The sequence below is a fragment of the Mauremys mutica genome, chromosome 1 (genome assembly GCF_020497125.1).
Source record: "Mauremys mutica isolate MM-2020 ecotype Southern chromosome 1, ASM2049712v1, whole genome shotgun sequence".
NCBI classification, from domain to species: domain Eukaryota; kingdom Metazoa; phylum Chordata; order Testudines; family Geoemydidae; genus Mauremys; species Mauremys mutica.
Genome location: NC_059072.1, coordinates 341,567,847 through 342,144,562, shown reverse-complemented (window position 1 = coordinate 342,144,562; position 576,716 = coordinate 341,567,847). Strand labels below are relative to the sequence as shown.

Genomic DNA, 576,716 nt, shown 5'->3' with positions numbered 1-576,716 from the left:
AGACAAGGGAGGTGAGATAATATTTTTTATTGGACCAACTGGTGGAAGGGACAAGCTTTCAAACTACTCAGGTCTGGGGAAGGAAATCAGAATCTCTCTTAATGTTCTTAATATTAAAGTATTACTTAATATGGTCAGACTAGATTATCTTAATTGTCCCTTCTGACCTTAAAATCTATGATTATTTTACAGTTACCTTGTCCTCCCCCTCTGTTTGTTTGTCTCCATCTTTTGTCTCTCCTCATATGGTTAGATTGTAAGCTCCTTGGGGCAGGGATTATCTCAATGATAAATGTATACAGTAGACCAGTGGTCCCCAAACTTTTTGGCTGGCGGGCGCCAGCCGAAGGACCACAGCGGCGGCGGAGCACCCACCGAAATGCCACGGCGGTGACACCTCTCGATGACGCCACTTGCTGTCGACAAGCAATGTCATCAAGAGGCGTCCCCACCGAAATTCGGGAGCGACGCCTCTCGATGACGTCACTTGTCAGCGACAAGCGTTGTCATCAAGAGGCGTCCCCGCCGCGGCATTTCGGCGGGTGCTCTCCCGGGGGCCAGGACACAGGCGCATTAAGATGCCCCCGCAGGCACCATGGCACCCGCGGGCACCGCGTTGGGGACCACTGCAGTAGACTTTTCCTAATGGGGACCTGTCATGACTGGTTCATGGGCAACCAGAACCAGAGTCTGCAGTCACGAGAAAGGCGTCAAGAGTCAGGACACCAGGGGCATCAGAGGTTGGAGTCAAACTGGAGATCAGAACCGCAAGTCAGGAACCAGAGTCAGACTGGGTCAGGATACTAAGGGATCAGAGGCAGGAGACAGACTGGAGGCCAACAATCAGATGACATGGGCAGGGGCCCAGTTGTTCAGAGAGCTTCCTGTTCCTGCTGCTGCTTAAGTAGGGCCAGCAGGCCAATCAGCAGCTCAGGGACTCCATCAATTGGGCCTCAGGGCGGAGCCTCACAGTAGGCTGGGCTTCATGGATCCCAGATAAGATATTGTCAGCAGGCTGCCAGATGGAGGGTTGAAGTGTGTCTGCTCCTATGGGTCTGGGTTAAAAACCTATGAGTTATGACAGGGTCTCCAGATTCTACTTCAATACAAATAAGTAATAATACTCAGTGTGAGCATGGAGTAGCAGAATCTGGCCATTCAGTTGTACTGAGGAAAGCAAAGTTTGCAAGAAATATTGTCCAAATGCAGCAGCAATTAAGAAGCTCCTGCAAAAGCTAATTCTGCTCTTATCAAGATTCATTTAGAGATCTTTTTTTTAAAAAAATACAACTTTCCAGCAGCTACAATTATTGGGTCATTTTTCACCTAACCTATCTGTTTGCTTACACTCCTTGTAGACCATAGTAACATATGCATAGGATCGCCCTGGGGATTGCAAATGCAATAATCCTAGAATCCATGTCATTTTGATAAGCTGCTGGTGCACAAGACCCTTCTTTCATTGGCATAAATTATATGCAAATAGACTGCTATCCTTATTAAACAGATGCAAAAAGTATACACGGCCATTCCCGCAGTAAAGAGAGAACACAGATGATTGTTCAAGTTTGCTATTTCTCTGTAATATTTACTTTTCTTATTATGTTATTCTGCCTCAGATTTTTATACAACTATCACATATTCTAATTTTTCACAGCACAGGCTTTGGCAAGAAGAGAAGGAGTTGATGTCTGATACCTGCAGTGAATGGAGTGAGAGTGCACTTTGAGGGCACTTTGAGATCAGCACTTTGAGGGCAACTTTAGCGGGACCTTGCTCCAGCATGGGCACTCAGTATATTATGCTGGGTCAAAATGTCATTTCCAAATCTGGGTAGTGGAGTCTGACTCTGACTGAAGTTTGTAGATTGTCCTCTTATTTCATAAGATGCCTCTTCCTGCTGGGAGAAGATTTCTTGAACATCCTGGATCCAGCGTTTTAATAATAGTAATGGAGAGGATTTTCTACATGAGAAAAACTGTACCTTTGGCTTGTGATAAAGCTATAGGGCCTGATTCTCTGTAGGAACTTTACACTTCTTAAGCACTAAGGGGGTAGGAAGACCGCCCCCGAATTTAGAGCGGCTGAAGTGGTTCCCCCCCCCCCCTCAACATCCGATCAGGAGACACACTGATTAAGCGCCGACCAGGTGTTTACCACTGGAACACGCAGTGCATAAAGCACCAATCAGGAGAGGGGGCGAGAAGTTGGCTTGAGTTAGTACATGCGCATAATAGGATGATTTATGTAACCCATTATAATAAAAGGACGTGGAAAACCCCCGCTCGGGGCGCTCCACCGGAACAGATTGACTGACTTGGCTTCGTTATTGCTGCAATTCTCCATTGCCAGAATGGTAGCATTTTACACTCTCTCTGCACAAGTGTAAATGGCCACATAAGGTGCAAGACAGTGGCGCATCCAAACTGCCTGAGAGCTCCAAGGAGGAATTCTGCTTGGAGACTCCTGCACCCTATTCTGGTGGCTTGAAAGTGCCAGTCTAGCCCTCAGCGCTGAGTGACCCAGGAACTTCAGACCATTGGCATCATGCTACCATGCTACCAGCATGCTACCAGCACGCTACCATGCTATTTCGTGACTCCAGACTCTGTGGAAAAGTGAAAAACTGCACATTGTCTGCATGAGCACCAACATCAGAATTCAGAGCTGAGGCCTTGGAGACCTACCTAAGCAGTAACAAAGTGCACTCAGTTCATGCCCAGGTACTAGAGGAAAAGTCACTGTGATGCTGCAGATGCCTTGAAGAAAAGCAATCAATGACTCTGTTTAAGCTCCCAGTCACTGACTGAATTACAGTAACATATGGTCTCTCTTGGGTATAGAAAATGTTGGTGCGCCCCATGAAATAACTTTAAGTAATCATAAAGGGCAGGAAGCAGTATCCAAAAGCCACTGAACTAAATAACTCTGCTCTTTTTAAAAGCCAGACTGGGGGAGAAAACAGTTTAATTTTATACTGAAAGATACAACAGACATAGTGTCTGCTCTCATTTAATGTACCAGAAATGCCAGTTGCTAATGATTTTTGAAAATGAGACAAGGACATGTGGATTCTTTGTCTGTAATTGTATATATCAGAAACACAGTCCAACACGGTTCCTTAGAGCAGCCAGTTTCATTAGTTCAAAAGGGCATTGGTTAAACAATTTCAAAAGCTTTTATAATCGATCAAGGTAGGGAGAAGGAGGAGAAAAGACAAGGAGGGATTGCGCTAGCAGATAAAAACATGCAGTGCAGGGAATCTTGCCTGACATTTATTGAAGGTGGTGTCTCACTTTCAATTACAATCACTTCAGTTTGAGAAAATCAATCTTTACACAGCAGGCACTGAGTGCCTGTTGCCACTTTGGGCCCAAGAGGTTAGCCAATATTTGGAGTCGTGCTGGGTTGTTTCCATTAGGAGGAGAAAATGAGGCTACAAGTCAGGTATTTCTTTGGTGCAGCCCTGCTTATTTACAAAGAATGTACACAAAATCCCGTTTCTCCGAACACAGTGGAAACAAACAGCAGACTGTTTCCTTGTTCAGAAATCCAAGTCTGCCTTTCCAGCTAATACTATGCCTGTAAGAATCGCTGTCTCTCATCTTCCTCCCAGGGCCATACTCATCACTGCTTCTCTCATGCAGTGCTGCTTTGTGCTTGCTTTCACCTTTCTCACACAGCTTGACAAAAAATCCCTTAGCCCATGAATTTACAAATAGTTCCAGGGAAACCCCTCAGACTACACAGCTTCACTCTGCTCAAGTTTTGCCATGCAATCCCCTGCACGGTGGCTTCCTATTCTTTCCAGTTCTTGCTATATGAAAGTCATTTAATTGCTCCTTCCATTCAGCCTGAATGAAAGGTGCTTAGCACACCCATTTGCTTTAACAAAATCTGTGATTGTCTATGGATCAAACACCTGCTTCATGGCAGCCATTAACATCTTGCAGCACAACAATATGCTTATCTCCTGTCTCAGAGGAATTTGCCTCAATTCCCATTTCATTAAGACAAACCTGGGCAGTTTTTCTTGGTAGATGACATTTTACTTCTTTTTTCCCCCCATTTGCACGTACTCACTGACACATCCTTTCTCACAGGGACGGATTTCTTGTTGTGAATGAGGATGTCTGGATGCTGAACCCACATGCACGACCAGTTCAGATCCTATAGAACTGTGGATTAAAGCCAACGTGATTTTAAACCGAAGATGCAGATGCCTCACATTGTGGGGCTGGGAAATGAGCCCTCCTCTTCCTATGGCTGTTTTTAGCTCTAGGGGCCTGATCCAAGGCCTAATGAAGTCAGTGGGAGTCTTTCCATTAACTTCAGTGGGCCTTGGATCCAGTCACAGGCACATTAATACCAGACAGGAGGATATCAGTAAACTGGAGAATTCAGAGATGGGGTGGGAGCAGAAGGGATGGATTTCTGAAGAAAAAAGAACCAATATGAATATTGGATAAATGAGAGGGAGAAATATGAGACATCTACAAGGACTGTAACTGAGTGGTGTAAGCACCAAAGAAGGATTGCTCAGGGTAGACCCCAGGGAATAGAACTAAGAGTAAGTGGAGGAAACTTTGTAAAGGAAAATTTAGGCTGAGTAGAGTAGCTGGAAGTTTCCCAGCAGTGAGGCCTCAGACTGTGGAATAGTGTCCCAAGGGAAGTGGTGGAAACCCCATTGTTTGAGTCACTGACAACTAGACTGAACAGAAACCTGCAGAACAATTCTGCCCATGGAGTCAATGACTTAACATGTTTTTTCTCCATTTTTAATGCCTGTAGTTTTATTAGTAAACCTCGCAGAGCAGCAGAGTCTGACAACATCTAAGAATGACCCAGTGTATCTCAGGCCAGATTGCTTAAGATATAGGAATGTTTTGCTTTGCATTTCTCCAAGGTCTGATAGGGTGAACTAAATTCTTGTATAACTTTATTCCAAACAGCACCCTTTCCTTTCTGAAGAAAACTGAGAAAAACAACCCCCGCAAAATCATCATAAAGACTAGGCAAATGTGAGTTGCAGTTACTGTGATTATTGCTACTGTTATTATTGTTACTCCATCCTCCCTCCCAATGCCATCCTCCCTCCAAACCTGTTACATTTGGTCTTGTCTAATTAAGTGTTAAGCTCTTTGGGGCAGAGATGTCTCTTATTCTGTGTCTATGCAGTATCTACACAATGGGGCAGTGACTTGGCTGATGCCGCTACACATGAGTGTAATACAAATAATAATCCTAGCCTAGAGATTACTGAGCATGGATCCTCTGTTGCAATCACTGGGCATATCAGTTTCTGGGGAAAGGTCTTTGGTGGACCCTTCTAGCTGTGTTCATTGCTAGTAGTGTCGCGGTACCATATAGGAGCCCAAGTCATGGATCAGGACCCCACCGCACAAGGCACTGTACAGACACCTCACAGAAGGGTGGTCCTTACCCTGAGGAGTTTACTGAGTACATTCAACCTTTGGGTCCAGCCTATGAGTATGGCCAAATCTCTTCAGACTGCTTTATCGTGCCCTGTCACCACCACCTAACCACACCATTATGTATCTTCCTAACCTAATGGATATACAATGGACCACTGTGCTGCTCTGTAAGCTCGTAAATTGGGAGGAAGGGGATGCCAGAAGGCAGTGTATTAGACACCTTGCCATGGAGAGGGGGTAGACTACCAGGTCTCCCTCATCAGTGGAATGAGACCAGAACCGAATCTCCCTAAAGGAAGGTCTGGCTCCACACTACCCAACATACTTTGAAGCTATCTATTTAATTTCTTCAATATAAATGAAATGGTTGACACGAAGGGCCAGATTGTGGTCTTTTGCCACTGCCTTGCATTGGGGGCAATGTGGGGCCACCTGTCCCAGAAACAGCCGTGTGAGGAATTGTGCTTCAACAGGCACAAGCCCTTCTGAAGTTCCCTGCCACATGTGGCGATGCGGTCTGCTACCCTCTCCACCCCTGGCAAGATCCATGGGCAGATGTGGAGAGGGACAGGGTGATGTATCAGTCTCTTTCCTAGCCCCAAAGGAAGGCATCCATATGGGTGCATGCAGCATATTAGCAGCATACCGTGACACTACTAGCAATGAACACAGCTAGAAGGGTCCACCAAAGACCTTTCCCCAGAAACTGATATGCCCAGTGATTGCAACAGAGGATCCATGCTCAGTAATCTCTAGGCTAGGATTATTATTTGTATTACACTCATGTGTAGCGGCATCAGGCAAGTCATATTAGAGGGGGAGGGATAGCTCAGTGATTTGAGCATTGGCCTGCTAAACCCAGGGTTGCAAGTTCAATCCTTGAGGAGGCCACTTAGGGATCTAGGGCAAAAATTGGTCCTGCCTAGTGAAGGCAGGGGGCTGTAACTGGAGCACTCTCAGTCTGTATATATGTAAATAATTAGTTAATAGACAAGATGCCTATTAATAGACAAGCCCACTATCTCTGGGGCTGCCTGCAGTGTTCAACTGATTACAATTGGTTGCTGATAATTATTATTATTACAGCAGCGCCCAGAAACCCCAGTTAGGATTGTGGCCCCATTGTATTAGTAGATGGCACTCAACCAGCGCCCTCCCTGCTCCAGTGGGTTCTACAGGCCCAGTGACACAACAATTCAATATCCTCCCTGGATATCTTCCTACCCTGGCTTCCATTTTTCTGCTGGTGCCACTGGTTTGCTTCCAAGTTCCTCCTGGAGTCCTGTCTGGCTATGGTCTGGAGGGTCTTCCTCTCTTGGTCAGGGCTCTTCGCTGCCATCCTCCTCAGCTGAAGGGCCTGCGCTGGCTTGATGGTGGGGCCTGGTCCCAGCCAGATTGGCAGGAGCCAGCACCACACAACTGCTTTCCTGCTCTGCCGCCTAGACTGAGCTGACCTGCTCTCATTTGGCCTCAGCCTCCATTGTGAGCAGGGCCAGCAGGAGCAGCTGGGCATGGCTTTCTGGGCCCAAAGCTGTTCCTTAACCCTTCCCCAACCAGTATGGGGCTTGTACATCCCATCACAGACCTCCCTCTCCATTTAAATGTATAGTACCCAGGAAGCAGCACATCTTTACAGCTCCTTGGGGGGAAGAAGCAGAATACTTGGGAGGGAAATCAGACTGTAGTGTGCCTCCTCATCCTGAAATGGTACTGGTGGAAGAGTAGGAGGGCGCGACCATGTCTAGTCTCCAGTTCCTGCTTGAGGAAGGTCCTTCTTTCTTCATTCTCGGCAGGTCCCTTTGTGGATGTGGTCCCATGCAGTGGATGTGATTGGTGTTGCTGACACTGCACAGCTGGGCTGCATTAAGTATCTCTGGGGCTGCCTGCAGTGTTCAACTGATTACAATTGGTTGCTGATAATTATTATTATTACAGCAGCGCCCAGAAACCCCAGTTAGGATTGTGGCCCCATTGTATTAGGTGTTGTACAGACACAGGGTGAAATCCTGGCCCTAGTGAAGTTAATGACACAACTCTCATTGTCTTTGATGGGGCTAGGATTCCATCCATGGCCCCCACCCCAAATAGCTTAGTCACCTATTGCAGTGGTTCTCAACCTTTTTTTTTTTTTACACCTAGGGACCCCTAAACTTAAATAGACAAACCTGCGGATCCCCAACCAGAGGCGACACCCAGGGCTAAAGCCCAAGCCCCGCTGCTCAGGACTGAAGCCTGAGCCCAAGCCCTGCCACCTGGGGCTGAAGTCTGGTCCTTGGTGGTACCCCTGAAACCTGCTTGTGGGCCCCCAGTTGAGAACCAGTGACCTACTGGACAGCTTAGCAAGCTGGATGTTTTTATTATGTGATTTCAGAGAAACAAAAGGTACAAAAGAGCTTTTGCATTTCACACTTGACTAAGCACGACTATGTATTACCATAAACTTCCTTGCCAGCAGAAGGAAGGTTGAAATTTTAATTTTTAAATTAATAGATGCCTCCTTAACAGCAAGATTTGCAGTGCAGAGGGAAGACTGCTAGGAAGAAATCTTGGCAATGTATAAAAATCCATCCTTCCTCCATCCCTCTCTCTCTCTTAATGTGTATATGTACACAATTCCTGAGAGACAGATAGAAGAGAATTTTATACCAGAGGACACTAATGCTATTCCATTTGCCCATAGCCCTGAGCAATTTAGCTTTGCTAATGAGAGTAAGAGTTTCTGTGTTGTGATCTTTGGGGATTATTACAATGTTGGCACTGGGTACTTGTGCAATAGCCTAAAAATTGTCCAAACATGTTCTGGAAGAGTTACATCTTGGAGCACAGAGAGAGAGACACACACTGTTATTGGTGATGGCATTAGGGTTTCTGATGTATGAACTGAATTTGAAGTCCTTTGAATGTTGAATGTTCCAGGATTCAAAGTGAATTTTTTAGCAATCACCTTGGAGGAGTGATTTTTCTTACTGCATTTTACAAGGGAGCGATAACTTCAGGGATGATAAGACAGCTGACGTTATCACACCTATTTGGGGTCAGAAGTAGTTCTCTTACATTACTTATCAAAAACTTTCTGCGCCAGAGGCCAAGCAAGCTTTCTAATCAGAAACATAGCAGAAAACCGCAGAGAACAGACATTCACCAGGGACACCCTCAAGATAAGACTGGTAATTTTCAAATAAAACTTCTTATCTATGTTACCAATAACTTGGCTGACAAAATAAATTGAAAGGACTGGATTTTTGAGTATTCTTCGAAAGTCATGGAAGATGAGAGAAATTCCAGAGGACTGGAAAAGGGCAAATATAGTGCCCATCTATAGAAAGGGGAATAAGGACAACCCAGGGAATTACAAACCAGTCAGCTTAACTTCAGCACCCAGAAAGATAGCGGAGCAAATAATTAAGCAATCAGTTTACAAACACCTAGTAGATAATAAGGTGATAAGTAACAGTCAGCATAGTGACAGGTGGGACACAAAAAGAACGGGAGTACTTGTGGCACCTTTGAGAATTTATTTGAGCATAAGCTTTCATGGGCTACAGCCCACTTCTTCAGATGCATAGAATGTAACATATAGTAAGGAGATATATATAGATACAGAACATGAAAAGGTGGAAGTAGCCATATCAACTCTAAGAGGCTAATTAATTAAGATGAGCTATTATCAGCAGGGGAAAAAAAACTTTTGTAGTGATAATCAAGATGGCCCATTTCAGACAGTTGACAAGGAGGTGTGAGGATACTTAACATAGGGAAATAGATTCAATCTGTGTAATGACGCAGCCATTCCCAGTCCCTATTCAAGCCTAAATTAATGGTATCTAGTTTGCATATTCATTCAAGTTCAGCAGTTTCTCATTGGAGTCTGTTTTTGAAGCTTTTCTGTTGCAAAATTGCCACCTTTAAGTCTGTTACTGAGTGACCAGAGAGGTTGAAGTGTTCTCCTACTGGTTTTTGAATGTTATGATTCCTGATGTCAGATTTGTGTCCATTTATTCTTTTGGCCAATGTACATTGCAGAGGGGCATTGCTGGCACATGATGGCATATATCACATTGGTAGATGTGCAGGTGAACGAGCCCCTGATGGTGTGGCTGATGTGATTAGGTCCTATGATGGTGTCACTCAAATAGATATGTGGACAGAGTTGGCATCAGGCTTTGTTGCAAGGATAGGTTCCTGGGTTAGTGTTTTTGTTGTGTGGTATGTGGTTGCTGGTGAGTATTTGTTTCAGGTTGGGGGACTGTCTGTAAGCGAGGACAGGTCTGTCTCCCAAGATCTGTGAGAGTGAGGGATCATCTTTCAGGATAGGTTGTAGATCTTTGATGATGTGCTGAGGTTTTAGCTGGGGGCTAGTGATGGCTAGTGGCGTTCTGTTATTTTCTTTCTTGGGCCTGTCCTGTAGTAGGTGACTTCTGGGTACTCTTCTGGCTCTGTCAATCTGTTTTTTTCACTTCAGCAGGTGGGTATTGTAGTTTTAAGAATGCTTAATAGAGATCTTGTAGATGTTTGTCTCTGTCTGAGGGATTGGAGCAAATGCGGTTGTATCTTAGAGCTTGGCTGTAGACAATGGATCGTGTGGTGTGTCCTGGATGGAATCTGGAGGCATGTAGGTAAGTGTAGCGGTCAGTGGGTTTCCGGTATAGGGTGGTGTTTATGTGGCCATCACTTATTAGCACAGTAGTGTCCAGGAAATGGACTGCTGGTGTGGATTGGTCTAGGCTGAGGTTGACGGTGGGATGGAAATTGTTGAAATCATGGTGGAATTCCTCAAGGGCTTCTTTTCCATGGGTCCAGATGATGAAGATGTCATCAATGTAGCGCAAGTAGAGTAGGGGCATTAGGGGACGAGAGCTGAGGAAGCGTTGTTCTAAGTCAGCCATAAAAATGTTGGCATACTGTGAGGCCATGCGGGTACCCATAGCAGTGCTGCTGACTTGAAGGTATATATTGTCTCCAAATGTGAAATAGTTGTGGGTGTGGACAAAGCCACAAAGTTCAGCCACCAGGTTTGCCGGGACATTATCGGGGATACTGTTCCTGATAACTTGTAGTCATCATAGATTTGTAAGAACAAATCATGTCAAACCAACCTAATAGCTTTCTTTGACAGGGTAACAAGCCTTGTGGATAGGGGAGAAGAGAGAGATGTGGTTTATCTCAACTTTAGTAAGGCTTTTGATATTGTCTCATGATCCTGTCAAACAAACTAGGGAAATACAACCTAGATAGATCTACTATAAGGTGGGTGCATAACTGGTTGGAAAACTGTTCTCAGAGAGTAGAGTAGCTATCAGTGGTCTGCAGTCAAGCTGGAAGGGCATATTGAGTGTGTCCCTGTCCCACAGGAATCGGTCCTGGGTCTAGTTCTGTTCAATGTCTTCATCAGTGATTTAGATAATGGCATAGAGACTACACTTATAAAGTTTGTGGACGATACCTAGCTGGGAGGGGTTGTAAGTGCTTTGGAGGATAGGATTAAAATTCAAAATGATCTGGACAAACTGGAGAAATGGTCTGAAGTAAATAGGATAAAATTCAATAAGGAATGCAAAGTACTCCACTTAGGAAGAAACAATCGGTTACACACATACAAAATGGGAAATGACTGCCTAGGAAGGAGTCCTGTGGAAAGGGATCGAGGGTTTGTGTGGGGGAGGGGGGGGTCATAGTGGATCACAAGCTAAATATAAGTCAGCAATGTAACACTTGCAAAAAAAGCAAACATCATTCTGAGATGTATTAGCAGGAGTGTTGTAAACAAGACATGAGAAGTAATTCTTCCGCTCTACTCTATGCTGACATGGCCACATTTCAGAAAAGATATGGACAAATTGGAGAAAGTCCAAAGGAGAGCAACAAAAATGATTAAAGATCTAGAAAACATGACCTATGAGGAAAGATTGAAAGAAATGGTTTTGTTTAGTCTGAAGAAGAGAAGACTGAGGGGGGACATGATAACAGTTTTCAAGTACATAAAAGGTTGTTACAAGGAGGAGGGAGAAAAAATGTTCTCTTTAACCTCTGAAGATAGGATAAGAAGCAATGGGCTTAAATTGCAGCAAGAGTGGTTTAAGTTGGATATTAGGAATAACTTCCTAACTATCAGGGTAGTTAAGCACTGGAATAAATTGCGTAGGGAGTTTGTGGAATCTCCATCATTGGAGATTTTTAAGAGCAGGTTGGATAAACACTTGTCAGGGATGGTTTAGATAATACTTAGTTCTGCCAGGAGTGAAGGGGACTGGACTAAATGACCTCTCAAGGTCCCCTCCAGTTCTACGATTCTACGATTTTCACCAGGTGAGGTTAAGGCCGCCTTTTTTTGCATGTCTACTTTATGCATTTCAAACATAAAAACAGCTGACTGAGAGATGTCTACCATCTTGAATGGCATAGGTTTCTCAAGATCAGTGGTTCTCTTAAAATTTCCACTATCTTGCACTGCAAAGGACACAGAACCAAAGAGCAGGCCTCTTATGGTTTTGATTCCAGTCTATCTCCAAATCTGTTGGGGCAGATCCAGTTTCTAGAGGTCTAAATCTCTAGCACCCTTAAAATATGGGTTAGGGAGTGTTTAGATCTGAGGTTCCAGTCCAGACCCATCTCTAATAGAATGAACTAAGTGAAGAAAAAAACCAAAATGCTAGAATTCTGAGAAGGCATCTCACTGTGAAATTCACACTTCAATGAACCCCAATTTAAAAGAGAAGAGACTGAGATAAAAACAATGGTTTAAAGAAGGAGGTTAATGAATTGTCACAGTTAGTAGTTTGGTTAGACAATCCAAGGTATAAAACTTATTTTTCTGCTCATAGAAGAAGCATGGGCACAATGGTTTGTGAAATACCCCTGAGGCTCCAGACAAATGCTGGAGGAGGAATTAAATTTGCAGTCTCAGCTGTCACGGGGCAGCAAACTCATCACTGGACCAGGAAACCTTGGTCATAGCTCAGATGAGATATGATCAGAAATCGGTTCTAAAGAGAATTCCTCGGCAGGAGAGAGAGGCTTGAAAGACATAGTGCCCAATGCAATAGTATCTATACAGGGACCCAGAAGTACTGCCTAGCTCTTTTTCCTTCTTTGCCTCTGTTCAGAGCACACTTCCTCTTACAAACAAGAAAATACTTTTAGTAGCCCATAGAAGGTGCTCCTGGAGCTTAGTGGGGACACCTGGCACATATTTCCTTCATCTTGATCACTGCAACCTGATCTATGTTTCTGCATTAACACTATTCAGCGCTCAGTTCTCTCCTTAGTACAGCCAGTGAATGAAATTTCATCAGAAAGTCTATCTACAATATTTAATAGATAATGAAGGGCTGGCTACAGTCAGTGCCACCAGAAACTTCAAGAGCTTATTTAATGTTCCAGTTGCATAGAAACACTTGTAAAATTCAGTGAATGTTTTAAATTTTTTTTTTGCTACACAGACATGCCACTACACAATTTTTTCAGGCCCATAGTTTAACGTGGAGCACTTATCACCCAGCACTGAACAGCAGTCATGTCAGAGGATAGACCCAGCTGTGTCAAACCATTTAAGAGAACACCTTTCTCTCAATCCCTTTCATGAGTGGCCCTGAGTGATGTGCCTAGTCTCTCAGATCCTTCGGGTATGTCTACAGTGCAAATTAAGGTGTAACTGTAGTGTGGATATCTCTACACATGTTAGCTTTAGTCTACTTTCTCTGGGTAAGCAGTGAAGATGCAGTGGCATAGAACCTGGTGCAGGCCAGCAACTCAAGGCTGTAAGTCTCCAGGAGGCTTGTTCTAGGATGGCTGGCCCACGCTGAAACCGGTTACAGCCTGTGACATACTTGAACTGCCTTTGTCTGATATGGCTTCCCTCTGAATGAACAGAGTGTCCTACAAGTCCCATATTCTATCCAATTGTGATTTTGCTTCCTGACGTTACTGCAGACCCACTTCTTAGCTCCTGGATCTTTGTGTTATTAAATGTCTGGCAATTACCACACATTGTGATCAGTTAATAAAAACGGAAATGTAATCAAAACTCACTGTGTCATGCTGGCTAAATGAATTCTCTGCACAGCAGGAACTTGAGGGCATGTGTAGTGTCACAAACATCAGCTTTTCTAGACAGGACATGTTTCACATTCATTTATTTCAGTGTCTATCTAATTGGATGTTTTAATGGCTTTATATTTAAATCTTCCTTCCCACATGCGCACACATTCTCCTGATAGTACAGCAGCTTCTTGCACAGGTTGAGCAATACAGCCCAATCATTCGTCAGTATAGTCTAGACTAGGAGACCTTTACATGGGTGCATTGGGTTGGGGGAATGGGGGACAAGGAGGAAGGCATAATGACCCAAGATGTGTCCTGTTCAAAGGCCTGTCACAATTGTAGTCCCTGTGCTTAAGCAAGTCACCATTGCTTACTAGTTCACTGCTAATCAGAACACTGAAGGAAGAAGAGGGACAATCACAATTATGAAGATCTAGATGACCCGCTGTGTCATGAGTGGCTGGAGCCTGGATTGTGTGCAGAACAAGCTGAGAGGGGAGAAGTGTAGCCCAGATGGGAATCTTAGCTCCACAAAAGGGCCAATGAGGCATTTGAGTCCACTGAAAAGTCAAACGCTGGGAGCCCGGAAGAGCCCAGATAGTACCCTGTGCCTCTTCAAGAGACAACCAAGTCCCAGGAGGTATCCATGTCCTACCAAGGGGAGTCAAACCCAGCAGGGGGCAGGACGGCATCTGAAGCCCATCAAAGAGAAGCCAAGTCTGAGGACCCCAGCATGATCATAGTTTGATCTTCATAATCTGCCAAGGGTGGCCTTGGATTTTGGCATATGGTTATTGCATCTCAAGAACTTATAATACCACTGTCGTGCTAGCGAAATCCAGAAATTTAAAAAGCTATTGAATGATGTGACCCCTCTGATGGCTGAACTAATGAGGATAATGTTGGAACTAACCTGGGAAAGAGATGTGTGACCAGCTGCATCTATAATTTTATTTGAGTCCATGTCAGGCATTATGACAGTCAGAACAGGGGCTTCAGAAAGCACAAATGGCATAATGGCATAATAAGTAAAAATGTGTGCAGTGTTGTTCAGTGACCTGAAGAAGAGCTCTGTGTAAGCTCAAAAGCTTGTCTCCTTCACCAACAGAGTCTGGTCCAGTAAAAGATATTACCTCAAACATTTTGTCTCTGTAATAAGTAAAATAACATTCCCAACTACAGAAATAAAATAAGCAGATATCTGAGTAACAATAGCATGGATTCCAGTGCATATTGCAATATCTGGAAATGACATGGCTGACAAAGCAGCAAAACAAGCTCCAAAAAATGCAGAGGTGGATATTAAGACACACTTAAATAGACAAGAATTTAAAAGTGTGTTCACGAAGGTGTTACAAAGAAATGGCAAGAATTCTTTGCATCAGTCTTCACTGCAGAGGTTGTGAGGGAGATTTCTACACGTGAGCCATTCTTTTGAGGTGACAAATTTGAGGAATTTTCCCAGACTGAGGTGTTAAAAGAGGAGGTTTTACAATAAATTGATAAATTAAACAGTAAAAAGTTACTAGGACCAGATGGTATTCACACAAGACTTCTGAATGAACTCAAATATGAAACTGCAAAACTACTAGCTGTGGTATGTAACCTATCACTTAAATCAGCTCCTATATCAGATGACTGGAGAGTAGCTAATGTAACACTGCTTTTTAAAAAAGGCTCCTGAGGTGATCCTGACAATTACAAGCTGGTAAACCTGACTTCAGTACTATGCAAATTGATTGAGCTCCGTGTCTGCCATAGTGAACAATCTCATGAGGTCTTCACGAGAATCAGAATACCAAAAGAAATATTGACGGACCAGGATCTAACACAGGGGTAGGTAACCTATGGCACACGTGCCAAAGGCGGCACACAAGCTGATTTTCAGTGGCACTCACATGCCCGGGTCCTGACCACCAGTCCGGGGGGCCCTGCAATTTAATTTAATTTTAAATTAAGCTTCTTAAACATTTTTAAAACCTTATTTACTTTACATACAACAATAGTTTAGTTATATATTATAGACTTATAGAAAGAGACCTTCTAAAAACGTTAAAATGCATTACTGGCACATGAAACCTTAAATCAGAGTGAATAAATGAAGACTCGGCACACACTTCTGAAAGGTTGCCAACCCCTGATCTAACATGTCATCTAAACTAATGTAGGAGCTGAGTAAATTGCTAAAGATCAAGACTCTCAAAACCTCCAGCTACCGCTCATAGACTGATGGGCTGGTGGAGTGATTCAGTGGGACTCTAAAGGCCCTGCTGATAAAGTTCGTGAACTCAGACCCCTGACCAGTGATTTCCCTACACCCCCCCCAGGGGGGGTGTACACCCCCCCTGAATTTTCCCAACACCCCCCCCAAGTTTTGTGAGCTAGTTACATACCAATTTAGTGTCTGTTTGGAAATCTGAATTTAAACTGAAACATTAATACACACTTTAAAAGCTTATACAGTGTATGGTAAAATATGTCAAGTATCAGAGGGGTAGCCGTGTTAATCTGGATCTGTAAAAGCAGCAAAGAATCCTGTGGCACCTTATAGACTAACAGACGTTTTGCAGCATGAGCTTTCGTGGGTGAATAGCCACTTCTTCGGATGAAAGTAGTGGAAATTTCCAGGGGCAGGTATATATATGCAAGCAAGAAGCAAGCTAGAGATAACGAGGTTAGTTCAATCAGGGAGGATGAGGCCCTGTTCTACCAGTAGAGGTGTGAAAACCAAGGGAGGAGAAACTGGTTCTGTAGTTGGCAAGCCATTCACAGCCTCATCCTCCCTGATTGAACTAACCTTGTTATCTCTAGCTTGCTTCTTGCTTGCATATATGTACCTGCCCCTGGAAATTTCCACTACTTGCATCCGAAGAAGTGGGTATTCACCCACGAAAGCTCATGCTGCAAAACATCTGTTAGTCTGTAAGGTGCCACAGGATTCTTTGCTGATAAAATATGTGTATCTGAAAAAGTATAATATATTTGAAAAGTATGAACATAGACTAGCTTCCTTGCTTCCTTATACAGCTGTTTTTTATGATGTCAGTGCATTCATTTAGTTGATGTTGGCCAACCTAATAATTTCAAATGATGATTTGTAAGCAAAGTCTAAATGAGTTCTCCCTGACAGCTAGTGATGAGCTGGGGGCTAAGGCTTCAGGGCCAGATTATATTTACATTCACACCTAATCTACCTAGGTATCCAGCAAACAGAGCTGTGTTGTCCAAGTGATAGATTTTGGCTGGGGTTGGGTTACAAACCACTTGAATGTCGGGGAAGGGGGGATGAAATGTTGTTCTTATTGTATGAGTAAAGGGCAGTAGAACTGTACTTAGCCTGTGATGATTTGAAGGCATCAAGAGAGAGGGTGGGGACCTGTCCCTGTCCACTGTTTAAAGACAGAGCTGATTAGGCTCTATAGATAGTCTTTTGTTCTGGTAAGTGACCCCACTGCAGCTGAAATCACTGACAATCTGCTTAGTCCTGTTGTGGGGACAGTGTTCCTGTGGGTACAGTGTTTTTGTGTAAGAGACAGCCCAGACTGCACTAGCAGCAAGGTTCCCGCACTGAGAGCTCAGCTGAAATCACTGAGGGTATGGCTACACTTACGGTTTGCAGCGCTGGTAGTTTGCAGCGCTGGTCATCCAGCTGTGCAGGGCCAGCGCTGGTGTGTGGCCACACTCACAGCTACCAGCGTTGGTGTGTGGCCACATTTGCAGTATTTGCAGCGCTGTTGGGAGTGATGCATTATGGGCAGCTATCCCAGCGTTCAAGTGGCCGCAACGTGCTTTTCAAAAGAGGGGGATGGAGTGGGGTCTAGTGTGACAGGGAGCGGGGGGAAAGAGAGAGGGGATTTTTGGAGCCAACACTGTGTGTTTAGCTTCCTGCATTGAAAAATCAGAACATGTTTCCAACCCCTTAGTCTTAACTCTTAATTGCAAACAGCCTGCAGCCAACACGACTCCCCGCTGTTTCACTCCCTCCCTGCTTCTCATTTGATTGTTTACAGCCAGGTACAGATGATCACAGCAAACAGGAGCTCTGTTTGTTTTTTAGATAAGCAACGGAGCTCCGATCGGAGCTCGTTCATAACAAAACAAAGAGAGGCTGCATAACAAAACAAAGAGAGTAATTTATAAAAGCATTCTGGGATACATCCTTATACCCTGGAGGCCAATCACAGCGCTGGTGTGTGGCCACACTTGATGACCAGCACTGCAGCACCAGCGCTGGAATCCTTATTCCCCATGCTGAGTGAGGTGTACGGCCAGCGCTGCAGCCAGGGAGTTGCAGCGCTGGAAGTGCCCTGCAGGTGTGGCCACTTACTAATTGCAGCGCTGGTGGAGGCTTTCCAGCGCTGCAAATCGCCAGTGTAGCCATACCCTGAGAGCTGGTGGAACCTCAAGAGACCAACTCGCAGAGGTCACAGTGGTAGGTGACAGCAGAAGGTGACTGTGCAGGGCCATTGGCAACAGAGTGGTAAAGTGAACCATGGCACAACGAACAGCCGTGGCCAGAGCAAACTGTGCCTTTTTGTCCCCCACCTGGAAGGTGGACTCACGTGAAAGCACCTCTGAACTCTGAGTCTCCACTGACCAAGGACAACACCGGTGAGTGGAGTGCGGTGGAGGGAAAAGTGAGGGGCACGTTAAATAAACATTTGTTTGTTGGACTATATTTTAGTCACTTTGCTCCAGAATGCTAGATTTGTGACTGGGAATGGAAACTTATATAAATATGTTTCCCAGTAGGCCAAGGTTTTTAAAATGCAGTATTTGCCAAGGTTGTTATCTCACATTGTTGCTATCTTGAGAGGTCATTATGTTGGGGAGTTTCTGTACTAAACATTTTTATTATAATTAATTTTTACATAAGAATGGTCGTACTGGGTCAGACCCATGGTCCATATAGCCCAGTACCCTGTCTTACAACAGTGGTCAAGGCCAGGTGCTTCAGAGGGAATTAATAGAACGGGGAATCATCAAGTGATCCATCCCCTGTTGCCCATTCCCAGCTTCTGGAAAACAGGCTAGGGACACTCAGAGCATGGCGTTGCATCCCTCTCATCCTGGCTAATAGCCACAGATGGACCTGTTCTCCAGGAATTTATCTAGTTCTTTTTAAAATCCTGTTATAGTTTTGGTCTTCACAGCATCCCCTGGCAAAGAGTTCCCTGGGTTGACTTTATATTGTCTGAAGAAATACTTCCTTTTGTTTTTTTAAAATCTGCTGCCTATTAATTTCATTGGGTGACTGCTAGTTCTTGTGTTATGTGAAGGATTAAATAAAATTTCCTTATTCACTTTCTTCACACCAGTCAAGATTTTGTCGACCTCTATCATATCCCCATTAGTCATCTCTTTTCTAAGCTGAAAATTCCCAGTCACTTTAATCTCTCCTCCTGTTTCATACCCCTCATCATTTTAGTTGCCCATCTCTGTACCTTTTCCAATTCCAATATATATATTTTAGGATATGTGACCAGATCTACACACACTATTCAAGGTGTGCACGTACCATGGATTTATATAGAGGCAATATGATATTTTCTGTCTTATTATCTATCCCTTTCTTAATGATTCCCAACATTGTTTGCTTTTGTGACTGTTGCTGCACATGGAGTGGATGTTTTCAGAGATCTATCCACAATGACTCCAAGATCTCTTCCTTGAGAGTTAACAGCTAATTCAGATGCCATCATTTTGTATGTATAGTTGAGATTGCTTTCCAATGTGCATTACTTTGCATTTATCAACATTGACTTTAATTTGCCATTTTGTTGCCCAGTCACCCAGTTTTGTGAGACCCCTTTGTAGATCTTCGCAGTCTGCCTGGGACTTAACTATCTTGAATAATTTTGTATCATCTGCAAATTTTGCCACCTCACTGTTTACCCATTTTTCCAGATGAATATGTTGAATAGGACTGGTCCCAGTACTGACCCCTCAAGGATACCACTATTTATCTCTCTTCATTCTGAAAACTGATAATTTATTCCTACCCTTTGTTTCCCATCTTTTAACCAGTTACTGATCCATGAGAGGATCTTCCCTCTTACCCCATGATGGCTTACTTTTCAAAAGTCAATTTAAATTAAATACATTTTTTTTTAATTTTTTTTTTTAGAAATCTAGATCTGTTATGTGTTTTGGTGTAACCTGCATTTTCCTTATGTTAAATTTGGATTATCCTAACAAAACATTTACTTTATTCACTTTCTTCACATCAGTCAAGATTTTATAGACCTTTAGCATATCCCCCCTTAGTTGTCTCTTTTCTAAGCTGAAAATTCCCAGTCATTTTAATTTCTTCTCCTGTTTCATACCCCTAATCATTTTAGTTGCCCATCTCTGTACTTTTTGCATTTCCAGTATGTCTTTTTTGGGATAGGGTAACCAGATCTGCACACAGTATTCAAGGTGTACATGTGCCATGGATTTATATAGAGGCAATATGATATTTTCTGTCTTATTATCTATCCCTTTCTTAAAAAAGCAAAGGTTTCAGAGGAGCAGCCGTGTTAGTCTGTATTGCAAAAAGAACATAAGCTTTTGTGGGCTACATCCGTTGAAGTGGACTGTAGCCCACGAAAGCTTATGCTCAAATAAATTTGTTAGTCTCTAAGGTGCCACAAGTGCTCCTGTTCTTTTTAAAGAAGCAAACAGAATGTTGGGAATCACTGACTGCTGCTGCACACTGAGTGGATGTTTTCAGAGAACTATCCACAATGACTGCAAGATCTTTCTTGAGTGTTAACAGCTAATTCAGACTCCTTCATTTTGTATGTATAGTTGAGACTGTTTTCCAATGTACATTACTTTGCATTTATCAACATTAAATTTCATCTGCCATTTTTGTTGCCCAGTCACCCAGTTTTATGAGATCCCTTTGTAATTCTTCGCAGTCTGCCTGGGACTTACCTATCTTGAATAGTTTTGTATCATCTGCAAATTTTGCCACCTCACTGTTAACCCATTTTTCCAGATCATTTATGAATATGTTGAACAGCACTGGTCCCAGTACCGACCCCTCAGGGATACCACTATTTATCTCTCTCCATTCTGAAAACTGATAATTTATCCCTACCCTTTGTTTCCCATCTTTTAACCAGTTACTGATCCATGAGAGGATCTTCCCTCTTACCCTATGATGGCTTACTTTTCAAAAGTCAATTTAAATTAAATACTTTTTTTTTAAATGTATATATTTTTTAGAAATCTAGATGTGTTATGTGTTTTGGTGTAACTTGCATTATTCTTATGTTAAATTTGCATAATCCTAACAAAACATTTACTTTATTCATATCTCTTTTCATATCTCATTGGTCCTGACACCCCCCCTGTAAATTCGAACACCCCCCCTAATTTCAATTCCTGGGGAAACCACTGCCCCTGACACTGGGACCAGTTACTACCATCATTACTGTTTGCCATATGGGAAGTCCCCCAAGCCTCCTCCAGATTCTTGCCCTTTGAGCTTCTAGATGGGAGGCAGCCAGGGGGATTTTGGACCTCCTCTGGGAAGCCTGGGAAGAGCAGGAGTCCTAGGTCTTGGGCTCAGTGCCCTACGTCCTCCAACTCCATGAGAGACTGAAGACAGTAGGGTGCTTAGCCAGGGAAAACCTGTTAAAATCCCAGCAAACACAGTGAGGTGCCTACATCCAGGGGGCCAGGCTGCAAACTTTTGAACCAGGTGATAGGTTATTGTTGCTCCTCCTGGCTGTGAAGTTGGCCAAACGAGGCCCGACATTATTACTTGTTAGTCAACTCCTTCCTACTCATCACTGCTGGCTAAACTCTCTGAAAGACACTAAAGCCAGAATTATGAGGTGGTACCTCTCCCTACAACCCTACGACTTCCAGGTGCTCCACCGCCAAAGAAAAGCACATTCAAATGCTGACTTTTTTTTCCTGGGAAGGGGGGGAGGTAAGAGCAGGAAGAAGACAACCACTGGGTTCTAGCCTGAGGGAGAGGGTGTGTGATGGGGTGTACAAGCCCCACACTGATGAGGGAAGGGTTAAGGAGCAGCTCTGGGTCCAGAAAGCCACACCCAGCCGCTCCTGCTGTGCAAGCTCACATTGGAAGTTGAGCTCAAAATGGAGCAGCACAGCTCAGTCTAAGCCTACTGAGCAGGAGAGCAATTGTGTGGTGCTGGTTCCTGCTGAGAAACCACTGGGGCCCCAGGTGGCTGAGAATGGGCCCCACCACCAAGCCAAAACAGGCCCTTCAGCCGCAGAGGAAAACAATGATGAGCCCCGACTGAGGGTACGTCTACACTACGGGACTATTCCGAATTTGCATAAACCGGTTTTGTAAGACAGATTTTATAAAATCGAGTGCGCGCGGCCACACTAAACACATTAAATCGGTAGTGTGCGTCCATGGTCCGAGGCTAGCGTCGATTTCTGGAGCGTTGCACTGTGGGTAGCTATCCCGTAGCTATCCCATAGTTCCCGCAGCCTCCCCCGCCCCTTGGCATTTCCGGGTTGAGATCCCAGTGCCTGATGGGGCAAAAATCATTGTCGCATGTGGTTCTGGGTACAGCCTCACCCCTCCCTCCCTGAGCAGCAGACAACCGTTTTGCGCCTTTTTTTGCTTGGTGAACTGTGCAGACACCATAGCACAGCAAGCATGGACCCTGCTCAGCTCCATACCGCAATCGTGAATGTTTTAAACACCACGCGCACTCTCGTGCAGTCTATGGTGAACCAGGACCTTCAATCCGAGGCGAGGAGGAGGCGGATACGGCAGCGCGGCGATGACAGTGATGAGGACGTAGACACAGAATTCTCTCAAACCGCGGGCCCCTGCGCTTTGGAGATCCTGATGGTAATGGGGCAGATTCTATCCATTGAACGCCGACTATGGGCCCGGGAAACAAGCACTGACTGGTGGGACCGCATTGTGTTGCAGGTGTGGGACGATTCCCAGTGGCTGCGAAACTTTCGCATGCGTAAGGGCACTTTCATGGAACTTTGTGACTTGCTTGCCCCTGCCCTGAAACGCCATAATACCAAGATGAGAGCAGCCCTCACAGTAGAGAAGCGAGTGGCGATAGCCCTGTGGAAGCTTGCAACGCCAGACAGCTACCGGTCAGTCGGGAATCAATTTGGAGTTGGAAAATCTACTGTGGGGGCTGCTGTGATGCAAGTAGCCAAAGCAATCACTAAGCTGCTGCTATGAAAGGTTGTGACTCTGGGAAACGTGCAGTCCATAGTGGATGGCTTTGCTGCAATGGGATTCCCTAACTGTGGTGGGGCGATAGATGGAACCCATATCCCTATCTTGGCACCGCAGCGCCAGGGCACCCAGTACGTAAACCGCAAGGGGTACTTTTCAATGGTGCTGCAAGCACTGGTAGATCACAAGGGACGTTTCACAAACATCCACGTGGGATGGCCAGGGAGGGTTCATGACGCTCGCGTCTTCAGAAGCACTACTCTGTTTAAACGGCTGCAGCAAGGGAATTACTTCCCAGACCAGAAAATAACAGTTGGGGATGTTGAAATGCCTGTCGTTATCCTGGGGGACCCAGCCTACCCCTTGATGCCATGGCTCATGAAGCCATACACAGGCAGCCTGGACAGTGGTCAGGATCTGTTCAATTACAGGCTGAGCAAGTGCAGAATGGTGGTGGAATGTGCATTTGGCCGTTTAAAGGCGCGCTGGCGGACATTACTGACTCGCTCAGACCTCAGCCAAACCAATGTCCCCTATGTTATTACTGCTTGCTGTATTCTCCACAATCTCTGTGAGAGTAAGGGGGAGACCTTTATGGCGGGGTGGGAGGCTGAGGCAAATCACCTGGCCGCTGATTACGCGCAGCCAGACACCAGGGAGATTAGAAGAGCACACCAGGAAGCGGTGCGCATCAGAGAAGCTTTGAAAACGAGCTTCATCAATGGCCAGGGTACAGTGTGACTGCTGTGTTTGTTGATGAACACCCAACCCCCTTGATTGACTCAGTCCCTGTAAGCAACTCCCCCACCCCCTTCGAGTACAGCTTACTTATGCAAATAAAATCACTCTCATTTAAAAAGCATGAATTCTTTATTGATTCATTATAAAAAGAGATAGAGAAGTAAGGGTGTGGTTTGGGAGGAGGATAGGAGGGATGGAGAAGGCCATTAAAAAAAATTCACAGTAACGACAGCCTTCTGGTTGGGCTGTCCACGGGGGTGGAGTGGGCGGGTGCATGGAGCCTCCCCCCACGCGTTCTTACACGTCTGGGTGAGGAGGATGTGGAACATGGTGAGGGATGAGGGTGGTTATACAGGGGCTGCAGCGGCACTCTGTGATCCTGCTGCCGTTCCTGAAGCTCCACAAGACGCCGGAGCATGTCAGTTTGATCATGCAGCAGCCCCAGAGTTGCATCCCCCCACCGCTGATCTTCCTGCTGCCACCGCTGATTTTCCTGCCGGTCTTCCTGCCGCCACCTCTCATCTCGGTTGTCCCTCCTGTCCTCACGTTCATCCCTCCTGTCCTCACGTTCACTGGCCTCTTTCCTGTAATTTGAAACCACGTCCTTCCACTCATTCAGATGAGCTCTTTCATTGCGTGTAACTTCCATAATATCCGAGAACATCTCATCTCGCGTCTTCTTTTTCCTCCGCCTTATCTGTGCTAGCCTTTGGGATGGAGGAGGGATGGTTGAAAAATTTGCAGCTGCATGAGGGAGATAAATATTTAGAAAGATACATTTTACAGAACAATGGTTATACTCTTTCACAGTGAAAAGCAGTATTCACCTAGCACATGTGATTTCCCTACAAGGTCGCATTTTTCATCTTAATAGTGAGTGCCTGCAGCTCTGCAGTTACACATCTCTCAGACACAGGTCCAGGCATCAGAATTCAGCTTGCATGCGGCCATGGTAAGCCACTGTCTTTCGGCTTCTGCAGTGCTTTACCCCTCCCCCCAACGCATGGCTAATACCACGCTAGCTCCCTGCTAATCAACACCCTTCCCACCCCCCACCCCCTGCGTGTCTGGTACCTTGGGGAAGATCGCCGGTGACCAAACACAGAAAAGATCATCGGCATTTCACTCCTCCCCCCGCTTCGCTACTTGCAGGAAAGTTTTTTTTTTAAGCTGATGCATTCCACGAACCCAGTAGAAAAATGGCCACCCCCCTTACTTAAATTCCTGATTTTTAAACAGGTTATCCTGAACGATATCACTTTGCTGAGGATAACAGAACAAGATAAAGAACGGATGCTTCTTGAATGCCAGCAGTCACCGGGACCATACGCTGCTATGCTTTGCCACGCAATGATACCTGATTACTTGCTACATGCATGGCGTGGTAAAGTGTCCTACCACGGTGGGCGGAACAAGGCTGCCTTGCCCAGAAACCTTCTGCAAAGGCTTCTGGAGTACCTACAGGAGCGCTTCATCGAGATATCCCTGGAGGATTTCCTCTCAATCCCCGGACATGTTAACAAACTTTTCTAAGTAACTATACTGTCTGCGAATGCATCCCAAGTCCTCAGGGCAAATCAATCATTAAAAAAGGCTTGGTTAAAAAAACAATGTTTGCTATTTGCAAAGGTACACTCACCAGAGCTCCCTTCCATGGCGTCATTGTCTGGATAGTGGCTTGTGAGGGCTGGGAGGACGGTAATTCCGCTTGTGAGGGCTGGGAGGACGGTAATTCCGTCAGGGTGATAAAAAGCTCCTGGCTGCTGGGGCTCACGGAGTGCTGTGTGCTCTCTGCTAGGTCTTCCTCCTCTTCTTCATCTTCATCTTCCCCGTCTGCATAATCCTCAGACATGGCAGAGATTACAACCCCCACCTCGGAATCCACGGTCAGGGGTGGGGTACTTGTGGCGCAGCCCCCTAAAATTGCATGCAGCTCAGCATAGAAGCGGCATGTTTTTCGACCTGCCCCGGACCTTCCGTTTGCTTCTTTGGTTTTCTGGTAGCCTTGTCTGAGCTCCTTAACTTTCACTCTGCACTGCACTGAGTCCCGGCTGTGGCCTTTATCCGTCATAGCCTTAGAAATTCTTTCAAATACTTTTTCATTTCGTCTTTTGGAACGCAGTTCTGTTAGCACTGAATCCTCTCTCCAGATAGCGATCAGATCCAGTACCTCCCGTGCAGTCCATGCTGGGGCTCTTTTACGATTCTCAGGAGACTGCATTGTTAACTGTGCTGATGAGCTGTGCGTGGTCACCTGTGCTGATGAGATGAGATCTCCACGCTGGGGAAGCAGGAAATGAATTTCAAAAGTTCGCGGGGCTTTTCCTGTCTACCTGGCCAGTGCATCCGAGTTCAGAATGCTGTCCAGAGCGGTCACTGGTGCACTGTGGGATAGCTCCCGGAGGCCAATGCCGTCGATCAGCGTCCACACTAACCCTAATCCGATATTTTAATACCGATACTAGCGTTACTCCTCTCGTTAGGGAGGAGTACAGAAACCGGTTTAAAGAGCCATTAAAATCGATATATGGTGCCTCCTAGTGTGGACGGTTGTGGCGTTAAATCGGTTTTGCGCTCCTAAAACCAGTTTAAATGCCTAGTGTAGACCAGGCTTGAGAGAGGAAGACCTGCCAGACTGCAACCAGAGAGGACTCCAGGGGGAATTCAGAATCGAACCAGTGGCACCAGCAGAGGAACCGAAGGTGGGGTAGGAAATGGCCCAGGGAGCAGGCATAGTGGTGCCTGCCCCCTCAGCCATATATTTTGAATTCTTGTTTCACTGGGCTCTGGGTTGGAACCTCGTGAAGCAGGGAGGGCCCAGGTTCCCCTACTCCCAGGCATTGACCCTCACTACTGTGTAATACAGACACTGACTCCTGCTGCTAGCCAACACGCCCATAGACTCTCACCACTGAGCGATAGCACCACAGACTCCAGCCACCAGGTAACACAGTTATTGACTCTTGCCACTGGGTGACACGGCCACTGACTCTTGCTGCTAGGTGACATGGCTGTGGACTGTCGCCACTGGGCGACAGAGCCCAGAGTATCATCAATAAGCGTGGCATAAACACCAAACCCTCCAGCCATCCCCAAGAGTGTCTCCCTGCCTGTGTCAGGGAGAGCTGGGAGGCCATTGCCATTGTTGTGTTTCAGTTCCAGTGCAGAATGTTAACTGAGTCACTGTATGCTCTCTCTCATGGAGACTTTACTTTTATTTCTTGTTAAAGACAAGAAAGAAAGAAAGAAATATAATGTACATGGGGGAAATACATGTGCCTGGGAGAACGTAATGTCCAGCTGGAAGGAGAACGGGAAAATGAATCTGCAGTGGAGCATGAGTGGGTTTGTCCAGCGTTGGCATGTTGCTTTGAGGATTTTTATGGTATTGATTTGACTCTGAGCACAGCCCAGCAACTGCACTATTTTCTACAAAGCTAAGACCATGTCAGGCCGAATGAGAAATGAAATGGTTATTAGTTTTCCTGTAATTGCATGTGAAGCTTTGACCTTGGTGATTGTTACACTGATCTAGTGTACAATCTAGTTACATGCAGTTCTCAGGTCATGGGCACCTCAGCTCCAGAAAAACATAATGAATTGACAGGAATTCAGAGAAAAACAACAGTTAATAAAGGGGTAGAGACAATGATTTATGTGGAAAGATGTATTTAAAAAACTAAACATGTATAGCTTGGTCCAAATATTAAATTCAGCTACCATGCAAATACACAAATGATTTAAATACCAAGAAGGGAGAGGAATTGTTCAAGATGGCCCATGAGAGATATGACTGTGAATAACAGGATGAAATTAAGCACAGGAACATTTAGGCTGAATTACAGGAAAAAATTACTAATGCTGAGCTGGTTAAGACTGTGTGATGGCCTCCCAAGGGAAGCAGTGGAAATCCCAACATTTTTTAAACCAAGCTATACATAGCTCTGGTCAGTAGATTGTTGGGAACAATTCTGCATTGATCTGTATGGGATACAGTAGATGACCCAGCTCTGTCTTGCATGACTGACACTCTCATGGCAAATCCTACTGCAAAAAGCCATGTAGGGCCAGATTTTCAAAGATATTTTAGCACCTAAAGATGTTGATAGGCAGCTAGAGCCTCACTACCATTAGAATCAATTATGTCCCTTTCTTGGGATTTCAATGGGAGTTAAGTGCCTAGGCCCAGATCCACACAGGGCCTTTCCTGATCAGACGAGATAGGCCTGTCCTCGCCTGGTGTTGGGGCTTAGGTATAAGACTAGCCCCCAGAGGGCTGCTTGAGGCAGCAGTGCACATGCCCAAAGGGCTCCAAGGGTATTTTTACAGTGAAAATTTAGGTGCCAAAGAATTTTAGGCACCTGCAGAATTAGACGGTAGCTGAGTAGGATGTTTGAAGATCTCAATGGTGCCTATATTCTGGACTTAGATGCCAAAAGTGGGTCTTAGGTGCCTAAGTCCTTTCATGGATCTGGCTCTTAGGAGCTTTTGAAAATCCCATTACATCTTTAGGTGTATAAATGCCTTTGAAAATCTGCCCCACAGTGCAAAGACTTTGGAGGTATAGAATGAAGAAAACAACTTTATTGCTCCGGTATGTGTATTAAAGATTCTTTCTAGCTGAAGTGCATAAAACAGATGTTCTGTTGGACAGAACAGGAATACTAAACTGCAGATGTAACTTTGGAGCTTCTGACAGGCTATATAGTCTAGCAAGAATCTGAAGTAAACAAGTTGCTTCAAACGGCAAAGACGACCTCCCACTTTCTGAGGCAGGTAATATCGATTAAAAGATCACAGATTTTTATTCAGGAAGTATTTCCTACTGGACTAGGTGTGTCTTGCAAGGTCTGTTTTCATGGCTTCTATGGGCGGCGGTGGTTGTGTTTTTAAATGAATAGGAAGACAGAAGTAGTTGTGTGACAGAAAATCTGGATGTTTTGTTATGGTGAGATCCTTCTAAAAATTATACTAACCTTTGTATTCAACATGATTAGGAAAAAGAAAGAAAAAATCTGCTTTCAACACCTCCCCCATCGCCCCCCAAGATTACAGCGAGGAAAATCCTTCCCTCAGCTATACTCATGCACAGCGTCTGGAGTATGGAATGCGATTAAGGGTGTTTCCATGCTGAATAGAGTCCCTGCTGTTTTCCCTTCTACTAATAAGAAAAGGGGAAGCTACAGAAGCAGGAGCAGACCCACCTTAGCCTCAAATGCTCCAGTGCTCCCTGACAGTGTCAGAGCCCTGTTGTGATCCTCCCTCTCTCCGTGCAGCTTCCCTCTCTCTGCCCCAGAGAACTCATTTCTGTGTTTGCCAAAAGGCACAAAAGCTCCTTTTCCCACAGACGTAAACTCCTTTCTGCAAAGCCCACCTGCCTTTGTACCAGCAGCTGCTTCCCAGCAGCAGAGAGGTTTAAAATAGCCTCTTTTTTTCAAGCCCGTCGGTAAATTGCATTTTTGCTGCTGTCCCTTTGCCTCAAATCCTTTTCAGTCCCCTAGCACTGTTCCTAGGCCAGCTTCTTCACTCCAGATACCTTCTGCTTGGGGCAGGGCACATCCCAGGGCACACTAGGAACAGGGCTTATACATTTTGATGACATTTGGATCTTTAGGCGCCTAAATACCTTTAAAAATCTGGTTTTTAAACACTTGGAGCCTAAGTCTCATAGGAAGTCAGTGAAAATCCTATGTGTCTAAGTCACTTTTTAAGAAATCTAAATCACTTAGGTGCTTTTGAAAATTTTACTGTCTCTAAATCACCCTAGACAGCTTTGAAAATCTCAACTCATCTATCATTTTACAGTCTCCTTAACGGAGTTCGTGAAACACATCAATTCACAAGCTCACAAGAGCCCATCAGCACATTTCAAAGTGAGGCAATTCAGTTTAAAGACTTTCTATCATTTATATGTCAATCCCCACAGCTCAGTTTACTTTTTAATGAATTGGGGAAAATATTTTAAGGCTGCTCCTCTCCATTTTTTATGAATTCAATCCCTTTTTTCTGCCTACTTGTGTATTCGGAACCTTTCGGACCATTAAAAGCTTAAATTAGTCCCCAGAGGACTGAGAGTAAAAACCACAGGCTGAGTTTGTCAAGAAAAAGCCTTCACTGTTTTAAGTTCTCTATACAATTAAAAACTGGATTTCATTGTGCATTTATGTCTATTAATGAGTAAAGTAATGGCATTAACTCTGCTCCTACGGCAGTGGAGGACACTACTCACACAAAGTGCGTTCTTAGTTTTTTTGGATAAACATCTCAACTCTAACTGAAGAAAGAGCATAAAGAGAGATTAAGGAGCAGGTCCCACAACTGGTGTAAAATCTGCATAGTTTCACTGACTTTGGTGGAACTACCCCAACTGATACCAACTGTGGATATGGCACTAATTTTATAGGCTGATTGGTTTTTCTCATATTCTCAAAGATTGATGGAAACTATTTTTTTCCTTTATAAGCCCTCCTTTCAAGCATCCGCTATAAAGGTTCACAAATAGATTCTGTGTGCTGCAACCCTAGTGCTTCCTTTTCCTAATAAGCATAAAATGTCTGGTGCAATCTGTCATCCTTAACATCTGTCACCCATCTTTAGCCCACTCTGAATAAAGATACATTTTCCAAACGAGCTTTGTTTCCATTTCCTTCCACGTGCTTCCGCCAAAGTGTTCTCTTCCCACCTAACCTCAGCTAGAAACATAAAATATGCAATATGGGGTGAGACCAAAGATCCATCTTGTCTGACATTTGACCCCAAGGGTTGCCAGGTGTCCAGTTTTTGACTGGAATGCCCGGTCAAAAAGGGACCCTGGAGGCTCCAGTCAGCTCTCCTGACTGGGCTGCTAAAAGCCCTCAGCAGCGCTGTGGGGCTAAGGCAGGCTCCCTGCCTGCCCTGGTTCTGCATGGCTCCCAGAAGCTGCCGGCATGTCCGGCTCCTAGGTGCAGGGGTGGCCACAGGGGCTCTGCATGCTGCACTGCTCCAAGCATCGGCTCTGCAGCTCCTATTGGCCGGGAACTGTGGCCAGTGGAAGGTGTGGGGGGCAGCACCTGCGGGGGTGGTGCCTGCGGGGGCGGTGCTTGTGGGCACAGGCAGCATGCAGAGCCCCTGTGGCCACCCCTACGCCTAGGAGTTGGACATGACGTCCGTTTCCGGGAGCCGCCTGAGGTGAGTGCCACCCGGAGCCCGCACTCCAACCCCCTGCTCCAGCCCTGAGCCCCCTCTGCACCTGAACTCCCTCCCAGAGCCTGCACCCCCTCCTACACCCCAACCCCCGACCCAAGTCCAGAGCCCCCTCCTGAACCCCAACCCCCTCATCCCCAGTCCCACCCCAGAGCCCTCACCCACTCCTGCACCCCAGCCCCTTGCCCCAGCCCACTGAAAGTGAGCAAGTGAGCAAGGGTGAGGGAGAGAGAGTGACGGAGGGACGGGGCATGGAGTGAGCGGGGTGGAGCCTTGGAGAGGGGGCAGGCAGGAGTGAAGCTTCAGGGAAGGGGCAGGCTGGGGGCAAGGCAAGGATGTTTGGTTTTCTGCAATCAGAAAGTTGGCATCCCTACCCAACACCCTCCATGCATAATGCACCTAGCCATTTGTACAATGAAGGAAAGAGTTCTCAGTGTGGTGTATTGAAAATTGTATTAAAATTGTAAACTGTCACTTTAAATGCTATCTGAGTTTTCAGGTCCTGTTTGCAGGTTAGGGAACTCTGTAGGGAAACTCAGGAACTGGGCCTAGCAATAGTCAGTTAACAGACAGGCAACCTAGAGTAAGGTGGGGTGAGTTGTGGCCTTTCTGTTTTAGTGTGCAGCCTGCTTTGTCTTTCTCTGTTTTGAGGTTCCTTTGCATTACCATTCTGCTTTCTAAGAAATAAAGTAGTGTTATGTTCCAGCCTTCCTGCAAGAGTCGTCTATGTTTTTATCTAACTTCTTGGTTGTATGCCGTAAAACATAACACTTTGATTCTGGCAAGCAATCAGTTGAAGCATGATTCCTGAATATATTTATTACCCTTGCTTGCATATCTATGAATGTTTTTAGTCTTTTGTCTCATTTCATGGACATAGTGGGCCTGCTCCTAATTCTGCACTGCTTTGTGTCTTGTGTGGTCATTTGTACTTATACCACACACTGTGCCCTCATTCTGCATAGCGTAGATGACTACACAAAGTGCAAGACTATGTGGGGAGAAGACGCTATCATCTTCTAAGGAATGGGCAAACTGACTCTGAAATTCCCCCAAGCCACTAGGCCTCTGCCCTTTTTTAGAGCCAAGCCTATTTGAGGTTCTGAAATATTCCAGTAACATCTCACCCCATGTTCGGATGCCTTTATATTTCTGGCTTCTGGCAGGAACTGGAAACACTGAAATACTACAAGACTGTTCTCATGGGATTTCAGAGTAGGACTGAAAACAGAAGTGTCAGAAGTCTTCCAGCCCAATTTGACAGTTTCAAGGGGATTGGATAAACATCTATGATGCACAAAAAGTTTTGGATGTGACCCATTATGTCTCCTCCTGTCCAAATGAACTAGCTGCTAGCACTTTGTCTTTATTTTCTCAACTTCATTTTCTGGTTAGCCTCATGTATAACTTAGTCAATTGTCCCCTTCTCCCCAAAACATACATCACACACACATACTTTTCTTTGCTTCCCAGTGAACATACGCAGGACAAAGAGTGCATTTTTATGCTGAGTTTTAATGGCTTTCTCATAAAGAATATAATGAATAAAATATATAACTATGAAAATTTAATTCTTCAATGCCCTTATGAAAACTTTCATCTATGCTTTTATGTTTCCAAAAAGTATAATTTGTTTCTGAACCTACAGCCATACAATGATCTGAGGTGGTGCAGCTGCAGCTATTTTAATTCTCATAGAAATTGCAGTGCATAAGTCAGTCTTGAAAAGCAAAGAGGACTCTTTAGAGGGGAAGGGTCTGCATACTAATAGACATGAACCAGCCATTTCTGTATCAAGCGAGTCCGAATTGCAAAGACTCTTTTGCTATTTAGAAATGAACGTATTGTCTTCAAAGAGGGGACAGTTGTGGGCAATAGAGATGTCAGCAGATCACAAGAACCTGTGTTAGAAAGGCAGGCTATGGGAGTTGTTAAGGATTTTTTGTCACTGGAAACAAGATATAATGGCTTAAACTAAGAGTCTCACAATGCTAAGGCACTGATAGTTACATGTATTAAACATTCAGTAACCAGGGGTTTAAAAAAACTGGGGAACAGCATCTAAAATGTGGAAACTAGAAGTAATTAGATAACTCAGGCCCCAAATCTGATCCCAGTAGTAAAGCCAGAGTAAGAGGGCTTTTCCCACAAGAACTATGCAGGCCTTGAGGGGGTAGGACCCACCCCCAGGCACTTACAGAACTGGGCTTCCAAGCCTGTGAGGCAAAATAGTGGATTTCTTCCACTGATCCCCTCCCATTCCCCAAGGTTTCCTGGCTATGACTCCACCCATATTCCCCATGTGAGGGTGGGGAGGGGGAGAGGAGCAGAGTCCCATCTCCTACAGCAGGGATCGGCAACCTTTGGCACGTGGCCCATCTGGGAAATCTGCTGGAGGGCTGGGACGGTTTGTTTACCTGCAGCGTCTGCAGGTTCGGCTGATCGCAGCTCCCACTGGCCATGGTTCGCTGTTCCGGGCCAATGGGGGCTGCGGGAAGTGGCATAAGCTGAGGGATGTGCTGGCTGCTGCTTCTCGCAGCCCCCATTGGCCTGGAACGGCGAACCATGGCCAGTGGAAGCTGCAATCGGCCAAACCTGAGGATACTGCAGGTAAACAAACCGGCCCGTCCCGCCAGCAGATTTCCCTGATGGGCCGCGTGCCAAAGGTTGCCGATCCCTGGTCTAGGTTTACTTGGTCCTGTTTCAGTGCAGGAGGCTGGACTTGATGACTTCTTGGAGTTCCTTCCAGCCCTACATTTCTGTGATTCTGTGATTCATTGGCATTACACCAGCTGAAGAGGTGGCCCAAAGCACTGTATGCCTGGTATAATGCAGTGTGCCTCAGAATACAATTAAATCTGCTGTGAGGGTTACATTTGTGTCTGGATAGGCCATTGGAAGTCAGAAATTCTGTAATTAATGCTGATGTTAAGGTATCAGTGGTCAGCCATGGAATATAAAAAGACTCACAATTTTAAAATAGATTTTGCTTATCATAACATAACCAGATAGCATTTTACAAAAATCATAAACCAATTCCTACCATGTTGTGAATATGAAGCTTTTGTCTGAAAGAGTATAATTGTAATTTTAAGTACCTTAAATCTCTGTATCCCTTGTATTTCCTTTTCCTGCAGCTATACATGATAATCTGCAAGGGCTCATTCAGTTAATGCCTCAGAGATGAAATCCTAGCCACACAGAAAACAAGGGGAATTTTTCCATGGACTTCAACGAGAGCCAGCTTTTTCACCCCAGTTTTCTGTACTTCTAACTAAAAAGTTAACACACTAACACACAGGACCCTCCAACCCTTACAGAGCACAAGAAAGTAGTGAGGCAGACACAGAGTAATGTGACAGAACACCTGTGCAAATATATTCAGGGATTTTTATAGATTTATAAGCCTTTAAATACTGTCAGACAAAGTTACAATAACTGGAGTACAAAACTCTGGAGCAGGCTTCCAAGGGACTCCCCGTCATTGGAGGATTTTAAGAACAGATTGGACAAACACGTCAGGGATTGTCTAGGTTTACTTGGTCCTGTCCCAGTGCAGGGGGCTGGACTTAGTGTCTTCTCGAGGACCCTTCCAGCCCTACATTTCTATGATCCTATGATGACAGGTGACACAGAGAATTCTCATGCAAAGGCTGCTCTAGTTATAGACAAACTCGGCAGCTGCCATGCACGGCAGATTTCTGGGAGAAGTGATTTCACATGGTGCCACAGACCAGGCGTGGGAACTGCAGAGTGCTCTAACAGGTAGTGCTCTAGCTGCGCCGTGTAGACCCCGCTGGTGTGAACTACGTTGATGTTATCTGTTCAGGCAGCCAGGGTCCTCGGCAAAGTTGGAGGGCAGCTCTGGGCCCCCAGAAGGGGCGGGGCCTTGCACGGAAGGGGTGAGACTGGGGCCAAAATCCCCCAGCCAGACCTTCAGTGCTGCTGGGTCCATATTGCCTGGGGCTTCAGTGGTCATTTAAAGGGCCCGGGCCTCCGGCCACTGGTGTGGTGATGGATTTACACACTAGACATTCCTCCACCTAGCTTACCTGCAGTGCCCAATCCTATAGGCATGCTCTATGCACACCAATGGAGTGATGGTGGTGCCCCCTGCCCCTTTATACTCAAAAACCCAGTGGCTAGCACACACCCCTGGGCTGTGGGAGACTCAGGTTTGAATCCCCACTCTGCCTGATTTGGAGCAGGGACCTGAACACAGGTCTTACAGTTCCCAAGTGAGCACCCAAACCACTGGGCTATATTCTCATGCTCTCTCTGGCCCACTGAATATTTAATTATTTATACAAAGTGGAACCGCTTGAATAGGAGCATTTGAGGAAGCCTCACCCTAGAACACCCCATAGGCCAGTGGTTAGGGAACTCACTTGGGAGGTGACTTAAACTAGGTCAGCCCTAATGCCAGCAGTGAATCCCATGTGAAGAGAGGTGCCTCCCTCCCTTTGAACGGTAGGATTAGGCCTTTCCCATTGGCTACCATAGGGAGCTCCTGCTTAGTGTGCTGGCTTCGCTGAGTCCCCTTTTAAGATGGCTAACTCTCCTCATGCATTGTATAGGGAGACTGGGACCTAACTCAGGGCTGTGAATCCTACTAGGTGGCAGGACTCAGCATTACAATGCTAAGGTGTAACAATGCTGCCTTTGGTGGGACACTACTGAGAGTATCAATTCAGGAGAAATTGCTTGGAGCAGAGCAAGGCTGGGGCTCCTTTATTACTAAGGCACACCAAACTAGCCAGACAGAGAGGACTTTGGTTTTACCCCACTGGCCAGCCAGAAGTCATACAAGCAATTCCCTCAGACACTCCAGTTTACCACCAGCACCACTCCTTATGGGGATGAATGATTATGAAACCAATACCCCAGTAAAAGAAAAAAACATTCTCCCGATCCCAAAGGTCCAAGATCCAGATTCAGGTCAATATACAAGTCAGATCTTACCCACAAATCATGCTGTTACCAATCCTTTAGCATCTAACATCTAAAGGTTTATTCATAAAAAGAAAGAAATATAGATGAGAGTTAAAATCGGTCAAAGTAATCAATTACATACAGCAATGGCAAAGTTCTTGGTTCAGGCTTGTAGCAGTGATGGAATAAACTGCAGGCTCAAATCAAGTCTCTGGAGTACATCCACAGATGTGGATGGGTCATTTAGTCCTTTGTTCAAAGCTTCAGTGTAGCAAAGTTCCTCCAGAGAAGCAGGATTGAAGACAAAATGAAGAAGATGCAGCTGCCTTTTATAGTTTCTTGCCATGTGGCCTGTGCTTTCTTTGTTTCAAACACAAGCTGCCCAGCACATGGCTTGAAAGCCTTAGAGTTCTCTCCATAGGCATGTTCCTGCATGCCTTGCTGAGTCATACGGTGTATCTGCATACAAGTGGTACTTCAATGTTGGACTTAGGCCCCTGGTGGATCTAGCCCCAGTGGGCCTGTTTATTCCATCAGCATCTATCTCTGCAGTAGGTCTCAGTGTAATAGTTTATAGTGTATCATTATTTCAAATTGCTGTGTATATATTTTTACATTACTTTCCAGCTAGCATGGCTGAGCTGCTGTAATGACTTATAATGAGAGTTCCCAGCTAAGTGGAGTCAGAAAAAGTTTCACTTTTCAGGCTTCTGGACTCTAAATAATTTCTCTTATTACCCCTGTAGTTAGCCACCTGGCTGCATTATCATACATTTCCTAGAATACGAATGATAGTACCTCAGACAGTCAGAGTTATATTTGATAATCATCATGCTATTTCCTTCCAATATGTCCCTCAGCTCTGGGGGAGATGGGGGGAGCATTGAGACAGTCCAGCTGCATTTTTCTCAGCCAAGGCCATATTGTACCTTCTGCTTCCATGAGTACTGGGAAGGTGGAAGGAGAGGATAGGATCTCAGACTAGTGGAAAAACATCATTCCCCTCCTGCTTACCCTTATCTTGTAGATGTTCTTCTGTGGGGGAGCTTTGGAGTTTGGGATTCATGCATGGGGATGAGGCAGATCAGAGGCAGGAAGAGGTGGGACCTCCCAAAGCCATGGAGGTGGTTTTGTTCCTCCCATCAATCCTATGGAAATCTTGTGGGTAAGTTAATGCTGAACCTGTAGGCATTACCTTACCCATGTTTCCGTTCTGTGCTTGGGATCCCCTTACCTCATTTGCAGAGCACCCAGGTCAAGCAACTAGTAAGGAAGTCCTTGTGAGTTCCTGAAGAGGACAGAGAGGCAGTGGTAGCCTGTGCAAAGATACAGGACCTCTGCACAAATATCCCATGCCTCTACCAATGCCAGTGGATTTACACAGATCTTGAGGCTCAATCCACTGGTTTCAGAGAGCAAACACAATCCACCAATGGGAAAAAGTATGGAAAACTCCATGAGAGGAATTTCACAGAGTTCCTTTTCCCTTAGGTGAGCGTAACTTTCAGCTAATAAGAGAAGACAGCTGGAATCATAGGCGCTGACTCCGTGGATGCTCTGGGGCTGGAGCACCCATGGGGAAAAAATGGAAGCCCCTCTATCAGCCCCCCTCCCTCCCGCCAGCAGGCCCCGCTGATCAGGCCCCCTCCCCCCCACACATTGGAAAGTCGGTGCCTGTGGCTGAAATCTGTTTCACAGCCAGCATTCACTGGAATGTGCCAAATACAAGAGACTGATAGACCTAAATGCCATTCAAAATTTTGCTTTTGGTTGGAACTGAATGACAGAGAGAGAACCTGAAGCATTTTGAGTGCCAACTGCTGCTCCGGCTGGGAGTTGTACCAGCTTCATGCCTCTTAGAGGCTCAGCTTAGAGCTGAGCAAAAAATTGAATTTCCATCCCATGGGAAATTCCAATATTAAAACATTTGGTTTTGTCCCAAATTGGGACTGAAAAGTTAAAATACTGAAATATTTTGTGGAACAGCAATTCCCAAAATATTTTCATTTGGAAATAAGCAACATTTTAATTCAAATCATTTCAGTCCCTATTATGCCGCTTTGCCTCATGGGAGTTATATCTGTGGTGCCTCAGGCCTGCATTCTCCCATACAAACCAGGCTCCAGGACATGACTACATCTCCCATGAGTCATCAGCAAGTAAATGACTCCTATGATACTCCATGCAGCTTGATCAGATCCTGGAGACACTCAGTTGCATCAGAGGAGATATAATCTGCCCCGTCTCATAGGGGAGAATGAGGCCCCGAACTTCAACTCCCATGAGGCAATGTGACACAACAAGGAAACGTAGTTTAATGTTGAACTGACTCAAATCAAAACATATTGGGTCAGTTCAACAAACTGAAATATTTCAGTTTGCATCAAACAAATCCTAAATGGAAATGTTCAGTTTTCACAACAGTAAATCAAAAAAAAATTTAAAACTTCAATTTTTTTTAAACTGAATTTTCTGTCAAAAAATCATAAGAACATAAGAATGGTCATACTGGGTCAGACCAATGGTCTGTCTAGCCCAATATACTGTCTTCCAACTGTGGCCAGTGCCGGACGCTTCAAAGGGAATGAACAGAACAGGGCAATTATCAAATGAACCGTCCCCTGTCATTCAGTCCCAGATTCTGGCAGTCAGAGGTTTATGGACACCCAGAGCCTGGATTTGCAGCCTTAACCATCTTGCCTAGTAGCCATAGATGGACCTATCCTCTATGAAGTTATATAATTATTTTTTGAATCCTGTTATACATTTGGCCTTCACAACATCCCCTGGCCATGAGTTCCACAGGTTGACTGTGAATTGTGTGAAGAAGTTCTTCCTTACCTTTGTATTAAGCTTGCTGCCTGTCAATTTCATTGAGTGACTTGTGTTATGTAAAGGTGTAAATAACTCTTTCCTAGTCACTTTCTCCATACCATTCATGATTTTATAGACTTCTATCATATACCACATGAGTTGTGTCTTATCTAAGATGAACAGTCCCAATCTTTTTAATTTCTCCTCATGGAAGCTGTTCCATCCCACTAATCATTTTTGTTGCTCTTCTCTCTACCGTTTCCAATTCTAATATATCTTTTTTTGAGGTGGTGCAACCAGGACTGTATGCAGTATTCAAGGTGAGGGTGTACCATGGATTTATATAGTGGCATTATGATATTTTCTGTCTTATTATCTGTCCCCTTCTTAATGGTTCCTATCCTAACATTCTGTTAGCTTTTTATTGACTTCCACTGCTTCCTGTGCTGAGCAGATGTTTTGAGAAAATGATCCACAATGATTCCAATGACTCTTTCTTGAGTGGTAACAACTAATTTAGACCCCATCATTTTGCATATACATTTGGGATTATGTTTTCCAATGTGCATTTCTTTGCACTTATCAATATTGAATTTCATCTGCCATTTTGTTGCCCAGTCACCTAATTTAGTGAAAACCCTTTGTAACTCTTCGCAGTCAGCTTTGGACTTATCTTGTGTAATTTTGTGTGGTCTGCAAATTTTGCCACCTTATTGTTCACCCCCTTTTTCCAGATCATTTATAAATATGTTAAACAGCACAGTCACAGTACAGATCCCTTGGAGACTCCACTATTTCAGTGTAAAATTCCCAATCCCAACCAGCACTAGATGTATTTTATGCTAGTGCATCACACAAGGAAATGCACTTTAAAATGATCTAGGAAGCAATAAAACTCCTTGGCTTACTCCCTTTTGCTTTTAGTTAACTTAGGGTACGTCCAGACTACCCGCCGAATCGGCGGGTAGCAATCGATTTTGCGGGGATTGATATATCGCTTCTCATCTAGACGCGATATATCGATCCCCGAACGCACTCCCGTCAACTCCGGAACTCCACCGGAGCGAGTGGCAGTAGCGGAGTTGACGGGGGAGCCGCGGACGTCGATCCCGAGCGGTGAGGACGGGAGGTAAGTCAGGATAAGATACTTCGACTTCAGCTACAGTATTCCCGTAGCTGAAGTTGCGTATCTTACCTCGACACTGCCCCCCAGTGTGGACCAGGCCTTAGTAGTTCTCCAGGTGGACATTACACCCAACTGCATATATTTTATACCATATTGATACTTGACTGAAGTCACCAGCTTTGCTTTTACACTGCTGGAATTCCTTTGACTTCAGTAGAATACTTCTGATTTACACTATAGCAAGACAAAAATGTGGCATACTGGTTCATTGTTCCCAGGTTCACCAGTGTAAAACAGGAGTAACACCATTGAAAATTAGGGTCAAATTAGGGTCAAATTTTCAAAAATGCCTAAAGTCAATGGATTCATGAGTAAGTGATTTAGGAACCTTTTTTGAAACATGTGCACTTTGTCTTTTTCTGCTACATGAAGTCTCACTCTGTGAGCCCTAGAGCTGGTCAGGAATGGAATTGCTGTTCCATAGGAAATTCTGACCTGTTGAAATTTATTTTCTTTCTGAATTGGAGAGGATAGCTGAAATTTCCTGCAGAACAAAAGTTCTGAAATAATTTGACTTACAACTGCCAAAATGTTTTGTTTCAATAATGTCCAATTGTTTTAAGATAAAAACATTATATTATAAAATATAATATTTTAATATAAAAGTTAAAATAAAATGAATAAAAATGATCATTGCAATAAAACAGGTTACCTTTTCAAAACGGAACAAGAAAATCAGAACGATTTGTTTTGACTTTTTCCTGTTGAAAGTTCTGAAGAAATTGATGAGTTCTCATGAAACATTTTAATTTTGACAAAACTGCATTTTATGACAGAACAGAGTTCTGACAGAACAGACTTTCGACGAGCTCTAGTAAACCAACAGGAAGCTGCCTCCAGCCAAAGCAGGGCAGCCATATCTCTCTTCCCCACTCATCTCCGCTAGGTATTAATGTAAAAACTGGGGGCAGTCTTGCTCCCCTGGAAGTCATGGGGAGATTTACCACTGACTTCAGTTTGGAGCATGATCATGCCTCTGACTGGAACTACTACTAGGATTATTAAACGCAAGCAAATTCTTTTATTCCACACAACCCCCCCACCTCCATCACAAACACACATGCACACATTTTAAAAAAAAACCGAACAACCAATTTAACCCTCCCCCATGTTAATTTTAACTGTGCAACTTTGAAGTTGCATTCAAAAGTAGGAAGTGCAGCTCTTAGATTCCATCTCCAGCAGTGATACTCAGACCTGTGGTTCAGGAACCAAATTAGCAATCAACATTACCCAAAAGGGCCACAGTAGTGTGAATTCATTGTTTCATTTAATATTTTATATAGATTATTCTAAGCGCAAAATGACTCACCAAGTATTATTATTTTATCAACTACAATTAGTTAATAACATAGCAAAAGCATCCTGATTGGTTAATCGCTTAGCCTGGCTAATAATTAAATCACTCTGTGGTCTCACACATCATGCGCTGCGAAGAGCTCCAGGGCCGGGAGACACAAGAAAGAGCCACTTGCAGCGCCTGCACCTCGGGCTGAGTATCGCCTGGCCAGAGTCTGTGATCTGCCTCCCAGGAGAGGAGACGTTCAGACACCTGCCTGCTAGGACTGACTCCCGCCAGCTTCGTTTCCAGCTGGCCACCCAGGCTGCGCGCTGGGGGAGCTCGGGCTCAGCCGTGCCCCCTCCAGCTCTGTAGTCCCATTGCAACCCCCGCCCCCCCGCCCCGGCCACCGCTGCCGCTTTCACTCTGGGGAGCGGAGCGGAGCGGCCCCGGCCTTGCGCCTCCCCTGGGGCGCCCCGGGCAGCCGAGCCAGCTCCTGCGCCGGGACTGGCGGCTCCAGCCTGCCCCCGAGGCGCTGCTGCTGCCGCCTGGGGAAGCGCTGCCCTGCGCCCCGGGGACCGCCCTGCCCAGGCGGGCTGATGCCCCCGGCCAAGACTCGCCGCTGGGGCTGGAGCTCCGTGTCCCTGCGAGCCGGGAGCGCCCCGGGGCGGGCTCCTTCCCCGCACCCGCCGGCCAAGCGAGCCCGCGGCGGCGCCCCACTCACCCGTCACGCCGGAGGCAGAGAGCAGCAGCAGCAGCAGCAGCAGCAGCCCGGGCACCGCCGCGCCCCCCAGCACCGGCGGCATCTCCGCTGGCTCCGTCCCGGCGCCGGCCCCGCAAGAAGCGGCGGGGACGGGAGCGCAGAGCTGGAGCGAGCCTGGTGCCCGCGGCGCGCAGCTCGGGAGGGGGCTGAGCCCGCTGTGGGGAGGGGGCTGCGCCGCCCAGCCCATCCCTGGGAGGTACTGGGCTGGGGGGAGGGGCCGCGCTGGCCCTGGCCCCTGCTGGCTCCCGGGTGCAGCCAGAGGTGCCCCCACAGCTGGGGAAGGGCGGGGAGTGCTCCGGACCCTCCCCACCGGTGCCTCCCTTCTCCCTCCCCAGGGCCAGCCCGAGGGACGGGGGGAGAACTCCCCAGCCCTAGTAACTGGCCGGGGGAGGTGGGGGAGAGCTCAGGTAGGGGCCCTGAGAGCGGAGCCTGCCCCTGCTGCCCCCCCACTGCGGGGGGGGGGCGGCAGGGAGCCTTGCGGAGCCTTGCCCCCTCCCTGCACCCTGAGCTACCCCCTGCCCCCACACAGCCCCTAGCTACCCCTCCCTGCACCCTGAGCTACCCCCTGCCACACACACAGCCCCTAGCTACCCCCTCCCTGCACCCTGAGCTATCCCCTGCCACACACACAGCCCCAGCTACCCCCTCCCTGCACCCTGAGCTACCCCCCTACCCGCACACAGCCCCAGCTACCCCCTCCCTGCACCCTGAGCTACCCCCTTCCCACACACAGCCCCCAGCTACCCCCTCCCTGCACCCTGAGCTACCCCTGCCCGAACCCAGCCCCAGCTACCCCCTCCCTGCACCCTGAGCTACCCCCCTACCCGCACACAGCCCCCAGCTACCCCCTCCCTGCACCCTGAGCTACCCCTGCCCGCACACAGCCCCAGCTACCCCCTGCCTGCACCCTGAGCTACCCCCTCCTTGCACCCTGAGCTACCCCCTCCCTGCACCCTGAGCTACCCCCTTCCCACACACAGCCCCAGCTTCCCCCTGCCTGCACCCTGAGCTACCCCCTACCCACACACAGCCCCAGCTACCCCCTCCCTGCACCCTGAGCTACCCCCCTACCCGCACACAGCCCCCAGCTACCCCCTCCCAGCACCCTGAGCTACCCCCCTACCCACACACAGCCCCCAGCTACCCCTCCCTGCACCCTGAGCTACCCCTGCCCGCACACAGCCCCAGCTACCCCCTGCCTGCACCCTGAGCTACCCCCTCCTTGCACCCTGAGCTACCCCCTCCCTGCACCCTGAGCTACCCCCTTCCCACACACAGCCCCAGCTACCCCCTGCCTGCACCCTGAGCTACCCCCTGCCCGCACACAGCCCCAGCTACCCCCTCCCTGCACCCTGAGCTACCCCCTTCCCACACACAGCCCCAGCTACCCCTCCCTGCACCCTGAGCTACCCCCTGCCCGCACACAGCCCCAGCTACCCCCTCCCTGCACCCTGAGCTACCCCCTTCCCACACACAGCCCCAGCTACCCCCTCCCTGCACCCTGAGCTACCCCCTTCCCACACACAGCCCCAGCTAAACCCTCCTGCACCCTATGCTGTTTTCAAACTTTTTGAACTGAGTCCCCCCCACTTTGAGTTATATGTTTTGGTTGCATCTCCCCACAGCCCAGACAGGCTGGGTGGCCTCCTGAGCGAGTCAGAGGGCAGAGGTGGTGCTGCCTCCCTGGACCCCGCTGTGCAGAACTCGCTCAAGCCCTGCCGCTCTCCCCCCCCCCGAAATAGAAGTAAAACTATGCCTATGCCCAAGGGTCATAAGAACATAAGAACAGCTGTACTGCGTCTGACCAAAGGTCCATCCAGCCCACTATCCTGTCTACCGACAGTGACCAATGTCAGGTGCCCCAGAGAGAGTGAACCTAACAGGCAATGATCAAGTGATCTCTCTCCTGACGTCCATCACCACCCTCTGACAAACAGCGGCTAGGGACACCATTCCTTACCCATCCTGGCTAATAGCCATTAATGGACTTAACCTCCATGAATTTATCCAGTTCTCCTTTAAACCCTGTTATAGTCCTAGCCTTCACAACCTCCTCAGGCAAGGAGTTCCACAAGTTGACTGTGCGCTGCGTGAAGAAGAACTTCCTTGTATTTGTTTTAAACTTGCTGTCCATTGATTTCATTTGGTGGCCCCTACTTCTTATATTATGGGAACAAGTAAATAACTTTTCCTTATTCACTTTCTCCACATCACTCATGATTTTATATACCTCTATCATATCCCCCCTTAGTCTCCTCTTTTCCAAGCTGAAAAGTCCTATCCTCTTTAATCTCTCCTCATATGGGACCCGTTCCAAACCCCTAATCATTTTAGTTGCCCCCTACCCCAGCCCAGAGCCCTGAGTCCCATCCCCCCAACCCTGATGGGCTCTGGCATTTTTATAGCATGTTGAGGGCAGTCCCAGCAAGAAAAAGGTTAAGACTCCCTGACAAAGGGAACCCCAGAACTACTTTATCTGAGCCAGCTACTGGCCATGGTAGAAGCACTCTATCCTCTGGCTTTATCATCAGAGGATCAGAGTAATGGGAAGAAATCCTCACCAGCATACAGGCTGTAGATCAGGCCTGAAAATGGACCTCCTAAATCACTTATCACCCTTTGCTAAAAGCCAAGGTTTTGACTGTGTTACAAAAATATTGCCAGGAATATTTGTATTACATTGTAAACCATGAATTCCTTTTCCTCTACTAATGTCTCCAATTCCTATACACCCAGCCCCTGCTGTGTCAAATTACAGTCAGACCCTTACCTAAGCCCAGCTACCCTCCAGAAATATGTATGGAACCACTTGATAGTGAAATGCTAGTTTCTTGCCTTATTTCTGTATGATCACATCAGTGAGAGCCCAAGTGTGCATGTCACATAATGTAAGACTATGGGACTGTAATGGAGTGAGTGCTGACCAGGGTGCTGAAGCTTATGTTTGAAGGTCTATACTGGGGTGTATTCTCCTCTTGATCTAGGTGAAAGAATGACTCAGGGAGATCTCTCAGACAGAGCAGGGCTCTCATGCTGTCTGCACTGTACACACAGACTGTTACTACATCGGAATTATGTTGGGAAGTGCGGTAATTTACTTTTCTCTCTTACTTTAAGAAACATTTGGAGAAGAAACCTGGCCCATCTTGTGACAGCCAGCCCCTGCAGCCCCCATTAAACTTTCATTTTAATGTATATCATTTAGTTATATTCTTTTTCTGGAGATGGAAAGGAGAGGGAGCTCTGGGGTAAATGTCTCACATCACTCTGTACCCCCTAGTAATCCCTCCGGCATGATAAGGAGGAGAGTTGATGGGATCCAAAGATAATCTTGCTAAGCTAAGGAGATGGTGGCAATATTGCAGAGCCTTCAGGGTGGGGCTTGCACCAGTATCTCAGGAAAAATCAATGGAAAAATTATGATTTGCTAAGTATGAATATCCTGTTTATATGCATGTATCATGTTTGTATCTGCAGTTATGAATATTGGCTATGCACTTGTAGCTTAAACCTGTGTTGTATTCCTGGGTGACACCCCTAGATAGAATTTACATTAGAGCTAGACAGCTATGTGTTGGTGGCCTATCAAGGACCCTCCATTCTCACAATGGGCCATTGAAGAAACTCATGGTGTTCAGATAGCTCTTCCTGAGGATGCCTCAGACAGCCAGGAGCCAATGGCCACTCCCAGTGATTCAGCAAAACATGTTAGAACATGTGATATACTCATATGACCCTGGACTCCATCTTGGGGCAGTAACTTTCCACATACAGGGGCTGAGGGCTTTGTCTGGGACAGTAACTTTTCATGCTCAAGGCAAAAGATATAAAAGAACTTTGAGATCCCTCCATGTTGCTGCTTTCCTGCTATAATTTTCTGGACTGTGGATTTACAACTAAAAGGAGCCTCTTGAACTGAGAAACTTTCAGTCTTTTGGAAGACTCTACAATCATAGAATCATAGAATCATAGAATTCAAGATCAGAAGGGACCATTATGATCATCTAGTCTGACCTCCTGCAAGATGCAGGCCACATAAGCCGATCTACCCACTCCTTTAGCAAGCGACCCATGCCCCATGCTTCGGAGGAAGGCGAAAAACCTCCAGGGCCACTGCCAATCTGCCCTGGAGGAAAATTCCTTCCCGACCCCAAATATGGCGGTCAGCTGAACCCCGAGCATGCGGGCAAGACTCTCCAGCCATACCCTCTGGAAAAAGGTTAAGAATATCATATCATTGACCCATTGTACTATTTACCAGTGTGGCACTTAATTGACCTATTGACTAAGCCCGTTATCCTATTATACCATCTCCTCCATAAACTTATCTAGCTTAATCTTAAAGTCATGGAGGTCCTTCGCCCCCACTGTTTCCCTCGGTAGGCTGTTCCAGAATTGCACTCCTCTGATGGTTAGAAACCTTCGTCTAATTTCAAGCCTAAATTTCCTGACTGACAATTTATATCTGTTTGTCCTCGTGTCCACATTAGCACTGAGCTGAAATAATTCCTCTCCTTCCCTGGTATTTATCCCTCTGATATATTTAAAGAGTGCAATCATATCTCCTCTTATCCTTCTTTTGGTTAAGGAAAACAAACCGAGCTCCTCAAGTCTCCTTTCATACGACAGGCCTTCCATTCCTCGGATCATTCTAGTGGCCCTTCTTTGTACCCGTTCCAGTTTGAATTCATCCTTCTTAAACATGGGAGACCAAAACTGCACACAATACTCCAAATGAGGTCTCACCAACGCCTTATATAACGGGACTAGCACTTCCTTATCCCTACTAGAAATACCTCGCCTAATGCATCCCAAGACCGCATTAGCTTTTTTAACGGCCACATCACATTGCCTACTCATAGTCATCCTACGATCAACCAGGACTCCTAGGTCCTTCTCTTCCTCCGTTACTTCCAACTGGTGCGTCCCTAGCTTATAACTAAAATTCTTGTTAGTCATCCCTAAATGCATAACCTTACACTTCTCACTATTGAATTTCATCCTGTTACTAATACTCCAGTTTACAAGGTCATCCAAATCTCCCTGGAGGATATCCCGATCCTTTTCCGAATTGGCAATACCTCCCAACTTGGTGTCATCCGCAAACTTTATCAGCCCACTCCTACTCTTGGTTCCCAGGTCAGCAATAAATAGATTGAATAAAATCGGACCCAAAACCGATCCTTGAGGAACTCCACTGGTAACCCCCCTCCAACCCGACAGTTCCCCCTTCAGTACTACCCTCTGCAGTCTCCCCTTTAACCAGCTCCTTATCCACCTCTGGATTTTCATTTCGATCCCCATCTTTTCCAATTTAACCAATAATTCCTCATGCGGTACCGTATCAAACGCCTTACTGAAATCCAGATATATTAGATCCACCGCATTTCCCTTGTCTAAAAAATCTGTTACTTTCTCAAAGGAGATCAGATTGGTTTGGCACGATCTACCTTTCGTAAATCCATGCTGTAATCTATCCCAGTTGCCATCGGCCTCATGCTCCGTAACCACTCTCTCTTTTAAATTTTTTTCCATTACTTTGCATACTACAGATGTTAAACTAACAGGCCTGTAGTTACCCGGGTCACTTTTTTTCCCCTTCTTGAATATAGGAACTACATTAGCTAATCTCCAGTCAAACGGTACAATCCCCGAATTTAGAGATTTATTAAAAATCATCGCTAACGGGCTAGCAATATCACTCGCCAATTCCCTTAATATTCTAGGAGTGATATTGCTAGCCCGTTAGCGATGATTTTTAATAAATCTCTAAATTCGGGGATTGTACGGTTTGACTGGAGATTAGCTAATGTAGTTCCTATATTCAAGAAGGGGAAAAAAAGTGACCCGGGTAACTACAGGCCTGTTAGTTTAACATCTGTAGTATGCAAAGTAATGGAAAAAATTTTAAAAGAGAAAGTGGTTACGGAGCATGAGGCCGATGGCAACTGGGATGGCAACTGGCAATCCAGCTGTCTATTCCATCAGAGCTACAAACCTGACATAAGGACTTAGCAATCATGTAGGTATATGATCGATTAACCATTTATAACTCTCTTCTTTTCTTTTACTAGTAATTCTTTAGTTAGTTTACTAAGGACTGTGATATTTGGGTAAGATCTGAGATTCATACTCACCTGGGGATGTGTGTCTGCTCCTTTGGGATTAGAAAGAATCTCATATGGTGAAGTGGGTTTGCAATAATCTCTCACTACATTAGATGGGTTGCCTGGATGGGAGCCAAGGGCTGGGATGCCTAAAGGGGACTGAATTAGGCTTCTGGTTAACTAGTGTGGTACTGCAGAAGCTCTTTTGTTACTGGGTTTGGCGAAACTAATTATTGAGTAAACCACCAGCGTTGGGGATTGTCTGCCTGGAGCGAGGCCGTGGGACACCTCACCGCCCCGCTGAGGGACAAACCTTCCCCAACCCCGCTGTGGGCGGAGCCACGGGTCCTGCGCCCGCCCCTCAGAGGTCACAGCGCAGACCTGGAAATATAAAAGCTGGCCTGCAGAACTCAGTAGGGGCCCCGCCACCGCAGGGACCAGACATCTGCGGCCACAGCCCGCCGGGGTGCACACCTGCCCAGCCGAGCCTGCCCCACGCTCGCTACCCAGAGGAGGACCGGCCAAGCCTACCCCGTGCTCACTACCCGGAGGAGGACTGGCCGAGCCTTCCTGGCACTCACTACCCCGAGGAAGACTGGCCGGGATCACCCCGTACCGGCTGCCCCGCAGAGGAGCCTAGCCTGCCTCTCGCCCGCTACTCCAAGGACCCGCTGGACCTACCCTCGAACACTTACCCCGAGGAGCCGATGGTGGTTGAGACCGCCGGTGACACCACAACGACACATTATCATGCCCCATCACATTATCATGCCATCAGCCCTCATGGGTGATGGGGTTAACCAAGGGGGTGCAAAGGTGCATAGGATAATAAGGTGATAAGTAACAGTCAGCATGGATTTGTCAAGAACAAATCGTGTCAAACCAATGTAATAGCCTTCTCTGACAGGGTAACAAGCCTTGTGGATGGGGGCGGGGAAGCAGTAGACATGGTATATCTTGTATCAGAGGGGTAGCTGTGTTAGTCTGGTTCTGTAGAAGCAGCAAAGAATCCTGTGGCACCTTATAGACTAACAGACGTTTTGCAGCATGAGCTTTCGTGGGTGAATACCCACTTCTTCGGATGCAAGTCTTGCACGTCTTCGGATGCATCCGAAGAAGTGGGTATTCACCCACGAAAGCTCATGCTGCAAAACGTCTGTTAGTCTATAAGGTGCCACAGGATTCTTTGCTGATGGTATATCTTGACTTTAGTAAGGCTTTTGATACTGTCTCACATGACCTTGTAAACAAACTAGGGAAATACAACCTATATGGAGCTACTATAAGGTGGATGTATAGATGACTCATGCCTGATGATACTGGAGGCGGCGGGTGGCATCATGTAAAGGGGCAGCCATGTGACCGACCCATATGTCACCTCTGGGAGGAACCTTCTAGCCCCACCTCCCTGGGCCAGGACAGCCAATCATTCTGTTTTTTGGGAGACTGGAACCACCGGAGAGGGAAACACATGCCTCTGGGCTGGGCCAGAGGGCCTCAGCCCAACTCAAAGCGTCAGTGGCTCCCCGGAGCTCCTGTCCCTCACAGACACCTCAGCAGGGGGAAGAGAGCGGGCAATGCCCCTACATGCAGCTGAGCAGAGGGACCCGGCTCCTGGCGCATTCCCCAGTAACCCCCTGCCCTGCGCCTGCCCCAGGGCCACTACGCTCTCCCCGCCCCACCAGAGTTACCTATGCAGAGGAGGGCTCTGTCCCTCTCCTGCTACGCCTCCCCCACCCAGCACTTCCAGCTCACTAGGCCCGCTCCCTGGCAGCCAGGCCCGGGCAGGGCAGAGATGGTTCTTATGCCAGCTGACTCTGCTCAGGGTCTCTGTCTCTGTGCAGCACGACACCTGTTTGCGAGAGCCCAGCTGGGGAGGCAGCCCCTCCACTCCCAGCCCGGCCCTGGCTGCCGTACAGGGAGCCAAGCGAGCCAGAGCCCCTACATTTCCGGCTCACTCGGCCCTTGTTCCCCATCTAATTATCAGCGACCCTAAGCGGAGTCAGCTGGTGTGAGAAGCAGCTTTATTTCACTGTCCCAGCTCCCCACATGGGCCCGGCTGCTGGGGGAGGGGCCAAGAGAGCTGGAAGTGCCAGGGGAGAGGTGCAAGGACAAGGACAAAGCCACCCTCCCCCGATGGCAGGTTCAACAGAGCAAGCCCTGCAAGGGCAGCTTGGCACCCGCCGAAATCAGGGGGCACTTGACCCCGCATGCCCCCCCTACACATCACCTATGGGTGGGTGCATAACTGATTGGAAAACCGTTCCCAGAGAGTAGTTATCAGTAGTGGAAGGGCATATCAAGTGGGATCCCACAGGGATCAGTTCTGGGTCTGGTTCTGTTCAAAATCTTCATCAGTGATTTAGGTAATGGCATAGGGACTACACTTATAACGTTTGCAGATGATACCAAGCTAGGACGAGTTGCAAGTGGCTTTGGAGGATAGGATTAAAATTCAAAATGATCTGAACAAACTGGGGAAATGGTCTGAAGTAAATAAGATGAAATTCAATAAGAACAAATGAAATTTAGGGAGGAACAATTAGTTGCACACATACAAAATGAGAAATGACTGCCTAGGAAGGAGGACTGCAGAAAGGGATTAGGGGGTCATAGTGGATCACAAGCTAAATATGAGTCAACAGTGTAACACTGTGGCAAATAAAGCAAACATAATTCTGGGTTGTATTAGCAAGAGTTGTAAGCAAGACACGAGAAGTAATTCTTCCACTCTACTCCAGGCTGATATGGCCTCAACTAGAGTATTGTTCTGGTTCTGGGTGCCACATTTCAGGAAAGATGTGGACAAATTGGAGAAAGCCCAGAGAAGAGAAACAAAAATGATTAAAGGTCTAGAAAACATGATCTACAAGGGAAGACTGAAAAAATTGGGTTTGTTTAGTCTGAAGAAGAGAAGACTGAAAGGGTACATGGTAACAGTTTTCAAGTACATAAAAGGTTGTTACAAGAAGAAAGGAGAAAAATTGTTCACCTTAACCTCTGAGGATAGGACAAGAAGCAATCGGCTTAAATTGCATCCAGGGCTGTTTAGGTTGGACATTAGGAAAAACTTCCTGTTAGGGTGATTAAGCACTGAAATAAATTGCCTAGGGAGGTTGTGGAATCTCCATCACTGGAAATTTTTAAGAGCAGGTTAGACAAACACTTGTCAGGGATGGTTAATACTTAGTGCATGAGTGCAGGGCACTGAACTAGATGACCTCATGAGGTTCCTTCCACTCCTACGATTCTATGATTCTATAAGATCCTGTACTAAGTACTCCTCACCTAACATTGTACTTATGTTCCTGAAAAATGCTACTTTAAGTGAAACAATGTTAAGCAAATCCAATTTCTCGATAAGAATTAATGTAAATAGCGGGGGGTAGGTTCCAGGGAAATATTTTTCACCAGACAAAAGACTACACACACACACACAGTATAAGTTTTAAACAAACAATTTAATACTGTACACAGCAGTGATGATTGTGAAGCTTGGCTGAGATGGTGAAGTCAGAGGGTGAAAGAGGGTGGCATATTTCCCAGGGAATCCCTTACTGCTAAATGATGAACTAGCACTCAGCTGAGCCCTCAAGGGTTAACACATTGTTGTTAATGTAGCCTCACACTCTACAAGGCAGTATGAATGGAGGGAGGGAAGACAGCATGGCAGAGAGAGACAGAGACACACACCATATGTGTGAGAGTTGTGCATTGCCCCTTTAAGTACGCTGGACCCACTCTAAGTACATTGCCTTTTTAAGTAGATTAACATTGAGACAGCAGCTGCCTGCAAGCTCCCTCTGTCCTGAGCCCTGTCGTGTCCCCTCCCACCAGGGCCGGCTCCAGACCCCAGCGCGGCAAGCACGCACGTGGGGCGGCATTTGCCGGCAGGGGCGGCAGGCGGGTCCGGCGGACCTGCCGCAGTCATGCCTGCAGGAGGTCTACCGGATCCCCGGGAGCAGCGGACCTGCCGCAGGCATGACTGCGGACGGTTCGCTGGTCGCGCGGCTCGGCTGGACCTCCCGCAGGCACGCCTGCGGAAGCTCCACTGGAGCCGCGGGACCAGCGATCCCTCCGCAGCTGCGGGAGGTCCAGCTGAGCCGCGCGACCAGCGGACCCTCCGCAGTCAAGCCCGCGGGAGGTCCGCTGCTCCCGGGGTTCCGGTGCACCCCCCGTGCATGACTGCTTGGGGCGGCCAAATTCGTAGCGCCGCCCCTGCCTCCCACGCTGTGGAGATAAGGTACAGAAGCAGGGGAGGAGGGCAGGAGGGGAGGAGAGGGAGGGGGACACCCTGACATTAGCACTCATTTTCCCCCCACCTCTGCACAGCAAGCAGGAGGCTCCCGGGAGCAGCTCCAAGGCGAAGGACAGGAGCAGCACATGGCAGTGGGGGAAAGGACATCTGAGCTGCCCAGCAATTGATAGCCTGCTTGGTGGCTGTGGCACAGGGAACTTAGGGGAGCTGATAAGGGGGCTGCCGGTCCACCCTGGTTCCAAACCCCCGACTAGCTTGCTCCAACGGGCTGCTCTTCCTGCCAGCGGTGGACAAAGCAGGCGGCTGCCAAACAACATTATAAGGGAGCATTGCGCAACTTTAAATGAGCATGTTCTCTAATTGAACAGCAATGTAACAACGTTAACCGGGACGACTTTAAGTGAGTTACTGTATTTTATTCTCTTCTCTTGCTTTGTTATTTTCTGCCCCACTGTTTCTCCCCTCCTGTCCTAGCTCCCTCTCTTGGCTTTCCATTGAATCCTGAAGTCAAAATACTGCATTAATCCAAACCTGCCTTGTCTATGGCAAAAGGATCCAACCAGATGACGGTCCTGACCAGATTGCAACTAACCAGGGTCCAAGCAGCAAATGTCCTGGGTCACTTGCCAGCCAAAGCATCCACTCATAACTCACCAGTGATCAAAAACCTCAGCAAAATCCATATTTCATCCATTTTTTCTATCCTAGCTCTACTCCACCTTGTGTCTGTCTCTTTGTTAAGAACAGAATAAGTGAATGCTCTTTACATCGGGACTGAAAGTGAAATTAACCTCTCATTTTCATCAAAGGTTGTTCTGAAAATAAGAGACTCTGATATTTTGACTCCAAAAGAAGAGAGACTTTGATGAGGTCAGACAAAGTTTGTTTTGCATAATCACCCAACCATAGCTGCAATATAATTTGTTGTTCTTTCTTGTGTTTTATTAATAAACTTTAATTTGAATGAATGCTTTTGGGCATTAGCCAAATAACTGAGAAGAACTAGGGCATCTGTAGAACGGTAACCCTGAACCTATCTATCACTGGGTCATATTGGACAGTGAAAGAGTTTATTAATGCTGTATAACTCTTTAGGCTTTGAGATCAATATCCATACAACAGGTAAGTGGATCTTGTGAAAGATTTATCCTATCCATTTTACCTGTCAGCAAGAGAGAATCCCCGTGAGTTCTTTGAGACACAGACCTTGTTTACCTCCATGTACAGCACCTGGCACAACAGCATCCTGGTTTTGATATTGACTGGGGCACCTGAGTGCTACTAAGTAACATTAAATAAATACCAAGTAATAATAACAGCAAACACTTATGCTGCATGTATGGAGATTTGCCAGTTCACTCAATTGGATTCCTTAAAAGGGAGACCCAGTAGAACCTGAATGGGTCAAATTTCATTATTCCTGTATATTAGGTCCACAGTATTTGGCCCTTATGAATAAGAGGGTTGATATTTTCTTTTACACATGGATGTGAAAGTCCCCTGTCACAATGTAATCCTGTGAAACTCACCTCATTGACAGATTTCTGGGTCTTCGGGAGTAGGCCAGTTAAGATGGTTCTACTATACTAAGCCATCAAGCAGGAAGCTCTGCAAGAAATACAGACATGGATATAATGCTTACATTTTTAATTGCGCAAGTAATTAACCATTGGAACAATTTGCCAAGGTTTATGGTGAATTCTCCATCACTGGCAATTTTTAAACAAGACTGGATGTTTTCTAAAAGATCTGCTCTAGGAATTATTGGGCAGGAGTTCTATGGCCTGTGTTATACGGGAGGTCAGACTTCACTAGATGATCATAATTAAGGATACGATTTAGTCACAGAGGTCAGGGAAATCAGGAATTCTGTGACTTTACCAGACCACCGTGACTTCACTTCAGCTGTCAGCAGCGGGGGCGGAGATGGGGCTGTGTGTCCCTGACCCGCGGCTTCAGCTAAAGCCAGGGCTGTATGCCCCACCCACCTTGGCTGCAGCCAGAGCCTGGGCTGTGCACCCCCAACACACACACACACCCCACACACACGCAGCTTCGACCTGTGCTGGAGCCCGGACTGTGCACCCCCATCACAGCTGTGGCAGGAGCCTGGGCTGTGCACCCCCTTGCAGCTGCGGGCAGGGCTGGAGCCGGGACTATGCGCCCAATGGCTTCAGCTGATGCCAAAGTTGGGGCTGTGCACACACCCCCCATAGCTCACAGCTGTGGTTGGAGACTGGGCTGTGTTCCCCTCTCCTTCCCCTTCCCCTCCCCCCTCCCCGTGGTTTGGGTCAGTGCAGTGCCGCAGCTGTGCCCCCCTGTGGGGCTGGGGCTGTCATTCCCCCCATGGGACTCCAACTGTCATTCCTCCCCCACCCACAAGCTCTTTCTCCCCCTATTATTTTTAGTAAAAGTCTTGGACAGGCCACGGCTCCTGTGAATTTTTGTTTATTGCCCTTGACCTGAAAATATAAAAATAACCATGACAAAATCTTAGCGTTAGTCATAATGGTCCTTTCTGGATGTAGGAGCGATGAATCTATTTTCACACGGTGAGTTTACCTAGCAACACATCTCTCACACATCACATTTACAGTATAGATTCACAGATTCTACATATATGCGCTGGGGTTTAGTTCTTCTGCCCAGCAACCACCAAATTAGATTTCCAGGAGAAAGTAAACAAGCAAGTGTTCAGAGCAGAGTCTGAGCATCTAAAATGTTAGACTTTTCAATGCTGCTTCAGTTTATTGTACAGATGCTCAAAGGACTTGCAAGGGGCTGAATCCAGCAAAGCACTTACGTTTTCATTTAACTTTAAGCACGTACTTAAGTGTGTTGCTAGACTGGGGCCAGAGCACTGGGCCTCTTGCAGGATCAAGACCAATGTGAGCGACACTTCCCAGTAATATGTTTGTTCTGTGGCTAAAGGGAGCTTTCGCTTTCCAAATCAGTGCCTCACTTTTCAACAACATAAAACTTAAATAAAAGGGCAACAAAAAACTCATCATATTACTCCAGCTAGAAAACTGTACTTGGCAAAGAGATGCGCACAGCTGAAAATCTCTCCCTGTGGAATTTAAGTAAACACCCAGCACTAGATGGGATAGAAGGAAGCAACAAGAGCAGAGGGATCCCGCTACTGCCAAGAGCGTGACTATGCAAAGAATGTGACCACGAGCATCCATTTCCAAGGTACGTCACTGTCTTGTGAGCTGCTGGCAGTTATTTGATCTCAATTCAGGCTTTTCTTTGCACCTCACTCACATATTCTGGTAAATGGACCAGAGCAGGACACATCATTCCATAGAGCTGAACAAACATAGCAAGTAGTTGGTAGAAAAAAATATTGTTGTGTTTGTGACACTGCACCCCATAGTCTTCATAGAGATATTATTATGTTATGATTATGGCATAATTCTGATGTATTTTATGCAAGACGGGTCATGTGAGATATCATTGGAAAGGTTATAATTTACTGAATATGATTATCCTATGTGTATGCATGTATCATTTTTGTATCTGAAGTTAGGAATATTGTCTATGTATGTATTACAAATGTGTTTACACATGGGGAATGCTCACTGGGCAGAATGCACTCAGTCTAGATGGCTGGCTGGTAAGGGCCCAATCAGATTAAAGGGCCATTAGAGAAAACAATAGGCCTTAGAAGAAGTTTATCTCCCACGGGGGGATTCCTAAGGACGCTACAAACAGCCTCTGACTCATGGCTGCTATGACACTACAGAGACATGTCATCAGGTCACCTGGTGCTGGACTCCATCTTGGGATACCAGTGTTTTTTGACTGACTGGCGTGGGAACCAAGCTTTGAGACAAAGGGCTCCCACATATGCCAAAACTATATAAGGCAGAGGAGTGACATTATTGTGGTTCTTCACTGACTCCTCAGCCAAAGAGACTCCTGGAAACACCTGAGGAACAAAGACAGAACTGGGGGGAAGTGCTGGACTCAGGCTAAAGGGATTTTTAGCCTGTGAATGAAACACCTGGGGATTCCAAGCTATAAGTTAGTGCAGATTGCCCCTTAAGAGTCTGCAGCCTGCTTGCATCATCATTCAGGGGGAGAATTTACTATTCATATCTGATCTGTGGTAGTATATTAAGCTTAGTTTACATGTTTTGTTTATTTGCTAGGGAATCTGCTTTGATCTGATTGCTATCCCTTATCACTTAAAATCTATCTTTTGTAGTTAATAAATTTGTTTTTGCTTTGTTTAAAACCAGTGTGTACGGAAGTCATAACTCGGGGCAGAAAGCTGTTGTATATTTCTTCTCCACATTGAGGGAGGGGATGAATTTCATGAGCTTACTCCGTACAGTTCCCTGTGCAGCGCAAGACGGTATAATTTTGGGTTTACACTCCAGAGGGAGGTGCATGCCTAAGGAACTGGGAGGTGCCCTAGCTGTGCCTCCCCATGCAGGGGCTGATTAAAGAACCTGTGTGCATGTAACTGCAGCTGGGTGTGTCCCTTACCTATATGTGTGCTGGTTAAAGGGCAGGCTGGTCACAGCAGTACAGTGTAAAGGGAGCCCGGGCTGGTGGGTCAGGGGGGCTCAGTGGTACCTCAGTTCCAGGTTGAACTCCGGGGGGAGACCGGCACAGTGTTAAAAAACAAATGTGCAATAGATTTATTCCCCCCACAAAAAATACCTGTATGTAAATATTTCTGTGCATGGGAACCGCTGTCATGAATAGGTCATTCTTGTACAACTCATAGTCATGTGGCCAGTAGATTTGCAAACAACCGGAGTAAATATATTTTGTATGCAGCGATTCTAAGGCCAGAAGAGCCCACTGTGATCGCCTAGCCTGACCTCCTGCATAACTCAGGCCAAAGAACTTCCCCAGACGAATTCCTTTTGAACTAAAGCATATCTTTTAACAAAACATCCACGTCTCTCCCTAGGTATTTATAACAAACCCATCATCATAGTACCTGAGCACAACAATCCTTAAAGGGCCTATCCCAGGGCCAAATGGCTAATGCCTGGCACTGGGAAGCCTATTTGATTCTATTAGTTACAACTAAACACCATTAGATAGTCTCTGTTGCCCATTCTGATCTTACCCGTACAAATATTGCAACTTAAATGCACCCCCTTGCCTCTGCCTTGCAAGGACCACTATTGCCAGACTGATCAGTTTTTGCCCTGTCGAAAAATGTTCTTATAAAAGGGAAGACTGTGGTTTGCCCTGTGCACCTGTTCAGAGGAGTTAGAGATGTAAGTTGTCTTACCCACTCCACCCCCTAAGGACTACACATGCAGAAAAGCAGCTTCTGCAGGGCCACCATTCCCCTTGCTGTGTAGGCGGATGGGGAATGAGTGGACAGAGACTTGACTCTGCTCCACCAATGCGTGAACCAGATTTCAGTCACCAAGAGCCTTCCCCAGTAAGCTACTGCTCCACATCAGGTCTCTAGATTGAAGACTAAGACCTCCCTTTTACAGCTTGCAGCCCCATTCCCAGCAGGCCTTGTTTAGTCTTAAAGAGACAGCACACCCTGTTACAAGACCAGATACCCTTCTATAATAATGTCAAATAATATCTGTGTAGGTGTTCATGTTTTTATAATAATAATCAATGTAGTATATAGGCTGATGGGGGCAAAGATATAAACTTTTAAACACATCATTGAGAGCTGAACACAATATATGTGGGAAGAGAAAAGAACAGTGTGTGTATTTACACAGAAAAAGATGGCACTAAGAGAAATAGACTCTTTAGCAAATAAAAAAAAAAGCAGCAGCTGAATCTTTGTATAGATAATTTAGTTGTTTAAGGTTGTTCATTGAAAACTTCAATAATACCAGGAGAAAAACCAGGGCCGCCCAGAGGATTCCAGGGGCCCGGGGTCTTCGGCGGCGGGGGGCCCTTCCGTTCCGGGACCCGCTGCCGAAGTGCCCCGAAGACCCGCGGCGGGGGCCCCCCGCCGCCGAATTACCGCCGAACCAGGACCCGCTGCCGAAGCACAGCCCGGTCTTCGGCGGCAGGGGGGCCCCGCCGCGGGTCTTCGGGGCACTTCGGCGGCGGGTCCCGGAACGGAAGGGCCCCCCACCGCCGAATTACCGCCGAAGACTGGGCTGAACTTCGGCGGCGGGTCCCGCTCCGTCTTCGGCGGTAATTCGCCAGCGGGGGGCCCTTCCGCCCCGGAGCGGAAGGACCCGCCGCCGGCGAAGACCGGGAGCGGCAGAAGCTCCTGCGCCCGGCCGCACAAGAGTTTGCCGGGCACCCCGGAGCGAGTGAGGGACCCCGCTCCAGGGGCCCCGAAAAACTCTGGTGGGGGCCCCGTGGGGCTCGGGGCCTGGGGCAAATTGCCCCTCTGGGCGGCCCTGAGAAAAACAGACCCATTATCTCTAAAGCTTTGTTTCTCTTTAGGATTATTCATTTTATGTTATGGGGTAGATTGTGTATTATAGGGAACGAACGCTTTTGCAACTCTGTACTACTTCTAGCGTTAATTGTCTGCTTTTTTTTAAAAAAATCTGTTTTTGTTGGGGGGGGTTTGGAGGGGGTACAGAAGAGGGTAGCCAGCATTAGGGAACCACAAAAATCATCATTTTTTAACAATTCAGTCATTTCAGGTGGGAGAAAGGAAAAGTTTATTTACAAAGGAAAAACGTTTTGCAAGATCATTTGAGGTTTGGATTTATTCCCGCATAGATGGTGAAAGAAAATTGGATTGTGAATCCATTATATTTGGCAGATTTGTGAGGAAAGAGTCTGTAATGCGGAATTAATTATGAATCACTGCTGTTCTTTTCAATTTGGTAAGATGTGCCAATTTTCTCTTGATAAAATTTTGTTCTATAAAATCTTTGCCCATATATTTTTTTTTTAGTTCTCTTTAACATGAAGTGTTTTGAAAATTGGTAGGCATTATTCTCCACTGCCTTACAACCTTGTGTATTGATCTATACTTGAATATTTATTATAGGTTGTGCCTAAAAGTTCCAGGCCCATTGTGCTAGATGTTGTATAAACACTTAACAAAAAGACAGTTTCTGTCCCAAATAGCTGACAATCTCCGGTGAGAGAAAACAGGTGGATACAACACACAGACAGGTGGAGCACAAGTTAACAGTGATGATCGGATGAGACAGAACAGTCGGTGTGAATCAGAATGGTAGCATTTTATTTCCACTTTGCAATCACTGTGCAGAGGTGCAAATGAAGATGCACGGGGAAAGAGAATGCAGAATCAGGCCCAGAACTTTTTAATATTCACGGCCATCTCATGCCATATTGGTGGTGGAATATGATGGAATTGTTAGTATTACTTTATTTTAGCACTGACTGTGTACTTAACATTGTATACTGCATGCCAACAAAGTCCCTGTGTGGCATTATCCATTATTTTTTTCTATTTCTTGCTGCCCCACTTCCCACCCAATTGCAATCTTCAAGGGGGGTGAGTTCCCTGCCAGGAACCTCATGGAAATCAATGGTGCTGATTCTCCGCTCAGTTACACTAGTTTACACTTGAGTTAATCATGATTAACACTGGACTGGGAAGAGAATCAGGCCCATTGGGAGTACTCATGCAAACAGTCGTCCAAGTAAGTAAGGGTTGTGCACAAACCCTTCCAGGGTGTGACTGGTTTGGCTGTAACTTGATTTCAGTCATCTCATTTATTGCCATGCAAAGGCTTATCCTTTAAAACACAGTCTGTGTTGTTAGATGTTGCCATTTCCCACTTTGAAACTTGCACTTCCATTAGCAACTAATAAAATCAACAATTCAGTCTGCCAGAATTTTCACAGCCTGGAGAATGGTATACAAAAGACAAGAAGCGTCTGCAGGGACATCTGGGTTAAAGATACACAACAAACTCTGGCACAGGATGATGGTGTCCGCTTTGCTTCTCTGGTCTTAGTTGGCTAAAGAAGTTTGCTTAGTCACTTTTAGTCAACTACAGCACAATGCGCCAAAGAGAACTGTATGGCCCCTGAATGGTTGCCATTTAGCGACCACAGTCACTGATTTCTTTTTAATACCTACATGTGATACAGAATAAATCTTCTTTTTGCAGAGATCGCATTTAGGAGCAAATGAAGAAACATCGGTATAACTGAGAAGATCCTTTATTCCCCCCATCCTTTAAGAGGGAAGGAAGCAGAGAGGGATAGCCTCCTGCTTAATCCTGAAGGCTCCCCCATTGTGGGATGCTTTAGGCATATGCTGACAGACAGGAATATGTGATCTGGCCAAAGAGCAGAGTCACTGGAAGGACAGACCGCTGCAGGGTGGAGCGCAGTAAGAAAGCAAGGTGCCTGGGAAGAAGACAACCTGCCACACCCCACCTGACCACTAGGTGGCCCTGGTGGTACGTAAAAACAATGAGGAGTCCTTGTGGCACCTTAGAGACTAATAAATTTATTTGGGCATAAGCTTTCGTGGGCTAGAACCCACTTCATCAGATGCATGGAATGGAAAATACAGGAGCAGGTATAAATACATGAAAGGATGGGAGTTGCCTTACTAAGTGTGAGGTCAGTCTAACAAGACAATTCAATTAACAGCAGGCTACCAACAGATACCACTTTTGAAGTGGTAATGAGAGCGGTCCATTTCAGACAGTAAATAAGAAGGTGTAAGAAACAGTGCGGGGAAATTAGTATTGGGGAAATTAGGTTTAGGCTTTGTAATGACCCAACCACTCACAGTCTTTATTCAGGCCTAAACTGATGGTCTCCAGTTTGCAAATTAATTCTAGTTCTGCAGTTTCACGTTGGAGTCTATTTCTGAAGTTTCTTTGTTGAAGAATTGCCACTTTTAGGTCTCTTATTGAGTGACCAGAGAGATTGAAGTGTTCTCCTACTGTTTTTTTAATGTTATTATTCCTGATGTCAGATTTGTGTCCACTTATTCTTTTGCGTAGAGACTGTCCAGCTTGGCCAATGTATATGGCAGAGGGGCATTGCTGGCACGTGATGGCATATATCACATTGGTTGATGTGCAGGTGAACGAGCCCCTGATGGTGTGGCTGATGTGGTTAGGTCCTATGATGGTGTCCCCTGAATAGATATGTGGACAGAGTTGGCACCGGGGTTTGTTCCAGGGTTTGGTTCCTGGATTGGTGTGAGTATCTCCCTTCACAGGACCATTTAGGTACGCAGATATACATTACTCACCCAGCCAAACTCTGTTATATGGTCTGGAGCATGTTATTAATGGACAGTACAGTATAAAGACAGGATAGAATGTGTACCAGCAGTCAATGATTTCAGTGGGTGTCCTATGTGTGTGCACTTGAGGGACAGTGCGGCTCATGAGATTACATTCAGTGTTGCCGAGGAGAAAATAATGTGAAATACATTTTGTATCCTGGAGCTTGATCTTGCAGTTCTTAGTCAGGGAGCTAGATGGGAGGTTTTTCTGAGGAACTGCAGGAGCTATCAGTCTAGGACCTTATAATAGCACCCATCAGCATGGAATCTGAATGCTCTATATTTGTCATGTAAATCTAGGATCATAGATGACTACCATAAGTAGTAAACACAGTGCACACACTACATAAAACCTTACCCCCTTCCTGCTTCATTGACAAAAAAACCAAACAATAAGATACCATAACAACATTGAACTCAGGTCTTTATTCCAGGCTTCTCCTAGAGTTCCTTCCTAATAACTGCTCAGCCCGCACCCTGGATCTTTCCTTAGGCCTGGTCTACACTAGGACTTTAAATCGAATTTAGCAGCGTTAATTCGAATTAACCGTTCAACCGTCCACACCAGGAAGCCGTTTAATTCGACCTAGAGGGCTCTTTAGTTCGAATTCGGTACTCCACCCCGACGAGGGGAGTAACGCTAAATTCGACATGGCTATCTCGAATTAGGCTATGTGTGGATGCAAATCGAACTTAGTAGCTCCGGGAGCTATCCCACAGTGCACCACTCTGTTGACACTCTGGACAGCAGTCCAAGCTTGGATTCTCTGACCAGCCACACAGGAAACGACCTGGGAAAATTTGAATTCCTTTTCCTGTCTGGGCACTTTGAATCTGATGTCCTGGTTGGACATCGGGGCGAGCTCAGCAGCACCTGCAACGATGCAGAGCTCTCCAGCAGAGGAGTCCATGCAATCCCAGAATAGAAAGAGGTCCCCAGCATGGACAGACCGTGAAGTCCTGGATCTGATCGCTGTGTGGGGCAATGAGTCTGTGCTTTCGGAGCTGCGCTCCAACAAACGGAATGCAAAGACCTACGAGAAGGTCTCCAAAGCCATGGCACTCAGAGGATACAGCCAGGATACAACGCAGTGCCGCGTGAAAATCAAGGACCTGAGACAAGGCTACCAAAAAGTCAGAGCGGCAAACGGACGCTCCGGAGCCCAGCCCCAGACATGCCGCTTCTACAAGGAACTGCATGCCATTCTAGGTGGGTCTGCCACCACTGCCCCACCAGTGACCGTGGACTCTGAGTATGGGATAGTGTCGAGGGGCAGTTCCTCGGCGATGTTCGCCGATGGGGAAGATGAGGAAGGGTTTGTGGAGGACGACGCAGGCGACAGCGCTTACAATACCGCTTTCCCCGACAGCCAGGATCTCTTCATCACCCTCACAGAGATCCCCTACCAACCCTCCCCGGCCGTTAACCCGGACTCAGAATCAGGGGAAGGATCAGTCGGTAAGTGCTATAAACATGGAAACCTTTATTTTTTAAAAAACAGGAATAAAAAAATATATAAAAACTATATTAAAACTTTTCCATATAAAACTATATAAAAAGAAGGTCCACACATATAGGGATGGAACAGAAATCCTCCTGGGACACTTCCACGAAGCTCTCGTACAGGAGCTCGAAAAGCCTCCGCAGGAGGTTCCTGGGGAGAGGTGCCTTATTTGGTGCTCCGTGGAAGCACACTCTTCCGCGCCAGGCCATCCTAATGTACAGCGGAATCATTGCCTCCACCAGCATGGCAGCATACGGTCCTGGTCTGTGCAGGGATTCTCGCAGCATCCTCTCTCTTTCTCTCCGAGTGACCCGCCTCAGGGTAATCTCATTCGGCGACTGCTGCATCTAATTAGGGCAATTAGTGTACTGTTACTATTGTGAATGCTTGACTTTTACTTTGCATAGCAATGACCTTCGTTTAACAGCCACGTGTTGGAGGCCGCAGAGGAAAAGCATACAGTGATCTTTCCCGGGCACAGCCGCGAGGGGCTGGAACAGGGTCAGACTTTATGCTTTACAGATTGCCTTCAGCGGGAGGGCACAGCTATCCATTAACTGTTAAGCAGCCTATAGTGTAGTGCTTAGCAGGCCTGGCTGCTACATGGATTCAGCTGTACCGCCCCGCTTGTCCGATCTCCTGTGCAAGACCGCAGCCAATGAAAGCGTATTCTGAAATCTCGAACTTGTCCTGAGAGCTCGTGAGACTAGGTGCCCTGTATGGTCTTGTTCACTGAAACTGAGTAGACTGTGTTCAGTGTTCGCAAACATGTATCTTTTCAAGGAAATCACTTCCTTTTTCCCATCACACAGCTGCGCTCTTTCACGAACTGCCCCGGCATCCCCCTCACAGAGGCTGGCGCAGATTAGGCGGCGAAAGAAAAAGACTAGGGACGACATGTTCTCGGAACTGATGGCTTGCTCCAGAGCCGAGGCGGCCGAGCAGAGACAGTGGAGGGAGACCCTATGTCAGCACCAGCGCTCACACAGCGAACGGGAGGACAGCTGGCGGCAGGAAGACCAGCAGGCGACTCAAACGCTGCTTGGGCTAATGAGGGAGCAAACGGACATGCTCCAGCGCCTTGTAGATGTTCTGCAGGACCGCAGGCAGGAGCAGAGAGCCCCCCTGAACTGTATCTGCAACCGCCTTCCCCCGCCACAAAGTCCTGTCCCCCCCTCACCCAAAATCACAAGAAGGAGGGGCGCTGGGGGCCGTGAAAACTGTCACTCCACCCCAGCAGAGCACTCATGTACCAAACAGCTCTCATGCCATAAATTTTGAGAAGTGCTTCCCTTCCTGGATCACCCAGTCCCAAATCCAAGTTTCATCCCCCCACTGTGTAGTTGAGTATTAAGAGTAGTTTGTTGTTATTCACTGTTTCCGTCATGTTTTCCTTGTCAGAAGACTTTGTGTGAAGGGGGGGAGGGGTTTTTTAATTGCATAGGACAGCCTCCATTACCAGGGTACAGACTTGGGGGCAGGATCAACAGCAGGACACACACAGACTGCAGTCACTAGGCACCAGGGTCATTCTGGGAGGTGAATGCTGCCCCGGGTCAGTCTGTGAGGTGTATGCTGCCCCAGGGTCCTAGCGCCTGCCATCCACAAATGGCAAGGCAGGCTGCCCTTACCATGCCCTTCCACCCTAGCCACGAGCCTCTCCGATGCCCTGAGCCCCAGCAAGAGCCCTCATCCACGGACACATACTCACCCTTCCCACACACCCTCACCCCTTCCTACGCCCCAACCCCCAGCCCAGAGCCTGCATCCAAACTCCGTCCCAAAGACGGCACCCCTCACCCCTTCCTGCAAACCCACCCCTTCCTGCACACCCACCTGCAACCGTCCTCCCCCCAGAGACCACTATAGGAGCAGGAGTCTGTCATTCCTCTAGTGTAGAAGCGGTCTGTACATCAGTGCACACCGTACCCACCACAGTCTGCGTCCATGTTTCAACCCTTGAACAGGAATTCATAATTAAAGAAAACTTTGTTAATAATCAGTGTTCCATTAAATTTATTTTAAAACGTGTGTTGGAAGGGGGAAAACCTGGAGAACGGGGTATGTAACCGCAGATCGAAGTCAACAATCACTGAAACAGGCTCAGGTTCAGCTTCTCTGTAAATCAACTGGAGAGTCATAGGTTACCCTGCTCTCCGAGGAACCTAGCTTTCAAAGCCTCCCGGATGCACAGCGCTTCCCGCTGGGATCTTCTATCGGCACGGCTGTCTGGCTGAGCGTAATGAGCAGCCAGGCGATTTGCCTCAACCTCCCATCCCGCCATAAAGGTCTCCCCCTTGCTCTCACAGAGATTGTGGAGCACACAGCAAGCGGCAATAACAACGGGGATATTTTTTTCGCTGAGGTCCGAGCGAGTCAGTAAGCTCCGCCATCTCCCCTTGAGACGTCCGAAAGCACACTCCACCACCATTCTGCACTTGCTCAGCCGGTAGTTGAAGAGTTCCTTCTCACTGTCCAAGGCACCTGTATAGGGCTTCATGAGCCAGGGCATTAGCGGGTAGGCTGGGTCCCCAAGGATCACTGTAGGCATCTGCACATCCCCAACCGTTATTTTGTGGTCCGGGAAGAAAGTACCTGCCTGGAGGCGTTTAAACAGACCAGAGTTCCTGAACACACGCGCGTCATGAACCTTGCCCGGCCACCCGACGTAGATGTTGGTAAAATGTCCCCTATGGTCCACCAGTGCTTGCAGCACCATTGAAAAGTAGCCCTTTCGGTTAATGTACTCGCTGGTCTGGTGGGCCGGTCCCAGCATAGGGATGTGAGTCCCATCTATAGCCCCACCGCAGTTTGGGAATCCCATCGCGGCGAAGCCATCTCTGATGACCTGGACGTTTCCTAGGGTCACTACCTTTGAGAGCAGTTGCTCAACGATTGCGTGGGCTACTTGAATCACAGCAAGCCCTACGGTAGATTTGCCCACGCCAAAGTGGTTCGCTACTGACCGGTAGCTGTCTGGCGTTGCAAGTTTCCAGAGGGCTATGGCCACTCGCTTCTGCACAGTCAGGGCTGCTCGCATCCGGGTGTCCTGGCGCTTCAGGGCAGGGGACAGCAAGTCACAGAGTTCAAGGAAAGTGCCCTTACACATCCTGAAGTTTCGCAGCCACTGTGATTCATCCCAGACCTGCAGCACTATGTGGTCCCACCAGTCTGTGCTTGTTTCCCGGGCCCAGAATCGCCGTTCCACACCATGAACTTGACCCATTGCCACCATGATCTCCACTGCGCGGCGTACCGTGCTTTGTGAGAGGTCTGCGCCACTCTGTGACTTCCTGTCCTCACCGCGCTGCCGGAGCCTCCTCGCCCGATTTCTCAGCAGCTGACTGTGGAAGAGGTGGACGATAAGGTGCGAGGAGTTGACAACAGCTATAAGTGCAGCGATGATCGCAGCGGGCTCCATGCTCGCAGTGCTGTGGCGTCCGCGCTGTAACCGACCAGAGAAGGGCGCGAACAGATTTCCCGCCGGCGCTTTCAGGGAGGGAGGGCGTGATTGACGGTTCAATGATGACAGTTACCCAAAACCACCCTCGACACATTTTTTCCCCCAGCAGGCATTGGGGGCTCTACCCAGCATTCCAATGGGCAGCGGGGAGTGCGGGAACTGTGGGATAGCTTCCCACAGTGCACCGCTTCCAAAGTCGACGCTGGCCCCGTTACTATGGACTCAGACAGTCGAATTAGTGTATTTAGTGTGGATACACAAATTCGACTTCATAAGGTCGATTCCACAAATTCGAATTAAGTAGATTCGAAATAGTCTTGTAGTGTAGACGTACCCTTAAAGAGCCACTCTCACCTCCCTTATATCTAGATGTGGTAACAAGATATCAATCTCAGTGAGTGTGCAGAACTCACTGACCTCTTTCCCATTAGGATCTACAAGTGTTGATGGGTTGGGGTATTTCAGGCAAACACTGCCAGCCTGTTACAACCATAGGCTTTCAAATTCATTTCTCTTGTCTCTTATCACCTAAGAATTGAAAGCACAGTAGTATGGATTTGCCTTATAGACCTGGTGCAACTCCTGGTGAAATCAATTTCACATTTTGTGTTCATTTCAATGGGAATCACTCAGGCTCTAAACACATTTTTCTTTTTAAAAAAACCCAAAGCAATTAAAAAAAAAACAGTCTGTTTCCACCACTGCAGAGATTAAATTACTGACATACATAAAATGCCAAACATCGTTTTGGTGCTATGTATGTATGAAATAAATACTAATATCTAATCATTAAAAATTAAATTGAATAACATGCATAATACAATTACTATATTCTTCTGGCCATAAGTATCTTTTGCTCCAAGAACCAAACTGACTTAGGAAAACATAGTTATTGCATAGTTTTTCCAAGTTGTCACTTACATTCTCTTTTCCTCTAATCATTGTTTATATATTAGACAGACAAAAATAAAATAAAATAAAATAAAATAGTCACTGGGCCAAGCAGTTTTGAAAAGACTTCCACAGGAAATTCTGCTGCTGTAGGACATAAGTTCATGAGAAAGGGTTTCCAATATTTTTCCAGCTGACAGGAAACTGTTTGCCACAAAAGATTTCTTGATGTTCTGCCCCCAACTTGGGTCAATAACCAGGCATTCTGCTCATGACTCAGGCAAGAAAAATGCAAAACATCTGGGTTGGAGCTACAACAAGACGACACTGTGTAGAGATTTGTGAACTTAAAGTGAAATCTCACCTGGTTCAATTTCAAAGAGGACAAGCTTACTTTTGAAGAAACACCTCTGATAAATATCCTCCAGTATTCTAGGTCCTCACTTCCCACAGTGATGAGTATAGAAACATGCCTTCAACAGATTGCTAGACAGGCAAATGATTTAATAATAATATATTACAATATTCTGCATTATAATAAAAAATATAATATTCCTTATTGCTCATGTAGGCAAAACTTCCATTAAGGTTATGGCTCAAACAAAGTGATGTGAAAGTTTTGCCTAAGTAATGACAGCAAACTTTGGCCACTTCATAGTAAATACTACTAATCATTAATTAATAATGTTTAGTAGTTGAAGTCAATGGGAGTTCTAGTTATCTGCGTACTTAATATTTATATAGCCTTCATCATCATCATATCTGAGCAATTCAGAAACATTAAGAAATGTATCTTCACAACCCCCCCCCCCCTTTGATGTAAGGATGTATTTATTATCCATCTCTTACAGGCAAGAAACTGAGTCCCAGAGAGATTAAATGACTTGCCCAGTCTGTGGTAGAGCTGAGAAATGAACCCAAATCAGTTGAGTACCAGTCCAGCATCTTAAACTGTAAAATCACTCGCTCAGAAACTCAGAATTTGGCCCCTGGAGTTGCACAAATATTCACTACCCTTTACAAAACTCTTGAGTAGAAGACAATGGGGGGTGGAGGAATGATGCTATATGAGCTGCCCATCATCCCAAGCAACTCAGTGGCAGCATCAGGACTAGACCTCAGGAGTTTGTGAATTCTAGGCCCATGCCTGGTTCACTCAACCACATTGCTTCTTCAGTCAGCTAGGAACGAGATACTGGCATAACTCCTTTTCACTCCCCAGTGCCACCACGGCCAGGGAAAGCAGCAAGGTTATTTCAGTGGAGCTCCATCTCCAAAGTGTCTGGTAGAATCCTTCCGTGCCTAGTTCCAATACTTGTCTGTATAGCTTTTCCGTTTGGGTCATTTTGTCTAGGATCACTTAACTTACCCTGGGTGAGCAGGATTGGATGCTGGAACCCACTGGGCCCAGTTTATTATTTCTAACTATGTACTGCTGTTATACACAACCAGGTGCCTGTTTGGTGACGGGCTCTTAATAAATTACTGAGCTAAATACATTTAAAATAGCTCTGGACATTGTCTTTTAGGCCAGCACTCTAGCCTCCTGTGGCCCTTTTTGTATTTCAGTATCTTTCCTCGACTGGGTGATCCCAACATGTACCTTTTATCCAGAGAAGATGTTTATTCCCTTCTGATACTTCTCTCCCAGCAAGGCCCTACTCAGAACCCAGTTCCTGACACACCCTGCCAGAGTTAGGGCTTTGTCCTGCAAGTTGCTGAGCACACTCCCCTTCTACTGAAGTCAGAGCAATGCTCAAACCAATGGGAGTTGATGGTGCTCCGCGTGGTAAAGGATCAGGCCCTGAGTCGGTGAGAAGACCTAATGCAAAGATGTGTATGCGCAGTACGGACTCATGAATTATCTCACATGAACTTCTCATTGAAGCTGGAATAGTCTCCTGGGAGACAGCCACCATCTGTTTGCAGACTGATAGTGATGTGACTGAGGCTTTGGAGTGTTCCCGTGTGTGACTCACTTTTCCTGTGGTTCCTCTGCCAGAATTTTGTGCAGTCATTAAAGCCACACACGATATTCTCTCGAATTCTCTGTACCGCTGTACCTTACAGAATGGAGAAAATGCACAGTGACTAATCCACAAATATCGGGTGGGAAAGGCTGTATTTGTCAGAGTTGTTTGTCTGACCTGAAAATGGATTTGCCAGTTTAAACAAAAAGAACTGCAGATGGGTCACTTGGGCTGGAAAGAATTTTTGCTTCTCTAATAGAAAAAAAGGGTATCATTTATTTATCTATCCATCCATCGTGGTATTTCTAAGTGCCAAGTAGAGGACAGAGAAAAGAGGAAATTTTAATAGAAAGTAGAGACAAGCCTGAGCCATAAAATTCAGATTCAGATTAGAACCTGCATTTCTCCTAAATCTGGGCGCCTGCGCACTCTCTCTCTCTCGTCTAATGACCATTCCTTTGTGGATAAATACTTAAATAGTCATTGGATGAGAGAGAGAGAGAGAGAGAACGACTCTGTGGTCCAGTGATTGGGGCACCCACACGGGAGACGCTGGGTCCAGTCCCCCTGTGCCAATCACTAAGAACATAAGAACGGCCATACTGGGTCAGACCAAAAGTCCATCCAGCCCAGCATCCCATTTTCCGACAGTGGCCAATGCCAGGTGCTTCAGGGGGAATGAACAGCACAGGTAATCATCAAATGATCCATCCTGTTGCCCATTCCCAGCTTCTGGCTTAATTATTTATAGACAGCGGAGCAGCTTCATCAGGAGAGACTGAGGGTGCTCTGCATCAGAATAGCCCAGAGCTCAGTGGTTAGAGCACTCTCATAAGAGGTGGGAGACCCGCTGTCGTGCAGCTGGGAGCTAGAACCAGAGGAACCAGTGGTGGCCAGCCTCTTCTTTAAAACCTGCACTGAAGGAGTTCCCATCACTTCCCTAGGCAGTTTGTTCCATTGTCCACTGGTCATACAACTAGGAAGTTTTTCCTGAGATTTAATCTAAATCTGCTATGCTGAAATTTGAACCCATTGCCTCTTGTCCTGCCATCTATGGCAAGAGAGAACAATTTTTCTCCATTTTTTATGGCAGCCTTTCGAGTATTTTAAGACCACTTTCAAGTCTCCCCTCAATCTCCTCTTTTCCAAACTAAACATACCCAGTTCCTCAGCCTTTGCTCATGTGGCTTGCATTCCATCCTTTTGATCATCTTTGTTGCTCGCCTCTGGATCCTTTCCAGTTTCTCTACATCCTTTCTATACTTTGATGGCCAGAATTGTACAGCACTCCAGCTGAGGCCTAATCAGCAACAAGTAAAGCAGTACTATCACCTCCTGTTACTTGCATGCTATGATTCTCTTAATGCAACCTAAACTTGCATTTGCTTTTCTTGCAACAGCATTGCATTGCTGACTCATGTTTAGGTTGTGATCCACCACAACTCCCAGACTCTTCTCAGCAGTGCTGCTGCCAAGCCAGTTATCCCCCATTCTGTATTGTGCCTTTGGTTTTAATTCCCGAAGCATAGCATCTTACATTTGTCTTTGTTGAATTTCATTTTGTTGTCCATACCCAAGTTCTCCAATTAATCAAGATCCCTCTGAATTTTAGCTCCATCCTGCAAAGTGTTTGCAATCCCTTCTCCCCACCCAGCCATGTGTCATCTACAAATGTGATCAGTATGCTTGTAACCCGGCCGACTCACCCCTGCAGCGCCTCCTGCTGGTGACTCTGGGGAATTAGCTTGGTTTCCAGCATGGAGCGCCCTCTGCAGGCCAGTGATCTGCCTGTTCTCTGGCCCCTAGTCCCTCCCTGGACCCCGGTGCCCTTTTACATGGGGTGCTGGCCACCAGGCAGTAACCCCTTTCTCTCAGGGTCTCCCCTCCCCAGGGAACCCCCACCCTCTATCCCCACCTTGCCTCAGTGTATGGCTACTGCCAGTCATTGTCTAGCCCCACGTCCTGGGGCAGACTGTAGTATCAGCCTATTCATCACTGGCAAGGAGGGTTTGGACCTGCTGCTTTGGCCTACCCCTAGGCTGCCTCTGCAACCCCCAGTACCTGTTAGCCCTCTGCTAGGCGGCAGCCTGGGGCTTTCCAGACTGGAGCTCCCCAGCTCCTCTGCCTTTCCCCAGCCCTGTTCCACTCAGGTACCCGGTCTAGCTCCCTGCAGCCAGGCCCATCTCCCTCTGAATGCAGAGAGAGACTGTCTGGCTTCTGGCTTCCCTGGCCTTCTTATAAGGCCCTGTTGCTCAGCTGGGGCATGGCCCCAGCTGCAGCCACTTCCCCAATCAGCCCAGCCTAAAGGCTGCTTTCTCAAGGGGTTTTTTTTTAACCCCTTCAGGGCAGGAGCAGGGGTCCACCCTGCTACAGTGCTCTCTATTCCTACATCCAGGTCATTAATAAAGATTGGGGGTAGCCGTGTTAGTCTGTATCCATAAAAACAACAAGGAGTCCGGTGGCACCTTAAAGATTAACAGATTTATTTGGGCATAAGCTTTCATGGGTAAAAAACCCACTTCTTCAGATGCAACCAATAATAGATGGTTGCATTAATAAAGATGTTAAACAAGACAGGATCCACAACAGATCCCTGTGGAACACCACGAGACCTCGCTCCAATCTGACATAATTCCATTAATAGTTACTCTTTGTTTGTGGTTGTTTAACCAATTATGTATCATGTAGATATAGAGCCCTGTATATGTACTTACGTGATGGGGAACAGTCAGAAAAGTGGCTGAATCAGGAAGCCTGAAGGATCTGGGCTAGGTCTCTGTACTAGTTAACTGATGGAGACCAGAATGAGCTAGAGCTGTTTAGCCTCCCAGGAAACCAGTGTGGAGCCTACCAAAGGAAAAAAGGGAAGTTTGCCCTCACTGCAGGTGAGAAGAACCCACACAGAGCGGTCCACTGTTGGATGCATAATCAGAGAGAACTGCAGGTAGGAGCCAACCAGAGAATCCAGCCAGTAGAAACGGAAGCAGCCAAAACAGAGACAACTGCACTGGGGGAAGAGGCTAAAATATGCCCCTCTCCGCAGCAGTGCTTGGACCCAGAACTGTACAGGGGAGACCCATGCACACACTTGGGGGGTTACTGAGCCTGTCTCCCTCACTGTGTGGCCTTAGGGGAGAACTGTATTGAGAAGCCAGCCAAGTGTCCAGCCTGTCAGGGCAGAAGCAACCAAAGCAGGGACCCCTGGACGTTCAGAGCACTGTCTCCACTGCCGACTGGATTTCCTCTGCCTGGTGCTGACTGGCTGTTTGCTCCACCCCTCTCCTTACCCCTCCCTCATGGTCTCTGACTCTTCACCACAGCTTCACTCCATATGTGAATCTCATCTTACCCTCTTCTCCCAGGCCTGGTCCCCCTCACCTCCCTTCCCTTCCCTTTTCTTTCCATTTAGTGGATCCCCTCTGAACTAAACCCTCCATCCCTACCCCCTCCCATCCCCCCGAAAAAATCATGGAACTAACATATTTGCTGTTATCGCATTGTTTGTTCTGCGTGTGTCTGCTACCCATTCCCATCCTGTGTCTGTCTGTTTAGATTGTAAGCTCTCCAAGTCAGGGACCATCCACTACTGTCAGTACAGTGCCTAGCAAAATGGGGCCTCATTCCTGGCCGGCCCTTAGGCACTACCGTGATAAATATGAAGTGAGGGAGGCCGGCTGGCTGGGTGTGGTGGGAGACAATAAGCTACTGTGGGAGCAGGAAGGATGTACAGGAGGGGAGCTGTCTCAAACTGCTATGCATTATTTTTATTTTAGGGAAGGGACTGTTACATTTCTGGAGTCAGCAGAGAAGGAGATAGACACACAGATGCAGAGGCAGCTGATGGACACGCAGCTGTCTGCTGTGGTAGCTTTATTGTTCTGTCTGCAAAACTGAAACTAACACAAAAGTGGGGCTTTGCACTGGGGAGAGAACAGAGCCCCGTGGATATTTAAAGGGACAGGACATCACATTCCTCCACCCTACTTTAAAAACACTTTCCAAACACATATGTATTGTCGTTTATATGGCTAATATGAAACATTATATAACCTAACTCAAAATTGCAGGTGGACTACCACAGACTCTTAAATTGCAAGGGATTATTCTGCCATGGAATAGCAGCTCATTAACTAAACAACTTCTAAATTCAGGCGCACAACTGGTTTTTGCACTTTTTTGGAATAACATGGTAATGATGATGCGGCACCATCCCGAACAAAAGGAACAGTCAGTGGAAAGGAATCAACTGCATGAGGTACCAAAGTTTCTTCCACCAACTCAGAAAAATTAGGAGTTGTAACAGAAGGAGGTTTGATTGGAGGAACAGAAAGTCCTACTGGAGTATTTCTGTACTCCAGCATTAGTCGAGACTATAACTGATCCATGTATCATTTCCATAAAATACCACTGGATAGTTTTACCATGAATGAAACAGGTCCTGTGCATTTTACAAGTTCTCCAGGCACCCATTTCATTCCAGAACCTCAGTTGTGAGTCCATACTAAGCAGGGCCGGCTCCAGAGCCCAGCGGGGCAAGCACCCGCCTGGGGCGGCCCTTTCCCGGGGGGGGCGGCAGGCTGGGCTGGCGGACCTGCCGCAGTCATGCCTGCGGGAGGTCCACCAGAGCCCCGGGAGCGGCGGACCTGCCGCAGGCATGACTGCGGAGGGGACGCTCACCCGGCGGCTCCAGTGGACCTCCCGCAGGCATGACTGCGGACGGTTCGCTGGTCCCGCGGCTCGGCTGGACCTCCCGCAGGCATGCCTGCGGCAGCTCAACCGGAGCCACCGGAGCCGCCGGACCAGCGAACCGCCCGCAGCTGCGGGAGGTCCAGCCGAGCCGCGCGACCAGCGGACCCTCCGCAGTCATGCCCGCGGGAGGTCCGCTGCTCCCGCGGCTCGGGGGCGCCTCCCGGGCATGACTGCTTGGGGCGGCCAAATTTGTAGAGCCGCCCCTGATACTAAGTCTCCGACTTGAAAGAAGGACGATAAATCTCACGTCATCGCTCAATTTGCATCACTTGGGATTTTGATACATGTGAAGCAATATCAGCACATAGCGGGGTCACAAGTATGCGAAGATTGCTTTGAGAAAAGAGTTGCAGGTGACTCTTGGGTAGCAGCATGTGGCGTATTCCTGCAGACAAGCAAGAAATTGTCCAGTTTCTGCTGATGACGTGGACTAGCCTTATTGGCTTTTAAATCATGCTTAACAGTTTGTACCAAGGATTCTGCCAGTCCATTTGTAGCAGGATTGTATGAAGCAGAGAGTATGTGAATTCCATTTGAAGCTAGGAACCTCTGAAATTCTTCAGAACAGAACTGAGATCCATTGTCACTCACCAACTGTAGCAATAAACCAAACTGGCTAAACAAGGCATGTCCAATGGTCTTGGTGGCTGTAGTAGAAGTCATTCTGAAAATGTCTGGCCATTTTAAATGGGCATTGACTACGACCAAAAACATATAGCCTTCTAAAGGTCCAGCAATAGCCATATGAATATGTGTCCAAGGAGTCTGAGGCCACAACCAAGGGTGTAGACAACCTGGGCCAGGAACATGCTGAATTTGCTGACATATAGTACAGCATTTTGCCTTCCTCTCAATGTCTTTGTTGATCCCTGGCCACCAGACATGACTCCAGGCTATGGTCTTCATCTTTACAATGATGGGTGGTGGGTATCAAAGACAGGGGAAGGGTAAGCCTACCCAAACTGCCTGTGTGGCCCTGCCAACACTCCACCCCCAAGTTCCCTCCTGCTTCCCACCACGCTCTGCTGCGGCTCTTCCCTTTCCCCTGTGGCTAGAGCCCTGGGACAGTGGCGCCAGAACCAAAGATGCCATGGGGCCACTTTCTGAAAGTAGATGGGCCCATCCTTCTTGACCACTGTTATGATGGGTGTAGCCCACGCTGTGACACTCTGTATGTGAGGTAACACCCTACACCCCCATGTTCATCTTTATAAAATGATTGTGGGTATCCAATGCAAAGTTTGTCATATTGGGTGTCTTCAGAAGGCTCATAATGCACTGATAATGGTTGTTATAGTGATGTTATAGTACTTGTCACAATGATGTTATAGTAAGGTTATAGTTTCATGTATAAAGTTATGAGGCTGAAAATGTATCCTCATGGCTTAAAGCAAGCGCATGCAAAAACTCTCCAAGAACAGAGAGACAGTTCACACCTCGTCAGGGCATGGATGGGACAAACCCAGCCCAGCCTCACAGGAACAATGGACATTGGCATAGGCAGCAACAAAAGAATCTGTTAGACCCTTGACGAGGTCACCCCCTTCCTTTAGTCAGTTCGAGACTGCGATGAGGTAATGCTCACCTGACTCTGCAGGGGGGGCGGCAAAGCCAAGAGAAAGAAAGGACATGATAAAAGGGAGAGACATTCTGCCATGCTCTCTCTCTTCCACCTACATCTACAGACACCACCACCACCAAGCGACTGAGGGCTTGGCTACACTTGCAAGTTGCAGCGCTGGTAGAGGCTTTCCAGCGCTGCAATTAGTAACCGTCCACACCTGCAAGGCACATCCAGCGCTGCAACTCCCTGGCTGCAGCGCTGGCTGTACACCTGGCCAGGTTGGGGTGTAGCGATTGCAGCGCTGGTGATCCAGCGCTGCTCATCAAGTGTGGACACACACCAGCGCTTTTATTGGCCTCCAGGGAATAAGGAGATATCCCAGAAAGCTTTTAACTAAATTACTCTCTTTGTTTTGTTATGCAGCCTCTCTTTGTTTTGTTGTGAACTCCGATCGGAGCTCCGTTGAACTGCTTATCTAAAAGACAAACACTGATCACAGCAAACAGGAGCTATCTGTACCTGGCTGTGAACGATCAAATGAAAGGCAGGGAGAGAATGTTTGCTTGACAGAGAAACAGCGTTGGAGGCAGGCTGTTTGCAATTAAGACCAAGGATTCCCGAACATTTTGTGATTTTTCAATCCAGGAAGCTAAAGTGTTGGCTCCAAAAATCCACTCTCTCTCTCTTCCCCGCTCCCTGTCACAGTACACCACAGGGAGTGAGTGAAACAGCGGGGAGTCCGTGTTGGAGGCAGGCTGTTTGCAATTTAGAGTTAAGACTAAGGGCTCGCGAACATTTTGTGATTTTTCAATCTAGGAAACTTAACACACAGTGTTGGCTCCAAAAATCCATTCTCTCTCTCTTCCCCGCTCCCTGTCACAGTACACCACCCTCCATCCCCCTCTTTTGAAAAGCATGTTGTTGCCACTTGAATGCTGGGATAGCTGCCCATAATGCAGCACTCCCAACAGCGCTGCAAATGTTGCAAATGTGGCCACACACCAGCGCTGGTAGCTGTGAGTGTGGCCACACACCAGCGCTGCTCCTACACAGCTGGATGACCAGCGCTGCAAACTACCAGCGCTGTAAACCGTAAGTGTAGCCAAGCCCTGAAACTCTGATCAAAGGGGAGAGCCTGACTGAAAAGTAACCAGCCAGCCTGTGGTGAGAAGCATCTAAATTTTAAGGACATTGAAAGTGTTAAGATCAGCTTAGAATGCGTTTTGCTTTTATTTCATTTGACCAAATCTGACTTGTTACGCTTTGACTTATAATCACTTAAGATCTATCTTTACAGTTAATACATTTGTTTGTTTATTCTACCTGAAGCAGTGTGCTTGGTTTGAAGTGTTCCAGAGACTCCTCTTGGGATAACAAGCCTGGTACATATAAATTTCTTTGTTAAATTGACAAACTTATATAAGCTTGCAGCGTCCAGTGGGCATAACTGGACACTGCAAGACAGAGGTTCCTAGGGTTTTGTCTGGGACCGGAGATATTGGCTAGTGTCATTCACTTGCAAGTAGCTGGAAGCAGCTTACATGCCAGAGGCTGTGCGTGAACAGCCCAGGAGTGGGGGTTCTCACAGCAGAGCAGGGTAAGGCTAGCTCCCAGAGTCAAGGATTGGAGTGGCCTAGGAGATCACCGGTCCGAATAACACCAGAGGGGAATGTTATACACGCAACATGTGAAATCAGTGACAAGACTTCAATGTTCACCAAATGGTCTAAATGAGAACACCACCAGAGGTTTCAAAGCATAAGGCATAACTTTGGGCTTGCAATATTTTGGTCGTCTGTCAGACTTAACAGTGAACTTCACGGACACATTGCTCATCCATCCAAGTTCTTTTTCAAAGACTGTGGAATGTCTGTCCAGTATTTCTTGAAGATTTCAAGTGCTTTTGTGATTGTCTTCATGTCACTCAAGTTCGCTTTCCTTCAATCACATATAAAGGTAAAATGACTGTTGAACTTTCACCTGGAGCATCCCTTTTGGGACCAACTTTTATGTAGTATAAGTCTTTAAAATCATGCAGGTTTCTTCAAGGGGAACTTGTGACAAAGTCTGGTGATAGTTAGATACAGAAATCAGTGAAACAGCAGCTCCAGTGATCAAGCTCCATTCTTGTAGGAACTCCTTTGTTAAAGGGTGTAACCCAGCTGACATCTCTGACTCCAACTTCCAATAACACATGTTGTGCTAGGTCTTAGTCACTAGAGCTGTTGTCTTTTTCCACATTATGAATTGCTGACTTTGATCCTTTCTTAGGTTCAGTCTCCATAGGTATGCTCTGGGATGTACGGTTACTCTGTGTTGTTGCTCATTGAACTGTACAACATGTCATGGCGATGAGTCCTTTCTTCTAGCACTTTCTGCAAATAACCTGACATGCCCAGCAATACTTCTCAGAACGTACAGTTTGCACACAATGGCCACACAGAAATTCCTCTCGTTCCTGTGGTTTTCTGTCTCGCCAGTTCAGGAGGTGAACTTCCCAGTTCACACTAAATTCCAGAGAATCCTTCTCTGCAGTCTCCATTGCAAATGTTACTTCAACAGGTCATTGCATAATTCAGGGGCTCACTGGTCACGGAGTGCATCATGTAATGTTTGTCTGAACTGACAGTGCTCTGACAACTTCCTTAAAGCAGCAACAATCTGTGCTACTGACTCTCCACTTCCCTGGTGTCGCTGATGGAACCAATATCGTTCTGCTATTATAGATGGGATAGGAGAAAAATGTTCCTGCGCTGCTGAAGTAATTGTGGCATACATGGGAGTTCCAGGCACAGTTGGAGACAATAGGTCATGCAGCCGTCCATATACTTTCAGACTCATCACTGTCAGCAAGGTTGAAACTCATCCATCTGGAATGGTGATGCTGGTTACACGTTGCTCAAAACATTGGCGGTACACCACCCACGCTTCGCGGTTGTCTTCAAACTCACCAACATTGCCCACAAAAGGTGCCATTTCTCCATTCTTCTGTCGGACTTCACATCTCCTGGATGCCTTCTGTTCCACAGGGAAATTTTACTGCACTATCTGTGCTCCTTCAGCCTATGAAAGCTGTGTGCTTACACACTCCTTTGGCTGTACTTCGTCCCCCTCTGCTGGCAACAGAGACTCAGTGCAGGCTAAGCCATTCCTCTGTCTGCCAGCTTGCACGAGGTCTGTCAAGATGGCTGCTTGTTTCCACTTCACTGCTCTGTTTGGACAGTTCCAGCAGTAACTGCACTACTTTTATCCTGTGTTCTATCTTTATTTGCCTACTTCCCCCTCTCCAACTGGCTGGCATATGCTATCCCAGAAGTAAAACCCACTGTCTGTCACTCTGTGCCTCTAGGTGAATTTAATAGTATTATTTGCTTACTGTTTCTTCTTGCAATGGGAGCACTGGACATGCATGGACTAGAAATCCTCACTGCTAAGGCTATTTTTAGTAAAAGTCATGGACAGGTCACGGTCTGTAAACAAAAATTCACGGGCCCGTGACCTGTCCATGACTTTTACTAAAAATATCCACCCTGACTAAAACTCTGCAGGGGTACTCTGGGGAGGGAGCGGTCCAGGGGTGCAGTGGGTGCTGGGGGATGTGGGCCAGGACCCCCGCTGGTACTGGGGGGAGGGGGGTTGGTGGGGGCTTCCGACCAGTTCCGCATCCCTGCAGCTTCTAGGTAGCGGAGACAGGGGCCAGGGCAGAGGATCCGCTGCTCCCGCCACAAGTGCCGGCTGCCACAGCTTCCATTGGCCAGGAACCACAGCCAATGGGAGCTGTGGGGGTGGGGCCTGTGGGCATGGGCAGTGTGCAGCATGGTGCCCTCCCTTCGTCCCCCGGCTCCTCCGCCACATAGGAACTGCTGGAGACCATGCCAGTGGGAGCCAGTGAGTCCCTCACCCCAAGGTATGCGCCATCCTCCGCATTCCCCAACCCCCTGCCTCTAGCCCTGAGGCCCCTCCCAGATACCCAAACTGCTGAGCCAGCACCAGCCGCTGCAAAAGTCACAGAGGTCACTGAAAGTCACGGAATCCATGACTTCTGTGACCTCCGTGACAGACACACAGACTTACTCATTGCTAATGTTATATTTCTGGAGCCAGCAGAGAAGGAGACAGACAGACAGACGCAGAGGGAGCTGATGGACTCACAGCTATCTGCTGTGGTAGCTTTATTCTTCTGACTGCAAAACTGAAACTAACAGGAAGTGAGGCTTTATACTGGGGATGGGGGAGAGAGCATAGAGCCCTCTGAACATTTAAAGGGATAGGACATCACAGGGACTCTGAGACTTTTTCTTCCCTACAGTAGAAGAAAGAGTACAATGGAGACATCATTCAGCATTAATGCTACGGCAAGGTGACTCGGGAACTGTGTCTGAAGAGCTGGAAGCTGCGGGCGAAGAGGAGACAATGGCATTGAGATGCTATTTTCAGAGCTGAAGAGAGTGGAGTAAGTCACCCTCTAGTGCTGAAAAATAACCATTTGTTTGCTGAGGGGTTTTATATATACTCTTTGTAGTAAGAGGAGACAGATGGGGCATGAGTGTATGGATGGTAAAATAAGATAACCACATAACAGAGTTTAGTCCACTGGGTTATCTTTAGTCCATGCATTATGCTTTTCCGGGACGATGGGTAAACATCCTCCCCATAAAAAGACAAAAAGTGGGGGAATGTAGTAAGAGGAGGCCCTGAGATATAAACCTTGGTATCAGAGGCCCGGTATGAGGCCTAAGGCCTGAACTAAAGTAATGGTCAAGACTTTGCTAACATAAAGCAAAGTTAAGCTGTGAGCCAGAGGCAGGCCCTGCTCACACAAGCTGGCAAGGAAAGGGCTGATGCTGCAAAAAGAGACATACCTAAAAGGTACTGGACACCAGATATCAGAATATTCGCATACTTGTACACTCCACACAGATAACAAGGAACAAGCTGACCCATCCCAATGACAGGGCCAAAAGGGTAATATGATGGATAGAGTTGTTTTGTTCGAACCAACATGTACAAGGTGAGAGGCGGCACCTTACTACGTAGAGGGGTTGTACCTTGCTACGTAGAAGGGTTGCACCTCAATACGTCAGGAGTGATGTGTAACTTGTTTGTACCTGTGTATAAGAATGCATCCCTGGGGCAGTGTCTTTGTCCAGCCTAGGGGGCAGTGGAAAGTCCCGCCACTGACTGAGCTGAGTCCATTGCCAGGGGGCACATACTCGTAGTATGTCCTGTAGAGTAAAATCTAGAGGGAACTATCATTGTGCTTCGTTTGACAATAAACCTGGCCGAAGTGCCTTCGTACCTTACTAGACTCTGTGGTCATTGGGGGTTCTCTCGGGGTCTGCTGTGACAGCTATCCGCGCAAAGCTGGAACAGCACACAGAGGGAACACACGCACGCAGCCGATTGATATCAACATTGAACAGAGCAAAGCACCACACCGGTAGCATCTGACAACACTCTTGTTCTTTTCTGTTGGACATAGTTCAAGGCTAGGTCAGCAGGCAATGGTGGTATCCGAACCACTTACCCTTTTGACAGTATCTGCCATCTTTTGGTTATGAACACACTACAGGAGCTTCCCCTCCCCCAGTCCTACTAGAGTAGAGTATATAGCCCACGGGTAGGCAACCTATGGCACTGGTGCCAAAGATGGCATGCAAGCTGATTTTCAGTGGCACTCACACTGCCCGGGTCCTGGCCACCAGTCCGGGGGGCTCTGCATTTTAATTTAATTTTAAATGAAGCTTCTTAAACATTTTAAAAGCCTTATTTACTTTACTTTCGTTGGTGAATACCCACTTCGTCGGATACATACAACTATTGTTGTATGTATCCGACGAAGTGGGTATTCACCCACGAAAGCTCATGCTCCTAAACATCTGTTAGTCTATAAGGTGCCACAAGACTCTTTGCTGCTTTTACAGATCCAGACTAACATGGCTACCCCTCTGATACTTAACAATAGTTTAGTTATATATTATAGACTTGTAGAAAGAGACCTTCTAAAAACGTTAAAATGTATTACTGGCACGTGAAACCTTAAATTAGAGTGAATAAATGAAGATTCGGCACACCACTTCTGAAAGGTTGCCGACCCCTGATATAGCCAGACCAATCCCTGGTGTGACTCCACTGGAATTCCTCCAGGGATGAATGTAGCTCTACATCCCTCTGTGTTAACTGCACTTTTCCAAAACATACCCTCTTCTCCTAAGTGCTGAAGAACAGAGCAGCCTCCTGTTAGGTGTAAGACATATAAACTGTTTAATATGTTCAATTAGTTGTTTAATAAGGTGTTTATGAAGTAAATCACTGGCTTTAAAATAAGATCCAATATGGAGTATATGAACTATTGACCCTTGGACTCCATCTCTGAGAGTGGACTTGTTTACCATCAAGACACAGGCTCAAACCAGTCAAAACCAGTTTTTCCCGCCAAAACCAGCCCTCAGCATTCCATCTCCTCAGAACTTTTCCCACCACAAAAGTGATATAAGGACTTGTTTGGTGCCTGCGCAGGGCTGTCCACCCCAGCGATAGTACGTACACGGTCGGGTCTTCACAGTGCTCCAGAGCTGAAGAGTGAAGAATACCATCAGTCCCGCAGTGAGATTGAGGAAAAGGAGGCCTGTCATCACCATTCCTGCCATCCTGCATTCCGGTGTCCATCATCCCAGAGGGCCTCCTTGCCAGCAACGAAATCCAACAGTCGTCTGGATTCCCCAGTGCTCCTCCTCAAAGGATCTAAATCTGCCAGAGAGTGGAAGGTCCTGGGCATCTCACCTATACATGGTATCCACTGCACCTGAACAGTAGGAAAAGGTTTCTGTATTGGGGCATCATTTATTGTTTTCCAGTTTCCAAGGGAGGGTTTATGGGCCTGAGCTTTAAGCTCCCAAAGCCAGTCACTGTTTCATTGTATTAATTAAGTTTGCATTTTCCCCTATTCCTCCCAGTTTTTTGTACCTTTACCCTGAATACACTTACCTTTGTTTGTGCCAAATCACCTTGTCTCCTCTTTATTTTATTTACACCACACAAGGAGGGAGGCTAAATCCACTGGTGATAGATACAGGAGGGAGTCGAGTTTGTATCTTCTGAGAAAAGGGGCTTTCCTTTCCTATTTCTCCCCTACCATTTCTAAAGTTTTCCTTTGAAGCATTGCCTTACTCTCCTTGAGGTAACACTCCATTGTGTGAGCACTAATTAAATTTCTGTGCAATGCTTGGCATGTAAAAAGTCTGTAGTCACGTCTGTGTCCTTTTTTTCCTCTTTTGAACTCATGACACATGGGACAAGGCATGACGTTAGTTTTGTTAGTTAGCTTCCTCGCAGGCTGTAGCTGCAAATTCCTCCAACTGGACATGTGAAGAAAGTTAATTACAGAAAGCTACCACCTTACTCTGACAGTCTTCATTATGAGGTGGAGGGGAATTATGGATTCAGTCAGTTGGGAACCACTTCCATTTTTTTTAAAGGTTAAGAGTAGCTCAAATATACAGAATCTATTTTTTAAATCACAGTAATTAAGTATATTTTAAGCTACAAAGGCTAAATCAGCCTGTATTATATTGGTAAGATTAGTCATTGAATACATCACACAAATGGCCATCAGTGGCATAAATGAGGTGCAAAGTCCTTTCTATCAACAAGAGACCCTTTTTACACACAGAGAAGGAAGGCCACACTCCCAAAAGAGATGGGCTGTTTATTTCAGAAAGCCAAAACGTAGGCCTTGTCTACACTACACGGTTTTGTCAACAAAAGTCAGGTTTCATCGACAAAACAGTGGAGCTGTACACACAACAATGCTCCTCTCGCCGACTTAACCCTCCTGCTACGCCGACATAAGGAAACCACCTCAACAAGCAGCATAGAGCTCTTTGTGACAAAGTTAGAGCAGACACTGCGCTTGCTTATGTCACCCTAAGTGGCCTCCAGGAGGTGTCCGACAATGTCCATCCTGAACACTCTGGTCAGCAGTCCCTGCAGCCAGATACACAGGCATGTCTCCCCCCCTCCCTTTAAAGCCCCGGGGAATTTTTGAAATTCCACTTCCTCTTTATTCGGCGTGGACAGCTCACATTGCTCCCAGCTGACCATGCCGGGTTTCTGCAGCAAACGTGTTCCCGCCTGGAGTACACTGGAGTTGATGGATCTGTTGGGTCTGTGCGGGAGGAGGCTGTGCAATCGCAGCTCCGAAACAGGTGTTGGAACTTTGACACCTACGAGCAGATTGCTCATGGCATGGATGAGAAGGGGCACGAAAGGGACACTCAGCAGTGCCGTGCTCAGATCAAGGAGCTAAGACAGGTGTACTAGAAGATAAGGGAGGCCAACCGTCGCTCCGGTGCAGCGCCAAAAACATGCCACTTCTACAAGGAGCTGCACACCATCCTCAGTGGCAAACCCACCTCCACTGCCAAGAGTCCCATGGATACTTTAAAGGGACTGGATGCAGTGGCCAGCAGAGCCAACCCCGAGGACAAAGTGGTGGATGAGGAGGTAACGTTGGAGGAGGATGTGGGACAGGTGACAGGCTCGTCTGGTAGTGTAGCAAGCCAAGACCTCTTTTTGATTCCAGAGGGATCTAGCCAGTTTCATCAGTCTGGCCTTGGCGCGCATGAAGCAGGAGAGGGGAGCTCCTCATTTTGTAAGTACTCATTTTGCTTTGATAGTGCACATTTACATGCGGTAGAGGGGTCCTTTATTTTGTTATGTGGTGCATGGGGGAAAAGGGTTTGAAATTAACACCACTAGGTACTGTTTGCATCTGCGTCTCATTCCCCCGTGCCGCTACACAGTTGTGGGCCCTGTGGAAAAGTTTGTTAATGCACATCGAGAGCTCCTGGGAATCCTCCATAAAGATCTCTAGAAAACTGTCCTGCAGATACTGTGCAATCCCCTGCCAAAGGTTCCTGGGCAGAGCTGTTTTGTTTCTTCCCCCGTTGTAGGAAATATTGCCGTGCCAATCGGCAATTACTTCTGGATGAACCAAAGCAGCACACAGACGAGCAGCATAAGGACCCAGTCTGAAGCCGCATGCATGCAGAAGATGCACCCTGGCCTCTTTGGTTACCATCAGTAGTGTGATTTCAGCTTCGACCACCCCCACCTGTGGAAAACGGTGCCAGAATTCAGAATAGTGTCCCTAGGTGCTTGTAGTGATCCCATTTTGAGAGCACCTAGATCCTTTGTCCCATATTGTACTTTTCCCCTTTGGGCCAAACAAGATGGATGGCATGAGAGAGATCACTTAATCATTGCCTGTTAGGTTCACTCCCTCTGGGGCACCTGGCATTGGCCACTGTCGGTAGACAGGATACTGGGCTGGATGGATCTTTGGTCTGACCCAGTACGGCCGTTCTTTTGTTCTTATGTTCTCACCATGTTTAGCATCTGGCCATGCTGTGTGCTTGCCAAGGGAAAGTGAGGAAGAGGTGTATGTAACTTTTATGATTCAAGCCTGTGAGTGCGTGCTTGACTCCCCCTGCCACCCATCAGTGGCGTATTATCACCTAGGCCAACAAGACCTAGGCCTAGGGCGGCAAATTTGCAGGAGCGGCAAATTTGCTCATGACCCCTCCCCAACTCCGCCCCTTCCCCAAACCCCCGGCCCGCTTCCTCCCCCAGGCCCCCTGTGCTTCCCTCCTTCCACCTCCCTCCCAGGCTTGCCGCGCGAAAGCGCTGGGAGGGAGGGAGAAGCGAGTAGCGGTCCGCTTGGAGGAGGCAGAGCAGAGGTGAGCTGGGGCCCACGGGTGCGGGGAGTAACCCAGGGGCCAGGAACCACTCCCCACCCCAGCTCACCTCCACTCCACCGCTGCCATCCCCCGAGCATGCCGCAACTCCCCTTCTCCCCCATCCCTCCCAGGCTCACTGCGCAAAAACGCTGGGAGGGAGGGAGAGAGAAGCGAGTAGCGGCGCGATCAGAGGAGGTGGAGCAAAAGAGAGCTGGGGCCGGCAGGCGCGGGCAGTGACTCTTGGGCGGGGACAGGGAACTGCTCCCTGCCCCAGCTCACTTCCACTCCACCACTGCCATCCCCCAAGCGTGCCAAAACTCTCCTTTTCCCCGCTCCCTCCCAGGCTTACCGCAGGGGAGCAGAAGTGAGCTGGCGGCGGGGGGGATTTTTTTAGGGCCTTGGAGCGCCAAATTTGTTAATCCACCACTGCCACCCATGCAGAATTGCCTCCCTTGCCCTCCCCAAAGTTCCCACACACATTCCTCTCATGTTCCCGGCCCATCGCAGTACCCCTTGCACTCCACCTCTAAGGGCATTTTCCATAACGTCAGCTGGACTTACACACAGCTGTGAGATCCTCACTTCAGCGAGTTCTGCTCACTGTCATGTCTCTTGCAAGAAATGTTAATCTGTGTATTGCTGTGTAAAAAAAATGTAGTAGTACAAATACAGTGATTCATTATTTGGGTCCTACACAGGGTGGTTGCAACAGAAATTAATACACAGAGGTAACTGGTGCATTTGCAGACTACAGTTAACTCTCAGGCAGGAATCATTACAGGGGTCATTCAATCTGGCAAGTAAACAATGTCTGGCTCAGTTCATTACAGAAAGACACATTACTGGGACTTATTGTCGGCTAAGCAGCAGGGGCAGCCATAAACTGGGAAGCAGGGCCGGCTTTATGAAGGCCGGGGCCCGATCTGAATACCCGGCGGCGGTCCGGGGCTTCGGTGGCACTTCGAAGGACCCCCCGCTGCCAAAATGCCACTGAAGCCCAGGAGCGGAACCCCCCCACACCGCTGAAATGCCGCCGAAGCCCCGGAGCGGACCGCCCACCACCACCACCATCACCAAAATGCCGCCGAAAACCCAGAGCAGACCTCCCCCACCACCGGGTGAGTAAATAAAAAATTAAAAATTAAAAAGACGCCTAAGGCACGGGGCCAGATTCCAAGGAATTGGGGGAATCGGCTTAAAGCTGGGAAGCGTAGTCACATCCTCACATTCCTAACCTATCACATTGAAATAAGGTGTTACTGGCTGTTAGGAAATGATCCTGTCCTGATAGTGCCCATCACCACCAGATAAAGAAACGGATCTTAAGATGGTTAAAGAAAACGTAGTTTGATAGCATCCTGTCTGGTAAGAAATCACTTATCAATAGTTGTGGTTGGGAAACCCTCATTTCTGTATTGTTTTATCTTTATCTCCATGGCCCCCACTTTTCTATTGTTAATCTGTCTGTTTCTCTAATTGTTTCTGTCTGCTGTATAATTAATTTTGCTAGGTGTAAGTTAATTAGGATAGTGGGATATAATTGGTTAGAGAATTGTGTTACAATATGTTAGGATTGGTTAGTTAAATTTCAGTAAAATGATTGGTTAAGGTATAGCTGAGAATATTACTATATAAACTGGGGTCAAACAGGAAGTGGAAGGGAAATTGGAATCATGTTTGCTAAGGGGGGGGCAGGAACAGGGAAAAGGGAACAGTGAACAGGGACACAGGCAAGGCTCTGCAGTGTCAGCACTGGGAAGGGGGACATGGGGTAAATGCTCTGCGGCGTCAGAGCTGGGAAGAGGGACACTGGGGAACAGGCTCTATCGGTGTATAGAGATAAGCCCGACTGGTCTGAAGGATTTCAGAATATGCTGGCTTGGAAACTAATCCCAATAAACATCGCATTGTCTGCACTTCATACTTCTGGTCTTTTGCTGCTTGCTGTCTGCGTGACAAGAACCAGGGAAGTGGGAGGGCTGAGGGAAAACCCTCTAACAACCGTTGTTTGTCCTTAATGTTCCTGTGTGCTGACCCTTATCAGACAGATTTGACAGGTTGTGTGTACACTACAGAAGCTCCAGATTGATCATGATAAAAATGCACCAGAAAACTAGTTGCCCACCTCAAAGCGCAATGCCATACTGAGAGCTAGAACATCTCTTGTATGCCGAACTTCAATCTGTTTGCTTAGCATTATGACCAGCTGCCTTCTGAACTTCAAAAATTAATCTTCCTTGCTGTAAGGATGTGCTGTTTAAATTCCATTATCAGAAAATGAACAAACTTGTCAGAGTTTACCAAGTCCTCCTACTGAGATCCTGTATCCAGAAAATCCGAGTAGGTTATCCTAGAGCCAGGGGTATGAGACATGCCACCAGATTGCACAGCTTTATTTATAACCTTTTTGAAAAAATTAGTTTTACATGAACAAGTAAAACAAATGCAGTAAGACAAGGATAAACTGCAAGTAAAACCAACAAAGACAAGTGTGTTTATATTGCATAATTCAGGCTCACTATTTGCTGTGAGGCACACCTTGTATAAACAGTCTGATTCCAGAATGCATCCTCTCTGCATGATCTCATAGCAGGCTTCTGGTAAACCAAGGGACAATCAGGGTGTACCTCGCTCTGCTGGTACTCTGCTCACTTCTCGCATCAATTTAACTGGCAGAACCAATGCACCTTCCTGCCAGTGCTTACCTGATATTTACAAAATCTCTTAGTTCTGCTGAAGAGCCCTGAAAGATTGCCACCCAAAGTACCAAGGATTCTCAGCTCCTAGAAAAGTCATTGGAGCTCATCATACTGCTCCACTATTATTAGGGTTACCATGTTTCAGGTTCCCAAAAGGAGGACACAGCTGGAGGGGCAGAAGGGGAGGGGAACCTGGAGGGGAGGTACAGTTTAGGGTGTTGGGGAGGGTGTACTGGGGGATATATAGGGGTGCTGGAGGGGTTGTGTACTGGGAAGGGGTATTTGGGGGGTGCTGGAAGTGTGTGTGTGTGTGTGCTGGAAGCTTTGGAGGGGGTACCTGGGGCCTCACTCTTGAGGTGGGGGAGCAGTGTTGCCCCCGTCACAGTGGCAGGATGGTTGGCACAGCCATGGGACACAGCTGTCAGTCAGTGTCTCCCTGAGATGCTCGAGTGGCTCTCCCCCTCCCCAAGACTGGGAGGTGGGGCCTGGATAGGCAGGATCCAGCAGCTGTGAGGGACCAATCAGATGCAGATGCAGGGGAGGGACCAATCAGGAAGCAGACTCGTCAGGGCTCTTTTGGAGCTGCAAAATCTGCTCCGCAAAAAAACAGAACATTGCCCCTTATTTGAAAAATCCACCCAGACAGAGGATGGAGGATCAAAAAAGAGGCAGTGTCCAGGAAAACCCATACGTACGGTAACCCCCCTCCCCCCCATTATTATATTGTGGTAATGCTTAGAGGCCCTAACTGAGATTGGAGCCCCATTGTGCTAGGCACCATATAGACACAAAGTAAAAGACTGTCCCTCCATGAGCTTACAATAAATAGACAAAGGGAGAGAGAAAGGAAGTGTTATGCCAGTTTTACTGATGGGGAAATTGAGGTACAGAGACCCAGCCTGAAAGCTATTTCAGTGCCTAACTCCCACTAAGGATCTGAGCTTAAGTGACTGGACCAAGGCTGCTCAGGAAGTCTGTGGCACAAGTGGGAATTTGTGATGAGGTGTCCACCCACACAAGGCCTGAAGGGGTTAAGGTGGCCAGGTGGGCCAAATAATGGCCCAGAGTGAACCTGGAGGAGGAGCCAGGGCGCAGGGATATTTAGATAAGGCTCAGCTGGACAGGAACAGGTGGGGCCTGTATAAAGCCCAGGAGCTGAGAGCAGAATGTGGCTACAAGGATGTGGGCTGCAGGCCCTCCCTGGGGGAAGGGAGGTGTGTTTGGGGATATAGAGGCAAGTAGTCTTCAGTTACACCCTGGGAGGAGGGAATTGTGCACCTGGCAAAATCAGAACACAGAGAGAGCCGGAAAGGCTCCCGGGAAAAGCAGCAAGGTATGAGATAGGGCAGACCTTGGCTGCTGAAGAGAGGGCCGCTCAGCTGAAACCTGGAGTAGAAGGCAGCCACTGGAGAAGCGTCACAGACCAGGTAGTGGAGAGCGGACTCTGGGGACAGATTGCCCCGAGAGACTTCGATACCCTGGATGGGGAGGAACATAGTGACCTGGCCAGAGGTCCAAGTCGTGAAGAGGAAGCTCTAGTTCCTGGAGCGAGAGGCAGGGCCACCCGGGGGGGGGCAAGTGGGGCAATTTGCCCCAGGCCCTGCAGGGCCCCCCACGCGAATATCGTATTCTATAGTATTGCAACTTTTTTTTACGGAAGGGGCCCCTGAAATTGCCCCAGGCCCCCTCAATCCTCTGGGCAGCCCTGGTGAGAGGGGCTGCAGGCTGAGAGAAGAAGGCAGGTGGGGAGATTGCCAGAGGAAGGCGCAGCACCTGGAAAGTTCTAACCCTACAGTGACCAGGGTGAGGCATAAAGCCTGTATAAAGCCCAGGAGCTGAGAGCAGAATGTGGCTACAAGGATGTGGGCTGCAGTCCCTCCCTGGTGAGTGGACCCTGTGACAGAATTGAATCCAGAACCATTTTCCTAGGTCTCAGTCCAGTGCCTTTACCACAGGATCAACCTTCAACCTCTCGTCCCTTCCAGGGCCGGCTCTAGTTTTGCCGCCCCAAGCGCCGAAAGCGCAACTGCCCAAGCAAAAAAAAAAAAGAATGGCTGGAATGCCGCCCCTGGAATTGTGCCTCCCAAGCAGGTGCCTAGAGCCGGTCCTGGTCCCGCCCCACCAACCGAGGTGCCTTTTAACAGTCTAAGATCAATGACTGCATGAACCACTAGTGAGTCTGAGCTCAGCCTGTGCTTGTCTTATAGAAGCTTTGGCTTCCCTTTGTTGTTCAGGGGCTCCTATCCCCAGTATGCTGAAAGCCTATTGTCGTGTACCCATAGTCCACAATAGCCAATTCAATTAGTCAGCATGAAATAAAACTGATCTTTCCCATCACAAAGCTGCCACCCTTAGAATGTAATTAGAAAAATGAAAACCATTAAAATGTCCATGTGCTCACATACCAACCACTCCTTAGAGCTTATAAAGCGAGTCCCCCGGGCCCCAACCTCCTATTGCCAGTCCCCTGTGCTGACAGCAATGGGCTGAGTACATGTGTGTGATAAATTAGTGCACTTAGAACTCTAATATTATAAAACAAATGGGAGCGAGTGATTCTCCAGGCATATCAGGGATAACAAGCTTCCATCAAGCTATCTGCCACTGTGATAATTATTATTTTCAGTGACAAAACTTGTGTGTTAGACGATATAGGCTGAATTCCCGCACAACGTAACTCATCAGAGTTAATGAAGCTAGGCCAGTGATGGTTTTGTCCTCCTGTATTGAGACTGACATGCTTTAACCACTGTGCTGACGTGCTGTAGGAGTACCCTTTCAAAGCAATGAGCAGACTAGCCACGCAGCCCCTACGAACATTAATTAATGCCAAGGGGAGTCGTTACCCACTTCCCACACGCAGTCTTGAAAATATACGCTAAGGCCATGGCTAAACTTGCAGATTTGCAGCGCTGCAGCAGGGTGTGAAAAAACACCCCCTCCAGCGCTGCAAGCTGCGGCACTGCAAAGCGCCAGTGTGATCAGAGCCCCAGCGCTGGGAGCACGGCTCCCAGCGCTGTACGTTAATCCCCATAGGGAGGTGGAGTATGGACAGCGCTGGGAGAGCTCTCTCCCAGCGCTGGTGCTCCGACCACACTCGCGCTTCAAAGCGCTGCCGTGGGAGCACTCCCGCGGCAGCGCTGTGCAGCGCTAAGTGTAGCCATAGCCTTAAGAAACTTACTCGATTTTACATGGGTCATGCTGTTCCCATTGTGGCCTAACATGACTCCCCCCTTCTCATTCCTATAGGAGTGAACATAAACCCACACATCAGTACGTCAGAATTGCAGTAAACTCAAGAAATCTGCCTGAATGAGCTAGAACTGACTGATGTGAACAGAGAAGGCTGGATGGACGGACGGACACACACCCCTGCTAAAGCAAGATATGAGAACTACGAGGATGCCTGTTAGTAGGGGAGGCAGGTTCCAGAGAGGAAGAGTAAACAATTAAATGGACCCCTCTCTCACACGCATAAGTTAGTGTATAAAATCTCCAGCCACACACCTGTGTGAATACATGGTGATGAATGAGGCAGAGATCAGGCTATAGCTCAGAGTAGGGTGGGGTGGGGGTGAAAGCAACCCGGATTCTCTGAAACACCTACCTTTTAATCCAACTGCAAATAAGGGAAAAGCAAAATAGCTGCTGGTTTTGCTTTCATGTATAAGCAGAATTAAGAAGGCCCAGTTGTTGTTGTTTTATGGTAGCATCCAAAGACCTCGATCAGGACTGGGGTGGGGCCTCCTTCTGTTAGGTTCTGTACCAACAAACATGAACTGGCATTCCCTGTCCCAAAGAGTTTGCAAGGTATGTACATAAGGAGATGATTCTGCAGGTTCAGATTCCACATTGCCAGGGACTCACCTGCTTGCTGCTGTCCCTGGGAGCACTCTAAAAAGGGTCCCTCAATATGGAAGGACAAGGCTCTGGGGCAAAATTCATACTCTGTTAACTCTTTGGCCCATTCCATGTGGGATTGCAGGGGCATGTTACACATGCTCCTAGTGCCAGCAGCCCAGTTTCTTCCACCCTTTCCCTGTGGACGGCAGGGTCTAGGAACAGTGCTGTGGAGGTGACTAATCTCACCTCCTCTTTTCATAAAGGAAAGGTCAAATCCACACACAGGTTTTGCCTTCCATGTACAGATCTAGCAGGCCTGATCTGACTTAGTTCTTTGTCAACTACTACCGTAGCCATTTCTCCTTCCTATTGGCTATGTCTCCCTTACGTTTGTGGAACTACAGTGACATCTAGAGGCTAAATGTATTATTTCCCTGAAGTAATTTGGGACTTTAATTCCACTTCATTTTAATAGTGTTTTGCTATATTTGCATTTACTACAGCCATGGCAGGGGGCATAGGTTTACAGTATCCGAGTCCACTGTAAGTAGCTCAAGCATACAGTCTCAAGGAATCTCTTCCATTTGCTCTTGGCCTTCACTAAATCTAAAAGAAAAGTTCATACTGTCTAGATTCACACTGTATTTCCACCAAATGACCTTTAAATAAGTTAAAGTTCCAGGCACCCTTTTGATGAACAACCTACGACTAGAATGGCCCCCACTTCTGTACTATCTGAGCATCTCACAATATTTTACTATATTTATCCTCACAACAACCGTGTGAGTTAAGGAAGTGCTGCTAGTCCCATTTTAGAGTTGAGGAACCAAGGCACAGAGAGACTAAGACCCAGATCCACAAAGGGACTTTAGGCGTATAACTTACTTTTAAATCAGTGGGAATTAGGCACTTCAGTTAGGGGTGCCGGAATGGGGGGCAGGAGGGGGCCAAGGGGCCGTGACCCTCCCACTTTTGAATGTGGATGAGCCTAACCCATCCACTTTTTGCCATGGGCTTGGCCCCCTCCCCCTTCTCTTCCCCTGAGACCCCGCCCACTAGCCAGGCCGGAAGCTGGAGCCTGGCCCAGGTAAGAGCGGCCCAGGGAGCCCAGACAGCTGTGGGGAACTGCAGACCTAGGGTGACCAGGTGTCTGGTTTTCAACCCGGCTGTTGACTGTCCGGTTGGCAGCACCGTGCAGCAGAGCTGGCAGGCTCCCTGCTAACCTCTGCGCCATGCAGATCCTGCACCCCTGAGCCTCCCTCGTGCCCCTGCCCCATCCCTGATCCACCTCCCACCCTCTGAACCTCTCAATCCCAGCCCAGAGCACCCTCCTGCACCCCAAACCCCTCATCCCCAGCCCCATCCCAGAGTCTGCACCCCAACCAGAGCGCTCATTCCCCCCATAGACTACAACCCCCTGTTCCATCCCTGATCCCCCTCCCACCCTCTGAAAACCAGAGCGCTCATTCCCCCCATTGACCCCAACCCCCTGTTCCATCCCTGATCCCCCTCCCACCTCTGAACCCCTCAGTCCCAGCCTGGAGCACCCTCCTGCACCCCAAACCCTTCATCCCCACTCCAGAGCCCTCACCCCCAGCCGAAGTCCTCACACACACCCCCATGCCCCAACCCCCGCCCCAGCCCGGAGCCCCCTCCTGCACCCTGAACCCCTCATTTCTGGGCCTACCGTGGAACCCAGGGCCCATACCTCCTCCCACACCTCAACCCGCTGCCTCAGCCTGGATCCTTCTCCCATATTCCAAACCCCTCAGCTCCACCCCCCCAGACCGGATCACCCTCCTGCATGCCAAACCCCTCATCCCGGGCCCCACCCCAGAGCTCGCACCCCCAGCCAGATACCTGACCCCCTCTCTCATCCCAACCCACTGCCCCAGCCTGGAGCCCCGTCCTGCATGCTGAACTCCTCATTTATGGCCCCACCCCAGAGCCTGCACCCCCAGCCAGAGCCCTCACCCCCTCCCATACCTCAGCCCCCTGAGCCAATCCATTGAAAATGAGCAAGTGAGTAAGGGTGGGGAGAGCGAGCGACAGAGGGATGGGGGGGATGGAGTGATCAGGGCAGGGCCTCAGAGAAGGGGAGGGGCGGGGCAAGGGTGTTTGGTTTTGTGCGAGTAGAAAGTTGGCAACCCTATGCAGACCCTTCACCTGCCCAGGGTGGAGAAACCTGAGAGCAGCCCCTGGCCCATGTCCCACCCCCCAGATCCCTCACCCAGGGCAGATGGAGGGTCCACAGCTCCCCACAGCTGCTCGGGTAGCTCTTACCATAGTCTGGCTGTGGCTTTTTGGCACCTGAGCCCCGCCTCCCCATCCAGGCCGGAAGCCAGAGCTGGGTCGGGGTAAGAGCTGCATGGGCAACTGTGGGGAGCCACAGATCCTCCATCTGCCCTGGGTGGAGCGGTTGAGGGGTGGGGACATAGGGTGGGGGCTGCTCTCAGGCCTCCACACCCCAGGCAGGCTGGAGGGCCCTGGGCTCCCGGCTACAACTTCTGGCTTGGCTGTAGGGGCAGGATCTCAGGGGGAGGAGGAGTGGCAGGGCGGGGCCATGGAGTGAGCGGGGCCTCATCCTCTGCTCTCCCCCCCCACACACACTTTTAGGAATAATCTGTTGCCCCTGACCTCAGTACTGCTCAGGATTTGGGCCTAGGTGATCCGTCCACAATCACATTGGATGTTTGTGGGCTTCTAAGCTAATTCCCCAATCGTTGAACCATCCAAAAATCACGGCACTAGCCATTCTTGTGACTCACAACTTGAACTAGACTTTCCAGGTTTGAGTTCTGTTTCAGAAACTATGTTTGTGAGATTTGGTTTTGAAATGTTGTGTCTGAAGAAAGTATCTATCTATCTATGTATGTGCAAATAAATACCTGGCTGTCTCTCTCACATGCACACGATGAGTCAGGAAACGAGTGTTTAGAATCAGATTAGGCCAATGATCTTTTTCTAAACATTTGGTAAGGGTATAGCTGTGAAGTTCAGTTACTTCTTTATCTCCTGTGCTTCTTCCAAGTCTACCAGAAGCTTTGTAATGCCATAATAACAGTGGCAGTATTTCAGAGTTGCTGTTTATTCCAGGCCTAAGGGGAAACTGTCAATAAATCCAAGAGCTTTTACAAACAGGTCTGGAGCAGCTTGTTTATCAGAGTTTAAATTTCTGGTCGACTGTTAACCTTCAAGTGACTCATTCCAAATGTTGCAGTAATTCTGCCGACAGTCAGATGTAATCTGGATCATTGGAAAGCGGGTAAATGTTCCATGAAAATGAGTGGGTGGTCTCAGTCCAGTTCCTAAGAGATGGGTGTTTATATCAGAAAGTGTCATCAGGAGTGGCACTCATTGGCATCCTTTCTGGCAACCTCACCCAAGAATTCAAAAGTGTTAGTGGCACAGAGTTTGAGCTCTCTGGCTCCAAAGGGTACCCCCTGCAGGTCAAGACTGAGGCGCACTGGCAGAGTGATGTAGGAGATGCTGCTCAGCCGCTTCTACTAAAATACTGCAGTGATGAGGGCTGAGTAGGTATGTCTTTTCAGAGGCTTCAAAGGCCAAGATATAGGCCATGTTTTCCAAAACTATAGACATGCAACTGCATGTGCAAAATGCAGCTGGATGCCTAATTTATGGATGGGATTATCTTGCCTGTGCACTTGTGGAGTAACTGCACATCTGTAGAGCTAATAAGGGCACTTGCACTTACCATGGTTACATGCCTAGAGCTTTTCAAATATGGTCAATAATCTGCAGTGTTCAGGATGATCAGAAAATTAAACGAAAATGTTCCTGAGAGCAAGAAAGATCTGAACAAAATTTGTTAGAAAATCTGGAAATACTAAAAAGCAGCAACACTGTGAGTGTGTTAGATACTGACTGGGGAGATACAGTCAGTGTTCTGAAGAATTGGATAAATCATTTACAGGCTGTGGGTATGTGATGAAGGGGTGGGGAGTCAAATTATGCATGGAGAGATGACTGACTACAATTAATAGGTCACAAACCTTGGTGAATATGTGGTAGACTCTAAGTTAAAGTAGTGAAACATTTACAAGGTCTGAGTAGGTGTAGGAATGAGTGAGGGAAATTTGTGGAGTGTAAGATTCGGAAGTCATGGGATGGTCAGAGACTGAGTAATCCCCAACTGAGACAGCTCCCAAATGGCAAAGAAAAAATTAAAGCCACAGGCCTCCAATTTCAAAGTGACTAGTATCAGAGGGGTAGCCGTGTTAGTCTGGTTCTGTAGAAGCAGCAAAGAATCCTGTGGCACCTTATAGACTAACAGACGTTTTGCAGCATGAGCTTTCGTGGGTGAATACCCACTTCTTCGGATGCAAGTGGTGGAAATTTCCTGGGGCAGGTATATATAAGCAAGCAAGAAGCAAGCTAGAGATAACGAGGTTAGATCAATCAGGGTGGATGAGGCCCTGTTCTAGCAGTTGAGGTGTGAAAACCAAGGGAGGAGAAACTGGTTCTGTAATTAGCAAGCCATTCACAGTCTTTGTTTAGTCCTGAGCTGATGGTGTCAAATTTGCAGATGAACTGGAGCTCAGCAGTTTCTCTTTGAAGTCTGGTCCTAAAGTTTTTTTGCTGTAGGATGGCCACCTTAAGATCTGCTATTGTGTGGCCAGGGAGGTTGAAGTGTTCTCCTACAGGTTTTTGTATATTGCCATTCCCTAATGTCTGATTTGTTGTCCATTTATCCTTTTCCTTAGAGACTGTCCAGTTTGGCCGATGTACATAGCAGAGGGGCATTGCTGGCATATGATGGCATATATTACATTGGTGGAAGTGCAGGTGAATGAACCGGTGATGTTGTGGCTGATCTGGTTTGGTCCTGTGATGGTGTTGCTGGTGTAGATATGTGGGCAGAGTTGGCATCGAGGTTTGTTGCATGGATTGGTTCCTGAGCTAGAGTTACTATGGTGCGGTGTGCAGTTGCTGGTGAGAATATGCTTCAGGTTGGCAGGTTGTCTGTGGGCAAGAACTGGTCTGCCACCCAAGGCCTGTGAAAGTGTGGGATCATTGTCCAGGATGGGTTGTAGATCCCTGATGATGCATTGTAGGGGTTTTTAGCTGGGGACTGTATGTGATGGCAGTGGAGTCCTGTTGTTTCTTTCTTGGGTTTGTCTTCCAGTAGGAGGCTTCTGGGTACACGTCTGGCTCTGTTGATCTGTTTCCTTATTTCCTCGTGTGGGTACTGTAGTCTTGAGAATGCTTGGTGGAGATTTTCTAGGTGTTGGTCTCTGTCTGCGGGGTTAGAGCAGATATGGTTGTACCTCAGTGCTTGGCTGTAGACAATGGATCTTGTGGTGTGTCCAGGATGGAAGCTGGAGGCATGAAGGTAGGCATAGCGGTCGGTAGGTTTTCGGTATAGGGTGGTGTTGATGTGACCATCACTTATTTGCACCGTGGTGTCTAGGAAGTGGACCTCCCGTGTAGATTGGTCCAGGCTGAGGTTGATGGAGGGGTGGAAGCTGTTGAAATCGTGGTGGAATTTTTCCAGAGTCTCCTTCCCATGGGTCCAGATGATGAAGATGTCATCGATGTAGCGTAGGTAGAGAAGGGGCATGAGTGGACGGAAGCTGAGGAAGCGTTGTTCCAGGTCGGCCATAAAAATATTGGCATATTGTGGGGCCATACGGGTGCCCATAGCGGTGCCACTGATCTGGAGATATATATTGTCAGCAAATTTGAAATAGTTGTGTGTGAGGATAAAGCCACAGAGCTCAGCAACCAGGTGTGCTGTGGCATCATCAGGGATACTGTTCCTGACAGCTTGTATTCCATCAGTATGTGGGATGTTTGTGTAGAGAGCCTCTACATCCATGGTGGCCAGGATGGTGTTTTCTGGAAGGTCACCAATGCATTGTAGTTTCCTCAGGAAATCAGTGGTGTCACGGAGATAGCTGGGAGTGCTGGTAGCATAGGGTCTGAGTAGAGAGTCTACATATCCAGACAGTCCTTCAGTGAGAGTTCCAATGCCCGAGATGATGGGGCGTCCAGGATTTCCGGGTTTGTGGATCTTGGGTAGTAGATAGAATAACCCTGGTCGGGGCTCTAAGGGTATGTTGATTAGTTCTGGTGTTAGTGTAGGGAGTGTCCTGAGTAGATGGTGCAGTTTCTTAGTGTATTCCTCAGTGGGATCTGAGGGAAGTAGCCTGTAAAATTTAGTATTGGAGAGTTGTCTGGCAGCCTCCTTTTGGTAGTCAGACCTGTTCATGATGACAACAGCACCTCCTTTATCAGCCTCTTTGATTATAATGTCAGGATGGTTTCCGAGGCTGTGGATTCTGCACGACTTAGGTTGTGAGGCAAGCGATGTTGTTTTTCCACAATTTCTGCCTGTGCATGTCGGCGGAAGCATTCAATGTATAGGTCCAGACTGTCATTTCGACCCTCAGGAGGAGTCCATGTGGAGTTCTTCTTCTTGTGCTGTTGGTGGGAGGGTAACTGTGTATCAGTGCGCTGTTCAGTGTTGTCCTGAAAGAATTCTTTGAGTCGGAGACAGCGAAAGTAGGCTTCCAGATCACCGCAGAACTGTATCATATTGGTGGGGGTGGCAGGGCAGAAAGAAAGTCCCCGAGATAGGACAGACTGTTCTTCTGGGCTGAGTGTGTGGTTGGATAGATTGACGATATTGCTGGGTGGGTTAGGGGTACCACGGTTGTGGCCCCATGTGGCAGGTAGGAGTTTAGACAGCTTACAGTCCTTTTTCCTTTGTAGAGAGGTGAAGTGAGTAATGTAGATCTCCTGTCTTATTTTAGTGAAGTCCGTTTGTATGGAAGTTTGGTTATTGATGAGAGTCTCCAGGTTGGAGAGCTCTTTTTTGATGTTTTCCTGTTTGCTGTATAGGATGCTGATCAGGTGGTTCCTCAGTTTCTTCGATAGAGTATGGCATAATCTCTCACTGTGGTCTGTGTAGTATGTAGATAGTAGTGGATTTTTTACCTTTAGTCCATTAGGTATGATGTCCATCCGTTTGCATTTGGAAAGGAAGATGATATCTGTCTGTATTTGTGCAAGTTTCTTCATGAGGTTGATGGATTTCCACTCCATACGGCTAAATGCAGTGCCTTGCATGGTGTCAAGTATCAGAGGGGTAGCCGTGTTAGTCTGGTTCTGTAGAAGCAGCAAAGAATCCTGTGGCACCTTATAGACTAACAGACGTTTTGCAGCATGAGCTTTCGTGGGTGAATACCCACTTCTTCGGATGCAAGTGGTGGAAATTTCCTGGGGCAGGTATATATAAGCAAGCAAGAAGCAAGCTAGAGATAACGAGGTTAGATCAATCAGGGTGGATGAGGCCCTGTTCTAGCAGTTGAGGTGTAAAAACCAAGGGAGGAGAAACTGGTTCTGTAATTAGCAAGCCATTCACAGTCTTTGTTTAGTCCTGAGCTGATGGTGTCAAATTTGCAGATGAACTGGAGCTCAGCAGTTTCTCTTTGAAGTCTGGTCCTAAAGTTTTTCTGGTCCTAAAGTTTTTTAGTCCTAAAGTGACTAGTGATTTTGGAGACCCAACTTGAGATGTTTTAAAGGGGCCTGATTTTCAGAGTGTGATTGATCAGCAATTTCTGAAAGTCCCTTTAAAGCATCTTAGGTTGGGTACCTGAAATTACTAGTCACTTCTAAAAAGGTAGGCCGACAGTTTTTAAAAAAAAAAATCCTGCAAAGAGCAGCAAGAAAATAAGAATGAAAAAGAACTTGTCTGAACCAAAAGCAGGTGTTTTGAAAACTATGGCAAAGGAAAGTGTGAACTCAACATAACAGCAAAACAAACCTCTTTACAAAACTACAAGTGGCTGTCTCTAACTGCCTTCGTGTGGCAAGAGATGGGAACTGTTCCTCAGCTGAAGAAATATTTCAGATGTATAAATTATATTGCTGAACAAAAAAAAGCCATTTTTTAAAAAGAATTGGAGGTAGGAATGTTTGTGGATACTCTAAAACGTGCAACATTGTTGATATGGCAGATTGCTTATCAAAGCTACCCTAGTAATCTGACTAAATGTAGCCAATAGTTACTCTGGATTTATGCTGAGGTAACAGAATGGTAGATAAGTATATGTCATTATCTTTATTTTCCAGGTGGAAAAACTGAGAAGTTAAGGCCCTAATCGGCAAAGCACACATGTTTAAATCCCACTGAAGTCTTAAATAGGCTGAAAATTAAGCAGTGCTTAAGTGCTTTTCTGAATCAGAGCCCAAGTGACTTGCTCAAGATCACAGGGTGAATCAGTGTCAGAGCTGAGACTATTGAGTTCCAGGCAAGTCCAAGGCTTAAACCACTAAAAAATGTTGCCTCTATTTAAGAATCCAGCATAGACGTGTGGTATCTATTCTCTTTGTAGTTTAATTTCTTTACCTGTTTAAAGAGTATAAAAGGTTCCTCTACTCCTGAGAATTTTGTGATCCCTTTTAAGACTTCAGACAGCACTTCAAAAATATTTTGATGTAGATTCTCCTTTTAAATTTCAGTGCATCTAAATTGCAAATATAATTTCAAAAGCTTTCTGTAGATGAAAGGCAAAAATGGTAAATGCAGCTGAGTAAAACAAAGAAGGGGGTGAGAGGGAACAAAAAGGCAAGTGGAGAAAGGGCTGGCTTTTCAGAGAAGTGGCTTCCCTTTTGCAGGCACAACTTTATACCCCAAAAAGAGAGGCTGAGTCGAACCCTAGCTAAAAATCTGGGTCTGAATATTTTAGCCTATTTCCTTCCTGCTCCTATATCACCAGCTAAAGGACCCAGGCCTTAGTTTGGGGCTTCTCTTCCCTGCCTGCTTTTCCCTTTTCAACTGCTTCTCAAACTCATTCTGATTTTCTGTCTTCTCCCACCTACCTACAGCCCATTAAGTTGAGGACCTACCATGATAATAGAAGTCCCAGGGCTAGAAGACTTTAAAAGATGGAATTCTCTGTTTTCTCTGTAGGAGAGAAGATGAAAAGACAGTTCTGGCCAGCTTCATTTATATGAATTATATTGTTGCTTACCCATAATTCCATCTACTAAGTGTTTTTGTGTAAGTGATTTGCTATTAATGTATTCATAAAAGGGAGAGGAATTGTGTGGGATATTCCCTGGAGTGACTGAGGGTCACACTGAGTTTATGTAATGCTGACCAACCAGGATCATTGGTGGGTGGGATTGAACCTGGGACCTCTGGAGCTTAGTGCATGAGCCTCTACCACATGAGCTAAAAGCTGACTGGCTGTTAGTTAAGGCTGCAGAGGCTCATTAATCTCTCTCTAAGTGGTCTTGGTGCCACTAGATTGGAAAGAAACCACACCCAGGAGGTGTGTGGGTTACTTTTACAGGTAGCAGATTTTTGGTTGGTAACAAAACTCATACACAGATACTGTTCCTGGAGTGAATCTGCAAGAATGGTCCATGTGAGAAGCCTTTGTCTTGAGGCCTGACTGGATTTGTAATAGTGGTGCAGAACTGACCTGTCAGTGCTCTGGCCTGTCAGGCCAACAGAAGTAGAGCTGGTATCACAGAACTGAACTAGCTGAACATTGGAATGGCTCTGTCTGGACTGTGGTGGACTGGAAGAGGAAAGCCCACCCCTTGACTGTAGAGTTCACCAAGTTCCTGGGGCACTGATTTGGGTGGCTCCGTTTCTTGGGTATACACACATAGAGGAATTTCATGTTGCTTTTAACTGGTTTTCCCTTTCCCCCAAATAAAATGCTAGTTGTGGTTCTGCATTCCCAGAGAACTCTGAGTGCTTTTGAATGGGGAAGAACCACCTGCAAAGATGAGAACTTACGTTAATTTCCCAGACCCAGGGTTGTTTTATTTTTCAGAAAAGAATCCCAAAACAGATTGAACCCAGCCCTTACTGCTGCCATTGGCACCTGGCAGAAGGGTTATAGTGACCATCAGTAAAGAGAGGCATTGTATTAATTACAATATTGCAGTAGCCCCCAGAGGCTCCAGCTGATTGGCCTGTCACTGAGAGTGAATGCTGATTGGTTGGAGTTTAGTATGTGATGGGCGTGGGGGCTAAGAGACTATAAACTTTCCCCAGCTTAGACTGAGGTCAAGTCCAGTTTTGAAAGACTGAATTTAGCCTGGGACAGGCCAGCACAAGCCAGCCGCCCCCCGGACAGAGTTTGGTGTAGTTTAGACAAAAGCTTGTTCTGACTCTGGGAAGTTTTACTGCTCAGGACCTCATGCTCTACATATGGGTGGGTTAGCCCAGCAGATGGAGTCCCCGGGGTGAAGACGCCCGCATGAGTTCAGCGAATGACAGGACCACACACATTTATTATTGGAAGAGAGGGTCCCCTGGTGCTGCTGACAAAACCAGTCCCGCTTGCTCCTGAGGCAGGAAGCGCACACTCCCATCCCTGAACTTCCTCTCCTAGTCAGTCCTGAGACCATCTGGGAGGAGCTGTCCCCTCAAGGGGTTGTCAGAGGGAGTGCCAAGAAACACACTCGTACCCAGCCAGCCCAGGAACATTACTTGAGCTGGAAGCTATATTGGTTTGACATCGCTATGGAAATCTTTGTACTTTATTTCAGTTCCTATGGGACCTAAAATTAACAGCATATTTTTCTTGTATATTTTCAGTGTTCCAGAGTCTGTCTCTTCGGCTTTCCCCTTCATGGTGTCAGTCTGTGATTCACAATTCACAGGCAGTAGATTGCTGAGTGACAGAGCTCCCCTGGGCTAGCCACTGTACACATAGTAAGAGAGTTAGTCCCTGCACTGAAGAGCTTCCACTCTATTCAGACAAGACAGACAAAGGGTGGGAAGGGAAACCGGCACAGAAAGAGGAAGTGACTTGCCCAAGGTCATATACGAGGCCAGCAGTAAAGCCACAAATACAACCCAGGTCTCTTGACTCCCAGTGCAGCGCCTTCTCCAACTGCCACGTTAATGAGTAAACTGTAAAAATGGGCCCTTCTTATTGAATGCACCCACTCCCTGTGAGGATTTAGTGTTATAGCTACTCACTTTACTGGCAAAAGGATGTCTATATCACTGTCCTCTCTTGTCAACCCTGCAGGACCACCAGAGCTGCACTGGATGATTTTATGGCTCATGCTTCACCAAGAGCAATTCCCTTGTCTCCAGATTCTGCCCTCCACTACACCTGCTGAAGGCAGGATGGTTACACAGATAGGACTGTGCACATCTGGTCTGCAGCTGATGACACATCTGAGCCTAGAAGACGCAGCTTGACTGTCTGATTCTAACCCAAGATTTTATGTTGGTGGTTTAAAAATATCAGCTTCTTGTTTGAAGGCCTGGTCTACACTACAAAGTTAGGTCGACATAAGCCGCGTTAGGTCTAGTTAATAATGTGTGTCTGTACACAACCGAGTTCCTTCCGCCAACCTAAACGGCTTGTAAAGTCGACTTCTGGTAATGCTTCAGTCAACATCCACACGTCGACATGGGGATAGTGTAGACACTGTGCTGTGTAATTTGAATGAATTGGCCTCCAGAAGATGTCCCATAGTGCTCCGCTGTGACCACTCTGGAGAGCACTTTCCACTCCACTTTACTTCAGCCAGGTACACAGGAAACAGCCCCCACCCCCGCACCTCCCGTTAAAGCCCTGGGAACTTTTGAATTTCCATTTCCTGTTTGATCGGCGTGGAGTGCTCAATAGCACAGCTAACAATGGATACTCAACGCTGCAAACGCACTCCAGCATGGAGCGCCCAGTAGGTGGTGGGTCTTATTGCTGTCTGGGGAAAAGACTCTGTGCAGGCAGAGCTCCAATCCAGCAGAAGAAACACTGACATCTATGCCAAGATCGTGCAGGGAATGGGGGAGAAGGGCTACACCAGGGACACGCAGCAGTGCCACATGAAAATAAAGGAGCTTTGCCAAGTGTATCAGAAGATAAGGGAGGCGAACAGTTGTTCTGGTTCTGAGCCACAGACATGCCGCTTCTTTGACGAGCTGCATGCGATTCTAGGCGGCGACCCCACCACTACCCCAAAACGCTCCGTCGATACCTCCCAGGAGCCCCGGGTGACCTCAGGCAACAACGAGGAGGACATTGTTGAGGAGGAGGAGAATATGAGGCAGGCAAGCTGAGGATCCATTCTTCCCGACAGCCAAGAACTTTTTTTAACCCTGGAGCCCATCCCCTTACAGGACCAATTGTTGGCGGAGCGTGATGCAAAAGGTAGATCGTGCCAACAAAAGGTAGATCGTGCCAAACCAACCTGATCTCCTTCTTTGAGAAGATAACAGATTTTCTAGCCAAAGGAAACGCAGTGGATCTAATTTACCTCGATTTCAGTAAGGCATTTGACACGGTTCCACATGGGGAATTATTAGTTAAATTGGAAAAGATGGGGATCAATATGAAAATTGAAAGGTGGATAAGGAACTGTTTAAAGGGGAGACTACAACGGGTCGTACTGAAAGGTGAACTGTCAGGCTGGAAGGAGGTTACTAGTGGAGTTCCTCAGAGATCAGTTTTGGGGCCAATCTTATTTAACCTTTTTATTACTGACCTTGGCACAAAAAGCGGGAATGTGCTAACAAAGTTTGCAGATGACACAAAGCTGGGAGGTATTGCTAACACAGAGAAGGACGAGAATATCCTACAGGAAGATCTGGATGACCTTGTAAATTGGAGTAATAGGATGAAATTTAATAGTGAAAAGTGCAAGGTCATGCATTTAGGGATTAATAACAAGAATTTTAGATAAATTGCCAAATTATCAGCAGGTAAGTATGCCCAGTGGTCTGGGATGGGATGTTAGATGGGATGGGATCTGAGTTACTACAGAGAATTCTTTCCTGGGTGCTGGCTGGTGAGTCTTGCCCACATGCTCAGGGTTTAACTGATCGCCATATTTGAGGTCGGGAAGGAATTTTCCTCCAGGGCAGATTGGCAGAGGCCCTGGAGGTTTTTTGCCTTCCTCTGCAGCGTGGGGCATGGGTCACTTGCTGGAGGATTCTCTGCAGCTTGAGGTCTTCAAACCATAATTTGAGGACTTCAATAACTCAGACGTAGGTTAGGGGTTTGTTATAGAAGTGGATGGGTGAGATTGTATGGCTTGCGTTGTGCAGGAAGTCAGACTAGATGATCATAATAGTCCCTTCTGACCTTAAAGTCTATGAGTCTATGAGTCTATGCCGGGGAAGGCACCTCTGGTGAGTGCACATTTTCAATCAGACTGTAGGGGTTACATGCTATTATTTTTAATGTTGGATCTGAATAAAAAAATTGGGATAAAAGTTATCGGTTGCCACTCCAGCTACGCAGAGGGTGCTCTCTGCCTGGGGATGGCCTGGGAATCCTCCCTTGAGATCTCTAGGAAGCTTTCTTGGAGGTACTCTGCAATCCTTTGCAGAAAGTTCAGGGAAGGGCTGCCTTTTTTCGGCCACCACATAAGTGTCACATTACTGTGGGTCATTGATTAAACTAGTTTTCAAAGCCTCATGGAGACACAGCGTGCCTCGATGTGCTCTTATTGCCCTGGTGTCTGGCTCCTCAAAATTGGCTGCCAGGTGATCTGCCTCCACCTCCCACCCCGCCGGAAACTTTTCTCCCTTTGTTTCACAGATATTATGGAGCACACAGCAACAACAATGGGGATATTGCTTTCACTGAGGTCTAATCTAGTAAGCAAACTATGCCAGTGGGCTTTTAAACATCCAAAGGCACATTCCACCCCCACCATTCTGCACGTGCTCAACCTATGGTTGAACCGCTCCTTAGTATTGTCCAGGCTGCCGGTGTACGGCTTCATGAGCCATGGGAGCAAGGTATAGGCTGGGTCTCCCAGGAGCACGATTGGCATTTCAACATCACCAATGGTTATTTTGCAGTCTGGAAAGAAAGTTCCTGCTTGCAGCTTTCTGAACAGACCAGAGTTCCTAAAGATGCACACGTCATGCACTTTTCCCGAACATCCCACATTGATGTTGGTGAAACAGCCTCTCTGATCCACCAGCACTTGCAATAACATTGAGAAGTACCCCTTTCGATGTATGTACTCTTTGGCAAGGGGTAAGCACCTGTGCAGCTGCACTGATTTCCTGTCACCAATAGCTAGGTTAGGGATATTCCTGGGTAACTATTATGCTTTAGTCCAGGAACTCCAACACCTGGGATTTGGACCTCCCTGGAGGAGGCAGCAGGTAGGAGTGCCTCCTTTTGTCACTACTTGAACAAAGAGATGATAGGTGTCCTTCCTCACACGTATCCTCAAAAAAGCATCCTGTTTCGCTTGTGTGAAGGGCTAGGGAAGGAACCTTGGGTTTTAATTCCCAGACTAGTGCCATATCCACTGTAATAGTGACAAGAATAACTAACTTTTCCCATTTTCCCAAAGGATGTGCTACATACTGTCCTTGAAATGTGTGTACGCTTCCAGCATGAATGGGGGTCACGTAGGTGGATTGCAGGTAGCGTGGAATGAAAGATAGTCTGCCCAATGCAGTGTTTCTCAAAAGCGGCCAGCGTGGCTGCATGCAGCCCCCAGGGGCTTTTCGTGCGGCGACAGCCTCCTGGGGAGTGAATGGAGGGGAGGCACAAAGCAGTGGCCCCTCCCCAGGGCTAGCAGCAGGGGTTGGGTTCTGCCCCCTCTGGAGCCACAAACACCAGAGAAGCAGGCAGCTGTTGTGAGTTCCCCACCTTCCCGGGGGTGGTGGGGTTTGGGCTTCTGGCTTCAGCCTTGGGGTGGCAGGCAGTGGGCTCCATTCCCCGGCCGCAGGGTTTCAGGGTCTGGCCCCGGGGCCATGGGCTCTGGCCCTGGCCCCCAGTCATGTGGCAGCAGGTGCGGGCCCCAGGTTCACCACCCCTCATTGCTCCCGGTCCCCACTGCATCCTCCGGCCCCAGGATTTAGCCACATGGCTGCAGAGCTCCAGTCCCTGGGCTCTGGCCCCAGGTTCACCAACACCCCATCGCCCTCAGTCCCCACTGCCTCCCCAGATCCCTCACCCACCCACCCCCACTCACCCCATTGCATCTGGGTCCCACTGCCTCCCCACCTCCCCATCCAGGGCTTAATTTGTCCCCCAGCTTGCCAGGGCTCAGTAGGTCTGTTGTGAAAAGCGATATTTGTATGTTTTTTAATTTCACTTTTCACAGCCTCCCTGCTAACTAGCAAATCTGCTGCTGTGCAAAGTGATAGAACACATGCAGATACCACTTTTCACAACAGCAGACTTACTAACTAGCAAGTCTAAAATAAAAAAAGCAAACAAAAAGCAAAAGAAACAATAACAACAATGAAAGTAAAGGACATGCAAAGTACATTTTTGTTTCTATTTTGCTTAGGTCCAGTAAAGAATAGAGACAACCGTACATTATTTTTATTATTGAGGCTACAAAAAAACCACCAATAAAAATAAATGACAATGATTTGGACCTGTATATGTACGTATTTATTTGTTTTTCCTAAAGTTGATTAAGTATTTTAGGAAAAATTGTCAGAGCGGCCACCAGCAAGAGTTGGTGGCTCCACCAAAAACTTTGTTGTGAGAACCCCTATCCCAATGCTACCACTAGATGGCATTTGTCCCTTGTTTTCAAGCAGAAAGTTATGTTGGCTGTAAAAAATTCTAATATTGGGTGGATCTTTATTTGTAATCATTTTTAAGCACTTGAGTAAAAATAGTACTGACTTCATGCCTGTTACCTGGATCACTTCAGAATATGCTTTAGAACATTTACAGTTACCCAATCAGTCTACAATATTTAATATTGGCCGCTTCTGCATGTAGCCTGCAATAAGCATCTTACGAGTATTATTTATCACTCCTTACTAGTACTTTAGAGAGGCATATTTTCCAATTATTTGCATTTACTTTTCCAGCCGAATGTTTTTCTTTTTTCAGAGTAAGTTCAGGAAATAGGAGAAGCAGTCAGGATATTAGCTAAATACTGATGTTAATACAAAAGGAAGGCCCGTTTACTGGCATATCTGCGAACACTGAGTTCTTTTACTGGTGTTTGGATGTTCTAACCCAGGGGTCGGCAACCGGTGGCTCACGGCTCGCCAGGGTAAGCTCGCAGGAAGCCGCGGCCAGAACATCCCTCGGCTCGCGCCGCTTCCTGCCTCCCGCATTGGCCTGGGACCGCGAACCGCGGCCAATGGGAGCCGCGATCGCCCGAACTTGCCGACGCGGCAGATAAACAAACCAGGCCGGCCCGCCAGGGTGCTTACCCTGGCGAGCCGCGAGCCACCGGTTGCTGACCCCTGTTCTAACCTATTGATTTAGAAAATGAAAAATGAAGACAGACACTGCCTCTGAAATGTAGCTGTATAAGTTGGCGTTTTTACTGCTAGACTGCTGTCAGGCAAATAGGCCAAGAAACAAATCTGAAGTTATAAACAAAGATAAACCTTGCACTATAACAAGAGTTTAGTCTGGAATTTAATTTGTATGTTTGTTCTGTTAACGTAAACCCTTAAGAACAGACACCCAGATTCCAGGGTGATGGACAAACTATAAATAACCTAGGAAGATGGAAGAGCAGTGATTCCTTAAGTTACCTTGCCAAATTAGTTCTCTTTAGCTGTGTTTACCCTTTAAGCCACCTTTTCACTCCCCCACTCCTAGGTTGGCTATGCACTGGACTGGTCCCAACCCCAAGCTTAAACCAAAACAGCTGGCTGTTAACCACCAAAAGCTGTTACAGCAGCTGGAGTTTGCCAGGGTGCAGAGGACCCCTAGCCATGCTCCCTCTGGCAGCTGGAGGAAGCAGCAGTGGTGTAGGGTCTAGTGTACCAGTTCTACATGACCAGAAGAGCCCTCTGCACTGGGATGATGCTCTTACACTGCTTTTGGTGGAGCAGTACAAAGTGGTCTTACGTAGCTGTAAATCAGGACCACCCACTGCACCTCTGACAGAGTTTGGGTGCAGTTTTGCAAGGATGAGAAGATGTTCTGTACTACAGTGCTCTAACTCCCTAAACTTTGACAATGTGTAACTGAACTCTCCTGGATTAAATCCAGTGCTACAAGCTCTAGGCATGTTATTTTGATGTCTTATATAAACCTCTTTGTGTAGGTTTGTTGACTAGAGCACTGACAAGCAGGGAATACTGGAATGCTCTAGAGGGGCAGCGTCTGTGGCTTTCATTTCCAGGTCACCAGTTCAAAGCTAGCCTATGTTGCAGCTGAAAGCTGTGTGAACATAGTGTCGTGGAAAAATTGACCACACCGTTGATTTTGGGCCAGACACACTGAGACACCTTTATTAGGATACAATACAATTATGCATAAAGGGAAGGTCGGCGTGTCCCCATGCAAGGGGGTCAGCCGCCTTCCATAAACCACATAGCTTCAAGCTTATAAAGGTAAAAACCGCAACGCGTAATCATACATTACAAATTTTATCAGCCTTATTTGGTATAATTCTTATCAGCAAGCCAATCAGAGCCCCTCTGGGGCCGTGACTCGGACCCCTCACCATCTAGGGGTTTTCCTGTTATTGTCCCTAGAGGCTCCTGCTTTCGCCACGTCCTCCTTCTTGCGTTACCTTCTCTTGCATTATCTTATTGAGTACTAAATTACCTAATGCAATTATTTTCCAATAGAGTTGTACAATAAGCACTTTTCTAACTGTATGCCCACCTACTTGCGGTTTTCATTGTACAAGACTCTTCTGCCAAAATGCTGTTATCCTAGGTCAGGTTACCCAATTACCAGTAGGCGTGGGTTCCCTTTTTCTCCTGTTGGCCTTTTGATTAAGCCATACAGGCTCCTGATTGTGCCACACAAGCAAGCTCTTACAAATTTTTTCCCTATGCCTTAATGTCAAGCTGGCCTAACTATATGGCCTACTATTGCTAGCTTAGCTTGGGATCAGCTGGACACAGTTCGGGGCAAGGCATGCAGGGTCCCTGAAAATCCCCATCAATAGTTTTGTTCTTACTAGTAAGAGTGTCCACCTCACAACATCCATCCCCATAGTTACTACGAGCTTGCTGGCTCAGCAGAGGACATGGATTATAGGTTCATGCAGACTGAGCTAGTCTCTCCCGAACTCTTGCATCCCCCCAGGTCAGGATTGAGGCATGCTAGCGTGAATTAACTCACAGAGTGCTAGCTCTGTTCTGTGGCCAGAGAACTTTAGGGAACTGTGCTGTTAATTTCTCAGTTAAAAAATCTGACAAGGACCAGTGGAAAGTTCACTTTAGGTTCTGTATGAGGTAAGTGGCCTCATATCAAATTATGACCCATCTTTAGAAAAAGCGAGACTGATTTGTCATATCGGGTCAGCTCTTGAAAGTGGCCTCTACTTTTGGGCACATAGGCAGAGGTACTGGAACAATTTTTATAGTAGGGGTACTGAGAGCCATTGAACCAAACTGTAAATCCTGTATATAATGGAAACCACTTCAAACCAGGGGGTGTGGGTGCACCCCCAGCACCCCTAGTTCCAGCATCTATGCACACAGGCATTTAAAGCTCCTAACTTTCATTAATTCCAGTGCAAGTTAGGAGCCTAAATACTTTGGAGGATCTGGACCTGCCTACTTCTAGTATTCAACTTTGAGTCCACAATAGCATTCAAAAGAACCTACATTAAGCGATTAAGCATTGGGTGACTTAGATGCAGCGCTCCCCAATGTGTGAGTAAATCCTGTTTGGGGTACCTAGATTCCAGTGCTGTTTTTGAAAACTTAGAATCATAGACTTTAAGGTCAGAAGGGACCATTGTGATCATCTAGTCTGACCTCCTGCACAACGCAGGCCATACAATCTCACCTATCCACTTCTATAACAAACCCCTGACCTACGTCTGAGTTATTGAAGTCCTCAAATTGTGGTTTAAAGACTTCAAGGCGCAGAGAATCTTCCAGCAATTGACTTGTGCCCCACCGTGCAAAGGAAGGAGAAAAAACCCCAGGGCCTCTGCCAACGTGCCCTAGAGGAAAATTCCTTCCCGACCCCAAATATGGCAATCAGCTAAACCCTGAGCATGTGGGCAAGACTCACCAGCCAGACTCCCAGGAAAGAATTCTCCGTAGTAACTCAGATCCCATCCCATCTAAAATCCCGTCACAGGCCATTGGGCATATTTACTGCTAATAGTCAAAGACCAATCTCATTATACCACCCCCTCTATAAGCTTATCAAGCTTTCAGTCTTGAAGCCAGATATGTCTTTTGCCCCCACTGCTTCTGTTGGAAGGCTGTTCCAGAACTTCACTCCTCTGATGGTTAGAAACCTTCGTCTAATTTCAAGTCTAAACTTCCTAGTGTCCAGTTTATATCCATTTGTTCTTGTGTCCACATTGGTACTGAGCTTAAATAATTCCTCTCCCTCCCTGGTATTTATCCCTCTGATATATTTATAGAGAGCAATCATATCTCCCCTCAGCCTTCTTTTGCTTAGGCTAACCAAGCCAAGCTCTTTGAGTTTCCTTTCATAAAACAGGTTTTCCATTCCTTGGATCATCCTAGTAGCCCTTCTCTGTACCTGTTCCAGCTTGAATTCATCCTTCTTAAACATGGGAGACCAGAACTGCACACATTATTCCAGATGAGGTCTCACCAGTGCCTTGTATAAGGGTACTTGATCCATCATAAATCTCTAAAGAGTAGTACACAGCTCCTATTGTCTCCTTTATAAGAGCTGATTACTATCAGCTCTATCTTGTGATTTAGTTAAGTATTAAAGTAAGATTATGCTAATCTAAGTAAGCCTGTGCACTCCTACGAATGTAAACGATTTGTCAGTTGTAAAATAATTATACCATAAGCTGTAATTTTGATGTCAAACTGACTGGTGAAAAGACTAACAGACAAGTTGGGTAGCAGAAAACAACAATTCTTAACTGATGAAAATATATGGAGTAAAAAAAAAAGGGGGACTTTCAATTGCACTGGAATAATTCTATACTAGCCAATGTATTTAGAGAGAGATTACTAAGGATGACTATGAGTAGGCAATGTGATGTGGCCGTTAAAAAAGCTAATGCGGTCTTGGGATGCATTAGGCGAGGTATTTATAGTAGAGATAAGAAGGTGCTAGTCCCGTTATATAAGGCATTGGTGAGACCTCATTTGGAGTATTGTGTGCAGTTTTGGTCTCCCATGTTTAAGAAGGATGAATTCAAACTGGAACGGGTACAAAGAAGGGCCACTAGAATGATCCGAGGAATGGAAAGCCTGTCGTATGAAAGGAGACTTGAGGAGCTCGGTTTGTTTTCCTTAACCAAAAGAAGGATAAGAGGAGATATGATTGCACTCTTTAAATATATCAGAGGGATAAATACCAGGGAAGGAGAGGAATTATTTCAGCTCAGTGCTAATGTGGACACGAGGACAAACGGATATAAATTGTCAGTCAGGAAATTTAGGCTTGAAATTAGACGAAGGTTTCTAACCATCAGAGGAGTGCAATTCTGGAACAGCCTACCGAGGGAAACAGTGGGGGCAAAGGACCTCCATGACTTTAAGATTAAGCTGGATAAGTTTATGGAGGGGATGGTATGATAGGATAACGGGTTTAGTCAATAGGTCAATAACGTGCCACACTGGTAATTAGTACAAAGGGTCAATGTTGGGATATTGTTAGCCTTTTCCAGAGGGTCTGGCTGGAGAGTCTTGCCCACATGCTCGGGGTTCAGCTGATCACCATATTTGGGGTCGGGAAGGAATTTTCCTCCAGGGTAGATTGGCAGTGGCCCTGGAGGTTTTTCGCCTTCCTCCGAAGCATGGGGCAGGGGTCGCTTGCTGGTGGATTATCTGCTACTTGAAGTCTTTAAATCATGATTTGGAGCATTCCACAGCAGAGTCAAGGGAGAGAATTAGTTCAGGAGTGGGTGGATCGGCTTATGTGGCCTGCATCTTGCAGGAGGTCAGACTAGATGATCATAATGGTCCCTTCTGATCTTGAATTCTATGATTCTAAGAACAGGATTTGGCCCTCACAAAAGCCACCAGCAATACTAAGTGACCTGCCCTTAGCATGGGTGCCAGGTTTGTATAATTTTTGGTGGTGCCCAGAATGGGTCCAAGCAGAGACATCCCATCCATAGGATGGACTAGGCAATTGCCCCAGGGCCCGCGCTTTGGGGGGCCCTGTGCTTCAGGGGGACAAGGAGTCCAGGGCAGCCTGGGGGGTTAGCAGGGGACTTGGTGCCAGCAGCAGTGAGTGACCCAGCCCCAGCCCACCCTTGGCATTGCTCAGGGGAGGGGGTGGAAGCTGGAAAGAGGCAGGGTGGGGACTTTGAGAAAGGGGTGGAATGGGGGCAGGGATGGGGCAGAGCAGAGGCAGGCTGGGGCCGGGTTGCTCACTGCTGCCGGTGCCAGGCCCCCTGCTAGCTCCACAGGCTCCCCTGGACCCTGTGCCCCCTCAAGCACAGTAAGCCCAAACATTGGTGGAGCACAGGCACCATGGGCCCATATAACTCACCACCTATGGACCTTAGTAGATAAAATGATTTTGCTGAAGTTATCTACCTTAATTCTAGGTTCTGAATGCATTCCACATTTTAAAACCAATCCTTCCATACTTGAAGCAGAGGGGAGCCTTACTCGAGCAAAAATAGCAGGACCAGGCCTTGCGTTGCTTGTTTTTTCTCCTAAAGTCACTAATAGAGCAGTAGTAAATAGAGCTGCAGTAGGTTGCTCCATGATCGTTTTAGAGCTCTGCCATACATCTCGGCATGTGAAGATGTTTGACTCTATCCATTCAGGCAAGCCTGGATGCACTGCAGAAAAGCTACAGCTCAGTCCTACTGCCTCACCAGTGCGTTGGGCTGTGGAATCCAAGCACCCCCTCACTCAGACTTAGGGCTTCCTGGAATAAGGCTGCCCAAGAAGCTGAAGCATGTCTTGAGTTTTATCTGTTGTCCACTAATGACAGCTGGGAGCACTCTTTCCATCAAAGGTTGCAGCTTGGGCCCAAATGTAGGTCTGAGGCCAAAGTTCTAACTCATTTAAGCTAAGCATTTCGTTTTCTGTGGAACGCTGGCAAACCAGGTGCTGGAAGCCAGTCTGTTTCACTTGCATGTTAGTATGCTTAAAATGGGTATTGATCTCATAACAATATGAAATGCTTGTAAATTACTGCATAAAATAATCTGACATATCTTTATCACACACTGTAAGGCAATATTTAAATTTTTGCTTTATAATAAAAAAAAAAAAGTTTGCCCTGAAACTGTCAGCCTGTCGGAAGGGATTGTCTCCTGCTCATCAAGAAGGCTATTAAAACTAAATGGGCCATTATGAGACATCACAATGCAAATACTTTGTCAATTGCCCCTTCACACCCACAAAGAGGTTACATGCAAAAGGGCTCTTCCCATCAGCTTGAACTCTGCAAGAAGGAAATAAAGATAGGGAACAAGAGAATTTTCGTCTCTCTAGCTGTTTGGATTCTCACAGGGTTGGAGCTATGAAACAGAAGCAGAGAACCTCGGGGCCAACCTGGGTTATCCCTAAAAGGCATACAGTGCTGAGAGATTACTACAATAGTCACCTTTTAAAACCATAGACTGTAAAATCAGTGTATATGTTTGCTTGCTTTAATCTTGTACTAACTCATTTCTTTCCTTAGTTAATGAATCCTTGTCAGTTTGCTACAGGATTGGCTACAACCATTGTCTTTGGGGTGAGATCTGAGATACAAATTGACATGGGTTAAGTGACTGGTCTCTTGGGACCAGAAGCAACCTGCATCTTTTGTGATCTTTGGTGTATACTAACCAGCTATCACTAAGTCCAGCTTGTCTGGGTGGCAAGATAAACTGTAGTGCCCAAGGGGACTGTCTGAGACTCCAAGGTAACGCTGTTATAGTGCTTCAGGAGTTCACACTAGTTACTGGGTTGGTGAAATCGAATTATAGAACACACAACCAGTTTCAGGTCCCTGCCCTACTTCTTGACAATCTGCCCTGAGCTTGGCATGACACTTCACTTAGAAAGGAAGGAGTGGGGGGAGGGGGCCCGCAAAAAAACACAAAAAACCCACAGTGCTTTGTGTTTACAACAGGAGGATTCTGAAAGGAAACTTACCAAAAAAAAAAAAATCAAGACACAGTCAGAATCCATTACTTATTCACAGAGGTTAACAAAATTTTATTTTGATACAAAAATTAAATAGCAAAGTTTTTTGTACAGTGATAAATTAGAAATTTACAGTACATACATCAATGCAGATATACTTTCTGTACATCTAAAAAATTATCAGTGTCCCTTGCCTTCGACAAGTTAGTTTCTCTTTCTGAAGCTCTATCATAAGTAGTTTAGCTGGTACCTGTCCGTCAGACATTTCAGAAGCCTGTATGTCAGCCCAAAACACCAACTGCGGGTGGGACTGGCTTGAGAGAGAAAGGAAAAGAAGGGTTTGTGCAGATAAAGTAACTGTTGTAAAGTTTTGAGCTCTATAGCCACAGCAACTGCACTTTCAAGGCAGGATTAGTCACACATTTTTTGGTTTTAAATTCATAACTATGTTGAAATGAGAGAAACTGAGTTGCAGATATTCAACCTTCATAACTGCCGTGCTCCAGACTTGATCTAGTGGTTCCCAAACTTTAACAACCTGTGAACCCCTTTCATGAGTCTTGACATTTTAGTGAAACCCCTACTAAAAATGAATATTTCCAGGGATTTTCTCCTTTACCTGAGTGTAAATTAAAAAAAGCAGTGATCTTGGAACTATAAAATTTGTTTTATGACATGCTTATTACACACTATTTATTATTTATTATTTATCATTACAGTATTATTACATTATGAAAATGGCAACACTCTTCCAAGATCTCACTTTCGTAGCTTGTATCACTTTGAATAAGCCTGTTATAAGACAAGGCTCCTATGTTTCATCAAGGAGTGTCAGATGTGAAACAGCATAAAGGTATTTAAGAAGCCAACTCAAAGAGTTCCTCCTACACAAGCATTCAGGTCTTGAGCCGTCCAGGCAAACAACACACGTTACAACAAAGCTTAAACTTGTTCTTCATAATAATTTAAAAACCAATACAAGCTGCCTATTTAATTTTAAAAATAGCAAAAAAAATCCACCTCTTTCCATTTCTTATAAGGAGTCTTGAAGTTTAAATCTCCTCAGTGTGATAGATATGCTTGCTTTGATCTGCTTAGCTCTTGGAAGTCCAGGGACAGCTCTGTCCACCATTAGGGAATTTTTTTCCCCAAAAAACCCCCTGTAACATTTTGCGAACCCCAGTTTGGGAACCACTGATGTAGAGTGGCTTTTCCAATCACAAATGCCTGCACATCTAGAACAGCAAGGTAAATGCACATAGTTAAGTTGTGCCTTTTCAGAGGGGCTTCTGCGGCCCTGGGTCAGATGCTCTGCCTCATTACCTTGAGGTGAATCAGGAATAAATTCACTGAGCTCTGGTACATAACTGCAAGAGAATTCAGGCAGGCACAATGCCTCCAAGAGACAACTGACCGCTATGTGACTGCTATCCCCATAGTATTTGAGTGCCTCACAATTTTAATGGATTTATCTTCCCTTCACCCTGCAATGTAAGGAAACACCATCCTCATCTGACTCACTTTCAGATGTCACTAATCACCAGTGCTACCATTCTAGTAAGAGATTCACTTAATCATGCTCTGAAATTCAATTACAACAGGAACAGTCACCCCCTTAACCATACATTCTGGGATGACAAGGATAAAAATGCATAGGTCAATCACATCAAATAGCATGAAGTTCAGTGTGTATGACTCACCTAGGGTCGTTAACCCGTGACTTCACTGGAGGGATGCCTGGATGAATTTGGCCCACTCACTTTCTCTCCTTCATCCCTCAGAATTTGAAACCAGCATCTGATTTGGCATCCTTAATCCAATCGTAAATAGATCGAGCATTTTGGTGAAGCCCAGCCATCCACACCTTTCATTCTTGCAGAATTCTGTTTCCAGACCAGAATACATAGATCCAACAGGCATTACTGTCCAACAGAAGAGACTTGAGAGAAGATTGGATTTGGAACACTCAGCTAGTACATAATGGTGTGCTGTGGGTAGAATGAGTCAAGTTGTCACTTGCTCTGCTAGTGACTGATCCCAACTGCGCAGACAGAGATGAGGTTGTTTTGTTTTTAAGCACATATTTCAGCACAGACACAATGCATGCACAGTTTGAGAGATAGAGGGGGGACCCCTTTCAGGCCTGCCTCATCCTACAAAAGACCACAATACACTCAGCTACCACTTAAGTCCACAGGAATTGAAGGCATTCAGCACCTCACTAGATCAGGCCCGCATACACTGAAGATGAAGCAAGATTTTAGGGCACACAGGTGAAGATACTGGTTGGTCCTTCAAGGGCAGCATTTAAATGCTGCTCTTTATTTATGTTTACATTATACTTCCTGTTAATCAAGCAGGACTGTGACATTCATAGTCTCGTGCTCCCTATGAACGTGACAGGCCAAGGGCAAGGAACCTTGCCACTAACTATGAAACATAATTACTCACCAAGAAGAAGTTGGATTTCTTCTCCATGGAGCCCTTTTCAAAAAGGAAAATGTCTCCATTGTTGCTGAAGTCTGATAACATTCTTACATATAATTTTTTTTTTTAAAGTCACTCTCAGTGACCATCAGTTTGAGCCAGTCAGCTGTACTGCTATGTCATGGTTGGAGAATGTACTTTTATTTTTAATTGGCACACATAATTATACAACTGATCTGTGTGAACATGAAGTTGCCAAGGAACTTAACATTTCACTTCTCCCAGACTGGCGTCTGCATAGATGTAATCACACAGAGTGAAATATATTAAGTCTTAATTGCTTAATGCAATAGGTCTCTGGGGAGAGCCAGATAAGTTTACTTGGAGAAAAACTACATGTTCTGCTGAATAAAGAGTTTGTCCAAAGTGAGCCTTCATTCACTTTCCCTCAGCTGTATATTGCAGTAGGAAGGAGAGCTATTAAAAGAAAAAACCTGTTATTAATGAGGAGGAATAAAGTAGTCAGAGTCTGGAAAAAGCTAGGTTATCGAAAAAGGACAAAAGGGGGCAGGGAAAAGTGTGGAGGGGGAGATAAATGGAAACTATATATGCTGTTATGCTTCAGTCTCCAAGTTAATCTACTTCTGATAAAGGTACTGAATGAAGCTTCTAAACACCTCAAACAAAGTACTGATGTTTTAGACAGCAAAGAGTGTGCCGATATAGAGGTTAGTATCAGGTTGTCAGCTGAGGTATACAGCAATCCATCCTAACACCTAACTGAATCCTACAAATTCACTGTTTGGGTTGTTTTCATACCTGAAAAAAACTTAGCTGGCATTTACATGAGGACCTAATCCTTGGCTGAATTATGCACCATGCAACACCGATGAAGGCAACAGGCTGTACCAGCTATGGATCCAATCCTAAAAGGTGCTGACCACATCCCTTAAGACAGTGGTCCCCAATCTTTTTCGTCTGGTGGGCGTCAGACGACGAGCCACAGAGGACCGTGGCAGCGGACGAGCATCAGCCTAAATTCCAGCAACAAGCAGCAACGTCAATAGGCGTCGCCACCTAAATGCCGCCAAGTAGCGTCATCCAGAGGAGTCACCACCGAAATACTGCCGAAAATCGGTGGCATTTTGGCAGCGATGCCTCTGGATGACGCAGCTTGTCAGCGGCATTTTGGCGGATGCTTGTCCGCCGGCCAGTATGCAGGTGCACTTAGACGCCGTGGCACCCAAGGGCACCACATTGGGGACCCCTGCCTTAGACACTGAGTTCAGAGGGAGTGATGCGGTCAACTGAAGCTGAGAGCACCCGCCCCTCACAGGACTGGACCCTAAATCAGCCCAGAACTTGACCCTCATCCTCTATGCACTATAACATGATTCAGGAAAATCGGCAATGCAAGTAACAAGATGCAAGACCCTGTGGCTTCTAATGACATTAATACATTGCAACCTGCTTTACAAAAATGTGACAAAATGTTCAGATTTTTCACAGTGTTCCAAGCCTCCCTGGGCTTTTGTATTTTAGGCAGGGCGGTTTATGGTTATTCTGTTTTTGAAATTATTGCTTATTCTTTAAGGCTTCTTTTCAGAGACAGATTTTGTACTTTACCTCCCCATACCTTCCCAGCAACATTTCGACTGCAAGTGTTTATACACAAGTCCTTCTTGGGAGAGAAGTCAGCACAGAGGTTTTGTTTACACCACAGTCTCATTCCCTTTCCCAGGTTTCACCCAACCATCCGCTCTCTTCTCTCGTTTCACTTTTCCTGAGTTCACCAGTCTGTTAGAGCACTTCTGCCACGTGTGCAGAGTCTTGGCCGACCAAATCCACATGCCAGATGTAATACCCACCAGCAGAGACATGAAAATTTTGAGCATCTCCACTGCCATATTGGAATCATCCGCTGAATAGCGGAAGATAGCCCAGTTGGAGATTTCATAGAAGTAACATGCAATTACACATGTAGCTGGGACAGTGTATAGCACTGAAAAGACACCAATTTTGACCATCAGTCTTTCCAGCTTGTCAGTTTTAGTCCCATCTTTTTGAAGATTAGACCTGATTTTAAATAAGGCCACTAAGCCTGCTGCTATGAATAAAGTTCCAATAACCAAGTAGGTGAAAAGCGGAGCAACGACAAAGCCAGTGAGTGCATCTAGGTTCTGGTTGCCGACATAACACAGACCAGTGAGCTCATCTGCATCTACTAGTCTCATAATCAAGATGACTATGGTCTTCACTGCAGGGATAGCCCAGGCTGCAATATGGAAATAGGAGCTGTGCATTTCTATAGCCTCATGGCCCCATTTGAGTCCTGCTGCTAGAAACCATGTTAATGTCAGAATCACCCACCAGATGGAGCTAGCCATCCCAAAAAAATACATCAGTAAGAAAATTATAGCACATCCTGTGTTCTTAAGACCTTCTTGGATAAGAACAGGTTCTGCTGCCTCTTCAAAATCACAGGATATCCTTTCCCGGCCTACAGTCAGCCTCACAATATAAGCAATGCTATAAATATTGTAGCACATGCTCAGAAATATGATGGGGCGCTCTGGGTAGGAAAATCTGGATGAATCAATCAGGAAGGTCAGGACTGTGAAGGCTGTTGATATGAAGCACAGACTAGCCCACACGGCCATCCAGATATCAGTGAATTCCTTAGCTGATCTGCTATAGAGACCAGCATCATAGCCACACTTAAGGACACAGCTCAGGCTTCTTTTTACCCAGATATACTGCTCTGAATTAGATCCCATTGTGTGACACTCTTCTCCTGGCTGCAAGGATGTCTTGCTGTGAAGGGGAACCTCTTCATCCCCTGGACCCTCCATACACATGTGGTTGTGGTCATTCTGGGGTGGAAATTTACTGCAGTTTAGACTGTCTGGCCAGGCAAATCCAAATTCTTTCAGAACAGGTTCACATCTTCTTTTGACGGAAAGGCACATGCCACCGCAGGGACCTATTGGGATGTTAATCTTCTCTGTGCACATTGGAACATAGACTGAACAAAGGAAGAACTGGAAGAGAAAAACAATAGTCAAACTTGTGCTTAAAGGAAGATAAAAATGGTAGGCTATATAGCAAGTTCCCTCACTATTCTCTTTAACAGTACTGTTCAGTACTTTGCCTAAGGAAGCAAGGAGCAACATGTAGTAAAGAAACCAAGGGGAAAAAATCATAAAACCCCCAGCCCTTGTTCTCAGTTCAAAAAGTGTTTTGAGGCCAAATCCTGATCACTTTACTCACTAGAATTAGCCAAATTCACACAAGGCAAACAGACCTTAGCCCTAGATCTAAGCCTCAAATTTACAATTTAAGGGGGCAAAACACAAACTGAATAAGTAATTTAAACAAACACAAATGTATAGACCTTAGTTTTCGAGACTGCACAGAGATATTTAAAATTTGAAACAAAACAGTTAAAATATTAATAGCTCTTTGAATTAACAACATTCACGGTTGAATATGATCTTTGTGTAAATCATATTTTTTCTTATAATGAAGTTAGGATACTGTAATTTTCTCAGTACTTGACTCATAATTCTGGTACATACAAAGCAAATAGACCTATGTGTAAAAACTTATTATTAATTTTTATATAACAATCTGAAGAAGTACCGTAAGTTGGTTATTCAACAACATCTAAGTCATGGGTTAGGACAAGGATCTTGCCATTAATATGGGAGAGCAACTCCTACAGTGAAGTTACTGGAGGAGGTTCTCTTACAACAATTTTATGCTATGTCCCTTTGTTTTTTTTACGATGACGAGTCTCTCTCTCTCTCTCACACACACACACACACACACCCCCTCCTCTGTCCATTATTTCTGGATGCACATTGGTTCACCAGCTCCTTACACATAACAACTGTGTCATCTATGGTTATAAGTGAAGGGCTTTATGTGCAAGCATCTGAACTGGAAAGTCATGTCCTTGAAGCTGTCTATCTGTTTAGTATACTCTGTACTTTCATGGTGTTCAAGGATAAATATTTTTCTTTAAGAAGTCAGTGAGAAAGTTCACACGCCTTGATCTGTAAAAGTCATTTTTTTTAATATTAGGCTAAATGACATTTTCAAACCCATACAGAGAGATCAGCCAATTTATTAACCCTGATTTAGAGCGTTCTCTTTGGTCTTCACCTTAGTCCAAATTCCTGGGCTACCAAAGGGAACACAGACAAGTACAGCATGCCAATCGACAGAGAAGTTTGGCTTCTTGTCCTGGCTTCTGACTTTGTGTGTAGGTTACTCCAGAAAGAGGACTGGGAACGGGGCTTCTTGTGTATTTTACTTCAGTCTCTCAGCAACTGTAAACCCTGTGAGATTAAATGCTATTGTAACTTTATTGTACCTTCTTTTCTGTAGATTCACACCCAGAGGGGAAAGCTAATCTTGAGCCACTTTGCAGCTGGAAGTTTCCAAATGTATCTTTGTTTAACCCTTTTAATAGTTTATTTTAAAGCTTTTGTTTACACCAGCAGATATTTTCACGCTATTCTATCCTAGAAACTTGGGTTGAGAAATAACCTGAAACCCGCCCACGACTGCTCCCAAATCGGCAGCAGGCAACAGAGAAACTAGGTTGAAGTAGATTTACAAAACAAAGGCAAGAACTGCAACAGATTGAAACTTGGAGTCAGTGGGAAGTTCGCAGAACAAATGCAAGAAGTAAAACGGGAGGGATTCGGGATAGTCCCTGCTGCTGGAAGCGAAACTGCCTTTTGCCACGCTAGAAACCATTAGTTTTTAGCACCTGAGGACCAGATTAGGTTGGGAAATAAATTGGGGTGGGGGTGTCATTGGGGGGTATGTACAACGTTTTGGGGGTGCAGCTGGCAGCATAACTGCAGCACTTTCCCTGCAATCTGCCCCTTTCCGGCCGGGTTTGCTCCCCGGGAGGGATCCTCTGGCCGCTGCAGAGATGAGATCCTTGGCGCGAGCGGCGCCGCTGAATGTCACTCGTGCCGGGCTTGCCAAGGCGGGCACCGGGGCAGAGACACCCGCGCTCGGCGGCGGCTGGCACCCCCAGAACCCCCCGCCCGCCCAGCCGGACTCGGGCACCCACCTGGAGCTGGCTGGAGCAGCCGTACTGGATGAGCGGGGTGAAGGTGGTGAGCTGCAGCTCCGCGTCCGCCTGCAGCTCGTGCCCCACCAGGTTGGGCATCTTGGTGACGTTGTAGCCCAGGTTCTGGCACATGGCGATGCGGATGGCATCGCAGCGCCGCTCCTCGTCCTCCCCGAAGCCGCGCGCCGCGCCGGGCAGCAGCCCCAGCCCCAGCCCCAGCAGCAGCAGGAGGCGGCCCCGGCCCCGCAGCCCCATGGCCCGGGCCCAGCCCCACGCTGCCCGCCCGCCCTGCAGCGCCCGGCCGCTGCCCCCGGCCAGACGGGCTCGGCGCGGCCGCTCTGCGGACACGGCCCGGCCGGACAGCGCGGGGGCGGGGCGGGGCGCCCGGCGGTTAAAGGGCCCGGCGGAGACACTGCCCAGGGGAGGGACCGCGCCGCCCCGCCCCCGCCCATGGAGCGACCCACGGACGGCGGGCGGAGCAGCGGCCCCGACTGCCCTCCCAGAGTCCGGGCAGCCCTGGGCCCGGGGCAGTGTCCCTCCGGCGGGGCCTTCCCGCCGCATCCCCGGGCAGCGCTCCCCGGGAGCCCCGCCGCACCCCCGGGCAATGTCCCCCGATCCCCCCCGGGAACCCCCGCCGCACCCCCGAGCAGTGCCCCCGATCCCCCCCGGGAACATTTCCCCAGCACTCAGGGGCAATGACCCCCGGGAACCCGCGCCGCACCCCCGGGCAATGCCCCCCGATCCCCCTCGGGAACCCCCGCCGCACCCTGGGCAATGCCCGCCACCCACCTCCCGGGAACATTCCCCCAGCACCCCGGGGCAATGCCCCGCCGGGGAAATCTCCCCCAGCACCCCCGGGCAATGCCCCCCGATCCCTCCCGGGAACATTCCCCCAGCACCCCGGGGCAATGTCCCTCCAGGGAAACCTCCCGCCGCACCCCCGGGCAATGCCCCCCCGATCCCTCCCGGGAACCCCGCCGCTCCCCCCCCCGGAATCCTCCTGCCGCATCCTGGAATAATGCCCCCCCCCCGAATCCCAGGGAGGGAACCCTCCCGGGGCAATGTCTCTCCGGGGAGCCCTCCCGCCGCACCCCCATCAATGCTCCCTCAGTCTCCCGCCCAGCCCTCCCGCCGCACCCCCGGGCAATGCTCCCTCAGTCCCCCGCCCAGCTCTCCCGCCGCACCCCCGAGCAATGCCCCTCTACCCACCCCACTCCGAACCCTCCCGCCGCACCCCAGCGCAATGTCTCTCCAGGAAACATCCCGCCTCACCCCGGGGCAATTTCACACCCAACCCCCTCCAGGAGCCCTTCCCCCACGCCCCGGGGTAATGCCCAGTGTCCCCTCCCGGACCCTCTTTGGAACCCTTTCCCCAGACTCTGGGGCAATGATACACTTCCCCCACAGTGGGTACCCTCCTAACTCCCCTATCACTCCTAGGAAATCACCCATCTCCCCCCAGCACCCCTGGGCAATGCCTCACCTCCCCCCACAGTGGGAACCATCCTACCCCCCAGCACCTCTGGAAAATGCCCCTCTGTCTTGCATCCTCTCCTCTGACTCATCCAGCATTGCCCCGTCGGGAACCCTCCTGTCCCAACTTATCCCCAGAACTCCTAGGAAAAAACTCCCCTCCTCTCCACCCTTGAGTCAGCCAGCAACCCCGCATTGGGAACCCTTGAGCACCCCCTGTGCAATGCCCCAAACTCCCTTCCTAAAGAGCACCTTCCTGCACCCCTTCTGACTCTTAGCCCCCACACGGATATACTGGGAAACCCTCATTCACACTTTTCCATTCCCCAAGCGTCCCATCCTACCCCGGCTCTACACACTACCACTTCCAAGATAACACAGTCTACCACCTGGGTAGGAAGTGGCTCCTGCTAATCACAGTGGCATAAGTGCCTGATAAGATATAGGGCAGCACAAAGTGGTCATATGCACTCAAATGTCAAAGTCAATCCAGTAGGAAATAGCCATGTGACTTGAGCTTTTTGTTTCTCTCCCTCTCCAAGATGGTAACATCAGAATGATGCCAGCAACCTGGCCAAGAAACTGCTTTCTTCTTCTCTTCCCCAAATCAGTGGGATGCTGCAAGTAGAGCCTACATATGAAAGTGAAGATGCACATTAGCCTGGTGGTTGGGCATATTCAGTAACAGCAGGATTTGTGTTAAAGACAGAAGGAAGGCGCTTAGTCAGGCAATGTCTACACTAGAAATGCTATAGTGGCACAGCTGCAGCTCTGCTGCTGAAGTGCAGAAGCTTACTACGGAGATGGAAGGGGTCTTCTGTTGCTGTAATAAATCCACTTCTCCAAGAGGCAGTACGGTAGTTAAGTTTGACAGAAGAATTCTCCCAGCGACTTAGCAGTATCTGCAGGGAGGCTTTGGTTGTTTTAATTATGTTGCACAGGGCGTGAAATTTTTCACAGCCCTGAGTGATGTAGTGAAGCTGAACTAACTTTGTAGTGTAGTACAGTGCAGCCCCCAAATTATAAACTCTTTGAGGGAGGACAGTCTTTGTGTTTGTACAGTGCCAAGCACAATGGGGCCCTGATCCATAACCAGGGCTCCTAGGCACTATGGCAATACAAGTAATAATAATTAATAATAATTTCAAGCCAAGGCATTATTCACAAGAAAAAATTATAATCATCCCTCACTATAATAGCGTATGGATCTAGACTGTTCTCAGTGGTAGAAGATGACAGAACAAGGAGTAATGGTCTCAAGTTGCAGAGGGGGAGGTTTAGGTTGGACATTAGGAAAAACTTTTTCACTAGTAGGGTGGTGAAGCACTGGAATGGGTTACCTAGGGAGGTGGTGGAATCTCCTTCCTTAGAGGTTTTTACGGTCAGGCTTGACAAAGCCCTGGCTGGGATGATTTAGTTGGGTTTGGTCCTGCTTTGAGCAGGGGGTTGGACTAGATGACCTCCTGAGGTCCCTTCCAACCCTGAGATTCTATGATTCTATGTTCATGGGCAAATGCAATTTGTTGAGCACTTCTTGCCATCAGTGCCCTAATCCTACATTTTGAGCAGAGTTGGTTAATATTTTTCAAACTACAGGTTTATTGCTATTGTTGAAAAATGCCTTTTTTTCTAACACAGTTTTTTGTTTGCAAAAAATTGTCGACGTTGCCAAACAAGTTTGTGTTTTGTGAAAAATGTGGTGGGTTTTTGGATATTTTTTCTGATTTTTTATCAAAAACTTTAAAAACATTTTCCAAATGGTTATTGAAATTTGTTTACTGAAAAATGGGCTGGGGGGGGGGGGGGAATCCCACCACCACCAATACCATAACATAAAAAAGTTAAAAATAGACTCATTTTGGATACTGAAAATCTTTAGCCATCTCTTCATCAATTATACACAGTAATAAAGAACAAGGCTTCATATGCAGAATGTGATGGCCCATTTGTTAATGGAGTGTCTTCAATGAGTATATTCAACAAGTTCTGTGATTTGCACTGGTTCCTTCTTGGTTTGTGGGTGACACTTAAGGTGTTTAATTTGACCTGTAAAAGCTCACATTTTTCCCTTTGCCCAACTACCACAGAGGTGCTCAAGTTAAATCCCCGCTGGTATTGATAACAGCAAGTTGCTGGCATAGTGCCTATGGGAGGGCCCCATAGCTTAAGAATTCACTTTCTCCTTGGTCCAAAAAAATAGGTTCAGTTTGATGACCTTCAGAGCACACCTAATCTTCTTTCCTGTGTATGTGAAAAGTGTCTGTGTTGGGGGGTGGTCAGGGGTTTGGGGCTTTTCCATTATCTTGGGTTGCTGGCAGTGAGTTAAATTGTATGGCTGCACTTTAGTTATGTTTGGGTATTAATTTTGTTGTACTGTTATGTCAAGGGCACCTAGAATATACGGGTAGGTGCCCTTTTTGGCATTTGTATAAACCTAAATAAGATAAATAAATAAATTAAATATAATCCTGACTTTTGAGTGGGATGGACTGGATGATCTAGTAGGTCTTTTCTATCTCTGACTTCTGTGATTGTGTATAAAGCATCGTGTCAAAAATTAAGGTAAGAATAGAGAAATGGGCTCAGATTTGAGACCTCCAAGCACTGTTTTGCATCTCTCATGAGTTCTGGTTTTCTCTTTTTAAAAATGTGTCATCAATTAACTGATGTTTGTACAACTCTTTGGAACTGTTTGTAAATCTGGATTTAAGAGCCCTATTACTGTGTGTGTATATACAGTATTTTGATGTGAACATATGTATGAGTTTCTAAATATATACCTTGCTCTCAAAGATGCTCCACTCTCCCTTAAGTCTCCCAGTCACACTAGTCCGTGGAGACCAGTTAATCTACTGAAGCAGATGTTAGTTGCCTCTTTTCCTCCTCTGCAAGGTTGTGGATGATGGATGAGAATGTCAATCACAGCAAAGGTCACACCGTGACCTGCTCCAGGTATGGCCACTGCCAGGTTTCCTGCAGCAGCTTGGTTGGATCCAGGATGTTATTACTGCTGCCTTCCTGGTCTCCGTCCAAAGTCGAATAAACACGACTGCTAGTGAGAATGTTTGAGTACTGAGTGGTCATTAAAATGTTCGCATCTAATAAGATAAGTAGTATCTTAACTAGACTTTTATCAATCTAGGGACTTAGATGGCCCCCATCACCATAATAGCTCAGCCCTAGCTACAAACATCAAGAAATGTAGCCTCACAACATCCCTGGGAGGAAGTAGTAGTATTATTATCATATCCTTTAAAGAGATGGGGAGCTGTGGCACAGGGTGACCAAGCCAAAACTAGGAATTGAACTCAGCTCTTGTAGGTCCCATTTTTAACCACCAGTGTTGTCTGCTGTAACTAAATTTTACTATTTTTCTTAATAATTTTTATAATACTATGAATGCCCAGGGTGCTTTACAAACATAGAGAAGATACAGTCCATGATCCAAAGTGCTTGCTATCTAAATCAGACACAAGCAACTGGACAACATGTACACTAAAACTCCATGAAATGAAGCAGTCATAGGCATAGCAGTCATAGGCAAAATATTGTCACATGGAGTCAGATATTTTGGCTGGTCTTATGCAGGAAATCAAACTGGAGGATCATGGTTCTCTTTTCTGGCCTTAAAATCTATGAATCTTAGCCCCAATACAGCAAATCCTTTGTAATGTGCAGTCTTCTGCCACAGTTAGGTGCTGAAGCAGCACCTGCTGCCTCCATAGAAGGCCACTTGCCTAATGCCTCTGAAATAATTCAGCTGTTATATCTTCAGTGGGTTTCACAGCAAAACTTACTGCCCATCATGGAACTGGTTAATTGACTTAGGGAAGAAGAAGTGTTTAAAGTCACAATGAACAAGAATATATTTTCAGAAAAGGGGCTACCATTGTTATTTTTTTTTACCTTTATAACATAAAATAAATATTAGAAATTGCTTCATTGCTGTGTTTGCTTAAGAACATAAGAATGGCCGTATCGGGTCAGATCAAAGGTCCATCTAGCCCAGTATCCTGCCTACCGACAGTGGCCAATGCCAGATGCCCCAGAGGGAGTGAACCTAACAGGCAATGATCAAGTGATCTCTCTCCTGCCATCCAGCTCCATCCTCTGACAAACAGAGGTTAGGGACACCATTCCTTACCCATCCTGGCTAACAGCCATTTATGGACTTAACCACCATGAATTTATCCAGTTCTCTTTTAAACACTGTTATAGCCCTAGCCTTCACAACCTCCTCAGGCAAGGAGTTCCACAAGTTGACTGTGTGCTGCGTGAAGAAGAACTTCCTTTTATTTGTTTTAAACCTGCTGCCTATTAATTTCATTTGGTGACCCCTAATTCTTGTATTATGGGAATAAGTAAATAACTTTTCCTTATCCACTTTCTCCACATCACTCATGATTTTATATACCTCTATCATATCCCCCCGTAGTCTCCTCTTTTCCAAGCTGAAGAGTCCTAGCCTTTTTAATTTTTCCTCATATGGGACCCACTCCAAATCCCTAATCATTTTAGTTGCCCTTTTCTGAACCTTTTCTAGTGCCAGTATGTCTTGTGTGAGGAGACCACATCTGTACACAGTATTCAGGATGTGGGCGTACCATGGATTTATATAAGGGCAATAATATATTCTCAGTCTTATTCTCTATCCCCTTTTTAATGATTCCTAACATCCTGTTTGCTTTTTTGACGGCCTCTGCACACTGCGTGGACATCTTCAGAGAACTATCCATGATGACTCCAAGATCTTTTTCCTGACTTGTTGTAGCTAAATTAGCCCCCATCATATTGTATGTATAGTTGGGGTTATTTTTTTCCCCAACGTGCATTACTTTACATTTATCCACATTAAATTTCATTTGCCATTTTGTTGCCCAATCCCTTAGTTTTGTGAGATCTTTTTGAAGTTCTTCACAGTCTGCTTTGGTCTTAACTATCTTGAGCAGTTTAGTATCATCTGTAAACTTTGCCACCCCACTGTTTACCCCTTTCTCCAGATCATTTATGAATAAATTGAATAGGATTGGTCCTAGAAAGTCTTGGATGATGGGAGTTAGTTTTCAAAACAAAAGCAATGGGAAAGACAAAGGCAGATCATACTAGTGATCTCAGTTGGAAAAGATGGTAATTACCCTACTCTGAACCTCATGCATATGTTAAGTGCTAAAATAACACTATGAAAAGCACATGCATAATAGCTTCTTTAAATAGATCAAAGTAGGAAAAGGCAAGGATGGTTGACTTGAGCTGCCAAGTATTAATCACAAGAAATGCTATGTGCTTATCTGTCTGTGGCACATCTAATGAACTTGGGCTTCAACTCAGGAAGATCAGTGATATTGATATATCGAACTGTTTGAATTGCTCAGGTGGGAAGTGCCCTGTAATCCTGGGACTGATCCAAATCCTACTGAATTTTCCATTGGCTTCTGTAAAAGTTGGAGTGGTCCCTGGAGCAAACCATTTGAATTCTCTCCCTATGAAATTCTGAATGGCCACGGTGTGCAGAAAAATGACACCTGTTATGCCCTAAGTGGCCACAAGTTTGTTACAATATGAAAATATTGATTTTGTTTGATAACATTTTAAAATCATTTTGGAATCTTTCTGAATGAAAGGCACTGTACATATGCAACATTATTATATTAGGTAATTGCTACATGATATGTCAGTGATAGGCATTATTATTTAGTCAGGAGAAAATTTTTTTTTTTTAAATTAATAGTTACTTAAGTGTGTATTCTGAACTCAATGGGCTTCTACTCACATCATTGACACTGAGCATACTCCAGTGATTTCACTGAAGTCCCACCAGCATACAACAGATGTAACAAAGTGGCAAACTAGCCCTAGTGTGTTGGGATTTACATATGCAATTCCCTGTGTACTGACATGGGACTACAACAATCTGCAGCTCCAGTGACACAGGGAGGGAGGGATAGCTCAGTGGTTTGAGCATTGGCCTGCTAAACCCAAGGTTGTGAGTTCAATCCTTGAGGGGGCCACTTAAGGATCTGGGGCAAAAATTGGTCCTGCTAGTGAAGGCAGGGGGCTGGACTCCATGACCTTTCAAGGTCCCTTCCAGTTCTAGGAGATTTGGTATATCTCCAATTATTATAATTCTTTTTTTGGAAGTCAAAAGCAGTTTGGCCTCCATAAGAACTACAGGACTGGGCCCTATCTCTAAGGTGGATATTCCATTCTGTGCATCTTTTTGATAGGCAAACTCATAATAATTTTGTAGATAACTTGAATGTCAGTTGCACTTAGCCATCAATCACTTTGCATTTTCCTTTGCTAATAATAATGATTAATAATAAACTGAGATTCAGGCCCCACTGGGGTAAGTGTTGTGGTGTAATACACATAGTATGAGTTTCCACTCCAAAGAATGTAGGGGGAGATTTTCAAAGGCAGAAATGAGAGCTAGGTGCCCAATTCAAATTGGGCCTGGACAACAGGGGATGATGGATCACTCGACAATTGCCCTGTTTTGTTCATTCCCTCTGAAGCATCTGGCGACTGTCAGAAGACAGGATACTGGGCTAGATGGACCATTGGTCTGACCCAATATGGCCATTCTTATGTTCTTAAATTAAAATCAATGGGAGTTTTGACATTGACTTCAGTGGGAGGAGGATTGTGCCTTTTATTTATTACGTACAATATTACGGTGATGCAGCTACTATGGGGTAGATGGTGGCAACCAACTGGTGCACTGTGTACTGCATTGAAGAAGGAGGAGGCGAAAGGGACATTTTAATATGGACAAAGTTTTATCTTACAGAAACTGTCATGGGAACTTTGATGGTAACAAAGAGCCTCTGGTTTTTAGTTCTGTTCCAGAAGACTCACTGTATTACACTCACTTTATCTGTCTCAGAAGGAAGATAGGTTGCTTTGGTTCTTATAGGATTTGAACCTATGGTACCTAGGAATCTCATAGACTCATATATTACAGCACGTGAAAAGATGGGAGTTGCCTTACTAAATGGGGCATCAGTGCTAATTAATTACATTGACCTTGTTAGCACTGATCCCCACTTGGTAAGGCAACTCCCATCTTTTCACATGCTGTAATATATATATTGCTTACTGTATTTTTCACTCCATGCATCTGATGAAGTGGGCGTTAGCCCACAAAAGCTTATGCCCAAATACATTTGTTAGTCTCTAAGGTGCCACAAGAACTCCTCATTGTTTTTGCTGATACAAGAAACCTGTTTACATTTTTACACTGTCTCAGCAGGATTTTTTTGCCTAAGGTAAGCTCTGAGAATACATTTTTCTAGGATAGGTTGGTATGGTGCTGTCTGCATGGAAGTCCAGTAGGCAAACTTTGATGGAGGGAGTGATTCAGTGCCTTTCCATATGATAGATACTTTTTGGCATACCTGAAGAATGTGTGATGGAGACTCAGGTGAGTTACTGCATCTCCTGCAGGACCCCAAACTGGAGCATTACAAGCGGAAATAATCTGCTTCTCTGCTGAATGCAATTACTGTCCCACACTCCCACAGAAGAAAGAGGTCAGGGCTGTGCATATTCCTTGGTCTATTTTATTTCCTCCAGGGATGAGTGTCTATTTGTGAGATATAAGTGGTGCACAGGCCTTGTCCAGGCCCTATACACAGAAGTGAATTTCATGCTAGGAGATTATAAAATCCCATTTCTCAATCAAGGGAATAATTTCCAATAATCTCCTAGGGCCAGCTCCCTTTACTCATGTCGAACAGTACATTTTCCCAGGAGGGCTCCCACTGAAATCCATGGGAATGCTCATGAAGAATGGTGCTGCTCAGTGTGACCAAGGCTAAGAGAATGTAGCCCCCAGTGATTTGATCTTTGGGTGTACTTTTAAAAATACTATGAGGCAATGCTAAGTTTGACTTCTTCACTCTCCCCTCATCCTTCTGCATGTCACTTGTCTTCTTACACTATAAATTCCTTGTGGCAGGGAGAGCCTTTGATTATATGCTTGTACACTGTCTCATTCAGTAGTGCCCCAATTCTGACTGGGGCCTCTGGGTGCCACTGCAATATAAATGTTAAATAATTCAGCTGAGTTTGGATGGATAGTGTAAACTCTGCGGGTGGCACTGAATAACGGAAGGTTATAAAATCGTGGTAAATTTGCTGGATCCCTTAACTGTTCATTAGCTGGACTCAACTAGAACAGACTTTAGACAATAACTTTTATCTTAATTAACATTTTAAAACAAATTTCCATGGGTATTTTTTTTGTAAATGAGCTACAGATGTTGAAACTGGCTTTAGCATCTCAGATCTGCAGGAGTGGAACCCTGCTGAGACACATCTTTATAAGCCTTACCAGAGAAGGGTGCCTCTCCTCCAGGTAGCAAGTCTGTGTATGTGCGTGTGATGGTGGGATTTTTTTCCTGTTTGGGATATAGGAGTAGTGGATGGAGTAGAAAACTGGGAGCTTTTATCTACATTGGAAACTATACGCACTCCCCCTTACCTCATCCCCGTCTCTATCTCATAGACTCACAGACTTTAAGGTCAGAAGGGACCATTATGATCATCTAGTCTGACCTCCTACACAATGCAGGCCACAGAATCTCACCCACCCACTCCTGTAACAAACCCCTAACCTATGTCTGAGTTATTGAAGTCCTCAAATTGTGGTTTGAAGACCTCAAGCTGCAGAGAATCCTCCAGCAAGTGACCCGTGCCCCATGCTGCAGAGGAAGGTGAAAAACCTCCAGGGCCTCTGCCAATCTTCCCTGGAGAAAAATTCCTTCCTGACCTCAAATATGGCGATCAGCTAAACCCTGAGCATGTGGGCAAGACTCACCAGCCAGCACCCAGGAAAGAATTCTCTGTAGTAACTCAGATCCCACCCCATCTAACATCCCATCACAGACCACTGGGCATACTTACCTGCTGATAATCAAAGATAAATTGCCAAATTAATTACCAAAAATTAGGCTATCTGCCCAGGTCCTCTGTAGATACATCCTATGTACCTCTCCTGGTTACCTGAACCCACTTCTCCTTTCCCTCATTCTATGTGTTTTCTCTGTCCTCATGCTCCAACACTGTCCTACCCCACAATGTGACCCATACTACCATTCATGGTTCTGTGGGCCCCCAGTAGTCTCCTAACCCCAGTTCCTGCCTCATCACATTACCATGGTCTGCTGTTCACCTCTGACTCAGCTTGGTAGCTGGAGTGAGGTCAGTTTATATTTGCTCTTGTACACTTAAAAACAACTTTTATCTCCTTTCAATTGCTGCCCAGTCTCCCCCCTCAAGATATGAAAAAGTCCATATCCTCAGCAAGACCAGAAAAACAAATATGGGCTGTCTAGGCCAAGCCATTATTGAGATCTGATTAGCCAAAAAGCATTAGGACATCTTAAAAAAAATTCATTGGGAAACCATTAGAATTTTAAAACTTGCTGTCTGATTTTTACCATATTTGCCAGGAAACCTCTACACTGTAAAGAGATGCAATATGTCAAATTTATGTTCCTGTTTGGGAAAATTGGTGGATAACGATTTGAAAACCTGACTTAATGGGGAGCAAATTTCAGCCTGAACTATGGAGAAATACTGATCTACATAATATCACTTTCATTCTAAACTGATACTTTCATTTGCTTATAACTTTTTCAAAGATGAACCTTTTGGGTTGAAATTTCCCAGGCTTGATTTTAGCTCAGAAAATTATTATTTTTTTGGAAACAATAAATATTTTTCACCTACGAAAATTGTTCAGGGGCTTTATTACACTCTGATAACTCAAAACCAGCTTGGTTTTATAACTTCAGATTTGGCATGTACAGTGTGCAGTCTTGGAGGAATGTACATTTTGCCTGGATTGAAAAACTTTTGTTTTGCAATCCCAAATTGGTCTGGAAGTTTGGAAATAATAGACAGAGCATGCTCAGGATGTTATTTAACTTTGACATTGGAAAGAGAAATTGAGATACATTTCTCTTACAGGTCACATATCATTTTGCAAATTTGCACGGATTTCCTTTTTCCAAAGTTCCTTTTCCAACTGGATCTTCCTGTTTCCCTTTTTAATTTGATTACATAAGAGTTTCACTGGTTACTTCCTGTGCATTTGTCCCTCTTTGCACACATTGTACTTGGAAATCCCTCTGTGGCATTTCAGCGCAGCCTTCTTTTAACTCATGACCAGAAACCCAGCTGTCACTCAGCTCACCTATGGCACAGAGAAGTCATACTTTCTTTGAAAGCATTAGACACTGCTTTCCCTCTAAATCCATTACTTATGGAAATCACATGATCTTTTAAACAAATTATTAGACTTTGGCATGTCTATTTTACAGACATCTGCTGGCATAGCTCTGTAAGGCAGGGGTGTGAGGAGCTGTAATCTCTAACTGTGCCAGCAGAAGCCCCTAGAGTAATCAGTTACATTGGCAAAGCTCTGCTTTTACTGGTATAGCTTGTTTTGTTTGGGGGATGAGATGGGGTGGTTGTTGGTGGAATAAGCTATACTGGGAGCTTTTCCTGTATAAGCTGCATTCTCACTAGGAGCACGTTGCTGGTACAGAATGCCAGTATAGTTATACAGCAAAGCACTCCTAGCGTAGACATGGCCTTTGAAGATCAAGTTGGGCTACAGATAAAGCCTGCCATAAATGATAGATTAGAGGCCAGATTCACCGATCCCAGTTGCTTTGCACTGCTCCATTGATGCAAAGCAGATGTAACCTGGTTTAACTGGCCAGTTACTCCAGGTTTATGGTTGCTTTGTGTAACTGGAGCAGCACAAAGCAGTCAGAACATGCCGGCGAATCTTTAAATGGACTATTTTCTCCCCACAAAAAAAGCATGTGAACTAGCATGTCCTGCTTAGTTACATTACAGTCTATAACAACATGCCAACCAGGGCAGAAAGTAACCTTGTTTTTTAATATCGCAGACAGGTGACTTTCACTCTCCTGGAAAGAATGTCCTGCCTTTGCCCAGAGCTTGGGTGAGCTATACCCACACTCCCTTTGTAGATTTTGTGAATATGCAAAAAGGCAACTTGATGTAGTGTTAAACTGTATCCCTTGCTGATGGAAACTATAGGCTTGATTCTTATTTACATAAAAGCCTATTTACAGTGGCCTGACAACATCTGTGGGGAGGGATAGCTCAGTGGTTTGAGCATTGGCCTACTAAACCCAGGGTTGTGAGTTCAGTCCTTGAGGGGGGGCCATTTAGGGAACTGGGGTAAAAATGTGTCTGGGGATTGGTCCTGTTTTGAGCAGGGGGTTGGACTAGATGACCTCCTGAGATCCTATGACACTGCAAGGTAGCCCTAAAGCAAGTATAAATTATTAAAGCCCCTTTAAAGTTCCAGAGTGATGTAAATGACCCTTAGTGTAAATGAGAATTAGGCAATTACATAGGCAGTAGGATGGTCCAGTTTTCACAGATACCATTCATTCACATATGGGCCATTTCAAATGCAGTCTTTGAATCTCAGACATGGTCTAACTGTATTCTTCCCCTCTGTTCTGGATTCATCATCATTTTTTTTAATGACCCATGTGTCCCTGGATGGCCATTGTCTGAGATTTTAAGGCCTGGTCTTTGGGAACTGGTACAACCATTTCAGTTAGGGGGGTGGTTTTTTACTAATATAGTTATACTGGCATGGCCCCATGTGTGGATGCAGTTCAACTGGTACAAAGATGCCTTACTTAGATTACTCCCCTTCTCCTATAGAAATAGCTGTGGTGGTATAAGGTGCCTTATACCAATATCACTCAGTCCATGCTAGGGGGCTGAACCACTTTAACTTTTCTGGTATAATATAAAATATAAAAGTGGCACAATTTTTGTGTGAAGACAAAACCTTAGACTTGATGCTAGGTTCTGAGTAGGACTGGTTTGACAAGTTTTGGGGCAACATCTAATTAGCATTGAAATTGGTAAATTAATCTTATAGGTCACTCTTACACCCACTGAAGGCCTTTCTGTGCTAGAGACTTTTGGCCTTTGCAAAACTCATTCAAGCACTTAAAATGGTGGTGGTAACACTTTGTAGTCCCACGTGTATCCCTCTGTGTGTTCACAAAAGTGCTCCGAATGTGTCACAAGCATTCCACATGTCTTGTAACTGCACTAGCTCCAGACAAGTCTAGTAAAAGAATCTGGCTAAAACAGTTTGTTTTGAACAGTTATTGGTGCTAGGACAGAAAGGAAGTACAGGAGCTGCAGCTGTGTTAATTCTGTTGGCCCTTCAGACATGCCTGTCTACCTCTGACAGTTCAGAGTACTGGCTTCAACTTGCTGCCAAGAGCAACTTTGCCTAGTGCCTCCACTCCCATTCAAGACAGGTTCCAGAGCAGGTGAGGAGGTATTCAGCTGATCTCATCTTTGCCTGGTACCCTAATTGCCCATTCAGGACAGGTACAAGAGCAGCCAAAGAGGTAATTGACTGGTCTTTGCTCTGCCCAGCACCAGCCTGGGGCTTAAAGCAAAGCACAAAAAATTAATAAACCCCTTCTTCCCCCCTCAATTAAAAAAATATATAAAACCAATAAACATTTTTCTATTCCTCACCCCCCCCTTTTAAAAACAATCTAGCAGAGAAGGTCTGATGCTCGATAGGGTGGGTACCTTGGGGAGTTATTTTATGACGACTTTGTGCTCACCTGGCACATGCAGCTAATTACATGAGGTGCAAGTCTGTAAAGAATCAGGCCTATAATCTGCCATCTGTCTGTATTTTAGCTTTTGATCTAGTGCTCATCACTCTGGCGTCCTCGCAACGTAAAGCATTTTTGTCAGGAAATGCACAATTGTAAGATAATATTATTGCTGCATCAGACATAATTGAGTGTAGAATCATCTCTCATTTTGAAACAGTATCATTTATAGTTGTAGCCTGACAATTCCTCTAATAACCGTTAGACCTATACAGGAGGTTAGAAAATAGTAAATGTGCATGTGAATTCTAGTATTTACCTTTGTATTGTTCAGAGGCATTTTTAATTCCTCAGGGAGTCTTTCATGGGGCCAAAATAACATGAGAACTGGTATTACCATGGTACTTCAGTTCCTGGGTGGTCGAAATAATGCGAGATGTTCAGGTGATTATTTTGACCCCACTTTTTTTTTAAGCGTGTGAAAAATATGAATACAAAAACAAAGAAATCTGGGTTTCAACCAAAACGTACAGATCAAGAGACAAAGCCTCTTATTAGCCAAAGATGGAATTTGCAGGCTACAACAGGCAATGATACTGTATGAGAGGATGAAATCATTGCACAGCTGAACAGAGGGGCAACATGCAATAATTCCACATATGGAGGAATCACCTATGGAATATGCCAGGGTACAAAGGTCTCTCTTCTTTTGAAGCTCACAGGGCAAAGCAAGGGAGAATTAGTCTTGAAAAACATACTGGAATCATTCCCTGTGCCACTAAAATGCAGCTAATCTCTAAGTGCAGCACAGAAGTGGGGACTAAGGGAGATTTTGACCATAAAAACAGGTCAACCCTCTCCACTTAAGAACTTCCTTGCAAATCTGACAGGACTTCAGTTTTAAGGTCTTTTCTGAAAGGCTCACATGCAGCATGGAACTCACTGTATCTACCTCAGAATGAGGAAGGAATGAGCCAGGCTTGCCAGGATTCAAAATCATGAGTCAAGCGAGTACTCCTCTGTCATGTCGAGTAAAGGATATGAGAAGAGGTTTGCATGAGGGACTGCTGGAAGTGGTATTGGTGATTCAGTAAAAGATAGTCCTGCCTCCGAGAAGTCACTTTCTGACTCAGAACTGAATCAATATCCTTGAACTTCCACTGAATCATCCCATTGGGGGAATGCTGCTTCACTGTACAAGACCCATGAACCACAGATATCAGGACTTTGTTCTAAAGACAGCACTGATTCCTGGGTCAAAAGTCTTCCTCATGGGATTTTGACAAAGCAGAGCAAGAATATACATAAAACAACCCCACTGCTCCTCTCCCTTATCAAATAAAAGAGAGTGCCAAATACACAGAATATGCATGGAGGGGCTTCCATGAAAGGAGGTGGCAGGGGATGGTGGCGGAAAAGTGATACCATGTCCCCTCCATACCCCTTCCACACAACCTGGAATGATGGCCAAAGCAGCATGTTTTCTGTTCATTTCATTCCCTAGTTTGTGAAGTTTATAGAATGCTTTGCGTTCTTTGGCTGAAAAATGCTATAAAAATGTCAGGAAAATTTACACCAAATATCAGGAAAACGCACCTGACAGTGAGATCTGTTAGACTACGAAATACCCTCTCTCAGAGAGTGATGGAAGCCCAATCATCTAAGTTGTTTAATAACAATAATTCATAGCACTTAACATATACAAAGAGCTGGACAAACATTTAACTAACTAATCTATGGGACATGCCTGTGAGATAAGCATTGTTATTCCAGTTTTATACAGGCACAATTGGGCTAAGGGGCTTGGCTAAGTCCACTAAGCAAGTTTATGGCAAACCAAGAATTAGAACCCAGGAGTTCATGCTTCATGCTTACAGTCCCAGTCCATGATGCATTTCAGTTATATTTAAAAATAGGCAAAGCACTAGAAAATATACTCCAGGGGACAATCCTGCTTCAGCAAGGGGAATTGACAAGGTAACCTAATACTTCAAGGATGGGATTCAAACAAGAGAATTAAGGTGCCCAACTCACATTGAATGGGATTTGGGCGCTTAACTCTCTTAAGGCTTCAAAACCCTTCTGATCTCAGCTACACCAGTTGTGACTGCTGAAGTCCATATTTACTTGTGTAAATAAGATCAGAACCTGGCTGACTGCTGACAGTTATTTGAAATTTAAAATGCTGCATCAATGCTAAGCACACAGTGAAGAAATGTTTCACGTGGAGGAGCCATGGGCGTTGAAAAAGGAATTTTTATTCATTGAAGGTGGATACAGTTAGAAGCAGTTCTAGTGAGAGTTTTTGCCAGGCTGTTTCCACTTCTTTCCTTGATTTTTGCTTCATTTACACTCAAAGGATACGTGCTTGGTACTTTCTTAAGATCAGGCCTCTTTATGGACTGTGTGCGAGTTGAGTACAAAGTCATTGTAAAATGTCTCAAATTGGATGTGCTAAAGTTAAGGCACTGAATCACAAGGTCCTTTTGACAATTTAACCCTAAATCAGCAGCCTTATTTTTCTGAGGTGCTGAACACCCAGCAGCTGTAATGAACTTCAAATGGGTGCTCAGCACTTTAAAGTACCTGAATACAGATTTAAGAGCTTAATTTTAGGCACCCATGAAAAAAAAAAATCTTAGCTTTCATTTCCCGTGGTGTAAATACTTTACCTCTTTTTGATGACTTTGTGACCTTATTTGATTGCTTATCTTTGTCCCTCAGCTGGCCTTCTCCTGGTCCAGCTTTAGGCCTAGATCTTGCATTCTGAAAGTTATTATTATTTTATAGCTGCTACAAGTGGGCTAGGCACTTCACAGGTAACAGATAAAGAAGGGTCCAGGTGCTATGAGGTTACAGTTTAAGGGCTCGAGCACAGCTTTGCTATGAGCCCTATGTTTGGGGTAACATGTTGTGCCAGGAAAATGAAGAGGTACATGGAAGTGGTGCTTGCAGAGGAACAGGACAGAAGTACAATAGATCAGTTATTTGTGATAAGACATATTAGAGAAGTACATAGAACACTACCAAACCTGTTACAATAACTTTGTAGACGTCAACCTGGTTTGTGATAGCATTTGGCTTAAAGGGTTGTGGAATGTCTTGAAAATATCTGGCATCCCCAACCAACTGATTAAGCTGATAGAGAACGGCTACCACAAGTTGGTGAGAGCAGACAAGAAGCCGATGGACGACCACAGAAGTGAGACAAGGATGCATGATATCACCAGATTTGTTCAATTTGGTACTGGTAGCAGTATTGACGGTAGCACCAAGAGGTGAAATGAGATGAGTGATGTTGTATGGGAGGACAGAGAATAACTTTAGCCCTGGTCTACACTACAGGGTTAGGTCGAATATAGCTGTGTTGGGTTGATTTTAAAATGAATGCATCTACACAACCAACCCTGTTCTGTCGACCTAAAGGGCTCTTAACATCGACTTCTGTACTCCTCCCCGGCGAGGGGAGTAGCGCTAAAATCAACCTTGCTGGGTCAAATTTGGGGAAGTGCAGATGCAATTCGACCATATTGGCCTCCGGGAGCTATTCTAGAGTGCTCCAGTGTGACTGCTCTGGACAGCACTTTGAACTCCGACGCACTAGCCAGGTACACAGGAAAAGCCCTGGGAAATTTTGAATTTAATTTCCTGTTTGGTCAGCGTGGCCAGCTCAGCAGCACAGGTGACCACGCAGTCCCTCCAGAATCACAAATGAGCTCCAGCATGGACCGAAAGGGAGACACTGGATCGGAGAAGAATCTGTGCAAGCCAAACTTCGATCAAAAAGAAGAAATGCTAATATATATGCTAAAATCGCACAAGGCATGGTGGACAGGGGCTACAACAGGGACACACAGCAGTGCCGCATGAAAGTTTAGGAGCCTACCAAAAGACAAAGGAGGCAAATGGTCGCTCTGGGTCAGATCCCCATACATGCCGCTTCTATGATTAGCTGCATGGCATTCTAGGGGGTGACCCTATCACTACCCCACCACTGTCCGTGGATACCTGCAAGGGGGGGAGTCTCACGCAACAGGGAGGATTTTGTGGATGAGGAAGAGGAGAATGCACAGCAGGCAAGCGGTGAATCCGTTCTCCCCGGCAGCCAGGACTTTTTCATCACCCTGGACCAAATACCTCCCCCAAGGTGGGATTCCCAACTACACTACAGGGCTCCATCCTTGCCATGCTATGGCATCTGCACGGGTAACCCAGGAAAAAAGGCATGAAACGATTGTCTGCCGTTGCTTTCACGTAGGGAAGGAGGGAGAGGAGACTGACAACATGTACCTCAAACCACCCGCAACAATATTTTTGCCCCATCAGGCATTGGGAGCTTAACCCAGAATTCTAATGGGCAGCGGAGACTGTGGGAAATGTGGGATAGCTACCCAGAGTGCACCGCTCTGTGAGTTGATGCTAGCCACGGTATTGAGGACGCACGCCGCTGACTTAATGTGCTTAGTGGGGACATACACAATCGACCGTATAAAATCTATTTCTAAAGATTGACTTCTATAAAATCAACCTAATTTTGTAGAGTAGACATACCCTTAGACACAGATGATATTGACCTTATAACATTGCCCAAGGAGCACGTACAGAGAACAACTGACAAGGTAGAGAGTCTGGGAAAACAGAAAATTTGGACTGAAGATCAGTATGGACAAGACAAAAATTATGGCAATTGGAAGACAAGAGGAAGAGGTAAAGATCAAAGTCAGTGACAAAGAACTAGAACAAGTGGAAAACTGCATGTACATTGGCAGACTAGTGTCAAAGAATGTGAACTGTGAAGATATGACATAAGAAGAATCCTGTTAGCTGCTACTGCATTTGGAAAACCCTGCAATATTTGGAAAGCTAAAGACATTTGAGACAACTGCTGTGCTGATAGTGCTGTATGGGTTGGAGTGCTGGAGTATGAGGAAAGCCAATGAAGTACAGAAATGAACTAGCTGAGGGGAATATTGAGAGCACCAAGACCGCAGAAAAAAATTAAAGAAAACAGCTTGGGCAAGAAATTATGCTGTTGCAGAAGATTAAAAGACTGCCATGTTGTGGATCTGTGTCAAAAATGGACCCGAAAAAGATACTGAGGATGCACTGAGTAGACATGGTGAAGGACACAGAAGAAAAAGGTTTAAAGATGAACAAGGCTGTGAAGCTGGTACAAGACAGAAAGTGGTCCAAAGACTTCACTTGGCCCCACTGTCGCTGCTGAGCTGGTGGACAGGAATCAAAGAAAGAAGTTGTAGCACTGCCGCAAAAGCAGACTGGGAAACAAATTGTGACTCAAAGATTCCCTCTGCTGGTTCTCTCTCCCCTGCTTTGGGGAGTATACTCTGTGTCAACACTACACCTGGCACAGCATATGTCCCCTGGCATGACTATGCAGCTGTGCTGATCAGCAGGTTGTGGATGAAGCTGAAGCTCTGCTCCTTCCCACTCACATTATGGATGGCGAGGGGATGAATGTTGTGGCCATATGAAGACTACTGTCGCCACCTGAGCTACTACCCGCCAGTGCACAGGAATCAAAGGGTATTGAGGACATGCATGGCAGGTCACCATCTGGCTCTAAATGATTAACTTCATAAAACAAATAGAGGAAAGGGGAGTGTGGAAGAAGGACATGGCACCACAGATATGATTATGAGGTTATTCAGATTCGGCAGATTGGACATGCATCTTGGTGGTATACTTTTTTCCATCATAGAACAAGTTCATCTTTAGTAGGTGATGCTGTAGAAGTGGGTTTTTAGGAGGTATCTGAATAAAGCAAAGACAGAGTATTGGCCAGTGGGAGGGAGTATCAAACATGGCAGCGACACTGCCCCACAAGGCAGGTGGGTCGAGTAGAGTATCCAACAGAGCTGACCTAGTACAAGGGAGGAAGTAACCTGCACCCTTTTCATGGCTGCAGTAAACTACTTCCTTTGGAGGAAGAGAGGGTCAAAGGAGAAGTTGTGACTCTCTAGGTCACAATTCCTGCCCCAGGCTTCTCTTGTGATGGCATACATCACACTGTCCTTTACTATTTATCCAAGGTTGAACTTAATTGTTACTTAAAGACTTTATGGTTCAATCTAGCCAAGTGATTAAGAGAAAGATACTAGCTACTGGACCAATAGCACATCATCTTAATAGATCAGATTCAGTTGTGTGCAACTTTATTGAAGCCAATAGAATTACAGCAGGTATAAAATTGACCCAATATCATGTCTTGGTAAGTGTGGCTAGCACTATGACTCTGTTTTCTTGTTATTAAATACAGTATCCCTGTAAGAAAGACTACAAATTTATTTTTGGAAAAAATCCAGGTTTCTACAAACTGCAGGATATTACTGTGTGACTCAAAATGTTCACATGATATTATCCCACAGTTCACCCCGTATTTATGGAAAATATTACATCTGGAAAACGGGAAACGTTCCAGTTAATTCCCTTACCTTTTAAATATAAGCAGACACAAGGGTATTTTGAGATCATTCCCTACTAAAAAATGAACGAGTAACATGCACAATTGCAAGCAACCAAGAAAACATGCTCAAATAATGTGAACAGGTTTACACACATAATCTAGACTAGAGGGATTTCAGGGTGAAGGCTGAAATTTCTAGCTTAAGGAGTCCCTATTTCCCTGGAGAACAATCTGTAAAAATACAGTTCAGTTAACTTCCACTGACTTCCCAAGCATTAGAGACTATCAGGATAGGTGCAAATAGAAATGGTTTCCTTTATTATCAGCTTGCTATTTGTTTCCTACATAGCTGTCACAATATTGTACTGTGGTCCTGACAAGAAACAGGGAGGTGAAGTTGACTGTCCCTAGGTATGTATATAGATAGGACGGAATTCCAGGCCTTCTTTTTTGAGGGCCTGCAGCTCTCCTCTGGAATGCTCTCCCCTCATTCTACAGATTATGTCTTTACCATCTTTCAGGACAAGAATAAAACATCTTTTTTCTTATTAGTTTGTTGCTTACTGAAGATTAGCAGCAGTGTGATTATAAGTAAGAGCTGAGTTATATATTGACCTGGCTAAGTGGCTGATCTCTTGAGATTGGAAGAATCCTATATGTGATGAAATTGGTTTTGAGTAACCACTCATCATAGTGTCCAGTGTCTGGGTGGGGAGACAAAGGCTGGAATGCCTAAGGAGACTGCATTTTTTTTTTTTACTTCTTGTTAACTAGTGTGGTGAGACAGTTTATTTTTGCTACTGGCCTGGTATAATCTAATGATAGACTAACCACAAGATTGGGGTGAGTCTGCCCTATTTTACACATGTGTATACACAAACACACACATGCATATATCAAATTACTTCAGTGGAGTAACATCAGGGATGAATTTGGCCCAAAACAATGTGCTTAGCACTCATACAATCTTTCATGTCAGGATATCCAAGCATTTTAAATGGTAAGTGGAAAGACACTGGAGTTGGGGAGAGAACATCATAAAAGAGAAACAAACAGAGATGATAGCAGAAGAACTGGAGAAGAGGAAACAGACAAAAAGGGAAGATAAGATTGAGAAACCATTCTGCTAAAACCAGCATCTCTTATCAGTTAAAGGCAAGAGTAGCTACCCCCAGAAGAGCCAATTCAGGCTCTGAACTGAGCATGTATAATTGGGAAGACCTAGATCACCTAATCCAAGGTAGAAAAACAAATACAAAACAGAAAAGACCCCACGTTTGAAAGCATTGTAAGAGAAAAGAGGCAAGGGTGTCATATTTCTTCTTACTTAAAATACTTCCAGATTGATTCAACATTTAAAAATGTTTCCATGGAAGGACTCCCAGGCCCCCATACATTTGGAATTCAAAACCTCTTGCTAAATTCAGTTCTTCTTTTGGATTATCTCATTCCTTTCTTTCCTCATCTAATTTTGATCCAATTAGCTAGGGTACTATTGCCTCCCGAGAGCTCCCAGCCAGAAAACTTCACAGCCTCAGCTCCAGACGCTGAGCAGGCCTGCAGAATCCTTCACAACCCCAGCCCAACTGTTACAGGCTCACTGAGAGCCTTAACTTCCCCCACACAGCCACCTGCCCTGTCAGGGAAAGAAAACTACTACAGTCTCTTCAAACTGCCAGCCCAGCTGAAAGAGAGCTGTGCAACACAACTATAGTTTGTTTAATCTTTGTCCTATTAAGAACATATCAACAGGACCCAATGTACGCCACAATTTTGTAGCTGATCAATTTGCCACAGAACCCACCCTTAGTCTCAGAACTGTGCTCAACCATTTCACTAACAAAACCACCCAAATCTGAAGTTCCTAGCTCTTTTGTTTGTAAATGTGAATAAAGCACAAATCAATGCAGTGCTGTCTTCCTGGGGGCTTGTCTACACAGGAAAATTTTACCACTTATATCATTATAGTTAAACCAGTATAGACCACTGTACAAACAATCTTATTCCAGCATGGCTTTTTTTTTCAGTTTAGCTTAACTCCCCTCTCTCCCCCAAGTGACATAAGATAAACTGAAAAAGGTCCTCTTATACTTGAATGAGAGTGTCCATAAAGGAGGCTATATCCCTATACTGGTTAAAATGGACACCTTAGGCCATATCAACACTACTACACCTTTTAGGAATACCAGTGTACTATACTGGCAAAGTGCTCCAAGTTTGGATGCAAACACGCCAGCAAAGCTGTGGTTTGTACTAGTATAGTGAATCGACCCCCATGAGCGAAACAAGCTGTATCAGTGTCACCATGCCTCAGTGGGTCACAGCTGAGAATGCCAGATTCAGGACAAACTGCTGAAAAATAGGGCAGACTCATCCCAGTCAAGTGGTTAGTCTATCATTAGATTATACCAAGCCAGTAGCAAAAATAAACTTCTGTCTCACCACACTGGTTAACAAGAAGTGAAAAAATGCAGTCTCCTTAGGCATTCCAGCCTTTGTTTTCCCACCCAGACACTGGACTCTATGATGAGTGGTTACTGAAAACCAATTTAATCACATACAGGATCCTTCCAATCTCAAGAGATCAGCCACTGGGCCGGACCAATGTCTAACTCAGATCTTACCCAATAATCACACTGATGCCAATCCTTTAGTAACTAAAATCTAAAGGTTTATTAATAAAAGAAAAGAAAAGAAAAGAAAAGAAAGAGAATTAATAGATCATATACATACAATAATTGCAATGTCCTTATATCAGGTTTGTAGCAGTGATGTTATAGACTACTGGCTTGTAAAGTCTCTCTGGTACCTTCCGAAAGACTGGAAGGTCCTCAGTCCATAGTTCAATATGCTCCTTTTAGCTGTAAATCCACAGTCCAGAAAATCAGGGCAGTAAAGAGGCAAGATGGAGTCATGTGCCTGGAAATTTACTGTTTCAAACAAAGCTCACAGCCTAATTTGTGGAAAGTTACTGGCACAAGATGGAGTCCAGGGTCACACAAGCGTATCACATGTCCGCCATGGCTTGATGACTTACAGGGGGCAGCCATTACCCATATCCACGCTGAGGCGTCCATAGGAAGAGCTATCTGGGTGGAATGAATTTCTTCCATGGCCCATTGTTAGAGTGAAGTGTCCTTAATGGGACATCCAGCTTGAATGGGCTGGCTAGACTGGATGTAAATAACTTCAGATACAGTGAGGATACACGGATTTAAAACAGGATAATCTTATTTAGCCAAACATAACTTTTCCATTGATACCTTACATGACACACTTTGTACGAAATACATTGCAACTGTCTAACAGTGGCAAATCCAATGATATAAATGGTCATATTTCAATCATACAGCAACACAACTAGTAAAAATGCTGCTTTGCTGGTATAATTGCATCCACACTAGGGACTACTTCTGGCTCAGCTATGTCAGTCACAGATCACACCTCTTCACTCCCCTAACTGACAAAGCTTTGCCCGCAGAAATATGTAGTGTCTGGGTAGTCTACACTACAATGGCTTTTCTAGTGGAGAAACAGCTTATATTTGCTGGTCTAGTTAAACCACATCCCCAAATGACATAAATTATACTGACAAAAGGACTCTTTTGCTGGTATAAGTTGCCTTTACATAGGGGGGTTTGCTGGCTGAGCTATGCTGGTTTGGGTGTGTGTGACGTTTTTCACACTTCCAATCACAATTATACTGGCTAAACACTATGAGTGTAGACCTGGCCTTAGTTTATACCGGTGTAAGCTTCCCATGTAGACAAGCCCTTGAATCTGAAAACAGCCATTGTCAATAGCTCTGAGTAGCATGAACTGCCCCAGTCGCCTCTATTAACTTTGAAAGCTGAATATGCAAATTTCAGTATCAACATTGTATAGTATTTCACTGCTGAGCACTTTAACATCCAGCTTATTCCACAAACCCAAAATGCCTCCTACACCTTCCTGATACCAAAAGTCTTGGCCCTTCCCTATCCATGGGCCAAAATATCCGGCCATCTATAACTTGGTTCTGTGTTTTCAGTACAACATCCTACAGTTCATTGACAATGAAAAATCATGGGGAAGGGTAAAACAAACCATCAAATTAAATAGGGTACTGTAATTCTCAAACTTTTCTGGCATGGCCCACAGCTGCCTTGCAGACCACTTCCCTTCCCATTCATGATGGTGTGGTGCAACTACTCTCCTAGGTGTGATTACATGCACTCTGTTGGTGCTCTCTGAATATTAAAAGAATAGGCAGAAAGGAAGCTGGTTTTTTTCTTGATGGTAGGTGCTACCAAGTCAACAGCTCTTGCAATGGGAAACTTGCTGGAAGAGATGGGGGGAAGTTGGTGCCAGATAAATGGATAATTTGCAGGAATTAGTTGGGACTGTAAAAACTGCTTGCAACCTGCTAAATGAGATTCCACGTCTCCCTAAGAAGGGCCTGGAAGTTGACTATAGGATAAAGGAGTTATTTTCTCTCTCTGGAACTGTCCCAACTCCATACTTTGATGGGGGTATTGAAATTTTACTGATCCCTTGGGTTATTATTTTATGGAAAAAGAGGTTTTCTTCCTATCTCACCTTGGGGCCTGTTTTCTGTCCAGCTCCTGCTGTGGCCTTCTCCTGACTTGACTTTTGCACGGTGTAGGGGGCAAAGTGAAGAATGTGTTCTGCACAGGTGGGATTTGAAGGCCAGATATAAAGGAGCTGCAATAGTTACTGGAGAAGAAGATGAAGGCTTGGACAGGGATGTGAATGAAATCACAGTTGGATAGGACATGGGGAAAATTGCATAAGTGGTGACAGGCTGATTTGCAGAGAGGGAAGATATGAAGGAGGACAGAGTTCAGGGTCATGGATGAGCTGAGGAAATCAGGATATCTGATTTAAAGAGAGATATTGGGGATGGAGCTCTTTAAGAATACGCCTCTTGTCCAAGAGAAGCATTTATATCCTTCAAATGCTACCAAGTTTAAACTTAGTTCAGAGGGGTGGACAGGAGTCATTAATATAATGAATGTGAGCTATGAGCCTTGTATGCAGAAGAAACTTAGGTACAGTCCACAGAAGTCTGAAAGAGCTGCTGAAGCCAAGGTTGGGATCAGCCAAAGAGTTTGTTCCGATGATGTAATGCTTCTTAAGGTTTCATTGCCTGAGTGTTGACATTTGATACCTTGCTGGTGAGCCTCCGGAGGTAGGCAGTTCTCTGGCTTGTTAGGTTCTTATTACACTGAATTATTCTCTAACTTGCCTCTGGATTCTTAATTACTTCAAATTCAGGATTTGGCAGACAAAACCCTAAACTTGAAAGGTACTGCTTTTATCACTACTGATAATATCTTTTTGTTTTTTTAAAAAGGGCAAGGTATATGGAAAATATAAAACATAGCAGTATAAGCAAAATTATTGTTAAACAGAATGTCCTTCGGCTGACACCTCAGAGAAAACTTTGATCTCCAAAGGTGGAGAGCCTAATTAGCTGATGTTTGCACAGCACTTTGGTAATGTGCAGCCCTGTTAGTGATAAGTGTTTTTATGACTTGATCTCCCACTCTATTAGTAAAAAAACATTGATAATGGCAGGATATTGCTGGTGGCAAGGACTAGAGAGAGAGAGAGAGAGACAGACTCCCTCTGACCACAAACAGTCCTGTTACAGATTCAGGAGAAGGCTGAGAGGGAGACTCATGTTACCACACCTGCTGCAGGACAGAAGATAGCTCTCAGTCTTCTTACGGGGGGGGGGGGAAATCCCAAAATAAGCAACTAAACAAAGTAGAATAATTGGTTAGGATCAGAAAACAATTAAATACCAAGAGTACAGAACTGGAACCAGTACATCAAGGTGGAAAAGCTGGAGTACTCTTCATCATTAATAATGGAGAGGAAGTGACAGAGACCATAAAATGGGAGCAGAAGACTGCCCCCAGGACTTAAGCAAGTAGTGGGGTATAGCAAAATGCTATGTTTAAAGTGAGAAATATAGGTCAATGGGGCATCGCCAGTCACTTTGCTTTCTAGAGGGACACTGCTCCACATGACAGATTTGGGCAGCAATACCATGGAGCCTGAAGTCGAGAAAATTGGCTCCTCTGACCTCAGCAGAGAGCTTCCATCACTTTACATACCGTGCAGCATTTCTTAAAGGGGAGATCCCTTTGTGGATACCACCCAAACCCACACTTTCCTTATGGCAGCTATGTCGACAGAAGAAGTAGACTCGCCAACATAACAGTCTGTTCTGGGGGTTAACTTGGGATGAAGCACGTCTCAAATAGCGAGCTTACAAGTGGCAATATAGCATGGTCCATGTTGATGCTTTTCTTGGTGTAACATAAGTCACTTAGAGGGGTGGGTTTTTTCCCACAGCTCTGAGTGACATAAGTTATACTAGCTCCACCTCCTCATCCAGCCCGCTCCACCTCTTCCGCCCCAGGCCCTGAGCTCCCCCATCCAGACCTCTTCACCTCCTCCGCCCCAGGCCCGGAGCCCCCCATCCAGCCCGCTCCATCTCCTCCACCCCAGGCCCGCAGCTCCCCATCCAGCACGCTCCACCCCTCCCATGCACGGAGCTCCCCATCCAGCCCGCTCCACCCCACCCATGCACGGAGCTCCTCATCCAACCCGCTCCACCCCACCCATGCACGGAGCTCCCCATCCAACCCGCTCCATCCCACCCATGCACAGAGCTCCCCTTCCAACCCACTCCACCCCACCCATGCACGGAGCTCCCCATCCAGCCCTGTCCACTCCACCCCGCCCATGCACGGAGCTCCCCATCCAGCCCGCTCCACCCTTCCCATGCACGGAGCTCCCCATCCGGCCCCCTCCACCCCTCCCATGCACGGAGCTCCCCATCCGGCCCGCTCCACCCCTCCCATGCACGAAGCTCCCCATCCGGCCCGCTCCACCCCTCCCATGCACGGAGCTCCCCATCCGGCCCGCTCCACACCGCCCATGCACGGAGCTCCCCATCCAGGCCGCTCCACCTCCTCCGCCCCATGCACGGAGCTCCCCATCCGGCCCGCTCCAACCTGCCCATGCACGGAGCTCCCCATCTGGCCCGCTCCACCCCGCCCATGCACGGAGCTCCCCATCCAGGCTTCTCCACCTCCTCCGCCCCATGCACGGAGCTCCCCATCCAGCCCGCTCCACCCCGCCCATGCACGGAGCTCCCCATCCAGCCCGCTCCACCCCGCCCATGCACGGAGCTCCCCATCCGGCCCCCTCCACCCCGCCCATGCACGGAGCTCCCCATCCAGCCCGCTCCACACCGCCCATGCACGGAGCTCCCCATCCAGCCCGCCTTCACAGAGCCGGCCCCTCGGCACCCCACAGAGCATGCACCCATGCGGGGCTCGCTGTCCCCCTGGCTGCTCCTCCCGCCGGATCAGTTCGGGTGGCCGCCAGCCTCGGGCAACACCAGGGCTGAGAGTCGCGTTCTGCTCATCCCGCCCGGGCGCGGGACGCGCTGATTGGCTGCAGCGCTCACGCGAGCCGCGCTGGGGGCGGGTTTGGCCGCGAGTAACCCCGGACGCGCGAGCTGCCCGCGCGACCTTTCTCCTGCGTTAGTGGTGCCGCGGCGCCCCCTCCCCGGCGGTCGCAGGAGAGCGGCAAGATGGCGGCGCTGAGCAAGTCCATCCCCCACAACTGCTATGAGATCGGGCACACCTGGCACCCGCACTGCGGCCAGGCCTTCGTGCACATCACCCGCGGGGCGCTGGCCGAGTCCCTGCGCATCTACGGCACCCTCTACCTGGTGAGCCCGAGCCCGGGCCCGAGCCCGGGGGGAGGGGTATGGGGCAGGGCCGGGGCCGGGGTCGGGGGGAGGATGGGCAGGAGTTTTTTTGGGGGGGGATATGGGGATGGGCGGGGAGGATGGGCAGGGGCTCTGTGTGTGTGGAGAATATGGGGGATGGGCAGGGGCTGTGTGTGTGTGTGGAGAATATGGGGGATGGGCAGGGGCTCTGTGTGTGTGGAGAATATGGGGGATGGGCAGGGGCTGTGTGTGTGTGTGGAGAATATGGGGGATGGGCAGGGGCTGTGTGTGTGTGTGGAGAATATGGGGGATGGGCAGGGGCTCTGTGTGTGTGTGGAGAATATGGGGGATGGGCAGGGGCTCTGTGTGTGTGTGTGTGTGTGTAGAATATGGGGGATGGGCAGGGGCTGTGTGTGGAGAATATGGGGGATGGGCAGGGGCTGTGGGGGGGTAGAATATGGGGGATGGGTAGGGGCTGTGTGTGTGTGTAGAATGTGGGGGAAGGGCAGGGGCTGTGGTGGGGATATGGGGGATGGGCAGGGGCTGTGGGGGGGAGAATGTGGGGGGTGGGCAGGGGCTGTGGGGGGGAGGTTGGGCAGGCCCAGGGCAGGGACTGGGGGGATGACATTGAGTAGGGTGGAGAGGATCAGGACAAGGGGTGGGGGCAGAAGGGAACAAAGCATCCTGTGTCTGGTGAGCCCTGAATGGGACAGGGGAGATGGGGGGAGGGGCAGTGGGACAGGAGGCGGTCACCAGGGTGAGTTCTGTTGGAGGAGGAGGAGAGAGGAAGAAAGCCCTTGACCTTTAGGGACAGTGAGGGGAACATGGATGCAGGGCACTGGGGATGACAGCATCCTTTACCAGGAGAGAGGATCAGGAGATCCTACAGGGAGTAGGTAGAGAACAATGGTGGTATCTCTGTCTTCTGAGGGGATACCTACCTGGGTGAGGCAGGGGTGTTGGGGATGGGGTGACTTTGGGGAAATTGGGCACCATTCCCAGTGCTTGAGATACTCCTTCCGCAAAGAGGAAACTATATGTGTAGGGATCTTTTTAGACAGGGAGGCTTCTGGGATGAATTCTGATGTAAGATTAAGGTATGTTACTCCTTATTTTGGAATGCATCTGGGATGAGCATCCTTGCCTCCCTTTCTTTGCACCCTGTACATCTTTGGGGTATCTGGGATATGTCCTCCCTGCTTAACTGTAGGTATTCTCTCCTACCTTTCCTCCACTTTGGGAGGTATTAGCTGTTCCTTTCTAAGTACATTTTTTTCTCAGGAAGTTACGTGCTTGCCTCTTGCTTACCTCTCCTTTGCTTCCATCAAAAGTTTGTATTCCTCGTTTTAAGTATACATATCCTACCTTTAACTATGTAATTTACAGGCCTCTGTATCCTGGGCAGGGCCGGCTCCAGGCACCAGCGTTCCAAGCTGGTGCTTGGGGTGGCAATCTGCAAGGGGCGGCAGTCCCTGTTGTTTTGCCCCCAAGCAGCTCGCCGAATTGCCGCCGCGGACGGCGGGGGCAGTCCTTGTATCCTTAGGGCGGCAGGTGCGTTTTCGCGGCGGTGGCAATTCGGGGGCAGCTTCTATGTTTAGCTGTCAGGGGCGGCTTCAGCTAAACATAGAAGCTGCAGCCGAATTGCCGCCGCCGCGGAAACGCGCCTGCCGCCCTAAGGGCACAGGGACTGCCCCCACCGTCCATGGCAGCACTTCGGCGCACTGCTTGGGGTGGCAAAAACTGTAGAGCTGTCCCTGATCCTGGGGAACATGTGCAGAAGAGGATATATATATATATATATATAGTTATGCAAGATGTATCTTCACCTTCCCAGCAGTAGCTTGTGAGGCCTGATGAGATATTTTCCTAGTTTGACTAGGTGAATAGTGATATTTCATTTGGCAGGAGAGAGATTGAAATTTACAAGATTTGTATGCTGTTTCAAGTGGTGACAGGTTAAAAGAGAAAATTTAGGGTATTGATCATTCTGTCAATAGCATCTGTGCAGCTCCCATTGGAATCAGTGGAAACTGCATTTTTTAAATTAAGAGGACAGTCAGGCTGACAATGTGTTAAGCATGGATTGTCAAAGGAGTGCAAATAGATTAGGCACCCATTTAATGGATGTTGGCCACCTAACCCACTTAGGTTCCTTCGAAAATACCAGCTTAAAGATTGGATTAAAATACTTCGTGCAATCCTTCCTTACAAGAGAGGGAAACGTGAAGATTTTAAGGAGAATCCAAAATGAGTAAGACTTATGGCACATCTGAACCCTGAATTGTAACAGCACTCATTGAATGAAAATGGTAACAGCTTGCTTCTGAGTTATAGTTTGTTGTTCCATAGAGAGAAATTCGCACACCAATCTTTACACAACCTTGTTATTTTTGTTTACCATGCTTAACTTTACCCATGTGAGTGATCTCACTAGCTTCAGTGGGGCGTACCGCTTGTGAGTAAAGTGAAGTGCACATGTGAGGTGTTTGCAGGACCTGGATCTTTGTTTGAACAACTCACAGCAATGACTAAAAAAAATCCAAATTGTGTGAAGAAAAATCAAATTCTGCATTTTATGTATTCTAACTTTAAGTTCTTCCTGTTCTATGTGCTTTACAGCTTCTGTTTCATCTTCTTAATTTTATTAGTGGGTAGTTAAGTGCTGTTTCCAGTACTTCTTTAGGCCCTGTCCTCTTCACAGCAGTAGAAATTTACATGCCTAGCCTTGTTCTCTGCCAAGCATGTAATTGTCTCTGTCTGTCTGTTTCTCTGATGCCACAAGTTAATAAGTTAGGTAAGTGGAGATAACTAAACTTTTAATCTTCCAAAAGTTTGTGTGGGAGTAAATTAGAGTGAACAGACAAGGAGAGAGTGACTGGCCAGAGGCCAGTGGTACGGAAATGAACATGTTTGGGGACCGTTGTGAGCCATAGTCCCAATTTGTAACATCTACAGCTTACACTTCTGAAATCTTTGCCCACCTCTCTGTCAATTGTGGAGACTGACTGACCCAATTAAATGTAGCCAGCATTTGATTAAAATTATTTGTAAGTGAAATGTTGGCCCAAAACAGTCTTTTTATATTGTTAAGCAGTCCTGATATTTTTTTACACACCCATGTAATGTGCTTAAATGTACTTTAGGTAAAAATAAGCCTGCAAGCTTAGTGTTCCAACTGTCTTTAGCTTTGCTTCAGTTAATTTTGGAAAACCTTCGCCATTGACCTACAGTAAATTGACAGCATCCTTTTAGGAGTATACCTAAAATCAGCTATATAAGTAAAGCTGTCAATATTCATATAACTATCTTGTTATGATGAGCCTTGTTGCTGTCTGTTATTTGTATTATTGTAGTGCCTAGGAGCTCTAATTGTGGAGCAGCACCCTGTTGCATGAGGCATTGGACAAACACAGAACAAAAAGAGGCTGGATAAACATTAAGTATTAAAAGTAACTGCCCCTAAACTGCAGTTTGTCAAAATAAATACTTTTAATTGTAGTGTCCTTACTTTGTTGTCTGTTTACTTGGTAATTCTCAGTGGGTCTTCCTGACACACACATTTAGAAGCTCATGTAGGCACAAATAGCTTCTGAGATGCTTATCCAATCCATGCTATGACTCCTATGGCCTGCCATTGCTCCCTGCGTTATTTACGCAATTTACATCCAGAATACAAAGTGTCTGCTCTATATTGGTAGGAAGGGTTTTTGAATGTTTGTTCAATAACTCATCATTGAGGGACCTCATTTCTGTAATTATGGTGTTTTTGGATCTGAATAGTTGCCGCCTTCTTATCCCCCTCATTCCCTGTGCCATCTTCCCCAAAACTTCTCCTTGTTCCCAATCCTGTGAATCTGGCCACTCTACAAAGGGATTTGAAAATAGACTGCTTTTATACTGCATGTCCAGACCTCCATCATAAATAAAAAGATCAATTTACATCTACAGGGTGCTTTTGCTCAGCTTTGAGCACCCATTAAATTTGAATGATTGTCTTTGAAAATTCCACCAACATGGGCTCCCATGCAACTTGTGCATAGCAAAATGCCAACTCATACAACTTCTGGCGTGACCAACTACCACTTGAAGCCCTAGACCAGTGGTCACCAACTGGTCGATCGCAATCTCTGGTGGCACAGTGGAGCAGCCGCTAAGACAGTGGCCCCGGGGGCGGGGGCGGGGGGGGCAGGGGTCTCCCACCGTGTGCTGCTCCTGCCTGCAAGTTCCGCCCCCGCAGGTCCCATTGGCCGGGAACGGGTAGCTGTGGCCAATGGGAGCTGCGGGGGCAGTGCTTGCAAAGAGGGGCAGCGTGCGGAGCCATATGCTGTGCCCCCCTCCAGGGGCTGCAGGGGCGCATTGGCCTCTTCTTAGAGTGGCGTTGGGGCTGGAGTAGGCAGGGAGCCTGCCTTAGTGGCAGCCATGCTACACTAGCAACCAGAAGCCTCTGGAGATAAGTGCTGCCTGGCATGAGGCTGCATTTCAACCACCAGCCCTGTGCCTGCACCCCGAACCCCCTCCTGCACCCCCAGCCCTGAGCCCCTTCTCAGAGCCAGCACCCCATAACCCCGCCTGCACCGCAACCCCCCTCTAAAGCTGGCTGCTCAAACCAACTGCAGATTACCCAAAGGAAACCATTTGCCAATACACATGCTAGTCATGTGTGTGAATTTGATGTGTCTAATGCATCACAGTCCTCAGTGAAGTCAATAGGAATTCTGAATCAGCTCCTTTCAAGCTCAGACCTTTGGTAGTCAGAGTGTGATTAACCTACAAGCCAAGACAAGCTCTACATTCACTGGTATTTTTTACTTACTTCCACTCAGTTTGAGTGAAGCAGAATCTTCAATTATATCTACAATTTGAAAGCCACATAAATAATAATTTTAGTGATGTGGTTTAAAATTTTTAGCTAAGAAAAAAAAGTTAAATATGAAAAGTTATGTTTTTCTTCAAATGCAAGGCCAGTTGCAAAAACAGAATATCACCTTTTACCCTTTTCAAGGAAACCTATAAAACACAGGGCTTGTTTACATTTGGTATTTTTGGACCAACTGCATGAGTAGAAAAAAATCTGTAGCGTAGACGAGCCCTAATCAGAAGTGTAATATTAAGAAGCATGCACCTCTTGGATCAAACTCCACATAACTGCAAGCTAAAGATCTCATGGAACTTTTTTTTGAAGAGTAATGAATAAATGCTGTTATACTGAGTAACATTCTAAATCCTTTCTCTTTATCACAGCAATGGATCCAAATATCCAAAACTGTGAACTGCTGAGTGCTGAATAGCGGCTCAGTTTGCTTACACCTTAGTGCACCACATGTATTTAACTTGCTACTTTGTAAACTGTTTCTAGATAACTTGAACATGAAAGGTGATGTGTAAAGCTAAATAAACCTCTACCTCGATATAACGCTGTTCTTGGGAGCCAAAAAAATCTTACCGTGTTATAGGTGAAACCGTGTTATATTGAACTTGCTTTGATCCACTGGAGTGCGCTGCCCCCCCCCCCCCCCCAGGAACACTGCTTTACTGCGTGATATCCAAATTCGTGTTATATCGGGTGGTGGTATATTGAGGTAGTGGTGTGGTCTCCTTTTTCACCACACAGTTTTCATTAAATCCTTGACCTGCCAAGTTTAGTGGCGCTATAGAGGTTTCTCCCCCCACTAGATATATTCTCTCATTTAATGAAACCAGGATTGATCTTTATTCTAAATAAGGGAATTTTCATTTGCCTCACGTTTTTATAGCAGAAGCATGTTATACATCAGAAAGTGTAGTAGATTGAATTTGTGAATAAGTAAATTGAATTATGCGAATTTGTCATTTATAATTTGAATATTAAAATTTACTCAATTGTATATCCTTTTCTGTAGAAAGAAGTAGTCATTTTAAAAATTTAGTTCAGTATTTGTCCTAAACTGTTGTTTTCTAAATGGGTTTGGATATACTGTCTTGATTTCAGTTGGGCTTAAGAAAAATGTGAGTGGATGTAAGAGAATATAATAGTGTGTCTATTGGTCAACAGTGGTCTGTGGAATCAGGTTTTTTGGGTCTTCTATTCAGCCTGCCACTGTGACCTTGAGTAAATCATTTCACCTTTGTGTGCCTCAATTTTCCCATATATAAAATGGGTATACTAATCCACATGAGACCAAACTTGTGGAATTAGTGGCATGAGGCATGATAATTAATTCTTGTAAAACACTTTGAGGTACTCAAAAAATTCTGTAAAAGTGAAAATTATTACTTAGAAAAGTCTAGGGATTTTTTTTTTCCAGCAGATGTAATCATACCAAACCTCTGAGCTCCAAAGAGTGTCAAGTATAAACAAGGCAGCAATCTTAGAGCAGGAACAGCTACAGCAACTGACGTTCTGTTGACAGATTGGCTAGCCAGAGACAACTTAAAGGAGGTACCGAACTGTCCCCAAAATAGTGGGCATTTTTTAGATGCTCTATTTTTCCACTAACTTGAGCAGCCAAGGAATCTCTGAGCAGACAGACACTGTTGGCTGCTGGTGAACTCATTGACTGCTGGATCTGCGATCCTTTCCCGATTTCCCAATAATAATCCTGAGTGGGCACATTTTGATTTTTCTTGTGGCCAATGACTATCATCTCAAAAGCCAGGGATAGATATGAAAGTGCAGCCCAAAAATAATGCTTTCAGGAGGCTAGATAGCTATCCATTACTGCTAATGCTATTAAAACCATGCCCAAGCTTGTTGAAACATCACAGACCTGTCTGTGCTGGTCCTACTCTTCCTACTTTGTTTAGGGTGACCAGATAGCAAGTGTAAAAAATCGGGACGGGGGTTGGGGGTAATAGGTGCCTATATAAGAAAAAGCCCCCAAAATCAGGACTGTCCCTATAAAATCGGGACATCTGGTCACCCTAACTCTGTTAGTGTTTGAAATGGTGCTAGCCATATGTACAAGTGCTGCCAGTACTATGTAGACATGTTATCTTTTAAAAATGTAATTCTAATTTAGCTGTTCCTATAAAGCATCTGAACTGTAACATTTAAGAGTATTTAGTATCTGCTTGTGAGGTATTGCTGATGGTCAGGAGTGTGTCTGTTGAATAGAGCACTCTTGTTTGAATACTGGAAACAGAACATGTAATATAATGGAAGAGGCAACAGTAGATGGCTGGTGTCTTTGACTCCCAGTATTCTATAATACCTCTGTTACCAGCGTCATTGTAAGGCTTTGTTCTTTAATACTTGTCATTCACTTTGCTATCTTCAGAAGGAAGGTGTTGTAGGAAAAAGTGCAAAATAGTTAGTTGACAGTAGTGCTAAAAAGACTGGAATAAGTTTTATAATAATGTTTTTCTTTGAAGGTGCTCATGACTAAAGGCCTCCTGAGTGCCCAAGAAAATATGACCAAAAGTCCAGTGTAAATAAGGCCCAGTAAATAAATAAGGTTTAGTAATTAAAAATGGAAAGGAAGCAGAACAGAATAGAAAAGTGTATTTTTGTATTTTGAGTCATTAAGAATTGGCCTACTTCCTAAGAATGCAAACAGACTGAGGAGAAAATGATTTTTTAGACTCCTTCACTTAAAATATTTAAAGCTGGAAAGGAGGACCTTAGGTAGTTGAAGTATCAGGTTTGAAACATGTAGGCCTCTGGAGCTATAGGTTCAAATTATAGGAAGGTCTATTTTAACCCTTCAGTTTTTTAATGTGGATATCATGATCTTTTGTCCACTTGCTGTATGTGGGTCTCCTGAATGACAGACTTAAAAAAAAATCCTGATTGCTCTGTGTGAACATTTGAAATTTTTGTGGTACATTTCTTCAAAAGCAGTAGTGTTAGCTAGTGTCATGATTAAAATTTCATTGATTATGATAGACAGAATTTAATCTTGCAATTTCATTTTGCTAAAGTATTCTTCACTTCCTCTTCTAAACTGTTGGTAATCACCTTCTGTATTTTATCTCAGAGGTGGCTGAATTACTGTGGTGGTAGAAATAATTGTTTTGCATAGTGTATGTAGATAAATATACATTTAGAAAGCCCTTGGCAAAATGTCTGAATAAAAAGTATAATTACAAAATAGTATTGTATTAGAGGAGAAGGAGAAAGCACTAATGATGGATAACCTATTATTTGTATCATTGTAGCACCTAGGAGCCCCAGTCACAACTAGGATGCCATTGTGCTAGCCACTGTACAGACAGAACAAAAAGACAGATCGTGCCCCAATGAGCTTACAATCTAAGTGTAAGACAAGAGCAGACATACAGGCAGGGGAATACAAGGAAACAATGAGACAGTTTTGGTCAGTGTGATAGGCTGTGGTCTCCACACACCAGTAGCCTAATTGTTGTCAAGTTTTTAATGACCTAAACTCTTCAACAGGCAGAAATTTTCTTGTTGCTTGTAGTGAATGTCAGCAAGAGGGTGCTGCTGAACCAGTGCAGAAGTGTAGACAGGACCAAACCATGTCTAGCATTACTACAAGTGTAGACAAGAACAAATGATCTTTACCGTGATTTCATAAACTGTCTTTGAGGTTTGGGCAACTTTGTATCATTTTCCGTGCTAGCTCAGGTGCACCGATTGCTGAGCTATGTTGTTGGCAACAAAACTTTCTAGTGTAGACAGGGCTCTGTGGAAGCCAGAAAATAATTAACAAGGATTTGAAGAGATCTTAATGAATGTTAGTTAGTTAGCATGAGTTAGGCTAGCTGTGATCCTAATGATGTGAGATTTGTAGAAGCAAGATAATGTAAGACAGAGTGAACTGTGTGAAAGTTATTACGACCTTGCAATGTGCAGTCTTGCTTTTTTCTAGTAGTGAGACAAATAAGATAGCAGAAAGGCTTATGTATAAACAAATGCAATTGTTTTTTCTTTACTGTCTCCATGATTGCTAGCTATTGTCTGTAACAAAAGTATAAATGCTTGCTGTATTTGTTTACTAATTGAGAGAGACCTGTCCGGGACAAGGGGCAATCCTGTTTCCTAGGACACTCCCTCCCTCTATTGTAATTACTAGAGAAAGAATAAAGTATTTAATTTTGCTGCACCCAAACAGAAAGCGAGAACTGAGTTTTTCTCCGACAGCTCTAATGGGCAAAGCTGAAACCTTTTTTCAGAATGATCCCATTAAGGACTAAAGCAGGGAGGAAGAAAGAGTTCATGGGGAAGGAGATGTGGCATCTGGAGGTAGTTTGGGGCCAGAGGAGGAGGAGGAAGGTTACAAACAGGCATTAACTGCTTTGTAACTTTGCCTTCTGTTCCATGTGACAATACAGTAGAATCTAGACTTTTTTGAATACCAGTATTATCAGTGATCATTTTTATGAACCATTTTTTCCCAATTGGAGGGAAAATAATTATATTATGAAACGATATGAATAAGTACAGTAGAACCTCAAAGATACGAACACCAGAGTTACGGACTAACTGGTCAACCGGCTACCATGTGGAACCGTAAGTAAGCAATCAGACAGTAGCAGAGACCACCTCCCTTCGCACCCACCCCAAAGTAGCAAATACTGTACTGTGCCTGTATTGCATCTTAAAGGTAGGCACATCTGGGCTGCCTGTCCCCACCCCACCCCCTATTTGCCACATGGGGGGAAATCACTTACAGGTAGGAGGTAAAGACACTGAGTTTCATAGGCACAGCTGTGGGCTCCTGAGCAGGAGCAGTGCTGGAGTCTGCAGCTTTCCTGTAAGCCACGGGCGCAGTCCCCCGCCCCCTCCGGAAGAGAAACTTCCTGAGTTCCTGCAGGAACCTGGCCTCGAGTGTTGCTGCTGGAGTGGGAGCCCAAGCTCCTGCCTGGATGTTGCGCTCTGGAGGAGCAGCTCAGTTTTAAAGGCCACAGCCTGCACCACGTACCCACGGACACTGCAGTGCCTCACTCATCACCCTTGCAGCCTGGGGGGCTAGGCAGCCACTTACAGGTAGGAGATGAAGACACTGAAGTTCGCAGGCATAGAGGTGAGCCCTCTCTCTGAGCAGTCCACCCTGAGGAGCATCCCATAATATCTTGTTCAGAGTTATGAACATTTCAGAGTTACAAACAACCTGCATTTCTGAGGTGTCTGTAACTCTGAGATTCTATTGTAGTTGTCGTCTGTTCGCATTCTGGTGCCTTCAATGCATTGGATATCACTTTGTAGTGTTTATAGGGCAAGAAGAAAGTGATGTGGTGCATCATAGAACAACTTATGCACGGTGCCTACTGTAATTTTGAGAAGTTCAGTTTTATGAACTCTTTCTCCTGGGGGAGTTCTGCGTCACTGCGCGCACACAGAATTCATGTGCCATGCGGAATTTTCCCCCTGCGGAAAATACATTCTGCTGGAAAGGTGCTGCACTTACGCCTTTCGCCAGAGCCTGTTGTGGCGCCAGAACAGAGAGCAGTGGCTCCCGGGCAATCCCAGCTGTGGATAGGGAAGAGAAGAGGCTGCCTTTTTCACAGCGCCCTGCCTGTGAGGCCAGGTCAGGAGGCACAGGATATGAGGGGGGGATGTACAGCGTGGGGCACATGGGGCTGCTGGGAGGGGTGTCACAGACTGGGGCAGGGGCTGAATGGAAGTGGGGATGCAGGGACACATGGGGATGGGGGAAAGGGGTAGCTGCTTATGTGCTACCTCACACAAGTGACTTAACTGTTTATTCACCAAGCAAACACAGCTTGTACAAGCTACTCTTAATGCCATGGTTGTGAAAAAGTCCCTCGACTGGTGGAAAGACACTCACAATGTTTGCACAGGAGTCCCGTTTGCTCAGCCATCTCTGATGATAGTAATAACAACAAATGCATCCCTGTTTGGATGAGGAGCTCATCTAGACACACTCACTGCTCAAGACAGGTGATCTTCCGAGCCCACTCTACACATCATCTTGCTGGAACTCCGGGCGTTCAGGAATGCCTATTTTCATTTTATGCTGTTGATCAGGGGCAAATACATGAAGATCATGACAGATAACATGTCATGTATGTTTTATATAAACCATTAATGGGTAGCAAGATCACCCTTCCTCTGTGCTGAAGTGATGAGACTCTGGAATTGGTGCATATGAAATCACAGCAGTTTCCCTTCTGAGCATTCCAAACATCACGGATACCCTCAGCAGACACTTTTTTGCTCAGGACCACTAATGGAAAATAGATCCCATCATGCTCCACCACATATTATGGTGGTAGAGCATCCTGCAGGTAAACCTGTTGCCATGGCCAGAAGCAAGAAATGCATTCATTTCTTGAGAGGTGGATTGAGTCGCTGCTCCTTGGGAGATGTCTATCTCTTTCATTAGACGTTGGGTTTGCTGTATGCATTTTCCTCCAATTCTTCTAATATCCAACGTGCTGATCAAGGTAAGGAAAGATAAGGCCAGGGTTATTCTGGTGGTCCTAATGTGGCCAAGACAGACATGGTTTCCTTTTCTCATCTAGTTGGCTGTTTGTCAACCGATCACCCTTCAGATGTCCTCATCTTCTCTCTCAGGATGCCTGTCAAATTCTTCACTCCAACCTGGAAGTTCTTTTCCTCAAAGCCTGACTAATCAATGGCTCACGTGATTAGACTCAGTCTGTTCTGAGGAGGTAACCAGAGAATTGTTGCATAATAGGAAGCAGTTTACTCATAATATTTACCTACAAAAGTGGCTGAGATTCAGCTACTGATGTGACACTTTCCACCAGGGTCGTCTTCGCTGTCATATACTAGACAACATCCTGGAAATGAAAAAAGACAGGGTTGTTTCTGAATTCGATTAGAGTACTGTAAGGGTCCATGTACGGGTCCCCTTGTCGGGTGAGGGGTCGCTCTTTGCCTTCGGGGCGCCTGGGAACCAGGCCGCCTCAGTACAGGAGGCTGAGTAAGCAGTTCAGTATTAAAGCCCATGCCCTAGGTCAGGGCGGGCCAACAACCAGTAGTTCTGGGCTCAGGCCCTCAGGCAGGGGCTGAGCAACCAACCAGTAGTTCAGGGGCTCAGACCCTCAGGCAGGGGCTGAGCAAACAAACAGTTCAAGTCTCTAAAGCCCACGCCCGAGCTCAGGGCGGGGCAGCAACACAGGCACAGGGCTCAGACCCTCAGGCAGGGCTGAGCAGCAGTTCAGTTTGTAAAGCCCCAAGCTCAGGGCGGGGCAGCAACAGGTACAGGGCTCAGACCCTCAGGCAGGGCTGAGCCAGCAGTTCAGTTTGTAAAGCCCAAGCCCTGGCTCAGGGCGGGGCAGCAACACAGATACAGGGCTCAGACCCTCAGGCAGGGCTGAGCAGCCAACAGGTAAGTCCAGGCTTCTACGCCGGAGTGTTGGGGTGAGGGGGAGACTGCCACCCGTGAGTGGGCCGTGGCAGGGGGGGACGCAGGCCCACCCACTCCACCGCGTCCCAGCCCGGGGCCCTAGCAGCGGTGTGGATCCGCTGCAGTCAGTGGGGATCCTGGCTGCAACACACTGACATAGGCTCAGAGTTGGCTACAGCCAGACTGGGGTCGGCTATCCCCGGGCCACTTCCAATCTCCCCCTCCATTGGTACCTGTGTCGTCGTGGCTTCGGCCGGGGGGTCCACCAGCATCGGCTCCTCAGGAGACGAGTGCACGGGTGGGCTCGACTCCTTCTCAGGGTAGCGGGAGCGGGGCAGGCTCGGCCAGTCCTCCTCGGGGTAGTGGGGCCGGGGCAGGCTCGGCCAGTCCTCGGGGTAGCGGGGCTGGGGCAGGCTCGGCCAGTCCTCCTCGGGGTAGTGGGGCCGGGGCAGGCTCGGCCAGTCCTCCTCAGGGTACCGGGCTTGGGGAAGGCTCGGTCCAGCAGGAGCTCTGGCACCAGCATCTGTCCTCTCCAGCGGCCAGGGCGCAACTGAGCGTTGGGTCTGGGCCTTTATACTTCCTGTCCCGCCCCTTGACTTCCGGGGGGCGGGGACAGGTGGCGGTGACTCCGCCCACTTCGGCGGCTGTTCTGGCTCAGCCCTCTCAGGTGCAGCTGGGAGCCAGGCCGACTCACTACAAGTACTTTTGGCAGCTGTTACGATGTTCCATTCCCTGGTGGAAGGTTTTTTGGTATTCAGCCATCCAGTGGAGAGGTTTCTCAAGGGGTGGGTGTGATGTTCCCCTGGTGTTATCTGGACTGGTGATCTGCTAGGTCGCTCCAATCCTCGACTCTGGGAGCCAGCCTTACCCTGCTCTGTTGTGAGAACCCCCACTCATGGACTCTTCACGCACAGCCTCTGGCATGTAAGCTGCTCCCAGCTATGTGAGTGAACACTTTTGGCCAGCCACTGCTTGGATTGTGCAACCGAATGAGACTAGCCAATATCTCCAGTCCCAGACAGAACCCTCGGAATCTCCATCTTTCAGTGTCCAGTTACGCCCGCTGGACGCTGCAAGCTTATATGAGTTTGTCAATTTAACAAAGAAATTGATATGTACCAGGCTTGTTATCCCAAGGGGAGTCTCTGACACACTTCAAACCAAACACACTGCTTCAGGTAGGATAAACAAACAAATTATATCTCCAATTATTATTATTTATTAATTAACTACAAAAGATAGATTTTAAGTGATTATAAGTCAAAGCACAAGAAGTCAGATTTGGTTAAATGAAATAAAAGCAAAACACATTCTAAGCTGACCTTAACACTTTCAATGCCCTTACAAATTTAGATGCTTCTCATCACAGGCTGGCTGGTTGCCCTTGAGCCAGGCTCTCCCCTTTGATCAGTGCTTCAGTTGTTTGGTGGTGCTGTCTCTAAATGGAGGTGGAAGAGAGCATAGCAAATGTCTCTCCCTTTTATCATGTTCTTTTTTCCCTCTTGGCTTTGCTCGCGCCCCCCACCCCCTTTCAGAGTCAAGTGAGCATTACTTCATCATAGTCCCAAGCTGATCAAGGGAAGGGGGGTGACTCCCTTGGATTTTTTTTGTTGCTGCCTAGGCCAGCGTCCTTTGTTCCTGTGAGACTGGGCTGAGTTTGTCCCGTACATGCCCTGGTGAGTGTGAATTACCCCTCTGTTCCTGGAGAGTTTTGCCCTGAGCTTGTTTTAAGCCATGAGGATACATTTTCAGCCTCATAACCATATACATGAAATTACAACCTATAACGTAACTATAACATTACTATAACAACAATGCTCAGTGCATAATGAGCCTTCAGAAGACACCTGACATGACAAACTTTGCACTGGATACCACACAATCATATTATAAGAATGAACATGGGGATGCAGGGTGTTCCCCCAAGATACAGAGTGTCACAGTAAAGAATCATTTTGCACAAGTCAAACATCCTACCCTGATTTGGGACCTCAATTTGGTGCTTAGATGCCTTACAAGAGCCCCGGTTGAACCTGTGGCAACCTGCTCCCTCCTTGACTTATTGTTGGAAGTGGCCTTCTGGTAGCCATTACTTCTGCTTGAAGAGTTGGGGAGATTAGAGCTCTGATCGCATGTCTTCCTTTTATAGTATTTTTCAGAGACAAGGTCACATTATGACTACACCCCAAATTCTTACTAAAGATGTCCTCTGATTTTCACCTTAACCTGCTTATTCATCTTCCACTTTTCTTCCCTAAACAACACCTGAATAAGGAAGATTTGATATTGCACACACTCAGTGTCAGAAGGGCTTAAGCCTTTTACCTGGGCAGGACTAAGCCAAGCCATTTAGAAAATTTCCCAGATTTTTTTATGTCTATTGCAGACAGATCTAAGGGATCTCCAGTTTCCAAGCAAAGACTTTCTAGATAGATATCTGACTTCATTATCTGTCAGTCTCATGATCTTCAACCTCCTTCCAGAGTAGTAACCCCTTCTTTACTTTGATAACCATTCCTAAGAATGTTCCCATTACTGAAATATGTAGAGCCACAACTTGGACTTCCATACATCCCTTTTCTGAACATTGTGCAGTAACTCATGACTCAGCTTTTGATGCTATGCTAGGCTCTACTGTGCTGTCTTCAGTTTTGGACTCTACTCCGAAGCCCTCCGTTCCTTAGAGGGTACTGCTTGGTACTGAAGTGAAGCACCCATAGGGACACTAGTTGAAGAAGAAATTACTCACCCTGTGCAATAGCTGTGGTTCTTTGAGATGTGACCCCCCTATGGCTGCTCCACCACCTGTCCTTCATCTCCTCAGCTTTGGATTTCTCGGCTATGGAAGGAGTCGAGGGCAGTTCGTCTGTACAGTTCTATATAGCCACGGTGGAGAGCACAAGGCTGGATAGTGTGCATGTGTGGGCCGAACAGGGATTGCTACATAAAATCTCTGATCAAAGGTGCATGGGGTGCATACTCACCTGAAGTGGAGCACCATAGGAAGGAACTGAAGTGGAGCATCCATAGGGGGACAGATCTTGAAGAACCACTATTACTGCACAGGGTGAGTAACCTCTTCTAGTCCCCTCATGTGAACACTAGACCATTCTGATTCAAAAATAAATTTTATATTTAAACAATGTGTGTGTATATATTACTCTTTGTCTCTCTCATTCTTAAAGCAGTATTATGTAATTTGGCAACTAGCTTACAGTCTCTGACACTGGGTTCTGAAACTGCCACAAATACTACTTTTTAACTGTGCTCACTATGTGCAGAAGATCTTTGGTGGGTCACTGCTTTTCTGAAAAATGTTTAAAAAAATTGCCTTGAACTCAAGCTCTTAGCCATTTATAAATGCTATAATTTCCATCTGAAGATAATTTTACAGTAATATAAAATATTTTATTCTGATTTTTAGTCTTATTATCAGGTGATCATATTGTAATGTGCTAGTTTTCAAAAATTATCAAATAATTATCATTCCCAAACTTACAATCTAATTAAGCCTCGCCTATACTAGAAAATTGTACTGTTTTAACTATAGGGAGTATAGTTAAAGTGGTACAATCTTCCTGATGTGAACACAGTTATACTTTATGCCAGTATAGCTATTCATGTAAGGAAAGGGGATTAACTTTACTGGTAAGTCACCAGTATCTCAGTATAACTGTTATGCTGGGGGAATTCTGCACCATTGTGTGCATGCAGAATTCATGTCCCCCACAGATTTCTTTGCTTTCCAGCAGAAAAATGCTTTCCTGAAGCAAAGGGAAGCTGCAAGAGTAGCCACATGCTCCTCCCTAGTAGCATGGGCCTGGAGCAGCTGGTGGAGAGGTAAATCATTGGGGGGGGGAGAGGGGCTGAGTGTGCCCTGGCTGGTGACTCCTAGCCTGCATCAGACTCAGCTGCTAGCCCCGGCTGGGCTGGGGACAGGGGAGGATGGGATCTCTTCTTCCCCTTCAAGGAGGAGTTGTGGGCCAGTCAGATCTATCCTCAGAAGCCTCCCCTGGCTGCAGAAAGTGTTGCATCCGTTGGGGCCCCCTTCTGCTTCCTGCCCCCATTGCTCCTCCGCTGTGTGGGGAGGGGTCCCTGTATGAGGAGCTCTTCCCCCATCCGCCTGACCCCCTTCATACAGACAACCCCCGCCGAGCCCCCTGGATTCCCACCCTGCTGAGCCTTGCCCTCCTGCCCCCCGCATCCAGACCCCCCCCCTGCATCCAGACCTCCACCTGGACCACCCCCTGTGAGCCCCCTGCACTCAAACCCCCACCCCATTGATCCCCATTCCTCTCCACCTGGACAACACTGACAAGCTCCCCACATCCAGACTCCTACCCCACTGAGCTCCTAGCACTGGCACTCAGACCCCCACCCCACTGGGTCCCACTCTCCCAGCACCCAGACTCCCTGCTGGGTCCCCCACATCCAGCCCCTTCCTCGCTGAGCCCCAACCACCTTTGCCTGGGCTTCCCCCCACCGCAGAGTCCCATTTCCCATGCATGCAAATCCCCCACTGAGCCGCCCGCACCCAGATTGCTGCACTCAGATTGCCCCACACAGAACTCTCACCCCACACCTGAATCCCTCACACAGTAGGCCCCTCTTCCCATGCTGAACCTGCCTGCCTCACACCTGGATCGGGTGTGAGAGACACTGTCCCTCTCGTTTGCTATATTGGTGCACCTGGCATAGAGGGGTGGGGCCCCAGGGTGTTTCTGGGGCAGGCCTGGCCCTTGTGCTGTGTCAGGGACGGGTGCAGCCTCACTGCTGAGTCCATGTCCTGGGGTGTGTGGGGGTGTGTCTGGGGGGTGGGGTGGTGGTGCTGCAGGGTCATCTCCCACCTCTGTGCAGCTAATGGCCTGTGCTCCCCACTGCCATGCTGGAGCCTCCACATGTATTTATTGACAAAATATGCAGAATTTTAAAATATTGTGTGCAGATTTTTTTTTGGTGTAGTATTCCTTCCAGAGTAAACTGTGTCCATATTAGGGCTTTTACCAGTATAACTATTTCGGTTAAAAAATATTGTATCCACCTGAAACAGTTATATTGGTAAAACTTTCAGATGTAGACTAGACCTTAGACAATACTGACAATGTAAGGGAGAAAAGTAGTATTACCTTCATTTTACGTATAGGTAGTGTCCTATCAAATTCATGGTCCATTTTGGTCAATTTCATGGCCATGGGACATGAACATAAGAACGGCCGTACCGGGTCAGACCAAAGGTCCATCTAGCCCAGTATCTGTCTCCCGACAGTGGCCAATGCCATGTGCCCCAGAGGGAGTGAACCTAACAGGCAATGATCAAGTGATCTCTCTCCTGCCATCCATCTCCATCCTCTGACGCAGGGGTCCCCAGCCTTTTTAGGTCCAGGGACCGGTTTCGTTTGCCGGACCCTCCGCAGGCGTGCCTGCGGGAGGTCCAGCTGAGCCGCGGGACGAGCGCTCCCTCCGCAGTCGTGCCTGCGGGAGGTCCGCTGCTCTCGGGGCTCAGCAGGAGCTTCCGCAGGCCCGCCTGCGGGAGGTCCAGCTGAGCCGCGGGACGAGCGCTCCCTCCGCAGTCGTGCCTGCGGGAGGTCCGCTGCTCTCGGGGCTCAGCTGGACCTCCCGCAGGCATGCCTGCGGAAGCTCCACTGGGTCGGTTCGCGGCCCGGTTTCTAAGAGGCCGCGGACCGGTACCGGGCCGCGGACCGGGGGTTGGGGACCCCTGCTCTGACGAACAGAGGCTAGGGACACCATTCCTTACCCATCCTGGCTAAACTAGTCAATTTCACGTTTTCAGGTGTTTACATCTGAAATTTCATTGTGTTGTAACCATGGGGGTCCTGACCCAAAAAGGGGGCTGTGAGAGGATTGCAAAATGGTTGTTGGGTGGGGGGGGGTCACGGGATTGCCACCTTCACTTCACCGTGGAGCTTCCTGCAGCCGGAGGAGGCTTCCAGAGGTGGAGATGGGTCTGATTTCCCCCGTGCTGCTGGGAGTGCCAGCCAGTGGCGGATTAACGCATGGGCCCACAGGGGCCTAGAAAAATGGGTGCCCTGAGCCCCTGCAGACGCCATGGGCATGGAAGCCTTGAGCCTGGGTGTTCTGAGCCCCGGCAGGAGCTGGGTGGCAGGTGCCCTGAACCTCATCAGGAGCCGCAGGGTGGAAGCCCTGAGACCAGGCACCCCAAGCCCCGGCAGGAGCCAGAGGACAGAAGCCCTGAGCCCTAGCAGGAGCCACAGGAGCAGAAGCCCCGAGCCCGGGTGCCTCGAGCCCTGGCAGGGGCCGTGGAGGCGAGAGTCCTAGCAGGAGCCGCAGTGTGGAAGCTCTGGCAGAAGCCATGGCACGGAAGCCCCAAGCTCAGCTCCTGCCCAGGCTGGGGAGGGACAGGACTTGCTCTTCCCCAGCACATCTGTTCTCGGTGGGGAGATCAGATCCCCTCCAGATACCTTCCCCAGCTGCAGGAAGCTCTGGGGCTGCTGCAGTGCAAAAGCCCTGGGTGTACCACCTTTGCTTCTGCGCTGCCTCCGAAGGTGGGTCTGATCTCCATATTGAGACTGACCTTGCTGGGGAAGAACAAGTCCTGTCCCTCTCCAGCCCAGCTGGGGCGCTCCCAGTGTCATGAAGGAGACTGGATTTCATGGGGAAGGGCGTATTTCACGGTCCATGACACATTTTTCATGGCCTTGAAGTTGGTAGGGCCAACATAGGGAACTGAGGCTCAGAGACTGAAAGTTGTCGAGGTTACACCGGGAGTCTGTAACAGAGCCAGGATTTGAACCCAGGCTTCTGAGTCCCAGTCCAGTTCTTTTTAATTTTCTCTTTTGTGCCTTATTCCCTGACGTTAGTGCTCCTTTTGTCCTTCTCTTCCGTTCTTGAATTTGTCATTTCCCTGTGCTTGTAACAGCCCACTTCATCTGATGCACTTAGCACCTTCCCTTTCAAATCCTTCTTTAGAGTTCACTGTTTCTATTTAATATTCCAGTGCTGATCTCTTTTTTGGCACTGTTTGCTCCTTAATTGCTTGTGTGATTTCTGTTGTAAGGTCCCCAGGGCAAGGATCTTGTACACCTATGTGTTGGTAAAGGCTGTGTATGTTGTATAGTCTATAGTAAATCCTGTCCACGTGTGATAACCTGTTTTGTCTATCATCCTGGAGATGATACTGCTTGAACATTTAATTTAGTGGCTAGTTGCCAGATTACAAGGTAGTTTGTTTTTGTTCACCTTTGAAACATGAAAATAATTATTCTGTTGCTATTTTTAGGTTTAATCTGATCAAATGTGAAAAAAATGTATTAATTGTACACTGGTGGTGGCAAAATTTGTAGATGTTCGGTAGGTTGCATAGGTATCCTGCAGGCCCTAAAGGTCTTCCTTACTTGCTGGTGGTGTTCCAGAAGGTTGTAGTGAAATTATTAATGAAAATCAAGGCAAAAATTTTTAAACAATTATTTAAATACAATTTTTACTCCAATAAATATTAACCTTTGAACCCTGATTACACTATAAGAGGCATGTCTACTCTAATTTAAGCCCCATTTCAACCTGAATGTTGTATCTTGAAAAATTAACTTGCAGATGCATGCCCAGTGGCACATTTTTGTAGGATGTAGCATGTGCTGTGCATGGGATATGAGAGTTTAGCTCTAGCTGTATATTTTTATGCAGCCTGGTTTAATGTCAATTAAGGTATTACTCGAGACTATTTACATTTACTTGCTTTTGTTGAAGTACAATTCTAAAATGTATGATTCATTCAAAAATTTTAAACATGATAGATTTATTTGTTCCTTCCCTTCATAATGCAACCAGAGGAACCCTCATGGGGCTGAGTTTTATCCTCCTCTATTTGTATGTTCAACGCCCATTGACTTCCAGTAACATTTAGTCAGTTGGAAACTTTTACTTTGAGGACAGAGTGAAAAAGCCTTTGACAGTTTAGCCCATGGGTTCTCAGACTTTTGTTCTGGTGACCCCTTTCACACAGCAAGCCTCTGAGTGCGACCTCCCTTATACATTAAAAACACTTTTTTATATATTTAACACCATTATAAATGTTGGAGGCAAAGTTGGGTTTGGGGTGGAGGCTGACAGCTCGCGACCCCCCATGTAATAACCTCGTGACCCTCTGAGGGGTCCCGACCCCCAGTTTGAGAACCTCTGATATAACCAAATGCTTGTCCCTGTCTGCACTGGTATCAGAACCATGGCAGCTACAAGTATATGTTAAACACATTTGTTCTAGCAGAATTTCCCTGATTAGTATTTGTTCAAACTGTGTTGTCTCTACCCATGACATTAATGTAATAATGTAAACATTCCATGTCCTCAGTAATCAGATATTGTGCTAGTGCCTGGGCAGGAAAAACTGTCATTACTACTATTATTATTATCATAAATACATTTGTAGTCATGCTTGCTGATTATACTGTGGCCAGGAAAAGAGATCTGTGTGCACGTGAATGCACGTGTTTTTATCACTGCGTCGAATGTTAACAGTGATTTATAAAAGACTTTTTATAAACATTGTCAGCCGTTGCAAGAAATAAACATGTTTTTTCGATACCTAGTGAGCGGTGTTGTAACTGTTTATTCAAAAGACACTTTTTTTTTTTTTGGCTTTCACAGTTCAGTGGTTATAAGCTCTTTGTTAGCATGATAACTTATCCATAATTGTTATAATTTTTTCTTTTCATGGGTTATTAAATTGTCTAATGGGATTACTTTTATTCATCTTACATATCCGCAGTCACTTTCTAAATGGACCGCAACAACTTGAAAATCACAATTCAGTCTGAAAATGTTACCTATAAGTGTTACAAGAGACACTTTTGACTAGAGGAAGAACATTTCCTCGTCTTTTCACTTTCTTTTGTTGTTTTTAATAGTACTCAGTTTTACTGTTCCTTATATATTTCAGTTAATTTATTCTCGTTTGTGTGGGCTTTTCATGCATTAACAAAGGGTGGCACTTTTTTTTTTTTTTTTTTAAAAAGGAAAATGTCAGTATTCTTGTAATAATTGGCAAGAGGGTTTGGGGTAGCTGTAATACCTGAAGCTTCTAAATCAAAATTTGAAATTGACTAGCTTTCAATTTGACAGTCTTTTAAATGTAGCCTTTTATCCAATAATGGAAAAGATCTTCATTTGCTAATTTAAAAGGAAGCAGCATGTACACTTACAAAATTCATCAGCATGAAGATTTGTTGACCTGGATAGGAGGGGAGGGGTGGGAGAAGGTGAAAACGTCGTTACGGGTAATTTATAACCCAGAAGATGTGATTTTAATGAGGAAATCATCTGTGACTTTCACAGATGAATGAGCCAAGAAATCTCACTGAGCTGAAGGACACTCTATTCAAGAGTCCTCCCAGGAGCTCAGTTTAGACCCTGAGATGGAAGTTGCATCCACTGAAAGTCAGTGAGGCTCTCTAAGGAATTACTGTGTCACTTGATTCTTGCCAAGTGTTTCATAAGTCTCTTGTTCTTCTCTGGTCAAATCCATCATACCATGTGGTGTTCTTCCCATGATTTGAGACAAGCAGGAATATAGATCATAGATTGCTGAAAAGGCCTCTAACATTATCATCAAGCCGTCATGACCTCTGAATTACTTATTTTTGGGCAAATAGTTTGCACATGCTGAGGATATATGAATTGTTGATACAGATTCCTGCACAGCATGAGGCCTTCAGTGAAGTCAGTGTTAAGTCTTGCCTGAGTGGTACTGACATACTTACATGCATCAGTAACATAAAAACATTCAAGTCAATCTGGCCTGCTTCACAAAACTTTTTCAGTTTTTGCAAAGTTTTGTGAAGAAATTTGAAAGGAGAGGGATGAAGGAACATTCCCAGTTGAAGGATCAAATAAAGGACAGGAAATGTCTGAGGTTCTTTACCTCTTCATCTATTATACTCCAGTTGGCCATGGGTTGAATTTTTCTGAAACTGAACAAGTGTCAGATGCATCAGAAATTGGCTGGGTTTGCATAATGCAGTATTATAAAACTACTCAAGATAGTTAAGTCCCAGGCAGACTGCAAAGAGCTACAAAAGGATCTCTCAAAACTGGGTGACTGAGCAACAAAATGGCAGATGAAATTCAGTGTTGATAAATGCAAAGTAATGCACATCGGAAAGCATAATCCAAACTATACATATAAAATGATGGGGTCTAAATTACCTGTTACCACTCAAGAAAGAGATCTTGGAGTCATTGTGGATAGTTCTCTGAAAACGTCCACTCAATGTGCAGCATCAGTCAAAAAAGCGAACAGAATGTCGGGAATTGTTAAGAAAGGGAGAATAAGACAGAAAATATCATATTGCCTCTATATAAATCCATGGTATGCCCACACCTTGACTATTGGGTGCAGATGTGGTCGCCCTGTCTCAAAAAAGATATATTGGACTTGGAAAAGTTTCAGAAAAGGGCAACAAAAATGACTAGGGGTATGGAATAGCTGCCGTATGAGCAGAGATTAATAAGACTGGGACTTTTCAACTTGGAAAAGAGATCACTAATGGGGGGATATGATAGAGGTTAATACAATTATGACGGGTGTGAAGAAAGGAAATAAGGAAGTGTTATTTACTCCTCATAACACAAGAACTAGGGGTCACCAAATGAAATTATTAGGCAGCAGGTTTAAAACAAACAAAAGGAAGTATTTTTTCCCACACAATGCACAGTCAACCTGTGAAACTCCTTGCCAGAGGATGTTGTGAAGGCCAAGACTATAACATGGTTAAAAAAACTAGATAAATAAATGGAGGGTAGGTCCATCCATGGGTATTAGCCAGGATGGGAAGGGATGGTGTCCCTAGCATCTGTTGCCAGAATCTGGGAATGGGCGACAGGGGATGGATCATTTGATGATTACCTGTTCTGTTCATTCCCTCTGGGGCACCTGGCATTGGCCACTGTGAGAGGAAGACAGGCTACTAGGCTAGATAGACCTTTGGTCTGACCCAGTATGGCCGTCCTTATATTCTTAATGCTTGTGATACACATAGCTAAGTATAAGGCTAATTTTACCTTTAAAAATCAGCTGTTTCCAGTGCATGCAAATGCAGTTTTCTTCCCCCCCGTGTTTAATACTGTTGTCCTTTTGGCATAGATAGAGCAACCCATGTTCAGCAACTGTTGTAAGAAAACGTGGTTAGCCAGTGTTTCTTAAATGGATGCTGAACTCGGTTGACCCTGTCTGTGATTGGCAGATGCATTTTCATCTTTGTTCGTAGGAAGAGCCATGTTTGACACCTGAAGTTAAAATGTCGGTTTTCCTTTTTTTATATTTATAATTTTTTTGTTGAATTTTCCAAAAACAACAGATATATTAAAATATCAGATTCATCATAATACACAGAGTAAATAAACAAGGTTAGGTTAAAGGGAGAGGAGAGGAAGAAACATATATATCTTTAGCGTCTACATTAATCATAGACCTCTAGAAAGTCAGCCCAGATTGCTTTGAATTTTTCAGGCATTCCTCTTGTGTGGAATGCCAGTTGTTAGCTGTGAGGTCAGCTATGTCACTGAGCCAGGCATCAATGTTTGGTGGGGATTGATTTTTCCATTTTTGTGGAGTTAACTTTTTAGTGCCCAAAGCTGCACATTGGAACCATACTGCCTTGTGAAGAGGTTAAAATGTCAGTTTCTTAATGTTGACAGGGCTTAACATGTTCGTCTGTCCTGGCTGGTAAAACCCATTGCTTATGATCATAACTTATGATTTTTAAGAAACCTTCAGGAGAGACAGTCATCTCTGTGCTTTTGCACTTGAGGAAAGAAGTGAAATTTGCATTGCTGTAGTAAGTTTCTAAGTTTTAGATTGAATTGATGGTTCATTTTTTGGATAGCTACTAATCATAGTGCTGCTGTGGCTATTGAGCAGCCACTTCTATTCAAAGCCCATTCAGCACAAATTATTTTTAATAAATGTTTAATACATTTCATTATGGCTTTTTTATGAGTTACATGGCCACAGATGATAAAAATCTGTGTTTTTCTCTTGGATAACTAAAATACCAATTTATTCATTTGAAATCTTTGTACTTATGTTAACTCATAGTGCTCTGTAAGACCTATGACTTGCTAAGGTTTGAGAAACAACTGGTTGCAAAATAGATTATAGCAGGGCTGGCTTTACCATGAGGCGAACTGAGGCGGCCAGGTGCCAGACTGTGGGGGGGCGCCACTACGACCCAGAGTGTAGGAAATTGGGTCTGCTGCTGGTGCATATGTATTATCTCTGCTCTAGATGCACAGAGATGGTGGAGTGCTGTGCTGGAGGAAGGAGGGCACAAGCAACATAGGCAAGAGAAAAGGTGAGAGGGAATAACAGAAAGCAGCAGGAGCTGCAGGGACAGAGAGGAGGAGGAGCCTCTTATGTACCTGTCTGGCACCCCCAGGAGCCTGGACTGATTAACACCAGCTTCTCAGGGAGCTTCCTGTTTCCTGCTGCTTCTCTGAACCCACTTGAGGAGAACAGGCAGTCAACTGAAGTATTAGGAGCCAGTTAGGCTCTTAAGACGCTGATATCTTCCCTCACTTAGGCCCTGCTACCAGCCTGCTTATTTGTCCCCTTCAACTGAGTGTTGAGAGCCACTATAGCTGGCACAGAACAACAGTCATGAGTGAAAGAAGAAAACACCCCTCTGGGGCAACATTCAGAAAAGAAAGAAAGCAAAGGAAGCTTTTCTATCTAAGCAGGAAGGAGCTCTCCTGAGATACATAGACACAAATGTTCACGGTGAGCCTTCCGGCCCCAATGAGGATGTGAGTGGTGAGGAGATGTCTGATCTTCCAGTTAGTCAGAGTGCAGGTGACCTGGCAGCTACTGCAGCCTCCATATCTCCATCTCAAATGGATGTAACCATGCACATTCCTGAAGAAAAGTGTAGATCAGATAAGAGTGTGGTGGAGGTGCAAGAAACAGCTGCTGCTGAGTTTAGTTCCTTAAGTCTAGATGATCCAGGACTGTGGACCCACTTGAAAAGTAGCCTGAGGGACTTCTTTGTACTGCATGGGCCACAGCAAGTGAAAAACTGCATGTTCCCCAAAGACAATGAAAATAGGAGTTTCCATCCAACACATTACTGGCGTGAAGTCCCCAATGGTGACAAAGTGGAGAGGCCATGGCTTATGTGCTCAAAAACCCAGAGTGCTGCATACTGTTTTTGTTGCAAACTCTTCCAGATGAGACTAAGGTTAAAGGCCACCATAGATGATCAGCATCAAGAGAAGATTGCCTCAGAGTCTCTTTACTGGCAAATGTTCTGAAAAGGCTCATTGCCATTGTGAGAATGCTTGCTACCCAAAATCTCGCACTGTGTGGCACTTCAAATTCGCTGTATGCGCCAAACAATGGAAACTTCCTTAAAATTGTGTAGCCGATGGCTGAGTTTGATGCTATACTTCAGGAGCATCTAAGAAGAGTCACCACCCAAGAAATGTAAACACACCACTACCTTGGAAAAACAATTCAAAATGAGATCATACAGATACTGGTAACAAAACTCAAACAGAAGATTGTGGCAGATCTGAAGTCAGCAAGATATTACTCTGTTATTCTGGACTGCACACCTGACATCAGCCATATGGAACAAGTGACTTGAATGGTGCATTTTGTAACAACACCAGAACCTAGTGAAAATGTCCCTGCAATGGTGACTGTCAGAGAGCATTTTCTAGAATGTATTGACATTGATGAAACTACAGGAGCTGGTATGACAAATGTGCTTCTAAAAACCTGGAAGATACGAGAATTGCGATTGCTGACATGAGAGGTCAGGGCTACGATAATGGTGCCAGTATGAGAGGAAAGAACAGAGCAGTGCAGCCATGGATCCAAGAGTTTAAACCCTCAAGCTTTTTTTGTCCCTGTAGACGGGTCCGACTCACCCCTGCGGCGCCTCCTGCTGGTGACTCCGGGAATTAGCTCTGTCCAGCGCTGGAGTGCCCTCTGCAGGCTGGTGATCCACCTGTCTTCAGGCCCCCGTGTCCCTCCCTGGACCCGGTGCCCTCTTACATGGGGTGCTGCCCCCTAGCAGTAACCCCTTTCTCTTAGGGTCTCCCCTTCTCAGGGAACCCTCACCCTCTATCCCCACCTTGCCTCAGTATCGGCTACTGACAGTCATTGTCTAGCCCCACACTCTGGGGCAGACTGCAGTATCAGCCTACTCATCACAGGCAAAGGGGTTTGGACCTGCTGCCTTGGCCTACTCCTGGGCTGCCCTCTGCAACCCCCAGTACCTGTTATTAGCCCTCTGCTAGGCTGCAGCCTGGGGCTTTCTAGGCTGGAGCTCCCCAGCTCCTCAGCCTTTCCCCAGCCCTGCTTCACTCAGGTATCTGGTCTCTAGCTCCCTGCAGCTAGGCCCTTCTCTCTCGGAAGGCAGAGAGAGACTCTGTTTCTGGCTTCCCTGGCCTTTTATAGGGGCCAGCTGTGGCTCAGTTTGGGGCGTGGCTTCACCTGCAGCCACTTCCCCAATCAGCCCAGCCTAAAGCAGCAGCACTCAAGCCCTGCCAGGCTACTTTTAAACCCCTCACAGCAGGAGCAGGGTCCACCCTGCTACAGTCCCATGCAGTTCTCATTCATTGAACTTGGTGGTCAGTGATGCAGCATCAGCTTCCCGTGAGGCTGCTGAATTTTTTAATGCAATTCAAAGCATCTATGTATTTTTCTCTGCATCAACTCATGGATGGCAAATTTTGAAGCAACATCTGGTAACATCCTCTCTGATACTGAAACCACTGAGTGCCACATGATTGGAAAGTCGAGTGGAGGTGATAAAGCCTATCAAACACCAAATTGGGAAGATAGATGATACCATAGTTGCCGTTATGGAGGATAATGCTATGACAGCAACTGTTCGTGGGAGAACAGTGGAAGAGAGAAATGGAATCACTAGATACATACATAACTTCAAATTTCTGTGTGGCTTAGTGTTGTGGCATGACATACTCTTTGAAGTAAATGTTGTAAGCAAGAGACTCCAAGGTGTTGACCTTGATATATCTGGAGCAATGGAACAACTGGACAAAGCAAAGTCATACCTACAGTCTTACCGGTCAGATGAGGGATTTCAAAACGTTCTGAAGAGTGCACAGAAGTTGGCAGAGGAACTTCACACTGAAGCTATTTTCCCACCCATTCAAGAATACAAGAGTCACCAAAGAAGAAGACATTTTGATTATGGGGCATGGGATAATCCCATAAGAGACCCCAAAAAAACAGTTCAAAGTTGAATTCTTTAACCAATTGCTAGATTGTGCAATACAGTCAGTTGAAGAATGTTTCATGCAGCTCAAGGAACACAGCAGTATATTTGGGATGTTGTATGATATTCCAAAACTCCTCACTATACCTGAAGAAGACTTACACCAGCAACGCAGGGCACTAGAGACAGTGTTGACACATGATGACATGCGTGATATTGATGCAAGTGATTTAGGTGATGAACTGAAAGCCCTTTCAAGATGCATTTCAGCAGGATCAACTTCAAAGGCTGTTCTGGAATATATGTGCACAAATAAGATGACCACCCTCTTTCCAGAGCTTTTGTTGCTCTGCGCATACTTCTAACAATTCCTGTAACAGTTGCCAGTGGAGAATGCAGCTTCTCCAAGCTGAAGTTAATAAAAACACATCTACGCTTCACAATGACACAGGAGAGGTTGGCTGGCCTTGCAACCATTTCAACAGAGCATGAGCTGGCCCAGACTGTGGACGTTCAGCAGGAAGCCATTCAAATCTTTGCAACCAAGAAGGCACAGAAAGCACCACTTTGATTATTCAAAGAGAGAAAAATGCCAGCGTTTACTATGCATACAAGAAAAGTTTCATTTGCTCTTCAGGCATTTGAAAGTTAAGTGTTACTTAAAATTTTTGAACAAGGCATTTTAAGTTGTTAGTTCTCCTTTATTGGGGTAGGTAGCAGAGCAGTACGATGAGAGGAGTAGAACAGGAAGAAGGCAGAATTGAGACCTTTCAAAGTTTTGGCCCAAGTGACGGGGAATGGGGGCGACACTTGAGCTCCCCACCTCAGGTTCCAGAATGTTGTGGGCCGGCCCTGCTTATGTGCAGCCATGCATATATCTGAGTATCCATACACTGAAATAAAACTTTACAAAACGCACTAATGAGGGCATTTATTGTATAGTGAGACTAATTGTGATTAGTCAGTTAAAAAGAATATTGCATCTAGTAGCATGCACATATCTAAAACGTTGCATCATATGAATCTCTCATATAATGTGCTAGATCTTTGTCTAGTGCCTCGCACAATGGGGCCCTGACCTGATGCCTGTGGATGCCATGATGCCTATGGATGCTGCCATAGTATGAATGTTCAATAACATGCTGAATTTAGAACACAGTTTTAAATTGCAGGGAAATTCAGTTAAACTTTGTAAGTTTTAATTGCAAATGTAAATGCTAAACTTCTAGGAAATTCAAAGTTGTGGTTGGCTTGGAAACAATAATTTGGCTACATTTTCTACCTATATAGAAATAAATTTAATAGCCTATATACTGCAGGTGTGCAAAGGGAAGGGATGAACAACAGTTTCTGTAGAAACAATAACTGAATGTAGTGACTATGGGCCAGATTTACAAAGATGTCTAGCTCAGGCACTTTTGGAAACCCCACTAAGCACCTGTCTGCATCTTTAGGTCACTAACTACCTTTATAATTTTGGTCCCATGTCTTTAAATGCTAATGCATAGTTTTTGTGTTGAAAATATTTTCTAATTATTGTGTTTATTTCCTAGCAAAGTGTATTAATTGAGCTAGTCTATCTTGCAAAAATCTGCTTGCGCAGAGCAAATAGTTCTATTTTGAAGGGTGAGTAAAATACTGTTAGTGTTTGAATTATCTTGTTCCCCATAATAGAGAGTGAATGAATAGGTTTTAGGTCCTGGAGTAGTACATTTCGATGACAACTTTGCAAGACTAGAGATATTTTTAAAAAGATTAAATCTGTGAGCATTTTTTAAAGAAAAGTGGCAGAAATACTTTCCTACAAAGTGTTGGTGTTCTGATATAATGGACTGTAGTGCCATGTTTAATTTTTCAGGTTTGAGGGTCAAAATATAATACTGTGAAATCTATAATTAAGATTGCAAACTAGTTTCCATTAATAACCTCTTGTTTTCACTTGATATCTCTAACTTGTTTAAAACTTCAGACTTAGTATGCTAGTAGTCCTTAAGGAGCAATGCATGGTTAGCAAAGTTTTTTTAATGAATAATCAAAGTTAATAGTTTAAATGTTTTCTTATTAAATAAGAATTTTGCAAATATTATACAGTACATAAAGCTGCTGGAAACGTAGACCTTCTTCCCCTATATTTCAGGGGTGTGAGAAGAGACCTAACACACTAGATGTAGAAATTGTGTTATCACCACCTAATGCATGACAGGAATTCACTCAGAGACTATGTTGATGAGGCCTGTATAAGAAACTACATAGAACAGAATTTTCAGAAGCTGGATATAAAGAATACTTTCTCATACTAAGACAGTATTTCCTAGCAGAGTCCTATAGAAGAGAATTGTTTAGGTCGAGTCTACAAATATGCAAAGATAGTTTCCAGCCTCTTCAAGTTAGATATGCTTGATCAGAAAACAATGTTAATTATTTACTTTGGCAAACAAACCATTCAACACCCAATTTAAATATCCATTTATGTGCAATGCCGAAATTAAAGTACATTTCCCCCCCCCCACCCCCCCCAAAAATCAAATAAGAAATGACACCTTCAGGCAACAGATCTGTTTCCTGTGGGGGAAGGATATCTAGTCTGGATATGTTTACAGTTACGTATTAAGGATTTATTTAATCATTGTTGGCAAAATCCACTCGTGCCCAAAATTAAGGATTAGTATCTATGCACAGAGAAAAAGATAGCATTTATTACTTAATCTGACAGAGTTCCAAGATATCTAGGAGGCTTTCCTGGAAACTGATGAAGAAAACACAGACCTCAGGAGAAAGAGGGAGAAGCCTGGGATTCTGCTGCCCTCACAATTTAAATTTTCCTGCTCTGTGGAGCTTTGTGCACTGCAGAGGATTTAAGATTTAAATGACAAGGTCACCAAATGTCAATCACCCCTTTCTCTACCTGCAGTTATGTTAACAAACTATCTGACCGCTAAGAAGCTCAGCTCTAACAGACTCTGCAGCTCTTCTCAATGCTGCCCACAATACACTGAACACTCTTCTCCTTCCAGCAAGCAAGACTCCATATCTATGTTGACTCTTCAGCCTCTCCTATCTAATACATATATTGCCCTCATCACCTTAATATCTAAGCAGCTCAGAATTATTAATGGATTTTATCTTCCAACACTCCTGTGAGATAGGGAAGTTCTCTCTCCATTTTACAGATGGGGAACAGAGGTAGTTCAAGCAAATCGCTGAGGATGACATGGCAGGTCTGAGTTGGTAATTGAATACAAGTCTGCTGAGTACCAGCCCACTGCCCTATCAACTAGGCCACCATTCAGCCTCTTGTGCACCCCATTTCCATTCTACCCACAGCTACAAGCTCCTAATTCTTGATCGTCCTGAGTCCAACAAGGTGTACAGAAGAAAAGAAGTACCGATCTTTCAGCATTTCATCCACCACTCCTGCTGTGTGTAGGAAAGAGAGGCAATAATTTCTTCCTGAACATTACAGCTGAACACTGGAAATACTTGTGTGTGAAAGCAATGGGAAGCACCTGTACATGCATGCTTATCAGAAAGTTGGAGCACCTGTACACCTCAGGATGGTAGATGTGAAAAGATCAGGGTAAGGTCAGACATAGGGGCTGTACGAGTGGTCTAAAGGATAGAAAGGAGAAAAGACAATTACTAACCTTTTGTAACTGTTGCTCTTTGAGATGTGTGGCTCATGTCCATTCCATTGTAGGTGTGTGTGCTTGCCACATATACTGGTGTTGTAAGTTTTTTCCTCAGTGGTATCCGTAGGCTCTGGCACCCTCCGGAATGGCACACGTATGCATGGTATAAGGGGTGCCACTGGCTCCCCTCTCCCTCAGTTCATTCTTGCCAGAACTCTGACAGGGGGGAAGGAGGGTGGATCATGGAACGGGCATGAGCAACATATCTCAAAGAACAACAGTTAAAAAAGGCTAGTAACCATCTTTTCTTCTTTGTGTGCTTGCTCATGTCCATTCCATTGTAGGTGACTCCCAAGCAGTACTTCTGGAGGCAGGAAGGAATTCATGGACGTGTCGATTGCAACACTGCTTTGCCAAATCCAGTGTCATCTCTGGCTTACTGGGTGATGGCATAATGCACTGTGAACGTATGTATTGAAGACCATGTTGTGGCCCTGCAGGTGTCCAGGATAGGGACATGTACCAGGAAGGCAGCTGAAGACACCGGAGCCCTGGTAGAGTGAGCCTTCGCTATCGGTGGAGGCACAGCCTGTGCCAACTTGTAACGAATACGGATGCAGGTAGTGATACAATTCTAAATCCTCTGAGAGGACACTGGAAGGCCCTTCATCCTGTCAGCTGTCACAATAAAGAGCTGAGTCGATCTGCGGAAGGGCTTGGTGTGTTCCAGATAGAAAGCCAGGGCATGCCTCACATCTAGAGTGTGCAGATGCCTGTCCTCATTGGTTGTATGAAGCTTTGGACAGAACACTGGGAGGAAGATGTCCTGGTTGACATGGAAGTATGACACCACTTTTGGCAGGAAGGCCGGATGGGGCTGCAGCTGGATCTAGTCCTTGTAGAATACTGTGTATGGGGGCTCCAAAGTGAGGGTTTTAATCTCAGAGACTCGTCTCACCAGGGTAATAGCTACAAGGAATGTGACCTTCCACGACAGCTGGGAAAGGGAACAATAAGCCATAGGCTCAAAGGGTGGACCCATGAGCCTGAAGAGGACCAGGTTGAGGTCCCATTGGGGAACTGGGTCCTGGATTGGCGGAAAGAGTCTTTCAAGGCCTTTCAGGAACCTGATCGTCTTCTCATGCGAGAATACCTATCTACCGTGGATGCGAGGATGGAAGGCTGATATGGCTGCCAGGTGCACATTGATTGAAGAGAAGACAAGGCCTTGGTGTTTTAAGTGAAGCAGGTAATCCAGAATGGACTGCAGAGATGACTGGGTGGGGGAGATGCTCTGTTCTGACGCCCAACAGGAGAAATGCTTCCACTTTGCCAGGTACATTTATTTGGTGGAGGGCTTTCTGTTGTTCAAAAGAATCTGCTGTATCTGAGTAGAGTAGGCATGTTCCTTTGGATTCAGCCGTGCAGCATCCAAGCTGTGAGGTGGAGAGAGGCAAGGTTCAGATGCAGGAGCCGACAGTGATCCTTCAAGAGTAGCTCCGGGAACTAGGAAGTGGCCACGGGGCTGCTATAGCCAGGTCCAGGAGCATGCCGAACCAATGCTGGCGAGGCCATGCTGGAGTGATCAGAATGAACCATGCCTTTTACCTCTTGATTTTTAAGAGGACTTTGCTGATGAGTGGAATTGGCGGAAAGGCATACATCAGATTTCCTGAGCTTGACAGGCATTGGAAAGTGAGCCTCTGCCGAGTCCTTGCAGAGAGTAGAACTGATGACATTTTCTGTTCCATCTGGTGGCGAACAGGTCTACCTCGGGAGCTTCCGACTTCTGGAAGAGCATTCTGACAGCCTCTGAGGGAAGGGACCACTCGTGGTGAGAGAAGGAGGACCTGCTGAGGTGATCCGCCAGCATGTTCTGAATGCCGGGAAGGTGAAAGGCTTTTAGGTGGATTGCATGCTGAATGCAGAAGTTCCACAGACGGAGGGCCTCCTGCCACAGAGCCAACGAATGAGCTGCCCCTTGCCTGTTGACATAGCACATGGAGGTCTGCTGAGGCAAGGAGATGTTCCAGCATTGTCACTAGTGGTAAGAAGGAACTGAGAGAGTGGGGAGCCAGTGCCCCTTATACCGGCGCATATGCATGCTACTCCAGCGGGCACCAGAAATGGTCCCCTACGTATACCACTGAGGGAAATGCTTCCAGTCCTGGTGAACATGGCAAGCACACACACCTACAATGGAATGGTTGTGAGCAAGCACTCGAAAAAGAAACATGATAATTAGGAATGAGGAGCAGAAAAACAAGGGAGAGCCAACTGGGAAATAAAGGACCAGTGCCTGGTGGATGTGAAGTGGGAAAGAAAGATACAGGGCAGTCCAAGTGTGAAAGGAAGAGGGACAAGAAATGGAGAAACCTATCATGGAGATAAAATTACAACAGTTTCCCCCCCCCCCTTTTTTTTTTTTTAGCAAAACACACAGCATGCACCTCTCTTTGGGCCTAACCCACTCTGACAGTTGTATCTCCCCCTTATTAATCAACTCTATTTTGAAAGTTTGACAAGTAAGAAACTTCATATTCTGTACCAAAGTAGTCTGTCCCACCTTCTCTGCAAATCCTACTTGGCCCCGCTTACTAGAGCCTCTAACTCATTCCTTTGCCCACTCTTCCAGTTGTGCCCCAGAATGCATTTCTCTTTCCACAGAGCACGAGTTTTGACACTAATCAGTAGAAGGGCCAGATGAGCCATCCTTTCCCAAACTTGCTGCTGAGAATGGAGAAGGTATTGGGATTCCTACCAGGAGCCTGCTAAGGCCTTGCTCCAGTATAAATTAGGACGTATCTGATTACGTTTTAAGTCCAAGTGCCCTATCTGGTTGATGGAAAGGAGATTTTTCTCATCCTCTTTTCCCCAAATCTTCTGAGCTCTTGACTGTTAATGTTGAGGCAGTGGAGATTTTGCTACTCCCCCACTAGTCTGTGATTTTTTTTGACTGTTTTCCCTCTTGAATAAGCTCCAATGCCACCTCTGCTCATAACTTTCTGGAGGAACGCCAATGTGACCACATGTTTTGCATTGCAGCAGTATAATTGCTCAATCCAGTAAATTTTACTCTGTTGGTGTTTGGGAGGACAGCATCAGTAGTGTTGTAATGTTCTTTCTGCATACTCAGGAAGACAGCACTATATTGATTTGCTTTTAGAAACATATCTTTATAAACATAAGTACTAAAAGCTTTCAAATTTTATTTTATCTTATCTTATCTTTGGAATAAATTGGTCAGAGCTCCTCTTCCCTCCATCTTGTTTGCTAGAGGAAACTTCCAACTTCCCAGTGGGGTATAGATTTTTCATGCTCAAACAGTAGCCAACACATGGACTTGAGAGTCAGTGACTTCAGAGACTGTATTTGTGGCTATGAGCAAGTCACGTATCTCTGCCTCAGTTCCTGCATATGTAAAGTGGGGCTAATACTTGCTATCATCTTACTCAGGAATAATCTATAACAGGGGAAAACACAATAATTTTCAGTTTAGCGTTTTCTACCCATACTTTGCTTACAAGCTGGTTTGCTAAACAAACCCCCTGCTTGAGGTTTCAGCCTTTAAAACTAGATCTGTCTTGAAGCTTGATTCTATTATCTCCTGCTGCCCTTCGGACAACATAGTTCCTGCAATAGCTGTGTGTCAGGAGCTGCCCTTACCTGCAGCTGCCTCCAGATCTCCCTGAAAGGGGTTTTCCTCCTTCTCTTCTGGCAGTATTGACTTTAGTGATGCTTTCCCCTGCAGAATTTGGAGGATGGAGAGGGAGAATAAAGTGGAATCCAGCTGGCTCACTTGCCTAGTCTCCTGTAATCCAGAAGAGCCCCCATTGACAGGTTCTTCAGGAACAGGGAAAGAAGAATGGTACACACTGATTTAACATTTTCATTAATGACCTTGTCACAGAAAGGGGGAGTGTGCTAATAAAATTTGCAGGTGACACAAAGTTGGGAGATGTAACCAGTACGGAGGAGGACTTAACTGTCATAAAGAAGTTTTGAATGACTATGACAAATGGAGTAATAGAAATGGGATGAAATTTATTAGTGCAAATTGCAAGGTCATGCCTTTTGGGACTAACAATACATTTTTTTGCTATGAACTGGAGACACATCAGTTAGAAGTGACAGAGAAGGAAAAAGACGTAGGTGTACTGGTCAATTACAGGATGACTGTGAGCCACCAATATGAGGCGGCCATGAAAAAGGTTAATGCAATCTTAGGATGCATCAAGCGAGGTATTTCCTGTAGAGATAAGGAAGTATCATTACCCTTGTACTAGGCACTGGTGCACTCATCTAGAATACTATATACAGTTCTGGTCTCCCATGTTGAAGAAAGATGAATTCAAACAGGAACAGGTGGAGACAAGGACTACTAGTAAGCTCAGAGTAATGGAGACCTTACTTTAAGACAGCAGACTTAAGGAGCTTGGTTAACCAAACAGAGGCTGAGAGGAGATATGATTGCTCCCCATAAATACCTCAGAGGAATACACGGCAGGGAAGGAAAGGTGTTATTTAAGTTGAGGGCCAGTATTGACACAAGAGCAAATGGATATAAATTGGCCATCAAAATCTTAGGCTTGAAATTAGGTGAAGTTTTCTAACCATCAGAGGAATGAAGTTCTGGAATAGCCTCCCAAGGGGAGTAGTGTGGACAAAAAATCTAACTAGGTTCAAGGCTGAGCTTGATAGGTTTATGGAGGGGATGGTATGATGAGGTTGCCTACAATGGTATGTGATCCATCTCCGACTGTTAGTAGTAAATACAGTAGTTATGAACACCTTGGGAATGGAGGTTGTTTGTAACTCTTGAAAAACATTGACAGAACTTTGATACTGTTCTTTCAAAAGCTTACAACTGAACATTAACTTAATACAACTTTGAAATTTTACTATTCAGAAGAAAAATGCTGCTTTTAACCACCTTAATTTAAATGAAACAGTTTCCTTACCTTGTCAAATCTTTTTTTAAACTTTCCCTTTATTTTTTTAGTAGTTTATATTTAACACAGTACTGTACTGCATTTGCTTTTTTTTTGTCTCTGCTGCTGTCTGAGTGCCTACTTATGGATCCAAATGAGGTGTGTGTTTGACTGGTCAGTTCATAACTCTGGTGTTGGTAACTCTGAAGTTCTACTGTATCTCCAGTTGTCTGAGATGGAACACTAGATGAGGGAGGGCTCTGAGTGACTACAGTGAATTCTTTCTGAGGTTTCTGGCTGGTGGGTCTTGCTGACACACTCAGCGTCTCACTGATTGTCATATTTGGGGGTGGGAAGGAATGTCCACCTGGTCAGATTAGCAGAGACCCTGTGGTTTTTTGCCTTCTGCAGTGTGGGGCATGGGTCACTTGCTGATTTGCGCTAGGATTGGTGCCCTAGTCCACTCAGATGAGAGGAAGAGAAGTGGAGGAAAGAATGAAAGGCAGTAGTGGAAATCTGAATAGGAAATGCTAAATGAATATATCTTTGTCCTTCACCACTATACTAACTTCATGGAAATTCAGAACAATTATGTGAGCTTTTTCCTACCTTCAAGTTCTAGTTGACAGACTGAATCTAAAAAGCTATATGCTTTTCTCGCAAGTAATCGCACCCTTCTTATAAACCATAGAAGCAGACATTAAATTAACCTCTAGGCATATTTATTGTCTATATCTAGTCTGTTATCTGTTGGCTGACACTTATTGTGTGATTTTTTTTGCAAGAGAGGACTTACTAATAAGAGATGCTTTGTATAAATGATATGGTTATTCTAAGCTCGCTTTTTCTGATCTCTGGCCTCAGAGTGAATTTTTTTTAGGAAGACTTGCCCGTCAAGGTTAAAAAAAAAAAAAGTTAGGGTCTTTGAAGTTAAAATTTACAGAAATATTTCATTATTTTATGGGGGGGTCTGCATAAGGCTTATGCTTGGACTTCTTAGGGATGTTTTAACCTGTATTCATTTCCATACCTTGGAACATAAAGTGTTGTGAAAATTTATCATCAGCTTAAAACTGCTAGCTTTCTCCCACTCTTGTGGTCAGCAAGGTAATAAAATTCTTCTTATGGTCATAGTTTGGGATTTGCCTCTGCATCCTCACAGCTGCACAAGTTCAGAGGAAATCTTTATGGTATTCTTTGTAAAAGTATCAGAGGGGTAGCCAAGTTAGTCTGGATCTGTAAAAAGCAATAAAGAGTCCTGTGGCACCTTAAAGACTAACAGATGTATTGGAGCATAAGCTTTCGTGGGTGAATGCCCACTTCGTCAGACGCATGTAATAGAAATTTCCAGAGGCAGATATAAATATGCAGGCAAGAATCAGTCTGGAGATAACGAGGTTAGTTCAGTCAGGGAAGATGAGGTCCTCTTCTAGGAGTTGAGGTGTGAACACCAAGGGAGGAGAAACTGCTTTTGTAGTTGGCTAGCCATTCACAGTCTGTTTAATCCTGATCTGGTGGTGTCAAATTTGCAAATGAACTGAAGCTCAGCAGTTTCTCTTTGAAGTCTGGTCCTGAAGTTTTTTTGCTGTAAAATGGCTACCTTTACGTCTGCTATTGTGTGGCCAGGGAGGTTGAAGTGTTCTCTTACAGGTTTTTGTATATTGCCATTACTAATATCTGACTTGTGCCCATTTATCCTTTTACATAGGGACTGTCCAGTTTAGCCGACGTACATAGCAGAGGGGCATTGCTGGCACATGATGGCGTATATAACATTGGTGGACGTACAGGTGAATGAACCAGTGATATTGTGGCTGATCTGGTTAGGTCCTGTGATGGTGTCGCTGGTGTAAATATGTGGGCAGAGTTGACATCAAGGTTTGTTGCATGGATTGGTTCCTGAGTAAGAGTTGTTATGGTGCGGTGTGTGGCTGCTGGTGAGAATATGCTTAAGGTTGGCGGGTTGTCCGTGGGCAAGGACTGGCCTGCCTCCCAAGGTCTGTGAAAGTGAGGGATTATTGTCCAGGATGGGTTGTAGATCACTGATGATGCATTGGAGAGGTTTAAGTTGAGGACTGAAGGTGATGGCCAGTGGAGTTCTGTTGGTTTCTTTCTTGGGCTTGTCTTGTAGCAGGAGGCTTCTGGGTACACGTCTGGCTCCGTTGATTTGTTTCCTTATTTCCTGGTGCGGGTATCGTAGTTTTGAGAATGCTTGGTGAAGATCTTCTAGGTGTTGATCTCTGTCTGAGAGGTTGGAGCAAATGTGGTTGTACCTCAGCGCTTGGCTGTAGACGATGGATCGTGTGGTGTGTCCGGGGTGTAAGTTGGAGGCATGAAGGTAGGCATAGTGATTGGTGGGTTTTTGGTATAGCTTATTTGTACTGTGGTGTCTAGGAAGTGGACCTCCCGTGTAGATTGGTCCAGGCTGAGGTTGATGGTAGGGTGGAAGCTATTGAAATTGTGGTGGAATTCTTCCAAAGTCTCCTTCCCAGGGGTCCAGATGATGAAGATGTCATCAATGTAGCGTAGGTAGAGAAGGGGCGTGAGTGGACGAGAGCTGAGGAAGCGTTATTCCAGGTCAGCCATAAAAATGTTGGCATATTGTGGGGCCATGCAGGTGCCCATGGTGGTGCCACTGGTCAAGAGGTATATATTGTCACCAAATTTGAAATAATTGTGCGTGAGGATAAAGTCACAGAGCTCAGTAACAAGTTGTGCTGTGTCATCATCAGGGATACTGTTTCTGACAGCTTGTATTCCATCTGTGTGTGGGATGTTTGTGTAGAGAGCCTCCACATCCATGGTGGCTAGGATAGTGTTTTCTGGGAGATCACCAATGCATTGTAGTTTTCTCAGGAAACCAGATCAGCTACAACATTACTGCTTCATTCACCTGCACATCCACCAATGTTATATACGCCATCATGTGCCAGCAATGCCTCTCTGCTATGTACGTCGGCTAAACTGGACAGTCCCTACGTAAAAGGATAAATGGACACAAGTCAGATATTAGGAATGGCAATATACAAAAACCTGTAAGAGAACACTTCAACCTCCCTGGCCACACAATAGCAGATGTAAAGGTAGCCATCTTACAGCAAAAAATCTTCAGGACCAGACTTCAAAGAGAAACTGCTGAGCTTCAGTTCCTTTTGCAAATTTGACACCCCAGATCAGGATTAAACAAAGATTGTGAATGGCTAGCCAACTACAAAATCAGTTTCTCCTCCCTGATGAAGTGGGCATTCACCCACGAAAGCTTATGCTCCAATACATCTGTTAGTCTTTAAGGTGCCACAGGACTCTTTGTTGCTTCATAGAAGTACAGTATGTCAGTAAATTAAGAGGCTTTGATGTATTGTTTACATGAACGTCTCCCTGCGCAGTAGTCCCCTTTTTCTTTACAATGTAAAAAAGGTAGTTAAATTAAAGTGTGCATCTTTTTTTTCCCCCCTCAGATTGCAGCAGTTCTCAGGAAACGAAAGCTTGACTATTATCTGCACAAACTGCTACCTGAGATTTTGCAGTCAACTTCCTTTCTGACTGCGAATGGGAGCTTGTATATTGCTTTTTTTTGCATTTTAAGGTTGGTATACACTATGCTAAATATTTGAGAATGACTTGCTATATAATATCTTCAGTTTTTCCTTTTTATTTGTAGAATTATTCCGATATGCTTCCTATTGTGACTTCTTTGAAAAGCAGCCACACTTTTATTGGAATAAGAAAATGACCAAATGAAAGGTTCTCCCATCTTGTTTTCTGTCTTTACTAATTAAGTGCATATTTTTCCCGCTGTTTTTGTCAGTATACCACTATGTGAATTAATATTTTCCATCCTTTTGTACTTCATCAATATTTATACGTGCATGAAGTGTAATACCTGGCACAGCATGCCTGATTTAAATTGTAGTCCTTTGGAGGAAATGGTATAGCTGATTGATATTGACCTTTAATTTCTACCTTCCTGAAGCAGACATAAATATCATTATAATAAATGAATTTTTTTTGGTAACTTTCTGTTTATTACCTTAACTCTGGTTATAAAGGAAGGGGAGCAGAGCTTCAATACAGCTGCTAATCCTTTCTCATTGGCTGGCTGGGTGAATGTGATTGTTCTGTCTTTCAGCCATTGTTCTTCCTTCTTGAGCTGTGACAATGGGCTTTTCTGCTCAAGGAAATTGACTGGAATAGGTATGCTTTAATAGCTTCCCATGCGGAGACTCTGGCCTGGTCTAAACTGGGGGTGGGATCGATCTAAGTTATGCAACTTCAGCTATATGAATAACGTAGCTGAAGTCGACATATTTAGATCTACTCACTGCAGTGTCTTCACTGTGGTTAGTCGACTGCTGACGATCTTCCGTCGACTCTGCCTGCACCTCTTGCTCCGGTGGAGTACTAGAGTCAATGCGAGAGCGCTCAGCGGTTGATTTATCGTGTCTAGACTAGATGCGATAAATCGACCCCGCTGGATCGATCGCTGCCTGCCAATCTGGTGGGTAGTATAGACAAGCCCTCTGTTCTGAAATAAAAGTATCTTTATTGCGGAAATAGGTACTCTGCTCACAAAATGGAGTAATTCTGGAATAAAATCACTTTTTATTCTGAAAGTGTCCACATGGGGGAGATACTCCAGAATACCTATATTATACCAAAGTTATGCTGGTCAGTTTCCTCCATATAGACAATCCCTAACTCATCTGTGTAGCACTGAACTAGAATGAACCTGACTTTCAAACCTTTTGCCGCTTCATGACAAGGGATGTTGTCAGCCTTTTTAGGGACACAAGTAAAACTCTCTTTAAGGTGTGGCTTTGTTCTGAAAAGTGACTCTAGGTGACACTTTGTTATGCAATAGATCTAGTCAATGTGTATTGCAAGTAATTGTGGAGATAATTAAGGCTGAGACTTGCTTTCCATTATAAACCTGATATTGGTCCACCTCTGACATCCTCAGAAAGTAATTTCCACTTCATACTAACTTCTCTCTGTCTCTCTCGCCTTCTGAGCTTAACTGTTGCTCTTGGAACTAACCAACCTTCTTAACTGTAAACTTGGGAGCTTTTAACTTCTCATGGCCCCTTCTCACCATGATATGGAACTACCATATCAGTTTTTTCAGAAACCCTCCAGATTGTGTGCTCACATCCCCAGAAAAGGTGCTTGGGTACATTATCAGATAGAGAGTCTGCAGAAAATCTGGTCTCCTGGCAAAGACAACTGGTTAGCTTCATCTGCCAGATGAAGGAAGGAAGTGCTTCTTCCAGTAATGTAAAATCTTCCTGACAGTCCAAAAGAGAAGAGGGCTTCAGTTAATCGGGGAGTTCTAGAAGCTAAAATTGGCATTTGGTCAGGAAAAAATTCCAATTGGTTATTTTTGGAACCATCACATCCAGAGAACATAGCTGGTTGCCTTCCTGGACCTTGCTAACATTTGCATGCACATAGGGGTACTTCTCTAGCACTGGAAGTATCTGCGTTTTTGTAGAAGAACAGCATTACTAAATTTGAATTTTGCTTTTTTGGCCAGCGTGTCTGTCTCTTATTTCACAAAATGCTGGCAGTTGTCACAGCCAACCTGATGCACTCTATAGGAGGCAGAAGCAAGTTGTGAAGACTTCTCATGGCCATTTCAGACATATATTAAAAAAACCCACTGTGGTCTTTGCTTAATACATTTACAAAGCACAGTTGTTTAGATTCAGCCTCTCAGTCCTTCAGAAACTGTTTCCAAAGTCGGGGATCCCTGTGAGAAGTTTATCTTTCAGAGAGATCCCTTATTTGAGGTAGCCACATTTTTAAAGACTAAATTTGGACATACTTCAGGCTTTTCTGATTTAACACTGATATTATTGAGGTATTCGCACCTCCCTTATAGTTTTCTTGCTCATCTTCAGGTAAGACACAGATACGTTTTCCTACGTTATGCTGTCTATCGCAGTTAGTGTTAACCCATTCTTTTGAGGCATCTCTTGAGCTACTTAGTCTCTAGGAGTACTTGTGGCACCTTAGAGACTAACAAATTTATTTGAGCATAAGCTTTCGTGGGCTACAACCCACTTCATTGGATGCATAGAATGGAACATATAGTAAGGAGATATATATAGATATATATAATATATATACACACACATACAGAGAACATGAAGAGGTGGGAGTTGCCCTACCAACTAGGAGTGTGATTCCTGCACAGTTGGCATTTTTTGAGTGCTTGTTCATAGCAGTTCCAATCAGGTGTGTGTGCACGTGCACAGCAGCCGGAAGATTTTTCCCCTAGCAGTATCTGTTGGGTCAGCCTGGGCGCCCCCTAGAGTCGCACCTTCATGGCGCTCAATATAGGGCCCTGCCAACCTGCCATACCCTCAGTTCCTTCTTACTGCCAGTGACAGTTCGCTGGAACTGTCTTGCTCTTGTCTTGGCAAGCGCATTTGGCAGTGTATATAGTTATTTTGTTCGTAGTTATTTTTAGTTTAGTGTTAGTTCAAATTAGTTAGGGTTAGTTTCTTAAGTTTCCTTTGTGGGGAGGGGAGGTGTCCCCTCCTACGCTCTCCCGGCACCGGGGCATGCCATGTTCTGTGGGTTTCAAAACCTGCCGCAAGTGTATGCCCAGAAGCGATCCGCACACGTTGTGTCTGAAGTGTCTAGGGGAGAGCCACCAAAAGGATAGCTGTTGGATCTGGTTCAGTGGATAGAATTTATAGGGGTGGTATTGGACTCGACCCAGGCCAGGGCATATCTCCCGGAAGTGAGGTTCTGGGCCCTGGGTGATATCATTCGAAGTCTCAGGCAGTTCCCTATCACCACAGCAAGAAATTGCTTGAAGCTCCTGGGACACATGGCTGCTTGTACTTATGTGGTGCAACACGCCAGGCTCAGACTCTGGCCTCTCCAATCATGGCCAGCCTCGGTGTATCGGCCAGTTCAGGACAGTTTGGATAGGGTCATGACTCTCCCTCACCTGGTCATTGACTCCCTCCTGTGGTGGCTCAACCTGCAGGTAGTGTGCACGGAGGTCCCTTTCACCAGTCCTCAGCCAGCCCTCTCACTGGTGATGGATGCATCAGTCTTGGGCTGGGGAGCACATCTGGGAGACCTCAGGATTTAAGGTGATTTGCCTAGCATGCCAGACTTTCTGAGCCCACTTGGCAGGGAGATGTGTATCAGTTCTGATGGACAGCACCGTAGCAATGTTTTATATCAACAAACAGGGGGATGCATGTTCCTCTCCCCTGTGCCAGGAAGCCCTCATGCTGGGGCAGTGTTCCCTCTAATTTTTTCCATCCATGTGCGGAATGAATTTTGTTATGTGCACCGTATCAAGGTAATGTGCTGATGTGCACCACCAGTAGAAACCAGAAACCTAGATATGATATATATATTTTTAAAAAGTTACCATAGGGAGAATTACTCCAGCCAAGACAGGTTAGGCATTTTAGAACTCACTACTCAAAGAATTAAATTTAAGCATAAGATAGAAATAAAAATTATGAAATGAGTAGACCAGTCAAAAAACTTAAATAGCACACTTTGAAAGAAGTATCAAGAGCTAACAGCAACAACACAAGTATGTGTTGGGAGGTGAGTATGAAAGAGTGTGTGTGTGTGTGAGAGAGAGAGAGGGACAGACGCACGTTGCCCCTTTAAGTACTGACCCCACTTTAAGTACGCTCCCCTTTTAAGTAGCTTAGCAAATTCAGGCACAGCAGCAGCTGCCAGCAAGCTCCCTCCATCTTGAGCCCTTCGTGTGTCCCCCCTCCCTCCCTGTGGAGATGGGGTGTAGGGGCAGGGGGACACCCTGACATTAGCACCCTCCCACACACACTCTGCACAACAAGCAGGAGGCTCCCGGAAGCAGCTCCAAGGCAGAAGGCAGGAGCAGCACATGGCAGTGGGGGGAGGGACACCTGAACTGCATGGCACTTGATAGCCTACTGAGCAGCTGCACAGCTTACAGGGAACTTAGGCTGTGGGACTTTTGTGTAGAGCATTCGATACACCTACAAGCATCGTTCCTTGCGGGAGTTGGCAGACTATCTCAGCAGGTCATTCCACTGCCACTAGTGGTCACTACACCCAGATATTGAGAACTGCATCTTTCCCCAGATAGACCTGTTCACCACACATCACAACAGGAAGTGCCAGCAGTTTTGATCCTTCCTTAATCACAGCCCAGGCTCCATCGAGCATGTGTTCTTCCTCCCCTGGGGAAGCCATCTCCTGTAGGCATTCCTGCCCATCCCTCTTGTTCACAAGGTGGTCCTCAAGATACGGAGGGAAGAAGCTTCTGTGATACTGATAGCTCCAGCCTGGCCCTGCCAGCACTGGCACACATCTCTCCTGCAAATGTCCGTGGAAGCCCCGGTCACTTTGCCGCTCTTCCCAGACTTAACTCAGGATCATGGTCATCTCCAGCACCTGAACCTCGAGTTGTTGCACCTCACGGCATGGAAGCTCCATGACTAAATCTGATGGAGCTCTCCTGCTCGGACCCAGTCAGACAAGTCCTTCTTGGCTGTAGGAAATCCTCCACCAGGGCTACCTACCTGGCCAAAGGAAGAGATTTTCAATCTGGTTGGCGCAGCACCGGCCGTCTCCAGTGCTCACATCTATACCACTTATACTGGACTGCCTTCTCCATCTTAAGCAGCAGAGGCTGTCCATGTTATCAATAAGGGTTCAGTTGGCCGCCATTTCTGCCTTCCATCCAGGTGGAGAGGGCCGGTTGATCTTTGCCAACCCCATGGTCAGCCGTTCCCTGAAAGGTCTCGACAGACTATATCCACACGTCCGACAATCGGTCCCAGCCTGGGATGTTAATCTGGTCTTTACAAACTGACTGGGCTGCCCTTCGAACCACTGGCTACTTGCTCTACCTCTTGTATAAAGTGGCATTTCTGGTAGTGATAACCTCAGCCAGGAGGGTGTCTGAGCTCAAGGCCTTAACATCAGAACCCCCATACACGGTGTTCTGTTAAGGACAAAGTTCAGCTCAGGCCACATCCAGCTTTCCTCCTGAATGTTGTCTCCCAGTTCCACATCAACCAGGACATTTTCCTTCCAGTGTTCTATCGTAAGCCTCACTCAAGCGGCAGGGAGAGAGGCTTCACTCATTGGACGTTCGCAGAGCGCTAGCCTTTTACATCAGGATAACAAAACTGTCAATCCAACTGCTCATGGCCATGGCAGATAGGATGAAAGGGCTTCCAGTCTCTTCTCAACGAATTTTGTAGTGGATCACGTCCTGCATCTGAGAATGTTATAACCTGGCAGAGGTGCCTGGCCCACCACTCACAGCGCACTCCACCAGGGCACAGACTTCTTCAGCAGTGTTCCTGGCGCAGTTATGCAGAATGATGATGTGGTCTTCAATACATAATTTTACATCGCATTATGCTATCACCCAGCAGAGCAGAGATGACACAGCCTTTGGTAGAGCAGTGCTACAGTCAGTGAATATCTAAGCTCCAACCTCGCCTCCAAAATTTGGGCTTGGTAATCACCTGATAGGAATTGACATGAACAAATGCTTCCCTTGTAATTTTGCTTCTCTGAAGTTTTCACCTTTCAGGATTATAAATCATCCATTTATCTTTTTGAGGTTGGAACAGAATCTGTTTGAGCTGGCATTGTATTTTACATCTGTTTTTAATTTTTTTTTGAACTGCTAGTCCCTCCTCCCCCCCCAGTCATTTTTAGTGTTAATGATTGACTTTTTCTGAGGCTATTTCACTTTCTGCTCTATTGGAATTGAGTGGAAGGTTCCAAGGATTGAGTTAAGCACAACGCATCCTGGGTAACAGTCAGTAAGGTGTCTAGCTTGTGCTCAGACATCTGTCTGCTGTCCTTGAGAATTCTACCTTCCTCATACTAGGGGGTGGAAGAACCAGAAGTGAGACCCCTGGAAGAAGATATCTTCAGGGAAGCAGAATTTCAAATAAATACCTTGCCATTATAATGATGTTAATACTTTGTACCTATATGGCAGCCTTTATCCAAAGATGTTAAAGTGGTTTCAAAAGTGTGTATAAGTATTTTAAGTATGGGATAACTGTGGGACACAGTTTGGGTAAATATTTGAAAAGCACCTAAGTCCAATTTTCAAAAGTAATGTGGGCACTTAGCAGTTTCAGGCTTTTAAGTCACTTAAGAGCGCATTAGAAAATATTACTACTGGTCTATACACTTGGATTCGTTACCTAAAGGTATGATTGTAAACAGATTTAGTTATACCAGTGCCAGCCCCAGGTAGACACTTTTATATTGGTTTAAACTTGGCTTGTATTGGTTTAGTTTACAGGGGCAAGTTAAACTAGTTTAGACCAACAGAAGTGTGTCTACATAGGGATTTTTCCCAGTTAACTAAATTATTGCATGTTTGTGTGTAGACAAGCCTTAAACTTTGGGAAAGGTCACATAGTGAATCAATGGCAGGGGTGAAAAGAGAACCTAGGTTTCTAACTCCCAATTCCCTGTTCTAACCACTAGACAACACAACAATAACCTTATTATTTCTATCTATATTTTTAGATTCTTCATGGTGAGAAGTGCTTTTGGCGTTTGAATTTGCAGACAGTTGCACTATGTAAAATGTAAATTGCTGTCTTTTAAATCTTATTGTAAAATTGAAAATGTAAGTAGTAGTAGAATGATTCAAAACTGTGCCAAAACAGATTCCTGTAATAATGAACTTTTAGCTGGTGCAGCATTTGGCCTTGTCCAGTGAAATTATCCTTCTGCAGCCGTGGGAATGTATAGTGTGTATAATTACCATTACATCATTCGTTGCTGATTCACTGACTCTTCTCACTTTTGAACATAAACTGGTCGTAATTGTTTGTATCGTTTTCGTGGCATATTGAGGGCAAAGATTGAATGAGGCAAGTCCTTTGCCCTTCCTAGGACAAGGATAAAATTGAGCTGGTCCAAATGGTGTTTCTAATTTCACTAGTTCTTTATTATGTGTTGCCATTTCTCATATGTAATTTCATCTCTTTTCATTGCCCCATATGAATTTATCATGTTACTTGCCCTGTTTTATGAGGATAGAATCTCAAATGAGATTGTACTGCTGAATCAGCTGCTATTGCTTGTTAAAGCACTGTGTACAATCTTTCCACTTCACAAGTACCCCCATTCCTTAGAGATGGTTTATTGCATCCACAGTCCATTCTAAGTAGGCTGGATATGCAAGAGTTCAGAATCAAGTTTTTAATAACTGACTAGACAATTGGGCTGCTACTGTAATTTACATTTAGCAAATGTGTATGTTGTTCTTCCCTTTTTCCACAATAACAAATTAAATCTTTGTCCAAAAAATTAATTCCTTACAGTTAGTAATTATTTTGTGTAATAAATCCATTTTCAGAATGATTTTGTTTTATTAATGTGCCCTGAATTTATAAGATTTTTTTTATTTGTATTATTCCTGAAGTTGTGGACTCCTGGGGTGAGATCCTGGTCCTATAGAAGTCAATGGGAGGTTTGCAATTCTTGAGTTTAATAAACCCTGGATTCTATTTTCAGCTCTTACATTGACTTATCGGGTGACCTTAGAGAAGTCACTTAATTTCTCAGCATCAGTTTCCCTATCTGTCTTCAGGACATGTTGTGAAGTGTACTTATTTGAACCACCTTCTGGTTCATTTTATAGCCTCACATCCATTCCCTACACCTCAATCTTTCTGAGGAGGCTATCCTGACTGCCGAAGAGACAGTAGCAGTCACAATTTTTGTGTAGTTCTACATAATTCTTTAACCTTTCATAAATATCACTTGGGGGCTAAGGTACTGTCTGCTTTAATAAAAGCCTTTTGAATGAAATGGGTGAAGTACTGATGTACCTAAGTGGCATTATGGGACTTAATGTTTATGAAGTGTCTGGAGATCTTCACTGAAAAGAACTGTGTAAGTGTAAAAGTATTACTATTGGTGTCTGTGCAATATGGATTAATTCAAAGGGTGCAATGTGTATCTGTCGGTGGAAAATGGACATAATACAGTCTTATGTTGAGCATAACACATGCAACATACACTATCTTTCTTGATGCTTTGGCATGTAATATAATAGATATAAAATTACGTTTTCAGGAGGATACTTGGAAAATTCTACTTTTGGACTCCGGGCTTCGGAGCTGCTTTACCAGCTTCCTACGTGGCCATTCTCATTGAAAGGAAAAGCAGGTACATTTCATGTTATACATTTTTATTATTATACCTGTTCCTGTGCTTTAACTAATATGAGGAAGTTCAAATTGCTGCCATTTGTAAAAGTCCTTTGGACCCAAGCTAAAAAAAAAGTAGTTTAATTGAAATAGTATATATTTATTAACCCCACACACCAGATTAAGAAGCAACAGGAAGGAAAGTGTAGACTTTGCAAAAAATATATAGTGTAATTTTTTTGGTTTAGTTCATTGACTGGTAGTGAAACTGGGCACAGCTATTGCTTATAGATACAGTAAGTGAATCAAGATAGCTGTTTATGTTTTTGCTTCTTTATGAATAATGCTGACATTTAGTCAGTTACAATCTAAAAAGGGTATGTCTTCCTGTCAATAGACTAGTCTGCATCTTGAGGTTAATTATACCCTCAAGTAAAGTTCTACTTTAAGATTAATGGAAATCTTGTATGCTTTTATTAATAATTCTATAGTTAGCTTTTATTGCTGCTATTATTATTATTATTTATTATTATTTCAAAGGCACTAATCACTGTAGTATCCGGATGTTAGTTATGTAAAATTTTAAGGTGACAGTAAATCACTCAGGTGAGGAACAAAAACTCTTTACATTTTGTGCTGAGAGGATTCAGAACTAGAGGGTACATTTCCTTGAATCCACAGTTGGTTCTGTTTCTCTATCTTGGTGAAAAGCTTGCAGAAAGGGATGTCTTGCTACGTGTTTCAAAAGTGGCAAGGCTCTATCAGTCTCACCGTGGCGGCAGCAAATTCCACAGCCCAGGGCCACCCTGTGAGTACACCCTGCCTCAGTAAGTTTTTTAAATCTGAGTTTCTCTTTCGGCTGCCTGGCTGCATAGTAAAGGTGGTCATTCAGACTCTGTGCCATCTAGGGCTTTAAGGGTAAAGACTAGGACCTTGGAATGTCCCTCATATTGATAGACAGCTTCCACCAAGTATTGCCTGACTAACTTTGAATGGTTTGCTCCACTAAAAAGGCAGACTACTGCATAAACCAGTGGTAGTTTCTGGTTGGCCTTCAGACTCATGCCATGGTAAAGCATGCTGCACCTCTTTCAGCACTGGATGTCCAAAGCATAGATTACCATACATTCAAAAGACAGGGATGGGAGGAGGAAGAGCACTTTCAGCTATCATGCATGTATGGAACAACTGCATGCAGTAAGTCCAAAAGGTCCTTTCACCTGAGACTGGTTGCAAAATGTGTATCCACTATTTCATCCTCTGGCAGTCTGACCCGCATTTCACCCCCATTATCGGCTCTATGTGTTCCCTAGCTTGAATGGAGGTGTTTGGGAGTGAAGGATCTCCCTCACCATATTGTCCGTCCTCATCAACTACCTCCTGTTGCTACTGGGACCCATGCAGATGTCCTGGGGGGTGAAGTCCTTTCCTCTGGCTGCCTCCATTCCCTACTCAGCTGAAACTGCTCCCTGGTATCTGAGGAGTAGCTAGAGCAGGGTAGTGGGGAGCAGCGAGATGGGTGGTCTTCATTTTAAGATACCTTTATGGGGGATGCTGGGGGAGTATGGTGCAGTGGGACAGGGGAATGAGAAATGACAGTTGCAACACTTCTAGTGGCTTTGGCAGAAGTACACAAATAAAGGAAAAAGCTTAGCAGAAAGCACATGCAGAGAGTTGAAGGGAAGTGGTGCAGGCTTGAAAATGTATTATTTTTTTTGTTTCCTTTGCTGTAGGGCTGCCCACTACCTTGCTAAAAACTTCTGTATAAATATGAGCAAAACTACCTATATAAAACCTTAACTTTTTTTTTTTTAAATCTGCATGCTATTTAAAGGCTGGACTATTAAAATATTTGAATTTCTTGAAATGAGCTTATTTCAAAAATTCTATTTGACATGCCTCATGATTATTCTGTTGAAAAATTGGGTCAAGCTCTGTTTGATCAGTGTCCCAAGTGTTTAGCAGCTCTTACATTATTTCCATAATATTCATTCTAATGTAGTGTAGTCAAGATATGTTTCTTTATCTGAAAGTAGTTCTTGAATGTAATCAAAAGGTTTTCGAAAGGAGAGTACATTTCTAAGAGTGGCTTTTAAGGTGGAGGGGAAACAATATTAAGTGGTAACATTACTGTCTGATTGTATTTTACTTTTGTTTCATAAGTGAGTTACTTCTGTGGTAAGTCTTGGAATCTGACTGCCTGATATTTCCCCTTCTGGAGTTACTTCCCAGAGGGTGGGTTCACTTTGGCAAGGTTTTGCTTAAGCTAGCGGCTTAGATTCCAGCACTCCTGTTGGCTTCAGTGTTTCATTCCATGATATAAGCAAGTAGATTTTCTGCAGTTGTGCCAGGGACAAATGCCAACTTGATTTTTACTACATGCCTGGCAATGTATTTATTTATTTTTTTTAGTGTAAGGTCAAACTCAGAAAAGTACTTAAAACATTAAGTGTCAAAATCAGGATGGTAGTATATTTGTGAATTGCTTCTAGCTCTCCAAATATATATGAACAAAGGACAGAAACCGATCACACTCCCAAATAATTTAGAATTTAGTGCAACAGTGGAAGAAGTTGGAAAAACTTGCAAATTAAAAATAAACAAATTAGTAAAATGAGGCAAATGACCCAGTAAAACTCAATGACGGCAAATTAGGATTGTCTCACACTTCGTACTAATGCAAAAAAGCATTAGTTTTTATTATCAGTTGTTTTCTTCATGCCATTTGCACCCAAGTTTTGAGGGAGAGGGGGAGAGAGAGAGAGAGAAATGAAAGGTGAAAACAATATGAATTGCTGTGAGCCTGACTGTGTTTTAAAGATGTGCATGAAAGGTGACAAAAGTACTTATAGCATAGCTGTGTAGTTTTGTAATGGAATATGAATTCCTGGAAGGTTATGTTCGTAGAGAGCAGAACCCAAACCCCTTTACCATGGCCAGTTGGCTGTAGAGTGACTTTTGACATTGGATTTTTGTTAAATGAAACATATAGAGTGTATAAGACAGTCTAAATTTGGGAACTGAGCTTCTGAGAGAGGCACTCATACTACAGTGATGTGGGTCATATAAGTTCCTGTCCAGAAGCATCAGAAAAATGAAAAATACTGTTTTCTTAAAGGGAATTTGTCACCACTGCATTGATATATAGGAAATAGTTAACATCTCTTAGCAAAGGATTAGCATAAAACTAGCACTGGGAAAACAAAATATTCACATACTTTATGATAATGCTAAAACAAGTAAATAAAATATGCTATGCAGGAGGAGGATAGTGAGGTGCTGCCGGCTGTCTTTGTTTTAGTTAAATTTGTGTAAAAGTGCCCACTCCTGTGTTGGATGCCTCTGAACAGTGTGAACTAGTAGTGTTAATTAAAAAAAATAAGAGTTGATAAGCAGTATCAGAAAGGTAGTTGGAGTTCATAATCTATGAAAACAGTTGATATTTTAATGCCAAATATTTTTGTTAGAAGCTCATACTTCTGACAAATGTAATTAAAGTAATGCACTGAAATATGTCTTTCTAATTGTAGATGTATTTATTTGTACACTCTTTATCGCAGGTAAAAAGCCATATATTTTACATTTAACTTTTATAAACGTCTGGAAAATCAAACTTTTGGTGACAGTTGTAGCTGCCAGAAAGTATCTCCTTTTTAGGCTTAAAAAAGAAAGTCTATTGAAGAAAACAGGGAAACAAAGAAGCTACTTGTTTTGTGTTTAGTTTACAAACATGTTGCTGGCCCTTTAAATTTTAGTTAGCAGCTGGCCGGAGCACAAAACTTAATCACTTAATCTCTTCCCAAGTGGATACCCTATTTTAGGTTCCTCATAGGCATTTGCTTGCACAGCATCCCTGTCAGGCTCTGAATTCAGGAACAAAATGCTTGTAAATCAGACTGCTGATGTTGAGTGGTAGTGTTTTTGTATACTAGGCCAGACTCTTGTACCCTATAAACCTTAGGAAAAGGCAGGAAAAGAGAAAGTTTAAAAACATGTTTCATTTAAGTGAGTATAAAGTATCTTGCTGGTTCATATAAAACTATCATCACAAGCTTGCTTTGGCTGTAGATTTGTAGGGTAACAAGAAATTGGCATGGTAGTTGACATGGTAAACAGCTATGTAGTAATTAAAGCAACTAGATACAGCTTTTGAGCTAATTAATAATTGCAACCAAACTCCAATTGATGTGCAATGTTCTACTATTTTTCTTTTTCTGTAGATCAAGATCCATATAATGATGTATCTGTATACATCTTAAGTAATATTCTTGTAATATATTAGTACAGATATCTCACCTGTGAAAACTGTCATATCGGAACCTAGAGAGATAAGGTTTTTTTTATTGGGCCAACATCTGTTGGTGAGAGAGACAAGCTTTCAAGCCACGCAGAGCTCTTCTGACCTGAAGAAGAGCTCCGTGAGGCTTGAAAGCTTGTCTTTCTCACCAACAGATGTTGGCCCAATAAAAGATATTACCTCACCCATCTTGTCATTGTAATATCTTGGGACTGACGAGTACAACTACACTGCATAGCAGAGCCTAGAGAGACCAGGTGGGTGAGGTAATATCTTTTATTGGTCCACTCACCCACCTGGTCTCTCTAATACCTTGGGATTAACACGGCTATAACAACACTGCATATAGCAGAACTTGTGGACAGTGCTAAAATTTAAAAATCTGAAATGTAAATTAAATGTACATGTGCTCTTCCTCCAGAAAATCAACATATAGAAATAATTCTTCATTTATGCCAGGAGGTAGTGACAATCTCATTACTAGCATTCAGTCATTTAATGGACAATTACTTAGATCGGGGCGGGCAAACTTTTTGGCCCGAGGGCTGTATCGGGTTTCGTAAATTGTATGGAGGGCCAGTTAGGGGAGGAGGTCGTGGCCCGGCCCCCACCTCCTATCTGCCCCTCCCCCCTGACTCCTGCCCCATCCACCCCCCCCCCCGTTCCCTGATGGCCCCTCTGTGACTCCTGCCCCATCCATACCTCCCCGCTCCCTGTCCCCTGACCGCCTCTGGACCTCTGCCGCCCCATCCAACCCCTTCTCTCATTCCTGACGGCCCCCCGGGACCCCTGCCCCATCCAACCACTCCTCCTTCCTGTCCCCAACTGCCCCCTGCTGCCCCATCCAACCCCCTCCCCCCCTTCCTGACTGCCCCACCCGGGACCCCTGCCCCCATTCAACCCCTTGTTCCCCCTCAACCACCCCGCCCCCTATCCACACCCCTGTCCACCACCCCGAACTCCTGTGCCCTCTATCCAACCCCCCCTGCTCCCTGTGTCCTTACTGCACTGCCTGGAGCACCGGTGGCTGGCGGCGCTAGCCTGGAGCCAGGCCATGCCACTGCTACCACCATGGAGCACAGCGCATCGGATCAGGCCAGGCTCTGCAGCTGCGCTGCCCCAGGAGCTCACAGCCCCGCCACCCAGAGCATTGCGCCGGTGGCGGAGCGAGCAAGCTGAGGCTGCGGGGCAGAGGGGACAGCAGGGGAGGGTCCGGGGGGTAGCTCCTTGGCCCTGTACACACCGCAGGCCTCTAGGAAGCACTTTTGGCCACCTCCATCATCTACATTCTCGGGTCCACAGCGGCAGAGCTTCTACAAGAAAAAAGACAGAGGCTTTAAATGCTGCTGACCCACCTCGTCCCCCTCAGGTGCCCAGTCGGGTCCCGTGTGCTACCCAGGTGGCCCTCGGCAGGCAATTTGAGGGTGTGCCTGAGCATGGAGTTCCAGTCTTGTCCCAGGACCCATCCCCCTGTTTGTTTCTGAACCATCTAGTTCCCTTCCTCGCTGCATGGGCCAGGGTCACCTCAGACCATTGGGTGCTCAACACCATAGCAGTTGACTACACTCTGCAGTTTTCCTCCATCCCTCCCTCCCATGCCCCATCCCCATTCCTCTTCAGGGACCCTTATGAGCATCTCCTTATCCAGGAAGTGGAATCCCTCCTATGTCTGGGGCCATAGAGGAGGTTCCTCAAGATATGAGGGGGAAAGGGTTTTATTCCTGTTATTTCGTAATCCTGAAGGCCAAAGGGGGCCTCAGACACATTCTAGACCTGCATCGCCTCCACAGCTATCTCAAGAAGTTGGAGTTCTGCATAGTCTCCCTGGCCTCCATCATTTCCTCTCTGGATCCAGGAGACTGGTACGCTGCCATGGACTTAAAGCAGGGGTGGGCAAACATTTTGGCCTGAGGGCCACATCGGGATTCCGAAACTGTATGGAGGGCTGAGTAGAGAAGGCTGTGCCTCCCCAAACAGCCTGGCCCCCGCCCTCTATCCGACCCCTCCCACTTCCCACCTCGTGACCATCCCCCTCAGAACTCCCGACCCATCCAGCCCTCTCCCCCGCTCCTTGTCCCTGACCGCCCCCTCTCGGGACCCCACCTTCTATCTAACTCCCCCACCTCCTTACCATGACGCTAAGAGCACCAGGACTGGCAGCCGTGCCACCCAGCCAGAGCCAGCCACACCGCTGCACATTCTAGAGCACCGGGGCAGGCCACCGTCTCTCGCAGCCATGCTTCCTGACAGGAGCTTGCAGCCCTGCCACCAGAGCACGGGCGGCACGGCGAGCTGAGGCTGCAAGGGAGGTGGGAACAGGGCCGCTCAAGGGCCATGCAGGAGGGTCCCCACAGTTTGCCCATCTCTGATTTAAAGGATGTCTACTTCAATATTTCTATCTTCCATGGCCACAGGAGATTCCTCTGTTTTGTGGTGGGGCAGTGCCACTATCAATTCAGAGCACTGTCCTTTGGCCTATCATCTGCTCCGAGGGTCTTCATGAAGTGCATGGCAGTGTTGGCCACTTACCTGAAGTGTCGAGGCATTAAAATCTGTCCATGCCTCCATGACTGGCTTGTCAGAGGCAGGTCACGAGCCCAAGTTCAGCATGGCTTTACTTTGATGAATGCTACCTGTCAGGAACTGGGCCTGCTTATCAACAAACAAAAATCAACTCTGATCCCCGTTCAAAGGATAGAGTTTATAGGAGCAGTACTCGACTCCACCTGGGCCAGAGCCTACCTACCAGAGTCCTAATTCTGAGCTATGTTGGACCTCATCACACATGTCCGAGCCCACCTGCTCACGACTGCTCGAGATGCCATTCATCTCAAGGCATCGCACCTCCCGGGCACCCGAAGTGCACTGGCGGATCTCCTCGGCAAGTCCTTCTCTTCTTGCCATGAGTGGTCACTCCACTCAGAAGTCGTCAACATGATCTTCCGAAAGTGGGGGACTCCTCAGGTGGACCTATTCATGTCCAGTCAGAACAGGAAATGTCAGTAGTTTTGCTCGTTTTGTAGGCTTGCCAGAGGCTCCTTGTCCAACACTTTCCTGCTCCCTTGGATGGGAGCACTGCTCTATGCCTTCCCGCCGATATCCCTGGTTCACAAGGTCCTACTGAAGGTCAGGAAGGCCAAAGCAAAGGTAATCCTGATAGCTTTGGCATGGCCGCACCAGCACTGGTTCGGCACACTTTTGGACCTCTTGGTGACACTCCCTCTAGAGCTCCCTCTCTGACCACACTTGCTATCGCAGAACCAGGGCCATCCGCTCCATCTTGAACCTAGCATCACTGCATCTGATGGCATGGCTTCTGTTCTCTGAACACGGAGGAGCAAGCCTGCTCGGAGCAAGTTCAACAGATCCTGTTGGTTTGCCAGTGTCCTGTCATAGAATTTACTTGTGGATAATCACCTGCATCAAGTTCTGCTATGAACAAGCACAGATGTTGCCACTGGCCATCGTAACTGCCTAATCTACCACAGTACAAGCTTCGTCAGTGGCCTTCCTCATGTAGGTACCGATCCAGGATATCTGTAGAGCCGCCACATGGTCTTCAGTTCATACCATTACATCCCACTACGCCATCACCCAGCAGGCCTGGGATGACGCCAGCTTCGGTAGAGCAGTGTTGCAAGAAGCATGACCGTGAACTCTGCGCCCACTTCCAGGGATACTTCTTGTGTGTCACCTAACATGGAATCGACATGAGCAAGCACTTGAAAAAGAAAAAACAGTTACCTACCTTTCATAACTGTTGTTCTTCAATATGTGTTGCTCATGTCCATTCCATGACCCACCTTTTTTCCCCACTGTTGGAGTTGATGACAAGAAGGAACTAAGGCAGTGTAAGGCCGGCAGTGCCTCATATACCTGTGCAAGAGCGTGGGGCTTACGCGTGGCCCTATGGATACCACTAAGGGAAAAATCACCGGCCGCCTTGCACGTGGGCTTGCACATACCTAACATGGAATCAACATGAGAACACATCCCGAAAGAACAACGGTTACAAAAGGGAGGTAACAGTCTTTTACTATTTGATATTTGAGGGAGGGGGATGATGACATGTTGAGATGACATGTAGATTTTAGCAAGGGTGTTATAAAACAAGATTTTTTTCTGCATTATGTCAGACGTGCATATTTTATTGTTAATGATTTTATGAATTCATATATTTAACATTACCCTTTAAATTCAGAAGCAGGAAAGTGGTATTTCCAGCATGCACATAGTGTTGGTATGTGCACACTGTTGTTAATTGTTTTTAATAAAAGCTATGCCCATCTGTAAAAACACAAGAAACAAAAATTTGCCTTAACTTTTCCAAGTAATTCAAGGCTGCAGTCTACTTTGAGTCCCATTAACATCAATGAGAGGTGTGCACATACCTGAGGGGAGACTGGTAGATGTAGTCTCATCATACGTTAACACTCTTTCCATTCTACTAGTACAGAGGTCGGCAACCTTTCAGACGTGGTGTGCTGAGTCTTCATTTATTCACTCTAATTTAAGGTTTCCCGTGCCAGTAATACATTTTAGCGTTTTTAGAAGGTCTCTTTCTATAAGTCTATAATATATAACTAAACTATTGTTGTATGTAAAGTAAATAAGGTTTTTAAAATGTTTAAGAAGCTTCATTTAAAATTAAATTAAAATGCAGAGCCCCCTGGACCGGTGGCCGGGATCCGGGCAGTGTGAGTGCCACTGAAAATCAACTCGCATGCCGCCTTTGGCATGCATGCCATAGGTTGCCTACCCCTGTACTAGTATCTGAAGAGGATGTTAAACAGCAACTTCTAAAGTTAGACCTTTTAAAATCAGCAGGCCTGGATAACTTGCATCCAAGAGTTTTCAAAGAGCTGGCTGAGGAGCTGACTAGATTGTTAATGCTAATTTTCACTGAGTCATGGAACATTGTGGAAGTTCCAGAAGACTGAAGAAAGCTAAGATTGTGCCAATATTTAAAAAGGGTAAACAGAATTACATGGATAATTATAGGCCTGCTAGTCTGACATGGATTCTGGGAAAGATTAAGGAATGGCTGATACGGAACTTGTTTAATAAAAAATTAAAATACAGTAATGTAATTAATGCAAATCAACATAGGTTTATGGAAAATAGCTCCTGTGAAACTAACTTAACTTTTTTTGACAGGATTACAAGTTAGGTTGATAATGGTAATAGTGTTGACATAATATATTTAGACTTCTGTAAGGCATGTGACTTGATACTACATGACATTTTGATTAAAAACTAGAATAGTATAAAATTAATGTGGCACATTAAACTGATTGAAAGCTGGCTAATTGATAGGTCTCACAATGTGATTGTAAATGGGAAATCATCAAGTTGGGGTGCCTCTATCTAGTGGGGTCCCAGAGCGTTCTGTTTTTGGCTGTATGCATTTTTATCAGTGACATGGAAGGAAAGAAAAATCATCACAGATTAAAGTTTGCACATCACACAAAAATTAGGGGAGTGGTAAATAATGAAGAGGACAGGTCACTGTTTCAGAGCGCTCTGGATTGCTTGTTAAACGATGTGCAAGCAAACAGTATGAGTTTTGATATGCCTACATGTACATGTATACATCGAGGAACAAAGAATGTAGGCCATACTTACAGGATGGTGGGCTCTGTCCTGAGAACCAGTGACACTGAAAAAATATTTGGGGTAATGTTGGATAATCAGCTGAACATGAGCTCCCATTATGATGCTGCCCTAGTGATTATATTACCTCTGTATTATGCAATTATTGCATATTATTGGCAATTATGCAACTACTGATGGTATACTGTGTCCAGTTCTGGTGCCCACAAGTGAAGAAGGATATTGAAAAATTGGAGAGGGTTCAGAGAAGAGCCACGAGAATGATTAAAGGATTAGAAAACCTGCCTTCTAGTGATAGACCATCTCAAGAAGCTCAATTTAGCTTATTAAAGAGAAGGGTAAACGGTGACTTGATTACAAGCTGCAAGTACCTACGTAGGGAACAAATATTTAATAATGGGCTCTTCAGTCTAGTAACGAAAGGTATAACATGGTCCAAGGTCTGGAAGTTGAAGTTAGACCAATTCAGACTGGAAATCAGGCATAAAATGTTGACAGTGAGGGTGATTAAGGATTGGAACAGTTTGCCAAGGGTCGTGGTGGATGCTCTATCACTGATAGTTTTGAAATCAAGCTTTCATGTTTTTCTAAAGTGTATGCTATAGAAATTATGTTGAGGAAGTTCTATGGTCTGTGTTATACTGAAGGTCAGACTGGATCGGTGGTTCTCAGATTTTTGTACTGGTGACCCCTTTCACATAGCAAGCCTCTGAGTGCGACCCTCCCCCCTATAAATTAAAAACAGATTTTTTTATATTTAACACCATTATAAATGCTGGAGGAAAAGCAGGGTTTGGGGAGGAGGCTGACATCTCGTGACCTCCCATGTAATAACCTCGTGACCCCCTGAGGGGTCCTGACCCCGAGTTTGAGAACCCCATGACTAGATTATCACAATGATACATTTTAGCCTTGGAATCTATGAAAACATCTACAATTTAAAATTGTTATGAGAGATGCACTGTTGGTATATTGTAAAAACATATAATTGTGTATTATATTCTTAGTATATGTAGTAGTGTGTTTATAGATTTAAAATTCTTGAAAATACTTTAGAATAAGTAAAAGTATTATATTATTTAGAAAAGTGACTGCTAAATATGGATAATTTTTTCCATTAGAATTCTGAAGACTTTCTGAATGCAGAATATTATTACATTTTTAGAGCTGAGCGTAGCCTTGTGGATGTACAAATTATCTCATTTCCATTCAGTTGACAATTAGGACATTAATTGTTCATTTGCATTCACATTTGTCACAATTGCATGTGCAGTAATTGCAGTAATTGCTCCACTTTTGTATATGTGTTTCTGAAAATATCAGCCATATGAGAAGAAAACAGACATTTACAGAATAGAGATTAGTGACTAAGGTAGTAAACACATCAGTCTCTTGGAGCATACAGCAGTTATCAATTTAAATTCAGTAGCATAATTAATGGAAGAAGTACTGTAATATATGTGCTTATATATGCACATATGTAATGTAATATTTCAGTGGCTTTTTTGGATTTAATTTAAACATAGCTTTATGTGAGTTTCATTTTATTACAGCTTCATGTTCGTGGCAATACAGTATACTTGAACTTGAAATCGTAATTCCATAAAATACTTCCTTTTCTCCAGCGGTTTTATGCCTTAACCATTTAAAATGATACTAGGGTGTAATTAAGCTCATACATCACCAATCTAAAAAAATACTACGTAATAAAGCAATGCCTCCTGCAAATTTTGGTCTGTATTTTTGATTGTTACTCTAGAACGGAAAGAGAACAGTTTCATTGATTTGAGTTATTTTTTTTGGTCTTTGTTATCCATGCTTTATTGCTGCAAGTATATTTGTTGACAAATTTATCACATAGCACAAAATACTTGTGAAAATGGTCCCTGGGTAGCCTGAGAATCCTGGGTAATTCTGTCAGCCTGCCGTGTGGGTTGTAGGTGAACCAGGAATTGCATGGAGGCAGGCAGCCCTAGGAATTTGGGAGTTGGGGATTCCAGGAAGTCAGGCAGCCCACCAGGTAGGTACTGAGGAGCTGGTCAGGTGGATGGCCTGCCTGCCTGGCTTCCATTGGAAAATTTTACGGAATAGATTCATTCCTACAGAACATTTCTTATGAGCATTGTCTGACAGGGAAAACTATTATGTCAGAATTTTTTTTACAACCTCTGTTCTTAAGCCAAGCAAGTTACTTTATTGATATTGTGGTAGAGGATGACTTATTAAAAAAAGGTAATGCATCAGAGTTGAGGCAGGTTACATTATGACTTACGATTTGACTTGTAAGAGGATTTGACGTTTCCTTGCTTGTTTGACTCATGATCAAGAGGAAGCATGGCCTTTAGGTTAAAGCTCTGGACAGGGACTCAGGGGATCCTGGTCCAGTTCTTGGCTTTATCATAGGCTTCCTGTATGATTCTGGCCATGACACTTAGGTTGGACTTTGAAAAGTCCCCATGTTCCAATGAGTTTCATGTGTTTTCAAAAACTTTACTTTGGAGCTAAAAATTAGTCTCCTTAATTTCTTTATACCTCAATTCCCATCTGTTTCAACCGTAGTGATACTTAAACCCACTCTGCCTCTTTGACCATACCACTCTTGATGTGCTTCTCTGACTTATTCTCTTTTAGTACTTCAAATGCAAGCGTTTCAACTTCATTTGCAAAGTGTACATAATTGTGCTCCCTGAAGCCCCATTATGTGTTGAGCCTAGGGCCTTAGATTGCCTTAATTTGGTCCTGGCCATTATCTATATTTGTCTTTGTTTTTGTTTTGTTTAACCGTGTACTTTACAATCCTGTATACAGTACCCACCCTCTTGGGAGCCTACTGCTTCATCTTTTATATTTAGCTTTTTATTTAAGTCAGAATCATGCTTCTTACAAATTAATATTCATTTCCAAAATATAATCTTGTACAGGAATCATGTACTTCTAATTTTTCCCTTGCTGCAACATCCCTGCTCTGTATTTGCCAAATGGAGCTTAAGTTAAAACACATCTCAATACCAAATGAAGCAAAACAATAAAAATAAACAAAATATCCTATATCATGATTTCCGGTATTGGTATTGCACATTGTGAAACAAACATAAAATTGAAGACTTGTTCTCTACCCTTCTGATATTTGGAACTCTAAAGTTCTTCACTCTGAGGTTTGCTTTTCTCATATATTGAATTCAAATTAGTGCATGTACTGCATAGCCAGACATAAGAGGAGGGGAAGTCAGATTTCCAAGGCTGAATAGCAGTTTTTGTCTGGGAGTTTTTAAAAAAAAAAATTGTTAAACAAAAAATATAGTTGCATTCAGTCCTTTGACATTTTCAGTTCCTAAAACTTACTGAGGAGAGCTTCATATATCTGATTCAAATGAGTAGCACTTTGGAACTAGGCTCTGTACAAACCTAGTGTCTGCCCAGAAGAGGTTTACTTGTTCTAGCTTTTTTTTAATCTACAGAGATACTCTATCTTCATGAATAATTTAGAAACGAGTAAGGAAGCTACCACACACATTATTTGAAGGGAAAGAATTCTGATTTCTTTCTAACATGAACATTTTAAAATAAATTAATGGAGAATATAGTAAGTTGAACTCTTGAATTCTGTGCATTTGTAATAACACTGCACTTTTAAAATATGGAGATCTACCTATCTCATAGAGTTGGAAGGGACCCTGAAAGGTCATTGAGTCCAGCCCCCTGCCTTCACTAGCAGGGCCAAGTACTGATTTTGCCCCAGATCCTTAAGTGGCCCCCTCAAGGATTGAACTCACAATGCTGGGTTTAGTAGGTCAGTGCTCAAACCACCAAGCTATCTTTTCTCTCCCCTTCCCTCCCCTCCCGAGGATATATTACTTCAATATCCTAGTAAATTCCCATCCAAATTTGTTCACATTTACAATTTTCTGGGGCAGTGATGTGAAGGTTGCATGTGTTTTGTTCCATGTAATTCCCTGAAATAAAAGTTTGGTCAAATTGCCTTCATATGTTTCCAGTGTTCTTAGAAGTAAAATTAATGAAGTCATCTCCATTAATTTCAGTGGGAAAAATGTTTCCATATGGGGTCAAGATTTCTTGAGACATAGAATGGGCAAATGGGGAGTGATATGACTGGAGATTATGCAAGTTATATAATTAGAATGAAGGAAGGAATGAGTAAGCAGAGAAGCAATGTTGCTTTATGAAGATCAGCTAAGAAGTGTCAACACTCAGCTTCTTTGTCTATTTACTTCAGGTTTAATACAGCTGCTTTAGCTTGGTTTTCTTATAGCTTCCATATCTGATTTACAGAATGACAAGTCACTATGGAAAAGTTTACAGTAAATAATGTAGCAGATAGTATTGATGCAAACAAACACATTGGTTAATGCATCTTATAAGTGACAGCAAAGTATCATGATTAGTCTTCAAAATGCCTTATGGACTGCAGCTGTCATTAAAGTTATACTGGGATTATGAAGCAGCCCAGGGTCAAAGGAAAGGGGTGTGATTTGGAGGTCATAAAGAGACACTGTGATACTAGCAAGATGTAAACCAAATACTGCATTTGTAAAGGTAGCTGACAGTCAAAATGTGCTCAGAATGAAGAACTACAGAAGCCATTTTGTGCTTTATACATTTATGTGTATGTTAGTTCATGTAACTTTTGATCAGAGGTACTTTTTATAAAGGTCTTGAGAAGATGTAGATTAATGCTCAAATACCAGAGAGAGTAGTCTTTTGACGTATTAACATATGTCTAAAATATGTGAATCTTTATGTTGTTTTAGAGGGAGATGTATTGTCTGTGACTAAACATAATTGACTCATACTTTCTGTATTTGATAATTGGTAGCTTCTGTATTTTTGTTTTATTCTTCTCCCACGTGCAATGTCGCTTCATTAGATAAGATCCTCTTACTTGACAATAGGAGTATAGAAATTCATGAATGGTGTGTCCTATGTTTATAAGCCTCTGTTACTCTTACCGTTCAAAGTATATACCCTCTTTCAGTAATCTTTATACTAAGCCACTAACTTTAATGAAAGGCTTGTGCTTCTGTTTACGTATTGATCGGTGTAAGTAGTACAGGCTGTTTGATCTGTAAACTACTGTATTTCTAGCTGATCACTATGGCTGTGTGACACACTTTATTCTATTGATCTAAGGTTCAGTTGGCAATAGACAAAAATTGCCTTGGGAATAGTTGCAAAACTAAGTCAGATTTGTGTAATTAAATTTATTTTATATAACATGGGATCATGAGGATTTCAGATTTGGTATATAGTTCAAGTTGTTACTTTAAATTGGCTTGCACTTGAACATTATACTTAATAACAACAAATGTATATATTTTTAAGTAAGCATCTTGTAAGTAAAATTTTAATCTCATTCTTAGCATGTAAAGACATTATTTGTACATTTTCAATTAATTCTAGAGGCAGATTTGGTATTTTAATGGTAGGAGGAGTATATGAAGAATTACTTTAACTTTCTCAGATAGCTTGCAAAGCGTACATGTTACTCTCTCTTTGCCAGAATCTGTCCTAATGAAATGCTTGTTTATTTTTTCTGTTCTGAGTGATATGAATTCCTTGCAGACAGTCTGTCATCCAAATCTAACACTTTATTTCTATTTTAATTCTACATAAGTGTCACAAGGGCCTTCACACTCACTTGACCTCTGGCCTATGGCATTCAGGTATTCCATCACATCAGGACAGTCTGCATTTTCCTCAAAAAGAAATGAATACAAATGATTTGTCCCTTGGGTGTGGTAAGGCTCTGTTTTTCAGAGGGCTTCTGGTTGGCTGTGGGGCTACACTCACAGGCTAATGCAAAAGAATAGCTCCACTTAGGGCTGGTCTACACTGGGAACTTGCATCGGCATAGCTATGTCTCGGGGGTGTGAGAAATCCAACTATGCCACCAGCTGCGCTCTTGTAGTGGTTTAAGTATGGATGTACCATAAAAGTGGATCAGTATTGGGCCCTCCCTTCTTGCTCGGGAGTGGCCATCAGGCATTGGTCATCTGAGAAGCTCTTGCCTTCAGCCAACCCCCTTTGTCAGGAGCTGAGAATGGAGGTCTACAGTCCATTCTGGTCTGCCGCCCACGGTATTGTGTTCTCCCCTTTTAAGCTCCTCCAAATCTGACATCTCTCACAGGTGTGATGGGGCAGAACTGACTGAGCCCAGAATAGTTTATTGCTCAGTGTGGGGTTTGGGTACCCCATCACACAAAGACATCTGAATAACACAATTGGATTGTGTAATCTAGGAGGATGCAGACTTGCACTACACTGTTTTAATGCATAGCTGCATATAGTTTGTAACCTTTAGTATTATCATTTCACGTTTTTATTAGCTGTTGTATTTGTAAATTTACAAATACACCAGGTGCAATAGGAAGGCATTTTCAATGAAGGGTTTATAGAATATTTTACATTAAATTCCAAGTGGAATCGCAACAGAAAAAGAAACAGCTACTTTAAAAAACAACAACAACAAGAATGATTTAGGTTTCTCAATTTTCAACAAGTACAACATGCATTCTTATATACTGTTGCATGTGTAGTGAGCCATGTTATCTTCGTAAGTCTGAAAATAGCTTGAAACAAAGTTATTTGTTGTGAATTTCATTTGGTTTTTAAAATAATGGTCCTACTGGGAGTCCTATTGTAAATCTGAGGAAGCCCAGAAGAAGGAGCTCCTAATCAAGTAGCATTTAGGAGCTTAAGTGGAATAAACCCTTGCTCCATTGGTGACCGATGCTAACCACTGTCCTCACTTGCCATCTTGTAGAGAGGAGTCCCTATTTTTCAGATTTCCTGTGATCTGCAGAAAGGGAGTACTACTACTGTGACTTTCCATCAGTCCTTGGGATCAGAATTCCTCTTCTGCAAAGACTAGTGTGTAGGAGTATGCTTCACATCCTGTAAACTTCTTACTGTCTGAAGGACTGGAACTGTCTTGTAACTTCTACGAGAAGTAGTGGGAAATGTGGCTGGCAGGAGGCCTGAGTGTCAACAGATCTTAGAGGAAGGGAAGAGCTTCCTTACCGCACTATATGCTTTGCCCTAGCCTCACCAGAGCCTCTTCCTCCTGCTGCTCCCTATGATTCCAGTGAGCCTTGAGATGCATCTTGAAACGCGCTCTTGCAATAAGGCTTTTGAGGTTATACCTTGGGAAAGGGTGAGACGCTAAGGCCAAACCTGGGTGCCTACACTTAGACCACATATTTAGGCTCCTAAGTAAGTGTCCCTGTTTTCAGAGGTGTTGAGCATCCAGGTTTCTAGAATTTCCACTGTCTGACATCAGAGTGCTGCAAAATTTAGGTCCAACTGTTCAGTCCCCAAAGCCTTGCACATGAGGGTGGAGCAGATGCAGTTACTGCCATTATAGTTAAGGTTGCATAATGTTTCCATTCTAATCCCCTTTTGTTCAGTCACAGTGTTTGGAAACTAAATTTGTAGACAAAAATGTAAAAGTGATTTAGCCATCTAAACATGAGAGTAGTGGAGAAAAACTATACTTTTCGCTTTGTAAAAATATTGCTACATTTTTTAAAATGGGCTTTACAGTTGAATTGACTGCAAATAAAGTGTGAAGTTGATATTCAAACTGAGAAGTTGCCACTGAGTGCTCTAGTGAAACTTGATTGGGATATGTTGTTTTGTAAAGTGTATGCTGATTGTGCAAATAGTAACTTGGTTTACTCCATATTCAAAATGACTAACATATGATTCCTAACTGGATTTTGACCATCTTTATGTAACAATTTTGATTAGCAGGCTGTAATTGGGTTGTAACAAAGCAGTAGGTCTTTGTAGATGAGACTACCTAACCAGGTCTCTGGTATTGGATTAGTCAGTCCTCTCTTTTGGAGCACAAGGACATCCCAGAGTGAACAGCACCACGTGAAAAAGCCCACAAACCCCTGTTTGGCACTGGTAACTAAGGTGGTAAGGGATCACGGCCAAGATATTCTCAATATAGGAACATAGGAATTGACACATTGGTTCACACGTGGTCTGCCTAGTCCAGCATTCTGTCTCCTGTGGTCAGGAGACCACTACAGAGGAAAGATGAAGAAACCTAACATTAGGCAGATGTGTAATAATATTTCCCCACATTAGGTTTCTGTACAGTCCTTAATAGAGGATAGTTTAAACCTTGAAGCATGATGTTTAATATCTATTTCAAAATTTGTTTGTATTTGCAGGTGATACCAAATTACTCAGGATAGTTAAGTCCAGAGCTGACTGCAAAGAGTTACAAAGGGAACTCACAAAACTGGGTGACTGGGTAAGAAATGGTGAAATTCAGTGTTGATAAGTGCAAAGTAATGCCCATTGGAAAACATAATCCCAATTGTACCTACAAAATGACGGGATCTAAGTTAGTTGTTACCACTCAAGAAAGAGATCTTGGAGACATTGTGGATAGTTCTCTGAAAACATCTGCTAAATGTGCAGTGGCAGTCAAAAAAGCTAACAATGTTAGAAACCATTAGGAAAGAGAGAAATAATAAGATTGAAAATATCATAATGCCACTATAGGTAAAGGTAATAATTGGAGATATACCAATCTCCTAGAACTGGAAGGGACCTTGAAAGGTTATTGAGTCCAGCTCCTGCCTTTACTAGCAGGACCAATTTTTGCTTCAGATCCCTAAGTGGCCTCTTTAAGGATTGAACTCACAACCCTTGGTTTAGCAGGCCAATGCTCAAACCACTGAGCTATCCGTCCCTCCTATATAAATCCCTGGTACACCCAGACCTTGAATACTACCCATCTCACAAAAGATATATTAGAATTGGAAAAGCTGCAGAGAAGGGCAACGAAAATGGTTAAGGGTATGGAACAGCTTCCATATAAGGAAAGATTAAAAAGACTGGAAAAGAGACAACAGAGGGAATATGATAGAGATTTATGAAACCTTGACTGTTGTGGAGGTGACTAGGGAAGCGTTATTCATTCCTTCACATAATACAAGAACCAGTGGTCACCCAATGAAATTAATAGGCAGCAAGTTTAAAACAAGAGTAAGGAAGTACTTCTTCGAGAGATGTCCCTGTGGGTGCTCCACTTTAGGTGTCGGTGCGCCCCTGCACTCTTGATCGGAGATTTTTGCAGTTGTACTCCTACCGGCCACGCATGCTCAGAGCCTCCCCCCCCCCCCCCACTCTGAATATAGCTCTAGTGAGCATGCGCGGCCGTTTCCCTCAGTTCCTTCTCTACCGTCCCCGGCTTGAGACGGAGCTCAGCAGACTCCTAATACTTTCTTTCCTCATCTATAAATTACTTAGAATTAGATAGTTTTTTCGCTTTAGTTAGTTGTTAGTTAGTATTACTTACCTTTTCTCTACCTTTTAATAAAAAAAAAAAAGGGGGAAATTTTTTTTTCTCTCAGCGCTTCAGACATGCCTGGCTCCACGGGCTTTAAGCGCTGCTCCTCATGTAAGGACGCTATCCCTCTTTCTGATAGGCACTCACAATGTATAAAATGTCTGGGAGAAACTCATATTCCCCAGAAATTCTCACACTGTACCAAACTAAGCTCCAGAGCAAGGAAGGACAGGGAGCTAAAACTCAAACTTATTTTACTGCAAAAATCCTTAGGGTCCGCCTCAGACCCTGGCACGGACTCTGCCTCCGCCCGACACAGCTCTCCCGCGGCAAAAAAACACAAGAAATCTACAAAACGAGGGCATCCCCTGTCAGTACCAAAGGAAGCCCTCGGATACAGACCTTCGCCAGTGAGATCCACGGTCTCCTTACCCAGTGCTCCCCAGGCTGAGCACTTTTGACGAGCCGGGCTCCTCAGGGATTGCTTCAAACCCGCCTGTGCTGTCGGCGGCGACGCGAAGCTCCGGTGCCGAGGCGACAGGCTTTCAGTTGCCTGCCTCGATTATGGCACCTATCGGCACCGCGGGGAACGCGGTGCCAACATTCCAGGACCCTCCTGAGGCACCGCAGATCGCTGTTAACAGCGAGGCATCGGCTCTGACACCAGTGGTGAAATTGACAACGTTACTTGGCACTGAGCCAACTCTTGTAACTCCGCTGCAAACCCAAGTTCCTGCGCAGCGGTTTTATCAGCCCTCACCTTCTGTCACCTCACGGCTGCCGTTTACTCAGTCAAGTGACCTATTAGTGTCACCTACAATGCAGTCGCCTTTCCTTAAGGATTGCTTCTCCTTTACAAACGAATCTGGGTCTGAACAGCATTCCTCCAGTGAAGAGGAGTCTGAATTACAGGGTGATGCTTCTATACAGGAAGACTTCCATCCTCGGGTTCCTGTCAAACGTGGGCACAGGACACTGGTCTCAGACTGTCCTCGAGATCCTGCCTCCTGGGGCGTTAACCCCTGGATGGCTCCGACTATGTCCTTTCCACCACCATGGCAGTATTGGGGCCCCATGGGCACCTTTCCCTCCGCAGCACACCCGCTATTCCACTTCCACGAGACGCCACCGTCCAGATAATATTACTCAATTATCGGCACCTTCTCATCCTCAAGATCAATTAAATCCGGCTCCAGACCCAGTACCAACGGAAATACCAACTGAAGTAATGCCTGAAGAAGCTTTACTTCCCCCCCCCCAACTTCTTCAGACGATTTTACGAAATTTCAAGATCTCTTTAATTCTGAGGTCACTGGCAACCCTTTTAATCTAGAGGAAGTACCGGACCAACAACATGAACTCACCGATATCCTGCAACCCTCTTCTGCATCCAGACTTGCATTACCAATCAATCCAGCCCTTCTGTAACCTGCTAAATCCATCTGGCAGACTCCAGCCACGAGCCAGCCTACCTGCAAACAAGCGGACTGTAAATACTTCATCCCCGCTAAGGGCTCTGAATTTCTCTTCACCCACCCTGCGCCAAACTCACTGGTAGTGGACGCAGCAAATCAAAGGAATAAACAACAGTATTCCCGCCATACCCCAACCAATGAGGAAGGCAAACGTTTAGACCTGCTGGGTCGCAAAGTGTATGCCTCCTCGACCTTACAATTTCGAATTGCCAATTATACAGCAGTTTTGGCAAAGTACGACCACAGAAACTATAATAAATTCATGGAATTTATTGAACACATTCCGGAACAGAAGAAACAACAGTTCTCCACTTTAGTTTCCGAGGGCCAAATCATATCTCGCTCGGCTCTTCAAGCAGCTCTGGATGCAGCCAATACCGCAGCAAGGTCCACCGCTACAGCGGTGGTCATGCATCGAGGTTCATGGCTCTCTTCTTCCCTCTTTCCTCGTGAGGTTCAGAGCACCATAGAGGATCTCCCTTTTAGCGGTGACAAACTCTTTGGTTCCACTACAAATGAGGTGCTTCATTCGATGAAGGAATCAAGGGCAACTCTTCGATCCTTAGGCATCCAAACTCCTACAACCAGAAGGCGACAGTACAGATATCAACCATACCACCGTCCACGCTACCCCTCATATAATCAGCAGTTTCCAAGATCTCAGGATCAACAGCAGCAACACCAACGCCAGAGATCCAGATACCAGAGACGTCGCCCCAATTCTTCCGGGATGCCCCAGCCACCTCCCACTAATAAGCAGATTTGAATCTTTGGTCGAGGGTCTCGTAAACATCACCCCAACTTCAGCATCTACACCGCTTACAACCATCTTTGGACACCGCCTACAGCCATTTTTACACCAATGGCAGAATATTATCACCGACAAGTGGGTTTTAGAGCTCATCACAACTGGGTACTCTATCCCTTTCCTCTCCTTCCCTCCCACCCCCCCCTTCCCCATCCCTCTTCAGGGACCCCTCTCACGAGCTACACCTCCAGCAGGAAGTACAACATCTCCTCCACCTGGGGGCTATCGAACTCGTGCCAGACTGCCACAAGGGAAGAGGGTTCTACTCCCATTATTTTTTAACAGAAAAGAAAACTGGAGGATGGCGACCGATCCTCGACCTCAGGCGGCTCAACAAGTTTATCAAGAAGCAAAAGTTCAAGATGGTTACTCACCACTATAATTCCAGCCCTGGAACAGGGCGATTGGTTTTCAGCCCTCGACCTACAAGATGCTTACTTTCACGTCACTATCCACCCGGCTCACAGATGCTTCCTGCGTTTTACCCTCGGATCAACACATTACCAATACAGAGTTCTGCCCTTCGGCCTTTCTACTGCTCCCCGAGTTTTCTCCAAGCTCCTTGCGGTAGTTATTGCCTACCTCAGGAAAAAAGGGGTCATAATATTTCCTTACCTTGACGATTGCCTCCTGAAGGTCTCCACGTTCGACGACCTGGAGTTTATAGGAGCGAGTCTCGACTCCACAACCGGGCTGGCATCTCTCCCATCCGACTGTTTCAATACCATAAAACTGCTGGCTACGAGACTTCGCAACAGTTCTCGGGTCAATGCCAGAGACTGCCTCCAACTACTAGGGCACATGGCCGTGTGCACCTTCGTGGTCCAGAATGCACGTCTCTACATGAGGTGCTTCCAAGCTTGGCTGGCCACGGTTTACAAACCCAATGTGCACTCACTAAACAAACAACTGGCCCTGCCCTACCGAGTCAAGGACTCTCTTCTTTGGTGGACGATCCCCTACAACCTCTGCTCTGGAGTCCCCTTTCTCCAGACTTCCCCAACTCTAATAATGGCAACCGATGCGTCTCTCACCGGCTGGGGAGCCCACATCTCTCACCAAAAAGTCCACGGGTTATGGTCTCCTGCCGAGACCTCCCTGCACATAAATGTTCTAGAACTTCGAGCTATACGCAATGCATGCCGCCACTTCCTACCACTGATCAAAAATCAGCATGTATGCATAATGACAGACAATATTGCCTGCATGTTCTACGTAAACAGACAAGGAGGGGCTCGCTCCCACTCTCTTTGCTCAGAGGCCATAAAACTCTGGAACTGGTGCCTTGCGAACCACATCCACATATCAGCTGCTTATCTCCCAGGGGTGAGGAACACCACCGACGAGTTAAGCAGACGTTTTCCTTCAGACCACGAATGGGAGATAGACCAGGGAATCATTTACAACATATTTCGCACTTGGGGTCTCCCAACCATAGATCTCTTTGCAACCGAGAAGAACAAGAAATGCCCCAATTTTTGTTCCAGGGTGGGGCTGGGCAAACACTCCCTCGGAGACGCACTCATGATCCAGTGGAACCGGGACTTACTCTATGCATTTCCCCCCAAACCGTTGCTCAACAGGGTCCTCATAAAAATACGAACGGACCGCGCCAGGGTGATTCTGATCGCACCTTCATGGCCGAGACAGCCGTGGTTCCCTTTCCTAACCAGAATGTCAATTCGACCACCAATCTCCCTGCCTCTCATCCCGAACCTTTTAACACAACAACACGGTCAGCTGCTTCACCCGAACCTGTCCATGCTTCATCTCAAGGCCTGGTATCTCCATGGTTCTCACAATGAGAACTAGAATGTTCTGACCAAGTTCAGAGGGTGCTCCTACACAGCAGAACACAATCCACCGTACCACTTATCTCCGGAAGTGGAAACGATTCTCAGAATGGTGTTCAACTAGACAATTGTCTCCTTCCTCGGCACCCCTTCCCTCTATACTCGACTACCTATTGACCATCAAGCAATCCAGCCTTTCCTTCAGCTCTATCAGAGTCCATTTAGCTGCCATCACAACCTTTCATGCTACAGTTGACAATACCTCAGTCTTTGCTCATCCCATAACCAAGCGTTTCCTCAAGGGACTCCAAACCTTATATCCAGACATTAAGGCACCTGTCCCTCCTTGGGATCTTCACCTAGTATTGTCCTGTTTAACACATCAACCCTTTGAACCACTAGCCACTTGCTCCCTCTTGCACCTCTTGATGAAAACAGCTTTTTTGGTGGCAATTACCTCCGCCAGACGTGCAGGAGAAATAGCAGCCCTCATGGCAGATCCACCATATACGATCTTCTTCAGGGACAAAGTGACTTTACGCTTGCACCCAAAATTTCTTCCCAAAGTTCACACTTCTTTCCATGTCAATGAGCCAATACATCTACCAACTTTTTTCCCAAAACCACATGCAAACTCTTTCGAAACCACAATGCATACACTGGATGTACGCAGAGCCTTATCATTCTATTTGGACAGAACCAAACCCTTCAGAAACTCTCCTAGGCTCTTTGTCTCCATCGCGGAGTGCTCCAATGGCATGCCTATCACCCCCCAGAGACTGTCAAACTGGATCTCCGATTGCATACGACTCTGCTACCAGATAAAGAAGGTTACACCACCAGCATGCATCAGAACTCATTCCACTAGATCTGTATCTACCTCTGTAGCCTTCTTACGTAAAGTGCCATTGACTGATATCTGTAAAGCGGCCACTTGGTCCTCTGAGCACACATTTGTCTAACACTATGCCCTTGTTCAGGGTCCTCTCTATGACACTCGATTAGGCAGGGCAGTATTAACCACGGCATTTCTGCCAGATACGAAGTCCCTACCTCCTTGAGATACACTGCTTCGAAGTCACCTAAAGTGGAGCACCCACAGGGACATCTCTCGAAGAAGAGGAGGTTACTCACCTTGTGCAGTAACTGACGTTCTTCAAGATGAGTGTCCCTGTGGGTGCTCCACTACCCTTCCCTCCTCCCCTCTACTTCGGAGTTGGGGTAGCCTCCGGTGTAGAGAAGGAACTGAGGGAAACGGCCGCGCATGCTCACTAGAGCTATACTCAGGTTGGGGGGTGGGGGGGTAGGCTCTGAGCATGCGTGGCCGGTAGGAGTACTGCTGCAAAAATCTCCGATCAAGAGCGCAGGGGCGCACCGACACCTAAAGTGGAGCACCCACAGGGACACTCATCTCGAAGAACGTCAGTTACTGCACAAGGTGAGTAACCTCCTCTTCACACAGTGCACAGTCAATCTGTGGAACTCATTGCCAGGGAATGTTGTGAAGGCCAGAAGTATAACTGGTTTAAAAAAGGAATTGGATAAGTTAATGGAAGATTGGTCCATCAATGGCTATTAGCCAAGATGGTCAGGGATGCAACCTCATGCTCTTGGTGTCCCTAGCCGCTGATTGCCAGAAGCTGGGAGTGGATGACTAGGGATGGATTACTCAGTGATTGCCTGTTCTTTTCATTCTCTCTGAAGCACCTGGCATTGGCCACTGTTGGATACTCAGTTAGATGGACTATTGCTCTGCCCTAGTGTTGCCATTTTTATGTATTAGAAATAAACAATACACTAAGGGAGCACCCCATCTTTTCATATTAAAAGAATTAAGTTAATCTCCCTTTTTTAAATTAAAAATGTGTTCATGGAGTTACATTCCATTGAAGATAATTATCAAATGATTTTAAAAATAAGTATTGAATAGTCATGCTAACTTCCCTTCCCTCTTTTTATTGAAAAAAAGAGAAGCAATTTTTTATTACATTTTTGGCCTTAATGTGTTAAGCGCAATAGTGTTTTGTTTAAACTATTTTCTTATAAAGGAAACAAATTCATACGGTCAGTAAAACAAATATAACTATACACCCTGTAGATACCTATTATAAAAAAATTAACTCCAAACATATACAAACAGAAGATAATGAAACAGTACCAGCCTTAAAGATTTTAAGAGTAATTAACCCTCCCCTGTATTTTAGGGTGCTAGTATTTTAAAAAAAAGTATAGTAACTGTGCTGACCATCTAACTGTTAAAGAAGGTAGGCATACTGAAGGTATACTGTAGAATATAATGTTAAGATGCCTCATTTAAAATTACTACAAGTCTTTCATTTAATTTCTATTGCTGAAACTTGATTAATGTGCTAATCTTTTGGAAATTACTAGTCATTCATTTTATAAAAACCTGCCAATGAGGTTCTAGCATTTGAATTCTCTTTTCATGAATCTTGTGATGTCACCAGATACTCAGTTTTAGATGTTTTAGTTTCCCTTTTTTTAGGCCAGTCTTTTGACTCTGTCTTGGCTCACTGGACATTAGGGAAAAATGGTGAAGGGAAACTTATGTAAGACTATGAAACAGTTAAATTTCTGAACTGTAGATTTTAGCTAGTAGTGCACCGCTTGAAAAATCATCAAGAATTATTGATGCTAATTTAACTGGAGTGAATTACTGTAAATATCTTTTTCCATTTGGCCTCTATCCATATCTGGTTCTCTCTCGTACACTTTTCTCAGACATATAGCCAAAATAATGAAACATCATATCCAAGTTCACCTCTTTCTTTACAGAGCAACAAATTCTGAATAGCTCAAAAAGAAAAAAGTAACCATTTTGGTTGAAATCTAACCTTAACAGAATGAGGAAATGTATTTGCTTTGATTTTTAGAGCCATTTCCTGTTGTCCTACGCTATGGGCTTGTCTTCACTACCAGGATGCTGCTGCAATCGATGCAGTGGGTGTTGATTTGGCGGGTCTAGTGAAGACCTAAATTCCCTGTAAACTGCGTGGCCATGCAGCTGCCTATTTAGCTCTGCGCAGGTGCTCAGGGAACCCGCCCGGGGACCTGCCAGGGGAGGGGCACCCTTCCCCAAGCCCCAGCCTGCTGCAGCCGGGGTGTCCCTCCCCCAACTCTGCCAGGGCCCCGCTACCCTGGCCTAAACCCATGTCTCACATCACCTCCATATTGGTGCACATAACAAAATTCATTCTGCATATGGGTGGGAAAAATTAGACGCAACACTGGTCCTATTAAATCGACAGCAGAGCGCTCTCTGGTTGACTCCGGTACTCTAGCTCCCCAAGAAGAGTAAGGTAAGTCGACCGGAGAGTGTCTCCTGTCGATGCAGCGCAGTGAAGACACTGGTAAGTCGACCTAAGCCCCGGTAGTGTGGACAAGGCCTATGGAGTGTTGTCTGTTTTTCTGTTACCTTAGCTTACAATCCAGACTTTTGACATTGAAAATGACAGTTTAAAAAAAAAAAAAAGTTGGTGGTGGATCCCTATAATGTATATGGTGACAAGATGATATTTGAATAGTAATATTTTTTGCACATGAAAAGCTTGCTGTTGTTAGGTGTTTAAAAGTTGAAAAAATAGCAAGTTTGTTTGGTTTCTTATAGGTTTAAAACTCACTGCTTATGTCTGTGTTTTATATTCTCTGTAGTATTTTGAAAACTTATCTGTTGTTGCTGGTTTTCGATGAAATTTTGAACTAGTGTTTCACTGTTGGATTCCACTGTTAGTAGGAAATTGGTGGGTGTGGGATTAACTATAACCTAAACAGCAACTGTAGAGCTTCTCTTATTTCGGAGAACAAAACACAGTTTTATATCTAGAATGTAAGTTTCTCTGTTTGTGTTGTCACTCTGCTGCACGGAAGAAGAAAATAATTATCTCTTGATTTGATTGTGTTTTGAGGAATCTTTGATTTAGTTTTACAGGTTATTAAGTGGGCTGTTTTATAGTGGGGGAGAAGCTCTTCCTCTTTTTGGAGACCACAAATCCTGTCTGGGGAGCTATTATAGGCTATTATGTTAGCTTCTTAGCTTTTGTTCAGAAACTAAAGCCAAAGTTAACTTCTCCTTTCTTTTCTTTTGCTCTTTTTCTTTCTCAAGCTGCGTACCATTTGTTTTCAATGAATCAAAATGAAGCAGGAACAAAATTAAGTTCTCTTCTTCCCCCTATTTTTGTTGTAATTTTGAATTTCTTGATTGGACTTTTAATTGTAGGTTTCATATTTATAAAGAATCCACACAATGCTTAACTAATTAAACCAAGGTGGTAGTTGTGTTACAATACCCAACAGTGTTTCAGCTAATAAATACTTCTATTTGTCCCTGTAGAATACAAGCCTGAGTTCATGGGAAAATTGCTGAATATATATTCTCCAAGAAGGTAAACTACAGTATATTAAAGCCATATGTAGTTCAAATCCTGACATAGGTCATAAGAGAAAATAAGTTGGGTTGTCTAATTTTAGTACTCATTTGTGCACGTCTCAGAACCACTACTCAGTCTGACGTGATTGGCAGTTTTTACTCAGGAGAAATCCAAGACTAGAATAATAAGAATTTTGCAGTTTAAGACTGAGGGATAGTTACAGAGATATATAGCAAATAGGTTTTGTTTTACAGTGCTATAAATTCTTGTGTCTTGATCGGTACTAAATTCAACTACAGATTAAAAAAAAAACCTGGGTATCACTCTTAAAAAAGATGATTTTTTTTCTGAAATCTTGGAATTGGTTAATAGCTTCTCCTTTGGTTGCTTCAGTTTTGTGGAAGCTGTATGTGGAGAAACAGAATCACCAAAGAGAAACTGTGCTCTGAGAGTAGGTTTCCTTTATTTCATACGTGATGATAGTTAGCCTTGAGAGTGTTTTGTGTGTATATATATGTTTTACAAAACACGTACAGGGTCACAGTTACCTTAAATCACACTTCATTTTGAAAATGTTTGATCAATTATTGTTACAATTAATAGCAAGAATTATTCTAACTGGAAGAGATGTTTATTCAGTTTGTGTACACTTGTACGTACCTCACTGTTTCGTTTTGTGTAGCCTGTTTCTACTGTCTGTACGCATCTTTCAACAGCAACTTTAAAAAATGAAAATATGATAGAAGAATGCAAGATAGGTAAAATAAAATAATTTTAGCTAACTATTTTTTCCAGTTGATTAGATTTTAAGTTGAGTGTTTCTTTAAGATAGATTCTCTGACCTGAAGGGTTTGTAATCTGATTTGTAATCAAGCAACGTAGAAGACAATGTTGCAAACTTAGGAGAATGTGGAAATATCATTGGCGAGAACAACAGAAGGTTCATGAAAGAAATGCATTTAAAGGAGAGAAGAGTGCTGGATGCACAGTGTGGGAGGCTCTTCCAGCCATAGGAACGATATAACATAAGGCCCCAAGATGAGAGCAAGAATGGGAGATAAAAAGAGCTATTACAGGAAAGGTGAAGGAGCACCATGAGTGGCAATGGGTTTAGGAAGATGTAACAGCTCAACAGCTATTCTGCAGCCATCCAGGGAAAGAAAGTTATTCAGTTGGATATGGTACTTTTTCACTTTCTGTTCTAAATTGTTTTGTGGTGCTGCTGCTGTGCACTGTTAAAATACCTGCCACATTTTGGTTGTTTATATAGATTTAAATATCCTAAGATGCTTCAGGATGAATTAAACAGATATAATTAATTAAGATAAACCTGTCTTCATTATAAGCACATCTTATCAGCCTATCCCACATGCAAGGGGAAAGGTATCTTCTCCTGTTACCCACGTTGATACTGTTCTTCACCTGTTCTTGTTCTTACATTGTGAAGTCCATATGATCCTTTATATGCGCTTTTAAAATAAGTATTTTAAAGCTGTTTTTTAAAAATACAATCCCACAGCGTAGAATTAATGAAAAATCAGAATGATCAAACCAGTATCAAACAAGATAAAGGAGAAGGACAATTGATATGAAAACAGATTTCAGTTTCAGCTTCAAGGGAGTAATATTGATATTCTGTTAGATAATAGTCTCTCTCTCTCTCTTCCACCAACTGAAGATGGTCCAAAAAAAGATATTATCTCACCCATCTTGTCTCTCTCCTATCCTGAGACCAACATGGCTACAACAATATTGCAGAAGATAATATTCCATCAATCTCATGCCTGAAACTTATTCAGCTGGTACAAAAAATACTTCTCGTAAGAGTAAGGCTGTTCTTTGAATTTTCAGAGGGTCTCAAGTTAGATAACAGAATATTCTCTAACACATTGTTACAAAAACAGTGTATTAATATGTAGACATTGAAGATCTGATTGTACTGTCATTGAAGTCAATGTCATTTTAACCACTGTTGAAGCAGGACTTGGCGTAGATTGAGTAAGTTTTCCATTACTATTATTTTTGTATCAAAAGTTTCCTGGTACCAGGGAAAGGTAGTCAAAGCCTGAGATGAGCACTTGCTGTTGGTTTTTGTAAGTCAGATTAAATACATTGAAGAGCTCTCATTCATTGGAAATTTAAATAGAATTTGTCACACCACCTGGAGTGGCTGACGAGTGAGAGTGCCCTCCTTCGGGCAGACACCCCAACTGATAGTATGTTCTGTAATTAGATTTCACCAACTCAGTACCAAATGTGAACTCCCAAAGTACTACAATAGTCTTATAATGGAGTTACAGACAGTTCCCTTAGACACTCCAGTCTATTTTGCCACCAAGGCAAGCTAGCCTTTGTGATAAATGGTCACTTGTACCAAAAATCACAAAGTATTCAGTACACCCAGTTGCAAGAGACCAGTCTCTCACTCAGCTCAATTTGGATCCCAGATATCTTACCAAAGACAACTCTGGTAGCCAATTCTATAGTAAACTAGCTGACTAGTTTATTAGCTGAGAAAAATAAATGAGTTATTGAGAGGTTAAAGCAGGTAAAAATGTATGTAAAGGGGAGTATAAAAAGGTAGCAGAGATGTAGTGTTCTGCCAGTTTCCCAAAAAAGTCTTTTAGGGCTACGCAGAATAACTCTGGGGATCTCCACCTTCTTGTTCAGTTTTCTACCTTGTGAGAATCTAAACAGCTAAGAGATGAAGAATTTTTCCTTGTGTCCATATTTATAGCTTCTCTCAGAAACCCATCTGACAGCAACAGTTCCCACATAGGTCTCTTCTTCATTGGGCGAGGGGATAGGGAGGGAATGCACGTAGTAGTCTTCGATATTTGATCTCGCACAATGGCTCATTTGCGTTTAATGAAAAGGATTTAATATTATCTTGTTAGACGTCATTTGTATTACACAAGGCTTTTTCCCTGTTTGAGTTACATAGTGACAAAGGTTTACAGTGCAAATACTTGCTATCACTTTACAACATGCGGTATAGTTTAAATGAAAACAATATATGCAGCATCCTACAAGTATTTTATAAAATAATAAATGCATTCTTATCTACTTAACATCTAATATTTATTTTGGTAATGCTAACACGCAGGAAAGGAAGGCTGGTTTCCAGCTATGCATTTGGAAGTGTTCTGTGAGGTCTGGGTCCTTGGCATGAGCTGGTATCTGGTCTGACAGCATCACACAGTTGATAAACTGAAATGAAAATAAGTTATCTCAGACATAAAGAAGTTTAATCAAGTGATATTTTTAAACTTTAAAGCTTACTTTTTTGATTAATATTTCATCAAGTATATGCTTTCTATAAAACAGTTGGGTGTTCATGCATAAACAGGAAGATTGTGAAAGATAAATAGGTTTGAAACATGTAGCACTGCTAACTGTGGTAAATAACCATTGCTTTAATCAGACTGGAGGATAGCTAATGTAACTCAGATTTTTTTAAAAAGCTCCAGAAGTGATCCTGACGATTATAGGCTAGTAAATCTAACTTCAGTACCAGGCAAATTGGTTGAAAATATAGGAAAGAACACAATTATCAGACGCACAGATGAACACAGTATGTTGGTAAAGTGTCTGCACGACTTTTATAGCGGGAAATCGTGCCTCACCAATCTATTAGAATTCTTTCAGGATGAGATCAAGCATGCGGACAAGGATAATCCAGTGGATCTAGTGCATCTGGACTTTCAGAAAATGTTTGACAAGGTCCCACACCAAAGGGTCTTAAGCAAAGTAAGCAGTCACAGGATAACAGGGAAGGCCATCTCATAGGTCAGTGCAGTTAAAAGACAGGAAACAAAGGGTAGGAATAAATGGTCCATTTTCACAATGGAAAGAGGTGAAAAACTGAATTGCCAAAGGAACAAGTGCTCTTCAATATATTCATAAGTGATGTGGAAAAAGGGGTAAACGGTGAAGTAGCAAAAACTGCAGGTGATACAAAATTACTTAGTCCAAAGCTGACTGCAAAAAGTTACAAAGGGAAGTCACAAAACTGGGTGACTGATGGCAGATGAAATTCAGTGTTGATAAGTGCAAAGTAAATGCCCACTGGAAAACATAATCCCTGTTGTACCTACAAAATGATGGGATCTGAATTTGCTATTACCACTCAAGAAAGAGATCTTCGATTCATCATGGATAGTTCTCTGAAAACATCTGCTCATTGTGCAGTAGCAGACAAAAAAGCTAACAGAATGTTAGGCAGTGTTAGTGTTACCGAAATGCCGGGTCCGCCTAGCTGAGAGCCAATGACAGCCAGACAGGGATAAGGAAAGGTTGCTTTATTCTGCAGAAGAAAGTAGAGTTTTGCACCTTGATACAAAGACCCTACTCCATACAAAAACCAAGAATCTTTTATACACACTCACACACAGGCTTCGGTCGTGTTAGCATTTGATTGGTGGTTAGCAAACCCTGCACTTCTGCAATCTGCTCAGCAAAAACTGGTTTAGGATTAGCTTCAACTGCCTCAAGACTGGGATCCCTGCAAGCCCTGAGTCTGGCAGGTGCCTCCCAAGGGGCTGAAGCTTTGGGCCCCCATGCCTGCTGGGCAGATAAGGGAAGACAATTCAAAAGTTCAGGCTACTGTGTTCGTGAGGTGTCCAATTTCCCCTAATGGTTGCCAGCTATTATAAGGCTACTAGCTGTTAGGGGGTCGCTGCTGACTGTCACAGTCCCCCCTTCGGGCCTGATAATCCAAATTGTCAGGCCCATTACGCAATTTGTGATCAAGCTGGAGGGAGAGATATTGTGTTCTCCTACGGACAGTAGAGCCCTTAGTAACAGCACTACACAAACATTTTGCACATTGCAACATTACCCAAATGACACATAGAAAGAAAAGAGAGAAAATAATCCATTCGACAATTTTACGGAAAAGGCCAGTAAACCATGACCCAAGGTCTGGGAGGAGGTCCTCAAAATTAAGGGCATGATCAAGAGATAGTGTGAAAAACAACAGCTGCATCCTTGTTGGCCTGCAAATCCTCCTCAATTAAACCAGAGCGATTAATATAAAAACAGCATCTTTCCCCAATGCGAGCACAGGCCCCCCCTACTTCAGCATTCATGGCATCTAGCACACGCCTATTTTGCAGTGTTACTTCTGCTATGTCATTGATTTCTCGTTGTAACTTTTGGAAAGTGTCCAAGGAGGCATTAGCTGCTTTTTCAAGTTCTGCAGAAATGTTTACCACTGCCCTTTCCAGCTCCGCTACCCCCAGTCCAGGAATAAGTCCATGTATAAAGGAATGAAATCCCGTTTGCCTGATTACTAGGGGGTTTTCGGCACGTTTAACCCGACCCCTTTCAAGGGTGTGAAGAGCTTGTGAGAATAAGTCCCCAGGTTGAGGATTTGGCATGAGTCCAGTGTAGTGTTTACTTGAACGTCTGGTAATAGTCTGGCCACACCACACCGGCCATGCCAACCTGGCGGGAGGGCTTTATAAGCATTTTATGGCCACAAATAAAATACAGACCGGGGCTCTGTAAATAAAGAGTGAGGGAGCTTCCTGCTACTAGGTGGCACCAATCTACCCTAACATCTCGATGTTTGGAATTGCCAATCATTCAAATGTCCCATGGCGTGGGTGTTGTTTAAGATACCCCCACAGTATGTAACAGCAAACAAGTGTGATGTAAAGCTTACTAGCGCCCCCTGGCATTCAAAGATTTTTACAAGGGATGAGTGAGGTGATAAAATGCCAGAGGAGACGTCCATATAATATGCATGGGTCTCATTTATGGGACCCAAGGGAAGGAATGAAGGAAACCACTCCCCTTGATAATGTTCGCCTGTCAATTTCACAATATTGGCCTTTTGAAACTGGCAGGGAGGTCTCTGGGGGCCTGGTCTACACTAAAGGGGGGGGGTCGAACTAGGGTACGCAAGTTCAGGTACGCGAATAGCGTAGCTGAACTCGAAGTACCCTAGTTCGACTGACTTACCCGTCCAGACGCGGTGGGTTCGAACTCCGCGGCTCCAAGGTCGACTCTGCCACCGCCGTTCGCGGTGGTGGAGTTCCGGAGTCGACCGGAGCGCGCGGGGAGTTCGAACTATCGCGTCTTGATTAGACGCGATAGTTCGAACTCCGAGAAGTCGAACTCACCGCGTCGACCTGGACGGTGAGTATAGACCTACCCTTAGTGTCTACACCAATTTTTAAGGAGTAAAAGGTTCCATTTCTAACACTAAACCTAAGGGTTTGATCGCAGACTTCTAAGGGGATGTAACCCAGTTCCTTCCCGGTCCCGTCAACAGCCTCAAAACACAGGGCCAGCTTATAACTAAACCCAAGGATATCGAAGAGAGGGACCCCTTGGGCCTCCCAACTATGATGCCAAACCTCAGACGTTTTCCCATACTTATCGGACTGGTATTCTCCTTTCCATCACCACTCAGCTTTCCGCACCACTTGTAGGGGGAGAGTTTCAGAGCGGTTTAAAGGTACATCCCACAATCCTATTCCTCATGTAAACTAATGGAACAGTTGATCTGGGACTTGATTGATAGAGAATTAAAGGATGGTAATATAATGCAAATCAGCATGGGTCTATGGAAAATAGATCCTGTGAAACTAACTTGATTTTTTTTTAATGAAATTACAAGTAAGATTGACAAAGGTAAATAGTGTTGATTTAATATACTTAGACTTCAGTAAAGCATTTGTCTGGGTACCGCATGATTTTTTGATTAAGTAACTAGAACAATGGAATATGAACATGGTACACATGAAATGGATTAAAAACTGCCTGATAGTTCTCAAAATGTAACTGTAAACACTTGTAAATTGTAAGCAGGTGTGTTTCGAGTGGGGCTTCCCCAGGGATCAGTTCTTGAGCATGCTAAGCTATTTAACATTTTTATTAATGACCTGGAAGAAAACATTAAATCAGCACTGATAAAGTTTGCAGATGACACAAAAATTGGGGGAGTGGTAAATAAGAGCACAAATCACCGATACAGAGTGATCTGGATCATATGGTAAGCTGGGCGTAAGCAAACAATATACCTTTAGTATGGCGAAATGTAAAGTTATATATCTAGGAACAAAGAATGTAGGCCTTACTAATAGGATGGAGGGCACGTCCTATGAAGCACTGACTCTGAAAAGTGCTTTGGGGCTATGGTGGATAATCAGCTGAACCTGAGCTCCCAGTGGGATGCTGTGCCTAAAAGAACTAATGGAATCCTTGGATGTATAAACAGAGGAATATCAGATAGAAATAGGGAGGCTACATTTCCTCTGTATTTTCCACTGGTATGATTGATACTGGAATACTGTGTCCATTTCTGGTGTCCAAAATTCAGCACGGATGTTGACAAATTAGAGAGGGGTCAGAGAAAAGCCACAAGATTGATTAAACAATTGAAAAATATGCTTTTATAGTGATCGATTGAGCTCTTTAGTTTAACAAAGGGATGGTTAAAGGGCTGACTTTATCACCGTTTATAAGTACCTAAATGGGGAACACAGATTGGATAGCAGAGGGCTCTTCAGTCAAGCTATTATAAGATCCAATGCCTAGAACAAGGGTTCTCAAACTTCATTGCACCACAACCCCTTTCTGACAACAAAAATTGCTACACGACCCTGGAGGCGAGTGGCTGAACCCTGAGGCTGCTGAGGCTCTGCTGCCCCGGGCGGGGGGAGTCAAAGCTGAAGCCCATGCTCCACCATGCTGGGCAGGGGTGCCAAAGGCGAAATCCAAGGGCTTCAGCCTTGGGCAGGGGCCTGTAGCCTGAGTCCTGCCACTCAGGGCTGAACCCAAAGCCTGAGTCCCGCTGCCCGGGGCTGAAGCTCATGGATTTCAGCCCCAGGCAGTGGGAGCTCAGGCTTTGGCTTCAGCTCTGGGTCCCAGTAAGTCAAATGCCAGCCCTGGCGACTCCATTAAAATGGGGTTGTGACCCACTTTGGGATCCCGACCCACAGTTTGAGAACCTCTGGCCTAGACGTTTTAATCAACTTCAGACTGGAAATATGGTATATATTTTAAACAGTGATTCTTCTACTCTTGCAACAGTGTACCGAGAGTTGTGGTGGATTCTCAATTACTGGCAATTTCTTAAACCAAGATTGGTTGTTTTTTCTAAAAGATTTGTTCTACTTCAAATAAGAATTAATTCAGGGAAGTCCTATGGCCTATGTTATGCAGAGGGTTAAACTAGATGATCACAGTGGTTCCTTCTGGCCTTATAATCTATGAAAGATTGATGTAATAGTGTTTCTTTAAGTGATTTTCCACCTTTGTAATTCTGCATTCCTCTTTCTAACTGCAGTCATTTCATAGACCTTCTGTCCAGTTTCCCCCATCCCCCGCTGATTGGTACTCAAAATTTAATTCTACAGACTACTGTGGTGGGCTCTTATGGGCCATGAGTGCTCTGTGGATCATATTTTGAGAACCGTCACTTTAAGGGGATATCCTGTGTCGTCATATTCTGACTCAGTTGGCAGGAGACCTAAGTTTAATCAGGTAAAGCTACACCTCAATGTAAAGGGCAGAAATGAGTCTCAATAGGAGCCAGAATTCTACTAGACCCCTTGGAGCCAGAACTGTGCAAGGAAAAACACATCTCTCTCTTCCCCTTTCTCTCCTCCCTACTCCCGACGCCAGGCACTAGGCTCTGGCTGGTCTGTTGTGTTAATTTTGATAGAGTAAGTGGGCCCAGAGAGTCAAAGGTATTAACTTGACCTGGTTACTGTCCAATGCTAAACAGTTAAAGATGGTTTGGGATTTTCAGTACAGAGATCGTGGCCTGCTTTGTCCCATGACAAATATACACAAATATTCATGTCAAAGTTTGGAAATTTATTAAGATACATAAGAGGCAGAGAATAGAAAACTGTATCACAAATCATTTGGAATTTGGATTGGTTTTGCAGATTTGATATAATTGGTTATGCAGAACAAACTTGATTAAAAAAAGCTTACCAAAGTCCCTTTTTCGAGAGAGGATATGAGTTAGTCTCTTACTTTGTCAAGCAATCCTTAATGGGGAAGGAAGGGTAAGTTCTGTTGTTGAATTTTGAGTTGACTGCTATTAATAGTGATTGCTTTTCCTACTTCTAACAAAAGAGACTGATACAGAAGTGGGAGAAAAGGTACAGATTTTGATGTTCTCAGTGTCTGCTCAGTCATAGGTGATGTATGTTCTGGGCTGTCAGGTTGGCCGCGATAGCTGTTGTTCTGACTTGCTTCCCTGGCCCGGGTTGTCACTTGACTCGTATAGTTGGATTCCTCTCTTTCACTGGTCCTTCTCGGGCTGGGTGGAGCTGGATGGTCCATTTCACCTTATTGTGCTAATGCCACGTAGTGCAGTTGGTCTTGGAATTATGTCAGAGAGAGAGCGAGAAAGCGAAATCTCATTTCCTCTTCCTGCCAAGATGGCTTCAGGCTCAGGAAACTTCATTCTTCCAGTAATGAAGTTGTTTGGCTTTGGTGGTGGAAGAGTCTGGAGATTTATTTAGAAGTTACTGTGCACAGACTGGAGTAGCCTGTGGCGCTATTAGCAGACATTATGAGCCTTGTTCATATGGTACCTGGGGTTTGTGCTCCCAGGCAGATGGTACCTGTGGGGGAGCTGTAAAGTTCACATGCTTGGAGGCAGAGGATGGCCACTCATTTTCCAGTATTACTGGGAAATGTCACAAGGCAGAAATGGAGTCACTGGTGGGGAAAAAGGGGGTGCAGCCTCTGAAAAGCTGTTCTTTTCCTGCAAAAGTCCAGTAGGCTCCTTCCAGCATATAACTTGCTTTAAGGTGCTTTTCCAATTGGCAAATTCAGGCAACAGCATTGCAGTGTATTGGCTTAAAGTTTATGAGAGTGTTATACCAGAAGGGAATTGAGGTGGATAATCAGCTGAACATGAGCTTGCAGTGTGATGCTGTGGGCAAAAGATCTGTTGCGATCCTGGGATGTATAAACAGGGGGAGTAGGAGCAGAGAAGATATTTTACCTCTGTATTTGTCACTGATGAGATGGCTGCTGGAATACTGTGACCAGTTCTGGTGCCTGGAATCCAAGAAGGATGTTGATAAATTGGATAGTTCAGAGAAGAGCTAAGAGAATGATTAAAGGATTAGAAAACATACTTTAGAGTGATAGACTCAAGGAGCTCAATCTGACTATTTTAACAAAGAGGAGGCTAAGGGGTAACTTGATGACAGTCTGTAAGTATCTACGTGAGTAAACAAATATATAATAATGGGGTCTTCAATCTTATCAGAGAAAGGTATAACACAATTCAATGGCTGGAAGTTTAAGCTTGTCGGAAATAACCATACATTTTTGACAGTGAGGGAACAGTTTACCAAGAGTTATAGTAGATTCTTTATCCATGGCAATTTTTAAATCAAGATTGGACATTTTCCCATAAGATATGATCTAGGAATTACTTTGGGGAAGTATGTCTGTGGCCTGTTCTACAGGAGATCAGACTAGATGATTACTATGTTTCCTTCTGGCCTTGGAATCTCTGAATCTATTAGGTCAGGGGTGGGCAAACTACGGCCCGCGGGCCACATCCGGCCCGCGGGACTGTCCTGCCCGGCCCCCGAGCTCCTGACCCAGCCCGCCCGCGCTGCACGGTGACACGGGAAATCGCAGCGCCTGTCCCGGGCCCAGCGGCCCCGATCGGGACCTGGGCAGCTCGCAGGGCTCGCGAGAAGCAGGACACCCCCCCGCCGCCGCTGGCTGGGCCCCCCGGCTCTGCAATCAGAGATGCAGCGCTCGGCTGCTCCTCTGCCTTAAAATCCAGCCTCCCTTCCGGCACGGGCTTGTCCCTCCTCCGCACACAGAGGCTGGTGCGGGAGGCAAAGTCTTGGGAAAGGGTGGGGCCGGGGAGGCCGCAGGAGCAGGGGGCAGCGAGATCCCACCCGGGGCCGGGAGAGCCCCGCAAAGGAGGCACAGACACCCCCCCCCTGCAGCTGCCATAAGCGCCAGTGAACAAACCGGAGCGCTCCCCCCTTGGTGTGGGACACACTCACTGCCGGCCCGAGCCGCTTCCTCCTTCCTCCGCTGCACTCAGGGGCGGGAGGTTTCGGGTTACAGCGCCCCGGACCCCACCACAGCTGCCGCCAAGCGAGAGGCCCGGAGCAACTGCCCGACCCTCTTCCCTCCATCCCTCCTCCTAACCTTCTCCTTCTAGCCCCCTTTCCATATCTCCTCCTAATCTCCACCATCCATTTCCCTTTCACATTTTTTCCATCCAGCCTCCTTTTCACATCCTACTTTTTCCACCACCTCTATCCATCTCTTTCCATCCCCTTCCTCTTCTATCCCCCTTCCCAGATCTTCTCCTCAACATCCTGTTTTCCACACCCTCCTTCCTTCATTCCTTTTGCTTCCCTCCCTTCTCTTTCCCACCTTCCCTTCTCTCCTCTATCAGTTTCCAATTCTCTTCCCATGTTTCTCCAATCAGCCATCCCCCTTTTCACTTTCTTTCCTGACAGGTATCTTTTCTTTCCACCTCCCCATCTGCCACAACCCCTTTCCTCTTATTCCTTTGACCCTCTGTCTACCCCAGAGGTGGGCAAACTACGGCGGCCCGCAGGACCGTCCTGCCCGGCCCCTGAGCTCCCGGCTGGGGAGGCTAGCCTCCGGCCCCTCCTCCGCTATCCCCCTCCCCTGCAGCCACGCTCCCGCATGGGCAGCGCTCTGGATGGCAGGGTTGCATGCTCCTGCAGAGCAGTATGGCAGCGTGTCTGGCTCTGGCTGGGTGATGTGGCTGCCAGACATGCTGCTCTGAGCGGCATGGTAAGGGGGCCAGGGCCGTGGGGTTGGATAAGGGGCAGAGGTTCGGTGGGGCTGTCAGGGGATGGGGAACTGGGGCGGGGGTGTGGATAAGGGTTGGGGGGTAGTCAGGGGACTAGGAGAAGGGGGGTTGAATAGGGGGTGGGGTTTTGGGGGGCAGTTAGGGGTGGGGGTCCTGGGAGGGAGCAGTTAGGGGACAAGGAGCAGCGGGGGTTGGATGGGTCAGGGGTCCTGAGGGGGCAGTCAGGAGGCGGGAAGTGAGAGGGGGTGGATGGGGGCAGGGGTCAAGCTGTTTGGGGAGGCACAGCCTTTGCTACCCGGCCCTCCATACAGTTTTGCAACCCCAATGTGGCCCTCAGGTCAAAAAGTTTGCCCACCCCTGTATTAGGTGCTTAAGGAATATTTTTCAGAATGCCATTTAGCAGTACTGAATTGTCCAGAAGATTGTGTCAGAGGGGCATTGTTACACCTTCAAAATAAGAGTTCCCTTCAAGTAGAGGGGTGTATGGTGGTAGGTATTTCATTGTAATTGTATGTTACAGGTAACGTATGAGGGAAGCACATAGTATCTGAAGGTTTTCCCTTGGCGGCCTGCTCTGGGTCAGAGGAGACAAATGGAGTACTTTATATTATTATGCTCTTTTAATGTATACATTTGGGATTTGTTAGCTTCAAAACAGGAGCCTGCTTGTGCGCAGCCTGACTTACGGACTTTTTCAGACACCAGATGACCTAGAATCTGTCTCCATAAGGAAGGATAGACATTTGCTGTGTGTTTTCTCTGAGACTCTGGCAGTTGTTAACACAGGGGTTTATGCTACCTATGGCAGAGCTAATGTTTGCCCTGTCTTGAGGCACAGGATGACGCATCTAAAACTCTAGTTCACAGAATTTGTGAATGGTGGAAGGCATGGGGACCTATGGAACCAGGCTGATCTTCTGGTTTTCAGGACAAAGATTCTGAGGTGGAGAGGGTTTAGATGGTTTCTTTTTTGTGTCCGTGGCTTGTTTTTCTTTGAAGTTTTTATTTCAATACACATGAACAGAACAGGGTGGGTTGGCGCAATGCGGAATAGGAAGAAAATAATGGAGGATGGAAAGGAGTGCAAGAGGAAAGGGAAGACAGAGAAGGATCTCTTGTATGAGCCTGAGGTTTTCGCTTGTCCAGCGATGATAGTCAGGCATCCTCAACAGTGTGTTGGTCTAGACATCCCAATGATCGAAACTCACTAAGAAAGGACAGTCTCTCTTGGATGAAACAGAGCCGTGTCATCTTTCGCCAAGGAGTCCCTCAGGGGTCTGGTCTACCCTTTAGATCCCCAAAATCACTTTCTAAGAAGCCCAAAGGAAGGATGGAGAGGATTGGTAGAATAGGTTATTCCCTTATTATTTTGTTAATCAATTAGGCCTAAATTTGTCCACACACCAATTTTGATTCATTAATTTCAAATTCTTCTTCTTAGTCTTTAACACAGTCCTTGGATTGTATCAGTAGCCCTTTTTGTTTAGACTAATCCAGTCTGTCTCCTTTTTGTACCTTTTCATCAATATTCATTGTTATAGGTTATTGTAACTTGGTATAAACTTTCACTCACTTTCCAACAGTTGAGCTCACAATTGGGGTAGGCTTGCTAGACTCCAGTTATCACTGTGTAGGGAACAACCCCTGCCCCACCTCCTGTTTGAAAACCCCCTTAATCCCATATCTGCTGCAAGGGTGTGGGGAAAGGAAACTCTCTTTGGTGGAGAAGCAGAAGCAGTTGCAGCAGGTACTAATACTGATGACTCAGATTGCTTTCTACAGTTTTCCCCAGTGCATATTGGCAGTTTTGCACCAATCCTTCCCCCCCCCCAATCTCTTCTCCTCAACTTCAGACCACCTATCCTCCATGCTCTGCTCCACTCCCTCTGTCTCTCCCTCTTCTCCCTTCCCTTGTCTTTGGCTAATCCCCTCCTAATAACCCTTCCCAAAACACAGCTAGTAGTCTCAGTTTATCCTTACCAGCCTTACGTGTGGTCATTTTTGGTGAAACTTTAATTTTTGTAATGTTATAAGCATTCTAAACTTAAATAAGAGGCTTGATCCATTGACTTTAGTGGGAGATCAGGCTATTCCATGTCTTGCATGGTCAGGCCTATGTTGTATGTATAAAAACATCGCTATGTTTATATATACACAAGGTACAGTATAATGTATTTGTGCGCAACTGTAAATATACACAGACTTCACTCTTTTAGAATAGTTGCGTTTGTCTATCATGTCCTCTTGTCATAGTGCATGATGGCAGCGTCTTCCTGTGCGTTAATCATACCACTGCTGGATACCATCAAGGTCCTAATGTTTCCAAGGGTGATTTAAAAAAAATACATATTGTGATGAGCTGTGATCACAGCGGTTTAGCTGGAGATCTTGATAATTTGCAGTTCATCCTTAGGAGGTCTGTTAAAAATTAGTGTCTCTTTATTCTGTTACATGTATCATCACTTGCAAAGCACTTTTATGGATGGATTTTTGTGGACAGACACGTACAGCATTGTTGAGCTGAATAAATTTAATATTCATTAATGTTAATTTTATGTCCTTGGATTTTTGTCTATTTTTAGCTTGATATAAACAGTAGCGTGAGTCCATAGCTCAGTGATCAGAGTCCAGGTGGAAGGACTGAAAGTTTTAAAACAAACTGGAAATTTGGAACATAAAGTCACACACTTTGCTCTTCTGGTGATCTTTCTGTAAATATAAATTCTTTTAAAATCTCTTCAGGTGCTTTAAAACCTTTTTAAAAGCAAAATTCTTTCTTTTTTAAGAGCTTGCTAAAACAATGATCTGCTATCTTGTAGAAGGCTACAATCTGATGTAAACTACTTTTATTTAAAATGTTTTTAAAGATATATTTATAATATTACGTCTGTCGATTTTGTAAGTTTAATAGTTAACTTTTGCATATTATTTCTTACATTTTTCTTCAGATAAAATTTCAGTGTTTTTTTTCATTTTACTATGTGTTAAAGAACTACAAATGCAAGCATTCTTATAATGAATTTGTTTTTCTCTATAATAGTTCATTTTGTGCAGGTAATAATTAATTACTTGATTAAATCAAGTAACTGGACATGCTGGCTACCTGAACATGCTTTCTTAGTTAATTATTGTTGCAATAGTAACATATCCTATGCAAAAATTACAACAAAAATCTAATAGGTAGATTCTGTTTTGTAGCATCTCCCAATATTTGCATGCTTAGGTTAAAATTCCTGGGAATCAGTACCGTGCTGCTATAATTTAAAATTCTTTCTGGGAAATAGCACAAAAAAAGTACATAGTAGTCCTTAAGGGAATTTTTAGTTAAAACTTGAATAAAACTTTATCATCTAATCATTTCTTGACCCCAGATAACAAGTATAGTATTATCATGTTTCATTATGATAAGTCATTGTGTGCATTTTTGTCAGTGCAGGCATTGTCAAACCACATCCTAATAGAGAGACCTTGCGGATAACCTTCCCTCCCATTCATAACAACATAATATACCGGTATATGTAAAATTAATTGAATGAAAGTTTTTAATGTATTTTTAGCTGTCTTCAGTGTGGTGTATCAGCGGGTAATGAGGAGCAAGGCAGCATCGTATGACCAGGCAGCTTTCTGAAGACCACTTTTGGTCCATGAACCACAGTTTGGGAACTGTTGTATCAATGAAATTCATAGTGATGTGGGAAGCCAAACCAAAGACTTTGAAGGTGTGGACAGAGATAAATGATGTGTTGTTGTTTTTAGTAGTGAATATGCAATCCAGAGCATCTCTATAGCATTTCCCACCAAGGGCTCTCAGTCACCTAATAAAATCTTATTAAAGTTGGGTGAGATAAGTATTATCTATATTTTACAGATGAGAAACCTGAGACACAGAGAAGTTGTGATTTGATCAAGTATAGCTGGAAACAGAAATGGAACCATTTTGATGTCGACTTCTCCCTGGGAAGTCTGAGCACTTAATCATTGAGTCAATATTTTGGATAGTTGTGGAGAGGGTAGATGGTACCCTATAGCTTTCCCTGCCCCTACACATAAATCACCATGTTAAAAATAGTCTTTTGCAAGTCTCCTAAGGCAGATGCTAGAGTTTAGTTTTTTCAGAGCAGCTTTTTGCATGTTTTCTCAATGAAGATAGGTGTAAAATTATCAGAGAAGTTGATTGAGATTCAGTTGTTGGAAATCCTTTGATGCACAATAATCTTGTTTTATATAGTCATTTTTATAAAAACTGTATCTCAAAACAGTTTAGAAATAAGAAATAAAAAGTTAAAAAAACCTAAAAACAGAGCAGGACAAATTAAAAGACTTGGGCTAAAGAGGAGGTGTTTTCAGATCAGAGTTGAAAATGGAGAGTTGAGGCAGACAGACAGAAGACTGTTTTAGATGGTGGGTGCTGCAGAAGAGATGACTTACACCAACAGTAAGATTGTGTGGAAGGTGAAAGAGGAAGCCTATGGTAAGTGAGGTTTTGTGTTGAAGGTGCCAGACTAGTACTCTGGAGATCTAAGTTTAATACTTTTCTGTTTTAATTCCCCATCTTGAAATGGAGAGAGAACTTTACAATATACCTGTAAATTATAGTGGTGACAGTAATTAATTATTTGAACAGTTTTACCAAGGATTGTGGTCTATTCTCCATGACTGATGATTTTAAAATCAGGATTGGATTGGTAAAAGAAATTCCCTAGGAATTATTTTGGGGAAGTTCTGTGGCCTGTGTTACACAGACGTCAAACTAGATGATCACAGTGCCGCTTTCTGGTCTTGGAATATATGAATCTATGAAGACAGAGAGAGGCTAAGTGGCTTGCCCATTTTTTTTTTGTCCAGTCAATGGAAGAGTTTCTTCTGGCTCCCCATCCAGTGCCGTAACTACAAGATTGGTGCCAGTAGTTTGTTTTGAGGATGGGAGTCATATTTGTTGTTGATGTTGGATAGACAACTGTCGTTTTGCAGTAATAACTTTACAAATGTGGGTATAAATGGTTTCAGATACAGAATTGTTTAAAGGGTATTAAAAACCTGTTCTACAAGATAGAAAACCTTGTTTACTCAGGTGCTGCATACCATGAAGTTAACCTTGTTTTCCCTGAGCTTGTTTTATTTCTATATTATTGAGTGAAGAAAGAGGAACTTCTAAAATCAGCAGGATTCACAGGAAATAAAGTGGCAGTAAATCTTTAATTTCTCAGAAGGGCTTTGATCTGGATAATCATACTTTGTTTTTGAGAAAATTATGGTAGCAGCTATCCAAATTGGGGATCTCTGTTAATAACAAATTACCAAGATTACATATTTTAAAAAATGAATGGGTATTTTGTAGAAAGAATGCTTGTTTTGAATATGTCAAATGGGGTGCCTAAATGATAAGGATTCATTGTGGTGAATGCAATATATTAAATCAAATAAGTTCTTGAGTACTCATTGAGAGATAAGCTTTCTATTGTTTAATAGTTTTCAGTTGCCATTGCATTTATGAAGTGGTTGAGGCCCACTTTCCTATAAAGTGCCCCTTGGGGCCCCTTGATGATCGAAATACAAGAGGAGCTCTTAAAGACAATAAAGTCATTGCGGAGAAACTAAATGGATTCTTTGCTTCAGTCTTCACGGCTGAGGATGTTAGGGAGATTCCCAAACCTGAGCTGGCTTTTGTAGGTGACAAATCTGAGGAACTGTCACAGATTGAAGTGTCACTAGAGGAGGTTTTGGAATTAATTGATCAACTCAACATTAACAAGTCACCGGGACCCGATGGCATTCACCCAAGAGTTCTGAAAGAACTCAAATGTGAAGTTGCGGCACTATTAACTAAGGTTTGTAACCTGTCCTTTAAATCAGCTTCGGTACCCAATGACTGGAAGTTAGCCAATGTAACGCCAATATTTAAAAAGGGCTCTAGAGGTGATCCCGGCAATTACAGACCGGTAAGTCTAACGTCGGCACCGGGCAAATTTGTCGAAACAATAGTTAAGAATAAAATTGTCAGACACATAGAAAAACATAAACTGTTGAGCAATAGTCAACATGGTTTCTGTAAAGGGAAATCGTGTCTTACTAATCTATTAGAGTTCTTTGAAGGGGTCAACAAACGTGGACAAGGGGGATCCAGTGGACATAGTGTACTTAGATTTCCAGAAAGCCTTTGACAAGGTCCCTCACCAAAGGCTGTTATGTAAATTAAGCTGTCATGGGATAAAAGGGAAGGTCCGTTCATGGATTGAGAACTGGTTAAAAGAGAGGGAACAAAGGGTAGGAATTAATGGTAAATTCTCAGAATGGAGAGGGGTAACTAGTGGTGTTCCCCAAGGGTCAGACCAATCCTATTCAATATATTCATAAATGATCTGGCGAAAGGGGGTAAACAGTGAGGTGGCAAAGTTTGCAGATGATACTAAACTACTCAAGATAGTTAAGACCACAGCAGATTGTGAAGAACTTCAAAAATATCTCACAAAACTACGTGATTGGGCAACAAAATGGCAAATGAAATTCAATGTGGATAAATGTAAAGTAATGCACATTGGAAAAAATAACCCCAACTATACATACAATATGATGGGGGGCTAATTTAGCTACAACGAGTCAGGAAAAAGATCTTGGAGTCATCGTGGATAGTTCTCTGAAGATGTCCACGCAGTGTGCAGAGTCGGTCAAAAAAGCAAACAGGATGTTAGGAATCATTAAAAAGGGGATAGAGAATAAGACTGAGAATATATTATTGTCCTTTATATAAATCCATGGTATGCCCACATCTTGAATACTGTGTACAGATGTGGTCTCCTCACCTCAAAAAAGATATTCTAGCACTAGAAAAGATTCAGAAAAGGGCAACTAAAATGATTCGGGGTTTGGAGAGGGTCCCATATGAGGAAAGATTAAAGAGGCTAGGACTCTTCAGCTTGGAAAAGAGGAGACTAAGGGGGGATAAGATAGAGGTATATAAAATCATGAGTGATGTGGAGAAAGTGGATAAAGAAAAATTATTTACTTATTCCCATAATACAAGAACTAGGGGTCACCAAATGAAATTAATAGGCAGCAGGTTTAAAACAAATAAAAGGAAGTTCTTCATGCAGCGCACAGTCAGCTTGTGGAACTCCTTACCTGAGGAGGTTGTGAAGGCTAGGACTATAACAGTGTTTAAAAGAGAACTGGATAAATTCATGGTGGTTAAGTCCATAAATGGCTATTAGCCAGGATGGGTGAAGAATGGTGTCCCTAGTCTCTGTTCATCAGAGGATGGAGATGGATGGCAGGAGAGAGATCACTTGATCATTGCCTGTTAGGTTCACTCCCTCTGGGGTACCTGGCGTTGGCCACTGTCAGTAGACAGATACTGGGCTAGATGGACCTTTGATCTGACCCGGTACGGCCGTTCTTATGTTCTTAAGGGTTATATATAGCATAAGAAATGAACAATCTAAATTTGTGCATATCAGAAATGATTTTTTAAAAAGTTGATGTAGAAGTATTGATAAACTCTATCATATAATTGTGAGAATGATCACACAACTCTTTGATTATCACATGCATATCACACAGTATGCACACAGTCATCCTCAATACGTGTATGTATGTAACCATATATAAGATCTGTTTATAAAAACGAGATATGTAAAGTTGTTTTGATGGGTTCTTTTATGCTTATCTTAAATATAAAACCACACCAGGATAATGTTCCAAAAGTATTTATTTTGTCATGTGGGGCCCAGCAGAGGGAAGAGCAAAATACAAGTTTGTATAGTTTATTCTCTTACAAAATATAATTTGGCTCAGTTTGCAATTTTGCAAGATCTGGGTTCGTCCTCATTTGCTTTGCCAGGCAAGATAATGACCAGTTGCCAGCCAGGATTTTTCTGCTGTCTAGTGCTGCTTCTCTTGCCTTTTCCATTTGATTTGTGCCTTAGGGCAACCTCTGTAACAGTGTCTGGCTGCCATGTGTGTCTCAACACAGTGAAGGCTAAAAGCAGGAGGCGGGAACACCTCAACTGTGCCTCTTACAGTACTGTTTTCCAGTGGATGCCTTCAGCATTTTCAGTGCTGTCAGAATGAGACAACTCTGAAGCAATTTCTGGAGCTGTAACAAAACTAGTCCTTGTCCAAAGGGTAGAGAAGCAGAGATGTTCCCCAAAGTAGTGGTGGGATAAGTAGGGGTTTGTAGCATGGTCTTTGATGGTATGGAATATAAATCCAGTCTGCCAAGCTAAAGCAAAATAGACAGAAGCTTTCCCCAAGGTATCCTCAGGCTCTGAAAAGAAGGTGCATCAATATTTCCAGGAGTAAGGGGGTCCACTTCTTTTTCCTTAGACAGTGAAGTGCTTGATTGTATCAATGAGTTCTTCTTGGCTATTACATCTTAATGGGAGGGATTCCACATGTTATCAAAAACACTTTTGAGTGTTCTCAGGAGTTTACTCATGGGTTTCTTCCACTTTTTCCAGGTACTTATTTGACCTGGATGCTGTGTAGTTGATGATCATACAGATAACAGCCAAATTCACTAATGGTTTATTTACAGAGTATCATCCATTCTGTGTACAGAATGAGGCAAGCATCTTGGAGAAGGAAAAAAAATATCTAATCCATTTACAGAAGGCCTGTATTCTTATGAATATGCATAAGGAGGCTTGTAGCAGAATTTACCCAGTCTGGCTTTGGCTTTGCCACAGCCTTAGTATCCAGTTCTATCCCAGTTAATCAGGCTTTACACTCAGTGTTTTCTCAATAACCACTCTCATTTTTGGAGTCTGGTTTATTAACATAAATGTCAAAACACATCTTCCATCCACCTGTTCTAGCTGCTGATAGTCTTTGGTGCAGGGCTCTTAGCCCTGTCTCTGTTGAGGGTAGGGTTGCCAGGTGTCTGGTTTTTGACCGGATTGCCCCATCAATAAGGGATCCTGGCAGCTCTGGTCAGCACTGCTGACTGGGTTGTTAAAAGTCCAGTTGGCGTCACAGAGGGGCTAAGGCAAGCTCCCTGCAGCTCCTGGAAGCAGCGGCATGTCCCCCCCCCGGCTCCTACGTGTAGGGGCAGCCAGGGGGCCCCGCACGCTTCCCCCGCCCCTAATGTTGGCTTTGCAGCTCCCATTGGCCAGGAACTGCAGCCCTGAGCTGGAGAAAGCTTAGTGCAAATATTTGGCAAATTTAGCTGCCAGAATCTACGAAGGCTCTACTGTGCATGTACACTGGTCTTTTTCTTTTCTTTCAGAGACTGAGATTCTAATGCAATATTTAGATTCCAACAGCAGGAGCATCACTGAAAACAGAAAATATTGCAAGACTTGTGATTAAAATCACAAGAGTTGGCAACACTGATTAAAAACTAGCATTCGCCAAGGCATAGGAACATATGAACAGTGGGGTTAGTGAAAATTGCATAACCCTGTATCTGCCCTTTCACAGTGCAAATGTGCTTTTGTGACTGGTAGGCTAATAGGGGTGGCTCCTTGAAAGGAAACTTCTGTTCTTGCTCCCACCGTGATCTCTAATGCAAAGTGTCATAGGATTAGCTCACACGTACAAGGCTGCAGATATGGGTAACTGCCCACAGACTCAAGCTTCTGTCCTCTGCTGCAGTGGCACTCAACTAAAGAGCATGAGCATATATGTTCAAACTTATGGACCTGCCAGCATATGTCCCTATCTCAAATGGCTTGTAACCATCTGCAGCATGGAGAACAGTGAGCTACAAAGCAAGAGCAAACACTCTTAAAAATTCAAGTGGAAAAAAAAGTTTAAAAGGACAAAACACCGAAAACAGGCAGAAAATGGCAAGAGAGAAAACGGTAGCAACTATACAAGGGCCTGGTCTGAGGAGACATTGCTGGGATGTGTGTAGTCCTCAATCAGAAAAGGTTGGGAACCACAGAATTAGGCCAAGAAATCAGTTGTAGATTTTGTTAAAACTTTATTTGATCATTGGGTAAATTGGCAATGTTTTTGAGCACAGTGTTACTGGCATGGTTTCTCCCATGGTTTCTGTGGAGATTCTTCTTATATTTTTTCTGCCATGGATAATGCTTGAAACCTACATAAGTAAACCAAAGCTATCATCTAGAGACTGTAGGAAAACTTTCTGTTTTTGTTACGTTGTTATATTAAACTGTAATTTGTTTCAGCATGAGGGGTGATTAATACTGGTGTGTTTTACTCACTAATCTGATCATTTCTGTTTATAGGAGAGGTCTGCTTACAATCTACATGGCTAATTTGGTAAGTAATCCTTTCTTCCAAGAATAAAAATATATATGGTATTGGAAGTGCACATTGTAAATTAATTTTAATAATTTAAGTTAATTGTCTCTTTAAACCTTGACATTTTTTTATTTTCAGATAACTAAAATTATCTTAATGCCAAAAGTTTGACAATTCCTTTTTAAAAGCAAATAATTTCAGAGTGAAGATTGAAACGTAGTTCACTATATGGTGCTTAGATTCTCTTCTACTTCAGCCCTAAGACAGTTGCTCATCCTATGTACCATATCAGCAGCAATTTAATTGTAAAGACATGTAAAGAACTTCGTGTTTGATTTTGATTAGAGTCTAGTCCCTCAAATTCCCTTGCATTTAAATTGTATTTTTAGTTAATTGATTTATATTATGTGTTATGCCTGAATACACACATTTTACCACATGGTAATCTTGATATTAAAATTGCTGTATAATCCATACTCTCTGTAAAAGTCCATTAAAATCAATGATATGAGTGTTCAGTTTATGTAAATGGTGCATTGCAAAGTAAATGTTATAGTAATTTTACTTTTAAATGTCTCATGATCATACTACTCAGAATGATGTGGTTATTCCACAAGCAATATTCAGCCTAGGATTTTCTTTTTTGTATGATTTTTTTAAAATTGATTTTTGTGAAGGAAAAATAACAAAAAAGTGTTAAAAGGATAATGATTTACAGCTTGTATACGTTCCTGAATACTGTAAACTTGCAGGCTCTCCAATAAAATTAGTTTTACAAACTTGTCAAAAGTGTACAAATACGAGACAAAGCTATGTAGACATAACACGTGGTGGTGGTGACTTAGAGTAATAAAATAGAAGACATTCATGAATAGGAAGAAAAAAGAATTAACATCTGACATTCTTCAAGCAGCCTGAATGTTGCTTTTTTTTCCATCCAAATGTATCTAGAAATGGGGGCCATATATCTTTAAATTCATATAATTGATCTCAGCTGCGGTAAGTTATTCTTTCTTTGGGTGCTCATTCAGACAGGTCTGAAAACCGCTGTGTTCTTACATCTTTGTAAAATCACTTGATGATCATTGCATCCCTCAAGAACCAAAGTCTCTGTGGTGGAGTTAAACCCAGCTTAGTGGGTAAATATCCCCAAAAATAATTTTCAGCATAGGCCGGGCTGCTGAAGTCAAGCACCATTTTAACGCTTGTCACCTCTTTCCAAAGCTGCCTAACTGTTGGACAGGCCTATAGCATAGCTTTATTTTATTACAGCACCAACAAACATCAGAAGATAAGACTTTTATCTTGTGCAACATCTGTAGTGTCCAGTCCACTTTAAATAAAATCTTTTGTTTTATCAAGCATAGTCTATGATTCAAAGAGGCGTTTTAAACATAACATAGTATGTTATACCATTGAGATGCTTTTAAGAGTGGTGGTAAATCCTCTTCTGATGCTTTCACAAAGAACTCTAGACTAGTGGAGTTCCTCTTCATTAGTAAATCATACATGCAGAGTCTGGGCCTGAACAGTTTATGAAATATTTCTAAAGTTCCTCTGTAGTTCTGGGGCCTCTGGCAGTCCTATGTGTCCATGTCAAATCGATGTAGTAGTAAATGTCTTCGTTGTAAGTGCTGCCACTCAGCTGAGGGTGGCAGTTCATAGTACTGCTTTGGCATTAGAAAAGGGACAAAGCCCTCACTATTGATTAATTGGAAAGGCTGTATGATGCCCCTATTCCGTCATTCCTTCCAAATGATAGGTTTGTTCCTAATTTGTAAATCTGGGTTGCCCCGTATAGACAATTGTCCACAAAACTGGTAACTCATAGCTAGGATAGCCCAGTCTTTCATGCATCGACAACTGTGTCCCTGAAGACCTGGTTATCCGAGACCACATTGTTGGTCGTGATGTGAGAGGTTGGGCTAGAATATAGCAGTTGAATCCAGAAACTAATTATAGGTTTTATATACCACAATATTTGGATTTGGACCAATCTCCAGCCCACCTTTCAAAATCCTTTTCTGTGTCTAAGGCTAGAATGACTGGGGTTCATCATATTTGACAAAATGTTAATATGGCAGTAAAAGCTTATCAGAGCCATAATGACCTCTGACAAACCCAACTTCTTTGGGGTGTATGATAGACCCCATAATTTCTCTAGTCTCCTCGCCAAAACTTTTGCCAATATGCCAATATTTTGACATCACTGTTAGCAAGTGAAATTGGCCTATAACTGGAACAAAGTGTGGCATCAGTTCCTGGTTCACTAAGGCTGTGCTGGTTAGAAAACTGACTTGTTTTAAAGGGGAAGTGAAGGCAGTTGTAATTAGTGTGTATGTGTGCATAAGAAAAGGGAAGTTGATAGAAATGGATATTAATCAGAATATAGGAAATGTAGAAAATTGACAAGAAAGTAAAAGGAGTTTTTAAAATGTGTTAGGAACAAAATGAATCCTGATGATGATATTGGTTCATTACTAGATTGAAATGGTAGAATTATGAATAATAATGCTGAAAAGGCAGGAGTGTTCAATAAATATTTCTGTTCTGTATTTGGAGAAACACAGATGATGCAGTCTCATCATATGATAATAACACCTTCCATTCCCGAAGTATCTCTGAAGGATGATAAAAAGAAGCTACTAAAGTTAGACATTAAATCAGCTGGTCCAGATAATGTGCATCCTAGAGTTTTAAAAGCACTAGCTGAGGAGCTAAATTTTGGAGCACAGGGAAAGTTCCAGAGGACTGGAAGGAAGCTAACGTTGTGCCAATTTTTAAAAAGGATAAAGGGGATGACCTGGGTAATTATAGGTCTGTCAGCCTGACATCAGTCCCTGTCAGAAAATAAGGTGGCTGATATGGGACTCAACTAATAGAGAATTAAATGAGTGTATTGTAATTAATGCAAATCATCATGGGTTTGGTATATTTGGTGTATTTTTTGATGAGTTTATAAATTTGGCTGATAAAGGTAATGTTGCTGATGTAATATACTTATAGTTCTTTAAGGCGTTTGACTTGATACCAGATGACATTTTGATAGAAAGCTAAAACTATATAAAATTAACATGGAACACATTAAGTGGATTAAATGTAAATAGGGAATCATCAAGTCAGTGTATTTCAGTGTGAATCCACCTGGATTGGTTTTTGGCCCTATGCTATTTAATATTTTTATCCATGACTTGGAAGAGAACAATAAATCATCTCTAAAGATTGAAGACGACACAAAAATTGGGGAAGTGGTAAATAATGAAAAGGACAAATCACTAGATCACTTGGTAAACTGGGCGCCAGCAAACAGTATGCGTTTTAATATGATTAAATATAAAAGTATACATCTAGGAACAAGGAATGTATGCCCTCCTTATGTTATGGGGAACTTTTATCCTTGGAAGCAGTGACTGAAATTTTTTTGGGGGTGGTGGAGAATAATCTGCTGAACATGAGGAGGTTACTTACTGTAACTGAAGTTTCTTCGAGATGTGTGATCCCTATCTGTATTCCACTATCCGTCCTCCTTCCCCTCTGCTTCGGACTTGACCGCACTGTGGTAAGAGGAGGAACTGGAGTGAGGTCGACCCGCACTGCTCCTTGTACCCTTGGTAAGGAGCATGAGAAGACGTTCCGCACATGTGCTGATCAATGGACATTGCTTGGAAAAAACTTCCAGATTCAGGCGCATGGTATGCATGCACACCCACGTGTGAAATAAAGTTACATTAAAGAAAATAGAATAGGTTGCATGCCAAGTTTCCTTTGGAATTTGAAAAGTGGACATTAACATTTTTTTAAACTGGGATTTTTAATAGAATTGTCACAGACCTTTAACTACATAAGCTAACAGAGCTTTGGCTTCCGAATAAAAGTAATCTAGTCTTGCAAGATTTAACATTTTTCTTCCCTAATTGAGTAAAAACAATTTGCTCAAGCATCTTGCAGAGGAAGTGTAGATTATAAGATTGGTAATAATTAATAGGAGATGTTATCCATTTGGAAAGGACTTTTCAGGACAGGAGTTCAAAAGACTTGTTTAAAAAAATCATAGGAATAACCTAACGATTTTTTTGAATTATTGGGCAAACATTCCTTTAAATAAAATGTAGCATTTGGTCTTTGTCACATTAGTTTTTAAGCTCTATACCACAGAGATCTCTGAGAAGGATACCACAGAGAAGTCAAGTAGTGCAACAACATTTAATGGAGACTGTTTGGAATCCTGAACTTTCTCTAGAATGTGATGGGTTGGGATTAAGAATTCTAATCACAAAACTGGATGTACTTTGAACAATAATAAAATCAGAATAACAGGGGCCCTGCTTGATCAGCTCTGTTTAACTGTGATATATATGTATATGTACATATAATATGATTAGTGTTTTCTTGGTTGTGTTGCTTTGCTATAATACAAACACCTCTACATGCCTGGTGATTTGAATCTTCATTAGTTTATAGTCTTAATACATTTATCTTTAGGATTGAAAGAATATCCTATTCAGGAGACTTATAAAGTTTAATATTTAATGACAACACTTAGGTTTGAGAAGTTAAACATGATGTATCATAAGTGAATTACTAAGCAATACAATTGTTTAGCAGAAGTAAAATGGGAAATTATATATTGAGCTTTCTTGCACTTTGGTCAGAAGCAATATTAAAAAATGAATAAAGACTAATTGCATATTTTATTAATTCATTACATTTTTCTGATGTGATTAATACAATGGGAACAATAATATTCATTTTTTCTCATAGGACTGTTATGTTTATCCTATGCAGATGTTTTGTGGATGAAGTATTTATATAAATTGTGCTTCAGACTTAGCTAAAATCAGTGTTTAGGTCTGAGCTGTCAGTTTTGTTTTACTTTATAGAGGTTTTTGTACATTGCTACATACATAAATTTGTCCAGTTCTAGAAACGAGAGATGGGTAGTGCTAGATTTTCTATATGTTATAACAATTACTTTGGCTACTGCTGCAGTGTGTTTTGACAGCCACTTTAAGTCTTCTGAATTCTGAGACCATTTCTATCATTGATATCCAGGTGCAACTCTGATTATAATCCCATTGGTAGAACTGGGCCGTCTGTGTTCAGAGAACGAACTTAATCTACAAAATGGGTGTAGTGATATTTATCTACCTCCTTGGGGTAATTGATGTGATGTTTAACAATTAGGTAGTGAAATGCAGCAAATTGTTAAGGCCAATGAAAGAGGTTGGAACAGAACTCCTGCTTCCTAGCCTTATGCTCACTCTAGTAAGAAGAGGCATATTTAGTAATCCTGGTGATTGCTAGAAATATTTGATCAAGGATTCTGGCAAGTTAGGAGTAGTTCAGTGGTGAGCTAAACTAACTAGCTGCACCTTTATACTAACATAGAATGCCAGCTTGAAAAATAAGTTATTTCAGGGGAGGAAAAAATCGACTATTTAATCTTTAATCATCTTGACTTCAGCAGTTACTAGTCTAGTTTAACAGACAAGATCATAAACTCTGTTTTCTAACTATAGGAACTGTATTTTTGTTACTGGGTTTTTGGAAGTAACTAAGAATTAGAAATAAGCAGAGGGCAAGATTCTGTAGAATTTTATTTTTGATAATCAGAATCTGAAATCAATCAACAATCTCATTGTAAATCAGTGCAAAGATTTTACAAGTAAAGTAATATGGTTAGATCTAAAGTTGCTGAGAATGTGGGATTCAGAATCTTGAACCAGTTGCAATATATGAATCAACATTTCTGTAATACCAAGGAAGAGAGTGTTACAGTGATTGGTCCTGGAGGCCACCCAGACACGTACAAGCCTTTCCAGTTCTATTTTGGATTGCACATGTTGAAGTCAAGACATTTCTAAGATGGTAAATGAAGTATTGCAATTGATCCTCTAAGGATAATTTAGGATCAAAGGGAACCCCAAGATTCCAACAAGAGGTGGAAAATGAAACATAATCACCAAAGTTGTTTTTGGCTGAAAAGGTAGAAAATATTAATAGATAAGGGAGGCCAATAAATAAGACACATGGCTGTTAGATTTCAAAAAGTTATGTCATAATGTATTATGAACTAGGAAAACATTCAGCATTAGTAGAAATTGCTGTTAAGTAGAAGACCATGTATCTTCAAATTAATTTAAGGTGGGGAGAAGGAAAAGCATACTTAGCATTTGTAGAAGGAATGTTCTATATTAAAGACCAAGGCATAGAATGTCAAGATAAGTAAAAGACTAACCTTGCTTAGGATCAACTTGATATATTGGCTATTGGGGAAATATACACTTTCTATAAACACACAACTATGTTTAACACTGGAAAGCTAACCAAAAGAAGTGGGTTAGCTAGCACCCACTGCTCAACCAATATAACTATAAAAAGCACATAAATTAAACAACTTTGACTTTGTCCCTCTTTTCCCCTTTATCCCCTATACCACCTCCGTGTATCTTATCTGAAATTTAGTCTGTAAACTCCTTGAGTTGGGAACCTCTAATTGTTTGTATTTTTGAAGTACCATGTGCACTTATTATATGGTGCTGTACTCCTAATAAACTTTTATTTTTAAAGTGCTCCACAAAAATTAACTAAATATCAGAAGATACCTGTGTTGTAGACAAGTTTATCCCAATTTTAGAGGCAGGGAGGCTGAGAAACAGATTTGTATAGGACACAGATCTGAGTATCATGGATTTGAGTCAGTTGCCGAGCCATTATTAGCTCTCAAGATTCCTGGGTTTGTCAGACCACTAGATTATGCCTTCCTGATTAAAAATAAGACTGATCAGAAGAGTATGAACATAGGAGAGCATCAGACTCTAAACCTTAAGGACTCCATGGTATTGTGTAAATGTTTCACCCTTCAGTCATTGCTTACCCATTTATCATTTACCTAGCTTCAAAAACATATGCCTTAAAGAGTAAGACACATTCTCTACCCTAAAGAATGTAGACAAAGAAAGCAATAATTAATACATTTATTTTTGAAGCAATCTCTGCAGCTGTCCACTAGCCCCTCCCACAAAGATGATTAGGGCCAAATTCTGACACCATTATTTGCATGGGGTAGAAACTTAACTGAGTTACAATGTTTTTATTATGGGACAGATTCTGACACTCTTCCTTTTGTAACTTCTAAAATAACATTAAAACACTATTTAAAACACCCTCTTTAAAATTAATTAAAAGAAAACTGAGGGATTGTGATGTACAAACACGAGGGTGAAAAGCCATCAGGAAAAAAAAGACTGTAGGCTGTTTTGGGCAGGGTTGATTCAGTGGTTAGGGCACTCACCTAAGGCTTTGGGGACCAGGATTCAATTTCCTGCTCTGCCATAGACTTCCTTTGTGACCTTGGGCAAGTCACTTAGTCTCTCTGTGCCTCAGTTCCACATCAGTAAAATGGGGGATAATAATTCTTCCCTACCTCAGGAGATGTTGTGAGGATAAATATATGAGAGATTATGAAGTGCCTTGAGATCTACTGAGGAAATGTGCTATATGAGCCAGGTATTAGTATATTCTGATTGTACTGCATGTAGTACAATGGGGTCCTGAGCTGGTGGGGCTCTAGGCATTACCACAATATGAATGTTAATGAATAAAGATCAGTATGGGGCAAATGACTGTCATTAAAAAAAACCACAATGTTGAGCAGAGGTGAACGGAGGTGGATTTCACTAGGGCAGTGGGTTTCACAGTATTTCCTCCTGACCTTACTTGCGGTGGTTAGCTTCAAAGGGCAGCAATAAATATTTAAGAGCTGATTCTTAGCCCTGTTGCACTCCCTTTGTGCTGCCTGGGCAGAAACATCTACAAGTTCTTGCTCAGACTTCCTCCAGCATGAGGGGAATAGAGAATGCATGATATTCTTATTGATAAACCAGGCAAATACAATTTAGATGGGGCTACTATAAGGTGGATGCATAACTGGCCGGATAACCGTACTCAGAGAGTAGTTATTAATGGTTCCCAATCCTGCTGGAAAGGTATAACAAGTGGGGTTCCACAGGGGTCTGTTTTGGGACCGGCTCTGTTCAATATCTTCATCAACGACTTAGATATTGGCATAGAAGGTACGCTTATTAAGTTTGAAGATGATACCAAACTGGGAGGGATTGGAACTGCTTTGGAGGACAGGGTCATAATTTAAAATGATCTGGACAAATTGGAGAAATGGTCTAAGGTAAACCGGATGAAGTTTAATAAAGACAAATGCAAAGTGCTCCACTTAGGAAGGAACAATCAGTTTCACACATACAGAATGGGAAGAGACTGTCTAGGAAGGAGTACGGCAGAAAGGGATCTAGTGGTTATAGTGGACCACAAGCTAAATATGAGTCAACAGTGTAATGCTGTTGCAAAAAAAGCAAACGTGATTCTGGGATGCATTAACAGGTATGTTGTGAGCAAGACACAAGAAGTCATTCTTCCGCTCTACTCTGCGCTGATTAGGCCTCAACTGGAGTATTGTGTCCAGTTCTGGGCACCATATTTCAAGAAAGATGTGGAGAAATTGGAGAGGGTCCAGAGAAGAGCAACAAGAATGATTAAAGGTCTGGAGAACATGACCTACGAAGGAAGGCTGAAAGAATTGGGTTTGGTTAGTTTGGAAAAGAGAAGACTGAGAGGGGACATGATAGCAGTTTTCAGGTATCTAAAAGGGTGTCATCAGGAGGAGGGAGAAAACTTGTTCACCTTAGCCTCTAATGATAGAACAAGAAGTAATGGGCTTAAACTGTAGCAAGGGAGATTTAGGTAGGAACTTTTTCCTAATGTCCAAACTGTCAGGGTGGTTAAACACTGGAATAAATTGCCTAGGGAGGTTGTGGAATCTCCTTCTCTGCAGATATTTAAGAGTAGGTTAGATAAATGTCTATCAGGGATGGTCTAGACAGTATTTGGTCCTGCCATGAGGGCAGGGAACTGGACTCGATTACCTCTCGAGGTCCCTTCCAGTCCTAGAGTCTATGAATAAACGCTGTGCTGGCTCCTATGCCTCCCTCCCTGCAATCCTTCATTCAGGGGGAGAGAGTGGAGTGTGCTGCTGAGAGGCTGTTGCCAATGCACAAGTTAGAGCAGCCCCCAAGCTATCCTCTTTTTTCCTTCTCCTGGGTCGCCTTTGCTGATTGGGTGGGAGCCCACCTCTCTAGTGTCCTACATAATGCTGGGCATCCCGCGTCTGACTCTGATTTTTGGGTGATGAGATGATTCTGCAGCCTCATGCCTGATAGGGCTGTGCATATGCAGCTCAGCCACATGAGATGTTTCCCTGAGTCTGCAAGGCAATGGGGAGGTGTCCTGTCCCTGACTAGGGACAGAGTTACTAAGTCTGTTGTGGGTATGATTGCTCTGCAGAGATTGTAGGAATGGAGGAAGCAGTAAAACCCCAGGGGAAGAGTCCAGTGACAGAGACCTGGAGACTGGAACCCCTGAAAGGGCAGTGATCACTGCAGTGCTAAGATCTCATTCCTATCAGATGATCCACAGGGGCATTCTGCATGGGCAAACGGCCTTGCAGGATTGGGGCCCAGGCTTGTAATGCTGCAGGGCAATGTCCCTCAGTGTCCCATCCCTCATTTTTCTCATTTTGAGAGTCACTGTCCCTCATTTCAGAGTGTGGGGGTTGAGAGGTATGGCTGTCAGAGGGAAGTCATCTCTTGCTAGGCTCTCTCCTGGGCTTAGGCAGTGCCAGTCAAGCTCCTTCCTGTTTTCCTGGGGCCTCACACAGTCCTGTAAGTCAGGCATTGGAGCAACCAGTATTACTTTCCTTGCTCCTCTTTGATGCAAGAAGAGGCTAACAGGGAGCTTCTGAGCAGGTGCAGCAGGGAAGAGACAACAGCTGCTTAGAGCACTCCTGGCTAACATCAGAGATGCCCCCCGGATTACAGGGAAGCTTCTGGAGTCAGTTGCAGAAGTGGTGGCTCAGGGAACACATTTTGAATTTTATAATTAAATCAAATGTCTTAAGTCACCCTATAGGAACACAGGTTAAATACCAGACAAAGAAGATGTAACACAATGCAGTGTGTGGAAAATGAGGGAAATAAGGCACCTGGAAGAAATTTAATTGACAGTAGAGAGGAGACTCTTAGACAAGTGGAAGACTATTCCAGTCGTAGGTAGCAATGTCAGGAAAGTCATGATTTAGAGAATGAGAGGATATGAATGGAGCAGTCAGAAGAAAAGGGGATGAGGATGTGAAACTTGAATTTGATGTGATAAGAGACTGGAAGCTATGTAAAGGGGGTTGTTATGACAGAAGAGGAAGATTAATTTAGCATTAGCATTTTGGACAAACAATGGAGGAGAGGTGAGACCTGGGGAGGGTCAGAAAGGAGTCTGTTGCTATCCAGGTGGAGCATGGCATGGACAAGTGTTGGAGATAAAGGATGAATTTTGGTGAAATTGAAGTGGAAGAAGTAATTTAGCATTACACCATATGCTGGAAGATAATGTAGACAAAAATGCAATTGAGGCTGTGAGTCTGGGTGATGGAAAGGATAGTGGAGTTGTCAATAATAAGCTGGAGAATAGTTACGAGTAAAGATGAATAGTTCGAGCTTTCTTTCTCCAAACTGAAGTGCTGATGGTGGGGCATGTTGTGATAACTGAATCTACAAATTTACCTAAATTGTGAGCTCAGTTGTAGGTAGTAAGTGAAAGTTCATAAAAATACACAGTACCTATAACAATAAATGTTGATGTGAAAAGGTGCAAACGGGAGACCGACTGAATTAGTACAAACAAAAAGGCCTATTGATATAATTCAGTGACTGTGTTAAAATTAAGCCTGATAAATGAGAAGTGCGTGACCAGAAAACAGTGAACCAAAATTGGCATTTCAGAAATGAGGTATAATTGGAGGACAAAATGAGGCGATGGGTTATTCCACCCATCACTTCTTTTTAAAAGAAAAGACTTTCGGGGGACGGAAGGAGGGAAATTAAGAAGCAGCTGTCTGCCAACAACCATTGTCATGAGTATTACATTCATGGTTGCCACCTTTGTCTCCTGGTATCACGGGATCCACCATGACATTGGGTCTTTGCTGTCCTGATCCTCAGAGATGTCCTGACCAGATGGGGCCAGAGAGAGGGACACAGATAAGACCATCACTTCCGCTCGTTCTGGCTGAATTCAGATGTGAGACTTTGTCCTGTCATCATCTCTGTGTTTTCTTTTTCTTCCCGACCTTATTTGTTCTCTTTCCTATCCCTTTCCTTTTTTCCTTCTGTCTAATAAATGTCTGGCTTAGCTAGCCCACGCTGCTGGTGAGCCTGTGACCAAGTCTCTAAGGTGCCACAAGGACTCCTCGTTGTTTTTGCTGATACAGACTAACACGGCTACCACTCGGAAACCTGTGACCAAAAAGACATTCCCTAAGCACCCTGACACTGGCGCAAGTTTTGCCAGGGTTCAAAGTGGCTGGTAAGACCATGTGCTGTGCCTGTGCTTTTCTAGCAGCAAGGTTGCAAGTGAGATTCAACACCAGAGACAGAAACTGTATTTTCTATCTTTGCATTTCTTTTTTGTTCCTGCTTATCTGTTTGTCTTGTTTTGTTTTCTAGGAAGTGGGATTGGACTTGAGCAAAAATAGCTCCAGCCCATTTCAGTTAACTTCTCCTCTTTTCCCCGAAAAGGATAGCTATTATAATTTAAGTGACTAGCAAATAAAGGCGGTGTCCTTTGAAAAACAGCTAAAGGGAAAGGGAACAATGGATTGTTAAAATGTAAGCCTTATTTAATACTTCAAGCACTTTAACTGTTTTTTCCTCTTCTTTTCTATATCTTCACTAAAAGATTAAACAAAATTAATGATGTATTTGCCATGGTACTAAGCAGGTTGAGGTCTCTGTATACCAAACCCTGAACCTTGTTTAAAACTGTTTAATGTTGGACAGTTACAGAGTTAACACATTTGACACACATCTTCGGGCTCAAATGTTTCATAATACAACAGGCGTCCAGTAGATGTCCAAGAGAGAATTCTTGGTTGATACTGGGCTGAATTCAGCCCACCAATGAGCAGCTGTTTAACTTGTAACCATTCCCTTGAGACAGCCAGCCATCTGTGTCTATACAGCTCTTTTTACTCAAATCTACTTAAGCAACAGTTAAAGCTACTTCTAAAATATTCATCTTGTTAAAATGAAATACATAAAACAGAAGAGATTAATCAGATACCTTCTAATAAATGTTGCACAGGTTTCTATATGTCATAAAAACCAAGGGACAGTGAGTGGTTACCGTTTAACATACTCTGAAAGTACAAGCAAATGCTTTGTTCTTTGATTGCCTAAGTGGACCAAGTGTGTGTTCATTCAAAATTATGGCCATTTCAATCACTCAGTGAAAGAAATAGAAATTAGAAATTATAGAAATAATTGGAGATCTACCAATCTCCTAGAACTGGAAGGGACCTTGCAAGGTCATCAAGCCCAGCCCCCTGCCTTCACTAGCAGGACCAATTTTTGCCCCAGATCCTTAAGTGGCCCCCTCAAGGATTGAACTCACAACCCTGGGTTTAGCAGGCCAATGCTCAAACCACTGAGCTATCCCTCCCCTCTCAGTGAAAGAGAGGGACAGTCAGTTGCATTCCTAAGACTTTGACACATGAAATATTTGGTCTAACTGTGTGCCAGACTCCTGAAGCCTGGATTAAAAATAAGTTCCACAGGGTGTACCGGAAAAGTAACTTTTAATATAGTCACATATTTCTTTCTAGGTCCTTAAAAATTTTGAGTAGTGTTTCCCCAGCACATTGAAATATTCCTAAATCTTCAGGTTTTCCAATACTTTACAAAAAATTGGGCTAATTTAAGATGTATGTATACTTAAGCAGCAAAGATAAGATGCATATTTGGTAGAATGTTGTAAAAGCATATGTTAATAAAAAGGCATGCATCCTATGAAAGAGAGAGAGAATGAGAATATATGAATAAGGTAGGAGGTCTTTTTCTCTTGAATACACTGATTTGGCATTTAGAAAACATGGCACCTGATCCTTTGCTTTTACTTTGGCAGTATTCCCATTGAAGTCCAGGAGTGAAGGCAGTGCAAGGTCAAAACAACAGAAAGAAAAATTTATTTAGGTTTACTAATATATTTTAAAGTTTTCAGCAGTACCAAAGTCCCCCCAAGTTCAATCCTTGAGGAGGCCACTTAGGGATCTGGGGCAAAAATTGGTCCTGCTAGTGAAGGCAGGGGGCTGGACTCGATGACCTTTCAAGGTCCCTTCCAGTTCTAGGAGATTGGTAGATCTCCAGTTATTACCTTTATTACCTTACCCCTGAGAAAATATGTGGTTTTTTCTTACATAACTAAATTTTTGGCTATGGTTTTTCTCACATTATTTATAATGATAACATTTTACAAATACTGTGAGGAAAAATAATTTCTCATTACTGTTAGCGTTCTGGCCAACATTTTCTTACGGTGTTGTAATGTTTCCAAAATAATCTCCTGTGGTTTAAATGTATTAGGAAACATTGCCATAGACAATTTCTGCTGTGTGATTATTTATGTATTGAATGTAATGTTTTATCTGCGATGAAGCATAACTTCTCAAGGTCCGTCCACATGGATCCCACTTCTTGTGTGCATGCACCAGAGTTGTAATTTTTTATCCAGAAGTGTGTGCTGGGTTTGTACATGCATCATGCATGCCTTTGTGCCCTTTCCCCCCAAGCATAAAGGGTTGGGCAATTCCAACCACTACTCACTTCCTTCTTACTGCTCATGGCAGCCAGGCAGAGCAACCTCAGTGTCATCTAGCTTCCTGTTCTTATTTCTATAATCAGAAACCTACAGAATCTTTCAGAAAGAGGCCATGTTATCACAAAAGAATGGTTTTGCTTCTTCAATTGATATCTCAGCCTGCATCTAGCCAAAATCAGTACATTTGATGCTGCAGTTGAGTGCTTTGGACTAATCTGTAAGGATCTCTTCTCTCCTTTTGGTACCTGCCTTTCATTTTTCCAGAAATGCGTGTAGTGGAAATCCTGTGCTCTTTGACGTCATTCAGAAAGGCTGTCCTCTAGTTTCAGTCCCTGCTTCTTCCCTATCCTCAACACTGTCCCTCTTAAGAAACCCTTCTCACGAATGTCCACTTCAACAGGAGGTAGATTCTCCTAATTCACCTGAGTACAATAGAATGAGTGATCAAGTGCAGAGAATTCTATTTCCTGTACTTCCTAATTCCAAAGAAGCGGTGGTGGTGAGCTATCCTAGTCTCAGGCATCACAACAAATTTATTTTTTGCATCAAGTTACAGTTGGTAATTCTTACTTCCAAAATTCCTTCCCTAGATACCATGGATTAGTTGATAACTTTCAACTTACCGCATATTTTCATGTGTCAGATACTTCCTATTAGCTGCATCTCATTTTTTTGGTGGCAGGTGCACCTTGTTAATTTAGAGTGCCTCTGTTTGGTTTCTCCACTGCCAAAGGGTCTTCAAATCAGAGGAAATGAACTTAGTTTTTTTATCTTGAGGCCAAGCGAGGAAGAGAGTCTGTCACAGCAAATTAATTCCAACTCCTACCCAACTGACAGAGTTAATTGGAACAGTCCTCAATTTAAGAATGGCAAGAGCCTTTATTCCTCAACAGATTTTGTACTATTCAGATCTTCAGGCTCATCCTGTTACTTCAGTGAAAGTCTGTGTCTGGTTACTAGGTCACGTGGCTTCATGCATTTTCATATCATCACATGCCAGACTTTGCCTCTGACCCTTTCAGGAGTGGCTGAAGTCAATCTATCAACCAAGCAGGTGCAGTATGAACTTGCAAGTAACAGTTTCTGCACGAGTCTTCAAAGTTCCATGCACTGGATGTTCTGAGTGCTTTAACTTATTACCTGAATAGGATGAATCAGTTTTGTATGTTACCCAGACAGTATGTTGCCTTTGGAGGAAAATACTAAGGTCAAGCCATTTCCTCATAAAGTCTCTTCAAATGAATCTTCAAATTCCTACCCAAAATGGTTTTCCAATTCCACCTCAGTTATCCATCCATTTACCTACCTTTCCCTCAAAATTCTAATGAGGAAAGAAGGCTTCTTTCATTAGATGTTCGCAGGGTGTTGGCCTTTTATCTTGAGCAGACAAAGTGATTTTGGAAATATCCTAGGCTTTTTCTAGCCATAGTGGAGAGAGTCAAATGGCAAGCCATTGCCACTCAGAGAGTCTCCAAGTGTGTCTCAGGGTGCATTACATGCTGCTATCAGTTATTGGGATGATCCTTACTTGAAGGGGTATGGGCCCATTCTGTGATAGTGCAGGCAACAGCTACAGCCACACTCCACAGCATGCCCCTTGCAGACATATGCAAGGCAGCCAGGTGGAGTTCATTACACACCTTTTCCACACACTATGCTCTAGTGCATAATTCCATAACAGAATATATATACTTGCCCTGAAGAGAAAATTCCATCGGCAACAATATAAGCCTAGACTGATGGCTCAATATTTCTTCCACCAGAGACCTTTTGAGCCATCCCATGAGAAGCAGAGAGCTCAGAAGACCCGCTTCCCCACACCTTCTGCAGTGGGTCCCTCATTCCGCTCTGATCCCGTGATGGGAGCCCGAGAGGTGCAAAACACTGAGTCCAACACTTCCAAATCCCATACACACTTTGGGGGGGGGTGTCATTGAGCACTCTTTTTCAATACATAACAATGGACAAACAGGTGCTCAGTCATCCATTCTGGCTCTATGATATAGTTTGCATTCCTTTCCCCACCCCTTCTCAGGGGTCATTCTCACAGGAAGTGGAATCTCTCTTATAGTGAGGATATATAGAGTGGGTTTCTCTTCACTAGCAAGGGAAGGGTTACCTGTGTTCTTCCAAATACTGCATGCATCCTCCAAAGAAAGGAGGCTCTCTTCCCTTGATGTTTGGTGAGCCTTAGCCTTTTACCTGCAGAGAATGAAAACAGTCAGGAAAAACCCCTAGACTATTTGTTGCCAGAGCAGAAAGGGTCAGGCTATATCCTTTCAAAGAATCTTGAAATGGATCTTGGCCTGTAATTTGCTCCATCAGCTGTTTAATCTTCCCGCTCCTCATATGGTAAGAGCTCATTCCACAAGAGCACACGCGACACCTATTGCGTTGGTTGAAGAAGTGCCTCTACTTGATATTTGTAAGGCAGCTATGTGAAGCATAGTTAACATGTTTGCTAGACTCTTTGCTTTGGTACAGGACTCCTCTGATGCATCTTTTTGGAACAGCAGTCCTTTATTCAGCTCTGCCATCAGAGCCCTTGCATGCTCCCCCTGTTTTGAGTACTGCTTGTCAACAGTGGAGTACACATAGAGCCCAGCCCTCGAAAAAAAAAGAGGAAGTTACTTACCTTATAGTAATTGGAGTTTCTTGGGTAGTCCTATCTGTAGTACATTTCCTGCCCTCCTTCCCCTCTGCTTCAGATCTTCTCAGATTCACAGTGGAGAAGGAACTGGAGAAGCAGTTGATCCTCCTCACCCTTTATCTTCTCGGTTGGAGGCACAAAGTGAGACAGGGCCCATGTGTGCACCAATGAATACCTCTTTCAAAATTCTCCAGCTTTGGGCGCATGGTGTACATCCATACCCACAGTGAAATACAGATAGAGACCACACATCTTGAAGAACCTCCAGTTACATGAGGTAAATAACTTTCTCTTTATTACATTTCTTAATTGTTACAGTGCTTCTTACTTGTTGTGTGTTTTTATTGTAACTATTTTATGTAATGTATTTTTTGCTCAGGAGCCAGAGCAGAAGTTGAAAGCACCAAGCAGAGGATTAATGATGAAAAGTTGGTCAAAAAGGAAGTTTTGAGTACGGATTAGAAGTAGGAAAGTGTTACTTGGTTACAGGAAGAAGGAAGCTGTTTTTGGCCTACCCCATTCTAGTGTACTTGTGTCAACTGCTCTGAGAATGCTCAGTGGTATAGAAACGTCCAAGAAGAACAGTATTACTGCTGACTGTAGACAAGATGGAAGGGTTGCGAGAGAAGTGTGTTTAAAAAAAAAAAAGTTTTTGGTAAGAGGACAGTTTGTTTGTTTAAGTAGGATTAGACTAGTAGGGTGCCTAGCAAAAGGAAGGTAGTAGAATAGAATTTTTCTCAAGAGGCTGATGAAATTATTCATAATTTGGAAAGTCAAAAGAAGCAGAGCCTCTTACTGTACAACAGTAATACTTGTTTCACAGAGCTACACCACAGATAAGTAAATGGAGAAAAATGTATCTCCATTCCTTTTGACTGAGTCATTGAAGTTTGCTGTTGTGACTTTGCAAGGAAACGTATTGTATGATCAACATTTCCAAACTCCTTGCTTAAAAATCAAATGCAGATGGTTTAAAGTAAGGAGAGACCAAGCATGTTTTACATTAGTCGATAAAGACTCAAGACACTTTCCAAAGATTATATTTTGGAATTCAAAATTAGGTGCCCTAAATGGGGGTAGTTATGTACTTTACGCATATCGTGTTTTGTGGAATAGACTGTTGGGCAAACAAAACAGGCATTGAAATAAACTGCTACTCTTAAGTATAAAAATGACATAAAACTCATATTAAAGGAGAAATAGATTAAAATCTCATTTTCTTTTGAGTGGGATATAATATAAACTAATTTGATTAACCGAATGCTTAACATAATCATATTATAGATAATTGATAGGATTCTGAAACTTAAGGTCATTGTCACTACCACCACAGTAAATCTTTTTTTAAGGCAAGTTTTAAAATTAGGAGCCATGTGATACTGAAGCATTGCTGATGTCTTCACTTTTAAATCATACTGTAATAAAGTTAGATCCTGACAGCTGGCGTTCTTGCGGATTGACATGGCTAATTGCTTTTGGCATGTTAGCCCCAGGAAACCTCATCTATCACTTCAGCGCAGGAAGCTTGGCAGGAGCCAGGGAAAACATTTAATACATTGTCTCTTGCCTTTTATGCAAGGCTGCTTTGCCATTTTGAACTTTCCTGTGTAACTCTTTAAAGCTTGATACTACAATATTTTAGTTTGAAATTTATTTAATCCATTTACATTTATTTTTCCCCACAGTGAGCAAATAAGGAAAGATTTGGCATTTGGTAACTAACAAATATATCAATATGAACTATAATTAATACTTGAAAGTGATTATCCAGACAAAGCTTTTCCTTAGTAATGGATCAGATATTGAATACTTAGTTTTACACTAGAAAAATATTAATTTCCAAGAAAAATTATGTGCTTTGGTTTTTTTGAAACTAACTATTGAGAATCCCATGAATAACACAAATAAAAGGAAAGTTATTATTCACATTGTGAAAAGATCTTCGGCAGCTAGCTCTAATGTAGACAACAAGTCTAATTAGAGTATGACTGTGAACAGTGATTGTGTAAAGCAAAGTTCTGGTTGTATAGAGAGGAAGGATAGTGCAGTTGTTAGATTACTAGCCTAGCACTTGAGAGACCCGAGTTGAAGTCTTTGCTCCACTACAGACTTCCTGTGTGATCTTGGTCAAGTCACTTAGCCTCTTTGTGCCTCAGTTCCCACCTCTAAAATAGTGATAGTAGTACTATCACTACTTGACAAAGGTGTTCTGAGGTAAATACATTAAAAGATTGTGGGGTCATAAGAGAGCTTTTTGGTAATGCACCAATGATGTCTGGCTGGAAAGAAGAGAACATCTCTTTTTTCTATAATATTAAAGGCTTAAATGGAAAGGAAATAGTAAAAAGCATTTTTCCCTGTTCTCTTTTTCCTCTTTGGATTTAATATAATGGGGCTGATTCACTGTTGCATAGCACCTTTTATAGTTACTTATACTACTGAAAGTGGGTATAAAATGCTACCATCTTGATTTGGTGGTAGTTTATAGCCATCACTGTTCCCATGGCGTGGGTTTTAATCATTTGTCAGATTGGTGTTAATGTTTTGGGTCTCTAAAGATCAGATGGTTGACTGGTATCTTTTATCAGAGAGGTAGCTGTGTTAGTCTGGTTCTGTAAAAGCAGCAAAGAATCCTGTGGCACCTTATAGACTAACAGACGTTTTGCAGCATGAGCTTTCGTGGGTGAATACCCACTTCGTCAGATGCAAGAGTGGAAATTTCCAGGGGCAGGTAAATATAAGCAAGCTAGAGATAACGAGGTTAGGTCAATCAGGGAGGATGAGGCCCTGTTCTAGCAGTTGAGGTGTGAAAACCAAGGGAGGAGAAACTGGTTCTGTAGTTGGCAAGCCATTCACAGTCTTTGTTTAATCCTAAACTGATGGTGTCAAATTGCAGATGAACTGAAGCTCAGCAGTTTCTCTTTGAAGTCTGGTCCTAAAGTTTTTTTGCTGGAGGATGGCCACCTTAAGATCTGCTATTGTGTGGCCAGGGAGGTTGAATTGTTTTCCTACAGGTTTTTGTATATTGCCATTCCTAATATCTGATTTGTGTCCATTTATCCTTTTCCTTAGAGACTTTCCAGTTGTGGTATCTTTTGGATCACACAATTTTTCTTGTTCTGTTGAAGCTCTAGTTTTGGAATTTGAAGATTGTCCCGTGTCAGTCTCAACAATTCTGTATGTGTACTAGATTTCTTTGAATATTTTGTATCTTCCTCTGAATATTGACAAGGTTTGAAAGTGATCAATTGAATCTGCTGCCTGGGATGTTTACCCGAGGCATGATTATAACTGACAGGGAATCAGTGTCCCTTTCAATACTGAGTTCTGGTAATGTGGGACCATGCTCCCAGAGTAGTCACCAGTAGGCTTCATTGTGGTCACAGTGCAGTGGGTTTGCACTTGATGCATTATTTTTCCGTTTGAAAAAACCCAGTCATTACCAACTTTTGAAGTGCTGAATTTCTCGAGCATCCTCAGTCCTGCTCTGTTTCTTTGCCCACAGCCATTGCCATAGCTCTCAGAACTGCAGTGATGTACTTTTTCGTTGCTATCTAAGAGAATAGACATATTGACATTTTATATGACTTATAAAATCTTCAAATTCAGTAAAATTGCAAGGTTGTAGACCAAGAAAGTAATGTTTTATATCTCTGGGACTTCAACATCAAGAACATATTATTTGACTAGTGTATCTTGGTGAACTCAACAATTTGATACAGGTTTCTTCTCATTATTGACTTTCTTGAAGTAAGGAGTCCATATTTAGTGACTTTTGGCTAAAATGATGAAAATCAAGAGATTATATAACAGGACGTTCATTTTGTTGGTTTCTGGAGGAGAGACAAACATTTTCCTTGGTAAGAAGTGTAAGGAGCTAAGATATATTATTGAATCATGAGCTCTGATATTCTTCCTAAAGAGGAATTCAGAATATCATCTCTAAAATCCTAAATCAGGGTAATCAATTGTGGTCCCATAATTTAGAAATCTGTATTTTAATTTGAGAGCGGGAATCATCTGAGTGCAGAGCTGGGATTCACAGAGTCCTAAATGCTAATACAAACAGTGATGCTGATATGCTGTGATGGAAGTAATTTAAATTCTTTGCCTGTTCCTCCAGGTGTAAGGTACAAAATGTAATACTTGCCCCCAAAGCTGTGTTGGGGGGATATATTAATGTTGTTTGAAAATGAAAAGCACTATGGTAAGTACTTATTTAGCCAAAACAAAATCTCTCCCACCAGTATTTTCTTCACTTTGATTGGGGGCTCTTTTTCAGCCATGAACCTTTTCCTGGTGGCTTCCTGTGAAATTTCTGGTTGTAATGTTATTTGAATTTAATTTCTTTCAGCGTGTATTTCATTTAAAATGCAAGTATCCAAGCTCTAGGTGCTCAGATCTGCTGAGCCCAATAGAAGAACCTAAATGGAACAAAACATGCATGGAATTTTGTCCTTAAACACATTAAAAATAAATCTGAAATGTCCACAGCTAAACCCTCCCTAGCTCACTCATGAGTTGCTACCCTTTCTGTCCACTAAACCCCTCCCCAGAATGGGTGTTTCTAATGAGTTTATCAGCTGTTACCTGATTGGTTCATTAAAATACCATTTACAGTGTTTATCTTCCCAAAAGCTTATAATCAGAAATCTCCCCTTTACTCTCCCTAAGTAGCATCTTTATCGCCCACCTAGAAAGTTTATTTCTGTAGGAATAATCCTGGACTCCAACTCAACCATTTCTACCAATTTTTGTAAAACAAGGTTAAGTCTATTTAGTCTATTATTTTGGCTTATTCCAAATTTTTCTTTAAGACATACATTTTCTCTTTTTTGTATTAGTTCAGTGACTTCATATGTGTGACATTTCTGTGGGAGAAATGTAAATTGATGCTTCTCCAGCTGGCTGTTTAGACTCACTTGTTTAGACAACCTAAGAATGTTGTGTATTTGCACATGTTGTGAAGACAGTTCAGTTATAAATTATAGACTCCCGTCTAATTCTGAAGTTTTCTTCACATCCTTCAGAAAGCATAATGGTGACTGATACTTCCAGTTCAGGTTGTGGAACCCATTCTCTCTCAAGATCATTGTTAGGAGTTTAACATTACTGAATCTGCTGATTTTCAGCACTATTTCATATTTACTAGATATAAATAATTCTTTCAAGTTACCTAAATACTTCACCTTCACATCCTTCCTTAACTTACCTCTGCTATGATGCTTACAAAACACTACCATTCAAAATGGAGGTTTAGTAAAAAGCACTTTGAGGGTTATTCTCATGTGATCTCTTAGCTGACAATCTCAGTTTTTTCCCCTCTTTCTTGTTCTTTTGATTCTAAAATTTACTTAGAGTAGGTAAAGAAATCTGATTATCAGCCTAGATAGCTTTGTTAATTGCATCTATAATTGCTTTTTTGTAATGTTGCTTTAGTCTTTTAAAATGCGTGAGTTCAGAAGATGATTCAGTTGTCCATGCATATTTCATATTTTTTGGCTCTGGTGGCTGGACTCTTGAAGTTCTAGAGTTTTATCATGATCTTGCACAGGTTGTCTCGTGAGTCCTTTGGGTAGGCTACTAAAACTTCTGGTTAGATATAGCTGTATATTTAACTCAATTGCATAATGTTATGGTTAACACAAATAAATAAATAGAACCCTTCTGTGCCATGAGAAGTCTTGGCTGCTTCTACTGAGCTACATCTTGAAAAACCCCTTGTCCCTAACTCAAGGTAATCCTGAAAATTTAGGCCCTCATCCTGCAAGGTTTTACGTGCTATCTTAATTTTATGGACTGTGAGTAGTCCCATTGACGTTAGTGGGTTTACTCACAGTGCATAATGTTAAGCAGGTGTGTAAGTCTAAACAGGATTGAGTCCCTAATGTGGTTGTTGTACCAGAGTTCTGATATTCACTTGAGATGTTCGTTATTAGCATATGCTATCTAATCTGATTCTCTCAGTTCTTCACTCACTTTTGCAAGGTATTCTTGTGTTGCAAGTTCCCTTCCTTTGTGTAATTGGAATCTTTTTCTTAGTTGTAGGTTGAATATTATGAGCTGACTCTTCTAAGGCACCTTTCAAACTTCTTACATAGATATTTCAAAAAAATAATGGTTGCAGGAATTTATTACATCATTCAGTTTAACGACTCCATTGTGCTATTAGTCTTTTTGTACTTTTAATTTCATGTTTGAGTGCCATATGAGGACAGACTCAGAAGTGATTCTTAAAATGGTAGGAGACTTCCTTATCTGTCTACTTGAAAGACCATAATAAGCAATGGCACTTCTTAGAAAACATGCATGAGGGGTTTTTCCAGATATAATTCATGCATCGTTGTAACCAGCAACTGTGTTGGCTGTTGAGTCAGTAGTGAAGTTCCTTGTGATAAATAAAACCAATTTTTTTCCAAGTAGAGCTTCAGAGAAGGACCACTTCAGGGGTATGGTTCAACATATATATCTAAAGATATTTGTTTTCATTTTGTGGAGTGGGGAAAGTAAGATGCTTAAGGTAAGAAAACACGCAAGTGCTCCCTGACAGAGGACTCATCCCTATAAGCCATGCATAGAGGTAAACCAGCCTCCATACTAGTGTTCTGATAAATTTCCCCCGTAGTCTAGAAACTGAGGCTTTTCTTACTTAGAAAATGGGGGTCAGAGTGGGTGGAGACAACCTCAAAAAAACCCCAACACCTTTATTTCAAAAACTGGTTCAGGTTTATAAGTGAAACTATCACTTGTGTAAAACACAAACACTTAAATGTAAGGAAACAAATTATGAAGAATATCAATATCACACTGGCTACCTAATAAATCAAAACATGTTGTTCTTATCAAGAACATGGAAATACTTCTCTCAAAGTTCAATAGCTGTAAAAGTGAGCCATGGATTATTTTTGTTTTAATATATTGTTAGCTTTATTACACTATCTAAGCTAGTATAAGTGGGAAATATCAGTTAATATTTTCTACTGGCAGTAGAGTATTTCTGGGGAATTACTTTATTATTGCTGTATATTGAGAACAATATATATGTAATTTAATAATGTTAAAATTGTGTGTCTGTGGATTTGTATATGAGGCTGATCAATGTGTGTCATTTGGTGTATACATGTCTGATTTTTTTTTGAAGCATTTTATAATGTGCTTCTATCTTGTGACTGCTGATAAGGAATAGTATATATTTTGGGTCAGAGTTCAGATAATTGTATTGTGAAATTTTTCTTTCTATATGATAAGAATGTGTGGAGGTTTATTATATAGTCAGTGTGAGATTGATGACATAACTGCTAAGTGTTTGGGCTTTGTAAATTATTTGATAGGTAAGCATATTGTCACACAATTGCTTCGTTTTTTAGAAGAAAGTCTGATGCAAAATGGACTTGAACCCCAGTCTCCCAAGTCCTCGGCTAGCGCACCCTAACTATCCTTCCTCTCCTGATTTGGTCAAGAGGAGCTGTCCCTTTAAAAACAAACTACAGTAAAACCTGCCAAGAGTGACCACTTGGCCTCTCTTCAGAGGTTTGCACACCAGACAATAGTGTTGTCCTGTGGCCTCTGCAAGTAGTCATAGAATCATAGACTTATCAGGGTTGGAAGGGACCTCAGAAGGTCATCTAGTCCAATCCCCTGCTCAAAGCTGGGCCAATCCCCAACTAAATCATCCCAGCTAGGGCTTTGTCAAGCTTGAGCTTAAAAACCTCTAAGGAAGGCGATTCCATCACCTCCCTAGGTAACCCATTCCAGTGCTTCACCACCCTCCTGGCGAAAAAGTTTTTCCTAATATCCAACCTAAACCTCCCCCACTGCAACTTGAGACCATTACTCCTTGTTCTGTCATCTGCTACCACTGAGAACAGTCTAGATCCATCCTTTTTAGAACTCCATTTCAGGTAGTTGAAAGCAGCTATCAAATCCCCCTTCATTCTTCTCTTCTGCTGACTGAATAATCCCAGTTCCCTCAGCCTCTCCTCATAAGTCGTGCTCCAGCCCCCTCATCACTTTTGTTGCCCTCCGCTGGACTCTTTCCAATTTTTCCACATCCTTCTTGTAGTGTGGAGCCCAAAACTGGACACAATACTCCAGATGAGGCCTCACCAATGCCGAATAGAGGGGAATGATCATTTCCCTCGATCTGCTGGCAATACTCCTACTTATACATACAAAAATGCTGTTAACCGTCTTCGCGACAAGGATCTCATATCCAGCTTCTCATTCACTGTTAATCTCTAGGTCCTTTTCTGCAGAACTGCTGCCTAGCCACTTGGTCCCTAGCCTGTAGCAGTGCATGGGATTCTTCCGTCCTAAGTGCAGGATTCTGCACTTGTTCAACCTCATCAGATTTCTTTTGGCCCAATCCTCTAATTTGTCTAGGTCCCTCTGTATCCTATCCCTACCCTCCAGTGTATCTACCACTCCTCCCAGTTTAGCATCATCTGCAAACTTCCTGAGGGTGCAATCCACACCATCCTCTAGATCATTAATGAAGATATTGAATAAAACCGGCCCCAGGACCAATCCTGGGGGCACTCCGCTTGATACCAGCTGCCAACTAGACATGGAACCATTGATCACTACCCAATGATCTATCCAGCTTTCTAGCCACCTTATAGTCCATTCATCCAGGCCATACTTCTTTAACTTTCTATCAAGAATACTATGGGAGACTGTATCAAAAGCTTTTCTAAAGTCAAGGAATAACATGTCCATTGCTTTTCCCCATGTCACTTGTGAGCATGTGGTCTCTCTTCAGCGGTGGTCTCTAAAGTAGGTTTACTTTGCAAGAGTTAGCAATGTAATTCTCACGCACACTGGCCGTATCAGTTGTGCAGGGAACATTGAAAAATCAGAAGACACACCAAAAAACAATTTTTACTTTGGCTCAATTTCAAGATTTTTAAAAAAAAATCTTAGGAATTTGAGGGTCTTACTTATGATTTTTGAACTCCTTAGCCGGAAATCCAGCCTTCAAGATATAGGTTCTCCCTTCACTTTGTCAGTGTTGGGAGTCTTAACTGCCTTCTTATCTGCTTCTTTCGCAAGCAACTCTGCACTTCCTCCCATGACACTCCACGTTAATGGGACCATCTCCTCATCAAAATTCATGAAGATGCAACCTCATCCTCTGTTTACATCCCACCTCAAGATCTACTTCTGCTGTGATGCCTGCCAATCACTCCAGTCAGGTCTTGGTTAGGCATGGTGTGAGCTATGACTTGAGCTAAACTTTATTGATTTTATTACCTCATTCTCTGAACTTACCACCACCTGGTTTGTTTCATCCACTTATTGTATCCTGGCTATCATGTACATTGTGAGCTCTCTGGGCCAGGGATGGTCTTCTTTTTTACATGCCTCTACAACTGCTGAGCACAACAGTGCCCTGAACCTTGATGGGAGTTCGTAGGTACTGCTGTAGTACACAAAATTAATAATAATGAAAGGTTGGAATTTAATTTCAACACCACCTTATACTGTTGACAAATCATAGAATAAGGCATAGAGCATATTACTCTTTGAATTTTCTGAGCCCTCTCTAAAGAAATAATCACCAGAAAGAGAGTCCTTAGTACATAAGGAAAAGGTTTGAATTGAATTATTGTATCTTGGACAGAAGCATCCAAAATTTAGATGCGATATGTGAAAATTTGGGCCTGTGCTAAAGTCTTGCAATGAGTTAGTGACAGAACTGGAAATAGAAACCAGAGACTTTGACATCAGTTGTCTAGCTTAATTACTAATCTACACTGCCTTCCTATTATAAAAAAAGCTTCTAGTATCATGTGGAGGTTTGGATTCATACTTTATCTTTTACAGTTTTGGCAGTTCTGTTGAAGTCTCTCCAGTTATGCTGTGTATTACATCTGCGCTCACACTGACTTAATTTATAGGATCAGTCCTATGTGTTTCCTGTTGTTATGATATCTGGGATATACAGCTAAGCACTATTGTCGGGGACTCGAACCCCAACAGCGAAGTTCGTTGTCTGACCGCAGAGAGACCAGGCAACACCAGCAAGGTCCGATCAAAAGTTCTTTATTGATAAGTGCACGTATCAGTAAAGAACAGCTCGTATCCGAAAAGAACCAGCCCCCTCTTTACAGCTTAGTATTAGCTTATATAGACAGTTTTATTACGTCATAGATCATTCACTAGAGCAATCCACCCCCTTTGTCTAACAACTAGAAATTAGACACCTTTTAATATATACGCATGTCTAGTCTCTACAATATTGAATTGTTAATATCTCAACAAGCGCCAAAGGTTAGGAATGTGAGGGAGTTAAAAACACACCGAACACTAAACCAGGGAGTTAGTCAGAACTGTGAGATGCTTGTGTTTCTTATCGGTCCTTCAAACACTGTGTCTTAACACAACACAGCTGGCATCAGCCCCCTCACTTATCTTGCTCTTTCCCAGGGCTTTGTGAGACAATTCTGCCTGTCAGTATTTCACTCTGGGTTTTCCCAGAAACCTCTGCTAGCCTGATTTTAGTCAGGTTGGCACAACTGGTTTTGTGCTACATCTTTATTCAGGCCTAACAATCCCCCCTTTGTCCCTAGAGGACCAACGGGACTCTTGGGACAACAAAGTACTGCTTGGCAGGGCACAACCGGGTTACGGTTTCTTCAGTTGCAGACGAAGCTACAAATCGCCTTCAGAGGTAACAGTTCATTGGTCTGGGGCACTGACTATAAATCAGGTAGGTATACCAAGGGGTCTAATGTCCCAGATGTCTCGGTAAACAATTCAGTCCCACATGCATCTTCCCCATGGACCCAGCAGGATTGGGTATGTGAAAGCTACACCCACCCTAACTGGTCCATATGCTTGGAAGGAGCACTATGAATATCCACACTTTCATCCAGAAAGTGTCCAAGTATGTTTGCATGACCACAGATCAGATGGTACTCCTGACGTGTCTGTAAGGGCAGTGGGCCTAGTCCAGTGGTCAGGATCAATTTAAACATATTAGATCCCACTGCAATGCCTTTCCAGCCTCAGTGATATTTAGTACCATCTCTGTCAGTAACTTCTGGGTCACAGAACTAAGGGTGGAAATGACATGTAACTCACCAACTCCAGCTTGTACTTAAGATAGCTGAGCATCAAAAATAAGTCTAGTGGCCTTTTCTAGTTGGCCCAATTTCTCATGATTTTCTTGGCCTTTAAGAATATTCCAAATGGCTGTGTACCATTGGCCCCTAGACCACAGGGATTTGGTCAATCCTCTTTCTTTCCAGAGGAAATAACCCAGGCCCTCTGTTGTGCTAATCTAATGGCAGCCCCTTGTGAGCAATCTGGGTATGTAAAAGCGATCTGAAAACTGGATAAGGACAATGTTATTCAAAATGCAATGAGGGAGGCAATACATGCTGAAGGATTTATCCAAAACACAGGGCGCAGCCTGTAGAATAAACCCCAAAATCCAATTAATACCACAGTTCCAAATATAAGTCCCACAAATTTCTTCCTGCCAGTGTGTAATTGTTTGTTTCTTCACCAGGGTCAGTTCTTAATGTTCTTTTTAGTCAGGAATTCCTGGACTTTGGCAATGTCAGTGGAGTGAGTGTTTCTTCTTCTTTCCCAAAACAATTGTGGTTTAGCATCCTACAGGGAGAGAGGTTTCCAGCACATATCACCCTGTAATAGCTGTGCTTTTTCTATAAAAGTCTAAAGGCACAGTTGGTCTGTCAGTGGACAAGGGAAAGGTTACCAGTACGTTACCTTGTCCTTCTTCCCTGCTGTCCAGAAGCACAGTAGAACTAGAAGAAAGAATAGGCGAATCATCAATAGGAAAATTCTTCTGATGTGGAGGGGTCTTTTTTTTGCAGTGAGAATCCTGGGTCCAAGCAGTTAGTCTTTGGCACTTCACAGCAGTGTTGGTAGACAGCAGGACTCAATACGGGCCTTTCCAGCATGGAGCCAAGGCAGTCTTTCGTTGATGGATCTGTATGTAGACCCAGTCTCCTGGTTCCAAGGAGGGGCAGGCTGCTAGGATCTTTGGGTTGTTTCTTCTTTACCTGTGAGAAAAAAAAACCTAACACATTGCATTAGTGTCTTTGCAGATTTTACAAATTTTATAGCTGCATGGGCAAATTTAAGTCCCCCCCTTGTTCCTTTTGAGGGTTAGCCAAGTCTTAGCTGTGAGGAGTGTCCTTGACGTCTCATCTTTAAACCAAGCATGTTAACTATTTTTTTCTCAGTCAACTTGTCCTTTCCTTTTCCCTCCTCGGCTGTTTTTTTTTTTTTTTTTTTTTTGTAACCTACAAAAGAAACTTTTACTTTTTACTTATGTACCGTTTGTTAACAATGAACACATACACATTGCTGTTTTACAGTACATTAGTCTTATCTAATATATGCCACATATACCATTTCACTAAAATAATGTTATTACAGAACTTGAGAACAACAAACCAAGACAAGCACACCCACTTCGATGAGTTCATTTAATACAAACTCTAGTCCAATAGCTTCCCACCATCCCCAGCCCTCTGGCTAGAAGTCTGAGGTAGCCAGAAGGATCCCATGTACAATATGGGGAGTGGGTTAACTTTCCATGTCCTTGCTTTCAAAGACTGTTAATATGCAAATTTCAATAACAATTGTCAATGAAAAGTTTTGGCCAATGTAGTATCTTTCTCTTACTTAAGAAAATGTATAAGACTTTAGTATATCACATTTTTCTGATGTATCCAAACACTTTGTATTCTAAGTTGAACAAAACAAATATCTGCATTTTAATCCAACACTGCTGCTTGATTTTAAATCAGACCATCCCATAAAAATATTAAACACATCAATTTTGGCCACAAGACAACACCACAAGACAGAACATAGAACACAAAACACAATTTTTACTGTGCCAGCAAATCATGGTACGTTGAATGCTGTTCAGCCGGCATCAGTTGTCTCTGATTCTCTGAAAGACAAAAAACAGAAGTCTACCTCTTCTGGGCAGGCAATCATTACTAAAAATATACAAATACTCTTGTTGATTTTAGGCAAAACAAGGGAATTACCCCATATTGTCTTGTATGTGTTTTATAGGCAGCCCCTGTTTTAGTGGCTCCTATCTTATTAGTTAGATAATTTGCATTAATACAGATGCTTGCTGGCTCACTTTTTACTTGTAACTCCTGCTTGTAAACACTGAAAGAAAACATCATCACTCACAGTGCTCTTAGAGCCTAATACAATTTTAATTACATAGCACGGTATACATTCTTCAGCTAATTTAACAAAATTGTTCATAGCCAAATGATTGCAATCTAATAATTTCTTTGCCTGAATTTATTTACAAACATTTCAAAGACACCAAGAACTTTTTACTTTAGTACATTTACAAAATTCAACTGCTGTTCCCTCCAGCAACTATAGAGTTAACTTTTCACTGTGCCTTAAATCACGTGCTTGTCCTTTCAACAACCACTTACCAACTCAGATCACCATGCCAAATATTCTTCTAAGTATTTGAACCCCTATGTGTATACTTACTTACTCCGTTCTTGTTTTTTTTCACTACACCCTAAAAGTTTCCAACCTGTTCTCCAAGCTCTCTGTCTGTTGCCTGGCCGCCTGGGCCCGATCCTTTTTTTTTTTTTTTTTTTTTTTTTTTTTTTTTTTTTTTCTGAACCGTTTCTTTCCATGGGTACCAACGTATTGCACTACCAGTTAGCTAGGAGGGTGGGCTTTTTAAGTAGCCCCCACCCTTCTGGTCCTTTCCCTAAAACATTTCTACTCACAAAACTACTCGAGTCCTCCCCTGTGAGACTTGCCACCTGGGCAAAACACATGGCCCACTGGCGTTGAACTATTTAATTTCCTCTTGTAGCAAACACACTGCTGTTACAACATATGCTGAGCACAAATGGTTAAATTTTAACAAGTCCCTGAAGGACTGGTACTTGCTTAGCCAGGGCTTTTTTTTCTAACTGGAAATCCTGTCTCAAGGCCTGCAACTTGCCCTGGCGCAGGTTTGAGTTGCCGCCTGGTTCATGTTCCATGCTCTTAATTGCTCAATTCTAGTTATCAAGTACACATCTCGTCCCTTTTCTCCAACTACTCTATTGCCCAGTCCTGCTACGACTGGGGGTAGATCCACCTGCCACCCTTCCGGTCAACCAGGGTGGAGAGAAAAATGCTAAACCCCTCTCCAGTTCTCAGACTTACTGCAGCTGAGAGTAGGCTCACCTTTAATCATGCAATCCTCAACATATAACACTAACAGTACCAAACAAAAGAAACACAAAATAACAAAGGTAAAACAGATAGATGGTGTAAATTCTATAGGGCTCCCCTATTCTCAATTGCTCACCAAACTGTGACAAATCTGTTACCAATTTATCTACTGCAGGACGTTGGGGAAACACACCATATAATCAAATTTTAAAGCTTAATTAAAAATAATAAAACAACAATGAAGAGTGTTGGGAACGCTCCCACATTACGCAGGAAGACCATGAATACTTTAACCCTTAAGCCACTTTAATACTCACACATGTCCAAACTGGCCACATCTGTATAACGTTCAGAGAAGGGGAATAGGCAGACGGGAGATTATCCTGTATACAGCTTGTCCAGAATTTCCAACATGCTTCTGCTCTTGGGAGAGCTGTTTTTTACACCCTGGAATCTCCTGCAGTGTCTCTTTTAGAGAGTTCAGTTCAGATTCCAGCCCGTGGCTTCTCCAGTTTCACCAAGGCAAGCTGAATTTCAAATTAACCCGTTCCTAGACAAATTGCTCACACTGTGTCAGAGGCTTTTCTTTGGTGATTAAAAGCTCCTTTGAGATATATGATCTTATCTAGATTGAAGGTACCTTCTAATGGGCATTGTTTAGATAGATTTTCACGCGTGTAAAGATTCCAATTCTTTAAATACCTGCAGGTTTTAGGACCATAATGTACGTACATGTAACATGCTGGGGTACCCTTAGGGGGTGAGGTGGAATATTTAGACTGTCCCTCCCCCATTTTCCACACACACACACACACACACCAAGGCCATTATTTCCTATTACCACGATGCATCATATCTTGCTGCACAGTCAATAAATTCAGATGGCGTGAGCCCAAGAGAGACAGACGTCCCCACGGACAGTCTTCCTCCCAGTGTGGCTCTGGGGCATATGCTGGGGGATTTTTACAAGAGCTCTCCATACAGCTTTAAACATACAGCTCCAAAAGCTACCTGGTTCCAGAAATCTTCTTTCAATCTTTAAGTATTAGAGACAATGGGGCGTCCCCCAGGCACTTACTGCCAAATTGTTCCATTTTGTAAGGGGACTCTAACCCCTCTTCCCCGCGTCAAGGTAAAGGGACTCTAACCCCCACCTCCCGCGTCGAGCGCTCACTTACCTCTCCAGGGGACTCGAACACCTGGACTGGGACTCAAACCCAGGCTGGGACTCTAACCCAGACTACTTGGATCCTGTGCAAACCTGGACTGGGACTCTAACCCAGACCTGGACTGGGACTCTAACCCAGACCTAAGTTGTCAGGGACTCTAACCCCGACAATCTGCACTGGGACTCTAACCCAGGCAACCTTAACCCTACTCAACGGGTAGGTGGATGTTGCTGGATTTCTACGAGCTTCAGCTGGTTCACAGAACTCGCCTTATCGCCGATGCAGAGATCAGATTACCAGGCAAGGCTCCTCTAAATCAGAGGATGCGCGCTGCGTTGCCTCAGAGTCTGATCCCCCGCCGGAGAGTCAGACAGAGTCCCGGCGGAGTCGCCAAAGATGTCGGGGACTCGAACCCCAACAGCGAAGTTCGTTGTCTGACCGCAGAGAGACCAGGCAACACCAGCAAGGTCCGATCAAAAGTTCTTTATTGATAAGTGCACGTATCAGTAAAGAACAGCTCGTATCCGAAAAGAACCAGCCCCCTCTTTACAGCTTAGTATTAGCTTATATAGACAGTTTTATTACGTCATAGATCATTCACTAGAGCAATCCACCCCCTTTGTCTAACAACTAGAAATTAGACACCTTTTAATATATACGCATGTCTAGTCTCTACAATATTGAATTGTTAATATCTCAACAAGCGCCAAAGGTTAGGAATGTGAGGGAGTTAAAAACACACCGAACACTAAACCAGGGAGTTAGTCAGAACTGTGAGATGCTTGTGTTTCTTATCGGTCCTTCAAACACTGTGTCTTAACACAACACAGCTGGCATCAGCCCCCTCACTTATCTTGCTCTTTCCCAGGGCTTTGTGAGACAATTCTGCCTGTCAGTATTTCACTCTGGGTTTTCCCAGAAACCTCTGCTAGCCTGATTTTAGTCAGGTTGGCACAACTGGTTTTGTGCTACATCTTTATTCAGGCCTAACACTATGCAGAATATATCCTGGACAAATTTTATACAATATTGTTTTTTAAAAATGAAGACCCTAAGGAGAAAATGTAGATCTCTGTTTGAAGTACTTTATTTATTCTGGATGTTTTCAAATGGGTTTAAAGTTACATCATGTAGTAATGTAACTACCATGGGTCGGTCTTATGGGAGGAATATGAATCATAGGTGAACACTTAAAAATATAGTATTACTTTATCTTTTGTATTTAAAAATGCACTAGTTGAAATAGAACACTTCAAACATTTAACCCCCTTCATATATGAATATATAATACTGCTAATTCTGCTCTGAAATATTTTTCTTAAGGCCAGTCATAGGGTATTGATCATTGTTTTCAAACTGGAGGTCTGATGTATAATAATTAGCACCACTGTTAATGTTACAGGAAGAAAACATAGCAAGCCAGTTTAAAAATCGCATAGAGTTCGCTATTCCTTCTTTGTGAAAAAGTTTAGATTAGAAGTTAGAGTTAAAAGCAGGAAGTTTCTTTGAAAAAATATCACAAAACAGCCAGCTCCCTTCTGTTTCTCACTTTCTTTTAATGCTTTGTGGTGCATAATGTCCATGTACATAAAAATATAACCTGGTCATCTTTGTTATAACTGTATGCACACTTTTGGGTATGCACTGGGAGGGAGAAACATTTTCTGCTCTGTATAATGGGGCCCATAGGCTGGTGTGCAAAATGTTTTCAGAGGTATTTTTGATTCTATAAATAACCAAGTAATTTCCCTTCTGTTTATAATCATGTGTAATGGATGTGTTGGTGTGTAGCCATCAGTTTGTGTGAATTGGCAAACGTTAGCATTTGGGGATTTTTAAAAGTTCTTTACACAATGCTGTTACAAGATCTGTAGACTTTAAACAGTGCTGAGACCAAGTTTTAATTGTGTAAACAGTCATTGATTTGGCATTCTGGGGGAGAAGGTGGAGCGTGTGGAATCTTGTCTCTGTGATGTGCTCCTTATGCCTTTAATAAGGTTAGAAAAGTGGAGGAGGACAACCTCTATTGCAGCTTGTAAATGTCAGTCTTGATGGGAGACAGTCCAGCTTGTAAGCAGTATTGGTGTTGGAAAAGTGAAAGGTAAACTCCTTACTCTAAAGCTGAGCTCTTACAGGGGAAACATTTGGAAAAATAAATATTTGACCATTTTAGCTGCAACAAAAAAGTATTTTAATCATGATTCTCTTAAAACATTCAACACCTTTACTAACTGGTGGTAAGATTGAAAATCGAGATAAAAATGTTTTTGTTCCTTATGTAAAACTAACTATTTTTCTTGCTCAGTACAACTTTATTTGAAATCCATTCACAAGTAAAATTTCACAATTCACAAGTGCTGTTCTTTCATCTCTTAACTATCAAATCCTGGTCCCAGAAGACAACCTGAATACACTGGTTTTGTGCAGGAAAATATGGGTGGAGGTGAATGGGATTGGAATCGTCCCTGTCTGATGGGGGTGGGATGAAGAGCTCCAGACCCTTTTTAAACACTAGTGAAGCCTCAGTACTGCAGTGGTCTCCATGCCCTGCTTCATGGGGGTTTGTTCAGAGGAGCCATGTAATCTTGGATCCACTGGCCGTGCTCTGCTCACCTCTATGCGCCACAGTGCATGGAGGCCACAGCAGGAGCTTCTGCGTCCAGTATTTTAAATGGAGCACGATTTGAGCAATGTGACTATGTGCAGAGTTTATCCAGAGTTGAAGAATCTTTCACCAGCCAGTCAGCAGTAGAGTGGCTCAGTGGCTGCTGCATATGCAATTCCTTTCACTTTTCTTGAGGATCTGAGACACATCACACAAAATTGGGAAGCTAGCAACTAGAAGGGAATGTGGAACCTGGACTCATTCCCAAGGAAAAAGAATGGTCAAGCAGTGGGTTTAGAATGCTGTTCATTTAGAGGGTTTTTATTTTGTGTTTGTTTTTTTCAAGTACAGTGTTAACAAGTTGATTTCCACCTAAAAAGTGTTTGCTGCATTAATGAGCTGACAGGGAAAGAGTTTTTAATTTTTCCATTCCAACTTTAAGGGGTTTATTTGGGAGATTATTCCTGATTAGCTTCCTGTGTGGATGCTTTTATTGCAGGATTAAACTAATTTGGAATAACACTCTTATTCCAGGTTTAAGATAAGTGTCTACACGTGAAGTTTATCAGGAATAGATATTCCTCTTTAAATTCACACCCTGTCTTAATCCAAATTAATTTCCCTGTGTAGACAAGCCCTGATTTAGGTTACAGAAATAAATATATGTATCTCAGTTTCAGTGAGAAGTGCTAGTAGTGTGGTAGATTTTCTTCCAGTAAACTTCAAATTGCATTAAAAGGTTATGAATTTACAGCTATTTAAAAATTATCCCCTTAAGTTATTACCTTTGAAAATTTGAAAAAAAAAATCTAATTTTTGACTCCCCTCACTTCAAAATGAAAAGGTTAAAATGTGTTTATATAAGTGTAGAGAAAATCATGAACAAGATGGTTAAATAAATAAAATAACTAATGACTGAACCTTGTCGTAAGTGTCCTTTATAAAATCTTCAGAGTCAAAACTCTGCTGTGTAATACTTTTATCGTTGTCATTTCGAAGGTTTTGCATACCAAAGTGTTGATGTGGAAAGTTTTCAATGTGCATGCTTGGTGAAAACTTTCAATGCAGGCTTACCTAATGGGGTAGAGAGACTGATGATGATGACAATGAATATGCATAATTTTTCTCTTACCCATTTTATAAAACTATAATATGCACTGTCCTACGTGCGAGTATTTCTTTCGCCAACTGTTGTTGTTCATAAAAAGCTGTAGGCAACCAGTATATTTTTTTAGATATGAATATTTTAAAGGCCTTATATTTTCTACCATAAATAGTTACAATATTTTTTTCTATATAAAGACCTACTACCATTAAAGATGTTTTTAATGCTCCTGAAGTTGCTGTACAGATTGATCATTTCTCCTTCATAAAAATGCGTAACTCACTTCAATGAGTAAGTTATGCTGAAATGCCCTCTGAAGTGCACTTTTGCCCAGAAGAATAATCCTCTTGCTTTTACTTTGAAAACTTGATGTTTGCCATGTCTCTGATTCTTAGCTTAATTACAGTTGTAGGGAACTGAACCAGTTCTTGAGCACATTAAGCTGTACAAACTAGCTCCTTGAGTCCTGAGTCACAACTCTCGTGTACAATATAAAGCGTTATGTGTTGAAACAGACATACTAAACTTGAATATGGGCATTGTTTGATAATGCTTGCAAAGTGTGGTAAATTAGTGGCCCAAGGCAAAGCACGAGGTAGAATGAGAGCACCACCAAAAATGTGTGCAGGATTTTTATTAAATTGCATAAAAGCCTACTAATATTCCATTTGTGAATCTATTTGATCCATAGGTTTAAGATACTGCTATTTTAATGGACTTTAGAGTAGCTGCTAACACTGACAGAAAAGTCTTACTAATGGATGAAATCATGTAGTTTCTTTTTGAAATTTAGCCAACCAGTTTATTAAATTAAATCCTGAAGGCATGATACATAGAACCAAAGAATGTAAATGGAACTAGCTATGCTATTCAGTAAATTTTTTTCCTGAAAATAAATTCATTTCAAACTCTGAATCCAGGAATATCTTTTGGCTGAACTGTATTAATCTCAGTCTCTGTGCCAACTAGCATCTTCTCACATAGAGGTAGGTGTGTGTGTGAATCAGCCCGAGGCACAGACCTGTCATGGAGAATTTCAACTCAGAACAGTTAAAGTTTGGATAAATTACAGCCAATTGAAAATGAGCTTATAATGAAAAATGTTCGGCAGCATTAACTATAGGCATTGCTGGAGGGCTGGGAAGGTCAGTAATCACACTTACAATGTACAGAAGATCAATTATCTAAGGTTTACTACATTTCCTGAGCCAAATGATCTTAGGCAATAACGATGCAAGGGGTCAGAGTATTTATAATATAATAAATTAAAAGCAGTGGTTTGCCATGCTTTCATTCTGTGTATCAATTTGTAGATGAGAGACATTTAATGAACCCATTCTGCACTATTTGAAGTTCAAAATTCAGTTGTTAGACCAGTGATGTTATTTGGACCCCTGTTTGATAACCACTGCTTTCACTTCCTTATCTGTATTCACATTACCTTGGTATCTGCTTCACTGACTTGCATGAAAAATTGCCTGTTTGCAAGCTATTTATTTGATTATAGTTCATGATTCTGTTTGATTGTTTCTTCATTATTTAAGACTCATCTCAGATGCCACAGTTTAACAATCTTCTCATCAAAGATCTTTCTGCTAATAAAATAAAACTAGACATAATGCTGATTTTTGTAGCATCTCATGGCCTTGAACTATTATTTTCAGCAATGTTGAGAACAAATTTTAAAGTCCAATATCAAAAGCTGTTACAGTTAGAGAAGTCATAAACACATGTTCAGTTTCTGTGGTATCTACCATAATAATAAAATATTCAATGAAACTCTTACTTGCATTGCAGACAATATATTCTTATTGCAAATTCATTCAGACTGTTTTTCATGCAACAGATACTTTTTCAATCTGCTATACGTAAAGTCCATATATTAGATTTCTAACACCTCTCTGTGCTCCCATCTCACCAGCAAGGGGCCAGCCTTAGCATTTTTTGCTAGGCCTGTGAAACATTTTTCCCCAAGCCATCTCCTCCAAGATACTATTAACTTTGTCCCACTTCTCTCCCTCTTCATGACCTCAAAACAAAACAAACCAACCCTAACTTTTGTTCACCACAATCCCATCACATAATAGTCTTTGTTTTTACAAATAAATAGGGCAACAGTATGTCTATGGAACCTGGGAGCATTCTTTGTTTACAAAGGTTGTTTCTCCTGATTTTGAAGAAATCTGTTTTGTTCTGGCTTTGTAAATCCCAACAGACTGTGCCTCTGATGAAACTTTCAGCCAGCAAAGATGGTGAAATTGACAAAACTCAAGTCTATCATACAGTGTCACCCTGCCCCCCATAAAGTGTCCCATGGAGCACCGACTGACAGGCCTCTTCCACATATAGTTAGATGCATGTACAGTCTGAGACCCTGGGCACTGCTATGGGTGGTTAGACTACAAACAGTGCAGCTGCCACGGCCACTATATGTCGGTGATTACTTACCCAGGCTGGGGCTGCGATCCATGTGTTTGCTTCTTCTTCTGTAGCTCATGTGAGCATAGGATTGTAGCAGTGTATTAAAGGGAATCAAAAGAATGAAAGGGAAGAAAAAGGATTGTGGCCTCTGTGCTTAAGTGTGATCCTGATTAGGGACCTGGGAGTGGAAGTGATAGAATGTGTGGCAGAGAGAGCAAATATGAGGGTGAGAGCTAGGGAGAGAATTAAAAAGAGGGGAGAAGATTCAAGCAAAGACAAGGAGAAAGAAGTGGAAGGGAAAGAGAAGAAAAGTTAAAAAAAAAAAAAAGAGAAAAAACATAGAAAATGTGAGGTGAGGGAGTAATGTAAAGTCTTTCCTTTCCCCTTCTCAGTAGCTGGATTCTCCTATGTACACCTCTACTCACCCTGTGAACTTCTCCTTCCCCGGGGCAAGTTTCTTGATTTTTTCACCTTAAAAATCTGATTTCCTTATGAATTGTTCTTATTTTTAAATATCAATATCATTGTAGACTACTAAATTATTGTAAATGTGGTCAGCAGCTCTCACTCTGGCTTATCAAAGTTTGAGGAATTTTGTTGTGTATGAAGTCATCTGATATACTAAGGTTTTTTAATGATTTGTGTTCCACTGCTACTGCAAATCTTGAGTCTGTCAAAACTCATTACTGAACTAGTTCTTGATCAGCTGAAAATTCAAAAAGTTATAGTTGGATATTTGGCAGACACTACAGTAATGCAGGAAAACATACAATTTACATCCTAAGTGTGTGGGGAAATCTGATGCAGTCTGTGGGTCAAGCTAAGTTATTTTTTAGTGGTGATAAATAAGTTGTCTATATTGGTTCAGCAAGACTCTGTACTGTACCTCTTTAACTGAACAAGTCAGAGTGATTTGTTTTGTCTGACTTTATTTCCTTGACAGCTTGATACAAGAGCCCACTTAGCATTTTTAGGTATGGCTGCAAAATTATATTTATCCTTTGAATTGCTACCCCCCTCCTCACTGTGATTCACTGTAATCATACAAGTATGCACAGGGGTGGCCTAAGGATTTTGAGGAAGGTTAGTTAGATGATTCTTTGGTATGCCTCCCAAACTTAACTGGCTCTTCACAAATCTCTCTCCTTACCTATCCACCCCAATTTAAAAAACATAGTAAGAGAACCAAAAAAGAGTCATTGTGGTTAAACAGCAAAGTAAAAGAAGCAGTGAGATGCAAAAAGGCATCCTTTTAAAATTGGAAGATAAAGCCTAATGAGGAAAATAGAAAAGAGCATAAACTTTGGCTAATGAAGTGTAAAAATATAATTAGACCAAAAAAGAATTTGAAGAACAGCTAGCCAAGACTCCAAAAGTAATAGCAATTTTTTTTAAATACATCAGAAGCAGAAAGCCTGCTAAACAACCAGTGGACCGCTAGACGATCGAGATGCTAAAGGAGCACTCAAAGACAATAAGGCTATTGCGGAGAAACTAACTGAATTCTTTGCATTAGTCTTCACTGTTGAGGATGTGAGGGAGATTCCCAAACCTGAGCCATTCTTTTTGGGTGACAGATCTGAGGAACTGTCCCAAATTGAGGTGTCATTAGAGGAGGTTTTGGAACAAATTGATAAACTGAACAGTAATAAGTCTCCAGGACCTGATGGCATTCACCCAAGAGTTCTGAAGGAACTCAAATGTGAAATTGCAGGACTACTAACTGTCATCTGTAACCTATCATTTAAATCAGCTTCTATACCAAATGACTGGAGGATAGCTAATGTGACACCAATTTTTTAAAAGGGCTCCAGAGGTGACCCTGGCAACTATAGGCCAGTAAGTCTCACTTCAGTACTGGGCAAATTGGTTAAAACTATCATAAAGAACAAAATTGTCAGACACGTGGATGAACATAGTGTGTTGGGAAATAGTTAACATGGTTTTTATAAAGGGAAATCATGCCTCACCAATCTACTAGAATTCTTTGAGGGGGGTGAACGAGCATATGGACAAAGGAGATCCTGTGGATATAGTGTATTTAGATTTTCAGAAAGCCTTTGACAAAGTCCCTCACCAAAGGCTCTTAAGCAAAATAAACAGTCATGGGATAAGAGGAAAGGTTTACTCATGGATTGGTAGCTGGTTAAAGGGTAGGAATAAATGGTCAGTTTTCAGAATGGAGAGAGGTAAGTGGTGGTGTCCTCCAGGGATCTGTACTGGGCCCAGTCCTATTTAACATATTCATAAATGATCTGGAAAAAGGGGTAAACACTGATGTGGCCAAATTTGCAGATGCTACTAAACTACTCAAGATAGTTAAGTCTCAGGCAGACTGTTAAAAGCTACAAAAGGATCTCACAAAACTGGGTGACTGGGCAACAAAATGGCAGATGAAATTTAATGTTGATAAATGCAAAGTAATGCACATTGGAAAACATAATCCTAACTATACATATACAATGATGGAGTCTAAATTAGCTGTTACCACTCAAGAAAGAGATCTTGGACGTGGATAGTTCTCTGAAATCATCCATTCAGTGTACGGCGGCAGTCAAAAAAGTGAACTGAATGTTGGGAAACATCAAGAAAGGGATGGATAATAAGACAGAAAATATCATATTGCCTCTATATAAATCCATGGTACGCTCACACCTTGAATACTGCGTGCAGATGTGGTTGCCCCATTTCAAAAAAAGATATATTGGAATTGGAAAAGGTTCAGAAAAGGGCAACAAAAATTATTAGGGGTATGGAACGGCTTCTGTATGCAGAGAGATTAAGAAGACTGGCACTTTTCATCTTGGAACAGGGTCGACTAAGGGGGGATATGATAGAGGTCTGTAAAATCATGAGTGGTATAGAGAAAGTAAATGTTATTTACTCCTTCTCATAATACAAGAACAAGGGGCCACCAAATGAAATTAATAGGTAGCAAGTTTAAAGCAAACACACGAAAGTATTTTTTTTCATGCAATGCACTGTCAACCTCTGGAACTGCTTGCCAGAGAGTGTTGTGAAGGCCAATACTATAACAGGGTTCAAAAGGGAGCTAAATAGATTCATGGAAGATAGCCATTGATGGACCTATTAGCCAGGATGGGCAGGAATGGTGTCCCTAGCCTCTGTTTGCCAGAAGCTGGGATTGGGTGACAGGGCATGATCACTTGATGATAACCTGTCTGTTCATTCCCTTTGGGGCATCTGCCATTGGCCACTGTCAGAGGACAGGATACTGGGCTTGATGGACCTTTGGTCTGACCCACTATGGCCATTCTTATGTTCTTGATTCTTATTAATTTCATACACCAGCTCCCTCATAACCATCGGGGCGGCCATCTCTTGTCCTATCTTCAGTTCTTCCCCAGTTGTCAGACACTTTCTTCCACTCCATTCTTTATGTCTGGAACCTTCATATTGACACTTTTTTTTATTACATTGGCTATTGTCAGCACTATTTACATCAACTTACATCAGAGGGATTTAGATCCAAAAGCATGTTTTCCGTAACTGCTATGGTTTATGCAGCTCCATGTGACTTTTGTGCAAATTGTGGTTTATAATTTGCATATAATCCTATCCTTAAGGTTAAAATTTGTTTTGTTGAGGGTTTGTTGCTTATTTAAAGAGTGAATTTGAAAGCCCTGGTGAATAATTTTTCTGCAGCAGGGCAAACTCTTTACCCACATGGCCCTGCCAGCATGCTTCAGCCTTGATCCAGAGGAAGACTACCTCTGGGTTAATAAGTAATTGTCTCTAGGCAGTGCCTCTGCCTCCCTGCTGAGACTGCCAGTTAGTGTAAAGTACTGTGGTGAGTTTGAGAGCCGGGAGCTGGAACAGATGTAAACATCTATAAAGGTCATAAAACATCCATTTGATAGGAACAACTTTCAGTCCCTAATGATCTGGGCTTTATACAAACTGATTACATACAGATGAAAGGCTCTGTAACTTTGTTATCCAGGCCCTCAATAATTTTATATCTTAAGAGGGTATATGATGGGTCAAATAAGGAAAATTGTGCGTGTGCGTGTGTGTGTGTGTGTGTGTGTGTGTACACTGGCCGAAAGCTCTGCTCGCAGGCAGAATTCATGCCCAGGTCCCTTCCCAGCAATTACTTCCCTCTTCCTCAGCTCCTCCCTTGCCTCTAACTCTCCAAAGCCTTAGCGCTACTTCTGAGGGATGCAGGAAATTCGTTTCTGTATTGTAGTTTAAATGAATTGTTACTCAAGAGTTCTGAATTAATATGCCTAGTAATGAATCTGTTTGTCAAAAAAACGTTTCCTGAATCTTTTTTGTTTTCTGTGTTGTTACAGACATACTTGCTGACAGGAATTTTGAAATAAATTACCAAAATAATTGAAAGTGGATTGATTATATTGTGCTATTTTGACAAATAAAGCATGCAGAATTTTAGAGAATTTTAAATGTTTTTTGTGCAGAATTCCCCCAGGAGTAGCAGGTGTACCTCTGAATTCCCCCCCCCCCCCCTGCCCGCCAAGGTTTTGACTGGCTAGTGGCACTGATAGCATTCAGTAGGGGATGGGAGAGAATGGTTGTGATTTAAGGTGAGACCTACCTATAGAGATGCATATTTAATGGAAAAAACTGTTAAGAATATTACTGTTACAAATGAAAGCATTCAAAAGTTAGGTTATCTATTCAACCTCAATTCTCTTGTGCATATGCATTAGGATGCTGATTTAATTACACGGTCACAGACGGTTTCCCCATATGGGTCATGTGAAACTGGAGTTAAATTATTTGGATAATAGTGGCATTAAAAAAATCTGTCTGCTAAGAATCGTCAGAAATGAAATTGCATTACTCTTAGGCTTTATATACTTTACTGTATAACAAGTTGAAAATAAGAGCATTTCTGCTGATCTTGATGGGAATGAGCATCTTTTACATATGGCTTCAATTCACATTTTAATCAGAATGTGGAAGTCATTATAATGACATCTGAAACTGAGGTAGCAATAAAAAAATTATCACAAATAAGACAGCAGACACAAATTATTTTGTTTTTATTACTGGGTGGCCCTTTTAAAGCTTCCCAAAGTTAATTGGCTCCAGATATTTGAAAATTGAAATTGTATTATGACAAATTTATTTCTGTTCTTATTTAACTTGAGCCTCCTCAGTAAGGCTGATATAAAGTCTCCGTATGTTGTAGTAGTTTTAATCCTAGTGATTGGTTTACCAGAAACCACTGTGAAAACAAACACTAGTAGTTACTGCATTGCTTTTGTAAATTATCGATTCTATAAGGTTTTACGGCAGTATAAGTGCTGCTGTGTTGTTTAAATTGGTCACAAAGATGCCATGACAAATTCAATGTCTATGATGAGATTACATAGCTGTTTAAGCAACATAGCCTGCTATAACTGATTAGAATATTTTCTCGTAAGTCTAATTATATTAACAGACTCTTACATTAAGGAATTTTGAAATAATTAAGGTGGACAAAGCCCTAGTTGCAGATCTTTTAAATGAGTCTATCAAATGTGATTTTCAGAAGTGATTAGTGACTTTAGCTGCTTCAATTTTTTGATGCCCATCTTAGGGCTTCTTCAGATTTTTCAGAGGGTGGGTGCTGATTTATTGAGTTGAATGATAAAACTCAATACATTGAGTGTTTTTTCATGAAAAGTCAGGAATTTACTAATTTTGGTCACAAGGTTCTTTTTATTTATTTTAACAAATCTGATGCTATACATGACCAGTACAGGGAATTAGGAGTTTTTTTTTTAAATTGGTTAAACATTAAATGGCTTTATAAATGATAAATGTAAAATTAAGGACTTTTGCCTTGTAATTTGCCATGAGAAACAATATCAAGACAGGACTTCTTTTCAAAATAAAATTATGATACTTGCAGTTTTCTGTAATACAAACCCTGACTCCCTATTTTTGCATAGCAAACAACCAATCAAAATTCTTATACTGGACTGACAAAATGTTCAGACTTGGGTTGAGAACTCGGTTTTCATTCCTTTGGATACAAGAAACTCTTGTAGACTTTGCAATGTCACTGCATTGTGAAAATAAGGTCCTGTGTTGACAGAGTTCTTAAGCGGAGACTATAAACGTGTTTTTGGATGGCATGCTGTTTGTATATTAAAACAAATAAAAAATGTCTTAGAGAAATTTGTTTAGATTGCTAGTTGTACATGTTATATAAGTAAAGTATCTAAGCTTATTGCTAATAATCCTACTTATGTACAGCTCTTTTTGTCCTCTTTCATATTCTTGAGTAATATACTTTTATGATTTATCTTTTTGAATATAACTCTGTTGTATGCATTTTTACTATCATGATTGTATTTACCAAAACTTTAAATACATTTTCTTAAAACAAAACAAAGCAAAAACCAAAGAAGCAAACTGAAAGATAAATGTTAAAATCACAATGCAAACTACAAACCTGTTAAGTTACCATAGAGTTTAAAAAGAACCTTAAACAAATAACTCAATTTTATGCACTCCTATAAGAAACAGTTAAACACCATTTTAAAAGTTTCCTGGACTTAAACCATTTATGTCAATTTTTCATTCCTAAATTAGTTTTTATAGCAAAGTTATAAATAACTAAACAGTTTTTATTAGAAACAATGTCAGACCCTGAACACTAGAGACTAGAGAGGTGCCGCTGTAACTTCTTAACATCCTTTTGAAATTTTTCCTAAATGAAAGGACCACATTCATGAGTGTATAACTAAACATGCCATTTGTTTTCGAAAGGAGCCCCTTCTCCTTACCCTTGCCTCCAAAAGTCCCTGCATATGTTTAATAGAGGAGTTGCAGAGTTAATGTTCATATTTGTGAAAAGAGACAGTCTCTGCATTTTCCAGAATTATTGGTAGTGAAAAAAGGTAAAGGAAATATTACATTTGTGGAAGCATGGTTTTAATCACTAAAGCCTGTGTACTGTATGTGTTGTGTTTGTAAAATTTATGTATAAGTGCTAAACTGCATTGGGGGTAATTTATGGTGCAAATAAATGTCAGTGGCTGAAGTAAACTAGTGCAGGAAACTCTGAAACTCAGACAAAAAATGAAGAATTGAAATACATTATAAATGTAAGACAGAGTTACAGTTGTGTTCTGGCATCCACCTAGCAAGTGTAAGTTCATTTACAATATATTTAGTAAAAGTCTCAGGCCAGTAAAATCACACTTATTGAGCAGTTTTGGAAGTTTTCCAGTTCTGCTTTTTTGTCTAGTGACAAGGTAGGCTGGTTCCTTTTGCCTTTAATAAAACAAAGAATTCTATATTGCTGCCCTTTTTATAAGGTTGTTAAAACCCGTAGTTTGGTATCTGAGGATAATGTTTTGCATTGTGTTTAATTAGTGCAAATGAAGGAGTACCAGTTTCTGAAATTTTACTCAGTTGCTATAAAACACACAGAGTTCCAGTTCATTCAGTTACTGCCTCCATGGGTGCCAGCCATACAGACTCCACAACCTCTGGAGTCTAATCAAGATTCATGTCTCCATTTTTCTGTGGCACTGGCATTTTGGAAGCAGTAATGTGGCCTTCCTGTTTATGAACATCATCTGCAACGACTCCCATCTGTGGTATTTCATGGAGTGAAAGCCTGGGGCACACGGACAGCTGAAAAACTCTACAATGGTAGGGTTCAAAATAATTAAAAATAAAGCTCAAAACACCACCACTTCTTGGGATAAAGGAATCTGCTTTTGCAGAAGTGTCTAATATTCTGGAGTAGACTGTATTTGTACAGCACGTTTGGGTAGGGGAGTTCATTTTGTTGTCCAAAGATTTTAAGGTCAGTAGAGATCATTTAGACCACCTAGCCAGGAAGAAGAGGAGAATGAGGCTTTTTTTTAAACAATGAAATCATCCAAGGCACAGGACTTAGTGATGATGGAGGACTTCAACTATCCAGACATCTATTGGAAAAATAATACGGCAGGGCCAGATTATCCAACAAGTTCTTGAAATGAATTGTAGACAATTTTTTATCTCAGAAGGTGGAGAAAGCTACTAGGGGAGAGGCTGTTCTAGATTTGATTTTGACAAATAGAGAAGAATTGGTTGAGAATTTGAAAGTGGAAGGCAGTTTCAATGAAAGAGAATCATGAACTACACCATTTCATGATCAAAGGGTTGGTAGGAGAGAAAACAGCAGAATAAAATAATGAATTTCAAGAAGGTGGACTATAGCACACTCAGGCAGTTGGTAGGTAGGATTGGTAGGTAAGATTCCATGGGAAGCAAGTCTAAGGGGAAAAACAGAGAGTTGGCAGTTTTTTAAAGTGACACTATTAAAGGCACAAGAGCAAACTATCCCATTGCATTGGAAAGATACGAAGTATGGCAAGAGACCACGCTGGCTTAACCAGGAGATCTTCAATGATCTGAAACTCAAAGAAAAGTCGTACAAAAAGAAACTAGGTCAGATTACGAAGGATGAATATATAAACCCCCCACAATCATGTAAGGATAAAATTAGATAGACCAAGGTATGAAATGAGATTAAACTAGCTAAAGACATAAAGTGTAACAAGAAAACATTCCACAAGTACATTAGAAGCAAGAGTAAGACCAAAGATACAGGGTAGGTCTATTACTCAATGAGGGGGAAAAGACAACAACAGAAGATGTGAAAATGGAGGAAGTGCGACATGACTTTCTTGTTTGTTTTCACCAAAAAGGCTAGTAGTGATTGGATGTCTAACAAAGTGAATGCCTGTGAAAATGAGGTAGGATCTGAGGCTAAAACAGGGAAAGAATAAGTTAAAAATTAGTTAGACAGATTAGATATCTTCAAGTTGGCAGAACCTGTGGAAATACATCCTAGAATACTCAAGTAGCTGACTGAGTCGGTATCTGAGCCATTAGTGATTCTCTTCGAAAACTCATGGAAGATGGGAGAGATTCCAGAAGACTGGAAGAGGGCAAATATAGTGCCAATCTATAAAAAGGGGAGTAAGGACAACCCAGGTAATTACAGCTTAACTTCAGTACTCCAGAAGATAATGGAGCAAATAATTAAGCAATCAGTTTGCAAACACCTAGAAGATAATAAGGTGATAAGTAACAGTCAGCATGGATTTGTCAAGTCACCTGTTAGTCTTGTCTTGGATATACTCTCACTATACAGCAGATTTTTCAAGACCTCAGATCATTCTTGTAGCTCTTTTCTGAATCCTTTTCAGTTTTTCAACATTCTCTTTCAAGTGTCGACAAGGTATTTCAGTAATATGCTCACTATAAAATCCATATTCAGAAATAACATCATCTCCTTACTCCTACTTGATATTTCACTCTTTATACTTCAAAGATCACGTTAGCCCTTAGCTGCTGCAAAGCTCTGGGAGCTCATGTTCAGTGAGCTATCTATTATGATACCAAAGCCTTTTTCAGTGTTACTGCATTCCAGTATATAGTCCCCCATCTTGTAAGTGTGACCTACCTTGTTCCACAGATGTGGAATTTTTGGGTTATACATTCTAACATTTTGCTAATGAGTACTTCCTTAAAAATAAAAGTAACATTCTTGATTAATTTTAATTATTTAAAAAAGGCAAGTATCACAATCTGGTTGACAAGTTCCAAAGATCCTAAGGTTCAGGGTACTTCTAAATAGCTTTCAGATATTAGTCTCTTTGTCAACACAGGTTCCACTGCTACTGCTTAGAGGAGCAAGTTCATTGTTTGGGTTGTATTTAAATACAAACAAAACTAAGACCACAAACCCACAAATATGCACTCATGTCCTTAATGTACTTACGGGAGTAAAGTTAAACATGTACATAAATGTTTGCAGGACTAACGCTTACATCTGATCCAAAATAATTTAAGAAAATATTTCTTTGTTTATTTTTTTAAAAAAAGCTTGAGTAATTATTTTTGAAAGATTTAAACAATGATCTATACTATCTGGCAGTGTCTTAATGTGTGTTGCATTCTATTTTTATCTGTTTCCTGTACTTGTCATGTTATGATGTTTAATAATAAAATTCTTAAAGTTACTTAAAACACGGCAGAAATGAAAAGGCCAATATAAAACCACATTTACTAACAGTGGAATAATACTCTTCAATACTCCTTTCTTTGTTGGAAGTATACAGATTATGTATTTTTATCAACTAGTAGCAACAGCAGTTTCTACATTTTGGTACAATATACTTATCTTGCCTTCGTCCTGTTCTTCAAAAGCTGTAATGATTTTGAAAATAGCAGAAGGCTAGTAATTTTGGATGCCTCTTTTGAGGAGCTGCCAAAAATATTGAGCTGTTGTAATGTCGTATTTCTGAAATATAAGCAAAAGCCCTACTGGATCACCCATCTCTCTGTAAAAGTCCATACTGGGTCATTGATACTGTAATTGCAAAACCTTGTGGAGAAATGCTCTGAAGTAAATAGGAGGGCGAGATGGGAATCAGAGCTAGGGCAGAGGGTTGGGACGCGGGGGTTGGGAGGGGAGGGTGGCTCAGGGGTGTAGGCTCCGGCTTACCTTAAGTGGCTCCTGGAAGCAGCAATGTGTGCCCCCCCCCCCCGACTCCTATGTAGATGTGCGGCTGTGCTGCATGCTGCCTCATCTGCAGGCGCAGAGAGCACACAGAGCAATGGTTTATAGTTGAAAATATTCATAAAATTAGGCAGTGATTACTTCCAGTGATTTTTTTTTCCCCAGTATGTTCTGCAGGCTGCTTATGCCAGTAAGTATGCTTAACCTCCTTTTAGCCTGGTGTATGTCAGGAGTGGAGGAGCTTGTAGCCAGCTTTATCTTAAGCTTTCCAAGCTCTGGCTGCTGCTCTGGTTTCATGCAGCCCCTCCAACCACATAAACTGTTGAAGCCACTCACACTTTGCCTGAAGACTGGTTATCAGGTCTTGTTCTCCAACACCTGTTTGCCTGGTCAGGCAGCTTCACCAAGGAGGTATAAAACAAAATGGCAGAGCATATATACTACAAAATGGAGAATTGTGGCATCTTAGAAAAATTCCACTTTCTGCAGCCACATAATTTTCTGTGCCATGATGGAGATGAAACGTGCTGTTTACACATCTCCAAGGTATTGTTATAGGCTCCCTGGTGACTCAGGCATACTTCACTGCACTGCATTGGTTCACATTCAATTCAGTCCATATTTTCAGGGTTGTCTCTGCAACCATGATGTCTAGAAATATAATTATATCTATATATAAAGTGTGTGTGTGTGCGCGTGTGTATGTGCGCGCGCACACACGCACACACACACACGCGAAACAAAAGCTGAGATTCTGGAATACAATTATACTGCAAAGAGTGAATTCCAGCGCTGTGGAATTTCAGCGTCTCTGTGGCCCTGATGATGATGCATGTTCACAAAGGGATTGAATGCTTGACTTTTCAACCTTAATGACATTCTTTTAAGGTTTTGTATGTAATTTGATGTGCTTTTGAAAAAGAAAAAAAGACGAATTCTCCATACAATTGTAACTGTTTTCAGTTCACCTTTTTGTAAGCCAAAGAGTATTAGGAAGAGGAGGATCCTTCTTTGTGTCCACCTCATCCAGAAGTTCAGTTCTGTATGGCTTGCTTGAAGCAAGATGCTTGGGAGAGAATGATCATTGCCAGTGGAAGGTGGAGTGACTTGGTCTGTGAGCCCTTAGCAACCTCTTCTGAATATACAGACTGCTTATGAGTATTTTCCACAGCTTATAACTTGGTGAAATAAAAATGATTTTCATGAGGCCAGCAAAAGAGCCAGACCCTCGGGTTGTGCTCCTGCCATATCTCAAAGAATGGATCCAATCCATGGAAGTGTTAGCACTCTTCAAAAATGGTCCATTTTGTTTTTTAATAATGGGAAGTGTTAGGCAGTGTTAAAGTAGTGTTAGTTATCACTCTCCCTGTAATACATACAAAGTAGATCTTGTGATCTTTGTTAGTGATTATCTATTTTGATCTTTAATTATTTGCCAACATTTGATTTCAAGTGCATAATTGGATATGATACCCCATATCTAAATATGACACCAATGAGTTTTGTCAGTTTACCTCAGAAATAAATTCATCCTTTAACGTACAACCCTAGTCAGACGTCTGTTAAACTAGTCTAGACAGAAGGGAGGCATTTTATAAACTGCACTGAACACAAAATAGGTTAGTTCTATGTATTCTGTTTCTAATTAGTTCAGAATAATTATATTGCATACACATGTTTAAACAACACAGTTGGTAAATGAATTGAATATCTGACCCAAACTAGATGTAGTCAGTAATACTTATTGTTCACAACACTGATGATAAATCACTTGTTTGAACATATTTTAATTAGGTTTGTATTAGTTTTATTTATAAATGTGTGTAATAAATTACAATACATAGAAACTAACCAGTTTAGAGAGGAGATTTTTATTTGATTTATAAATATTGAGGTCTCCTATTTAAAACTGCTTTTACCTTTGGGAAACGTAAATGATGAGGTAATCATCTCAAGAAAAGATACCGTAGTTGTGAAACACATTAAACATAAATCTTGTAAAGCATATAATAAATGTCGAATTGAATCCACTTAACATTCACTATAGCAAAAAAATTCTGGTCAATGAAAGCATGTTAATGCCATCATTTACTGTTCCCTTAAATTATTCAGAAATTCTAGATACATGCTTAGCAGTATGGTGTATAGACTTCTAAATTTGCAGCTCTGATTAATTTTTTTGGTGATGGGAAACTTATACATATCCCTATTATATGATCCAAGACTATTAGAATAATTTGCCCATGTCATTAAAATGTCAAATCTTTGACATTTTCCATGCATTAGAACAGAAGACTAAGTGTTGGAATCTTGGATTTTGTTCTCAGCTGTGCCACTCTCTCACTGAGAGACTGTGGTCAAATCACTTAATTTTTGTGTGTGCCTCAGTCTACTTATCTATAAAGCGAACCCAACAATATATTATATCACAGAGGTTCTGGGCCCCATATAATCCATGACACAGTGGGAACTTAATTCCACAGCAAGACCGTTAAATTCTGCTGCAGCTTTAATGTAACTGTATGAGCCTCCTTCATTATCATCCCCCTCCTTTCTGTCACTACCATATAAATTCATTCATCAGTAATTATTTCTGACGGTTTTTTGGTGATGTTCTCCAGGAGGGCTGGCTTTGAACTTCTTTTTCCCCAGTGTGCGCCAGGGAAGGGGGTTGTTTTTAGCACACTTCAGTGTCTTTTTTCCTGTCCACAACCCCTTGTGTGGTCGGTGTCCAGGTAGCCCATGCTAAGCACCTCCCTCCTCCCCATTTATGTGGAGGCAACAGGAGTTTGTACTCAGCTAGAATGTCATGTTATTCTGGCTCTCTGGGCCTTGGCTGTTGTGTTGTTCTCCAGGTAGCTCAGATCACTAGCTTACTTTTTGGCCCTCTCCCTTGCTTCCTGACCCTTTGCTGCTTGGCTCCAGGGACCGTGATGGGGAGCATGCACTGTCATACAATTAACTTCCTTGTGGAGAAACCTGGAGAATTAGACCGATCTACAGGAAGGTCCCCACAGGATCAGGAGACAAAATTAAATGTTGGGCATCACCACTGGCTGTGGCTACATATTGAGTTCTGTGATGAAAATGTGGCATTCTGTGGCATCTTGGAAAAATACCAGATACTGCATCTGCAGAATTCCTGAGCCCTCATTAAGCAGTTCATACCTCTCAGTGCTGATGTTTCATGTTCTCTGCAACTCAGACTGACATCGCTACGTCACTTTACTATTGATTCACTCGTTAAGTTTATCTGTGCAGTCATAAAGGCTATAGAAATATAAATAAATAAATAAATGAAAGTTGAGATTCCTTAGCAACATTTTGTAGTAAGGAGTAAATTCTGCTGCAAATTCTGCAGCTGTAAACTTACAGGATTCATAGGACTGTGGACTTGCTTGGAGCTTATACAGAGATTTGAGAGCCTTACTTGAATAGCAGTATTGGACTGCAAAGCATATTTTATATATCATTCAGGTTTCATCTTTGCTATCTGTCCTTTTTCTTTCCAGAGGTTATGCTTGGCAAAGGTGTAAACTAGCTTGATTAGCTTTGATTAGATTTCCTAATTGTGTTTGGAAGTCAGGAGCCAATTGTTTCTAATGAGAGATTCAAGTCAGTATTTCTTTGGGATACTCATTACTCCAAGGAGAACATTTATAAATATTGTACCACTTCATCTAGAGTAGTTTTACTGTATGTTATCGAGCAGTAATCTCTGTAAATTATTATGCAGAAGCAGAATGGATTAGATGACGGGAGACAGCCTGAGAAAGCACATTTTGTTTGACAAGTTGAAAGACGTTGTAGGTACCAGAAGAAATTGCACTGAATGGGTGTATGTAGCTGTTGTAGACTGCAAAGCCATTCTGTTTGTGATGCGCAGCTAAACATGAATGTTCCAAGGAAGGACTGCCTACAATGGGATGTAGCTGATTTGTGACTGCTAATAGCAAATATCTCCAACAGCAGTGATGGGACACTAGATGGGGAGGGATCTTATTGACTACCGAGAATTCTTTCCCAGGTGTCTGGCTATTGGGACTTGCTGGGTCTCACTGATTGCCATATTTGGGGTTGGGAAGGAATTTTCCCCTGGCTCAGATTGGCAGAGACCCTAGGGTTTTTTTTGCCTTCCTCTGCAGCCAAGGGCACAGGTCACTTGCAGGTTTAAACTAGTGTAAATAGTGGATTCTTTGTAACTTGAAGTCCTCAAATCATGATTTAAAGACTCCAGTAACTCAGCCAGAGGTTTTGGGTCTATTACAGGAGTGAGTGGGTGAAGTTCTGTGGCCTTCAATGTGGGAGAGGTCAGACCAGATGATCATGATGGTCTCTTCTGACTTTAGTCTGTCTGTGTGCGTCTACTCACTGGTCTGCACTCTTTCTTTCTGTGTAGTGATCTTGGGGCTGGGCAAGGACTGGGTTGGTCTATCACATAAGTAAGAGCAGTTTCGGGTCGTCTTTAATTTATGCCCAGTTGCCGAAGACTCCAACGGGTTTGTTCTGGTAGTTGGTAATCGCTAGGGTTTATGACTGCTCCAGCCATACCCCCTTTTCCCTAAATTTTGGGGCTTGTAGGAAGTGGGATGTCACAACCGCACACATCTTACCTCTTTTTTACCCTTTTCTATACTATTTTTCTAACCATTTCAAATAATCTATCCTTTGATTTAAATGCATCAACACATTTTCTTTTCTTAATTCTTAAAGTGAGGTAGAAAGTATAATTCCCATCCTATAGTGGAGTATCCACTTGTCCGCAACCTACATAATGTTTATTGAGATAACCTCTATCCCATCTATAAGTGTCCTCTCCTCACCTCCCTATCAACAGTCATTGCATTTCATTTATGCATCTCAGCAGGACACTCATAGGTGGAGGCTCCTAACTCTGTGAAAGTTTGCTGCTGCAGATAGTGGTTCCCAAGTCTGAGAGATGCTGGTGGGTTTCTGTGGCTGTTGAGGATTGGAGAAGGTGGAGGAGGTCATATCTTGGTGGCTGAGTCAAGTCAAAGTTTATTTTTCTCCAAGCAAGTTGTTTCAAGATAAAATTTGCTTTCACTTTAATTGTTCTATACTTGTTTATCTTGATTTTCTACTGCATGGCAAATATATGTGGAACTTCTTTATTCTTTTAACTACGTCTAGAGCAAAGTCCTCTGGTGGAACACATTCAGTCCCAGCATTTCAGCCTTGTGGCTTGGTTGTCAAAAATTAGTTAATATTTTGCAGTGTTGTTGTAGCCATGTTGGTCCCAGGATATTATCTTGCCTACCTTGAATTATTTGAACATTTTGAATTGTTTTCAAACAAATGTCCTTTCCAGCTCCATAGCTGTCTTAGTTTTGAAACTAAGGTTTAGGGGAAAGCTGACAGGTACAGAGGCACACATGGTTTGGACAGGCACATCCCTTTACGGAGGATAATTTTGAAAGGATGCTCTATACCTAATAAAGAGGAGATGGTAAAAGTTGATAAAGTGCAGGTAGGAGCTGAAGAGAAATAATCAAATGAAAGAGTTCCATTCAGTTACATTGCATGAAGGCAGAAAACTAAATATTGACAAGTCTAAATACTAAGATGGGTGAACTTGAGTGTCTGGTATTAAATGAGGATATTAATAGGGATCACAGAAACTAGGTGGAATGGTGATAATCAATGGGAAATGGTAATGGCAGGGTACAAAATCTATAGGAATGGCAGAGTAGGTCATGCTGGTGGGGGAGTGGCGCTACAAAAGAAAGAAAGCATAGAGTCAAATACAGGAAGAATCTTAGGGTAGGTCTATACTCACCGTCCGGGTCGACGCGGTGAGTTCGACTTCTCGGAGTTCAAACTATCGCGTCTAATCAAGACACGATAGTTCGAACTCCCCGCGCGCTCCGGTCGACTCCGGAACTCCACCACCGCAAACGGCGGTGCCGGAGTCGACCTTTGAGCCGCGGAGTTCGACCCTGCTGCGTCTGGACGGGTAAGTCAGTCGAACTAGGGTACTTCAAGTTCAGCTACGCTATTCGCGTAGCTGAACTTGCGTACCCTAGTTCGACCCCCGTCCCCTTTAGTGTAGACCAGGCCTTAAATGAATCAAACTGTACCTTAGAATATAGCTAGAAATCCTATGCTTGGAATAATTAGAATATAGCAGCAGGGGTATACTACCGTCCCCATGACCTGGATGGTGACTATGATTGTGAAATGTTCAGGGAAATTAAAGAGGCAACAAAAACAGGAAACCCAATAATAATGGGGAATGTCAACTATGTCCACAATGACAGAAACATGTCACCTCAGGATGGGATGCAAAGATAAAATTTCTAGACACCAATGATTACATCTTGGAGCAGCTACTCCTGGAACTCAAAAGGGGAAAGACAATTCTTGATTTAGTCGAAAGTGATGCAGAGGATCTGATCCAAGATGTGAATGTAGCTGAACCACTTGTTAATAGTGACAATAATGTACTTACATTTAACATTCTTGTGTGTTGGGGGAGGGGAAATACCAAAGAAGCCCACCATAGTGGCATGTAACTTCAAAAAGGGAACGACAAAAAATGAGGAAACTTGTTAAACAGAAATTAAAGGGATCAGTCACAAGAGTGAGCTGCCCACAAGATGCATTGGAACTTTTTAAAACCACCAAAGTAGAGGCTCAAATTAAATGTATACCCCAAATTTAAAAAATAAAAGTAAAAAGACCAAAAAACTCCACCATGTCTAAACAACAGAGTGTAATAGATGATTAGAGGAAAAAAAGTATCCTTTAAAAATTGGAAGTCAAATCCTACCAAGAAAGGAACGTAAGCTCTTGCAAGTCAAGTTAAAAGTGTAATTAGGTAAGCCAAAAAAGAATTTGAAGCACAACTAGCAAAAGCCACAGAAACTAACTGCAAATTTTTGAAAAATACGTAAGAACTAGAAAGACTTCCAGCCAATCAGTGGGGCCACAGGACAATTTAAGTATGAAAGGAGCACTCAGGAAAGACGAGGCCATTGCAAAGAAGCTAAACGAATTTTTTGTGTAGGTCTTCACTGCAGAGGACGTGAGGGTGATTCCTACATCTGAGCCATTCTTTGAGTGATAGAGCAGAGGAGCTGTCTCAGATTGAGGTGTCGTTAAAGGAGGTTTTGAAACAAATTCATAGAATCATCGAATATCAGGGTTGGAAGGGACCTCAGTCCAACCCCCTGCTTAAAGCAGGACCAATCCCCAACTAAATCATCCCAGCCAGGGCTTTGTCAAGCCTGACCGTAAAAACCTCTAAGGAAGAAGATTCCACCACCTTCCTAGGTAATCCATTCCAGTGCTTCACCACCCTTCTAGTGAATTTTTTCCCCCTAATATCCAACCTAAACCTTCCCCACTGCAACTTGAGACCATTACTCTTTGTTCTGTCATCTGGTAGCACTGAGAACAGTCTAGATCCATCCTCTTTGGAACCCCCTTTCAGGTAGTTGAAAGCAGCTATCAAATCCTCCCTCATTCTTCTCTTCTGCAGACTAAATAATCCCAGTTCCCTCAGCCTCTCCTCATAAGTCATGTCCTCCAGACCCCTAATCATTTTTGTTGCCCTCCGCTGGACTCTTTCCAATTTTTCCACATTCTTGTAGTATGGGTCCCAAAACTAGACACAGTACTCCAGATGAGGCCTCTCCAATGACGAACAGAGGGGAATGATCCCTCGATCTGCTGGCAATGATCCTACTTATACAGCCCAAAATGCTATTAGCCTTCTTGGCAACACTGTTGACTCATATCCAGCTTCTCGTCCACTGTAACCCCTAGGTCCTTTTCTGCAGAACTGCTGCCTAGCCACTCGGTCCCTCGTCTGTAGCAGTGGATGGGATTCTTCCGTCCTATGTGCAGGACTCTGCACTTGTCCTTGTTGAACCTCATCAGATTTCTTTTGGCTCAATCCTCTAATTTGTCTATATCCCTCTGTATCCTATCCTTACCCTCCAGCGTATCTATCACTCATCCCAGTTTGGTGTCATATCCAAACTTGCTGAGGGTGCAATCCGTGCCATCCTCCAGATCATTAATGAAGATATTGATCAAAACTGACCCCAGGACCGACCCTTGGGGCACTCCGCTTGATACCAGCTGCCAACTAGACATGGAGCCATTGATCACTACCCGTTGATCCCAATGATCTAGCCAGATTTCTGTCCACTTACAGTCCATTCATCCAGCCCATACTTCTTTAACTTGCTGTGAAGAATACTGTGGGAGACTGTATCAAAAGCTTTCCTAAAGTCAAGGAATAACATGTCCACTGCTTTCCCCTCATCCACAGAGCTAGTTATCTTGTCACAGAAGGTGATTGATAAATTAAACAGTAATAATCCACCAGGACCAGAGGGTATTCACCCAAGAGTTCTGAAGGGACTCAGATATGAAATTGCAGAACTGCTAACTCTGCTAAGTAACCTATTGCTTAAATCAGCCTCTGTACCAGATGACTGGAGGATAGTTAATGTAAGGACAATTTTTTTAAAAAGCTTCTGGTAATTACAGGCCATTAAGTCTAATTTCAATACCAGGCAAATTGCTTAAACCCGTAATAACGAACAAAGCAGACATAGAGATGAACACAGGAGATTGGGGTAGAGTCAATACAGCTTTTGTAAAGGGAAATCATGCCTCACCAATTTATTCCAATTCTTTGAGGATAACGTCAAACATGTGGACAAGGGTGATCCAATGGGTATAGTGTACTTGGACTTATAGAAAGAGGGCACCTCACCAAAGGCACTTAAGTAAAGTAAGCAGTCATGGGATAAGAGAGAAAGTCCTCTCATGTATCAGTAACAAGACAGGAAACAAAGGGTAGGAATATCTGGTCAGTTGTCTTGGTGGAGAGAGGTATATAGCAGGATCCCTCAAGGATCTGCACTGGCAGCTATACTGTTCAACATATTCATAAATGATCTGGAAAAAAGGGTAAACAGTGAGGTGGCAAAATTTGCAGTTGATACAAAATTACTCAAGATAGTTAAGAGCAAAGCTAACTACAAACTGTTACAAAGGGGTCTCACAAAACTGAGTGACTGGGCAACAAAATGGCATATGAAATTCAGTGTTGATAAAAGCAAAGTAATGCACATTGGAAAACATAATCCCAAGTATACATGCAAAATTATGGGGTCTAAATTATCTATTACAATTCAAGAAAGAGATTTTGGAGTCATTGTGAATAGTTCTCTGAAAACATCTGATCAATTTTTAGTAGAGGTCAAAAAAAGCTAACAGTGTTAGTAACCGTTAGAAAGGATAGATAAAATATCATAATGCTAATGTATAAATCCACGGTGCACCCACACCTTGAATACTATATTCAGTTTTTGTGTAATAGACATATTAGAATTGGAAGGGATGCAGAGAAGGGCAACAAAAATGATTAGGGGTATGGAACAGCTTTCATATGAGGAGAGATTAAAGAGACTCACACTGTTCAGCTTAGAAAAGGGATGACTAAGGGGGGATATGTTAGAGCAGAGGTTCTGAACCTTTTTCTTTCTGAGGCCCCCTTAACATGCCATAAAAACTCCATGTCCCAGCTGTGCCACAACAACTGTGTTTCTGCATACAAAAGCCAGGGCCAGCGTTAAGGGGTAGCAAACAGGGCAATTGTCTGGGGCCCCATGCCACAGGGGGCATTGGGAGGGTAAGTTGCTCAGGCTTCAGCCCCGAGTGACGGGGCTTGGGGTCCCGGAGTGCAGTCCTGTGTGGCGGGGCTTTGGCTTTCTGCTCTGGGCCCTAGCAAGTCTAATGTTTGGTGGACCCCCTGAAACCAGTCCCTGGTCTCCCCTGGTTGAGAACTACTGTGTTAGATGTCTATAAAATCATGAATGGTGTGGAGAAAGTGAATAAGGAAATGTTATTTACTCCTTCACATAACATAGGAACTGGAGGTCATCTGATGAAATTAATAGGCAGCAGGTTTAAAGCAAACATAAGGAAATATTTCTTCACGCAATCAATATGTGGAACTCATTGCCAGGGGATGTTGTGAAGGCCAAAAGTTTAACTGGGTTTAAAAAAAGAAGATAAGTTCATGCATGATAGGTTCATCAGTGGCTGTTAGCCAAGATTGTCAAGGATGCAACCCCATGCTCTGGGTATCCCATAACCTCTGACTGCTAGAACCTGGGACTGGACAACAGGCAGTGGATCACTCAATAATTGCCATGCTCCGTTCATTCCCTCAGAAGCATCTAGCATCAGCCTCTTCTGGAAGGCAGGATACCATTGGTCTCACCCAGTATGCCATTCTTATGTTTTTAATCACGTAATAGATTCAGTGGGAATTTGAGGGCTGTGAGTACAGTGTTATGTGGTGACAACAGGGAGCCCTATGTGGTATCTCTGGCCGACTGTGATACACAGATTGGATTCAATGTAACAATGCAGTACCATGCAGTTTGTGTTACTGGAGGAAGGAGAGGCAAGATGTTACTTCTGTGCGTTGTATTAGAACACTGTACCTTCTATCTGGTGTCCACACTTTACAAAGGGTGTTGAAAAATTGTAGAATTCAGAAAAGAGCTACAAGACTGATGATATGGGGTCTGTAAAATGTGCTTTACAATGAGACTAAAAAGGTCAATTGATTTAGGTTATAGAAGACAATAGTAAAGGGTGTCTTAATCATGTTGTAAGTACCAGATTTTAAAAGATATTAAGGCATGTAGTGGGATTTTCAAAAACAAGTTTCAAAACCCATTGCTTTCAATGGGTCTTAGGTGCCCGGATGCTTTTAAAAAACCCACCAGGTGTCTTAATACATTTAAATGTCTGGCCTTAGGTGCCTAACTATGATGAGTATCTTAAATAGCAGAAGGCTTTTTAATGTATTAGACAAAGGCATAACGAAATCCATTGTTGAAGCTAGAAAAATTCAAACTGTAAATATAGTGCAAATTTTTAACAATAAGTGTAACCAAACAGTTGAAAAGCTAACTAAAGAGTGTGGTAGATTGTCTATCAGCTGACCATCTTACTCTGCTTGACATCAAGATTGCATTTCTTTCTAAATATATGATCTTGTTCCACCACAAGTTATTGCACTCAGTGCAGGAAGTACTGGCGGAAAAGCAACTGACCTGTCATCTAGTTAAATTAGATGAAGATAATGGTTCCATCTGGCTGTAAAAATCTATGAATATCTCTTTCCTTTCCCTCTATTATGGAATAATTTTTAGTAATAAGTTTTATTCTTTATAAAGCATCAGTTCATCTTAAATTGTTATTGCCATGATCAAGATTCATTATACAAATCTAAAAAAAATAAAATAAAAATAAATCCACTTTTAGTGCAACAGTAATTGCATCAGCAACAGTAGTGAAACTACTTTGCATTACAGTATATTATAAAATGTGCTTTTATTAGGTACATCTATCATCTATCTTGAAAATAAGGTGAATATGCAAAAAGGTTGCATTATAATTGGGATTTTTGGGAAAATATCACATAATTATAAAGTTTGCTGGATTATTTTCAGAAACTATTCAGGAGGAAACTTCAACAAGATAATACATTTATAGAAAAATATCCAAATACCAACTTTCCTCTGTTTGTAGGATGGAAGGGGAGAGAGCTATGGAGATCTCCTTGCATTTGCTTTAGTGAATTTGTGAGGCTGTCAGATACTACAGTGCCGGCACCTTATAAAAGACATATATGGATGGATAGAAACAAAATGTATTTATAAACAAAGGCGTATTGTAAAATATTATTTATAGCTTCAGGTAGACTGCCCATATCTGCTCAAATATCTGTCATGTGCATATTATTACTTCTGGGGGAATTCCGTGCCACTGCACATGTGCAGAATTTTTGTCCCCCACAGCTTTTTTTGCTTCCCCACAGAAAAATGACTTTCTGATGGGGAAGCAAAGGGAAGCCACAACAGTGATTATGCGACCCTCCCCAGCAATATGTTTTTGGTGCTCAGGGCAACCAGCAGAGAGGTAAATCACTGTGGGGAAGGATGGGGGGGACTGGGGAAGACCTGGCTGGTGGCTTCTACCCTGCGTTGGGCTCAGCTGCTAGTCCCGGATGGGCTGGAAAGGTTAGGACTTCCTCTTCCCCTGCATTGCATTCGGGGCCGGGTTACACCCACCCCCAGATTTCTGTCCCAGGTGCAGGAACCTCTGCAAACTCCCCATCCCCCCGATTCCTGCACCCATTGCTTCTCAGCTCTATGGTGAGGGATCCCTGTACAGGGAGCTGCACCCCCATCTGCCCAACTCCCATGCAGCCAGACCCCCTCATACCCAAACCCGCCAAGCCTCACCCACTGCACTTAGAGCCCGACTCCCCCTGCACCTGGACCAACCAAATGAGTCACCCACATCTGGATCACCACCCAACCGAGCCACAACCAGCTGCACCTGGATCCCCACTCCACTGAGCCCCACTTGCCCAGCATCTGCACCCCCCACTAAGCCCTCCACATCCAGACCCTCCACTGAGCTCTATCCCCCCCGCATACTTAGACCCCCTCCTTCTGAACCCCAACCACCATCACCTGGACTCCCCTGCAGAGTCCTATTACCATTGTACCAGAACCCCAAACAAGCCCCTGTGCATCCAGATTCCACCTGCACTCAGATCCCCCACTGAGCTACCCGCACCCAGATTGCCCCACACAGAACCCTCTCAACCCACACCTGGATCCCCACACACTAAGCCCCTCCACACTTGGATCCTGCCTTGCTGAGCCTGCCTGCCCAGACAGGGGTAGGGTCCTGGGGTGTTTCTGGGGCAGGCCCGGCCCTTTTGCTGAGTCAAGTTTGGGTGCAGCCTCACTGCTGAGTTTGTCTCTCATGGAGGGGAAGGGGAGGGAGCTGCACAGTGATCTCCCATCTCTGTGCTGCTAGTGGCTTGTGCTCCCCACTGCCATGCTGAAGCCCCCACATTTATTTGATAAATAAAATGTGCATAATTTTAAAATATTGTGTGCAGAATTTTTAATTTTTTGGCACAGAATGTTCTCAGGAGTAGCATATCCAGGACATATAAGAATAGAAATTAGCTTTGAAATATGTCCTATTTAAAATTTTATATCCTAAGGAAACTGAAACAGATTTGTATGTAAACATTTTCATAATATATAATTTTGTGGGTTCTTTGAGGTTTTTGAAAGATGAAAGCTTTCCCCATTCTACAGACCAGGGCATGTCTATAGAATCCAAGATCTTCAAGCTTAGGGTGAATTACACAATATTTTGTGGTGTAAGAATGAAATGGATGTAATCTGCACATGCAGTGACAAATTTCACTTTCTTACATTTCAGTAAAATCACTAAATCACTGTGCATAACTTCCATAAATCTGTCTCCAAGGGTAGGCCTTCAAAGGTAGATTGAAACCACAGAAGATTCCTGAATCCTTATGAACTTCCCTTATCCGCATATTTTTTACATATTTCTTTTTTAAAGACTAGAACTAGAAGCAGATTTTCATAGATTTTCATGTTGATGGATGCTACTTTTAGTTCATCTTCTGTCAATTTCATTTTCATCTTTCGTTTGATTCATGATGCATGTGATAGAAAAATTATATGAAAAATCATGCATTTCTCATATTCATTGGCATGATGTTACAGGTATAACAAAACATAGTATGATGCACTTTCATATTGCATCAGATATGGCATGACAGAACATACATTTCTAAAAACATACACTTTTCTTCTGGATTCAGTAACTACTCATTTGGCTTAATTCACATTGAAGCCATTCAAACCATCTGCTGATAATTTAAATCCTTAGATAACTTACTAACCCATATCTCTGAACAGAAGTATACTTACAGTATTCCTAAAACCACTGCTTAAATACTGAGATGTATGGAGCTTAAGGCATGCTTCCAATGAACTGAATAAAAACAGATCATAACTTTCTACAGTCCCCAAATGCTCTATAACTAATTAAACACCAAGCTTTAGCAGTACAGTACTAGGGACATTTTAAAGGCTTATCTGTATTTCCACTTTATTATTTCTCTTAAAATGTTTTGTAGCAATAGTTTTATCATTTCCAAGACTTCCTGTTTTTGTTGGTTATCCTTAGACCACTTGGATTGAAATGTTTTTAACACCATGAATTGTACATCATAGTTACAATTGCACATCCTGGCATAGATTTGCATCTTTTTTCATCTGTAAAAAGCAGGGTAATTTAATAAAGACTTCAGTTTAATTGGGAAGAACAATGTAGCAATTTCTGTTATCCATGTGGAAAATATGATCTAATTTGGTGCTCATGCAAAAAAAAAGTCTTTATTGAGAAATATGTTGAATATTACAAATCAAGATTAAAAAGAGTTATAATATTGGCGTATCTTTCTTTTAAAGTTCAAAATAGGGATATATATTAATTTGTTTACGATGATACATCAGCTACTGTTTTTTTCATATGAGGATATTGAAGTTTGCACAAGAGAGACTAGTAGACATTATAAAACTGTTTTATGTGGAAAAACAAGTCTTGACATAATGCCTAACATGCAGAATGTTTCCTCCAGAAATCTCATGCTGAAATAATGAAGTTTTAGAAATGATTTTATGAAGTGGTACATGGTTGAACGACAGAGATTCATTTATGGGGGAGCAGCACTCTGCATACTTCTTGTTTATCTGATGAATTCTTTGGCTAAAAATATCATGTACTTAGGTCTGTTAAAATGGAGTGTTTGATATATCCAGGATTCTGTGTTTGTGTTTAAAGGATTTAAAATTAGCCAAGTTTCACCCTCATGTTTAGGTCTTGCCATTTGAAACAATACTTTTTTTTTTAGTGGAAATGCATAGTAGCAGAACACATTGTGGCATGAATATTGATATTCGTTATTGTAGTAACAACTTAGAATTAAGCAAAAATATACTATCTAATTAAAATATTTTAATTAAACCATTAGACTGTACTGATCTTTTCTGTTTAGTAAAATGCTTCCTTTGACTACCAGTAAGATATGATGATAATATAAAATAGCATGCATCTATTCTCAATCATTGCAGTCACAATACACTAGTACAGTGGTCCCCAACCTTTTCCGGGAGGCGGGCGCCGGACAACGAGCCACTGAGGACCGTGGCCGGGGGACAAGCATCTGCTTAAATGCCCCGAGAAGTGGCAAAGTCAAGAGGCGTCGCTGCCGAAAATCAGTGGCATTTCAGTGGCGATGCCTCTTAGTGACGTCACTTTTCGACGGTATTTCGGCGGTGACGCCTCTTGATTTCAGCAGATGCTTGTCCGCTGGTCAGTACGTGGGCACACATAGATGCCTCGGCGGGTGCCATAGTGCCCATGGGCACCGCGTTGGGGATCCCTGCATTAGTATCTATCTTCAAACATTATTGATCAATAATTCATTTTTTCCTAGTTAAAATGGCAGACAAGCCAATAAGCTTTTTTAACTAGGGAAAAATTACTACATACTGTAGTAGTTTAACCTATTTAAATGTTAGAGGATAATTACTGATCCTTTTCTCTTTCTTCTTATTTGTGGGGAGAGATTAAAAATTAATTAAGTACTCACATGAATAGGAGCAGCATTTCCAAATATACGATCTAGGATATAAATTTACAGGGGACGTCAATCAGTATGAATCTCACCACAGTCTAATCACCAGCATGGGTCACAAAGAAACCTCACCTATCATGTAGTATTGCGTAGTTACATAATTTTTTTCTGAAGCAGATAAGTGCCAGTAATATATGGATCACTGCTCTGGTTCAGTATGGCGGATACCACATATAAAAGAAATGATTACCTGAACGTGGCCTCTGTGTTTACTCCTTCATCCTGGAGTATACCAGAAAGCACATGGGATTTCCATTCTTTCTCTCTTCTGCTGTGATGGCGGTGGTGGTTGTTCTCTTCTCTTCTCAAAACCTTGTTCTAGCGTTGGCTTCTATGACTCTCCTTTCCTGGTTCTTCTCCTTCCTTTCCAATTGCTCTTTCAGTATGTCCTTCAAAGGATCCTCCTTATCTTCTTTCCAACATTTCGGGGGGGTTCCATAGAGCTCTGCCTTTGGTCCCCTTCTCTTTTCCCTTCTATACCTTATGTCTGGGTAATCTTATCTGCAAACACAAATTCAACTACCATCTCTGTGCTGACGACTCACAGATCTACCTGTCTCAACTTGGACATGTATGGAACTGTGGTATATTGTGATTTTCCAAGCTATTATGTGGAGTAATCGATTTCTTTCTTTGGGGGAAATTGCAGAAAAAATTAGGAAATTATAGCTCCTGACATTTATAAGCATTTATTTTCCTGATCTTAAAAATTGTTTTGTGATTTAAAACTTTATAGAAAAGAAAACATAGATTGATAGGGGATTGAAGAATGAGGAGTTTTCTATTGTCCACCTGCTGACAGCTTTGCTGACAGCTTTGTCAGAAACTATTAAAAATATTTTTGATATCAATATTTTATTTATATTGAGAAGTTTTCTGAAATATATTATTTTTAAAAGACATGCTCTATTTCAGCCACAAATTACTCATCCCAACAGTGAACATTATATACTATGGAGGAATAATTCCCTTCACTGTAGGAATTATTGGGTGAATTTTTGTGGCCTGTATTTTGGAAGAGGTCATGATATATGTTGATAGTGGGAACACATGGGAATTGAGGCTGAGAGAGATTAAGGTAAAAATATTCATAATTTTGGATGCGCAAATTGAGATACCTAATTCCTGATTTTTCAGAGTACATAGCATTATGTAGCATATTATATATTCAAAGCACAGCTCCCATTGACAGTGAGTCAAGTCAGGCACCCAGAAAATGAGGAACACAGAATTAGTGGTCATCTGTGAAAAGCCGGGTTTAAGTGACTTGCCTAGCATCATATAGGAATTCTGTGGCAGGGACAGGGATAAAATTCAGTTCCCCTGGTTTAAGCATGAGACCATACTTTCTCTTCCTGCCATCTCCTGCCTCATTCACTACACACCTTCCAACTTCTGCAACGAATGAGGCAAGGGTCCTGTAAACAAGTCTCATTCAGTACACAGCCCTGATTCATCTCCAGAGCAGGTCCACCCTGTGTACTGAATGATGCATGGGTTCTATGGAAATGTGACTGTGATCCTGTAATTAAAGACTGTATCATAATGCAAAAGCAGAAGGGGGGTTTCCTAACTTTTGAGCACTTGACTTTGCAGCCTTAATAATCTTTTAATGTAGATTTTGATATGTGATTTATTAGGTTTTTAAAAAAGCCAACTGAAAATAAACAAATTACTTCATGTTGAATCATAGTGACAACCACATGGTTCATTAGTAGGTTTGGTAACTTTAAATATACTGCACTGACCTTTGCCACTTGAGTTTGTAACAGATAACAGTAGTAGGTTATCTTGTGTGTGGACCAGCACAAGAGGTGGTTGGGACACTTTGCCGGTGGGTTTCACAGAAATTTGCTCACAGCAGAAAAATGGGGAGACTCAAAAATCTTGGGTTCCACTACAGGCTCTAGAAAGAAATATGCTTCAGTGGGTGCACTCTTCTGCTTGTTTTTCCTGAGGCTTTATCCCTTCTGCCATTTCCCTTCTAACCAGCCCTGTCTCTTCCCAACCACTGACTCTTCATCTGAGTCCAATTTTCCTCATGTAGCACATTCCCAGTCTCCTTGGCCAGCCAGTCCCAGTTTCCACTACAATGCCTAGTCCCCATGCCTGCCAGCCTCGGTATCTCCGTTATAACTCTCAATCTCAGTTCCCCTTATCAGCTCCTTGCTTAGCTGTTCCTAGTCTCCCCTGTAACTCCCAATCCCAATTCCCCCACTGCTCCTGTCCCGGTCTCTTCTCCCTTCCAGACTTTTGTCCCTTCTGCAGGCTATTCAGACAGCTTCCCACCTGGGTGTCAGTAGTAAGGAAGCATTGAGAGCACAGGAGAGACAAGCTCCCTGCTCTAAGTTCTGGTGTCTGGTCCTGGCATAGCCTGGAGCAACCAGGAACTGCAATTGGAAGGGAAATCTCTCTTCAGAGCTGTCCTGGAGCATGCCCAGTGCAGATGGAATATTTGGGAACTTAAGCAGCAAAGCTCTAGCAATCTCTACTGAGCATATGTGAACTGAGGTTTTTCAAAACCCAAATTTGTGTGGTTTTTCATGAGGATAGCAGAAGTCAAATTTTTTATTTTTATTTTTTTTTAAAAAGGCCAAATTTCAAGTCCCTCTTCCAAAGAATGGGGATGCTAGAGTTTCTGAAAGAAAAAGTTGCCAGAATTTTTTAACATGGAAAAAACATTTTTCCTAACATGGTTCTTGGAAGCAGCTGAACAGTTGTTGCTGACATTTAATAAATAAATAAATACACACATAAATTTAAAAAAGCAGCCTCAGGGAGACAGATTGCATGGAAACTGTAAGTCCAAATGTTTAAAGTTTGGCAAAGTTATAGGCAACTGAAAACAAGGTCTTATAATGGAAGTGTTGGGCAACCTTAATAAGATTCTATCAACCTATACTATATTTGAAAATACATTTTAAAGATTTGAAGTATTCACAGGTTTTTTTTAGCCATAACTTTTCATTTAAAATGTATGAGATGTTCTTACTTGTTGATGCATGGTAACTTTAGTATCCTGATAAATTCTGTCTTCTGCTTTGCAGAGTCAGTGTGGTGATATTTAAAATTTGTAAAGAATTATGAAATCACTTAATGAGAAGTGAAAGGTTTGTTTTGAAGTGTTTATTTTCTTTCATTTAAGACATCCAGTTATTATAGGACAGAGGTCCCCAAACTGTGGGGCATGCCCCCCTAGGAGGACAAGGAGGAACTTTTTTTTTGGGGGGGGGAGGGACATAGCTGGGCCCAAGCCCGCCCCCACAGGGGTGGGGAGGGAGTGCCACCCACATCTGCTCCTGGCCCTGGCCCCATCTGCTGGCCCCGGCTGTTGGTCCTGGCCCTTGACCAAGGCTCCGCTCCTGTCCCTGCTCACAGCTGTGGCCCGAGCCTCTGACCCCTTATCCCTGTCCGCATCTCCCCTTCCCAGAGTTGCAGGCCCACCCCTGGCTCCGTGGGGAGGTGGTAGTGGTGAAGAGGGACAGGAGTGGGGGGAGGGGCGGTGAGGTAAAATTTTTGGGGACCACTGTTGTAGAATCTCCAAACACAGTGGTTGCATAGCTATGACTGACTAGGTGAGATACTAACTTTAATTTAACAAAATCAGTATATGCCTACCCCCCTTACTCTCAAACATTTATCAATCTTTGTCTTTTGTCTAATTGTTACCCTTTTAAATACACAGCTTCTTATTGCCTTCTTTGGGTTTTACATAGCAAAAAACCCTATCATTATCTCAGTGACCATGTCATTGTCAATTAGTGAATAGCTATAGGTGGCCTCATTTCCCCCACCCCTCTCTGGGTCGGAAACTATGATAGTAGCGTTAATCTTCTTAGTGACACTCAGCACATGAAGAGTGGTGCTCCTATCAAGAAATCTATGGTGCCAGATTTGCAAATGCTGTGAATTTGCCCCTTGTTTCTGCATGGCTTTGACATCTGGTCTTAGTTGTGCGAGTACAAGTGTATTAAAAGAGAGCTCATACTAGCAGAGGTGAAAGGGAAGTCACACACACCAGTGGTTTTCAATAGAAACAAAGGAAGCTTAGCTGTATTGACAGAATGCTCTATTTGACTGAAACATCCTTAAAAATGTTGGTGGCAAGAGCTGATGAAAGAAGCCAATTCTGAAGCATACAAAAGGTTGTGTGGGGTTCTCTCACCCCTTTATTCTTTGAGAGGATGAAGAAGAATGATCAGATTTTGGATTTGCTATGGATTGTTGTGGGTGGAAATGAGCTAATAAATTCTGAAGTCCAGTGTTCTGGAGCTGATGCATTCATTTACAAGGAGAAAAGACAGTACAACACAATTGAAAGCTCTTCCATAGATCTGCTTCTGCTTCTTTAAATAAAATGAAAATAAACATGTATATAGTAAGCTATTATATATTATATTATATATTATATAATATATATATATATATATATATATTAGTAAGAGGAATAGTAGATTATTCTGAATTTATGCTATGTAAAAAAGTACATCAAACTTATGAGATACTGTTGTCTTTTACTTGAATTTGTGTAATGGATATCCTGAAACACAGCGGTAAGAAAACAGCAAATCTGGTAGTTCTTTCAGCATCAAGCTACTTACTGTACCAATCACTGTGCATTACTATGTAAAGTCACCAAATTAGAAATAAATAGAGCTGAGATACTAACCATTTTTGCTTAATTACTTTTCATGTTCTGAATATATTTTATAGTTTATCTGTGTTTTTGTCTTCTAAACTGTAGCTTGCTAAACTTTCTTTCTCTCTCTGTGTGTATTTATATAGTCTACCCTTAAACATAGACTTTTTATGTTCATGAACAGATCCATTTTCTATTGAAAAGGCTATATTCATTTTGGACAGTTTAAATAAAAGCCCACTACCCTAAATTATATGAAAGGCATACTACTTCAATTCAGAACAAATACATTATAGAAGATGATGTTCAAGTGTGAGTCCACATTTGCAAGGAGTAAATTTATTCTCATATCTGATCACATCCCAGATATAAGTGTAAGGACATGTCACATGGGTGAGGTGCTTCCTGTTTCTTTTCTTTCTACAAAAGCCACCAGCCCGCAGGCACGTGACTAGAAATATTTATCAGTGCTAAACATTTTTCCACAGATGTTTCACTTGCATGATTTTCCTCTTCTAATAAGGTACATAGGCAATGCCATGCAGTTCATTCACTTTCTGAGAAGTCGGTAAGCTCCAGTTATTTCAGAGATATGTGTTAATTGTCCCTACTAACTGGGAAAAGGAGGAGATAATAATCACAAATAAAAACTAATCTTAAAAAAAAAAAAAGATTATTCTTCTAGTAGTATCCCTACGGGTGCTCCACTCTAAGTGCATTAGCACCCCCTATGCCGTTGATCAGGGATTTCTCATAGCAGTGTCTGTTCAACCTGTGCATGCATGTTAATCAGTCTTGTGCCCTGTCCCATTGTCATATAGCACTGCACAGATGAAGCACCCCTAGTTCCTTCCCAAGTGCCTCAGCCTGAGACAGAGCTCTAGCAGTTGTTCTTTTGAGATCTCAACTCTAATTCTCTTTACTCATATTTAGCACTAGTGTTAGTGTTAGTTTTTTCTATAATCAGTAGTTGCTTTTATTTGAGTCATCAGTCTTGGTACCAGTGCCCCTCATGGTACTGCAAGAGTTCCATTTTCCCTGGGACCTGGTTGTATCTGAGACTCCTGACTCTCTGCTCCTAGGCTCCCGGTACCAAGGACATCCTGATCTCCTGAGGTTTGCCTGGTACCAGTTATTGCGTCTCAGATCTCCGCTGCACCATTCTTTAATGAACTTGAGGAAGAAGATTCTGTTGAGGACCTCACTTCGGTCTCACAAGTGTTAGTTCAGGGCTGCTCTCCTCACTCCTTCAAAGGTCCCTTCCCAGAGGCTTCTGGTGAAGTTGCCACTGCTCATAGCCCACAATTACCACCAATACCTCGCCTGTATGAGCACCCTTTGGTGCCTCCTCCTTTGCTGTATTGGAACCCTTGAGTGACTTATTGCCAACAAATCTCCAAAGCATCCAGTGCTACCACCTATAGAGAGGAACAACCAGCATCACCTGCTCCCCCCAGAAGATTTGACTCTCGAGGAATCTTTTGAGGCGCAAAAGTCTAGAGCTGATGAAGAGGTTTTGTCTGCAGACAACATCTTCTCTTCATCTCTGGATGTAGTTAAGCCTGCTACCCTTTCCCTGGCAGATGATTTTAAATAATCAAGAGAGTAGCAGACTCCTTGCAGATTCCACTCAAAGAGTTTACAGAGTCTTCTTATAAGCTTCTCAATATCCTTCACTCACCTGTATCAGCCCGCATAGCCTTACAATGAGGCTCTTTTAGATCCAGCAAAGATCATTTGGCACACTCCAGCTTCTATTCCACTGACACGGATAAGAGCAGAGAAGGAGTGTTATGTTCCAGCAAAGGACTCAGAGTTTGATAAATATCACAAGCGCTTTGATCTACTAGGAAGAAAGTAGCACTACCACTTATCCAACTTTGATGGCAAGATATAACCACGTCAGCTACTTCAAGTTAACCTCCTTCATTGACCACCTACTGGTGGAACAGAGGGAGAAGTTTCAAGCAATTGTTTTGGAGGGCCAACTGCTGGCCAGGACAACCTTGCAAGCCTCCCTCGACGCTAGTGACACTATCGCTCATTTGATCGCCATAGCAATGGTAATAGGAAGAGCCTCCTTGTTCCAGCTCTCCAGTTTCCCGAAGGAGGTTCAGACCATGGTTAAGGATCTTTCTTGTGATGGATCTAAGTTGTTCACAGATACTACACATGAGTCTGTATGAACACTGAAGGATTCTAGAGCGACTTTGCATTCTCTTGATATTTACACCCCTGCATTCAAGAGAAAGCTAAGCAAATCTCAGATACCTCAGAGTCTCGGCCCATCAAATTCCTTCCCTCCCAGAGGGCATATGAACCATACCAAAGAAGACAGAGGTTTCAGAGAAGGAAACCATCCACTTCTCAGCCTCCCGCCTCGCACCCGTCTACCTTCAAGCAGCAATTTTGATGTGTTAATCCTCATCCTCTTCCATTGCACCAATTCACCAACTATCCTTCCACCGGCACCTGCCTTCACACTGCAAGTGAGCCTGGGAGTTGATCACTACAGACAAGTGGGTCTTGGAGATCGTCTCCACAGGTTACACAATCCACTTTACTTCAGTTCCACCAATGAACCTCCTTTCCTTGTCCCGCTTCAGGGACCCCTCTCACGAGAGCATGCTTCATCAAGAAATAGGTGCTCTTTTGCATTTGGGAGTTATAGAACAGCCCCTATTCAGCACAGAGGGAAGGGGTTTTATTCAGGTTATTTCCTGATACTAAAAAGAGTGGAGGTTGGAGAGCTATCCTAGACCTGAGACTGCTCAACACCTATGTGAATGTGCAGAAATTCAAAATCGTGACGCACAGCTTTAATTCCCTCACTAGAACAAGGAAATTGGTTTTCAGCCCTTGACCCTGAAGATGTATTTCCACATCACTATCCACCCATCCCACAAATGATTCCCCCATTTTATTGTTGGCCTGGACCACTTCCAATATTGTGTGCTCTCCTTTGGCCTATCATCCACCCTGAGGTTCTTTTAGAAGGTCATATCGGTGTAGCAGCACAGCTCTGCAGAAAAGGTATTTTAGTATTGCCTTACCTGGATGATTGGTTGCTAACAGGCTGCTCCCTGAAGCTGATGTCTTGGGCAACTTCCAAGGCCCCAGGCCTCTTCTGCCAATTGGGCCTGCTACCGAACATACAAAAATCCATCTTGGCCCTAGTACAGACCCTAGAGTTTATAGGGACACAACTTAGTTCAATAACAGAGAGAGCCTACCTTCCTTGGCACAGGTTTGTGGCTCATTTCTACATAGCAAACATGGTTCAGCTCAGCCCACAAACCATGGTCGGGAACTGCATTCAATTACTAGGGCACATGGCGGCCACTGCCTTCATGACGGAACATGCCAGACTTCAAATGCGCTGCCTCCAAAGATGGTTCAGAACCATTTTTCACCCACTAGACACAGTCTAGATATGCTTCATTCCATACCCATCTTCGTGAAACAATCCCTCAGCTGGTGGAAGTTCCAGAAGTTTCATTTACATGTCCTCCCACAATGGTCATTGCAACGATGGATGCCTCCCTGCTAAGGTGGGACGCACATCTAGACACTAGTACGATCCAAGGCAAGTGGATGTTGCCAGAGATGATGTTGCATATCAATCTCCTGGAGCTCAGCGTATCAGATACACCTGTCTCCAATTCCTATGACTAATCAAGGACGAACACACACACACATACACACACATATATAATGACTGACGATATATCGTTAATATTTTACTTCAACAGTCAGGGAGAAGCAAGATCCCGTTCCCTTTGCACTAAGGCATCAGACTCTGGTTGTGGTGGATACAGAATCACATTACTATCACAGCTGCCTATCTCCCGGACATTCAGAATGTGATTGCGGACATGCTCAGCAGACACTTCTTTCAAGACCCTAAGTGGGAAATAGATGCCAACATATTACATCACATATTTCACCAATGGAGTACCCCCCATATAGATTTGTTTGCCACGGAGGCAAACAAGAAATGCACCCACTTCTGTGTCACCAATCCTTAGGGGATGCTTGTCACCTTCAGTGGTCATCAACCCTACTAATGCTTTCCCACTGACACCCTCACCCACTCCCAATAGCCAAAGTTATGCTCAAAATAAAGGAGGACAGAGTCATCTTAATAGGCCTGACCTGGTGCATGCAAATGTAGTATCCTTATCTGATACATCTGTCTGTATGCCCACAGATCACTCTCTGCACTGCTCCCTATCTCCTGTTGCAAGAGGGCAGGAAGATTTTTCACCCCAATCTTGCGATGCTTTGTCTCAAAGCGTGGTTAGTCGATGGCTCACGATAATGGAGATAACCTGCTCAGAGGATATAAAAAGAGTTCTATTACACAGCAGGAAACCGTCTGCTCGCTACACGTATTCTCAAAATGGATGCGTTTTGCCAGTTGGTGTGACAGCAGACCACTTTCACCAATGACCGCATCGCTTCCAGATATATTAGACTACACCTTGCCTCTGAAAACCTCTAGTCTATTGTCCACCGGGCGGTCCTCATGGCTTTTCAACCCCCAATAGAGGGCTAATTCCATCTTTATCCAACCCGACACCAGCCAGATTCCTCCGAGGGCTGGGGAACTTCTATCTACTGGTCCAACGTCCTTCTCCAGTATAAGACCTCAACCTGGTCCTTAAATGCCTCACAAGACTACCCGTTGAACCTCTGGCTACTTGCTAATTGCTCCATTATCAATGAAGACAGTATTGCTGATAGCCATCATGTTGGTGCGAGGGGTTGGTGAAATAGGGACCCTGATGGCATACCCTCTTCCCCCCTTCACAGTGTTTTTTTAAATACAAGGTCATGCTCTGGCCCCACCCTAAGTTCTTACCTAAGATCTCTTCTGAATTCCATCCCAATCAGCCCATTCACTTGCCTATCTCCTATCCAAAACCACATCTGAATCCCCAGGATGCACTGCTGTATATCCCGAATGTCGAGAGAGCTCTGGCCTTTATCAAGACAGAAAGAAACCCTTCAGAAAGGTCGACAAGTTATTCGTCTCGATAGCAGACAGCTCAAAGGGGTTGGTAATCTCTGACCAGCGACTTACAGTTATCAGACTGCATTAACTCCTGTTACTGGTCTCATAACATTGAGCTGCCCTTACTCATATGTATCCATTCTGTAAGGTCTATTGCCACTTTCACGGTCTTCCTCAAAAACATACTGATCATCCAAATCTATAAAGCCACTACATGGGCTTCTATACATGCATTCTCTGAATACTATGCAATAACTCACAACTCCACCTCTGATACAGGGTGCAGCTCAGCTATACTTTCTGCTGTACTGGATTGAAGTCTGAAGCTCCCTCCACCTTAACTGATACTGCTCAGTACTCATCTAGTGTGAAGTACTTATAAGGAACTACTTGAGGAAGAAGACATGGTGACTCACTCTGTGCAGTAGCTATGGTTCTTTGAGATGTGTTCCTATGGGTGCTCAACTACCTGCCCTCTTCCCCCTCTGCTTTGGAGTTTTCTGCCATGAGGCTTTATGGTAGAGAAGGAACTGGGGACAGTTTGACCTCATAGCACTATATGACAATGGGACAGGGCACAAGATTAACACATATGTGCAGGATGAATGGACACTGCTTTGAGAAATCTCTGACCAGGGCATAGGTGAGCACTAGTGCATCTCAAGTGGAACTCCCATATGGGAACACATCTCAAAGAACCACAGTTACTGCGCAGGGTGAGTAACCATTTCTTAGGCCCAAAATTGTGCTCCTTGGCTTCTCTAAGTCCCCATTTTGTGATGTCACTACTACCAAGGAGCTAATAAGGGCTCAGATACTTTAAAGGACTGGTTTCATCCCATGGTGTGGCCTTCAAAGCTTCTTCATTACTTTACACTCATATTACTAAAACAGAAACTTTGAAAACCCTGACAACATAAATAAAATGGCACATATGCAGGGATTTCAGCCTAAAGTGTCTCTTTTGCTTGATAGCCCTTGAAAGAAGGTTACCATGTAGGATTTTTTTCTGAATATTCTTATTTAAATGGTTGAGTAGTAAAACAATTAATAAGCTTGACTTACATTTTAGTCATAAGTGTAATAGCTGAACAATAATAGTCATCATTACTATATTGTCTTTTCAAAATAACAATTTTTTATTTTTATATGCAGGCCACGGAAACCCTTTTTCGAATGGGGGTAGCAAGAGGAGCAATTACACCTTTAAGGCATGGAGAAGTAAGATTGAATGGTTTTTGCATATATGGTGTAAAGTTTTATTTATTTTTAATTTAATATTTTGTAAATTCTTAGGATATATATTCAGATAACTGGAGAGTTGATAGTCTTGTAGATAATGTGTCTATCTGCTTTACAGTTTGTTGCAAATGAGTAGAGAGCCCAGATCCTGTGCATTGGGGAAAGGCATGTTCTTTATATTTCATTTTACATTGAATCATGATGCAGCGCTTTAATCTAGGTGACTCACTGGAGGATTCTTAGCCCTGATGGTTCTTTACTGAACGTTCTGAGGAGGGAGCAGGGTCTTGAGAAATTAACATGAGTTTGGCTTTTAGAAGTTCCTGGTTCTGCGGATGGGTGGCTACGGGCAAGCTACTTCATATTTTCGTCTTTGTTTCTTTACTACCTAACAGGAATATTATGGGGGTTAATTACATGTTCCAAGTACTTGACAATAATTAATTAAAGTATGACTGTTATATTGTTCATATCTGCTTGTGTCTGTATGTGATGGTTTTTTTGTTTATCCTTTGGGTTGACATACATGGAGACACTATTATTTGCATTCTGCTGATTAAGTAGCTCTCAATTCCATCGAAAATACTATACTCAGTTATGGTATTCTTCAGTAATGGTCCAAACTACATATGAAACTATTGTGAGTTGTAGTATTTTTGGGTCATTACTCTAGAAAATTCAAGTGTATTGTTATGGCTACCCGATTTCATCATATCGTGTGTTGATTTTAAATGCAAAATGTTTGTCTAGTTGACCCAGCACTTGCTGTACATTGCCAATCATATTATAGCATATATTCTCTTTCTGTGCTATTGAAATTACCTTAATTTCGCCCTATTTAAGTGGAGTAGAGTACCTGTGCATTGGACAAAGGTGTCCGCTTTCCCCTGGCCCGGTTTCTTTATCTTGCGATCTGATCTTGCTATAGCAGTTCTGAACATGGGGTCCGTTATGCTTTTTCTATACTGCTCTTCACCTTCTCCGCAACTGGTCACTATGGGTGTGTCTACACTTCGGGATAGAGGTGTAATTTCCAGCTTAAGGGGACATATCTGGGCTACCTCTGGTCAAGCTTATGTGCCAAAAGTAGAAGTGTAGCTGTAGCAGCATGTGCAAGAGGAGAGGCTCGCTGCCCGAGTATGTACCTAGCATCTCAGATGGGATTGTTCTCAGGGCATAAGAACATAAGAACGGCCGTACCGGGTCAGACCAAAGGTCCATCTAGCCCAGTATCTGTCTACCGACAGTGGCCAATGCCAGGTGCCCCAAAGGGAGTGAACCTAACAGGCAATGATCAAGTGATCTCTCTAGCAGCTAGACCCTCATGCTACCACTGCTACACTTCTATTTTTAGCATGCTAGCTTGATCAGAGCTAATGCGGGTATGCTTCCTTGATCTGGAAATTACACCTCCATCTTGAAGTGCAGGGTGGGAAATATGATGCGCTCTCCAGCAGGATGCTATGTATGGAATAAATGCAACACGTCCAGCTTCTCTCCACCTCTTCGAAGAAAGTGTCTTGAGAGACATGATCTCTGGGTGTTTCTTATGATAGCACAGAGCACAGTACACGAGGCTGTTCATTTGGGTGTACTTAGTTATATGTGTTAGAATGAATGTTGCACTAATACTTGTAAAGTAGAAATGTGGTTTGCTTGAAATGATCCATGTGGATTGTGGAGAATTCATTTTGCTTTTTAAAGAGTTATTAACTAAATCTTGCACTTTTTAAAAGTGGACTAATACAAACAATTATCTTTTTTATGAGCATTATGGTGGTAATACAAATGTCAGTCCTAAATCACTTCCTCTGATACTACTATTTTTACCTTGTTGATTTAAAAAAAAAAGTCCTATTGCAATGTTGCATTCACAGATCATAGACCAATGTGGAGCAGGAGCTTTTTTGAGCCATTTACCTTCTCTTACAATTACTCTATGGAAAGCTAGTAGTACAGACATTACAGTGGGCAGCCAGGAAGTCTGTATTGATGGGTATTTGGCTTTTGCTGCCCTTCCAGTTCTGAATGTTTGGTTTTTTTAGAACTATCTGCTTATTCTGTGCTTTATGAATAAGATTATTGTTCCTATATGGTTTTAGTATCCTTCTGTTTGAACTGAAATTGTTCCTGCTTCCCAATTTCCCAGCAACAACTTCTTCTATTATCAGACCCTTCAAAGCGTTGATGTCTCATAGACATTTATGCTAGGACAGGGACTGTGAATTGAATACACATACTGTCAATTTATATATCACACTGAAAATGTTTGATCTATTATTGTCGCTTGTAATACCTAAGTTGACTATAACTAAGATTAGAAGAAAAATATTTTTCCAGTTTACTTAGAGCTGTTGACAGCCCTTTTGTGAAAAGCCACTTTCCTTGTTTCCTCTGTTTTTTGTGACTATCTTTCACACAACTGGAAAGAGAAATATATTTGTAAAGAATAAAAGAATGTGATTCTAAACCCTCAAATCCTGGCAATGGGAGTTGAGGCAGATATAGTACCTTAAAATGCTTTAAACACAGTTTATGAAATTGCCTAGATTCCAATTTGCCTATGTCTCTTCCTTGGTGGAGAAAGCCTCTGATATGCCTGAGTTTGTGATGGAAATTAAATGTCAGCCCTAATCAATGCAGGCAAATATATGTGAATTGCCACTGTGCTTCCTCTTATCTATGTGACTTTGCTTGATCTTCCTTTATTTGATGGACGAATAAATCCACCATGTCAAAGACCAGAGACAGGGAACATATAATTTAAGTATGAATGTACCCAGTATTTTTAAGGGTGAGCATTAATTGACTGAGTGAAAATTCAGTTCCAGGGGACCAGTTACATTTAGGCATTTTCTATATGCACCAAACACTTCAGGGTTCAGATTACGAGCCACTGTCATTTTCCATTTTTCGCTAAGCATTGTATTGAAGATTTTGAATGTTTTCTTGGTTTATTGGATTTTCAGAAATAGTTGGGTTTTCTCATCATATGTTTGTCCTGCAGCTTTTGTGCTCAATTTAGCTGAGATTTTGGTTGTTAGGATAAGGTAAAGTCTGTATTAGCAAACGTATTAGCAGTAGTCGAAGAAAACGCTAATGTTTTCTGTGTGTCACACAGTGATTCTAAGTTTTCAACAATGAACATTACCTTAGTGTGCAGAATCTGGCAGTCATTTTGGTTATTTGTCAGCCTCTTCTGAGTTTCTGCTTTAGAACCAACAAACTCAGGATGATCTCTAGGAGACACATTGGCACAGTCCATGCTTTGTTTACATCCACTGATGTGCCACAACTGGGGTAGCTAATCAGTACTTGGCTCTACAATTATCTCTCACTGTGCAAATCAAAGCCTTCAGCTTGTTCACATGCTTTAAAATGGCCTGGAATCCAGTGATGCAGAATTTCACATCTTTCATTTCTTCTGTAGCAGTAGCTGCTGACAGCTCAGTGTTAATCAGATGAGCAGGACAGGTAATACATAGCAGCTCTGGTTTGTGATTGATTTTAATTTCCCATGTGAACTTAGCCAGTAGAAAGCAGAATTTTGTTAGTTGTGGCCACATTTTTCCAAGTTAGTTGGTACATCTCAAACATGTCAATTATTGCTGTGTTGAGAAAATGGCAGCCAGTAGAGAGGATGAATGTCACATCACCACAAAATAATGCGAGTTTACTTGATTTGAAATAAAAAAAAACAAAAACAAAAGGCCAAGAATTGGATGTTCCAAAGTATCAAGAGACTCATCAAAAATAGAGACGAGACACCACATTTCCATCAATTAGTTGCATCAGTTTAGATACTAAAGCATCATTTTCTTTCAGATACTTTTGAGTGGGGTTGTCTGCATTAGTAAACATTTTTTCTGCGGGATGGTATTGTCGCACAAAGTCACCAATAGGCCCCTCTGCAATTAACAGTGGTTGTCTGGTGAAACAAAGAGCACACACAAATTCATTGACACAATTGTGCTGTGTCCTCTCTTTCGTTAAAGCCCTGATGAATGCTCCTGATATTGACTGTTTATCCAAAAGCTCACTTTCTTCAAGTTTCTTGTGTTGCTTGCTTTCTACATGCTCCTTTATTCTGTCAGCACAAACACTGACTTCAGTGGTGCAGTACTTGAAGCACAATTGATTCTCTTCACTCATGTCTTTACTTTTCTTGATAATTTCTAAGCACTGATTTTATTGTTGGTATTTAGACACAGATTTGTGTTTTTGCCCCAGGTTTAAGTTTTTATCTTATCTGTCCATACTTGATTGTTTAAATTCAGCACCCCACTAAACAGACACAAAGAAATAGGCGGGCAGCCTCTCCTTGTGAGTCAGTCATAGCTCAATCAACGTTGGTTGATTTTTCCAACCTCCACTGTGTATTTTTTACACTGCGGAACTGCTTCAGTGTCAGAGCTGCAGCACATAATAACCGTGTAAAGCATTAATGTTAACAAAAATAAGTACCTGAAAAAATATTGAGTGGATTGATAAATGGGTGTAAATCAGTAAAACTGGAACTCCTTTAATTAAAAAAAACCTAATTTTTTAATTAATTAGTAATTAGTGAAAATCAGTAAAAACTGAAAATGCAGAGCACTAATTATACTGAATGTGATATTTATGGACTACGCCAGTTACTAGTATAATAAGTAAAAGTAGTAGTAAATCCTGATAAAGATACAATGGAACGCTTCAATATAGCATAAAGATGGGAGAACTTTTACTTACCTAAATTACAGCACTGAGTGGTGTAACATTAAAGTATTTGCTTAGGAGACTCGGTATGTCTATACTAGAAATGTAAATACAGCCACTGCAGTGATTGCGGTGGTGCATGTCCATACTACTCTCCTTTGTTTGGTGGTATGCATCCTCACCAGGAGCACTTCTGCCGACCCAAATGGGGCAGTGTGGGGGAGCTGAGAGCCTGTTTTCTCAGCTCTATTGGAAGCTCCCTGCTAGGAGCCCAGCTGCACCACAGGCTCCTCCCCCCCCCACCTCTACTCCTCCTTCCCAGCTGAGAATGTGGGGAGGAGCGGAGAAAAAGCCACCGGGGCCTTCTTGCCTCCTGTTCCTGCCAGGAGTGGGGGGAAGGCACCCAGGGCTTCTCTCTTCCCTGCTTCTCACTCCTGGGGAATGGGGTGCAGCTTGCCTGGCTTCTCCCCCTTGTCCCACATGCTCCCCACCAGGAGCTGGGAAGCCTTCTCAATTTCACAGCTCTCAGGGTGAAATTGACAAGACAGCCAACATTCCCAGCTGAGAGCGGGGTCCAGCTGCCCAATCTTCTTGCCTTAGCTCCCCTCACTAGGAACTGTGTCCAGCCACCTGGGCTTCTTGCCCGGATCCTGGTCAGGACCAGGGTCCATTCTCGCCTCTCTCCCAGCTGGGAGAAGGGTCCAGCTGCCCAGCTCTCCAGGGGAGCTCCAGCTGCCTGGCTTTCTTGTCCATGAAATGGACAAGACAGCCAACAGCTGATGTAAGTTGCCCCCTGCTCCCCTGTTGTTGCCCTGACTACACAGACCTAAGCCCTACGCCTCTCGTGGAGGTGGAGTTAGTGTGTTGTGTAGTAGGGCACTTACACTGGTGGGAGGAAGTCTGTAGTGTAGACACTGACATAATTAGATCAGCGTTATTCAGTAGAAAGGATGCAGGGGAAGAAGGAAAGGTGAGTGCATGAGGTTTTTTCCCGTGAATATATTATCATGTTAAAACCTGAATACGTAAGTTTGGTGAATCAAACAAGATGTTTGGATACAAGTTCCCATTGTGTAATTACAGCTATCTGAGCCTGAAAATCAGAAGTGACATCAGTAAATAGAATGAATTTCCCAAAAGGAGCAAAACTGTCTAGAGTCCTATAAAAACACAGTTATTTCTTCCAAGAAAAAACTGGACACTTGAATGGTGCCCAAAAGAAAGTGCTCATGGTGAGCCAAAACAGAGGAAATTAAAGCTTGAACTCAAGCTCTAGTTGACCATGTTCAGTATGAGAAGTGCTAAGTTGGCAATAAAAATCCAAGAAGGTCTAGTTGTTTCTTGGAAAGGCCAGATTGAGAGGGAAACTCTCCAAATGAGAAATTTTAGTTACGTTTTCATAGCAGTATTTGAAATGTAGGTGGGAGCAGGAATGTTTAACTTTAGAGGAAAAACTAGGGTTCATCTTGAATTTAATTACAAATCCTCATGTTGCATTGCAATGAACAAATTGGAAAAAAATTTCTTATCAAACAAAGAAGAAATCATTAACTGGTCCAAGTCTGGCCAGTTTCCAAGACCAGATAGATTTGAAATTTGTAATGTTGAATATTTGGGGGAAACCTTCTCTCTCACTTCCTGCTTGCAGCCTCTCTCTGTATCAGGGAATTCATCTTCTCAGCCATCTCCTCTGTATGGGTGCAGAACTTTTAAGCCTTTTCTTTATTACCTTTGAAGAAATGGGAAATGTATGTTGTGATGCTGTATCATTTTGCTATTTATATGGATTACAAAATTCCTGTTGAGGTTTTGGCATGAAAGTTGGAAATGATACTGCAAAGTGTCATTTATCCAAATGAAGTAGATAGTGTTAAGAACTGTGCTGTGACTTAATGCCAAAAAATTTAATAGTATCAAGGAGAGGTAACAAAAGCCAAGAGTATAATTAACTTCACGATTCAGCATATTTTTCTTGTCATAGAATTTTCTGTTAATGTCTGTTTTGGGGAATGTGTGCTAGGCAGAGATGGGAATGTGTGCTAGACCAAACCGCTCTGGTGGAAGATAGGGAAAGTCCACCAGCTATTATCAGTGTAATGGCTTTTGTTTACATCTGTGGCCCTTATCCAGGAGAGAGGCAGCATTTCATTTATTTTAAGAGTGGGCTGGATGGCAGAATGCAGAAGGCACAAGGATTTGATGAGAATGAATCTTGACGTATGTGTTCTAGTTACACTGATTGGTTGTTAATTTGAGCTAAACATTTTAAGCTCAAATGCTCTAAGATGCAGAAATACCCTTCCCATCTATATGAATTTACCTACAGTGCTTTTGTGAAACTTGGCAAGTCTCCTGGTACACAGAATGTACAGAGGCTATGTTTTATCTAATTTAAATTGTATTATATGGAAAGCAGACCCAGTGTCCATGTATTGTTTACCACAATGCAAACGTCAACTCTTTTGTATTAAAACCTTCTTAAGACTAAAGTGGTTTGAGTTAGATTATTATCACAGATAATGTGTCATTGAGCAGTGATGATATTATGGTAACTCCACTGGGAATGCTTTGCCATATTGTATCCCAACTGTGCATTAGTTCCTGCCATTATTGTAATTTAATTTTATTTCTTTTCATTGTTAATTGTTAATATATTATGAGACGACAATAGAGTCATAGACTACATTGATGGACATTTTAGGTGCTAGTTTGGAAAGTTTCGTAAGAGAAAGCTGTCTACTAAATAGAAGTTATTGTTTCTTGAAAGGCAAATATTTCTTCCTTCAATGCTATAATAATACTTACCACTTAAATTATGCTTTTCATCTTCAAAGTGCTTAATAAATGTCAAACAATTAATCATCAGGACATTGCTACAAGATTCATAGCTAAGTATTGTTATCTCCATTTTACAGATTGAGACAGACATAACAGATAGAGATTAAGGGACCTGCCCAAGACCGCAAAGAGTCTTGGTCAAATCCAAGATTAGCATGGAAGAGTGTGTGGTTCTTAACCCAGTGTCCAGGTGACTGCATCACACCTTGACCTGGGTAAATGAATCAGTCTGTCTTCTGTGTTGTAGGTTGTTGTTTTAATTATTGTTTGTGTATTATTTATATTTTTAGAAAGTTTGCAGATAATGAGAAATAAATAAATGACTGTTAGAAAAACACAGAAAAGCTTAACAATAGTAAATTGCAAAGTATGTTGAAAAAAACATCAGTTCCTTTCAAACAGAAGTGGAAAATGAAACAAAACCCTTTGAACTGCCACCAATTTGAATCATATAGAAGCACATGTTTGTTAATGGAACATATATATATTTTGTTATGCAAGCATATTTATTATGTAGTCATGGAAGTTAAACTGCAAATACTTTCCTGTGGCAAACCCAAGTAAAACTTTTCAGTTTGAATTCAAATGAGATTATATTGAATGATGAAAGATAAAACATTGAAACATTAGCATGTGTTTAAAAATACGGGTTTTGAATGTCTCTTGAAGATTTCAAGAGTCCATTAAAATGTTCTTTGATTCAGACCTCACTAGCTGCTTATCTCTTTCTACATGATAGGTTTGGATTTTAGCCATTTTTCATTCGTAAGTCTTTTTATAAATCCATACATAAGACATTTTGGATGGGGTTTTAAAAAGTGCATAAGAGATTTATGTTCCCACTGAAAGCCAGCTAGAGTTGGGTGCTTAACTCCCTTAATACTTTTTGGAAATTTCATCCTTTTTATCTGTTCACTGAAGATTGGTTCCATTAATTCTTATGTTTTACATACTATAAACAGCTTTGAATTCAGAAAGAAACTGTTTTACAATGTAAATAAGTATTTTACCATGTTGGTTAAAGTTAGCCCAATAAAAGATATTCCCTCACCCACCTTGTCTCTATTTTAACAAGAGAATTTCAAAAGCTTTTGTTTGTGGATAAAGCAAACTAAATGCAATATACTATAAATTTAAATATATTATTTTTATCAGTTATACAAATATACAATAATTGTTTTATCTTTGGTGCATTTACTTTATTAAAATTGTAATTAAATATACAAATGTAAGGAAAGTAATTATTTTATTCCATTATTAAATTGGTGTGCTCACTCCATGGTAGGTGCTTTCCTGACAATTTATTGCTGTAAGAAATTTAATGGAGAACATGGCAATAATAATAGACCTGTGTAGCTACATTGGTGCAGTGATGGCATAAGTTAAGCACATACTTAAGGGTTTGCAGAGTCAGGGCCTGGCTTTTCTTTACAAAGAACTGAACCAGCATTTTTCACAGATTTATCATTATAAATATATTGTTATATGCCCAGTCTGGGGCTCATTGTGCTAAGTGCTGTACAAATCTAATAAGAGATGCTTCCAGCTCCAAAGAGCTTACAGTCTAAACAGGTGAGACAGATACAGGCTGGGAGAAAAGAAGTATTGTCATCCCCATTTGGGGCACAAAGATTAAATGATATGACCAAAGTTCTACAAGAAGTCTATGCTAGAACTGGGAAGTGAACCCCTATCTTCTGAGAGCTAGTACAGTGCCTTAACCAAAAGACTGTCTTTTTTTCTCTAAAGATGAAAATGAGGAATAAATACTGTGACGTACTGGGGTGCAATCCATAGCAGTGGGGGACAGTGTCACTCTGCCCCGCAAACTTAGGTTACAAAGCCTTGCTGAAGTAGCTCCCACCAGGGCCACTATTTCCAGCATGGTGTCAAGTATCAGGGAGGTAGTCTGGATCTGTAAAAAGTGACAGAGTCCTGTGGCACCTTATAGACTAACAGATGTATTGGAGCATAAGCTTTCGTGGGTAAAGACCCACTTCATCAGACGCAAGTGGGTATTCACCCACGAAAGCTTATGCTTCAATACGTCTGTTAGTCTATAAGGTGCCACAGGACTCGTTGTCGCTATTTCCAGCATGGCAGACACATCCTGAAGGTTCATGTGGTTACATTTTGGCTTTTACCAGCGTTGGTTACCTCTGCCGAGTGATCCCCACACACTCCCAGTCACAGATTCGCCCCCCAAAATGTATGTCTGGTATGTATGTCTTGTACTGTCCAGCCCTCTCCTGGACAGGTTAGATTATTAAATCTGTTATTCCTTTAAGGGAATAATATACACTACCTTAAATAGTGTTACCCAGACACTTTAATTTAAACATACTGGATTAGGTAAAACAACAAAACAAGTTTATTAACTGCAAAGACGTAGTTTTTTGACTGAGTACAGGTAATGAGGCATAAGAGTCAGAAATGGTTACAAGAAAAATAAAGCTAAAATGCTTTTGAGTGCCTAACTTGACAAACTATATTAGATTTAAAGCAATGTTTCTTAGCACATGCTTCGAACAGCATTACTGTAAATAAGTTTGTTTTTTGTAGTGTGTGTGTTTGTGTCTGTGGTGTGCTTGCTGCTTGACTGAAATATATTGTGTGGTCTTTTTGTTTTGGGGACCATGTTCTGAGCCTAGTGGCCTGCTAGGTAAGGCTGAGAGCTTCTTAATGAGGTTTTGATTCCTAAGCCCTTTAGCACCCATCAACCCTTAACCAGGGGTCAGGAAGACCAGGACTTTAAAAAGCCTGCTCCTAAGCGACCAGAGGAGCTAGTGAACAGGAGCGGCTAACAGGGGAGTTTTGCGAGGGAGTTTACAGGGTCGTGTGAGAGGGTGCTATATACACTTAACATTCTTTAAACTTAAAGCCAAAAACATCCCCTGATAAAAACAAATCAACAACAAGGGAATGAGCTGCAGAAGGAAAAAGATAACACAGGCAGAAATCCAGGAACAGAGTGGGGGCTATCCAGTTTATTGCACCCAATGCAACATGTATGATTACCTGCCCTATGGGCAGGTGGCATATGAGTGCATTCAGTTCAAAGATATCCTGGCCTTCAGAGACCGTGTATGCGCTTTGCAGACCAGAGTGGCTGAACTGGAGGAGCTAAGAGAGACAGAGAGGTACATAGATGAGACTTTCTGGGACACAGTAGAATGGTCCCACCCCCAGGTCGACCGCCTCTGTGCTGTGGAGGACGATGAAAGTCTCAGGGAAGGAGAACATCCTGTAGTAAGAGGAGGCCCTAAGATATAAACCTTGGTATCAGAGGCCTGGTATGAGGCCTGAGGCCTAAACTGAAGTAATGGTCAAGACTTTGCTAACATAAAGCAAAGTTAAGCTGTGAGCCAGAGGCAGGCCCTGCTCACAGAAGCTGGCAAGGAAAGGGCTAATGCTGCAAGAAGATACGTACCTAAAAGGTATTGAACACTAGATATCAGAACATTCACATACTTGTACATTCCACACGAATAATAAGGAACAGGCTGACCCATCCCAATGACAGGGCCAAAAGGGTAATATGATGGATAGAGTTGTTTTGTTCGAACTAACATGTACAAGGTGAGAGGCGGCACCTTACTACGTAAAGGGGTTGTACCTTGCTACGTAGAGGGGTTGCACCTCATACGTCAGGAGGGATGTGTAACTTGTTTGTACCTGTGTATAAGAATGCATCCCTGGGGCGGTGTCGTTGTCCGCCGAGGGGGCAGTGGAAAGTCCCGCCACTGACTGAGCCAAGTCCATTGCCAAGAGGCACTCTCTCGTAGTATGCCCTGTAGAGTAACGATCTAGGGGGAACTGCAATTGTGTCCATACGGCAATAAACCTGGCCGACATGCCTTCGTACCTTACTAGACTCTGTGGTCATTGGGGGTTCTCTTCGGGTCTGCTGTTCAGCTATCTTCGAAGAGCTGGGACAGCACGCAGAGGGAACACACGCACGCAGCCGAGTGATATCAACACTAAACAGAGCAGAGCACCATACCGGTAGCATCTGACAACACATCCAACTGGAGCAGAGGGAAATGATCCCATAGTTGGGACTCTCCTTCCAGATGATGTCATGGTATCCCCTCGCACTAAGGATACCTCTCCAGGGGGAGGGAACTCCAGTTATTGGAAGAGACAGGTACTAGTTATGGGTGATTTGATCATTAGAAACATAGATAGCTGGGTTTGTGATGACCGGAAGAACCACATGGTGACTTGCCTGCCTGGTGCGAAGGTTGCAGTTCTCTCGAGACATCTAGATAGGTTATGTGTAGTGCTGGGGAGGATCCTGTGGTCGTGGTACGTGTAGGTACCAATGACATAGGGAAGAAGGTCGTGGAGGCCAAAGTTAGGCTGCTCGGTAAGAGATTGAAGTCCAAGACCTCCATGGTAGCATTCTCTGAAATGCTTCCAGTTCCACGTGCAGGGCCAGTTATACGGGCAGAACTGTACGATCTCAATGCGTGGATGAGACGATGGTGTAGAGAGGAGTGGTTCAGATTTGTTAGGAATTGGGGAAACTTTTGGGGAAGAGGGAGCCTAAACAGGAAGGATGGGCTCCACCTAAACTAAAATGGAACCAGATGGTTGGCACTTAAAATTAAAAAGGTCGTAGAGTAGTTTTTAAACTAAAGGCTGGGGGAAAGCCGACAGGTGCGGAGGAGCACATGGTTCGGACAGAGACGTCCTTTAGGGGAGGATCTATTAATGGAGATTCTCTATGTTCTAGTGAGTAGCAGAGGATGGAAGATGATAAAATACAGGCAGGGTCAGATCAGAAACAGTGAAATGAAAAAGAGCCCCATTCAATTACATCATGTAATGGCAGACAGCTAAAAAGTGACAAGTTTTTAAAGTGCTTATCTACAAATGCTAGAAGTCTAAATAATAAGATGGGTGAACTAGAGTGCCTCATATTAAATTGCTATAACAGGCATCACAGAAACTTGGTGGAGTGAGGATAATCAATGGGACACAATAATACCAGGATACAAAATATATTGAAGGACAGAACAGGTCATGCTGGTGGGTGAGTGGTACTATGTGTGAAAGAATGCATAGAATCAAATTAAGTAAAAATCTTAAATGAACCAAACTGTACCACAGAATCTCTGTGGATAGTAATTCCATGCTCTAATAATAAGAATATAGCAGTAGGGATATATTACCGACCACCTGACCAGGATGGTGTTAATGACTGTGAAATGCTCTGGGAGATTAGAGAGGTTATAATAATAATAATTAATAATAATGGGGGATTTCTACTATCCCCATATTGACTAGGTACATGTCACCTCAGAACCGGATACAGAGGTAAAGTTTCTTGATACCTTAAATGACTGCTTCTTGGAGCCAGTAGTCCTGGAACTCACAAGAGGAGAGGCAGTTCTTGATTTAGTCCTAAATGGAGCTCAGATCTGGTCCAAGAGGTGAATATAGCTGGACTACTTGGTAATAGTGACCATATTATAATTAAATTTAACATCCCTGTGGTGGGGAAAACACCACAGCAGCCAAACACTGTAGCATTTAATTTCGTAATGTGTACTGGGGCCAGTCCTATTTGACATATTCATAAATGATCTGGAAAAAGGGGTAAATGGTGAGGTGGCAAAATTTGAGGATGATACAAAACTACTCAAGATAGTTAAGTCCCAGGCAGACTGCAGAGAGCTACAAAAGGATCTCACAAAACTCCCAAGGTTACAGCTTCTCTCTGACCTTGGATGGGTAGATGCTTCCACTACACAAGTGCAACCCCCCCACCCCACCGGTGGAACCCAGGAAGGTGCACTTGGGAATTCCTTCCTGTGGGGTACCCTCAAACACTTTCACCCCCTCCACCCCAGGGAAAAGCTGAGAAAGAAAATAAAGGAAATTAGCTGTTGCCACCAGCTAATTAAACAACATGCACAAACCTCTTAGGACACAAAAATCCAAGCCTGGGATTATTTAAAAAAAAACAAACAAGGTAAATTTTATTACAAACAGAAAGGAAGAAAATACATTTGGAATTTAGGCTTTTTGCTAGATTAAAAAAAAATTACAAAAAATAAGCATCAAGATAGCTCTCTTCAGGTCCAGCTTAAAGGTTACAAGCAAAACAAAAACACCTGGGGTTAGCACAGAGGAATCCACAAGCCATAAAGAAATAAAAGAGATAAAACTAATCGTGTCTTCCTAAACATTTCCTGATCTACTTACGTATCTGGGGTTTCAAATAAGTAGTTTTTAGTTATGATTTGATTATTTTTTTATATCTGGCGCAAGCTTTTACAGCATAGTTCCAGCCCTGTCACTGCTTTCCGAGAGAACAGCAGACAGACAAAAGGGGATTCTTTGTTTCAATTTTAAAAAGTTCTAGCCTTTCCATTGGCTCTTTTGGTCAGGTGACCACTCCCTCCCTTTTACCTGTGGACTTTTTAACCCTTTATAGGTAAAGCAAGTAGAGAACAGCTACTAACCGGGATTTTATAGCTAAATGGGTGTCCAAAAAAGGGAGCTACCTCCTCTCTCCCCTTCATTTATCACAGCTTTAATAGACTTTGATATTGAGTTGTGATTGTTTGGAATGATGGTGTGCATGCCATGGGGCTCTGAGAGAGTACAGAGGGAAGAATAAAGCGGGATTTTCAGAGTTCCTTCAGGAATTTTGAGGAACAATGTATGAGGGAGAAAATTTGACTTCTTGATTTTTTTTTTGATTTAAAAAAAAAAAGGAAAATTCACTTGGAAACTTGTTTGACACTTGTCAAAGTCATTTTCTTAGGGACATACTGAATAAAAGGAATAAGCTATCCAGGATCCTGTTAGAATGATGAGGTCTAGTTTAGTATTTGAAATACCTATATTAATCTTTAACAATCTCACAGATACCTGCCTTCACTAAATAATTGAAATTGGCATGAAGGAAAATGTTTGTATCTTTTTTTTTATAAGATTTTTTACTATGCCCTTGATCATTTTTCTTCTACCGCCAGTCAAGGAGATGCTTATCTCATTGAGACCGGTGCATCTCTCTGTCAAACAGGAATGTAACATCAGCACACATCACTGAAGCATTGGTGGCCTTGTCTATAACTGCTCCATATTTGCTATTTCATCCACAGATGGCTATCTTCAGCATGGCCTCCATTTCCTTTGTAATACTGATTCTGCTTTTAATTTGAGTACAAAAATAAATGTGCTATAATTTTGTACTGAAACAAAACAAACAATACTGGGATAGCCACAGAACACCTGGGTTTTGTTTTTCAAAAAATTGGAAGGTTTCTTAAGAAAACTTCTATTTGTTATGATCCAACTTGGAGAGCAATAGAGCTAGGAAAGCAATTATTTCCACATGGATAGGTCTTGTATTTTTGTGACTTAATCATTGTCCAGCCTTGGTTGGTTCAGTAGAGTGTCCTTTACTTGAAAATCAAAACCATATTTGCTATTGATTCCATGTGTTCAAAGATACTAGGTTGCATTTGATAGAAGGGTGTCATGGATGATGGATATTTCAATAACATAGTCTACTGTAAAGAGCCAAAGAAGTATGTTTTTCTCAGTTTTGGTACATTAATGGGTACAAAAGCAGCAAGTAAATGTCGGTCATTTATAAATCACTAAAACTTTATTTTCCAGAACAATTGCATGTGTCTCTAAGCTAGTTTCTAATCCTTGGTTCCAGTCCCATAATTGATAGTGTACAGGTGGACAGTTGTACCTGCACAATACCTGGTACTGAAATAAGGTTTATTGATCTGTAATTCCCAGAATCATCTCAGCACCTTTTTAAAGACCAGCATAACATTTTCTAACCTTCAACCCTCCACTATTGTATGTGTTTGTAATAAGAGAGTGTATATTTTTACTAGTAGCTCAGCTAGTATGTTTGTAAGCGTCTCCTGAGTTCTAGACTGTATACCATCTGGTCTTGGGGACTTATTGGTCTTTAATTTATAATTTTTTTTCCAGCACTTCCACTTGTCACCTCAGTCTTCAACAGTAATTCATCCTTTGTACCTTTTGAATGAGAAAAGCTAGGGTAGGTATTTTTCCAACACACTCTGTAATGAAGTCTGCTGAAACAAATCAGTCAGTTTCTGTGCAATATCTTTACTTTCTTTACTTGCTCATTTAACCCCTGTATTCCAGTGGACCACAGATTCACATGGATTTCTTGCTTGTATATGCCTTAAAAATTATTTTGATGCCTGGCTGTTTGTTTTTTGATTTCCCTCGTAGCACTGCTAGTTTCCATTTTATGTTTTCCCTGCAATAGTTTTGTGCTCTTTTCATTTGGCTTCCCCAAGGGTGGCTTTCAGTTGGCTCAACTCTTGTACCTTCCCTTTTAACTATACTGTTTGTTTTTTTCTTGCTTCTTTTTTATTTAGGGATATTCATGTCCTCTGTGACTCTGCTATGGTATGTGTAAATAACCTCCAAGCGACAGTCAAGGATTTTTGTTACCTTACTTTTGCCTTTAGGGTCTTTTTGACTAACTTTCTCCCACCCCCTTTTTTAAAAAAAGAATTCGCGTTCCCAAAGATAGTTTCACCAACCCGATTGTAGGTGCAATGGCTTCTCCTGTGATATTGAATTTAATTATATTTTGTCACTGTTACTTCATGTCTCACCGATAGTTACCCCTTGAATCAACTTTTATGTGTTACTTATAGTGGGACTAAGTCAAGAATAATGTCTCCTCCTCACCTATTGTGTGCTCTAAAACTAGTTGTTCCAAAAAGCAATAGTTAAAGTTGTTGAGAAATTTCTTTGCATCTTGTCCCGTTGTGACATTTGGCTAGTGTATATGTGTGTAGTTGAAGTCACCCATTATTGCTTAATTGCCTCTTTGATTTCGCTGTTGTAGTGCACTCAATATCCATGTCCTGATCAGGAGGCCGGTAGTACAATTTTCTAGTCTATTTGTGTATGCTTATGACCGGGATTTGTACCCATACAGATTTCACTGTATGGTCTTCTGTACTGAAAAAAATATAACTAATTAGCTAAAATGACATCTCTTTCATATAAAGCTACTCTCCCACATCTATAATGTTAATCTATCCATTCAGCGTAGTCTAGCTATCTATTGTAATATCTCATTTATTTTTGTGTTTCCATCATATTTCTGTAATGCCTGTTATCTTATGCGTCCATGGTCAAACAGTCTAGTTCACGTGTTTTTACTTTTAAACTTCTTATATTTGTGTGTGTTTGTGTATGTACATGCATAATTTAGCCCTGGTTTCTATTTTATTAACTTCCTTTTCTTATATTTTGTTACTTTTCCTTAATTTACCTTTGTGATTTCAACCTGTCCTTGCTCCAATACATATGTAAATAGCATCCTTATCCTGTACTGGATAAATACCTTAGTATTGCGGACACTTCTAGCAGATGTCTTTGCCCTACCAGAAAGCCCCATAGAAGTTTCAGGTTTCCCTCTGCCCCTACTTTATTTATCTTCCCCCAAACCTTGTTAATTTTCTGTGCCAGCCGTCTGGGTGGAGCTAGTTCCTTCATACAGACTTTTACTTCCTCCAAAAGTTCACCAGTGTCTAATACATTTTGAATTTCTACTCTATGCATTTTTATCATTGTAGCAGGGCAGTTACCCTGCTCCTGTGAAAGGCTAGGCTGATTGGGGAAGCGGCCACAGCTGGGGCCACGCCCCAGTCAGGCGACAAATGGCCCTATAAAAGGGCTGTGAGCCAGGAGCTAAGTCAGCCTCTCTCTAGCTGTGGAGAGAGAAGGACCTGGCTGCCTGGAACAGGGTAGCAGAGATAGAGAAGTGCTGGAGAAAGGCAAGAGGAGCTGGGCAGCACCAGCTTGGTAACTCCCCAGGATGCAGGCCTTGTGCAAGGCCTAAAGAGAGGTACTGGGCGGCAGGAAAAGGCAGCAGGTCCAAACCCCCCTTGCCAGTCATGAGTGGTTTACAGACTGCAGTTTGCCCCAGTGAGCGGGGACTAGATGACGACTGGCAGTAGCCACTGAGGCAAGGTGGGTGAGAGGGTTGGGGGTTCCCCTGGAAGCGTGGGAAGCTCTGGGGGTTCCTCAGAGCATGGTGGGGTACTGCTGGGGCAGCACCAGAAGGTGAAGGGCACCGGGGGCCAGGAGGGACATGGGTGCCAGCATCAGGCGAGACACCGGTCAGTAAGAGGCGTTCTGTATGCTGGAGAGCTAATTCCCAGGACAACCAGCAGAAGGTACCGTACCTGTGAGTCTCGCTTTGCTACAATCATCTATGCATTAATATTGAGAAATTCCATGCTATTGGGGTTAGATTCCAGATTATTATAACTCTCAGAAGGGTTTTAAAGGTAAATATAATAATATAATGCTAATTTGAATAGTCTTAGGTTAAAGTTTTCCAACTGGAGAGAATGTTGTGCATACTCTTTTTCTCTACCTCACTGTAGAACCATGGAACCCCAGTCACCTGGTGCTAATTAAAGAGAAGGAAAAGGCAATGCTGGAGTGGTTTTGCAGATTCAAGGTCCTTTCCACTGTTTTTTCCCCCACCTTCCTCCATGTCTCTCAGCAGAATGGGACATAGAACCATAGATCAGTTAAACTATATAATTCAATTAAAGGTACAATAGTATTCCCTTCTGTTTACATGAACAGCTTTTAGTAAAATCTTCATTCCAGTTTAACTGCCTGCCTTGAAACCCATATAAGAGAAACCATTAAATACAAATCACTAATAAAATATTTTTAGCTTGTGTACCATAAAAAGAACAATGTATTAGAAAAGTTCCTTTCAATAGCAAGGCATCTTTTCTGTACAGAGGAATTTATTCTAAATGCTATAAAATTATTGTACCATTTTATTTAACTTTTGTAGCATAATGATTCTTCTGTTCATGTTTTGTTAGACTTGTAATGTGATGTCTGTGGTGCATGAATACGTGCCAGAAGGCTTCAGAAACTCTACCATTTTAGATTGAAAAATCAATGGGAATCTTCTAAAGCTGATTCTGATTTAATTAATGTTGTTTTGGGCACATTTTGTTTCCTATGATTTCAGCTCAAGGGCATGCCAGGCCTAATCACTTACAGGCACATTATAGAGCAAATGGTGATGTGATACCAGACATCTGATCCCCTAACCCCTTTGCTTTCATATCACAAAGATGTCATTATTATCAGGGGTTCAAAAGTTCTGCTCTCACGGATTGCTCTGACATCTCTGGTTTCTGTCCTTTTTGTCTGAATGCTTTGTTGCTGTCCTGTTAATTTATGGGGATGATGTTTTCTTGTATTTACATAAATCTTATAAACTAAATGCTTAATCTGTGTGTTTCAGTGTGCGTATCCACCTTCTTTTTCCCCCTCTCAAAAAAGGGAGTTTCTGTGCAGAAATACAAAGAAAGATAGTTGCCTACAAACACAGTGGAGTCCCTCTTTCTTATAGGGAAGGTCACCTCCATGCATGGATCTAGGCTGCAGATCTGTGCCTTCATTTTTATTTTGCTCTTAAAGGATTTTATTTCAGTATAAGCATCCCAGACTAGTGTTCTGAAACTCTTGTAAATTCTGATACCAGCTTGGGAGCATGCACATACACATGCAGATGGAGAGTCCCCCAAAGGAATGCTTTTAGAGGAGCCTTTTTTGGGGCACGGGAAGGGCAGGAAACAATAAAAACATTGAGGCTGTCCTTCATACATCGTCGTAAAGGGGAAATACAAAAACATAAAAATAAAACTACTCTGCTGTTCATCTTTAAGCTTTAGGATTGTTATACGTCAGAGGTATTTCTAAATATGGTTTGTAGCTGGAAGATTTCTTTGCTAAATCAGAATGAATAACAGTGCAAAGGTAACTTATTTACAGAAGCTCTGTATGCATTGTCAACTTTGTCAGGGAGATCAGAATAAGAAATCCTGTCAGGAATTCTTGCATCCGAAGAAGTGGGTGTTCACCCACGAAAGCTCATCCTGCAAAACGTCTGTTAGTCTATAAAGTGCCACAGGATTCTTTGCTGCTGTCAGGAAATGGTATGTTACTGAAAATTAAAAGCTTGTATTGGAGAGGCAGATTATAATAGCTTTCTGGGGATAAAGTGCTTAAATTATTTAATTTCCTATTAAAAAATGTAAGTGTACTTTCCTTGGGGAGGAGGGGAGCAGAACATTCATCTTCCAAAGCTATCTTTACTGCTCAGTGTATGGGTCTTCTGATGCCTCTGTCATGAAGAATGATTCCTAAGCACAGCTACTCCAGTGTACAAATGACTGAGTGCCTCTTTTGAGCTAAGAAGACTGGTTGTCAAATACAAGAAAACTGTCAGTTGCCACTGTTATTGGATCTTTAGTCTCAATCTCTCTTGGATCATCCATTTTAAATGGTTGAATAGTCAGTTTCAGCCATGAAGGAGGAGAGTGAATTGGTTTTGAAGCCTCAGTTGAGTGCTGAGAACTTTTCTGCCTGTTTTGTTAACACACGTTTTAGCTGAAGTTATTTATTTCATAGTGTCCAAAGATGCCCTGATTTCTATAAAAATGGTTAGCTCACTCCAAATTGTTTATCATTTGACTGGTAGACTTGATATAATTGGAGACCATGAACAGTAGGGGAGAATGGTGACTTCTTATGCATACGCACCTCTTTGTGGGTCTGTAATTTTTTTTAAGTTAAAAAAGTAGATAAAGAATGAGGGAATATACTGGAGGCATCACAGAAGTGAGTTTAGGGAGGAATCTACATGAATACAGGGTAGTGAGTAGGTGGATTCCTTTCTCTAAATTTTATTACAAAATGACATGTTAGTATCTGCCCCTTGATCTGTAAAGATTAAAGGTAAAGTAAAAATTGAGTTAAACTCAGGTGTATTTGCTAGTTGCCTCTACTGAAGAGATTCTAGGAGGAAGTCAGCAGAGAAATACTTTTACCTTAACTTTTAAAAATTGTCTTCTCCTCCTTGAAATTTTTTGACGCTTTGCTAGTATGTTCCAGAATTTATTATTCTTTGGCATAACCAAAGCCATATGTGACAAATAGACAGAATATAAAACAACAATAAATGTATAGAATAATCTAATGGAAACCAGAAAATCTATTCAGTTCCCAGTATAGTTTGTGCCAACTTCAAAGGAAATTTTGGGTGTGCAAGGAATGTAGAATTGGGGCATAAATTTGTGAATTAACTTTGCTTTGTTGAAATAGTTTATAAGGAAAAATTGTAATTATTTGACTTCTCATTAAAAATAAAATACATTTAGTAAATGACTGTCACTTGAATATATAGAAACACCTGCTCTAAAACAAATGATATCATGATGAACAAATTCCCAAATTGTGGCCACAGATAGCGGCACACAATTGTTAGTGAAGTGTGTCTGAGGGTAGAATTTAGTTTAAAACTATAGAAATAAAATTAAAATGGAAGAAAAGGAGCAACTAAGAGTCAACAGCTTAATATAATATCTGTTTTGAAGAGAGACAAGGTAATATCTTTTATTGGACCAGCTTCGAACAAGCTTTTGAACGTATATTACTTGATTGTCCATTCCTCTGAAAAATGTAGTTAATAAATGGCGAGCAATGTTAGTTTCACTCTTCAATTTTGTTTTCAAATAAATATAGGAGTGTGTCATATTCCTCTGTATTTTCAGAGAAAACCAGTTTTGAATCTGATGCTGCCATGTGGTGATTTTGTGATGTGGATGAACATTCCATAGGGACAAGGATGAAAGCAGAATTTCTTCATAATTTGTGACTGTACAGGGTCTGAACTCTTAAACACAAGTTGATTTCCCTTTAGAAATTAAATATCTTGTGTATAACCTTTTTAATTTTTCCCTTTTTAGCCCTTAAAAGCAGTTTTGTATAGTTTTTATTTCTCCATTGAAACAACTCAGTTAGAAGGGTCTGATTCCAGAGTGGCTTCTTGTGTGGAATTGCTGCAGAATAGCATCCTTAGTTGCCACTGTGGTATCTTGAATAATAAATTGGAGTTCAATGACACAAGGTATTCTTACCAAGAGTAAGGGATGAATTTACTGTCCTTTTGTTTTAAACCTAAAAACTATAAGGATAAACTCCTTTTATTCTCTGAAGGCTTATAAAGAACTGAGTTTTTTCTTGCTGAAGCTAACTGTTATTTCATTGTTGCCTGTTTCATCCTTTTGAAGGAAGGCCATAGGTCAGCTAGGGCTAGATGAGATAGGTTAGGCCTCCAAGGATAGGGTCTGGCAACTCTCAAAGTCTGTCATTCTACCAGAAACAAGATTATCTTCAGAGTAGATTATTTGTTTGCATTAGCAGGACTATAGCTTTAGGCAGAAGGATGTTACCCAATAGTACTTAGTCTGAGAGCATGTGTAAGTCTGTGGGCAAGTTAATGGTAGAAAGGTAAGGGAGTTGACATTTGAGTCGTAAAAATCTACAGAATCATAATTTCAATGGTGTCGCCCTCTGCGTCATGGCAGTGGGGACTCGCTCCCCTGACCCCCATCCCAGACTCCCAGCTCCAGGTTCTACAATTGGTTGAAATGTTGATAATACAGTTTCATCATGGGTCGAGTTGGGTATCATTCAAAAGCCCTTTCTGCCACATGACAAACCTAAAACAATTAGGTAGCTATATATTCAAGAAAATGTTTAAGAATCATTTTTTTAATTATACATTCACACAAGGATGCATTGCTTACATAAAAAAAGACAGTCATCTGTAGTCCTGGGGAAGTTAGCCTTGACATGTAGTACTGAAAATATTTATTCATCAAACTTGTCATCAGTGTCATCTCTGTCTAGGGCACCGCTGCTAGACACATTGTCACACTTGATCCTCATCTATGCTGCACTTGCATATCTCTATACAAGGCAGGCTGCTGGCCAAATATTTGCAAGGTGGTGAGCATCTGGTCTTTGCACACAAGCATTTGATTAGCTGAAGGATTGATTCAGGAGTGTGTGGTATTTCACACATAACTGATATGATCAGTCCATCATCCAAGACCCATCCATGCCCTATAGGAGAGGGCAGTTTTGAATGTGCTCAGTTATCCCAGAGCCATTCATGCAATTGCTTTGTAATTTTGTCCTCTTGATAGCAAATATAAATACACCCCTTGTTTATGGCAATTTTTCTCAGTTTCCCTGCTTCTTGGAAAACATCCACCATCTTAGCTCTGCAAACATCGTAATGTTGGTCTTCCAGTGGTAAACTCAGTATATGAACGCCTTCAGTGCATCTATAACTTCATCAGTGACTGTCTCTGTGCATCTTCAGAGTGAAGAAAGTGTCTTCAGAGGCTGAATCAAATGCCTTCCAATAAGATAATTTGGTCTTTCCAGCCAAACTACCAGTAGGTCACATCCTGAAAGGGCATGGACACCTGACAGTCCACTGGCTTTTAATGGTCCAGGTGATAGGAACACATCTCTTAGGGATATACAGCAATTCTGTTCTCCAGCAGCCGGCACAAAAACAGAATTTTGCAGAAGTCTGGGATAGTGTCTCTGAGAGACCACTAGAGCATGTGTGCCTTATGCAAAAACCCAGAGTAATCTTAGTGTCATCTTCCTCCTGGCAGCTACAAAGAAACTCCACTGAACAGTGCGAGGGCAGCAACTCCATTACACTATGCAATAACACAGTTCTTCTCATTCTGGAGCATTTTCCTACAAGGTGCATGGTTAACTCATCCTTTGTGCAAGTATGAGACAGTAGTTTCTTCATTGTGATATCGGAGACATTCGTGGTGTCAATTATTTTGTATTGAACTTGTGTAATATTGTAGAGTCTTCTTTCTGGTCATATTCCTTTAAGATCCTTCTTACGGCCAGTGATGGTCATTGGAATGGTGATGGCTTACCTAGCAAGTACTTCCCTTAGCGTTCTTTTTTTAGTGTAGTTAGTTTAGTTTAGTTTAGTTGTAGTTATTCTTAGCAGTGTGTATAGTGAGGTTTGGGAGCGGGGTTTCCCCAATCCCTAGTCCCCTCCCTGGGGCATGCCATGAGCCCAAGGCTTTGTACCCTGCAGAACCTGCAGAAAGCCGATGCCAACGGGCAACCCTCACGACTCGTGTCTGAAGTATTTGGGGGAGGCACACCAGACAAAAAGGTGCAAGATCTGCAGGGCTTTCTGCCCTAGAACAAAAAAGGAGTGAGATTTCAGACTTAAACAGTTGCTCATGAAATGCGCTTTCTGTTCCCAGTCCCATGAGCGCGTCCATACGGGGTGCTCTGGTATCTGTACATGACACGGTGTCAAGGAAGGACTCTAGGCACTGGCGCTTTCCAGCACTGCATGCCGCGGAAACAAGCTGGCACCGCTTGCACCCAGTGCCATGCAAGCAGCATAGAAAAACAGACAGGGGATGCTCTCTGGTGCTGAAAACAGTGGGACCGGCAGGCGCTGCACTGGTGCATCCCTTGAAGGAGCACCCGGAGCCGTTGACTTTGGCTCCTCCGAGGGAACCATCGAGTCCGGCGCCCAGCGGCTTCCCGGAGGGGCAGTGCCAGGTGGAAGAGTTAGAGCTACCCCCCAGCCCGAACACTTTTTGAAGTCCCTAGAGATTTAATTGCCATGACGGCGCCTCAGTCCCCGACGGTCAGAGGAAAGCCTCTGGCACCACTGCGACCAGTGCCATCAAGAGGCAAGCCGGCCATGATGCAGCAGTCACCCTCTCCTGCCTAGAACCATTCACCTAGGCACCGCTCCAGATCGCTGTCGCCAAGGCACCACGCTCCAGCATCGGATTCCGTGTGGGGTTCCCCGACAGCAGCGAGAAATCGCTCCCCTTCCCCAGCACTGAGCATGCTGCAGCACCATCTCTGGCTCCTAGAGAGGACCGGCACTGGTTCCTGGTACCAGATTCCCGGCACCAGTCCCCAACGCCGAATTCCCAGCACGGGCGCCTCGACACCAGTCCCCCGCATCATCAGCTCTGCACCGGTCCCCGGCGCAGTACCCTTTGGCTCCCCCATGGTCATCATGGTCGAGATCTGTCTCATCAGACTCAGATGGTGACTCCTTCTATTCCTGTCATAGCCGACATAGATCTGACAGGCAACAGAGGGAGGCATCGATGGCATGGCACCCACGGTGGCAGCCTCCAGCACAATGGCTCTTTTGGACCCCTAGGCTTACCATTGGGCCCGGGGGTCCTTCTCTAGGGGCTCCCACTCAGTGGCCTCCGATCACCCCAGCCAGCCAAGAACCGGTCTATGCCCTGGGGATTTGAGGCAACTTTGGCACAAGCCCCACCGCCAACCCAGGTCACTGTTGAGACGACTCAGAGGCAAGACCTGTTGCAAGGCTAGGCTACCGCCACCACAGCTATGGTCATCACTGAGGCCCCAGACTCTGATCAGGTGGAGGTCAGGGAGCTGGAGGGCCATAAGGACCCCGTTCCGCCTCTGGCCTCCTCATCTTTGTCCCCTGACGAGGCAGTGGTAAGGACTTCAACTTCAGGCCCTCCTCCAGTTGACCACAGGGCTCACCAGGATTGCCTGCAACATGGAGTTGCAGGCAGAGGTAGTGATTGAACCCAAGGACCCCATGTTCGACATCCTCAAGCCAGCACTTTCCAATCCAGTTGAGCCTCTGCTAGGCAATTTATGAACTCCAGCTCAATCGCTGTTTGCAGTAGTAAAATCAGTGTTTCTGTTGCTTTTACCTTTTGAGACAACACTTCACGTACATTCTTAATGTAGTAATCAATGTGATACTCAACATTGTATGTATGGGCATCTTTTGGGTCAGGGCACCCACTTAACCTTACTTTCCATGCAACATTCTCGCTAAGAGTGACTGCTTCATATAGTTTCTCACCTGTCTCACTTACTGAAACTGTGCTTATTGGATGCCTTCAGGCTTCCAGCTTACTGTGGAAGAAGCAGCTGTTATTCTCGGGACACCATTCCATAGGGCTTTGGGGGCATTGGAGGAATGTTTCGGGAGGCATGCAGTGAGGCCTGGCCAGCCCACACAGGGGATAGGGAGGGAGTGCTACTCTGCCCCAAGATTAGCTCCGTCTTCAGCTGCAGCTCCATTCTACCCCCTGCTCTGGCCCCATCTCAGCTTCGCCACCAGCTGCAGCTTCGCTCCGCCTCCTGCTCCACTCCCAACACAGCTCTGCCCTCACTCACTCTCCGCCCCCAGGCCAGCTCTGCCTCTATCCCCAGCTCCACCTTCAGCCTAAGCTCTGCTGTTGAGGAAGTCTTGGCTGTGCAGTAATGGGCATGGGGGCGGAGGGAGGCATGGGAAGATTCCATTTTTAATAAGGGGAGGTGGGACAGGAAAAGTTTAGACACCACTGGCCTAGTGTAAGGTGAATCTCTCCCATAGGTGTCATTTGTCCCAGCATCTTCAGTTTTTTCCTTATGCTCAATGTACGTTAAATAAATTAATCAAGTATCATGTTTTGAACATTAACTGATAACACAATAGTGTCAGTTGAGGGCCACAATTTAATTTTGAGGGCTGAATGTTTGACTTGCCTGTGTTAAAGTATAATACAAAAAATATTGATTTTTTAATCAGTTTCTCTAATAGCTGCATAATTGTCTAGGTTTGTCATTTTTGATACCTCTAAGTTTGTGGGAGAAAGGGCTTTTGAATGTTAACTAACTGGACCGATTTCCAGTGACATTGTATATAAAAATTTCCACCTGGAGTTGGGAGCTGGCAGATGGGGAGTCAGCGAGTCCCCCTGCTGCCCTGTAGACACCATTGAAATCTGCAGACACCATCTGAAAAATCTGTAGATTTGTACAAATCAAACAAAACCTCCTTTAGCTTTCTATCACTAACTTACCCATGGAATGAGATAGTACTACATTATGCTCCCAGACTAACTTGGCTTGTGCTTCTTTCTCAAATTGGTACCATTCATAGACCAGAGAAGTGTTAAAATCCTGTATGTATTTAGCTGTCCTAAAGATAGAATGAAAATCTTAATTCTGCATTTCTGTACTTGCTCCTTTAACTATTGTCATGAGGTCCCCCCTGGGAATGTGACTTCACCTTACACCAAAGCACAGAACCTCGTGGAATATTTTGACTATTACGGGCTGCATGGACTTTGTCATGAGCCATGGAATGCTCTGACTAGTTTATAAAAGGAAGTGAAGGCACTCAGTTTCTTCTACCCACTGAAGCTGCAAGTTGGAACTCCCTGTGGTCCTTCAGAGCATGTCTACATTGCAACTAGACACCTGCGGCTGGCCCATGCCACCCAACTTAGGCTCATGGGAGTGTTTAATTGTGGCGTAGACATTTGGGCTTGGGCTGGAGCCCGGGCTCTCCATTTTGTAGTGCCCTAGAGCCCAGACTCCAGCTCGAGCCTGAATGTCAAAACTGCAATTAACCAGCCCATTAGGCTGAGCCCCGTGAGCCCGAGTCAGCTGGCATGAGCAAGCCACAGGTTTTTAATTGCAATGTACATATACCCTCAGATTCCATTGTTTGCCAACTATTGCCTGGGGACATTTCCTCCCTAGTTAGGAGCTAGTTTGTTACAACTAATACTTAGAATAGTGCTGCCAAGGTTTCTCTTTCCATAAAATAGTTTTTGAGATTTATGTTATCTTGATATCACAGGAGCTGCCTCTCTTACCTCAACTGGATTAGTTTGTTTTCTGCGGTCATAATGGACCCTGAATCCAAAAAAGACTAGGTTCAAAGAAGGGGATTCAAAAAATGGCCTTCTTTGTAATTAACCCCTATCCCATACAAATACGTGATGTTTTAGGTGTTTGTGTGAAGGGCATTTTCTCTGTCTACTGGTAGCTTATTTTTTGGTTCAGTAAAAACTGAGACATTCTACTCCAGTTGATGCTTGTAAAGAAAGTTCTAAATCTGCCATGGAAGTTACAAGAACTGGCTTTCTTCAAAGTCCTATTGATGAGACAAATCAGAGTCTGACAACAGAGAGATTCTAAGATGGTCTCAAGTACCTGAAGAGCCAAGAACAATTTTGGACTTGTCATCAAAGTTTTTTCCTCTGTATCAAGAGACCAGAGGAATAAGAGGAAAACATTGTACCACTACCTATCTGAGACCTGGTCTACACTATGGGGTTAGGTTGAATTTAGCCGCGTTAGGTCGATTTACAAATGACTGTGTCCACACAACCATCCCCATTCCGTCGACCTAAAGGGGTCTTAAAATTGACTTCTGTACTCCTCCTCAATGAGGGGAGTAGCACTAAAATCGACTTTGCTGGGTTGAATTTGGGGTAGTGCAGATGCAAATCGACGGTATTGGCCTCTGGGAGCTATCCCAGAGTGCTCCATTGTGACCGCTCTGGACAGCACTTTGAACTCCGATGCACTAGCCAGGTACACAGGAAAAGTCCCGAAAACTTTTGAATTTCATTTCCTGTTTGGTCAGCATGGCGAACTCAGCAGCACAGGTGACCATGCAGTCCCCCCAGAATCGTAGAGCGTAGAATGTTTCTACGCTCCCCCTATCATCTCCGTCCCTGAGGTTATCACAGATTAGAAGGTGAAAGAAACACACTCACGATGACATGTTTTCTGAGCTCATGCAGTCCTCCCGCACTGATAGGGCACAGCTTAATGCATGGAGGCATTCAGTGGCAGAGGCCAGGAAAGAATTAAGTGAGCGTGAAGAGCGGAGGCAGGATGCGATGTTGAGGCTAATGGGGGAGCAAACAGGTATGATGAAGCATCTGTTGGGGGAGCAAATGGACATGAAGAAGCGTCTGTTGGAGCTGCAGGAAAGCCAACAAGAGCACAGATTCCCCACAGCATCCATGTATAACTGACTACCCTCCTCCCCATGTTCCATAGCCACCTCACCCAGACGCCCAAGAATGCGGGGAGGGAGGCTGTGGGCACCCAGCCACTCTACTGCAGAGGATGGCCCAAGCAACAGAGGGTTGTCATTCAAACAGTTTGATTTTTAGTGTGGCTACAATAAGCAATGTGGCCTTGTCCTTCCCTCTTCCCCCACCCCAACCAGGCTACCTTGTCCATTATCTAATTTTTTTAAAATTAATAAAAAAGAATGCATGGTTTCAAAGCAATGGTTACTTTATTTTGAAGGGGGAGGATGGCTTACAGGGAATTAAAATCAACAAAGGCGGCGGGTTTGCATCAAGGAGAAACACACACAACTGTCACACCGAAGACTGGCCAGTCATGAAACTGGTTTTCAAAGCCTCTCTGATGCGCAACGCACCTTGCTGTGCTCTTCTAATAGCCCTGGTGTCTGACTGCTCAAAATCGGACGCCAGGCGATTTGCCTCAACCTCCCACCCCACCATAAACATCTCCCCCCCCCCACTCTAACAGATATTATGGAGCACACAGCAAGCAGCAATAACAATGGGAATGTTGGTTGCACTGAGGTCTGACCAACAGTGCCAGCGAGCTTTTAAACATCCAAAGGCACATTCTACCACCATTCTGCACTTGCTCAGCCTATAGTTGAACTGCTCCTTACTACTGTCCAGGCTTCATGAATGGATCCCCCGAGCAGGAGAGCAGAGTTTCAGCGGAAGTGGTGGAGCTGTACACCAGGCCCTGGAGGTTTCTAGGAGCTGGGCCGGGAAGATGTTCCCAGAACCCCTGGCCAAGCTACATGTCCGATGAGGATGGTTAGCTGTCTTACTGCACCATCTGCTGCGAAGGCAAGGAGCTGCTGCTGTGTAGCAATGCCAGTTGCTGCAGGAGCTTCTGTGTCGATTGCTTGGAGGTCCGGGTAGGGCAAGTTGCCAAGGCAGAAGAGCAAGAGCCCTGGAGCTGTTACATATGTCAACCACAGAAGTTCTATGGTTCTATAGAAGTTCTATAGTGCCGACTGGACTGGAATGCACGGCTGCAAGACTTCTTTACCAGTGACAAAGGACAGGAATATGATGCACCTAAAATCTAAAAAGGCCCGCACATTTCCCAGAGTCACTACCCTTGATAACAGAACGACAATGATTGCATTGGCTACTTGCATCACAGCAGCCCCCACAGTAGACTTGCCCACAGCAGCAGCTGTGACAGTGAGCTGAGCGGGCTCCGTGCTTGCCGTGGTATGGCATCTGCACGGGTAACCCAGGAAAAAAGGCGCGAAACAATTATCTGCCATTGCTTTCACGGAGGGAGGGGCGACTGATGACATGTACTCAAAACCACCCGTGACAATGTTTTTGCACCATCAGGCAGTGGGAGCTTAACCCAGAATTCCAATGGGTGGTGGAGACTGCGGGAACTGTGGGATAGCTACCACTGTGCAATGCTCCGTAAGTTGATGCTAGCCACAGTAGTGAGGACGCACTCTGCTGACTTAATGCATTTAGTGTGGACATATGCAATCGACTTTATAAAATCGATTTCTAAAAATCGACTTCTATAAAATCGACCTAATTTTGTAGCGTAGACATATACCCTAAGTATATTTATTTTCTTGCCTTCTCATTTGTCCCAAGTCAGGTTTGATCTGTAGTTCTGGTTCATGCATCAGACCTCCAGTGGATTTATCATCATAAAACACTTATGGTCCAAAAATTCTCAGTGTCATTTTCATAAATTTAAAATGTGACCGTATGTAAACAGGTTTCATAACTTTAAATGCAACATTGAAATGTATGTATCCTCTCCTTTATTTTCTATGACTAGAGGTCATACACTATAGTTTCCCATTTGAAATTAAAAATTTGGGATTAAATATACAAAATAATAATGCAAACTAATGCTTAATGTTTAGGATGGCTTCCCTCATTAACCAGTAATTTTAGATGATAGGTGGATAAGCGATTTAAACAGGTGAAAAGCAGGAACAGGAGAGATTTAAACAAGAGTTATAGATAGATAGAATAGATGGTAGCAAAAGACATTTTTACAGCATTGACTGTGCAAGGAGCTCTAACAGACATCTTTCAAACTCTGTCTTACGTTTTGTAGTTATATACCAGGTACATCCAGTTACAAAACTTCAACTTTAAAGTAATGGTAAATGTTATTAGTTTGGATGCTTCGATAAGTTGTAATATTTTACTAAAATGTAGTATTTAAATATTTTTATATGAAGGTTACTTTTAAAAAGTCCAAAATCAGAGTATAAAGTAGGCCGTTTACATTAATATTGACTAGATGTCAAGGGTTCCAGTATCCTCCTGTGAATGGAGAAGTATGGGATCCAATGGATCCTGGGTCTGTGGAAAGTGCTGCATCCTTTTCCCAACTGTATGATTGCAAGACCTACTGGTGAAGATGGGTGTCCTAGGAGTGGCCAGATAAGTAACATCAAAGTTCCAAAAATCCAGACCTTTTGCAGATAAGTTAATAGACTCTGTGAATATCATTTTATTCATTTTATCAGAGGTTCGACCTCTTGTGGCCCAATCAGCACACAGCTACAGCCCATGTGACATCCTCAGGGCCATACAGTGTATGTGTAGTGTGTGGATGTGGCCCACATAAACACAAAGAGAGCTGCATATGTGGCCCACAATGATAAATAGGTTGAGAACTACTGCACGGTATCCTCCTACAAGTTATTATTTATTTATTTATTTATTTTAAAGAAAGAGCTATGAGAGCTGTGTAGGGGGCTGAGAGAGGCTTGTCAACAGTGTCCTATGGATTAAAAGAGCTCAGTAGGTTTAGGGAATAGGAACCTCTGGTCAGTTCTGTAGTGAGGCAAACCTTGGTTGCTTGACAGAAGAATTCCAGGGAAAGTCTGAGAGGCCAAACGTAAAGTTGTGTGCCCCCCCTCCCCCCAGTGAGGATTTATCTTGCTTCAAGGAACAGTTGGGCCTCAAACATTTAAACACCTGTATAAGTTTAAAACAAGCTGCTTTAGTGGGAAGGTAGCTTAAATACTGTGGCCCAGTCTTCTTATGTAATAAATTGTAGGTTCTGCAAACAGTTGCTGTCTCTGTGAGCACACATCTGGCTATATATCACTCTCTGCACCAGTACATTCTTACATTTGTGCAGAATTAAATTGGTTTCTCTCATTCTTGGTCTGTAAAGATATGAAATGTTCCTCTTCAACAATTGTGTCGGAGTATGAGATAGTAATGATGGCTGAGAAGCTGATCTACCAGCAGCAGGAATGTTAGCATGAACAAACTGTGTTGGTGCAGTTTTCCTACTGTGTACCATGAAACCAATCTGTACTTGTCAGTTATAGTTTTCTGAACACTAATTCCTTGTTGATGGACTCAGGTTCAAAATATGCAGTCCATATTGATAAACTGTCTGCACTTAATGTCAAAGAGGGTGTGCATGTGCATGCTAGAAAAAAATGCCTGGGCAGCATTAATTCTGGCATTTCCTAACTTTCAAGAACTTTTACTTTGCATCCTAAGTAACTTTCTTTTAATAATGATTTTTGTAATTATGTAGATACACCCAAATAAAGCTGTTTTTTTAATGTGCTATTTGCTACAAGAAAAATAAATGTATTCCAGAGGTGATTGAATTAATAAAATAATGCTCTTTCAGTTATAGGAACTTAAATCAGGTCCCCTGCAGATGTTACAGAAATGAGTTTACTGGTCTCTACAGACTGCCTAATGGGCTACTGTTCACAACACCACATACAATTAAGCTTAAGTGATGTCTGTGCTCAGGACAGGGTCAAGACTGATTTAGCAAGGAAACTTAATTACTTCTCGCCCTCAGAGAAAATGGCCAAACAAGGTTGAGGTCATTGGCAGGGCAATGTGGGAAAGCTACTGCTGAGTTGCCTTCACCATATCTGAATTGTGGCTAACTGGAGGACTTCAGTTAGCACTGTTAACATTCAGTAACTCAAATATTCTCTCAAAAAGAATTTATGCATCGTTTTGTTTCCTAGTTTTAGCTTAATGTCAAAGTGAAGGTCAAGTAAGCATGTTATTTTTAATTTTAAAAAAATCATCTCCAGACGTACTCAATATTCCATCCAATTTGCCTGATAAAATCAAACTACTTCTACTTATGTGCTAATGAAGAATGAATCTTTATTACTCTTCAAATGCATGAAAAAGTGAAAGTTTGCTACTTGTGGACATAGAAACATCAATCATATAATGCTAAAGTTAGTGTCATTGAGCTTTTTCACAATTTTATATGTCAATATTTAATTGATGCAAATTTGCAATAGTTAACGTCCACAGATTTTATTAAGGAAGGAATTTAATGAAGTTTTGATGTACAAACTTTCAATAATTCTTTTAGCACTTTTAACAAGCTAGTTTCTACTGCAAAAAAAATTAGTTCGTTTTCCTTTTTTAGGAATATGTTATTTAAAGGAAACAGGAACTTGTATTTTGTGACTCCAAGGAATACATCTGGAATAACAATTCAGGAAGACATATGGTATCAATCGGTTTACGTTTTCCTATATGGAAGCTTTGATTGTAGTAAGGGGGGATGGCTTTTCATTAATTATTCAGAATTAGAAATGTATGTATTATACACCCCTTCGTCATCTATTAGGGCATTTTGTCTGGACTCTAAAAAAAGATGCTGTGCAAAGCTGAAGAATGGCAAATGAGAGGAAGAGTAATGAGGGAGAAATTAACTTTTATTTTTGCCTGCTGAGATTATTTTGTTTTTCTTACAGATCAATTCCCCTTACAATTTCCCTCTTGTTGGATCTTAACTCTGTTACACTGGTCTCCCTAGGTGCACATCTCCCATTTACCTCTATGGGAATTTCCAGTTTCAGGGTACGTCTACACTATGGGATTATTCCGATTTTACATTAACCGGTTTAGTAAAACAGATTGTATAAAGTCGAGTGCACACGGCCACATTAAGCACATTAATTCGGTGGTGTGTGTCCACGGTCCGAGGCTAGCATCGATTTCTGGAGCGTTGCACTGTGGGTAGCTATTCCGTAGCTATCCCATAGTTCCCACAGCCTCCCCCGCCCCTTGGAATTCTGGGTTGAGATCCCAGTGCCTGATGGGGCAAAAATCATTGTCGCGGGTGGTTCTGGGTAAATGTCGTCAGTCACTCCTTCCTCTGGGAAAGCAACTGCAGACAATCATTTTGCGCCCTTTTTCCCTGGATTGCCCTGGCAGACGCCATAGCATGGCAGCCATGGAGCCTGTTTTGCCTTTTGTCACTGTCACCGTATGTGTACTAGATGCCGCTGACAGAGGCGATTCAGCAGCACTACACAGCAGCATTCATTTGCTTTTGCATGATAGCAGAGACGGTTATCAGCCATTCTGTACTGTCTGCTGCCATTGTAAATTGGTAGTGAGATGACGGTTACCAGTCCTTCTGTACTGTACTGTCTGCTTCTGTCATGGGTGCCCCTGGCTGAGGTCGGCCGGGGGCGCAAAAGACAAAAATGGGAATGACTCCCCGAGTCAATCCCTCCTTTATGGTATCTAAAAATAGAATCAGTCCTGCCTAGAATATGGGGCAAGTGTATCAGAGAACCAGAGAGTACAGCCGCTCCGTGTCAGATCCCGCAGAAATGATGAGCTGCATGCCATTCACAGGGGGTGCCCCTGCAACAACCCCACCTGTTGCTTCCCTCCTCCCCCAGCCTTCCTGGGCTACCGCTGCAGTGTCCCCCCATTTGTGTGATGAAGTAATAAAGAATGCAGGAATAAGAAACAGTGACTTGTTAGTGAGATAAAATGAGGGGAAGGCAGCCTCCAGCTGCTATGATAGTCCAGACAGGACATTAAGCAGTGTTGGGGAGAGGAGCCCAGCATCCCGCTGCTATGATAGTCCAGGCAGTACAGAATCTTTTCTTTACACATGAAGGGCGGGGGCTGATGGAGCTCAGCCCGCTGTTGCTATGATGAAGACGGTTACCAGCCGTTCTGTACCATCTACTGGGAATGACCGGGAGGCCAGCCAGGAGCACTCATGGGCTGATGATGAGGACGGATACCAGTCCTTCTGTACTGTACCATCTGCCACAAGGCTGCTGCTGATGATGGATAGCATCATCCCAATGATATGGTAATACCGATATTGTACCATCAGCAACCAAGGAGGGGGGGCGAGGATGCTGCAGTTCACTGCTGCAGCATCGCGTCTACCAGCAGCATTCAGTAGACATAGGGTGACATTTAAAAGAGTCACGAGACGATTTTTTTCCCTTTTCCTTCTGGGGGTGGGTGGGGGGGAAGTAAATTGACGAGCTATGCCCTGAACCACCGCAGACAATGTGTTTGACCCTACGGGCATTGGGAGCTCAGCCAAGAATGCAAATGCTTTTCGGAGACTGCAGGAACTGTGGGATAGCTGGAGTCTTCAGTCCCCCCTCCCTCCCTCCATGAGCGTCCATTTGATTCTTTGGCTTTCCGTTACGCTTGTCACGCAGCAGTGTGCTGAGTCCCTGCTGTGGCTGGAGATTTTTTAAAAATGCTTTGGAATTTCGTCTTCTGTAACGGAGCTCTGATAGAACAGTTTTGTCTGCCCATACAGCGATCACATCCGTATGGTCCATGCTGGAGCTCTTTTTGGATTTCGGACTGCATCGCCACCCATGCTGATCGGAGCTTCACGCTGGGCAAGCAGGAAATGATGTTCAAAAGTTCGCCGGGCTTTTCCTGTCCACCTGGCCACTGCATCCGAGTACTGATTGCTGTCCAGAGCGGTCACAGTGGTGCACTGTGGGATACCGCCCGGAGGCCAATACCGTCGATTTGCGGCCACACTAACCCTAATCCGATATGGTAATACCGATATTAGCGCTACTCCTCTTGTTGGGGAGGAGTACAGAAACCGGTTTAAAGAGCCCTTTATATCGATATAAAGGGCCTCTTAGTGTGGACGGGTGCGGCGTTAAATCGGTTTAACGCTCCTAAAATCGGTTTAAACGCATAGTGTAGACCAGGCCTCAGGTAGAAGACAATATTGCAATTGAGATCTGCTGAGCAGAACTGAGAGAATTGTGTCATAAGACCTTGATCCTGCTAACACTTACACACCTGTTAATGGGAATATTCACATTGTAAAATTAAACATTTATATATGTGTTTGCAGGATTGGGGTCTAAGACCCAAATTCAGAAAAAGCATTTGAGCACATGCTTAAGTTCACCCTTATCCAGCAAAGCACTTTAGGGCCCAGTTGGAGTGGTGCTGAGACCTATACACCAGGTTGCATTTCCACTCACTCAAATTTGATCCAGCTGCCCCACCTCCTGCCCCGGTCATGATGGAGGGCTGTGCCAGGTTGCAACACCAAGAGTGGAGTGCCCAGCCCCACAGAGCAGGAGCCTCCACTTCTGGGTGAGTATGAGGCAAGTTCTCTCCACCCTCCCTCCCTCAGGTCTCTCCTCCTCATTTGCATCCACATTGTTTATCAAAAATCACAAAAACTGTGACTTTTACTAAATTTACCATGACCATTCCATGATTTTTTTTATTACAAAGTGCCATGACAAATCTGCAGTCCTAACTATGTCTGAGGCTGCCTCCATGGTCTGCTTAAAAACATATCTATTGTAGAGATTTGTACGATAGCTACTTGGGAGTTCAATACAGCAGAACCCCATTTATCCAATCTAAATGGGACTGGGGCCAGGTAAGTTAATCAAAAATTCGGATTATCCAAAGAATGGGAAAGTGAGAGGCTGCAGCATGTCTAGCAGCCACAGGAGAGATTGCTCACTTCTGAGCCTGTGTACACTGGTGGTTCAGTTAATACGAAGAGCCAGATAATGGAGGGTTGGATAAACGGGGTTCTACTGTATATATGTTGGACTGCACTTCTCATTCTTTTGCAGTGTTTGACAGGACAGTTCTATAATCATTGTTCAATTGAGAATTCTTCTGTCTACCATCCATCAAAGCTGCATTGTTTGCTGGTCTCCCTTGATTGGCAATAAGCACAGGCACATGAAGAGGTTATTTACCAGTATCTGTAGTTCTTCAAGGGATCTCTCTTCATATTCCCTATATCTTTCTCCTTTCCTTCAGAGTTGTCTATGCCTCCTTGGACTCTGAGAGTTCAGGAGAAAGAAACTGGAGAGATTAAGGCTCATACTACACTTCTGTAGCCCTTGGACTCAGTATATTTGTGGTGAGGTGGGGTTCATTTTAGCCCCAGCGGGCATTACTTTCCAGAAGGTACTGGAACACTGTGTCAGAGGTACATTGAGTCCCTAGAGTGTGAAAATAGACTCGTCCCTTGAAGAACAACAGTTACTGCTAAGAAACCTCTTTCTTTTTTTCCCTCTCTAAAATGGAGAGCATTCTTAATGTAATACTTCACTAACTGAGGGCTTGTCTACACGGAGAGTTTAAGCTAGACTAAATCAAATTAATCTGGTCTGAAAACACTTGACTCTGCATTTATTGCAAACCCTGGAGTCCTCTTTCAAAGTAAACTAAGTTTTCCACTAAGCAAGTTAGTCCAGTCTATTGTTTGTGTGCATGCAATGCTGCTGTGAATTACTTTGGCAGTCTTCCAATGACTATCCTACACTGCTTTGCGGGTGACTCTTACTGACCTGTTGTGCCATCCCTTGTTCGGGGGACAAGTTGACTGGGTCTTCCCTCCTCTCTTTACAAGGTGCACAGTCAGATTTTGTCCATTCACTCCTGGATTCCGATTTATCACAGTAGCTGAAATAATATTCCAGAAGCCCTACCACATGCCTTGAGCAGCCACTTGGAGCTGCACTGAGACCCTGAATCTCATCGCCATCTGGGGAGAAGAGTAGATGCAGGAAGTTCTTGTGGCCAGCTATCGGAATAAAAACCTTTTTATGGACATTGTGAAGCAGATCTGCAAGGGGCCACAACCGGGATGCTGAACAGTGCCACATAAAGCGCAAACAGCTCAGTAGCACCTACATTAAAATGAGGGTCAACAGGGAAAAAAATCTGAAAGGGGACATGTAACCTATCAATTTTTTGAGGAGTTGGACAGGATTTTGTATAACCACATGACTACCTACTCAGGAAGCTTGTGGAGCCCGCTGGCTGCCTTCTCTACACCCGCATGCTCCCCTCAAGGATGTCCAGCAAGAAGAGCAAGACTCATTGGAAGATGAGAATGAAGAAGCCAGTAAAGAGATCTCTCCAAGAAGACAGGCTCTATTCAGGACTCAAGACCCTGATGCTGGACAGGTAGACGGCACGTTCAATTCCTGCCCTGTTGCAGTCAACCCCAGTTCCAGGCAGCAACCCAGACAGGGACTATGGCAGGAACCTTGGCATGTAATTTTTTTAAAATGACTTACTATCTAAGTTTTAATTTATTATACTATTTTGCCATGTTAGCTTCTGTTTCGGCTGCCCCGTGGTCACAGCCATTGTAGGCAGATGTGAGCTAAAAGCCATTCCGTGTCTGAGGTCCTCATCTCCATCTCCTGCTCCCTCCATTGGCCCAGGCTGTCCATTTGTTCATCCCTACACTTTTCTAAAATGGTGGCTACTCCATCTCATGCTAAAGCCCTGATTACTGACCATTTTCAAGCCCATGCCACATAAGGCACATACCCATGTACCTGTTTTCCTTTCTCCTTTCCTCAGCTCTCCTACATGGAGAGTGCTAGCTTCTCCTATCCTGTTTGCCCCAGCAGCTGCAGCCTCTACTCCACCATCAACTATGGGAGAGTTGAATAAGGAAAACATTCTTTTGTGTGAAATGCAAAAGTTTATTGAGACAGTGATTACAGGAAAAGAAGCTTTGTTAGTGTTCTCACTCTCTGAGGTAGATAATGACACTGCATGCTGTTCTTTGTGGTTAGCTAGTTTTTAATATATTTTTTCATAATTAAAAGCAGGTTCATTTTCATTTCAGTTAAAGATTTGTCTCTGTGACATAATAGATTGTTTAACAGTAAAAACATTTAAAATTTTATTCATAAGGAGTCGACAATTCTTTTTACACATAAAATAATAAACTTTGTACTAATTCATAAGGTTTTACAAACACAGGCAGGCAAAGACAAAAGATACAACAGGGATTGCCACAATGTTGCGCTTCTACCGTTCATAAATAACACTGAACTGCACAAAGCACTTCCAACCGCTCTTCCCTGGGTTAACAGCTAGATATACAACTGCACAGTTTCAAGCCTGAGACTCAAAATAAGAGCAATAGGCATCACTGACAATGTTGTCCCAGCTGTTTGCATTTTGTACTGGACATCTTGCTACCTACTCATACTCCTGAGGAAGTCACACACAGTCTCAACACATGAAGGAACCCCTTCCCAACAGGATTTGTCCTGTGTCTTTGTTACCATCTTTCACTCTGTCTCTGGGCTCAGTCCTCAGCCCCTTCCTGGGGTAGCTTTAAGTCTGTGTCTGCCCTGGTATAGAGCGGTGCCCCCAGGACTTTCTCCCTGCAGACTCTTTAAGTCCTGCCCTTCACTTGGGCCTCTAAACAAGCCTTATCCTCTTCTTGGGGTTTTGGCAACTATCCCGACCCAGGGACCCTATAAATAGCAGTCATGTGCTACTTCCTGTAATAGTTGCCGCTGCAATTCCCTGGGCCACTTCCCACATGGTCTCTTCCTCTTCACCCTTACCTCACGGCTGAAGATCTCAACTCCTCTCCTTCTACTCCCAGCCAGCAACTGATCTGCTCGTGCTTTGCAGCGGCTTTTAACTGGGCCTGCTGCATTCTGATTGGTTGCTTCCCTGCATCCTCTCTAGGCAGGCTTGGGGGACTCACCTTCATGCTCATTTTCTGGGGCAGGGTGTGATAGGACCGCAAGGCTTCTGGCAGGGGGCCTCAAAGGGCCCAGTATAACCTGTTACAGGACTTAATGTGTGCAAAGCAATTGATAACCTCCTGAGCATCATCAAGTTTTATAACCCAGTGCAACATTATCTTTTTCATGGCATCACATACCTGCATGACAATGACCCCAAAGGTCAATCTCCCCATGCTTGGGAGTATGGCAGGCAACTTCATCTGGCTTTGAGTGCTGAAGTACAGTTCAAGCAGCCTCTGCATATTCAAGATTGCCAGCATAGCAGTATGGAACACTGTTTGGTCTGTGTTGGCCAATAGCTATTAAAAAATGGCATAGCCTTCCCATGAAGGAAATACATATGTTAACTCCTTATCCGTTCCATTTGTAATTAGCTGTAGCACTCTTAGTACCTTTCCCAGACCTGAAGAAGAGCTCTGTGTAAGCCTGTAAGCTTGTCCCACCAACACAAATTAGTCAGTAAAAGATGTAACCTCACCTACCATGTCTTTCTAATATCCTGGGACCAACCAACAACACTGAAAACCATTTGAAATGACAGCTGATAATAAATATAGCACAGTGGGGCATGTGATTATCAATAAATCATTGGGATGTAAGGTGTTAAATGAGTCTAATCTGCCAGCATATGGTTCCCACAATTAACTACACATTATGCAATTGTCTTACTGTGTTAAGAATTTTCTATTACTTTAGTATAAGAACATAAGAACGGCCGTACCGGGTCAGACCAAAGGTCCATCTAGCCCAGTATCTGTCTACCGACAGTGGCCAATGCCAGGTGCCCCAGAGGGAGTGAACCTAACAGGCAATGATCAAGTGATCTCTCTCCTGCCATCCAGCTCCGTCCTCTGACGAACAGAGGCTAGGGACACCATTCTTACCCATCCTGGCTAATAGCCATTTATGGACTTAGCCACCATGAATTTATCCAGTTCCCTTTTAAACATTGTTATAGTCCTAGCCTTCACAACATCCTCAGGTAAAGAGTTCCACAAGTTGACTGTGCACTGCGTGAAGAAGAACTTCCTTTTATTTGTTTTAAACCTGCTGCCTATTAATTTCATTTGGTGACCCCTAGTTCTTGTATTATGGGAATAAGTAAATAACTTTTCCTTATCCACTTTCTCCACATCACTCATGATTTTATATACATCTATCATATGCCCCCTTAGTCTTCTCTTTTCCAAGCGGAAGAGTCCTAGCCTCTTTAATCTTTCCTCATATGGGACCCTCTCCAAACCCCTAATTATTTTAGTTGCCCTTTTCTGAACCTTTTCTAGTGCTAGAATATCTTTTTTGAGGTGAGGAGACCACATCTGTACACAGTATTCGAGATGTGGGCGTACCATGGATTTATATAAGGGCAATAATATATTCTCAGTCTTATTCTCTATCCCCATTTTAATGATTCCTAACATCCTGTTTGCTTTTTTGACCGCCTCCGCACACTGCGTGGACATCTTCAGAGAACTATCCACGATGATTCCAAGATCTTTTTCCTGACTCGTTGTAGCTAAATTAGCCCCCATCATATTGTATGTATAGTTGGGGTTATTTTTTCCAATGTGCATTACTTTACATTTATCCACGTTAAATTTCATTTGCCATTTTGTTGTCCAATCACTTAGTTTTGTGAGATCTTTTTGAAGTTCTTCACAATCTGCTTTGGTCTTAACTATCTTGAGTAGTTTAGTATTATCTGTAAACTTTGCCACCTCACTGTTTACCCCTTTCTCCAGATCATTTATGAATAAATTGAATAGGATTGGTCCTAGGACTGACCCTTGGGGAACACCACTAGTTACCCCTCTCCATTCTGAGAATTTACCATTAATTCCTACCCTTTGTTCCCTCTCTTTTAACCAGTTCTTAATCCATGAAAGGACCTTCCCTTTTATCCCATGACAGCTTAATTTACGTAAGAGCCTTTGGTGAGGGACCTTGTCAAAGGCTTTCTGGAAATCTAAATACACTATGTCCACCGGATCCCCGTTGTCCACATGTTTGTTGACCCCTTCAAAGAACTCTAATAGATTAGTAAGACACGATTTCCCTTTACAGAAACCATGTTGACTATTGCTGAACAGTTTGTTTTTCTATGTGTCTGACAATTTTATTCTTAACTATTGTTTCAACTAATTTGCCCGGTACCGACGTTAGACTTACCGGTCTGTAATTGCTGGGATCATCTCTAGAGCCCCTTTTAAATATTGGCGTTACATTAGCCCATAAATTAATCTACCAATGAAAGTATGGCAATAAATTAATCTACCAATGAAAATTACTTTGTGTGGGAATCCACAGTTGTTAGGACTGTTGGAGCAGTGAGGTTCACAATGTTTAACATATTTAAATAGAAGATTGGAAAGCCAGGCATATAACTGCTTCAGCTAAAAGTGTTTTCATAGTTTTATTTTAATGTGCGGAGGTAATTGAGGCAATTTTATGATGAGTATTAAAGCTGATGAGTTAGGCACACAAAATATTCCAGTATGATAAATAACCCTCATTAGCCTAATGGAGTCTTACTATATTCAGTTTGGTTTCAAACTGATCGTAAAACTTTTACAATACAGTAAAATATTTTTAATTTGCACCAACTGCAAGACAAATCACTAATGACCAATTTTGTGAACCAATCAGTAAGTGAATACACCTTTAAAAGGGTAACTTAAGCTAAAATGAACTTTAAAGTATTTGTAATTATAATTTTGTTTTTAATAATTTTTCATGCTGTATTAGGAAATGTGGTGAGATAAGTGTTGTTAATGTAATAACATTTTAATATTATATCTTACTATAACACTTAACTTTTAAATTGTTTGGCAGTGGGAAGAGACTGACAGTTATAAGCCCAAAGTAGGTATATGATTTAGCAAAGTGCTAAGGTAATTCTTTGTGACTTACTGGAATCATTTATCAAGAGGTATGTGCGCTATGGGAAAATGTCAGTTGAGGTCATTTTATCCATACTGGTATGGATAAACCTCTGGAATGAAACGTAGCATCTGTTTAACCTTTCACAGCAATACTATACAAAAATTTAAAACAAGAAGAATAGTATCCAACTGAAAGTTCCGGGAGAATTTTAGGTCAGCTGAATGTAATTATTCAGGTTAGAATTTGGCTAGGAACCAAATTATTTCCCTTTTTTTTTTTTTGCAGAGAACACCAGCGGTTCTTTAATAACTACAGATGCCCAGGACCTCTATTTTTCATCTAATCCAAAAGACAGCAGTAGAACAGCACAGTGCCTCCTAACACCAGACTGGTGTTCAGAATTTAAAGGAAGATTGCCTCCTGCAGAAGTGCTCATATCATTTATTCACCAACTAGATATTCAAAGGTCTCCAGTCCAACCCCAAGTCTAAGAGCTTGTCTATACTTACATATTTACTGAAATAGCTATTCCAGAGAAACTAAATTGGAAAAACGCACTCTTATTCCAGAGTAAGTGTCCACATACGGGTTTGTATGAAAATAACTATTCTGGAATACCTATTTTGGTAAATTTCCAATTGCAGACAATACCTTAGATTGTGTTTACAGTAATTTCCTTAACCTCTTTTAAGGAGTTTTATCCAAGGCCTTTTGAAAATTCAAGTAAATTCTCTGCCTAGACTTGCTTGTCTATTATATTGAACTTCTAAAAAGATTCTGAGGAACTAGAAGAATATGAATTCCCCTTTCAGGGACTATGCTTATAGATCACACCTATCAAAGTTATACAGTACTTGCTTCTGAACTGTACTATTAATCAATATCTCCAGAAACAATGCGAAACTCAATGGCATGAAATTTCCTTGGCTTCTTTTTAGAAAATAGACTTAATTTTTGCTACTTTCCAATCTTCAGGAATAGCTGCTGTTCCGGTGACTTACTGAGGAGAGATAAGTGGTTTGTGCCACCTTTTTGTGGGCTTATTTATGATGTATAAAGAAAGTTTGAAGTGTTTTTGCAAAGTTTATTTCTTATTCTGCTTATTCTTCTCAGTAGAAATTTAGGTTTTCCTTGTTTTTTTTTTATTTTTTTTAAGAAGATCCTTTGGGTGAGTGGAGAATTGGCAGGTTTATAACATCCTGGAATATCAAGGAAATGAAACCTGATTAATTGAGGGGACACGATTTTTATTCGGATTCGTTTTAAACTTTTTAAAATTGTTTAACACTTACTTAACACAAATGCCTTTAAAAAAAGTTGAACAACTCTTCTGGCTAAAGATTCAGTTGAGATCTGAGAAGTCTCTCAATGTAAATTGTCCATGGAAAGACCTGTTTAAAAAAGGGATGGGGGGAAGAAGAATGGCCATACCGGGTCAGACCAATGGTCTGCCTAGCCTCAAATCCTGTTTTACAACACTGGCCAGTGTCAGATGCTTCAGAGGGAGTGAACAGAACAGAGCAGTTTATCGAGTGATCCATACCCTGTTGTCCAGTCCCAGCTTCTGACAGTTAAAGGTTTAGGGACACCTGGAGCATGGGCTTGTGTGCCTGAGCATCTTTGCTAATAGTCATTGATGGACCTATTCTCCATGAACTTATCTAATTCTTTTTAGAATCCAGTTATGCTTTTGGCCTTCACAACATCCCCTGGAAAAAAGTTCCATATGTTGACTGTGCTTTGTATGAAGAAGGACTTCGTTATGTTTGTTTTAAACCTGCTACCTATTAATTTCATTGGGTGGCCCCTAGTTCTTGTGTTATGTAAGGGGTAAATTCTGTATTCACTTTCTCCATACAATTAATGATTTTATAGACTTCTGTCATACACCCTCTTAGTTGTCTCTTTTCTAAGATGAACAGTTCCAGTCTTTTTAATGTCTCCTCATATGGAAATTGTTCCATATCCCTAATCATTTTTGTTGCCCTTCCCTGCACCTTTTCCAATTCTGATATATCCATTTTTGAAATGGGACAAGCAGAACTGCACCCAGTATTCAGGGTGTGGGCGTACCATGGATTTATTTAGTGGCATTATTTTATTTTCTGTTGTATTACCGATCCCTTTTCTAATGGTTCCTAACATTCTGTTAGGTTTTTATGACTGCCATTGCACATTGAGTGGATGTTTTCAGAGAATTATCCACAATGACTCCAAGATCTCTCTTGAGTGATAAGTTAATTTAGACCCCATCATTTTGTATGAATAGTTGAGATTATTTTTTCAATGTTCATTACCTTACTTTTTACATTTATGAATATTGAATTTCATCTGCCATTTTGTCACAATTTTGTGAGATCTCTTTGTAACTCTTCACAGTAAGCATTGATCTTAATTCATATCTTGAGTAACTTTGTTTCATCTGCAAATTTTGGCACTTCGCTGCTCACTGCCTTTTCCAGACAATGTATGAATATGTTGAACAGCACAGGTCACAGTACAGACCCTTGAGGGATTCTGCTATTTACCTCTCTCTCCATTCTGAAAACTGACCATTTATTCCAACCCTTTGTTTCCTGTCTTTTAACAAGTTACTGATCCATGAGAGGACCTTTCCTCTTAAAACATGACTGCTTATTTTCCTAAAAGCCTTTGGTAAGGGACTTTGTCAAAGGCTTTCTGAAAGTCTGAGTACACAGAAAAACTCTGTGTAGGTCAAAAGCTTGTACCTTCCACCAAAAGAAGTTGGTGCAGTTAAAGATAAAACCTCACCTACCTTGTCTCTCTCAAATATACTGTATCAACTTGTTCACCCTTGTCCACATACTTGATCACACTCTGAAATAATTCTAATAGATTGGTGGGGCAGGTTTTCCATTTACAAAAGCCATATTGACTCTCCCCAAACATAACAGATTTGTGAGGCATGGTTTCAGAAGATTGGTGACGCATGATACCTGTCATTTCTAAGGTAAAGAATACAGTAACTCCTTGCTTAACATTGTAGTTATGTTCCTGAAAAATGTGACTTTAAGCAAAACGATGTTAAGCGAATCCAATTTTCCCGTAAGAATTAATGTAAATGGGGGGTGGAGGGGGAGGTTAGGTTCCAGGGAAATTTTTTCACCAGACAAAAGACTATATATAGTGTGTGTGACATGCATGTGTATATATATATATATATATATATATATATATATATATATATATATATACACACACACACACACACACGTATACGTTTTAAACAATTTAATTCTGGTGCACAGCGATGATGATTGTGAAGCTCAGTTGAGGCGGTGAAGTCAGAGGGTGGGATATTTCCCAGGGAATGCCTTACTGCTAAATGATGAACTAGCAATTGGCTGAGCCCTCAAGGGTTAACTCGTTGTTAATGTAACCTCACACTCTACAAGGCAGCACAAATGGAGGGAAGGGAGATAGCATGACAGACAGACAGAGACACAAACTGTGTGTGAGAGAGAGATGCGTGTTGCTCCTTTAAGTATGCTGAACCCACTCTAAGTACACTGCCTTTTTAAGTAGATCAACAAGTTGAGATGGCAGCTGCTACCAGGAAGCTCCCTCTGTCCTGAGGGAGGGGGACACCCTGACATTAGCCCCCCTCTCCCTGCCCCCTCCCCCCCGGCACAGCAAGCAGGAGGCTCCGGGCAACAGCTCCAAGGCAGAGGGCAGGAGGAGCACATGGCATGGGCGGGAGGGACACCTGAACTGCTGGCAATTGATAGCCTGGTGGGCAGCTGCCGGGAATGGGGAGCTGATAGGGGGGCTGCCGGTCCACTCTGGTTCCAAGCTGCCACCAGCTAGCTGCAACGGGCTGCTCTTCCTGCAAGCAGTGAACAAAGCAGGTGGCTGCCAAACTACATTATAAGGGAGCATTGTACAACTTTAAACAAGCATGTTCTCAGCAACGTAACAACGAAATAACGTTAACCAGGATGACTTTAAGTGAGGAGTTACTGTACCTAATGGAGGAAACACACAAAACCAATTTGTTTTCCTTTGCAAGTCATCTTTAAGAATATTGCATACGTTCAATATTTCTGCTATTGCATAGTTTGGACCTACTTGAACTTAATGGTAAAACTCTGAGAACCAGATTCATGTGGGCTTCTCAACTTTTTTTTCTTTTACAAATGTGTATTAGTTCCCTTTAAGATGACATTAGACATTATTCTCTTGGAATATGCCACAATCATGGGCAGCTTCTGCAAAAAGTGTTTCCCAAAAGTTTGACCATCCTATTAGTGAAATAGATACTTTCCAAATGGTGTGTAACATTGCCAAATGTTCAGGTACCACCTGATAAAGTATCTTGGATGCTGTAATAATTATGCACAGAGACCAACTTTAAGATACTATGGAAGCTTTACCTCAGTTTACTTAGTTTTGTAGGTTTTACCAAGAATCTTAAAAAAAAACAAACTATTTTGTACAAAATCCAGAACATTCTGTTATCATTAGGGTTGGAAGGAGTCTCTAATGTGTGTACTACTCTATCCCCCTTCATTGTGCAAGACAGATTTAATTATTCCTACATCACTGTTAGTAGAGGGATGACTAGGCCAGAATTCGGCAGCTCCAACTATGGAAGTTCCACAATTTCCCATTGTCTAACTGTTTTTATAGTAGTAAATTTTCCTCTTTTAATTAACTTAAATTTACTTGATTACATTGAAGCAAGGCTTGAAAAGTTTTACTCAGACCTAATGGACCTTTGTCACCATCCTCCAAGGCCATATTGCTTTCAGTTTAGAGGATTAAACCAAAGATATGTCTCGGCGCTGGGCATGTGATTGCATCTCATGTAGTCATACTTGCACTTTCTCTCATCAAGCTAGCTTGTTAAAATAACATAGTAGCCAAGTACAGACCCACATGAACCTTGTGGGTATGTATTTTTCATGTCTAGCTTGTCCTGCCACTTGCTGCTGCCCATGCTACTGCAACAATACTATTTTTAGTGCCCTACCTCGACAACAGCTAGTGTGACTGTCTACTTGAACCAGGAATCACACCTCTAGCTCATAGTGTAGTCCTATTGTGTACTGAATAATTGAATGCAGTATTTAATTCTAACATTGGCAGCCAACTTCTAAAAAATGAAACTCACTACATCTCCTTGCTTTTGTTACACATTCTTTCCCTTCCTGGCTTCACTATACTTTTTCTCTCTTAAGGTAGATTGATCATGGTGTGTTCAAAATCAATAAACTGTGGGTGAATCCTAGGTGAGATATCAACTCACTCTCAGCTGCTGGGAACGTGGAGGGTGCTGAGATTAATACCAGGAAGCTGTCCCTTGACTCTGTTTCAGGGCTTCATCTTTTCTATCACTCTGGCTAGTAAGCGTCCAATGAATATGAAGCCCCTTCCCCACAAAAATTCCTCCTCTGACGGCTGGAACGATGGGTCTTCTCTGTTACCCCTGTAATCCAGAGCCTCCTGGCTACCCTCCTGTTGCTTTATATTTGCTATGAGGAGTGTCGGGGCAGCTCTAGGGATTTTGCCGCCCCCAGCATGGCAGACAGGCTGCCTCCAGCGGCTTGCCTGCAGGAGGTTCTCCGAAGCCGCGAGACCAGCGGACCCTCCACAGGCAAGCCGCCGAAGGCAGCCTGCCTGCCGCCCTCGCGGTGCCGGCAGAGCGCCCCCCGCGGCTTGCCGCCCCAAGCACGCGCTTGGCGTGCTGGGGCCTGGAGCCGCCCCTGAGGAGTGTATGTCTGCTACTCTATCCAATCCATTTTGAGTCATCTTCCCCAGTGAACAGCTCCAGTTTCTGGCAGTGCTGCTGCTGTCAACTTTCTCAAGCAGGGGAGTGAAATGGACCTAATTGTCAGTTTCACTGCTTCCACAGGTTCAGAATAGCATAGTCCTAGAGAAAACTTACAAAACTCAAGTTTTGCTCTGCTGCAGCTTAAATCTGCCTGCAGACTCAAGAAGACAGCACTGCATTGGTTTGCCATTGGTTAACATTTGGAAGGTTATCTTCGCAACTCTAAAGTCTAGACATGTCTATTTTAAAAATCAGTGCTTAGACTCTACGGGAGTTTGGGGTGCTTACCAAGGAAAGCTGACTGCTTACCCACAGTGGGTGAGAATTGGCATTTTCAGACCCTGTACTGAAATTTACTCTTTCTTGTTCTGCCCTGGCTGATCCCCGCTCTCTTCCTAACAGCCCTTTATGCATTGGTTGAATGTTTAATTCTTCTTTTCTACAAAGTGTAAATGCCAAATTCCTACATTTTCTACTTTAAAACTTTATTTTAAGGTTTTCTCTGATACCTCTCAGTTTTGTTCTTTTTAAATGTGGTGCCTAAAAATTGAGCTCTGATTCCAAGTGGAATAAAAAAAAATCTTATTTTTATTGTGTTATTCTTATTGATCACTTTGGAGATATGTTCATACAGCCAAATATGAATGATCAGGAGTGCATTAAATGGAGCTTTAAAGGAATACAGTTGTTCAAAGTAAAAGCCATTAGTGCACCAAAATTAAAATAACCTATTAAATTTACTTTGTGTTCCAAGCCAAATATTCTATTATATTGCAAACGTTATGAAATAAGCATATTGTCCAGGTAAAAAGATAACTTTGTGTATAAAAGGGTGGTGTTTCTACCAGTTTTTTTCCTGTAATGTGATAGCTGAAAGTATTGGTCTGTGTTTTACGCTGATTTAAAATGATGACGTTTGTTAACTTGAATATGTGTAATCTGATCTAGCAATCTGATTTTTAACTGCATTGGGATAGCGTGCTGCCTTGCCTATCCTGTTCTGGTTTTGTCTCCTTCCCCCCCCTCCACTTTTATAATTATTCCCTTTGGCCTGTAAACATTAAGGTCCACATGAGGTCAGGTTATACCTTGCTAAAGAAAATAATAACAAATTTGAGAAGGCCACATGATGTTTCCTGTTTCCTCTATGTATGGAGGTCAGTGATTCTAGGAGCACAAGCTGCCAGGATGGACATAATTGAGAATTTGTCCTTAAATTCAGATTAGAATTGTCACGTAATTTTTCTTTCTTTTTTCTTGTTCTCCATTGTTTAAATGCTTCCTGAAAAGAACTGGGATAGGAGTGGTGGTGTTGATGGGGAGTTTTCTTACAGGCTTTGTCCTTTTCCATTTGACAGATGTTTTCTTTCAGTGTTTCCAGTGGAGTTAGGTTAACAAAACTGTTTCTGTTTAACCACCACCTCAGCTTGATAGTGTGAAGAGGAAATTGGTACAGCTTGGGACTTATATTGGTAGTTAATTGCTGCTGAGAGCCCACTTTATGAAGACAAAATATTTTATTTTGTGGATTCAACAAAAAAAAGTGATTCTAGGGTGGAAACGTTGGGAAAACTAAGACCAGGTCTACACTAAAGACCTATATCAGTATAACTGATGAAAATCCACACCTCCAGAGCAACACAGTTATATCAACCTAACCCCCTGTGTAGACAGCACTGTGCCGACACTTCTCCCATTGATACAGCTATTACTTCTCAAGGAGCTGCATTAACTACGCCAACTAAGCTCTCCCATTGGTGTAGGAGCATCTTCACTTAAGTGCTATAGCTGCATCAGTGCAGCTGCGCCGATGCTGCGTTTTAAGTGTATATTTGCCCATGTTTATGTCTCTGTGTGTGTCTCCTTCAGCAGGTAGTAGAGGATAATTCGGCAGTCCCATATCGGAAGAGAATGATATACCAAAGATACACAAGGTAGAAAATGTTTTGGAGTAGCAAAGTGGGAACATATCTTCTCCACCTCCAGCTTTGAATAAGCGTACTGCAAATCATAAAAGCTTTATTTTGCTCTCATGAGCAAAAGTTGTGGAGAGGGAGGAAGGAAAAGTACAATCGGATGAGGAGCCCCTGGAAACAAAGCGTAAAGGCCATAGTAGTGTTGGCTGGGATGCTCTGAAATGGGGGCTAATATAGCACCTCTGTGGATACTGGATAAAAAGCAAAGTTAATTCTTTGTGTTAATTCAGTAGCTCTTTGCAATCCCACTGCTATATAGTCTTTGGGTCTTCTGGTGCAACTGAGGCCTCAAAGAATGAGGGCTTCATGTCTGAATATGGGTTTAGAGAATCAGGCCCATAGTTACAATGAGATCAGGTGCGTCTAAATTCCCCGCAAATTAACTTTTTAGATTAGATATCTTTGCTAGAGCTACATGCCGAAGGAATAATAGAATATTTTGTTTCAGTAGTGAAGTCACTGAAGTCCATTGTTTATTTTCATTTGACCTAATCATTCTTGCATGCCAGGGTCTTGTAGAATAGTCTCTTATGTATGGGCCTGATATCATTATTTTATGTAACCTGGCAGAAGAGGATGTGAACTTGGGCTGAATTTTACAGGAAAGCCTTTTGAGAGCTCACAGGAAATAGACCGGAAATATAATTGTGCAAAAACTGCTGACTTACTTAGAGCTTCCTGCTCACTGATGAAAGACAGAGTTTAACTTCAATTACCTTGCTGAAATTTTCATTAACGTTATTTTAGTTCTTGAGTTTTCTGGACCTGAATTTGTGAACCAGCTAATATGATAGCATAATTAACCATGGCATTTTATATAGTTTCTTGTTTTCATATTTAACAGTATAAAAATGTGAAATCTCAGCTTTGCCAAAAAGTCTGTCGTCATTCTATCTAAGTACAGCACAAAAAGGTTAGTCAACTTGGGAAAACTTATTGTTAGCAAAGCCAAGTCTCTGGCTTTATTGCATTGCAATTATATCTTTTACAGAAGTGAGTCTGGAGTTTTGATAGTCAGTAACGTCTTCTAAAATCCAGAATAAAATGAAGGAAAAAAGTCCTTTAAATTCTAATAAAAGGATTTTTTTTAATTTAAAGTTTAAAATAAAAAATGGAGGAAAAGTGAAACCAGTTATAACAATTACATTTGATAGTATAGTATAGCTATTACATTATTCAGTTTCAAAAAATCAGAACTGTTCCATGAAATGTGAAGAGAATTTTCATTGTTATTATTTTGGCCTAAAACATGTATTCATATATGATTCCGTTTTCATTTACTGCTGATATATTAGTAAAATTTAGTCATGAAAGATCAACAGTGTGCATGTTCATTTCCAGTCAAAAAACACTCCTGCTATATTGAATCTGTGGTGTGAGAGTGTCTGTGACTTAATTATTTTACGATTATACCTATAACCTCTTTGCCTCCCCACTCACCCTTGGGTGCTGGCTTTTCCTCACTATCCAGGTGCTCATACCCCTCCTCATCTGGGGGGAGATGCAGGGTGTCATGGGTCTTGGTCCCCCCCCCCGACCCTTTTACTTTGCTGAGCTGTTGTAAAATTTGAGATTTTAAATTGTAATACTTTTTGACTACTACAAAGCTTATCTTCCAGCATCAGAGTTAAATATTTACAGTGCTGTTGAGAATTTCCTGATGTTAACAGCAAATGCCGTCGCTTCAGGAATCATGCACTTTCAGTTAAATTCAGGAAATTCCAATTCAAAGCACTAGAGGCCCCAAATGGCAAAATATACTATATATTGTCAGGCTTTGAATAATCATGATGTGGAAAAGAATGTATGTATTCTTATGCTTTGTATAAGAGGCATGTTCTTATGAGATAATACACTGATGAATGTTTATAGTTACCCAAAATAAGCAGTCACTTAAAGTAAATTTTCATAGTATACTTTCTTAGGCTTCCTCTACACTTTAAAACATATACCACCATAGCTGTGTCAATCAGGGGGGTAAAAAAACCACACAACCTAGTGACATAGCTAAGCCAACAGAACCCACAGCTAATACCATTCCAGGAGGTGGTATTCCTACACCAGCAGAAATGCTCCTGTTGAGCATACACTGTTGGTATACTAGGGGCTATGCAGGCATAGGCTCTGTAGTGTAGACATAGCCATGCTGTGGTCAGCCATGAAATACTGTCATTAACAATGTTGACATTGAAATTGTTATCATTGGTATCTGAGTTAGCAACCATTGAAACAAATGGGGTAGTTCACATCTCATAGGTATTGTTTCAGGCTCTGTAAACTCCGGCAGACATGATTCAATCAGCTGTTAACAGAGTTTGTTCTTTCAGAATGATCCATCAACGGGGTTTCTTTGAACTTCCTGGAGAAGTGCTTAGCCAAGGCTTAAGCCTGGTCTGCACCGAAAAATTGACCAAGCTACTTTGCTCAAGGCTCTGCACGATTTAGTTCGGTCAACCTAACTGCCACTGTAGCCACACCTAAGAATTCCTCTGTCAACCTAGCTGCCACTTCTTGGAGAGGTGGATTAACTACGTTAACGGAAAAACAGCTTTTGTCGATGTACGAAGCATTTGCAGTATGGTGCTAAAATGGCACAGCTGTAGCTGTGCTGGTTCAGCTGCTATAGTGTAGATATACCCTTAGTCTGGAAGAGGATGGTCTGGAAGAGAGACTTAAGGCTGAGTAGCCATTTTGGATTTGTAATTGGCAGCAGAATAATAGAAAGGGATTGAGATAGATTTTGGCCAGGACCACAAGACACCTGAAAGACTGAAGGCTTGTCTACATGGCTTGGCACAGTGCACTAATGGGATATGACTTGTAAAACACACTAACATGCTGCACTGTAACTGTCTCCTGCAGACCCTGCTGGTATGCTCCAAATGATGCATAGAACATGGCAATGCAGTACTGTTTGAGTGAGCCAGGAGGATCTACATGGGGTAGTTAGTGTGCTTTAGAAATCGTTCCCCTCTGGTGTGCTTTGCTAGTGCTGTGTAGATAAGCCATGAGTTTCTTCCTCAGACACTTTTCCACAGACTAAGTTCAGAGAGGAAAAGGGATTCTGACAATGAAGGCTGACTGGAAGAGGAAGGGACATTTTCAGCAGGGTTCCTCCATTTGTATAGAATAAAATTTCCATGGTTTGGTTCATATTCCTGTTTGTGTGTGTAATGTTATTGGTAGGATTAGATTTTAAATAGTGGTTTTTTTTTTCAGTCTAATACTAGTGGATGTCCTGTTTCACTTATCCATTAACAAGGGCCTGCAAGTCCAAGTAGGGTGGCTATCTCCTCCGAATCTAAAAGATAACACCATGTCTAGGGAAACAAGGTTGTGAGGAGAGGTTAAAACCAATCACACTTGGGTGATATTAGCAAGATTTTCTTTGTAATTGTAACAGCTAGGGACTTCATTAAAAAAAAAAAAAGAAGGCTACGATTCTGTAGAACAATTAAAAGACATGTTTGTACCCCACACTTTAGCAAATATTGAATTAAACAATGGCATTTGAATTGCAAAAAGATCCGTAATTCTAAAAATGTTAACCAGTTTCATGCAACTAACATTTTATAATCAACTTGCTCACCATTTTGTCTGTTCACTGTGCTTCAGTTACTTGTAACGGTTTGTCTCATTTATCAAATAGGACTTTACAGCACTTGTCACTATGCAAATAAGACATGTGCAATATCTAAGTCTACAGGTACTGCTGCACCACAAAACAGAGAATCATCTTAGGAGGTATTTGGGTTTTCAAAGTGAATGATGTTGTGTGGAGTCCTTTAATCTTTCTCTAGATAAAGCTCCAAGTCTGTGTTTACCTCTCAGTGATCCTTAATGAGACAGTTCAAAAGGAAAGTAAATGTAGTCAGAAAGAAAAGTGCTTGAGCTGTTTGATGTTGTATTTGAAGATCTTACTGTTATATCAACTTCTTTAACAAAAAAGGTCCTCTATTTACAGTTCAGTGTGTTAAGAGGTTTCAGCTTAAAGCTATTTTTCCTACAATTATTCTCATTATCAGTAAACCTCTTATTAGGTTATTACACTCTACTAAAAATTGTTTGTTCTTTACAGAAGACCAAATGGATCAGGTCTTTCATGTGTAAATTGTTCTTAGGTAGAGCACGTCATGCTAATGAGAGAGACATGAAGACTTTATCAACATTTAGTAGCTAATTAAGTGCAGAACTATTTTAATGCAATGTTAGGAACAGAAAGAGTGCCTACTAGTGTCTGACAGACAAAAATGTTAAAGTACTTCAGGTGTTCCTATCTACTTCACACTGGAAGCATTAATCCAAGATTAGGAATTTAGTCAACGTGATATCTTTAGAGGAGAGATGTACTTATTTAAAATGCAGTTCAATAGTTTCTTTAATGAAAAAAAAAGTACATAATTTATACTCTTGATTTGAAATTTATTAATACATCTCTAAGTAAAATTAAACAATCAAGTTGAAACCTGTGTTTTTCCATGAGCTAACATCAAAATAGTTCCAGGTGCAAAATATTTAATTGTATTAAACAGTAACAATATACTTAAAATAAGTCCTATTACTGAAACACCACAGGTAGTGTTGTTTTCATTATGATCCCCAGGATATTTTCACCGTTATTCTTCTGTTATACTTCATCTGTAAGTTTTTAGTGCAGAGTACTGCGTGCTTTTGGTATATGTAGTTTTCATGGCATCCACAGAGCAGTACAGATTACTGTAATTTGCAACATGTGTCTTATAGAAAAGTTTGACACTGGATTCTTTGAGAAATAATGTGATCATGTAATTAATGATCATACTGTAATGCATATTCACAAGGCAGCAGAGTTAAGGTTTTGCACTCAAATTTAACTATGGTATTATAAGAATTGTGAGTGCATAAGCATGTGACTTTAACATTCTCTTTATTTTAATACATTGAATGATGATTTTGTTATTTAACTATAGTACATCTTGAGTTTCCTTGTATTCTATTGTACAGAGGTTGAGTCTGTGAACACTGATATTTGATGAAAACATGAGGAAGTTATAAAATTTGACCTATGAATCAAAATCAAATAATTAACATTTCCAAATGTTTCAACGCTTTGATGAAGTGTTTTAAAAAAGTGATACATTAACTTCTAAAACCAAACACAATCAGCAGTCTAATGCCATTGCCAACAATCAGTTTCCAAAGAAAGGAGCCATAAGAACAACACAATACTTGATGCATGTATGGTTTAAATCAGAGCATATATTAGTGAGATAAAGAGTGATAGTATCTGAATTTACGTACACTATTTCACTATGAAAGCCTATCCCAGAATGGTGACAAAAATGTGATTCTTCATCATGCTGAGATTCACAGATCCATTACAATGCTTGCAGTTTGGAGGTGAGGCAACAAAGGAGTTCTCCCTTTGTATGTGCCTCCTTGGCAGCAAGAGGCTCAGCCAGGCCTGCCAGCCTGCTGCAGACCTTTTCTAGGGAAAATTCCAAACTTTATTTCAAATTTCTTATTTGTATGTGTGCGCGCGCATGTGCATGGACACACAAAAGGGAATTCTTTCTCCTCAGAAGAGGAAGGCCTGCTGTCTGACTCAGACTGAGGGAATCAAATAGTAAAATATATATCCAAAACAAAACAACGATAGACACTTTCTTACAGAATACCAAGTACAACAATGTGTGCAACACATGATGAGCGCCTCTTGGTAGACACTTCATGGTCTGCTCTACTGGACCCAAACCCTGGGTCCCACATGCTCTCAACTTGCTGGGGCTGGGCAGAATGTAGGCACGGTTTCTGGGCCTCTAGATATGCTCTCCGGGTATAGACCTTGTGTCTGACACACCTTGTGGCAGTAAAGACTCTGAAGTCCAATTGCCTTGCTTGGTCCAGAAACTGGTGCTGGCTCTCCCAAGCTTCCCCAGTAGTTTTTGCATGCACTCAGAGTTCCACTGACGCTATGGGTACCCTTTAGTTTAATGTTTCCCCATTTGGGAACTTAGTGACATCATAATCAAGAAACACACACACACACTGCAAAGGAATTTCTAAACAGACACGCTTTGCTCTTAGATAGCACAAGAGATAAATAGACCTGTGGAAGCAGGGCCACCGAGAGCGGGTTCGGGCCCCGGTGAAAAAAATTTTTCGGGCCCCCCAGCAAGGGCGGACTGGCTAAAGAGGGCCGGAGAAGCTGGGCCCTGGGACCCCTTCTGGACCACCAGGCCCCGGTAATTTGTACTGGCTCCCCCCTTCGTTGGCCCTGTGTGGAAGGATTACAAAACCTGCATGCAAATCCTTGCCTCTGTTTCAACCAGATTAATATATGAAACATTGTCTTTTTGATGACTCCTCTTTTTCAGGGGGTTCAGACTCCTCCTCCTCCTTCTGCCCAGCCATGTTTCTTCTGGTTGTGGTCCAACTTTGATCATTTATCATTTGATGTGACAGGTGCTCCCAGGCTGTATTAATATTGACTTTACGAAAGATGTAAATTCACTTATCTTTTCCTGTACAATTTTTCTGATCAGACTGTATAGGGAAACCAGTACTACAACTTCTGGAGCGTGATGAACAAATATATAGTGCTACGGAAGTCTAACACAGACATGGGCTGAGGATGAATACTATCAGGTACAAGGTTTCATCTCAGAAGAATGTTAACAGAAGATGAAGATGGCTGTAAAGGAAAACAAGTGGTATCACAGAAACAAAAATATACAGTTCTTAATGTATCTTATTGGGAATGTTGAGCCCATACGCAGGCATGTGTCAGTGAACCAGAGTTTTTATGACACCTGTCCACTAATTCTTGTTACTTCTTCCACATCCCACCATATCACACAGGTTGGCAGAGATCAAGTTCCCATTGTATATTTTCCTTCCCTCCCTGATGAATAAAAAGAATCAGACTTTTTGGACAGTGACCTGGAGACTTCAACAAGTTATTAAACAATCTGTTTGTAAGCACCAAGAGGATAATAGGGTTATAAGTAATAGCCAGCATGGATTTGTCAGGATCAAATCATGCTTTGACAGGATTCTGGCCTAGTGGGTGGCGAGGGTTGGCAAAGGAAGGGAGAGCTGTAGATGTGATGTATCTTGATTTTAGTAAGACTTTTGACACAGTCCCTTATGATATTATCATGAGCACACTAGGGAAATGTGGGCTAGATGAATTTTACTGAAAGGTGCATGCAAAACAGATTGAAAGACTGTACTCAAAGAGTACTTTTCAATAGTTTGTTGTCAAATTGAGGAGGGGGAAACATATCTAGTGAGGTCCTGCTGGTGTCTGTCCTGGGTCTAGTACTAGTCAGTATTTTCATTAAGGATTTGGATAATGGAGTGGAGAGTATACTTATAAAATTTGCAGATGACACCAAGCTGGGAAGGATTACAAGCACTTTAGAGTACAGGATAAGAATTCAAAATGATTGAGACAAATTGGAAAACTGATCTGAATTCAGCAAGATGAACCTCATTAAAGACAAGTGCAAAGCACTATAGTTAGGAAGGAAAAATCAAACACACAGCTACAAAATGGGGAATAATTGACTAGGTGGTAGTACTTCTGAAAACACTTCAGAGGTTATAGTCAATCACAAATTGAACATGGGCAACAATAGGATCAATTTGCAAAACATCTGGAGATACTGGTCCACTCCTCAGCGGGAGTACCGTGTCCAATTCTGGGCACCACACTTTAGGAAAGATATCGACACATTGGAGAGAGATGAGAGCAACAAAAATGATAAAAGGTTTAGGAAACCTGACCTATGAGAAAAGGTAAAAAAACCCCAAAACCTGAGCATGCTTAGTCTTGAGAAAAGAAGGCTGAGGGGAGACCTGAAGATAGTCTTCAAATATGACAGTGGTCTCCAGACTTTTGAGGGTTGTGCCCCCCTTACCCCATCTGCCCCCCTGGAGCCAGGACCAGGAGGGGAGGGGGGGGGAGCGACGTGGACAGGGGTAAGAGGGCTGGGGCTGCAGCTGGGGGTGGGTCTGGTGCCGGGAGTGGGGCCAGAAATGGAGCCACGGCCAATGGCCGAGGCTGGGGGTAGGGCTGGGAGCAGAGCCGTACCAAGGCTGGGGATGGGGCCAGGAGGTGGGGCCGAGACCAGAGCAGAGCTAGGGGCAGGAAGGTGCTCCCTCCGTGCCCCCCCATGTGGGCTGGCCTGAACCCCACTGTGCCCCTCCAAAAGTTCATCTGTGCCCCCAGGAGAGTGTATGTTAAGGGCTGTTATAAAGAGGACGGTGATCAGTTGTTCTCCATGTCCACCGAAGATATGACAAGAAGTAATGGGCTTAATCTGCAGCAAGGGAGATTTAGGTTGGATATTAGGAAAAAAACTGTCTAACTGTAAGGATAATTAAGCACTGGAATAGGCTTTCGTAGGAGATTTTTAAGACTGGGTTAGACAAATACCTGTCAGGGATGGTCTAGGTCCTGCCTCAGTTCTGGGGGATGGATTAGGTGACCTCTCAAGATTCCTCCCAGCACTACATTTCTATGATACTGTGGTTAGTGAACCAGAGAAAGTGATCCTTATGCTAGCTGGAGGTAATGGAGAATGGGTATTAGAAAGAGAGAGCGCAGCATCCACTAGCTGTAACACAGTAATTTGTTGAGGTCATGGAGCACTGTTCCTTCCAGGGATAACAGAATATATTTCTGCTTTCCTAGGGAGAGCAAAGTTTCCTCTCTGGCTGCACTGCCCATTAGTTGGGAGCTGAACACTGAGAGTTAGATGGCAGAAGTTGGATTAAGCAGAGTGGAACCTGCACCCAGAAGTAATCTCACCTATTGTAAATCAGTTTTAGTGACTTGGTGACAAACCTCTTTGCATCTAGAAACAGCAATAAAGTGTCCTGCAGGCTCTCTATGTGCTGAGATCTGGGATGGAAGGTGGTGAACTACCTCTCACAGAGCTGGCCAGTGTCTGTACTTTCCAACTTTCTACCTTTTCCATTGCTCACCCAGCACCATACAAAATACGGGAAGGAGAGAGCAGCCATTACACTTTGACTTTCTGGATGAAGAGGTTATGCCTCTCAGGCCTGATTAACCTCTCATCGGATCTTCCAGTGTCTGTCTCTCAGAGCAGATCTATTATTGCAAAAATCAGTTCTCTATCCAACACCAAAGGTTCAAAATGAATACTTGGATGAAGTGATTATTACTGTCATGGACCATAAAAGGAAGACAGCAAAGAGGTTGGTGCAAAGTCCATAGTTTAACTATCATGTTAAACAAGTGAAACATAGCCTTGAGTTCCTCCAGAAGGGCCTTAATGTGTTTGTATAAGTGTCCAAGCAAAAAGGTCAGGTCCCCTTTAGTATAATATGTTCGGCATATTCAAGACAAGGAGAGAATACTTCCTCAGGGCAACAACCCTTATTCTAGCCCCTCAAGATCATAGAGCTCGATCCTGAGCCTCATTCTGCCCTTACAGCAGTATCCAAATAGACACCCACTGCGAGTGTTCATATTTCCTATCTGTTAAAATAACCCTGTCAGGATGTCTACTGTCTCTAGTCACATGAGAGGTTTTTTGTTTTAAATTGGGAGCCTTCTCTGATGACACCCAGTATTGTATTTTTATTACAAATAAATTATTTGTTAATGATTATTTATTAACAAATAATAGTTTGGGTATTATACATGTGATAGTGTTAAAGCAGCTTGATATGCCTGCGTAGGTGTGTTAAAGGAAGATCAAGAGGTTTTAAACCACCATGTACTGACTTTGGTGAGACGTAATCATGTCAAGAGCTAACCAAGTGCAGCTGCATGATTGATAGTGTGGTAAGTCATAAATGCAGAAAGCTGTGACCTTCATACATAGCTCTGTACATTTACAAGGGTACTCTTTCAAATTCCTAACTAGGTGATTTGTATGAGCATCATTATGTTCTTAAAAATGGGTGTTATCTGCATGTGAAACCAATGGATTATCCTGGCTTTTCTTAGGCAACCAACTTGTAATTAATTTAATTGCATAACATATGATACTAAAATTCCCATCCCATTTATGAAGTAGAAAGGTGGAGTTCAGCAGGTTTAGATTTTTATTTCTATTTTGTTCAATGGTTTTTAATCTTGAAAGCTCTGTTTAGATTGTAAACTGGGCAGGAATTTGGTCTTCATAATTGCTAATTTTTCCTAAGTATCTGATAAAGATCAGCTCTGTAAACCGATCACTTTAAACATTGATAACCATGTATATAGATACAGTAAAGATTATGATAATATTGTGACCCTTATACTAAGTGACTTTTTGAGAATTGTTTTTTGTGCTATATAAACAGTTCTAGAAATCTCTATGCCAACCTCTAAATACTTCTATGGCCAACATTTAGGAGGAGTCAACAAAAAGACATAGCATTTTGTCATATCATAATCTGGTTGCAGATTAACTTTCTTGTTGTAATAACATTTTAACTGCTCTGTATTGAGAATTGTACTAACAAAAGGAATGAAACATTGGCTAGCTTCTCTGTAGCCGTCAGTGTCCTCTGCGAAAGTGCAAGGTTTTGATCCTGCATGTATCACATATGGGAGCAGAGGGTGCAGAATCAGGCCTCTGTTTTGTAACTATTCTCAGTGAATTGAACTAGGTACTACTACAGCAGTTGTATAATAGGGTGACTAGTTTTTAATTTTTCTCCTACCTGTAGAGAACACATGGGTATTAAGTTCTAATAAATATGCAAATTGGTTCTTTCTACACTGAAAGTATACACCTACCCTTTAAAACGTGAGTTGCCCTTAAACTTATGTTTTATTATTTAAAACGACCAATATATTGGTTACTGAGTCAATAAGACCTAGATGAAGGCTCCATTTTTCTCTCTCTTCTCAATATCAGTGTTAAACCAGAAAGTACTACTATACTTTTAGTATTATTACCCTTCCTCTAAGAATCTCAAAGACTCTTGTAAACCTTAAGTCTGATAGTTCGGGGAAATTAAGGCTCTGATAGGTTATATTACTTTGCTATGTCACATAATGGGTTGGTAATAGTTAATTGTCAATATCATAAATACTGCATATTGATAAACTTCAATAAAGATTCATTAATCCTGCTGATTTTTTGTATATTCTCAGAAGTCTTGTTTTAAACTAACAAAAATACTTCAGAAATCACACATGCAAATTACATTGAAATAATGATTGCTAAATACAGTTTACTATGTTTGTTTTTTTTAATGAAGCCTTACCAAAAAGGGATTCTGCTTTCTCTGTGTGGACCTGAAAGATTTCTGTAACAGCAGCAGTTTGTTGTACTATTTTAGTCCAAATTTCCCCTTTTCTTCTGACCTCTGACCCCCCAGGTGATTGCTTTCATAATTCATTTCCCTCCCAACTGGACTATATATGTTTTGTAAAGCACATAAGAATAATTTACAATGAAAGGTGCTATATTTATTTATATTATTTTCCTTTGTAAAATCTAGGCACATCAGTTTGGACCAGGGCACAGTTTGTACCTGAGTTCTTGAGGTTTGGGTGGGTTTTTTTTTTTACTTCGTAGTTATAAAACACACCTTAAAGCTTTTAAAATATTTTTTCCAATATGATTTGAAATTCTGACTATTTGGGAGTGATTTTTACTTTCTTATTTTCATAGTACATGGAAGTATCCTTACCATACAAGAAAGTTTTACTTTACATGCTCGTGAGCAAATCCAATGAATATATAGCATGTACCTACATTTTTCATTCAACACACAATGTAATCTTTGCTTTCACCCTCTTCTGAATAGTTCTTTTGATTATGTATCTCTTCTGCTGTAGTCAGTGAGTATAAAATGTTATTTGTTAATAGATCTTATTATCCTGAGGGGTTAATTTTATCATATGTTGACAGCTAATGTCAGCTGTACATTATGGAGGCTCCCATCATGGGAAATGAGAGAGGCATTTTAGATTTGTGCTTACCATGCCTTTCTCCTCCCACTCCTCAAATGTTCTCAAGAATCTGTTACTTTAAAAAACATAACAAACACTCCAAAACAGCAACATGTAGTTCATGGTATGATTGAACAATCTGACTTAATCATAGATATTTCTACAAGAAACACACATTAAACCAGCATTAAACTACTTTTTATGCATGCTGGTAAGAGAAATTCAATATGCATTCCTGCATAAAATTAAAGTATAGTACTGGTCCACATATTGACAGATGAAGAAAAAGAAATCACTTTCTTTTCTCTCATACATATGAAATATTGTATAATTCTGTTACTGAGATACTGTATAGATAAAAAATCAAGTTACATGGTTTTAAAATTAAGTAAATAAAAATATCATGGTGTTTTTAAAGACCAAATTACAAGACAAGGTTAGAAGCTGCAGCTATTGCATTTTACAAGTTATCTTATTTGATTAGCACCAGTAATGTGGTTGGCACTGTATAAACACAAGCAATAAAGACAAGCCCTGTCCTGAAGAGTTTACAATCTGATAATATAGGCACATTGGAAGATCCAGATGTGGGGATAACTTTTTTAAAGTATTAACTCTCTTCTTAAAGACACCAAGGAAGAAGTTGGATTTGATTGAAGAGATGTCATATTACGCATAATCTGCAAATCTTCTGATCAGTGTGATTTCCATCCCCCCCTCCCTTTTTTTTTTTTACTGTTAACTTTGAAAACATTTCTGTAAAACGATTGGACCCTGATCCTGCAAAGATTTTGGGGACTTTTTACATGCTGAAAGTTAATCACATGCATAAATCTTTGCAGGATGGGAGCCTTATCTTTATTTCTGAATGTGAATACATTTCTGCGTCATTCAACTCTCTATTAAAAATATACCTCCTGTTTATTAATGAAGAATTTCAGCCTGACAAATTAACTTCTTTTTCATGAAACCTCTGTGGTGGTTTTGCATATTAATACATGCTATGCTCTTATGGCCAGTCACACTTCATTGTGTTTATCTTATGACTTGCCACTTTCAACTGCTTTAACATTTCTTTCCAGTGCTGTGCCAAACATAGAGCAAATATAAAAAAATCTGAAAATATAAAGAAACCCTAACTGTCATTTTGTATATTTTAAATGTACTGGATAATAAAAGTTAAACAATCCAGGTCAAAATAAACATATTTTTTCACCATCTCTATATTTTGCAGAATTAATGATCTGATTCAAGTTAACCATCATTTACATGCTAGCTTATTACATTCTCTCTCTCTCTGCTGTACTGTATGTCTACTGCGTTTTCTGTTAACCAGCTGTGGATTGATGCATTGGGTATTCTATTAAAACCCTTTCACTGTGGCTAAACATCCATCCATCTGATGCTTGATTTATCCGAACAGACATTCTTTGAAATCTGCTACTAGAACACATGCAAATTCCAGCAGTCAATGAAGAGGTGAAAGCAGCTGGGTGAATATCACTTCTAACCAAGATGTAGACACGGTTCCCACTCTGTGTGTATCTTTCTTTCTCTGTCTCTCTCTCTGATTATGGTATATTGGGACACCATAGTTAAGGTTGAATTAAGATTTGCATGGAAAGCAGGATATATGTCTGATTTCTTTGAGATTTGAAAATTAATTCACGTCTGTATCATAAAAATATATATGACATAAGTTAGTTTAATTGTAAAAATATACATGCATCAGTTTATCAATTTCTTAATTTTTAATTTATTAACATGATTATCATTTTTGTCCAAGTCAAAATAATTGTCAGTGAATGTTTTTGTTCATATATATTGTTGTTGAGTATATTAATCATCAAATAGAGGCTTCAAAATCTAAATTTTCATTTAAACAAAAGTTCTATATCTAGCCTTCATGGTTATTGGGTGGGTGGTTTTTTTTGTTTTTTTGGGGGGGACGGGGAGACCTTGAAAACCAGAAATTAGTATACATTTATTAAATGTTGCCTTCCTGAGTCTGCAGACGGTCTAAATAAATATCCGCCAGATGTGAATTATCCAATTCATTTCAATGCAATTGTTAGCTCTTAAACCCAAAGATAACTTAAATTGAGTACTTTAATTCTTGATCATTTTAGCAAGTATATTTAACTAAAGTAACAAGTGGATTTAAAACTTCAAATGATACGTGGTTTTAATAAATATTAAGGGCATCAAGGTCTCTCTAGTTAAGATTGGGATGACATTTACAACTGAAGCATGGATTAAAATTTATATTCTATACAAAAAAAATACATTAAAAACATTATGGGTGAAATTTTGGCAAAACGCCAATTGACTTCAGTGGGGCTAGGATTTTGCTCTATATTTCCAAAGCAAAACAAACTAGGAAATGCCAAAATGGAAAATAATCTTAATTCTACCCCTTGTGTGTTTGTCATATGATGCAGTGTTTAATTACATGATCAGATACTATTTTTCCACAGTTATGAATATTGCCATAACTTCCTTGTTTTAAATTGTTTTGTTACAAGGAAATACAGTCAAACAACCTTAACTTGGTTAATTTTTTTGGGAGGGAATTGATTATATACAGAGACAGAGAAACAGGAAACTTAATTTAAAAAGTAGTGTCTATATAGTAATACTAGTAGAGTTTAGCATAGTAAATCAGGCATTCAGAAGTTAAGGCTGCTCTGACAGCATTAATTGGGCTACCCTGTGCATTGTAAGAGTTGTTCACTGGTGTATACTAAGATAAAGATACCATACCTATGGTATTCTCACTTTTGGGCCTTGAGTTCTCAGGGTGAGACAAGGTACCCCATCCTATGCTGGTTACTTGAGATCCAGGAATGGTAATCCTATGTAATACCTTCAGAGAAACATAATTACAGGTAAATAATCTCCTTTATTAGATTAATACTTACCTTTTACTAGGAAAATGAGAATGAAAAATATAGTGAAATCTGTTTAAGTAACCTCCAAAAATAATGAGATAAAAAAAGAATTAGAAAAGTTAATGGAGAATATGTTCATCCGTGGCTGTTAGTGAAGATGGTCAGGGACGCAACCCCATGCTCCTGGTATCACTAAGCCTCTGCCTGCCAGAAGCTGGGACTGAATGACGGGATGGATTATATGATAATTGTGTTATTCTGATCACTCGCTCTGAAGCTTCTGGCACTGGCCACTGTCGTATGACATGTTACTGGGCTAGATGGACCATTGGTCTGACCCAGTATGGCCATTCTTGTGTTCTTAAAGAACTGTCACAGGTTGATTGGCCCTTAAAGGAGGAGCAGAGTCCAGTGCACCTGGACTAATGACCTGCTTCCCAGATGGTCTGAAGGGAAGGTAACTGGCCTTATGAAGGGGGAGACAGCAACAGGAAACAGGAGAGAAAGTTGTACAGAGCAAGAAGCTGCAGCCTCCTGCAAAGGTACAGATCTTAGTATTTACAAACCTCAAGAGGAAACTGGATATTGTTACAGAAATTCTTAACTTGCATCCGAAGAAGTGGGTATTCACCCACGAAAGCTCATGCTGCAAAACGTCTATTAGTCTATAAGGTGCCACAGGATTTTTTGCTGCTTTTACAGATCCAGACTAACACGGCTACCCTTCTGATACTCAACGCTAAAGAGATCAGCTGATGTTTTAAAGGACATCTGGGCCTCATAAAAGGACTGAGTGAGGTCAGTCTGGGTTGAAACTACAGGGAGTGGGTAGGCTCCTGTGGAAGCCTTGAGCTAGGGTCTGCAGAAGAACAGTAACCCAGTTTCCAGTTACACTTTGAAAACTCTGTCCTTTAGCTAACGTCTTCAAACGTAGCTTTTTTCTTATAGACCTCAGCCAAATCAATGTTTATAGAAATCAAATCAAACTGAGTATCTACCAATCCCTTTTTTAGTCCCGCTGTTTTGAGGTTGTTTTGAGGGTTTTTTTTTAAGTTTGGATGACTATATTCATGGTGAAGATGTATAATGCTGTTATTTTGAATTTGTCTGCATTTAAATTCATCTGCCGTCCAGATATCCAGTTCTATTAGATTCTTCTGAAGTTGTTCCTAATACTCTCTAATCTTGACTTCCCTAAAACATTTTGTCACCCACAAACATCATCTCACTGCTCTTTCAAATCATTAATAAATAGATTAAAATAACAGTGGGCCTACTATGTGACTTTGTAAAGTATACTTAAGTGCTGAAAATTCCTACTTTTTTTTTTTGTTCCTTAACTAGTTTTCTAATACATAATAGAAGTTTACCTCACCCCATGACTATTCATAATTTTCACAGTGCCTGTTGGGATAAGTGCTCTGTTGCTGGATACAATACAGAAATTTGATAGTTACTTTCTTGACACCTCTTTACATAGTGTTAATTCTGGATATACTAGTTTAGTACATGTGCCTTAAGGAGAAGTATCAGGTTTTTGTTTTTGTTTTTTTGCATAATAGGTTAATATCAGACCTTGTAATTGTTCAGTGAATATGACCTCCTGAACAAAATAGGGAAAACAAAAATCCCATGGTGTAGATTAAATTCCAGAAGATAATCTATAGCATGAACTAAGGAGGCATGATTATAAGTCTAATAAGAGAGACATGCAAAGAATGCTAAGAGAATTTATTGTTGGTTTAGTATTCACTGCATTTGTAATATTTGTAGGAGAAGTAACCAGATTTAAATTTCAGGATTACATATGAATTTAATATTCAGAAGTCTACTAGTATTGCTGTAACATACTTTTGTAACATTATGTTTAAATATATATCACTAATTAATTATATCTTTAAAGTATCTTAATTTGAATAATTCACAACCACATAATCCTCATTTGTTCCTCAGAGTTGTAAACACTCATGGGCCATATTGTGTGCTCTGTTATGCAGGTAAGGGTGTGCACCAAAATAACTGAGAGCAGTGCTTGATTCACTTGCTGTGCAAATCCAAGCAGCTAATTTTTGTGACTATCATAAAAAAAAAAGTGAGGTGTACCAGTATTTGAAGGAGTAAAGTTTGGATCAGTATATATTTTGATTTTCTTTCCAGAGACTATCTGATCCTGCATACTTTAACTGGCATAAAACTCCCTGTGATTTTCATGAGCATGATCTGTAGAGGTTTAAATGTTTCAGTGTTTTGCCACTTTTGGATTTCTTAGAGTGTATGAAATCTAACATATTAGGTGGGTTTTTAAAATATCAAAACTTTGACAGCTTGTTTATATTCTTGTGTTGTATGCATATTTTAAAGAGATATTTAGAAGACAAGAGATAGCAGGGGTAGATAGCAGTAATTAGAATATTTGCTTATTTAACTGGCTTTCATTTCAAGTATTTGAGACATCTTTTGCTCCCTCATAACCTCCTGAATGTAAAGAGAAGTGGAAAGATTTTCTCCTCCTACACTGTATATTTTTAAGAGCTGTTTCAGGCAATGTTTTGAATATAACTGAGACTATGGTTGTGCCTGCTGCCAAAATATGCATGATCTTTTGCCACCTAAAGTTTGTGTGTGCATGGGTTCATGGTTGTCATTCTTTTCAGAAGTATTGCATAGTGCATTATAGTGTATAATTCTTATATTTCTAAAATGTTTAAATATATACGTACTGAAACATTATTGTTAACAATTATTGCAAAACAAAACATGCATTTTGCATTTAAGTATTTTAGCTTGTTAATGATTTTTAAATGATCAGTTGCAATGTTCCCTCTAATTTTTTCCATCATGAGCAGAAATAATTTTGTTATATGCACCAATATTGAGGTAATGTGCAGATGTGTGCCACCAGTAGAAACAAAAAACCTGGATATAATATATATATTTTTTAAAAAGTTACCATAGGGATAATTACTCCAGCCAGGACAGGTTAGGCATTTTGGAACTCATTACTCAAAGAATTAAATTTAAGCATGAGAGAGAAATAAAATTATGAAATGCATAGACCAGTCAAAAAACTAAAATAACAGCACTTTGAAAGAATAAAATTACAGAGAATATATGTGCCTTGCAGGAAGTACCAAGAAGTAAGAACAATAACACAAGTATGTGTTGGGAGGTGAGTGTGAGAGAGACACACACACACAGAGACTCTGTGTGTGTCTGTGTGTGTGTGAGAGAGAGAGAGAGAGAGAGAGAGAGAGAGAGTGTGTGTGTGTGTGTGTGTGTGTGTGTGTGTGCATGCATGCGCTGCTCAGGAAGTGTATTAGAGACTGTGCGCTGTCTCTTTAAGCAGAGAGTCACTCACCAGTCTGAAGGCTCAGACCACAGCAGCTGCCAGCAGTTTCATCCCACTCCTGAGTCCAGCCCCCCCACCCTGCTCTGGTAGGGGGACACCCTGACATCAGCACCTCTCCACCCCTTTCCTCCTCACTCTGCACAGCAAGCAGGAGGGTCCTGGGAGCTGCTGGCCAGGGGCTCCAAGGCAGAGGGACAGGAGTAATGCGGCTGCAGAGCAGCAGGGAGAGGGACACCTGAACACAAGTCACCAGATGTGTGCAGCTCTACTAATCAAGTGCACTGCATTTGATTGACTCTTGAGCGGCCACACATCTTAAAGGGAACACTGAAGTTGTATTCTATTACATAATGTAATTATTTGGAGTATTAGCAATAATTAGAACGTTTGCAAATTCTTGTCTTGCTTTTTCCTAGTGTGTGTTGTGGACATTTTTTATATGTTGTATTTTTGGATAAACGTGACATTTTGAAAGTAAATTTAATATAATGGAATCTTTTGATATAAAGAAACAATTAGCATTTACAGTATTATGAATTAGTACAAAAGAATAATACAAAAACATTAGGAACCTAAGTATTTTAAGTCTATTTAAACACTTGCTTAGACTAAAGTTTCTTGCCACTTTTGAGTTTACCATGTTAATCATGACAAAGCTTTCAGAGTTTGTTTCCATAAAAAAAAAAGCCAAACTGAGACATGATAGAATCTAGGATCATTATTAGACTCAGTGCAGAAAAGGAAAAAAAAAAGAAATCAGGTCAACTTGAGAGAAAGGAAGACACATAGATTAGTATCAAGAATGGAGGCATGGGTTACAGAGAAGCAAGAGGACAAAGGCAAGGGAACGACTACGGTACTTTGTTTTTTGTTCTCATATATCATAAAAATTGTAAAATAATATTTTGTTAGCTAACTTAACAGACACTATTTCCAGAACTGTGCTTACAACAGTCATTCAAAATAGTACACAAAGATGTTCAGCAATGATAAGGAACTGATTGTAGTTTTAGGTTGTAAAAATAGCAGGAATCATTTAAGCTAAAGGAAAGAATGTGTCAAATAGAAAAGGACAAATCTGGTATGCAAAAGACTTTTATTTTCAGGTTTGTAGAAGCATATTACAAAAAAAAGTAGTAAGGAAAACACTTTAAAGTCATTACCATGCACAAAAACAGAAATCAAAACAAAATAAACTGTTAACATTGAATTAAGGTTGGTCATATATATCAGTAACTTAAATGTAAAAACATTACAGGGATGTTGCAATTATCCCATATCAGGCGTTATAAACACAGGAAATTCAGAGTTAAAATTACAATGATAAGAAATCCAAACATGTTAAGGTAAGAAACGGACAGACAAGGCACCCAAATAATCATAACTCTGTCATGCAGTAATGATACAATAATGAAGAGGGGATTTTAGTGTTTGTGGTACCAGATTAGATTACACTGATGTTTAGACACCAGATTTTATCCCTTCATGATTACTAATTTCTCAGAAAATTCATTCTAGGCTCATTGAATTAAAGTACTATACGTTTGGGGAAGATAGACTATATTTTCCCTGCAAAACAAAGGGGTCGAATCCCTCCTTTAAATGGAAAAGAAACTCAACCTTAACTATGGAGCCCATCTTATCTATCTATCTGTCTATCTAATATATGAAAGCCATTTGAATAACACCAGAATGGTATGTGCCTGATACTGTGAACACTTAAACATGTGAGTAACTTTAGTCACGTGGACATCAATGGGAGTATCCCATGAGTAAAGCTGTTCATGGATGTAAGCGTTTGCAACATCAGGTGCTTGTTCATAATTGTAAATCCTTACATTCTAAATCACTTGAGCACCATTCTTGTGGTTTATGATGCCATAAAAACCACTTAATGGAATTATAACCTCATTTATTATTGTGCTGATCTAATTTAAAGGCACTTATGCTAAACCCTTTATTACTGCAATGAAAAGAACACTGTGGTTTTTACTTCAGATTACTTAAAGGAGAACTTCCTTATTCTTAACCATCATATGCTCTTACACTTTCTTCCCTGCCTTGTGCTAATTTATCATTGGTCAGAGAAGTCACCTGGCATGCAGATTTGTTTATTTAATGAACCTGTAAAAAACTCATATTTGTTTTAAGTTCAGAATGCTTTATTTCAATTAATTGTAGTCACATAATGGGGCTCTATGCATTTTTTGTCAGTTAAAGCCCAGATCTTACTTTAGGAAATATAGTTTATACCAATATCACTACTTTTACAGTATGAATCATAACATGGTTAGAAGGAAAGAATGTATGTATAGAACAGTTTTAAGTCTCATGGCATTCATAAACAATATGTATCAGGAACCATCTGTTCTCCTCAAGGGCTTTTTCTATTAAAACATTAACTGCATTAATTTTGTGGAGGTTTAAACCAATGTTTTCACGTGACATTTTTGGCAAGTTAATGTTCCCCTCATTTTTGTTGCATTTTATTGTTTTCAATACACAGGGGTTTTTATCCATTCTTTGACCCTTGCGAAAGTTAGTTAAATATAGCACATTTGTGCATCAACCTCCACCCCAATTAGCCGTTTATTGTGAGTGCACGACTACTTAAATCTGAAAGATAAAGTTGAACCATTTCAGTTTCCAAGTGCCTGAGCATTGTGAAGGATTACATGTGACCGTATGACTCCACTTCACTCCTAATCATCTTCACAGCATGAAGTTATTGAGTTGTTCTGCCATGCTGAGATACCGCTTGTTCATCTCATTCCAGTTTCTTGGGCAGAGACAACACTTGTATTTAGACATAGCTAAGCTGACTTTTACATTGATTTATGAGTGTTTTGGAAATATCTTAGAGAGGATTTTCTATAGTCTGTGCTTTGTAGAATTTTATTTGAAAAAATATTAGTCCATGAACTGCAGGAAACCCTTAAAAGTAGTAGAGTTTTTTCTGTAGCATGATTAGTTTTGGACTTACAAAAACTTGTGGGAAAACTTCTTTTGCTTGAAAAAATTACATTTTTTGTATAGTTACTGAAAAATATGTTCAACATAAGAATAACTTTACACATTTTCCTTAGAAGTAGAATTAAACTATAATTATATTATTATAATGTGTCTATTAATCTTTTTAATGAGTGTTCATAGACTTGTTTTTAAAATATAGTAAAGACAAACTAGGGTTCAGAAAATGACTGAAGTTCGCCACCATCCAGGGAGTCTTTAACAAGGCATCATCACAGCAGCCATACTATTTGCTCTTAGGGAAGACTAAACAAGCCACCTCACACCTAAAAAACGAAAACAGCCAACCAACCAGAGAGCATTATAGTCATAGTTGGGGGTGGAGGTTAAAGATGAGCTCTTTTAGAGAAATGAACTGAAAATGTGGTAGTGTCACATTTAATGTATATCTATGGATATATAGAGACATTTTATAGTAGTGTCCACTTGTCATGCAGTTTATTTTAAGTGCTCATTAAAAAGGTTATTCATTTTTTCACTGTTTTTTTCTTTCCAAGTGACTTTTAAAAAAATCATAATTCCGAGTTTATTATTTCAACAGAAATATTAATTTATAAAAAGCTGGGTTTTGTTACTTGAATTTATGACATAATGTATCACAGTACAGTTTTAGCATAATTTAAGAACCTTATTTAGCTTGTTCCTGCAAGCTTGTGCTCTACTACAAAAGTAAGCAGAAAAACCCTTGTGTACGAATATGGGTAAGCAAGCGCTAGGCTTCGTCCTCCCCTTTGAACAGAATTAAGTCTCTATCTCATTGTGCTCCTACACTCTTCCTCTTAAAACTTCCGAATAAAAAAGGGATGATATGGGAAAATGCATGTCTACAAAGATGTGAGTTTCAATGTAATCCCCAGCATGCAAATGTAGTGCGTTGATATACACTCCCCTCCTAGAGTCTGATCCAAAGCCCTATTGAAGTCAGTGGAAAGATTCTCGTTGACTTCAATGAGTACTGAATTGGGGCATTATGACTTAGTCCTCCTACTCTGCAGGAATAACTCATTAACAGTGAAACAGAACTCTCCTTAATGAAGGATAGTGTCCCTCTGCCCTGCTTATAATCTTTTACTTTGCACTTATACATTCAACTCTCTACACTAGTTTTGTGTGAGATCAAGTCTGTCACAGATTTCTGATGACTTATTTTGATGTGCTATACACCTAAGAAAAATGAGTGGCCTTGGTTTTCCCAATTGGTCTGAAGTGACTGAGGTTTTGAAAATTTTGTCGAAGGAAGGTAATTGTTACCTTGAGCGGCTCAACCTGATTGAGTTTCCTTAGCAAAGATGCAGGAGGAAGCAAATAAGTTTTATTAAATGGTATTTTCTGTTGATTCCTCTTGCCATTTTCCTCCTTTTAGCAAAAATGGATGGAAAGTATCTTTCTTTAATTACTATGAACCAAAATCAATAGTTTTTAATTTGGAAAGGTACAAAAACATGTGACAGCTACAAACAGTTTCAGTGCTGAAATATAAATGTATGTGTGCAGACGTTGCAATTCTCCAACAAAAAAACTTCAGAAACAGACTCCAACGAGAAACTGCAGAATTGGAATTAATTTGCAAACTGGATACCATTAAATTAGGCTTGAATAAAGACTGGGAGTGAATGGTTCATTACACAAAGTAAAAACTATTTCCCCATGCTAATTTTTCCCCTGCTGTTACTCACACCTTCTTGTCAACTGTTGGAAATGGGCCATCCTGATTATCACTACAAAAGGTTTTTTTTCTCCTGCTGATAATAGCCCACCTTAATTGATTAGCATTGTTATAGTTGGTATGGCAACACCCATTTTTTCATGTTCTCTGTGTGTGTGTATATATATCTTCCTACTGTATTTTCCACTGCCTGAATCCGATGAAGGGTTTTAGCCCACGAAAGCTTATGCCCAAATAAATTTGTTAGTCTCTAAGGTGCCACAAATACTCCTCGTTCAAGTTACTACAAGTGACCCATCATATGATGGACTTTCAACTGACTAAAAGCAGCAAAGAGTCCTGTGGCACCTTATAGACTAACAGACGTATTTGAGCATGAGCTTTCATGGGTGAATACCCACTTCGTCGGATGCCACAGGACTCTGCTGCTTTTACAGATCCAGACTAACACGGCTACCCCTCTGATACTTTCAACTGACTGTATATCTTGTAATTATGGAGCATTATACACTAGTGATCCCTCTCTGTTTTTAGATAAACAGAATGATGATGTAAAGGAAGTATAAAGATAATGTGGCAGTTAGTGTTTCACTTGAGCACTATTTTGTACTGTGTTCTCTCAAGCTTTGTTCAGAAAAGACTATAAAGGAACTTGTGTGAAATGGTAAAACTAGAAAGAAGTGGTTTGGGGTAATTCTACTGCACCTTTTCATGTGCATTAGAAAAAATCCGGTTAAAAACTGGTAAGTGTCTTTTTGTGAATACAAATGAAGGATTACTGAAGTGCTTAACTACAGTACTATGTTTATATGAAGTTAGTGAACCGGAAAAATCTGAGGATTTCGTTTTTCTTTTTCTTCTAATGCTGACAGGTGCTCTCCATTTTGGCTTGATTTTTGTTATACATTTGTCAGTTCTGATCATTTCATTATGATCAAACAACACTGCTTTAACATGAATCTACATAATCTCTTGTTTAATATCACATATTAGTATTCCTTTTGATCTTATCTGTCTACAGATTGCTTGGGGCTTACTGGCAGAAAAAGTTCAAGAGTCTCCAAGAGCTGCAGTGGTGTAGGTGTAGCTAAATTGGCCCAGCGCCCAACCAGCATCTGACAAATTGGTTTCTTCATTCTCATAAAGCGTGTCAATTCAGAAGCAGTAGTAATGCCTCATTGCTTTACAATTTACTTATTTTTAACCTAAAAAGTGATAAAGATGCAGATTTCCTAAGATTATGACAGGAGCTTATAACAAAACTTTTAATAGTTTAAAAACTATCCTAATGCACCATGGATTTCAATTATGAAAATACAACCAGGTGTTTGTAGACTTATATGGGTTACATTGTAATAGGATTTACTGTAGACAGAAGGAAAAGTGTTATGTGACTTGAAATACCACAACAGTTTAATATTATGTTTCCACCTTACAATAAAAGGTATATGTCTGTTGGCACACACAGTTTGGGATTACTACAAATATGAGTTTGAGGAAAGTGAACTATGGATTTATCAATGGATAGTTATATTTCTTTACACAAAGAACAAACACCTGCTTTCAATCTAAAATTACTTTTATTTTAGATTTAAGGCAAACAATAAAGAACGAAGATAAAGTTTCTGTGTAAGAGTGTGAATGTGTCTGTGTAAAAGACTGTGGCAAATCTGAGAACTAAATAGCCATTATCTCTGCAGACAGAATTCTTAGGAATTAAAGGTGCAGTTCAGAGAAAAATAAAAGGCATAACAATAGTAACTGGTAAAATGAGACATGACTATCATAGAATTACTTCAGAACTTTTGGAATAAATTTAATAGAAGAAGATACTGCATGACTTTTGAGTAACCGGAATAATAGAGCTGTATTTGGTCCTTAGATGTGCGTACACAACTCATATTGAAATTACTGAGAATTATATGTCATTATATTAGGACACTAAAATCTTGACAGCTTTCTAAAAGAATGTGATATGAGAACTTTAAAGCCTTGGAAATCTTCTTTTTTTGTTTGTTTTAAATTCTAATACTTTCATTTTAAAGAGCAAAACAGTAGCCATCTTCTTATAGATTTTAAAGCCAGAAGGAATCATTAGGATTATCTAATAGGACATCCTCCATAATCCTGGCCAGAGAACTTCATCCTGCTTTAAGCATGTAACTTCTGCTGAGCTATAGCATTCTTTTAGAATGACATCTAGTCTTGACGTAAACAGCAAGTGATGGAGAATGCACCACATCCCTAGATAAATTGGTGATGAGGCCCAGTGGTTAATTACTTTCACTGTTAGAAAAAATGTCACCTTATTTCTAGCCTCACTTTGCATAGCTTCAGCTTCCAGCCATTGTTATGCCATTTTCTTCAATGTTAAAGAGCAGTCTTTCCCATGTAAGTACTTCATACCTGTAAAATGTGATCAAGTCACCTCTTAAGCTTCTCTTGGATAAACTAAATAGACTGAGGCCATGGCTACACTTGCAGATTTGCAGCGCTGCAGCAGGGTGTGAAAAAACACCCCCTCCAGTGCTGCAAGTTGCGGCGCTGCAAAGCGCCAGTGTGATCAGAGCCCCAGCGCTGGGAGCACGACTCCCAGTGCTGTACGTTAATCCCCATAGGGAGGTGGAGTACGGACAGCTCTCCCAGCGCTGGCGCTCCGACCACACTCGCGCTTCAAAGCGCTGCCGCGGGAGCGCTCCGCAGCAGCGCTGTGCAGCGCTAAGTGTAGCCATAGCCTGAGCTTCTTTACTCACTGTAAAATGATTCCAGTGTGTGAATCATTCTTGTGGCTCTTTCCTGAACCCTTTCCACCCATACAGAGGTAATGCCACTTCCTTACTCCTACTTGATATTCCTTGCTTTATACATCCGAGGATCACAGTTGACCTACAGAATCACATTGGAAGCTTATGTTCAACAGGCTATACATCATTACCCCAAACTCTTTTTCAGATACAGATACAGTCCCCTGTCTTTTAAGTGTGACCTATATTCTTTTGTTTCTAAATGTAGACTTTGTGTTAAAAATATGTGTTGTTCAAATGATTCCACCTTGCCAAGTGATCCAGGTCGATCTGTATAACAGACTTGTTCCCCCCTCATTGTTTACTACTCCACCAATTTTTGTCTCATCTGCAAATTTTACCAGCAGTGATAGTTATTGAATAGTATTGGGTCGAGAAAAGAGTCCTGGGGGAACCCCACTAGAAATACTTCCATTGGATGATGATTCCCTCTTAAAGTTCTTTCTTTGAGATCTGTCAGTTGAACAATTGTAATTATTAAATATAGGTTACACTGATTTTTTTTTTACAGTGCTGGTTTTTTTTAACCAGAATATCATGTGGTCCTATGTTAAGTATCATATAGAATTCTGTGTTATATACCAGAGACTATATTATATATTTTTATCAACCAAACTGGTGATCTCACCAAAAATGATACCAAGTTTATTTGAGACCTATTTTCCATAAAGCCATATTGATTGGCATTAATTATGCTACCATCGTTTAATTATATACTGACTGTGTTCCATATCAGGCTTGGTCTGCACACAGTTTTCTGTACTAGTGTGACGGGCTCAATTAGGGTGAACTGCAAACAGAATGGGGCAGACAAACCCCAGAAACTGGTGGTTATTCCAATACTTAGATTTACCAAGCCAGCACAGAACAGCTTCTATAGTAACTCACTGGTTACTTAGAAGTTCAAACACCGCAGTTCCCTTAAAGTGCCCAGCCTCAGGCCTCAGTCCAGACACACACGTCAGATATGCTGATGATTACTGAAAATCTTATCTCATCATATAAAAGAAAAGGTTCTTCCAGTCCCAAAGGATCAGCCACATACTCAGGTCCAATTATAACTTAGATCTTACCCAAAATACACACTATTAGCCAATTCTTATTAACTAAGCTAAAATTTATTAAAAAAGAAGAGAGAGAGAGAGTTAGTTAAAAGATCAATATACATACATACTTGAATTCAATTCTTGAGGTTCAGATACATAGTAGAGATGAGCTTGTAGTTGCCAAAAGTCCTTTTAGAAATAGTCCATAGGGTATAGTCCAATGTCCATATTCAGGGGGACTCCAGTCAGTGACTGGGGACTCAATCCTTATGGCTTAAGGTTTCCCCCTCTTGAAACCCAAAGCAGATCTGAGGTGAAGCAGGATCGTGTCACAGGGTTCTTATACATTTCCAGCAGCCTTTTGGCCTGAGAAAACAATAGGCTTAACTCTCCTTCTCCCAAACATCCTGGCAATTAGCACAGGGTAATTTATCCATTAAACAGTTCAGATACAGGTTACCAGAACCTTCGAAGAGACATATAGACAATAATACTATTTCACTCAAGTATCTTCCTAAATGTTAATATTCCTTTTTTGATCTTTGAATCAAAGCTATAGCAATAGACAGGAGTTGTTTGCTTACATCAGAAGACCTGAGCAAACACCTACCTTTCTACCTCTAACCATGCAGGCTTACATTTACAAAGCTCTATTCATTGTATCTTCCTAACCAGTTTCCAAAGTTCGGCCATAGGTCAGGTCAGTCTGTGAGTTAATTAACTCTTTCTGGCCCTGTCATCTTTCAATGAGATATTATATCACACTCATAACGTCACAACTAGTATGATCCCTAGTGTGGACACATTTGTATTGATAAAATACTATAGCTTAATGCCCTTCCCATATGGTAATAGCTGTACCAGTATAAAGCATCTTTATATCAATATAACTGCATCCACACTGGGGGTGAGGAAGGTGTATACCACTTTTATTATGTCCTATATCGTTGAAACAGTATAATTTGTGTGCGTAGACAAACCCTCAGCCTTGCCATAATTTTACCAGGAATCGTTGTCAGGCTAACCAGCCTATAGTATCCTGGGTCATTCTGTTCATCCCTTTAAAATATTGGCACAACATTGGCTCTTTCTCACCATCTGGAATTTCCCTGGTGTTCCAAGATTAGTTAAAAATCAACATTAATAATATAGTGAGCTCCTCTTGGGTGCAGGTTATCTAGTCCCATTGATTTAAACATGTTTAACTTTCATAGTTGCTGTTTAACATCCTGCATAGCTAATGATAGAAAATATTTCATTATCACTGTAAGACATGACTACATCATTTTGCTTCTTTCCAGAGAATAGATATTTGTTGAAAACGTAGACCTTTTCTTCATCCCAGTTGACAATTTTACTATGCTTATCTAGTATCAGACCTATGCTATTGCTGTGATTTTTGTTTGTTCCAGATAAATTTAATAAATTCCTTCTTATTGTCCCTAGCCCTAGTGGCCATAGAGTTTTTCATTGATACTTTTTAGTTTCCCTTATCAATTATCTGCATTTCCTAACTGCCAATTTTTACTCACTGCTAACAGCTTCCCCATTCTTCCATTTGTTATACATTGTGTATGGTTTTGTTTTGTTTTTTTTTCCCATTCTTTATTCCTACCTTCACCTCCTGACTAAACCAGAATGTTTTTTTTTTTAACCAAAGGAGCCTTCTTTTGTGACTACAGAGCCAGTGTGTCTAATCATCCAATTGCTAAGAGCTAAGGTATTTATGCTAGCATTTAATACCAGGAGAGACCAATTCTTCACACCAAGAAAGAAAAAGAAGGGCAAGCAATACAGGTGGAAAAGGATCTTCTAGACTCCCTCTTGAAAATGGCTTTGGTGCTTTTTATGCATCTGGGAGAGAGTTTAGGAAACTTAGGTGCAGCAAGTAAAAACCAAAAAATAGTAGTGCAGTATTTAGGAAATGATCTCAAACACTTGTACTGCAAGGGATGCGTGCCAAAACCATTGCTGTCATAAATGGGCATAGCACTACTCTATTGTGTAACCTTTACTTAAAATTAAGCTTTGTTTGTTTAACAAATAATAATGAGTAATAGGCTCTATAGAAAGGCCATAGATAGAAATCATTGTTATTAAAGCAACAACATTCTTTAAAGTCAAATGTTAAAATTACTTATAAGAGTTAAACAAGAGTTCTAGAAACTGCTCCGAAAATGTAGGTGTACAGCAACAAAGGAGTGATTATAATCATTATCAGCAGAGGAAATAGTAGAAAATTCTATTCCTCAATGGCTACAATGACCTGGTGGATTACTTTAAGCATTTTTAAAAATGAATTTGCTTTTTGGTGTAAATCCAGTATTTCAAGAGTAAATATTTGTGGCCATTTCACTAAATCTCTGAAATTACACTTGAAGGGTATTAATCACTGAAACATTGCAACAAATAAGGATAAATGAAATAATAGAACAATAGTAACAACTAAGAAAGTAAACAGCATATTGGTATTTAGTATGTTACTAAGCAATATACTTAAAATGTGTTAGTCATATTAGTTACTGTAAAAACTTTAATAATTTTTAACTGCCAGCATAGGACATCACTGAGATCTGGATGTCAGCAGTGTTATTTCTCTCTCAAGGTTTCTAGCATTAAAATTTCTGCAGTCAGAATGTAGCTGACAATATGGTGATGCTTCAGCAGAACGGAATCCATGGCTCCCATAGCTGTACCCCACTCCTAGCCTATGGCTACCAGTTCTGAGCAACATAGCCCCTCCACACATTCACTGCAGAGAGTCTACAGCCAGACTGGTGGAAAAGCTATGTTCCAATCCAGATCTTCCACTATACACTGACATTTCCTGTCACATCAGAGCATGACTTACATCAGGGGTCGGCAACCTTTCAAAAGTGGTGTGCTGAGTCTTCATTTATTCACTTTAATTAATTTAAGGTTTCGCGTGCTAGTAATACATTTTAATGTTTTTAGAAGGTCTCTTTCTATAAGTCTATAATATACAACTAAACTATTGTTGTATGTAAAGTAAATAAGGTTTTTAAAATGTTTAAGAAGCTTCATTTAAAATTAAATTAAAATGCAGAGCCCCCTGGACCAGTGGCCAGGACCTGGGCAGTATGAGTGCCACTGAAAATCAGCTCGTGTGCCGCCTTTGGCATGCATGCCATAGGTTGCCTACCTCTGACTTACATCGAGGTATCAACTGTAGTCTCAACTCATGGTGAGTGGTCAGCTAAAGACATTTGGAATAGTTTCCTTGTTGCTGATCTGACCTGGATTTGATCTGCCATATCACCTTTGGACTCTGCTGAACAGGTTCCAAACTGACCAAGGAATATGCACAGCCAACCTGTACGCATGAGGTCTGTGTGATGACCCACCTTGTTAATATGGCTTCTGTCAGTCAATGGCACATGTTGTCAACAAGTGTCAATTGACTAGATTTGGTGGTGGCCTTAGGACCCTTCATTATGCTGATGAAGCTGCTGTTGGGTGGCTCAGAAAACACTTCAAACACTAGAAGAATAGATGTATTGTCTGTGCAGTTCTAATAGTGGTAAAATTTGCTTTTTTTACTAGATATATAGCTATACCTCTTACACAAGGCGCCAAGAGGTTGGTTAAGAAGGTGGTGGTTTTACATGTCAGGCTCACACTTGAAAAGAGGTGTTATGATGCACCAACAGTTGAAACAGAGATGATACTTCTGTTCACTGTATTTCATGCTCTTCAGTGTTGAATTGTAGCTCTGACACTGTAAATACTTGTGTCATTTAAGCCATGTCTACACTACAGAGTTAAGTCGACTTAAGTTATGTTGACAATCAGAAACTGATAAATTACATCGCTTGTGCATGTTCACACAAGGCTCTCTGTGGTGGCAGAGCACATCCACAGTTGGTGCATCAGAGAGCAGTGCACTGTGGGTAGCTATCCCTATCACTTAGGATGGAAGAATCCCATGCACTGCTACAGACTAGGGACTGAGTGGCTAGGCAACAGTTCTGCAGAAAAGGACCTAGGGGTTACAGTGGACGAGAAGCTGGATATTAGTCGACAGTTTGCCCTTGTTGCCAAGAAGGCTAACGGCATTTTGGGCTGTATAAGTAAGAGCATTGCCAGCAGATGGAGGGACGTGATCATTCCCCTCTATTCGACATTGGTGAGGGCTCATCTGGAGTACTGTCCAGTTTTGGGCCCCACACTACAAGAAGGATGTGGAAAAATTGGAAAGAGTCCAATGGAGGGCAACACAAATGATTAACGGGCTGGAGCATATGACTTCTGAGGAGAGGCTGAAGGAACTGGGATTATTTAGTCCGGAGAAGAGAAGAATGAGGGGGGATTTGATAGCTACTTTCAACTACCTGAAAGGTGGTTTCAATGAGGATGGATCTAGATTGTTCTCAATGGTACCAGATGACAGAACAAAGAGTAATGGTTTCAAGTTGCAGTGGGGGAGGTTTAGGTTGGATATTAGGAAAAACTTTTTCACTAGGAGGGTGGTGAAGCACTGGAATGGGTTACCTAGAGAGGTGGTGGAATCTCCTTCCTTAGAGGTTTTTAAGGTCAGGCTTGACAAAGCCCTGGCTGGGATGATTTAGTTGAGGATTGGTCCTGCTTTGCTGCAGAAAGCCAGCATAGTCAGCTGGGAAGATGCTATGTGAACTCTCCACACTGAGAAAACAGGAAGTGAAATTTAAAATTTCCCAGGGCTTAAAGGGAGGGAGGTGCAGGACTGTGTACCTGGTTGCAGGGCAGCGGAACTGAAACTGCTGACCACAGCTATCTTGATGGACATTATGTGACAGCTCCTGGAGGCCACTTAAGATGACATAAGCAAGCGCAGTGTCTGTACTGGCACTCCCTGACTCGTCACAAAAAGCTCTTGGCCGCTCATCAAAGTGGTTTTATTATGTCAGCATAGCAGGAGAGTAAAATCAGCAGGAGGAGCAATACAGTGCTCTGCACTGCACTGATTTGTCAATGAAAACTGAATTTTGTTGACAAAACTGTGTAGTGTAGACAAGGCCTTAGTATCACCTATTTGTCTGTTCTTTTTTCTCTTCTGTATAGATTATAACTGTCTGTATTGCCTTTCTAGTTCGTAGACTTATTCTGCTTTGCTCCAGTTCCTGCTCCCATAACCATTCATACTCCTATGCTGAAAGTGTCAGGGGAGTCAGCAGCCTCCAGGGAGTCCCTCTCTTAGCCTGTTCCCCACGAGATCTCTCTGGGGATCCCTGAATGAGAAAGGACCCAAAAATAGCTGGGTCAGATTTGGAATATGGAGGCTGGGAGCAGGCCCAGAGAGCACCTTGAAGAGATCCCCACAGAAAATTTAATGCAGCCCCAGGCTACATTAACTTCCTGATTTCCCTGCATTGAGGTGTGGATCCCTAGGGGGAAGCCCGGTCAGTACATCTTCAGAATGGCACACTGGGAGCATAGTTTTCACAGAGCTGAAATCTATAGGGAAGGGGTAGTCAATTATTTTTGCCAAGTCCAGATTTCTTGGTCAAGGCATAGTCAAGGTCCAGACTCCAGAGAAAGTACTGTATATATGCGTTCATTAGCCTGTTTGTTTATAAGCCAACGCCCCAAAATGGATAGGTAAAAATAGCAAAAACTGTATGACCCTTTCATAAGCCGACCCTATATTTCAGGGGTTGGAAAAGTTTGGCTCTTGGCCTGTCAGGGTAAGCCGTTGGCAGATCGGGATGTTTTGGCGCGTCTGGAGGCATGGAGCCCCTCAGCTCCCTGTGGCCGCTGTTCGCCGTTCCCAGACAAGTGGCCCACAGGGAGCTGAGGGGCTCCATGCCTGCAGACGCTCCAGGTAAACAAAATGACAATGTATTAGATATTCAATGATTCCATAGAGTTTAAAATCATCAAATTTTGGTGTAGACCCGTTTATAAGCTGACCCCCGCTCTTTGATGCGTCGCTTTTTTACCAAACATATTTGGCTTATGAATGAGTATATACGGTAATAAAAAAATAAGTAAATAAAAAAGATTTTGACTGTCCTTTCAAAAGTGTCTGGTGGGCTGGATTTGGCCTGTGGTCTGCCTATTGACTACCCCTACTATAGAGTATGTAGGCCAGCTCCATGTCCTGTTTCATGACATGAGGAAGGTAGATAGTGGTGGGAGAACTTCTCCCAAACAGACTATGTGAAGAAAATTTAAAACCTCATATTTTTTTACCTGCCCCACAGGAGCTTTTTCATAGGTAAGAACTATGGGGCCATTGGTTATATCAACTCTGAGTTTAGAAATCAATAAGCTTACTCTTTTCCAGTATTTTTTGTTTTTCTAAGCCCACAAATACTTGGATGTACAAATACAGATGTGTGAACAAGACGACTTCTTAACTTTTTCAAAAATCACGTGATCAAAAGAAAGTGTGCTGTAATATCTTGCTTTTTTCTAATGCCTTTTTTAAGGTGACTCTACTTGATCAGGATCTCTGGAAATCACTTCCTTGCTACAGGTCTGTCGCATCTTAGGCGCATTTAACATGTGCAATTTCAGCTTTACGCGGTCGGCAAAAACAACAAAAAAAAACAACAAAAAAGAGAAAAATAACAATTTAAATACTGTTTCTGTAGTGCGGGTGATTCTGCCCGCCTTTACACTCAATGTAATTTTGACTATACGCGATTTTCGCTTTATGCGCTGACTGCGGAACGTAACCCCAGCGTAAGATGAGATAGACCTGTAATTACTGTAATACACTTCCTGGGTCAGCAGAGGGTAGGTGACCTGCAGAGACTATGCATCTGCTATGGGAGAGTGGAGAAACCAAAAAGTGTGTGGTGAAAAGGAAGGATGGAGAAAGGGGGTGGAAGAGAAATAGTTAAGTATTTTTCTAAGTTTGAAGTTTAATTCAGTGGCTCATTCTAGTTTTTTTTATCTGTAAACCAGAGGCCTTGTCCCGCATGCTTTCATGTACATTTGCTGCTTCTTAGCTCATATCGTAGCCTCAGTTTTTTTCTCTGCTGCCACATAAATCCCTCTCAGAAATGACAGAGAGGGGTTATTGAGTGGAGACTCAGCAACACAGCTGACTCAGTATATATAGTGTACCATGCACTTCACTGTGTGAGGATCTTTCAGATGAAGATTTAAAACAGAGAATTGTCTTCTGTGCACGAATGTTGAAGGCTGCACAGTGCTTTTTGTAACCTATGTCAGTGGCCAAAAATTTCTTTCTCCATACTATTGCAGAGTGATGATTGGCTGTCTTTCACTGCACAGCTGGCTGCTTTTCAGTGGCGTATGCACATGTAGGGCCTGATGCAAAGCTTACTGAAGTCAGAGGAGGGACTCACACTGACATCAATGGGCTCTTGTAGCAGGGTGTTGGTGCAAAGCAGGGGCGGCTCCAGGCCCCAGCACACCAAGTGCGTGCTTGGGGCGGCACACCACGGGGGGCGCTCTGCCGGTCACCGGGAGGGCGGCAGGCGGCTCCGGTGGACCTCCCGCAGACGTGCCTGCAGGAGGTCCACCAGAGCCGCGGGACCCGGGACCGGCAGACGCCGTGCTTGGGGCGGCGAAAAGGCTAGAGCCGCCCCTGGTGCAAAGGCACCTAATTAGTTCCTGCTCAGCCAGCCCCAATCAGGAGAAATAGATTGGGGTTGGGGAGAAGCCTGGTGCCTGGCCTTTAGAACTGGCTGCACCTGTGGGCCTGAGGGTTCAAGGGCTATAAAGGCTGGCTGGCAGCCGGAAGTAGGGGGAATGGCCAGGGGAAGGTCAGTCTCCAGGCTAAGGGCAGACTCTGTGTAGGAGAGGAGATTGTCAGGCCTGCAAGCTCTGTAAATAGTATCACTGGTGGTGGGAACTTGTGTAAATAAAGCCTCGGGTGCTGCAGCAAGAGAAGCCTCTTTATTGGGGCAGCAGAGGGCCTCAGGAAGAGGGGCGAGCAGAGGACCCTGTTACAGCTCTGTATCAGGATCATAGTTCCTTTCAGCATTCTGGGATCTTCCAGGATAAAAGACGCTACTTGTATTATTATAAATAATACATTCATGCGAAGAATCACATGTGACAGGCCTTCTGTTTCCCCTGTAGTTACTCGTCCTGCTGGATCCAAACAAGAAAAAGTGCCCAAGACAAGCAGGTGGCACCCAGCCACTCTGACTCTTCTCAAATAGCATCCAGTAAACCCCCAAAACACCCAAGCATCTATTCTCCCCAGTAACCGCAACATTCTTCAGACACCTCAGCATCTACTGACCCAAGGACCTGCAGACAGCCCAGCACTCCTACACAACCTAACGCCTATCTACCCTAACCATAGCGGCCAGGTTTTCCGCAGCTGTATGTCAAATGTGCTCAGTAACTGCAGTTGGGAGCTGCTGAATGCTGAACACTTGAAAATCTGGCTATTTCATTTCAGTGTTTAAACGCGAGTTGAGCTCTTTTGAAGTCTGATGTCGATTGTGAGCACTTCTGCCCCCTATGCATTGTCAGCAACTTTATTCCTTTTATAAAATGTAATATGATAGAGTAAGTGACTTTCAAAACCTATAAAACATTTACACATCAAATTTACTGACCTACGATGTAACAGTGTTCTTTTTTATGTAGTTTATGTGCATCTCATTAAAGACATTTAAATAAAAATATAGTGTAAATGTTAGTTTTAAAAGCAGTGGCGCAGGGTATATCACTCTTTCTACAAACATTTAGACTGTCGTCTTGATTTATCTGTTTCTACAGCTGGAAAACATCAAGGTCTATATGTTGCCAAGCTCAGTTTATTGACCCTGTAACATAAATCAAGTGGTGGATGGACCATGCAAGGAAAAAACCTGGAGTAGACTTCCGGCCCGCTGGATACTATTTTTCAACTTTAATTCACTCAAAATCACTCAAATTATTCACTCAAAATAATTCACAGAATTATATTATTTATATATTTAGTATTTTTCTCTTTTCAAGATTGCTGTCAATTTTGAAATTTGAATTTTGCTTTAATATATTTGTTGTTTTGTAGTTATGGAGAATGCTGGCTGCAAAGTACATATTGCATGTGCTTCTTTTGACTAATGCAGGTAATTTTCTGTTTTTCTGGCCCTGAAGGTTGTCTGAAAATAAGGCAGGAGATTTTGAAAGGTCATATTTGTTGAATGAGGGTTACAGTCATTTTTGTGTCTACCTTGTGCCCCTCCTTTTGCCTCTAGTGGTGCTACTATGGTCCTGCATCTCACTCTGAGTGGTCTTTAATTTTATAAATTAAACACAAATGTAGGGCTGAAAGGAACATTGAGAGGTCATCTAGTCCAGCCCCCTGTGCCGAAGCAGGATCAAATATACCTAGACCATCCTGGGCAGGTGTTTGTCCAACCTTTTCTTAAAAACCTCCAGAGAGGGGGATTCCCCAACCTTCCTTGGAAGCCTGTTCCTCTGCTTAACTATTCTTATAGTTAAATTTTTTCTTACTATCTAGCTGTAAAGGGATTGGCACCTACCTCTTGTGAGAACCCCCTCTGGTTGATGGTTTCTTCGGCAGGTCTTCAGCTAAGTTCCTTGTAAGCTGCACGGCCATGCAACAGCCTATTAAGTGCCGCACAGGCGCTCAGGGAATCCGCACAGCTGGGACCTGCCATGGCCAGGGGAGGCGCCTCTCCCCTGGCCCCAACTCAGCCATGGACCTGCCGCAGCCGGGGAAGGGGCAGCGGCAGCCCAAACCCAGCCCTGGCCCAGGCCTGCCGCAGCCAAGGGAGGGGTGCCTATCCTGTGGCCCCAGCCCTTGAGCTGCTGTGGTGGGGAGAGGCGCCTTTCCCCTCCTCCACCCCAACCCAGGTGTTGCTGGAGGGAGTCCTCTCTCCCTGCTGTAGCCCCGGAGTAGTCTTCACCCCAAACCATCTCTGGCTCCACCCCAAAGCCCACACCACCAATGAGAGCCCTCACCCCCAGTACCCCAACCCTCTGCCCCAGCCCTGAGCTTCTCATCCCAAGCCCCATCCCAGAGCCCGCCCCCCCAGCTGGAGCCCTCTCATCCCTCTGCCCCAGCCCTAAGCCCCCTCCCACACTCCAAATCACTCAGCCCCACCCCCACATGAGTTTTGATATGTGCACCTATATGAAGGTGATGTGTCACACATCATCTCCATACTGGTGCACATAACAAAATTCATTTCGCAAATGTGTGGGGAAAATTAGAGGGAACACTGGTCTTCAGTGACTCAGCTCTCCAGCCGAGTCACAGACTGTCTGTAGATGGAACAGAACAAACCCCAGTCCACCAAAGCTTCCTTCCTGGAGACACTATCCTCTATAACAGTCCAACAGGGCCCATTGTGTTGCCCTCCATTGGTATGTCTTGTTTGACAGTCTCCCTCCCTCCCGGGCTCAGTCTTTAAACACACTAACAGAGCCTATTGTGGTACCCTCACTTGGTCTGGCTAGGTTCTGGGGTCAGTCCTTGCTTGGTCTCCTCAGCCAGCCAGGAACTGCTGCCTGGCTCCCCCCTGTCTTCAGCAGTCCTCCCTGGGCTCAGATCTGCTTGCACTGAGATGTCTGTCATCCTGCTGCTTTGCCAACCAGCCAGGAACCCGGTTCTCGCTCTTCCAGCTCCAGGAAGCAACTGAGTGATCTGTCTTTGCTATTTCTTTTTATATGGCCCTCCTGGCCACTCCAGAAGCCCCTATGATTGGCTGCTTCTTCTGCAGCCACACTAGGCTGCCTGGAGGACTGCTTCTTTGCTCTTTTCTGGGGTGGAGTGAGGCAGGGCTGCGAGGCCTCCAGACCTAGTCCATTCTGTCACAGTAACCTACATCTCATGTGTTGTAGATTTTGCCCATTACAACGTGTTCTATCTATCTAAACAACTGCCCATCATTCTCTTTATAAAAGCCATATTTGAATGTTATCAGGTCACCATCAGTCATCTTTTCTCAAGACTAAACATGCCCAGTTTTTTTAATCTTTCCTCATAGGTCAGGTTTTCTAAACTTTTGATCATTTTTGTTGCTCTCCTGTCCACTTTCTCCAGTTTGTCCACGTCTCTGTTAAAGCATGATGCCCAGTATTGGACACAGTACTCCAGCTGAGGCCTCACCAGTGTTGAGGAGAGCGGGACAGTTTTACCTCCTGTGTCATACATACGACACACCTGTTAATACATCCCAGAATATCAGCCTTTTTTGCAGCTGCACCTTATTGTTTACTCTCGTTCAATTTGTGATCCACGATAAATGCCAATTCCTTTCCAGAAATAAATTAGTCTGGCACTTATTTTATATGGGAACTTGTGGAGTTCTTGCAGTAACTCCCATTTTAACACACTACTGTTTAGTGTTTGATCTCTGCCAACAAAGTAAAATTAAAAGAAAATTTAGGGGTGTGTGTGTGTGTGTGACTCTTATACTGTCCCTCACTATCTCTGTTTTTAGAAATAAACTGGAATATGATAGCTATCTCGTTACAAATTACAGAGCCAGTCTAACAATTTAAAGTGAACAGAAACCCAATTTTATTGCTGTTCTCACAAAAGTAATTAGATATTGAGAAGACTCCTTTGTAATGTTATTTATGTGACGGTTCCATCCTCTTTACTTTACCCCAGTCCAGTGGTTCCCCTTTTTTGTATTTTTGACCACATCTTAATAGAGACAGTCTTATCGATCCACTTCCTTTCCCATTTGCAATTTCATAACACCCCTGTGGCAATTACAACAATTATTGTAGGATTAGTAAGGTTTTGCTTGAAATATTATTCTTGTGTGAATTCCATGAGTCTTGTTTCAGGAAATAATTTTATATTTCCTGCTGAAAATCTCACTATGGGACAACACTTTTTTAGTTGTTGAATGGTTATCCTCACATTTTTCTGTCTACTTTCTTTCTCACTTCACCCTCTCGTGAGAACCCTCATCTCATTGCCCAGTAAATTTTCATCAGACTGGTTTATTATCTTTATTTTGTCATTGGATTACTTCCCTGTTGTCCATTTGCCTAAGTATTTTAGGTCCAGTTATTTAAGTCAGTTATATTGGCTACAGACGGTAAATAGGAAAAGTGAATGGTTTCGGTAGGCAAAGCCTTATACAATTTAAATCAAGAGTAAAGCAATACTTTGCTATTTCCTCTTAATCATCACAAATCTTAATGATAAAATAGATTAATTATAAGTCAAAATACTCACTTCTTAAATGGATATATTATGTGCTTTTATACTGGGGAAAAAAGTCTCATAAAAGACATGGAATTACCTGCTTCACTGCACATCCTATGTGCTCTGTTTACAAGAAAAACAATGTTTTTCTAATCACTAGCCCTACAAATTCAGCCTGGGAGCCAATGGACTTGATTGATATATGTGATTATTTGGTTATATATGTTCATTCTTTGTTTGCATTTTTGAGAGAATATTAATATAGAAAATATTATACTTATTTTTACCTCTTAGATAATTAAACATTTCATGTTTTTCACTTCATAGATTGTATGAATGTTCAATTTTAAATCCACAGAGGGCATTTGTTTTGTTTTGTTGGAGTACTGCATTAGCCTTTTCCTTTTTCATTTAACAATGGCTTAAATTATGAAGGGAACAATTTTTACTGTTTATTTTTTTAGACTCTTATGAGACGGTATTAATGTTTAAAAACATTAATGTTGTCAGGAAGCAAAACTACTTCTGTGTAAACACACAAGCTGCAGAATAACAAGAGGATTAATAAAATATATGGCAGTAATAGGAAATGAAGGATACATTCTGTAAAATATCTCCCTTGGGGTTACCTTATGTGTGAGACTTTGTCATCTTACTGTAAACATTCCAATTGCTCAGGCATAAAACATTGGTTAATGTTTGCAGCCCTGAATCACTCCAGTTGAAATTATTAATGTTGTGGTAGCTGCGGATATATGAACATGGATTTGCTCTTGCTGCTGAATCCTAGGCAATCTATGACTCTGGTCATAACCAAACTGTATAAGTTGGAAGAGTTTTTCATCCATTTTATTCGGGGATGCCATGTGTTTTGATTTAATTCCCACATCTTTCCCTTAAAAACAGTATCCAGAGAGGTGTTTGTTATTTTAAATAATATTCTAAAACCAATTTTTTCCCTTGTGGTTTAGAGGTTACTTCAGGCATCTGTGTGTGTGGGCATAGCTCATTTTGCAGTCCCACAACTGTTTCCTTGTTTTGTTTGTTCACAAAATGAAGGAAACTTTTAAAATACAATCAGCTTATGTATAAAATGTAATCTAACATTTATAAAATGTGTTTATCAAATATTTCTAAGTGTATGTGTAGAGATAAAACACATGAATAGGACACAATGATCTTGAAATCTAGTCAGCTTTTTTTTTAAAGAAATAATTAAAAGTAGTTTCGGGGGATGCCTGTCCTACTATAGTTCCCTTGTCAATTTCAGGGTTTTTTAACGTTTCCTGTTTTAAAAAATAATTTTCTGTCCCCCAATGCTCACAAACAAGTGAAACTAAAGGCCTGACTTTGTAACCCTTAGGCTGAATCATATTTACTTATGTGAATAACTTCATTGGGATCAGGATCAATGAAATCAATTAAACACAAAGTAAACAAACAAAAAGACATTTTTTTCTCCAATTCCTTGTGTTAATCTTCCCATGTTACTAAAATCATTAATAGATATGTTTTCACACAGTGTGATTTTTGAGTTGATGATGTCCTCTTAATTAACAGCATATTTAAGATTTAGTGTGAAATCTGTCACTATTGTAGTCAGTGGGAGTTTTGCCACCAATTTCAATAAGGCCAGGATTTCCTCCTTACTGTAAGTCTATTACCAACTGATTCATGCAAACTATTTCTGTAAAATTGGAGGAAGTTCTTACTGTCTGTTTTGGTATTTGCATCATAAACTACTTTGCACAGAAGTTTAGCCTTCAAAAGAAGGCTCCTCTTTGTAACTATATTTCAAATGAATAGGGGAAAGATCTGACCCATCAGGTTATAGCTTGGTTGCATAATAAATTGGGTATTGACTTCAGTTACCTAAGTATTACAATATTTCTTGTGAATTAAGGGTGTTTTACTTTGGCTCCCAACCGCTTTATATTAAGGTGTAATTTAATCTCTTTTGCGTCACTTTGTGCTTATTTCCCAAGGTGAGTGTGGTAATGAGAGAGGAGTTTACTTTATGAAGCTAGCAAACTGTAAAGATTAGATTAGAACAGAATACGACGTGGAGGTGACCTAGAAGCAGATTTTCATAAAGGGGACTTAACATTTATTTGAAGTAATTTCACCACAGAATTTCAGTATAAATGGTCAGTGAAATGATATCAACAATGATATTTTAATCTAAAATCAGCAGAGTACTTCTAGATGATACATCTGAACAGCAGTCTTTATCTAATGACATGCTCCCCAGTTGGCTGTTTGGGATCAAACCGACCTTGTAACAAACTGAACTGCTGCCAATATCATCACTGCTGCTAAAACAAAATAATTAACTTTTGCCAGCATGCTGAGCTACAACTGTGACAGCACATGTGGATGGAAATTCTGTATGGGACTATGCCGAGAGGTAGCAGTGAAAATATGCTGGGGGAAGAAGCAGGTACTCACCAGAAGTGCAGTGTTTATATGTGCAACAGTAGTTTCATTAACTGCAGAAATGAAGTACTTTAGTCATAAATGTAAGTATGCTTCTGGTTTGAGCAGGCTAGTTACGAAACTGAAACAAATCCTCCTCCTTTTACCACACTGTTTTACTGACAGTGTGACTTGAGATGTGGTACAAATTCTTTCTTTAAGAATTTATTTATTTAAAAATTTATTTAAGAACACAACCCAAACAAAGTAATAATGCAAATTAGAGAAGAAGACTAATACGTTAGACGATAGCTCACTACTCTACATTTTACAGTATCTTGGCCGGGCTAATTGATAGAAGTCCCAAGCAGTGGGGACTGCATGACTTCCCTTTTCCAGAGCTTAGTAGATTTCAGTTTTTCCTGATATTCAGCTTAATTTTCTCCTTTTTAAGTTTTATCACATTCTTCTAGTTCTTCGAGTGATTGCTCATGTGTATTCCACAATAGGTGTGCGTGCTTGCCATGTGCACTAGTGCCGGAAGATTTTCCCCTAGCGACCCCTGGAATGGCACCTCCATGCCGCGCTCCCCCCACCCTCAGTTCCTTCTTGCCTCCAGTGACGGAGCTTTGGATCTGCTCTGCTCCAGTTTTGCTGTAGCTCATCCCCAAAACTGCTTATTCGTATGGTACCTGTAGTTAGTTTAGTTTAGCTAGAGCACCTGGGCCAGGTCATGCCCTCTTCCCCAGGTTTTAAGTCGTGCGACACTTGTAGGCGATCTATGCCAGTGAGTGATCCGTACGTGGACTGTTTATGCTGTTTGGGGGAAACCCATCTCAGCAATCGCTGCAAGATTTGCAAGTCGTTTTAGCCTCGGACCAAGAGAGAAAGGGACATCAGGCGCCGAGCTATTCTGATGGAGTGGGCGCTGACCCTGGTTCTGGAGCGCCACTCCGAGTCGGCACCAGGCACCACGGTGTCGATGCGCGGTGACCCTTGGGCGCCATCGACTAGTCGGCATCGCTCCCTGTCCACGGGGCACGCCAAGAAGGCTAGGAAGAGGACTTCTTCGCCGTGGCACAGGGTAAACCCAGGACAGAGGCTAAACCCATGTTGGGCAGTCCTCAATCCCCACCGACCTCGACTCAAATCGAGCAGAATAGCCCGGCCTATTCAGAGCAGGCCTTCCCAGATGTCCAGATGCCCTCCACACCAAAGGCCCTGCAGGCAGCCCGGGATGTTATGTCCATGCCGATACCAGGAGCACCGCCGATGTCAGCCCCGCGCTCCAGAGGCAAGCCGCCGCTGGGATCTCCACAGTCGCCCCCGGTTCAGTCTCGGTCGAGGGAACGTTCCTGACGCTGTTCGCCGCCCAGCGTCCATTCAGGGCAAAGTCCACGTGGATCGCCCTTGACGCCCACCAGGCTGTCAGGTTGGATTCTGTCTGACTGAGACTCTTGGCACCACTCCGCCTTGAGGAGCGAACACTGATGGGACCGAGGCAGATGACGCCAAAGGTCCTCGTCTCAGAGGGGCTATCGCAGCCAGTCATGGCACAAATGTCGATATCATTCCTGTTGGTCATCCTGCTCCAGGACCCCGCCACAGCACCGCCTCTGCAGCCCTGGGCGTCGATCGCTGGTGTTTCACCGTCGTGGGTCCGCCCACCGGAACCGATCGCGGAGCAGCTGTTACTGACGGTACCGGTCCTCCATGTCGGGAACTACAACTAATCAGGAAAGAGATCTTGGAGTCATCGTGGATAGTTCTCTGAAGACATCCACGCAGACAAAAAAAGCAAACAGGATGTTAGCAATCATTCAAAAAGGGATAGAGAATAAGAGGGAGAATATCTTATTTCCCTTACATAAATCCTTGATATGCCCACGTCTTGAATACTGCGCACAGATGTGGTCTCCTCATCTCAAAAAAGATATACTGGCATTAGAAAAAGTTCAGAAAAGGGCAACTAAAATGATTAGGGGGTTTGGAATGAGTCCCATATGAGGAGAGATTAAAGAGACTAGGACTTTTCAGCTTGGAAAAGAGGAGACTAAGGAGGGATATGATAGAGGTATATAAAATCATGAGTGGTGTGGAGAAAGTGAATAAGGAAAAGGTATTTACTTGTTCCCATAATATAAGAACTAGGGGCCACCAAATGAAATTAATGGGCAACAGATTTAAAACAAAAGGAAGTTCTTCTTCACACAGCGCACAGTCAACCTGTGGAACTCCTTGCCTGAGGAGGTTGTGAAGGCTAGGACTATAACAGAGTTTAAAAGAGAACTAGGTAAATTCATGGAGGTTGAGTCCATTAGTGGCTATTGGCAAGGTGGGCTAAGGAATGGTGTCCCTAGCCTCTGTTTGTCAGAGGGTGGAGATGGATGGCAGGAGAGAGATCACTTGATCATTGCCTGTTAGGTTCACTCCCTCTGGGGTACCTGGCATTGGCCACTGTTGATAGACAGGATACCGGGCTGGATGGACCTTTGGTCTAACCCAGTATTGCCGTTCTTATGTTCTTAAGGGATCGCGGTCCCATGGTCGGCATTGCTTCTGGCGCCGCCGCTCTTCCCAGTCCAGAAACAGCGGCGGGTTGTATGTCATCCCAGCCTCCCTTTGTAATTTTCCATCAATGAGCCAGGAAAGCCAGGCCGAACAGCCAGCTCCACCGGTGCCACAGCAGGTGCGGTGGCACCAGGCCCTGTGGCCGACCCAATGGTACCAGTGGGCACCGTGGCCCCGACGCAGCCCCAGTGGGGGCTTTCTCAGTGGCCGGGGCCTCAGAACGACCATCAGCCTCCCTTTCCCGACCTCTGAGGAAGGAGTTGGTGGGACATACATCCTCAGCTCCGTGCCCAGAGACCGACCAGGTGGTGGACCCTCCGGTGCCAGTGGACAAACAAAGTACCGCGCCGGCTTCCTCACCCTTCCCACAGGAAGCGATTATGGCCCTTCTTCCCTCCGTCCCGCAGGCGGACTTTAGGGCCCACCAAAAGCTCTTAAAAAGGGTGTCATCAAGCCTCCACCTCCAAGCAGAGGAGATGGAAGAGCCCTCGGACTCTCTTTAATGTACTGTTCTCCTCGGCACTGGGCAGGGTGGCCTTGCCTCTCCACGAAGGGGTGGTGAAAATTTCAAATGCCCTGTGGCAAACCCTGGCCTCCTTGGCCCCCATCTCTAAGAGAGTGGAACGCAAATATTTTGTACCCACCAAGGGGCATGAATACTTATACACCCACCTTGCTTCTAACTCCCTGGTGGTGAAATCGGTCAACCACAGGGAATGGCAGGGCCAACCAGCCCCTACCCTGAAAAATAAAGATTCAAGGAGGCTGGACTCATTTGGAAGAAAATGTATTGGTCCTTGAGCGTCCAGTTAAAGGTGGTGAACTACTGAGCCGGTATGAGTTCAGTCTGTGGGGCTCCCTGCCCAAGTTCGAGGACTCCCTCCAGGAGCGCAATAGGAAGGAGTTCAAAGTGCTGGTGGAGAAGGGCACAGCAGCTGCCAGGGCAACCCTGCAGGCAGCTTCGGATGCAGCGGACGTGGCCACACGGTCCAGGGCCTCCACGGTGTCCATGAGAAGGGCGTCATGGCTCCCGCTCTCTGGGCTGTCCAGTAAGGCGCAGACCTCCCTGCAGGACCTCCCATTATGACTGCAAAGCTCAGTTTGCAGAACAAATGGATACAAAGCTGTGTGGCTTGAAAGAATCCCGCACGAGTCTCCAGACTTTGGGTCTCTATGTTCCGGCTCTGGGTAAACCTAAGTTCAAGCCGCAGTAGACTCCCGCGCAGGCCACCCAGTCAAAGTCGCGGCACTATAAGAGATGCCCACAAAGGCAGTCTCAGCCTGTCGTCCCCCCACCCCCATATCCTGGGTCCTCCAAGGGCAAGCAAGCAGGGAAAAGGCGGTTTTGACAGGACACCTGGGGGCACCCCGCCAGTTCTCACTGGGGTCCACCCTCAATAAAGCTTCCCTTCTCCAGTTGGTTGTGTGCTTTCCCCCTGGAGTGGTTGCGGCTGACCTTGTACCGATGGGTCCTCAGCACCATCTCCCAGGGCTACACCCTCCAGTTTACTTCCTCCCAGCCCAACCACCACCGCCCCCGGCCCCTGTCCCTCCTGGGGGACCCCTTGCATGAGGCTCTGCTCGAGCAGGAGGTGGGGTGGCTCCTTGGCCTAGGAGCAGTGGAAGCGGTACCTGGTGAGTTCAAAGACAAGGGGTACTACTCCCACTATTTCCTTATCCTGAAGGCCAAAGGGGGGCTCAGGCCCATCTTGGACCTGCGAGGCCTGAACCAGTACATGGTGACGCTCAAGTTCCACATGGTCTCCCTGGCCTCCATCATCCCCTCCCTGGATCTCGGGGACTGGTACACCACCCTCGATCTGCAGGACGTGTACTTCCACATTGATATATTCGAGGAGCATAGATACTTCCTCCATTTCACAGTGGGGCAGGAACACTACCAAACTCGAACAGCTTAATGGGATTAAATTGGGGGGCCCAGATAATTTTCATCAAAGAATATTAAAGGAACTGGCAGATGAAATTGCAAGCCCATTAGCAAGAATTTTTAATGGACCAGTAAACTCAAGGGTTGTACCGTATGACTGGAGAATTGCTAACAGTTACTATTTTTAAGAAAGAAAAAAGTGATCCGAGTAACTATAGGCCTGTTAGTTTGACATCTATAGTATGCAAGGTCTTGGAAAAAATTTTGAAGGAGAAAGTAGTTAAGGACATTGAAGTCAGTGGTAATTGGGACGAAATACAACATGGTTTTACAAAAGGTAGATTGTGCCAAACCAACCTGATTTCCTTCTTTGAGAAGGTAACAGATTTTTTAGACAAAGGAAATGCAGTGGATCTAATTTACCTCGATTTCAGTAAGGCATTTGATACGGTTCCATGTGGGGATTAGTTAAATTGGAAAAGATGGGGATCAAAATGAAAATTGAAAGGTGGATAAGGAACTGGTTAAAGGGGAGACTACAATGGGTCATACTGAAAGGTGAACTGTCAGGCTGGAAGGTTACTAGTAGAGTTCCTCAGGGATCGGTTTTGGGACCAATCTTATTTAACCTTTTTATTACTGACCTTGGCACAAAAAGTGGGAATGTGCTAATAAAGTCTGCAGATGACACAAAGCTGGGAGGTATTGCTAATACAGAGAAGGACCGGGATATCCTACAGGAAGATCTGGATGACCTTGTAAACTGGAGTAATAGTAATAGATGAAATTTAATAGTCAAAAGTGCAAGGTCATGCATTTAGGGATTAATAACAAGAATTTTGGTTATGAATTGGGGACACATCAGAGAAGGACCTCGGAGTATTGGTTGATCACAGGATAACTGAGCCGCCAATGTGATATGGCTGTTAAAAATGCTAATGCGGTCTTGGGATGCATCAGGCGAGGTGTTTCCAGTAAAGATAAGAAGGTGTTAATACCGTTATACAAGGCACTGGTGAGACCTCATCTGGAATATTATGTGCAGTTCTGGTCTCCCATGTTTAAGAAGAATGAATTCAAACTGGAACAGGTACAGAGAAGGGCTACTAGGATGATCCGAGGAATGGAAAACCTGTCTTATGAAAGGAGACTGAAAGAGCTTGGCTTGTTTAGCCTAACCAAAAGAAGGCTGAGGGGAGATATGGTTGCTCTTTATAAATATATCAGAGGGATAAATATCAGGGAGGGAGAGGAATTATTTAAGCTTAATACCAATGTGGACACAAGAACAAATGGATATAAACTGGACACTAGGAAGTTTAAACTTTGAAATTAGACAAAGGTTTCTAACCATTAGAGGAGTGAAGTTCTGGAATAACCTTCCAAGGGGAGTAGTGGGGGCAAAAGACATATCTGGCTTCAAGACTAAGCTTGATAAGTTTATGGAGGGGATGGTATGATGGGATAGCCTAATTTTGGCAATTAATTGATCTTTGATTATTAGCAGGTAAATATGCCCAATGATCTGTGATGGGATGTTAGATGGGGTGGGATCTGAGTTACTACAGAGAATTCTTTCCTGGGTGTCTGGCTGGTGACTATTGCCCACATGCTCAGGGTTTAACTGATTGCCATATTTGGGGTTGGGAAGGAATTTTCCTCCAGGGCAGATTGGCAGAGGCCCTGGAGGTTTTTCGCCTTCCTCTGCAGGGTGGGGCACAGGTCACTTGCTGGAGGATTCTCTGCACCTTGAGGTCTTTAAACCACGATTTGAGGACTTCAGTAACTCAGACCTAGGTTAGGGGTTTGTTCCAGGAGTGGGTGGGTGAGTGAGATTCTGTGGCCTGCATTGTGCAGGAGGTCAGACTAGATGATCATAATGGTCCCTTCTGACCTTAAAGTCTATGAGTCTACGCGTCTAATTTACAGTCCTCCTGTTTGGCCTGTCTACTGCTCCCAGGGTATTCATGAAGTGTATGTCGGTGGCGGTGGCCTACCTTAGGTGCTGGGCAGGTCTAGATCTTCCCCTATCTGGACAACTGGTTGGTCAAGGGCAGCTCCCGGTCGCAGGTGCTGGATCACGTGGCGCTCCTTCTGTCCATGTGCACCACTTTGGGCCTGTTGGTGAACAACACCAAGTCCACATTAGTCCCAGTACAACACATAAAGTTTATCTGGGCGGTCAAGGTGCACTGGTGGCCATATCGGCCTTCCATCCGCCGGTGCAGGGCCACACGGTATTCTCCCATGCTATGACTGGCCAATTCCTTAAGGGGTTGGATCGTCTATTCCCGTATGTTAGGCCCCCAGTCCTGCAGTGGGACCTAAACCTGGTGTTGGCCCATCTCACGGGACCCCCGTTTGTGCCTCTAGCCATGTGCTCCTGGTCACAGCTCTCGTGGAAGGTAGCCTTCCTGGTTGCGATCACGTCGGCTAGGCAGATCTCAGAACTCAGGGCCCTGACCTCCAAGCCCCCATACACAGTGTTTCATAAAGATAAGGTCCAGCTCCGCCCACACCCTTCATTCCTCCCGAAGGTGGTCTCCACCTGTCACATGGGTCAGGACATTTTTCTGCTGGTCCTCTGCCCCAAGCTCCATGCGTCCAGTGAGGAGCGCTGCCTCCACACGCTGGATGTGAGACAGGCTCTGGCTTTTTACTTGGAGCGGACTAAGCCGTTCAGAAAGTCCTCGTAACTGTTCATCGCTTTAGCCGAGTGCATGAAAGGTTGGCCGATCTCCATTCAGCGGCTCTCCAAATGGATCACCTCGTGCATCTGTACTTGTTAACGACCTGGCGGGAATCCCTCCACCACCAACTGTGAAGGCGCACTCGACTGGGATTGTTTAGCCTGCAGAAGAGAAGAATGAGGGGGGATTTGATAGCTGCTTTCAACTACCTGAAAGGGGGTTCCAAAGAGGATGGATCTAGACTGTTCTCAGTGGTAGAAGATGACAGAACAAGGAGTAATGGTCTCAAGTTGCAGAGGGGGAAGTTTAGGTTGGATATTAGGAAAAACTTTTTCACTAGTAGGGTGGTGAAGAACTGGAATGGGTTACCTAGGGAGGTGGTGGAATCTCCTTCCTTAGAGGTTTTTAAGGTCAGGCTTGACAAAGCCCTGGCTGGGATGATTTAGTTGGGTTTGGTCCTGCTTTGAGCAGGAGGTTGGACTAGATGACCTCCTGAGGTCCCTTCCAACCCTGAGATTCTATGATTCTATGACTAGGGTGCAGGCCTTGTGGGCTGCCTTTTTGGCCCATGTCCCCATTCAGGACATTTGTAGGGCTGCCACGTGGTCTTCAGTTCACACGTTCACCTCGCATTTTGCAATTGTCTCTCTGATCAGGGAAGGCGCTGGGTTCGGCAGGGCCATTCTCCGTCCCATGAGTTTGTGAACTCCTTCCCACCTCCAACAGATATAGCTTGGAATCACCTATTGTGGAATACACATGAGCAATCAATCAAAGACGAAAAGACAGTTACCTTTTCCGTAACTGCTATTCTTTGAGATGCGTTGCTCATGTCTATTCCACATCCCACCCTCCTTCCCCTCTGTCAGAGTTGTCTGGCAAGAAGGAACTGAGGATGGGGGGAGTGCGCAGCACTCCTTATACCGCACCATAACGGTGCCACTCTGGGGATCGCTAGGGTGCTCCCCTATGGGTACTGCTAGGGAAAAAACTTGCGGCACCGGTGCACGTGGCGAGCATGCACACCTATTGTAGAACAGACATGAGCAACGCATCTTGAAGAACACCAGTTACAGAAAAGGTCTTTTGTACTTCCCTGCAGCACCCTAACTCACTATTCTCCCTCTTATTTAGCTCTTTCAACCTCTTCTCTTGCTTCTTGAAAATATTCTTAGCTCTAGGGTGACCATATTTTCTCAAAGGAAAAATAGGACACCCCGGGGCTGGCCTGAGCTCTCGCCCGCACCTCCCCCCCCGCTGTCTACCCGCGATCCCCCTCCCACCTGCACATGGGGCTGATCGTCCAAGCCCATACACAGAGCTGATGGTCCGAGCCCCACCCCCCCAGCACCCACCTGCCCGTGCACTTGGCTTCTCAATGCCCCCCCTCCTCCCTGCATGCAGGGCAGGTCAGCCTGAGACGCTCCCCCTCCCCCACCCTCCACTGCAGGGCTGGCATTGTCACTCGCCCCCTCCCCCACCTCCTACATGTTCCTCTGCATCCTGCAGAGCAAACAGGAGAAATGCTCAGTTTTGTCAAAAAAGTTGGGGCAGCCGGGACAGGGTCTAAAAAAGGGACTGTCCTGGCCAAAACAGGACGTATGGTCACCCTACATAGCTCCCTTCTGAAATCCCTGCAATTTGTCCATATCTTTTGGATAACATTGTGTCCCAACATAATAGTCTCTCTAAGTTTACTTGTTTTTAAACAGCAGCCATCGGCAGTGTTTGAGTCCTTACAAGAAGTTTGCAATCCAGAAGAGGCCAGAAGTTCCTGGAGTGCAGAGGCACAGAACAAAACTTGCATCCCTAGGAGGCACAGGGAACTAAGCCATTTTTATGTCCTCCCAATTGTGGGCAATTGCAGGGACCTGTGAGGGCTCCAGAGTATTGTAGGCAGCCCTGCCTAAGTTACAGCTTCCTATGGTTGATAATGTTGCCCTGGTTCCCCACAGCACTGTGTAATGCAGCCCTGCCTTCAGCATATACTGCAACCCTGCCTGTGCCCATGACATGCCTCCAATGCTGGGGCTTGTGGCAGGAGACTCATAGAACAGTGTAAGCTGCTTTGTCCAAAGCCTACACTAGGAGGAATTCTTCCCTGGCTGGACATGGGACTCAACTGGCCCTTTTACAGTGACAGCGGATGGGAGAAAATCCCTCTTCTGTGGTGAAATCTTAGTCCCGTTGCAGCCAATGGGAGTTTTGCCATTGACTTCCATGGGCAAAGAATTTTGCTTTGAATGTCTAAAAGGCAATCCTGAATATTGTGTGCTGCTTCTGACAACCTTTAAAAGGAAACAAAAGAAAAATGTTTGGAAACTTGCTAATAAGTTCCTCCGTAAATCCAATTTGTCTGAATAATAGTAAAAGTTATGTTTGTAAAGCACTTTAAAAATAAAAAATGCTATATTAGCATAGTGAAAGTTTGGAAACCGTATCTCTGTCATGTAGAAAAGACTGGTAACAGTTCTAAATGCCAAATCTCAAGTGTTCCCACTAAAGTTCATTAAATGCTAAAAATAACTGTGAATTGTGCTATCCTAAAAGGTCAACATTCCTGTCTTAGTGGACACTCAGATGGAAATTAGATATTTTTCCTTCCTGTGCTGACTATCTTAAAGAGTCGTCTAGAATGTCCCTGATGGAGAAACTAAGAGGAGCAATAAGCAAACTTATCAGGTCACTTGTGAAAGGCCTACAATAATTTAATGATAAGCATTCACTTTCTCCCCTCATGTTACCATTTCAGTTTTATTTAGTCTTTCCTTATAGAGTCTTCTAGCCTTTAGCTCTACAGTATATTTACATTAGGGTACTTTAAAAAGGGGGAAAGTTGCCTGTAAGTATTTGTAAGATATGTCTGAATAATTACACTGTATATACTGTGCTCTGTATTATTTCCAAATGGAAAACACTAAAAATGAAATGATAAAAGTTCCAAATTCCTATTCCTAGGTTGGTCTTGAAGGTGATGTTCTCAGACCAGTAAAAAAAAAATTCTGCTCAGCTGTCCCCCACAGAGCTAAATTTATCTCTGTTCCATACAACCTTGGTATCCTTCCATTTGAGTGAATTGTAGAACATTTCATCCTATGGTTGGTTATGTAAAACGTTACATGAAGGAAATGAATCTCGCACTATTTCAAACTCTGCCTGCTTTGCTGTTTTTGTCATTGCACCATCCTGACCCTAGCTTTTATATTTTTATTTATTCATTTATACAGGGCCTGAACTAAAAGCCTACTGAAATGATAATTATTTCTGTTGACTTCAATAGGCTTTGGATCAGGCCCATTCAACATGGAAAATGAAGGTAAACTTCACATTCTAATGTCTGTGAGGCCTCCCCTGATCCTAAACAGATTTAGATATACAGTTAGTCTAACCTTCTTATGTAATAATGTTCTTTCTCCTTCTTATAGGTCCTTTTGTTCTGCATCACAGCTGCTCTGTTCATGTTCTTTTTCAGGTATGTTATATTACTAGTATTTCTATTAATATTAAAGGATTACTTGAAACAGAAAATTGCCCACTAACTCATTTAATTCTGAGCTCAAGATACCACCACCTAATATATTCCTGGAGCAAGTCTACTGGATAGGTCTTAGTGCCACTTGCTGCTGTTAGTTCCAAAACTTAATGGTGCATGAAGACAAATTATCCAAAGAGTTTAGAAGAAAAGTGAGTTTATGAGGTATGTATCTATGTGTAAAATGTATATGTGTGTGTGTGTGTGTGTGTGTATATATACACACACATGCAGATAAATAGCTGTGGAACTTATTTAAACTAATGAAAACTGTGCTAAGGCAGCTATTGTAGGTACGAAACCTCTATATTCCATCCCAGTTGTTCTGAATGGTTTACTGCTAGGAAGATAGTCGTTATTCTTTATAAGTAAATATTAGGAGCATATGAACTAATATATACAGCATGTATACTGATCATTTCAGTAACTGTAAAATCACAATAAAAGAAGTGATTGTAAAATATCTTTGGAGTGCAGGTGTCCCTATTTGGTGTGCCTATTTTTAATTGGAGTGTAGCTGCTTTTTAATTTGTTTTTACATATTTTATTATTATATATCAATTTGTATTCTTTTAAAAAATATGCAGTGTGTGGTTTTGGTTAGAAACTCATTTTAAAATGTTCTTTTTCTTAGTTTGTAAGAAATGCATATTAAAAACGTGTAATTTTTCAGTGCTTGAATTTTAAATATCAGTTTCCTAAAGTCATTCCATCCCTATACTTGGGTAGTCGTTCCTTAAAATAACATATACCTACAACCTTTGTGTTAGAATTTTCTGGTAGAGGTCCTGGAGTTTTGCAACTGTGTTTTTTGTTTTCTTTTATTTTTCATAATTACATAGCCATTCAATCACTTATAAATATTGGCTGAGAATATACTGTGGAGGGGGGAAACATCATTGTAAAAGCTTCTAAAAAGCATTCCTTTCCTCATCCACCACCCATTAAGATTCTGAAATTGGCAGGCATCTCTTTGTTTTGTTATGTGCTGCTCTCCTGAGTTGTGTTATGGCAGCATATGAATGGCCTGGGGGATTTCACTTGTAATGTTGATACTAGACACCTGTCTGGAGGAATTCTTATAAGAAAATCTAAAATGCTGGGTAATTTTGTGAAAGTTTTGAATGCTGGTTATTTTAAAAGTTGCTAATTATTTGTTTGTTTCTGTGGTGGTGAACCGGTGATTTAAAGGGGAAATTAAAAGGTAAAATGAAAACTTAGTACAGCACATTAACCAGCTTATGTAGGGCATTTAGCACAGCAATATATTGTATGTTGCCATTTAAAAATTCTCTTTGTTCTCTGTGAAATACTCTAATAAATTCTTGCTTAATCAAAGACATCACTGAATGTGTCATTCTGTAATACCACTGCTTTGAGAGTCCCTTGGATGGATACCAAAACCACCTTCTCTCTTCTAGTAGCCCAGTCACATCAGGACAGGATTGAAGCATACTAATGAGGCAGCATCAGGACATTTTACTGTCTCTGTTCATGCTATAGTAACATATGAATTGCCATACTGTGATCCAACTGGTACAATAACCTATCTTAGACCATGGCCAGAAGATTCTTCCGAGAAAGTACTGCTGTCCTTTGTGCAGTGTGGCTGAAAGATAAACCCAGAAGGTCTGCAATGACCTCACTGCACCACACATAGTGAGGGATGTAGATTTTAGAGCCTTGTGCAGTCAAAGGTCCCTCAGAGGAGAATCCTGTGGGGCGTGGTTCACAATGTCTCTCCCTTTCTGCAGAACAGATTTCCTGCCTCCTCAAAAATGACTGCAATGGAAGGGCAACCCTGAGGCGCTAGACGGGGAGCCAGGACAATTCAATAAGGGGTCAGACAGAGTACCTTCAAAGAAAAGAGAAAGGTGGTGCCCAAATGTTGGCCATGATTCCAGCCATGATCTAAGTACAGCTACACCATATTTCCATCCTCTACAAATAAGACTACAGATGGAGGATGTTGGTCTCAGTTCTGTTTCTGAGGATAAGAGTGAATTCAGTAATGGGCCCTCAAGCCCATCACTTTTTTCTTCTCTTGAACCAGGGTCTCTCACAGTCTTTTTTCTCAATTAACCTGGCCCAAATGGGAAATCTCATGCAGCAGTCGACTTCAGAGTACGCTCTGGATCTGCAGGCCTGGAGTCAGGTTTGCAACAAGGGAGAAAATTGTTAGCCTAATAACTGCAGCAGAATCTCTCTGTTCCCAGATAGGACCTTCGCTCAGGACCGTGTCCTGTCACCCATCAGCGATAAATCTTTCAACCCCCAAGCTCCTTTTCCCAGGAGCCTCTGGAGGGAGCTTTGTGTAGAGGGCTACAAGAGCTGTCACAGGAAGAAAAGAAGACAAATCACATGGAGAATAGTCATTAAACTTTCTGTCATCTGGTGCAGAGTTGGGCAATAGACCCCAGGGACTTTTACTGCATGCTATTCGTGGTCACAAACAAATCTCCTGTTCCTGGTGACAAACAAATCCAGCAGGAGCTCAACTTGGAATATCTCCAACAGATTCCCAGAAAATATCTAATCCAACATAGGGACACCCAAATCTACTGAGACATTCATCACATAGAGGATTTTCCCATTGTCTATAGGGGAACGTCTTCTCTATCCCCCTTTATTGATCCCACAGGAAAAACCTATGCTTTATTTTGGGACAACAGCATTTCCAATGCAGGTTTTTGGCCTTTGGTTTGTCCATCAGTTCTAGAATATCCCATTTGGTTAAGGTTGCCTTTTCCAGGGTCTACAAGACAAAAACAATTATTTATGTGGATAATATCAGAACTGTCTATCTGTGGCAATAACAGCCTTATGAAGAAGATGGAAATCACATGCCTTATAAGAGAGAATCTTCCAACCAGCTACATGGTTCAGTTCACACATGCTCTTTGTTCTCCAAGTTGAGCTTGGCTGATGCTGCCTTTGGGACAAAAGTGCTGTAGTCCTCCAGTAAAAGGGAAAAAAATCAATATCTATATATAATCTTATTAAGGTTCTCTCTCTCCCTTGACGCATTGTAACACATCTCATCCCTACGATCTCATCGTAACGAATATGTGGTCACTATTACATGAGAATAGGACATTTTTTCCATGTCTCCCTGAAAATTTCCTCTCTCAGCACAGTGAATTTCAAAGATCCAGACCAACCCAAAGTGATTGTTCTATTGTAAACAAAGATCTGATATGACCTTAGCTGATAAATGTGTATGTTTCTGTTAAGCTCTGCAGTATATGTAATATCTATCTTGTGTTATTTGTGAAGTGAATTCAGTATAGACCATTTTATCAGGCAGTTACCATTTGCTGTGGAAGTTTATCTCAAACTGGCAGGACCAAACCTCTTCCTGTCAATGTCTGGCATGTCTGAGTCTTCCTCCAAAGCAGCAAATAGGCTGAGGATCCTACCTAATGGATCTGCGGACATTATTATTCAGAGAAAGGAAATTTTCATGTATATCCACACAAACTTTCCTATTATGCATTGTGTAAAAAGGTAATTCCTTTACTCAGTTTTTGAAGTTTTGTCTTTTACATTTGTTGGAAAATCCCTTATTCTTGTATTAAATCAGGTGCTGTCATATATCTTCTTGTAATCAGTCATTTTACATGCCTCTCTCATGTCCCTTCTTATCTGGCTCCTCTGTAAACTACGCCATTCTGATCTTTTTAGTCTCTCCTCTTTTCATGTATCCACTTCATTTCCTCTGCTAATCTCCAGACCACTTCTATTTCTGTTGTTTCACTTTCAAGACAAGAGTGACCAAACCTGAACATGGTGCTCAAGGTGACAGCATATCTCTTGTCTCTAAAATGACATTACAATATTTCTATTATTATTTTCTAAACTAGTCTTTATGTAGCCAAACGTTTTTTTTCCTCTTGATGACCACTGCGCACTGAGTAGATGTTTTCACATAACTGTCCATAAATATCCCCTGGCTTTTTCCCCCTGGCTGGTTACAGCTAATTTAGAACCCAGCAATGTGTGTCAGTAGTTCACATTATTCCTTCCTTTCTTACAGGTGGCTAAACATGAAAACGCCAGTGCCCAGGAGATCAGTCCAATTCCTTTTAATGAGCTCTGAATTTAAGAAACAACTTACATTTCAAACCATCTTTGTTACAAATGAGCAAGTTTGTAAGGCGTTAGCTATTCAAACAGCCAAATTAAACTAGATACAATTCCGAGTAATAGTTATCTTCTTCTAAATCTACATGTGGGATCTGTGTAGAGAAATGTGGCTATAATTCTGTCTGCTTTTACTTGGCTAACTCTTTTCTGCCTTGGCTCCTTTTGTAGTGATCACATCTTTTGTATGGCTGAAATTGTCTAAGTTGGCTCTTTTCAGAGGGATCCCATTTTTTTAAAAATATGACTGATCATTTTGTTTTGTAACTGGGCTCTCTTGCTACAAGTAAAGTATTTTGCTCAGGAAATTTGTCAGCAATCATTATTAATCATTCTGTTTGCAGGGAAGGTTTAGAAAATGGTTTGTTTTAAAGCGAGTATAAACAGGAAATCACTCGAGAGTGATTCACTTTGGCCTGCTAGACTTAAAACTCTTTTTCTTTTTTTCAGAGTTTGGGGCAACACGTTCATTACTGGTCATTGCCCTTTCACTCTTGTAATCCTGAACATTACTAACATGGTCTATTTACAAGTCAATGTGAAGACAAAGGTTTTCTGAAGGCTCTAGGAATTGGTAGGTCTCATTGCCACCTGTGGATGTCACGACAAACACATTTTTAATTTTCTGGGCAGAAGAAAAGCTCTCCTGTTCTAAAGTAAATGAGAATATATATACAATGTTCCTAAGACTTTAGCAGAAGTTGGTTTGGATCATTCTACTAGTAGCCTTGGCACAGTATAATATAACTTAAGATATGCACTTCTGTAAAAGAATGCATTATGATAATTTTACATACTGGGTATCTACTGGGAATAGCTGCAGTTCCACACAAATTTCCTACAAAGCTTTTGGCAAAGTCTGACATACAAAGGCAATTTAAGTATGCAGTGTAAGTAGTTTGAATGCACAGGTTTAATTAAAATTCTCATGTTGGCCTCTTGAAAGTAACTTATTAAAAAGGCCTGAATAAGTCCTCAGTTTTTCCCATTGTACAGCTGACCCCAGGTTACAGGGATTGGGAAAGAGGAGAGAGGAAAAGGGCAGGCTGAAGACACCAGATGAAGGGAAAGGCAATCAGTGCTGTAGTACATAGGAGTAAATTGTACATTAATATCTTCCTGAGACCTGGGTTTAGGACCTGAAGCTGTATGGGGATATCAGAGCAGATCATCTGAAAACTGCTGCAGGACAAACTTGATTTTTAAAGGTTGTGATGTTGTTCCTCGCTTTGTTACTGAGCCGGGTGGCTGCAGCTCCCAGCCCTAGCTGCGCAGGCAAGTCCCCCCTGACCCAGGCGAGGGAGTGAAAGGGGAAAAGCAGCAAGCGACAGGGAAGAGGGGGGAAGTGACGTGGATGGGGGTGGAGCCTCGGGGACAAGAGGCGGGGCAGGGATTTGGAGGGAATAGGTGGGGCAGGGGAGGTTCTGACACTCCTGCCGGAGTGTCCAGATTTTAAATATTACCAAGTTGGCAACCATAGTGTAGGGGGAAGGAAGCTTCCTGTGAATGCAGGGGTATGGAGATAGGAGGGGAAGCAAGAGGATCTACTGAAACTTTGTGAGGGGCGGCAGGGGCAGCCAGGCCTCAGCCTGGGAAGGGGCATCCTGCTAGTTCCTACTGCCACTCCTATGTCAGTCCCTAGAGGGCAGGTGCCCACTGCCTTCCTGGTGGCTGCTGCCCTGTGCACCGACACATTCTTGTCCCTTGCCCTTGTGCTGGTGTGCTGTCCCATCCTCCACCCCGCTGGCTGGTGCACATGTTCTTGCCCCTCCCCCAGGCCGAGTGTCTCCTCCAGGACCTGTGGTGGCTGAAAGGAAGGACCGATGTGGACCAGGGAGTCCTACCTGATCTCATGCACTGTGGAAATGGAATCTGCTCCAGCCCCTCTTCCAGATCCTTTTCTCATCCATCTTCCCTCCCCCCACTCCCCATGTGTGGAATATAGTTGGGTCTGGCTTTCACTTCTCCTAGATATTGGGGTGGGAGTGCTAGCCCCTCTCCCTGTCTTCCCAATTACACTGCCCCGACGTATGCCATTGTTAAAGGACATCTACATATAAAAGCTTCCCTTCCAAATAATCTGCCAGCCCCTAATCTTTGCATCTCTGTCTGTGATGTGCATCCTGCATCTCTGAGAATGCTTCCCTTCCTCCAACAACTCTTCTTTCAGCTTTTCTCTGCTGCCTTCTAGGTTTGTTAGATGCATCAACAGGCTTTTTAAGCAACCTCCTGGAAAGTCTGATGAACTGTCCAAACATAATTTTATCTGACGCACCAGCCACAAGAAGAGAGGAAGTCTGACAGACAGGGTGCTATAGCTTGGACTATGGGAGTGGAGTTACAGTCTTAAACTGGGAAAAGGGGGGAAAAAAAGGAAGATTTCAGTTGATTGTGGTAGATAATGAAGAGGACAGGTCATGGATACAAAAGGGTCTGGGACGCTTGGTAATATGTATTTTAATATGGCCTAATATGTATTTTAATATGGCCAAATATAAAATTGTACATCTAGGAACAAAGAATATAAGTCATATGTATAGAATGGGGTCTCTATCTTAGGAAGCAGTGATTCTGAATAAGACTTAGGGAGTCATGGCGGATAATCAGCTGAACATGAGCTTCCAGTGAGATGCTGTGGCCAAAAGGGCTTTGGATGTATAAATGGGGGAATCTTGAGCAGAAGTAGGGAGGTTATTACACCTCTGTGCTTGGCACACTGTGAACACTTCTGGAATCCTATGTCCAGTTCTGGTGTCCACAGTTTAAGGAGGATGCTGATAAGTTAGAGAAGATTCAGAGAAGAATCACGAGAATGATTAAAGGATTGAAATCCATGCCTCATAGTGAGACTCCAGGAGCTCAATCTATTTAATTTTAAAAAGAGAAGGTTATTGGGTGACTTGATTAGTCTGTAAGTGCCTACATTGAATTCAATAATGGGCTCTTCAATCTAGCAGATAAAAGTCTAACAAAATCTAATGACTGAATGCTGAAGTTAGATAAATTCAGACTGGGAATTAGGGCAAATTTTTAATAGTGAGGGTGACTAATCATTGGAACAATTTACCAAGGATCATGATAGATTCTCCATCACTAGCAATTTTCAAATCAAGATTGGATTTTTTTTCTAAAGGATATACTATAGATCAATCAGGAATTAATTCAGGGAATTTCTATGTGCCATGTAGTGAGGTCAGACTAAATGGTCCCATCTCACTTTATAATCTGTGAATTTGGGGAAAGTTGAAGTGGGACGAAAGGGTAACGGCAGGAAGAAGAGCAAGAATGAAAGAGGAAGAGAGTAGGAATGGGAGGGAAAGAAGGAAGGAAATTGAGACAAGGGAAGAGAGAAGAAGACTGAAACAGAGTATAGAATAGAAAAAAATATGCAGGGAAAAAATCAGCTGTAGCATGGTATGGCAAGGTTGAATAAAAGGTTTTAGATTTACAAAGAAAAGGCATATTTTACTGACAATCCCAGTTCTTCCTTTTAAAACGTCTTATGCAGTCTTTTGCTGATACCTCCTTCTATTTCAGTTGTCTCCCACATTTTTTCTCTCATTTCTTTAAAGGTGACCATGACATCAGGGCCTTCAGAGAGTACCTCTCACACTTTCTTGATTATGCTAATACACCCAAACTTTGCCTACCCACTTTGAGATGCCAACAAGCTCTACTTGGATTTATTCTTCTTCTTTGAGTGATTGTTCATGTCCATTTCAAGCAGGTGTGTGTGCGTGCTGCGTGCATGCCAGCCGGAAGATTTTCCCCTAGCAGCGCCATAGGGTTGGCCTGTGTGCCCCCTGGAGTGGCGCCTCCATGGCAGCCTATATAGGGACCCGCTGACCTTCCACCCCCTCAGTTCCTTCTTACCACCAGTGACAGCTAGCTGGAACTTTGCTCGCTCTCGCAGCAAGCCTAGCAGTGTCTCTATTAAGTGTATATAGTTTGTTTTTTCTCATAGTTTAGAGTTAGTGTTAGTTGTAAGATAGTTAATAGCTCTTGGGGGGCTTCCCCCCCCCACCGTAATTGTCGCTCCATCCTGGGGCATGCCCGGGTCTCCAGGGTTTAAAATCTGTGTGGACTGCAGGAAGTTTATGCCAAAGAGTGACCTGCACTCTCCCTGCTTGAGGTGCCTCGGGGAGAGCCACCAAAGAGACCAGTGCAGTATCTGTAAGGGGTTTCGTCCCAGGACTCTTAAGGACAGAGAGCAGAGACTTAGAGTGCTCCTGATGGAGGTGGCCTTACGGCCACACTCGGACCCCGAGCCTGCTGACCCAGCGCCGAGCACCTCATCCTCGGTGCGCAGCGCTCCAGCACCATTAGCAAGAGAGGAGGCCCAGTCTAAGAACTCTTAAGTCCTGGCACCAGAGAGAATCAGGACATAGAAAATCGGCCTCCATGCGGCACTGATCACCATCGCCGGTGCCTGTGAAAAAGAAGAGGCCGGTGAGGGGCCGATCACCCCACCAGGACCTTAAAAGGCCAGCGGGGTCCACAAGTGTGGTGGGAGAAGCCGTGCTATAGCCGCATCCGCCCAAGGTCCCGTTGACTCCTGTCCTCATGGGGGGTGCAGTTGAGTCTGGACCGGTCTAGGTCCCCTGATCTCAGTGAGGATGTGCACTCCCATCGATGCCGGAGGTGTTCAAGGCGGCCTCAGACTTATTAAGCCTCCCAGTGCTGGCCTCCCTGCACTGGAGGGAAGAGCCGCCAGGACGGCCTGACCCCCGTCCAATCAAGGGGCAAGCCGGCCATGATGATGCCACAGTCCCCGCCCTGCACCGCTCTGGCAGTAACGGTGCAAAGAAAGCGTTCCCCGGCCTCGCGGCACCGCTCACCAGCGACAGTGGGTACTGCCCCTCCTCAGTCTTCATATTCGGAAACCTCGGAGTCGGAGACGGAATCCTACCACTCCAGAAGATCAAGGAGCAGGAGGTCGGCTTCACAGGCAAGCCAATGACCTTACCCAGCACCGTGGCAGCAGCAGTGGCAACTGCCCTTCCAGTGGCCATTCTGACTTCCTGGGCTTACCATCAGACCCTGGGACAGGTGCACGGTCCGCACTCCAGGTCTGCGTCGGTCTCCTCGATGTTGGTGGCTCTGGCGCCAATGCCTCCACCACCGGCACCGCCGTCCGACAGGAGTGTGCCACAACAGAATCCGGCATCGCCTAGTCAGACACCAGCACCGATGAGGGCCATGTTTTCGATGCCACAGGCACCACCCAGCACGCCTCGCCGTTCGGCGTCGACCTTGGTACCAGTCGCGGTGCTGCATCTGCATCCACCACGCAACCAGAGTACCGTGTACTGCAGGACCCTGCAGAGGCTGAGAGTAGTGAGGAAGGTCCCCTGCAAGTGATCTCCTCCTCTTCCTCGCTGGATGAGGCGGTTGCAGGAACTTCAGCAGCATCGGCTCTAGAGGACAACCGGGTGCTTCAGCAGCTACTTAAACGTACCGCATAGAGCCTGGCGATCCAGGCGGAGGAGGTTGAGGTGGATGTAGATCCGGTAGTGGACATCCTTGCTCCCTTGGGCCCATCTAGGGTTGCCCTGCTGTTGATCAAAATGATAGCTGACACATCCCACATCCTTTGGCAGACACCAGCTTCTTTGGCCCCTATGGCCAAAAGGACAGAGAGGCGCTACTTTGTACCCTCCAAAGGCCATGAGCACCTATACGCTCACCCTCCCCTGGACTCTCTGGTTGTGGATGCGACCAACCAAAGGGAGTATCAGGGGTTTCAAGGGTCTACACCAAAGACCAGGGAAGCCAAGAAGTTGGACCTCTTTGGTAGAAAGGTGTACTTAACAGGGGGTCTGCAACTACGTATAGCCAACCAACAGGCTATAGTGAGCCGGTATGTCCATAACACGTGCTCGGCCTTGTCCAAGTTTGCTGAACTCCTTCCCCAGGAATCACAAATGGAATTCTCCGCTCTGGTGGAGGAGGGGAAGCTGATTTTGCGTGCATCCCTCCAAGCTGACTTCGCGTGCATCTCTGGATGCGGTGGATGCAGCCTCCCGCACGCTGGCCACTGGGCTGGTGATGTGGCGGGGGTCCTGGCTTCAGGTCTCGGGCCTTCCACATGAAGTCCAGCAGACCATCCAGGACCTCCCCTTTGAGGGCCCACGCTGTTTTCTGAGAGAACGGGCAAGAGGCTCCATAGCCCAAAGGACTCGAGGGCTACCTTACACTCACTGGGCCTGCACACTCCAGCCACCTAGTGCAGGCAATTCAGGCCGCAGCCGGCCCCGCGACTGTACCAGCCCCAGAACGGCCTGGAACCCTCGCGTAGGCAGAGCAGAAGTGGCAGGAGGAGGAAGCAACAACAGCCCTCCGGATAGTCGTCTGGACAGTCACGGCCTCCGTCGGGGCCTAGACCCCAAATTTGAGGATGACCTACCAGTCAGGACTTTGGATCCTACCAATCCTATCTTTTCGTCACATCTGTCCCCCTTCTATCGTGCCTGGTCCCGAATCACATCGGACAATTGGGTGCTTCGCACGGTAGAGAGGGGATATTCTATCCAATTCTCCTCCCTCCCGCCCCACCAGCCTCCCTCCCCGTCCCTCTTCAGGGACCCCTCTCACAAGCAACTTCCTGAATTAGAAGTGCAGTCCCTCCGCGTTGTAGGGGCAGTGGAGGAAGTTCCTCAGGAATTCAGGGGCAGGGGGTTCTACTCTCGGTATTTCCTAATACTGAAGGCGAAAGGGGGCCTCAGACCTATTCTGGACTTCCGGCGTCTGAACAAGTTTGTGAAGAAGCACAAGTTCCGTATGGTCTCCCTGTCCTCCATCATTCCCTCCACGGATCCAGGAGACTTGTACGCCACCGTAGACTTGAAGGACACATATTTCCATATCGCGATAATCCCTCAACACAGACGTTACCTCAGATTCGTATTGGGCAACATCCATCTCCAGTTCGCAGTCCTGCCTTCCGGCCTGTCAGTGGCCCCGAGGGTCTTCACAAAGTGCATGGCAGTTATAGCAGCCTTCCTGCACAAGCACGAAATTCAGGTGTTTCCCTACCTGGACGATTGGCTCATCAAGGGCTGCCCCCAGGCACAGGTTTGACCCAGTATGGCCGTTCTTATGATGTTGTTATGCCCATTTCTTCCTGCACTTCTCTTCCTCTGCTGTCCTTGGTTCCAAAACATTTCCAGTGTGTCTGGAACAGGGAGAGATATTGAAGGAGAGGTTTAGATGAAACTTTGAGTCCACATTACCTTAAATCAGTCCTGAAAATACAAGGGGGAAGTGGGAGGGATAGCTTTCCAGAATAACTGTATAGATTAAAACTGGGCCTTTTTAGTATCAGAACCTTTATGCTCTTTGTTGAGAGAGAGTGAGAGAGGAAGGGAGGGAGGGGCCAGTAAGATGGAGGATTGCTATTACATATGTCGAGTATAAAATTTAAATACCTTGGATTTTTTTGTAGCATTTTTGTTTTCCATATTTAGCTGCAGCTTTGTATATGCTGAGAATACTAAAACTGTTTAGAGTACTGTATACTTTTGTAAAAAATCCACATAATGAAAAACTTTCAAATACCTAAATATAAATCCTATCCACATACTTTTAGAAAATCCAGCAATTTGTTTGAAGATATATTGTCAAAGGCCTAGACTGGTTGCTATGGTAATTAATCCTTAGACTACATAGTACCGATTCACAATAGACATATCTTAATTCATCTGCTCTAAATACTGGGAAGTAAAGTATAAAACTGCATTTGCGAGCTGAAACTAGTTATTAAGGGAAGTAGAATGATTTGATTAAAGGATTTGAACATAAAATTCAGAATAAAGTCACTGTCTTCTGTGGGGAAGAATTTAAGAAGCATATTATTTTATTAAACATTTATTTGAAACAGATACTGTATGAGTAAACAGTATTTTCTGTTTAAGGAAATTTCTGTGATTTCCTGATCACAAAGCATAAAATTCTTGCAAGCAGGAATATTGAGTTACACATCTTGTTTCTGATATGATTCTTTATTTTAATATAACATACTGTAATTTGTACTAGGGAAGCCGTTAACAGTCGTCTCAAGAGATTCAAAGATAGTAACATAGATGCTTTCGGCAATGAATGCTTATTGACAGAGGTTCCCTCCACTATCCTCTCATGGCACTTTTCATTAATTTGGGTTTTCATCCTCAGGATGAAAGGTGCTAAGTCTCTCTCTCTCACACTCTGTATATAAGTATGTATATAAACATATTTGTCTATTATATTTATGATTGTAATATAAAATGAGATACGGACACCTTAGAAGTAAAGCTACCCTCTCCTACCATTCAGTTAAGATGCATTACTGAATCTTGTATAAATTCACTAAAAACCAATCAGAAAGCTCCCTTTGCATGCAGAGTTCTCATTCCATTTCATTATTGTAACTGCAGTGCTCTCAAATTATGGCTATTTGCTTTTCTTTAGCAATGAAACATTGTAAGGGTCCGTGTGCGGGTCCCCTCGTCAGGTGAGGGGTCACTCTTAGACTTCGGGGTGCCGGGGAACCAGGCCGCCTCACTACAGGAGGCTGAGTAGTAGTGCAGTCACCGAGTCCATGCCCTAGACCAGGGTGGGGCGACAGGCAGTAGTCCTGGGCTCAGACCCTCAGGCGGGGCTGAGCAGCAGTTCAGTTTATAAACCCCAAGCCCTAGCTCAGGGCGGGGCAGCAACAAATACAGGGCTCAGACCCTCAGGCAGGGCTGAGCAGCAGTGCAGTTTGTAAGCCCAAGCCCTAGCTCAGGGCGGGGCAGCAACAAATACAGGGCTCAGACCCTCAGGCAGGGCTGAGCAGCAGTTCAGTTTGTAAGCCCAAGCCCTAGCGCAGGGCAGGGCAGCAACAAATACAGAGCTCAGATCCTCCGGCAGGGCTGAGCAGCAGTTCAGGTAAGTCCAGGCTTCTGAGCCTGAGCGTTGGGGTTGAGGGGGAGACTGCCACCCGTGAGTAGGGTGGCAGGGGGGACACAGGCCCGCCCACTCCACTGTGTCCCGGCCCGGGGCCCTAGCAGCGGCGTGGATCCGCTGCAGTCAGTGGGGATCCTGGCCGCAACACACTGACATAGGCTCAGTGTCAACTACAGCCCGACTGGGGTCGGCTATCCCTGGGCCACTTCCAATCTCCCCCTCCGTTGGTACCTGTATCGTCGGAGCTTCAGCAGGGGGGTCCACCAGCATGGGCTCCTCAGGAGACGGGTGCACGGGTGGGCTTGACTCCTCCTCTGGGTACCGGGCTCGGGGCAGGCTCGGCCAGTCCTCCTCTGGGTACCGGGCTCGGGGCAGGCTCAGCCAGTCCTCCTCTGGGTACCGGGCTCGGGGCAGGCTTGGTTCAGCAGGAGCTCGGGCACCAGCGTCTGTCCTCTCCAGCGGCCGGGGCCCAACTGAGCGCTGGGCCCGGGCCTTTATACTTCCTATCCCGCCCCTTGACTTCCGGGGGGGCGGGACAGGTGGCGGTGGCTCCGCCCACTGAGGTGGCTGTTCTGGCTCGTCCCTCTCAGGTGCGGCTGGGAGCCAGGCCGCCTCACTACAAACATATATCCTGTATTTTTGAAATGGTATTTCAGAGTGCCCCTAATTGTTTTATAAGTGTCGGGTGTCTCCACCTCTTCAGTCCCCTTTATTTGATCAATTAAGCTCCCTTTTGTATTTAGACAACTGCATGTGAAGAGCTGTTTGATGCCTTTTAATTGTATTCTGCTTTTACTATTATATGAACAGGCTAGGACTATGAGGAGTTGCACCTATTTAGATTTTTATATTGCTTATGCCTCACCTTTCTTACTACGGTGAAAACTCTTTTTTAGTACTTGTTTTTGGCTAATTAGCAGAACAATAGGTTGTAAATGACAAAAAGAAGCTAATCCTGCTATAGAATAATAGGAATAAAGTTATCAAGTGTTGGAACTAATTTGACTACATTATCATTTAGTCTTAACCACTAAGTTAAGAGCCAGGTTAAAAGTTTTGTTTCTGAATGCATAGCAGTATTTAATGTTTTGTGTGATTTTTAACTACTTTATTGGATGCTGGTGATGACTGCTTTATTCAGGTTAATATTCAATTGCAGAGATGACAACTATCACCAATGTATTCTACGACTCTGGTTCTGAACAAAGGGTCATGTAAAAAGACGTCATTTTATCTCAATACGACAGCAAGATTCAGTATATCTATAATTGCATCAATTAGCTATTTTTTAGGCTGTCTTCAATTTCACTTTTTATTATCAGAAATCAGGATCATAATTGGACTAGAGGTTTTAATATGTATTCATCACAAATGATTCTGTCTCTTATTCTATTTTTCCCCTCAAATCGTAGCTTGAATTCTGCATCACCTGTCACTGAAGTCCCATCATCTTATCAGTAATAGGCAATTTTTCTTTAGTAATTGCCCTTTTAATTGGAAAATCTTAAATATTCTGCTGAAGTCTGATTTCTGGAAACTTTTAGGTGCTGCAGGTCTGACTAGCAATTGGAAAAAAAACAATGACTACTGCATTTTAGATTTCAAACAGAAGCAGATCAAGCTGAAATGAAGGAATGTTAATGTCTTTGTATGCTTGACTTGACACAATCATAGAATATTGTTCCTTATGGAAATCTGCAGTGCTCGTTTTGCAGTTAATGAGAGTTGCTGTGTAGAATGCTAAAGAAGAATTTGAGGAAATTTAAATGTAAGAATCAAAAACTAGAGAGTGTGGTAAATGTATTCTGTTTGCCAAGCTGATTAATTCTATCATGTTTAAAATGGAATTGCTGGGGGAGCAAAAACAAAACAACCTCCCCCCCCGCCAATCCTATTTGCAAACAAAATGCTGTATAATGAATTTAATCATTATACTGTAGGTACCTCCCAGACTTACCCAAGATTGCACAGCGAATTGTATCAGAATAGGAGTAGAACCTTCAACTCCTAACTCTGAGTTGTCATAGGGCTAGGGGGCAATCCAGACGAGTAAGGGGTTGTGTCACAACTTGCCCTGCAACCGAGGGTGCCTTACAGTGCTTTGCTGCTGTAGCACCTAGCCTGCGATGCTCACAGCCAGCCTATAAGCATGCAGGCCACACCCTGAGCATGTGTGCGAGACTACCCTGGTTCAGTAAGTCTGACCCCAGCAGCCTGTCTGCATCCCAGAGCCCCACTCTGGCTTCCACCAGGTTTGGTTAGAATCAGCAAGGTGACCCCAACACACACCCTGTCCCATACTGTCCCCAAATCATGTGCTCTGCAATGTCCAGCCCTTTTCTGGACAGCTCCGAGAAACAATAATGTTGATTCACAGTTTAACAACTTAATTGGGGTAAATACAACCTTTCCTTCAAACACTGCACTGAGTTGGTTTATAGTAAAAAATAAAACAAATTTATTAACTATAGGAAATAGATGAAGTGATGCCAAGTAAAAGGAATAAAGTTAGAAAGGGTTACAAGCAAATAAAAATGAAAACACATTTAAAAGTCTAAAACTTAACCTAGCAAGGTACAGGCTTTATTCAAGATGGTTTCTCTCACCAGTTATTCTTCTTCCCAGGGCCTTCCATAGAAGTACAAGATGCTGCCTTCCTTTGTCTTCCAAGGTCCTAAACAGGTTCTCACCTACATTCAGTTCCCAGAAATTTCAGTCACCTCCCTCCCCCTCCCCCCAGTTGGAGGACCCATCTTTCTCAGCTTGCAAGAGCTCTTTTCCCTTGTGTCTGTTTAGTGATGGATGTCATATATGGCCTCTGTCCTTGCTTATGTCTTCCAGTGTTCAATGACCTTGCTTCAAGAGGCAGGATGACCTCATGATGGTCTTCCCATCTGCCTGCTGATTCCTGTATAAATGGGGTTTCTGTTGTTTTTGGTTACACCATGCTTAATTTCATTGGAGACTGGTAGATAGCTGCCTTCTCTCCTCTTTGGGAGGGAACTTGTTTTACCACAGACTTCAAAACATATCATTAAGCATTTTTATTTCCTCATATAGTGGTAATACATACATTTCACAATGATATTAATTACCAGTGTGTCATGAGCTTTCAGAAAAGAGCTCACTCTATACACTTTTATAATACAGTAATACTGCATACAATCAGGTGATTCAGTTGTCTAGCACACAGACTCTCAGGGTGTGACCTGCATGCTTGTAGGCTGGCTGTGAGCATCCCAGGCTGGGTGCTACAGCAGCAAGACACTGCAAAGCACCTAGGGTTGCAGCGCAAGTGGTGACAGAGCTCCTTACAGCGCAAGGGTTGCAGCGCAAGAGGTGACAGAACTCCCTACACTCCCTGACACCAATCCTATATGCTAACCACTAGACCACATTGCTTTTGCACAGTTATCATTAGGTATTGAAGTTGGGTAAACATTGTCCACAGTTTACCTCATTTACCCAATGTCATAGTGTTTCATTGGCAGAGCTGGGAATAGAACCCAGGTCTGCATGGGCCTGACCTACTGGACCACACAGCATGCCTAAAATTTGAATAATAAGTTTCATTTCTCACTCACTTTTTATTGACCTGTAATAATTGTTAACTTTCCAAATGAACAGTAGTTGTATGTCCCATTTTCACTTTCAATCAGCACAAAGAAGCAAGTTCTACTGCCAGCAACCTCAGAACTAGATTTACAGCAAATTAACATTAGAAAATTTTAAAAAATGACTTTTTTTTTAACCTGATTTTCAAGATGCAGTGTTTCTTGAGAAATGGAGCTGAGGTTTGATTTTGGTTTGTAAATAAGGTTTGGCATCAAAATAAAAACCTTTTTTCTTTCTCTTTCCTCTAGTGTATTGGCTGAGTATGTAGCAAGGCACTAAACTCCTTGTAACCCAGATTCCCATTCTGAGAGAATAATAGAGAATAGTCCACTGGCAGTTAACCCCAACTTGACTCACCTACTTTCACTTATCCTGTTGCTTTCCAAACCAGACAATGTTGAGTGAAAAAGTGAGGCACTATCTATGTAGCCAGTTCAGAAAAGTCTTCAGAAGAGGCAGTATTAAATAAGTATAAAACCTTATGAGGAAGAATGAATAGTAACTCACTTTATTCTAGAAGAACAAGTATGTATCTTTTGTGTACCATGCTCCTCAAGTGGAGCTGATAACGCATAGGATAATGTTTGGGGAAAAGAGGTGGGTAGGAGGTCAATGAACTTCTGGGAGACTCACAGAAAGAAGTATAACCCTTCTGCCCGTCTGAGTTGGCAGCAACAAGGGCCGGGTTCAGTATCTAGGGGTTCCGTTTCCATAATGCAATGCAAAACCGGCTCGAGTCCCCACCCAGTGACCTGGGACAATTACATACCACCCCCCGGGCGCCTCTTAAGGGGCAATACTTTCCTTCTTGCAAGCACAGAGTCTGAGTGTAGCAAAATCCTTTTAATAAAGGAGGGAAACAATGTGGCATTATGTTGGGGAAACACCATAAACAGGATTCATAACACAAACCATGAGCAAAAGACCCACCCGCAAGTAAGTTTGGCAGTGTCCTTTTCCCCTCAAGGTCTTAAGTCAACAACTCAAAAGATCACCCCAAAGTCCCAAAAGTCCAACACCCCAAAAGTCTCTGTCCCTGGTCAGTGCAGCCCCAGAGTTCAAAAGTCCCCCCCCCCGAGCCTAGGTGGAAATGGGAGGGAGGGGTGCGCGGGTTGTTAAGGGGCACCTTACATGGTCCAAAGCTGACTGCCCCACCTCTCCATGAGGCTCTGCTGCGGCCTTCACCACGAGCCGCTCTGTTCCACCAGCCGTCCCACGAACTGCTCCGCTCCGCTCCACTTCACTTGCTGTCCCGCTCCAACCGTCCCACAAACTTCCCCGCTCTGCCAGCCACTTAGCAATATATCTTCAGGCTCCCCCACTAGTTAACACAGCACTCAGTGATCTCAGCTCTTAGTAATTTTAGCTCTTTACATGCATCCAATGAAGTGGGTATTCACCCACGAAAGCTCATGCTCCAATACATTTGTTAGTCTATAAGGTGCCACAGGACTCTTTGCTGCTTTTACAGATCCAGACTAACACGGCTACCCCTCTGATATTTTTAGCTCTTTAGTGATTTCTGCTCATAGTAAGGGAGCCCCAGTGCTGGTGCACCATTGTCCCAAAGCAAATTCAGCACAATAACCTGTAACTAGACTCTTAATGGAATCAAAATTAGCTCTGCTATTCAACAGTGGAGAGAGAAGGAAATGCAATTGGTGTTCCAGGCCCTCAAAAGGGGCCATACCATCAGGTACAAATATCTGTCCCTAGCCTGGGTTTTGGAACCCATGTCCCTTGTCTAGCGACTGCTACTTAGTTGATGGTGAGTCCCTCTGTCATAAAACAGTTCCACTGGCCTTGATTCACATAATCAGGGTAACAACACTTTATTCTTCCTGCCCCAATAACAGAGAAACTGGGGATCCCACAGCAGCCAAAGTGACCATTTGGGCGGCTGTGGGCTCATGCTGGGCAGGGTGGGTGTTCTTATGCAAACAAGACCAGCCCCTGAAGTTCTTTTCCACAGTTCGCCACAATTCACCACCAGATGTCAGGGTAGAGCTCATCCTGACTCTGCTTACAGTTGTAAAGAGATTTAAGCTTTACAATACTATAACGTTTTCTCAGGGGTGTGCATAGGAATTTAAATTTGACTGCTTTTAGAGGGGCATGTTCTGTGCCTCCACTGTAACCCTGAGGTCAGAGGAGCTTGCTCTCCAGCCAGGAGCAGAGGAGCTGTCCGCTCTCGCTACAGCCCCAGAGATGGAGGAGTTCTGTGCCCCTACTGATTATTCGGGGGTCCATGCCCCTGCTTGTCCATCCCCCCTGTTAATGCCCCTGCTCTTTCTCAGTATCCTTATGTGTCTTCTACATAGGCATTAACAGTCATGCTATTTGTGGTTAGTTAGCAAGGGAAGGTAGTATATTTCATGCCTAAATTCCAATGATCACATTTCTTTCCATCATTAAGTGTGAACACAGTTTAAATGGAAAATTCTTAGTAGAATGGGGAAAACAGAGTCCAGTAATCTTATTGTTTGGTATATTTATCCTGTTGTCAAAATACCATATCTTTGGACATGGCCACCAAAACGAGTACAAAAGCCAGTCCGATTACAACTGCTTCCAATAATTGGATGGACTGTCCATGCACATGTAGTGTGGAGCTTTACAGGGATAAAATTGTATGATACATTTTCTGTTTCTTGTCATTTCTTTGTCCCCCTAATGGGAGTTTGATGTGGAATGGTGTTTTATATACCTACATACTGTTATTTTGTGGATGTGTGTGTTTCACTGAACAGTATACGCCACTTCCTTTCCCATGTACCAAAGTAGTATATATTGGGATATGGGATATAAAGTAAGCTAGAAGGATATAAAGATCAACAGGGGAACTGCAAATTCTATAGATAAGCTGTCTCTTATCAGCTGAGTCCAGCACTCTAGACTTGATAGCTGTCCTAGCTATTGTTAATTGAGCTTTATTATCAGGTAGAAAGGCTTACTGACAGAGCTGTGTCGGGTTTCCCAAAGATCTCCCTAGTAGTGTCTATACTTCTGGAGAGAGAGAATTTTGTACTTCTCCAGAGCAAGAATTAGCTCTTTATCATCCCAGTTATAGCTGGTACAGGTAGTGAAATCCGTAGTTAATCTAGTTAAAAGAATGTTAAAGTTGCAAAGTAAAGCATTTGGAATTTAGGAAATGTTAGAAATATGTATTTCCTTGCAACCTTAATTTGTTCCCTTTCTGCATATATGAATTTTGCTATTCTTATTATGAGCACATGCCTTTTTTTGTACAAATGCCTCGGCTCATACAGTGTACAGCGAGAAATTGTTTTGTAACTGTTAGCTTTTGAGGAAACTGTTGAGATATTACAGTGAGGGGTGTAATATAAATATACTTACTAATATAGTGGGTTATTACCTAAAGTAATGTGATAAAATTAAGGCAGGGAACGTTTAGGCTTAATATAATGAAACAGTTCCCTACACTGACAGATTGTGCAAAAGGTTATGAAATAGTTTCTCACTTATTTTTGATAGAAATTACGTTGTTTTTTGAAAATCCATCTGTTCATTGTTCTAAAGTACAGGACTCAGCAATGACTTTGCAAATTTTCTTTGGGTATGTCTACACTACAAGACTATTTCGAATCAACTTAATTCGAATTTGTGGAATCGACCTTATGAAGTCGAAGTTGTGTATCCACACTAAATACACTAGTTCGACTGTTTGAGTCCACAGTAACGGGGCCAGTGTCGATTTTGGAAGCGGTGCACTGTGGGAAGCTATCCCACAGTTCCCGCACTCCCCGCTGCCCATTGGAATCCTGGGATTTCCCCCCAATGCATGCTGGGGGGAAAAATGTGTCGAGGGTGGTTTTGGGTAACTGTCATCATTGAACCGTCAATCACGCCCTCCCTCCCTCACTCCCTGAAAGCGCCTGCGGGCAATCTGTTCGTGCACTTTTCTGCTCAGTGACAGTGCGGGCGCCACAGCACTTTGAGCACGGATCCCGCTGCAGTTATGGCCGTTGTCAACTCCTCGCACCTTATCGTCCACCTCTTCCACAGTCAGCTGCTGAGAAATAGGGCTACTTTTCAATGGTGCTGCGAGCACTGGTGGACCATGGGGGACGTTTTACCAACATCAACGTCGGGTGGCCAGGCAAAGTTCATGACGTGCGTGTTTTCAGGAACTCTGGTCTGTTTAGACGCCTGCAGGAAGGTAGTTTCTTCCCGGACCACAAAATAAGTCTTGGGGATGTGCAGATGCCTATAGTGATTGTCGGGGACCCAGCCTACCTGCTAATGCCCTGGCTCGTGAAGCTCTGTGCAGGCGCCTTGCACAGCGACAAGGAACTCTTCAAGTACCAGTGAGCAGTGAGCAGCGTGACCTGTGACTGTTCAGTTTCTTTACAGAGAAGCTGAACCTGCCCCTGTTTCTTTACCAAGTGACTGTTGACTAGCATCTGCAGTTACATACCCCGCCCACCCCGCTTCCCCAACTTCCAACACACGTTTAAAAATTAAAATACATGTTCCACTGTAACTTTACAAAGGTTTCTTTATTGATGACTTTGCGTTACAGGGTTGAAACTGGGACACGGACTGTGCTGGGTAGGGTGTGCAGTGATGTAAAGACCGCCTGTAAACTTGAGGAATGACAGGCTCCTGCTCCCAGAGCGGTCTGCAGTGCCGGACTGGATGTTTCAACGGAGCCTGCCATCCCTCCTTTTTGGGACTCTGTGTGCGGGGGCTATGTGGCCTTTTGGCGGGGGAGGACGGATACAGATTCCTCTGCTGCGTGGCTCTGTGGTCCAGGACAGGGACCGTTGCATGAGATCTGTAACCCCCCTCCCCCGCTACAAAGTCACGTACCCCCCCACCCACACAGAACCTGCAAACCACCTCCCATACCGACCAGGGTGCATACTGACTGCAGTGTGTGTGTGACCTGCTGCTGATCCTGCCCCCATGTCTGTACCCTGGTAAAGGTGATTGTCCTGTCAAATTACCAACCCCCTTCCCCCCCTTCAAACACAGTCTCCTCTAAAAGAACATGACAGAAACAGTAATTAACAGAAAAGTATTTTTTATTATCAACTAGACAGGGGATGAAACTGGGATGGGGGCTTGGGTGAGGCGGGAAGGAAAGGACTTCTCAAAATTTAGGGAATGAGAGCTTTTGGGTACTTGAGCACTCTGCTGGGGTGCAGTGACAGTTTACACGGCCTCTGGCGCCCCTCCTTCTGGTTATTTTGGGTGAAGGGGGTATGGGACTTTGTGGCGGGGGAGGGCGGTTGCAGATACACTGCAGGGGGGCTCTGTCCTCCTGCCTGAGGTCCTGCAGAACATGCACAAGGCGCAGGAGCATGTCCGTTTGCTCCCTCATTAGTCCAAGCAGCGTTTGAGTCGCCTGCTTCTCTTCCTCACGCCACCTCTCCTCCCGTTTGCTGTGTGAGCGCTGGTACAGAGAGAGGGTCTCCCTCCACTGGCTCTGCTGGTCCGCCTCGTCTCGGGAGCACCCAATAAGTTCAGCGAACATCTCGTCCCATGTCTTTTTCTTTCGCCGCCTAATCTTTGCCAGCCTCTGTGAGGGGGATGCTGTGGCGGGTCTGGAGACAGTCGAAGCTGTGTGATGGGAAAAAGGGAGTGAATTCCTTGCAAAGATAAATTTTTGCGAACAATGAACACAGTCTAGTCTGTCTCTGTGAATTCTGGGTTGAGATCCCAGTGCCTGATGGGGCAAAAACCATTTTCGCGGGTGGTTCTGGGTAAATGTCGTCAGTCATCCCTTCCTCTGGGAAAGCTACAGCAGATAATCATTTCAAGCCCGTTTTCCCTGGATTGCCCTGGCAGACGCCACAGCGTGGAAACCATGGAGCCTGTTTTTCCTTTTGTGCCTGTCACCGTATGTATACTAGATGCCGCTGACAGAGGCGGTCCAGCAGCGCTACACAGCAGCATGCTTTTGCTTTTGCATGACAGCAGAGATGGTTACCAGCCATACTGTACCATCTACCATACCATAAATTGGTAATAAGATGGTCATGGTTACCAGTCCTTTTGCACTGCACCATTTGCTGCTGTCATAAGTGCCCCTGGCTGCTCTTAGCCAGGGGTGCAAAATCCAAAATTGGGAATGACTCCCTGAGTCAATCCCTCCTTTTTGGTATGTAAAAATAGAATCAGTCCTGCCTAGAATATGGGCAAGTGTACTAGAGAACCACTGTATCAGAGAACCAGAGAGCACAGCTGCTCTGTGTCAGATCCTGCATAGATTATGAGCTGTATGCTATTCACAGGGGGTGCTCCTGCAACAACCCCACCTGTTCATTCCATTCTTCCCCAGCCTTCCTGGGCTACCATAGCATTGTCCCCCCACTTGTGTGATGAAGTAATAAAGAATGCAGGAATAAGACACAGTGACTTGTTAGTGAGAAATGAGTGGAAGGCGGCCTCCAGTTGCTATGATAGTCCAGATAGGACATTAAGGAGTGTGGAGGAGAGGAGCCCAGCATCCTGCTGCTAGTCCAGGGGCAATTGAATCTTTTCTTTACACATGAAGGGTTGGGGGCTGATGAAGCTCAGCCCCCTGTTGCTATGATGAAGACGGTTACCAGCCATACTGCACCATCTACCATGAAAAATTAGGTTCACCTGACACTGGGGGACCTGACAGATGGTAGTCGGCATGGTTACCAGTCCTTTTGCACTGCCCCATGTGCCAATAGGCTGATGATGAGGACGGATACCAGCCATATTGTACCATCAGCCATCCATAGCGTGGGGGGAGCAAGGATGTTGGTGTTGAGTGCTGCACCATCGCGTCTATCTGCAGCATTCAGTAAAGATAGGGTGACATGTAAAAGAGTCAAGAGAGGATTGTTTTCCCTTTCACTTCTGGGGGTGGGTGGGGGGCTGCGTAAATTGCCTAGCTATGCCCTGACCCACCGCGGACACTGTTTTTGACCCTAGAAGCATTTGGAGCTCAGCCAAGAATGCAAATGCTTTTCGGAGACAGCAGGAACTGTGGGATACCTTGCGTCCTCAGTCCCCCCTCCCTCCATGAGCGTCCATTTGATTCTTTGGCTTTCCGTTACGCTCGTCACGCAGCAGCGTGCTGAGTCTCTGCTATGCCGTCTGTCCGGAGATATTTTAAAAATACTTTGGACCAGGCGTAACATTACAGTAATTCCCCTAATTAGATGCAGGAGTCTCCGAGCGAGATCACCCTGAGTAGGGTCACTGAAGGAGATAGAGAGCGCATGCTGCGTGAAAGCCAGCACAAACCAGGGCCCTATGCAGCTGTGCTCGGGGAGGCAATGCTCCCTGAGTACCTCATGAAAGCCTCGCGCGGAAAAGTGTGCTACCACGGAGCACCCAATAAGGCAGCTCTCCCCAGGAACCTCCTGCGGAGGCTTTTCGATTACCTCCAGGAGAGCTTCGTGGAGATCTCCCAGGAGGATTTCTGTTCTATCCCCATATATAGAGAGACTTCCTTTTCACATACTTCAGATTCCTGTTATATTAAGAATAAAAGTTTACATGGTTAAAGCACTTACCGACTGCTCCTTCCCCTGATTCAGGATCCGGGTTAATGGCCGGGGACGGTTGGTAGGGGATCTCCGTGACGGTGATGAAGAGATCCTGGCTGTCGGGGAAACCAGCGTTGTAAGCGCTGTCGCCTGCCTCGTCCTCCACAAACCCTTCCTCATCTTCCCCGTCCGCGAACATCGCCGAGGAACTGGCCGTCGACACTGTCCCATCGTCAGAGTCCATGGTCACTGGTGGGGCAGTGGTGGCAGGCTCCGTAGCGTCCGTTTGCCGCTTTGATTTTTTGGTAGCCTTGTCTGGGGTCCTTGATTTTCATGCGGCGCTGCGTTGCATCCCGGCTGTATCCTCTGTCTCTCATGGCTTTGGAGACCTTCTCGTAGGTCTTTGCATTCCGTTTTTTGGAGCGCAGCTCCGAAAGCACAGACTCCTCACCCCACACACCGATCAGATCCAAGAGTTCCCGGTCAGTCTATGCTGGGTCCCTCTTTCTATTCAGAGATTACATGAACTCCTCTGCTGGAGAGCTCTGCATCGCTGCCGGTGCTGCTGAGCTCGCCCCGATGTCCAACCATGAAATGAGATTCTAACTGTTCAGACAGGAAAAGGAATTCAAATTTTCCCGGGACTTTTCCTGTGTGGCTGGTCAGAGCATCCAAGCTCAGACTGCTGTCCAGAGCGTCAACAGAGTGGTGCAGTGTGGGATAGCTCCCGGAGCTAGTAAGTTCGATTTGCATCCACACCTAGCCTAATTCGACATAGCCATGTCGAATTTAGCGCTACTCCCCTCGTCGGGGTGGAGTACCGAATTCGAACTAAAGAGCCCTCTAGGTCGAATTAAATGACTTCCTGGTGTGGATGGGTGCGCGGTTAATTCGAATTAATGCTGCTAAATTCGAATTAAAGTCCTAGTGTAGACCAGGCCTTTGAGACACTGACCAGTTAGTGAAGGGATAGGGATACCTTGTTTGTATTTTTTTATCCATTCAGGAAAGTGTTTCAGAGCTCTCCTTTGATTTGGGAGGAAAGTTGAAATTTGCTGACTTTATTTTTCTCCCTCTGAAAGAAAGATCTCTGTAATTATTTTTGATCGGAAGTGTAAAATATATGACCTTCCTACTACTAGTGTGCTACTCATTTGCATATGTACTGTTGGATCTACGCCATTCAGCTATATTGTCTCATTACACTTCTCTCAAACTTTAAAATATGCTTTTTAATCAAACTTTTGGCAAATGACTCTTAATTTAATTTAATCTTGGCTTTTTCTGGTCCCTTCCAAATTGTCATGAGAATCTAGTATGATAGTAAAAATTATAAATTATGATGAACAAAAATATAGTAAGTTTAAGGGTTCAAAAATTACATTATTTTGTATATTCATGAGTACTTTCTAAATACAGACATTTAGAATCATAAAATATTCTCGAGTACTAAAAGCTTGTTTTATTCTTAATAGATCAAGTGTTTTTAGGTTACTTTCTTGATTATAACTCAAGGGAAACTTTAGTCACTTTGTCCATAATTGTTAATGGCCTATTGCCCATTATATTAAGAGTTTCTTCAGAGAAAATGCATACCAGCTTCAATGAAGTTCTTTTTGTGTATTTGTTTTAGTTCTTAAACCTCCTTTGACTTTTAGCAATCATACCACACCAAATATAATGTAAAGAAATACAAGTATATTGTTGGTAAGAAATTTTAGAAAACATATTTGTGAAATAGAGAACAGAATCAGAAAAAATGCTCTATATTGCAAGTGTTACTACTTTAAGTAGACAAGTAAATATTTGTAATCTGGTGTAATTTTTCAGCAGCAAAAGTCCATAGGATCTTTTTCTAACATTTATTCTTGAAGGTGGTTAGAGGGCAGTTTTTATAACAGGAAAATAAAAATTCATCAGCTGGAGTACATTCAACCAGTCCCGTTCCTCTGATATGGAAGTCGTCTTCTCAATGGCATTCTTTCCTTTCTGTCTGCCCGGCAGCCACTTATGTAAACTTTCTCTTGAGCACTTGTCCAAGAGGATAGGGAAGCTGAATTGAAGTTAATTCCTTGTTCATCAGAGACTAGATAGTGCCCCTGAACCTTGTCTCAAAGTATTATCCAAATTTGATAAATAAGGAAACTGAGTCCCAGCGATTAATTAAATACCCCAATGTCATACAGCGAGTCATTGGCAGTCAGGAACCAAATCTCCTGACTCATTCATCTGCTTTAGACGCCAGATATTCTGCCTTACCAGAGAAGATAGAGGCATAAGAAGGGGAGCCAGGATAGTATCCAGAGTAGAAAAATAAAGATCAAATAAGAGTAAGGCCTGCAAGAATGAGGAAGAAAATACAATTAAAGGGCTAGAACTGGGAGAAAACTGTATCATTTACTACGATGCCTGTTTTGTGATCTTGCTTTTAATAAAGTCCTTTCTTGAAAGAACTTATTTGAAAGCAATTTTGGACAATCCAGGTATCTAATTTATGTGTATCGGGTCATCTTTAGCTCTCCTCCCGCCCCCGTTCCTGCCAAGTTAGAGGCACAATTTTCTCTTGCAGAGATGTGGTTGTTTGAACCTAGCCAATTACACTTATCCAAGTATTGTACTACATAAGCCTTAATTATACTCTCAAACAATATACCCAGAGTTGAAGTGTCTCACTCTCCCTTTGGCTCCTTTTAAAAAGAAAGACACTACATTAGTGACATCCAAGCCTTTGAACAACCTTTGTTGTTTTTAAAGGAGATTTTGCATATCCTTATCAGTACTTCTCACTTTATTTCCTTCACACTGAAAAAGAGATTTTCTGTGCACTGAGATGGAAAGTTGAATGATTTCTTGATAGCATTGTATTCTCATCTTCGAGCTACTATTTAGAATCTTCCACATTTCCCTAAAAACACATTACCTTTCTATTACACCCAGATGAAAACCTACTTTTTATGGTCTGAAGTCTTTGTTCCACTTGTAAATCTGTTTTGTGATTTCCACTAATTAAATTAGTTGTTCAGCTTCTGATCCTACAATATGTAAAAAGACTGCTGTAGTAAGCTTTCCTGATCCTCTGTGAGAGAAGGGGTTCCAGTGTAAACATCTAATTTCAGTCACTCCTAACTCGAAACTGTGTCTTTGTGATGGAAGCTTTTCATATTCAGCCCAAAGATCCATTTTGTGTGTTTGAAGTAAACTGGCACATTCATTTTTGAGTTACAAGAGCACCAAAAGTCAGTAAAATATTCTGACAGTAAAAGAAAAGTCTTCCCCCCCTTCACTCTTCCATAACTCGAGTTTGAGAAATGTTTATGACTTTCAATAGCAACAACAAAACCACTTTTAGACTTAGCATGAATTTATTTTTTGCGGAAGTTATGGGCAGTTTTAAAATGTAGGTTTAGTCCTAGTGTGCACTGTGTTTATCATTAAATCAAACAGAAAAATCTTGGCACAGATATAGTATGTAATTCTGTTGCCGCATTTATTTACCAGTATGTAAATCTATATCACACAACAGTTCTCGATAGCTCGTTGCATTTGCCACCCCACCAAATTAACACTTTTGAAGAAAATGCTAACCATTAACTATAAACTAAAGGTTAGATTCACTCTTTTTTCCCCTTCTTCAGTCATTTTCGGACATATGGTAGATAGAGACTTGGAATTTATTGAAACCTGCCCTCTTATAACAATACATTCTGTCCTTTCTTTAGTGGATTGTTTTTCATCTGGTTAGATCCAATTGCAGGGACTACACAAGAGAGGAAGTACACTGCCTACGTACAAGTAATGCAAAAATTACAGCAGTACAACAGACAGCATTTTTCCACCATTATCAGCTTTCAGTGGGGATTCTGTTTCAGATATGTGACTGTGATTCAGTGAACCAGGAAAGTGATTACCTGCAAGGTGAGCTGGTAGTAATGGGAGAAGCTTTTAATGTCTACAATTTCAGGCATCTCCGTTTAGAGCCATCCCTAGAGAAAGAAAAAGTGGGTCTCCTCCCCTTTTCTAGGTTCCCTCTGTCAATCACAAAGCCCTTTTGTCTTTCTAGTACATTGATGTGACTGGGCTTTGGCTATTTATCATGTTTCTGTCATCCTAACATGCAAAATAAAAGAGAGGAAATAGCTTCTGGTTCTCAGGCCCTGGAGAATAAGTTGCTTGTGGCTGCTGAGGACCTGTGTGTCCCAGCTGCCCTGGAATGCTTTCTGCAGTGATTTGATCAACAACAATGTAGCACATTGCCCTTATAGTTTGGTGCTCCTAAGGCACTGTTCAGAACAAGGCTGATATTACAAGTCAGATGATGGGAAAGCAATTGAGCTTCACGGATCTGATTTCTCTCTCTTTGATCCTGGCGTAAAAGTGCCAAGGTCTCAAAGTGGAAACAGTGCAGAGGAGACTTCCGGCTGCTTTAATCCTGAATCTAAAGAGATCCATTCATAGGGTTTCAGTGTGGTATTTTATTTTTACGTGATTTTAAAAGTAATTCTGGGTGCGCTTTGCTTCAAGTAGTCATCAGTGATTGCAATAGTTTATATCTATAGGAATGCTAAATAATTTTCTTTTAAATTTCCAGTTCTGTATATACTATTTTCTTGCTTTTATTTACACGTTTTTCTGTATAGTAGGTATCTCATAAACATTAATTTATACTTTCACACATCTCTGAAGCACTGTTTTCATTTTACAGATGGAGAACTGAGTCATTGAGGGATTAGGTGATTTGCTAATGTTCAGATAGGAAATCTTTGGGAGAGATGAGATTGAACCCAGATTTCCTGAGGGCCACTCCAGTGCCTTAACTAGAAAACCATCCTTTCTGTATTCCTGTTGCAGTATGTAATTTACTACTAGAAATTAGAATGTGGTACGGAATTGCTACCTGAGGCTGAGTGACTTTGAAGTGGTATAAGACTGGTTATAATACTACATAACAAGGCACTTCATTTTTAAGCCAGGAAAATTGCAGTCCAGGTTTGAAGTGTCCTTCTGTTCTTTCTTGAGTAGAATCAGGGATGGGGGAGAGAGAAGGGAGGGAGTCCACGCTTGAGGATGTGTTCTCAAACATCTTCTCTCTGTCCGTCCATGCTGGAAGAAAGACAGGAAGCCATGGATGTCGTTTAATCAGGCAGCAGCTTTATTCACTTATAATATCTGGAAGTACTCAGCAACATATAGTGCACAGGAGGAGGTCAGCTCCCTGCTGATCCAGATGGAGGAGCCTCAAACTCCCTTCCTCAGCTCCCTTAAAGGGGGCCAGGAAAAGGAAGGAGGGTCAGCTCGCTAATAATGAGACTTAGGAGCCTCAAACCTCCTTATTCAACTCCCATAAGAGAGATTTTCCTTCAAATCCTTTTCTAATCCGTTGTATCTGATAACTGTATCCCTTCTGTATTGAATAATACCTGCCCTGGACATCTGCCACAAGTTTACAGGTTAAGTTGTGGCATTATAACCTAACCCCCATACTCAACTCCATAAATACCAGACCAGCTGTGGTGAAAGCCTTGGCCAATATGGCAGTGAGTGAAAAATTCCTTCCCAACTCCCTGAGGAAAAGGAGCAACTAACATAATGCTGACAGTTGGTCAAAAGGGAACTAGTCCTTTTGCAAAGTTCATAGGTGGGTGTTGCCAGCCCAGTTCTGGTAAAAAGGGCCTCTCTGTGACTGCATATGGTATAAATACCTCTCCCTCTTCCCCCCACCCCCCCAGTTCCACGCACACATTCTTCCATTTGGCAGCAAGGGCTATGCAATGACCTTTTCCTTACCTGGCCCCACTGTCCATCCCTATAAGCTTTCCCCCTTCTTGCACCTGCTGTCAGAGAACCCATAAATGGGCATCAAACCTTATCTTCCAGGTAGCTGGACAAAAGACCTATTCCCATAAAATCGCAGTGGGCATATTGTTGCCATTTGTAAAAAGAAAAAGGAGATGAACAACCAGCAGTTCATGCAAGAAAGGGAAAGGTGCTTTTTACTCTGCTCTAATTCCCACCCCCAATCTTCCCCCAAAGGCATTTTGCATGTTGTTTATCTTTCTTATGCATACACTTTGTGTGTTAGGTGCAAGGGATTGAATGCTGCTCTTATTCCTGTTGCTTTCCTTTCTCCCCTATCTCTAAATTCCTCTTCTCAACCGTTTCCTTTCTGCTTATGCTGCTGTTCTGTTGTTCTATTTTAAAAAGTAGATACCTAATTTTGCCCTAGCTGAAGAATTTTATATCTGGTTTCTTATTTAATAAACTTAAATCAGAAGCACCAAAATCTCTCAACATTAAAATAAAATAAAACTTAAAAAAAAAGTTGCCCTGAGTAAGTAGTTTTGAAATGGGTAATAATAACCTCACATTTACAAAGGATTGTATCTTCAAATTCTTTAGTAACTTTACCCAATTGATCTCTAACATCTCTGTAATACCGTATTATCCCATTCTAGTAGATGGGAGCACAGACACATAGGAAGTGACCAGGCAGTAGTAGGAACAGAATTCAGGAATGCTTGGCATTTCTCTAATACCGTATTATCCCAGTCTAACAGATGGGAACACATACACACAGGAAGTGACCAGGCAGTGGTAGGAATAGAATTCAGGAATGCTTGACTCCCAATCTTGTGCTTTGTCAGCAAGACTCTGTTGGATTGGCTGTTACAATTCAATGGGCTGGATTTTTCCCCAGTGGAAAAAGTTGTAGTTCTTGAGGATGATATCATAGTCATGAAACATAAGGCCCCATCCTGTAGTCCTTAATCACATAAGTAATCCTATTGACTGTATGTTAGTAAGAGATATCAGGGGCCTCAGTTTTGCAGAAGGCAACTTAAACAAATGTAAAATGTATTTCTATAAAAACAAATAACCCTGTGCGTATGAAACATTCAGAACTTTGCACCAAAATACACAACTGCATAATATTTTATGTACAAAAGTTGTATAGGTTTTGTATATTCCTACTGTAATGTTTCCATAACATAGGTCTTTGGAGAGTTTTTGTAGCATGGGACATGTGATGTTTATCTTTCATTTTAGTAATGTGCATATTTTTAACTATAGACATTGGAAATACTTAGAATTCTGTTCCTGTGAGCTAATTGCTGACTGGAATAGTCAAATAAAAGCTACTTTGTGGGTAGATGTTTGTGGTCTTTCATTTGGCTTTTTGCCCTAAGATAAAATGTCAGTGTAAAACATGGTATCAAACAATATATCCTGCACATAATTTCAAGCCTGCCAAATGGCTGAAATGGCTGGAATTTTATAAACGTTAAATTACATCATTCTTCTCCATTCTACCTTCTGCTTACACTTTATTAGTATTTTGGTAGAAGAATATAAATTATGCTGTGCAAACAGCTGACCCTGTCATAGATTATTTCTACTGGCATATGTTCTATACTTTATAAAGCAGCTTTTATATTGCTGTTTCCAGTTCTGTGAAATTTAGGTTTTAGGGATATTTTCTCATAACCTGTATAATTAGACATACTTTATTGTCTGCTGTATATTGGATATATTGACTAGAAAATACATTAGGAGAATGTTTCTGGGGATTTTTAATAATTTTAGCCTAGATAGCTGTAGTCTCAAACCAACAAAATGTGATCAGTTTCATATACAATAATGGTTTAGGCCTTGGCCCTGTTCCTACTGAAGTCAATGGCACTATCTCTACTGGCTCTAGAAGGAGCAGGATTGGACCCATAGGGTAAAATCTTGGCCCTGTTAAAGTCACTGACAAAACTCCCACTGACATAAATGGAGCCAGAATGTCACTTAATCTGAAGGAGAGGATGGGATATGTAACTGCCCAATGAGAAACTAAAGAAATATTGCATCAATTATTAAATCACTAAATCAAATACTAAATGAGCCTGATGAATTTCCTGCTATGGCAGGGGCCTTAGACATTTATAGCACTTTGGTCTCTCCTGTTCTCCGCTATGGCACACAGTGTAGTTTCGTGAGCACTAAAATGCTTTGTTTTAACTAAAAATCCTTGACTTTAATATTGAGATGCCTGGGTGAAATTTAGTGCCCTGTGATATACAGGAGGTCAGACTAGATGATGTACTGATCCCTTCTGGTCTTAAAGTGTATGAAATCTATTAAATAAATTAGAAGAAGTACATTGGAATTGTAATGAATAACTACACCATGTCAAAACATTCTAAGGTAAAGGTTTTTTCTGTTCAAGTTGAAATGAAAAATGAGTTTACATTATATCAGTGAAACCCTATAAAGGCATTTAGTCCCTGATCATTCAAACATGTATGTGAATAATTGAACTAAGATAACTAAGAACGCTGTCAAGTCTGTTATTGACACTGAACTCAGTAGGACTACTCACATGTGTAAGTATTTACAAGAAAAAGGTGTGGTGTGTGGGTCCAAATTTCACATTCAGTTTGCTTACAAGTTAGTACTTGAGATCCTAAGGTATGCAAAATTCTCATTGCCTTCAATGGGAGTTTTTTTTGGGTAAAGACTGAAGCATCACTCCTTTAAAGAGCAACCAAGCTGGAAATCGCAATAATTTTTCTACCGATATGTCAAGCATATGCCAAAATATAGTAAATTGTACAAGTCCTAAAGTTTGAGGCTTGGAAGGGCTGTTAACAAAACAAATAGCAGTTCACTGGAGCAACAAAGATTGATTGTACAAGGGAGGAGGCTCATTAAGGAGTAGTCGGAATATTGCTGTGATTTAATGCAGTACAAACACGGATGGTAATGGTCACACACTGTGTGTCTAGTGTATGTTTGTATGCGCTTATTTGAAGAGTGCAAGTTCTCCTGCAGAAAGAGAAATGGCAGCCCTCTTCCTTTCATCAATAGCTTCTGCCAAGAGATACAGCATTTTAAAGGATCATTACCAACGTTGAAAGCTAATCAGTTACAAAAAATGAAATGCAGGCAGTTTCAGGTGCTATACCTGCCCCGAGTCCCCCTGCCAGTTTTTATGCTTTTACATTTGCAATTTCCTGTTTCAAAAAAATTGTCCTTTCTTGTGTTGCTTCATGAAAGAGGTGCACAAACAGGGCTAACTGCACTATTTAAAGGAAATATTGAAACCAAAATGCTGACACACGCCTACCAAGTACACATACTAAAAAATGGAGAAATATATTTTTTCTTGAAAGTCTTTCAACTATAGTAATTTTCAGTGGTGTCTGAAACAATAGATAAAACTATTTGAGGCAGAAATATGATGTAAGTTTAATGAGTCCCTTTAAAATACAGTATTTCAGCTATAACTACCAGGAACTAAGAGTTGCTATCAGTTTTTCCTTGTATTTCACATGTACTCATAAAACACTGTTGTATTTATATGCACGTTGACTTTTTTAAAAAGCAGTGTGTTTGAAATTTGAGTCTCTTGACTCATCCTTTACTATGCCTATGTATTTGCAACGGTACACTGTTACGTGTGCATTGTTGTGCCTCTGATGCACATTCCTGAAGGAGAGTGCATAGAACAAAAGCTAGCGTGCATGAGGGGTGTGGGTATGTACACACCAATGCTCTGGCATGGCCCTGTACCTGTTCTACAGTGCAATGTGAACAGGGGCAAGAGGAGTGTACCCAGGTCATGGGTATCAATAGTCCGCCAGGGTCATTCCCACAATGTATTGATCCCTTTGCTGCCTGATTCGTACTCAAAGGTTTAAAGGTCCCTGGCCCCCCTCGTGGTAGTAGTATCCTGCACTAAGCATTTCAGATCAATTCTTCCGTGAACTGTATTGGTCACCACACGTGATCATGGACCATGTTCCAAGAGCTGCCGCCTGTTCTCTAGAGCACACCTGGGTGTTGATCAAAGTGTAGTCAAAGTACATTGTCCTCCATGACTTCGCCTGGATTGGCAGGACCATCAACCTCTCTTAGAGGCTTGGGCATTCACCGGACTCTGTCCCAGTGCCAGGAATGCATGAAGCACCTGAGGCTTCTATAATGAAGCTGAAGTACTCCAACAATCACTCCAGAAGCGGGCGTAGCTTGTGCCCATGCTATGATGAGCTTGACGGGGTGTTCTCCAGGGCTACCAGTACAGATCCTGAAGTATCTCACAACCCCCTTTTGTGTGATGAGACACAGATGAGGGGCAGGGTGAGCAGGCCTCAGGGTCTCTCATGGGAAGTCCTGGAGCAACACCCAGGAGACCCGATCTCTACCCAGTGGACCCAGTTGATGAAGCCTACCATTGAGGTCCTGAGGATGACCTGAGCTGCTACAGGAACGAGAACCCGAGGCCGGTAAGTTACAATACATCCCCACACTCCCCGGAAATATACTCTCTTGCTCCAGTAATATATATACCTAAAGTTGGCCTACCCCACTCCAACATGCTCCCGGAGGAAAACACAGGTTTAAAATTAATGATTAAATTGAAATCCTATGAACTACTGTAAAGCATTTAGTGGACTCTTTACCAGATTACTAATGAGCAGTTACTGTGCACCTGTGTCTGTGCATTTTGCAGCCATCATTCTGGCAGCAATGATCCCTGGGCTGCACAGATTGGGCAGAAATGAGGGGAGAGAGTGGTGGGCACTGAAAGGGCCTAGGTGGGGAAAAACCAGTTTTATGATATTTGTGCAAAAACCCAACACCGCCCCTCCTTATCCATCTTTCCTTCCCCTTATAAACAATAGCCATGCGGAAGGAAAGTGGGGGTGCTTGGTTGCTTGTGTGTGTTAGGGGTATTCCCTTCACCCCTCCCCTGGTTCTTGTTACGCAGACAGAAAGCAGAAGACTAGAAGTCCAAAGTGCAGACAATGCAATGTTTCCTTAAACAGGCATAATTATACCTGTAGTGCATGCCTCCAGTCCCACCCCTTGCAATTCATGGTCATGTTCCATTTTGGACGGTCTAGGGGCTTTGGTACCACCTCTTTTGTATCCCCTGGGAGGGGTAAGGAGTGAGATTGTGCTTCAGTGAGGGACAGGCATTTCTTTGGCTTTTAGTGATTCTTGTACCTTCCCCCTCTCCATCCCCCTTGTCCCTCCCCACTGCTTGTTTGACCTTATCTCGCGAGAGGAGTTGAGGCAGGACTGTCCTTCAAGTGTACGCTCACATATTACACTCCCACTCTGCCCAGGAACACTTTAGCTCCATCTCTTATCACCCCATCTGGCTTGTGGGCAGATGTAACACACACTGTCTTCGTTTTTTGTATACACATATTAGTAAAAATTTCAGAAGGCAAATGGGCAAAAAAGACCCAAAATTCTATCTCAGGTGAATATACAGGCCTGAATACTACAGTATCATCTCTAACACTTCTAACAGTGTGCAGGCCCGTTTAGGTTTTGGAAGAGAAAGGGAGCCATGTGGTTGTGCAAGGAATGTCATGGTGATGCATTATCCCTGTGACCATTTCAAATGTTTAGTACCATTCCCCGTCCCTGGTGTCTGATCTCTCCCTGTTCCGAGGCACTCTGTAGAAACCAGGAGAAGCAGAGGTGGGTGAAGTATCCACTGTGGCAGTTGTACAAACACAACGCTGTGTCCCTTAGCAGTGGAGAGGTGACTGGCTTGCGGTGTTAATCCAAAAGTTCACAGAAGAAAACACACTTGTGGTGTGACTCTGTTTTCCTGCCCCTGTCAGTGCTGTTGCCGGACTATCTGGCAGGGCAGAGAAGGAGCATGCTGGATGATCCTGCACTGGCCCCTGAAAAAACTCCTGGCAATTCCTGACAAGGGAGAATGTGTAGGAGGGGAAACAGTGAGCCTGATTCAGCTTGTGTTCGGCTGCCAAATTCCATGCAGGAGACATCCCTGTTTGTTACACCCTCTCAATATTCCACAGCCATCCCTCTCTTGTCAGTGGGAGGGGAAGGGCAAGGAGACGTGTCCACAGGCAGTAATACTCACCCCCTTCTCAGAGAATTTGACCAGGTGTTTTATTTGTGTGTTCCCGTTTCAAACTGTTTTAGCACAATGTCCAATATATGTCTGTAAATGAAAATTACTGTTCACTTGTGTGCACACCCTGCTTTCCGAGTATGATCACTGGGACATTTCTCACCCATTTGGGATGGGTCATCGGGATTCACAGCACCTGGCTGATTTCTGTAAATGTGTGATGCCAAAGAAATGCAGTGATTTCTGTCCCTTCCATGCTCCCTTCCCTCCAGCCATGAATTTCCTACTCTTTAGAAAAAAAAACAAAAAATAACATTGAGGAAAGCTGTGAAATACCCATTGCTGTCTAATGCACCAGAATGAAAAACAGAAGAGACGGGTGCACAGCATACATGGACACTCAGTGCGGGTATTGGGTGCATGCTAGCAGTACACAGAGAAGTACCCAGGGAAGCATGTTTTTGGATCTCAGCTGTGCCCCAGAATCTTTTGCGTTGGTGCTTCAAAGAAGTGGCCTAGGTTATCTTTCCATAAGTTCAGCAATGGAGTAGAAGAATCTGTAAAATGTTGGTAACAGCTTCCATTGTCATGTCTGCTATAGAGTGAAAGAATAGTAAATCCCCATAAAATATGTTAAAATAACATTGATAGGTATGCCTACAAAATTTTGCAAAATTCTGAATTAAAGGTGGAAGAGGAATTTATATGTATCAATAATTAGGTTTATTGGGACATTAAAAGTTTGAATAAGCCTATTTTAAAACTTTATTTTCCTATCCATTTCAGAAATGTTTTAAAGTAAGTAAAGGATTTGATCTGCTATTATTGTAAAGTTAATTAACTAGAAATAACCGACCTAATTCAAACATGTTAGACTCAAAGAATAGCTAGTGTTAGTGTTCGCTAAAAAAAGATAAGTTTTCAAATGCATATTATGCCAAAACAAATGTGTGACCCCCTTGTGAGGCACTCCTGCAGTCAACCAAAAGACCAGCAGTTAATCAAAGTATAAAATGCATGCCATGTGGCTTTGCAAAGAGCTGACATACTGTGTTCCCAGGCATTGCTATTACTGCTGTGCATATGCACACACTGGGATATGCAGTAAACAGAACAGTACTGTCTGTACTACAGTATATGCACAACAAAATACAATTTTTCCCAAGTGAAAGAGGACAAAATCAACAGGAAAACATATTTTATTCATAAATTTCCAACATGCTATCACCTAAAGTGACAATTATTACATAAAAGTAATTGTTGTTCATTTAAGCCATTTTTAGTGCAGTTTGGCAACATTGACTCCAAAACATTGTATTTTTAGAGCTCCAGGAAGCAAACATAGTTGAGTACATTTTGTTTTCCTGGCAGAAAATAATTCATCTGGATGGACAATTTAAACATCAAATTAATATGAAAACAACCAAAAAGATGATATTTTAAAAATTATTTACACAGCATGACAGAGATTTGAATATGACTTTGCAATCCAAAAGCCGCATACTCCCTGTGACAGGTTGGATCATAGAAACCCCCTTGGGAGCTGCCAACTGATGTGCCAAGACTACCTCTGCTCTTGTTTTCCCTGCCAGCTCAGGACTCCAGCACCTTGTCTTGCTGAGCCAGACACTCCCGTCTACTCCAACGCAGACCCAGGGTCTGAATTACCTGCCCCAAAGCTGCAGGTTAACCTGAAAACAGCTCACAGACGTGTACTTGTCTTTAGCACTCAGATGCCCAACTCCCAATGGGGTCTAAACCCAAATAAATCCGTTTTACCCTGTATAAAGCTTATGCAGGGTAAACTCATAAATTGTTTCCCTCTATAACACTGATAGAGAGATATGCACAGTTGTTTGTTCCCCCAGGTATTAACACATACTCTGAGTTAATTAATAAGTAAAAAGTGATTTTATTAAATACAGAAAGTAGGATTTAAGTGGTTCCAAGTAGTAACAGACAGAACAAAGTAAGTCACCAAGCAAAATAAAATAAAATGCGCAAATCTATGTCTAATCAAACTGAATACAGATAATCTCAGCCTCAGAGATGCTTCAGTAAGTTTTTTTTCCTCAGACTGGATACCTTCCAGGCCTGGGCACAATTCTTTCCCCTGGTACAGCTCTTGTTCCAGCTCAGGTGATAGCCAGGGGATTCTTCATGATGGCTCCTCTCTCTTTGTTTTCTTCCACCCCTTTATATATCTTTTGCATAAGGCGAGAATCCCTTTGTCCCTCTCTGAGTTCCCACCTCCTCCTTCTAAATGGAAAGACACCAGGTTAAAGATGGATTCCAGTTCAGGTGACATGATCACATGTCACTCCAAACCTTCTTTACCCCTTGCCAGCACACAGGTATACAAGAAGACTTACAGGTAAAACACAGCCATTTGCAGACAATGGTCCTAGTTAATGGGAGTCATCAAGATTCCAAACCACCATTAATGGCCCACACTTTGCATAATTACAATAGGCCCTCAGAGTTATATTTCATATTTCTAGTTTCAGATGCAAGAGTGATACATTTATACAAATAGGATGATCACACTCAGTAGATTATAAGCTTTGTATTGATACCTTACAAGAGACCTTTTGCATGAAGCATATCTCAGTTACATTATATTCACTTATTAATTTTTTATAAAACCATATAGACTGCACAACGTCACACTGCCCCAAAGAGTTTACAATCTATATCACACAATTGTGGTACACAGGACAATTGTTCATATTTAAGAATGTGAAAAGACATTTGCCAGTGAGGAGTTCAACACCAGAAAACAAATACATGTTTACAATGCAAAAAGTGTGCAGCCTATTTAATGGCTTCGTATCTATCCAATTTCTGGAGCAATAACCACTGTAGCATCTGTGCCTTAACTTAATAGTACTGATAGAAATGTAATAAAATATCTGTACATAAATGGACACAAACTTGAGTTGTACCTTCAAAATATTTTTTTTCTTTGTTATGTGTTTACAATGTTTGGTTTTCTTTCTTCCCCTCCTCCCCCCAAAATACTATAATTGAATGGATATCACCAATTTGGAATGTTTTGTCTGAAATGGTTCAAGCTCAAACTGTTAGATTATGATGATGATCTTGGGGTCATATTTCTATTGTAAACCTGGTTTTTAGGGATTATAACGAGGTCACAGAACACAGTTTCAGCCTAAATTTGGGATTTTGGAAATCAATGAAATAGAAAATATGAGGTTCTCTACATTCACATTAAATTTTAAATCAATTTTTTAAATCTGAATCCATCCTGTGCTGTCAGATTTCGCTTAGGACACAAACAAGGCTCTGCCATCTCTGTCTATCCTGGGCCACTCTTTGCTGTGTCCTCTATGTTGTTAAATCCTATCAATTTTCCTTCTTTGAGTAGCATGTGATGGAGGGATTCTTTGGATCAGCCCCTTTTTCATGTTCCTCCAGCTGCCCAATGGTGTGCCTTCAATGACAGACATTCTGGCTTAATTTGTTCCAGGTATTGTCAATTGAATGTTCATATTAAATTTGAATCAAATGATACTTAGTTGCAAATCCATCTAACTTATTGCTGCACTAAGGCTAGTGCACATCTTCTGTGTGACCAGTAGAGAATACAGCAGTCTTGAGAGCTGAAAGTACAGGAAGATGAGTAGACATGTGGGCATGAAGGTGTCCGTCTGAAATTTTGTCTTTGGTCGGAGAAAGACCATTAAAAATTACTATCTGCTTAAAAGAAAAAGGAAACATTAATAAACTTATTATGTGGTACTATAAATAATAAACAGGGCAAAATTATTATTATTAAAAGAATATGGAGTTTGTTAACATAGGGTTTACTGTCCAAAATATCCCTCTTCTACTATTGCAAGCTCCTCCTATCAAGCCTGTGGCTTCTTAAGTTTGTACTGCAAAAATCACCTTCCTCTCTTGCTACTTGGACCATGTTGTTTCCCAGTTCAAGTCCTTTCACAGCCATCCATTCAGTTGCCAAATCAAGTTCAAACTTCTGGTCCTCAAGTTCAGGACTCTGAGATCTCGAGGTAATACATTTTCTCCTCCTCCTTCTCCTTGCACAAGCTTCCTGTTTAGTTGCTCCTTGTATGTCTTTCCTGACCTGGTTTTCATACATTCATCTGTGCTGCCGTTTATAGTTAACACAATCTTCTGCCCCAGCCAGTCACCATCTTGTCATTTAACGCTTTCCTGTCTTTTCCACAGAAAGTCTCTAAGCTAAGTCACCATGTAGTCATGTACATTTACATACATGTAAAAATGATTTTCTTGTAATTAACATCTAGCTGAGACTTGAAGCTCCTCTGGTCAAGAACTGTGTCTTTTACTTATTTATATACCTATATAATTATATAAGTAATCCTTATTACTTAGTGTATTGTGAGATGTGTCTGCTATAAGAGAGAGAATGTTAGTGTAGTGTGTCAGTGTCAGAATTATCCACAAAATCAAGTAAATTCTGGCCTTGTTTTTTTTCTAGACTTCTCTTATCGCTTTGTACATTAAGTATTGTACATAGTCCTCTGTTAGAGTCTTAGAACATCTTGCATTACATCTGAATTGCAATACTTATGGACAACATACTCCCCCCCATCTCATCTACAGTTTTTTTTTCTCTGCCCTCTTTGCTGTACTCTAGAAATTAAGGTTTTGTATTACAATATAATAGAACACGCTGAACTCAAATGATATTGGGAGCAGAATGATTTCCAGCAAGAATAGCTGTAATATTTCATTCTTTTTCTTATTTGCAGTGTTGGTGTAGCCAGTTGGTCCAAGGATATGAGATACACAAGGTGCGTGAGGTAATATATTTTATTGGACCAACTTCTGTTGATGAAAAAGATAAGCTCTCGAAAGCTTGTCTTTTTCACTAACAGAAGCTGCTCCAATAAAAGATGTTAACTCACTCACCTTGTCTCTTTCATTCTTGACATTTTCAAAATTATCTACTGCTTATGCAGTAGCCAAATTTAATATTCATCTCCATAGCTACTCATAATGCCAGCTAAAATTACTCCTTTTAGCAACATTAGTCCAAATTTAAAATAGCAGTAAGCCTAAACATGAACACTATCAGAAATTCCAATATTATCTGATTTTTTACATGCTCCATTTATTGATCTGTGAACTGCATCATGCAGCCTAGAAAAGGGGCCTTAGTGTAGCTGAGAGTAGAGCCTACAGTTCACCCATAGATATTCAACAGTAAATTTAAAAATGGGGACTTTTTCCATAGATATAAGTGAACTCAACTTCCCAAAATGCAGACAAACCAGTGCTGCTTGTAGTTGGAAGTTTGGAGGTTAAATATGAAACAAAAGGAAACTGTGTGTTAAGTTAACGAAGGGGAGCTTGGAGCTGTAGAATCGGTTCCAAAAATGTAGCCAGGGGTCCAACTGAGAAATTCCAACATTTTAATGAAAGTGCAGCAGTCATGTTTCAAGCACTGTATCTGTGGTGATTTATGCCAAGGGAACCTTGATGCCAAAATATTTTTGTCTTCTTGAGAGATTTTTAAGGTGTTGCTTAGGATAGGGGCTCAAATCCTGGCCTCATTGAGGACAAGGAATGTTTTGACATTGTCGTCAGTGGAGCCAGGATTTCACCCATTGTACCTGGGAGGAATAGGAGAGGGATTTTTTTGCAGTTGAGTTTCAGAAATCCAGTATGGATCATTCTACCTTCTTTATTTGAGGGTTCAGTGGGAGAGAAGATAATGTGTGGGTGGTGACTTCGGTAGTGTTTGCTTTTCAAACTTTTGCTGTTCAAACTGTTTCTTATGCTGCATTGAGGTATGAGGGCACTTGCTCGTCAAACTTTCAGTTGTAGTATAGTTGTTGAGCCTCATTCTTATCATGCATGTCCATATTTGTTCATATATCAATATTATTTTGTCAAATAAGCTGCTATTTAGCCATCTTTCTGCCAAAACACTAATGCCATTTAAATTAAGCTATCCGGAGCTGACAAGATAACAATGTAATAATCACTCTAAACTACCTTCTGTTTAAACTTTTTTCACTTATTAAAATAGGTACATAAAATGGGATGCATTATACCCCCATTTGTAAAAGCTGAAATCTTTGATCTACTTCCCAAGTTATACTAATATACACACACACTTATGAGCCTAGTCCTTGAAGCTATTTATTCACAAATAAAACAATTTGGATCATCTCCAGAGTGAGCCTTTATTGTGCATATCCACCTTTTTAGTTGACACTTGCAAAAGTGGGAACTTAGTATGGATGGTATACATTCCATCGAAATACACTAAATGAAGTGCTATTTGAAATACACTAAATGAAGTGTAATTTTGGTTTCTTGTTCCTTGAATTCTATTCAGTTGTCATGTCATATAGTGTAAACGGTAGTAAACCTTAGTCTGGCATTTAGGCAAGCATTTTATATCCAACCACCATGCAGTCCAAGCCACATGTGAAGAATTATTTGTTTTGGTTTCCACTTGTGTGATAATACCTCTTCCTTTTCGCTTCACTGAAGAGAATTACTTGATGATGTTGTCACTCATCCCAGGAGCTGAGCCCCCTGACTATACTGCTCTGCACACCTTCTTCAATGTTTACATGTTAGTTTTGCTTGTTTCGAAGATACAAAATACTTATCCGCTTTTGAAAACCATAGAATTTTTTCTCTAAGATTTACTAAACCCTTTGATTAAGAGGTTATAAAATATATACTGACATGGCAATTTTTAGATAGCTATATATATTTTTTTAAATTGCATTTGAGACCATCTAAGGATGGCAACATAGAATCTCAGGGTTGGAGGGGACCTCAGGAGGTCATCTAGTCCAACCCCCTGCTCAAAGCAGGACCAATCCCCAACTAAAGCCTGACCTTAAAAACCTCTAAGGAAGAAGATTCCACCACCTCCCTAGGTAACCCATTCCAGTGCTTCACCACCCTCCTAGTGAAAAGGTTTTTCCTAATATCCAACTTAAACCTCCCCCACTGCAACTTGAAACCATTACTCCTTGTTCTGTCACTGCTACCACTGAGAACAATCTAGATCCATCCTCTTTGGAACCCCTTTTCAGGTAGTTGAAAGCAGCTATCAAATTCCCCCTCTTTCTTCTCTTCTGCAGACTAAATCCCAGTTCCCTCAGCCTCTCCTCATAAGTTATGTGCTCCAGCCCGCTAATCATTTTTGTTGTCCTCCTCTGGACTCTTTCCAATTTTTCGACATCCTTCTTGTAGTGTGGGGCCCAAAACTGGACACAGTACTCCAGATGAGGCCTCACCAATGCCGAACAGAGGGGAATGATCACATCTCTCCATCTGCTGGCAATGATCCTACTTATACAGCCCAAAATGCCGTTAGCCTTCTTGGCAACAAGGGCACACCATTGACTCATATCCAGCTTCTCATCCACTATAACTCCTAGGTCCTTTTCTGTAGAACTGCTGCCCAGCCACTCAGTCCCTAGTCTAGTAGTGCATGGGATTCTTCTGTCCTAAGTGCAGGACTCTGCACTTGTCTTTGTTGAACCTCATCAGATTTCTTTTGGCCCAACTATACCTAAACTTAGAGCAATATAGAAACTGTTTCACACTTCTCTGCCTTGTGGATACAGGAAATTCAAAATATAAATGCATACAACATTATGGTATTACCTATTATTATAGGAACACACTTGAAATCTGTGTTCAGTAGCAATAGGTACTCATCTGCATGTGATGCTTTCAGACTCCATTCACTCTGACAGCCTTATATTTGCAGGTTCAGAAAAGTCTGGCAAACTCATTAGTGAGATAGCCAGTGAGTGAATCCTGAGTCCCTCAGAGACTAAGAACCTCTTCCATATGTGAACAACACTGGACTGTTTCTATGTGCTGTGCTGAACAACAGGAAATAGCTTCATTTCAGTCCCAGACTTTTTTTTCCTTTTTTTTAGCCATGGAAATGAACCCCTGACAGCACAGTGGTAGAAAGGATTATTTTAGGGCTTTCTAAATGTTGGCAGTGGTGGTTATTTCCATTTGTGCATGAATTCTTTTCTTGCTTGTATCTGACCCTGCTGAGGCTGGTTCAGGCAGAATGCTAGAGAATGACTCTTTTGGAGAACTCTCTGCCTGCCTATGGTTATTCCACCCTCTAAATCAATCTTTCCTAAAGTTAGATTAATAAAGTGAAATTGGCTGTCACAGATCTGCTGGGCTCCCACTGCTGGCCCACCAAGACTGCTGTTCAGGGACTTCCCAGGGTGTTTAAGCCTCCAGCACTTGAATGGAGTCCAGCCACTGCTCAATTCTTGGGGTTCCTAGGCCCACTCCCAAAGTGAAGACCTTCTGCCAAGACTCTAGGCTCAGTGCTGACCCTTCAGATTCCCCCATCGCTTAAACATACACTCCCCCCAGAGTGAGCCTTCTGGTTTTTCAGTTTGGTTCATTATAGTTGTGAAGCTTAGAATACACACAGGCACTTCACACAGGAATCTAACGCCCCTTGCTCTTTTACTTAACAAATAAAGCACAAGAGAATACAGATCACACAGAACACAACGAACATCCTAAACTCAATGCTCTTTGTGAGCTCATTCTTCTTTTGGGGGATCATCTGTGTTCAGGAAGATAGGCAGAGTCCACTGCTACATACTGGGTTGTTTCTCCCTCATCTTTTTGTCCCTTTTATCAGGTGATGTCCTGCTCAGCTTCTTCAGGTGGTCACAGACCCCTGCCAGGTGACTTCATTGCCAAGGCAACCTCTCCCTTGCTAAATCATCTGCTTGGTAGCAAGTGTAGAGCTATTCCATTTTGATAGAAGAGCATTTAATGTCAACGATCTTCTCTTGTTATTCTTTTGCCTCCAGCCTTTGGCATTTCAGCCCAACATGAAGATGGACAGTCAACAAAAGAAGGCAAAATGGAGTTAGCAGCTACATACAGAGAGTTCATAATCTCTCAGACAGAATACATGAATTGTACAAACAGGTTCACCAATTTGTCACATTAACAAAAATAAGTGTATGAGTTAATGTAATATTTATCTCAACATGAAATTAAATTAAAATTGTGTATAGTATCCTAATTATACACTAATGAACTGGGATTAAACAGTATAAAGTCACTGGAAGTTATCTGGCTAAGCCCTGTGCAGAAACTGACTGAAAAAGACCGTTGTAGAGCAGATTTACAAGATAAGCAAGACAGGGTTTTGTTCATTTTCTGTTCAGATTTTGAATTGGTTCTTCTAAGGTTAGGAACTTACTTAGAAATTACTGTACTGGTACAACTCAATGATTCATCTAGTCCTGCTGAGAAAGTACTATTGAAGGTTTCCAAAAACTTAAATCAAGAACCTGACCAGGATTTCAAGTTTGTCACGCAATGCTTAAACCAGTTGGAGGTCTGGCAACTGAGACAGAATCATGATGAGTAAAACTCCACCAAAACCAGGTCTAGTTATTCCAGAAGCTTCCAAAAGTGTTGTCAAGAAGAAGAGTTACGTGAACTGGGGTTCTTCAAGCGATGTTGTCAGCATGGATTTCACTCTTGGTGCACATGTGTTCCAGGCATGCATGATCAGATTCTTTTGGCCAGCAATGGCCACTGGGGCCATTCCTGCACCCCAGATGTCCTCACATTCCCCACACCAGAAGGCATAAAAGGCAGAGCAGTCCCAACCATCCCTCACTTTCTTCAACCAAACAGAATCTGGAATTTATGTGGACAACACATTTCAGAGAACCTCAGTTACTATGGGACATTTCCTTCTTCGAGTGATTGTCCCCGTGGATTCCACTCTTGGTGACTAACATGCAGTTGTCTGTCTGCTTGGAAGTAGCTACTAGGAGACACACTCAATCAATGACTACAGGACAACCCTACCAAAACAGGCATCTGATCTAGAAGCCTCTACCAAAGAATGGTGTCTTGTAGATGTGTGGACTGAGCTCCAAGGACCTACTCTACAAATTTTAGAAATAGGGATGGTTCTTTGAAAAGGTAGCAGAATCTGCTTGACATCTAGTGGAATGAGCTCTAATGGGGCTAGGTGTCTGTAACCTGATTAGTGTGTAACTTGTTCTTATACAATAGGAGACCCATCTTGATAATTTCTGTGAGGATATTACTGATGCTTAATCCGATCAGCTAAGGCCACAAACAGTCTAGGTGTGCTGCTGAATTATTTTGGTCTGTTAAAGTAATGCAATAATGCCCTTACTGCATCAAGTACATGAAGTTTAGCTTTCCCTGATGTTGACTGTAGCTTGTGGAAGAAAACTGGGAAATGAATATATTGGGTCATATGGAACATGAAACAGCTTTGGGTAGGTGCTTGGAATGAGGCCCAAGAGTGACCCTGTCCTTATGCTATAGGACCTTGTCCTTATCTATAAGGATATGTGCCCCCAGGTCTTAAATCTTCCATACACCCTACAAGCTGATACAACAACTTCTAAAAGTCTTCATTGATAGATGCTACATGGAACAAGTTGCTAAAGGCTCAAAGGTGGGGGGGACCCATGAACCCTATTAATACTATACTGAGGAGTCAGAAGAGAGGGGGCACACATACAGGGGGAGAAACATGAATAAGGTCTTTAAGGAATCTATCCACTGCAGGGTGAGAAAATACAATGAGGTTCTGGAAAGAAAGATGATGTGCAGATGTTGCTGCTAGGTGAACCCTTATAGAACTAACAGTAAATTGTCCAGGATTACTGAAAATGGGTGTTGTCAGGGGAAACAGTTGGTAACGAGATGACCAAATAGAAAACCTTTTCAACTTAGCTTTGTAAGTCAGTCTAGTTGAGGCTTTCCTGCTTTTGAGTAGAATGTTCAGAACTTCAGCTGAACAGCTTCTTCTGTCTATAAATAAAAATTAGCAAAAAATATTTAAAAATTTATTTGTTACTAAGCCAAGAGGAAAATGAAAAATTAGCTAATTATTTCACAAGTACACTAACTAATCACTAACACTAACTACAGCAGAGTCACAGAGAAGCAGGTGGATGTTGCAAGTGTTCTGCCTCATTGCCACAGGCAGTGAGAAGAAACTGAGGGATAATCAGGCCAACTCTGCCCTTTCTGCCATTGGGTGGCGGGGAGAGGACATCCAGGGCACAGGTATGGCTCCAATGGATGCTGCTGGCCCAAAAAAATTGATCTTGTTCATGTGGTGCACATGGTACACCTCGCCTGGAATCCATGAGAACAATCACTCAAAACAGAAACAAAGGTTTTGGACAGAAACCAAAAGTCAGATCACACACTAGCTTAATCTGTAATCTTAGGACCCCAAAACTGATCAGTTGTTAGAATGTGCAGATATTTGAAACATGAATTAAGATGGAGCATAAAATTATCAATATAGAAGAAGGCATAATTAAAAACATCAAGCATTTTACCCAGTGCCCAGAAACTGCGGAAGGCAAATAACACCAAGTTATTAGGAAACAAAATAAGTTACCAACTTGCAGGATCTGGGCCTATTACATGGAGATCTAAATTTTTCAGCATTGGTAGCCTGAGTGATTGCATGGGAACAGGAAGGATCAATCACTGTGGATAAAGTGGATATACATAGTACCAAGCAGGACTCTGGTTACACACTTCAAAGAGCTCAATACAGGAACTACTGAAATGCTGCATCTGAGAGACAAAGATAAAATTCTTCAATGCATGGTTATGAATGCTGCTAATCGTTTTTAAAGCAGTGTGTGGAAACCACTTTATTATATTGTACCAATTGTAGCTGGAAATGTGACTTAAAGGAACTCAATGATTTGGGTACTTAATTGTACTAAAGCAACTGCATGATATTGATTGATTTGATTTATATGTATAGTACATATACAACCACGTGTGCTCATCCCAAGCTCTGGGTCCCTTTGATAAGCTCTTTAAACTCTACACTAAAATATACACTTTCCCTGTAAGAACCAGGATATGGAGTGCCACAGTTCTTATCATTTTTTTCAGCAGCAGTAGTCCACATTATGACACATCTGTATTCATCCTCCAGTTTACTCCGGTGCTCCCCTGATATCCAAGTCACGCTCATCAATCATTGGCAATCCCTCTTCTCTTTCACACCAGTGCTGATAGCTAAGTCACGCTCTGCAGTCTTCATCAGTCTGAAAGGGACTGCTTCCCCCCACACCTGTTAGCCAAGTGGGAATTCCTCCTCCTTCAGCCACCCCGCTGTTCTTAATGAATAACAAAGCGTGCTAATAATAAAAATATTGTCTTTGTTCTTTTTATTTTTCAAATGCCCATTTTAATACATTATTTTTTTACTGTTTTTCCCACAGAGACAAAATATTAGTGCTGTCTTACATTTTTCATAGGATTAATTTCTTTGAGAAATGCCTGCTTGCATACACCCTACTTTCTGCTTTTTGCATTACTGTTTTATCACTGTGTAGTGATAAAAATATTTTTATTTTCAATAATTCTCACAAGCTGTAAATCACTAATACGTAAGTATGGACACTTAACAGATTTCTGCAGGAGAAAAATGGATTTTGATATAGTGACCCAAACAGGGTTTTTTCCTATTTATTTATTATTTCCATCAAGCATTCAATAAATATTATATCATGGGCAATTTAAATTTTTACATAAGATTGATTTACATAATTTAAAAAACAATACTTTGTAACATAGCAGTTTTACTGCAAGAAGAAATATGGATTATAATAAGTAACCCTAAAATATTTGTCATGTATTTTCTCAAGCTGTATGTGACTATGACTGCCAGAATGGTTCTTTTAGAGTGTCTTCACATGCAAATACCGTACTGTACTCTCTGTGAGTCTGCATGATATTTTCATTGATCTAAAGGGATACTATTAACAAAAATAGTAGTTGAAAGGTTATTTGGTTCAGTGAAGGAAGCGACTCAATAAGAAAAAATAGATGAATCAGTCAGGCGAAACATTCAGCAAAAAAGGAGAATAGGTCGGAATAACTTTTTGTGAACTTGCATTCTATGAATACTTGATAGACATTCACTAATTAAACTCTCCCAGTGTACAGGATTTGTAAATTAGAGAGGATAAAGAAGAAATTAAATGAAACAAATCAACACATAATGAGACCCACAGGCAGTGTTGTTGTATAGTTTATAGTGACTTGACCAATTAAAGTACCCAAGCGGTGTATACTTTGTGCTGAAGAGGATGTGAGTTAATTACAGCATATTATTAACACCCTCTGGACTCTTAATTAAGATTAAAACACTGACATTGTTAAAGGATTATACAGACTTGATTTTGTCTGCGAGGTTCTCTGCTTTACAGAGGAAAATGAATTAGCACTAAAGCTGAGTGACACTTTTTTTTTCACCAGAAAAATTCATATTTGGGTCAACTGAAACATTTAATGAATTTACTGAATTGTTTCAGCAGAAAAAAATCCAAAAAAGTAATCTTTTCAATTCAAAACATTCCATTTCAAATTTTACTTAAATTTTATCTTTAAAAAGGTGTTAAAAATGAAAGTGTTTCATTGTGGTCAAGCTAAACATTTCATTCAATCTAAAACAACCGTTTTTTTAACTTTTATTTTCATTTCATTTAAAAACTTCAAAAATAAATTTGTTTTGGGTTGACCTGAAACAATTATTTTGAGATTTTTTCAGTTTTTGAAACTGAACCAAAAAATTAGTTATTCACACAACTCTAATTAGTATACTGACTTCAACAGTTGTTGTAACACGCAGTCCTTCCTTTATAGTTGTTTTCTCATTCCTGAATATCATGATTACTGTGGTTGTGGTTGTACTAGCGTAGGGCCCAGAGTTGTCATGTCTGTGCACGCTCATCCCCAATTGACTACAATTCAAGTCATGCCCCTACTGGGACTTTTCCTTCAGGTGACAGTAGAGGCAAGTTTCAGGCCTTCTGATGTCAGCTTTCTCACATCTCCAGCAGAATTCTTGCTCGCTGCTGGCAGAAAGAAACAATGCATGGCTCTCACTATTCATTGCATAGATTTAGACCTGACCTTTTAAAAAGGCATGACTAAAATCTAGGTGGCTGGATTGTTAACTGAATATATCATTTTATGACCAGGTCCTCCATGCTAGCACTTTATCAGCCCAGCATGGTGAGAGAGTGTGTTAAAATGTCTGAGGCTTTTGCTCAAAGCTGCTCTTGAAGCAGCTTGTTTTTAATTCACTATTTAAAGTTGGAGAAGAGATTTCAGATCTCTGTGAGATATGTTAATATTTGAAATATACCTCAGAGTATAGGATATATACAAGAACAGTATTGTCAAATACTTAACCTACCTTTCTGTTGGCAAAGATAGTTATTTCTTTTGTGTTGAAAAAAGAAACAATTTACTTTGAGGGGAAGCGAATTCATATATTCCTAAATATAGTACAGACCACCCAGGCCTGGTGGCCGCCATCTCTTAAATCTAAATAGGTTCATGATGAGTTTGATCAGTCTGTTCTATCAAGCCAAACATTGTGGATCTGTGAAGGGAGAAAATACCTTTCTTTCTTTCTTTCTTTCTTTCTTTCTTTCTTTCTTTCTTTCTTTCTTTCTTTCTTTCTTTCTTTCTTTCTTTCTTTCTTTCTTTCTTTCTTTCTTTCTTTCTTTCTTTCTTTCTTTCTTTCTTTCTTTCTTTCTTTCTTTCTTTCTTTCTTTCTTTCTTTCTTTCTTTCTTTCTTTCTTTCTAAAAAAGACAGATTTCTCAGGAAGAGAACTTGAGGGGCTTGTAGAATGGTGAAATAGTTAAAAATACATGTATCTGAATCAGTGTTCTGTACTGAGAATTATACTTAACTCTGCATAATACTGTTTGCTGCTGAAATAATTCTGCTTAGGGATGCACCCTCCAAACTGGGAACAGAGAATGAGGCTGCAGTGCAGTGTCCTTGCAACTGTATCTCCAGCCTGTATACTGGAATAGTGGCCACAGATTGATCATGCCACTTAGAAGAATTGGGCCATTAGTCTTGAAGCCAGTGGTGCTCCACAGGGGTCCGTCCATGCAGAGACAGTTGCAAGAGCAGGGACGTTGTACATAATTCTTAATGATGAGTAAGATCTTTGGTGGGGGTAGGGAGGTGGAACTTAAAAATAGTGGATTGAAAAATTACTGTGATTGTGTTCAGTGGGTGTGGAAGAATTGAGCAAAGACTAATTGAACCCCTTCTGCAATGACACAGGAAAGCTGAACATTTTCCATGTTCAGTTTGAGAGGTTTTTCATAGATTCTAAGGCCATATTAAGTGCATATTGTTTGCTTGCACCCTCTTCACTAAGCAATCCGGATCGTTCTGTATCAGCGACCTGTCTCTTCATGTTTACCGTTCCTCCAATTTTTGTGACACCTGGAAACTCTGTCAGTGATTTTATTTTCTTCCAGGTCATAGATAAAAATGCTAAATAGTGTAGGACTAAGAACCAACGTGTGCAGGATGCCACTGGAAAAACATCCATTCAATGACAATTCCGTATTACAATTACATATTGAGACCTATCCATAAGCCAATTTTAAATCGATTTAGTGTGTGTGGTGTTAATTTATAACAGTCAACTTTTGTACTCAAATTATCTTTCAGTACCAAGGTGGGCGAGGTAATATCTTTTATTGGACCAACTTCTGAAAGAGACAGTCTTTCATCTAGGGGGTATTATTTTCTAACTTTTCAATTGGTTTTAAACTAAATCTGTTTTGTGCTTACAGAACTGAGGAAGCATGGGGAAGAAATGGGTGAAAGTTCATCTGTGAGGATCTCAATTTTTGAAATATGGCATAGTCTTTCAGTTTATATGCATATTCTCAAAATCATATTATGAAACACTCTGTTAACTGGAGCTTTGCTGAAGATAGCTGACTACATACAGATTTTATAAAATCCAGAGAGTTTTCACTTTTCTTTTATCCTAAAATAATTCTTAAACAGATGTAACTTCTGTCAAAAGTAGTAACGACATGCATTCACCTCTTATTCTCAAGCCGTGCAACCATGCACTCATCTTTTATTCTAAACATGCAGCCATTTTTTCCTTTCCAGCATTAATTTTAAAATTATAAATTTTAATTATAAAAACTGTTTCTGTAATCAAACTCTGTTTTCACCAGCCCTCTGACATTTCCCATTCTGTCTGTTTTTACACATAGCAAAACAGAATGCAGATAATGGAGATAGTTTGACATTTGCTTTGTCCTTCTCAATATAATGCCATTTTAGGATTGTTTTGACAATTTTACCAACTTTTAAATGTCATGCCCACTATGGGAATGTCTAGTGTAACCATTTACCATGTTTGCATTATATGTAGAAATAGTGCAAGAGCTCCTTCATAAAATGCAAAAGAGGGAGTCCAGAGACAAGTTAATTCTATTTGCATAAAGTGCTGCCTGGTTAGGGAGATGGCAACAAAATGGTATTTGAATACAAATTCTCATAGATCAAAGCTGTACTGAAAAATAGAATTTTACAATGAAAACATGAATACCAAATATATTCAAGCCCCATGCCATTCCTTCAAACATTTTTTTTAAAAAGGAAGAAGAAAGAATAAATATTTTACTTTGATTCATAAATACAAAGTTTCTTCATTAGATTGAAATTTAGCCTGGCATAGAGGCTTAAGATCTTTTAAATCCTGCATCTAAGTGAGAAGCTACTGATAAAGCAGCTGCCCCAGAGAGAGCCCTTACACTTATAGAATATCAGGGTTGGAAGAGACCTCAGGAAGTTATCTAGTCCACCCCCCTGATCAGAGCAGGACCCATCCCCAGACAGATTTTTGCCCCAGATCCCTAAATGGCCCTCTCAAGGATTGAACTCAGAACTCTGGGTTTAGCAGGCTAATGCTCAAACCACTGAGCTATCCTTCCCCACAAGTGTTGCCATACTGGTGTAACATATGCTGGCAGAGATGCAGGATAGGAACTACTGTTTCTAATGTCAGGGCTTTTGATGTGGCTCCAGTAAATGGGATATAATTTAATTATCTTTAAATTGGGAAGATGGTATGGGTATGTTTGACAGGGGGTGCCATTGCCATTATTCTCACTGAATTCAAAATCAGCTCTCCAGATTTTGTTCAACAGTGTTAATCAATAAATAATGGTATTTTAGATGGAGATCAAGCGTGGAAAATTTCATCCCAAAAAGAATACTTTTGGGACACATAGAGAGAGAATATTTTTCCAATCCTACTTTTACAGTACCAGTAATAACCCGTTACATTCTGTGAATTAAACTGGACTGGATTCACACTCAAGTTACTCCACTCAAGCTAACCTAATTCATGTCGAAGTGGCCAGACTGTGAAACAACACTAGAGCTACACAGAGTGATTGGATTAGTAGCAAAAAGCGATAGGATTACTAGTTGATGAGTCATGGTAATGTGAGCTGCTGCATCCACACTGCAGTACTAGCTTCAGCATTAGAAACTGTTAAACTTCAAGGCATGCCCTAGAAGGGCCAGCTCGCTTCAGCTGAGAGCACCATAACTTGATCTAGAGATTTCTGTGTGTGGATGGGAATCTGGTTAGAGACAAAACTCAAGTTATAGTACGCGCTAACAATATGATGACGAGAAGTCCCATGACTAGTTATAACCGTGCCTCAGTGGGTCACAATTGAGAATGCCAAACTAAGGACAAACTGCTGAGAAACAGGGCAAACACAACCCAAGAGTGGTGGCTAATCCCTGATAGAATATATGAAACCAGCAACAAAATTAAACTTCTGTTTCACCTCACTGGCTAAAAAGTCATAAAACCAGTTTCCTTGGGCATCCCAGTCCTAGTCTTACCAGACTAGATATATAACAGTGGTTACAACAATGATCTATATGGTCATATTTTTATCAGATAACATCACAAGTAGATATTTTGTACATAGTTTTGTAAACAAATGGAATTCCTGTTAGTTAGTTACTTCAGGAACTGGCTGACATTTTCTAATCCCATATATATCTCAAGAATTGATTTTTTGTGACTGCATGCACCTGAAGAATCACTGTGCACAGAGCTGAACTTCACAGTGCACAAGGGGCTTGGTCCTGCGGTGCTGAGCACTTGGACCTGATTCAGCAAAGCACCTAAACATGAGCTTAACTTCAATCATATGAATAATCCTTTTTACTTTAATAGAAATGCTCAAATAATTAAAGTTAAGCTTGTGCATAAGTGGATCATGGCAGTGGTCAGCAATATGAAAGATTGAGCCCAAAGAGAGAAGACCAGCTGCACAAGATTGTCCTTCTCTCCAGTCATTGGACCCATCATGGTTTTTCTGTGTGTCAAGTCCTACGCGCTTCACAGAGATGAAGGGATTTGAGTCTAAGTGAATCAACGTTTAATTTTCTCTATCTTTAGTTTGTTGCAAATGCCCCATAAAATATTAGTCACATGCTACCATGTTTAATTCTTTTCAGATAGAAATAAAATTATTTAAAAAAAAAAAATAACTTATGCTATCTAAATAAAAAAACTATATAAAATAGCCAATTTAACAACTACAAATCAAAAAGTGAATACAGATGGTAACAACCATCCAAAAATAAAACAGTTCTTCTCTTCAGTGAAAACTTTTATAGCTGCATTGTGTATTTTATTATGTAAGTCGTAAAAATAAGTGGATGAAATGTGATTCACAAGGCAAAGTAAACATTGGTATACAGCTCAATTGGCCAGATTCATCCCTGGTGTGAAGTCAGTTGAGTTATGCCCAAAATTAATTTTTCTCCTTATGGCTGTGGCACTTGAGAAGGAAATCTGAATGTCCATAAGCTTGCTCTTGCCTACATTACCCTCTGTTAACATGCTCTCTTTCATGTTCAGTTACCAGCCAGTGTTGTTTTCATTGTCTTTGTTATAGGTTTTAGCTTTAGATAAAGTTCTTACGTTCTTTGACAGTGACATTATTAACACTTCCCTAATATGAGAGCAAGTGAAAGGCCATTTATTTAATCTGCTTTGTTTACACAGAGCATGAATGAGCATAAAAGCCCAAAGAAACAAAATTGTACCTTTTGTCTTCTATAGGAATTTTGAGGCTACCTTGTAGTTTAGGCATTTTATTTTTAACATAGCATTTGTATCTACTGTATTTTTCATTTGGAAACAGCATGAGTAATTCATCAAAGTATTGTACGTATAATTCCATATTACTGAGTGCCCTAGCAAATAATTACAAGGATTTAACTGAATGAGGCGAACCCCTCTATCTCCATTGCATGAGTGATTTGAGAGCAAAGGTTGTGACCTAAAGGGTCAAGAATATTGTGTGGAGTGTGTGAGTGCAGTGGACTTATCAGACGATCCCATTCAGTCTCTGCTTTTCTATTGAAATTTTCCTGATGCTGCACAATTAGTAAACACTGGTTACCAGGGATGTTAATGTTCTTTCTGGGTTCTGTTTGTTTTGTTGCTTGCATGGAGTCCTGATTAGAGCTGCTGAGGCGGAATTCACTCACAAGTGATTTATTTTGTGTATCTAAGCTGGAGTCCAGCTGTTTGAGGCTTTTTTCGCAGGGAAGTCTAGGTTTCAGATAGCATCTAGAGTGGCAGGACAATTGTGGTTAAGATACCTATTCGCAGCCTTAAACTATTTAATACTCGTTGATATGATCTAGAAATTGTCACAGGTTCTCATTATTAAACTTCTCGTAATAGTACCAAAGTTTGAGACTTTTCTCTACTTCTAGTTTGTCTTAATTTAAAAAAAAAAGTTGTCTCCCCCCCCACTGAAAAAACACCATGTCTGCTTTTATAAAACTTTATTAAAACAAAATAATAAAACATAGTCCTTAAAAGATCTTGTGCAAGTCTGGCATAAGTTGAAATATTTATAACAGATGATAAAAATTTGGTGTGTAAAGTCAGTCTATAGTATGTTGTCAACCCAGAGCATTCTGGAAAGCCCATAGAATATCTCACTGAAGAATGTGTCCTAAGTAAAGCTTCTCATTCAGAAATTAAAACCTCTATTGATACATAGAAACAGACTCCTATTCATATGTCCCATATGATTTGTAACATCCTAATCCTTGCCATGAATCCCTTCCTTATTCTCTGTCTGAGACTGAGACACAAAATTTCAAAACATGGCTTCTTCACATTTTTGAAAACTTAAGTTCTTCATTGTTTGAGGGTTTTTATCACTCAGTTCTTACAACTGCCCTGGATTTCCTAAATCTTGTGAAAGAGCCACTATTGTTAAAATTCTTTGACAGAAAACTTGTGCAGAAGTATATCCATGACTTGCTACCATCAACGCTTCACCTGAAAATGTCCTGAATTTAAAGATCCTCATTTCATAAACCCTTATTTCCTCTGTTTTACCAGTAAATATACTTCAACTGTCAGTATCTTTTGTCTGAAACATTAATAGAGATGCCTTCTTTTAAATGGTTCTGTATGAGTAGTTTGTCTATATGCTTACTGACAAGACACCTCCTGACACACCCAGCTGGTACTTTACTGCATGGTTTGCTTAAAATTAATTTGTGCATATGTTCCACAGGTTATTTTTAGATTATTGCAGGCCAAATCCTGAAGCTACAATAATTCCTTCCACAACTGACTCCTTTAATGAACTGTACCATAGTGTAAACATGTGAAATAGTGCAGGTCCAAGAATCCATGTCTGCTGCCAAAGGACTGCATAATTGTTTACATACCATTGATAAGTTGTTAAAAGGGAGCAGGAATTTATGATTGGAACTTTAGCCCAACTCTTGCTGATAATTAAAAATTAAACAATCCTATCCATGTGGTCGCATGACTTGGCAGCATCTGGACTAGCTTTTGAGTCAGCATCAGGTGCAGTTAGATAGAGCATATGTTTAGAACTCTAGGGAGCCAGAAAGGAGGAGGTATTCTCCATAAGAGGAAAAAATCCAAGCTTGTTGTGCTTTCTTGTACAATACTGCAAACTAAACTCACATCAGCCAGCGAGATCTACCAGATCTGAAGAAATATTTTATTGGGAAAATCCTCTATCCACTGGCTTTCTTCCTTCTTTTCTAACACATAGAGTGTTAGCAAGTACCGTGCCCAAATTTGCCTCAATAAAACACCATCACTGCTATGTAGAACAGAAATATTCCTTCATGCTGCCTATGAAACAATGAAAATAGTTTGTTCCTGAAAACTCCTGATCCAGTAAACTTCCATAGGACCCTAGAGGGATAATCTACTCAACAGCAAGATCAGGGCATAGACTTTTTGGTGAAACACTATAACCAAGTACCATATTAAACTGTTGACTAACTCCACAATGCCCACATCTCCATAGATCACCATTATTCACAGATGAACTATACCCAGTAATAGCCAGAAGCACAGAATTAGAACAGAAGTGGTATGAAGACTGCCCATCTAAATGGCAACAATGGCACAAGGCCCTCCTCAGTTACATGCTGCAGCTGTGACAGAGGCTAAAAGTTCCATGTTTTCTCCTGCAGTAATACCTGCCAAGTCCCACACCAAAGAGCTGTCTGGCTGACTGATCAGAAATGCCTATGCCCACCATCAGACACAAGCCACTCCAGGTGAAAGAAGCTCTCGCCTTACTTTTCAGAGGATTGACGAAATCACAGCTGGTCTTGCAGTGAATGTGAAAGCCATACTAGGAGCAAGAACATGGTTTGTTCCAACTGTCCTGATAGACTTTGGGTCTATGAACCACACTGAAACCGAGAGACTTGTCTGACCTACCACCTGTGAATCAGACCTGTGTCTCTCCTGACTGGGCTCCCTGGTAATATCATTGGCACCCCATTGAGGAGGGCTCGCTGTAAACCTCCATGCACCATGCAAAACTCCAGTGATCCTTAAATAGTTGTCACTGACACACAGGAACTGCAAGCGGTTGTCTTGTTTCCAACTTAATCTCCCTGATCAAAGTCACAGAGGAGGTGGTAGCGATCAGGCTCCAATACCACCTGACCTCCATTGATATCCTGGGCTGCTCACAATCATGCTTCAGACTGGATCATGGCACAGAGATCACCCTCCTAGCCCTGATGGAGATAGATGGGGACCACAGTTCAATGCTCATAATCTTTGCCCTCTAAGCAACCTTTGACACCATTGTTCAAGAAGTGTTACTGGCTTGCATAAAAAGTACCTGGCAAGAGTGGTTCATGGAATAGTTTCCTGCTGACTCTGCTCATTCTTATCAGACTGGTTAGGAGTGTGATGGACACATGCTTCTCTGTGGGGATTCTAAAAGCTTTAGTTGTAGCCTTTCTCCTACCCCTCCTCTCTAGACACACACACAGATATATACTGGTGCCAGAGCAGCTGACAATGAGCTGCTATCAATTATCATTAGCACTGGAATCCTTGCACTGTGTGTCTATATAAAATGAGATAATTTAGAGAGATGAAATGCCATAGGCTTCAGTGTTAAGAACACATGGATAGGAGCTCTGTGACCGTCTCCACTGATGTAGCTTATGCCATTACCAACATATCCCAGTGCCTAGAACAAATAGGTTATTGGATGAAAAGTTCAGTCTGCACCCAGGGAAGACAGAGGTGATGCAGCGAGGAAGTGGCAGGAAATTCAAAGATCTTGCTGAACAGTCAGCACACCCTAAATTAAATGCATCCAACCACTGGTAACCAAGTTAGTTCAAGCCCTAGGTTCTTGCTGGCATATTCATTGTTCTTGCAGGGCCGCCCAGAGGATGCTGGGGGCCTGGGGTCTTCGGCAATGGGGGGCCCCTGCTTCGGTGGTAATTCGGTGGCGGGGGGTCCTTCCGCTCCAGGACCCGCCGCTGAAGTGCCCCGAAGACCCGCGGCGGGGGCCCCCCGCCGCCGAATTACCGCCGAGGCAGGATCCGCCGCCGAAGTGCAGCCAGGTCTTCGACGGTAATTCGGCGGCAGGGGGCCCCCGCCGCGGGTCTTCGGGGCACTTCGGCAGCGGGTCCCGGAACGGTAGGACCCCCCCGCCGCCAAATTACCGCCGAAGACCCGGCTGCATTTCAGCGGCGGGTCCCGCTTCGACGGTAATTCAGCGGCGGGGGGTCCTTCTGCCCCGGAGCGGAAGGACCCCCCCGCTGGCGAAGACCGGGAGTGGAAGACGCTCCGGGGGCCCAGGCCCCACGAGAGTTTTCCAGGCTCCCCGGAGCGAGTGAAGGACCCCGCTCCAGGGGCCCCGAAAAAACTCTCATGGGGGCCCCTGCGGGGCCTGGGGCAAATTGCCCCACTTGCCCCTCCCCCCCCCGGGCGGCCCTGTGTTCTTGGACCTGGAGATTGCATCAGTGGCAAGAAACATAGCTGGTTAGGAAATTATTCCTTTTCCTCTCAGATGTGTTTCTCATCTCAGTCACCTCTACTAACTCTATTAGGGATGAATCTGACTGCCCCCAGGAAGTTGAAGCAAAAGCAAGTGTGTACACATCACACCAGTATTCTGTGAGCTGTGCTGGCTTTTTACCCCTTTTTCAGATTGAATTTAAGGTCCTAATCCTGATATAGCAAACACTTAGATTAGAACCAACTACCTGAAAGGTCACCTATCTAACCAGGGTCCTCCAAGATAATTGCGCTGCACAAGAAATGCTTCAATTAGATGGTCGCAGGAGAAGGCTTTTTGGAGCAGAGTATTATCAGTAGCAGGACCCGGCTATGGAACACCTTAGCAGTATCAGAAAATAATGACAATGAGCAGGTCTAAATGGAAGACCCACCCCTTTGACAGTGCCTTCCAACAGTAACAACATTTACTAAAAACTAGCCCATAGCTGGGAGCATTGGAGACTGAGGAAAGGCAAGAGAGGGAAAAAACCCACATCCAAATATGTACAGTGGGAACAAGGGAGACTGAAGACATTGCCATTTAGGGCATGCTTATATTTGTTGTATGGTATTAAGATATTACAGTGATAGCTGTTTTTTCCCTAAGATATGGTGATTAGAAATAGGCCAGCTACTGAAGGCTTCCAACTGCCTTACAGAGGATGAGCAGTCACTGAGAATATTTTGGCATTATCCCTGTGTGACAGCAGTGATACGTATGCATAGTCAACTCCAGCAACTTGGATTATTTGTTTGGCTTGCAGAGCTGAAAAGAGCACTTGGTTTGGCTCAGCCTTCAGTTCTGTGGTTTGTCTGCATTCAGATAATGTTAGCAAATATTTCCAGATAAATTGCTTCCTGTTTGACAGGGCCAGTTATTTGCCCTGCCAAGCAAGTTTACATGTTTAACCTTAACATGTCAAAATCGGTCACTCAATGTGTCATGTTATTTGACATTATATGCTTTACATCTCAGCAAGTATCATGTTACAGCAGTTAAACGTAGTGAAAAAATAGTGAGGGGAGCCCACGTTGTTTTAAAAGGGCACATTTTGTAGTTGGATTAGTAGTAGTTATTGTTATCTAGTGTGTGAGTGTTAAGTTTATCCTTCCCTGGCTACACTACACCCAGATAAAGTCTCCCCAGCATTCCTACACCCTGGTAGACTATCCTATTCCTGTTGAAGTGTGCACTTTTAAAATTGTATTACTAGATCACTTCCTTTTGGGGTGGAAATACCATAATTTTAATATCCTTTGTACTCTGAAATATTTGTGGCTGTAGTCTCAAAATCCTAGAACACTAGGATCAAGATTTTTTTTTTAAATGGGTGCCCAAAGTTTTGCTTCTAAGTCCATATTTAGGCCTGAATAAGTAGTTTGTTTCTCAAAAGTATTGACTTTAATGCGAGTTACTAAGGCCCATATTTTTACACGTATTTAGGCATTGTGGCGCTCAGTATTGGAATACCTACCTGATTTAGGAGCCTAAATCTCATTTTCAAAAGGGATTTAGGCATTTAGGAGTCATAATGTCTAAATACCTTTAGAAACCTGGGGCCAAGTGCTCAGCACTCTTGAAAATCTGGCCTTTTATTTAGGAGCCTAAATATGAACTTAGAAGAACTGCAGGCTTCCTTTTTATAAAATCCTAGCCTTCACAGTGGACATTTAATATATTATGTATTATCCTCATCTGTATTGCAATAATTTCACAAATGTTAAGGCCAGAAGGGATCTATTTGGATTTGTGTATCCATTTTTTCTCTATTGTACACCACTTGGAACATTGCCTTTGGAGCCTGTGTGACCATTTATTTCAATGAAAAATGGACAGAGGCAAAACAAGGCATGGCTTGAAATCAAAAGCCTTCACTCCCAATTTTAAATGCCAGCGGCCAAGAGAGGCTTGTTTGAGCCAAGGCCTGCCTGTCAGACACTTAGATACTGGATTAACCATGTGTTTTAGGAAAGACACTTGACTAGAATATGGATTTTATATTTTGATGAAGCACTGCCAGATCTGGAAAACCACATAATTGTGTGTACATGACGCATCCTTCTGGCGTTGTTCTAAAGGACCACAAAAGCATATACCTCCCACATACCCAGCCCTGGCTGGAAGAGTAACAGGTTTTTAAAGTAGTTTATTTTAAAATGTTTGTTTCTCTGAATTGGGTGTTTTCTGATGTTAGTGTAAAATGGATGTATTTCCTCGGTTGCTTATTTTAACTTCAGTGTTCCCCAGCGGAGAGCAACACAGAACCATAATACCTTCAGTTTTTCATTATAATACTCTTTAGATGTGAAGGATCCTCATAGGTAGGCATAGAAAAGAGGGGGCTGATTGTCCTCCAATCTGTGAATTACTCTCACCTCTGATTTTATTCTTGCTCCTAACTGTGCATGCACAGCGGTCAATGTTTTTCCAGATTACTTTAAAGCTCTATGAATAAATAAAATACAGCAGATATTTGGCTCTGTATTTCCAACCCCTAAATGTGTTAAAAAATAAATAATGCATAAATAAAAATGGAAGCCTCCAAAATCATGAAACTAAGGGTTTGTCTACACGTACAGCATTGCAGCGGCACAGCAATGCCACGGTAGCGCTTCAGTGAAGATGTTACCTATGTCAACAGAAGACCTTCCCCCTTCAGCGCAGGTACTCTACCTCCCCAAGAGGTAGTAGTGCTGTCTACACCAGGAGGTAGGTTGGTATAACTGCATCACTCAGGGGTGTGGATTTTCCACACACCCAAGTGACATAGTTATACCAACATAAGTTGCCTAGTGTAGACCAGGCCTAACTTAAAAAAAAGACCTGGGGGTTTCTTTTTACTGCTGTCTGGCTTTTGAGCCTTTAGGATACACACAACTCACATTTTCATGGTTTTCGCTGCGATCACGAGAGCTAGAAACTTGGTTCATTTTGGTTTTTGATGAAACCTTATAGTTGCATGTTACCCTATGAATCCAGGAGCTGAGGCTTTAAGAAAACACAGACTATGGCAAGACTCACAATACAATCATCAGAGTTGACAACACTGATTGCTACATTTTCTACATAGTGGCAGTAAATACAGAAGATTTCTATTGTGTCGGTATATTATAAATAAGTTTTAAATAAGTACAAAGGTTTTATCGGTCCCCCAAAATTGAACAGCAGATATCCACAAGGTTTAATTTTCCAGCTGTAACTCTGAATTGGAGGATTATTATTATAAATAGTTTGTTCTGCTATTCAGTTTAAATGAATTAATAACAAAGTGTTTAATGTTGTATACCCAGGAAATTGTTTCCTTTTATTATACTTGTCTAGGTTGTTGCTATGGCTTCTATTTGAGATTGTATTCCATAAGTGTTTAGTTCCTGTTAAAGTGCTGAGTCTGACTTTTCCTCATGTTTTTATTATTAAAAATCAAAATTGGGGAAATTACAATCTTTATGGTTCAGAAACCACATTTATGTAAGTTTTGGACTTGAAAGGAACAGAAGTTCATCCAACGGGACCCACTAGTTCCAGCTGTGCCTTTGTTCAAAGTCTTATGCTCCAAGACTGTGACGACACAAAAATATCTTTCAGAATTTGCAGTCATAGGCATTAATGTACATATCTTCATTATGGCACCTTCCACCAGTGCTACAGCCAATTTAACTGTTTAAAAATAAAAACAGAGAGGGGGAAAATCTAATCTAGGGTCGCCAACCATTCAGTTCAGCAGACTCTTTTCTAAGAGAGAGATCCGCTCATGTACAACTTCCCTTTCTAACATCCAAGTCTCCTCCATTTTTGTGTCTCAAACACAATCCTTCAGAGATTCTCCTTTTCACTGGTGGTCCATGGAGTGCAGTTCAAGAACTTGATCTGGAATAACATTTTCAAAAATGACTTAGGCACTCAGGAACATAAGTTCAGTATCTTCATTAATGATCTGGCGGATGGTGTGGATTGCACCCTCAGCAAGTTTGCAGATGACACTAAACTAGGAGGAGAGATGGATACGCTGGAGGGTAGGGGTAGAATACAGAGGGATCTAGACAAATTACACAATTGGGCCAAAAGAAATCTGATGAGGTTCAACAAAGACAAGTGCAGAGTTCTGCACTTAGGACGGAAGAATCCTATGCACTGCTACAGACTAGGGACCGAGTGGCTAGGCAGCAGTTCTGCAGACAAGGACCTAGGGGTTACAGTGAACGAGAAGCTGGATATGAGTCAACAGTGTTCCCTTGTTGCCAAGAAGGCTAACGGCATTTTGGGCTGTATAAGTAGGACCATTGCCAGCAGATGGAGGGACGTGATCATTCCCCTCTATTCAACATTGGTGAGGCCTCATCTGGAGTACTGTGTCCAGTTTTGGGCCCAACACTACAAGAAGGATGTGGAAAAATTGGAAAGAGTCCAGCGGAGGGCAACACAAATGATTAGGAGGCTGGAGCACATGACTTATGAAGAGAGGCTGAGGGAACTGGGATTATTTAGTCTGCAGAAGAGAAGAATGAGGGGGGATTTGATAGCTGCTTTCAACTACCTGAAAGGGGGTTCCAAAGAGGATGGATCTAGACTGTTCTCAGTGGTAGCAGATGACAGAACAAGGAGTAATGGTCTCAAGTTGCAGAGGGGGAGGTTTAGGTTGGATATTAGGAAAAACTTTTTCACTAGGAGGGTGGTGAAGCACTGGAATGGGTTACCTAGAGAGGTGGTGGAATCTCCTTCCTTAGAGTTTTTTAAGGTCAGGCTTGACAAAGCCCTGGCTGGGATGATTTAGTTGAGGATTGGTCCTGCTTTGAGCAGGGGGTTGGACTAGATGACCTCCTGAGGTCCCTTCCAACTTTGATATTCTATGATTCTTTTAAAGTCAATGGGTCTTAGGTATTTTGGAAAATGTGGCCCCCAATCATATCATAATAAGTAAACTACATTTCCTCTCTGTAAATGTATATACCAATTTTAGGTGATAAGAAATACTCAGAGTAATGTGAATTGCATGCTAATCTTCTTAAGCTATCTGACTGCTGCTTGGTATGGTAGAAGTTTGGAACTGAAAAAGCTTACTACAGGAATGCTGCTGTTAGTTCATGGTAAATAATAGTGATGAAATGAAAATGTTAAAACAAACAGCAATTATAGTTAGTGTAGAGATGAGATGGGATAAAAGGTTAGGATTTGATTGTAAAAAGACCATTAGTTTAACTTTTTTGTATTAGCATTGGTATAAAGGAATGCCTAAACTTGGGTCTTATGCGTAATCTCAGGAGCTGAATGACAAGCATATGTGTAAAGTTCAGAACCATTAGTGTTCGTTCAATACAAGACCTAAAAATAATCAGCTCTATATGCAATGAAATCTTTTGATAGAACAGTATTAATATCTATTTATAGTATGTCCATCACTCTGGTTTCTGGTGCTAACAATTTAAAGTAAAATTCATGGTTAGGTCACGGAACTGACATCTTCTGCACCTTTCTTTCTTAAGCGTTGCTAGAATATGTGGAATTTATCTCTGCTATATCAGTCATTCTTCTAATGTTATTGCAAGAAGGCTTTCTCAGAAAGGCATGTCTTACAGTTTCCTCTAAAGGTGATATGGTCTGTGTGTATTTATGTTCTGGAATGGAACTGAAACTTGTGCTGCGAAATAAAATTACGAACACAGGAGCAGCAGACATAATTGTTAGTGCTTTAGGTCTATCAGAGCCATTTTTTATGTACAAAAGAACCAGGTAAAACAACTTCTGTCTTTCCCTGTGTAATCACAGGTCAGTTGGAGGTCAGTGAAAATGTGAATTCCAGAGGTGTGTCTATTGTCTTGCTAGGAGAGAAATGACTTGTCACTGGTACAGAATGCTGTGCTCCTGGACAAATACGTAAACTCTTGAATAAGCATGTTAGATGGCAAAAGCAAAGTAAGTCACACCTTGTAAGTCACAAATGCAATACACACCCACACCACTGTTGTAAACTACTGAGAGTTCAAGTTCTCATACAGACCTTTGTGTTTCTTTGACGGCTGTTTTTCTTCCCAGACACACTAAGAATTTTTAAGTGTGTGCATCTGATTGTCACTCAGAGTTGGTACTCAAGCAGTCCTCGCACTTTTGCCAAGCAGAAAGAAAACACTGCAGTAACTGAATTCGGATGTCAGTGGCTTGCCCTAAACTCAAGGGCTGAAATATTTCCTGTAAACTACTAATGGCTATGTAAAAGAGGCATTTGGAGATAGATAGATAGATAGAAAAAATATGCACTTTTGATCACATGACCATCATATGCTGTGGACAGTCATCTTGCTTTTATTTTCTTCTTCGCCCCCACGTACCCTTTAGGGATTGATCCTGCAAAGTGCTGAGTCCTGATCCAGAAAATCATTTAAGTGTGTGCTTAACTTGGAGTAATCCCATTCAAGTCAACCTGAGGAATCCAAGCAATTACATTTTTAGATAAGCAATTCTAACAAGAATGTGGCACTGAAGTGAAAAGGAAAACTGTTTATATTGAAGTCAAGTTACAATTCTGGATTCAGAGTGCGGAATGCTATAAGTCAAAACCTTACATTTGATTGCCAATCAAATATTCTGTTTTGTTGCTAAGATCTGATGTCCATTAATCCCCTACTTACAATGTTTTCATTTTAAAAGGTGGGCTTTTTTGAGCAATATTACTAGTTCCAGCAGCATTCATTTTAAGTACATGGAATCCATCTCAAACTAGTAGAATCTTTCAAAAGCAGAAGAAATTTTAAGTGTGACCAATATTAACTGTGACCTCTGAAATGTTAAAGTGGAATAAGGCTGCACACGTTTAGAATGTGAGACAGTCAGTAATATGATCTGGACAAATTGGAGAAATGGTCTGAGGTAAACAGGATGAAGTTTAATAAAGACAAATGCAAAGTGCTCCACTTAGGAAGGAACAATCAGTTTCACACATACAGAATGGGAAAAGACTGTCTAGGAAGGAGTATGGCAGAAAGGGATCTAGGGGTTATAGTGGACCATAAGCTAAATATGAGTCAACAGTGTGATGCTGTTGCAAAAAAAAGCAAACGTGATTCTGGGATGCATTATCAGGTGTGTTGTGAGCAAGACACGAGAAGTCATTCTTCCGCTCTACTCTGCGCTGGTCAGGCCTCAGCTGGAGTATTGTGTCCAGTTCTGGGCACCGCATTTCAAGAAAGATGTGGAGAAATTGGAGAGGGTCCAGAGAAGAGCAACAAGAATGATTAAAGATCTTAAGAACATGACCTATGAAGGAAGGCTGAAAGAATTGTGTTTGTTTAGTTTGGAAAGAGAAGACTGCGAGGGAACATGATAGCAGTTTTCAGGTATCTAAAAGGGTGTCATAAGGAGGTGGGAGAAAACTTGTTCATCTTAGCCTCTAAGGATAGAACAAGAAGCAATGGGCTTAAACTGCAGCAAGGGAGGTTTAGGTTTGACACTAGGAAAAAGTTCCTAACTGTCAGGGTGGTTAAACATTGGAATAAACTGCCTAGGGAGGTTGTGGAATCTCCATCTCTGGAGATATTTAAGAGTAAGTTAGATAAATGTCTATCAGGGATGGTCTAGACAGTATTTGGTCCTGCCATGAGGACAGGGGACTGGACTCGATGACTTCTCGAGGTCCCTTCCAGTCCTAGAGTCTATGAATCTATGAGAGAGCATTAGGCCAGAGTTAAGGTTTTGTATAAAAAGCACAATTTGATGAAATTGGGGTGCATATTTTTTCTGTCTTTTGAAGATGGAAGTGTTAGAATGTATAACTGTGCTAAAAGTGGCATTGAATCCTGGAGACTTTTCCCTTAACTTTTTATTTGCATATTTTTTAATTTTGGGTGGGTGGAGCATATCCTGCTGGACTATTAACTGTTGTTAAATAATGTTTGTGTGTGTTATATAAGAAATTGAGTGACCTTTTCTATGTTATTGCCATCTTGAAATCCCACTCATTTTGAAAGTGTTTGTATAGAAATGCTAAAAGTCTAAATATTAAGATGGCTAAACTTGAGTGCATGGTATTTAATGAGGATACTGATATAATAGGCATCACAGAAGCTTGGTGGAACTATGATAATCAATGGGACACAGTAATACCAGGGTATAAAATATATAGGAATGACCGAGTAGATTGTTCTGGTCGGGGAGTGGCACTATATATGTAAGAAAGCATAGAGTCAAATATAGGAAAAAATGTAAATGAATCAAACTGCACCATAGACTCTCTATGGCTAGAAATCCCATGCTTGAATAATAAGAATATATCAGTAGGAATATACTACCAGCCCCTTGCCAGGATGGTGAAAAATAATTGTGAAATACTCAGGGAAATAAAATAGAAAATGCAGTAATAACAGGGGAGTTCATCTATGCCTATATTCCCTGAGTACATGCCACCTCAGCACAAGATTCAGAAATAAAGTTTCTAGACACCATTAATAACTGCTTCTTGGAGAAGCTAATCCTGAATCCAGCAAGGGAAGAGGCAATTCTTGATTTAGTCCTAAGTGGAGCGCAGAATCTTGTCCAAGAGGTGAATATTGCTGAACCGCTTGTTAATAGCATCCATAATATAATTAAATTTAACATCCTTATGTTGGGAAAGGGAAATTCCAAAGAAGCCAATCACAGTAGCATTTAACTTCAGAAAGGGGAACTACACAAAAATGAGGGCGCTCGTTAAACAGAAATTAAAAGAATGAAATGCCTGCAAGCTGCTTGGAAACATCTTAAAAACACCATAATAGAGGCTCAAATTAAACATCTACCCCAAATTAAAAAGAACAGTAAGAGGACCCCAAAAATGCCACCAGGGCTATAACAACCGAGTAAAAGAAACAGCTAGAGGCAAAAAGGCATCCTCTAAAAACTGGAAGTCAAATCCTACTGAGGAAGATAGAAAGGAGCATAAACTCTGTCAAGCCAAGTGTAAAAGTATATGTAACTGTAGCGCCCTTGTGGCCAAGATGGAGTCTGCTACAGCTCCGGCCAAGAAAAGGCACATGCAGGAATGCAGCAGGGAAAGTCCCTTCCACCACAGGGGCACCTGTTTCAAATCCCCCAAAGTGAACACACACAGACACCGGAATAATACGAGAAATATGTATTCACAGTGGGATTAATGGAGAAAAACAACAGGGGGAAATATAGGAGGAGCAGTAAATCAGGATTACATTCAATACAGGCCCAGTGGTGCCACAGTCTGAAAGGGCAGACACTGAGCAATGTGTATGCACTAAGAGTTGGGAAGTTCTGGGCAAAGTTCCAGTCTGGTGGTGAGTCTTGGGTGCTCCTGGTCATCTTTGGCATGGTGCCAGTAAACTTTCCCCAACAAACCCCTCCGGTGCCCTCTTCTGCTGCTCTCTGCAAACCCACACAGAGTGACAACCTCCCCACCTAGTTAACTATAGCCTCCCTCCTTATTACCAATGCAAAATCACAAGCCCCAGTACTCCCAGCCCCATGCAGTTCTGGGCAGCCGTAATACTGGGTCCAGCTCTGGCCTGTCCTTCTCGGGCGATTCCTCCCTGGCACGGTGCTCCTTCTGGCTCCTGTCCTGGGGTGTCCCCGCTCGGCCGCTCTACACCTCCCTGGCTTCAGGCAGCTTCTCGGCTGCTTCACTCTGTGAGGGCCTGCTTGCTGCAGCACTTCTGTCTGGAGCTCTGGACACATGCACCCTGTTCCTCCCTCCCCCCCCCCCAAAAAAAATCCCAGCATTTCCTGGGACAATCAGCACTTCCTCTCCTCAGGACAAAGGTTTAAAGGGGCCATGCTCTTTATACCCAGAGGGATTACGTATAATTAGGCAGGCCAAAAAAGAATTTGAAGAGCAACTAACAAGAGACTCAGAAACTAACAGCAAAACATTTTTTAAGTACACCAGAAGCAGGAAAGCCTGCCAAACAATCAGTGGGGCCGCTGAAATATCAAGGTGCTAAAAGAGCACTCAAGATAAACAAGGCCATTCAGAGAAGCTAAATGAATTCTTTCCATCACTCTTCACTGTAGAGGATGTGAGGGAGATTCCCATACCTGAGCCATTCTTTTTAGGTGACAAATCTAAGGGCTTGTCTACACTACCGCTTAAGTGGATGTAACTTAGGTCGCTCAGGGGTCTGAAAAAAACACCTCCCTGAGCGCCATAAGTTACATTGACTCTCCTGTCAACATAGCTTCCGCCTCCCATTGAGGTGGAATAATTACGTCAATGGGAAAGCAGAAGTGAAGACAAGCCCTAAGGAATTGTCCCAGACTGAGGTATCAATAGAGGAGGTCATTTTGCAGTTCAAGCACTATTAAAAGACTTTTTGATTTTATTTAAATGATAAAACACGCTCAGCATTTCTACATTTCAGAAGGAATCTAATTGCGTAACTTTGGAGCAGTAACTAGAACTTAGATGTTTCTTATGGATATGCCAAAATGTGAACACAATTATATTGCAGTCATGCTACATAATTAACTACCTGCATCCACATCCTTTTCATGTATGGAAGAAAAATGAAACAAGATTTCACTACAAAAGTGTTTTTTCTCCTGCTGATAATATCCCACCTTAATTGATTACTTTCGTTATAGCTGGTATGGCAACACCCATTTGTTCATGTTCTCTGTGTATATATATCTTCCTACTGTATTTTCCACTGCATGCATCCGACGAAGTGGGTTTTAGCCCACGAAAGCTTATGCTCAAATAAATTTGTTAGTTTCTAAGGTGCCACAAGTACTCCTGTTCTTTTTGATGATTTCCTTAGTTTGTTCTCTTCTTGCATTTGTACCCCACCTATACTGCAGTATTGACTGTTTTAAGTAAAATTGACAGCTTCACATCATCTGCTTTTGACATCTATGCAGTTAATTTTTTAATCTGAAATTTGAAATATATTTTTGAAAAGTTACGCCTTGTCCACACTATGGGGAAACCTGGAACAATATTCAAGATCTGTTTAAAGATGGTTTCAGAGCATGACTTCAGTTTTTTAATGTATATATGTACTTTCTATTTATTTCTTTGAATTGAGACTATATTACTGCAGTGTTTTTACATTTTCCTTTAAATCACCGAACTCTCCCTTTCCCCATAGGGTGATGCCAGCTAACATGACATAATTTACATTAAAAATAGTGGGTTGGGAAACAAGGTTCTTTTGTTGATGCTATCTTTAATAATTTCCTTCATATTTTTTTCCCAGGGCTGGTCTGAATAGATAAGCCCTTTGGGCAAAGAAAAACTAAATGTATAGTTTACAACAGAGAAAACTTGTGAGAGAAAAATGGTTATAGTTTATAAAGCCTTTCTCTGTCATAATTGCCCCAGCAGATTTCCTTTCCAGGATCGTGGGTTTTGCCTTATGATCCCAAACCATTTTAAAGCAGTTCATTCTGAATGTGGTTATAAAATGCTCGGCTCCTGGGAATGGTTATTCTTTACGGCTGTATGAACAGTCTTGGAATATTCTCTGTCACACTGGGAAGGATTGTCACCTTTAGGGTTGCCTGGCCCCCAGGATTGTCCTGGAGTCCCCAGGAATTAAAGATTAATCTTTAATTAAAGATTGTCATGTGATGAAATCTCCAGGCATATGTCCAAACAAAAATGGCAACTCTAGGCACTTTCCATGGTAAATGGAGGTGAAGAGGGGTAAGGGAAGGAATTTGCTCACTGAGTTTCTTCTACATCATTCGGGGGTGGTGTGGGGGGAAGCTTCATCCCTCCCCTCTGCTGTGGAATGAGTTGCAAGGCCCACCAACAAACCTCACATATCCCTCGGGATCCACAAGAGATCCTGGCATAGTCCATCTGCACAGAGGCCCTGTGCAGCAGCTCTGGGAATGTGGTGCACTACACTGTCCAGCTCTGGAACCCAACCTTTTCCCTGTCGCCATGTCTGCACCTAGACCTGCCTGACTGTGGGAAAGGTTAATAAATCCCAGGCTATATTCCTATGCCGAACCAATCTCTACAGTCACAGTGGGCAAATGGTGTGCACCACACCAGCACTTCATGGCTGTGCTGCCGCAGTGCACCTCTACAGAGGCAATGTACCCAGAGCACTTCAGCTTCTGGTAAACAGCCTTCCCTGGAAGGTACATAAGAATGGCCATACTGGGTCAGACCAATGGTCCATCTAGCCCAGTATCCTGTCTTCCGACAGCAGCCAATGCCCGGTGCCCCAGAGGGAATGAACAGAACAGGTAATTATCAAGTGATCCATCCCCTGTTGCCCATTCCCAGATTCTGGCAAACAGGGATTGTGTCCCTAGCCTCTACCCATCCTGGCTAATAGCCATTGAGGGACCTATCCTCCATTAACTTACCCAGTTCTTTTTTTAACCCTGTTATAGTCTTGGCCTTCACAACATCCTCTAGCAAAGAGTTCCACAGGTTGACTGTGTGTTGTGTGAAGAAATACTTCCTTTTGTTTGTATTAAACCTGCTGCCTATTAATTTCATTTGGTGACCTCTCGTTCTTGTGTTATGAGAAGGTGTAAATAACACTTCCTTATTTATTTTCTCCACACCAGTCATGATTTTTATAGGAAGCAATAGAAAAATGAAGGATGGGAATTTTTCACAGTTGTAGTAGGTGATAGGACACGGAGAAGGAGTCTGAAGGAAGCAAAGGCTTAGGTTTGATATTAGGGAAGAATTCTTTAATGTGAACAGCAGCTGGTGAATGGAATATCTTACTTTCACTCCGAGGGGCTTTGGTATGATGTCCGCTCAATGGTTGTAAGACTTATGTTACAATTTGACTTGTCGTAAAATGGTGACTGCCCAGCTAGGATTACAACAGCTCTACTTGGTTCTTTTTTGGGTAGCATGGATGCTTTCTATTGGTCATATGTATATCAAAGGTTCCTTTCTGCAGGGTATGTAAGCTTTGAGACGATATTCCCTTTGAGAAGATATGATTTAATTAGAGAATTGTAATTGTTATTAACGAGGCCAAAATGATAACGAAAAAATAGATTATTCCAATACTTTCTTGCTAAAGCTGCCTAATTAGTAGAGATGGACTAAAGAAATAGTGTTTGAATCCAGGTCTGGTTTCAGATGACATATATTACCTGCTGACTGAACAGTAGATATGGTTCATGTTCAGGATAAGTGGCACTGAAATGTTGTAAACTGTTCTCAAAAGATTTGAGCCCCAAATGTCAAAACTTACACATTTTAACCTCTTGGGCCACATTTGGAAATGGATCAGGAAAATAGGCTTGTTATGGTTCTAGAGCCCACACAGAATCAAAACCACACGTGTGGGTTTTGATCCAGGGTTTCAAATCAGAACCCAAAAATTTGGGTTGTGAGTTCACATTTGAGGTTTGGTTTCCATCTCTAATGGTAAGACACTGTAGCAAATTCTTCTCTGATCCATGCTGGTGTAAATCTGGAACAACTAACTCCATAGAAGTTAGTGGAGTCACTTTGTGTTTACATTGGTGTATCTGAGATGAATCTGGTTCTTGTTGCAAAGCTCAGTTGTAGTGAAGAGTCAGTGCAGATTTAATAAAGCTTACCAATGCTTGTTATTAGAAATGCTGGCTTAACAGCTAAAAGGCCTGCTCACCCGGTGTGAACACCAGAAAGAGCTATTAAAGTTTGCTTTGGCCTCAGCTATTAAAGCTGCTTTGGTCTCAGCCAGAGAGAGAGGTTGGCTGTACCTTTGTCCATATATGTCTGATATTTCATTTTGTACAAGGAGGCTTATGGTAAAGATATTATTGGCTTGGAATGAATAGTTTTGAGATGCATTTGATCCCATTGAGTAATATGTATCTCTTTCAGGTCTTATGGGAGAGTTAAACATTACTGAACCTCACTTCCATATTTCAAAGCCATCAAATATACAATCAGTTCTCAGATGGCTTGCAGCAGAACTAAGCTTGGGCTAATAATACCTGTTTACATGCCCACGTCTTTGGGTCAAAATCATTGTGGAGGTGGCCCAGACATCCATTATGTCCACTTGAGCTTCATTGTCTCATGGATCATATAGAAACCATTTTTCTCCAGAGCTATTAATTAAAAATCCACCACTTCATTCCCAATCCATTTGATTCTGATAGGCAAAAAAATTATTGTGAGCTGGAGGGTGCAAGAGATATTGATAGGATAGGTAAAAAAAATAATTGTATTGGTAGTGACAGGAGAGAAATAGGAGAAAGAAAAGAGAAACTATAGAGGAAGAGCTTAAAATAATACTATCAAGGAAAGGAGAAAAAGAAGTTGCAAGTGGGTAGAGGGAGAGAGTAGGAAAAGAGGAGACAGACACAGAAAGCAACTCAGGAAAATGACACATTATATGTTTTAATAGGACACAGTGGAAGGAAACAAGGAAAGGCAAGATGTTACAACAGAAGCAAGAGAGAGTGTAACCTGCATTTAAAGTGTATAAAATAGGAAGTTGGTTGACAATGCATTACAAGAAGTCCAGTTCACACTGAAGAGTGGACAACTTTTACTCCTTGAAATTGCAGGGCCTGTGGTTTGTGGGGGATGGCTTCATGGTGTCACAACTTGCATTTTCTCCCCTGGCTACTAGGCTTAATCTTTGGATTGGTAGGTGACACCTACTTTATACGTTAATCCTTCTTAAGCATATTCTGTCACAACCAGTAAATTGTTAGGCCATGGTACTTCTCCTTCCTGCAAAATAGTGAGCTTAATTCCCAAAGCACACAGCCATAATGAAATTCAATGTAGGGAAAGTTGAATTTTCTAATTTACTTTTACCTTGAAGGATAACATAAGTAATTGTGATTTTTCAGTAAATGTGTCACATTCTCCTGACAAGTACAGTGAGTGAAACGACAGTAATTAAACTCTTTTCCCCAGCTGACTTCTTGAGCAGAGCATGTCAGTCAATCACAGAGGGTGAGCCTTTAGAAAGGTCTTAGCAAGGAATGTCAATAAAAGAAATTGAAAATATAATAGCTGGCTTTTAGCTCTACAGCTTGGTGAGGAGACCTCTTCCCTTCCCATTGGTTAGAGGTTAAGCGTGACTCTCTCAACAAAATTAGAGTTGGTTCAAGACTTGACTGTTAAGCCTGACTGAATTTTGCTTCCACACAGGAGAGCTGTGCTAGATTGTGGCAAGAGTAGCTCCCTTTAGGGAAAAGTGTGTGTGTGTGTGGCCTCAAGTTATATTTTTCATCATCTGATATTTTGGATAACATGGACCAGAGTCTCTCCTGTGCCAAGATCTGTTGGGCACAAGAAGTTGGAGGATCCCTGGACTGTTTATGGGGTTGTCACACTCACCCAACTGTAGTCCTGACGTAAGTTAGAGTATCCTAGAGCTCTGCTCCATTCCCTCTCTCTTCTGTCGTACCCCTGTACTAGAAAGAGACAGTTGGCATAGGAGCTGGCTCATCTGGCTTTGCATCAGTGGGTAATTCCCTTCTGGAGGGAAAATTCTCAACTGGCCAGCTGCAGCCAGAGTATGGGCCCTTCATGCTGCTCAGGATGCCCAAATTATACCAAGCCGGGGGGTTGAGAATCTGGCCCAGTGACTTTCAGGGTTGTGAGAAAAGATGCCATATGCTGAATGTATGTTAGCAGTTTAGAACATGGAAATGATTCACAGATTCCAAGCTCAGAAGGGACCATTGTGATCATCTAGTCTGATCTCCTGTATAACACGGGTCATAGAACTTTACCAAGATAATTCCTAGAAAATATCTTTTAGAAAAATACCCTGATTTAAAAATTGTCAGTGATGGAGAGTCCACCACAACCTTTGGTAAATTGTTCCAATGGCAATTTCTCTCTTAAAAATATATGCCTAATTTCCAATCAGAATTTGTCTAGCTTCAACTCCCAGCCATTGGATCATGTTATATCTTTCATAGCTAGATTGAAGAGCCCATTGTCAAATATTTGTTCCCTATCTAGGTACTTATACACTGTAATCAAGTCACCCCTTAACCTTCATTTTGTTAAACTAAATAAACCTGAGCTGTAAACAGAACTCCAAATAGAATGATATCTGTAATATTGCTTATACACTAAGCCAGTGGTTCTCAACCAGGGGTCCGGGCCCCCCTGGGGGTCGTGAGCAGGTTTCAGGGGGTTCGTCAAGCAGGGCCAGTGTTGGACTCTGTGGCCCAAGGCAGAAAGCTGAAGTCCCACCACATGGGCTGAAGCCCGGGGCCCTGAACCCTTCCACCTGGGACTGAAGTCGAAGCCTGAGCAACTTAGCTTCCTGGGGGCCCCTGTGGCATGGGGCCCCGGGCAATTGCACTGCTTGCTACCCCCTAATTCCGGTCCTTGCTTTTCTATGCAGAAAACTAGTTGTTGTGGCTCAGGTGGGCCGTAGAGTTTTTTTTATTGCATGTTGGGTGGGGGGGGGCTCAGAAAGAAAAAGGTTGAGAACCCCTGCATTAAGCCATATATGTAACTGGTGGTGCATTTTGTTTGGAAAGTTTCACATGAATACGATGGTAAATAATAGTGATACCATAGTGATACCATAACTCTGATAATGACTCTCACACAAACTAATAACTAGGTGGAAATTAATTATCACAGATGGCTAATAAGGATAGGCATTATGAAAGATTGTACAGAAATGTTTTTAATGTTTCCTAGGGTAAGTGCTTTGCATTTGAGTAACTTAGATGTCTGGTAGTGTTTTAAGATCAGTGCCGCATTTATTAATTGTCGTCTTTGATGCGAGTTTAAAAGAAAATTACTAGTGAAACGATGTTGGTCAAGAATTCTCCCAGATCTGTCCCCGCTTGAGTAACAGTTGATTAGGGACATCTACTGGTGTAATGATGTAATAATTGTTGCAGCATTTGCAAACTGAAGCTGCAGTATTGAGGCAAAATGACTTTTCAGGGTTGCACTCTAATTACTTTACTGTTTGTATAAAACTCTCCAAATGAATGTTTGTGTATTTAAACTTCAGTTGCACATTTTATTTGTTTGTATTCTGAGCAAAGAAGACTGCCACGTGAAAAAATAAAATGAGAAACTAAGGCCCCAATTTTTGTTGATCGCCTACACGCAGATTGTATGGAACTCCCTGAAGTCAGTGGGGCTTCATGCAGTCACCCACATGCTGTCAATTGCAGGATCGAGGCCTAACTCCTGATACAGGAGGGTTTTTATTTATTTACTTATTATTATTAGAGCTGGGTGTCGGGACTCCTGGGTTCCATTCCAAGATGTTCCAGTGACTTGCTATGTGATTTTGGATGCAAGCCACCTAACTCTTTGTGTCTCAGTTTCTCTCTTTGTAAAACTGGTATAATTATTCTTACCTGCTGTTTCCCCGTAGGTGGGTTCTGAGTCTTTAAGTTTGTAAAACACTTTTAAATCTTCAACTCTAAGGCTCTGTACATTAAAGGTGTTAGTATTAATGGGTTTTTTATTGTCTGTAAGGTATCATGAACACCTATGGTCGTGTATAAAATATGATATTTTGGGGCACAGCAGCTTTTACAACAGTAACTATATTTGGTTCTGCTTCCCTAATGCTGGGTGTAATTATGCTTGCCCGTTCATGAGAGCTTTGCTCATAGTTGAGAATAAATCCCTTTAAATGTGTGTGTGTGAGTCCTTTCCCATGTGAAGCAGAAGCATTTCCCAAGGGCACTTAGTGTTGTGACATCTCACCAAGAGCACATGCGGACGCCAGCATAGAGAAAGACTTTGTTGATTTGTGAATTTCTTTCTTCAGCTAAATGTATCTAAACATTTTGGCTGACATTCTGTCATCTTGTGTTCAGGCTTGCTGGGGTAAGGGAAAAGACAGCACGAGAAGCCTTTTCCTCCTCATTAGCACATCCAAGAGCAGGAGGGCAACTGAATGATGGTCTGTGCAGGGTTGTATAACATGTATCCAGTGGTACATAGTCCCAAGCAAGCCTGGTCAGTAATCCAAGCCACTTTCCCATTCCATTCCCCCACTTTCTCATACACATACTGCCATCAGCAGCAGGCACTAAATGCTCTACACCTGCTCCTTTCTTGGAGTAGCAGTTACATGTCCTAGAGATGGTGGTGCCCCAAGGTTTCCTGAGGCATCTTGGCCTACGTGGGCAGCATGGCACAAGGACCTTCTGCTCAACCACTGCTACTCTCCCAGCCTTGGCAACTGGCTATCATAACGGCAGGATTTTATCTTTTGTTAGTATAAAATGTATTTTTTAACTTATGGAATAAAATAGCATCTTTTCTATGTGTTGTATGTTCTGTCTAGATGCACTTTCATCATGATTTATTCCCCTCTGATTTACAGCCCTCTAAAAAGAAAAAAAATACAAATATCTAGAGTAAAAAGTGCTGCTCTTTGCTTCCCTAGCAGCAGGACACTGGTACGCCGATAGTCATCCAGGAAGAATCCGTAGCAGCTGCAGGCTCCAATTGCAGTCAACACACCCAGTTCAGAAAACAGCAAACTCCTGAAACTCCAGTTGCCAATTAAAACATCAGAGTATTAGAGCAAATCTTACACATTTATACCACAATCAACATTTACAAATCTAGGGCCCTTTCTTGCTACTCTTATTCACAAAAGTAGTCCCATACACTCATGGGGAAGAGCTGCAGAACCAGAGCAACTGCCATACAATTGGCATGCTGTGACTTTTACAGTGGAAATTGTTTCCAGAGTAAGGAGTACAGGATTCAGCTCCCATATGAAGGAAGACACTGGCTCTCAAACTCAGAGTGTGTTTAAAAAAAAAAAAGTGTGCAGAACACTTCTCATCCCTTTCAGTAGGTTTATGTTTTGTCAAGCTCGTTATACAATTTTTTGTAAAACTAACAAATCCGTGGCCACCTAAGAATTCACGTTGTTACTTCTGTAGAGCATGGCCAATATTTGTCTCACGGTCACAGCAGAGGTAGAACCTAGATCTCTCTTCTTTAAAGATCTGCATATCCCTATCAGTTTTGATCAAAGAAGTTTGGATGTAGGAGGTTCTGGGTGTTCTCTGTCCACAGTCTCCCAGGAAATCCCAAAGGCCATGGTGTGCTTCATGCTGAAAACTGTGTTGTCCCTGTTGGCTATAAATTAGTTGCATACTTATTTTCCTTTATTGGATTTTGTAACAATCAAATCATTATCCCCAAATTGTTGTTGTTCTTGCGCAGCTTTGCATCAATATTTTATCTCTGAGATTTTATTTTCATTGCATGCAGATTGTCACACAAAACCAAAAGCCTAATTTTTTTGTTTCAGGTGCAAAGATGGCTTGAAAGGATTTACATTCTCTGCACTTAAGTAAGTATCTAAAAAAATCCCAAACCAGTAGTTTTACCTGAAATTGACCATTTTGGGGAAATGTGTATACTGGAAGCTGCTTTGTAGGAGGCCAGAATTTCCTTAAGAGAAACCGTACTGTTGTAAACCCTTCCTGTATTTTGAGACATATTGCATATTTCAAAGATGCCATAATATAGAATTGGCAGGAAAGGAGAGTTTTCAAATGTGTGACTATTTTACAAAAGTGGGATTACAATGCTACAATGCTACAGTGCTAATGCGTGGGGGTAGGCGATGTGTGTGAGAAAAGGAGCATTCAACATTTCTTCTTCCAGAGACAGGAATCCTAAATCCCAGCATTCTACTGGGAATAAGCAGAAATCCATTGCTACTGTGTCTTGTCCTGGGTCCTGTATGTTTGTTAATATTTATATTTACAAAGCACTCTGGGAATACAGGAGTGGCTCCATTTTACAGGCACCGTAGGAGGCATATAGACACAGCAGGTCCATATGCGACGCAGTGCATGGTTAAGTCTTGTGTCTGTCATATTAGAAACTCGGGTTTTATGCCTAGTTCTGCCAGACATTTCCTTGTGCAACTTCTCTGATCCTGTGTTGCTTTTGGTAAAATGGGGATAATTACACTTGCCTGCCTCCTAAATTTGGGACCTCAGGCCGTGCTCAAAAGAATAGCTGAAAGGTGCAGAAAATTATTAACACTACTCTGTGGAATTCACTTTTGAAAACTTTGTTTTTTTATTTGTTTGTAAAGTAAGAAATATAATTGCCTTGTATTTTCCTTTTCCTTCCAGGTTCATTGTAGGTAAAGAAGAAATTCCCACACATTCATTTTCACCAGAGGTAGCATTTTCAAAAATAGACAGAAAGATAAAGCACCGGGAAGAAGTATCACGGCGAATGAACATAATTGCTCTAACAAAGAAACTTGTGGACAAAGTGTGAGTATAAAAAACCCAGGGTTGTGAGTTCAATCCTTGATGGGGCCACTTAGGGGCAAAATCAGTACTTGGTCCTGCTAGGGAAGGCAGGGGGCTGGACTCAATGACCCTTCAGGGTCCCTTCCAGTTCTATGAGATAGGTATATCTCCATATATTTAACAACAGTGTTTCATGCTATTTTTAATTTGTATTCAAGAGATTTATATTTCTTTTATTGAGTAATAGCAATAACAAAATGGTGAGCTATATTAAAAGCAAAGTAAAACAAAGATAAACCTATTTATTAGCATTAGCTCATATTACTTAAGATACACAATTCACTAACTAGGTAATATAAAAGCAAATAGTATATTTCTTTTAATTTTGGAGCAGTTAGGGTGATATTTAGTACATAAGTGAACACTTCAGTGGCATATAGTGGCTGGGTACAGTATGTCAAATACTTCACAGAGTTTGTGAGGTTGTATTGTTAGTTATAAGAAGAGTCATGAAGCCATAGCAAAACATTTATATGTTGCTGCTATTATTAATGTTGTGGTTGTAGTCTACGTTCAGTGAGAGCTGGCACCTAATACTCTTAGATTGCTTTGAAGAAGCTCAGATTTTCTTGTTATTTATTAGGCACCCGCAATGTGCTTGATATAATTGTTTGAAGAATCCTTCTCTTCATTTTTTTAGTGTTTATTCATAAATATTGCAGCTTTTTTGTACTTTGCTTCTAAATAGATTAGATTTAGTTAATCTGTTTTGTTGATTTCTGATCAATCTTTCCAACTTGCATTTAATTTTTTAGACTATGCAAATTACTGAGGGTAACATTTCAAAACAATTTTTCAAAACTGACCTAGGCATTTAGGAGAATAAATCCCACTGAAAATCAGTGGAATGTAGACTGCTAAGTGCCTAAGCCACTTTTGAAAATGAGTCTTAGGGTAACATTTTCAAAAGTACCTAAGTCACTTAGGAGCCTAAGTCATTGAGACTTAATTTTGTAAGTCACTCAGGCACTTTTGTAAATTTGACCCTAAATGACTTTAACTTCAGTTGTAGATTTAATTATGATAACTGGAATAAAAACGAAATCAGTTCTAAATTATTGGACCCTTGACCAGAGTGCTTTGGTGCGCTCTGTGGGTTTTTTGCCCCTTCCCTTTAAGAATAGCTTAATGACTGACTACTGCTTCATAAATTCTAAGGCCAGAAGAGACCATTGGGATCACTTAGTCGGACCTCATGTATAGCACAGGCCATAGAACTTCTCCAAAATAATTCCTAGCGCGTATCTTATAGAAAAACATCCAGTTCTGATTTTAAAATTGTCAGTGATGGAGAATCCACTATCGCCCTTGGTAAATTGTTCTAATGGTTAATTACTCTCACCATTAAAAATGTGCGCCTTTTTTCCAATCTGAATTTGTCTCGCTTCAATTTCTAGCCATTGGATCATGTTATACCTTTCTCTGCTAGATTGAAGAGCCCATTGTTAAATATTTGTTCCCTATCTTTGTATTTGTAGACTGTAATCAAGTCACCCCTCTTTGTGAAGCTAAATAGATTGAGCTCCTTGAGTCTGTCACTGTAAGACATGATTTCTAATCCTTTAATCATTCCCGTGGCTCTTCTCTGAACCCTCTCCAATTTATCAACATCCCTCTTGAATTGTGGGCACCAGAACTGGATGCAGTATTCCAGCAGCGATTGCACCAGTGCCAAGTACAGAGGTAACATAACCTCTCTAATCCTACTCAAGATTCCCCTGTTTATGCATCCCAGGATTTCATTAGCCCTTTTGGCCACAGCGTCACACTGGGAGCTCATATTCAGCTGATTATCCACCACGATCCCCAAATCTTTTTCAGGGTCACTACTTCCCTGGATAGAGTCCCCAACCCTGTAAATATGGCCTACGTCTTTGTCCCTTTGATCATTACCATAATACTAATTGCTACACGTGGTGCCAGGCCTATATCGAATGACATATCAGGAACACGCCATTTTAAATTTTTGAAAGCAGGCACCGATAACTCGCCATCCATTATTCCAGAGAAATGGGCAGGTGATTTTAAAACAAAACAAAACATTTGCCTGTTTCCATTTGTTTCTCTTCGCCTTCTAAATTGCTGTACTTGAACCACTGATCTTTCAAACTGGTCTTGGATAAGCACCGTTTTACCATTCACAAAAGAGTGCACTTTTGGACTGTGTTGTGGCTCTTCTGCCCATGCTGGAGGAATGTTCCAGGGGTGCTCTTAAAATCCTCACTGGTTTTCACTTACTGCTTCCTCATCCTATTGGAGGTGAAGTGGTCCAAGAACAGCCTTCAACTATCCCCACTTTGGCAGGGAAGTTCTGGTCAGCTTCTAGTCCATTCTCTCATCCGCAGCAAAAAACATTGGGAGAGCATTAAACCCCTTGTTTTCTCCCATAGACAAAGGTTTTGAAGTGGGGCAGCAAGGCTCCATCACCTACCTGTCCCTTCTTCATTTGGTAACACGGTTGACCTTCCATGTCCCAAATCCAGCATTACTGCAGTATAAGTCTACAGGTGGAGCACTAGCTAAATCTCCATTGTAATACTTCTGGTGATGGTAAATCAAGCACAGCAGAAGCCTCCTGCCGGGCATCATTTATAGTGAACCCACACAAATAAGAGTAGGTGGGTTGAGCACTCTCAGCTCCTGTTTACTTATATGGGAGAGAAAGCTGTGCAGCCCCCTTTTTAGGACTTGGTCCTTGTTATGGTATGTTCCTGACAGGCAGTAGATAAACAGATGTTCTAAGTATTCCGTGTTGTGAAAGGGGTGGTGAAGAGCTCTTATTTCAGAGTGGAAGCCCTTCAAATAGAAAGAAACACTTACCTCCAGCATTGAGCTAAGGAATAGCTAGAAGGCCCGTCCCTTTCTTGTTCTTCATACCTATTCTGTTTTAAATACCCCTGATGTGAACTAATTGAAAATAGTGAGGCATGATCAGTGTCCCTTTAGCCAAAATGTATTTATTAAACATTAGAAGGCTAAATGATTAACAAATGAGGAGTATACTTCCTTTGGGATTTCCAGATTCCCTCTTCCCATACATTCAAAAACCATTGCATTTTTAATCCTAATACTTTCTCAAGTTTCTCTTCCATATGTTTCCTTTCAGATATAATTGATTCTAAATGTCTGTAACCTGATCACGTTCTCGTTACAATTTTTGCTACATAAACTAACCTTGTGGATGATTTATGGCCAATATACTTTACAATACATGATTCAAAGCTTCCAAGATATTTGACACAGTATATAAATTATGTGATTTATTTTGTATTAAACCACAAATAATTGACTACAAGAAAATATCATTTTTGAAGCTAGTATGAAATGACTTTCCTTTAATTCTGTGTCATACAAGTCTAATTACTGTAAAGTCCACACATCCCATCCTCCCTAAAATCATCTCCACTTTATGCTTTGAGCCAAACCCTAATTCCAAGTAAGGGTGGCAGAAAATCTGTACCATAAACAGCTGGACTACACTGCAGTGGAATGGTCATGGTTGAGAGAGGCCTCTTCAGCCTCCTCCAGTAGGCCCCAGGATTGCAGTATGGCCAGTGGATCCCTGGCCAAAACAGCAGCATCAGTCTAATTTGAGTGGGTGGGGGGGAGCGTGTCAGTGATCATAGGCTGCAGAATGGCCCTGCTACAGCTCTGTGGCCTTGGAGGGATGGTTCATAATTCCTTCCCATTGGCAAAAGTGGGGAATTTATAGGCATAGCCCATTTACCCAAGCTTAGCATGGAAAAGAGGATTGGATCAAAATTCACATACGTGTACTTCTGAAATACTAATAAAGTACTGTTTTATTTGTACAGTACTTGGATGACTTCATAAAAGTACACAGTGCCTTACAATTGAATCATAGAAATGTAGGACAAGACTTCAAGAGGTTATGTAATTCAGCTTCCTGTGCAGAGGCAGGACCAATTATACCTAGACCATCCCTGACAGGTGTTTGTCCAACCTATTCCAGTGATGGGGATTCCACAACCTCCCTTGGAATCCTCTTCCAGTGCTTAACTACCCTTATAGTTAGGACATTTTCCCTAATATCTAACCTAAACCTCCCTTGCTACAGATTAAGCCCATTACTTCTTGTGTTACCTTCAGTGAGTGTGAAGAACAATTGATCCCCATCCTCTTTATAACAGCCCTTAACATATGTGAAGACTGTTATCAGGTCCCCCCTCAGGTTTCTGTTCTCAAGACTAAAGGTACCCAGTGTTTTAACCTTTCCTCATAGGTCAGGTTTTCTAAACCTTTTATCATTTCTGTTGCTCTTCTTTGGACTCTCTCCAATTTGTCCCCATATTTCCTAAGGTGTGGTGCTCATAACTGAACACAATACTCCAGCTGAAGCCTTATCAATGCCGAGAAGAGTGGGTCAATTACCCCCCATGTCTTACATACATTAGTCCTGTTAATACACTCCAGATTGATATTAGCCCTTTTTACAACTGTCACGTTGTAGATTCATAGTCAGTTTGTGATACATTATAACTCCCAGATCCTTTTCAGCATTACTATCACCCTAGTCAGTTATTCACCAATTTTAGTTTTGCACTTGATTTTTTTCCTTCCTGAGTGTAGTACTTTGCACTTGTCTTATTTGAATTTCATCTTGTTGATTTCAGACCAATTTTCCAAATTGTCAAGTTGTTTTGAATTCCAGTCCTGTCCTCCAAAATGCTTGCAGTCTCCCCCAGCTTGCATCATCTTCAAATGTATAAGCATACTCTTCTCTCCATTATCCAAATCATTAATGTAAATATTAACTAGTACCAGACCCAGACTGACCCCAATGGGACCCCAGTAGATATGCCCTCCCAGTTTGACAGCGAACTATTGATAACTACTCTATGAGTACAAGCTTTCAACATGATGTGCACCCCCCGATAGTAATTTCATCTAGACCGCATTTCCCTAGTTTGCTTATGAGAATGTCATGTAGGCCTTTGTCAAAAGGTGGCATGCAAAATAAATAATGGGGAAATAGCAAGAGACTATTGTATACATTTTTAACAAGAGAAAGTTTGCAAAATCTTAAGTAGATTACAGTAAAGCCAACTTCTGGTTAATATGGATTTTGTTGTTTCTTTTGCAGATGCAAACATGGTCCAAGACATAGATGCTGTAAACATTATGAAGACAATTGCATCTCATATTGCATTAAAGTAAGTATGAATCTGGCATTTTTTGTAAACACTCACAGAGACTGGTGAAAATGTATAAAGTTTAGTACAGAAAAAGAATATGTAAGTTATAATGGGCAAATGCAGATTCCATATGTCTTAGCCTCTGAAGTCTGTTGTTGGTCATGCTTTTTCATTATAAAAAGAGTCAGTTATAAGTTTGTGAAAACCATCTTCTGAGCAAGATTCTTTTTCTTTCTTTCTTTCTTTCTTTCTTTCTTTCTTTCTTTCTTTCTTTCTTTCTTTCTTTCTTTCTTTCTTTCTTTCTTTCTTTCTTTCTTTCTCTTGGAAATTCAATTACAATAGTCTGAGAACCTAAAGTGAATGGAAAAAAATGGATGAGCAAAAAATAAACTTGTTTAATTACATGAGGCCTTCGTAACTGATCCCATTTGCAGCTCTATCCTAAAAAAAGCACCTGGAATGTGCTGTGCTGGGCAGACAGATCAGCAGTGGCACACATACAGCTGTGCATGTCTGGCACAGTGGTGTTTGATTTTGGACTCACTAGTCTATTAATTTATTTTAATGGGTAATGGGAGATTGTCCACGGTTGCTGCAGACAGAGAGAGCTGTCTATGTCCAGTGGCATGAATTAGCCTCTTCCATAATATGGACAGTGCATTTTTTCAGAGGAGTACTGTGTGGAGAAGATTGGCACAGGTGGGACCACCTGCTACATGGTCTTAGTTTTGGGTGAAACTTCAGCAGATCTTGATCTTTTAATAATCTACATTTTTTTATTTATGGAGAAGCAAAAATTCATTGCTAGGCAGTTTAGCTTTTCTAGATGCTTCTGCTATATTTTATCTTTAAAATGCTATTTTCACCCCATTAAAAATAGTCCATTCTGTTAGAATTTATCTCTTTTGGTTTTTTAATGGCAAGGCTCGCTACATTAAGATAAAGCTCTAGAGGAGTTATAATACAATAGTTATTATCTTATATTTATACAGCTCAGTGTCTTGTTCAGTATTATTTTGTTACCGCTTTTTTGAACTATGCAATATTTCAGCAAACTTAGTGACAGTGGTAGCCTCTGATTCGACAAAGTATTTAAGTATGTGCTGAAGTTCCATTGAAGTCAGTGGGATGTGAAGTGTTTTGCTTAATAGATCTGGAAATGTGTAATAAAATATTTACAAAATATTCACAAAATATTCAGGATAATTGTAACTTTTTTTTTTACTAAAGAAAAGTGACATAAAAACAACACAACTAGAATAACTAACAGAAAATACCTCCCCCCTCCCCCTTGGGATGAGAAAAAAGGAACCACTCAGCACCTGTTTTTTATTATTATTTTAGCCAGAATTTTAAAAAATGTGTGCCTAATATATAAATTCTATAAAATTCCATGTCTTCAGCTGGACTTAACATAGTAACATTAGCATGTGCATAAGTGTTCGTATGATCAGGGCCTAAGTTAAGACAACATATGATTAGCTATTGCACACCTTCATAGTTAAATGTAAATGTACTCATCTAGGAACAAAGGATGTAGGGCCATACTTACAGGATGTGGGAAGCAGTGACTCTGAAAAAGTTTTGGGAGTCAGGGTGAAGAATCAGCTGAACATGAGTTCCCAATGTAATGCTGTGACTAAAAGGGCTATGTGATCTTTGGATGTATAAACAGAGGAATCTTGAGTAGAAGTAGAGAAGTTATTTTACCTCTGTATTTGGCACTGGTGTGAGTGCTGCTGGAATACCGTGCCCAGTTCTAGTGTCAACAATTCAAGAAGGATGTTGATAAATTATAGAGGGTTCAGAGAAGACCCAGGAGAATGATTAAAGGATTAGAAAACTTGCCTTACAGTGATAGACTCAAGGAGCTCAATTTATTTAGCTTAACGAACATAAGAACGGCCATACTTGGTCAAACCGATGGTCCATTTAGTCCAGTGTCCTGCTTCCAACAGTGGCCCATGTCAGATGCTTCAGAGGGAGTGAACAGAACAGGGCAATTTCTCAAGTGATCCATCCCTTGTCATTCAGTCCCAGCTTCTAGCAGTCAGAGACTGGGGGGCACCGAGAGCATGGGGTTGCATCCCTAACCATCTTGGCTATTAGCCATTGATGGACCTAGTCTACATGGATTTATCTGATTCTTTTTTGAACCCAGTTATACTTTTGGCCTTCACAACATTCCCTGGCAACGAGTTCCGGAGGTTGACTGTGCGTTGTGTGAAGTACTTCCTTATGTTTGTTTTAAATTTGCTGCCTCTTAATTCCATTGGTTGACCCCTGGTTCTTGTGTTATGTGATTGGGTAAATAACACTTCCCTAGTTACTTTCTCACACAATTCATTATCGTATAAACCTTTATCATATCCCTCCTTAATTATCTCTTTTCCGAGCTGAACAGTCTCAGTCTTTGTAATCTCTCCTCATGGGAGCTGTTCCATACTGCTAATCATTTTTGTTGCCCTTCTCGCTACCATTTCCAATTCTAATATATCTTTTTGAGGTGGTGCAACCAGAACTGTATGCAGTGTTCAAGGTGTGGGTGTACCATGGATTTATATAGTGGCATTATGACATTTTCTGTCTTATTATCTATCCCTTTCCCAATGGTTCCTAACATTCTTTTAGTTTAAGCAGATATTTTCCGAGAACTATCCGTGATGATGCCAAGATCTCTTTCTTTAGTGGTAATAGCTAATTTAGACCCCATCATTTTGTATGTATAGTTGAGATTGTTTTCCAGTGGGCATTACTTTGCACTTACCAACACTGAATTTAATCTGCCATTGTGTTGTCCAGTCACCCAATTTTGTGAGATCCCTTTGTAACTCCGCTTAACTATCTTGTGTAATTTTGTATTATCTACAAACTTTTCCACCTCACTGTTTATCCCTTTTTCCAGATCATTTATGCCTATGTTAAACAGCACTGGTCCCATTACAGATCCTTGGGAGACCCTGCTATTTGCCTCCACTGTGAAAACAGACTACTTATTCTGACCCTTTGTTTTCTATCTTTTAACTAGTTACTGATCCATGAGAGGACCTTCCTCTTATCCCATGACTGCTTCCTTTGCTTAAGAGCCTTTGTTGCGAGACCTTGTCAAAGCCTTTCTGAAAGTCCAAGTGCATTATATTCTCTGGATCTTCCTTGTCCATGTTTGTTGACACCGTCAAAGAATAAAGTACTTCAAATGTGACTGAAGTTCCCATTGGTCTGAATGGTGATATGATATGTATTAAAATATAAGGATGAACTGGAAATTAGGTTAGCACTACTGTATATCTCTAACTCAGTGCACTGAATCTGAGTTCAGGTTACGAGTTCCTCGGGCCAGTAGGGGCTGGTGACTCCATAGCACCCCCTTTGTCCTACCCCAGGAGCAGTGTTAATGGATGCTGAAGAAGAGGTCACTCCAATGCAAAGCATGATGAGAGGGGAAAGCAACAAGGAAATAGCGGAGTATCTCATCCACCTAGCTGTTTCCCAAGCTCCCATGTCACTTCCCTGCCCAAAAACAGACAGACAGACAAAACTAGAAACTTGCTTACAGAAATTAAGTTGAACTAATATTCAGAAAAGGTTATTCTATTGTTAGAGAACACCATTACGCCTTTGGATTCATATTTTCATTTTTCATAGGCCTCAGTATAGTATCTGATACATCCAGCCAGATGGGTGGAATTAATGTTTAAGTGGCAGACAGACCTCTGAATTTCTTTGCTTTCATAGGTTTGTCATCTCATTCTTTTTTGTTTTTATTAATAAAACAAGTGAAAAATATGTTTATGGAATCATATCCTATTTTGGTTCATATGGATTTTTAAAGAACTGTAGGTTTTTAAGTATGGCTAGTTTTCTGATTTTTAGTCTTGAGCTCCTCCAAAGGTCAGCTCTGGAAAAGATCAGAAATAGATCTCTACTGGCAGAATTCTAGCATGTTTTTGTAATTCTGTTCTTGAATTGATTTTTAATACGAGATTGTTCTGGTGAACTACTTACAGCCAAAAGTTTTCCTCTGTATTATATTTTCCCTTACCATTGAACATCTTGTCTTCCTATTATCATAGCCATACATACATTACCATCATATTCTCTTTTTCTCTATTCCTGCTCCATATTTAGACACATATTAGCCAGCTAGTATAACCTGCAGTAGCCTTTTATCTTTATCTTTGATAGATGGCTAGTGGATCACCTCATTTTCATAAACTTCACTTAGAATTTGAAATAATCTGGGTGTCTTGGCTCTGTAGACTTCTATAAAGGTTTGTCTAGCCCAACAAAGGCATTTGAAGATCCTTCCCTTTCTCCTTTGATCCACTTGATTCCAGCAGATAATTTAAAAGAAGATATATATTAGCCAGCAGTGTGTATCTAAAATGATGAACTTCAGTTTCTCTGTGCCAATGCTGATGATAACAGCAGATGAGCAGTATAGTTTACCTCGTAATCGTGGTGACTAGAAGGAAATTAGGAGAATACTCCAGTGGTTACAATCTGTTTAATTATTTTTTATTTCATTATTGTTTCAAGAGATGTGGGATACTATACTGAACAGTTCAATTTGTAAATGATTCTACATTTAATTTGAAAACAAATTTATAAAAAAATGGATAGATGTAATACTATTTGGATTCATTGCTACAATTTATCTGACTTCTGGTATATTACTGAACTCTGTTTTGAATATGTACATTTCTGGAATTGAGTTTTAATACTATCAAGATATTTTTAAAGAATCTTTTTTAAAAAATTGAACTCAGATGATTTTTGCAGATGTGTAATTTAATTGCACTGCTATTTCTGGCTCTTTGTATCAAAATCATAAAATTTCTGCAACGTAGAAAGGGTTCCTAAGGAAAGGGTTAATATAGAGATTTCAGGGCGTATTAATTTACCTCTTTTGTGTATTGTTTATATTTTTCTTTTCCCCCACTCATTTGCCTGTGATCTGATATCTTTCTGTGGAGAATAAAAGTTACAATTGATGAGCTTGTAATTTACAAAACAGAATTTTTTGTGTGACTACAGGTAATGCAAATCAGCTATAAACTATTTGTAAAATTGTCTCCTGATTGCTCACTGAACTAATGATAAAGATTCAGTATTTATAGGTCTTGCTACTGTTTGTTACACATGAGAGCTAAGGACCTGATCCTGCAAACCCACACATTTCAGTAGGACTGTTCATGAGTATCTCATGTGCTAGAGAGTTTGCAGATTGGAACAGCATAATACGTCATGTTCTAGTCCATCTGTCCTGTGCTTGTGACTATTGTAAAACTTCCTGTAATTTTACATAATCTAAATTCATCTTAAATTTGACATTTTAATTACATAGAAGTCAGAAAATTCAGAGTTAAGTTTCATGGAGTAAATTTAATTCTGCCTTACCCATAAACTTTGAAATAGAGGCTTTTGTTATATGATCATACCTCACTGTGATATAAACTATTTAGAAAATATGAGATAAAAGAGCGTCAGAGAATATAATTTACTTAGCTGCATGTGTCCCTCTCATTTGGCTTTAAAAGCTATTTCATGCATCTGGCTACTGCCTCTTCACTAGCAACATTGTAAAACACACAATACATTTATTCCAGAATGCACTAATACTGTCCATCCCCTTCCAAACATTGTTATTTAACTGTTGTCCCCCACTTACTTTGTTTCATAAACAGTTTTACAAATAACAAGTTATGCAATATTATTGTTGCAAGAAATGGGTGTCGCTGAACATGTTTAACCAGAATAAAGCTTTGGGACTCTTTATGAGGGATTAAAATGTCCTGTATGATGCACAGATTTTTAATTTCTGAATTGGACAGATTGCTAATTCCAATCCTCTGCCCAGTGGTTTTACAAACAAATAACAGAAACCTTGAACATTTGGAACATCCCACTCAGAGGCCTGCTTAATTCAGTAAGAATGTACTACCAGGGCTCAGCACATGATATTCAGATACTTTCAAATGAACCAAAAAAGCATTTTCTGTTATTTGGAGAGAGAGAGAGATAAATACCTAGATTTATGCTTTAAAATAAACTGTTCTTAAATTATCAAACTGTTAAAAGAAAAAGAAAAAAGAGGCCTCTAAATAATTCTCTTAAAGGCTGAAGCTTTTTTTCCTCACACTTGGATAATTTTTTTTAAATGAGCGGACAGATTTCTTCAGACTTTTCAGAGATGGTCACCTGTGGGCTAAGAATAAGCATAAGAAGCTTATGAGAAAATTACAAGAAACAGAAAAAGAAAAGAATTTAGAACGAAAGAACCAACCCAATCTGAGTTTTGGCATTTTACAAAACAAACTCTGAGACATATTGGCCTTTCAGGGTGGAGCAGTAGGAAACATTTCATATGAGCCTGTTTATCTTTTTTAACGGTTCTGCACATGATCTCTTCTGGGTTTGCACTTTCTTCACAGCAGACTTTGCAAAGCCTCCAGGTTGGTGGTTTGTTGAGAGAACCCGGGCATGTGCCAAGGAGTCAGTGTCGCTGTCTAATTCACACGTTTTCTGAAAGGACTTTGTTTTGTTATGGGCTTTTTCCCTCCCTCAGCACTTCTTCCAGATGTTTGAGTATGTGGCGTATTTTCTTCACCACATTGCTTTCCTTTCCATACCCAACTGTGGTTGAAGGCGGGGAGAGAATAATCTGGAAATTAAGCCATTAGGACTGTTTCAAGGAACAGAATTTTGGAGTAGAGATAGTGTGTGTCCTTTGAGGCCTTTTATGTCTCCATTTAAATTAAAAGAAAGGCAGTCAATCTAGGCAGTCTAGGATTCTATTTCCTTAGTTATTTTACAGGGAAGTTAGTTCAAAAAGCTAGTTTCAAGTTCCAAGAAAGGAGGGTACATTTCAAATAATGTCAACAAAGTGGGCTTTTAAAATGCTGCATTTCAAAAATAAGCTACTAGTGCACTCGGATAGCTCATGGGTTTTGTTGGGTTTTTTTAAGTTGCTGTTTCTTAACTTTTCCTTCAGGGCTTCATTAGAATGTTTAGTGTTGGTTACCTGATCCAGTGTTGCCTTCGAATTCCATCAGCGTTCAGGCATCTGTTTACAAAACCTTCCCGGCTGCTTTCTCTATTCTATAACAAGGAAAACTTCCAGCTTGGTGCTTTTCTGGGATCTTTTGTCAGTATATACAAAGTAAGTGTAAAAACATTGAAAACTTAGTATAATTTATTTATGTTGATTTCAGAAATAACAAAAAAGGCCCCATCTTTACTTAAACATTCTGACATTGTACAGACCCTCGGCCCATAACAGAGTCTCGCTGTAATCAAATCATAAATGTCAAGCCAATGCCCAAGCTCAGGATCTACTCTGCCATTCTCCCCACAAGTGCTCAAAAAACAGATAAGGTTTGCAGTATGTCCTGAAAGTGAGCAGATTTGAACAATTTCAGACCTAGAAGGGAGTGAATTCTAAAGTGAAAAGACCATCACAGATGGTGTCAGCAGCCCTTTCTGTTACACGGAGGAGACTCTAGCTCAGCCACCTCTATTGTCTGCAGCAGACACTATTGCCCATGAGAAGCGGCGCTTTTTCAAGTAGGCATCTCCCAAGCCACTTAGGGTTTTTTAGCTCAAAACCAACATCTTCAATTCTACCTTAGAATCACAGAAGTGTAGGACTGGAAGGGACCTCAATAGGTCAGCTAGTCCAACCCCCTGCACTCAAGGCAGGACTAAGTAATAAGTAGACTAGTCCTGACAGGTGTTTAGAGGTTTTCAGAACAGATTAGACAATAATGGAGATTCTACAACCTCTCTAGGCAGTTTGTTAGAGTGCTTAACTACGCTGACAGGAAGTTTTTCCTAATGTTTAACCTAAACTGCCCTTGCTCCAATGTAAGCCCATTGCTTCGTATCCTATCCCCAGTGCTTAATGAGAACAATTTTTCAACTTCCTCCTTGTAACAACCTTGAAGCTACCAGCAAAAAATTGTAGGATAAGGTGTCTTGTGCTAATCCTATGACACTCCACTCACCACTTGGGAAGCCACCTTCTGCTCCAGTTTCAGATGCTGAACTGATAGATTGGATTGTCAGCTGATGTAGATTAGTGCAGCTCCCTTGAAGTCAACAGAATTATATTGATTTACACCAGCTGAGAATCAGGCCCAACCTATAGCCACATGCAGAGCATGCTGCAATACTCAAATGTTGAGCTAACTATAGCAATTTCATATCCTTAACCAAATTAACAATATTTCAGTTGCTTATTCAGACATAAGTATGTGAGTATTCAAAAGCTACAAACTACTGTCTTACTTTTGTAATCAACTGTTACCAGCTGCAAAGCAAGAAAACAGAATTTTACTTTTCATTTAAAGTGACTAGAATTAGACACAAGTAATTGTTAATTACCAGGACTAAAAATTTTGGTGGAACTGCACAAATGAGCTGTTGAGAGTTTATGAAAATGGCAGCTACTCAGATCTTTTACTGGAGCTTATAAAGGATGAAGTATTCTGCCTTATGTTTTTAGTCTTTAAGGGTGACTGCTTGTGGGTTACATTGTTTTTTATTTCCGGTTTGAGATATGTCACAGAGAACCACATCTATACCTCACCTACTAAGCATAGTGTAACGTAAGCAGGTCTATAGTACCTTCTAATCACTCACTTATTGCAAGCCAAAAAAATGGAATACAAGATGCAGTGAGGACACATCATGGACCACTTAAAAAAATCTTGATATCTTCCGATGCTTTTTGGAAGATACATTTTAGCCAAACACAAGTTATGCTTCAGTCAAAGACAAATTTGAGGGCTCAATACAAGGGTAACTAGGTGAAAGTTAATGGCCTGTGTTGTATAGGAGGTAAGGCTAGATCAGGGATCGGCCCCCTGGCGGGCCGGGCTGGTTTGTTTACCTGCTGCGTCCACAGGTTCAGCCAATCGCAGCTCCCACCCACCTTGTCTCTAATATTCTGGAACCAACATGGCAACAACAACACTGAAATTCCACTAGGACTTTTAGCTATTTGCAAAATTTTAAAGTTGCTCTTTAGGTTACTGGGAGCCCTGATTTATCAAAACATCATGGACCTGTTGGGTGGACACATGAGGAATTGGGGGGTGTTCTGGCCCTTGTGGAGATCAACCAAAGTCACCCTCCTCTACCTTCCCATCCTCTTTGGCTACTCTTGTTCCTCACAGCTGAGTGGTGGAGGGGAGGGATTGATCACCAAATTAAGCTGCTACAAATATGTGGACAGTGATCAGACAGCAGGTGGATTTTCCCCTCTCTCTTCAGAGTAAGTTTAAGGTTAGTTTCAGTGATCACACAATATATGCTCCCAAATATTGAGAACATTTTGTTTGCTCTTAATATAAAATACATAAAGTGCACCCAGGAGCCCCAGTGATGTGAGCCTTATAAATGGGTATAGTAGCAGTAAGGACAATTGTCAATGAGGTGGTTGTTGATCCTTAATGAATATCTTATATAGATATTTATGAATTATTATTGGATTATACTGTAATGTAACCAAACTAATAACATTTTAAATAAAGGACTAACTGAGGCTATTGTATTTCCCCCACAAATGCAGGGTACTAGTTGCTTCCTGCGCTGGGTGCGAAACCTGGATGATGAACTTCATGCTCTTATAGCGGGTAAGTCCATGAGAAGAAGTGGATAGTGCCCAACTCAGTAATATTGTCTTTAGATTTAAAATGTTGGATTAAATGCATAAATGTAAACATGCTACTATTGCTTAGCCAGAGGGAATGGCTGAGTCTCTAGCAGCAGCTCTAAAATATCTAGACTTACTGGAACCAGAAGTTCAAATCCTGATTGGGGGTGGGGGGCGTGGCTGTGTGTGTATGAAACAGACTTTCTTCCTTCTAAAGGACATAACCTGAATCCCAGGAGATCTAATGAAGGAAGCCTTTAAAACCCAAGGTGCTCCGTTCCCTGTGTGGCCATTAAAGATTGCATGACACTTTGACAGTATCTTTAACCAAATTCCCCCCTCCTCTTGTACAATGTGCTGTGCATAGATTGTCCACAGGAGTGACTGCAGGCATTTTGACAGGTAGGCTAGTTTTTGGCACCTTCTCCCCCTCCCCCTCCCCCCCGCCCAAGAGGTTGTGTGTGTGGGGGGGGGGGGATGGTAAAAGGAGCAGGGCAATCAGTGGAGCAAAAAGGGGCCGGCCAGTCAGTCAGTAGAGTGCAAAAAAGAAAAAAAGGCTGAGCAGCACGGCATCCCCTGGAAGTTGGCCCCCAAGGCAGCAAGCCTGATTATCTGGATAACTTCTGCCTTCCCCTCCAGTGTGTGTGTAAGTACCACATAGGGTATTTCTACACAGCAAGAAGAGACGTGATTGTAGCATGGATAGGCATACCTATGCTAGCTTTAATGTAGCTAGAATGGACAACAATGGTAGTTTAGAGAAGGAAACCTGCATTTTAGTGTGGGCAAACAACCCGAGCACGTACCCAAGGTCCCTGCAGGGTTTGTAGGATAGCAGTTAGCCCATGCTGAAGCCTGTGCCACCACGTTTATACTAATGTTTTTATCCATGCTAGGCAGGTTACAGCTAGCATGATATACCTGCTACAAACACACCTTTGCTTGCGATGTAAACCTACCCATAGAGAGCAAAATTCTGCCTTTACACTTTAGGAGCTGCATTGCAGGAGGAAAAGGAGGTCATTGGGCCATCTTGATAGCATATATAGGACAGCACATAGATATCATGTAACCCCTTTTGTTTGTTCAGTACATTCCATCATCTACACATGAGCCCAGGAGTCCAGCAGGCTAACCCTTGGAACCATGGTGTGCTGATGGCCACATTAACCAGTTCTTCTTCGAGTGATTGCTCATATCCATTCCATGTAGGTGTGCGCGCGCCGCGTGCACGTTCATCAGAGACTTTTACCCTAGCAACTCAGTGGGTCAGCTGGGCGCCGCCTGGAGTGGCGCCGCTATAGCGCTGGATATATACACCAGCCGACCCACCCACTCCTCAGTTCCTTCTTACCGCCCGTGTCGGTCGTTGGAACAGTGGAGCGCGGCTTAGCTGACCTCCACTTCCCTAGCTACTCGTAGTTTCTCTCATTAAGTATATAGTTCAGATGTTACAGTTGTAGTTAACTTTATTTGTTTGTAGTATAGTATAGTGTATTTATTTCACAGGGATTCGGGGTTTATCCCCTTCCCCTCACCCGGTGCCGGGTCCGATGCCCGGTCCACAGGGTTTATAATGTTCACAACAGATCCTCTCCTAAGTGCCTCGAGGGATCTCACCTCACAGATAAGCGCCGCATTCGTGAGGCCTTTAATCCGAGAACAAAGGGGAGCGGGACTTTCGTCTCAAACAGCTCCTGAGGGAGGCAGCTCTTGCTCCTCCGCTCTCGGCACCAAGCACTCGTTGGTCTTCAAGGAGCGCTCCCTCGGCACCGGATTGCCGGTACCGCCAAGGCCTCTCGGCACCGGCCGTCGCTGGCTCCGACGTCCACTCAGCATGGATCCCTCTCCTGGAGGATGAAGAGGCACAATATCCTTGCTGCGTCCGAGCCGCCTGCTCCGCAGCCGAGCGCTATGCTCAGTCGGATCGCCCGGCACCGATGTCTGCCGCGGCACCGACAATATCTGCACCGTTAACTCCGGCCAGGCAAGAGCCGTTGAATCCGGTGCTGGAAAGCTCCCCGGTACGAACCGTGGTTGAGCTCGCTATTAAGCTGCGTCAGAGCCGCCTGCTCCGCAGCCAAGCGCTATGATCAGTCGGATCGCCCGGCACCGATGTCTGCGTGGCACCGACAATATCCGCACCGTTAACTCCGGCCAGGCAAGAGCCGTCGAGACCGGTGCTGGAAAGCTCCCCGGTACGAACCGTGGTCGAGCTCGCTATGAAGCTGCGTCCGAGCCGCCTGCTCCGCAGCCGAGCGCTATGCTCAGTCGGATCGCCCGGCACCGATGTCTGCCGCGGCACCGACAATATCTGCACCGTTAACTCCGGCCAGGCAAGAGCCATCGAATCCGGTGCTGGAAAGCTCCCCGGTACGAACCGTGGTCGAGCTCGCTATTAAGCTGCGTCAGAGCCGCCTGCTCCGCAGCCAAGCGCTATGCTCAGTCGGTTTGCCCGGCACCGATGTCTGCCGCGGCACCGACAGTATCCACACTGTTACCTCCGGCCGGGCAAGAGCCGTCGAGTCCGATGCTGGAAAGCTCCCCGGTACGAACCGTGGTCGAGCTCGCTATTAAGCTGCGTCCGACCTGCTCCGCAGCCCGAGCGCTCTACTACATCGCAGCCCGGCACCTGTACCTGCTGCGGCACCGACAGTATCAGCACCGTAGACTCCGGTCACGCAAGAGCCGTCGAGTCCAGCACCTGAGCGCTCCCCAGTGCGAGCTGTGGTTGAGCTCACTGTTCCCTCAACGCCGGAAACATCTCTACGGCGAGGGAGCTGATGGCAAAGGCAGAGCCTGCGCTGCTTTAACCCCCGACACCGCCGGTGCGGGTTATATTGTCTATCGGCGAGCCTGTCTTGCTCACGCCGCCCTGCGTCGGCACCACAGAGCGGCACCGTTCACGATCGCACGGTCCTGGCACCGTTCCCATATCGGTACCGGTCGTACCCGCGGCACCGATCAGCGTCCCGTTTCCCGACCTGGTACACTCGGTGCCGATCCAGCTTCCGGCACCGCTCCAGGCACTGGACTCACATAGCCACTCTCGGCATCGAGCCTCGAGATCTCGGTCAGCCTCCCGGCATCGCTCCGGTCGCAGGTCCCATTCTCGCTCCCGGTACCGGTAGGCCTCATGGTACCGATCCCCGGTGCCGCGTCGAGCGCCATGAGATGGAGAGGGAGTCTCTGCCCAGGGCTATAACTTCTCCATGGCCATCCATTCGGATGTGCACACCAGAGTCTTCCGGGTGCTCCAGGCCAGGACCCTGACCCCCATCACTGGCTGCCCTGTACATCTTGGGCATGCCATCAGGCCAAACCTGTGATCCCATCGCGTTCTGTTCCGTCAGAGCACTGGGTACCAGGGGTGGCAGTTAGCCGTCCCCCTCCGACCGGTACGGAGGGAGTCCGGTTCTGCCACCGGATTCCCACATCCCACCGGATCAGCAGGTCGTCCAGGAGCGTGAGCCCACACATCCCGCCCGTAGGCACGGGAGTCGAATGCATGTGCATGGTATCCTTCAGGGGCGACGGGCACCTATATGTATGTCTTCCCCCTGCTCCCTTGTCATCTAGTCCGTCAATCAGACGCAATGCCATGACCTATAGGTACCAGCCCCTATGTCCAAGGGGGCTAGGTGACGTGGCTTCCTGGGCCATAAGATGTACGCGGCAGGCGCCTTGCAACTTCGCGCCAGCAAGCCCTGCTTAGCTGTTACTATGAGCGGCGGTGGGACAATTTACAGAGTCAGTTGCTCAGATCTCCTGTCAAGAGTTTGATGCCCTCCTAGAAAAAGGACCGGAAGTGGCGAGAGCTTCCCTCCACACCTTGTTGGATGTAGCGAACTCCACAGCCACGACTCTGGCCTCCAGTGTTGCCACAAGGTGCATTTCATGGCTCCAGTTATCGAGCCTTCCCTCGCAGCTCCTGCACACTATACAGGACTTGTCCTTCCATGACAAAGGCCTGTTCTCAAAACTGACCCTAGGCTGCAAGGCCCAAAGGACAGCGAGGTCGCTATGCACTCCCTCTCGCCATGTATATGCCCATGTCTCACCGCCGACCTTTCCGCCCAGCCTCGCCACCCTTACCCTGCGCCTAGACAAAGACAGGGCTTTGCCAGCAGGCAACGCTGAGGCGGTCGTAGAAGTCGGTCGGGACTCCTAAGGGGCTAAAATCAGGGTCCTCCTAACCACCAATCGGGCAAAGCCTAGCCCTCCTCGCCCCTCTTAGGAACCCCTCTCACGAGCAATTCCTCGTGCAAGAGGTGCGGGCGCTCCTTGCCATCGGAGCTATGGAGGAGGTTCCACGGTCGCCAGGGGGGAACAAGGTTCTAGCCCCACTAGTTCCTGATCCCCAAGGTGAAAGGGGGTCTCAGACCTATCCTAGACCTGCGGGAGCTCAACCAGTTATGATATACCTGGAGTTCCGCATGCTATCCATGGGGTCCGTCATCCCATGCTTGGTTCCCGGAGACTGCTATGCCGCCCTCGATATAAAGGGCGCGTATTTTCACAGAAGGTACCTCCAGTTTGTGGCCAACCGTCATTTCCAGTTTACGGTCCTCCCGGTCGGCCTCTCTACAGCCCCCTGTGTATTCACAGGGTCTGGCTGTAGTCGCCGCCCACTCCGCCACCGTCGGATACACGTTCTCCGTATCTGGACGATTGGATCATTCCAGGGGCCACCGAGGCCCAAGTTACCACTCGTGTGGGCGGCGACGAGGTCCTATTCCTGCGTTTAGGCCTGAGAATCCACATAGCAAAATCCACCCGGATTCCCACTCAGGGAATAGACTTAACTGAGGCCACCCTGGACTTCAGTGTCGCACAGCCTGCTTACCTACGCCTTGCGTTCACGCGATAGTAACCATTGTACAAGGTCTACGGACCTTCCCGGCAACTTTGGCTTGAACTTGCCTAGGTTTTCTGGGCCACATGGCTGCCTGCACGTGCACAACCGAACATGCCAGGCTTCGCCTCTGTACACTCTATCGTGACTCAAGTCAGTGTACCAACCGGCCACAGACAGCATGGTCATGGTCGCCTCGATCCCCCCGAGCGTCCTAGGCTCCCTCGACTAGGGGTCGACACCCTCCCTGATGTGTGCAGGGGTACTGTTCCATCCTCCTCACCCTCCGTGTCCCTCAGGATGGACACCCCCCTCTCTTGACTGCGGTGCTAACTTGGGTCAGTTTCCCACTCCAGACCTTTGGTTGGCTCAACAGCTGCCCTTGCACGTCAATGTCCGGGAGTTCAGAGCAGCCTGCCTTGTGTACCAGGCGCGTCAGCACCGCCTACAAGGCTTTTGTGTCTTGGTGTTCACAAACACCACAACGGACACCCATTGCATAAACAAGCACGGAGGAGCACGGTCCTCCTCTCTTTGCAGGGAGCTATCTAGCTCCGACACTCCTGCACAGTCTGGCGGATCGCCCCAGCAGTTCCTTCCGGTCTCACAAGTGGTTGATTCCTCCGGATGTTATACATTACGTTTCCGGAACTTCACTCTCGCGGGAACGGAACAAGGGAGAAGTTCTGCTCATGCCAAGGCCTCTCCCCAGGCTCAATCTTGGCTGCTTTCTGATGCCGTGGACGAGCCATCTGCTGTCCACTTTCCCACCGCTCCCGCTGGTTCGCAAGGTCCTGCAAACACTCCGCAGGGACAGAGCGCATCTGATCATGATCGCTCCAGTGTGGTCCAGGCACTACTGGTACAACAGGTTGGTAGCCAACCAATTCCTCTGCATCTTTGCCCAGACCTCATAACGCTGGGTCACGGCAAACTTTACCACCTAGATCTGCAATCCCTGCACATCTCCGCATACCTGCTGCGGGCCTAAACCGATCCGAGTTACATTGTCCTGCCTCGGTTCTACAGGATTCTCCTGGGTGGTAGGAAGCCTTCCACTCGGTTAACATATCTGCCCAACTGGCAGTTTTTCTTTTGCTGCTACGAAACACAAAGTTTCCCCCACAGAGGTTCCGATCCATTTCCTCTTGGATTGCCTATGATCTTCAAACAGCAGCGCCTGGCACAGTTCATCATTAAGGGTGCACTTGGCAGCCGTCTCTACCTTCCTCCCAGGGGGGAGTGGCCGCTTCATATTCTCACACTCTGTGGTTTCTAGGTCCCTCAAGGGCTTGGGGCATTTATGCCCACAGGTTCGCCGCCCACCAACTCCTGGGTCTTCAACCTGGTTATAAGCAGACTTATGCCTGCTCCATTCGACCCACTGACAACATGCTCGCTGAGATTCCTGTCCCGAGGGACAGTTTTTCCTTGTAGCCTTTGCATCAGCTAGACAAGTCTCCGAGCTTCAGGCTCTCACAGTGGACCCACGGTACACTATGTGGCGTAAGGACAAGGAGCGGTTGTGACCACGTCCGGCCTTCCTCCCTAAGATGCTGTTGACCTTTCATATCATCCGGGATATCTTCCTTCCAGTCTTCTTTCCGAAGCCCCATCCATTGCGACGGGAGCACATTTGCCATCCCTAGACGTCCGTAGGGCGCTCGCTTTTTATGTCAAGTGAACAAGCCTTTTGGCACGCCCCCAACTCTTCGTTGTATTGGCAGACCGGATGAACGGCCTACCTGTCTCCTCCCAAAGCTTTTCATCTTGGATGATGTCATGCATTCGCACCTCCTGTGACTTGGCCCATGTTCCGTCGAGCCACCTTACTGCTTGTTTCACCAGAGCTCAGGCTTCTTCTGCTGCCTTTCCGACTCACATACCCTTCCAGGGGCTATGTCATGCTACTACCTGGTCCTCTATCCGGACCTTTGCCTCTTTGGTCTAACTGTCCAGAGATGATGCAGCCTTTGGCTCAGCAGTTTGCATTCTGCAACATCTCACTCCGACCCCACCGCCTACGTAAGGCTTGGGAATCACCTACATGGAATGGATATGAGCAATCACTCGAAGAAGAAAAAACGGTTACTTACCTTTGTAACTGTTGTTCTTCGAGATGTGTTGCTCATATCCATTCCAAACCCACCCTCCTTCCCCACTGTCGGAGTAGCCGGCAAGAAGGAACTGAGGAGTGGGTGGGTCGGCTGGTGTATATATCCAGCACTATAGCGGCGCCACTCCAGGGGGCGCCCAGCCGACCCACTGAGTTGCTAGGGTAAAAGTCTGCGACGAACGTGCATGCGGCGCGCGCACACCTACATGGAATGGATATGAGCAACACATCTCGAAGAACAACAGCTACAAAGGTAAGTAACCATTTTTTTCCCAGTATAGCACTCAAGAGACCAGTATCCTCCTTTACTCTGACACTTCAACTTAGAATTCATGTGCGTGCTCTTCTCCCCACAGCAAATGCACACAACACAGAACAGCATTTACCCCATCATTTGTAAAGTGCCTTAGGATACTTAGGGATGAAAAGCACCATATACTGTCAAATACTACCGGAGAGCATGTATTTGGAAGTTTGTCTCGAATTCCTGTTCTGGAATTTCAAAGTGCTTTGAGAACAGGAAAGTAAACGCGAAGCTTGTGTTGAAATGAAAATCAGCATTTAGGTGGTTTAATGTAAATGCAAAACTTTTGTTCTGAGGTTTCCTTTTATAAATTATCCTTGCATTGTTTGTGTTTTAGCATCAAGGGCAATACTTGTACTTGGCATAAGAGTAAGGTTGTCTTTTTTATTTTGATCTTTCCCAGTTTCTAATAGAAGTTGCTCTGTATACGTTAGCATGTTCATTTAAAAAGAGGGACAGAACCTGGCCCTTCCGCTGGAGCCAAAGAAAGTCCTTGGGCAATAGAACTGGTGCAGTTCCACCATGGAGTGATGGGGTGGGAAGTGAGTATGTATGAAGTGTGCACAGTCTGTATGGTGCACACTGCTGCTCCCTGGGGACCTTATTTACTTTACATACAACAATAATTTAGTTATATATTATAGGCTTATAGAAAGAGACCTTCTAAAAACGTTAAAATGTATTACTGGCACGCGAAACCTTAAATTAGAATGAATAAATGAAGACTCGGCACACCACTTCTGAAAGGTTGCCGACCCCTGCTCTAGACCAATTGGGGCAGGGCGGGGTGGGGGGTCTGGGGCTAGGGAGCTGGTCACGGGGCTAAAGATTTGGCTCTCAGTGTCAAAATTACAGGGGTCTGTCCTTAAGCATAAAAGACCCTTTCCTATGCACCACAGAAAGATCACTGAACATGGGTTATAATAGATGCTAATAGAGAGAGTCACACGTTTGTGTTATGTCAGAATTGTGTTGAGCAATAGCAAGGAAACAGTTGAGGCTCTTACCAATAATTTTGTTTTCTAACTGTTGCAGGATCCCTGGCAGGAGTTTCTATGATGTTTTACAAAAGCACTACTATCTCCATGTACCTGGCTTCCAAACTAGTGGAGGTAAGGTACACTGCTAGTTCCAGTGCGTTTCTTCTTAGCCATTGTAACAGGGCGGAGGAAGAAAACAAATGTTACAAGCATTGGCCAAAAGTACAAATGTAATGTTAGATTGTATAACGATGCTCTATTATACCAGACGTGCCCAAGTGATGGCTAAGTCCTGCGGTCTCATTTCCTTCATATCCCTCCTTTCCAGAACTAAGTTTGTCCATTTATCTGCACATATTTTCCCTCTCATTTCCCCCTCATATCCTTTTTGGTAGCCCCCTGTTGTGTCGCATTCGCAGAATTTCAAAGCTGAAAGTTCCAAGAATGTGCATTTTGTCAATTTCCACCAAAAACATAAATCAGAACTAGTCCTTCCCTTCAGATTTATTGCCAAAACCTACAGCTGACTTCCTGCCTCTGTTCCCTGATTTTGGCATTAGTCTAAATTATGAATTATGGTAACTCAAAATAGTTTTGGTTTTAGCATGCAGCTGAAATTGCTTTCCTGTTCGCTTTCATTGATCAAATTCTACCTGGAAAGTGACCACCAGTGACGTTGCATTTTTTTTTAGGTCTGGAAGTCCATTCTGTTTTACTTCTATGAGCTATTAAAATTATGTTAGCCTGGGAAAAAGTAAAAATGAAGAGTGACTGCTTATGCAAACAACTACTCAGGGATTGTTCATACAACCACATTTATATTCACAGTTTAACAATGTGTGAGTTGGGATAGAAAAGGGGAGATCACTCTTTGGAGTCTTGTTAAGTTTCATTGTGATTTTTCTATGAAATCATGAGTTATTCATGGCTCTTTCCCTAGCCAGTTTCCTGGGGTAAACTGACATTGCCTGCCCATTATGCCTAGACCCTGAACCATCGCCTCTTCCTTCCACCGGCCTCCAGGACTCCAATCTCTAACACTGTTAATCCAGCTCCTTTGCCAGCTATGAATTTGCTTTAAAGAAAAGAGAGAAAATTGTGAAGAATAAGATGAAATGTGAAACAAAGAGAAACATGTAACATGGTCCTACGTGTTCCTTTCAGTCCACACTCAAATTCCAAAAGTGGTTTACGTAATGATATGTCAACACAACTCAGTCCCATAGAGTTATCCCTCTTGTATTAGTTCTACGTATGTCAGGGCTCCATTTATAATAAATAAAATGTTATGCTGTATTGCTGATGGTTTTCTCTGGCCTTTAGTCTGAGACATTGTGGCTACAATGAAATAAGAAAAATACTGCATGGGTTTATTTCAGTTTTTACTTCTTTTACCATATTATACAAGCCAAGGGTAACTGACCAAAGAGGCGTGTGCTGCTTGGAAGGTCAAGCTGTGTTCAAGAAAATAAACTTTAAATGTTTTCTCAAAAAGAAAGTATGTGATTTCGAGTTGTTTAAGGGTAGCAAAATATCCATTGAATTTGACTAGTTACTGCTTTGTTTGCTTTGTTCTTTTTAAAAAGAAGCACGTATCAGAGAGATTACCTCCTGCACTCTCCAAGATCTAAAATACCCCTTTAAAATAAACAAATCCATGCTGTGCAATGTCATATAGACATTTGGGGTAAAACATTTAAAAGAACCTAGGTGACTTAGGAGCCAGAAGTCCATTTTCAAAAGTGCCTTAGGAACTCAGGAACCAGAAGGTTTATCTGCAGGTGGTATAAGACACACTGTGTGGGGAGGGGAAAGATTAATAAAGCACACTAATGTGTTGCACACTAATTGCTCCAAATAAACCTTGCCCCAGTGCACATTAAAAGTTCCCTAGTGCTCATTAACATAGTGCTGTTTAATAGGATCCAGGAGCCTCTGCATTCTAATCTCAGCATTTACACTTCTTTTGTTGACTTGGACAAGTCATTGCAGCCATCTGCCACAATAGTCACATTTGTAATGTGGGTGTGACAGGATTCCCAGGGTACAACCTGCAACTGTGGGACTGCTGTGCCCCCTTAACTCTCCAGCCTGGGCTGTCTCTCACAATGCTGTGTTAGAAACAAGCAGCAAACTCCTCTAGATGCTGTGATCACTCAGCCATCAGCATGTGGAGCCCCCACACCCAACTAAACTCCCTGAGCCACTCATGAATCATACAGAGAGAGGCACAGTCACCCCAGCTTCCAGCCTTGCACCCCAGAAATATACCATCTTACACTGCTCAAGGCTCCCCTAGAAAGCGCAAGCTCATTAATTAGTTTGCCACTTCATTATAAGAAAATGGATATGCGCCAGTCTTTGTAATCTGAGCTGAGATTCCCCAAGCACTTCAACCAAGAGCACACCCATTTTAGGTAAAATATAAAACAGATTTATTGACTACAGAAAGGTAGATTTTAAGAGATTATAAGTAGCAGGCATAGAGATCAAATTTGGTTATATAAGCAATAAGAATAAACTTGCAGTCTGAATTCTACAGACTAAGCAAGATTTGAATCAAGCAGTCTTTCACCCTAATAGATGATGTGGGCAGCTCATAGTTGTCAATACACAAGCTAGATTCCCTTCCCAGTCTGGGACCAATCTCCCCAGTTCAAAGTCTGTGTCTTTCAGATGATCTTCCAGGTGTTGATATGGGGGAGGAGAGAGGTCAAATGATGATGTCACTGTACCTCTTTTATACTTTCTTCCAGCTACTAGAAAGATCCTTGCTGTGATGTGGGGTCAGGCAGTCCTAATTGCATATGTGCCCTCCCTAAGGAGCCTCTGGGAGACTGGATTCTTCTTGATGGGCCATCAGTGCCTCTCTGGGCAATGATAGTTGCTCCTTTGTTGCTAATGAAATGCTAGCTGGGTATTCCCCACTTCATGATGTATTTCAGTAACACACACACAGCAATTCTTTATAACTTCACATACAACGACAGCACATACACCTCAATAGGATATTAATGTTCAACAGATGAAGACTTCTTAAACGATACCTCACAAGGCAGACTTTGTACAAAACATCTCATAATTATATGACAGCAGTGAATATGGGGGTTCCAGGGTGCTATTTTGAGGTACAGAGTGTCACGGTGGTGTTTCTTGACTTTCCTCATAGAGGTATTTGAAGGCTAGTTAATGTTCAAATAGCATTGAAGATGGAAAAAGCTATGTTAATGGTAGGCTTCTAAAGATCAATGCACGGACAAACTACACATCTATTTACATTGTCCCTGGTTCCTGACCTTGGTTTGTTTGCAGCCTCCTTCAGAGTGATTGGAGTCCCTCATACCAACCCCTGGTACAGAGTGATCACTGTCCCTACGCTTTTCTCTCCATGCTCTTTATAGTGTCTGCCTTTATTCTTTTTGTCTTTATTCTTTCTTCCTGCTTATCAAGATTTTTATTTTCTCTCTTTTAAAGCTTTACAGTTATTTTATTTTAATTTATTTTTGCTCTCTTTCCCCTTGTTTTGTGGCTCTCCCATTACATTCCCCCATTCTCTGGAAGGTCACGTGCTGCTTGTTGGGTACAGGGGGATGGAAATCTGCTGGTGTTTCCATTGGGTACAAGTGAGCTGCATGCCACAGGAACAGGGGAGTTGTTCCCATAGCTAGCTGCATCAGGAATCACTGCAAAAGCAAGGAGAGAAAATAGACTGCTTTGCCCAGAGATGTAAAACGTGGGATGGATCTGAGTTCACAGAGCTTTCCTTACCTCCACTGCTTCTCTTTTCTGCCCTCCTCCTGCAGCTAGTCTGCAGCCAACAACGTTGGGAAACCCTTTAGTAAGTCTTGCCATGCACTGAATGTATACTTCACTCCAGTGTGAAAAGTCCATACGTAAATTACAGACTGCCCATGAGCTTGCAGGTTACGGCTCTTGCATAAGAAAAAGTCACATGAATTTCAGTAGCTGTCACAAATTTGGCAGGAGACTTCAGGAATGGGACCATAACTAATGATAAAGTCCATACTGTTTGCCTTTGGTATGATTTACTCAGCATGTGTTTTGTTTGTTTTTTAGACCATGTACTTCAAAGGCATTGAAGCAGGAAAGGTTCCCTATTTTCCTCATGCAGACAGCATCATCTATGCCATTTCCACAGCAATCTGCTTTCAGGCAGTAAGTATTTTGCCTTCAAATAAAAAACAAAATTCCTTTAACTTATTTCAGATTTTGATTAAAAGAATGGGTTGAAATGGAGATTCCATAATAAAGCAGGAGTTAGCACACTCTAGCTCCTATTCCTGCGTCTGCCACACTGGTTTTGTATTGTTATGGTGGGAAGATAATTTAGTCTGTCCATGACTGTTTATCCCTTTGTAATGTAATGCGAGTATCATAAGCAGGTTTTGACTTCTATGGAAAAAAATCTCGAGATGTATTAACCAAAGACGATTAAAAATGCACTGATTGGCAGAGACTTCACCTCACTTAGTATTTTGCTCCAGGAGACAGACAGTAAGTCTTAATGTTCAACCACAGTGTACTGCTGAATTGGAAAATTTCACACTCAATCCACTTTAACTGCAACTGTAGATTTGAAAAATCAAAGAACAAAGAAACCTCCAGATTTACAACTTGAAGCAAGCTGCAGTCGTCTCCTCTCTCTGCTCTCCTGAATCACCTACTCCTTCACCGCCTTTCTATAGTGCCTCAAAACCACCTTTTCCTTCATGGTTTACTCCACCTCTCTTTCCTTGCCTTCTCCAGTCCGGCCCTGGCTGTGCTGGTTGAATCTACCTCCCATGTCTACTGCAAAGGCCCTGGCCATGTTGACCAAGTCACCTGCCACTTTCTGCTACTGCATCCTGCATCTGAATGCTGCTGTCAGAATCTGCCAACCCAACTTCTGTTGTTCAGGCTGAATGCATTTCTGGAGCTTTTTATTCTCCAGGAGTGAGAATCTGTTTTCTACACCATTCCTTTAGAATAAATCAAGTTACTTACCTTCAATTCTTATTCACTGGTGCTTAACCAAAACAACTCTAGTCACCCACAAAGCATCCCCATAAAGTGGTATATTTTCTATCTTTACAACTGAGGGGATTGAGGCATCTCAGGTGACTGGGGCTTCATGTAGGGGAACAGACATGCTACCCTGCTGTGATATGATGGTCAGAGACTTTAGCTATGGTTCTCTCACTAGCCATTTGCACTTAGCACAGACCCAAGAGTATGGTGGCTCTCTTGTGACTACATATCATTAGAGAGTAAGCATTGCAGGTAGGTCACTTTCATTTTCTTAGTATCTATGCCTGACAGTGTTTTAATTACTTAATGGGAGAAATTATGATTGATATTCTGATTGTAGGCTGTGATGGAAGTTCAGACCCTGAGACCTTCTTACTGGAAATTCCTATTACGACTGACAAAAGGCAGGTAAGTAACTGAGGTGGTTGGAAATGCTTGCACATTCTACAGAATTTTTAAAACGTTATTCTAAAGTGAGTATCTAGTTAAACATGAGGCAGTTTAACTGGGATCTTTGGAGAGCATCTTGGTTGAAAAAAGCTTTGCAGTTTCAGAATGTAAGACCTGATTCTGTTTTGCAGGGTTTGAAATTGATCCATCATCTGTTTTTCAGGAAATTATCCCTCTAATTTCATCTTTTTAAAATCAAAATCATGCTCAAAGTTGTCAAACATTGTCATTTACCAAAAGTGCAGATTTCCAAAAATCATGTTTAAAATCATTTCCAAACATCATAATGTTTTACAATTTTAGTAAACTTATTAATACAAAAATGTATAGACATATTAAGAATTCTCACAAAAACTTGAAAACTTTTAAGATTTTGACAATTTTTCACAAAAAGCTTCTTTTCTGAAAAAAGACCATATTTTTTGTTGGAAGGTATGTTTCTTATTAAATTTGTTAACCAGTTAGAATCTAAAAAAGTTTATGATAATATGTCCATCTGAATCCTGTTTTATTCTGTATTTGCACTGGAAATCAAAAATATTCTTTTTAAAATTGATCTTTTTGTCTGAAATTGATTTATTGTTTATACGTGAACTAAAATATAAACTGACAATGCAGCAGAATGCAGCACAAGATGAATCACTTGACAAGCAATCTAAAAGCAGACTTACCAAAATGGGAAGAATTATGGAAGCTCATAATTATCTAAACAGAACCAAACTGAACAGGGATAACTTGATAATGTGCAAAATGCACAAAAGGCCAGTATGTCAATTTGAAAATCACACTTCTTCCTGAATTAGTTTGCCTTAAGCTTACTGTAACTGAAAGAGATTACAGGGAGAAAGCTGCATGTTTTTCACTTTGTTTTGTGTTTTGATACCACTTTGTGTATAATCCGTTTGACTCTTCTGCTGTGTAGACAGTCATTTTCTCCTATTGCTTGTGTGAGTCTTTCACAGCAACAGGGGAGGGAAAACATCTTAAAAATAGGAAAATGTTGTGAAGGTACTAAAATTTGTGAGGGGATCTCAGGAGACATGTAGACAGAACTGTGCTTTTGCTCATCCTGGGGACAAGAAAATGGCTTTTTTTTTTCCTGGTAGAAGTAGTAAAATGTATTAAATCTAAGTGCTAAGTGATTCACTTCATAAGCATTTGTATTGTTCAAACATAAAAAGGCACCTGTGTTGTCCAGAATGAAAAGCTTGCAATTCTCTAAGAACATAAGATGTTAATTGAGTCCCCATTTTATGTACTATTTAGGATTACCTCTCTCGCGTGTCTGCCCTTAGCATCCAGTACAATTTTTAAAACTTACTTTCTGTTTGTAAAAGCTTTTAGCACCCAGCTTGTTGAAAAATTTCATCAATGAAATCCAAATGCAGTTAAAGTTTTTTTTAAAGATCTGATTGCAAACTTAAGATCATATCCTACAATTCTTCCTCTGCTTGACTAAACTCTTTGGCCTGGTCTACACTGGGGGGGGATCGATCTAACTTATGCAACTTAGTTGACATACTTAGATTGACTTACCGTGGTATCTTTACTGTGGTGAGTCGACTGCTGCCACTCCCCTATCGACTCTGCCTGCGCCTCTCGCCGAGCTGGAGTACAGGAGTCAACAGGAGAACGCTCAGGGATCAATTTATCGTGTCTAGACTAGACACGATAAATTGATCTCCGCTGGATCCATCTCTGGCTGCCAATCCGGCCAATAGTGAAGACATACCCTTATTGACTTGAACAGGTATTTTGCCTGCATAAGACGTGCAGGTTCAAGCCTATATTTCAAAGATATGAGCAATATTTCATCATTACAACACAGAATAACTTTAAAGTAATTTTATTTATTATTAAATGGAAAAAGTGTTCATTTTATCATGAGTCTTTTCTATTTCAGGTTTGCTGTCATGAATAGACGAGTATTAGATGTATTTGGTACTGAAGCATCTAAGAACTTCAAGAATTTCATACCTAAGCTTGACCCAAGATATACTTCTGTACCACCGGAGCTACCAATTGAACTGTCTTGAAAAATGATACTTTCTCTTGTGATTAAATATGATCATTTTGTCCTGAAGAGTTAATTAACTTAACAGTCAAATAGATGGAAGAGGACTTGTGCTCCACTTAAGTATTATTTCAATGAGAAATGCTTTTTACCAATCAGAAATACTGAAGCTTTGTAGGAAGATATGGCTTAATAATTAAGCCCTTTCCATAGCCAGAAATTGTTTCTGGATCATTTTAGTTGATTGACAATATGGTAGATTCTTGACTGAATTAAATCAATGAGTAATATATCTATAGAAAAGAGAATTAAAATACACCTATGACATAAATATACTTCAAAATAACATTTTCAAAATTTTTTTAGCTCATTCCAGTAGAAAATATCTTTGTAAAACTAATGATATTTCCAAAATTAGAAAGGATGGTTTAGGTCCAAAGTTTTACCTTATCTTAAAACTCTTACAGTCTGGTGAGAAATGTCCCTTGAATTTCAAATATATGTTTTTAAAAATCCACCAGTCATTGAAAATTTTAAAAATAACCAATAGCCACTTTTTATTCAGACTAGGCTATTTCTACCCAGATTTTGCTATAAAAAACAGCCAGCCCACCACCAAAAGAGTGCTGGTTAGCCCATAAATCATACTCCAGAGCTGTCATTCCATTGATGTAGACCATGAACAAAAGAAATGTATAAAGCCAGGTGTCAGTGACTTGTTCTTCTTAAGAAACAGCAGTGTGTGGAAGTTAATATTTGCCAAAGGGAAAATGACAAGACAATGAAAGGCAGGAATGCAATGGTTGAGCTTTTGAGAGGGTAGTCCAAACAGTAGACAGGTTAAAATACAAACACACACACTAAAATCAGTTTTTCAAAAAAGACTTGACAAGTATCAGTTTAGATTAAATCTACTTGATTTAAGCATCAATACTAAATTGCAATTCCAATGGCCTTCAAAGGGGACCAAACTCCTGAAGTTCAACCATCGTAGCAAAACAGTTTTATTTGACACATTCATTCATGTTTCTTCATATTCAGTTGTTCCTGTTAATCAATGAAGAATGCTTTCCCCTTGATATAGCATACAGTCGTGACTATAGACAATTCCATGAAGTTTAGTACGGTACTTAATATAGCAGCTCAAAATCCACTTTTCTTCCTCTGCATATTTTTACAAATGTCACTTCACCTTTGTGTTCTAAAGTGAAATCTTGACATGCTAATTCCTTTACTACTTCTGTTGCTTATAGGTGGTTCAGGGCAGCCATGGCTGAATTATGATAAGAGTCTCCTAGCTTTTCAGGGAAAATATGAGCTTTACTTGCATTCGACTAAAAAGAGCAGATAATGGAAATGCGACAGATGCCTGTGAATGGGAAGTAAAGATGTATGTATTTTTTAAAAAAATCTGGTTTATTTGCTGGAAGCTTTTGCCGCACATAATAAAATAACTACTTAATAGAACCTATGTCATAACAGTAATTCTGTCCCAGTCTTAACACATTTCAGCACCCTTTTGTTTAATTTCACAATTTTCAATTTGTCATGAAAACGTACCAGCCCATGCACAAAACCTATCTGTCCATCCTTTACCATAACAATGATGATCATCAGTTACTTATGATCCCTTGTGAAAACAACATACATGGCCCAAGTTGAGTGGGTGAGTAAAATTTTGAAAGCTAGGTTTGTGTGCAATATCTTATTTGCTTGTAATGGTAAACTAAAATTGCTCAAAAATAAAAAAATAAAAATCTACTGAACTCTGGCAGGATTGTAGAAGAAATGTTGGAAGGACTGTGTTTCCATTAGCATTTCTAAAACACACGACCTGAAATCTGAAAGCTAGATGTTTTGGGTAACATTTTAGAACTAATGTACTAGACTATCAGGATTTAGTAGAGTGATTGTGCCAGTCTCAGACTTTTCAAAATCTTTTACAAATAGCTTAGCTTTGATTTTCTTTGTTGGAATGAAAATGGTGATAGATCTCTGTATTTGAGTTAAAACAGTTGAGTACTGTCTCTCAATATCTAGATACCAGTTCAGTCCATGTCTTCTTGTTTCCTACATTCATAATCCTTGTTTTTAATGGCTGTCATGTAAGGTAAAAATAAAACATTTTAAACCTTAAATTATTATTTTTATTGGAGTCAAGTACTTGTAGGATGGGTGGAAGGGGAAAGCACTCTTAGTCCTAATGTTTTCCTCCCTGACAGTAATATATTTGCTTCTTGAAAAAATTTTAATTTTCTGTTCACTTTTGTTCGTAAAAACCCTGAAGGAAATCCAGTGGTGGTGAATGAATTCTTCTTATAGCTTTGTAGATTTAACCTGCATCACTTTACAACATAAACCAAAAGACAGGACTTTGCTAATATTTTTTATTTTAAAATATTTTGTATAAAAGTGGCATATGAATATACTCAGTGATGCTCCATATAATAAATGCAATAAGCCGTTAACTGTTCAGCCTTAACATTACATTAAGTGCTATAGTCAGGCAATGCAAAAGACAAGGCTGAAAACACAGTGTTAACTCAGCACATACACATTTCAATATCTAAGGCAATATGACTTTGACTTTAAAGAATGTATCATAATACATGCAAAGTGGCAGAGTTAAGGTTGCAGCCATTTATTACCTTTGCATTTCCTGATTTTTGCTTGCTTAACTATACAACATTGCATTGCACAGATTTTATAGAATCCCACTTGTTTCAGGGAAGGCTGAGTGATGGTCACTACTTGGATTTAGAGGAGAGAGGAATCCTATGATGACAGTTACATTGCCACTGCAGAGGAAAATAAGGTTAGAATTGACACAGCTTTGTTAGTTACGTGTACTGTAGGAATTTTGTAGGAAGGAATAAGCCTGCTACCTATCTACCCATGGCAGCATGGCACAGGTGAGTCTTATTGAGCGATTTGGAGGAGGATAAGGCAGCGGCTGTTTAAATTTTATCAGGGAGCCTCTCCCATTCATAAGGGGCGGCATGGCAGAAAGCATAGGTTGTTTAAGGGAGAAGTGGTCTGGAGGATGGTAAAGGCTGGAAACCCTGATGGAGCAAAGATTAGCAACAGAAGAAGAGGAGAATGTGACTGAGGACTGAGCCAGCAGGGATGCCCACAGAGTGGGGGGAGGGGAGGTGGTTGACCCATGAAACAAGACAAGGTAAGAGCAATCAGAGAGGAAGGAAAGCCACTGCTATGAGAATAGAACCATGAAAGGCAACAGGAGCCTAATTTTCAAAAAGTAGGGAGAAGTTGATAAAGGTGGAGTACAGGCCCTGAGATTTGGCCAGGAAGAGGCCAATAGAGACTTCAGTGCAAGCAGTTTCTGTGGAGATTAGAGGGCAGAAGAAGCCAGATTGGAGAGGGTCAAGAATGGAATTGGAGGAAAGCAGAGGCAGCCTGTAACTGGATAGTGGGGGGCACGTGACCTTCCCATGCATTGCCTCTGCCTCCACCCCCTGACTCATCTCAGTGAGCAGTCTGCAAAGCAGGCAGTGGGAAGCACTGGGACTCCAGTAGGAGGAAAGGAGAAATAGCGCCATGGAGCGGGAGATGGGGGGAGGGGTCACCCTGCTGCTTCCTCCCTCCCCACATTGCATGGACACGTAGTAAGTGCCACCACCAGGGATAGCCACTGCCTCCTTGCTGTTGGGCATCCCGGCAAGAGGTGTCCCGAGAAATCTCGAGGGGGCATGTGACCCTGTATGTCCCCCCACCAACCCCCATGCATCGCTGCTGGAGGAAAGGACCTCCAGAGAGCAGTTGTAGATGGAATGTTTAGTGAGTTTGGAGATGAAAAGAAGAGAGATTGGATGGTAGGTCAAAGGGGATGGGGTGTATCAAGGTTGGGTTAATGGATGGGAGAAGAACCTGAGGAGAGTGAGAGGTTGAGAAGAAAAGCAAGAGAGGGGGAGAGAGAGGAGAGGATGTTAGAAAGTGAGGGATTGGGGTCACTGGGGCAGGGAGAGAGGTTGGAGGAGGAGAGAAGGCTGAATGTCTCCGCAACAGGGAAGGAGGAGGAGAGTGTATTGGGCTTGGTGTGGGAGGAAAGTGAACAGAAACTCACTCTCCCCAACGAGGCTGCTGGTTTTGTGTGCTGTGCACAGGAGTTTGGACAGCAGTGATCAGAGTGAAGACTGGCTGAAATTATGGTACTGTGTCCCACAACAAGGAGCATCAGATGTCTCTGCCAGTCCACAGATGAAACCCTTCGTGTTGCTGACTCTGGCTTTCATGTCCATAGGTGAAATTGAACTCTGGACAAAGGCCTTTCCCCAAGCCCAGTTTCTTCCCAAGCACAAGTAGCAAGAGCTTAGGAAGCTTCTGTGAGAGTGTCGACCTGGCTTGGTATTATGCACAGATGGCCTTTGATACCATCTTACGTGTCAAAAGCTACTGAGTCAAGGGTGGGCAACTATAAATCTGCCTAGCTGCAGGCCTCTGGGTTCCACCAGGGGCTCCTGGGAAACCTCAAGGCCCTGTCTACACTGGAGAGCTTTGGGAAGCAGGTGGAGGCCTCACTGACAAAGGTGAAAGATGGAGGCCTGCTTCTCCAGCAGAATCCCACAAAGAGCCCCTCCGACAAGGCAGGGAAAGGACAGGAAGGGTTCTACTTAGAAAGCAGTCTCATGTCAACTGGCATAACAGAAGTTCTGTATCCCTGGACAGCTGTGCTTAGCCGCAACAGCAGCAACCAAAATACTCTAGGATTCATTTCCATAACCAACAAAATCCAAAGGGCTCCAAAGCATATAGCCAACCTGCCACTCTCAGTAGCCTGCCACAATCTGCCTCTCAGAAGCAGACTAGAAGCCTGGTAAGTCCCCCACCCCCAGTCATCGTGGATACCTGGGCGCTAAGAATTGTCTGCGGAAGTAGAAAATCAGGTTTTTAGAAAAACTTGAATGCTCTTGTTGGACTGTTTTGGAAGAGCTGCTGCAGGAAATCCAATCACTTTCAGCAAAGTTTTATACTAGGGAGAAAGAGGGAAGGGTTTTTATCCAAGACACTTCAGGACATTCACAAACATAGGTGTGATCAGGCTCATGCTGGATCTCAGGGATCTGAGCAGTGACTGGTCAATGAAAAGTTCAAAATGGTCTCGGAAACCATCATGCATCGCCTGAGTCCAACAGTGAATCTTTCTAGACAAGATTGTCTCCATATTGGTATAAATTGAGCAGGCAGAAACTGACAAGATCCCGTGTCTCCTAAATTGCAGTTTTACTCAATTACCCTCAGGTTTCACCTCATGACTGCCCCTTGCCCACCACTTGTGTATGTTAGATTGCAGTATCTGTCTTAGCTCCATTTCTCCTTGCTCTCTGTCCATCTTTCCATTCTGATTAGTGACTATTAGCATCAATATGACATTAATTTGTACGAAGTCAATGTGCACTTCACAGACAGGTCACTGGCCTGAACAGTTTAGCATAGGGACAGGATGTCACACAAAGCAGTAGGATTGAGTAGTATCATTTGGTGCACACCTGGGTTCCCGGGTTTTTGTTTGGATTTTCTTTTTTAGATTTTTAGTCCTCTAGCGAACACACTCCTACAATGAGCTGGAGTGGGAGTATAGATGATGGAGGATGTTTGGAAATAGGTGGAGCATCATCAATTTTGGCGGCTCAATTTTAGAAATTGCCTCTTTTTTCCTGCAAGACATGAATATTCATATTGCCCTCAATCATATGAGGTTAACACTTACTCAGGATAAGCACAGCATCAACCGTCTTACATCTGATGTTGATTTTGGGGTCAAAGCACACTTTCAAGTGTTTTCATTATTTAATAAAGGAGAAAGAACATTTTCTATTAGACATTTTTAGCCATTCTTTGGTTTTGAACTACTTTTTATGTATTTTTTTTCTGTAAAGACATGGAACTTCAATCAACTAATTGCAATTCCTGAAGTTTTACATTTGCAAAGACAACAACCAGACCACCTTTCTGTTATGTCCTTTGAAGTGTAAATGTTTAGCCCAGGAACCATGGATATCCTCAGCATGATGGTTTTTATACTTCACCATATCAAACAAATATAAGGCTCATTTTAATTGCCGGATCCTTTGACTATAACATGCATAAATGTGAATTAGAGTTCACTTTGATCTGAGAAGGTTTTGCATAGTGCAGGCCAGGGTAGTTTTCTGCTTCCTAATTAAAACAGAGAGGTCAAATGAATAGTCAGAGTTGGGTGCCAGTGCTCTGCAAAGCAATGAGTAAGACTGGTTTGGTTTCTAGTCACAGTATAGTTCTCCGACTGGCATCAATTCCATCCATTTTTTCCTTGACTGCCGCAGCGGAAGGCCTCAAAGGTAATGCTGGTAAGGACATGAGAGCAGTAGTTAATGGGAGAATTATCAAGTCTGCCTGAAGGGTACGGAAGATCCACCCCCACTTGGGTCCCAGACAGATGTTAATGATACATTGTATTTATCAAGCACGTTTCATCCAAGGATCTCAAAAGGGACAAATTTCTCATTCCCATGACAACACCCACACTGAACACCCGCTGCCAGAGAGTGGAGGTAGGTGGGGAAAGGAGCTGCTATGGGCATAGCTACCATGAGTACATCAAACATCCACACAGATGGCTCTGGACACTCTCCAGTCTGGAGCCAATGCAGATCCCAGGGGTTTTGGAACTTCCCTGCTGCCTGTTTTGCAGCATGAGACCAAACCTGCCCCTGATGGGATAACTACGTAGAAAACTTCACACAAAGAACTTTGCTGAGATTTCCTCCCCTTAGTCCGCTTCCAAGTGGCCAGATCAGAGCCAGGATTTTTATGTGGCAAATATTGTTCTGTACTTTTTCCTAGCATAGGTGGATATGATAAATGTGAACGATAAAAAAAATAGATGAGGAAAATATAGCTGAACTTTCTTACAAATAAGAGTTTATGAAATGTAGCCATTCAACCAAACTAAAACTCAGTGATGGGGAAGAAATATATCAAACTGTCTTGTACATGGTATTTGACTATGAAAACACTGTTCATCATTGCTCCTTTTTAAGTCAAACAAAATCAGTTGTGTATATGCTGCATGCTAGTCCACTGCCCAGATTTTGCACATTTTAGGGATGTATTATGTTCTCTGGAATTCCCAGGTTAGTGTGAATTTACAATTAATTTACGTCTTTCTGTTTAGTGTGAAATTCTTATATGTTAAAGAGAATCATCTCCTTGAACACGACATTTCTGGGCACAGCACAAGGTTTATTTGTCTGAACCCATGACAGAAAATGACATCCTAATTCATAAATATAATTGTTTGCATGGCACCCTTTGCTCAGTAGGACAGGATAACTCTAGGCTGACTGTTACATTTGTGTAGTTATAACACTCCTGTGCAAAGCCCAGCCGACTTTGCAGCACTACCTCTAGATTCTGCAGCACTCTGATGGAAATTCTGCAGTAGCACCAGATAATTTTTTTAATGGAGGTTTTTGCTGAGTAGACTATGAAAGTGACTGGGGTTCCTAGGTGCTACAATACTACTACTACTAATAATAATAATTAATTAATACAATCAGTCCACTAACTCTAGAGCTATTTATTTCACTATTCAATTTATTTTACAATAGCCTTGCAATTTCATTTTTCAATATGGCACCAATCGTCATTTTTAGGTTTCAGAGTTAACAACCATTAAGATGCATGGGGTAGTTCACATCGTTCAGCTATCATTTCAGCCTGTTTGGAGACTCAAGGCATTACTCCATTGGTTTATGCTCTGTTGATGTTTTCAAGGTTTTCTCCGCAACCATTAGGGCTAGAAACACGTTTTAAAAAAAGAAAGCTGAGATTCTCACACATAATTCTGCAGCAAGGGGTGAATTCCACAGAGCCAGAGAGTACAAATGGCCCTGCCCCTATGTACTGTATGGAAAACCAGCATCATACTAGACATAAGATTTGTACAAATAAAAGGACAGCATTGGGCAGTTTTCTTTTTCTTCTGTGACTCAGTAATATCCCAGTAATCGAGCAGTGCTGTCTGGAACAGAGACTTTCTTAATAGCACACTGTCATGGCTTCCTATAGATGCAAAAGGGAACATACTTTCATATGGAGGAGCTGAGAAACGGGATGGAAAGGGGTCCTAATGGTATGGAAGGATATGGATTGTGAGGTATTTATACACATTTCTAAAGCTGCAGCCTGAGCAGAGGCAAGGAACACAAAGTCAGCCATGCCTAGTCCTCCTGCTACTTGGTGTACATCCCACACACAGGGTAAAGAGAGCAGGAGTCTTGATTCCCATCAAAACTTCTGACAAAGTGCCCTCACCTCTCTCTGAGGTGGCCCACCCATCTGGAACACTGAGCCAAAGAGCTCAGCGGGTGTCCCCTCTCCTGCTCAGTGTGTATCTTGAGCTACTGGGGGAGAGTCTGGGTTCTGATGCAGCTGTAGAATTTTTAAACACAGGAAATGGCAGGTGCTCACAGTGTCTCGAGATTGTTATTAGAGTCATGAGATCAAAAGAAGATGGTCATTGATAGTTCTGCTCCACCAGGCTCTGCCACTGATGCTCCCGAGATAAATTTCACCCAGATCCCTGGCTCATCGTGGGAGTTCAACCCCTTTCATAGAATCATAGAATATCGGGGTTGGAAGGGACCTCAGGAGGTCATCTAGTCCAACCCCTGCTCAAAGCAGGACCAATCCCCAACTAAATCAGAGGAGCTTTCCTAGGAGCTACTTCCACTATGAAGCCACCACTGCCCTTTCCAGTTTGGAGGCACCCTCTTATAGAAACATTCTTCATCATGCTTTTCTGGCCCTTATTAAATGTGAAAGGCAATCTGCTGCAGCCCCAAAGTGGCCATTTTGTATCTCATTGCTGCAGGCTGCCTCTCTCTTCCCATCAGCTAGTAAGTATTCTTAGTGCCTATTATGGACACTAATGTCAAGCCACTCTGAAGGGTCTCTTAGTTACTGGGCTACTCTACTGGTACATTTATTTGGATGAGAGTTTGGTTGTTACTCAACCAAGCAAGGCTCAGGTGAGGCTCATGGAGGCGGGGATGTTGATTATTCAGGCTGTACAGCTGGCACTGGGGAGACACGTGCAGAGAGAGGGGCTCACTGTAGATTGCTTTTTCAGCAGGTAGCCCTGTGCTGAGATGGTGGCTGAGTGATGACTGCCCTCAAAGCCGTATCTAAGCAATTCTCCAGTCATATCAAGCCTAGAGTCCTGCTACTCTAACGCATTCCCAGTTGGGCTTCCTTTGAAAGTGACTAGAGGCCATAGCCCTCACCGTATGTAACTATGCAATTATTTTTTTCTTTTGGGTGGATCTGAAGGAGTCTGCCGTGCCTGCTATCTCACTGCGCTGGCTGCTGAGATGATGAAGTCTCCATATCAGTACTTGCATCCGAAGAAGTGGGTATTCACCCACGAAAGCTCATGCTGCAAAACGTCTGGTAGTCTATAAGGTGCCACAGGATTCTTTGCTGCTTTTACAGAACCAGACTAACACAGCTACCCCTCTGATACATATCAGTATAGGAATTCATAGACTTGAAGGTCAGAGGGGACCATCATGGTCATCTAGTCTGACCTCCTGCACATTGCAGGCCACAGAATCTCACCCACCCACTCCTGGAATAGACCCCTAACCTGTGGCTGAATTACTGAAGTCCTCAATTCATGGTTTAAAGACTTCAAGTTGCAGACAATTCACCATTTACACTAGTTTAAGCCTGCAAGTGACCTGGGCCCCAGGCTGCAGAGGAAGGTGAAAACCCCCTCTGCCAACCTGACACAGGGAAAATCCTTCCCAAAATATGGTGATGAGTTAGATCCTGAGCACATGGGCAAGACTCGCCAGGCAGATACCTGAGCAATAATTCTCCGTAGTAACTCAGAGCCTTCCCATCTAGTGTCCCATCTCCAGCCGTTGTGGATTTTTGCTACTGGCAGTGCTGCTGGATCTAAGCTAAAACAATATCAGCAATTTTCTCTCATCTTATGCCTCTGCCCAGCAACTAAAGGCAGCCAAGGTGGGCCTTTTATCAGTCCTCTCCTTCAGTCGGGACTGAGTTTGTAGGCAGAACACCCCATGGTTGTGTTCGGAAGGGGATCAGCAGCATCTCAGAATAAAGGTTTCAGCTTTTTCTTGCAGCTGCTGCTGCTACTAGAAGTCGCCAGTGGACTTCTGCTGTGTTTGGGCTACAGGTGTCACTAAAAGCCACCCCTATCCCAATCACTTCAACTTCCTGACACTCCTGTGATCATCCTGCCAGTACTTACCTGGCATCCAGCAAAATAGCCCACTGGCGCTTGCCAATGCCAGCTGTATGCCTGCTTCTGGCAGTGAGATACTTCTGGCTCGGTCAGCACAGCAACTCCATACATACCAGGGACCTTCTAGCCCAGGTGCAATTCTGAGTTCCATTGCCAATATGTCTTGGCAGGTCTGCTTGAGCAAAACTCTCAGGGTAGATGCCAGTATATTTCCAGACACAGTTTCTCCTGGTGGTGCCTCCTATTTTACTGCCCCCATACGGTAATAACAGCAGGACACTGTGCCTTGGCCATTCCTTGCATGCTAGTTCCAAATGGGCTTATAAAACTGTTCAGCTGCATTCTCCCTGGATTACCTCCCCCATATCATCACAGCCACAGACTTTCTCCCAGTCTTAAATACAACAAACGACGTTCCAACAGCACAGGGGAGCTGTCCTGTAGGCACCACACTTACCTTCTTCAGTTAAGAAAAGATGCTGCTGCTAATGGCTAACATCTCCCTGAAGGAAAGTAACAAGTGGCTTTTATGGAGGGTTATTGTAATACTGCCACTGATCTAAGTCAGGCCAGTGAAATACAGAGCAACTTCATTCAAGTCAGTGGCACTGCTCAAGATTTGCACTGGCATTACTGGTCTTTGGGTTGCAGCAGTTCAAAGCAAAGTAGAAAATTCCTGTGGCCTCTTAAATTTACCATGGTTTTAAGGCAGATTAAACTTATGGTGGCACTTTCTCCTCTGTTTCCTTCACTTAACTGTAACCATTCACAATGACAGGATGAAGGAAAAAAGATTAAATGTTTTCTATCTGCTCTCACCAAAGCCTAAGAACAATGGAAAACAAACAGTGGAGCTTCTACTTTCCAGAACAAACCAAGGAGCATCATGTATAATAACTTTGCACTGTGTATTTCATCTGAAGATCACCAAGTGCTTTATAAATGTTAGTGAATTAAGACCCAAATAGCCCCTGTGAGACAGAGCATCCCTCAGTTTACAGACGAGGCAATTGAGGCACAGGGAAATTAAGTTACTTGACTTAAGGTCAATAAAGGAATGTGGCAGAATCCAGAAAAGAACTCTTAGGGCTTGGCTACAATACAGCACTGTAGCTATGCTGAGTAGCGTAGATGCTTTCTACAGTGACGGAAGAAGTTTTTTTCTCACTGTAGGTCAGGAGTGCCCAACCTACAGGGCTGTACCTGGCCCACCAGAGCATTTCAGAAGGCCTGCGCCCTGCTTCAACAAAATATACTAATAGCCGATTCATTAGCGTTTTGTCATCATGTTTACATCATTTTAGTTTACACAAGTGTGTAAATAGACAATACCGTACATACAAACAACCTATCTAAATACATACAAAACAAGCTGACCTTAAAATATAAATCAATACAGGTGACTTTACATCTTATTACAATATGTAGAATCTGTTTGGCCACCCAAGGTTGTGCGACCCTCCTGCGTAATAAGGCTGAGCACACAAGTGTAGGTAATCCACCTCTCTGAGCAGTGCTAGCAAGGTTGACAGAAGCATTCTTTTATGACTCCTAGCCACCAGAAGTTGCCATAGCTTCAGACCTCTGAGCAACATAGCTAGGGCAAGCTAAATTTGAAGTGTAGCCCAGACATCAGTCTCCTAGCTCCAAGACTCATGCCTTAGTTCCAAAACAATCATCCTTCTCATATATGTATATATGCAGATAAAAATGAAACCAACATTAAATATATTAAAACTAGACAATTGTTAACAGTATCTAAACTATGGGAAAAATGAATAGATCCTAATTTCTTCCACACTGGCAGTGGGTGGGATTTTTCCAAAATTCCTAAGTGACTTAAGAGTACAAATCCCATAGAAAGTTTATGGGACTTGTTTACCTAAAAGCCCCTAAGTGATGTGAACATCCTGTGTTGTAGTGCTGGTTCTTCTAGTCCTTACTCTCCTGGAACACCTTCCCATCCACTCTTATGGTTGGGACATTAGAACGCCACATAACCTTCCAAGAAGCTCTTAGTAAAACACCAGTTTACAAACCTCCCTGAAGCAGCAGGTCAAAACACTGTCTGATTTGCCTTGTATTTCCATCCAACAGAATCCCTACATGCATCTAGGGTTGGCAACCCTCGAAGTCATTCCTCCAAGTGTTCGGGTCTGTACGTCATCCTTCCATTCCAAACATCACAAGGTAGGTTGTGTGGGTGGCTGAACAAGTGCCCTCTTCACCCGAAGTTCACATTCACAGGGTCAATATTAACATTGGCAGGAGAGGAGTAGTTTCTACAATGGGATGCATCTGCAAAGAGTGACCATGCCCCAACCACGCAACTATACACCAGAGCCAAAAAGTGCATTATTGACACAGAGTGTCTTTGACCAGGAGAAGGTGGAGAGGAGGGAAAAGCGGCTGCTTCTAATATGGTGGAAGTTTGGGTCGAGGTCTCTTTCTGGGTGAGTGATCAGTCTGTCTTTAGCTATGTTCATGTAACCCACACACCTCCCGGGTGTGGTGCTCTGTCCCATCTAGTGGCACGAGACCACTTAGAGAGAGATTAATGAGTCTGCTCTACAGCCTTACCTAAGGGCCATGTGGCTTTTAGCTCATGCAATAGACTCTCATGCATTTAGCTCCAGAGGTCCAGTTCTGTCCCACCACTGATGACCGGGGTCTGTCCATGTTACATGCACATGGGGCCTGTCATAAGTCAATGCGATCTGGAGAAAAAATAGGGACTTTGATTTAATATTTTCAATACCAATCCAGTTCCCTTTGCATTTCAAAATTCACATTTTTCTCCTGCTCCTGAGTGCCGAGGGGATGTTGCTGCAGTCTGTTTGGGAGTTAACGAATATTGGGAAGGGGGAGGAAATGGAATGTGACTGAATAGCATGATCTCGTCCTCAAAGCTGCAGATTTATAGGCACAAGAGCATCAAGACTGTACGAAATTATTTCCTTTCTGTGAACTTTGATACAATTCTCACTGGATAACACAGTGAACAGCAGCAAAAATCCCTCATCCAACCATAACAGTCTACTCAAAGTCAGGATAAGAAACCAGAGAGAGGCCAAGACGAGAGTGATCGTTATCGTACAGTAATAGGCCACTTTCCACCCCAGGCTTCTACTGACCTTTCTAAATCTCTTTCTCATGGATGTACTGAAGGAACTTCAGGACCAAATCAATTAGCTTACTCCCAGCAAACCAGATTGAACCAGAATTCTTATTGCTGATGTTTAAAGCCACTCACCAGCGGAATTCCTAATGACCCCTTGCTGTTTGCAGCATTTAGAACAAAGCAGAGCTGATTAAATAACTTCTCCTTTGATAGTGCTGTTCTCCTTTGATAGTGCTGTTCACATGTTAGCCTTGCTGGAAACTTGGCTCAATACAATCTCTGATGATGAACTGCAGCATATGCAAGATCTCTGGCTTGAGGTTTTCTGGTTTACAGTACAGCTGTCAGGGAAGTTAACTGGATAATGTACATTATCGAGCAATCTGGATTTTTCAGTGCATCTACAGGAAGTTGTATGCACAGCTCTCATTTAGCCATCCTCAGATCTACATGCAAAACTCCTGTGAGCCTCAGATAGCAATTGTTCCTGGCAGGAACTATATAAAGCAGATCATCCTGTTTCCGAGATGGGACAGAGCTGGATAGCCTGTGCTATTCTTTATAGATTCTTATACCATACTCATCACCATAGTATCTGAGCACCTGCCCGCTGCTTCGGTCTGTTATGGTTATTTGTGTAGTACTAACAGTGTGTGTACAAGACACCAAAGAAATCAGCCTCCTGGTTCCAGGGAGTATAAACTCTAAATAGGAATGTAAAGTGTAAGAGATGAATTCTGCCATCTTGAATTGAGCCAAATTCCCATTGAAATCAATGGGGAGAATCCAGTACAGCTGTCCAATGGGAACCTTCTGAGGTGTAAATGGCCATAGTGCACATTTCCAGTAGGACCACCACGCCTGGGGTGGGGGTGATTTTTGGTGATATGGTGGTAGCAACATTTTATTGTGTTGAGGGGGAGGGGTTGTACATCATCAGATGTTGATGGAACAAGCACTCTGCATATCATAAAATACAGAATTTATTTCTAACCTCATAAAATTACTTCACAGTTATTTAGTGCTAAAAGTTCCAGACTGAACAAACATGAATTAATCAGCATGAGTAGGACATTAAAGTGACTTGGCCAGGGCCCAGAAGAGTCCGTGTCAGGCCTGGGATTAGAAATTGAAGTCCCAGCCAAATCGCTTGAGACCAAATAGCTCTTTAAGGCCTTGATCCTACCCCTCTTGAAGCCAATGGTAGCTTAGCCACCGCCTTCCATGGGAGGAAGGAAACACGGACTTTCATGTGCTATGTTTGGCAAACGTCTCAATTTCATCGGTTATGGGCAGGATGGGAATGCTGACTGTGGTATATAATACAAAACAGTTCTACTACTTTGGGTGATCTTGTAAAATGAAAGTTATCTCTGTTGTACATCAGGGCTACAGTACTTCTTGTGCAACTGTGGGCAGGAGCATTGATTCATGATAGGCTTAATCCAGAGACCAATGAGGTGCCTGTTTGACTCGCCACAGCATTTATCCAGCTTCTCCTGGATCACTGATGGTATCATTCGGACTCCCAGCTATTGCGATCACAGCAGCACAACAGGGTGAGAGAGAGAGAGAGGATCAGTGAACAAACAGAGCAGCCTTAGCCAGCTGATCTCTAGCGATTTCATTGTGATTTAGAGGTTTCATTCCTGGCAGGGCTTGTCATGGCAACACTTTTGTTCCTTTGTTTCCACAGGAAGTTTTTGATTCCCAGTCACCAGTAGTTACTTTTGCAAGGGAGGAAAATGAGTCATCAAGTTTCCTGTTGGTCTGAGGAGATATGCATAGAAACTGCACGGGAGGAATTCTGCGTGGCTAGCAGCCCTTCTGTCAGTGACAGCAGCTAGAGAGGATGGAATGCTCAGAGGGGAAATGGAGTATGCAGAGCCCTTGGTTTGCTATGGACGTTAATTCATTGCCCAAATATTTAGCAGCTGACCACAGAAAATACTCCGTGGTGCTTTCACTAGAGAGAGGACACAAAGGCCAGTAGCTTGACAGTTGGAGTCTCTTGGTAGCTCCCATTTGCACGTGTATTTTCAAAGACTTATCAAACATTTTCTCTGCTCTGAATATGCTAAGTGGGTTCATTTTTTTAAACGATAGAACTAAAAGAGGAAAACAAACTGTTACTCTGTGAGAAAATAATCCCCCATCCTCCCCACATACAGTTTCCACGGGATTATGCCTAAATTCAGAAAAATTCAGCCCTACCATACAAAATGCACTTTTTGTGTGTGTGTTAACAAAACAACAAGGACATGAAATCCATTCCACCCTACCAAATTAATAGACTCAACAGTGTCAAGGGAATGGGAGGACTGACTCCCACGGGGAGTTACCCTACTTACTTTGTACCACCGAGCCAGGGAATGGTCAAGATGATCTAATAGGTCTTTTCCATCTCTAATTTCTCTGATTTTCTGACTACATTTGGAGGATTTCTTCTAAGTGGGACACGGCAAACGAAAGGAAATACCATTCCACACGTTTAACTTTAATATCCACAATGTGCATCTCGGTCATGCACGAACAAATGGAAAATTAACATTAGAAAGTGGTTTGTGAGTGCCCCATATGACTCTCTTCCTATGCTATGTAAGTGAGAAACCACTTGGGACCAGCTCCAGCACATAAACAGGGAATATTAATTAGAGCAGGGCAGAAAATCCAATTCTGAACTGCCCAGCTGTCCTCCTGACTCTGCTGTTCCTTCTCCCTGGGCAGTTGTTTCCTCTTACTCACTCTGCAGGGACAGCTTGCTGGTTAAAATCATTCCCCACAAAATGGATTCTTTCACCTGTAACTGTCATGGAGTTTTGCCTCTGCTCCCCTTTCCAGTGTAAGGCCCCTTAGTTATCTTATCGTTGCCTGCACTGAGGAGATCTAGGCAGATAAAACCTTCTTCACATTTTAAATCTCTCTCTCTTTCTGGCTGTTTGCCGTCTGCACTCACAGCCCCCTGACACCAATAAAAGTCACGATTTGTACTCCTTTTAAATGTCCTTTCCACCTGTGCTTCCTCAGTGGAAGGTGATAGTTCTTTCCTACACACAGTGCTTGGTGCCAAGGTGATAAATACCTCTGTAGACATTTATCACCAGTTGTATCACTGGAATGCTTCCCCAGAACTCTAGCTGGGTCCAGGAATTCTTCATCTCCCTAATCACTCTGACACTGCGAGGCAACGCGATCATTTATAACAGCTGAACATGTGTATGTAATATAAAAGGGCAATGATTTCATTTAAATGTTAGTGTTTCAGCATGTTGTCTTTTACTGAACATTATTTAAGGTCATACCAGGGTATGAGCCATCAAGATGGGATAAAATCATCCCAGACATTTGATTTTCTTTTTTTACTCAGACAAATGAAAAAATATTAACTGATAACATTTGGTAAACAAAGATGAAAATTGTACATCCTCTCTCCAGCCTTCTCTTTTGGTAAGTGTGTGCACCATTGTACATTAATAGACAAAAATGAAACAAGAAATTAATTTCATTTAATTTTAGCTGCTACAAATGTGTCAAATGAACAGTGGCAGAGCCTATTCTGATATTGGGCCATGCTTCCCCACCCTACCCCACTAATGCATCCCAGGAATGCACTTTTGCTGAATTCCTGGCCCCACTGAAGTCGTTGGAAGTTCTGCCATTGATTTCAGTGGGGCCAGGATTTCACTCCTTGAGTTTTGGATTAAGCTCCTGCTCTGCATGGGGATGTTACATATGAGTTTATGCTGGATATTGGCCTAATCCAACTCCTGTTGAAGTAAACAGAGAAACTCCTGTGGGAGCTGGATTATGCCCTAGTTATGGGTCTGAGCCAAAGAGCATTGATGTCAACAGTGACATCTTTATAGTGACTTCTACCAACTTTAGCTCAGGCCCCTATGTGATAGTCAAAGAACCTCTGAAAGGACGGCTTATTTGATTACTTGTAGGCGGTGTGACCAGAACATGCAGAAAGCTCATTTTCTATGCATCCTTAATTTATTTTTAAAATTATTTCTATGACTATAATATGCCTCGTAACAAATAAAAGTATACCACTAGGTTAGACAGAAGAGGGTGTTCTCTTTGCAGTGGCATAAAGTGATTATTTTAGAGCAGGGGTAGGCAACCTATGGCACAGGTGCCGAAGGCGGCATACAAGCTAATTTTCAGTGGCACTCTCACTGCCCGGGTCCTGGCCACTGGTCCAGGGACCTCTGCATTTTAGTTTAATTTTAAATTAACTTCTTAAACATTTTAAAAACCTTATTTACTTTACATACAACAATAGTTTAGTTATATATTATAGACTTATAGAAAGAGACCTTCTAAAAACATTAAAATGTATTACTGGCACATGAAACCTTAAATCAGAGTGAATAAATGAAGACTCGGCACACCAGTTCTGAAAGGTTGCCGACCCCTGTTTTAGAAGTATCAGGTTGGCATTTCCATGATCTTTAATACAAATGCAACTGCATGCATTCTTAGCACAATAGGTGTGTAACATATTTTTAAACATGTCCACAAGGTGGCACTCTGTCTCCACAGTTGATGCACTATCAAAGAGTATAGTTGAGCAGCTATTGCAGTAACTGACGCAGTTAAAGGAAAGATATAAAATTATAAGTGTAGAGAATAATTCTTTTACTAGGAATTTGCAGAAGAAAATGAGGTGGTATTTGCATGACGGTGGAGAAACCTGAGCAGTCTTCATGAAATCCATTGTGCAGCATTTTGATAACAGAAAACATTGCAATATCAGCGATATGTAACTTTGCTTTGATCAGGGAAACTGACAAGAAAACTGGATTTTTTTTTATACACACTATGGCCCTGATTCAGCAAAATACTTAAGCACCTGCTTGAGTTCATCTGTATTCAGGAAACCACTTAAACTTGTGTTAAAGTCCCATTGGCTTCAATGAGATTAAGCACATGGAGGCTACTGTTAAGCATATCTGTAAGTGCTCTAACTGAATGGGGATGCTTTCCTAATTCGTGGCCTATAAGAAAGCCATGTAACCTATCGCAGCAGCACACAGTTTATATCTTTTTGGGTGTAAACATCTCCAAGCAGTTAAAAGGAATCACAATACAATTATTGTTTGTAGAGAGGCAAAAAGTGGTTGGTTCTTTACAGAGGAAATGAAGATGGAATCCCAGCCCAACACAGACAGATCCTGCAGATCTATTTCAGCTGAGCATTCCTTACTCATGGACTTTTATAGATCCACTCAGGTGAGAAAGGGTTTTCGGGCCTTACGTTAGGGAGGAAAAACAGCTGGAGACGACATACAGGGAGAGGCTGCCGGAAGAGCAGGCAAGGGGAAGATAAAACCATGAGGTTGCTAAGATGAGTCACGCCGATTACTTAATCACAGCAAATAGTAGAGACCCAGATGACTAGTAATTTTGGGTGCCCAACTTGAGACTCCTTAAAAGGGGCCTGATTTTCAGTTAGTGCTGACTACCCACCCACTGAATATCCAAGCTCTTTAAGGTGTCTCAGATTAGGCAGCCAAGACCCCCAAACGCATAACATTTGGAAATCCTGACCTAAATCTATATAAAAATGTGGAAACTAGAGAAAGGAACAAGAGCTGGAGTGCATCAAGGAGTTCACAAGGGTGGACCATGTTCACAGCGAACGAATTAGGGGAAGTACGGCAGTGGTACCAATGAAAGAAAAGCTGATGGAATCTAGGCTCAATTCCAGTATATGTCTTATGTTCCTAAAGCTCACGCTTGAAGGTTTCAGCCACCACTGGTGGGGATCAGGAAGGGATTTTATACTCCCAATGTATTCTGGGAGGTTTTTTTGTTACCGTCTCCTTCTGAAACATCAAGGATGACAGTGGCTGGAGATGGGACATTGGATGAGGTGGGCCAGAGCTCAAGGTGGTACCAAGCAATCTCTCTCTGAGATGCTTCACTGGCTGGTTCTTGCTCACATGCTCAGGATCTAACTGATTGCCATATGTGGAGTCGGAAAGGAATTTTTCCAGGTCAAATTGGCCATGAACCTGGGGGTTGGGGGTAGGAGGGGAGGGTTGCCTTCCTCTACTGTGTGTGGTGTAGGTCACTTGGCAAGGTTTTCTGGGTGTATCTCAGTTAATCATTTCCCTTGGCTGTCATACTTTGGTCCCATTTTCATTTGGGGGTTTAGTGTGTGGCTCCTGAGTAATTCTTGGTGGTCTGTGATACATAGGTGGTCAGATTAGATGACCTAGTGGTCCTTTTTGGCTTTAAATTCAATGACTCAATGTTGAGATGGTTTAGGCAGCTGAAAAGAAAATCAGAAGTATAGGAAACAGGTTATTCCATTTAGAAGTGGAGGGTAAGAGAAGGGTTGGAAGACCCAAAACTAGATGGATGGATGCATGGATGTCATACAAAAGAATCTGAGTAGCTGCAGAGTTTCTGAGGAACTGCTTGAAGACAGGCTGGAATGGAGAAGGTCTCAAAGAGCCGGCCCACAGGACTAAGACCAGAAGAAGAAAACCGAAAGGAACAAAGTAGGAACACTCTATAAAACAGAATAGAAACGAGGTAACCTCTTAGCAGCAGCCTTGACTTTTTCTAGATTTGGGGGGGGGGGTGAGACTAATAAGGCTGGGGGTAGGTTTTGTTTTGGGTTTTTGGAGGGGAGGGGATTAAATTGGATTTTATTAGGGGCTAATCAGTTCAGACAAGTGTGTAGAAGCCTTGCCACTGAGACAAATCAAACCCTAAAGTGGAACTTTTTATCATTGTACAGACAGATTAAAAGCCAATACAGTCTGGAAATAACTGGAGAGATATTATTTCCCGGTTCCCGTGAGAACATGAGCAGGGATACACTGTACCAGTTGTTGTCAGTATCAGCTATTCAACAGAAGACTCATGAGTACCAAATTACAATAATCCTTCCTGGAAGGACCAGAAAACTTGTATTCTGATAGCAGCTGACCCCAATTGACTAGAATGGCCTGTTATGCAATCTTTTGGCTCTCTTTATTAGCCTACAGGTGGGAAATGGACAATTTAATATGTTAAATGCTGTCCTGTCTGCATATATTCTTTGCACTGCCATGAGACAATACAGTTTTGTGCTTATATGGTTTGATGTATTTATTTCTTGTGCATGTATGTTATTTATTTTGAACCTCTCAGAATAAATATTTTGGGGTGGTCAGGGGCAGTGAGACATCCTATGTACTAAGCCAGAGTAGCAAAAGGGCTAGTAAGACAAATCTCCCATCAGGCCACAGAGCACCGCTTTTCTGCAGGTGGTGCTGGTGCCTTAGTGTTGAAGTATCCTCTGCTTCTGGGTGTTGGACCCAGATAATAACAGATCCAGCCACCTGACCTTTCCCTAAGTCACATTCCGAGCTGGCCAGGAAATGTGTTTTGGTCTTGTGGGAAATTTTCAACAACAAAGTTTTCCATTAACAGTTTTTCTTCAAAAATTGTTAGGCTTTTATTTAAAAAAATGGAAATTGAAAAAAAAAAACCCGGTTACTCACCTTCTCGTAACTTGTTCTTTGAGATGCGTTGTTCATATCCATTCCAATCAGGTGTGTGCGTGCACCCATTCATTGTAGTTGGAAGATTTTCCCCCTAGCAGCAACTGTAGGGTCGGTCTGGGCACCCCCTGGAGTCGTGCCTTCATGGTGCCCAATATAGAGCCCTGCCGACCCCACACCACCTCAGTTCCTTCTTGCCGGCTACTCCGACAGAGGGGTGGGAGGGTAAGTATTGGAATGGACAGGAAAAAACACATCTCGAAGAATAATAGTTACGAGAAGGTGAGTAACCATTTTTTCTATTTGAGTGCTTGTTCATGTCCATTCAAATCAGGTCGCTAACAAGCCCAAGTTTAGGAGGCAGAGTCGGGGTCGTCCACTGATTGGAGCACTGCTCGTCTGAAGGCCACATCGTCTCAGGCTTGCTGGGTGATCCCATAGTGCGTGGTGAAAGTGTCGATGGAGGACCATGTCAGTGCTCTGCAGATTTCCTGTGTGGGAACCTGAGCCAGGAATGCTGTTGACAAAGCCTGTGCCTGGTGGAGTGTGTAGTGATTGGGGGTGCGGGAACCCCCGCCAGGGTGTAGCACTCACAGCTGCAGGACGTGATCCATGATGAAATGTGTTGTGACGATATGGGTAGGCCTTTCATTCTGCCCGCCATGAAAACCTGGACCGATTTTCTGAATGGCTTCATTCTCTTCATGTAGAAAGCTAGTGCCCTGTGGACATCCAGTTAGTGGAGTCTCTGCTCCCTGCTGCTAGAATACCGGGAGAAAGATGTCCTGGTTAATGTGAAACTGCGACCCACCTTCAGTAGGAAAGCAGGCTGAGGTCTGAGCTGAACCTTGTCCTTATAGAACATGGTATAAGGGGACTCTCAGGTTAGGGCCTTGAGTTCAGATGTCCTCCTGGCCGAGGTTATCGCCACCAGGAACACCACCTTGTAAGAGAGGTACAGCAGGGAGCACGTTGCCAAGGGATCAAAAGGTGGTCCCATGAGTCTAGAAAGGACCAGGTTGGGGTCTCAGACTGGGACATGGACATCAGGGTATAGCCTGTTGAGCCTAAGAACCGGCTGACCATCGGGTTAGCAAACACAGTGTGACCCTCCTCGCCTGGGTGAAAGGCCAAGATGTTGGCTAAGTACACCCTTGTTGATGACAACGAAAGCCCCTGCTACTTCACATGGAGGAGGTAGTCCAGAATAAGCGGCACTGATGCTGATGTCAGGGATGAATGGCGCTACACTGACCAGATTGAAAATCTCTTCCACTTGGCAAGGTATAACAAATATATTTGGGCATAAGTTTTCGTGGGCTAAAACCCACTTCATCAGATGCATGGAGTGAAAAATACAGTAGGCAGGTATATATATTACAGCACATGAAAAGATGGGAGTCGCCTTACCAAGTTGGGGGTCAGTGCTAACGAGGCCAATTCAATTAGGGTGGATGTAGCCTATTCCCAACAGTTGACAAGAAGGGGTGAATATTAACAGAGGGGCATTGCTGGCACATGATGGCATGTTTCACATTGGTAGATGTGCACCTGCACACCAATGTGATAAATGCCATCACATGCCATCAATGCCCCTCTGCCATGTACATTGGCCAAACCGGACAGTCTCTGCGCAAAAGAATAAATGGACACAAATCAGACATCAAGAATTTTAACATTCAAAAACCAGTAGGAGAACACTTCAGTCTCCCTGGACACTCAATAACAGACTTAAAAGTGGCCATTCTTCAACAAAAAAAACTTGAATAACAGACATCAATGAGAAACTGCACAACTGGAATTAATTTGCAAACTGGACACCATCAAATTAGGCCTAAATAAAGACTGGGAGTGGCTGGGTCACTACAAAAAATAATTTTCCCTCTGTTGATACACCTTCTTGTCAACTGTTGAGAATGAGCCACATCCATGCTTGTTAGCACTACAAAAAGTAATTTTCCCTCTGTTGATATTCACCCCTTCTTGTCAAGTGTTAGGAACAGGCTACATTCACCCTGTTTGAATTGGCCTTCTTAGCACTGACCCCCACTCCCCACTTGGTAAAGTAACTCCCATATTTTCATGTGCTGTAATATATATACCCCTACTGTATTTTTCACTCCATGCATCTGATGAAGTGGGTTTTAGCCCATGAAACCTTATGCTCAAATACATTTGTTAGTCTCTAAGGTGCCACAAGGCCTCCTCAATGTTTTTGCTGATACAGACTAACACGGCTACCCCTCTGAAACTTGGCAAGGTATGTGGCTCTCGTAGAGGGTTTTCTGCTGCCAAGGAGGACCTGTCTAACCTGATCTGACCAGGAGGGCTCCAACAGGTTGAACCATGGAGCTTCCATGCTGTAAGATGAAGCAACTTGAGGTTTGGATGTTGAAGGCCGTGATCTTGTGTCAAAAAGTCTTAGAAGAGCGGCCGGGTGATCAGGGCTTCCACGGACATGTCTAGGAGAGATGTGTACCATTGCTGATGGGGACAGGCTGGTGCTATCAATATGACCTGAGCTCGTTCCCTCCGGATCTTGAGGAACACCTTGTGAACTAGTGGTATGGGCGTAAAGGGGTAAAGGAGATGGCCTCCCCATGGAAGGAGGAATGCGTCCGTCCTGGAGCCCGGGCTGTGATTTTGGAAGGAGCAGAACTGCTGCCACTTCCTGTTGCATCACATGGCAAATAGGTCTATCTGGGGAAACTCCCACCTCTGGAAGATTGAAATCGCGACATCCGGGTGAAGGGACCATTCATAGCTGTGGAATGACCTGCTGAGGTGGTCCACCAGCTCGTTCTGTACCCCAGGGAGGTACGATGCTTGCAGGTGTATTGAATGTTCTAAGTCCCACAGCATGAGGGCTTCCTGGCACAGGGGAAAGGAGCATGCACCCCCCTGTTTGTTGATACAGAACATTGTAGTAGTGTTGTCCATCAGGGCTGATACACATTGTGCCGTTAAGTGTGCATGGAAGGTCTGGCACGCCAGGTGCACCACTCTCAGCTCTCTGATGTTGATGTGGAGACCCAGATCTGCCTGAGACCAGAGACCCTGAGTCCTGTGGTCTCCCAGATGTGCTCCCCAGCCCAAGTCTGATGCGTCCGTCACTAGCGACAAAGGTGGCTGTGGACTGGTGAAGGGGACCTCTGAGTATACCTCTGGAGGGTTGAGCCACCACAGGAGGGAGTCGAGGCTCAGGCATGGCAGGGTCACTATCCTGTCCAAGCTGTACACTGACTCGAGCCCCAACTGAAGAGATTGAAGCCTGAGCCTGGCATGCTGCATCACGTAGGTACAGGCAGCCACGTGTCCCAGAAGCTTCAGGCAGTTTCTTGCTGTGGTGGTGGGAAACTGTCTGAGCCTTCAAATGATGTCAGTCAGGGCCTGAATCCTCACTTGCGGCAGGTATGCCCTGGCCTGGGTCGAGGCCAGTACTGCCCTTATAAATTCTATCCTCTGGATGGAGGACAGAGTCGATTTTGCTTTGTTTAGAAGGAGACCCAGGTTGTCGAAGGTGCTTCTGATGAATCTGAACTGAGCTTCCACTTGGGTCTTGGAGCGGCCCCTGAGCTTCCAGTCATCAAGGTACAGAAATACCTGTACCCGCTGCCTGCATAGAAACGCAGTGACAGCTGCCATGCACTTGGTGAAAACACAATGTGCTGCTGACAGGCCGAATGGGAGGACTGTAAATTGGTAGTGGGTGTTGTTCACCATGAACATGGGGTACTTCCTGTGGGGCTGGGTGATCGTGATATGACAGTACATGTCCTTCCAGTCGAGGGCAGCATACCAGTCTGTTGGATCCAATGAGGGGAATGATGGAGGCCAGAGAGACCATGCAGAACTTGAGTTTCTTCACAAACTTGTTGATTTCTCGCAGGTCTAGGATGGGCCTGAGGCCGTCCTGAGGCCATTAGGAAATACCGGGAATAGAAACCCTCGCCCCTGTGCTCCTCCTCCACTGCCCCTAAAGATAGGAGCGACTACACCTCCTCGATAAGGAGCTGCTTGTGAGGGATGCTGAAGAGGGATGGGGAAGGGGGGTTGAAGGGCAGGAGGGCACAGAATGAGGAATCCCCTCTCTACTGTGCGGAGCACCCATCGGTCCGAGGGGTAGAAAGGGGACAGTTGGGACGAGAAGGTAAGGCAGGTTAGATCCATTGTCAGGTATGGTACACCATTCTCGACTATGCCTTCAAAAGGCCGGCTTGGCCCCTGAAGACAGTTTGGGTTGTCCTGAGCCCTGGCCAGAGGGTTGGCGCGGCCTTCTCCTGCCCTTCTGATTCTTCCTTCTGGGCCTATCTTGGCGGTTCTGCTGGCCGAACTGCTGCTGGGGCTGCAGACGGAAGTGTCTCCGCTGCATTGAAGGTGTATAGAGGCCCAGGGACCTGAGGGTGGCTCTGGAATCTTTAAGGCTGTTTAGCCTTTTGTCCGTCGTCTCTGAGAAGAGAGTTTCACCCTCAAAGGGCAGGTCTTGGATTGTTTGCTGTACCTCATAGGGAGGCCAGAAACCTGGAGTGGTGAGCCCCTTCTCATGGCCATTCCTGTAGCTATAACTCTGGTTGCTGCATCTGCCCATCAAGTGCCACCTGAAGGGAGGCTCTGGAAATCAGTCTCTCTTCCTCAACCAAAGCCGAAAATTCAACGCAGGAGTCTGAGAGGAGCAACTCCATAAATTTAGCTGAGCAGGTATTGTAGGAGTACCTGCTGATGATGACCTGCTGGTTGGATATTTAGAGTTGCAGTCCCCCTGTTGAGTAGACCTTTTGCTCGAAAAGGTCTAATTTTTTGGCATTATTAGTTTTTGACTGCCCCAAAATGTGCTGGTCATCTTCCTGGTCTGGAATCCACAGGACAGGAATCCGACATGACATAAGTAGGCCAGTGTCAGGGAGAGTCAAAATGGTGGGGAAGAGAAAGGAACGTTGGCCCAGTGGTTAGGGCACTGGTTTGGGATTCATGCTCCCTGTGTGACTTTGAATCTCTGAATCTCTCTGTGCTTCAGTTCTGCATCTGTAAAATGGGCATACAATAGTCTTGTATCCTACAACAGGGGTGTTGTGGGATAAATAGATTAAAGACTGTGAGGAGCTCAGATACTACAGTGATGAGGGGCAAATTAGTATCTAGTTCATACCTGAAAGGGACAGTAATAAAGGTCCCAAGGTTTTCAATGAGGCATGCACACATTGTGAAGGTGCTGTTAATTGTACTGTGTTACCTTGCTTCCCCCACTCACTTCTCAAAGGCAGGAGTGATTTTTAGAAGGGACGTGACTAAGATGAGAGGTGTGATCATCTGGCAAACAGGCTCAGGGAGGTTGTTCCAGGCATAAAGGGCAGGATGGGAGACATTTGTGTAAGAGAAGGTGTCAAGACTGGTATCACTGGCAAAGCACAGGGAGGGGAGAATGCAAAGTACATCAGGTCAGGGGAGTGGGCAGAGGCTACATGTGGTTTGGCCCTGAGAAAAGATGGGCTGACAGACATATTTGGAAACTTGCTATGATTTTTTTCCTGATAATATTCAGCCTACATTTTGCATCCTCTAGTTTTGTCCCACTAGCTGTATTTATAACCTCTAAATTATTCCTTTTCCTCTTTAGTGCTTACTCGTTTCAAATACTTATATGTGGTTCTTGCAATCCTTCTGCCAGCCAACCCCTCACCTTCCTTAGACAACATTTGACAAAGCACTGTTTCTGTAGGTCATTTTAACATTTCTTCAGAAGTTAACGCCTCCACCCTTACTCACTTTTGGTTTTTCTCTGCATTTCCCCTAGGGAGAGAGATGAGGTACACAGCGCATTTTTCAAGCACTATGTTTCTCCATACACAGAGCACAAACAGGTTTTTTCAGTCTAAATTACATTCTCTTTACATTTAGGAGAGCAACAGAATAAAAAGGAATAAGAGTAAATTCTTAGCAATAGAGAGAATGTGCACATGTAACACCGACAGACCCCAGCCATCGGCAGACAGGATTGAACCAGGAGCTAAATGCCATACAGCGCTTAGCTAAGGCTATAGCACAGACTCATTAATCTCTCTCTCTAAGTGGTCTCAGTGCCACTAGATGGAACAGAGCACCACACCAAGGTGTGTGGGTTACACACAGGTGCCCAGTGTGCGCCCCTCATTAACAGTCTGCACTGAACTGAAAAAAATTGTTTCCTGTCACCCCAGACAGCAGAATCGTTAGAGATTTCAAAGATTCAGTGCATAGAAAACGAAGGCATGACTGAGCAACATAATGAAGACAGGAAGGATGGTCCCACGACCAGCATGTTAGCCTCAGCATTGGGGGACCAAGATTCAGTTCCTGCCCTTACCTGACTTTATGCAAATTATTCAGGGCCAAGTGGACTTCAATGGAAGTTAAATAGCTCGGTGCATCTCAAAATCCAACAGGACACCAACATGTATCTTAAGGTGCTGAAATACCCTTAGTCTTTCTGCGTCTCAGTTTCCTGGCTGCCAAAAGGGACATAATAATAGTGTCAGATTCATTCTTATTATTACGGTATTCAAAGGGCTGTTGTGGGAGTGAATATATTAAAACAGATTATCAGGCATTCAGATACTGTGGTAATGACGGTCATATAAGTACCTTGCAGATAAAATTATTGTATTTGTGGTGTGGTACTTATCACTTCTACTGTCTGGTCATCTCAGAAATATTGATGACGCTTTTATAACCAGGGGAAACACTTCAAACCTTTAAATTTGGGGCTAAATTATCCTTAAAAACATACAAAGTTGTGCCTGTAATAAAATGCACAAGTGCAAACATAACAAGGCAATGTCCTCTTCCCAGTTGTCCTTGCTATGGACTTTTACGAGAAAACTCTTTTACTTTAAAAAAATATTGAAGCCCTGCAGGTAAATAAATGAAGCGTCACAGAGTTTCCCCACCCTCCTCTCCCATTATACTGCGCACACCCCTAATGGATACCTTTGTAGGGAATGTGGATCTTGCTCATACCTACCTGCAAACAAAATGAATGTCAGAGCCGCTCCTGGACCCCCATCACATGGACCCCAAGCAGCAGACTTGCCTTTCATTTTTATGACAAATGTGTAAAGTTCTTTAGAAAAGGAAACATTAGCCAAATGTCAGAGCCTCTCTCAGGCCCTTATTAGGCCAGGCAACACGCCTACCATTGACTTTTTGTTTTGAATACGCCTTAGTGAAGTGTTTATCTTCTTTTAAAAAAAAACATCCTCAAATGAGCTAAATGTCAGAATCTCTCTCCAGCACTCTGGGTGACAAATGACCACGTTTTTTTCTGAGTCAGCTACATCTTTGAAATTCTGCAATGCACGACTTCAGCTCCGGTCCCTATTAGTCATGGTGATGAAGCACTGATTCTGGTGGAGGAGGTGATGTGGAGGGGGGTTTGGACAGATGACTGGAAAAAGGCTTTTAGGAAATATAATTGTCACATATGAAATACTTCTGTAGGAAGACACAGCACCCAACGCTTATCAAGCGTTTCAGGAGCCTTCCCTTCCCTCTTCTTCTTCTCAAAGACCAAATCTGCCTTGACTTACTCACTCAGAACCCCCATTTCCTTCATTACTCCTAGTTTTATGGTGGGTTCTGGTCCCAGCTGTGCCACTGATTTGCTGTATGTCACTGGGCACATTGCTTCGGCCTCTCCGTGCCTCAGTTTCCCCTCTCATCCTTTATTTAGCAGGTCTGTTTAGGCCCTGATTCAGTTTTAAGCATGTGAGTAGTTCCACTGATTTAAAGAATAGTGAGTTATAAGGTCTTTGGGACAGGAACTGTCTCTTACTATGTGTTGGTGCAGTGCCCAGCACAGGGGTCGGCAACCTTTCAGAAGTGGTGTGCTGAGTCTTCATTTATTCACTCTAATTTAAGGTTTCGCGTGCCAGTAATACATTTTAACGTTTTTAGAAGGTCTCTTTCTCTAAGTCTATAATATATAACTAAACTATTGTTGTATGTAAAGTAAATAAGGTTTTTAAAATGTTTAAGAAGCTTCATTTAAAATTAAATTAAAATGGAAGCCCCCCAGACCGGTGGCCAGGACCCGGGCAGCGTGAGTGCCACTGAAAATCAGCTCGTGTGCCGCCTTCAGCATGCGTGCCGTAGGTTGCCTACCCCTAGCACAATGCGGCTCCAATCTCAGTTAGGGCCTGTAGTTGCTACTAATGCAAATAAATAATGGCTACTTTCCCATCCCAGATTCTCCTCTCGTTTACATTGACTGTAGGCTGGTGTAACTCTATTGATGTAAACAGTTACTGCTATTCCATGAGGGTGTGAGAAGAAAATTCGGCCCATATATTTAACTTTTGATTACAACACCATATTAGACTATAAAGAAAGAACATGTCCAAAATGGGAAATCCTCTTTATGACTTAGTGATTTAATAGACAGTTTTAGTCCAAATGCTTATGTATTATAATTAAGTTTTGATCCAATAAAAAGCAGCACTGTACCCAGAGTAGTACTCAGATAGGAAAGAAATGAAAGTGGTGATATCCTACACAAGGTCAACCCACAATCCCATGAATGTTACTGGTAAAATGACCAGCAGCAAAACAATTAACACTGCAGACATTGCATTTGTAGTATGGGGTCAGTTAATACCTCTTTTACTGCCACTGGCACAGATTCTTAGCTGGTGTAAATTGATGTACCTCTGTTAGCTTTGGTGTAGCTATTCCAGTTACACAAGCTGAAGATCCGGTCCATTGTTTTTTGTCTTCTTGAACAGAAAGGAAAACAGCAGGTCTTGGTTCATGTTGGGAAGGGTATTTACCGACCATCAGGGGTAGGAATCTAGGGCCTGATTCTCTTTTCACTTAAACTGGAGTAAATTCAACTTATCTACATGAACATTTAGTTCGTGGCAAGCTGAGGTGCAAATCAAGCCTGTGCTAGCCTGCCAGGGTCTAACTCCATGTGTACCCCGCTGATGCCTATTAATGGTTGGCTACTGCACTTTGATCTAGCCCTGTTTCAAAGCACTCTCACACACGGCCGATGTGGGGGGAAAGCCAGTACAAATTACCAGGGCCTGGCGATCCGGAAGGGGGCCCGGGCCTGGCATCCCCGGCTTCGTCAGCCCTGCTTAGCCGGTCCGCCCTTGCTGGGGGGCCCGAAAAAGTTTTTTCACTGGGGCCCAAACCCACTCTTGGTGGCCCTGCTCTCATGAACTGTTAATGCACATCAGCAGAGTGCACCTGGTTAGATAGACCAGGTCAGGCTTGTAGGGGTAACTTCCCACCCAAGCTTGCTGCAGTTTAATTGTGTAGACAAGTCTTGAGCTGAAGTCAGTGGGCCTGACTGTCATTTCAGGGTATGTCTCCTCTACAAGTAGTACAGCGGCACAGCAGTAGTGGGTGTAGTGTAGTGTAGCTACTTAGTACAGCGATAGAAGGGGTTTTTTATTGCTATCGTAGATCCACCCCCGGTAGATACAGTTGCTAAATTGACCGAAGAATTCTTCCATTTACCTCATTGTGCCTACTGTGGGAGTTAGGTCAAACTAACTGTGTCACATAGGGGGCAAAATTTTTCACAGCCCTCAGCAATGTAGCTAGTTCAATCTGACGTTTAATTATACCACGTTTACACCACGTAACTCTATTGCCTTCTCCTCCTGATTTATACATTGCATGAGAGGAGAATCCAGCACGGTGCAGGGATCTGCAACCTTTGGCATGCGGCCCATCAGGGAAATCTGCTGGCGGGCCAGGCCAGTTTGTTTACCTGCAGCATCCGCAGGTTCAGCCCATTGCAGCTCCCACTGGCCGCGGTTCGCCGTTCCAAGCCAATGGGGGCTGCGGGAAGCATCATGGGCTGAGGGATGTGCTGGCTGCCGTTTCACGCAGCCCCCATTGGCCTGGAACGGTGAACCATGGCCAGTGGAAGCTGCGATCGTCCGAACCTGCGGACGCTGCAGGTAAACAAACCGGCCCGGCCCGCCAGAGGATTTCCCTGATGGGCTGCATGCCAAAGGTTGCCGATCCCTGGTCTACACAGATTTAAAACTGACACAGTGAAAGGAGAAGGAAAGGAATTGTTTTTCAATGAAAAGTCATGACCTGTACAACAAATAGATGGAGCCACCAGAGAAACACTGGTTTGGGGGTGGCTCTATGTGCTGGCTCAGGCTGACTCTTGACACTACCTACCTTGTATGTTAAGCACCACATTTTTCAAATGCAAATGCTTAAACTGGGAGCCCACTTCCTAGCTTGAGTACATGGGCAAGTGATAGCGCTGCTCGAGCTAGCGTGCTAAAATAGCAGTGTAGATGAGGGTAGCCCGGGCGGCAGCTCAGGCTCTGACTGACTACAGACCTGCTTAAAGAACAGGAGTACTTTCAGGTTTCAGAGTAGCAGCCGTGTTCTTTATGCGGATACAGACTAACAAGGCTGCTACTCTGAATACAGACCTGCTTGGATACCCTGGCTATGTACTCGGGTGGCTAGCCTGAGCCGCCACCCACGCTACTCAAGACTACGCTGATATTTTTAGTACACTAGCTCAAGGAAAGCTAGCACATGTCTGTCCACTTGAGCTGGAAAGTACATTCCCACCTGCAGTGTAGACAAACAGTTAGACAGCAAAATATATAGGGAACATGCAAACATACACTACACCTGGTTAAACAAATCACACATGAGCATTTAGAGCAGGTATTGCCCCCACCAGCTCCCGGCACATTTAGAGTGTATGATTATTATTGCATTTGGAATAACACATGAGAACTGGAAGATTGAAAATTGAATTAGAAACTTACAATTGAATTCATTAGGTGAAGCTTGGTTCAACTACGCAGAGTTAGAGCGGTTTATAATCTTCCCTCCCAGTTCAGCAAAGCACTTTAGCATGTGGTTAAGACCCACTGACTTCAAAGTTAAAGTTAAACTTTGAAGTTGATGCACATGCTTAAGTACTTTGCTGAATCTGGGAGCAGGAAAGGAAGTGACAATCCACACAACCGGTGGAAGACTGAATCTGTTGATTCATGTGTGGCCATCATATGAATAATTAAACTGGAGTAATAGTAATAGGATAAAATTTAATAGTGAAAAGTGCAAGGTCATGCATTTAGGGATTAATAAGAATTTTGGTTATAAATTGGGGACACATCAGTTGGAAGTAACAGAAGAGGAGAAGGACCTTGGAGTATTGGTTGATCACAGGATAACTATGAGCTGCCAATGTGATATAGCCGTTAAAAAAGCTAATGCGGTTTTAGGATGCATCAGGCGAGGTATTTCCAGTAGAGATAAGGAGGTATTAGTACCGTTATACAAGGCACTGGTGAGACCTCATCTGGAATACCGTGTGCAGTTCTGGTCTCCCATGTTTAAGAAAGATGAATTCAAACTGGAACAGGTACAGAGAAGGGCTACTAGGATGATGCGAGGAATGGAAAACCCATCTTATGAAAGGAGACTGAAAGAGCTTGGCTTGTTTAGCCTAACCAAAAGAAGGCTGAGGGGAGATATAATTGCTCTTTATAAATATATCAGAGGGATAAATATCAGGGAGGGAGAGAAATTATTTAAGCTTAGTACCAATGTGGACACAAGAACAAATGGATATAAACTGGACACTAGGAAATTTAGACTTGAAATTAGACGAAGGTTTCTAACCATTAGAGGAGTGAAGTTCTGGAACAGCCTTCCAAGGGGAGTAGTGGGGGCAAAAGACATATCTGGCTTCAAGACTAAGCTTGATAAGTTTATGGAGGGGATGGTATGATGGGATAGCCTAATTTTGGCAATTAATTGATCTTTGATTATTAGCAGATAAATATGCCCAATGGCCTGTGATGGGACGTTAGATGGGATGGGATCTGAGTTACTGCAGAGAATTCTTTCCTGGGTGTCTGGCTGGTGAGTCTTGCCCACATGCTCAGGGTTTAACTGATCGCCATATTTGGGGTTGGGAAGGAATTTTCCTCCAGGGCAGATTGGCAGAGGCCCTGGAGGTTTTTCACCTCCCTCTGCAGAGTGGGGCACGGGTCACTTGCTGGAGGATTCTCTGCACCTTGAGGTCTTTAAACCACGATTTGAGGACTTCAGTAACTCAGACCTAGGTTAGGGGTTTTTTCCAGGAAGTGGGTGGGTGAGATTCTGTGGCCTGCAGTGTACAGGAGCTCAGACTAGATAACCATAATGGTTCCTTCTGACCTTAAGTCTATGAATCTATGAATCATACATATTTTTTGGCTCAACAAGAACACAGTATTTGGAAACTCAGCCTTAGATGTTTCAAGAAGTGTTGAAACTTGTTTTTTCCCCACCTCTTTAAACTGACCTAGAATAATTATCATATGAATTTAAAATCATTCTCTAATTCTAAAACAAGATGGAGGGATAGATATAATCATTACAGCATATATCCATGCTTTAACTGCTAAGACATTTGTCTTATTGTCCTTCACTGCCAGCACAAATTGTTACATCCACATGCTAAATGATAAGGGAAATATTTCTAATTCTTACTGCTAATCATTAGCTCTTCATTAGCTATTGTAGTTTGCTTTAAACGCTACAAATAATCCTTTTTCTATCAAAATTCTCTCTTTCCTATGTAGATTTCTTTTCTCAGGGAGGACATAGAGAAAAAAGGACTTAAGCACTCTGCATGCAGAATTTAGAGTAAAACATTTGTTTGAAAGCTTGAAAAACATTGTGACTTATGCATCCATGGCTGTGAATGAAATGAAAAATAAGCTGCACCGCTGAATGAATCTAGCCCAGTAGTGTAGCAAAGATGGCATATATGTGTTTTATTTCTACTGCTAAGTGAATTACCATAAGATACTGCAAATCCTTTTTTTTTTTTGTAAAGGGAACTGCTCAGTGCAACAAAAATAAATCTACTCATCGGAGTGCAGGCCAGGAACTGCTGCTTTATTTAACTGTATCACAACAGAGTGTGTGTGAAACTCCTCCTGACTAAAACAGGAAGTATGGGAGGGGCAGACTCAGCATGGAGCCATCCCATAATACGCTGGGTAACCCAGTTAACTCTAGCGTGATCACTTTATTACAGTATTAAAAACAGTGCGATTGTCCAGTGGGACTGAAAGGAGAGTTAGATCATCATAGAATCGTAGAACCGTGGGGCTGGAAGGGACCTTGAGAAGTCACAAAATCCAGCCCCCTGCACTGAGGCAGGACTAAGTAAACCTAGACAACCCCAGCAGGACAACCTAGACAACCCCAACTTGTTCTCAAAAACCTCCAGTGTTGGGGATTCCACAACCTCCCTTGGAAGCCTGTTCTAGAGCTTATCAACCCTTACAGTTAGAAAGTTTTTCCTAATATCTAACCTAAATCTCCCTTACTGCAGATTAATCTATTTCTTGTCCTACCGTCGGTGGACATGGAGAACAATTGATCACTGTCTTCTTTATAACAGTCCTTCACATATCTGAAGACTATCAGGTCCCCCCTAAGTCTTCTTTTCTTAACACTAAAAATACTAAAAAAGTTTTTTTTAACCTTTCCTCATAGGTGACTGGTGAAAATATTCTTGGGGTGGGGGGGGACTGAGCATGGCCTGCACTCACCCCACAGGGTGGTCCTGTCCTGTGGGAGTAGGCCCAGTTCCTTGACCAATCCGGTTGACTCGCACTACTCACCGATTCAGAGGATCCTGCCACAGTGTCTTGTGATGGGTGTATATACATGTGCAGGCAGGGCCCTCCTGCCATAATGCCTGCCCTATCCCCTTCCTTGCCCTGGTGTTGCCAGATGTGGAGCCGTAGGATCCCTCCCCACTTCGCCCAGCACACTCCTTCACCCAGTAATCCCCTCAGGATCCCTTCCCTGCCCCCCCTCAGGATGCTTTTCCTTCCCCCGGGACTCCCTCTTTCCCTCCCCATCACCTCAGGATCTCTCCCCTCTTCTCCTGGGACTCTCACCCTCTCCCAGCAAGCCTCATCCTGATCCCCAACATGGAGAGACTCCACTTGCCACTCCCCACCAGCCCCATCTCCTCCTCTCAAGAGCCTGCACTGGGACACAGCTCACCTGCCGGGGCTCCTGGATGCCATACCTTCTCTTCCTCCTCCACTGTGGCCTGCTCCAGATGTGGATCCCAAACCTCCCTGCCTGGCAGAGTCCCCTGGAATTGGGTCTTTTCAAACATTCCCGGGAAGCAGCGCTCAGGTGCCAGCGCCCCTTGCTGGGACTGAGGAATCTAGATCCACCTGCGGGGAACCCAGCACACAGGTGGGCTCTCTCCCTGCAGCGCCCTGCCTGCTTCCTTGGCGCTGCCAGACACAAGGTTTACCCGCTGAGCTGGGCATGTGTGTGGGCACTGAGGCAGCTCAGAAAATGACAAGGCAGAGATAGACATGGGGGAGGGAGGGCTGAGCCCTCGCTTTCCCTAGCCACTCACCTTGTGTGCCTATCAATTTACTACATTGCAGCGTTTTAGTGTTTGTTGCGAATTAACAATTCACAATCCCCCTGTGGGGTCAGAGAGACCAGAATCAGGCCCTTAATGTTTTTAGCATTTGTAAATTGCTCCCAAGGTGAGGCCCAAGGACAGCAGATGAGTTGCAAAGTACCATGGAGTTAGGGAAAACTCTATTTTTCTGAAATAAGTGATGAGGTGGGTTCCCCAGCACACTGTTTTAAAAAAAACTGACAGATCGCCCACTTATTTGTTTCTACTGAGGACCAGACTCAGGTGCAGAGGAAATACCCGTTCTGTTACTTGTAAGTAAGATTAGAATATATTAATGAAACTATAATCAAGATATTGGCAAGCTGTGTATGTACCGCAGGGAGAAAAATCTGCTCTTATTTGTCATCACTGGGAGATTGCGGATTGGCTGAAGGGTTAAATTAGTTAGCAGGATGATATTCATGTCCATCCATCGCAGGGGAATGAAGTTAGAGAAAGCCTGGATACCTTAAAGATACCAAAGGTAAATGTTTGCCTTATTTATGAAGTGGCAGGGTTTCACAGGCCTGTATTGATTACTGATGTTTGAACAGAACAGGAAGCTTTTTAACAAGGGCATAACCAGCAGGGATTGAATGGTGGGAACAAATCCCTTTTGCTGTTCAGCCCTTCTAGTTATATGCAGGTCTCGAAAGGTGTGTATCTGTGCATGTCTGGATGCTCATTTGTATCAGCCATCCTGCTATGAGGAAATCTGCTTCTAGGATCCAATCCAAAACCAATTGGAATCAACAGGAACTATCCCATTGACTTCAATGGGCTTTGGATCAGGGGGAGTAAGGACTAGATTATGCAAGGTGCTGAGCCCCCTGGCCTGACCCCCACAAAAGACTTTAAGCATGTGAATAGTCCCATTAACTTCAGTGAGATTACTCATGTGCTTAACTCTAATCACCTTGTTAGTACCCCTGTGAAGTTAATGGGACTATTCACACGTTTAAAGTTAAGCACCTGCCTAAATCTTTTGCTGGGTCAATCCAGAGGGCTCAGCACCTTGCAGGACTGAGTCCTAAATCAGTGTTCTGTTCCCTAGGGAAGGGAGCAGAATGTGTGAAAATCAAGAGGGTCGCTACACTTCCTGGCTGAAGTCGCTAGAATAATCTCCTGGAAAAAGCTAGTTATCCCCATAGCGAAATTGATTACTCTGGGTTAGCAACTAAACCGTTGGTTATGCTGGTGTGAGCAAAAGGGGAATTTGGCCTTCCGTCATTAATACCTTTTTGATACTTGAATTTGAACTTCCCATGCTGTGGTGATTTCGCACAAGAAATACATTAAGGTTGAGTGGCAAACCACACAGCATGCCTGAGCATCGAACTGTTGGGCCATGTTAGTATTTCTATTATATATTGGAAAGTCATTTGTCTTTGGATTCTTCACCCAGCAGGTTGTCTGGGGCTCCCTGCAACGTGATATAGCTTCACGCTACCTGAACAAATGATGTTGCAGATTGGCACTGTAACTACGAGCATTTCGGGGCCCAATTCTGCCACTTTACTATTCACGCAGGCAGGCCCATTGACTTCACTAGGATTTAGCACATGAGCAAGTGCTGCCACTGTGAGTAAAGGTGGCAGGATCAGGATTTTGGAGATGTCAAACAAGGAGTAGAACTGGTCAAAAACATTTAAGTGACAATGTTTTAAATCAGAAATGGCCTTTTTTCAAAAACAAAATCTTTTGGAAGAAACTTGATTTTTCCCCAAAAATATTTACATTTGTATTTGTGATAAATGAAAGGGAAGGGGATAGCTCCTTTTTATGGACCCAGCCAGCCTGTTAGCTATAAAATCCCTCTTAGTAGCAGTTCTCTACTTGCTTTACCTGTAAAAGGTTAAAAAGTATCACTGCAATGCATAGATAAAAGGAAGTGAGTGGGCACCTGGGCAAAAAAGCCAATGGGAAGGCCAGAACTTTTTAAAATTGAAACAAAACTTCTCCTTTGTCTGTCTGTGGTTGTTCTCCAGCGAGAAGGAACAGAGCAGTATTGCTGTAAAGAGCTTTGGGCCAGGTATGAAAAATCATCAGATCATACCTAGAAACTACTCATTTGAAACCCCAGATATGTAAGTAGATCAGCGAATGTCTAGGAAGACGCGATTAGGTTTATCTCTTTTTTATTTCTTTATGGCTTGTGCACTCCTCTGTGGTAATCCCAGGTGCTTTTGTTTTGCTTCTAACCTTTAAGCTGGTCCTCAAGAAACTATCCTTGATGCTTAATCCTTGTATTTGCTCTTTTAAAATCTAGTAATAGCCTGAGTTTCCGGATGTATTTCCTTTCTTTTTGTTTTAATAACATTTACCTTTTTTAAGAACAGGATTGGATTTTTGTGTCCCAAGACATCTGTGCACATGTTGTTTAATTAGCTGGTGATAACAGCTGATTTCCTGTGTTTTTCAGCTCTTCCCGGGGTGTCTGTGTGGGTGTGAAAGGGCTTGAGGGTACCCCACAGGAAGGAATTCCCAAGTGCGCCTTCCTGGGTTCTCAAAGGGGTTTTTGCACTTGGGTGGTGGCAGCATCTACCCATCCAAGGTCAGAGAAAAATTGTAACTTTAGGATTTTAATACAAGCCTGGAGTGGCCAGTATTTATTTTTAGAATCCTTGAATACTGTCAAGGCTGATTCCCCGCTCTGGCACTCAAAGTGCCAGAGCGGGGAATCAGCCTTGACAGTATTCAAAACTTTAAATCAAAATGTTAAATCACTATCAAAATTGACCATTTACCCAAACCAATGACAAATGTCTAGGCATTTCAATAACATTTTTGATGAAAAAAACAATTAACATTTTGATTAAAAATTTTGTTTAGAAAAATTCTAAAACATTAAAATGCTATGGATATTTTTAATTCAGTTTGGTAAATGATAATTTTCAATAACCATTTCGGGAATGTTTTTGATAAATGTTTTTATTTACTAACACATAAAATATTTTGGATTAAAATAAAAAAATGGTCTGATGCCAACCTCATGAAACACAACTTCCACCTTTCAAAAATGTTTCATAATTTTTTTTTCATTTTTTGACCTGCTCCAGTGAGGGTCTCTCAGAACTGTTCAGATCCCAGTTCTGCATCCATTGCTCACAGCAAGCTGAGCATATCAATGCAAATAGCCCCAATGAAGTTACTTTGGCTTAGATCTGCAATTCAGTGGACTTAGGCATCTAAATACTTTTGAAGATGTGGAACTTTGTGCTTTCCTGCTGGCTCATAATACATAACCAGCCAATATCACTTGTTTCTCTCTGAGGGCTGGTCTTCACTAGGGGGAGACTCAAGCTACTGCAATCGATGCAGCAGGGGTCGACTTAGTGGGTCTAGTGAACACCTGCTAAATCGACGGCAGAGCACTCTCCGGTCGACCCCGGTACTCCAGCTCCCATGTAAGTAGATGGGAGAATGTCGCCCATCGATGCAGCGCACTGAAGTCACGGGGGTAAGGTGCCCTAAGGTACATCGACATAGCTGGAGTAGCCTAACTTAGGTTGACTTACCCCCAGTAGTGAAGACAAGCCTTGAGTTAATACATCACACTTGTTGTTCCTGCGGTGGGGTGTGCCAGGGTGAAAGTGTTGGCATATATTGTTAAAACCCTAAAATCCTTGGATGAAAATTACTCCTTAAGTACAGTTACTTCCATTTTTTTAAAAAGAGCCAGAAGGAATGGTGTAAAATCTGTTGCTTATGAGTGTGGAAGTATTTGGTCAGTGTGTCAGTATGTGATTATTATATTACAGTGTTTCTCAAACTGGGGTCGCCGCTTGTGTAGGGAAAGCCTCTGGCGGGCTGGGCCAGTTTGTTTACCCGCCCCGTCCGCAGGTCCGGCCAATCGCGGCTCCCACTGGCCGCGGTTTGCTGCTCCGGGCCAGTGGGGGCTGCGGGAAGTGGCACGGGCCGAGGGACATACTGGCTGCCGCTTCCAGCGGCTCCCATTGGCCTGCAGTGGCGAACCGCAGCCAGAGGGAGCCGTGATTGGCCGGACCTGTGGACAGGGCAGGTAGACAAACCGGCCCGGCCCGCCAGGGGCTTCTACTACACAAGCGGTGACCCTAGTTTGAGAACCGCTGTTATATTATATGATGGTATGGACAGATGATGATGAGTGTCAGTAGATTTCTAAGATGACGTCTGGAAGGTGCCGATTGTGTATGAATTTTAGTCTGATTTGTAGAGCTGAGCCAATAATTCACACCAAAAATTTTGCCACATTTAGAACCTGTCTTTCTGATTGTAGGGTATTCGCTCTAGCTTAAAGCTTTATACTGCTGCCCATCAGTGATGTATCTAAATGCCTTCCATATACAATTGTTCGCAATAGCTAACTATGTTGACTTTGTGGATGTTCACAAGCAGCTCTCCCTTGCTTTGCATTTATTTTGAATCGCCAATAAATTTTTCCGTGAACATTTTTAACTCTATTCTTATTCTTAGATTATAAGGCTAGAAGGGACCTCTGTGATTGTCTAGTTGAACCTCCTATAAAACACAGGCCATAGGATTTTCTGAATTAATTCGTGTTTGAACTAGAGCATATTTTGATAAAGAACAGTTATCTGAGCGCCACTGTCCTCCTGGGTTACATAGGCAAACTTTACCTTTCTGTGCCCTATTTTCCCTGTCTGTAAAATGAAGATGATACCCACTTTGCAAAGTGCTTTGAGCTCTACAGATCAAAAGCACTATATATAAAAGCTATATTTACTTGTTAAGATTGGCCAGACAAATCATTCTGCCTGGAATGGATGGCTGCACAAACATTTCCACTGAGCTTGGTTAGAGGTAAATTTGTGACTTTGTTTTCCATGAATATAAGTTAAGATAAAACATGAGCACATGCATGTTTGTGGAAAACCAAGAGAAAGGAGTAACGAGAATAGCAAATTCAACTAAAAATTACAAGTGGATAATCACTGAAACTAGTTTGGTATTTGGCCAAATCTAGCCATTATCATTCATAATTACAAACCCTTTTGTCAGTGGCATGACTGTATCTCTTTCATCTTTACTACATCAGTAGTTCTAGGTCATCAGCTAAAGCCAGAAATGCTATTAATCAGGGTTATTTTTTTCATTACATTGATTTCAAAGCTAAATCACCAATTACCAGCATAAGCCAGTTAATGTTTTCTTTCTGATTAAACAAAGTGTAGTGATTCTTTCCCCACAAAAGCTTTCTTTCTTTAAATCAAGCAGCAATGTCTCTTTTCATTAGCTACAGTTAAACGCTATAAAAGAGAAAGACAATTACAACAGACTGTTTGACACTTTTACTATGTGAGTTTGAGATTTTCCAGATTTTTTTACAGGTTGTACAGTATATAAATATTGCCTAGCTGCCACTGAAATCTGAGGTGATTTGTATCTGTATTCATGCATGATTATCTTCAAGGGTGGAAAGCAGAAATTCTAGTGCTTAGAGCATTGCAGTGGGAATCTGGAAAGTTGGGTTCTATTTATTTCTCAACCACAATACACCCATCATAATCTCTGTGCAACTAGGGGACAATTATGTTCTTATCTGTACATAGGGTGACCAGACAGCAAGTGTGAAAAATCAGGACAGGGAGTGGGGGGTAATAGGAGCCTATTTAAGAAAAAGACCCCAAAATCGGGACTGTCCCTATAAAATCAGGACATCTGGTCACCCTGTCTGTACAATGGGTACAATAATGCTTCATTGTCCCACAGGAGTGTTGCTATGGTTACTGGACAACTGCATAGTATTTATATTAGCTCTTTTCCTGTTGCATTTTTGCACTTGTTTATTTTCACTTGCCAGAATGGGGCAAAACACAAGTAGCCACATGAAAGCTTGTTTTGGGCAAACTTTGCTCAAGGGGTATCCCTGTCACTGCCTATTCTTATGCAACAGCTTTGCAGAAACCATCACTCTGCTTCCCTGTTATGGATAAACACTATCCTGCTTATGAGGAGAGAGAGTCAGGAAATATGCACTGGGTAGCATATGTAATTTTTATCTGCTATGACTTGTTTTCTGTGACACTGTACCTTTAAATGCAGAATAATCCCCCCCCCCACTCCGCCTGCCCGCCTGATAAAGTTTTACCTTCAGTTCAGTGCAGTCGCTCAGAAGAGACAGATACACTTACTTGCTGCTCTCTCCTGGAGACATTAATTAGTTCATCCTGGTGATGGTGCTGCTTCTGAATGTGATATACAGAGTATTCCGACTGGAAGGCCATGACTGCTCCTTGTGCATGGAACCATATAACTCTCTGCTATATAGTTCATAGATTTTTAAAACACATGACTGTTGAGAAACTAAAATAACTGGCCGTTTCCAGTAATGAATGGCTGTAAAGCTCTTTGAAGTCTCCTGAAGTAAAGGGCCACAGAGAGAGGCAAAGGGTTTCTAGGTTAATTTTTCTGCATATTTGGGCCGCAAAGGCCTT

General features: G+C 43.0%; 2 protein-coding genes across 4 annotated transcripts; one reads left to right on the top strand and one right to left on the bottom strand.

Moving 5' to 3' along the window:
- Window positions 1–115,581: 115,581 nt before the first annotated feature.
- On the bottom strand, window positions 115,582–122,275 carry FZD4 (frizzled class receptor 4). The gene is made up of 2 exons (XM_045020265.1): window positions 122,021–122,275; window positions 115,582–119,969 (listed from the first exon to the last, which is right to left on the bottom strand). Exons 1-2 carry the CDS (start codon window positions 122,273–122,275, stop codon window positions 118,641–118,643), a joined length of 1,584 nt encoding a protein of 527 aa, XP_044876200.1. The 3' UTR covers window positions 115,582–118,640.
- A 27,668-nt stretch (window positions 122,276–149,943) lies between these two features.
- On the top strand, window positions 149,944–537,051 carry TMEM135 (transmembrane protein 135). Of its 3 annotated transcripts, XM_045020247.1 has the most exons (16): window positions 149,944–150,320; window positions 189,835–189,962; window positions 198,467–198,559; window positions 248,233–248,266; window positions 323,021–323,086; window positions 424,556–424,591; window positions 424,701–424,747; window positions 503,329–503,370; window positions 504,167–504,313; window positions 509,457–509,526; window positions 516,503–516,670; window positions 519,083–519,146; window positions 527,477–527,553; window positions 531,499–531,597; window positions 532,790–532,857; window positions 534,803–537,051. In XM_045020247.1, the coding sequence occupies exons 1-16, from the start codon at window positions 150,180–150,182 to the stop codon at window positions 534,933–534,935; spliced, it is 1,413 nt and encodes a 470-aa protein (XP_044876182.1). In that variant the 5' UTR covers window positions 149,944–150,179; the 3' UTR covers window positions 534,936–537,051. The 3 variants fall into 3 exon arrangements, with proteins under 3 accessions (XP_044876182.1, XP_044876194.1, XP_044876187.1); XM_045020252.1 differs by lacking the exon at window positions 424,556–424,591 and having other exon boundaries at window positions 149,949–150,320; XM_045020259.1 differs by lacking the exons at window positions 323,021–323,086; window positions 424,556–424,591 and having other exon boundaries at window positions 149,945–150,320.
- The last annotated feature ends 39,665 nt before the right edge of the window (window positions 537,052–576,716 follow it).

What these genes read in the sequence shown, in the direction of transcription:
- FZD4 (XM_045020265.1), bottom strand. Translation starts at nt 122,275, where the DNA reads ATGGGGCTGCGGGGCCGGGGCCGCCTCCTGCTGCTGCTGGGGCTGGGG. An exon ending in GCTGCTCCAGCCAGCTCCAG is followed by an intron (nt 119,970 to 122,020) that starts GTGGGTGCCCGA and finishes TTTCTCTTCCAG; the next exon opens with TTCTTCCTTTGTTCAGTCTA.
- TMEM135 (XM_045020247.1), top strand. Translation starts at nt 150,180, where the DNA reads ATGGCGGCGCTGAGCAAGTCCATCCCCCACAACTGCTATGAGATCGGG. An exon ending in GCTTTTTTTTGCATTTTAAG is followed by an intron (nt 189,963 to 198,466) that starts GTTGGTATACAC and finishes TTACGTTTTCAG; the next exon opens with GAGGATACTTGGAAAATTCT. An exon ending in AAGAAACTTGTGGACAAAGT is followed by an intron (nt 504,314 to 509,456) that starts GTGAGTATAAAA and finishes TTTCTTTTGCAG; the next exon opens with ATGCAAACATGGTCCAAGAC.